A 576716-nucleotide genomic window follows, 5' to 3' on the forward strand; every position below is an offset into this window, starting at 1 on the left:
CTCAGTGGTGTCCAACTCTTTGTGACCTTATGGACTGTGGCCTGCCAGACTCCTCCATCCATGTAATTCTTCAGGCAAGAATACCAGAGTGGTTTGCCATGCCCTTCTCTAGGGGAATCTTCCCAACCCAGGGAATTGACCTAGGTCTCCTGCATTGCCAGCAGATAGTTTACTAACGGAGCCACTACAAAATTAGCTGCTGGTCTGATTTTCTCAGGAGTTTTAAAAAGATTCCATTATTTGGGCAATTTTAGGGCAGCATTTCAAATTCAATATTTATTTTTATTAAGAATTTAGGAGCAAGAGATGGTTGAAGTAGTATCACAAATCAGCAATTTTAAAATCAGAATAGCTGTGTGACATTAGATAAGCACTCATTTCAGTATCCTCGTTTCTTAGAAACAGAAAAAAATAGTACCAGTATTCCTTACGTATTACTTTACTGTTCAATCTGGCCATGACTTACCCTTCCATTCAACATTAGAACCCTTCAGTTATCCTTGGTTAATACATATCTAAATACTGTCCCTGTGGCTTGAGCAGCTTCCATATTATTCTCTGCTTTTCCTGTTACACATCTCCTGTCCACCAGTACTAAAGACAAAGCTCTCTAAGGCCCAAACCATTTATTTTTTCTAATAGCAATACTATTCCTACAATGTTCATCCTGTTGTCACAGATGAGCACTGAATAGGCTTGTGTGTTTGGGTTAATGCTTTCTTATAACAAGTGCCACTCGATTTTCCAAAGTCAGGCTATGTGTATTGCATAGTGCCACCTCTGTTTTCATGGGCCCACTTTGAACTTCAGTGCATTGGTTAAGGTATGAATGTTTTATACTGTCACCTAGTGGTGATTGCTTGTTCACCAACAGCTGACTTTTGGCAGAACCGCTGTTGTCATACAACTGATTGTATAATTGTTTGAAAATTCTGGTCAACCAATTTTTGTTGAGTTGCTAGTAGACATCAGATTCTTTTCCAGGCATTAGAACTATAGTAGAAAAAGAAAATAAAAAACCAAAAAAGAAAATTGCTGTCCTTGTGAGGCTTCTATGCTATTATAATTTGTTCTTTTTTTCTAAATAAAAATGAAGGATAAAATAGAAAAAACTTTAAAAAATTTAATAATATGAGAAGTGTAGCATATGTATTTATAGTTGAAACAGGTGCTAAAAGTGGAAATTTTTTTTTGAAATATAATTGATTTAAAACTATTAATTTTGCTGTTCAGCAAAGTAATGCAGTTTTACATATATATATATATATATATATATATATTAATTTTATATTCTTTTCTATTATGGTTTATTCCAGGATATTGAATATAGCTCCCTGTGCTATAGAGTAGGAACTTGCTGTTTATAAAAAAAGGAAAATTTTACACCTAGATTAATTCTTATTGAGCTGAAGATATTTAACTATCTTAAATAGAGATACAAAGTTTTGAAAATATGTAACTGCCTAGGTATAAAACATTAAGACCTTTACAGTATGTTCTTCTAAAATGTACTGAACACAAATACTCTAGACTGTAATTTATTTTCCACAGAGGTATATGTTAGTAATTCTGAAATTATTTTATGTGTATTCTGGGACTGAGAAATAAGTATATGGTGAATAATGAAAGCCAAATTCCTTTTTTTTTTTTCCCACACAGAAAGTAGTTGCAAATTAGAAAGAAGGTATAGTTAAAATGAACCATGTAGTGTTAGATTGGAAGTGGGGGAATCATTATTAAGTATGATTTGATATTTATTAAATAGATTGATAGAGAAATAGACTAGATGCATTTAAGTGTGTATACTCTCTCCTTTGAGAATACCTAGAAGCAAAGATAACTTAGTAGCAATGAACACAATTCATATCCAGACTTTAGTTTCTAAATATCATTCTTTAATGAACTCATGGTTTTTGGACAAATACTGATTCCAGGTTGGGATAGGGAAAGTACAAAATGAGCCTGGAATAATATGTATGTAGTGTATGCAACGGAGAAGGCAATGGCACCCCACTCCAGTACTCTTGCCTGGAAAATCCCATGGATGGAGGAGCCTGGTAGGCTGCAGTCCATGGGGTCGCTAAGAGTCGGACACGACTGAGCGACTTCACTTTCACTTTTCACCTTCATGCATTGGAGAAGGAAATGGCAACCCACTCCAGTGTTCTTGCCTGGAGAATCCCAGGGACGGGGGAGCCTAGTGGGCTGCCATCTCTGGAGTCGCACAGAGTCGGACACGACTGAAGTGACTTAGCAGCGTATGCAAGTGCCCAAAAGATAATCACATGTTGAAAGGATACTGGAGCCAACTTGCAGTTCCTAGTGCTGCATCTGGTCAATTTGAGCAATGAATGGAATGGTGATAGTGATGGAGTATACTCCATAGAGCAAACTTTTATGAGTTTATACTGGCATGAATGTATTATTGAATACAAAAAGGAAAGGAGGTAAAGGATAACCCTTCATTATAGTAGAACTTCAGTTAACAAAGAAAAATGATGGAATTTTTTTAAAAACACGATTTGGTGAATATCACAGTAATAATTGTTCCAGGCAAGAATCATCAGTGGGTCTTAAAATTAATGGGAAAAGTATGAGAAACAAAGTATTTTTCATAAGTATTATATTTCATAAGATTTTCAAAGTATTTTCCTCATACAATACTTATTAATTATATTAATATATTAATATAATAGTTATAAAGGTACAAATAGTAACTTTACATGAATAAACCTGGTAAGTATCAGCTTAACCAACTGATCAAAGATAACAGCACCAGTAACAACATATTGACACAAAGCACTGAGAAGGGCATAGTATTATTTTTAATAGTATTTTTATCAGAAATGAATAGCTTGAGTTTATACACAAGAAAATATGAGACAAACATAAATTGAAGGATATATACAAAATAACTGACTGACCTACATGCTTCAAAAGACTTCCCAGATGGCATTAGTGGTGAAGAACCCATCTGCCAAATGCAGGAGATGTAAGAGATTCGAATTTGATCCTTGATTTGGAAAGATCCCCTGGAGGAGGGCATGGCAACCCCCTCCAGTTTTCTTGTCTGGAGAATCTAATGGACAGAAGAGCCAGCAGGCTACGGTCCATAGGGTCTCAGAGTCAGACACTACTGAAATGACTTAGCATAGCACATGCTTCAGAAGTTTCAAGGTCTTGAAAAACAAAGAAACAAACAACAGTCCAAAATTAGAGGAGATTGAGACATGGCAACTAAATGCAATGTATAATCTTAGATCTTGGATTTATAAAAGGATCTAATGGGACAACCGGTGAAATCTGAGTAGGTTTCCTGATTATTTCAAAATGTTTTCAATTTCCCAGATATGATCATCACACTGTGGTTATGTTAAGTGTTTACTGTTGGAGTAGCTGGATGAAGGTTATATTGAAATTATTTTTACTGTTTTGCAAGTATGAAATTATTTCACAATGAAAAGCTTAAGTATTAAAATTAAAATATTTTAATAAAAAAAGTGGAACCTTTTTATCCAATCTCAATAAGAAATAAAATTTGTAAGTTTGCCATCTATTTTCACATATTCAAACCTTGTATGATTTTAGGAACTCATTTTGCAGCTGTTTGAGATAACCTCTAGAGTAATAGAATCACATTAACAGTGACTAATTGAGTAACTTTTTTTTTTTAACAACAGGTATAAAACTAAACAGACAATTTAATTAGAAAATTATAACTATACTCCATTTCCAATTGCAATCACAATGTAGTGTTGATCAGTGATTTTTCACATCTGAGATAGCACCAGAAATATCTTGAGGGCTTGTTAAAATGAGTCTTAGGCTCTACCCTCTTGAGTTTCTGAGCCAGTAGGTCTGAGTGGGGTTTAAGGATTTGTATTTCTAATAATTTTCCGAGGCTGACACTACTATTCCCAGGATCACACTTCAGTAAACTGGTCTAGATAATTTAAAATTGTATGATTACTGTATCATTACATATCCATTCTTTCTAGTGTATATAATAAAATATTGTTGTTTTTCAGTTGCTCAGTTGTGTCTGACTGTTTGCAGTCCTATGGACTGCAGCACGCCAGGCTTCCCTGTTCTTCACTATTTCCCCGAGTTTGCTCAAACTCATGTCCATTGAGTCGGTGATGCTATCTAACCATCTTCTCCTCTGTAGTCCCCTTCTCCCTTTGCCCTCGATCTTTCCCATCACCAGGGTCTTTTCCAGTGAGTCCGTTCCTCGAATCAGGTGGCCAAAGTACTGGAGCTTCAGCTTCAGCATCAGTACTTCCAGTGAGTATTCAGAGTTGATTTCATTTAGGATTGACTAGTTTGATCTCCTTGCAGTCCAGAGACTCTCAAGAGTCTTCTCCAGCACTACAGTTTGAAAGCATCGGTTCTTCAGCTCTCATCCTTCTTTATTGTCTCTCACATCCATACATGACTGCTGGAAAAACCATAGCCTTGACTATAGGGACCTTTGTTGGCAAAGTGATCGCTTCTGCTTTCTAATATGCTGTCTAGGTTTGTCATAGCTTTCCTTTCAAGGAGAAAGCATTTTTAAATTTCATGGCTGCAGTCACCATCCACAGTGATTTTGGAGGCCAAGAAAATAAAATCTGTCACTGCTTCCAGTTGTTCAGCTTCTATTTGCCATGAAATGATGGTACTGAATGCCATAATCTTAGTTTTTTGAATGCTGAGTTTCAAGCCAGCTTCTTCACTCTCCTCTTTCACCCTCATCAAGAAGCTCTTTAGTTCCTCTTCACTTTCTGCCTTTAGAGTGGTATCATCTATATATCTGAGGTTATTGATATTTCTCCCGGCAATCTTGATTCCATCTTGTGATTCATCCAGCCTGGCATTTCACATGTGGTATTCTGCCTAGAAGTTAACTTAGCAGGGTGACAATATACAGCCTTGTCGTACTCCTTTCCAAATTTTGAACCAGTCAGTTGTTCTATGTCTGATTCTAACTGTTGCTTCTTGACTTCCATGTAGGTTTCTCAGGAGACAGGTAAGGTGGTCTGGTACTCCCATCTCTTTAAGAATTTTCCACAGTTTGTTGTGATCCATACAGTCACAGGCTTTATTTTGCACAGTCAATAAGCAGAAATAGACATTTGTTTGGAATTCCCTTGCTTTCTCTATAATCCAATGAATGTTGGCAATTTGATCTCTGGTGGTTCTGCTTTTTCTAAACCCGGCTTGGTTATTCAAACCATCCCCACTCCAAATACCAGGAAGTCACTGATTGTATTACTGTCTCCATAGTTTTGCCTGTTCTAGAATATCATATAATCAGGAAGAGACAGTGTACAATCTTTCCAGACTGACTTTGTCTAAGCAATGTGGGAATACATTTAGTATTTGTCTGTCTTTTTATTTATTTCTCTTTATTTCTGAGCAATATTCCATTCTATGAATGTTCATTTATAAAATGAAATGATAGTTCATCTATTTTATTTCTCAACAGGTTTTCATTGTACAGATGTACTATGGTCTGTTAATCCAACATCTATTGAAGTCTTCTTGGTTGCTTCCTGTTTAGGGGTGATAAAGCTGGTTTAAACATTCACAAATAGTGTTTTGTGTGGGCATAGATTATAAAATTCGTTGGGTAGAAACTTAAAATTGCAACTGTTGGATTTTATGGCAAATCTATGTTTTGCTCTGTAAGAAAGTGCCAAACTGTCTTTAAAAGTATTGAATCATTTTGAAAACCCACCAGCAATGAATGAGAGTTCCTTGCTAGCATTTGGTGGAGTTAGATTTTTTTTCAATGTAGTCATTCTAATAGGTATGTAGTGAAATCTTACTGTTTCCATTTAAAATGCACTAATGAAAAATTATGCTGAGCATCTTTTCATATATGTATTTGCCACAGGTTTGCCTTCTTGGGTGAGATACATGTTTAGATTTTTGGTCCATTTTGAAAATCAGATTGTTTTCTTATTGTTGAGTTTTACGAATTCTTTGTATACTTTGAATACAAGTCCTTCATCAGATATGTTTTGCAAATATTTTCTTCAAATTGTAGCTTATCTTCCCATTCTCTTAACAGTGTTTTTCACAGAAGTTTTAATTTCTAGTACAGCCCAAATTATTTTTTTTTTCTTGATCTGTGCTTTTGGTCTTGTTTCTAAAAACTAACTACTCCACTGAAAAAATATAGATTTTCTGTATTTTTCCTAAAAGTTTTATAGTTTCAGATATTACATAAAGTTCTATGATATTTTTGTGTTAATTTTTATGTGACATATTAATTCTGTGTCTAGGTTATTTTTTTCTCACATATGAATGTCCAATTATTCCAGCACCATTTGTTGAAAAGAAATCTTTTCTCCATTAAATGGTCTTTGCTCTATTGTCAGTCTATTTGCTTGGGTGCATTTCTGGTGGGTCTATTATGTTTTATTGATCTGTGATTCTATTCTCTTGCCAATACCAGTGTCTTGATTACTGTGGCTTTATATTAAGTATTGAAATTAAGTCTTATGTTTCCTACATCATTGTTTTCTTTCATATACTACTGGATACTTTAAGTCTTTCGCCTTTCTATATATATTTTAAAATCAATTCATTCACTTCTACAAAATAACTCAGAATTTTATTGTTTTCTGCATATTTATCCTATGTATGTATACATACATATATATGTATACATATTAGATGTTTACCTCAGTATTTCACAGGTTTTTGGTACTATTATAAATGGCATTTAAAAATTTCAAATTAGAACTGTTCATTGCTGCTTTATAAGCACAATTGGCTTTTGCCTACTGACCTTATATCATGCAATTTTGCTGTAATTGGTCATTTGCTCCAGGAGTTTTGATTTATAGATTATTTGTGGTTTTCTACAAAGACAACCAGGCCATCTGTGAAAAAAAAGCTTTATTTTTTTCTCCCCAACTTGTATACCTCAGATCTTCTTTTCCTTTTTGAAAATTCTTATTGCATTAGGGAAGACTCATAATACTTTATTGAATAGGAGTGCTAAGATAAGACATTCTTGCCTAATTCTACAACTTGGAATTCTCACCGTTAAGTGTGATGTTAGCTTTAGGAAGGTTATAGATGATCTTTATCAAGCTGAAAAAGTTCCCTTTAGGCCAAGGTAGCTGAGAGCTTTTATAATGAATGGGTGTTGGATTTTTGTCAAATGTTTTTCTGTGCCAATTGATATGGTATCATAAGAATATGGTCAGTCAGTTCAAGAGATATTAAGTTGATAGAATCAACAGTACTCTGTTTCTTTGACCTCTTGATGTGGATAACTATGATTGACTTTCAAATGTTGAACCAACATTCTATGTCTGGAATAAATCCCACTTGGTCCGGGTGTATAATTACTTTTTAATAGATCATTGTATCTGACTAGTAACATACAGCATTGTACTCATAATATTTACAACCATGTTCATGAGCTATATTGGTCCACAGTTTTTCTTCCCTGAGATGTCTTTGTTTAGTTTTGGTATTAAGGTAGTGATGGCCTCATAGAACAAGTTTGGAACTACTTGCTCTGCTTCTAGTTTTTAGAAGAGATTGTAGAGTTGGGATTACTTCTCTTTAAATGATAGAATTCAGTATAATTTACCAGTAAAACCATCGAGGCCTCATGCTTTGTCTTTTGGAAGGTTATTAAATATTGATTCAATTTCTCTAATAGATATATGTCTGTTAGAGTCTCCATTTTTCCTGTGTGCGTTATCAAATGCATGGACATAGGGTTGTTCATAGTATTTCCTTATAATAGTTTTAATGCCCATATGATTAGTAGTAATGCTTCTCTTTCATTTTTGAATTACATAGTGTGTGTCTTCTTTCTATTTTTCTTGGTAAGTCTGCTACAAGTATATTGTTCTTATTACATTTTCTAAAAAAGCAGATTTTGATTTCGTTGATTTTTCTGTTCTTTTTTTAAATGTCATTAGTTTCTACTCTATTATGGCCTTTCCTCCTATTGTTTGGCTTAATTGAGTCTTCCTTTTTAGTTTTCTAAGGTGAAGATAAACTACTCCTTTTATATTTTTATTTTCTGAAATATGTATTTAATGTTGTAGTTTCATTCTGTGCATTATTTTGCTGCATCCCATAAATTCTGATAAGATGTATTTTTATTTAGCTAAAAATGTATGATTTTTTTCCTCCCAAGTGTTTTTTCTTTAATTCACGTGTTATTAATAAGTATTTCATTTAATCTCCAAAACTTGGGGATTTTTCTGGCTATATTTCTGTTGTTGATTTCTAATTTAACTGCGTATGGTCTGAAGATATGCTTTGTATAATTTCTCTTCTTATAAATTTGTAAATTTTATTGTTTGACCCAGAATGTGGTGTACTTTGATTACTGATCCATGTGAATTTGAGAAGAATGTGCTGTTTGACATTTATATGTCACTTAGATCAAGGTGATTTATAATACTATTTAGGTCATCTACATCTTCACTGATTTTATGCCCACTTTATGAATACTGGCAGTGAGATATTGAAGTCTTAGCTGTAATAGTAGATTTATTTATCCTTTAAATCCTATCAGTTTTTTGTATGACATACTTTGATACTAGGTGCACGCACATTAAGCATTGTTTTATGTAATCAGAGAATTTATCACTTTATCATAATATGTGCATCTCTTTATTCCTGATGATTTTTATCATTCCAAAGTCTGCTTGTTTGAATTTAGTATATATCAGTTTTTTCCCTCAATTATAAAATGGTATATATTTCTCCATTCCTTTACTTTTCATTTACATGAATTATATTTAAGCTCAATTTCTTTCTTTTTTTTGTAACCATTTTAAAAATTGAGGTATATCAAAATGAATCTGCCACAGGTATACATGTGTTCACAAAACCAATACAATATTGTAAAGTTAAATAAAATAAAAAATAAAAAATAAAAAACAAAAAAAAATAAAAATTGAGGTATAGTTCGTTTATAGTTATATGTTTATATGTGTTAGTATCAGGTGTACAGAATACTAATATAAAGTGATTCACTTTATATATGTATATATAGATATATCTATATATACACATGTGTGTATATATTTTTGCAGGTTCTTTTCCATTATACATTATTATAAGATATCAGATATACTTCCCTGTTTTATACAGGAGGTCCTTGTGGTTTATCTATTTTATATATAGTAATGTGTATATGTTCTTCCCAAATTCCTAATTTATCTCCCCCTGTCCCCCACTACCCTCCCTGGTAAACATAAATTTGTTTTCTATGTCTGTATAAACTCAGTTTCTTGTAGACAACGTACAGTTGGGTCTTATTTTATTATCCACTCTGACTTCTTTGTGTTTTAACTGGCATATTTCAACCATTCACATTTAAAGTGATTACACTGATATGATTGAATAAATATCTATCATGTGTCTTTATTTGTTGCATCTGTTGTTTTCTTTTCTCCCCTATTTCTCTGTCTTCTGTGGTTTTAATTGTTTTCTGTGATTTCATTTTACTTCCTCTCTCAGCATATCAATTATACTTTAAGGATGTTGTTAGTGATTGGTCTTCACAGTTTGCATGTTTATTGCTTTTTAAAAGTAAACTTCTTAATTGAAGATCAACATTCATGGGGGAAAGTGTACTAATAATAGGTGTATAACACAATGTTTTCTCCCAAAGTGAACCACCTGTATAATCAGCACAGTTTAGGAAAAAATATCTTATTACCATTTAAGAAACCCTCTTAGTGTCCTCTACCAGTCACTACAATCAAACCACTAACCTGACTTCTACCATAGAGTAGTTTTGTCTGTTTTTGAATACAATCTTTGGGAATTTACTTTTGTTCTTGTTACTTATGCTGGCTTTTATAGATGATAGTTATTTTCTTGTTTTTAAACATTTCAAGTTGTATGCTCATATTTGGTTGTTTTTAAGCTAAGACAAACCTTAGTAAATGGTGGATGTTTTCCTCTACAGAAAATTTATACTCACTTTCACTGTGAGCTGGGAGGCCAGGCCAACTTCCAAACTATTTTATCACCCTTCTAGTGTCTCTGGCTTCACCTAGGGCTTTTAGAAACAGCTCTGGCACTATGATACTGATCTAATGTTCAGTCTTTCTACCATGATGTTGATATCAATATTGCTCATAAGATCATCAAGCCCCTTGGGTGTGTGGTCTGCTCACTGATCAGTTTTCAATGGACATTTTTGTGGGAGGAGAGAGCAAGTACACCCTGTGAACCTAGTCATGCAATCAGAACTGCTCATTAGGTGTCCTTGAGTTGTTTTCTTGAAAAAGGGCTCTTACTTTCTAGACAGCCACAGCACTAGAAGCAGAAATCCACATTAATTTTATTCATAAAATATATACATCAATACTATATCTTTACCTTGATGAGGACTAGTAACAATGTGAGCCAATATCATATCTCTATTTTTCTTAATTAACTGATTGATACTTTAAAATGACAGTTTTTCTTCTGTTTTAGAAAATAATAGTCTATAAATATTCTGAAACAAGTTTTTAAAGTATAAGGCATGAAATCACTTCATTTTACTTGAGATTAGTCAATTTAATACTCCCACAAAATGATATGCTCAGATGATTTTATTTGAATCAAGGAAATCTTGAGATTTCAAGGACTATTGCTGTTTCAAAATTTAGGTGTATTTGTTTTTCTACAAGAAGACATCTATGCATAAGTATCCTCAGAAACATAGCTGTCTTTGTAAACCATGCTATACCCCTGACCCTCAAGAGGCTGCTCCACGTCCCTCTGTGTGTGGGGTTTTTTCAATCCCACATCCAACTATACATCCAATCACATCCAACTACAAATTAATGGCTTAAATGACTTCAAGTTTTGATTGGGTCATAGCATCATTATTCATAGTGATGATTAATAAATTATGCTCTTAATAAATTATGCTCTATAATATCTTAGGCAGTTGTAGCTCATGCACACATATATAAAACTCTACCTTGAAGATTACCTCAATCTAAAATTTACAATTCATTAAGATAAATGAAAGTGTGTCACTCCTGTACTGGTGTTCTGCTTTTTTAAGCTATCAGTACAGAGTTTAAAATTGTCTAAGAGGCATTTTTGCATATAAGATGAATACTTCATGACTTAAATGTTAACACTCATTTTCAAAACTCAGTATAAAGTAAAAAATAATTTAAATTTTTGGAGCTTCTAAATGGCTATTCTACTTTTGATCAAGAAGTTTAATTAAAGAATTTTCTAAAGACTTTGGAGATGTTCATTTTAGAAGCATGAAGAGAAGTCTAAAACTTATTTTCTGCCTTACTTTTCAATACATGTTAAAATAGTCCCAGGAAAACTAGGGGTAGTTTTCTTTTCAACTTCTCTCCACCCCACCCCACCCCCACAAAGGACAATATTTCAGCATTGTTACAGATAACTTGTAGACTCTGATATTTGAACTCAGATGTCTTTTCCTGCGATTTCTAGAGTCTGTGATTTCAGCCAAGAATTATATATCCATTCTTGTCACTTTTAACTTGCAAGTCAAACAAATATCTTATAATGATTAATAATGTATTGTAAATAAGATTTAAGCATTACATAATGGTGGTGAGATTTTAACTGATTCATTCAACAGAAATTAGGATGAAAACTGGAAATAGGGAAAAGTGTAATGGGAGTTAGGAAGATGTGCATTGCCCCCTCTTCTCTGAAGAATTGTTATTTTCCATGACAAAATAACTGTTCTAAAAATAATATAGAAATTCTATAATTGTGCTGTCCACTGAGTTGAAGATATGTAGATGACTGTTTTAAGACATATATTTTGGAAGAAAAGATAAGCCATATGGCTACTGGAAATAAAGCAATATTTGGGGCCAGAAAAAATGTATTTTCTTCTCTGTTACAAGGGACATGAACACCAGACTGTTAGCGTTGGACTTTATCATAGTTCTGACAGCTAGATGAAAATGTCAGGTGGATGAATGTTGAATGAATCCATATGTGGCTGTTAAAATGCAGGAACTGGCTGTGCCATGGACTTGTTCATACAGAGATGATAAAGGTAGGAACCAAACAGAAATCCAGCAAAGCCACTAGATTTGTCAAATCTAATTTGTTCTTAGTTTGCACAAATTAAGTATATATGGAAATTAACTTCTGACCAATGTATCATTGTTAATGGTGATCACACCAAGCAAATAAAAATATCAATCAATTTGGAGCCAAGCAACAAACATTAAATTTCTAATCCTTTTTCTTTTGCTTAGAAAATGGAATAAGGATACTGATACCAGGCAATGGCCACCCGCTCCAGTACTCTTGCCTGGAAAATCCCATGGACGGAGGAGCCTGGTGGGCTGCAATCCATGCGGTTGCGAAGAGTCGGACACGACTGAGCGACTTCACTTTCACTTTTCCCTTTCATGCATTGGAGAAGGAAATGACAGCCCACTCCAGTGTTCTTGCCTGGAGAATCCCAGGGATGGCAGAGCCTGGTAGGCTGCCATCTATGGGGTCGCACAGAGTCGGACAGGACTGAAGCGACTTAGCAGCAACTTGGCAGCAGCAACCATGGCTTACAAAATTTGTTTAAAAAAAAAAAACTTTTTTTTTTTTTGATGTGTGTTAGTAATGACAGCCCTAAAGATCAAGACAATATTTAAACTCTTTCAAAAACATTTCTTTTCTGAGCCAAAGTATAGCTACAGAATCCTGAAGATAGTGCTTCTCAAATTATTTGGAAGAAGAGTCAATATGGAAGTCAACTCATAAAATCAGATTTGTGACACTTTTTATGTAGTCTCAAACTTCCCTATTGGCACAGGGAAATACATCCCTGCTTTCACTTAGTTTATTCTGTTTCATTTTGAAAAGTTACCATGATGCATAATGATCAAATTGCTGATCAATTTGAGTTGGCTACTTGCTTCCTTTACAAGTTCCTTTTCCTTAGAAGAGTTATTAATAGATGATTAAATATCTGAATGCATAATTATGTTTAGAACTTCTGGGTTTCAAAGTACCAAGGACCCTCTATCATACTCTCTGGTCCAGCTAAAGGGGTCGGCTTCTCTTACTAACGCAACTCAGTAGACAAAGGCTCTATTCCAATGGCCGATTTTCTCATAGGTCATGTTCAAGGTGTAGATTCATGTTTCAGCATCCCTCTAGATTCTGATCTAATCTGCTACTGCTGCTAAGTCACTTCAGTCATGTCCGACTCTGTGGGACCCCATAGATGGCAGCCCACCAGGCTCCCCCATCCCTGGGATTCTCCAGGCAAGAACACTGGAGTGGGTTACCATTTCCTTCTCCAATGCATGAAAGTGAAAAGTGAAAGGGAAGTCGCTCAGTCGCAGCCTACCAGGCTCCTCCGTCCATGGGATTTTCCAGGCAAGAGTACTGGAGTGGGGTGCCATTGCCTTCTCCCTGATCTAATCTAGAATAGGTCAAACCAAAATTTTCAGTCTTTCTTTTAAATTTTTATTTATTTATTTTGAAGTCAAATTTTATTTATTTTTTACTTTTTAAACAATTTAATTCAATTTTTATTGAATGAAATATTCTTCAAATTCTTTAGTGCTTTATAGCTTTCAGAAGTTTCTCACACATGATTTCATATAATCCCACAATAATGTTTTTTGCCCCCTTTCCTATATTGCTCCTCCTCTCTCTGTTCCCACTGGCAAACATACTAGTTTATACTCAGTATCTGTGAGTCTACTTCTTTTTTGTTTTATTCATGAGTTTGTTGTATTTTTTAGATTGTACATATAAGTGATGTCATACAGTATGTGTCTTTCCTTTTTAAAATACAAATTATTTTAAGGCCAGGTAAATTTTGGAACTTACTAGGCATTTAGGTCCAGCCAAGGATTGATTCAAATGGCTTGGCTATGTTTCTCAGACTTTCCCATCGTCACTGTTGTATCAAAAGGAGCTAACTTGTGCTGTTCAGCACACCCCATTCCACTTCAGTCCTAGGGTATCAGTGTATACAAAATTAGTATCAAAACATACAGCCTTTCCCTTTGGAGGCTGGGGGCATGGGGACAGAGGAATGTGGATAGAGGTGATGTTATTCATTCCCATGGCTTTAAAGTTTCTGTATGTATATCTTCAGCCCAGACTTTTCTCTGTCGTTCAAGCTTCTATATTCAAATTCCTACATGAACCACTCTTTCCATATTTCAAATTTAACTTTTCTGAAATTAAATTTTTCTTCCTGCCTCTCCACCCCAACCTACTTCTGCTCCTACCTCAGCCTCCAACTCCCAATCTGTTCCTCCCTCAAACTCCCCTCTCTAAGTCAGTGGCCTCACTAGCCATACTACTAAAGCCAGAAGCCATCTGGTCATCCTCGACTCAATCTTTTCTCTCACTTGCCACATGCAATCCATTAGCAGGCCTTCTGCTATCTTTAAAACATACCTTCAATCATCACGTCTGTCTACTGTGACCATTACCTTTCTAATCCAACCCCATAATACTTCACCTAAACTACTACAACTACTGTAAGCTTCTTAACTAGTCTTGCTTCCATGGGTGCCTCCTCCTAATCCTTTCAAAGTGGCTAGTGAAACTTCTAAAAATGCATGACATTTAATTCTCCTGCTTTAAATATACTTGATTGATTTCCCACTGGGCCAAACTCCTTATCATGGTGAGCAGAGCCCTACAGGATACGGCAGCAGAAGACAACTGAGATGTCATAGCCTGCTTCTCTATTTCCAGCTCAGCAAGTTCCCTTACACTGGTCTTTGTTTTTTGGCTGCAGTAGGTCTTTATTGTGGCATGCCCACATGGACTTCTCTAGTTGTGGTGCACCAGTTTAGTTGCCCTACGGCATGTGGGATCTTAGTTCCTTGACCAGGGACCCAACTCTTGTCCCCTGTATTAGAAGTTAAATTCTTATCCACTGGACTTTCAGGGAAGTCTCACATTGGTCTTCTTTCTAATCCTTAAACATGCCAAGAACTCTTGCCTTGGTGCTATGTCTATTGTTCCCCTTCTTAGCTGTTGATGTGATTGACTTCTTTACATCCTTCAGGTGTCATGATAAATGTTACTTGCTCAGAGAGATCTTCCCTGAGTCTCCAATTCCCTCCACTATTCCATTGTTTTCTGTCATGGTACCATCGCGCCCTGCCCCCCGCCCCCCCTTCTCCTCCGCCCCAACCACCACCTCTTCTAGCACTCACTTATTAGCACTCAAGTGCTAATTATTTATTTCTTTGCTTATTATGTTTTCCTTAGACAATTTTAAGTTCCATCTCATGAGGGCCATCAGTCTTGTGGACTACCTTAACCTTAGAGCCTACCAGAGAGATTGTGAAAGTCATTCAGTCTTGTCCGACTCTTTGCGAGCCCATCTATAGCCTGCCAGCCTCCTCTGTCAACGGAACTCTCAAGGCCAGAATACTGGAGTGGGTAGCCATTCCCTTCTCCAGGGGATCTTCCCAGCTCAGGGATTAAACCAGGTCTCCCACCTTGTAGGTGGATTCTTTACTGAGCCACCAGAGAAGCCAGAGAGATTAGCACCAGTAAATGTTTGTTGAATGAAAGTATAATTATATAGATGGATTAAGGAAGAATTGTTTAGTCTTTGAATACTTATTTTATGATTATAGATTACTTGTTTGCACTATGACATTTTGCTGATGAATAAGTAGTCCTGCATGGCTATTTGTGATGGATAATACGCAAGATTTTCCAGAAATTTTTAAACATCATACACAATCTGACCCTGATGTTGAAAGAAATTTTACTGTCATTATGTTGATTTATGTTTCAAAATTTGCATTATGTTTCATTACAATATAATTTTCTGATATAACATTTTGACTTCCTCTCCCTATAAATAGCATGGAAAACCCTAGGTCAAAGGCTGAGGGATTGGTGTTCAGATATGGGGGCGAAGAGTCACTTTTTGGACAGAGATGTTCTGCACAGAAGCAATTCTGAAGAAAGTGTCTTGGGGGGAATGCCAATTAAACTCCAACAGCCTGTTCAATGAATAATTTAGCTGAAGGAACTGGAAAGAACTTCTGGAGACGTTAAAAGTAGAGGAGAGAAATGTATCCAGAGTGAGTTACTGAAGCAGATTTTAGATTTTTCAAGTGTTTATGCTCTTGGGTAGAAAAGATATGGTAAAAGATGTTGACTGAGCCTGCCAGTTAATAATGAGTACAGACACAGAACAGAGCACACTGGAGACCAGAGAATCCACAGAGTTTGGAGAAGGGTGGCCCTTGAAGTCCTAGGACTCTCAATTCCTTTAGTCTAATGTGAATACTCTCTTGTTTACCTCTTCCTTCTAAAAAGAATGTCTTATATGATATCTTTCAATTTTGTAAGTCTTTTTTCTTTTTGCTTATATACTAAATCTAGTTAATGTAACTAGGGGTTATACATATTTGTTTATATTCTATGAATATGTCTCAAATTTGTAATTTCCATCCATTGGAGTGTCAAGTATAATGATAAATAGAATGAACATGTGTATGTGGTCAGGCCCTGTGATTTCCTTAACTGGGGCCCAACTTTATCCAAACAACCTCCAGCAAAAGGTAACGGGAATGGCCAAGGATTATGCCTCCTCCTCTTCCTCTCATTTTCCTTACTTTATTAACTAGCTTGGCATATATTTATTAAGCACTTACTGTGTGCTCTGGGGCTTCTCAGGTGACTGAAGCTAAGTCGCTTCAGTCCTATTTTACTCTTTGCAACCCTATGGACTGTTACCCTCCAGGCTCCTCTGTCCATGATATTCTCCCGGCAAGAATACTGGAGTGGGTTGCCATGCCCTCCTCCAGGGGATCTTCCCAACCCAGGGATCTAACTCATATCTCTTATGTCTTCTGCTTTGGAGTTTTTACCAGTAGTGCCACCAATTCAGTAGTGAAGAATCTGCCTGCCAATGCAGGAGACGCAGGAGACACAGATTCGATCCCTGGATTAGGAAGATCTCCTGGAGGAGGAAATGGCAACCCACTCCAACATTCTTGCCTGGGATATCCCATGGACAGAGGAGCCTGGACAGCTACAGTCCATGTGGTCACAAAGAGTCAGACGCAACTGAGCAACTGAGCACACACATAATTCATTGTTCTGGAGTTACTTGGAAAACAAGAACATCTGAACTCTCCAGAGTCTTCAATCAAGATTCAATTTGTACAGTGGGATATTTGTTGTTATTTGCTAAGCTGCATCCCACTCTTGCAATCCCAGGGACTGTAGCCCACCAAACTCCTCTATTCATATAGTACAAGAGCAGTGCAAGTTCTTATGATCTAAAACACTTCCAAACTATAGGTGCCAGTCATCCTTTGCTGGATCATAAAATAAATTTATTGAGTTAGGAATTTTTTTAAATTGAGTTTAAATTTTTTACCAAATTTAAAAATAGGAGAAAAATGGCAAATAGTGTCTTACATGTAATAAAAAATACTTCATAAAATTTTTGGAGGAGAGATGTATACATGCACTTTATGCCAAAGTAAAATGTATGTCTTACTATGAGACAAGGTTTAAAAAAAAAATTGAAAGACACTATCCAGAGGAGTTTAGAGGCAGATGACTTGAGCAAGTCAAAGAAGGAAGTCTTTCTGATTCTGAAAGTACTTGAATGAGGCTTAGAGGAGTTGGGATGTCTTTTCAAATGAAAGAGCTACCAAAAAGAATTATGAAATTGTGAATTAAGCTATATCCATAAGTGAAAGTAAACTCTATAGAACCAGCTTAATCTTGAATGAATGACCACTCTGTGACCAACTATACTTCCAGAATCTCCTAGGAAAGCTATGACCAATATACCAGAAAACCTACATCTCTCCACTTGGAATCAATTTCTTGTCTCTGATCTCACCAGGGAAACTTTGGAGAGAATTGTTTTTGTGAGTTATACCCCATTTAGATGGGTGACTGAAAATATTCTCTGTCCAATTGTTCATCCCAAATTATTACATACTTCAGATATTGGAAATATTTTTTTAAATATGAAAAGCCTAAAGATAAGTTCCCAATTCAGTAAACTGAAAGTGATCCTCTCCTGATATTAAATCTACGTGTGACTTCTACTGGCCTGTGGCTCCCCTGAGCTCTACTGGGCTAATATTTATTGGGCAAACAAATTCAAGGACTCAGGACCACTGATATATGTTAGCATTATTTTTCGATTCAAAAGAAGGGAATAAAAGGAATAAAAGCAGTCAGGGTAGCCTCTAGAGAAGGGGAGCTGTTGTTGCAGGCATCTTGCAAGTTAATGGGAATTCACCCGGGACTCTAGAGCCACCCAGAGAGGGGAGAGAGGAGGAGACAGGGAGGGGTGGTGGTGGATGAAAAGTCTTCCTTTGCAGCTGGCCCTCTCCCTCATTTGTTGCTCCAATAAGCAGTAATTAGGTCCTGAGCTAATGGTGTCAGCTGATTTGCTGTTTTTAGGCTAGACCCAGAGGAATCTCCATGGAAACCCTGCTGGAGTCGTCCCCCCACCTGGATGCTGAGTGCTCCTTTCCGCCACCTGGCTGCCGCCGGGCCCGCTGCTACCTCCTCCCGCCTCTAACCTGCAGCCTGCAACATGCGCACTGCCCCCGGGATCCCTAAATGGGACAATTCTGCCCGTGACGTCAGCGCCCAGCCGTCTCCACAGAAACTTTTGTCCCACTGGCCAATCAGAGAGCTTGGAAGGGGCCGGGGAAGAGGGGGGGCGGGAGGAGAGGGGAGTGGGAGGGGTGGGGGGTGAGGGGAGAGGCGAGAGGTTTAGTGTGTGGAGCTGCTCGCGCTCCGCCCGGGCTGTCAGTCCCGGCTCCAGCCGCCGCCGCGAGACCTTCCCGGAGACGCGCGCACACACAGCGCACCCCCTGCACACCCTCGCTCCCCGGCTCACACACACGCGCACACTCAGCCTGGTGGAGCAGGAGCCACTGACCGTTCTGCAAGTGCCGGGACCAGCCGCGGCGCAGTGGGGACAAACACCCCGCGTTCCTCCCAGTCGGGGCTTTCGTCTTGGAGACGGCGACGAGGGGGCGAAGGTGGGCTAGGACACGGACTCGGCGCCGGGCACTGATCGGGCCGCCTTGCTGGCAGAGCCGCCTCCTGGGACGGGCGCGGGCCTCCGCAGAGAGTAGAATAAAGAGGAGCGGCCGCGATCGCAGCGCGAGGAGGATGGGAACTCCCCTATTTCCAGCTCTGTAACAAACGGATGGAAATCCTGAATGGAGGAACCGCTGATCTCATTTGCTTGAGAAATCGTCCGGAGGAACTCATATTTGGCTACTCTGAGCAGAGGAGGGGGTGTCCATGACGTGGCAGGGGGAAAATAGACATCCGAAACCTCCCGTGTGAACTGCAAACTGTAACCAAGCAAGGGGAAAATGACAGCTCGCTATATTCTAATTTCATGCAGAGGGTTTGAAGCATCTGTATCATAAACTTACTTCTATGCCTTGTACCCAGTTCATTAGAGACCGGAGGAGTCCTATCTGGGGGCCCCAACGTTATCTGGGAGACCCGCCGCCAGCGGCCTGCCTTCGTTTACCCACTTCCCCCTGGAGCGGGTATCTGTTCAGGGTACCACGGGCTATCCTAGAGAACTCCGGCCAAATCTCCGTGGATGCTTTGCTAATTCTGGGACTTAACTCCCGGAACCTACCTACGGGACTGGAATTCAGCCTAAATGCATCTGAAGAAATGACATTTTAAGCCGCTTTAAAAATACCTTAAGAAATTTCCTGTGTAGCAGGATTTGATGGGCTTAACAACATGACAGGTAAGAACTTTCTCTCTCTCTAGTCCCTGAACGCCCCACACAGGGAAGGCCGAAGCGGAACGGGACCCTGGAGGAAGGAGAGCCCGGGGACCCGGGTGCCCTTCGGGCTCTCAGGCGCCAGGCCGGGCAGCTGCTTTCGAGAGAGGCGCAGCTCTCGCTCCTGGACGGTGGTGGGGCCGGAGGCCGGGAAGCTTCGGGGGCGCGCGCGCGCGGGGAGGCGGCGCTGCGCTCCACCTGCCTGCCCCGGACGCAGCCCCGGGCGAGGCGTCGAGGGACCACCCCAAGTCAATATTGGGATTTTTAATAAACCAAGGAATGGGATTTTAATTATTCAAAACCCAGCTCCTCCGGGCCAGAGGATGGTCCTACTCCCACAATATTAGGGACCCATCACTAAGAGGAAGAGAACAGCGTCCGGAGACATCCGTCGCAATTACGAATGAAACCAGAGACTTGGTAGCACAGGGCATTGATCGCTGGTGCCCAGCCGGACCCTCCTCCCCCTCGCCCCTTCCCTCCCCACTTTCCCCCGACCCGAGGCAGGCTCTGGCGGCGCCCGGGACCTCGCGTCCCCTACAGCGTGGCGGGGGGCTGCATTTTTCATGAGCCCGGGGTGAACAGGTGCGAAGTGCGCTGGGAGCCTCCGGCCGGCGGCCGGGCGCGCGGAACATGGAGAGCGAGCGCGATGTGTACCGCCAGTTCCAGGACTGGTGTCTCAGGACTTACGGGGACTCAGGCAAGACCAAGACGGTGACCCGTAAAAAATACGAGCGGATCGTCCAGCTCCTCAACGGCTGCGAGTCGAGCTCCACGGACAACGCCAAATTTAAATTCTGGGTCAAATCGAAGGGTTTCCAGCTGGGCCAGCCGGACGAGGTCCGCGGGGGCGGCGGCGGCGCCAAGCAAGTGCTCTACGTGCCGGTCAAGACCACGGTGAGTGACTCGCCTTCTTCTGTTATTTGTCTGCCGGAGCAGCCTGGGGGGGAGATGGAGGTGGGGGGAGAAAGGGGGAGCCGTGAGCCACCGTTGGCTCGTTTGCCCCCACCCTTCTCAACCCCCTTCCCCAAGTCGTCCCCACTCGCGTGAGCCAGGCGCGTTTCCCCCAACGTGGAGTCTTTGTGGTCCTGTATTTTAAAGCAGCAGCGCATCTCTGGAGCGCGCAGCCCTCCTCGTCTCCGGAGCTTCTATCCCCGGGTCGGGCGGCATCTCGCGTCCTCGGACTGGGCCATTGTCCCACGTCCTTCGCTGGGCGCCCGGCGCGTGTCCCGCCTTCCCCACCGCGCATAAAGGCCACGCTGAAACCCCAGCCACACGCTCTGATAATAGATGATTCTGATCGATAGTCTTCGGAGTCTTTTTATTGGCACAAAGCCCGAACGTGGCGCTGGTCGTGGATGTGGGGTTCCCCCGACCCCCCCCCCCCCCGCCCCGGACACTATCGGGTTTTATTGTTAGTTAGACCGCCGCCTGGGAGACACCTGGCTGTCCGATCGCCTTAATCTCCCTGAGATCTTGCCCTGAAGATTTAGATGGTATATAGGGTACTGGAGATGCCTCCTCCTGCCCACCCCCCCACCCCTTCCTTCCTCACTTGCAGCTTTCACAAATAAAGCCGCAGCTACATGATGAACAACAAAGAGTGATGGGTTTGGGCGCAATCAAGTGGTGTACGTTATTTGTTCCTTATTCTGGGATGGCTCTAGTCTCACGGCCGCAAAGCTTTAAGCCCAGGCGCTGGCGCTGAGAGCTCAGTGTATCTCAGCCTCCCCAGGCAGAAGCCTGTGAGGTTGGGGAGCGGCGGCAGCGTCAATTTCCGTTTTCAGGAGATGGGAACTGTGGGCTACAAGTAGGATCGCAGATCAGATCCATAAGACCTGTTTCTTCATCATGCTAGGTGGGTAGTCGTCCGGAGTAGGGGTGGGGGAGGGTTATCTGGCATTCGGTACATTTTTGCCTCGCTTTGGGGTTTCTTGAGCATTTGCTCCTTTTCTTCCATCTCTCACTGGCAACTGTTTCCCGTGCAGTATTCCTGGAGGATGCTAGAAAGGAGATGCCTTGAAAGCTACTCTTCTATCTCAAACGGAGGTATATTAAATTGGAAATACGTGCATGAAAGGTTTTTCAAAGGCTTATATGGAAGACTCTTTTTGGAAAGCAGTTTATGGTTTCTTGAGATTAATTAGGGGTAGTTGTTTGAAGGAAGTATATTTCTTTTGAAATTTATATGGAAAAATGACATGGGAATAAAGGTGAAACGGAAACACACATAAAAGTTCTGCTTTTTTAAAAAATATGCATCATTGTTGAAAGGTTTCTAGGAGGGCGATCTATAAACACAGACTTCGCCTTTCACATCTGGCATTGCTAAAGACAATGGTGAGATTGCTTTATTAATAATGAGCACTAGATGGGCATGGATGAACTTAGGTTTATCTACATTTGGATGAGCCAGAAGTCTGTCATAGAGAATGAGGGGCTTTGATTCATTTATATTGGGAGTAACATTAAGAACCTGATTTTTAAAAATAACTTAGGTAGACAAAGTAAATTAGAATTCAAAACATATGAATGTATTTTTCTTTGGGTGGTACTGAACTAATTGATGAATAAAATAATGATTTAAGATATATTTATCTGAATATTTCTTAATAAGATTGTGTGTGTTTTGTTTTGTAAATTGCTAGCTGGGAGTTTGTTTTTCATTTCTTAAAATGTTTTACTTAGGCACCTCTGTTTATGTGTCAGATTGCTTCACTTGTGTATTTCTCCAATGAGTTTATACCTGCATGGATTTGGTTACATCTACTGTATGTATATACAGGTGTTCTTTTTTAAAACGTTACATAAAAATTCTAACATAAATTGTGTAGTGGTCATAGAGGCACTAAGATAAACATGGATGCCAGTCATTCAAACCAGCATTCACATTCTTGGGTACCACATTTTCATTGAAAAATTAATGCAGAGTTGTTAAGAAATTGCTGCTAAGATATCTAATATAGATTAATAACTCCAGGATTAATAATAAAGTAACATGTGTTTCTCTTTTCAGTAAAGATTCCATATAGTTAAGGGAGAAAATGTAATCCTTCAGGTGATGTTCTTGCATAATGGTTTCCTGTGTAGTATTTAAGAGCGCTGATTTTCATTCACATCTGTTTTGAAATTTTGAAGAGGTTTTTAATTCATGAACTTTCCTATTGCTCTTTATGAAATTTTTATGCTGCTCCTGACATAGAATTATAGGCTCCTCCTTCTCTGAGAGACAGCCAATCATCATTTCATTGACTTAAAATATAAATAAAAGATCCCTTTTATCATGTGTTTCCCCACATCTCAGAGTATTTCTTCCTTAAACCTGTGATGGTTTTTCTTTATGATAGCAGGGGTGCAGTCATCAGAAAGACCAAAAAAAAAAAAATTTTTTTTTTTTGCATCCAAAAGCATTTATTGGTTGAAAAAGAGTACTGTATTTGAATAGTATTTTCAAGTAGACTGAGAATCATTCCAGGATTCTGAGGTTTGAAGGTTCATGGCTGACTTTGCTTCACTGAGAGCGATTCATTCCTGGTGTTGCAGTTACCCATTGCTGCAGGTAATTAGGCATCATTACTACTGTGAAAAGGGAAAGAGAGAAGGGGAGAGGACAGGCTGGGGCTAATTAACTCCTTGTGTTTAATGAGAGAAAGGGAGACTGATAGCAACTGGGAGGTCGGACTAGAACAGAGCAGACACATCATGCAGGCTTAATTGAAACAGGACTATCTTTCATTCTAAAAGAAGCTTGGTCCTACCTCTTGTTTTTCCAAAAGAGCAGATGTATTTATAGCTTCGCAAATACTTTCCCCGTGAAGCCTCAAGGTAACTGATGATAAAATCAAGCAACTGACAACTGACTTAAAAATGTAGAATATTGGAGAAGATAAACATGCCCTTTACTGTTTGTACTGGCCATGCCTAAAACTGAGGGGACATATCTGTCACTGTTTAGATTACTGTGTGGCTGAGCAGATACTGTTTGGTCACCAAGCAACAACATCCTGCGACTCAGCCATTTTAGATCTGGAGTGAGACGGTTGTGTGCGCACATGTGCGCGTATACACACACACATGTGCTTTGCTGAGCATGGGATCTCAGTTCTTTTCCATACTACCACTGTTACTTTTCTATGTTCTTTCCTTAAAGGTGTCAGAAATTTAGAAGTATGAAATTATGGTAACTTCAAACAGTTCTAAAAAAGATACAGGAAATGCTTGACATTGATTCAGAAACAATGTTTAATCAGTGACAGTTGAAAATTATCCTCACTATGGTTACTCTGTTTTACATCTCTGATAGTTCTAGCTTAGTTTGTTTTCAGAAGCTTTACATTCTGATTGACGCTTTGTTTTCTGGCAACAATTAGTTAAAACATCACACTTTAAAGTGTAACCACATTTTACTGCTTCATATTAGGAAAGGTAAACTTAGAAAAGAATCAGAAATTTCATTACATTTCATTAGTAATATTATTCATGCATTATTGTTTATTTTATAAAAGTCCACTGCATTCTATAAGTCATTAGGAAATTCCATAAACTCACATTTCTATTTGTCTTTCAGTCTTAACCAAACAAGGTAATGAATATCCAAACTATAAAATCAAATAATATGAACAATGCTTTTCTTTCCCTGTATTTGTAGGAACAGACATTTCAGCCTTTTTTTAAAAAGCATTTACATGTATTTTTTCCCTTTAGTATTTTGCCCTTTATTTATTCCACGAGGAAACATAAAATGAATTTTTTATCCAGAAAAGAAAATATATTATCTCTAGTTATGTGATTTAAAAATGATAATTTATTCAGTTATCAATCGGTAGCCTCAGATTTCATATTTTCTCACTGTGTATACTACTAATTGATTATTGTACAGTGATTAGAATGAATATTCATGGACTGGTTCATAAGCAGTTACTGTTTTTTAGTTCTCTGATTGTAGTTTTGGTTATTTTTTAAATACCACATCAGAGTGAATAAAATAATACATAAGGAGTCTGTGTACATTTCCACTTGGTCTAAGACCGTGACTAAGGCTCACATCATATATGTTGGGCCTTGATCTGTAATTTGCTATAGAAATTCTAGAAAACAAAGCTGAGGGATATGCCAGCTATGCGTAATGATACTTTGTATCTCTTACAGAGACAAGTCAAAACAGTAGTCACCAAGACAACCGAATTTTGCTTATGTCTTAATACTTCCACAGTGGGAATTGCTATTGATTACTGATGCATTTTTTTCCCCTTCATTTAAGTATTTTGGGACACACTATACCATATATCTTTGTGGGGTTAAAGAGATCCCAAGTATGAGTCTCAGCATTGTGGTTTATAAGCTGACTTCAGTGGCATTTAGAGCTGTTGGGAGGAATCAGTCATCCATGGCAAGTCCAAGTCCCTAGCACAGCACCTCCTTTGGGTTCTCAGGGAATAGTGGGTGCCTTTACTAGAGGCCAGGCTTCCCTGGTGACTCAGACGGTAAAGCGTCTGCCTGCAATGCGGGAGACCTGGGTTTGATCCCTGGGTTGGGAAGATCCTCTGGAGAAGGAAATGGCAACCTACTCCAGTACTCTTGCTTGGAAAATTCTCTGGATGGAGGAGCCTAGTAGGTATAGTCCAGGGTTCGCAAAGAGTCGGACACAACTGAGTGACTTCACTTTCCTTTCCTTTTACTAGAGGCCAGTTGGCCATGAGGATTAAGAGACAAAGGGCTTGTCGAGTTAACACCCCTGAATTTTAGAAGGCAATCAGACCCTCTTAGTACAAGAGGACTAGTTGTTCAGTCACAAATTTGTGTCTGACTCTTTGTGACCCCATGGACTGTAGCCTGCCAGGCTCCTCTGTCCATGGGATTTTCCAGGCAAGAGTGCTGGAGTGGGTTGTCATTTCCTTCTCCAGGGAATCTTCCTGACCCAGGAATCAAATCCACATCCCCTATATTACAGGCAGATTCTTTACCACTGAGTAACCTGGGGAGCCCATATGAGGACTATCCCACGTTTATTTCCGAAGATACCAGTCCTTAACTTTTCTGTTATCTCTTCTTAGTTGTATTACTAGTGACTATGGTGAAGGTGAGGGATAAGACCCAACACATATGTATTCCCTCTAGAGACCTTCTGAACAATGATTCTGAGATTCTACTTGTCAAGATTTTAACTCTGGACTTTCTGTATAGGATAGAGGAAAGATGAGGGAGGAAATTCAGGGATGTGGCAGCAGAATTTCCAAAAGTTTCCATTTCCACGTCAAGATCATAAAGACCTCTCACTAATAGCTGTTGTATTTGCCAAGATTTTTTATATCTCATTAGGAAAGAGTAAAGTGAATCCAGTGTGTTTTAGCTTGTGTTCCTTTTCATAGTCCTAGGATGGCAATGTAAACTTCCTGGACAGCATGGATGGCATGAAACGTGGTATAGTGGGCAGGGTAAGGATTTTAGAGCAAGATTTAAATCCTGGATTTGACATTTACTGGAGTTGAGAGTTCAGTTCAGTCGCTCAGTCATGTCCAGCTCTTTGCGACCCCATGAACCTCAGCACGCCAGGCCTCCCTGTCCATCACCAACTCCCAGAGTTTACCCAAATCCATGTCCATCGAGTCAGTGATGCCATCCACCATCTCATCCTCTGTCGTCCCCTTCTCCTCCTGCCCCCAATCCCTCCCGGCATCAGAGTCTTTTCCAATGAGTCAACTCTTCACATGAGGTGGCCGAGTACTGGAGTTTCAGCTTTAGCATCATTCCTTCCAAAGAAATCCCAGGGCTGATCTCCTTCAGAATGGACTGGCTGGATCTCCTTGCAGTCCAAGGGACTCTCAAGAGTCTTCTCCAACACCACAGTTCAAAAGCATCAATTCTTCTGTGCTCAGCTTTCTTTATAGGCCAACTCTCACATCCATACATGACCACAGTAAAAACCATAGCCTTGACTAAACGGACCTTTGTTGACAAAGCAGTGTCTCTGCTTTTTAATAGAAAGTTTCTTATCTAAAGACACAGTTTCCTCTTTGCTTCTCTTTGAGAATTTCTCTTTTAGGATTTCCTAATTTGCATCCAAAACTTTGCCTAGTTTTAGTTTTGGATGAGAATTAATAATCATACTTCATAAGCATATAGTATATAAGGCATATGCTTGACACATAATAGATGCTAGAAAAATAGAAGCTAATCTAAGTATTAACAAGTCAAGAACACCATGATATAATTTTAATTATGTGTTATGAACTCAATCACAGTGTAATGAGTTAAATATAAGATACATATATACATTAATGATTATACATTATAATGTAATATATAAATTATATATTTATGTTAACATTATAACATTATATAACATTAATGTAGTATATTGTATCTTTTTTCTTACTTCACTTTTAGAAAATAAAAATGACTTTGTTTTCTTAAAAGTGATACATTCTCATTACTCAAAAGTCTAAATGAAAAGGAAAAAATTGCCAAAAATTCATTCTAGGTCTCTTGCCTAGATATAACCATTAACTAATTATGAGTATCATTACAGACATCCATCTAAACAAGTATCCCAAAAGAAGATTAGAGATAATGGTTGATAGTCATACTGTATATGGAGAAGCAGAAGTGATTTTCTAAAACTGGGATGACAATTATATGCTAATTTAAGAAGAATAAAATATATTACCAAAATGTCACAAAAATACACAAAATTCAAAAATTTTCTAATAGGTTAAGGCTTATTCATAGAAGTGTTTATTCCTAAAATTGACAGAAAATATTAAGAAAAATATCAATGATGAATTATATTTTTTCAACTACAATTTCAGTTTTATACCATATTATTGACTTTCTCTAGTGGTAGATAAAGAACAAATCTTTTTTCATTTCTCACCTTCTTGTTACTGATATCCCTGTTTATAATACATTACATTTATTCTAATTGTTATATATTTTGTTGTATTATCTAAATTATTGCTTTTATTGTCAAGGTTCTTTATGTTATAGTATGGAATTTGCTTCTTACAATTATTATCCCTTTATTATGTTTAAATGGATATCATCCATTCTTTTACCTGGTTTTCTTTACGTCTAAATTATCTGACTTGATCTATCAGTTGATTGGTGGTAATTCCTGATCATCATTTTTCCCCTAAAGAAGGGCTCCTATTTTCTATTCTTTGGGGTTTATATGCAATTGAAAAATATTTGTCCTTTTCCTTTGCGCCTAAAGGGCAACTTAGCTAGGTATAGTTTCTTTGTTTTCACTCTTTCCACTAGAACATTGTAGATAACTGTATTAGTGCTATTAAAATTCAACGGCAAACTTGTTTTTTTCCAAATTTCATGGATTTATTTACTTAGGTATCCTTACAATTAAATAATTTGACTAAGATACATTTTGAATTCCTTTTATTACTCTCTCTTTCTCTTGAGTAGTGGTACCCCCGTCCATAGCCTCAGTTGTGTGTCTGTTTTGAGGACTTAATATGCTTCTGCTGGAGTTCAGATCTTTGCTTTGGGTTTTCCACTAGTTGTTTTCCATCAAGATATTCCAAAGCACTTAAAATTAAACAAATAAAAAATTTTTCTTTTCTCCATTCCCCATACTAGGTCCTCCAAGCTGACCTCTTCAAAAAAAAATTTTTTTTTTCTTTAAAATTTTTCCTTCTCCATAAGTGGCAATACAATTTGCTCACCTTTCCAAGCCAAAAGTCTGTGTGATATGAGTGTTTCTTTCCCCCTTTCTTCTCTCCTTATGGTCAGTACTTCATAGAATACTGTTGATTCTATCAACTTAATATTTCTTGAACCAACTGACCATATTCTTATTACATCATACCATGAGGTATATCTATTGCTTGATAATTTGTTTTTGTTTTTTTGGAAAATTTGTTTTGACAGAAGGGAGGGCATCATGTGTAATACATCTTTGGCAGTAATTAATGGGATAAATGAAAATCACTTCCCAACCCCATAACACAATGGAATCTTCTTATTTAAACACCACACACCAACTAGTTCTAACCAGATTTGGGGACTGTTTTTTAAATTTTATTTATTTAAATTACGGTTAAAAAAACATAACATATACTTTTCCATCTTAAACATATGTAAGTATGTAGTACGATAGTATTAAGCATATATACTTTGCTGTACAAGATATCTCTAGAATGTTTTCATCTTGCAAAACTGAAACTCTGTAACTAATAAAGAACTCCCTCTTTACCCTTCCCTCCAGCCCCTGGAAACCACCATTCTACTTTCTGATTCTGTAAATATGACTACATTTGATACCTCATATAATTGCATGCATGCTTGCCCTGTCATGTCTGACTCTTTGCTACTCCATGGACTGTAGCCTGCCAGACTCCTGTCCATGCGTTCTCCCAGGAGTGAGTTGCCACTTCCTTCTCCAGGGGATCTTCCCAACCTAGGGATTAAACTGGAACCTTCTGCATTACTGACTCAATGGGCACAAGGTTGAGTAAACTCCAGGAGTTGGTGATGGATAGGGAGGCCTGGCGTGCTACAGTCCATGGGGTCACAAAGAGTCGGACATGACTGAGCAACTGAACTGAACTTCTGCATTGCAGACAGAGTCTTGACCTTTTGAGCCACTGGGGAAGCCCCTCTCCCCCCACAGTATAAGTGGAATTACACAGTGTTTGTCTTTTGTGATTGATTATCTCACTTAGCATAATACCCTTAAAATTCACTCATGTTAAATTGTGTCACAGAATTTCCTTACTTTTAATGGCTGAATAATATGCTATTTTATGTATTTACCATATTTTGTTTATTCATTTGTCAATGAGCATTTGAATTGCTTCCACCTTTGGGCTTCCCTGATATCTCAGTTGGTAAAGAATCCACCGGAGAAGGCAATGGCACCCCACTCCAGTACTCTTGCCTGGAAAATCCCATGGACGGAGGAGCCTGGTAGGCTGCAGTCCATGAGGTCGCTAAGAGTTGGACACGACTAAACGACTTCCCTTTCACTTTTCACTTTCATGCATTGGAGAAGGAAATGGCAACCCACTCCATATTCTTGCCTGGAGAATCCCAGGGACGGGAGAGCCTGGTGGGCTGCTGTCTGTGGGGTCGCACAGAGTCGGACACGACTGAAGTGACTTAGCAGCAAATTCCTGGGTCAGGAAGATCCACTGGAAAAGGGATAATCTGCCCACTCCAGTATTCTTGGGCTTCCCTTGTGGCTCAGCTGGGAAAGAATCTGTCTGCAATGCGGGAGACCTGGGTTCAATCACTGGGTTGGGGTGATCCCCTGGAAAAGGGAAAGGCTACCCAGTCTAGTATTTTGGCCTGGAGAATTTCATGGACTGTATAGTCCACGGGGTGGCAAAGAGTCAACATGACTGAGCGACTTTCACTTTCACTTTTGGCTGTTAGAAATAATGCTGCTGTGAAGGGTGTCCCTTCAAAACTCTGTTTCGATTCTTTTGGATGTATACCCACTAGTGGGATTGCTGGATCACATGGCAGTTCTATTTTTCATTTTTTGAGGAACTGCCATACTGTTTTCCTTACCATTTGTAGTCCCATCAGAAGCAGGAAAAGATGGGCTTTTTTCCTTAAGGCTGTGAAACTGGTGACTTTGCTTGTCATTTAGAGTTCTTTCATGAGTACATTGCTTCTTTAGGCAATAGAAAGTTTTGAATGTAACACAATCAATAAAAATGCCTTGCATTTATCAACTTATTAATATATATTGGTTAAAGATTGAGATAATAACTTTAAACAAAATGTCCCCTTTAACAGTCACAATAATCCTATCGGGTGAACATTTTTCATTACATACTTGATAAAATTGTGGTTTAAATTAAGATAACTTTCTAAAGTCACACAGCTTCTAAGTGTTAGAGTTGGGACAAGAAACTGTTTCGGTTGGATTCCAAAGTCCTTGCTTTGGTTTCCAAACTCTTAAAATAATGCACTCTAGTGATTAAAACAAACTGAATATTCCCCCAACATGTGTGTTTTTATAAATTACATATGTTCTGTATCAATACTTAATACATAGCACATATTCAAAAATGTAAATATATAGGACTGTTAGTTCAGTTTAACTGCTCACTTGTGTCCGACTCTTTGCGACCCCATGGACTGCAGCACGCCAGGCTTCCCTGTCCATGATCAACTATTATTAAATGTATACAAACATAAATTTTAATGTTTTTATTCATCTCAGTAGGTCATCTCATGCGTTTTCTGGGGTGTGCACATACCAATTTGGAGACAGTTACTTTAATCCATAGGATAATATTGTGTGTGTGTGTTTGGTCGCTTAGTTGTGTCCGACTCTTTGTGACCCCCGGGACCGCAGCCTGCCAGGCCTCTTTGCCCATGGGATTCTCCGGCAAAAATACTGGAGTGGGTTGCCATTTCCTTCTCCAGGGGATCTTCCCGACCCAGGAATCGAAGCCGGGTCTCCTGCATTGCAGGCAGATGATTTACTGACTGAGCTATTGTTGAAGGCAGAAACTCGTTGAAGCCTAATATTATCTCACAGTAAATCATTTTAGTTAAGACCTTACACTTCAGCTAAAATATCGCCTTCTCTCTTACAGGGGAGTGCCTCTGTATTAACACAATATTAAAAATAATTTCTTAGCCATAAAAATCCATGACATCCATAAAACCATTGTTCTCTTTTGGTATTATTTTGGTGGAGGTGAGATTTTATTTTATCAAAGGCAAGTTGAGATGGTACACAGTCAAGAATAGCTGAAGTGCAGGGTACAGGGGAAGATGAAGTTGGAAAAGTGGGTGGGGGCAAAATTATGGGAAACCTCTACTGCCATGTTGCAAAATTTGACCTTCCTTCTATAGGGAATGCCAGCTACCAGAAGTGTTTGAGCAAAGATGTTATGATTTAGGTCTTATGGGTAGGGACTTGAGATCTCTCCTTGGTTTATGCTGGTTATAAATCAAATGAATAAAGAATAAAAGTTGAATAGTTCCTTTTGCCTCAATATTTGTTTGAAATAATATAGTTATAAATATTACACAGATACTGAAATCAAATTGTTAAGCAGTAAATCAATATAATTCAATAGCTTGATATTGTGTAATTGAATCATGCTGTACAAACGTCAGACTTTATTAATTCCAATACAGTGTTAAAAATAGGATTGTTTGAAATGTAAGAAAATGAATTTAAAGACACTTAAAAGGACACGACTTAATGACCCAACAACAAGGCATCCCTAAACAACGCAGTTTAGTTGTTCCTGGTTTTAAAATTTCTACAAAAGAATGATACTCTAAATACTCTTGTGTGTCTTGTACTTTTATTGGATATTGTTGTGAGATTCACCCATGTTGTTGTATGTAGTATGTAGCATTCTTTAGAATGAATGTATCAAAATTTCATTCATCCTCCTGATGATACATTTGACTGTTTGACTTCTAACTTGTTTGATGTATTATGAACATTTGACAAAATGTGGCAAGAATTTAAATCTATAAAAATTAAAACAAAAATTTTGGAAAGAAAAAGGAGTATGGATGAAATCATCTTGTAATAAAATGTTTTTTTTTTCCTTCTGTTTTTAGAGTTGAGAAATAATTTTTGACCTATTATTGCTACATCCACAGCTACAAAGATTTACCAGAGAAATTGTTCTAAAATCCATGGGAAATTTCTGTATATTAATAGAATACTTATTCAAGCCACAAACCTTTTCAAAGTAATGTTTCAAATATTGCTTAGAACATGGAGTTTATACTTTAAAGCAGTATTCTAAATCTTATTCCAAGTTGTTTATTCCTCAAACTTGTTTGATTTTAAATCCACGTGCCTGTCTCTGTCACTATGATTCTTCAATCTTTGTGTACTGTGATAGGCAGGATTCTAAGATGACTCTGAAACGACCCTCACATGTGTTTAATTCCCTTACCTTTGAGTGTGAGTGGAAAGTGTGCATATGATCTCTGATTCCTATGGTTATATTGTATGGAACAGGAAAGGGGGCTCTTTTAGGTGGGTCTGACTTAATCACATTAACCTTTTAAAAGCAGAGGGTTTTTATAGCGGAAATAGCAGGCAGAGAAATTCAAAACCTGAGTTGGATTCATTGTAAGGGAGATTCTCTGTTGCTGAGATGGAGGGGGCCATGTGGTTAGGAGCTGAGAGCATGCTTTGCCAACAGCTAGCAAAACAATGGGGACCTAAGTCCTACAACCACAAGGAATAAATTCTGACCAAAGGAAGCTTTTCTCAGTTGGGCTTCCAACAAAGAATGTAGCTGTCTTCCACCTTGATTTTAGCTTTATAAGAACCTGAGCAGAAGACCCATTAAAATATGCTGGACTTTGGAACCATAGAAACTGTGAGATAGTATAAGTTTGTGAAGCTTTAAGCCACCCAATTTGTGATTATACAGTGAGAGAAAATAATACATAGTTTTTTGGTCTAAATTTTTCAAAAGGCATTTGCTCAGTTAAAACAACTTTCTAAAAAGCATATTTGACTAATTGTGGTTTAAGATGTAGCTGGGAATAATTTAAATGGCATTCTACTAATGCCTAATGTGTTGCCATTTTAATTGTTTTTGATGAGATGGTCCATAATTTAGTAAAATATATAATTTCTAACAGCTCATTTGAGATAGTAATTGATCACATTAGATATATTTGTGTGTATATATATATATTTATTACTATGTACTATTTTGATTTTTCAGTTTTTAATTAAAATATTTTATTTCATTATATTCCATCTATCTTTTTTGTAGAATAGGAAGTGGCTTACTGTTTTATGGTTTTCAGGGAGGATGGAGATTGAGGAGTTGCATGTATTAAAATAAAGCATTATACACATCATTATATTAATGTATGTTTAAGTATTTTTGACTGCATAGTGACAAATAATAATATGAAGCAATATCATTTAGTAGCACTAACCATACTATAATTTTATTTTTTAATAATTATTTTATTATTATACATTTTAAATGAGACCTTAATATTTGTGGAATTAGCATATAGAAAATAACAATAACAGGTGTATCTTCTTCTGTTAAGATATTAACAAAAATTGGAATAATTTTCCTCTCTCTGTTGAGAAGAGAAAATCTTTATTTTGATTATTTTCCCTTTCTATCTGAGGTTTATTCAAGAGACTCTTATGTCCCACTCTTCCTAATTTTAATCAAGTGTTCATTTGTGCTAGTTATTCTCAGAGTTACCGATTTTTCAAGTGTTTGGCACTGTTAGAAAACTGGAAGGTTGTGAAGGAAACTCAGAATATAAGTTCAGGAAGTTGGAAGCTTCATTTTGGTGATACAAAGGAGTATCTTGTCTGACAGTCAGAGAAAGGGTGTTTTTGTGGCTAGTTCTTCCTTTTTAAAAGTTATGTGTTTTCAGAAAATATTATTTGAATATTTGGGTCTCATCATTATGTATAAAGATAGTAGTCATTGAGATAAGGTTGGCCAATATTTTTTAAGTTATCTTTTTTTTTTTATTTTGGTGAGGTGCCAGAGTGAGGGGGTGCAGAGACAACAATTATAGGTGGACCCGACTGCAGTTGCCAGATGGCTAGAGGGCTTTAGGGGTTTAATCTCGGAACATGGGGCAAAGATAAGTGGCACATATGAGGATCTAATGTCTAGTTTGGTCATAATAACACTATGCTCTAACCAATTGACCTAATTAGATGGGATTTTCAAGACTAGATACTATTTTGATTGAAAGCATAATAAAAAATCTCTTAATAGAGCTTCACTGACTAGTGAATTAATCAAAAGTCTCTTGCCAGAGTGTGGGTTGTTCATTCAAAATAGTCTATGCTGTAGTAACCTGTACCTTGTACACATAAAATTGAGTTGTGTATATATTACTGGTTGCATTTTCCCACATCTTTTATGTGAGTTTCAATTATTATCATGATTATGACATTTAAATATTTCATAACTGATGAACTGAATGCATGAACGTAAATTCAATGCTTTAGAAAGGATCAAAATACATGTGGATTGCTAAAACGTACAATTAGGAAAAAAATAGGGAAAAAAGAAGAAAACAGGTTTCTGCACAGCCTAGATTACAAGTAATAACTTACTTTAAAGTAACTGAAACTAGAAGTCACAGACAATGCATTGTCCAGGGCATTATTCACACATGGAATGTCAATCGGTAGACCCACACTTAAAGAAGACATCTTTGTCTTATCACAAGTTTAGCAAATAATTATATGTTAGTATATATTAAATAAATGAAAATGTGATATTGACATTTACATGTAATGTATTCACTGTCTTCCAACTTTAAATTTTTTGTTAACTGAATAGCTTTAAGGATAACAAGAGCTTTATGCACTAATATAGATAATGATAATAAGTGGTATTTGGCCAGCCATGGAAAAAATGAGTTAAAGATACACATACTGGCAGTGCTGATAAAATATGCTGTTATTATGGTGAAGAACTTAGTGTTTCCTGATGGTTGTTTCCATTCAGGTGAGCCAGATGTCATAACTCGATCATGTGGGTTTATCAGGCCCTCTTTAAACCCACATTTAACAAGCCACCTTTTGATTATTTGGTTTCTTACATAAATTGACCAAAGAGAGAATGCACTGGTCAAACTGTTGCCAATATTGGGAATATTTGAGTTATATTTTTCAGTATAAGTTAAGTGACTTTAGGTTTTATACTATAATATCTCCTGAGTTTTTGGTGGAGTTCAGAAAGTCTACGTGTAACCAGTTATGTTTGTTTATACACTGATGAGATCTCCAAAAGAGTACTAGCAAGCTGATGAGATGGGAAGGGGAGCATGGCTATCAGGGAGGCAAAGGTGGGGTCCATCACCTGACTTGTTTAGAGTTCCCACTTCTAGGCAGTCATTCGTAGTTTCCAGTTCCCTTGACATCCTTGTTGTTCTCTTCTAATTATTTTCTAAAATATGGTACCTGGCATACTTTATATAGAAGGTTATAATCATAGTTTGCCTATAACTTTGAATTGTGCTTTTTTCTTTTAAAATCGTTATTAAGATGTACTCAATAGTCTTCATAATTATTTTATGGCTTTATAAATACCTAATCAAGTGTTCGGAGAAGGCAATGGCGCCCCACTCCAGTACTCTTGCCTGGAAAATCTCATGAACCAAGGAGCCTGGTGGGCTGCAGTCCATGGGGTCGCTAAGAGTCGGACATGACTAAGCGACTTCACTTTCACTTTTCACTTTCATGCATTGGAGAAGGAAATGGCAACCCACTCCAGTGTTCTTGCCTGGAGAATCCCAGGGATGGGGGAGCCTGTTGGGCTGCCATCTGTGGGGTTGCACAGAGTTGGACACGACTGAAGTGACTTAGCAGCAGCAGCAGCAATCAAATATTTCTACCACAACTCTTCTTTTTAAAATTTTTATTTGATTTTACTCTTTTGCCCATTTTGTTTTATTTTTTATTGAAGTACAGTTGATTTACAATGCTGCATTTCTAGTGTAGAACAAAGTAGCAAATATACATATATAACTACATAGATATTTTCCTTTTCAGAGTCTTTTCCATTATATTTTATTATAAGATATTAAATGTAGTTCCCATCCTTGTTGTTACCATCACTGTCCCATAATTTTCTTTACTATTTCCATGTGATTTATCATTTAATTGTGTTTTTTTTTTTTGCTCTAAGTTTATTTTCCCACTTAATTATGATACTTAGCTATCCTTTTCAAAAATATGTGTGTGTGTGTTTGTATCTTGGAATTGATTTTTTTGGCCCTCAATGAGGAACTTTACTTGAATCTTCTTAGGATCCAAGAACTTCGTAAATCTTATTCCTGTCTTCTAGCTCAGGATATGTCCTGTTTTAGTGTGCTTAGCCATTACTCGAGTATCTTGTTAGAATGGAGATTCTGGGTCAGGCCAGGGCTCATGATTCTTTGTTTCTAAAAAAAGCTACATGTGAGTTGCCAGTGCTGGTCAAAAAGGCGAATCTCTTTCATTATGAATCATTACGGATGATCTCTTTCATGAAAAACTCTAGTGAGAATATAAAACACAACCACCCGAGCGCTCTGAAAAACAATAAAAAGCAGAATGCAGATGGAAATGGACTAGACGCAAAACAATACGAGGGGTGAGTTTCTCTCCGCTTTTCCCATTCTTTTATCTCGTAGATTTAACTGAAGGCTAGTCTCAGTCATGGAGCTGCACTGCTGCTATATATGGTGGCCGTGCTGGCAGAGAGGAACCTAAAACTCTTAGTGGGTAACCTTTCTTGTTGGCCAGAGGAACAGTGTGGAAAGGGCCCCGGTGGTCCGAGTGTGTGTGAAATTCCACTACGACTTTCTCTCTCTCATTTTCCTGATACATGTGTCCTGAAGATGGCTCCAGTCTCATGAATTTATGCAAAGTGCAGAAGGATGAAATGTTGAGAGGCACTGATATTTTCAGGCTAGAGGAATCAGAAATAAAGGGATGTTGGAAATAAGAGTGAGGGGAATATCAGAGAGGACATCTCCTAAATCTTCGTGTGAACTGAATTCTTTGTCAAGCTGTGAATGTGAAGCACATATGCAAAGTACCATGACCAAGTCTTTGAGAAGTGAAGTGTGGTATAAGCTGCAGTACAAGTCCAGGTTAATCCCCACGCTACCCGTATGCAGGTTAGAACCAAAGGAACAGGAAAATTTGAAGACTTAACTGATAATGGAATCACTGGTGAGAAGGCAAGCAAAGCTCATGGTCTGAGTCTAATAGGATTTAGTGCATGATATAAATATACAACACTTTCCAGAAGATTTTAGTAGGATCCAGAACCTCTCAGCATAATCAAAATTTTCAGGATACAGCCTGAAATAAGATAATTTTATATGCAAAGTTGCATATAAAAATGATGAAAATTGGACATGTTTTAAGAGGAAAAAAATCAACAGATGCCAACTCTGAGTTGAGTCAGATGTTGAAGTTAAGAACTTTCAGCCATTATAACCAATGCTCTATGCAGAAAATGCAAATACTTTGGAAATTAATGGAAAAATAGATACTCTAAGCAGAGGAAGAGTAACTTTAGTTCTTTTAAAAAGAATAAAATGTGAAGATTTGAACTAAAAAATTTAATAAGTAATAAAAATTTACTGGGTGGGCTCAAGAATAGAATGCAGATAGCAGATGAAGGAGTCAATGAGTTTAAAGATAGATTAATAGAAATCCTATCTGAAAAACAGGGTAGAAGAAGATAACAATATAAACAAAAAACTAAATTTTTCTTCTTGCCACTGAAATCATAGAAAAGAAAGAAATTGTTATAGAAGAAAAATATTTGGAAAAATAATGACTAAAAGTTTCCCAGATTTGGTGACAAACCAAGATGCATGGTAAAACCCAAACAAGCTAAAATTTAAAAATGTTATAAAACACGTAATGAACCTGCTGGAACAAAACAGTCTTGAAAGCAGCCAGAGGTAAACAGCACATGATAATTCAGATGACCGCAGAGTTCTCCTCAGAAACAATGGAGGACTCTAACAATAGTACTTTTTTCTTTTTTTTTTAAATGTTGAAAGAATTGTATATTCATTGAAAAATACCCTTTCAAGAAAGAAGATGATATAAAGACATTATCTGGTGAAGAAAAACTATGAGTTATTTTCCACTAGACCTGCTCCAAAATTAATGCCAAAGGAAGTTCTTCGGGAATGTTCTTCAGAGGAATGGTTGTGTGTGTGTGTGTGTGTGTGTGTGTGTGTGTGTGTGACTCAGTTGTGTTCAACTCTTTGTGACCCCATGGACTGTAGCCCACCAGCCTCCCCTGTTGGTGGAATTCTCCAGGCAAGAATACTGGAGTGGGTTGCCATTCTTTTCTCCAGCGTATCTTCCCGACCCTGGGATCGAACCCTGGTCTCTTGCATTGCAGGCTGATTCTTTACTGCCTGAGCTACCAGGAAAGCCCAAAGAGAAATGATACTAGAAGGAAATTTGGAACTTTACTAAAGGAGGAGAAATAGAAACTATAAATAAACTGTTTTTCATCTTCTATATTCTTTAATATATATATAACTCTTGGAAGGAAAAATTATAGCAGTGTCTGGTGGGGTTTTAAAGTTTATGTAGCTGTGATAAGAATATATAGTTTACAAAGGATATTTTCTAACTGAAAGGATTAAGATATCAAATAAGAGAAAGTTATCTGGTGATTCCCCTAGTATTCAAAGATTCAACAACATACTTATAAGTAACCTATAGGTGAAAGAAGAAATCCCAAAGAAAATTAGACAATATTTCAAACAGAATGAAAATGATTGTGTAGCATATCAGAATTTTCAGGACGCACCTAGAGGGAGATTTTGAGGAAAATTTATGATGGTGAGTGTTTATGTTACAAAAAATGAAAGGTCACAAATCAGTAATCTCAGCTTCCACCTAAGGAACTAGATAAATAAAAGCAAATGAAACCTGGTGAAAGCAGAATCTAAATTTTAGTTAATTCCTGGTGAACTCCGTAAGTCAAAAGTATCCCTTGGCCTGGGATTCTAAGAGCTGAGGCGGTTCACATAGTGTCCCAGACAGAGTGGAGGGTACTGGGCTTTGGTTACTGCTGACGGTACTGGTATCTGCTCAGATGTATTGGGTTGGCCATAATCTCTTATAGGAAAGCCTGAATGAATTTTCTGGCCAATCCATTTCCCCTTTCAGTTTGCTTCTCTCATGTAGATTGCTAATGCGGTACACCTGGTTTGTGAATACAGGGCTTATACAAATACAGGACTCTCAGGTATCTTGTCTTTCTTGATATCATGGGTTGAGTTCACCTACTCTCCTGTGGGTGCTTGTGTGACTGTCTCACACTGATGCTCATTGCCATTCAGCTGTCTCCATTCTCTTGCTTACAAACTATGTCAGATGCAGAAAAAAATTAGAAAATAAGCCACCCACCTGTTATATTTGTTGTTGTTTTTCAGCCACTAAGTTCTGTCCAACTCTTTGCAACCCTGTGGACTGCAGCATGCCAGGTTCCTGTGTCCTCACTGTCTCCTAGAGTTTGCTCAAATTCACGTCCACTCAGTCACTGATGCCATCTAACCATTTCGTCCTCTGCCACCCTTTTCTCCTTTTGCCATCAGTCTTTCCCAGTATCAGGGTCTTTTCCAATGAGTTGACTCTTTGCATCAGGTAGCCAAAATATTAGAGCTTCAGCTTCAATCCTTTCAGTGAATATTCAGGGTTAGGATTGACTGGTTTTATCTCCTTCTGCCCAAGGGACTCTCACGATTCTTTTCCAGCATCAGTTTGAAAGCATCAATTCTTCACCAGTCAGCCTTCTTTATGGTTCAACTCTCACATCCTTTCATGACTGCTGGAAAAACCATAACTTTGACTGTATGGATCTTTGCTGGCAAAGTAATGTCTTTGCTTTTTGGTATTCTGTCTAAGTATGTCATAACTTTCCTTCCAAGGAGCAAGCAACGTTTAATTTCACAGCTGCAGTCACCGTCCACAGTGATTTTAGAGCCCAAGAAAAGAAAATCTGCCACTGTTTCCATTTTTCCCCCTGGATGCTGTGATCTTGGTTTTTTGAATGTTAAGTTTCAAGCCAGCTTTTTCACTCTCTTCTTTCACCCTCATCAAGAGGCTCTTTAGTTCCTCTTCACTTTCTGCCATTAGAGTTGTATCATCTGCATATCTGAGGTTGTTGATATTTCTCCAGTTTGGGATTGTTGATTCCAGTCTGGGATTCATCCTGCCTGGCATTTCTCATGATATATTCTGCATATTTGGGGTTGCAGGAATTCCCAAAGCTATCTGGGTTTAGCTCCTCAGAATTCTCTTTTAAATTAAAACTTTAGGGAGGCATAGACTGCAGGACTTCTCAGGAACTCATGGATATGCAGGTACATTTTCTTCTGTTTGTCTGCACCCACTGAGAATTGTTATCTCACAGGAAGTGTGAAAACTGTTTATTACTTCCTCAACATTTATTCAGGTCTGTTTCTTATGGCATAATCATTATGTGATGGGTCCTCAGGCTTTAGGTTTCTGAAGATCCAAAGCTCAGAATCGTGCAACTCCAAGTAAACTTTTGAAACTTAAAATCCGAGACTTGAACATTTGAACATTTTTAAACAATGTGTGTTCATCACAACTTTCCCTAGGGCAGTGTATGTATATAACCCGCACAACTTGGTTTGGGGAAAGGACCAGGATACACATAGAAAGACAAATGAAGAAATCAGTTCATACTTCAGAAGTTCTCCTGACATCTATGAAGTAAGGAGAGTAAATGACAGTTATTTCACATGGTTATTGTGACGATTCAATGAGGCAATACATATGATTCATGTGGCAGTTTCTGACAACAAAGAATTTAAGTATTCCTCTCCTTTTTGTCATTGTCATCTCCTCCTTTTCCCAATAAATGCAGAAGTATCATCTATGTTGAGGGAGCATGTAAAGACATCTTAAGAGTTTATTAATTATGTGAAACAATTCAGGATATGCTTGAAGAGGAACTGATGGCTCCAGAATAGAATACATATGGCCAAGGGAAGGATAGTGACTCAGCTTCTCCTTAATCCATTCTTTGTCTTACCTATTATCCAGGATAGATTTTTGACCTCAGTGCATTTAAAAAGTCTCCTAATGTTAACCATGGCTTCCCTGGTGGTTCAATGGTAAATAATCCACCTGCCAATGTAGGAAACAAGGATTCAATTCTGGGCTCCGGAAGATCCCTTGGAGAAGGAAATGGATACCCACTCTGGTATTCTTGCCCAGGAAATCTCACTGATAGAGGAGCCTGGTGGGCTACAGTCCACAGAGTTGCAAAGAGTCAGACACACAACTTAATGACTAAGTATGAGTGTGAGCTTGTTAACCAAATGATTACTTTGCAATATAGTACATATATTTAAAATTATAAAAATCAAAACAGGGGAAGGAGTGGGATGAATTGAGAGAGTGACGTTGAAAGATATACATTATTGTATGTAAAACAGGTAGCCAGCAGCAATTTGCTGTATGACACAAAGCTCAGCCTGGTGCTCTGTGACAACATAGAGGGGTAGGATGGGGTGGAGTGCTGGGAGGGAGGTTCAAGAGGGAGGGAACATATGTATACCTATGGCTGATTCATGTTGTATGGCAGAATCCATAACATTGTAAAGCAATTATCCTCCAATTAAAAATAAAAATTAGAAGAAGGCCAAGTATCAGGGAACCAGAGAGTACTGAAATAAAAAGGAATGACACAACAAATATTATAAAGAATTTTATTATAAAGATTGCTGCAGGGACCATTGAATTAAAAATGCTTAGTACAAACTATAAGAACTAATCATTGGCCGAGATTGTTTGATAAAGGGTACAGATTCTCCTCTTGTTGCAGAGATCCTGGGAGAAATATCATGTATCCTACTGTGGAGTACTAAGGTGTTCAGTTCAGTTCAGTCGCTCAGTCGTGTCCAACTCTTTGTGACCCCATGAATTGCAGCACACCAGGCCTCCCTGTCCATCACCAACTCCTGGAGTTCACTCAGACTCACGTCCATTGAGTCAGTGATGCCATCCAGCCATCTCATCCTCTGTCATCCCCTTCTCCTCCTGCCCCCAATCCCTCCCAGAATCAGAGTCTTTTCCAATGAGTCAACTCTGTGCATGAGGTGGCCAAAGTACTGGAGTTTCAGCTTTAGCATCATTCCTTCCAAAGAACACCCAGGGCTGATCTTTCAGTCCAAGTGACTCTCAAGAGTCTTCTCCAACACCACAGTTCAAAAGCATCAATTCTTCGGTGCTTAGCTTTCTTCACAGTCCATCTCTCACATCCATACATGACCACAGGAAAAACCATAGCCTTGACTAGACAGACCTTTGTTGGCAAAGTAATGTCTCTGCTTTTCAATATGCTGTCTAGGTCGGTCATAACTTTTCTTCCAAGGAGTAAGCGTCTTTTAATTTCATGGCTGCAGTCACCATCTGTAGTGATTTTAGAGACCAAAAAAATAAAGTCTGATACTGTTTCCACTGTTTCCCCATCTATTTGCCATGAAGTGATGGGACCAGATGCCATGATCTTAGTTTTCTGAATGTTGAGCTTTAAGCCAACTTTTTCACTCTCCTCTTTCACTTTTATCAAGAGGCTTTTTAGATCCTCTTCACTTTCTGCCATAAGGGTGGTGTCATCTGCATATCTGAGGTTATTGATATTTCTCCCAGCAATCTTGATTCCAGCTTGTGCTTCTTCCATCCCAGCGTTTCTCATGATGTACTCTGCATAGAAGTTAAATAAGCAGGCCTTGACAATATCCAGCCTTGACGTACTCCTTTTCCTATTTGGAACCAGTCCGTTGTTCCATGTCCAGTTTTAACTGTTGCTTCCTGACCTGCATATAGGTTTCTCAAGAGGCAGGTCAGGTGGTCTGGTATTCCCATCTCTTTCAGAAATTTCCACAGTTTATTGTGATCCACACAGTCAAAGGCTTTGGCATAATAAACGAAACAGAAACAGATGTTTTTCTGGAACTCTCTTGCTTTTTCCATGATCCAGCGGATGTTGGCAATTTGATCTCTGGTTCCTCTGCCTTTTCTAAAACCAGCTTGAACATCAGGAAGTTCACTCTTCACGTATTGCTGAAGCCTGGCTTGGAGAATTTTGAGCATTACTGTACTCGCGTGTGACATGAGTACAATTGTGCGGTAGTTTGAGCCTTCTTTGGCATTGCCTGTCTTTGGGATTGGAATGAAAACTGTTCTTTTCCAGTCCTGTGGCCACTGCTGAGTTTTCCAAATGTGCTGGCATATTGAGTGTAGCACTTTCACAGCATCATCTTTCAGGATTTGGAATAGCTCAACTGGAATTCCATCACCTCCACTAGCTTTGTTCATAGTGATGCTTTCTAAGGCCCACTTGACTTCACATTCCAGGATGTCTGGCTCTAGGTGAGTGATCATACCATCATGATAAGGTGTTAAATATGTGTATATGAAGTACTAGAGTGTTCAGTTCAGTTTAGTCGCTCAGTCATGTCCGACTCTTTGGATCGCATGGACTGCTACATGCCAGGCTTCCCTGTCCATCACCAAATCCTGGGGCTTGCTCAAAGTCATGTCTTTTGAGTCAGTGTTAGATATGTGTATATGGAGTAACAGGGTGTTATTATGTTATATATTGTGTGTACAGATTTAGGTTTTGTTGAAAGCTATTTTACTTTTCAAACAAATAGGATTTTCATGAGTCAGAACTGTAGAGCAAGGCAGAAGGTAACCAGGGGAGACATATCCTGTCTATGCTGCCTTATTAGCACTTGTCACATTGTGTTTTTTTTTTTTTTCCAAATAAACAGAAGTTTAATTTTTATCTCATTCAAAAAAAAGGGGGCCAAAGGTAGATAGTCAAAGGATGATATGGTGAAGTCCTGATGTCATAAGGTATCAAGGCTCCTATTTTCCTATTTGCCATTTTTAATATTGCTTTCATCTCACTTACTGAAGCAGTTCTAGTTCTGGTAGACATAATGCTTTCCAGGCAGAAAATTGTTTATGTGTGAGAGAAAGAGAAACAGAGAAAGCAAAAGATAGAGACTCTTCCAGCTCTCTAATCTCCCTTTTTTTTTGAAATGAAATTTTTACTGCAATAATGGTGGATTCACTGTACTCATTTCTTAGTAATGATAACACTTTTATCACAACCAGAATTCTGTTGATACACTCCACTAATCTTCGGTTTCCCCAGTTTTATTTGCTGTGCGTGTGTGTCTGCGTGTGTTAAATTCCTCACAGTTTCATTGTGTCTGGGTTTGTGTATCCACTACACAAACATACTGAACAGTTCCAATAACATAAGGATCCCTCGATCTACGCTTTTATAACCATATTCATCTCTCTGCTGACCCATTCACTCCTCCATGACCTCCTAACCCTAACCTTTGGAATCACTGATTTATACTAAATTTCTAAAAACTTGCAATTTCAAAATGAAACCATACGTACAACATACTTTTGAAGATAGGCTTCCCCCCGCCCCCCACTCAGTATCACTCCCTGGAGAGACATCCAAATTCTTGTGTGTATCAATACTTTGTTTTTTGTTTTCGAGTAGTACTCTTGGATATGGATGTACCACTATTTGTTTAATCTGTTGAAGGATATCTGATGTAATTTCAGTTTGAAGCTGTTGCACAGAAAGCCGCTATAAATATTCGGGTATAGGTTTTGTGTGAACATAAGCTTTCATTTGCCTGGGATAAATGCCCGAGTGCAACTGATGTGTTGCACAAGTGCATGTTGGTTTCCTGAACTGAAACTGTTTCCCAGAATGTCTGTACCATTTCACTTTCCTACGAGATATGTATGCGTGATACTTTCCCATCCTATCCATTTTTTCATGTAATAGAAAAAATAACTTATACTCAGTAACAACATAAAGTCATACTTCCTCTTCAAGCAGTTATCCAGTTCATAGTTTATGTTTGAAGGTAACAAATGCAAATAAGACCATAGGTATCATTGTAATATTTTCTCAGTTTTTGTTTCTTGAAAATCATGGAGATTTAGTGGGTTTATTCATCTCCAGCATTAATGTCTATTGTCTATAAGATTGGAGGCTTCACTTCCTTTGAAAAGTTTTCTAGTAGTGCTTGCCTATATGGTCAACCAATACAATATTGTAAAGTTAAATAAAATAAAATTAAAAAAAATATTTAAAAATGCAAAAAAAAAAAAAAAGAAAAATTGACATGTGTAATCAGCCAGGCAGCGACTGTCTTCATGAACTGGAAGCAATAGAAACAAATATGTTGATGTTTTTAGGCAATGAAAGGAAGGATTAAATTTTAGCTATAGGACAAAGATACTGAAGTGAATAATCTAGACTACAGTAAATTTTGTAGACCTGTGGGTTAACTAATGATTTCAACCTGTTGGACTAAATGAACACGCCAGAGTTTCTCTCTGGGCAGCAGTAATACATTAATCTCAGCATTCCCAGGATTCTTTGTGGTATCTAACTCATAGCAAGTACCTGATAAATATTTAATTAAAGAATGTAATTTAAAAAAGAGACTGTAACTATAGCAAAAGTGGGATTTTGACCTTTTATTTTTTGGTCAAAGCAAGTTGAAATCAACTTTGTCAGTCCTAAATCTGATTGGTTCCTGGACTCAGGACAAATAATAATGTTTTCTTTAACTTTTTAAATGCTCTAAAAAAGCAAAATAAGCAAATGCATATATTGATACGAAAAATATGCTTAAACAAATGTAGGTAATGAGCAAATTTTCTGTATGGATTAAACATGGATCTAGATAAGAAGAGAGGAGGTTTGTTTCTTGATTAGAACATCAGTGTTCTGTGCTAGGTCAGTCAGTTCTGTCCTACTCTTTGAGACCCCCTTGGACTGTAGCCTGCCAGGAACCTCTGTCCATTGGGATTCTCGAGGCAAGAATACTGGAGTGGGTAGCCTATCCCTTCTTCAGGGGATCTTCGTGAACCAGGAGTTGAACCGAGGTCTCCTGTGTTGCGTGTAGATTCTTTACCAACTGTGCTACCAGGGAAGCTCTACATCAATGTAGAATGTTGGCGTTTTCATGGCACTGAATTTTAAATTTGCATTTATTTTATATATATATATATATATATATATATTATATATTTAAACAGAAAAATTGCAAGTATTTTTAAAAATGTAATTCGGGCCTTGAAAGAATTTTGAAAATTTCCAAGACACTATAACTAAACCAAGAACTCCAGATGAAAGATTTTGAACTCAGAAATTTATGGGGCCATATTCACTTGCTTCCCTAGTAGCTCAGCTGGTAAACAATTCACCTGCAATGCAGGAGACCCTGGTTCAGTTCCTGGGTTGGGAAGATCTACTGGAGAAGGGATAGGCTACCCACTCCAGTATTCTTGGGCTTCCTTGTGGCTCAGCTGGTAAGCAATCCACCTGCAATGCAGGAGACCACGGTTCAACTCCTGGGTCAGGAAGATCCCCTAGAGGAGAGCATGGCAACCCACTCCAGCGTTCTTGCCTGGAGAAGCTCTATGGACAGAGGTACTTGGGGAGCTACAGTCCATGGAGTCGCAAAGAGCTGGACATGACTGAGCGACTAAGCACACACAACCTTCACTTGGGTAGGCTAACATATGAAGCCATGAAAGAAACTATGAGAGACACAATATTTTATGTGTGATGGAGAAAGGATGCTGAGGAAAAAGTATCAAAAAATTAGGATTTATTCGTTATACTTTTTATTACTACTTCTGTACAATCCTTATATGTAACTGTTTTGGTTTTCTGATTCTTGGGATATACAGTGTCTACTATTAATTCTTGGTGGCTGTAGTGGCGGTAGTTAAGAACATGAACTCTAAAAGCAGACAAGTGCCTGGGTTTGATTTTCACCTCTGTCACATATTGGCTGTGTGACTTTTGGCAAATTGCTTAATATCTCTGCTTCACTGTTCATCTATAAAGTGAAAATAATACTTACCTCATGCCTTTTTTATGAATATTAAATGTGTTAATATTTATAAAACAGAAATGCTTGTGCATAGTATATGTCATAGAAGTAAAATTGCTAAGTAAAAACTGTGTGTTTGGAGGTGATAATGCAAAAAAAAGTCAATAAAGTTATCATTTTCTTCTCTCTCTCTCTTTCTCTGTGTATGTGTGTGTCTGTCTATGTTTTTCTTCTGTGCCTCTATTTCTCTTAATTTTTCTCTGCCTTATAATACAAAGAAGCAACCCTATAAATAGGTTGAAACTTAAAAATGCCTTATGAAATTATTTTTTTCAAGACAAGAATGAGCCTCTGTTTTTGATCAGAAGCCGATCTTCAGTTTTGAAATGTTCTGTATTCATAAGGAACTGTTATGTTGGTTAGGACCATACAGGGAAAAACAAACAAAAAAATCCTTTCCTTAAGGGATTCCTCTTGTCATACAGAACTTTTACATTGGATTTTTTCACTAAATTAGTCAACTTACTTATTCCAACAATGTTTTTTATTCCTTTCAACTGGTCATCTCTCTCTTATTAGCAGCTGACTTTTGATACCACCATGGGTGGCTTCAGTGTCTGACCTGTGTACAATACATCAATGTATTGCTTATGTAGAGAGGTGCTTGGTGGCTTTTTCATTTTTTGGATCAGTAAATTACGAAAAATTTTAAACATGATTAAAAAACAAATTTTCAGGTTTTTTTGTTTTAACATATTAGGATATTAGAACATTCAGACAAAACAAAAACCATCACCTATATCCCAACATTTTGTGAAATAACATTTTAACATAAGAGCAACAAACAGCAACAACAAAAACTAGAAAGGACAACTTGAGAATGAGAACCACTCTGTAAATGGAATAAGTTTAAGTTAAGGGAAAACTCACTTTATTTTTACGTTATTATTTCTCCTCAAAAAGTAAGAACCGCATTATGGACTGACATGAGAACTGGGACAACCACATCTCTTTATGGGAACATATTTTTTTAAGTTTTTCTCTAAAGATCTATTGGTGATAAAAGGAAAACCATTGACATGCTGTCAAATCAACATGACTGGTGGTCCAGTTTATAAAATGGTGAAAGTCATGACTCAAAATGAAATTTCTAAAGAGCTCTTCCTCACAGTAGTATTTTTTCCTCTAATGAAAAGTAACACATTAATTTCCCTGTCAACTCTTATTTACTTACTGCTGTGATGATACCCAGTAAATGGTGCCAAGGACTGAAAGACACCTTAACAGTTACTGGAATGAAAGTGGAGAAAAAAGTAGAAATTATAAAGGAATGGTAAATATAAACCTTTTTTTCTTTCAGTTTAAAAGGCTGCTGCTGTTATTGTTGGTATCCAGTTATGTGAATAAGTTGGAAAGGATTAGTGACACCAGGCACCATTTTTACTGTGTATTTTTACAGGAATCTTCTCCCCCATCTCCAAATTGTACCAGCTTGATGTGAAACGCAATATTTTAAAATGCACAGTTACATAAAAGTTTGGTGCTTTGTAGGAGAACTTCTCACCTCCAAGAATTAACTGATTTTTTTCTTTTTCTTTTTTTTTTTTTTAACCATATACTATAATAAAGAGGTCTTCCCTGGTATTCAACTGGTAATGCAGGAGACCATGGTTTGACTTCTGGGTCAGGAAGTTCCCCTGGAGAAAGGATAGGCTACCCACTCCAATATTCTTGGGTTTCCCTAGTGGCTCAGATGGTAAAGAATCTACCTGCAATGCAGGAGACCTGGGTTTGATACCTGGATTGGGAAGATCCACTGGAAGAGGGCATAGCAACCCACCCCAGTATTCTTGCTTGGAGAATCCCTACGGTCAGAGGAGCCTGCCAGGCACAGTCCATAGGGATGCAAAGAGTCAGACACGACTGAGTGACTAAACACATCGAAGAATAAAGAAGCTTCCAGAATATTCAAACCTGTAATTAACTTATGCCATTTTCAACACTTGTATAATGATAACTAGAACTATAAATTTACAGAATTTTGATTCAACTTCTAGTGTTATGTAAAAGTTTTATATGGCATTTATGGTTTGGTCTAATTGACAAAGTAGTAAAAATTACAATTAATGATATGGATACAAAGATAAGTGAGGAAGGCATGGCAACCCACTCCAGTATTATTGCCTGGAGAATCCCTATGGATTCTCCATAGGGAGAATAGTCTCCAGAGGAGACTGGTGGGCTACAGTCCTTGGGGTCACAAAGAGTCAGACATGACTGAGCGACTGAGCACAGAGGTAAATAAGTCTAGATTTTTTCTCCTTTAAGGAGCTCATTTGTGTGTGTGTGCATGCACAGTGAAACCTGAATAGGTTTCAAATCCCTTTTTAGGTCACTTTTGATATTTTAACCAGATATGCTAGAATTTGGCACTTTTAAAAACATTTTTTTAATTGGAGCATATTTACCATGTTGTGTTGGTTTCTGCCTTAGAGCAATGTGAATGAGTCATAACTACATATGTGTGTGTGTGTGTATATATATATCTCCCCTCCCTTTTAAGCCACCTTCCCAGCCCCTCATCCCACCCGTCTAGGTTGTCACAGAGCACCAGGCTGGGCACCCAGTGTTATATAGCAGTTTCCCACTAGTTAGCTATTTTACACATGATAGTGTATATATGTCAAATATATACACTGGTCAAATACATACTCCTGGTACTATCTCAGTTCATCCCACCCTCTACTTCCCCTGCTAATCCACAAGTCCATCCCCTACTTCTGGTTCTCCATTCCTTCCCTGCAAACAGGTTAATCAGTATCATTTTTCTAGATTCCATATATATGTGTTAGTATACAAAGAAATAGAGGAAAACAACAGAATGGGAAAGACTAGAAATCTGTATGCAGGTCAGGAAGCAACAGTTAGAACTGGACATGGAACACAATAAGAAAATTAGAGATACCAAAGGAACATTTCATGCAAAGATGGGCTCGATAAAGAACAGAAATGGTATGGACCTAACAGAAGCAGAAGATATTAAGAAGAGATGGCAAGAATACACAGAAGAACTGTATAAAAAAGATCTTCATGACCCAGATAATCACGATGGTGTGATCACTGACCTAGAGCCAGACATCCTGGAATGTGAAGTCAAGTGGGCCTTAGAAAGCATCACTACGAACAAAGCTAGTGGAGGTGATGAAATTCCAGTTGAGCTATTCCAAATCCTGAAAGATGATGCTGTGAAAGTGCTACACTCAATATGCCAGCACATTTGGAAAACTCAGCAGTGGCCACAGGACTGGAAAAGGTCAGTTTTCATTCCAATCCCAAAGAAAGGCAATGCCAAAGAAGGCTCAAACTACCGCACAATTGCACTCATCTCACACGCTAGTAAAGTAATGTTCAAAATTCTCCAAGCCAGGCTTCAGCAATACGTGAACCATGAACTTCCTGATGTTCAAGCTGGTTTTAGAAAAGGCAGAGGAACCAGAGATCAAATTGCCAACATCCGCTGGATCATGGAAAAAGCAAGAGAGTTCCAGAAAAGCATCTATTTCTGCTTTATTGACTATGCCAAAGCCTTTGACTGTGTGGATCATAATAAACTGTGGAAAATTCTGAAAGAGATGGGAATACCAGACCACCTGATCTGCCTCTTGAGAAATTTGTATGCAGGTCAGGAAGTAACAGTTAGAACTGGACATGGAACAACAGACTGGTTCCAAATAGGAAAAGGAGTACGTCAAGGCTGGATATTGTCACCCTGCTTGTTTAACTTATATGCAGAGTACATCATGAGAAATGCTGGACTGGAAGAAACACAAGCTGGAATCAAGATTGCCGAGAGAAATATCAATAACCTCAGATGTGCAGATGACACCACCCTTATGGCAGAAAGTGAAGAGGATCTAAAAAGCCTCTTGATGAAAGTGAAAGTGGAGAGTGAAAAAGTTGGCTTAAAGCTCAACATTCAGAAAACTAAGATCATGGCATCTGGTCCCACCACTTCATGGGAAATAGATGGGGAAACAGTGGAAACAGTGTCAGACTTTATTTTTCTGGGCTCCAAAATCACTACAGATGGTGATTGCAGCCATGAAATTAAAAGACGCTTACTCCTTGGAAGGAAAGTTATGACCAACCTAGATAGCATATTCAAAAGCGGAGACATTACTTTGCCAACAAAGGTCCGTCTAGTCAAGGCTATGGTTTTTCCAGTGGTCATGTATGGATGTGAGAGTTGGACTGTGAAGAAGGCTGAGCATTGAAGAATTGATATTTTTGAACTGTGGTGTTGGAGAAGACTCTTGAGAGTCCCTTGGACTGCAAGGAGATCCAACCAGTCCATTCTGAAGGAGGTCAGCCCTGGGATTTCTTTGGAAGGAATGATGCTAAAGCTGAAACTCCAGTACTTTGGCCACCTCATGCGAAGAGTTGACTCATTGGAAAAGACTCTGATGCTGGGAGGGATTGGGGGCAGGAGGAGAAGAGGACGACAGAGGATGAGATGGCTGGATGGTATCACTGACTCGATGGACGTGAGTCTGAGTGAACTCCGGGAGTTGGTGATGGACAGGGAGGCCTGGCATGCTATGATTCATAGGGTCGCAAAGAGTTGGACACGACTGAGCAACTGATCTGATCTGATACGATATTTACTTTTCTTTTTCTGACATACTTTACTCTGTATAACAGACTGCAGATTCATCCACCTCACTATAACTGACTCCAGTTCATTTCTTTTTTAAGGCTGAATAATATTCCATGGTATGTATGTACCACAGCTTCTTTGTCCATTCATCTGTTGATGGACATCTAGATTGTTTCTATGTCCTCACTTCAGTCGCTCAGTCGTGTCCGACTCTTTGTGACCCCATGAATCGCAGCACGCCAAGCCTCCCTGTCCATCACCAACTCCTGGAGTTCACTCAGACTCACGTCCATCGAGTCAGTGATGCCATCCAGCCATCTCATCCTCTGTCGTCCCCTTCTCTTCCTGTTCCCAATCCCTCCCAGCATCAGAGTCTTTTCCAATGAGTCAACTCTTCGCATGAGGTGGCCAAAGTACTGGAGTTTCAGCTTTAGCATCATTGCTTCCAAAGAACACCCAGGGCTGATCTCCTTCAGAATGGACTGGTTGGATGTCCTTGCAGTCCAAGGGACTCTCAAGAGTCTTCTCCAACACCACAGTTCAAAAGCATCAATTCTTTGGCCCTCAGCTTTCTTTATAGTCCAACTCTCACATCAATACATGACCACTGGAAAAACCATAACCTTGACTAGCTATTGTAAATAGTACTGCAGTGAACATTGGGCTACATGTGTCTTTTTCAGTTATGGTTTACTCAGGGTATATGCCCAGTAGTAGAGAAGGAAATGGCAACCCACTCCAGTATTCTTGCCTGGAGAACGCCATGGACAGAGGAGCCTGGTGGTTTGTCGTCCATGGGGTCGCAAAGAGTCGGACACAACTGAGTGACTGACACCACCACAACAGTGTCCATTAGTGGGATTGCTGGGTCATATGGTAGTTTTATTTCTACTACTTTAAGGAATCTCTGTGCTGTTCTCCACAGTGTCTGTCTTGTTGACATCCCCACCAACAGTGCAGGAGGATTCCATTTGCTCTGCATCCTCTCCAGCATTTATTGTTTGTATACGTTTTGATGAGGGTCATCCTGATTGGTGTGAGTTTGATATCTCATTGTAGTTTTGATTTGTATTTCTGATAAGTAGTGATGTTGAGCATTTTTTCATGTGTATTTTCCCTTTGTATGTCTTCTTTGGAGAAATGCCTGTTTTAAGTCTTCTGCCTATTTGTTGACTGGATTGTTTGTTTTTCTGATATTGGGCTTATGAGCTGCTTATATATTTTGGAGATTAATCCTTTGTTAGTTGCTTCAGTTGTAGGTTTCTGTCATTCTCATTTTTCATCTTGTTTATAGTTTCCTTTGTTATGCAAAAGCTTCTAAGTTTAATTAGGTCCTGTTTGTTTATTTTTGTTTTTATTTTCATTACTTTAGAAGATGGGTCAAAGAGAATGTTGCTGTGATTTATGTCAGTGTTCTGCCTATGTTTTTCTCTAAGAATTTGATAGTTTCTGGCCTTACATTTAGGTCTTTATCCATTTTTGAATTTAGTTCTGTGTATGATGGTAGTAGGAAGTGTTCTAATTTTATTCTTCCACATGTCACTGTCCAGTTTTTCTAGCACCATTTATTAAAGAGGCTCCCTTTTCTCCTTTGTATATTCTTGCCTCTTTTGTCAAAGATAAGGTGCCTGTAAGTGCATGGGTTTATCTCTAGGATTTCAGTCTTGTTTCTTTGATGTATATTTCTCTTTTTGTGCCAATACTATACTGTCTTGATAACTGTAGCTTTGTAATAGAATCTGAAGTCAAGAAGGTTGATTACTCCAGCTCTGTTTTTCTTTCTCAAGATTGCTTTGGCTATTTAGGGTCTTTTGTGTTTCCATACAGATTGTGAAATTTTTTGTTCTGATTCTGTGAAAAATGCCATTGGTAATTTGATAGGGAGTGCATTGAATCTGTAGGTTGCTTTGGATAGTATATTTATTTTGGATAGTATATTTATTGTGATAAGAATCACAGTATTGATTCTTCTAATCTGAGAACATGGTGTATCTCTCTATATATTTGTGTGTTACTGATTTCTTTTATCAGTGTCTAATAATTTTCTGTATATGTATCTTTTTCCTTTTTAGGTAGGTTTATTCCTAGGTACTCTTTTTGCTGCAAGAGTTTGCACTTTCACATCTGCCTCTGGGCCAGGAGATATGGCCCTGGTACCACCTATGGTAGAAAATTGAAATTAAGAGACTCCTCATAAAGCTGAAACCATCAAAGAATTTCATTCTCAATGAATGGTGGACTAGGATATAACAAGGAAACATCTCTGCTTAGACTTGGCTCTGGAAGGAAAGAAAACTTCTTAGAAGAATTTATAGACCTCTGCATGTATGTTGATCTCAGGTTCAAATATACAACAGTAATGTGGTCTTAGAGATCTTAAGCTAATAAATTAGCAACAGTGAATCAGGGTTGGCAACACCTGAGGGTCACTGACAGAAGCTGATGTGCAGCTTTAGTAGAGTGTGGATTGGAGTGATCTACTTTAATCACACGCTTCCCAGGATGCCAATAGATAAAACTCAACTGTACTTGAATTTGCCAAAATTACAAATTATAAAACAAACACCCATAGCTAAGAGTCAGCAGAAATTGCAAGAGCAGAATCAGACCTCCAAGCATTTATGATATTAGAATTATTATGTATATAATATATACATATATATACATATAAGGTGAATATGTTTTATATGCCTTTCAAAATATAGGCTCAAAATATAAGAAAAATGAGATATTCATCCAGAAAAAGGAAAATTTTCCAAAGAACCAGATACTTCTAAAAATGAAAAAATTACTGTCAAAATCTGTACTCGTTTTTTTAAGGCTACCATAAAAAAGTAGCAAAAACTGTGTAGCTTAAAACAACAGAAATGTATTGTCTCACAGCTCTAGAGGCTAGAAGTCCAAAATAAAGGTGTTAGGAGGGTGGATTCCTTTTGAGGGCTGGTAGCAAGAATCTCTCTCCTAGCTTCTTGCTGGTTTACTGACAGCCTGGAGTGTGTTGGCTATGACAGTCCTCACGTGGCATTCTCTCAGTGTCAGGAGAGAAGTTAAATAGCAAATCAGACACAGTTTTATACTGAATTTATGAACTGAAAGATAAACTTGGGTAATTTCTTTTGATATAATAGACAGACATAGTGATAGCAAATGAGGGATTAGGACACATGGAGAATAAAATGAGAAGGTCAAAAATGTTATTAGAGTTCCATAGGTAGAAGATAGAAAATAAAAAAAGATGAGATTTTTGAATGTATGTTTTCTTAAAATTAAGATCTTTAAAAAGATAAATCCACAACTTCAGAAAATGTAGCAAGTGTCAAACAAGACAAATAAAAAGTAACTAGACACGTAGTAGGGAAATATTAGAAAAACATAGAAAAACACCAATACAGTATGCTAACGCATATATATGGAATTTAGAAAGATGGTAACAATAACTCTGTATATGAGACAGCAAAAGAGACACTGATGTATAGAACAGTCTTTTGGACTCTGTGGGAGAGGGAGAGGGTGGAATGATTTGGGAAAATGGCATTGAAACATGTATAACATCATATATGAAACAAGTCACCAGTCCATGTTCGATGCACAATACTGGATGCTTGGGGCTGGTGCACTGGGACGACCCAGAGGGATAGTATGGGGAGGGAGGAGGGAGGAGGGTTCAGGATGGGGAACACATGTATACCTGTGGTGGATTCATTTTGATATATGGCAAAACCAATACAATATTGTAAAGTTAAAAAATAAAATAAAACAAAAAGAAAAACATAAAAAGAAAAACTTTAGAAGCAGAAAGAAAGAACAAATGCTCTTTAAAAACAAGTAAACTGAGAGCTTACATCTGAAAAGCAGTAATGGAAAGCAAATGACTTCAAAATGCTGAGAAGAAATAAGAAGGTATAATGAGACATTTTCCTATGAGAGACTTTACCATGAACAGACCTTCACAAAAGAAATTTTAGGTATATTTTAAGAGTATAGAGATCTCAAAAGAAATGATCAGGATGTCAGAAGGAATGGTGAACATAAAAGTTAGAACATATGACCATGTACTAAATATTATTATAAAATACTTATGTTAATATGCAATACTGGGAAATAAAAAATGGTAGCAAAGTTCTGGACAAAAATAACAAATTTAGTGGAAGATGACCTCTGGAATTTAAAGCAGTTTAAGCATGTATTGAATAAAAGGAGGACTGAAATATTGTTTTGATTTGGGCTTTATTAATTAACACTATAAATGCAAATCATTCAAGAATAGAAAATAATGTTCAGTTTGTAAGAGGACAAAAGTAGAATATGAAAAATAATTTCAGTATATTCCAAAAATAGCATAAATGGAGGAAAGAAAGGTATGTAAAGGAGAAAGGAGAGCACTAAATTAACTCAGAATTCAATCTAATAATATAAACTTTTACATAAAACAGGAAAAATTATCATATTAGATAAAGATATAAATCTAATCTACTCATTACAATGATACACCAAATTAATAGAGTTACAGGTTAAAATTATAAGATATCATTGAATATTGGATGATCATAGAATAGCAGATGAATGTATATTTATGGAAGACTAGAATTTCATTATTAGTAACAATATTATTATGGATAAGAGGAGTTTTGATAATGAACATAATGCTTAACTTGTATGGTACTAACGGTGTAATCTTTATTATATATAAAGAAAATTTGCGAGAATTACATAGAACAATAGACAAAGACACTATTATAATTGGTAATATATCACATATCTCACTTCTAATTTTTGTCTTATTTGACTATCCTTTACTAAAGAAATAGCAGATTTATTCCAACAGTAAATAACCTTGGTCCAGTGTGACCACAGTGGACACAACTTAGCGAGTGAACAACAACAACAAAATGAATGTACATGTTTAGTTTGTCCCTAGTGCTTACAGCATTCACATTGTTATCAAGAATGTACAAATCATTTGTAAAAATTGGATATGCATTATACTGTAAGAACAGGCATTGATGAATTTCTAAGCCTCCAATTCATACATTCCAGTTTGACTCTAAGAATTAAAAGTGAATTATTAAAAAATAGAATTGGCAATTTTAAAAGTACACTTTTAAATAACTCATGCATTGCAGCAAAAATAAAAATGGAAATTAGAAAATATTTTAAACTGGATGATAAAAATTGTATCAGAAATTTGGTGATGCAGTCACACTGGTGTTTGTCGCTTTTAGTGCTTCTTAAAGAGGAGGACTGAAATTCAGTGTGATATCCCGTTAAATTTAAGAAGTTAAAAAAATAAGTAATTCAAAGAAAGTGAATAATTCAAGAGCAGAAACTATAATAATACATTTTTTTCAGAACTTTGAGATATTTCTCTACCAACTTCTGACTTATAGGCTTTCTGATGAGAAGTCCACAGTTATGTTAGTAGTTATTCTGTATGGAGTAATATTTCTTATGTATTGGTTTTGAATATTTTTTTATCTTTGGTTTATAGCAATTTGACTATGATATGGTTACCTGGGGTTTTCTTTGCATTCTCTTTGAAGTCTAATGAGCGTATTGAGTATTGTAAACTTTTGTATAAGTTTATGTATTCACCAAATTTGAGAAAGTTTAGCCCACTATTTCTTCAAATATTTTCTTTGCCCCCTATTCTCTCCCCCTGTCTTCTGGGACTGCAATTACTCATAGGATAGAACATTTAATATTTTCCCATAAAGTTTTGAAGCTGTGTTCATTTTCTCATATCCATTTCCTCTCTGTCTTAAGATTAGGTGATTTCTATAGATCTGCATGTATTCACGTCCTTAAATTGATGATGCTTTCATCCCCACAGAGGCCTTTGCGTACGTCCTTCCTGTGCTAGGTTAACAAACCACCCTCCCATAACCTCTTTCTGCTAGTTAACTCCTATACATTCTTCAGATCTCACCTTAGGCAATGCCTTTATCAAACCGGATAGGTTTCTGTTTCATTAACATGCCTTCCTAGCACTTATCTTACTTTATGATAATACATGTGCTAGTATGATTAATTAATTACAGCTTGTCATTTCCATGAGATAAATTTCATAGAACAGGCAGATTCTTTCTCCCCACTATTGTGTAGCCCCTGGCACAAAGGAAGCATATAGTAATTGCTTAATAAAAACATATGGCTTTGTTCTTTTAGAGAATTATCAGCCCTCACACATGTGTTTAATGTAGACAAGTCAAATGTTAATTTGTCTTCTTTTTAACCTTACCTTGCTGAACTATGAAGTGAAGGGATGGGATTAGAATTTACCTATGGATCTGGCTAAAATGCCATTTGTTATCTATTTTTGGTTTAAAAGGATGAACTTAATGAGAAAAAGGGTAAAGATTAGTTTTCAGGTTTCTTTTCATTTTCTTAATTGTAAAGGCATAATTAAGTGAAATAATACATTGACTATCATTGAAACTTGCTTAATTCTTGTATATGAGTTAGTGCTATTTTGCATTGTTTTTTTCCATATAAGTAGTGGATCCATTCAAATTCATCATTATATCCTCCTCCTCCCACCCCCTCCCCAGCCAAACTGCTCCCCTCCCCAGAACTTATGTATCTACTTAGCTCTATCTAGCAATAGGCTTACTAGGTGGCTCAATAGTCAACAATCCATTTGTCAAGCAGGAGACCTGGGTTTGATCCCTAGGTCAGGAAGATTCCATAGCATAGGAAATTGCAACCCACATTAGTGTTCTTGCCATGGGAAATCCCATGGACAGAAGACCCTGGTGGGTTACAGTCCACAGGGTTACGAAGAGCTGACTTCATAAAGCAGACACACATGCATATATAGCTTTATTCACTCTTTAAGTACATTTGAGAGACTATTAGGGTAGTAGAAATCCATCTCCAAATGCTTAAAAATACCTGCTATCAACTTAACAAAATCTTCCCCAAAATGTTATCAGAAATATCTAAAAGGTTATAAAATTGTGATTTTTTTTTACTATATATAATTAAATGACAGTTATTCAATTTAGAGGAAATACTCTTGTTGAATATCCCTTTCTTGAGCTTTTATTTGTGGCTTCCCAATACGGAGAAAGGCAGATGTTCCTGGAAAATAAGTTAAACTGTTGCAAAGTATTAAGTCCCTTCCTTCTAGATTCCTTAAATGCCAGTAATCTTTCCAGTGTATGGAAGTTCACTGCAGATTTGTCTGTTTTGCAGTTAACAGAGTGGGAATAAATCTCCTCAAAAGGTTTGCTTGAGGGCCTTCAAATCCCTTTCGTCAACAGCTAATCAAAATTTTTGTTCTATCAACAACAGTTCAGTAACGTCAAGTTCACTTCTGGAACAGACCATTTACTTTATTATTTACTCAATTATAGTGTCAGCTGCAATCACTTTGTGATCCTAATTCTATACAATTTAAAATGCTGTGAGTGTGTGTTTTCCAGACTCAGATGGCTCTGATCAGCAATTTCCATAAGATGTGAGACTTGGCGTTCTTTGATTTAAAGCAAGATGATAGTCTTGGTAGTCTAGTTGACTAATGATTCCTATGCCTCCATGTAGCTTTACGATTTCATGAACAGGATACAGCAAGACAAATAAGTTGCTCTATGTCCTTGAGGAATATTAAGGGAAACAATGTCTTCAGCATAGACATTCCAGAAGGGAATCTCATTCAAAATTTAAGGCATTTTTTGAACTTAAGAAAAAAGAGAAGGTGCAGTCACATAATGATCCTTTCAATTTTGTCAGAAAATGAGATTTTATTACCTTTTTAGCATCTTTATGAATATATCTCTTTCCTGTAGTTATCTAACTTTTCAAAGTGAGATAGTTGGGTGGAGAGTAGCTTGGGGAGTAGAAAAAATAAATTATTTCTATACTGGAAGGGATTTTTTTTTTAAAGAGGTGATTGATACACTTTTGTACCTTATCCCGATATTATGCTACTTCACCTTACTGAAGCAATGCTGGCAAAGAATTCCAGACAAGGTGATTCTTCTTAAGGTCTCAGATATCTTGACCATTGCTAATGGAAAATAAAATGCATACAGTCACTTGTAACAGGCATAATTGACTTCATTGCAATGGCAGCATAAAAGCTTATTTCAGCACACACAGGAACAAAGATTTTTTAAGGTTAAATAGCATTATTTGGTGGACAGTGGCACCCCACTCCAGTACTCTTGCCTGGAAAATCCCATGGACGGAGGATCCTGGTGGGCTGCAGTCCATGTGGTTGCAAAGAGTCGGACACGACTGAGTGACTTCAGTTTGACTTTTCACTTTCACGCATTGGAGAAGGAAATAGCAACCCTCTCCGTTGTTCTTGCCTAGAGAATCCCAGGGATAGGGGAGTCTGGTGGGCTGCCGTCTATGGGGTCGCACAGAGTTGGACATGACTGAAGTGACTTAGCAGCAGCAGCATTATTTGGAGGGAGGGAACCCCTAAGATTTCTTTTACTAACATTGAGACCTCAAAGTAAAACACGGTGGTATGATTTTAAAGGATTTCATGTGTGTGTGTTTGTTACTCAGTCATGTCCAACTCTTTGTGACTCCATGTACTGTCATCCACCAGGTTCCTCTGTCTGTGGGATTTCCCAGGCAAGAATAGTGGAGTGGGTTGCCATTCCCTTCTCCAAGGGATCTTCCCATCCCAAGGTCAAACCCAGGTCTGCTACATTACAGGTGGATTCTTTACCATTTGAGCCACCAGGGAAGCTGGAGAGGTTGCCATGCCCTCCTCCAGGAGATCTTCCCGACCCAGGGATCGAACCGGTGTCTCTTATGTCTCCTACATTGGCAGGCAGGTTCTTTACCACTAGCGCCACTTCAGTGTACCCATAAAATTTATGTAAATTGTTTGGCCTTTTCATTATTTTGCACTAATAAATCATCAAGATTTGCGACTTAGGATTTTACTTAGCTGCTTGGGTTTGTAAGTTGAGGGATAATAATTTTTCTATTTGTTTCCTATCTTTGGGTTTTTCTTTATATTAATTTCAACTTAGAGTGTAATTAGTGTATACAGGTGATACCAGTTGTCAGTAATAAAATCCATAAAATGTAGATTCGAGAAAAATAATACAGTCATGCTTTAGTGTTTCATGAAAACTATCTCAATAATTTCTGAGTGTTGTTTCAATTTTATTTGAAAATGATTTAACCAAGGTTACAAGTTCTTACAAGTTCTTGGTAAGTCATTTCAAAATCCCTTTTTAGTGTACACTTTGGATTAATTTGAATCAATTGCATTGGAGTCAATTAAATATCTGTATGTTAAAAATTAGCTCTTTAAAAGGTGTTTTTGTTTAGTGAGTAGTTTCTGTATTAATTATATGCAAAAATGTTCTATAACCCTATCATCCAAAAACTACTGAAGATGAGATGAGTTCTTAGAAAATAAATAAGGTGAAGCAAAATATGTAACATATTTTAATTGAGTTTTGAACCAAGGCATCTAACAATACTGGGAATAGGTTTATTTTTCCCCACCCAACTTACAAGAGCAGTAGATGAATCCCATGCACATTTGTACTGCTTCTGTTTGCTCTCTTTCTGTTTTTTTAAGAGCTACAACCTGTGATAGCTCTTTGTATTGATGCCAAGAAAGGCTTCTGAATCCTTGTAGGTAAAAATACAGCCAAGATGTAAGAATTTTAATTAGAATCTGGATACAGTGGAGAAATATCTTAGAACATCATAATAAACAGCATCTCCCCTACACAGCTGATCGCTGCAGGAGAGAAGTGCAGATGTGGGTGCATGTATGTGTGTGTGTATGTCTGAGAGAGAAAGACAAAGGTGCGGATAGGTAGACAAATTTTGAACAATGTTGGGTAAATTAGACAAATCTAGAGATGTGGTAGACTTATGACTCTCCCAACCCTATCCCCCTCCTGGTCCTCTGCTGGCAGAGCCTGTTTCCCTTGGAAAGGTGATATATGCCTAAGTACTTGCTTCCTAGCTTCCCCTGCAGCTAGGGCATTGAAATATAAACTTGACTTAGCCAATGGAAAAGCAAAGTCTTTTGTAAGGTTGCAGCAGAGTTAATTGCCCATGAATAAAAAGATATGAAAAGCATAAAACACTCTTCTTCACTGGATGTGACAGTGAGTACACATGAAGCCTGGGGTTTCTGAAGTCTTCTTGCAAAGAGCAGGGGGATAGAGCACATATGGGGAGGATAACAGAGGAAACCAAGGGAAAGAATTTATTTAGGTCATTCCAAAGCCTTTGACTGTGTGGATCACAATAAACTGTGGAAAATTCTGAAAGAGATGGGAATACCAGAACACCTGACCTGCCTCTTGAGAAGCCTACATGCAGGTCAGAAAGCAACAGTTAGAACTGGACATGGAACAACAGACTGGTTCCAAATAGGAAAAGGAGTACGTCAAGGCTGTATATTGTCACCCTGTTTATTTAACTTATATGCAGAGTACATCATGAGAAACGCTGGGCTGAAGGAAGCACAAACTGGAATCAAGATTGCCGGGAGAAATATCAATAACCTCAGATATGCAGATGACACCACCCTTATGGCAGAAAATGAAGAGGAACTAAAAAGCCTCTTGAGGAAAGTTAAAGAGGAGAGTGAAAAAGTTGGCTTAAAGCTCAACATTCAGAAAACGAAGATCATGGCATCTGGTCCCATCACGTCATGGCAAATAGATGGGGAAACAGTGGAAACAGTGTCAGACTTTATTTTTTGGGGCTCCAAAATCACTGCAGATGGTGATTGCAGCCATGAAATTAAAAGATGCTTACTCCTTGGAAGGAAAGTTATGACCAACCTAGATAGCATATGCAAAAGCAGAGACATTACTTTGCCAACAAAGGTCTGTCTAGTCAAGGCTATGGTTTTTCCAGTGGTCATATATGGATGTGAGAGTTGGACTGTGAAGAAAGCTGAGCGCCAAAGAATTGATGCTTTTGAACTGTGGTGTTGGAGAAGACTCTTGAGCATCCCTTGGACTGCAAGGAGATCCAACCAATCCATTCTGAAGAAGATCAGCCCTGGGGGTTCTTTGGAAGAAATGATGCTAAAGCTGAAACTCCAGTACTTTGGCCACCTCACGCAAAGAGTCGACTCATTGAAAAAGACTCTGATGCTGGGAGGGATTGGGGACAGGAGGGAAATGGGACGACAGAGGATGAGATGGCTGGATGGCATCACTGACTCGATGGACGTGAGTCTGAGTGAACTCCAGGAGTTGGTGATGGACAGGGAGGCCTGGTGTGCTGCGATTCATGGGGTCACAAAGAGTCGGACATGACTGAGCAAGTGAACTGAACTGAATAACTTCTTGACTTAGAACCAAATCTGAAACAACACTGCCTCTGGAAATTTTTGTCTAAAAAATATTAGATGTATAAGTAATTTTAAGGTAGCTATTCTGTTAGAGAAAAAATCATCTTAAAGGCTGAAGTAATCAATTATCATGTTGTTGTTTTGGTCACTCAGTCATGTCCAACTCTTTTGTAACTCCATGGACTATAGCCTACCAGGCTCCTCCGTCCATGGGATTTCCAGACAAGAATACTGGAGTGGGTTGCCATTTCCTACTCCACAGAATCTTCCTGACCCTGGGTGTGTATATATATACACACACATACACATATATATTTGCATATGCCTAAAATATATATATACACCTACAAACATTTATGTAGGTATGTATGTGTATATATGCCTCAGTTCAGTTCAGTTGCTCAGTCGTGTCTGACTCTTTGCAACCCCATGAATCGCAGCACACCAGGCCTCCCTGTCCATCACCAACTCCCAGAGTTCACTCAGACTCACGTCCATCGAGTCAGTGATGCCATCCAGGCATCTCATCCTCTGTTGTCCCCTTCTCCTCCTGCCCCAATCCCTCCCAGCATCAGAGTCTTTTCCAATGAGTCAACTCTTCGCATGAAGTGGCCAAAGTACTGGAGTTTCAGCTTTAGCATCATTGCTTCCAAAGAAATCCCAGGGCTGATCTCCTTCAGAATGGACTGGTTGGATCTCCTTGCAGTCCAAGGGACTCTCAAGAGTCTTCTCCAACACCACAGTTCAAAAGCATCAATTCTTCGGCGCTCAGCCTTTTTCACAGTCCAACTCTCACATCCATACATGACCACAGGAAAAAGCATAGCCTTGACTAGACGGACCTTTGTTGGCAAAGTAATGTCTCTGCTTTTGCGTATGCTATCTAGGTTGGTCATAACTTTTCTTCCAAGGAGTAAGCGTCTTTTAGTTTCATGGCTGCAGTCACTATCTGTAGTGATTTTGGAGCCCCCCAAAATAAAGTCTGACACTGTTTCCACTGTTTTCCCATCTATTTCCCATGAAGTGATGGGACTGGATGCCATGATCTTTGTTTTTTTCCTGAATGTTGAGCTTTAAGCCAACTTTTTCACTCTCCACTTTCACTTTCATCAAGAGGCTTTTAGATCCTCTTCACTTTCTGCCATAAGGGTGGTGTCATCTGCATATCTGAGGTTATTGATATTTCTCCCGGCAATCTTGATTCCAGCTTGTGTTTCTTCCAGTCCAGCGTTTCGGTATCTGTATATATATGTGTGTATGTGTGTGTACTTTTTCCTTTAGTATTATGTAACTCATTTACCAAAACATGTAGACAAGTCAGAATGAAGAGAGTGCAACTTGACTTCTATTTTCCATTTGACAGTAAATTTTAAAATGATACAGTTTTTAGAATTGAGTGGAGATACACTCAAGTATTTATGGAATTTTTCTACTTTATCACATATGTTCAGGACCTTTTGAAGCTGTGTGCAATAGTTATGGAGCCATTTCTTTAGCAGAGCACAGCTAAAGTTGTCTTCTTTTTTCTGTACTATGTTTCTGTGCTATGATTTCAAGCTAAAGTACATTAGCTTATTCAAGGATTCTTAGCAACATGGGATGTTTATGACTCATGGGACCCAGTGGAATCTTTTGGCTCTGTTAGCTTATTTATATGATTGTGTGTGAAATAGTTCCACGTTGTACACCAGACCTATATATAAAATACCATTTATAATTGTTTTAAAATACAAAGAAATTCCTATAATATGCTGATCTGAGTGACAGCATAGTATTGGGTTGGCCAAAAAGTTCGTTTGAGTTCCCCCCATAAGCTGTTATAGAAAAACCCAAACCAATTTTTTGGCCACCTAATAATTCTTTATAGTTGAAACTAAACATACAGCTCTAACAAAATGTAAAGTGACTTGAAAATCATTGTGCCAACATAGTTATATGTGTATTCAACTAAAAGTGGTATTTAAATTTCAAACTACCGAGACCTAAAATTCCATTCACTATTTTGTATATTAACACTGTCTATGAACACTTTCCTTGAAACATTTTACCCAGTTTAGGAGTATACACCACAAAGAGGATTAGAAGTATGTAATTTGCTGTAAACTAATAAATACAACCAACAATTCAAAGCACACATTTTACTCATAGTGACTGGATGATTTTACCTTCATATATAAAGGACAGCACATTCATTCACACAAATATTAAATATCTATACATAATAGAACTTAACTGAATTTATAATTTTTCACAATTTTTTATAGAAGAGCACTGGAAGTATGTCATTTTTTAGTTGCATTGTATTTTAAGAGATTATTTTAATTGATATTCCAAGCTTTTTTTTTCATCTGATCTGCTACAGATGGTCTCCAGCCATCCTTATCAAGAGATAAGCATTCTCAACTCTTACAAATTATGGTAAATGAATATTAATCAATCAGTTTTGCCTCTTTATAGAGACTGTAATTCCAGATGAAAGCCTGCTGTTTATAACTCTGAATTTCTGCCAAAACAGAGATGTTGAAATGCATTTGGATACTATCTATATGCAGTGGATTAAAAGAATATGAATACACATATGTAACATATATTTTGTAAAATATTACATAGATTATGTATTATATATTTATATATTATATATTTAAATTAAAAGAAATACATATTAGATATTATATAATATGCATTCTCAAATACTGTATACATTATATGTTCTTAAATATCATACATATTATTCAGATATTATATATAATTTATTTTAACTTAAGAAATCATCTAGTGTATAGTTTGGATGGGAAACTTGCTGAGGTCATAGGAAAAAGCAAAAATGTGGTTAAAAGTGCATCTTCAAGTTTAAATGTCAAAGTGAATCTTTTGCATTCAAATATTTCACAATCACATGGAATTTAAAAACATCTATTTTGCAAATAAAAAATGAAAATAAAGTAAATATTTTGGACTTGATTTAAAGGGTTTTAGCCTTATTCTTTTCAGATTGATTTATTTCTAACATATGCTATTAATAGTTTAAAATACATTAAATGGCATGTGATCTTGAAATATTTTGTGTTAGGCACTCAGTCATGACTTACTGACTGTGACCTCATGGACTGTAGCCAGCCATGCTCCTCTGTCCATGGGATTTTCCAGGCAAGAATACTGGAGTGGATTGTCAATCCCTTCTCTGGGGACCTTCCCAATTCAGGGATCAAACCCGAGTCTCCTGCAAGATACAGGGGAAAAAACAGAAATGTATTTCTTGGTAATCATTGACCTTATCATTGAATAGAAACTGTTTGGTTTTGCTCACAGTATATTACATGTTCTAGAATAGTGCCCAGTATATAATAAGATAATAGATCTTTGCTCTATGAATTAACTTTGAGAGTCAGATTACCATTACTCAAGGTTCTGGGAGGTCCTGGATAGGAGTTCACATATTGGGAAGTACAGCTCATTCTCCCTTTAATTTCTCTCAGTCTGTACAAACAAAGCACCAAGAGGGATACATTAAGGCCATGTACATTGGACCTACAAATCTATTTCATCACAGGAAAGAATATCATCTTCGAACAAATAGGATACAGATAAATATTTGTAAACATAGAAAATTACTAAAGTTGCAGGAATGACTAACTCTGGCCTTAATATCATAAGATAGCTGGGCAAATGAATTCACCCCTCTTGTCAACGGAGACAATCCTTTTTATATAGTTTTTTTTTTTTTCACTACAATCCTAGCTTTTAGTTATTAATTATTTCAAGGCATCAAGTTACATTCAGTGGATAACAAAAAAGATAACTTTGGCTACCCTTAAGTCCATATTAAAAGTTATAATGTGTACAGAAATAGTTACAATACTCTATCATCTATTATTAAGGTATTGCAAATGATAACAATGATGAAATTCTACCACATACTCCTAGAATGGAATAAATGCAATACACTAACAGAACCAATACCAAAAAGTATTGTATACAAGAGCCACAGAACTCTTATTCATTACAGTAGGAATTCAAATGGAACAGTCACTTGGAAGACTGGCAGTTTCTTACAGAATTAAACATTCTGTTACAGTTCAGTTCAGTCACTCAGCCGTGTCCGACTCTTTGTGACCCCATGAATCACAGCACGCCAGGCCTCCCTGTCCATCACCAACTCCCAGAGTTCATTCAGACTCACGTCCATCGAGTCGGTGATGCCATCCAACCATCTCATCCTCTGTCGTTCCCTTCTCCTCCTGCCCCCAATCCCTCCCAGCATCAGTCTTTTCCAATGAGTCAATTCTTTGCATGAAGTGGCCAAAGTACTGGAGTTTCACCTTTAGCATCATTCCTTCCAAAGAACACCCAGGACTGATCTCCTTCAGAATGGACTGGTTGGATCTCCTTGCAGTCCAAGGGACTCTCAAGAGTCTTCTCCAACACCACAGTTCAAAAGCATCAATTCTTCGGCGCTCAGCTTTCTTCACAGTCCAACTCTCACATCCATACATGACCACTGGAAAAACCATAGCCTTGACTAGATGGACCTTTGTTGGCAAAGTAATGTCTCTGCTTTTGCAAATGCTATCTAGGTTGGTCATAACTTTCCTTCCAAGGAGTAAGCGTCTTTTAATTTCATGGCTGCAATCACCATCTGCAGTGATTTTGGAGCCCCAAAAAATAAAGTCTGACACTGTTTCCACTGTTTCCCCATCTATTTCCCATGAAGTGGTGGGACCAGATGCCATGATCTTCGTTTTCTGAATGTTGAGCTTTAAGCCAACTTTTTCACTCTCCTCTTTCACTTTCATCAAGAGGCTTTTTAGTTCCTCTTCACTTTCTGCCATAAGGGTGGTGTCATCTGCACATCTGAGGTTATTGATATTTCTCCTGGCAATCTTGATTCCAGTTTGTGTTTCTTTCAGCCCAGCGTTTCTCATGATGTACTCTGCATAGAAGTTAAATAAGCAGGGTGACAATATACAGCCTTGACGTACTCCTTTTCGTATTTGGAAGCAGTCTATTGTTCCATGTCCTGTTCTAACTGTTGCTTCCTGACCTGCATATAGGTTTCTCAAGAGGCAGGTCAGGTGTTCTGGTATTCCCATCTCTTTCAGAATCTTCCACAGTTTATTGTGATCCACACAGTCAAAATCTGTTACCCTAAGATTCAGCAATTGTAAAGTTGAATATTTACCCAAATTAGATGAAAATTTATGTCCACAAAGTAACCTTCCCATGGATTTTATAGCAGTTTATACTTAATTCCCAACTTGGAACCAGTTAATTATACTTCAGTAGGTGAATGGTAAATAAATTGTTGTATGCTCTGACAGTGAGGTATTACTCATCACTGTGAGGAAATGAGCTGTCTAGCTATGAAATGACTGGAGGGACCTTAAATGCACAATCCTAAGTAAAAGAAGCCAACTGAAAAAGCTATGTAATGTATGATTCCAACAATATAATATTCCACAAAATGCAAAGCTATGGAAACAGTAAATGTGGTGACTGGTTTCTAGGTTTTATAGAGGAGGGAGGGATGAGTAGATGGAGCACAGAAGATTTTTGTTGCTGTTGTTCAGTGGTAAGTTCTGTCAGTCTCTTTGCGACCCCATGGACTGCAGAGCTCCAGGCTACCCTATCCTACACTGTCTAGTGGAGTTTGACTAGTCATGACCATTGAGTCAGTGATGCCATCCAACCAACTCATCCTCTGTTGCCCCCTTCTCCTCCTGGCCTCAGTCTTTCCCAGCATCAGGGTTGATTCCAATGAGTCAGCTCTTTGCATCAGGTAGCCAAAGTATTGGCACTTCCCCTTCAACATCAGTCCTTCCAATGAAAATTCAGGACTGATTTCCTTTAGGATGGACTGGTTGGATCTCCTTGCAGTCCAAGGGACTCTCAAGAGTCTTATCCAATACCACAATTTAAAAGCATCAATTTTTTGGTGCTCAGCCTTCTTTTTATGGTCTAACCTTCACATCTGTTCATGACTACTAAAAAGACCATAGCTTGGACTGTATGGACCTTCTATCTGGATTTGTCATAACTTTCCTTCCAAGGAGAAAGCATCTTTTAATTTTGTGGCTGTAGGCATTGTCCACAGTGATTTTGGAGCCCAGGAAAAAAAAAAAAAAAAACTCTGTCAGTGTTAACACTTTTCCCCCATCTATTTGCCATGAAGTGATAGGGTCTAGATGCCATGATCTTAGTTTTCTGAATTTGAGTTTTAAGCCAACTTTTCCACTCTTCTCTTTCACTTCCATCAAAAGGCTCTTTAGTTCCTCTTTACTTTCTGCCATTAGAGTGGTATCATCTGCATATCTGAGGTTGATTAATATTTCTGCCAGCTATCTTGATTCCAGCTTGTGATTCATCTCCGCCCAGCATTTCCCATGATGTACCCTGCATGGAAGTTTAAACAGAAGAATGACAATAAACAGCCTTGGTGTACTCCTTTCCCAATTTTGAACCAGTCCATTTTTTCCATATCTAGTTCTAACTGTTGTTTCTTGGCTTGCATATAGGTTTCTCTGGAGGCAAGTAAGGTGGTCTGATACTCCCATATCTAAGAATTTCCCACAGTTTGTTGTGATCTACACAAATACTTTCATGTAGTCAATGAAGCAGAGGTAGATATTTTCTGGAATGCTCTTGCTTTTTATACGATCCAACAAATTTTGGCAATTTGATCTCTGGTTCCATTGCCTTTTTTAAACTCAGCTTCTACATCAGGAAGTTCTTGTTTCACATACTATTGAAGCCTAGCTTGAATGATTTTGAGCATTACCTTGTTAGCATGTGAAGTGAATGCCACTGTACCGTAATTTGAACATTTTTTGACACTGCCCTTCTTGAGGATTGGAATGAAAACTGACCTTTTCCAGTCCGGTGGCCACTGCTGGGTTTTCTAGATTTGCTGGCATGTTGAGTGCAGCACTTTAACAGCATCATTTTTTAGGATTTGAAATATCTCAACTGGAATTGCTTCACCTCCACCAGCTTTGTTCGTAGTAATGCTTCCTAAGGCCCACTTGACTTCACACTCCAGGATATCTGGCTCCAGGTGAGTGACCACTTCATTGTGGTTATCTGACTTTTTTGGTATAGTTCTTCTGTGTATTCTTGCCACCTCTTCTTAATCTCTTCTTCTTTTAAATCCTTATTGTCTCTGTTCTTTATTGTGCCCATCCCTGCATGAAATGTTCCTTTGAAATCTCCAGTTTTTAAAGAAATCTTTAGTTTTTCCCATTCTATTGTTTTCCTCTATTTCTTTGCGTTGTTCACTTAAGAAAGCTTTCATCTCTCTCCTTGCTATTCTCTGAAGCTCTGTATTCAGTCTGATATATCTTTCTCCTTTGCCCTTCCCATTTGCTTGTCTACCTTGTTCTGCTATTTGGGAAGCCTCCTCAGATAACTGCTTTGCCTTCTTGCATTTCTTCTTTGTGGGGGATGGTTTTGATCGCGGCTTCCTGTGCAGTGTTATGACCTTTGGTCCATAGTTCTGCAGGCACTCTGTCTACCAGATCTAATCCCTTGTATCTATTCATCAGCTTCACGTATAATCATAAGGGATTTGATTTAGGTTGTACCTGAATGCTCTAATGGTTTTTCCTACTTTCTTCAATTTAAGCCTGAATCTTGCAATAAGAAGCTCATTATGTGAGCCAAAGTCAGCTCCAGGTGTTTTTTGCTAACTCTGTAGAGCTTCTACATCTTTGGCTGCCAAGAATATAATCAATCTGATTTCATTATTGACCATCTGGTGATTTCCATGTATAGAGTCATCTCTTATGTTGTTGGAAGAAGGTGTTTGCTGTGACCAGTGTGTTCTCTCGACAAAACTCTGTTAGCTTTTGCCCTGCTTAATTTTGTACTCCAGGGCCAAACTTGCCCGTTACTCCAAGTATCTCTTGACTCTTACTTTTGCATTCCAATCCTCTATGATGAACAGGACATCTTTTATTGGGGTTAGTCCTAGAAGATCTTGTAGGTCTTCATAGAACCCATCAACTTCAGTTTTTTGACATTAGTGCTTGTGGCATAGACTTGGATTGCTGTTATATTGAATGGTTTGCCTTGGAAACAAACCAAGATCAGATTCTTATTTTTAAGACTGTGCCCAAGTATTCCATTTCAGACTCTTCTGTTGACTATGAGGGCTACTCCATTTCTTCTAAGGGATTCTTGACCACAGTAGTAGATACAATGGTCATCTGAATTAAATTTACCCTTTCCCATCCATTTTAGCTCACTGATTCCTAAGATGTCGATGTTCACTTTTGCCATCTCCTGTGTGACCACATCCAATTTACCTTGATTTATAGACTCCAGTACTTTTGCCTAGAAAATCCCATGGATGGAGGAGCCTGGTAGGCTGCAGTCCATGGGGTCGCTAGAGTCGGACACGACTGAGCGACTTCACTTTCACTTTTCACTTTCATGCATTGGAGAAGGAAATGGCAAGCCACTCCAGTGTTCTTGCCTGGAGAATCCCAGGGGCAAGAAGCCTGGTGGGCTGCCGTCTATGAGGTCGCACAGAGTTGGACATGATTGAAGCAACACAGCAGCAGCATGGACCTAACGTTCCAGGTTCCTATGCAGTATTGTTCTTTACACCGTCCGAGTTTACTTTCACCATTAGACACATCCACAACTGAGTATCGTTTCTGCTTTGGCCTAGCCTCTTCATTCTTTTTGGAGTTATTTCTCTGCTCCTCCCCAGTAGCATATTGGACAACTGGAGGACTCCTGTTCTGGTATCATATCTTTTTGCTTTTTCATACTGTTCATGGGGTTCTTGAGCCAAGAATACTGGAGTGGTTTGCATTCCCTCCTCCAGTGGACCACATCTTGTCTGAACTCTCCACTCTGACCCATCTGTCTTGGGGGCCCTACATAGCTTGGCTCATAGCTTCATGGAGTTATGCAAGTCCCTTTGCCTGGACAAGGCCGTGATCCATGAAATTATTTTGTATAATACTATAGTGATAAATACATGTCACTATACATTTGTCTATAGCCATAGAGTGCACATCAAGAGTGAACCCTGATGTAAACTATGAACTCTGTGACAAAGTACTTTCATTGATTGTAACAAATGTCCATCTCTGGTGGGGGATTGTAACAAATGTCCGTCTTCAACCACTGTCTCTTGATAGTGGGTGAAGCTGTGCACATGTGGTGGCAGGGAGTATATGGGAAATCCTGTGTGTCTTTCCCTCAGTGTTTTTTTCCTCACAGTGATTATTTATTTTTTTAAAAACGTTTTATTTTGTACTGGGCATGGCCAATTGGAGAAGGCAATGGCACCCCACTCCAGTACTCTTGCCTGGCAAACCCCATGGATGGAGGAGCCTGGTAGGCTGCAGTCCATGGGGTCGCTCAGAGTTGGACACGACTGAGCGACTTCACTTTCACTTTTCACTTTCATGCATTGGAGAAGGAAATGGCAACCCACTCCAGTGTTCTTGCCTGGAGAATCCCAGGGACGGGGGAGCCTGGTGGGCTGCCATCTATGGGGTCGCACAGAGTCAGACACGAGTGAAGTGACTTAGCAGCAGCAGCAGCAGCATGGCCAATTAACAGTGCTGTGATAGTTTCAGGTGAACGGCAAAGGGACTCAGCCATATATACACATGCATCCATTGTTCCCCCAAATGCCCCTTCCATACAGGCTGCCACTTAATTGGCAGTATTATATGGCACAAAATTGGCCACATATGTGGCACATAAAGCTTACACATAATTTAGTTGAGTTCCCTGTGCTTATACAGTAGGTCCTTCCACTCAATTTTGCTGTAAACCTAAAACTGCTCCAATATATAAGGTACTAAAAATATATTTTAAAAGTTTGCAGTGTTAGAAGCAAAATCCGTGTGCTTTGGGGATTTATAGAAGATAGTTATTCTGGTTAAGGAAAAAATTTCTGAAAAATGTTACCTTAATATATAGATAATATTTTATTAAGGGTAGGAGTCCACTATTGTGTGTGGAGAGGAATAACAAGGACAGAAACTTGGCAGTTGTAGTAGTAGCAAATGGCACGTGGAGTTGACCCTTAAACAATATGAGAATTTGGGTCCTTTGACCCCGTGCTGTTGAGAATCTTTGACTCACCCAAAACTGAACTAATAGCCTACTGTTGACTGGAGATCTTACAAATAAACAGTTGATTAAGTTACATTTTGTGCGTTATGTGTATTATGTACTATAGACTTAACAATGAAGTCATCTAGAGAAATGAAAATGTTAAGAAAATCATAAGGAAGAAAAAATACATTTACAGTACTGTATTTATTGTTTTAATCAATAACCTAGTAACCTCTGTTTACAAGATGAATCATCTATCAGTACCTACATTAGTATTATCCATATGATAACAAAATGCTGCATGTCATACATATTACTAACATTAGACATCAAAAAGTGAAATAAGATGAAAAAGAAATTGAGATTTATTTACTGGTATAACGCTTCATGCACTGGTAATGGAGGAGCAGCAATATAATTGTTTTAAGTTAGCCCAGCGACTTCACTTTCACTTTTCACTTTCATGCATTGGAGAAGGAAATGGCAACCCACTCCAGTGTTCTTGCCTGGAGAATCCCAGGGACGGGGGAGCCTGGTGGGCTGCCGTCTATGGGGTCGCACAGAGTCGGACACGACTGAAGTGACTTAGCGGCAGCAGCAGTGTAGTCTATATGATTGCTTCACAGTAGCCTAGCCTATACACTAATAAATGAACCATTATCAATTTTTATGGCATACAGTATTTCAGTCATATTCATCATACAGTATTAGAAATATTGTTATATTTAAAAAATCCCTTACCTGTGATGATAGGCTAAATATGAAGTTTCTTCAGTTATGAGAGAGAGCTACACACTGGATGCTAATAAAATTCTTTAAAGGCAAAGTTACGGAACAGAAAACTAACACATTATTAACTTTGTATAGAATACCACTCACCTTATGTTTATATAAGGATTGCAATACTTGTATGTACATGTACATTTTTGTGTATTTATTGAAAAAAATGCACTCATAATTGGACCCACACTGTTCAACACTGTGTTAAGGGTCAGTTTTAGTTTCATTGGACCGAAAAGCAGTGAACACTTAGCAGGGTAATGGAAGCTAAGGTTTGAAAGATAGACTTGTATAGTTTTACAGTTAGCTAGGATATTTGTTTGATTTACTTATTCCTCATTCTGTAGAGAAAGAAGAAGGTTTAAAAGTAGGGTAATGCAATTAGCAATGGACAAGTTTGTTCATCTCATTCCTTATGCAAATTTTTGTTATTTTGTGCTTCAGCAACTACAAGATCTTTGAATGGTAAAGTAAGAAGTTTAGAATGTGTTCAACTGGCTGTGTTTCTTTTTGTTTTGTTGTTGTTGTGATGTTAGAAAGTGGCAAAATAGAACATGATCTTAAGATCAGTATGACAGAAGTGAGCCTAATGGATTATGGGCAAAGTGAAGGTACTCAAACATGGGAAAAAACTGTCATTTTGATCGGGAGGACCTGAGGTTGGGTAGTTGCAGTAGAATTAGACTCGGTATGAATTTGGGGTATCAGTTGGGTATCAATAGTCATTGTGCCATACCAGTCTCAAAACTCAATTGTGTAGAAGGAGCATACATACATACAAGTTGGAGTTAAACTATCAACTATTTTATTACATATCTTTGGATCATATTAGCTCTTAAAATATGTCCATATTACAGTGGTAATTTAAACATAACTAAAAATATGTTTAAAAAGTGTACCATAGCTTTAATATCAACAGTAGATATGGGAGAAAGAGGAAATAAAAGGTTGAGAAGGTGAGCCTGGATTACTAGTGCATCACCGTGACAAATGGCATGGGAAATTGGAGGCATTTTTGATGTTAGGCAGTACCTAGCTATGAGCTTGTTTTGGAAATATTAAAATTGATGATTTTTTACCACATACGTGAAAACCTTCCAGCAGGGAAGTAGCAATAAGGGTTAGAAATTCATAAAGGCTGGATTGAAAAGTCATGCTTAAACAAAAATTGTCTCCTTGGAGTCAAGATATTAAGGCAAGGGAAAGAAAGAACAAAATTTGAAATATACACATTTAAAGACTGTGAGCTACCTGGGCATATATTAGTTCTCAGCTGGTCTAGTTGTGTGGTAATTAAGGAATAGGTAAAAATCTTTGCCTTCAGGTAGCTGACAAGAGAGTGTTTCTCAAGGCAAAATCTTTGACCTACTTTATAGCCTGGCTGAGAATCAGATGGTCCACTGGAAGTTTAGCTGTGCTAAACTTTCTCCTATCTGTGTTAAAGAGAAAAAGGGTGAAACACTGGTTCAAATACATTTAATAAATATGAAATGTAGGATTAATTATGATCACTCATCAGATTACATTCTCAGTTACATTCTCAGTGATGGTTCGTGACTATTATATCCTTGGTTGCTCAGGTCCTATGAGGAAGATATGCTCACTTGGTCTTGGCTAACATTCAGTTCACAGGGAAGGAGGTCAAGTGCTTTCATGTTATTGTTTATATTTGTGAAATGTGCATATTATTTTATTGAATTATATTTATATTTTATAAAAGTGGACCAGGGAAATAAAATGATTTGTCAAAGCATGAGGTTGATGTAGTTCACAATAAAGTAAACAGAATAGGGAGTACAGTTGTATATCTGTCAGGATAAATGGATTTGCAAGTGTGTTATTTCCATCTTGCATGCCCAAAGAAGAGTTGACATAGAATATATAATGATGAACATCTGAAAATTGGGTCTTGGCTGAGTATCTAGCAACTTGCCCTGACACACTGGCAGTAGTTAAACTATCAAACGTTGCTTGACATCATGAAAGTTTTCACTTAAGTTTTCAAAAAAGAAAGCATAGTGTTCTCATTGTAAAGCAATCAGAACTGTCTTTCAGGGAATGGGTAAAATAACATCTCTCATTATAAAATGGATCATTTTTTTGTCATGAAAGGCCAAAAAGATTCTAAAAGTAAAGTGGCATTTTTCAGAGCTGAAGATATCTTTGCCAAAACAAGCATCTTTATTTCTGCTAAGGTTGTAAAGCTGGTTGTAAAGCTAGTTATAAGCCTAATACCTGACACAAAGTAAAGGAAAAGTATTTTCCTTGATCAAAGGACTGCTGGTTGTCCTGTCATATTAGGCATACAGTGTAAGGATTGTAATCATGTATACGTCTAGTTAAACAGATGATGTTATAGGTCTTTTGAAGTAGAATAAGAGGTGTGTGCTATCTATGTGTGTGCTAAGTCACTTCAGTCCTGTCCAACTCTTTGCAGCTCTATGGACTGTAGCCCAACAAACTCCTCTGGCCATAGGAGAGCATGACAATTGACTTTATCTCTTTAGCGAAGGAGGAGATTGGGCCATGATTTGAAGTGGCTTGATGCTGTTCTTAGGAAGGTCAATTGTATTTAAGGGTCATTCAAGAATTGATAGGTACAGACTATAAACTTACACTGAAAAGTTTTAAAAAATGTAAAACTACTTGGGGATACTATAGGGAGTTTCACGGGAAACAAGGAATTTTCATGGAGTGCAACCGAAGAGAAGAGAGGTGGGCCTCGTTGGAGCGCAAAAGCTCCAAGAAGTGCTTTTCTCTCCCTTTGTGGGATTGCATGGTGGCTTGGAAATTCATCCCTCTGCATGGCAGTTCCATTCTGCTCTCTAAAGATTATTTAAAAGAAAAAAAAAAAAAAGACTTTCATAGTTATCTCCTGTGTCTTCACTTTGCGCATGGCACTGTTTTGCCAAGGCACCGATTCTTGGCTGCCTCAGTCCTTTGTCTGAAGTTGAATTCTTGGGAAGGGGGACTTTGGTCAATTAGGGGTAATTACATGCTAAGGGTTTAGAGGACATTGGAGGTGAGCAATCAGGTATCTCTGATACAGACAGAAGACGAAAATAATAAAGATGAGTGTCTGTGAGGACCACTTGAAATTAATTTTCATTAACTATGCTATAAGATGTGATTTAATAACCTTCTAGAGTAAATATGTGCCCTTAGAAGCAAGAAAGAAGGTTTGGGAGTGTTGGAAGGTTACTAGCATTTCTTCATGTCTTATGAGCAGAGACACTGACTGCTTTTGTGGGGGACTGTCTTCAAAGGTTATTTGTAGAGTGAACAGGCTTGGACAATAGAGATAATGTCTCCCTTTGGGGGAAAAAGGTAGGTTTTCTCACTGTTCAGTATTATAAAGATGCTATTTTCCTCCATGGCAAGACAGCTGGACTTATTACCCTTTATTAAAAAAACAAACAAACAAACAAAATAACGACCCAGGTTCCCTGAGCTTGGGATTTCTTTCCTGTAATATGTCCCACCACACGTGCAGGGAACAACTGACCTCCTCCCTGTGGCTCTGTGAGTATGATAACTTGGGGAGGTGATGCAAATGCTGATACTCTGTCTACGACTATGCCTATAAGGGCCAATGGCCCTTTGTCACTAATGCAGGTGTCTGTGTCTTCTGCCAGCATCCATGAAAACTGTGGCAGGATGAACTAGTTTGCAAGCAAGGGGAAATCTCAGGTCCTTCACAGTTCTTAACAGAATGATCGATTTTCTAAGATAGACGTTGTGTTTAATGGTTGCTTATGGGAGCCTAGGGTAAAGAGGCAAGTGAAACTGCAAAGTAGATGGTAATTGGAAAGACAGGAGTGTGTGTGTCTAGGGACAACATAGAGAGTGAATGTCGTGAAAGTATTGGAGCTTCAGTTTTAGCATCAGTCCTTCCAATGAATATTGAGAGTTGATTTCCTTTAGTATATATTGTATATACTTAATGCATAAGTTGATATACTTAATATATAATTTGTATATTATAGCATTGTTATAGCAATAATAGTAATGCTATACATCATTTTCTTTTTTTTTTTAGATCATTTTCTTATTCATAGCAATTTAGAACTTAAAATTAGTTCTGAATTTCTCTTTGCAGTTACAAGAACTCAGTTGAAGCTTTAAAATTAAATGGAACAGCCAATGTTTAGACAAAAACCACTCTTCTCTCCAGGCCTAGTACATTTGAATTGGGATAGAGTTCTTTTCAGTGATTACAATTATTTAATTCTTTTTATCCCTTATTGATTCTTTTTTGTTTTTTTCTAAGATATTATGTATTCATTTTTATTTATATGTTTTAGTATCTCATTGTAGTTGTGCTTTACTTTTTCCTAATGAGTAGTGATTTTGAGCATCTTTTCTTGTTTCCTTGTATCCACATATATTCTTTGAACAATTTAGATTATTGCTCACTTATTAATTTGGGATATTTGTTTGCTTATTATTGAGTTTTGAGAGTTGTTTATATATCCAAGATAAATATCTTTTGTCAAAAATGTGATTTGAAGGTATTTTCTTCTAGTCTGTGTCTTGTCTTTACACCTTTTAAAACAATATCTTTCACAGATAAAGTGTTTTCTATTTTGTTATATCTGTCAGTTTTCCTTCCATGGATCATATTTTGATGTCATACTAAAGGACTCTTTGCTTAAACCAAGAACAGATATTCTTTTTCTTTAAGACTTACTGTCTAACTCCGTACTTGCATGACCTCCCGTATTGTCAATATCACTCACCAGAATGGTACCTAAAAAGTATTTACCAAGAATGAACCTACTTTGACATCTCATAATCACCCAGGATCCATTGTTGTTGTTTTTGGTTGTTCAGTCGCTGAGTAATGTTGGATTCTTAGTGACACCATGGACTGCAGCATGCCAGGCTTCCCTGTCCTTCATTATCTCCCTTAGTTTGCTCAAACTCATGTTCATTGAGTCAGTGATGCCATCCAACTGTCTCATCCTCTGTTGCCCCTTTCTCCTCCTGCCCTCAATCTTTCCCAGCATCAGGGTCTTTTCCAGTGAGTCAGCTTTTCACAATAGGTGACCAAAATATTGGACTTTCAGCATCAGTCCTTCCAATGAATATTCAGGTCCATTAGGTGCTGTATATTCTGTGGATTTGGACAGAAGTATGATGAAAAATATCCAGCATTATAATATTGTGCAGAATATTTCTGCTTCCCTAAAAGTCCTCTGTGCTCTGTTGATCTCTGTCCTCCAACCCCTGACATCCACTGATCTTTTTATTGTCTACATAGTTTTTCCTTTTCCAGAAAGTCGTATAGTTGGAATCATGCAGTGTGTAGCCTTTTTAGATTGGCTGCTTTCATGTAGTCATATGCATTTAAACTCCCTAACCCCTGCTGATGTATTTTCATGGCTTGAAAGCTCATTTCTTTTTAGTGCTGAATATATTCCTCTGTTTTGGTGTACCATAGCTCATTTATTCATTCACCTATGGAAGGACAGCTTGCTTGTTGCCAGGTTTTGGCAGTTATGAACACAGCTACTGTTAATATCCATGTTCGATGTTACCCTGTGGGCACAAGTTTTCACTCCATTGGTAAACATCAAGGAGTGCTATTGCTGGATTATGTGGTAAGAGTATGTTTAATTTTGTAAGAATAAGCCAAATTGTCTTCCAAGATGGCTGTACCATTCTGCTTTCTTATATGCTGTTCCATATCCTTACCAGCATTTGGTGTTGTCAGTGTTCCATATCTTGGCCATTCTAATAGGTGTATAGTTGTATCTCATTGTTTCAGTTTTCATTTCCCTGAAAATGTATAATGCAGAGGATCTCTTCATATTCTTATTTTGCAATCAGTGTATCTCCTTAGGTGAGATGTCTGTTAAAATATTGGCTCATGATTTAATTAAGTCATTGATTTTAAGAGTTCTTTGTATATTTTGGACAGTAGTCCAGTATCAGATGTTTCTTATGCAAATATTTTCTCAGTCTATGGTTTGTCTTATAATTCTCATAATATGTTCTTTTGCAGAACTGAAGGTTAAAATTTTAATCTAGCCCAGTTTTATAAGTTATTTCCTGCACGGATTGTGCCAGTCAGTATTATATCTAAAAAGGCATCATCATACCAAAGGCCTTCCGGGTTTTCTCCTGTGTTTTTCTTCTAGGAGTTTTGATAGTTTTGTATTTTACATTTAGGTCTGTGATCCATTTTGAGTTCATTTTTGTGAAGAGTGTGTCATCTGTGTCTAGATTCATTATGTGAGTGTCCCGTTGTTCCAGCACTATTTGTTAAAAAAAAACTGTCTGTTTTCCATTGTACTGCTTTTGCCCTTTCCCAAAGATCAGTTAGGTATATTTATGGGGATGGATTTCTGGGCTCTATATTATATTCCTTTGTTGTATTTGTCTATTCTTTTTCCAATAGAACAGTGTTTGATAACTCCCGCTTTACAGTAAGCCTTGAAGTCAAGTAGTGTCATTCCTCCAACTTTGTTTTTCTCCTTCAATATTGTGTTGGCTTTTCTCAGTCATTGACCTCTTCCCACAAACTTTAAGACAGTTTGCCATTATCCGTAAAAATATTTGCTAGGATTTTGACTGGATGTACCTTGAATCCATAGATCAAATTAGGAGGAACTGACATCTTGACAATATTGAGTCTTTCTTTCCAGGAGCAGAATCTCTCTCCATTTTTATAGTCATTTTTTGATTTTATTCACCAGAATTTTATAGTTTTCCTCAGATACATATTTTGTTATTTTATATCTAAGTATTTTATTTTTGGTGCTAAGGTAAATTATATTATTTTTATTTCAAATCCACTTGTGCATTTACTAGTCTATGGAAAATCAGTTGACTTTTGCATATTTAGCCTTTTATCCTGCACCATTGTTACAATTGCTTATAAGTCCCAGGAAGTTTTTTCTGCTGATTCTTTTAGATTTTCTACACAGATGATCATGTCATATGTGAACGAAGATGGTTTTATATCTTCATTCCCAGTCTATGTATCTTTCATTTACCTTATCTAGAGCATTAGCAAAGACTTCCAGTGCAGTGTTGTAAAGGAGTGGTACAAATCCTTGCCTTGTACTTCTTAGTGGGAAAGCTTTGAGTTTCTCACCATTAAATATGACATTAGCTGTAGCTTTTTTTTTGTACATAGTCTATGTCAGGTTGAGAAAGTTCCTCTCTATTCCTAGTTTACTAAGAGGTTTTCCCATTAATGTGTACTGGTTGTCATCAAAAGATTTTTCCACTTCTATTGATATAATCATGTTGATGATATTTATTTTTTTAGTTTGTTGATGTGATGGATTACCTTAGTTGATTGAACAACCTTGCATGCCTGGATCAAATCCTAGTTAGTCATGGTGGAATTTCCCTAAATTTTCTAATAAATATTTTAGAGTTTACATTTTACATTTATTATATGATTCATTTTGAGTTAATGAAGTATAAGGGGTGGGTCAAATTTTATGTGCCTTTTGGCAAATGGATGTCTATTCTTTTGTATCACATTCTGTTTACTAGGATTATGAAGTTATAGTTAACTTCAATTATTTAAAAAATTGAGAAAGTTAATGTTAAAAAATAGCCCTTAATCCCACTACCTCAAAATTGTCACTGTTAGACATTTTAGTGTGTTTCCTCCCACGTTTTATTCTTTCTGCACTCAGTTTACCATAAATTGGTGAAGTATGAAACCATTTACAAATGTATTTTTGTATTCCTGTTTTACTGATATCATTTATGTACCCCCAAATCACCCTTTTTAACATGAACAATTTAGTGGTTTTAAGTATGTTCACTAGGCCGGGCAGCTGTTGCCACTACATAATTTCAGAATATATTCATCATCCTGAAAATAATTACTCACATCCATTAGCACTCACTCTTCATTTCTCCATCCCCCTAGTCCCTAAAACTAATCAACTTTATTATTTCAATGGATTTGCCTATACTGGATATTTTATATAAATGGAATAATACAATATGTGGACTTTATGTCAGTCTTCCTTCACTTAGCATAATGTTGTCAAAGTTCAACCTTGCTGCAGCATGTATTAGCACCTCATTTCTTTTTATGTATAAATAATGTTCCATTGTATGGATATGCCAAATTCTGTTTATACATTTGTTAGTTTATCAACTCTGAGTAGTTTTTACCTTTGGCTATCATGAATAATGCTGCTGTGAACATTTGCATACAAAGTCTTCTGTGTATGCTTAATTCTCTTGGTTTTATACCAGAAGGGGAAATGCTGGGTCATTTGGTAATTCTGTTTTAGGAACTGCCAAGCTGTTTTCAACTGTCATTTAAATTCACACAACAATGTATGAGGTTTCCAAATTCTCCACATGTTTACCAACACTTGCTCTTTTCCATTTGTAAAAATCATTGTCATCCTTGTGATTATGAAGTGGTATCACCTTGTGGTTTACATTTCCCTAACTAACTAATCATGTTGAGCATCATTTGGAGAAAGAAATGGCAACCCACTCCAGTATTCTTGCCTGGAAAATCCCATGGATGGAAGAGCCTGGTAGGCTACAGTCCATGGGGTCTCAAAGAGTTGGACACGACTGAGCGACTTTCTTCTTTCTTATCATTTCATGTGTTTATCGACCATCTGTATGTTTCTTTGGGGTAAATGACTATTCAAGTTCTTTGCTCATTTAAAAAATTGGCTTGCTTGTTTATTATAGAGCTATAAGACTTCTTTTTATATTCTGGAACTATATCCTTATCCAATTTATTATAAGCAAATATTTTCTTCAGTTCTGTGGTTTGGATTTTCACTTCTTTGATAGCATCTTTTGACATGTAAAAGATGATGCTGTCAAAGTGTTCCACTCAATATGTCAGCAAATTGGGACAGGAAAAGGTCAATCCTCATCCCAGTTCCCTGCAGTGTGGGAATCTGCCTGCAATGTGGGAGACCTGGGTTCAATTCCTGGGTTAGGAAGATCCTCTGGAGAAGGGAAATGTTGCCCACTCCAGTATTCTGGCCTGGAGAATTCCATGGTCTATATAGTCCATGGGGTCGCCAAGAGTTGGACATGACTGAGTGACTTTCACTTTCACTTTCATCCAAGTTCCCAAGAAGGGTAGTAGTAAAGACTGTTCAAATCATGGGACAGTTGTGCTTGTCTCACATGATAGTAAAGTCATGCTTAAATTTTTGCACACTAGGCTTCAGCATTATGCCACCCAAGAACTTCCAGACATCCAGGTTGGGTTTAGAAAAGACAGAGGAACCAGAGATCAAATTGCCAACATTCGCTGGATCATAGAGAAAGCAAGGAATTCCAGGAAAACATCTACCTCTGTTTCATTGATTATGCTAAGCCTTTACTGTGTGGATCATAAACTGTGAGAAGTTCTTAAAGAGATGGGAATACCAGCCCATCTTACCTGTTTCTTGAGAAACCTGTATGTGGGTCTAGAAGCAACAGTTGTCCCCTGTATGGAACAAGTGATTGGTTCAGGATTGAGAAGGAGTATGACAGGGCTGTCTACTGTCACCCTGTTTATTTACAGCACATTATGGGAAATGCTGGGCTGGATGAGTTACAAGCTGGAATCAAGATAGGCAGGAGAAACAACCTCAGGGATGCAGATGATGCCACTCTAATAGCAGAAAGCAAAGAGGAAATAAAGAACCTCTTGATGAGGGTGAAGGAGAAGAATTAAAAGTCCAGCTTAAAATTAAATATTTAAAAAACTAGGATCATGATATCCAACCCCATTTGAAAGTGAAGTGAAGTCGCTCAATCATGTCCAACTCTTTGCGGCCCCATGGACTGTAGCTTACCAGGCTCCTCCGTCCATGGGATTTTCCAGGCAAGGATACTGGAGTGGGTTGCCATTTCCTTCTCCAGGAGGTCTCCCCAACCCAGGGATTGAACCCAGGTCTCCCGAATTGTAGGCAGACGTTTTACTGTCTGAGCCACCAGGGAAGCCTCATCCAACCCCATTACTTCTTGCCTATTAGAAGGGGAAAAGGTAGAGGTAGTGACAGATTTTCTCTTTTGGGCTCTAAAATCACTGTGGTTGTCGACTGCAGCCATAAAATCAGAAGATTGCTTCTTGGCAGGAAAGCTATGACAAACCTAGACAGTGTGTTGAAAAGCAGAAACATTACTCTGCTGACAGAGGTCCATATAGTCAAGGCTATGGTTTTTCCAGTGGTCATGTATGGATGTGAGAGTTGGACTGTAAAGAAAGCTGAGCACCAAAGAATTGATGCTTTTGAACTGTGGTGTTGGAGAAGACTCTTGAGAGTCCCTTGGACTGCAAGGAGATCCAACCAGTCCACCCTAAAGGAGATCAGTCCTGGGTGTTCATTGGAAGGACTGATGTTGAAGCTGAAACTCCAATACTTTGGCCACCTGCAAAGAGTTGACTCATTGGAAAATACCCTAATGCTGGGAAGGATTGGGGGCAGGAGGAGAAGGGGACAACAGAAGATGAGATGGCTGAATGGCATCACCGACTCAATGGACATGGGTTTTGGTAGACTCTGGGAATTGGTGATGGACAGGGAGGCCTGACGTGCTGCGATTCATGGGGTTGCAAAGAGTTGGACACGACTGAGTAACTGAACTGAACTGATAGTCTTCCCAGTGGTCACGTACAGTTGTGAGATCTGGACTGTAATGAAGGCAGAGGGCCTAATAATTGATGCCTTTGAACTGTGGTGCTGGAGAACCCTCTTGAGAGTCTTGGACAGCAAGGAGATCAAACCAGTCAATCCTAAAGGCAATCAACCCTGAATACTCATTGGATGCTGAAGCTGAAGCTCCAGTATTTTGCTCATCTGATGTGAACAGCTGACTCATTGGAAAAGTCCCTAATGCTGGGAAAGATTGAGGGCAGGAGAAGAGGTCATCAGAGGATGAGATGACTGGATGACATCACTGATGCAATGGACATGAACTTGGGAAAATTTCAGGAGATGGTGAGGGACAGGGAGGCCTGGCGTGCTGCAGTCTGTGGGGTCAGAAAGAGTCAGACATGACTGGATGACTGAACAACAATGGCATGTAAAAAATTTTTAGTTTTGATACCATTCAAATGACCTTTTTCCTTTGTTTGATTGTGTTATACATGTCATAATAATAAACTGTTACCTAAGTAGGGTCATAAAATTTTGTACCTCTGTTTTCTTCTAAGAATATTATTATAACGTTAGCTCTAATATTTAGGTAATTGATCTATTTTGAGTTACTTTTTGGATATGGTATGACAGAAGCATCTAGTTCATTCTTTTGTATGTGATATCTAATTGTCCAGGGACCATTTGTCAAAGACTATTCTTGTCTTTTGAAGGCAATGACACCCTACTCCAGTACTCTTGCCTGGAAAATCCCATGGATGGAGGAGCCTGGTGGGCTTCAGTCCATGGGGCTGCTGAGTCAGACATGACTGAGCGACTTTACTTTCACTTTTCACTTTTATGCATTGGAGAAGGAAATGGCAACCCACTCCAGTGTTCTTGCCTGGAGAATCCCAGGGACGGCAGAACCTGGTGGGCTGCCGTCTATGGGGTCGCACAGAGTCGAACACGACTGACGTGACTTAGTAGCAGCATTCTTGTCTTTATTAAACTACCTTGGTGCCCTTGTCAGAAATCATGTGACTGTACATGTATCATTTACTGATATGTGTGGCTTCCAGGTGGCTCAGTGGGTAAAGAAGCTGCCTGTAGTGCAGGAGACATAGGTTCATTCCCTGGGTTGGGAAGAAAATGTAACCCACTCCAGTATTCTTGCCTGGAGAATCCCATGGACAGAGAAGCCTGGCAGGCTGCAGTCCATGGGGTCACAGAGAGTCAGACACACCTGAAGTGACTTAGCACATGCACACACATGGCAATTTTACTCCATTGATCTATATGTTTGTCTCTATGTTAGAACCATGCTTCCTTGATTATTGCACTTTTGTAGTATGTTTTAACATCAAGAAGAATGACTTCTCTAACTTTTTTTTAGATTGGTTTACTTTTTCTGAGTCTTGTATTTCCAGTGAATTTTAGGATTAACTTGCTAACTTCTCTCTTTTTTTTCAACTTAAATTTTTTGTTGGAGTATAGTAGATCCACAATATTATTGAACATATAAGTTACAGGTATATGATATATTGTTTCACAATTTTAAAGGTTATAATCCATATATAGTTGTTATAAATCATTAGCTATAATTTCCCATGTTGTACAATGTATCCTTGTAGCTGCTTTTATACATCATAGTTTGTACCTCTTATAAAAGCAATTGGAATTTTGATATAGATTGTTTTGAATGTGTAGCTTAATTTGAGGAGTATTGTCATCATAATAATAGTCTTCTAATCTAGGAACTTGGGATATCTTTGTGTATTTTTTTAAAAAATCAACTTTATGAGGTGAATTGACATATAAAATTATAAGCTATTTAGAGTGTACATTGTGGTGATTTGAAACATGGTGAGAGGGGATTCTTCCCATCTAGATAATTAGTGCATACATCGTCTTCTGTTGTTCTATAAAAATTTAAATTCTATTCTCTTAGTAAAGTTTGATTATATCAATGTTATCAACTGGAGTCACATGTTTTACATTAGATCTTTGGATCTTAGTCACATTATAGCTGAGAGTTTGTACCCTTTAAGCAACCTCACTGGCAACCACTTTCTACTCTCCGTTTCTATGATTTTTGACTTTTTAAAAATAGATCCTATGTATAAAGGATAACATGCAGTTTTTGCCTTTTTCTGTATGTTGTTTTTTTACTTTGTGTTCTTGCGAATTGTAGTATTTCCTCCTTTCTCATGTCTGAATAGTATTCCATTATTTATATACCACATCTTCTTTATTTGTTCATCCAGTGATGGGCATAGGTTGTTTGTATATCTTGGCTATTGTGAATTATACTGTTAACAAAGGAGTACAGATATCACCTCGATATTGAGTTTTCATTTCCTTTGGATATATAGGTAGGAAAAGTACTGCTGGGTTGCATAGTAGCTCTATTTTTAATTTTTTGAATAATATATTGTTTTCAAGAGTGGCTGCACCCATTTATGTTTTCTTTTGTTCAAGTCCTTGTCAGCGCTTGTTTTCTCCTGTATTTTTGATGGTAGCCATTCTAACAGATGTAAGGTGATACCTCATTGTCATTTTGACTTGCATTTCCCTGATGACTAGTAATGTTGAGCACCTTTACGAGTAGTTGTTGGCCATTTGAATGTTTTCTTTGAAATAATATTTATTCTGATCCTCTGCTCATTTTTAATTGAATTTTCCTATTAGTTTATGAGTTTTCAGTCTATTTTGGATATTCACTCCTTATCAGATTATATGGTTTGCAAATATTTACTACTGTTTTAGTATGTTACCCTTTCATTTTGTTGATGGTTTTCTTTGCCATGCAGAAGGTTTTTAATTTGATGTGGTTCTACTTGTTTACTTTTGCTTTTGTGCCAAATCCAAAAAATCATTACTAAGACCATTGTCAAGGAGCTTACCTCCTAGGTTTTCTTTTAGGAGATTTATGGTTTCAAGTCTTAAATTCAAGTGTTTAAGCCATTTAGAATTGATTTTGGCATATTGTATAAGATGGAGGTGTAAGTCTTCTTTATTTCAACAATATTTTGAAGTTTACAGTGTATAAGTCATTTCTTCTGATAAATTTCTTTCTAAATATTTTTATTATTGTAAAGGGGATTGTTTTATTAATTTCATTTTCACATTTTTCATTGATAAGTGAAAACACAACTTTTATATATTGATCTTGTATCTTGCAACTTTTCCAAACTCATTTCCTTAGTCAACCAGTTTTTCAGTGGATTTGTTAGGATATTCTCTATGCATTAATTTTTGTAGGTTGAATCAGTTTTATATTTCTGTGATTAACCCACATGGTTATTGTGTATAAATTTCTTATAGGCTGCTGAAATTAGCTTACAATTATTTTGTTGTAGATTTTTGTATCTACTAATAACAGATAGTTATTGTCATTCAGTCACTAAGTTGTGTCCAATCTTTGTGTCCTCATGAACTGCAGCACGCTGGGCTCCTCTGGTCTTCCACTCTCTCCTGGAGTTTGCTCAAATTCATGTCCCTTGAGTCACTGATGCAATCTAACCATCTCTTCCTCTGCTGTCCCCTTCTCCTTTAGCTTTCAGTCTTTCCCAGTATCAGTTTTTCCCCATGAGTCGGCTCTTTGCATCTGTTGGCCAAAGTATTGGAACTTCAGCATTAGTCCTTCCAATGAATATTCAGGGTTGATTTCCTTTAGAATTGACTGGTTTGATCTCCTTGCAATCCAAGGGACTCTCAAGAGTCCTCTCCAGCACAAAAAGGGATGCTCATTTGTTTCAGTCATGTCCCACTCTTTGCAACTCTGTGGACTGTAACCTGCCAGGCTCTACTGTCCATGGGATTCTCCAGGCAAGAATCCTGGATTGGGTCACCATGTCCTTTTCCAAGGGATCATCCTGACCTGGGGATTGAACCTGTGTCTCCTGCATTTCAGGCAGATTCTTTACCCACTGAGTCACCTGGAAAGCCAATAAAAAGGGATACTGATCTGTAATTTTGTTTTCTTGTGATTGCACTGCATGATTTTGGTATCAGGGTTATACTGACCTTAGAAAATCAGTTGAGAAATCTTTTTTTTTGGAGGAGTATATGTGAAATGAATTCTTCTTTAAAACTTTGGCCAAATTCACCAGTGAGTCCATATATTCCTGGGCTCATACTTGTAATTTTTAAGAGTAAATATTCAATCTCTTATTTATTTGTTTATTCAGATTTTCTACTTTTTCTTGTAGTTTGTGCTTTCTAGTAATTTGTCCACTAAAATCTATATTATACATTTTTTTGTGAGCAGTTGTTCAGTATCTTATAATTCTTTTTATGTAGGTTAGCAGTAATGGTCCCCTTTTAATTTCTTATTTTAGTAATTTGAATCTTCTTTTTCTAATTGATTAGCTAAAGATTTATCAGTGTTTTTGGTATTTTCCATGAATCAATTTTTGGTTTCATTGATATTCTCTTGTTTTTCTATATTCATTTTATTTATTTATACTTTTCTTGCATTTAGGTTGGTTTTGTTTTTCTAATAGAAGATTGGATTATTTGAGATCTTTCTTTCTTAAAATCTAAGACTTACCACTATAAATTTCCCTGATAGCACAATTGTTTTTAAGCTGTGTCCCATAAATTTTGATAGTTTTGTTTTCCTTCATCTCAAAATATTTCTCACTGAACAGTGTGTTCTATTTTTGACAGATTTGTCAGTTTTCCCAAGTGTCTTTTTGATTTCTAAATTTTTTATATTGTGGTTGTAGAAAAATATCTTATATGGTTTCAACCCTTTAAATTTATTGAGACTTGTGTTTTGGCCTAGTATATGGCCTATAATGAAGAACGTTGTATGTGCACTTGAGAAACATACGTATTTCTGCTGCTGTTGTCTAGTGCTCTTACAGGTGTCTATTAGGTTTAGTTGATTCATAATGTTGCTCAAGTTGTCTGTTTCTTTGGTGATTTGCTGCCATGTCTAGTTGTTTGAGTCGTTTGAAAATTGAGTACTGGTCTCCAACTATTATTTTGTAATTATTACACCCTTTAATTCTATCAGTTTTTTCTTTTTGTATTTTGTGGCTGTGTTGTTTAGCATGTGTATGTCAATGATTGCTATGTATTCTTGAAAGAATGTCAATCTTATCATTATAAAATGTCATAATTTGCCTCCAGGAATAATTTTTATCTTAATGTCTACTTGGTCTAACTTTGATATAGTCTATCCTCCTCTCTTTTGGTTTCTGTTTGCATGGTATATCTTTTTCCATCCTTTCACCTTCAACATGTTTGTGTCTGAACATAAAATAAGTGTATTGTATATGTATTTTTGAATGATTGTTTTTATCCGTTCTGCCTATTTCTGTCTTTTGGTGTAATCCATTTACATTTAATGTAATTATTGCTAAGGAAGGAGTTATTTCTTCTGTTATTTGTTTTCCATGTCATGTCTTTTTTGTTCTTAATTCCTTATCTTCATTTGTATTAAATACTTATTTTCTTGTGTACCATTACCATTTTAATTTCCTTTTTGTTGCTTTTACTATATATTTTGAGTTATTTTCTTAGTGGTTGCTGTGAGGATTATCATCAATTTCTTTTTAAAAAATTTATTAATATATAGCAGTCTAGTTAGGATTTTTATCAACATAATGTCAATAACATATAAAGCTTTGCTCCTAAATTCCTGGAACCTGCAAATCTCCCCATATTTGCTAAGGAGCTCTCTGTGTATGTTGGGACAAACCTTTGACACTCAGTTGGGTAGCTGACAACTCTTTTCTAACCTTTACTTCCTGTGTGTGCAGAGCCTCAAGGTCAGCTGGAGGTAAGACCCTAAGTCCTTCTTAGACCTTCTATGAGCATGCAAACGTGTGTCCTGGATTCTTAGGGATATGTTAGAGCTTTTTAAAACCTTATGGCCATCTCATTCCGTAGTTTTTAATTGTGAATTTTTGTTTAGTCTGTTGTTTGACTCAAATGTGAAATTCACTGTCTTGGGAGCTATGAAAATAAAACATTTTCCTGTAATTGTTTTCCATAAATGCTCCTGCATTGAGGGCTAATCATATTAGGTGAGTTCTGAGCCATTCACTTTCAGACACCCTGATACATGGGGTCTCCCAGAGAACTACTTGACAGATAAAATAATGTGAATGTTCTTTGGGACTTAGGCTTCAAAAAAGTTCCAGTTCCACTCTCTTTCTTCTGGTGGCTACAAAGTGCAGTAATAATGTGGGCTGTTACTTATCAAAGCTACTGCAGAACAATATGTTAGGAGACAGAACTAGAGGAAGTTAAAACACTGTAAATTTCCATGTTCTTTGCAAGGCTCAGCTTTTTCGTTAACCATGCTTGCTTGGTTGTTGTAAGCCTTCTATGAGTTTCTAGTGTTTTAGGAAAGTTGACTCTGACAATTTATGGAAGATCCTTCATTGCTTTTAGGAACAGCAGATTTTTGGAGGTACTTACTCTGCCATTTTTGCTGTCATCACTTCCACTGAATTGGAATAGTATGATTTAAGCTTTGTGCCAAAATTTTTGGGTGTTAGGCTGGAAATTTCATTCCCTGTGAAGGGGAAAGCAAACTGGTAGGACACTCACAGAATAATGCAAGACGATTTGCTGACCATTATCCACTTTCCTTGTTGTTCTGTGGTGGTATATACTATTTGGCAGCTCTGATTTAACTCTATGAGATCAGGAGTTTCCTAAGGAAATTTTAAAAACTTTAATTGAAATAATTAATAAAAAGAGTAAGTTGACATTAAAGGGATGTTCCCAAATGAGGATGTTCCCAAATGTGCACTTTTTATGATTGAGGTTAAATGAACATTAACCTTCATGTTGAAAGAGATGAACTTATCACCAATATTGAGAGGATGCTTTTCCTCAGCAAAAGCACATTCAGACAATACATGGCACTGACAAGATTTGATTTTGATACATCTATAACATCTGTGTGGAGAAGGCGATGGCACCCCACTCCAGTACTCTTGCTTGGAAAATCCCATGGACGGAGGAGTCTGGTAGGCTGCAGTCCATGGGGTCGCTGAGTCGGACATGACTGAGTGACTTCACTTTCACTTTTCACTTTCATGCATTGGAGAAGGAAATGGCAACCCACTCCAGTGTTCTTGCCTGGAAAATCCCAGGGACGGCAGAGCCTGGTAGGCTGTTGTCTGTGGGGTTGCACAGAGTTGGACACGACTGACGTGACTTAGTAGTAGCAGTTAGCATAACATCTGTGAGTGTAGCAAAGATTTGCCATTCAAGAATTTTTATAATATTCTGAAGACAGATCAAGATTTATGGAGTTGCAGAGCAGGTTAGTAATTAGGTGTCCCTTAAGAAGATATTCTTTAAATGTTTAATCACCATTTATTTGGTGGATATAGGGAGAAGAAGCTTTTTTTTTTTTTTTAACAAACATTTATCTTTTTACTTTTATAAAAATATTTAACATTCATCTAAGTATGAAAATTTATTTTAACCAGCACATAAAACTGATTCAAAATTATATTAGTCAGTAGGTTAATATTAACAATTGATGTATTAATATTGATTTGCTTATCCAAAAATATTTAGTCACTTTATTGTTATAGTGCTGGGTGGTGACATACAAGTGATGTGGTTTGATAATTTCAGATTTGTGACAGAACTTCACTTAAATTTTCAAAATTATATTTTGTAATAATTTACTAATTATATATGGATATATATGGGTAAATTTACACACATATATATAAAATTATGGGTTTAAAATTATTGGGAATTTAAATATTTGTTTTCTCTCTTAAAGAATATGGTGTCCAGATTGAAAGAGAAAATATGTGTATTTGAAGTGACATGGAAACAATAATAAAGTAACATATTAATCAAACAAATGATAGGTGATATTAAGATTGTATATTCTTACACTCATTAGTAGACTGAGGCCTTTGATTTTGGAAGAAGGTTTGAAGGATAGCATGCTAAAATGCAATTTGGATGACTGATAACTCGAGTATTTTCTATATTGTAAAATGCTATAAACCTCCATTCTTTTAATAAATCCTAAGTCATATTGATTGCACAGTGTTTGACAGAGAAGACATATATGGTTTTTATATATGATATGTTTATGATATTTAACTTTCTATCTGACTTTGACATTTCCCCTTAATGGCTTGCTCAGTGCCTGAATTAGTAACTTGTTCAGAGGTTTCAAACTAGATAAATAGGATAAGACACTAGCTGGGAATGTAGAAAGAATAACATCCATTTTAGTTGCCATAGAGATGGCAGGCTTTATCATCAGTGCTATTGATGGGGGACTGCCATATTAGGCTATATATCAACAATCTTGGAAATTTTCTTTCAGTTATTTTTAGCATGTATACTACACATTACCAACACATTTGTATTTGACAAAAGTTCATTTTACTTTGATATTTTTCTGTATACTCCTGAATAGCTTGATATGTTAGAAAATATAAAAACTCCTATATTCAAAAAAACATTTTGAGTACAGTAGTAGATAGAATAAAGGCCTGCACAAGTTGTTTTTAGCCTAATTTCTAGAACCTGTGAATATGTTGCATGACCTGGCAAAATGGACTTTGAAGATTTGATTAAGTTTAGAATCTTAAGGAAGGAAGGTTATACTAGAATTTCCAGGTGGGCCCAATATAATCCAAGAATCCTTATAAGAGGAAAGTGGGAGGGCTAGATTAAAAGGAGATGTGAAGATAGAAGCAAAGGTTGGAACGATGCACTTTGAAGATGCAAGAAGAGGCCATGTGCCAAGGAATGTGAGTGTCTCTAAAAAAGTGGAAAAGGCAAGGAAAAGATTCTCCCTTAGAATCTTCAGAATCTCCAGGATCTTTAGGAATTTGGGGTTGCAGGAGGTGAAGTGGAAGACAAAACATATGCAAAGGCCTTAAAAAGGAAAACAGATTAAGAATTGAAAAAAAGAATTACATGGCTGGAGAGTAGAATAAGACAGGGAGACTTATGAGAGACAAGTTTAAACAATTCACAGGGCCAAGCAGTGAATAGTTTGGCAGTTCATACTGAGGAGTCTGTATTTTACTTGGGTGCATTTTTACTTATTTATTTATTTTTTTAAATTTAAATTTATTTATTTTAATTAGAGGCTAATTACTTTACAATATTGTATTGGTTTTTCCATACATCAACATTTTTAAACATAACGTAGTAAAATGTCTTTCCTGTTGAACAGTTCAGTTCAGTTCAGTTCAGTCGCTCAGTCGTGTCCAACTCTTTGCGACCCCATGAATCGCAGCACGCCAGGCCTCTCTGTCCATCACCAACTCCCGGAGTTCACTGAGACTCACGTCCATCAAGTCAGTGATGCCATCCAGCCATCTCATCCTCTGTCGTCCCCTTTTCCTCCTGCCCCCAATCCCTCCCAGCGTCAGAGTCTTTTCCAATGAGTCAACTCTTGGCATGAGGTGGCCAAAGTACTGGAGTTTCAGCTATAGCATCATTGCTTCCAAAGAAATCCCAGGGCTGATCTCCTTCAGAATGGACTGGTTGGATCTCCTTGCAGTCCAAGGGACTCTCAAGAGTCTTTTCCTGTTGAGCAAGTTCCCTTCAATTCCAGCATTCCTAGGAGATTTTATGAGGGATAGATGTTGGTTTTTGTTGTGTTATCGACCTTTTCTGTGTTATTGAACTGAGCATTTTTAAAATTTTGTTAATATAGTGGATGACATTGATTTTCAAATGTTAAAGCAACTTTGTATTCCAGTAATAGACTTGAAATATACAGTTGACCCTTGAATAACACAGATTTGAACTGTGCAGTTGCACTTGTATTGATTTTTTTTTCCCAATAAATACACGCAATGGTATGTTAGTTGAATCTGCAGTTGCAGCCATGGATGCAGAGGGCTGACTATTAAATTACCTGCAGATTTTCTACTGCATGTTAAGGTTTGTGCCCTTAACCCCTGCGTTGTTCACAGGTAAACTATAAAGTGCATTTCTTGTAAGCAGCTTCTAGCTGGATCTTGCTTTTTGAATATAATGTCTGCCTTTTAATTGAGTCTTTATTAGAACATGTAGAAAAATTTTTTTGAGGTATAGTTGATTCACAATGCTGTTAGTTTCTGCTATACAGAAGAGTGTATCACTTATACATATATACATATTCAAGTTTTTAGATTCTTTTCCCATATAGGTCATTACAGAGAATTGAGTAGAGTTCCCTGTGCTATACAGTAGGTCCTTATTAGTTATCTATCCCAATCTTCCAACTTATCCGCCCACTTTTTCCCCTTGGTAGCCATAAGTTTGCTTTCTACATGTGTGACTGTCTGTTCTGTGAATAAGGTCATGTGTACCATTTATATTTACTGTGGTTAGTGTTAAGTCTATCATCTTGCTGTTTTTTTTTTTTTTTCTGTTTAATCTGTTCTTTTTTCTTTTCCCCTTCTTTTCTGCATTTTTGAAATTAATTAAATATTACCAGATGCCATAGACTTTATAGTATACACAGTTAACTTATGAAAGTCTACCTTTAAGAATTATGCACCTTGTGTAGTTGAGGAAGCTTAGCACGGTGCACTTTCATTTCCCCCTTGTGACATTTATGCTGTTGTTTATTTATATATTTTCAAATAGGTATGTGATAAACCTAATAATACATTATTATATTCAGATTTCAATGATCTTCAAAGATATTTACATAACAAGGATGATACAGTAATATATTTACCCATGTGGTTACCATTCTGGTACTTTTCCTTCCCATTTATACCTCCATATTTCCATCTGGTATCATCTCCTTCTGCCTGAAGGATATTAACGTTTCTTATAGCATAGGTCTGCTAGTAGTAATGAATTCTTTTGGCTTTATATGTCTGCCAATATATCTTTTCATTGTTTTTAAAAGATTTTGTGGTTATTTGTACATGTCTATATATTTTAACATCTCATTCTTTGTTTTCTGTTTACCTTGTTTTTTATGTTCCTTTTTCCATTATCTTGACATTTTAACTTATTTTTAATTCACATTTCCCCCTTTACTAATTTGGATTTTATACACTAGGTTTACTGTAGTGATTGACATTTACATCTGACCATGCATGATTATTACAATCTACGTCTTGACCTTCCTGCTAAATATTGACTCCTACCATATTTCCATGGGGCTTCCCCAATGGCTCAGACTGTACAGAATCAGCCTGCAATGCAGAAGACCTGGGTTTGATCCCCGGGTCAGGAAGATCCCCTAGAGAAAAAAATGACTTCCCACTCTGGTATTCTTGCTTGGAAAATCCCATGGACAGAGGAACCTGACATGCTACAGTCCAAGGGATCCCAAAGAGTCAGATATGTCTATACTATACTATATATATTTTCAGGAATTACCTTTTTTTAGTTTAGTCTCTTTTTTTCTTCTAAACTCCAGAATGTAGATACTATTATTGTTCTTTTAACTCTAAATATACATATATAGTTGTTCAGTCACTCAGTTGTGTTGAACTCTTTGTGACTTCATGGGCTGCAGTACCCCAGACCTCCCTGTCCCTCACCATCTGAAATTTGCACAAGTTCACATCCATTGCAAACAGTGATACCATCCAGTCATCACATCCTCTGATACCCTCTTCTCCTTCTGCCCTCAATATTTCCCAGCACTGGGGACTTTTCCAGTGAGTTGGCTATTCACGTCAGGTAACCAGAATACTGGAACTGGAGCTTCAGCATCAATCCTTCCAATGAGTATTTAGGGTTGATTTCCCTTAAGATTGACCAGTTTGATCTCCTTGCTGCCCAAGGGATTTCTTCAGTACCGTGGTTTGAAGGCATCCATCATAAGTATATAAATATTATATATTAAATATAATTTATCTTTATTTCATAAAGATAGTTGTTTTTAATGCTCATGTCCAAATTAACTAGTTGCTTTTCATATTTCTTATTCTCATCTGTTGAGTGTTTTCTCTGAAGGTATTTTTTCCCACCTATAATTAGTGCTTTAGAAGTTCCTTTAGTTAAAGTTAGTGGGCAGTTGTTTCTTAATTTTCTAGATGAAAATATTTTTACTTAGACCTATTATTTTGACTTTTAAACCTTTCTTAAAAAGGTCATTTTATTTTCTATATTCCATCATACCTCCAGCTGAGAAATGTGTCGCCAATTCTATTGTCCCCTCTCTGTACATGATCTGTCTCTTTTTCTTGAAGGTGTTCACATTTCTTTTTATCATTCTATTGTATTCAACAAATTCACTATAATGTGTCGAGGTGGGGATTTCAACACAGTTATGCTTTTGAATATATATGTCTTAAAATTCTGAATTCATGACTCTTATCAGTTGTGGAGAATTAGTATCATTTTAGAGGGGAAGAGATGATGTATATGTGAGTAGGAAATTTTAGAAAATAATAAAAGAGGAAAAAACAAATCTAGAAAGTAGAAACTCAAAGGTTTCAATAGAAATTTAGATAACATTGAAAAGAGAATTGGCAACGTGAAATCTGGATGTGTAGATATCGCCCCAAATGAACTCAGTTTTCATTCATTCCTTTCCCTCTAATTCCTTGCTCTTAGAAATCTGCTCCATTGTCCTTAACTTGCCAGAATCTCAGGTTTAGTCTTTTCTTCTGCCCATTCCCTCCAGTCCCCAGAAGCTGTAGTTTCCTGGTGTAGGCAGTTCCTCCCAGAGAAACCCAAGCGCTAGCTTGCTGTTATTGCTTTCTCCTTTGTTTTCTTGTTGACATTTATTTTAAACTTTAGTTTTTGTGTCCCTGATCATTTCCTGTTCTTAAATGTGAGCTCAGTAATACATCTAAAATGCTTGTGTTCTCCCTCTGTCTCCCCATCTATTCATATACAATATTAAATAAATAGCCTCAGATCTTCATTTTATTTATTTATTTATTTTACCATTTCATGCCAGTCAGAATGGCTGCGATCCAAAAGTCTACAAGCAATAAATGCTGGAGAGGGTGTGGAGAAAAGGGAACCCTCTTACACTGTTGGTGGGAATGCAAACTAGTACAGCCACTATGGAGAACAGTGTGGAGATTCCTTAAAAAACTGGAAATAGAACTGCCTTATGACCCAGAAATCCCACTGCTGGGCATACACACCGAGGAAACCAGAATTGAAAGAGACAGGTGTACCCCAATGTTCATCGCAGCACTGTTTATAATAGCCAGGACATGGAAGCAACCTAGATGCCCATCAGCAGATGAATGGATAAGAAAGCTGTGGTACATATACACAATGGAGTATTACTCAGCCATTAAAAAGAATTCATTTGAATCAGTTCTAATGAGGTGGATGAAACTAGAGCCTATTATACAGAGTGAAGTAAGCCAGAAAAAAAAAAAAAAAAACCAATACAGTATACTAACACATATATATGGAATTTAGAAAGATGGTAACAATAACCCTGTATACGAGACAGCAAAAGAGACAGAGATGTATAGAACAGTCTTTTGGACTCTGTGGGAGAGGGAGACAGTGGGATGATTTGGGAGAATGGCATTGAAACATGTATAATATCATATATGAAACGAGTCACCAGTCCAGGTTTGATGCACGATACTGGATGTTTGGGGCTGGTGCACTGGGACAACCCAGAGGGATGATACGGGGAGGGAGGTAGGAGAGGGGTTCAAGATGGGGAACACGTGTACACCTGTGGTGGATGCATGTTGATATATGGCAAAACCAATACAATATTGTAAAAATATATATAAATAAAAAAATAAAAAGAGGGACTTAAGTCATACATAAAAAAAAAATAAAGATCTTCATTTTAGAAAGATATTTTTGCTTGCTCTGAATAGACTGAATTGTAAGAGTCAAAAAAAGAGAGATCATTTACTCAAGTAGTAAATTGAGTAAGTATTACAAAGTAAGAGATACAGGTAAGTATAAGAAGACTTGAGAACAGTTTAATATGGATATGTGGGAGGCATAAAAAGTCAAAGATTACTATTTTAAAAGCTTAACAGAACTTTGTATATCAATTATTACATATCTGTTGGAGTAACAGCTTGATTGTTAAAAACATAAACTTCAGTTAATATTGTTCAATTTCTGTCTGTGTGTGTGTTAGTTGCTCAGTTGTGTCTGACTCTTTGTGCACCCATGAACTATAGCCCGCCAGGCTCCTCTCTATCCATGGAATTCTCCAGGCAAGAATACTGGAATGGGTTGCCATTCCCTTCCCCAGGGGATCTTCCCAACCTAGGGATCAAACCTAGGGTCTCCAGCATTGCAGGCCAATTTTTTTACTGTCTGAGCCACCAGAGAAGCCCTATTTCTTTAGTGGATATTTTTGCATTGATAGATATTTATTATCAGCTCAAATTCAAATGATGGATTTTTGATAATGGACTTTGGGGAAACGGATATACACAAATCTTTGTGTAATCTGTCTTCTGTAAAAGACAAACATTTTTCTCTTCCTCCCTGGTCACTATGACAGAATCTGTTTATTCACTTCAAATTCAAGTGGCATTTCCTGTTGAAGTGGGAATTACACGGTAGCTATTTTTAAGTTGTGTCCTTTTATTGTTTTATTAATGCCTTTCAGTAAAACATTTTAATTCCAGTTTATAAATTAGTTGGTATCTACTTACTCAGATAAACTATAATGTGATTATATTCTGATATGCTAAGTCACTTCAGTCGTGTCCGACTCTGCGCGACCCCATAGACGGCAGCCAACCAGGCTCCCCGTCCCTGGGATTCTCCAGGCAAGAACACTGGAGTGGGTTGCCATTTCCTTCTCCAATGCATGCAAGTGAAAAGTGAAAGTGAAGTTGTTCAGTCATGTCCGACTCTTAGCGACCCCGTGGACTGCAGCCCATCAGCCTCCTCCATCCATGGGATTTTCCAGGCAAGAGTACTGGAGTGAGGTGCCATTGCCTTCTCCGATATTCTGATATAGCTGTGGATAAAAGTGGTCAGCTTTCCATGATATGATGTTTTGAGGGTTTGACAGTCTTGTATAAGGTTAATGAACATTTTAAATGTAACACTTTCTTGTAACATAACGTTACTTAGTGAGAAAACCTGGACACTTAGAAATAAGTATTTTTGGTTCCGTAGTTGATTTTACAAGCCTGTCAAATTTCCCTAACTCTTGAAAAGACATATTTTATCAATTTTCATTCATTTGGCTTTTTTTCTAGTATATAGGACAACCTAAAGATTTTAAACATTGGAAAAAATAACAGTCACAATGAATAAATTGAACATATGATATGCTTTCAAAGTGTAGGCATTTATCAATATTAAATATATATTATGTTCATTATTGTTAAATTGCCATCTGCTTAGATTTCTTGAAAAGGAAAGAAATGCAAAAGAAAGAAAAAAAAACCTTTGGTTCTACTATCTAGAGACATCTATTAGTTAAAATTACATATTGAGTATATGATACATGTTCTTTCAAATCATTTCGTAATATACTTTGCTTTTCCCAGCTTCCTCAGTTCTAGTGCACACTAAGATTAAATGATCAGATATTCATTCATTTTGAAAGCTTCAGTTAGCAGCTCGGTGTCAAGTTTTATATTTTAATGTCTCAGTATATATTGTACCTTGAGGAAATGGAACAGTACTTTAATATGCAAACATTGACACCTAACTGAAGGTGTGCCAGACACACTGAGTGCTTCTAATACCATGGGAAATAATAAAGGTGAGAAACTAGGCTAACCTTTTCAAATGGCAGAAGAAGCTGTCCAGAAAGCTAAAAGTTTTCCTTCTCACTTCCCAGTCACTTAAACTTCGCATTGTAATGTGGGGTCCTTCGATTATCAACCCTTTGGGATCCTGATAGCATATACTGAGGTATTAAACATAAATCAGTATACCTTCTATGACTTATAGACAGATGTCTCCCACTTGAAATATACATTTGCTTTTAATCAATGTAGGCAAAAATTATTTTTTTAAAAGAAATTTGGCATTAAGAGCATCTTAGGGGGATGATAGAAACATTTCTTCCTATAATATTTGAAATAGTTTGGCAGTTTGGAAGGTGATTACAGGAATATTGTCTTTACTAAATATTCAATTATTGATGATTAAATCATCTTTCAAACTACTACCTAGAAAGTTGAATATTTCAATGCAAAGGCAACAGGACATAGCTGGGTTAACAATCAGATAACACTTCAATTTGAATTTTAAGGTTTATATCTAATCTCAAGATTTTCATTCAAAGATCCTTTATGTTTTGGTAGCCAAATTTATTTAGTGTCCAAATATATATATTTATAATAAATTACACACACATATATATACATATTTATGTATATCCCAGGTGGCACTAACGGTAAAGAACCAACTTGTCAATGCAGGAGACATAAGAGACTTGAGTTTGATCCCTGGGTTGGGAAGATCCCCTGGAGGAGGACATGGCAACCCACTCCAGTATTCTTGGCTGGAAAATCCCATGGACAGAGGAACCTAGGGGGCTACAGTCCATGGGGTTGCAAAGAGTCGGACACGACTGAAGCAACTTAGCATATATATATATATATAAATATATTTAATTTATTAATTTATATATAAATATATATATTTAAATTATATAATATATATAACAAATAACTTTCAAATTTCTTAAACAGACTATTAAAACTTAATTCTGTTTAAAAAATGCTGTTCATTTTCCTACATATTTTCTCCAGTTAAAGATATAATCTTTGCTATAAGTGCTAGGTAACAGTTAACAATAAGCTGATTCATCAAGTATTTCCATAAATATTCAAAAAATCAATGATACAGCATATATTCAGCAACACAGGTATTGCTTAGAATTTTCCAATGTTGTGCATCTTATTAAAAAGATAACAGCTTTATGAACACTCCTGGCTACAGCCATAAAATATTAATTGCTGCTCAAGAAAAGGACAGATGTAGACTGTAAACTATAGAAAAGCTGTCCTCAGAATTTCAAATGGAAAATGAAACATAGTGGGGGGTTTTTTTGTTTGTTTTTTGCATTTTCTTTGTCAGTACGTAAACAATAATGTTTATTTCTTTCAAAATCATGGTGCTTTCTGATGCATTTGAATGCAAGGCAACAGAGTCCATTGACTAAGCTGCCAAAAGAGAAGCCCTTCTCTGCCTGTGCTTGTTTTACTCCAGTAAATAAACACCTGATTCAGTTCTTTTAGGCTCTGGGCAAAATTAGTTTCTATATGCAATCCTGAGTCATCTGTCGAGGGTGCCTCTCCTGGCCGCAGTTTACCTGGCTGGTACCAGACCCCCTCCCACATCCCTCTCCCCCCGGGATGTCTGGGCAGAGGGAGGAGACCCTGACCCTGCAGGAAGTCTGGGGTCCTGCAGCCTTCTCCTAGGCTCCGAGGAGCTCTACCCTTTGCTCCCAAATGCCAGGGAAAAGCAGAGAAAAGAGAGAGGACTTGGTGTCCTTGTCCTGGAGATAACCCGAAGTGGATGGATGGGGCTGGCAGAGTATCACTAAGCTGGCTGGGACTGGAGGGGATTTTGCTGGAAGTTAGCCTCCACCGTGCTTCCATGCCGGCGTTGGTATGGGCTCGGGTGGGGCAAGCTTTTTTCAGACCCTTGGACCTATGGAAGGTCCAACCCCAGGCACAACCCCAGCAGGACTGTACCTCCTTCCTGGAGGAATGGGAGAGAGACGCCTTCCTAGGGTCAGGCTGTTGAGCCTCTACCCCGGCAGCTGCTGCATGGTGGCTGGAGTCTCCAGCCTGCTTTGCCTTGTGCTCTAATGCTGAGTGCCCCGCGCGGCCCAGCCCCGCTGAAGGAGGACTCAGACCTCCCCTGAGCCCTCACACTCCGGGCACAGGGGCTGCGAACGCCAGAGGGAAAAGGGCCTTGGCCTTCCTCCCTCCCCACCCGTTGCCAAGGTAACCGTGCTGTTGGAGATGGACGCAGAAGAGGCGAGAGCGGACTGGGCTTGTGGTTGGAGCACCAGTCGAGAGCCTGGGCGAGGTCTGCGGAGAGGTGGCGGAGGTTTGCTGGATGGAGAAAGCCTTTCTCACCTCCACCCTTCTAGTGTTGCCATGGAGACCGTCAGGGCGCCCTCACCTGTACCAGCTGCTGCAGCCGCTGCTGACTAAATAAAAGAAACAGAAACCAGAGCCCTCCTTTGCCCTAGTGGTCTCTACCAGGACTCTAATCCAGTAGCTGCCACTGCTCGCCTCCCACAAACAGGGCAGACGTCCAAAATTCGTCCAGAGTTCCTCACTATGTCTTTCTTTATTAAGCTTTCCACCCAGATTTTTTTTTTTTTTTTTAATCTCAGTACCTTCCACAGTAACTGGTCTGCGGGAAGAAAAAGAAAATGACTCCCTGATACTTCCTGTGTCTGCCCTACACCTCTACTTAACAGCTTATTTAGTTCCACAGAACACTGCCCTAGGCCAAATCTAATTATCAAGGGAAAGAGATTTCAAGTTGTTTTTATTTTAAATTATAGTAGATATGTGAAATTTCCAGTTTTCACTTATAGGCTATGGATAATATTTACAGGAATGTGCTTTTACTGAAATTAACTACTTTTGGACAAATGAGTGGAGTAATTATGTGTCAGAATATCTGGGGATATATGAGAGAAAGAGTGAACCGTTCAGAAGACCCTCCTTGTTTTTGCCAGTTCTTCATGCCAATCCAGTGCTCACATCTCTCTTTTCTAGGCTTTATTCCATCCACATTTGAGATCAGTTTTTGGTTTTGCAAGGGGGGTTATTTTAGCATGTGTCTGCCTTTGAACTAGAGGGAAGAGGTACATTAAATACCCTAGAATACTTATCCTCTGCTCAGGTTCAAAATTTAGTGCATGGTTGCATCTCTACTGACTACCAGCATGAATGCTCTTAGCAAGAAGGACTCAGATTAGAGCAAGTTGAGGCATCTGTGATCTTGAATTGCCAACCATACCCTGGCAGCCTTTGTGAACTGCTGTTGGTCACAACCTCTTGCCTCTCAAATTTCTTTCCTGTTTAATGTGTATATCGTGCAGCTTTCATTCTCTGAAAGCACCCTGGTAGCTTTTGCCACTGATAATCATGAGTTTCCTTACATAGTCCTGCAGTTTTGAATGGACCAGGCTTTTCAGCTGACTCTAATAGTACCTCTTTAGAAAATCCCAACAATGAAGGGTAACTATTTCTTTCCTAAAGCTGATAGGTAAGATACTTAATAATTTCATTCTGTCACACTTCCTGTGTCACAGGCCTTTCAAAATCACTGGGCAAGATTTTTATATAGTCTAAGCCCTAGCTAAAGCTATGAATTGGAAAAAAAAAAAAAAAAAACTTGTGTCTTTAGTGTACAAATCTGCTTGGTTGCAGCCTCTCCCAAAGGTCACCAGGGTTTTTCCTCAACAATAGATCTCATTCCCTCTTTCGTCTTCCTACTTACTCCTTAGTATTTGACTTTTCTGATAGACCTATTATCTTCCTTGAAAATCTCTCCCCATTTTCTCCTGGGGTTTCTCTGACCACTTTGAAGGCTATTTCTCATTTTTTTCCTTTTCTATTATTAGTAATGTTCCTTCCTTTATACTACTTGTTGGTCTTTTACTTTCTCCCTCAGACATATTTTCCCGAGTCTTCCTACTCACTTCCATAGCTTCATCTGTCCTGTTACTCTCTTGTCTTCTAAGTCTGTGTTATCTTGTGCAGATGTTTCTCTGAACCCTAGACACCCATTTCTAACGACTTCATGAGCATTTCTACTTGTCTTACCTGTAGGCATCTCAAATCAACCTCTCTCTCACTGAACTATGTTCTTCTCCTAAAGAGAAGAACTAATTCTCTTTATGGAATTTGCATAAAATCCAATGTGCATAGTAGAAGGTGGGGTGCAATGAGAGTGGAAAGGGAGACAGGGCACAGATTTTGCAGGACTTTGTGGGTCCTGATGAAGACTTTGGATTTTATCTTAAGTGCAGTGGGAAGCTGCTGAATGGTTTTGAGAAGAGTGGCATGAACTGTTTTATAATTTGAAAAGACCATTCTGGCTGTGGGGTGGGGAATGAATTGGAGGGGGTGACAGTTTGGAGATGGAGAGGAAACGAAAGTTGATGGAAATGGAAATGATCCAGATTAGTGATAGTGGGGGTGTGGATATTGAGGGGGAGGTAAGCAAACAAATATGAGATATTTTCAATGGTCTTTTTTATCATTCAGATTAGGTCTCAATCCCGTAGAGTGTGCTGTGCCGTAAGCAGCTTCCCAGACCCAGGTCCTGACTCCTACAACCCAAAAGAATAAGGTCTTATTCTTCTAAGGCCTAAACTGTCAATGATTCTGATAAGAAAGAAAGATAATAGGTAAGAAAGCAGGTTCTAGAGTTAAACTGCCTAGACTCATATTCAAGCTCCATGACTTACCAGCTGAGTCACTTTGGACAAATTGCTTAACCTCTCTGTTTTATCTTTTCCAGCTATATGATGGGAATCATAGTAATATAACTTATTTGCATGGATTTAGAGGGCTTAAATAAAACATGTATGTAATACCCAGTAAATGATAAGCGGTCAGTGTGCTTAGATGATGATATTGATGCCGCTGATGATAGAAGACTTGAGATCTCACTCTGATGAGCATTTGAATGTAGCCACTGAGGGAAGTTCTGCAGCCTTCATTTTCCCTGTGGCTCAGACAGTAAAGAATCTGCCTTCAATGCAGGAGACTGAGGTTTGGTCCCTGGGTTGGGAAGATCCCCTGGAGGAGGCATGGCAACCTACTCCAGTATTCTTGGCTGGAGAACCCCATGGACAGAGGAGCCTGGCGGGTTATGGTCCATGGGGTCACAAAGCGTCGTAAAGGACTAAGCGACTTTCACTTTACATTGAGGGAATTTCTGAAGCCTTTACTTTTAACTTTTACTAATAAGTCTAAGAATCGGAAGAGGAAGGGCATTATGGCTGAGCTTTATTGTGGGAAGAAATGGGAAATGTTTTAATAGACAGGCATGTTTGGATTGCTGCCCCTCAAATATTGTTTCTTGGAAAAATTGACCTGGAGAAAACAGTTTTCTCTTCCATTATGATTTTTTAAGGCTGTGTTTTGCTATTTATTTTTTTTATTGTTTGAGTGACCTGCAAAACAAGGAACATGGAGTTTAAATGGTGGCAAGGATGATAGAATGTCTTTAAATTGGTCTTGTGCTACCTCGTGATTTTTTCTTTTTATCTTGTTGATTCCATATTAAAGATGCCTCAGTAATTATAAACTTTCATTTTCCTGAGTTCTCATCTGCCGATATTGATTGCCTTGTTTTATGCAGTAATCCCTGTCCTTCATTGGAGAAGGCAATGGCAACCCACTCCAGTACTCTTGCCTGGCAAATCCCATGGACAGAGGAGCCGGGTAGGCTGTAGTCCATGGGGTCGCTAGGAGTCGGACACAACTGAGTGACTTTACTTTCACTTTTCACTTTCATGCATTGGAGAAGGAAATAGCAACCCACTCCAGTGTTCTTGCCTGGAGAATCCCAGGGACGGGGACCTGGTGGGCTGCCGTCTCTGGGGTCGCACAGAGTCAGACATGACTGAAGCGACTTAGCAGCAGTAGCAGCTGTCCTTCATGAATGGCCTATATTCCATAATTTTCCAAATCAGTTATCAAGGCTTCTCAGTATTGAATAAATAAATGGATGAATTAATCCTTTATACAGTATTTTTTTCACCGTTTTCCTTTCTTTTCTATTATTATTGCTCTCTGTCTAAATTAAGCCCTCATTCCGTTTCTCCAGAAATTTATAAAATGTCTTTCAAAATCTCTCTGCTTGATTTTTTCATTTTCATGGTGTATTAATTTTCTCAGCTATTTATGTCACTCTTTCATTCAAAAAATTTAAAAGCTGTTCTCTGAGAAGTCAGTTACAAACTGGCAAATGATTCATATTTAGATTATATAGAGAACTATAAAAAGACCACCCAATAAAAAATTAAACAAGAAAATGGAAAAGATACTCAACAAAAATGCTCTCCAGGTAGTCAATAAATGAAAGCAAGGATGTTTAGTCTTGTTAGTCATGAGAGAATGAAAAAACCACTAGAGAGTCATTAGAGAAATGAAAGTTATACCCACCAGAGTGGCTACAATGAAAAAGAATGACATTCCCAAGTGTCAGTGAGATTACAGAACAAGAATAATGCTCAGATACTCTAGAGAGATAATAAATTATGAAAGAATGAAGGGATGGAGCCAAAGCAAAAACAATACCCAGCTGTGGATGTGACTGGTGATAGAAAGAAGGTCCGATGCTGTAAAGAGCAATATTGCCTAGGAACCTGGAATGTCAGGTCCATGAATCAAGGCAAATTGGAAGTGGTCAAACAAGAGATGGCAAGAGTGAATGTCGACATTCTAGGAATCCACCAACTAAAATGGAATGGAATGGGTGAATTTAACTCAGACGACCATTATATCTACTACTGCGGGCAGGAATCCCTCAGAAGAAATGGAGTAGCCATCATGGTCAACAAGAGAGTCCGAAATGCAGTACTTGGATGCAATCTCAAAAACGACAGAATGGTCTCTGTCCATTTCCAAGACAAACCATTCAGTATCACAGTAATCCAAGTCTATGCCCCTACCAGTAACGCTGAAGAAGCTGAAGTTGAACGGTTCTGTGAAGACCTACAAGACGTTTTAGAACTAACACCCAAAAATGATGTCCTTTTCATTATACGGGATTGAAATGCAAAAGTAGGAAGTCAAGGAACACCTGGAGCAACAGGCAGATTTGGCCTTGGAATACGGAATGAAGCAGGGTAATAGAGTTTTGCCAAGAAAATGCACTGGTCATAACAAACACCCTCTTCCAACAACACAAGAGAAGACTCTATACATGGACATCACCAGATGGTCAACACCAAAATCAGATTGATTATATTCTTTGCAGCCAAAGATGGAGAAGCTCTATACAGTCAGCAAAAACAAGACTGGGGTCTGACTGTGGCTCAGATCATGAACACCTTATTGCCAAATTTAGACTTAAACTGAAGAAAGTTTTCCCTACTAGACCATTCAGGTATGACCTAAATTAAATCCCTTATGATTATACAGTGGAAGTGAGAAATAGATTTAAGGGCCTAGATCTGATAGATAGAGTGCCTGATGAACTATGGAATGAGGTTTGTGACATTGTACAGGAGACAGGGATCAAGACCATCCCCAAGAAAAAGAAATGCAAAAATGCAAAATGGCTGTCTGAGGAGGCCTTACAAATAGCTGTGAAAAGAAGAGAAGCGAAAAGCAAAGGAGAAAAGGAAAGATATAAGCATCCAAATGCAGAGTTCCAAAGAATAGCAAGAACAGATAAGAAAGCCTTCCTCAGCGATCAATGCAAAGAAATAGAGGAAAACAACAGAATGGGAAAGACTAGAGATCTCTCCAAGAAAATCAGAGATACCAAGGGAACATTTCATGCAAATATGGGCTCAATAAAGAACAGAAGTGGTATGGACCTAACAGAAGCAGAAGATATTAAAAAGAGGTGACAAGAATATACCGAAGAACTGTACAAAAAAGATCTTCATGACCCAGATAATCACGATGGTGTGATCACTGACCTAGAGCCAGACATCCTGGAATGTGAAGTCAAGTGGGCCTTAGAAAGCATCACTACGAGCAAAGCTAGTGGAGGTGATGGAATTCCAATTGAGCTATTTCAAATCCTGAAAGATGATGCTGTGAAAGTGCTGCACTCAATATACTAGCAAATTTAGAAAACTCAGCAGTGGCCACAGGACTGCAAAAGGTCAGTTTTCATTCCAATCCCAAAGAAAGGCAATGCCAAAGAATGCTCAAACTACCGCACAATTGCACTCATCTCACACGCTAGTAAAGTAATGCTCAAAATTCTCCAAGCCAGGTCAGCAATACATGAACTGTGAACTTCCTGATGTTCAAGCTGGTTTTAGAAAAGGCAGAGGAACCGGAGATCAAATTGCCAACACCCGCTGGATCATGGAAAAAGCAAGAGAGCTCCAGAAAAACATCTATTTCTGCTTTATTGACTATGCAAAGCCTTTGACTGTGTGGATCACAATCAACTGTGGAAAATTCTGAAAGAGATGGGAATACCAGACCACCTGATCTGCCTCTTGAGAAATTTGTATGCAGGTCAGGAAGCAACAGTTAGAACTGGACATGGAACAACAGACTGGTTCCAAATAGGAAAAGGAGTACGTCAAGGCTGTATATTGTCACCCTGCTTATTTAACTTCTATGCAGAGTACATCATGAGAAACTCTGGGCTGGAAGAAGCACAAGCTGGAATCAAGATTGCTGGGAGAAATATCAATAACCTCAGATATGTGGATGACACCACCCTTATGGCAGAAAGTGAAGAGGAACTAAAAAGCTTCTTGATGAAAGTGAAAGTGGAGAGTGAAAAAGTTGGCTTAAAGCTCAACATTCAGAAAATGAAGGTCATGGCATCCAGTCACATCACTTCATGGGAAATAGATGGGGAAACAGTGGAAACAGTGTCAGACTTTATTTTTGGGGCTCCAAAATCACTGCAGATGGTGACTGCAGCCATGAAATTAAAAGACGCTTACTCTTTGGAAGGAAAGTTATGACCAACCTAGATAGCATATTGAAAAGCAGAGACATTACTTTGCCAACAAAGGTTCGTCTAGTCAAGGCTATGGTTTTTCCAGTAGTCATGTATGGATGTGAGAGTTGGACAGTGAAGAAGGCTGAGCGCTGAAGAATTGATGCTTTTGAGCTGTGGTGTTGGAGAAGACTCTTGAGATTCCCTTGGATGCAAGGAGATCCAACCAGTCCATTCTAAAGGAGATCAGCCCTGGGATTTCTTTGGAAGGAATGATGCTAAAGCTGAAACTCCAGTACTTTGGCCACCTCATGGGAAGAGTTGACTCATTGGAAAAGACTGTGATGCTGGGAGGGATTGGGGGCCAGAGGAGAAGGGGACGCCAGAGGATGAGATGGCTGGATGGCATCACTGACTCGATGGACATGAGTCTGGGTGAACTCTGGGAGTTGGTGATGGACAGGGAGGCCTGGCGTACTGAGATTCATGGGGTCGCAAAGAGTCGGACACGACTGAGTGACTGAACTGAACTGAACAGCTGCTTGATATCTGTAGAAGTTGAACATATGAACATATCCATGAAAAAACTCTATTCCTTGGGTATATATCAAAAACAAAAACATAAAGGAAACTTATAGCAGTATAATTTTTAATAGGTGGAAACTGGAAACAACACATATGTTTATCTTGAAGACAATGATTATGGAAATAATGGCATATTCTATAATGACATGCTGTGTAGCAATAGTAGATAAAAGTACTGCAACACACTGCAGCATGTATGAATCCCACAAGCATCATGGCACAGGAAGATGGGCAGCCTTAATCTGTGTTGACAAGTTAGTGGTTATCTTTGGAGAGGAGAGCAAAGTTAGTGATTGGGAAGAGGCATGTGGAAGCTTGTTCTTATGTTGCCCCTCCTATATTAATCTGAGTGATCTTTACATGGGTCTGTTCAATTTGTTTAATCAGGGTGTACATTTATGTTTTGTGCATTTTTTTTACTCTGTTATAGTTCAATAAAATTATTTACTGGAAAAAAAAAAAAAAAGGCCTCTCTAATAGGTTATTCCAGATTGGCATTCAAGCCTCTCCCAGTTGGATTGTGACTTACTTTTCCAGGCCATCCCTCTTACATCCCACAAGCATAATGGAATGGGATTTTGCACAGGTCTCTTGTTCCCATCAAAATAGATTAGTAAGTCAGGCAGAAACTTCCACTTGTCCTTCGTATTTATAATTTTCTTGCTTTTAGAAACAGAATCCTCTGAAATTTCACCTGGACACCTGAGTGCTTTTGACCAATCTATTGACTACATTTTGTTGCTTTCTTTTACTCTAAATGTGGTCCTGTGATTGATTTTAGACTGATGAGACATAAGCAGTTGTGCTGAATGCGACTTATTTACTATACTTTCTCCTTTTCATGTTTATTTCTGGGTGGGAAATAGGGATGTCTGGAGACTCCTCAGAAGTCACATGCTTCTGATGGCAAAGCTACCAGGCTGATTCTGACCCACTAGACTTTAGAGGAGAGAGGAATATACTAGACTTCAGAGGAGAGACAAATATGTTTCTGTCTCACTTAAGTTAAAACAATTTGAGGTCTCTTTATTACAATATAGACTCTATATTTAAAACAGTTAATATTTCATAAACATTGTGATTCATTATGTGCTATTAAATGAGGCTAATTATTCCTTCCAGAGGCTATCTTGGTTCCTACTGATATAACTTTCAGACTGTGCCATATTCTTTATTTTATCTCCTGCAGTGCTTTCCATTTCCTGTATATGTGATCATGAGCCTCAGCTTCCTTATCTGTGAAATGGGAATGACATGATTAACAGCAAGATTAAAAGATATAATACATGTAAAGTTTTAAGCACAGCCTGGGGTACATATTAAGCTAACAATAGATATAAGCTTATTTTCACATAATAGTTTGAATTTACATTCATGACATTATAGAATTAAGCAAAGGCACAGCACAGAATATCAGTGTATGTGGAGGGCGATATCCACATTAAAGGAATTGTAAAGACTAGCTCATCTTATTTTATGACTCTAGGCTTTTATAAATTTCTGATTATTTCATAAATATTTAAAATAGCGAAATGTCTACGTAAATATACTCATGAATAAGCAGCTCTACCCTTGATTATAGATATATCCCAAAGAAGTTAAGTGCATATGCATTCCAAAACTATAGACTAAATATCATGGTAGCAAAACAGTTCAGTTGTTTCCTAGCCATAGGAGCTAAACTAGCTCTTAATGTGGGCATATTTCTTTTAACTATTCTATGCTTCTCTTTCCCTTTAAATATGGGGAGCAATTATTCTTGACTGTTGACTCCTTAAGAATGTGACTTATTTATTAAAAAGAGCTTTGGAAAAAATGGCTAAAAGCACGTTATGAATAATTATACTTCTAATTTGAATATTTCTTTTCCAGCATCATCTAGCAATTTTCTTGCATCTAAAGTAATTTAAATTCTCTGAATAAAGAGTAGTAAATGCTTTTGGTTTTTGTCTAAAAATTCTCCTTCTTCAATGATGATTTAATTGATTATATGATTCTGAATTAATATGTATTAATAGAATCATAGAATCATGAAGCTGTTACTCTACTGTCTTCTGACTTTGTGACTGTTGAGAAGTCTGCGGTCAGATACAGAGTTGGTCCTTAAGAATGACCCGTCCTCTCTTTCTGGCTGCTTGTTGATACATCAGTTATAAATAACCAAAAAACTGTGGTTATTTGCAGTTTTACTACAACATATTCAAGACTGGATCTTTGGGGATTCCTTGTATTTCTTAAATCTGAGGACTAATAGCTCTAGTTAGTCAATTATTAGTTAGGACTAATAGCTCTAACTAATTTTCCCTCGATGTTTTCTCCAGATTCCCCAACCAAGGACAAAGGAAAATAAACCAAGTTACCTTGTCACCCTCTTTACAACTGGGCAGGTTTTTTTTTCTTTTCTACCCCATCCTTTCATTGTATGTGTTAACCTTTTTTTGAGAGGCCTGTTTTTAGGTGTTCGTTTCTGTTTTAAGTTGTTGTTCACATGATTCTGGAAATTTGCCTTGGTGGAAAGTTTCTTTTCATAACATAATAATGGAAGTGAGTGTTTTATATCCTTGGCAATTTTATTGTTCAATATGCATTGTTCTAAAAATATGAAGAAATATTTTTAGAAACACTCCTGTGCGACCATTTCCAATTTGCCTTCATTCATGGACCTAACATTCCAGGTTGCTATGCAGTATTGCTCTTTATAGCATCGGACCTTGCTTCTATCACCAGCACATCAACAACTGGGTTTGTTTTTGCTTTGGCTCCATCTCTTCATTCTTCCTAGAGTTACTTCTCAACTGATCTCCAGTAGCATATTTGGCACCTGCCGACCTGAGAAGTTCATCTTTCAGTGTCCTATCTTTTTGCCTTTTCATACTGTTCGTGGGGTTAGGCAAGAATACTGAAGTGGTTTGCCATTCCCTTCTCCAGTGGACCACGTTTTGTCAGAACTCTCCACCATGACCCGTCCTTCTTCGTGGCCCTACATGGCATGGCTCATAGTTTCATTGAGTTGGACAAGGCTGTGGTCTCCAAAATCACTATAGATGGTGACTGCAGCCATGAAATCAAAAGACGCTTGCTCCTTGGAAGAAAAGTTATGACCAACCTAGACAGCATATTAAAAAGCAGAGACATTACTTTGCCAGCAATGTTCCATCTAGTCAAAGCTATGGTTTTTCCAGTAGTCATGTATGGATGTGAGAGTTAGACTATAAAGAAAGCTGAGTGCTGAAGAATTGATGCTTTTGAACTGTGGTGTTGGAGAAGACTCTTGAGAATTCCATGGACAGCACAGAGATCCAACCAATTCATCCTAAAGGAAATTAGTCCTGAATATTCATTGGAAGGACTGATGCTGAAGCTGAAACTTCAATACTTCGGCCATCTGACGCAAAGAACAGACTCATTTGAAAAGACCCTGATGCTGGGAAGGATTGAAGGCAGGAGGAGAAGGGCATGACAGAGGATGCCCTCCGTCATGAGGTATCATCTCATGAGGATGGTATCATCAATACAATGGACATGAGTTTGAGTAAGCTTTGGGAGCTGGTGATGGACAGGGAAGTCTGGCGTGCTGTAGTCCATGAGGTGGTAAAGAGCCAGACATGACTGAGCAACTGAAATGAACATAATGGAAAATGGCACTAGTGGTTAAGAACCCACCTGCCAATTCAGGAGATATAAGAGACACAGGTTTGATCCCTGGGTTGGGAAAATCTCCTGGAGGAGGGAATGGCAACTCACTCCAGTATCTTGCCTGGAGAATCCCATGAGTGGAAAAGCCTGGCATGTTACTGTCTATAGAGTTGTAAAGAGTTGGGCATGACTGAAGTGATTTAGCATGCATGTGGTTAAATAAATACAATAGATTTTTGTTATATTTTAATTTTCTGTGAATTTTCAATTGATTTTTTTTGTAATTGGCCAAAGTTGCATTGCAAAAAATGTCTTGAACTGGTTTTGGTCTCCTTGAATAACCTCCCACTCTTTCACACAGAAAAACGAGGCTTTCACTCTCAAAAGGATTTAAATTTTATATGTTTAATAAAATTAAAAATTAATGTGTATTTTAAATTATTTTAGATCAGTTTTAAGTTCATGGCAATATTGAGCAAAATACAGAGCAATTTCCCATATGCCCCTTGCCCTCACACATGTCCAGCCTCTGATAGTATCACCATTCCACACCAAAGTAGTGCATATGGTACAGTTGTTGAACCTGCATTAACACATCAGTAGTATTCAGCGTTCATAGTTTATATTAGGATTCACTCTTGGTATACATGTTATGTGTTTTGACGAACATTTCCATCGTGTGTGTGCTAAGTTGCTTCAGTCGTGTCTGACTCTTTGAACCCTTTGGACTGTTATCTGCCAGGCTCCTCTGTTCATGGGATTCTCCAGGCAAGAATACTGAAGTGAGTTGCCATGCCCTCCTCTATGGGATCTTCCCAAACCAGGGGTCAAAGTTGCATCTCTTACATCTCCTTCATTGGCAGGTGGATTCTTTACTACTAGCACCACCTGAAAAGCCCATACCCATCATTACAATATAATAAAGAATAGCTTCTCCACCCTAAAAATTCTCTTTGCTTTGCCTATTTGTCCCTTCATCCCTTTGAAACCATGGCAACCACTGATCCTTTTACTGTCTCCATAGTTTTGTCTTTTCCAGAATGTCATAGTTTATATAGTAAAGTGCATGGCCTTTTTAGATTGGCTTATTTCATTAGTAGTATGCATTTTAAGATTCCTTTTTGTCTTTTCATGGTTTGACAGCTCATTCATTTTAGTGCTGGATATACCACAATTTATTGTCCATTCACCTGCTAAAGGATATCTTGGTTGTTTCCAAGTTTTGGCAATTATGAATATAACTGTTGTAAACATGTGCAGGTTTTTATATGGACATAAGTATTCAACTCCTTTGAATAAATATCAAGGAGCATAATTACTGAATCATATGGTAAGAATATGTTTAGTTTTGTAAGAAATGACCAAAAGGTTTTCCAAAGTGGCTGCACCATTTTGCATCCCCACCTGCAATAAATGAGAGCTTCTGTTGCTCCACAACCTGACCAGCACTTGGCATTGCCATTGTTCTGGATTTTGCCATTCTGATAAGTATCTAGGGATATCTTATCATTTTAGTTTGCATTTTCCTAATGGCATATAGTACTTGCTTTCTATCTATATATCTTGAAATAGTGAACTATCTATTCAGGTCTTTGGCCCGTTTTCAGGTTGTTGGTTTTCTCATTGTTGGATTTTAAGAGTTCTTTGAATGTTTGGCTCTTTTATCAGATATGTTTTGCAAATATTTTCTTCCCATCTATGACTTGCCTTCTCAATCTCTTGATAGTGTCTTTCACAAAGCAGCATTTTTTAATTTAGTGAAGCCCACCTTATCAATTATTTGTTACCCTTAGTGTTGTACCAAAAAGTCATTGCCATGCCTAGGCTCATCTAGTTTTTTTCCCTTTATTATCTTCCAAGAATATAGTTTTGAGTTTTACACTTAGGTGTACGGTTCATTTTGAGTTAATTTTTGTAAAGAATATAAGTTCTGTGTCTAGATTCTTTTTTAAAATCATACAAATGTCCAGTTATTCCAAAACCATTAGTTGAAAAGACTTTTTTTTTTCTTCATAGTATTACTTTTGCCACGTTGTCAAAGACCAGTTGACTATATTTATGTGGGTTTATTTCTACACGTTATATTCTATTCCACTGTACTGTTTGTCTACTCATTCACTAATATAACAGTGTTTTGATCACTATTGCTTTACAATAATCTTTAAGTCAGGTAGTGTCAGTTCTCTGATTTTGTTCTCCTTTAATATTGTGTTGGCGCTTCTAGATACCTTTTACTTTTTCCTGTGTATTTTATTGAACTATCCCCCAAACTATTTTTGTAAAAGCCTAGTCAGATATGTGTAGCACATATATTATCTACAGTGAAGTAACAACTAATACTGGTTGAGTGCTTTTTAAATTTCATGTGACGTTCAAATAATTCTAAAGTTAAGCTAAACAGGTGTATGCTATAATTACCTTCATGTTTCAGATAAGGAAGCCAAAGCTCAGGGAAATGTAAAGGAATTCCCCAAGGAAACTTAGGAAGTATATGGTGGAATATGGTAGTTTGCTTCAAAGAGGCAAATGTGGTATCACTTCCCAATACCTATAATATGAGCCAGCTATTTAACAAAGAGATTCTACAAATTTTCCAGGTTACAGAAATACAGTTTATACTCTAATTGCAACTTTACTGATCAAGTACTAGATGCCATGGACTATAATAGTTTGAGAAATATAAAAATTTCAAAATAATTGTCACCAAGCCTCTTCTCTGGATGTAGTGTGCAGATTAAAGTCTTTCTAGTGCTGGAGAGGGTGTGGAGAAAAGGGAACCCTCTTACACTGTTGGTAGGAATGCAAACTAGTACAGCCACTATGGAGAACAGTGTGGAGATTCCTCAAAAAAACTGGAAATAGAACTACCATATGACCCAGCGATCCCACTGCTGGGCATACACACTGAGGAAACCAGAATTGAAAGAGACACGTGTACCCCAATGTCCATCGCAGCACTGTTTATAATAGCCAGGACATGGAAGCAACCTAGATGTCCATCAGCAGATGAATGGATAAGAAAGCTGTGGTGCATATATACAATGGAATATTACTCAGCCATTAAAAAGAATACTTTTGAATCAGTTCTAATGAGGTGGATGAAACTGGAGTCTATTATACAGAGTGAAGTAAGCCAGAAAGAAAAACACCAATACAGTATACTAACACATATATTTGGAATTTAGAAGAGAACGATAACCCTGTATGCGAGACAGCAAAAGAGACACAGATGTATAGAGCAGTCTTTTGGACTCTGTGGGAGAGGGAGATGGTGGGATGATTTGGGAGAATGGCATTGAAACATGTAAAATATCATATGTGAAATTAATTGCCAGTCCAGGTTTGATGCATTATACAGGGTGCTCGGGGCTGGTGCACTGGGATGACCCAAAGGGATGGTACGGGGAGGGAGGTGGGAGGGGGGTTCAGTATGGTGAACACATGTACACTCATGGAGGATTCAAGTCAGTGTATGGCAAAATCAAGACAATATTGTAAAGTAAATTAATTAATTAAAAAATCATTTAAAATATAACATAGCATCTTTTTTCAAAATAGTGCCAAGCTGGAATCAATCTGGATGCCCATCAACTAGAAAATGGACAAAATGTAAGTTAGCCATCCAGTGGGTTATTATTCACAAATAAAAAGTAGTAACTACTCATGCATATAGCACCATGAACAGATCCCTAAATCATTATTCTAAATGAAAGAAATGAGACACAATCAAATACAGAAGAACATAGTGTATGATCCCACTTATATAAACATTTGGAATGGGCAAAATATTAGCATCTAATGATTGAAATCATTAGTCATTGCTTTGAAAGGATTGACTAAGAAGGATAATGAAAAAATTCTCTAGCATGATTAAAATATTTATTGTTTGATGCCTTTTTCTAAACTAACTGAATGTCATACTTAAGATCTGAGCATCTTAACTATACATAAATTATTCATAAAATTAAAAAGCTCAAATAGCGTATTAAATGCTAAAAGGAAGAATGAACAAAGGGAGATAGAGGCACAGGGAAATTGGTGAGTACCATAGCAGGAAGGAGTCAGGGAAAGCTTCATGGGCACTGGACATTTGAGATGGATTTTAATGGGTGAACAGGAGTTTGCCAGTTGAAGAAAATCATTCTAAGGAGAAAACAGGTAATATTCACTTATTAAATCCTGAATTTATTAATCAATCTACTCAGAAATTATAGTCCATTTATTCTCTACTTGGAAATTATAGTCCATTTATTCTCTGCTTGGAACAATTCTAGGTCCTTGTGATATAGCAGTAAAAAGACAAGCTCAGTCTTTGCCTGAGGAAAGCTTAGGTTCTCATGGGGAATTAATGAGTCATGAGTTTTACGGAATTTTCAGGGAAAGTTGAAAAGATCTTTGTGATCAACCTGTGTTGGATGGTGAGAGACAAAGTGGGTTGTGGTAAGTAAATTGGAATTAGATTAAGAAAATGTATGTATAATAAATTAAGGAGTTTAAAATTTTATCGTATAGACTTGAGAGTCTTGTAGACATTTATAAATCATAAGTTCATATGGTGATCACTTTTAAGGAAAGTTATTTTAGTCATTTGAGGGCAGGTTGGAACAGAGAGAAATTAATTATAAAATGATAAATAAAATGCTGTTTCCATAGTCTAAGCCAGAGTCTAAGTCAGTACATGTGTCACCTCATATATTTTTGAGTCCAGAGGAGACAGTGCCAACTTAGAAAAGTACTCTTTCTTATCAATCCAAATCAAGGTTTTACATTCTAGATTAGCCATCATCAAAAATGGATTTGGCAATGTAATTTTAAAGTGTTAGTGGCTCAGTCATGTCCGACTGTTTGCGACCCCATGAACTGTAGCCCACCAGGCTCCTCTGTTCGTGGAATTCTTCAGGCAAGAACAGTGGAGTGGGTTGTCATTCTCTATCTGCAATTCCTGGTCTAGACACCAAAAGTCATTTTCTGAGCTAGTAAATCAGGAGCCCAGTAGGAAAGGGGGCAGAAGTGGATTGGAAAGCCAGTCTAATTTGATTACTGGATAAGAGAATGATTTGGGATTTTAGATTGCTGATCTAGGTGTCCATGCTGCTGCTGCTGCTAAGTCGCTTCAGTCGTGTCTGACTCTGTGCAACCCCATAGACAGCAGCCCACCAGGCTCCACCGTCCCTGGGATGTCCATACCATTAGTCAAAATATGATAATGATAGTAAAAATCATAGCACAGCGTATAGAAAGTTTTGGGTAAGTGTGATAGAAAAGTTTTGACAATGATCTTCTTTACACACCTCACTAGCTAAATCATCATGTTTACTTTTCAATGAAACCATGTTGCATCTCTTCTGATCAATTTAGAAGAGAAGAAATTTCCTTTCTAGATTTTAATTCCTTGGATTGTAATAAGGACAAAAATCCCTGCTTAGTGGCCATATGTACCTAACTCACTACTCTCAGTTTTCCTAAACTGAAGTCTTATGGAATTTTCAGGGAAAGCTGAGAAATTTGGATGATACCCCTACCCCTGGGGAAATTATGACTCAAAAGATAGCCTTCCTTTTTTTTTAAATTTATAATTTATTTGGCTGCTCTGTCTTTTTTATAGCACATGGGCTTAGCTGTGAGGGCTTACTTGTGGTATATGGGATCTTAGTTCCCTGACCAGGGATTGAATTCCAGATCCCCTGCATTGGGAGCACAGAGTCTTAACTGCTGGACCAACAGGGAAGTCCCCAGGATAGCCTTCTTGTCTCCAAAGACTTTAAGTGATTTGTTTCTTGTTACCACTTTCTTCCAAAAATACTCATACATCATAGGTTATTGGCCATGGACACTATATATCTTTTGGTCTATTAAATTTTTTATCATTAAGTTTGCTGTGAGTATCAGTGTCTCTAAAAGTCCATTTTTATTTGCATTGCTCTAATTCTTAGCTCAAAAGTATAGAAGGGATTTTACCACTCTTTTAGGTAATGATTGTGACTGTTAGTTAAGGGAAAGTGCAAGAAGATGCATTTGAACTTCTCACATCAGAGCCAAATACTGCATGATCCACAGTGATGACTAAAAGAAACAGCTCAAATGATCAGATATCTCCAGATGAATGCTTAATTTATGTTAAATCAGTTAAGGGAATTTTAGCTTTTACCTTTTTGTTGGTTGCTGCATAGACTATTTAATAAATACAAATGCAATGGAATAAAAAAAAAACAATAAGGTGCATGCAGTATAAATGATAATTGGTTAACTAAAACCTCAAAATTGAAAATTAATTATTTGTACTCAGGGGCAGCGACAACGTCTGTCAGGGAAGTGGTGAAAAGTCCTTCCTATTACACAGTACTGACAAGGAAAGCTCCTTTTGCCAGTATCCGAACATATGGCAAAGCAATGTTTTTCCAGACTTCTTTGTGCTGGCAGGGACTGGCCTCCTAGTCACTTGGACTTTTGTTTGTGTAGCCGAGATAATGAATATTCCACATAAATAATTATAATTATCTTCTCATTGAAGAAACATAACCTTGGAATTCAAAGCTGTGTTCTTGGGTAAATCATCAATTTTGAAAAGAAGTAGAATTAAATTTTGTCTATTTTTTGAAAATAAATGGCTGGTACAAAATTAATAAACTTTGTAGAGGTTTGCTTTTCACAAAATATATTTGTTTAGGTTGAAGTACTTTATGTTGAAATACTGTATTTTTCTTTTTAAAATACATTTCCTTTATACTGCTTTTTCTCTGAAATATTGTTTGCTTAAAATTCCGCATGTTATTTTCCTTTTTAAAACACAGTGACTCAAACCCTTTAAAAGGTGTTAGCTAAAAAATGCCACCAATTCAGGTTTTTAATTTCATTTGTAAACTCACTATATTTCACATGTAAGTAGGGTGAATTTATTCAATAATTTCTTCAATAATCAGCACATAAAAAATCAAAGTTATTTTTTAGTTGAAGGCCTCTTATAAATCATTTTATCAGATTCTTTGTTGTTTTTTTTTTGTTTTTAAATATACAGAGTGAACCAAAGCCCTGAGAGCCAAATGGCAGGATCTTCCCCTAGGTTTAAAAAAAAAAAAGGAGAGAGTTTAGGACTGCAGATGGCCTCTTTGATAATTAGCACATTCTGCTTGAATAAGAGTGGAGATGGGTGATCTTATAATAATTATGCAGTTTTGAATGATTAGTCAGGCGTTACTAGCTATGACATCAAATGTTTCTTTGCTTTATTTGTTTGTAATTGCTGTCAGGTTCAGATATAATTGAAATAAGGATGGAAACAAAAAGAGTGGGAATGGGTATTTTCATGTCACTTTTCCTCTTCATGGGGATAACTGCTTGCTCTCTGGAGCTGTGGCTTTGTATCCTAGCACAATCCAGTGATCTGAGAAAGTTCCTTGTAGTCCCTGTGCCTCGTGTCCTGTATGTAAACTGGAAATAGCAACCTTGTCAGACCCAGGAGTAACTACAAGGTGAAGGACCACGTGGGGACCACACTAGTGGGATCCACTTGAGCAGGGCAGGCTTAGGACACAGTGGCTCTTGTGCAGATCATTTCCTCCATCCTCAGCCCTGTGGCTTCTGCTTCATCTACCAGCTTCTCCCTTTCATTCTATTCTTTATCCACTCCCACCTTTTTTTTTTTTTTGTCTCGTTCACTTCTCTGCCCTCTTTTAAATCCATTCATTCATTTCTTCAACTCACCCTTATTTTTAAGCGATCACCAACAATGGCTGAACTTTACCTTCTGAAATCTTCTCTCAACTTTGCTTTCCTTTCTCCTCTTGCTACTGCCTCCTTTGTTTACTTGGATTTTAGTACTTTACATTTTACTATTACAAGAATTGTTTTAGGGCACTAATCTGTTTTGGAATTCTCATGTTAAAAAATCCTTGAATGGTTTCCCATTGCGTGTAAAGTAGTAAATGACTATGGAGTCTGATGTTCATGAGCTCAGCATTTTCTTCCATTCTCACCTATAACTCACCCCTCTCCTGATTCCTCAACCATGGCTGTATGTCACAGTTACACTGGGAGATATTTTAAAAACCCATGCCTATCTAGTTACATTTACTGTGGCAGAAACCTAAGTATTAGGCTATTTCTTAAAGTTCACTGCTGCTGCTGCTGTTGCTGCTCAGTCGCTTCAGTCGTGTCCAACTCTGTGCGACCCCGTAGATGGCAGCCTACCAGTCTCCTCTGTCCCTGGGATTCTCCAGGCAAGAACGCTGGAGTGGGTTGCCATTTCCTTCTCCAATGCATGAAAGTGAAAGCTCAGTTATGTCCGACTCTTCGCGAAACCATAGACTGCAGCCTGTCAGGCTCCTCCGTCCATGGGAGTTTCCAGGCAGGAGTACTGGAGTGGGGTGCCATTGCCTTCTCCGTAAAGTTCACTAGGAGATCCCAGTGTATAGCCAAGGTTGGAAGCCAGCCTTGGGAACATATTGGCTTTATTGTACTTTACTAATTATAGTCTCTTTTGGCATACTTCCTTAAAACTTCTAGTTGTAGATCACACACTCTTTCAGGAAAGGAAATACATCTTATAAGTTGTTAAAAGAAATTAGCTAAAGATCTATCACAGTATCTTGCATATCAGATCAGATCAGTCGCTCAGTCATGTCCGACTCTTTGCGACCCCATGAATTGCAGCATGCCAGGCCTCCCTGTCCATCACCAACTCCCGGAGTTCACTCAGACTCATGTCCATCGAGTCAGTGATGCCATCCAGCCTTCTCATCCTCTGTTGTCCCCTTCTCCTCTTGCCCACAATCCCTCCCAGCATCAGAGTCTTTTCCAATGAGTCAACTCTTTGCATGAGGTGGCCAAAGTACTGGAGTTTCAGCTTTAGCATCATTCCTTCCAAAGAAATCCCAAGGCTGATCTCCTTCAGAATAGACTGGTTGGATCTCCTTGCAGTCCAAGGGATTCTAAAGAGTCTTCTCCAACACCACAGTTCAAAAGCATCAATTCTTTGGCGCTCAGCCTTCTTCACAGTCCAACTCTCACATCCATACATGACCACAGGAAAAACCATAGCCTTGACTAGACAGACCTTTGTTGGCAAAGTAATGTCTCTGCTTTTCAATATGCTATCTAGGTTGGTCATAACTTTCCTTCCAGGGAGTAAGCGTCTTTTACTTTCATGGCTGCAGTCACCATCTGCAGTGATTTTGGAGCCCAGAAAAATAGTCTGACACTGTTTCCACTATTTCCCCATCTATTTGCCATGAAGTGATGGGACCGGATGCCATGATCTTCGTTTTCTGAATGTTGAGCTTTAAGCCAACTTTTTCACTCTCCACTTTCACTTTCATCAAGAGGCTTTTGAGTTCCTCTTCACTTTCTGCCATAAGGGTGGTGTCATCTGCATATCTGAGGTTATTGATATTTCTCCTGGCAATCTTGATTCCAGCTTGTGTTTCTTCCAGTCCAGCATTTCTCATGATGTACTCTGCATAGAAGTTAAATAAACAGGGTGACAATATACAGCCTTGATGAACTCCTTTTCCTATTTGGAACCAGTCTGTTGTTCCATTTCCAGTTCTAACTGTTGCTTCCTGACCTGTGTGGATCACAATAAACTGTGGAAAATTCTGAAAGAGATGGGAATACCAGACCACCTGATCTTGCATATGGTAGAGGTAAATTCCTAAGCCTTGCAAATAGGCTTACCTATATCTCTTTGCACTGCCCCACTCCTGGGCTTTCTGATTGCATCTCTTCTGCAGAGCTATATTCCACCGTCCTTATGTGGTTGCAATAAGCCATGTTTGGGATACCTTTCAGCCTTTACAGGACTTCCCTGGTGGTGCAGTGGTTAAGACTCTGTGCTCCCAATGCAGAGGGCCGTGGTTTGATTCCTGGTCAGGGAACTAGATCCCACATGACAACTAAGACCCAGCACAGGCAAACAAATAAAACTTTTGGCTTTCCTAATAGCTCAGTTGATAAAGAATCTGCCTGCAGCTATATGTCTTAGGAAACTCAAACAGGGGCTCTGTATCAACCTAGAGGAGTGAGATGGGGATGGAGATGGGAGAGAGGTTCAAGAGGGAGGGGATATATGCATACCTATGGTTGATTCATGTTTAGGTTTGACAGAAAACAACAAAATTTTGTAAAGCAATTATCCTTCAATTGAAAAATAAATTAATTAGAAAAAAAAAAAAAGAATCTACCTGCCATGCAGGAGACCCTGGTTCAATTCCTGGGTCGGTAAGATCCACTGGAGAAGGGATAGGCTATCCACTCCAGCATACTGGTCTGGAGAATTCCGTGGAATGTACAGTCCATAGGGTCACAAAGAGTCAAGCATGACTGAGTGACTTTCACTCAGTCTTTACATACCAAACGTTCCTCTTACTTCATCCCTCATCACTCTATAAACCCTGGGACCAGTAACCTGCCAGTAGAAAGTGAGCTTATGGAATCAACAAAACAAGATAGGAACGAGGGTAACTCTCAGTTTAGGTAAAGCCTCAAAGGTATGGTAAAAATCTATGGTAAAAATTAGATTAGATGATTTATAGATGTTCTCTGTGAATTCTTGAGTTTAAAGTGAAGTTGCTCAGTCGTGTCCGACTCTTTGCAACCCCATGGACTGTAGCCTGCCAGGCTCCTCTGTCTATGGGATTTTACAGGCAAGAGCACTGGAGTGGGTTGCCATTTCCTTCTCCTCATAAAAATTGAGAGTTGCAGATTTTGTATTTATTTCACTGTCTTTATTATGTTTTATTTTTTGTTTATGGATTGGCAGCCCTTTATACTGCTTTTATTTCTAGATATTTCACTAAAGTTGCTACCTATCACATTAATTAGTTTATAAAAATGATTTTACCAGTTAGAATACCTGTTTTATAGCAGTTGAACTGAAGGATGAAAGGTGATTATTTTAATTTATTGATTCCTAGATGGTAAATGTACTTTATTGATCTTAGTTTGAATTCTCGGTTATGATTTAAAAGAAAGCTATTTCAGTTGTTATATTTGTATCAAAAATTGGACTTTAAATTATTTTTAATTGAGTGGAAAACTCTGATAAATGCTCCTGTTTTATATGAATAGTATGTTTCAGTGATACACTAGTATCAATTGTATGTATTTCTTGCCATATTACCTCCCAAGCCGATACAGTCTCCTGTGGAGAATGGAAGTCAGGAAGGATTGAAGGAGGGAAATCTAGCCCACAGTGGTTCTTTTATATCAGTTTTTCTTCTCTGGCCCTGTAATGTAGTTGGAAATGAGGAATTTCAGGAGTTGAATTTGTAATCCAGGAATAGTATCTTTATTATAGACCCTGTAATGCCAAGAGGAGATATGTAGAACTGTGTGATAGTCTTTTAATAGGAATCACATTTTGATTTCATCATAATAATGTTGGCATCTCTAAGCTTCATGCCTTTCATTTATTAATTTCATGTGATTGCTTTAAATTTTTATGTATATGTGTATCATCTCACCATTTGGCAATCAGTAAGCTAGCGACAGTTAAGTGAGGGTGGCTCATTTTTGAGCTTAACCATTGTTTCCCCTCAGTGTAGTTTTAATATTAATATAATACAATAAGGACATTAAAAACTAATCTTTTTTAAAAACACATATTTTCCATCACAGACTCAGTTTAGAAAACTGGTTAGTTTTGCTATTCAGTTCAGTTCAGTCGCTCAGTCATGTCTGACTCTTTGCGACCCCATGAATCGCAGCACGCCAGGCCTCCCTGTCCATCACCAACTCCCGGAGTTCACTCAGACTCATGTCCATTGAGTCAGTGATGCCATCCAGCCATCTAATCCTCTGTTGTCCCCTTCTCCTCCTGCCCCCAATGCCTCCCAGCATCAGAGTCTTTTCCAATGAGTCAGCTCTTCGCATGAGGTGGCCAAAGTACTGGAGTTTCAGGTTTTTCAAAACTAGTCTATTTTTATAGCACCCTCAAGTGACATGTTAGGTCAGCTAATTTTTTAAGGTTGTGTTTTCAGAGGCTTCTTGGTCAGTGGTTGACCATAGGAACAATACTATAAAATATTCACTTAAATCATTAACTATGTCATTCACTTATCCTGAATGACATAAAATAATGAAATCCTGGAGCTCGGTTGTACTAGCTGATGAAAACTTATTGTCTCATGGAATTTACAGTGGAAAATATTGTATATTTTATTACTGTTTATAAATCACATGCTGTACATCTTTTATATCATTAAAACTTAAAATAACTATATGTATTATATATTTTTATGAGACAGCTGTTAAACACTTAGCAATACACTGCTATAAGCCTTGGTGACTGAGCTGTTTGCATTGGACATTCAGGCATTTGTGGACTGTTTCAATTTGTATTATACAAGATCCTCTTCCTATATTTTTTTACATCTTTTTTTTTATATCATTTTATTTTATTATTTTTTTTAATTTAATATATTCCTTACAAATTTAAGAACCCATCCTGAACCCTCCTCCCTCCTCCCTCCCCATACCATCCCTTTTTTACATCTTTAAACTCAAAATCTAAAACTGTTGGAGACCACATCTTTTAATAGTTTTATTGAGATATAATTCACATACTGTACAATCCATTCATTTAAAGTGTACAATTCAATTTCTTAGCCTTTTCATAGGGTTATAAATGATTCATAGGCACCTTACCTGCCTCCTGTGAAACCTGTATGCTGATCAAGAAGCAACAGTTAGAACTGACTTGGAACAATGGACTGGTTCAAAATTGGGAAAGGAGCATGTCAAGGCTGTATACTGTCACCCTCTTTATTTAACTTACATGCAGAGAAATGCCCTGGGCTGATGAATCACAAGCTGGAATCAAGATTGCTGGGAGAAATACCAATAACTTCAGATATGCAGATGACACCACCATTATAGCAGAAAACGAAGAGGAACTAAAGAACCTTTTGAAGGTGAAAAAAGAGAGTGAAAAATCTGGCTCAAAACTCAGCATTCAGAAAACCAAGATTATGGCATCCAGTCCCACCACTTCATGGCAAATAGATGGGGAAACAGTAGAAACAGTGGCAGATTTTATTTTCTTGGGCTTAAAAATCATTGTGGATGGTAACTGCAGCCATGAAATTAAAAGATGCTTGCTCCTTGGAAGAAAAACAATGACAAACCTAGACATCATATTCAAAAAACAGAGACATCACTGCCTACAAAGGTCTGTATAGTCAAACTATGGTTTTTCCAGTAGTCATGTACGGATGTGAGAGCTGGACAATCAAAAAGGCTGAGTGTCAAAGAATTGATGCCTTCAACTATGATGCTAGAGAAGACTCTTGAGAGTCCCTTGGACAGCAAGGAGATCAAACCAGTCAATCCTAAAGGATATCAACTCTAAATATTCATTGAAGGACAGATGCTGAAGCTGAAACTCAAATACTTTGACCACCTGATGCAGAGAGCTGACTGACTGGAAAAGACCTTGATGCTGGGAAAGACTGAGGGTAAGCAGAGAAGGGGACAACAGAGGATGAAATCGTTGGATGGCATCACCGACTCAGTGGGCGTGAGTTTGAGCAAACTCTGGGAGATGGTGAAGGACAGGGAAGTCTGGCCTGCTGTAGTCCTTGATGGTGCTACAAAGAGTCAGACACAACTGTGCAACTGAACAATAATAACAAGGATATAAAAATATCACTGTCAACTAATTTTAGAACATTTTTGTCTTCTAAAAGATACTTGGACTTATGAGCAGTCAATCCTCATTCTCTTCTCCCGAGTTCTAAGCAACCAAGAATTTACTCTGTATCTATGCAAATTTGCCTTTTTTGGAGCCATTCCTTTCTCCAAGAGATTCTCCTGATTCAGGGATCAAACCCAGGTCTCCTGTATTACAGGCAGATTCTTTATCATTTGAGCCACCCAGGGAAGCCCATTTGTATGAAAGAAATCATGTAATATGTGATTTTTTGGTGACTGGCTTCTGTTACTTATCTCTGTATCTTCCAGGTTCATCCATGTCATACCATGAATCAACATTTCATCTCTTCCTATTTCTCTGTATGCCTTTCTTGTATAAATGCACTTTATTTATATTTATCAGTTCAGGGACATTTGAATTGTTTCATATTTTTTGGCTATTATAAATATATTTCTATAGTATGTACAATGTATTTTATGTGAATGAAGGCTGTATATTGTCACCCTGTTTATTTAACTTATGTGCAGAGTACATCATGAGAAACGCTGGACTGGAAGAAACACAACCTGGAATCACGATTGCCGGGAGAAATATCAATAACCTCAGATATGCAGATGTCACTACCCTTATGGCAGAAAGTGAAGAGGAACTCAGAAGCCTCTTGATGAAAGTGAAAGTGGAGAGTGAAAAAGTTGGCTTAAAGCTCAACATTCAGAAAACGAAGATCATGGCATCCAGTCACATCACTTCATGGGAAATAGATGGGGAAACAGTGGAAACAGTCTCAGATTTTATTTTTCTGGGCTCCAAAATCACTGCAGATGGTGACTGCAGCCATGAAAGTAAAAGACGCTTACTCCTTGGAAGGAAAGTTATGACCAACCTAGATAGCATATTCAAAAGCAGAGACATTACTTTGCCAACAAAGGTCCGTCTAGTCAAGGCTATGGTTTTTCCTGTGGTCATGTATGGATGTGAGAGTTGGACTGTGAAGAAGGCTGAGCGCTGAAGAATTGATGCTTTTGAACTGTGGTATTGGAGAAGACTCTTGAGAGTCCCTTGGACTGCAAGGAGATCCAACCAGTCCATTCTGAAGGAGATCAGCCCTGGGATTTCTTTGGAAGGACTGATGCTAAAGCTGAAACTCCAGTACTTTGGCCACCTCATGCAAAGAGTTGACTCATTGGAAAAGACTCTGATGCTGGGAGGGATTGAGGGCAGGAGGAGAAGGGGATGACAGAGGATGAGATGGCTGGATGGCATCACTGACTCGATGGACGTGAGTCTGGGTGAACTCTGGGAATTGATGATGGACAGGGAGGCCTGGCGTGCTGCGATTCATGGGGTTGCAAAAAGTCAGACATGACTGAGCGACTGATCTGATCTGATCTGATGGTTTCATTTGTCTTGAATTTATAAAAGGATGTAGACTTGCTGAGTCATCTGATAAGTCTATGTTTAATTTTCCAAGTTGCTTCCAAATTTTCTAAAGCAGTGGCATCATTTTGCAATCCTATCAGCAATACAGGGGGGTTCTAATTTCTCCTTATTCTCACCAATGCTTATTATTGATTATAACAGCCCTAGTAAATGTGAGGTAATATCCTATTGAGGTTTTGATTTAAATTTCCCTAATTACTAATGATGTCGAGCATATTTTCTTGTGCCTTTAAGCAGTTTGAACATCTCTAGAGAATTGTTCAATTTTTAAACCAAGCTTTTAATTGGATTATTTGTCTTTCTATTATTGAGTTGTGTTTTCATGTATTCCAGATGACAGTCTCTTATTAGATATAAGATTTTCAAATGTCTTCTCCCATTTTTATTGGTTGTCATTTCACTTTTTTGATTGTACTATTTGTGGCATGACTTTTAAAAAAAATTTTGGTGGAGTTCTTTTTAATCAGTGTTTCTCTTGTTGCTTTTGCAATAAGATTCATAACTAAGAAAATCTTGTCTTACAAAAGGTTAAAAATACTCCTGTTTTCTTGTAAGCATTTAAAGTTTTAGCTCTTATGTTTAGATCTATGATCTATTGTAATTTAGTTTTCATTGTGTGACATAGTGATGCTGCTTCAGTCTTTTGCATTGGGTATCCAGTTGTCTCATTCCCCGGTGGCTCAGTGGTAAAGAATCTGCCTGCAATGCTGGAAATTTGGGTTCAACCCCTGTTTCAGAAGATCCTTTGGAGAAGGAAATGGCAACCCACTCCAGTATTCTTGCCTGGAAAAGTCCCATGGACAGAGGAGCCTTGTGGGCTACAGTTCATGGGTTGCAGGAGTTGGACACAACTCAGTGACTAGACCACCACCACCATCTAGTTGTCTCAGCACCATTTGTTGAAAAGACTATTCTTTCTCCATTGCAGTATCTTGTCACTCCTGTCGGACACTTAGTTGAAAATAAGTGTAAAGTTTTATCTTTGAAATCTCAATTCTATCCCACTGATATATATATCTGTTCTCATGCTGGTACAATGCTATGTTTATCACTTTAGATTTATAGTACGTTTTGAAATCAAGATATGTGAGATCTCCAAATTTCTTCTTTTAAAATATTATTTCAAATTTTCTTAGTACTTTGCAGTACCTATACATTTTAATGTCAATTTCTGTAAAAAACAAAACAAAACAAAACTAGGTAGCTTTTAATAGCAATTACATTTATTCTGTAAATCATTTTTGGAGTATTTCCATCTTAACAATATTAAGCCTTCTGATCCATGAACGTGGGATACATATATTTCAGTCAGTTCAGTTCATTTCAGTCACTCAGTCGTGTTCAACTCTGCGACCCCATGGACTGCAGCATGCCAGGCCTCCCTGTCCATTGCCAACTCCCAGAGTTCACCCAAACTTGTGTGCATCGAGTTGGGGATGCCATCCAGCCATCTCATCCTCTGTCATCCCCTTCTCCTCCTGCCCCCAATTTAGATACTTTAAAATTTCTTATAAATACTGTTTTGCACCTGTCAGTATACAAGTTTTGCACTTCTTTTGTGAACTATAACATTATTAAATCTAAACTTTTACCTAGCATTCTATTTTTTAGGTGCCATTATAAATACAATTATATTTCCTAGTTTGTTTTTGGGTTGTTCATTGCTAATGAACAGAAATGCATTTGATATTTATGTACTGATTTTGAATCTTACCTTTGAAAAATTCATTTATTAATTCCAACAGTTATTTAGTGAATTCCTTAGGATTTTTTTAATATACAAGAGTATGTCATCTGCAAATTGAGATATTTTTATTTCCTCTTTTCCAGTCTATAGGTGTCTTTTCTTTCTTTTACTTGTCTAATTGATCTGACTAGAAGCTTCAATACAATGTTAATTAGAAATGGCTTTAGCAGACATTCTTGTCTTGCCCTGTTCTTAGAGGGAAAGCATTCAGTCTTTCACCATTAAATAAGACACTAGTGGGAGGTTTTTAAAGATACCCACAATCAGATTGAGGATTCCTTTCTTTTCCTAGTTTACTGAGTTTTTGTCAGAAAAGTGTGTGGCTTTTGTCAAATATTTTTCTGCATCTGTTGAGATGATCATATGCTTTTTCCCTTTATTCTATTAATATAGTATATCACATTAATTTATTTTCTTGTGTTAAACCATCCAATATTATCCTACTTGATTATGGTACATAATAATTTATATATATATATGTTTGGATTTTATTTATTAGTATTTTGTTGAAGTGTTTTTCTTTGTGATATATTAAGTGCATTAGCCAAAACTTTCCTTCAGTTTCTTTTTAATTTTTATTTTTTACGGAAGATTTTGATTCTCAGCAAAATTGAACAGAAAGTACAGACATATACTGTACTGTATATATTCCCATATACCCACTGTATCCACACATGTACACACTCTCCCGCTGTTAATATCCCAACCCAAAGTGATATATTTGTAATAATAAATAAACTTGCATCGACACATTCTTATCACCTAAAGTCTACTTTTTACATTAGGGTTCATGCTTGGTGTTATATGAAGACATATATCCAACGTTAGTTCCATACAGTGTACTTAGCTATAGGTTTTTTGTAAGCGTTCTTTATCAAGTTGAAGATGTTCCCTCACTTCCTAGTTTGCTGAACTTTTATCATGAATGAGTGCTGTTATTTTTCAGTCGCTAAGTTGTGTCTGACTCTTTGCAACCCCATGGACTGTAGCACATTTGGCTCCTCTGTCTACGGGGATTTCCAGGCAAGAATACTGGACTGGGTTGTCATTTCCTCCCTCATGTTCCTTCAGTTTTTAAGGAAAAATAAAAGACATTTTTTCATTTTCACCTAGAACTTTATTGAATAATTTATTCCCAGTGCATTCAATGTGAAACTTTTCAACTCTTAATTTGGATATTTTGAGGATATGCGCTATCTCTCGTGTGGTATAACACTAATTATTTTCAATGTCTCGATTTAATTGCTGTCAACTTAAACTAGTCTACTTGACTGTGGATAAACATCCAGTGAGAAATCTCCAGCGTGAAACTTTGCAAACCACTTTTGACACGCATTTCAGGTGCATTTGTACCTTTCTTGAAATAATTAAGCATAATTTGCCCAAAAAAATTTTTGTGTGTCTTCAGTATTAAAATGCCCACACAAGAATTCACTAAAAATGAACATTTTGGCCAACCCAATAGTTTTGATATAAAGGTAATTCTGACCTCATAGAGTGATTTTAGAAGTATTTTCTCATCGATTTTTCTAGGAGAATTTGTTATGAATCAGCTTAATTTTTTGATTATTTGGTCTAGTAAAACCCTCTGAACTTGTACTTTCCTTGTGAAAAGATTTTTTATTACTAATTTTATCTGTTTACTTGTGACAGACCTATTCAAATTTTCTATTTTTTAAGTTAGTTTTAATGATTTGTATCTTTGCAGAAGTTGTTCATCTTCTGTGGTTATTTAGTTTGTTAGCATACAGTTATTTTTGTGATGTCAGTAGTCTTCCTCTTAATATCCTGAGTTAGTAATTTGTGTCTTCTCTGTCTTTATCTTGGTCAGTAAAGCTAAAGTTTTGTCATTTAAGAAACTTTTTTATGACTACTCTTTGATTTTGCTGATCTTGTCTATATTTTTCTATTCTATTTAATTTGTTTCTTTAAAAAAATATTTTCCCCTTCTGCTTGGTTTTACTTTACTCATTTTCTAGTTAATTAGTGTGGAAAGATAGGTCTCTGATTTGTAATTTTTTTGGGGGGGAGTCATCCAGTTTTTTTGAGATACGATTGATAAACAGCACTGTAAGTTTACGGTGTAAGGCAAAATAATCTGACTGATATACATTGTGAAATGATGCCTGCAATGAGTGAACATCCATTATCTCATAGATAAAGTAAAAGAAAAAGAAAAATAGTTTTCCTTGTGATCAAAGCTCTTTTATAACATACATGAGTGTTAATTATATTAATCATCAGATCGGATCAGATCGGTTGCTCAGTTGTGTCCGACTCTTTGCGACCCCATGAATCGCAGCACACCAGGCCTCCCTGTCCATCACCAACTCCCGGAGTTCACTCAGACTCACGTCCATCGAGTCAGTGATGCCATCCAGCCATCTCATCCTCTGTTGTCCCCTTCTCCTCCTGCCCCCAATCCCTCCCAGCATCAGAGTCTTTTCCAATGAGTCAACTCTTCGCATAAGGTGGCCAAAGTACTGGAGTTTCAGCTTTAGCATCATTGCTTCCAAAGAAATCCCAGGGCTGATCTCCTTTAGAATGGACTGGTTGGATCTCCTTGCAGTCCAAGGGACTCTCAAGAGTCTTCTCCAACACCACAGTTCAAAAGCATCAATTCTTTGGCACTCAGCTTTCTTCACAGTCCAACTCTCACATCCATACTTGACCACAGGAAAAACCATAACCTTGACTACACGAACCTTTGTTGGCAAAGTAACGTCTCTGCTTTTCAATTGCTATCTAGGTTGGTCATAACTTTCCTTCCAAGGAGTAAGCGTCTTTTAATTTCATGGCTGCAATCACCATCTGCAGTGATTTTGGAGCCCAGAAAAATAAAGTCTGACACTGTTTCCACTGTTTCCCCATCTATTTCCCATGAAGTGATGGGACCCGATGCCATGATCTTCGCTTTCTGAATGTTGAGCTTTAGGCCAACTTTTTCACTCTCCACTGTCACTTTCATCAAGAGGCTTTTGAGTTCCTCTTCACTTTCTGCCATAAGGGTGGTGTCATCTGCATATCTGAGGTTATTGATATTTCTCCTGGCAATCTTGATTCCAGCCTGTGTTTCTTCCAGTCCAGCGTTTCTCATGATATACTCTGCATAGAAGTTAAATAAACAGGGTGACAATATACAGCCTTGACGTACTCCTTTTCCTATTTGGAAGCAGTCTGTTGTTCCATGTCCAGTTCTAACTGTTGCTTCCTAACCTGCATACAGATTTCTCAAGAGGCAGATCAGGTGGTCTGGTATTCCCATCTCTTTCAGAATTTTCCACAGTTTATTGTGATCCACGCAGTCAAAGGCTTTGGCATAGTCAATAAAGCAGAAATAGATGTTTTTCTCGAACTCTCTTGCTTTTTCCGTGATCCAGCAGATGTTGGCAATTTGATCTCTGGTTCCTCTGCCTTTTCTAAAACCAGCTTGAACATCTGGAAGTTCACGGTTCACATATTGCTGAAGCCTGGCTTGGAGAATTTTAAGCATTACTTTACTAGCATGTGTGTATATTATATCCCTAGGGCTTATAACTGGGAATTTGTACCTTTTAACCACTAATCAGTTCCCCTTATCCCACCCTTCTCAAGTAACCACAAATCTAATTTATTTTTCTGTGACTTTGTTTATTTGCTTTTGGAGGTATAATTGACCTATAACATTATGTTAGCTCCTGGTGCATATCTCATGATTCAGTATTTCTATACATTACAAAATGATCACCACAATAAGACTAGTTCATATACAAAGGTATTACATTGTTATGCCTGTATTTCCCATGTTGTAACTCATTTATTTTGTAACTGGAAGTTTATACCTCTTAATTTGTCTGACCTGTTTCACTCATCCCATACTCCATGTCCTTCTGGCAATCACCTCCTTGTTCTATGTGTCTGTGACTCTGTTTCTATTTCATTATGTTTGTTCACTTATTTTTTAGATTCTACATATAAGTAAAATCAGGGTATTTGTCATTCTCTGAATTATTTCACTTAATACTATCTAGGTCCATCCATGTTTTTGCAAAGGGAAACATCTCATTCATCTTTATGGCTGAGTAGCACACTATTATGTATATGTATATCATATAAATATATATCTTGCTTACCTGGTGGTTGTAATACTGTTTTTCTACCGGTTTCATGCTGCTTTGACTGTTGTATCTTTGTGGTATGATGTGAAGTCAGGGAGCCTGATACCTTTCAGCTCTATTATGCTTTCTCAAGATCAGTGCAGTCAGTTCAGTTGCACAGTCATGTCCACCTCTTTGCGACCCCTTGGACTACAGCATGCCAGGCTTCCCTGTCCATCTCCCGGAGCTTGCTCAAACTCATGTCCACCGAGTTGGTGATGCCATCCAACCATCTCATCCACTGTTGTCCCCTCCTCCTCCTGCCTTCAATCGTTCCCAGCATCAGGGGCTTTTCAAGTGAGTCAGTTCTTTGCATCAGGTGGCCAAATTATTGGAATTTCAGCTTCAAAATGAGTCTTACCAATGAATATTCCGAACTGATTTCCTTTAGAATGGACTGGTTGGATCTCCTTGCAGTCCAAGGGGCTTTCAAGAGTCTTCTCCAAAACCACAGTTCAAAAGCATCTGTTCTTTGGCACTCAGTTTTCTTTATGGTCCAAATCTCACATCCATACATGACCACTGGAAATACCATAGCCTTGACTAGACAGACCTTTGTTGGCAAAGTAATGTCTCTGCTTTTGAATATGCTGTCTAGGTTGGTCATAACTTTCCTTCCAAGGAGTAAGCATCTTTTAATTTCATTGCTGCAATTGCCATCTGCAGTGATTTTGGAGCCCAGAAAAATAAAGTTAGCCTCTGTTTCCACTGTTTCCCCATCTATCTACCATGAAGTGAGGGGACCTGATGCCATGATCTTAGTTTTCTGAATGTTGAGTTTTAAGCCAACTTTTTCACTCTTCTCTTTCCCTTTCATCAAGAGGCTCTTTCATTCTTCTTCACTTTCTGCCATAAGGGTGGTGTCATCTGCATATCTGAGGTTACTAATATTTCTCCCGGCAATCTTGATTCTAGCTTGTGCTTCCTCCAGCCCAGTTTTTCTCATGATGTACTCTGCATATAAGTTAAATAAGCAGGGTGACAATATACAGCCTTGACGTACTCCTTTTCCTATTTGGAACCAGTCTGTTGTTCCATGTCCAGTTCTAACTGTTGCTTCCTGACCTGCATACAGATTTCTCAAGAGACAGGTCAGGTGGTCTGGTATTCCCATCTCTTGAAGAATTTTCCACAGTTTATTGTGATCCACACAGTCAAAGGCTTTGGCATAGTCAATAAAGCAGAAATAGATGTTTTTCTGGAACTCTCTTGCTTTTTCGATGATCCATCAGATGTCGGCAATTTGATCTCTGGTTCCTCTGCCTTTTCTAAAACCAGCTCAAACATCTGAAGTTCACTTTTCATGTACTGTTCACTGTTCAAGCTGAAGCCTGGCTTGGAGAATTTTAAGCATTACTTTACTAGTGTGTGAGATGAGTGCAATTGTGTGGTAGTTTGAGCATTCTTTGGCATTGCCTTTCTTTGCCATCATAGTCAACAAAGAGTCCAAAATGCAGTACTTGGATGCAATCTCAAAAACGACAGAATGATCTCTGTTCGTTTCCAAGGCAAACCATTCAATATCACAGTAATTCAAGTCTATGCTCCGACCAGTAATGCCGAAGAAGCTGAAGTTGAACAGTTCTATGAAGACCTACAAGACCTTCTAGAACTAACACCCAAAAAAGATGTCCTTTTCATTATAGGGGATTGGAATGCAAAAGTAGGAAGCCATGAAACACTTGGAGTAATAGGTAAATTTGCCCTTGGAGTACAGAATGAAGCAGGGCAAAGGCTAATATAATTCTGCCAAGAGAACGCACTGGTCAGAGCAAACACCCTCTTCCAACAACACAAGAGAAGACTCTACACATGGACATCACCAGATGGTCAACACTGAAATCAGATTGATTATATTCTTTGCAGCCAAAGCTGGAGAAGCTCTATACAGTCAGCAAAAACAAGACTGGGATCTGACTATGGCTCAGATCATGAATGCCTTATTGCCAAATTTAGACTTAAATTGAAGAAAATAGGGAAAACCATTAGACCACTCAGATATGACCTAAATTAAACCCCTTATGATTATACAGTGGAAGTGAGAAATAGATTTAAGGGACTAGATCTGATAGATAGAGTGCCTGATGAACTACGGATGGAGGTTTGTGACATTGTACAGGAGACAGGGATCAAGACCATCCCCAAGAAAAAGAAATGCAAAAACGCAAAAAGGCTGTCTGAGGAGGCCTTACAAATAGCTGTGAAAAGAAGAGAAGCGAAAAGCAAAGGAGAAAAGGAAAGATATAAGCATCTGAATGCAGAGTTCCAAAGAATAACAAGGAGAGATAAGAAAGCCTTCCTCAGCAATCAGTGCAAAGAAATAGAGGAAAACAACAGAATGGGAAAGACTAGAGATCCCTTCAAGAAAATTAGAGATACCAAGGGAACATTTCATGCAAATATGGGCTCAATAAAGGACAGAAATTGTAGGGACCTAACAGAAGCAGAAGATATTAAGAAGAGGTGGCAAGAATACTCCGAAGAACTGTACAAAAAAGATCTTCATGACCCAGATAATCAGGGTGGTTGATGATCACTGACCTGGAGCCAGACATCCTGGAATGTGAAGTCAAGTGGGCCTTAGGAGGCATCACTATGTAAAAAGCTAGTGGAGGTGATGAAATTCCAGTTGAGCTATTTCAAATCCTGAAAGATGATGCTGTGAAAGTGCTGCACTCAACATGCCAGGAAATATGGAAAACTCAGCAGTTGGCCTTATATAAAACTTTATATATATATAGTTATTTAATATCCTGCTTTAGGCACTACTGCTTCTGAGCTCTATTATAAACCAGAAACAAATCAATAAAATAAAATGAAACTAACAAAAAACATCACGCAATTTGCTTCCAGTTTTGCAGTGAACTTAGTCTGCCAGCACTGTTGTTGAAAGAGGCTTTGCCATTTGACTCATTGACTGCGAAATGATTTTGCTCAGGTTAATCACCTTCGTCTGTTGTGTGCCAGCACTGATGGAAATACAGTGTTACTTCAGGTTGAATAAGGTTTGAATAAGAACACTGTCTGAATGTGTGTGTGTGTATTTGTAAGTAGGAAAACCTTTCACTTCAGAAATAAAAATGTATCTATGATGTTGTCAATATTAGACTAAGGGTTAAAGGATAAAAATGGGTGCTCTAGAGATAGGTGGTACTTGGGAGCCTCCACTCAGAAGTAGTGAATTCTTTCAGGTGGAGCCATGTAAGATTAAATTTATTTCTTATCTCACTCAAAGCTTACTATTTACTCTTCTCAATCACGTACGGGAACTTTTAGCTCATTGTGGTCTTTCTCTCTGCCATGATGAATCCCCTTCTTCAGCATACTGTCAAATTCTGTTTCTTCTATGAAGGTGCTTTAGTCAGAGATGACATCTTTATTCTCTGAATTGCTCTAGTACTTATATTTTTATCATGATCATCAGAATGGCAAAAGCCACGATTTACTGACTGTTCACTAAATGTCAAACACTGGGTTATATCCCGTACATACATTATTTCATTTAATGATTACAGTTCTGTTAAGTAAGCAACATCCCTATTTTATGGGTAAGAAAACAAATTTAGAGAGGTTTAGGTGATTTGCACAAAATACACAACTTCTGAGTGGATGATCCAAATTTTACACCTTGATAATCTCTAGAGCTCACAGTTTTAACCTTTAACACATACCATCTCTTAGTCTAATCTGGATAGAAGAATAGATGAATTTTCTTTCCTAGACTCTATGATATTACGGTAGAGGTTTCATATTATTTCTTTTCTCTAATAACAATGTCCAGTACCCAGGGACACAATAGATATTTATTAGATAAATCAATCTTTGTTGGCATGATTAAATCTGCCAAATATCTCTTTCATGTTTCTTAAAGTTTTATATGTAAATAAAGTATAAAACAAGATATTCAATCACATGTTTTCAATTTTCCTATCTAGATGATTTGGTTCGGTTTATCAAAATGCTTTTGTATAATGAAATTTATGTGTTAATCTTATGTATTTAATACATCTTTATTAATCTTATGCCTTTTTTTTTTGGTTTTGTTTACAGGATGGCGTAGGGGTAGATGAGAAGCTATCTTTGCGGCGGGTAGCTGTGGTTGAAGATTTCTTTGACATTATCTATTCAATGCATGTGGAAACAGGGCCAAATGGAGAACAAATTCGGAAACACGCTGGACAAAAGAGAACTTACAAAGCAGTAAGTTGAGAAATGAAAATAAAAGAGAAAAAAAGGCATGCATTTTGAAATTTGATATTATATACTTGCTAAAGTTGGGTTAATTATGAATATTCTATCTTCAACATAAATTTTACTGTATCATGGTCATACCCAGCATTTAAACTATTATTATTACTGATTTTATTTTTGTTGTATGTTCACTAAGTTTATTTCATATAGTTCAAATGTGTTTTTAGTGTTATTTTTTTAAAATAAGCATACAATGTGGTTAGTCCCAGTTAAATGCCCACATGGGAAGAATATTTGTATTATATGTTCAATACATAATATATTTTCAAATCATACAATATAAATTATGTACTGGAACAGATGAATGTTTTACTACTACTATTGTCTTAACTGTCCTTCCCCTTCAAATCATATTAATATGTTCAGGTATTTCTTATTTAATAATTATAATCACATGAATAAGAAAATTTTATGTCCTCTTCTTATATTACCTTGTATTAAATACATTTACCCTGAAGGGTATGCATTTCTTAATTTTCCAGTATAGATTATTTTTAAAATGTATTATTTTTATAGTCTAATGCCCTTGATCAATTAAAAATGAAAATATATGTTTTTATTGTAAATTATCTAGAATACAGATTTAATTAACTGTTAGACTTTGAAATATTTACTGTCAAAATGAAGTTTTATATTATTTCTAAAGTCTCTAATTATACTTACTGTTCGATCTAAACATTTTATTCTAGTTTTTAATTTAATTAAACATTTTATGAAATCATCTTATTATAGATAATTCATCCTTTCTAGGAAAATTGAACAGTAAATCATTCTTTTCCAATATGAGCAAGTGTACATCAGAAATACTTTATCAGCAATCAGAACAATATCCTTTTTTTATGATTCTTATTGAACTTTGCTTTTGGCTACCTTTATATTAACTGTTTTCAGCTATATTTATACACAATATCAGTCTGGATCCATTTTTTTTTCAGATACAGAAAAATGTGTGAAATGCTCAAAGTTTCAAATACAGGTACATATGTTTGAAAATTAGCTACTGAGCATAAGAAATAGCTTCTTTTCCATAACTATTTTTTGCTATATTTCCAGGATCATATTGAATCTTAGTTGCATAATAACCCCTAATACATGTTGTATTTATCTCTCCTTCTCTATGGTTTTGTTTCTTGGCTGTTTCCAGATTGCATGGTTTGTGGGCAGGCACTTTTGTAAGTTTCCTTACATAATTCTGCCACATAAACTTTCTTTTGACTTACATATCCTAGGAGACATTTTTATCATGACTAATGACAATAATCTAGCTTCTTAAATTTTTTTTGTGCAAATTAGTATTACTGAACATACTCATTTTGCCTGTCTCCTAAGCCAGGGCTGTATCTCTAGATACTAATAGGAGAAAAAATTATATATTGATCTACTAATATCACTAACTGTATATTCTTATGGTAATGATAATTCATTTTTACAAAATAGCTACCTGAACTTGATAGGACTTTGTAAGGTAGGAATACATAAGTTCAATTGTATTAAATGAAAGCAAACCAACAAAAAACCCAAGTAGCTTCATTGTCAGTAATCATATGGCAGCCAAATCTGTGTAGGTGCCAAAAGCAATTGAAAGTGATTTAATCTTTGAAGTGCATTTACTAGAGACTTTAAATTAAAATAAAAATAGATCATAGACCCAAATCTCTCATCCTATGTTTTACTAAATGTAGAGACACTGATCTACTGCCATAAAACATGCTAAATCCTTCCAATTAATTGGTAAATACATTTCCAATATATATCATTTTGCATTAACATTTTGGAGACATTTTCTGCATTTTGGAGTAGAGATAGATACCAACTTTGAACATACTAATAGTGTCTGAAGCATCACCCATTCCCTCTTGAGAATGTCCTTTTTGAAGATCCTTCTCTTTGCCAAATTTAATTTTTGTTTTTGCAATTAAAGTATTCTCACCTTTTCCTAATACCACAAAGGTTTCTTCTGGCCTAATCTTTTGCCTCTGGTATCTCTCGATTGAATCCTAATTAGAAAACATTTCTATTTTATGGAGTAATAATATATCATAGGGGAAGAAAAAAAACAAACACTGCTGCATTGCCAGCAAAACTGTACACACGACTCTATAATGAATTTAAGTCTAATGTTAAAAGCTAATATAAGTGTTCAACTAATGGGACATCACACTAAATGTAATTTGAAATGAAATGGTTTAGTGCTGTTAGGGCCCTAGACTGTTGGGTCAGAATTTAGTTCTCAATGCTAATGCTGGAATTGGCTAGTCATTGGTAAAATTAGCTAGATACCTACTGCAATTATAATGGTTCCCATTAAGATTATTTTCTATTTCTAACACATTGGCTCATAGAACATGCATGATTATGTTTATTGACTTTCTTTTTCTCCCTTATGCTACATAGCCAAGAAACTATACTTATACAACTAATCATTAAAACGTGTCATATTGTCTTAATAATATTACCAATAGATTTAGTGGTCATTTTATTTACTTTGCCTTTTTTGCAAATCTTTTCTGTGTTTTCACTCTGCAGGAAATGGTGGTCCTTTAATATTGGATTAACTTCTGAATGCCATTTGTTTTTACCTATCTGCAGTATATCATTCCTTGAAATATCTAGTCATTATACAACTTAAATTTTATCGCAATCTGATCTGACTAGAGATAAAATTGGAGGGTGTGTTCTGCTACTTACGAGCTCTTTTTAAAAATCCACATAAAATGACACATTTTAGGAATATGTAAAGGCTATCAAAAATAATTTTTTCAGCCATTGTTGAATTCTAGTGTCTTTTAGGTATTTTTTCCCTTTCATTTGTCTCTCTGTATAAACCTTCATTGGTGCATTGAATGTGTTTCCTTCAATATTTTTGAGTTGATTATATACATTAACAGAGTAGAGAAGAAGTGTGAATCATTCAGATATCACTTACATTTGAACTTAAATATATCTTTGTACTGAAGATTGAATGCAAGTATACTTAGCAGGTTGGAAAGTGACTTCAAAATTAATTGTGTAACGTTGTTTAAAAAAATCATGAATGCAGGAAGCTATCTTCCAGTCCTTAACTTTTCTGAAGTCTTTAACTATTGTCTGAATTCCACCTTCAGGAAACAGCCCTTCTCCAGTTGTGTTTTATCTCTTGCATTTTGTCACAGGCTAAAGCACAGTTGGCTTCCCAGAAAGGTGTCTTTAGTTAGGGTCCAATTAAAGGATAAAGTTTCAAAGCTCTTTCTTGCTAAAATAAAATCAAGTGGTGGAAATACAGGAACTAGTGAGAAAAGTCAGTGTTTTCAATAGACAGAACAGTCTGCATATATACGTGTAAATGTACACATACACATGTAACTTGTGGTGTGAAACAGTAAGTTTACACGTATTACTCACATACAGAGCTGCCAATAATTGCATTCATTTAATTCCGAATGGAAAGTATATGCTACAGCTACCAGAAAGTAGAGCAGAAGCCAGGAAGTCTCAGTTTTAAATTTCAGATTTAGTACTTCCTCTCTGTGCCTCTTTGGGCCACTTATTTATTTTTTTATTTTTTTCCCCTCCTGTTTAGATAATGATATATATGGCATGGTAAAATAAATAAATCAGTTAATATTCATGAAGTGCTTGACTTGTGGTCAACTTTTGAATAATGCTATTTCTCCTTTATCCAATCACTAGTCTTGTACCAGGTAGAAGGACAATCAGCATAGCTCCATCATTGTCCTAATTATAATTATGGATGTAATTTCCTCTGCTTGCCCCAATGCTTCCATGTTGGGAAAGAGAGGAAAAGTCATGACTGAGGCATTATTTTGTGTACATCTTATAAATGTCACAGTCTCTGACAGTCCACAGCATAACCAACAGCATATGGTTTGACCAGGCTGAAGGGAAGAACGGAAGTAAGCCAGGATCCCTTTGTTTACAACCTTTTCTGCTAGATGATGTTTCTGAGAATTTCAGTTATTTCTTTGCTTCTTCCCAAGTTCCAGTCTTATGTTAATTTTCAATTACTCTTCTGAAAAATTTTAAAACTGGCTCTCTTTAAATAATTTACTTTCAATATGAATAGAATATTCCTATTCAGGGATATTCATGGGCAGAGAAATCTGGTGGGCTACAGTCCATGGGTTGCAAAGAGTTGGACACGATTGAGTGACTGAACAGCAACATTCAGGGACATACTATAGAAAAATAATATATGAGCCAGAATGTCTGTATCCCTATTCTGACTTTAGAAAGGAAAAGTATTTATTTTTTTCAGGTCCTGTAACACTTAACCTTAAAACCTAGTCAGCATCATTTTTATCCTGTTCTTTTTTTATTAATATCTATAGGTTTGGTGCCTTTACTGCTAAGTGGGATATTTTAACTTGCACTGTTTGGGCTAGTTTGTTATGTCAACATTTTCAGAATTCTTGTCAATTGAGAATAAGAGGAATGACAAAAAGTTGCAACCATTTTTACTGTCCAAAAAAAAAAAAAAAAAACAACAACACTAAATTAAAGTTCTGAGAGTTCCTAGCAATTCATCTACCCTCTATTTGGCTTAGGCCACAGTTTTTGAACATGTGAAATGAGCGGGCTATATTTCTATTTTCTTCCAACTCTGAAGGAATTACAGCAATTTTCACAGTACGTGTGGAGCCATTACTGTACTGGGAGACACAAGGAAAACAGTACGAAAGTGAACAAGTTGGCTGGCACAAGAAGTGTTCAAACAGGGAAATGCCTCCTGCTCTTGATAAAGCAGATTGCCTGATGAACATAGCAGAGAGATAGAAGATTTTGGTTTTATTATTATCTAGAGAGCTCTCTTATAAATAATAATAATGATAGTAATAATCATGAAAAGTATCTGTAGTCATTAGACTTCTTTTTTCCAAGTTTTTAAAATAGCAATCAAATAAGAAAGGGGATAAATCTCAAGTGTCGTCAGATTTTCACTGCTCTCCATTTTGTTAAAATTTTTGCAGTAATCTAAATCATGTGGTGAGCAGGCCATTACTAAATTTATAATGTGATTTGAAGCTGCAATGCAACAGACGTGACCATGCCTCAAATTTCATTGTAAACATAAATGATCCTGTAACCATCAGTCTTGCTTGACTTATAGTCCTGTAGTCTGAGACACTACTGAAATAGCGGGTTATAGTTATTTCTGTGCTTAGTGTCAGGAAGGCCTTGATCTCTGAATATCATTTCCCTTCCCTATCATAATACCTTAAGTTTATAATTAGAATTTAATTTCTTTGGATTAAACCATTGACCTCTATATCTTTATATGGACTTCACATATCCTTGGGCAAGAGAAGCTAGAGAATAAATTAGGCTGCTAGCAGTCATTGACATTTTGAGTGATCATTTTGTAAATGTGTTTGTCTCTCATATGTAGCTGGGTTTAGCTGAAAAACAGGTAGGCAAGAAATGTGTGACATGCCATAGATAAACCTACTAATGTCCCAAGTAGCACAATCACCCTGGTTTTTGTATGAGTCCTAGTGTGGCATCATGGGTAGTAGTCTTTGGCATGTATGGTATAGAAGTTGAGAACTCGTGTTAACGAGTGTGTGTGTGCTCAGTCACTTCAGTCATGTATGACTTCATGTGACCCCCACGGACTGTAGCCTGCCAGACCCCTCCGTCCCTGGGATTCTCCATGCAAGAATACTGGAGTGGGTTGCCATGCCTTCCTCTAGGGATCGAACCTGTGTCTCTTGAGTCTCCTGCATTGGCAGGTGGGTTCTTTACCACTAGCGCCACCTGGGAAGCCCATGGTATCAACATGAGGATGAAAAGCCTCTGCAAACCCCACCTGTTTCTTTTTATGAAATATTTGTAAAAGATGAGAGTATTGTTTCAAAATAGAAAGTATTAGATTAAAAACTATGAACATTAAGTAGATTTCTCAGTGGAGGAACTGCCTAGTCATGATTTACGGATAGAATATCAACATGCTGTGTTCCTGTGCCCTCCTCAGATTCCCTTTTACTATTGTGATTTCTTCCTTTTGCTAACACAGATCCAAGTGCATATATAGGGTGTTTCTGAAGCCAAGGATTAAAGAAAATATTCTCTGGGGCTTGGAATTAATTTTATGTCTGTAAACAATCTTCATGGACCTCATGTGAAAAAAAAAGAGCAAAATAATACAACAGTTAAACAGATATAAGTCCCTGTCTTTTTATGCAGATGACATTGTTTATTTCTCTTTGTTATTAGACCCTGAAATGGCTTAAATAAGCAACTGTTTGGGGTATCAAATAGAAGTAGGAAAAAATTTAAAATTATTCCAAACTCAAATATATTTTATAGACATTTGTTAATATAGAACTCAGTGATTCTGTTATATATTAAGTCAGTGATCTAAAAATATATTTTATTATTTTAAAACTTACTCGGTTATAACTATTTTATGGTACTTTTGTGTGATTCCTCTTGTTTATTTTATCCAATTTACTTAATGCAATTTTTAAAGGTTACTTTCCATTTGTAGTTACTACAAAACATTGCTTATATTTTCCATATTGTACAATATATCCTGGAGTCCATCTTATACCCAGTAGTTGGTGCCTCCCTTGCCCCTCATTCTCCCGTTTAGTAGGCACTAGTTTTTTTTCTCTATGAGTCTGCTTCCTTTTTGTTATATTCAATAGTTTGTTGTATATTTTAGATTCCACACATACGTGATATCACACAGTATTTGCCTTTCTCTGTCTGACTTATTTCACTTAATGCCTTCCGAGTCCATCCATGTTGCTGAAAATAGCAAAATTTTCCTTCTTTTTTCCCCCTTTTATTTATACCTAGTGTCAAAGTTAAAAAAAAATGGTGAAGTCCCTAATGGTGGGGGGCCATATCCATCTCTCATATTACTGTATAGTTTCAGCTTAGTAAAAGGACCATCTCATGGTTTTCCATAAATGCTTGTTGAAGGAAAAATTTCACCTTGTCTCTGTGAAGTCCTTGAATTTTTGATACCAACTAAGTAGTATAAAGATGTTGCTATAAATGGAGATAATGAAATAAGATCAGAACTGTGGCCCGTGGCTGTAAAGACCCTGCGCTACTCAGTTCGTGTTGACTTGAACAGCACCCAGGATTTCTGCAGTTTTGCAGGCTCTGAATAAGGTAGCAAAGTTATTTAACCCATGTGCCCCCCTCCCTTTGTTTTTCAGGGAAAGTTTTGATGCTCCATTTAATTATGCTATCGTCTTTGAGGCAAGGTATAAACACATCACTTACATTTTCATACATTGGTTTATTTCTTATCAGATACACAACCATATCCACATATCCCCTCCCCAAGTATAGAGGTTTTATGAAGGTGATTGCTGAGTATTGAAAACAGCTATCAAATTTAAACATGGTACACTTAATATTGGGTTTCCCTGGTGGCTCAGATGGTAAAGAATCCACCTGCGATGTGGGAGACCTGGGTTTGGTCCCTAGGTTGGGAAGATCCCCTGGAGGAGGGCATGTCAACCCACTCCAGTATTCTTGCCTGGAGAATCCCCATGGACAGAGGAGCATGGCAGGCTACAGTCCATGGGGTCACAAAGAGTCAGACACAACTGAGTGACTAAGCACAGAAGCACAGACACATAACTTTAGAGCTTCCTTGGCAGTTTAGACAGTAAAGAATCTGCCTGCAATGCAGGAGACCTAGGTTCCATCCCTGGGTTGGGAAGATTCTCCTGGAGAAGGGAATGGCAACCCACTCCAGTAGTCTTGCCTGGAGAATCCCCATGGACAGAGGAGCCTGGTGGGCTATAGTCCATGGGGTCACAAAGAGTCAGACACAACTGAGTGACTAAACACACACACACACACACAAAATGTTAAACCTAACTTTCATGTAGGAATACTCATTATTTTTGATAACTCAAAATTACTCAGACTAAGCGTAAGCAGTCACATGCATAAAACCAACTCAGAAGTAAAAAGTAAATCAGTGGCCTGCAAATTAGAGTTATTAAATAACAATCCTAAAACAGAATAATAATGTTCATTCGTTTGTCAGAATTGATTTATTTCTTATACAGCTCTACTGAGAATTAGCCCAGGTGGGCAGAGTAAGAGTGCAAATCCTTTATACTCAGAAACTTTCTTTTATGTAGTTGAGACCGTCAAAATATTTAAGAACTCATCCAAACCAGTTTATCATCAACTAATGTCACAAATTCTGTCATTGATAACTTTTTGTGTTATTGTGAATAGATATATTCCTTGAAAAGGAATTAACCCTTTGGGAAAACATCATTAGTTCTTTATGTCCAGCTTGATAAATTGCTACTTCAGTGCACCCTTGTGGTGAAAATGTGTCAATGCAGCTTTTCAAACTGCCCAGGACAAATAATACTTTCTAGCGGATGATTTGGAGAAGGCAATGGCACCCCACTCCAGTACTCTTGCCTGGAAAATCCCATGGATGGAGGAGCCTGGTGGGCTGCAGTCCATGGGGTCGCGAAGAGTCGGACACGACTGAGTGACTTCACTTTCACTTTTCACTTTCATGCATTGGAGAAGGAAATGGCAACCCACTCCAGTGTTCTTGCCTGGAGAATCCCAGGGACGGGGGAGCCTGGTGGGCTGCCGTCTATGGGGTTGCACAGAGTCGGACACGACTGAAGTGACTTAGCAGCAGCAGCAGCAGGCAAGTTTTATGCATGCAGTTTTTGCATGTGTTAATTGTAGGGTTGTTTTGAGGCTCATAAGTATTTATGTATGTAAAGGTGTAAATGTAATCATTGGTCCCAACATGATATTTTATGTACACATTTTTATATTTAGAGACATGATATTCTCTAAAAATTCAAAATTGTTTGTGAGGTGACAGATGCCTAAATGCCTTTTTGTCTACTAACTAGATGTTGAGCAGCCTCTTTGTTTGTATCATCTATGTCCTCAGTGGCCCGTGGAAAACATCCCCCCGTGTTTTCATTCATGACTTTTCCAGAATTGAAAGTACTATTCACTAACTTCATCTGCAGCAGTTTTAGTCATTTTGTAAGTAACAAGTGTCATCCTTTTCCTGTTTTTTTTTTTTTTCTTCTGTTCATCTGCTCTTCTCCTCCCCCTCCCCTCCCCCTCATTTTCTGGGAATGTCCTCTGCCATAACACAGCCGTGGTTGAGCATGGCTCTGCTCCTTGGCCCTAGCAATTGGAAAGGAGGTGAATAGTGAAAAAATGGATTCTAAGAATTGGAATTCAGAACAAATTTTTTTTGTATCTGTTCAAATATTTTTAGGCATTCCTGGGCACTGTGATTTGGTATATGAAATGTATCCATTGATTTGCACAGTTATTTGTACAGTCTAAAGCAGCATTTCTCAGTAGGGCACTACAGACTTCGGGACCAGATAGATGGCATTGCCCCAGGTACTCCAAGATTTATCCTTAACCCCTGAGTGCTAAGTTCCAGCAACACAGTTCTAGTTATTCCTTGTTTTCAAAAGTCACCCTGGTGTGCCTGACACACAGTGAGGCCAAAGAAACCAAAATACTGGAGCAGAGAAAGTTTTATTGCAGGACCACACAAGGAGACGAGTGGTTGGTGCCCTAAATCCTCTAAACTCCTCACAGACTCTGCACATTGCATATGAAGCAGAGATATCACTTTGCTGACAAAGGTCCCTAAAGTCAAAGCTATGGTTTTCCCAGTTGTCATGTGTGGATGTGAGAGTTGGACCATCAAGAAGGCTGAGCACCGAAGAATTGATGCTTTTGAACTGTGGTGTTGGAGACTCTTGACAGTGCATTGGACTGCAAGGAAATCAAACCCGTCAGTCCTAAAGGAAATCAGTCCTGAATATTCATTGGAAGGACTGATGCTGAAGCTGAAGCTCCAATCCTTTGGCCACCTGATGCAAAGAACTGACTCATTGGAAAAGACCCTGATGCTGGGAAAGACTGAGGGCGGGAAGAGAAGGATGTGACAGAGGATGAGATGGAGGGGTGGCATCACTGACTCAATGGACTTGAGTCTGAGCAAAGTCAGGGAGATGGTGAAGGACAGGGAGGCCGGCATGCTGCAGTCCATGGGGTCTCAAAGAGTTGGACACGACTGAGCGACTGAGCAACAACATGAGGGTTGTGTGACTCACGGCTCTCCTTAGTAAAGTGAAGCCTAAGCGTCTCCATTTTTCTTGTTTCTCCTAAGATGGCTAAATCTTGACTGTTTTGGGTGACTGTGGCAGCAATATTCTTGACTACGTGTTTTAAAAGAAGTACTACCGTCCCTCTGCTTTGCGGGGCTTAGTAAGGGTAAACTTAAACCAAGGAAGCTGAAACAGGAACCCATGAGAACTTGACCATGCCACTGAATTTTGGACCAAAAAAAAGTGGAATTCAACTTGTTCTTCCCTAAGCCCCAGCAAAAACACTAATATATCACAGAAGATAGAGGAAGTCCATTTCCCCACACTTCCATGTGTGTAATTCTATATTTAATGAAGCTATTCATGCTGCAAGTCACTGAATAAACATTTGCTGTGTGGAGTCATTTTATTTACATGCAACAGTTAGGGATTCTCTTTATTTTACTTTTAGGAGCCATGTATGGAGAAAAACTTTTTTAGTGTCCATCTGCTCATTTTTTTTTTCATCTAATATAAAGATTCTCTGTTATGACAATCTGTTCCTTAATAGCCAGATATTCTAACAGAAGAAGAAACACAAAAACATTACCCACAACTTTGGAAATATAATTCCAGTTTATTGGACTCTCTTTTTGTTGTAGTCACATTTGCGCAGTTCATGGCTATTTTAATTATTGCAAACTACAACTCCAAGTTAAAGCTGTTCATCATTATCATAAAGATGAAAATAGAAAATAAAGTTCTTTTCTGCAAAGCAGTATAGCTAAATTTTAAGTGTCATCAGTGAAGCAAAAACTATTTCTTATAAAAATGAATTAGCTATAATTAACTTAGATCATTTCTATTTCTTGTTTGCCTGCATCCTGATTTGCTAATGTACGGTGATGTCATGCTCAGCTCATGCGATGTGGCCCTGGAAGGGTGTTACCTCTCTCTTTTCCTCCTCTGGTTTCTTTTCATCATATAGCATATTTCTGTGCCTCTGCCCAAGTTCACTGCCTTTGCCTCTTTCTTTGCCCTCGTAGCGTTTCCCTAGCCCTGGAGGCTAGACTGCACTTGATTCCATTTTTATTCCCCTCGCCCTTCATCTGAAACATTTGCCTCAGAGTTCCAACTTGCTTTTAGCTGTCTAAAGTTTGACCTGAACTGTCTAAGAATAGTCTTGCCCGCTTTAGACCTCCTTTGAATTTGCAGCCTTCCTTTTAAACTCGACCACATAACCACCATCTTCTCTCAACACCACAGCAAATGTCTTTGCACCGACAGACTGTATTCCTGTGCTTTAGACCAGTATTTTTCACATTATGTGTCATGACCCATTCGTGGATTTTCAGGTGAATGTAGTGAGTTGTGATAACTTTTAAAAAAAAGAAATAGAGAACATAAATGATATGTTTTACTGTAGAAATGTGTATATGTGCTAGCTTAGGATGTAAAATACATTTCTGCCTGTGCTGTTGGTCTAAAAAGTTGGAAAACATTGCTTTCAGTGAGCACTGTGATTTCAGATTGCCTGCAGATGCCCAGTAATCACTTCCACCTACCCTGCTTCTCACTTCTGCTCTTGATATATTCTTAGATCTTCCTGGCACAACAGTTTGTTCCACATTTAAAATTATCTTCGGGCTCTAACCCATATTTTCATTCATCTCAGTTAAATGTACCCTACAAGGTTTCCAGATTTAACAAATAAAGATACAGAATGCTCAGTTGTATTTGAATTTCAGATTAGCAATAATTTTAATATGTTATTCCCAATATCACATGTTTATCTGGAATTCACATTTAATTGTGAGTGTTGTATTTTATCTAGGAACCTTTGTGTGCTAAGTTGCTTCAGTCATGTCTGACTTTGTGCAGCCCTATGGGCTGTAGCCCCCCAGGCTCCTCTGTCCATGGGATTCTCCAGGCAAAGATACTGGAGTGGGTTGCTGTGTCCTCCTCCAGGGGCTCTTCCCAACCCAGGGATTGAACCTGCATCTCTTGTGTCTCCTGTTTTGGCAGGAGGGTTCTTTACCAATAGCACCACCTGGGAAGCCCCTTGGAATCTTAATCATATTTAAAAATCAACTCAATATATTCCTGACTGGGGCACCCCTTAACTAAATGAAAAAGACAAGAGGACCTGATAAATGGGTGTGATGACTGAATATAGAAAATGATCAGAGAAGAACAAAGGGAATAGTAGGCACTGATATAAACTGAAAAAGGCATATTGGAGTAATTGATGAATACTGGAGTGGGTAGCCTATCCCTTCTCCAGCAGCTCTTCCCAATTCAGGAATCAAACTGGGGTCTCCTGCATTGCAGGCAGATTCTTTACCAACTGAGCTATCAGGGAAGCCCCAGCAACAGTACCAGAGTGTAGCAAAATCAGTACTATGGGATTGATAAGAACCCAACCAAAAAGTTGAGCACCCACCACCAGGGGGCAGTAGAAAGTTCGAGGGGGCTAAAGTGCAAACCTGGCAGCATCCTAGTTTTGATATTGAAGATGTTAAGGCCCAGGTGTTCAGTTGGTTAACAGATGTATAGAGGTCAAATAGATACAGTGTAACGGGAAGTCTTGCTGAAATGGCAGTTAGGATTTGGAAGCAAAAATTGCCGAGGGTCAGAGTAAATGCAAATTTGATCAGACAACCTAAATGTCTGCCTTTTTGTTTAACTGATTATGTTGCTATGAATACACTTTTTACCTGAGAGCATTTATGATGAATCCTGATCAAAGCATTTTTTGGAATCACATTAAAATTAGCCAAAAAATTAACAACAAGTGATTATAATGATTTCCTATTTGTTGTTCAGTAGCTCAGTCCTTTCTGACTCTTTGAGACCCTATGGACTGCAGTACACCAGGCTTCCCTTTCCTTCACTATCTCCCAGAGTTTGCTCAAGCTCATGTCCACTGAGTCAATGATGTCGTCAACCATCTCATCCTCTGTTGCCCCCTTCTCCTCCTGCCCTCAATCTTCCCAACATCAGGGTCTTTTCCAGTGAGTTGACTCTTCATATCAAGTGGCCAAAGTATTGGAGCTTCAGCTTCAGCATCAGTCCTTCCAATGAATATTCAGGACTGATTTCCTTTAGGATTGACTGGTTTGATCTCCTTGCTGTCCAAGGGACTCTCAAGAGTCTTCTCCACATTGCAGTTTGAAAACATCAATTCTTTGATGCTCAGCCTTCTTGATGGTCAAACTCTCACATCCATACATGACTACTAGAAAAACCATAGCTTTAACTATAGGGACCTTTGTTAACAAAGTGATGTCTCTGCCTTTTACTACACTACCTAGGTTTGGCATAGCTTTTCTTCAAAGGACCAAACATTGTTTGAGTTCATGGAGGCACTCACTGTCCACAGCGATTTTGGAGCCCAGGAAAATAAAGTCTACTACTGTTTGTATTTTTGCTCCATCTATTTGCCATGAAGTGATGGGACCAGATGCCATGATCTTCAGTTTTTGCATGTTGAGTTTAAAGCCAACTTTTTCATTTTCTTCTTTCACCTTCATCAAGAGGCTCTTTAGTTCCTCTTCACTTTCTTCCATTAGGAATGTGTTATCTGCATATCTTATGTTATTGATATTTCTCCCAGCAATCTTGATTCCAGCTTGAACTTCATGCAGTCTGGCATTTTCCATGTTGCACTCTGCAAAAAGTTAAATAAGCAGGGTGACAGTATACAACCTTGATGTACTACTTTCCCAACTTTGAGCCAGTCCATTGTTCCATGTCCAGTTCTTGACCTGCATACAGGTTTCTCAGGAGACAGGTAAGGTGGTCTGGTATTCCCAATGCTTGAAGAATTTTCCAGTTGGTTGTGATCCATAGAGTCAAAAGTTTTAGCATAGTCAATGAAGCAGAAGTCGATGTTTTTCTGGAATTCCCTTGCTTTTTCTATGATCCAAGAGAATGTTGGCAATTTGATCTCTGGTTCCTCTGCCTTTTATAAATCTAGCTTGTACATCTGGAAGTTCCATCATGTCTGGATTGTGAAACAGTTACCAACAGTTGGTTTCAATTATTTAATATGAGTATTAGTGGTATAGAACCATACCTAGCAGTATTCAGGGATAATTTTAGTGCCTATGCCTTTAATAGATATTTGTTCAAGGTTTAGGTGAAAAATGTCTTCACCTATGTAAGACTGTTTCCATGTGCCACTCCCCTGATTCAGAAGTTCCTCTGTAGAAGTATAATGATGTTCACTGCTTATCTTTTCTCTTGCATGAACTGAGTAAAAGAAAACTCAAATAAATGTAAGAAAACCACTGGTTAGACTTTATACTTTCATACCACATCTGTAAAAGTATCTGGGCCAAAAGCTATAGTGTTGGTAAGCTTTATATGTATATGCCATATGTGTGTATATATACATGTATGTTTTTTTCCTAATTCCCTCTCTTTAGATGTATTCAAAAATATACAGTGTGTAAACCAGATAGAGTGGCCCTTGTTGAACTGGAGATAATGCCCATAAATAAGACTTTCCTTCCTCAGATAGGGATCTCTCTGGACTGTGGTGTCTTTTTGAACCAGGACACATGAGGTCCTGATCCATATGAGTATTTGGATTTATAGACTCTATTCAATTACATTTTAATTTTATTAGTTTTAAAAAATAAATTTTCTGCATCTTCATTATGCAGTTATGTACATTGCAAGTGGTATGTGATAAAACATCATAATGAATGAAGTGAATGAAAGTCACTCAGTCATGTCCGACTCTGTGACTATGCAGTCAATGGAATTCTCCAGGCCAGAATACTGGAGTGGGTACCCTTTCCCTTCTCCATGGGATCTTCCCAACCCAGGGATCGAACCCAGGTCTCCTGCATTACAGGAGGACTCTTTACCAGCTGAGCCACAAGGGAAGTCTAAGAACACTGGAGTGGGCAGCCTATCCCTTCTCCAGGAGATCTTCCCAACATTGCAGGTGGATTCTTTACCAACCAAGCTATCAGGGAAGCCCCAAATACCACAATATTAAACATTAAATACCACAATAGGGTTATGATAAATGTCATTATGAGACTGTTTCTTTATACGTGATCTCAAGAGTTTCACAGAAGGGAATGTTAAATATTGGGCCCCAAAGGCGAGTTCTTCCATGGGTTTACTGTATGATACTTTGAAAAAAAAAAAAATTCTAATGTTACTATTCCAGTGAAATAAAGGTGTTATTTCTTTTTTAAAAATTCACTTTATAAAGCTAATGTGGAGAAGGTAATTTCAAAAGTAGTGCGGTTAAACCAACTTTATTTTGCTCTAAAATTCAGTGTCTGAAATGGAGCACACTGTTTACAAAGGCATCAAGCTGTGGAGTAATGTTACTTAACAATGAAATTCAGCACTTGCCTACTATTTTTCCAAATTATTAACATTTAGTAGCAGCAGCAGCACTAATTCTGATTATTTTTGCTAAGACCTTAGTGAACTTAGGACAAAATGGTGTGATTCTGGTTGATAACTCTTATGATTTTAGCATTTTTTGTTTGCTAATGCTCATGATTTACCCATGTCAAGCAATGTCTCTATTTTAGTGCATGTGTTAGGTTCAAATCTTAAACCAACAATAGCTTCTCTGCTGGTGAATGTCTTTGAACAATTACAGTCTTATTCCTTTAGAAATAGGTTATTTACACTCCTTCTTGTGTGTGTGTGTGTGTGTTGCTCAGTCGTGTCAGACTCTTTGTGACCCCATGAGCTGTAGCCCGCCAGGCTTCTCTGTCCATGGAATTCTCCAGGAAAGAATACTGGAGTGGATTACCATTCCCTTCTCAAGAGGGTCTTCCCGACCCAGGGATCAAACCCTGTCTCTTGCATCGCAGGCAGATTCTTTACCATTTCAGCCACAGGGAAGAAGAACTCCTTCTTGTGCATTCTATTAAAAATGGACCTCCTCTGCATTTAGTTGCTGGCTGTTACAATATTACAGCATTATGACAAAGCCATTACTTTAGCCTCAGTTCTGTTGGAACAGAACAGATGGCCAGTTAATTTCCTCCAGGTGGAGCTCTGTATTGTTACTGCAGTCTGATGTGTTTCTTGTGGAACTCTGTAACCTGAGACAAGGTACAGAGCCCTTGACTGGCCCTTATATTCAAAAGGGTCACCGCAAACCAGTCGGAGCATTTTATACTTTAAAGAACCTCACTCCAGGGAACATTATAAACATTTTAGTATAATTAACCTATGCTGTGAGGTTAATATTCCAACTCTTACGGATGAGACAGTCTCTCTCTTTCATTTTTAATACTGATGACCAGGAGAGGCTGTAAAATGTGGTGATCAAAACTGAATAAAAGGTAGGCTCTGAAACCAGAGCTTGTCTCTTCTTGTTTGATAAATTGTACAACCTCTCTGAAGCTTAGTTTCCTTGTCTGTTAAACAGAGATGATAATGGTGATGATAGGCATCTATCCCTGGGACTGTTGCGAGCATTAAACGATAAAATCCATATAGAATTCTTGCTTAGTATAATTATTATTAAGTACCCAATTAATGGGAAACACACACATAATATAATTTTAGGAAAGCATTTCCTTTTCTGCAAAATAGCCAAAAAAAGTTAAAAGTTGTCACAGAGTTAACAAGAACCCTAATTTAGAGAACTGTCAATTCTCTACCATTTCAGGAGCCAAAGAATTGCAGGTTTAGGGACAAGCTGAGTCAGTTTTGGGGACCTTTCTATTGAAAATGCTTGGAAATTCAACACAGTTAAAATTAGAATTCTTAGGACTGGGCAGGAAGGACAGGACAAACAGTCCCGTTAAAATAATTTTTGTCTGTTATCAATTTTGCTGTTAATTTGCAAAACCTTATGGCTCGAGTTAATGAGATAACCTTGGATCGTGTAACTGTGACTCACACAATCTGGAAAAGTATAGCAAAACAACAGTTTTTATTCACTTATTGGTTTTCTTTTAAAATGTTTTGACTTTTACTAAGCTCCTATTTTACTTTTTTTAACTTTTTATTTCGTGTTGAAGTATAGCAATGCTGTGACCGTTTCAAGTGCACAGCAGAGTGACTCAGCCATACATATACAAGTGTCCGTTCTCCCACAAGCTCACCTCCCGTCCAGGCTGCCACGTAACATTGAGCAAAGTTCTCTGCACTGTACAGAGGTCCTTATCGGTTACCATTTTAAATATAACAGTTTCTTATTAAATTATTTTGAGTAATTAATTTCAAAATTTTTCTAATTTCGTATTACCCACATAGTCAGATCCCAGAAAGAAAGGAGACTTATTTCTGAATATAAAACTGTGCTATTCCAAAGTAAATGTAAGAAGACTTTAGGAATTACGTATATGATCAAATTTCTGAGATTTGGACACTCATTTAACTGTGATTGACTTAAAATTTCAGTTCTTTTGAATAAGTTACAGTTTTACCTTAATAAGTTTTTGAGGGGAAGGTGAGTGGCACTTGGGAACTGCCATTGGTTTGATACTTTTTGGATTAAAAAACTGTTTCTTCTTCCTTCACAAAGGCAGGGGCATTGGCAAGGTAAAAATGCTCATCCTCCTTTCAACTACAGTATTTGTCAGTAAACATTTCAGAAATAAGTTCCTGATAGTTTTTTTACATTTTATATTTTAACCCACAAGTATGTAAGATCAATAGCAGTGCCCCTTACAAGGCTTAATAATTAGATACTCTTCAGGTGGATAGGTTTATCATTAGATTACTAATATCATCTTGGTTCTAAATGCTGTCCATTCATAGATGCTACAGTTTAGTTATTTTTATGTAGAAGTATTACCATATTTTTAAATTGGAGAGGTGATTTATACTTCTTAGAATGCTAATACAATTTATTATTTTCGGCATTCCTGATGAGTTCTGGTCCTAACGGACTTAGAATATAATGTGTTCATTGAAGACACTATCAATGTTGTCTAATACACAGATGAATTAAACTCTTTAGAAGTGATAAGCAATGAAAAAGGTGCCATAACATTCCCAGCATTCAACCATAGCTAATTTGATGTTAAAAAAAAATAGGAAAAACAGCGTGTGAGGGCTCTCTGTCTATGACACTGGTCACCCCATTGGTCGCCAGGGATGATTCGACTGATCTGGCTGACGAGGCGGGTGTATTTTTCCTTCCTCACCACTCCAGGTGCCTCCTCCCAAAACTGCATGCTCAACTGAAGAGCGTGACCTGCCCCACATGCATGCTCTGCGGTGAAAAGCGTGATCGACCCAAGGGACGATCATCCCTTGGCCAAGGACATATGAGTAGCTGTGCTCCCCTGCCAGAACCTCCCCACACGCTCCCAAGGTCCATACGTAGGAGAATGTAGGATAGTCAAGCTTCCAAGACTCCAGACACACCAAGTGAGGCGCCACATGTGGCAGCCTGCCTTTCTTAAAAAGCATCAATGAATCTTACAAATCTTTAGCCACAACTCAAGTTGAAGGAATATTTAAAACAGATATATTTTAAATATATTTAAAATAGATAACTGACAAGGACTTACTGTATGCACAGGGAGTTCTGCTCGATATTCTGTAATAACCTAAATGGGAAAATAATTTGAAAAAAAATAATAGAATTAATTTTAAAAACTTAGTATGTATATCTATAGAGCTTTGTAGCTATAATAATACTTATAATAAAGAAATATAGCAGTGATAGCAGGAAGAAAACAAAAGTTCCCAAGTCCCAACTCTGGTAACACTTTGGGGTTTGGGGTAGGTTGGGCTTTTTCTTTTTTGTACAATATCAAATTTTTGAAAATCTATTTTGAGGTTCCTGCTTTCCTTGGACCCTATGCATTTGTCTAACCTGTCTGTTGGATGAGCCCACCATGGTCCCTTGAGTGTATGGAAATAGACCAGGACCAAGACATCCAGTTTCAAGTTCCAGCTCTTTGCTTTGCCCTCTCTTGTGTAACAGTGGCAGTTTATTTAACCTCTTGTACCAATGGATCCTCTTATCAAGGAATTCCTGTATTTTAGGTATCCACTACCTAAATAATGGATACAAAACTCAGTGAAAAGCAATATACACATCTAAGAAACCAAGTCTGGATTTATAGAAAATAACATCTCTAAGAAAGAGATGCCTCATAATTATTCACATAATGAGGAGTGTGAGTTCATTAGTTTGTAAGATTGAATATGACTATGTTCTAGTCCTTCCTTTGGATGTTTATTGTTGTTACTGGCAATATATATGACTTGTCACATGGCAGTTGTTTTGTTGCTGTTTTTATTGTTTTAGGGTTTCATTCAGAAGGAACGAGGCTAATATCCATTCTAGTGATGTTTTGCTTCTTATTACTAACAAGATGCAGCATTTCTGTGTTGATAAACCAATTCTAAGGAAATATACTCTGTCTTTCCCAGTTATAAAGATATTTCTAAGAATGAATTTTCAAATTAATATCATCCTCACTAGTGTTCTAGAAATGCTCTGTGCCACATATTCAAAGTCTGATTTCTGTCCTAGAAAAAGAGAATTGATTAGATTGGGAAAATGGGTCAAGGAAATAGACATTTATGAATGACATAGTGTTTCATATCATTAATTATAGTTAGTAGAATGGTATTTCACGTATACAAATCAAAATATTTTTCAATTTCTGTCCATTCTAGATTTGATTTGCACCTGTTTTTACATATTTAGGACTTTGATGAATAGACAGCTTGGAAGAACACATCCCTGAGTTTTATCTCTGTTTATGAACATCTGTTTAAAGTTGATTTTACATTTAAACATTCACAGAAGCAGATCCTTTCACCGGGGCAAGGGCCATAGGACCATTTAGCTCAGGCCTCAAGTTCAAGAGTCTTCATGTAGACGGTCCGTGTAATCTCTGAACGGGGTTATGAAAGGATATTGACAGGACCAAGTGCAGTATTTCATTATGGGCTGTATTTGTAATTATTAAAATGAAAATGTAATTATTCAAATGTACCATAATTTTAGAACTTTTAAAGGACATCTCCTCACTGTTTAAAAATGTTCTGAGAACCGTGGCAGTGGAGGCTGCCTAGGACCCTTAATTTCAGAGACTGGAGAGGAAAGATTCTGGAAAAAGGAGAAGGAAGAATTTTCCCTCTTCACCATCATGGCAGGAAAATATCCCTTCAGAAATGAGTGTGAGACTTGAAGAGCCTATTCTGAGGGTCTCTTCTCCTCCCTGTGCCTCAGAAGACTCCAGGGTCCTTGGGCTCTGGTGAGCATGAGGTGGGGTAGAAAAGGCCTGAGAAGAGTAGGGTGTCTCAGCAGGTCCCCCTATAAAATGGGTTCTGAACACGAAAAAAAGCACCCGCAAAGGGGTGATTTTGTCCACTTACATGACATACAGTGATATGCCCAGAATAATACCAGAGATCAATGTGATACAATACTTACTAAAATATCTTTTCTAAGATATCAGAAGGAATTTTTATTTCATTCACAAATGTACAGATATTTATCCACTTACATAACTTATTTGTGGTCATTACAGACACTTGTTTTTAAGAGTAAAAGTACAAAAGAAATATTAAATATGATTAATGATTAAAACAATTGGAACTAGGTAGTGCTAGGACAAATAATACAATTGAATCAGGTCAATGATAAAACTCTCTCGATGGGATTTCTACACAAGGGCTTTATTAACACTGAGAAAAGGGAAAATTGCAGAGCATCAGGACCATGGAAGCAAACACAGGATCTCTTTTACTCCACCAGTGGGCTATTTTTTCCAATTGAAGATTTCTCTTTTATGTAAGAAAAGAAAAGCATTATTCTTCTCAAATCCTGCTTGTTAATGAATTTACTGATTAGATGTATTAGTTCCAGTGGATTATAACTCCATATTGTTAAAATATGAAGTGTCTGGACAGAGCATGCAGCAGAGACTTAACTTCCAAATTATTATAAAATAGATTTTTAAAGTCAGAAAAAAATTATCTCTAATTAGTTAACTAAATCAGGCTAAAATGCTAGTTCCCTTTGTAAAAATAGATGAATAAAAGTCAAATTTGTGTGTGTGTGTGTGTGGAGAGAGAGAATGTGTGAAAATGAATGAACATTTAAATTGTGTATTTGTATTTCTTCACTTTATAACTAACAATATATTTTGATGAAATAGTTTGAAATTTCTCTAATTATTTTTCCTCACAATTCCTATATTACAAGGAAGTTTTTTTTAATCTGAACATCTTAATTTACAAATGATAGTTATATTAAAAATCAGAGTTTCATTGTCTAATCCTAGTAGAGCTGAATGTGTATGGATCATCCATGACTTATTTTCAGTTGTAGACTAATTTCTTCTCTTTCATATTCTTATGGCTTCTTTTCCCTGAGTGTCAAAGTGATAGGCTAAGTGATGCAAACTGATTTTCATGTGAAATCCAGGGTAAAATGCACTTTATAATTTTGGATTTTAGTATGTGAGGTTTCCTTGATGCCGTGCTCCTTCTGTAGCCTGGATAAGCAAAAGTTTCCCCCATGAACATGGAAGGGCCTGTGCAGATTTGTACTCAGTTGAACACAAGCTGCATATTTTCCTTCCTTTCCACAAACTTAAAATACATCAGTGTTCATAACAGCTCTACATGCACCTGAGATAGTGTTATGGCACTTATATCTAATTTACAACTCATTTATTCCTCCTGCTTATCTCATATTTCAGGGACCAGTGTCAGTGTTAGTATGGTGGAAAACTAATGCCCTAATCAGACTCCCTAGCATCCCCGTCAGAGTTAGTGCCAGGTTTTATTCAGTGATGTTTAGCAATCTATCAGTTTCACTCCCAGAATTTTTGCTTTGATGAGAGGAAATACCTTGGTTTTTTAAAAGTCAGTGTTTAAAGAATCACTGATAAGAATTTTGATTTTTAATTTGATTCTAGATCATGGTTCTGAAAAGAGAAGCTCTGGGTAGGGTGCTGGAAAAGTGGCTGTGACTCTCAGTGTTACATAGATTATGAAAAACTGATGTAAAATAACAAATGAAAAATTGGTGGCCAGAATGCATTCCAGGTGTGTCATTTTCTGTGGAAAGGATGATTCACTGCAGTAAATAGATAACATGAGTTCTGTTCAGATTATTTTTTCTTTTTCTGAAAATACTTTGAAAAGCAATCATGAAGACCTGCTTATTACTGCAAAATCTAAAGTTGTTTGTTTCTCCTTGGGGCTAAATTTTTAAAAGCATATGTAAAATTGGATACCATGTTAATGGTGCTAGCAATGAGTTTAATTGCCAAAAACCATGGGGGCCAATTTTAATAAAGAAAATTCACCTGAGTATCTGTACCCTGTGATTATTTTTCCTAAAAGAAATGCAGAAATAGAAACAGATCTCCATCCAGATGTGGCTCCTTTTTGTCCACATCGCGTTCTTAGTGATTATTAAGAGACACGCAATCAAGTTGGATAGATATTTCTTGAAATGATGCATGGTATGCAATGCATGCTTTCATTGTGCTTCCTGCCATTATGGAATAATGCGTCTTATTTGGAAATACAGTGATCACTTCTGTTGAATCATGCCCAGTCCGTTTGTATAATAACACCCCTGTTTTGTGAATCATTTCAGATTTCAGAGAGCTATGCCTTCCTACCAAGAGAAGCGGTGACACGATTTCTAATGAGCTGCTCAGAGTGCCAGAAAAGAATGCATTTAAACCCAGATGGAACAGATCATAAAGGTAGCCGCAGCGTCAAATAGTGAGATTTCAAGTAATTTTATTCATAATGGCAATTTATAGCCCACATTTTTCGAAGAATGTGGTAGAATGAAACAGTTCAACAAGTCAAATCATCTCATTTATTCAAATAGGAGCCAGTAAATCCACTTACAAAGCAATGCAATGATGCCCTTCTTCAAATGAAAGACAGTCTTGACTGTGGCAAATACTTTTTGTCCTATAATAGTGTTTTAATTCTCATTCATTGTGTGTATTTTGTAGTGTTTTAACTATCTTCAGCAAGGAAATTGATGTTCCATCTGTGTTCTTTTAAATTTATCATCTTCTTATTTCTAAAAGTAATGAATAATAATTTTCTCTCTGAAAATTTTTATAGAGAAGTTACTATTTGGCTTTGGCTTTCATTAAAAATTATTTGGATTATTTTCCTAATATATGAGTTTCTCAGAGGTTAATCTCAAAGCTATATTGAAGCTAGTCAATTCCCATGTGTGGGAGGATGAGTAGAATGGCAAAATATAAAAATAAAAGGCTTCCTTTTTGCCCTCATGTGGTCCACTTAGAAAGTAAGTGTGGGGACTTCCTTTTGCACTCATGTGGTCCACTTAGAAAGTAAGTGTGGGGACTTCCTTTTGCCCTCATATGGTCCACTTAGAAAGTAAGTGTGGGGACTTCCTTTTGCCCTCATATGGTCCACTTAGAAAGTAAGTGTGGGGACTTCCTTTTGCCCTCATATGGTCCACTTAGAAAGTAAGTGTGGGGACTTCCCTGATGGTCCAGTGGTTAAGACTTTGAGCTCCAACTGCAGGTGTGAGAAGCGAAAGTGTTAGTATAGCCCACCAGGCTCCTCTGTCCATGGAATTCTCTAGGCAAGAATACTGAAGTAGGTAGCCATTCCCTTCTCCAGGAGATCCTCTTGACCCAGGGATCAAACCTGAGTCTCCTGCATTGCAGGCAGATTCTTTACTGTCTGAGCCACCAGAGAAGCCCAGCCTTGGGTTCAATCCCTGGTTAGAGCATTAAGATCCCACATGCTGTGTGGCATGGCCAAAAAAAATTGTGTACAGCAAAGGAGAAAAATACAAAAATACTGATGATTTTGTTTAACCACTATATTAGCTTCACTCATTGTTATCCAGGATACCAAAAAACTCACCTTGTAGTTAGACATAACCAGTTTATCCATAGTGCTATTTTGTCCCCATACACCATTATTGAACTTTGCCAATCATATATATATATATATTTTTTTATGCTCCATCTCTAATGCTACCAATCTCCTAAACACTTGGTATCTTGCCTCTTATTTCAATTTGAACAAACTAGATCATTCTAAAATTACAAGGAGAGTACTGTATCACTTTCATTACCCATTAAAAATGTTTTATTACAGATAATGGAAAACCTCCCACTTTGGTGACCAGCATGATTGACTACAACATGCCAATTACCATGGCCTATATGAAGCACATGAAACTGCAGCTGCTAAACTCACAGCAAGAGGAGGTAAAATGAAAATATCTACCCTTATATCACAAGTCAGAATGAAGCTTGATAAGCATGACTCTCATATTAAGCATGACGCCATTTTGAAGACTAATTTATTTTTTAATAAAAGGAGTGTCAGTAGAACTGCACAGATGGAGAAAGAGGCAGAAATTTTTAGTTGCCAATAGATTCCCTATCTGACCACATCCACCTTAGTGTTATGTGAACATTTGTTCATTCTCCCCAAAGATTCATTTTCCTTCATAGCCTACCATCGAACTAACCTTGATGAAGTGCTAAGAAGTTCAGGAGAAAGTATTCCAAATAAGTGTATATCCAGGGAAATTACAGTATTAAGGCTATTTTACCTGGAAATCAGAAAGTTCAATTTCATAGGTATTTCAAGTATGACCATTTCAAATCATCCAAACCTTTTGTATATTTTAAAGTTGTTTTTCAATTAACCATTATTCTATGTATTTGTCTATGTCTCTGAATCATCTTAACTAGAAACATTTTGATGTTTCAGATTATTTTATTTAATTTGTATAGTAAGATTCTACCAATGAGCTTGTTGGCATATATTAAACACAGAATGAATATTTGTTAAATATTCTTCTTCAAGATACTGATTCACTTATCAGTTTGGTTGAAGTATCTCAAAAGCAGGAACTAAGTTGTATACAAACCCTGTGTATATTCCCCAAATACTTCTAACAGTGTGGCTTAGTAAATCCTTCTTAATTAGTTAGTAGCCATTAGTTAATATACACACTCAAAGTATCTATCCCATGGACTGTAGCCTATCAGGCTCCTCCATCCATGGGATTTTCCAGGCAAGAGTGCTGGGGTGGATTGCCATTTCCTTCTCCAGGGGATCTTCCCGACCCAGGAATCGAACCTGGGTCTCCCACATTGCAGGCAGATGCTTTACCATCTGAGCCACCAGGGAAGCCTCAGTTAATATACACACTCAAAGTATCTGTACTAGAAATATTTCTCAGAGAGAATATATTCTCTCCTGTTTGAAATTTCTCTGGAAGAGGAAATGTGGTTAAATACTTATTTTTAAGTATAACATTACTTGGTGAGGTATTAAATTCTTTTACAATTATTTGGTTAACTTTGTTCATAGAGCTCAAATCAAATTTTTTATTTTCCTCCTTATATCAGCAGGTTTAATCTCAAAACTGTATTTATAAAATTATTTTGTCTCAAAAGACTTTATGAAAAGTACATTCTATAACAACATCTGTATTAGTGCTGTGGCAACATCAGATTCCATATTATCAGATAGATATATGTAAGTGATTAACTCATAATAAAGCCATTCAAATACAGGAAAAGCAGTTAAGAAAATATTACTATTTATCCATCCCCAAGAATGAAAATATTATTCCCATGATTCAGCACACAATTGAAAATCATTTTTTAAAAACCTGTAAACTGGTTAGAGCTGTCAAATTATTTGTAGAAAACTCATTTAGATATTGATATGTTTATTAATAGGCCAAAAAATAAGGTCAACTTTGAGCCAGCAGAGCCCACATATGCTAAGTCCTTCTGGCTTCTACAAAATCCTGAGTATTTCATATAAAAAATGGATTATTTTAAATGATAATTGGATTAGGAAAATAACTCTTATCCTTACATTTAAAAAATTTTACCTTGGGTATACATTGTCTTAAAAATATTTAGATAAATGATGAATTATATTACTTAAAAAATTTTGGAAATTGTGATCATTGAAAGATAGAAAAGTGGTTAGATAAGTCATGGTAAAAATGGAAATCAAGTGAGATATCCCTTTTGTAGTAAGTTATATTTAAATTTAATAAATGTGTAATCAATTACCTTAACCAATATTTATTGAGTACCTTCTTATGTAATTGTCAGTCTTATAGGCAGTGGAAATAAACACTGAATAAATTGACAAAATCCTTGCCTTTATTAAGCTTATCTTCTAGTGGTGGTGGGAGACAGACCATGAAGGAAATAAATGATGAAAATCTGTATGTGAGATGATACTAAATGCTAGTAATAGAAATATAGACAGCCAGGAATGGGAGTTCCTTTAAAATTACAAAATACTGTATCCAAAGTAAGATCAGCCTTCTTATAAACTATTGATGAGAATTTAAACCACAACAGACTTTTTGGGAGAGAGTTTGGCAATAATTAATTTAAAACTTTGTCAAGTTATTTATATGCTGTGACTAGAAATTTATACTAAGGAATTTGATATATACAACAATTTACATATTAGGATGTTTATTGCATTGCTAATGGTAATGATTGGAAATATCTAACAATGAGAAATAGTTGAATCTGCAACATGGTAGCCTCTACCCATACAGGGATATTGAAATTTAACCAACATTAAATTAGCTAAAATTAAATTTTAGTTCTTTAGTCACACTAGCTACATTGATCAGCCATAATGCGCAGTTTGTATAAACCATTCTATAGAACAGACACTACAGAGTCACTCTTTGTATCTAGTTTCTCTTTAAACATACACATAACCTCACACACATACTTTTTACATGTAGATACATTTATATATCTTCCCTAATACATTTATATAGCTTCCCTGAGAGCTCAGTTGAGTCCACCTGCAATGCAGGAGAAGGCAATGGCACCCCACTCCAGTACTCTTGCCTGGAAAATCCCATGGACGGAGGAGCCTGGTACGCTGCAATCCATGGGGTCGCTAAGAGTCGGACACGACTGAGCGACTTCACTTTCACTTTTCACTTTCCTGCATTGGAGAAGGAAATGGCAGCCCACTCCAGTGTTCTTACCTGGAGAATCCCAGGGATGGGGGAGCCTGGTGGGCTGCTGTCCATGGGGTCGCACAGAGTCGGACACGACTGAAGTGACTTAGCATAGCATGGCATAGCAATGCAGGAGACCCCAGTTCCATTCCTGGGTGGGGAAGATCCCCTGGAGAAGGAATAGGTTACCCACTCCAGTATTCTGGCCTGGAGAATTCCATGGACTATATGGTCCATGGGGTCGCAAAGAGTCAGACACAACTGAGCACTTTTACTTTCACATTTATATAGGGGCTTCCCAAGTGGCGCTAGTGGTAAAGAATCCTCCTGCCAATGCAGGACACACAGGAGACATGGTTTTCATCCCTGGGTCAGGAAGATGCCCTGGAGGAAGAACTGGAAACTCACTCCAGTGTTCTTGCCTCGATAATACCATGCGCCGAAGCCTGGCGGCCTACAGTCCATGGAGTCTCAAAGAATTAGACATGCCTGAGCGATTGAGCACATGTGCACCCCCCCCTCCCCCGCACGCACTCGCACACACACACACACACACACACGCATATTAAATACAAATCTGTGTCTCACACACATATACACTTATCATGCAAATAATATTTTACTAGACTACATCTAGCTAGCTCTTTGTAGTGGACATAATAAACTCTTTTATAAAGATTATAAAGTATCCACAGCTACTATATAAACACAGATTGATCATCTTTATTATTATATTTAAATTCATTTTTGTGTGTGTTCATGTATAATAAATATAAATCTTCTACACTGTAGAATTTGTTACATATTCTATATAACAGTATCAAACAGCTTTGTGCTTATTATGTATCTCATGTTGTTTTAACTACTTTAAATATAATGTAGCCTCTCAATCATTACACAGCCCTATGAGGTTGATACTATTTTTATTATTCCCATTTTATAGGTGAGGAAACTGAGGCACAGAAATGTTAGGTAACTTGCCTAAGGTAACACATCTAATAGGTTCAGTTCAGTTCAGTTCAGTTGCTCAGTCGTGTCCTACTCTTTGCGACCCCATTAATCGCACCACGCCAGGCCTCCCTGTCCATCACCAACTCCAGGAGTTCACTCAGACTCACGTCCATCGAGTCAGTGATGCCATCCAGCCATCTCATCCTCTGTTGTCCCCTTCTCCTCCTGCCCCCAATCCCTCCCAGCATCAGAGTCTTTTCCAGTGAGTCAGCTCTTCACATAAGGTGGCCAAAGTACTGGAGTTTCAGCTTCAGCATCAGTCCTTCCAATGAATATTCAGGACTGATTTCCTTTAGGATGGACTGGTTGGATCTCCTTGTAGTCCAGGGGACTCGCAAGAGTCTTCTCCAACACCACAGTTCAAAAGCATCAATTCTTCGGTGCTCAGCCTTCTTCACAGTCCAACTCTCACATCATACAGAGCATAAATCTGAATCCAGGCAGTGTGGCTCCAGAGAATGTGCTCTAAAATAATATATTACAGACAATATATATAGTATATATAATGGATATACATATTATCAAGCTATGTGTGTGTACATATGTGCATATATGGTGCACATTGATAATGTGAATGTTTGCACTGAATTCTATTATTTTTTCTTCTTTGAACATAAATATTTATTTCAGACGCTTTGGATTTTTCATAGAATTTAGAATTGGAGAAAACATAGTGTCCTGAGAGAGGGCATGTGGCTGGGAGAAGTCTATGTGGCTGATGGCCCAGAGGCCTCCCAGTGTGGAATTTCCTTGCTGAATTAATGGCTCAGACGGTAAAGCGTCTGCCTATAGTGCAGGAGACCTGGGTTCGATCCCTGGGTCGGGAAGATCCTCTGGAGATGGAAATGACAACCCACTCCAGTATTCTTGCCTGGAAAATCCCATGGATGGAGGAGTGTGTTAGGCTACAGGCCATGGGGTCGCAGAGAGTCAGACGCAACTGAGCGACTTCACTTTCACTTTCAGTGCTCCTTGGTAGACCCAGACACTATCAGAACCTTTGATAGAGGAAGAACACCCGGATACCTTGGTCTGACCTAAGGATCAGAATGCCCGTTGTTAGTGTGCTAGAATGGTCCTGTTTCCTGACCATAGCAATTTCTTCACTGATGCCAAGATGTCATTTATGAAGCCAAGAGAATGCTTTCTATTCAAAGAAGCTCTTTCTCAAGCCAGGGTGACATCATAATGAAGCCCAGGTCTGGTAGGTGATAGTGTGATCAGTTATCTAACTGCTCTGTGCCTCAATTTCACAGTGTGTTAACTGGGTAAATGCTAGGTAAATTTCACAACGCATTAACTAGGTAAATGCTGACTCACAGGTTGGATGAAGCTGACATAAGTGAACAACTAAATAACAGAGTCTGTGATATAATTAGCAGTGCTACTGCTGCTGCTACTGGTAATCATCGCATCAATGTTAAACTTTGAGATCAAATATTTATGAGTTGAAGCAAAACCTGGTGGTTTCAGTGAAACATTTTTGGTATTTTAGACGAGTTTCTCGGTTCTTCCTGCCTACATAAGCACACAGCTGCTGCTGCTGCTAAGTCACTTCAGTCGTGTCCGACTCTGTGCAACCCCATAGACGGCAGTCCACCAGGCTCCGCCGTCCCTGGGATTCTCCAGGCAAGAACACTGGAGTGGGTTGCCATTTCCTTCTCCAATGCATGAAAGTGAAAAGTGAAAGTGAAATCGCTCAGTCGTTTCCGACTCTTAGCGACCCCATGGTCTGCAGTCTACCAGGCTCCTCCGTCCATGGGATTTTCCAGGCAAGAGTACTGGAGTGGGGTGCCATTGCCTTCTCCCATAAGCACACAGCATTTGTCCGAAAATCAGTTCTCCCAAAGGAATTTTCTTCAAGAAAATGATTATAGCAACATAGCATGTATTTGTTTTAACTTAATATTTGATAGATTTTTTGATGAATTGACAATTTGGCAGCTAGCTTTGCCTTTTGGGAATTTAGCCATTTGCTGATTTGGCTTTTGGTTGCTGTTTGGCTTCTGAATCTTTTGTACTTAGAACTTTTTGTGGTAATGGCATTTGTATTCCCTTGCAAGGAAGAAAGGCTGTACTAAGATTAACTTGTTTTCTGACTAATGAGGACTTTGGATCTAAACATGTAAATTTTTCTTTAAGTAGATTCTATTCTGTATACCAATAAAATTTTTTCAGTTCAGATTTTTTATTACAATGTCAGATTTTTGCTTATAATATTTTATTGTCATTAAAAATAAAAGTGTGTTTCTTTTTATGCTATATTTTGTGATTGACTCTTAGAAAGCTTTTTAATAATTAAAAAATACATTCCTTCATTATTCAGATAATTCCTCAACTACATCCTTCCTAAATACATTACTTTAAACCTTTTACATCTTCCTGTATACAAAGACACATTGATCTTCACAAGTCTTCATGTCTTGTTTGTTATTTCAAGCATTTATTCATGTTAACATTTAACTGAGCCCTATAAAAGCTTACTTACTGGCTAAACTTTAATTGATCCTATAGACAAAATAGTCATCTGAGTATATTATATTTTATGATACTTGATGATATGTTAAAACCATTTTCAGGATGAAAGTTCAATAGAAAGTGATGAATTTGATATGAGTGATTCAACGCGGATGTCAGCTGTGAACTCTGACCTCAGCTCCAATCTTGAGGAAAGGATGCAAAGTCCCCAGGCTCTTCATGGCCAACAAGATGGTAAGCCTTTCAAACTGAGCAAACAAAACAATAACATAATCCTGGATCAGAATTGATTAAAGCAACCACTTCTTATCCTGGTGGTAATTTTTTATCTGTTTCTATGGAGACTTTTTTCTGTACACTAAGGTTATGTTACCCACTTCATTATTCTTAGATTCAACTACTTGGATTAAAACTGTAAATGCTAGTAATAAAATTTAAGCTTGCCCATGTTTTGCACTCTGAGCTTGAAAATGAGTTGCGTTAGTGGACTTTGGGTTTCTGTGATGTTTTCTAGGTTTGGTTTCTTGGACCATTATTCTCCTGACTGAATAAAGAGTTTAATAATGGTCAGAGATTAATGAGGATGTTTTGATGTTACTAAAAGACAAAGGAATAGCCAAAAAAACAATTGCTATAAAAGAACAATTTTTACCATAGTGATTTTGCTGGGTAAGAAGAATTTTGCTGTGATTTTGAGCTGTTTTATTCAGCTCTAAAGGAAAGAATGATCATGATCTTTCATTCCTGGGTCTGTTGATGATTCCTGAGTCATTGCACTGTCCCTGATAGAGCAGTTAAGGTTGAGAAAACTGGACGTGTAGAGAAGGCTTAGCAATTCACACTTCAGGTCTAGTATAGTCAGAGGTTTTTTAAAACTATTTGTGTAGATTTTTGTCTTTGTAAATAAAATATCCTGTATGCAAGGAAATGTTCCTTACTTGGTAATTGCGGATAAAAATTCAGGCTTACAAATAGAAGGAAATTGTCCAATTTTATTCAAAAATAGTTTATTATTCCGGTAATTAACAAATTTACATGAGCTTTTTGACTGTGTATTTTTGTGCCTGCATCTGTTGATAGCAAATAAAGCTCTTTACTTGTTTTCTCTGATACTTGATTTAAAAACTGGTTGCACAAGATTGCTGCATTTCTAGCTGCTGTTGGTGTTCTTATGTTGTCAAACGAGAAATCCTTAATCAGAAAGTCTTTAAATATGTGAGGGGGCACTTGTGTTCCCACTTCAGATGAATCTAAAAGATGTTGGTGTCCTTGTTGGCATGAGTACAAAGAAGGAGCAGGACACTGGTCATCAGTGGCTTTAAAATCACATTTTACTCGTTACATAGTATAACAGCTCTTGCAACAGAAATGATGCTTATTTGGGAAATTTCTAAGAATGTAGTTCTTCTGGTATGGATATAAATTGCTTTTTTTCTTCTAAAATATTAGTAGATTTTCAGATTTTGTTTTTTAATGAAAAATGTGTAGCACCAGAATAATGGAATAACCATATATATGTGTGTGTAGTTGGGTGGGTGTGTATCTTAATATTATTAATAATATGCACATGTTTTGCCTGACCATCATCTTTTTTACTTCTTAATTTTGGGGATCATAAATAATAGGATGTCTCTCATGATGCAAATCCTTTGTTTGCTTGATTGAAGTCTATTATGGATCTTTGGCTAGGAGACAGTTGATGTGACATAAATATATGTTGATTTTAATAAAATGTGGAGGGATAATGTCAAATATTACTTCGTCTTAGGAGAAGGCATTGATGCCTTTCTCATTGTACGTTGATGTATGCATCAAGGATAGGGCCATACCTAGCTGTTTCTTCTCCAGCCTAAGCCTTCCCTAACATGTTCAACGCCTTCTCCTCACACTTCTCTTGCAGTTTCCTCTTCTTGCAATTACCTCCTCTTTCTCCTGCATCACAGGTTTTCCCCAGAATCAACATACACACATGATGTAATAAAGGCCCTCCTTAGGAAAGCGCCATTAATCCCACGGTGTCCGTGCACTCATTGCCCTTTTCTCTGCCCCACGCCCATGATACTCTTTACTGCAAAACTGAGAACCTGTCTCATCTCCACTTCCTCACTCTACTCCTCCCGGCTCATCTCAGGTAGGCTTTCATCCTCACCATCCCATTCTAGTCAAGGCTATGGTTTTTCCTGTAGTCATGTATGGATGTGAGAGTTGGACTGTGAAGAAGGCTGAGCGCCGAAGAATTGATGCTTTTGAACTGTGGTGTTGGAGAAGACTCTTGAGAGTCCCTTGGACTGCAAGGAGATCCAACCAGTCCATTCTGAAGGAGATCAGCCCTGGGATTTCTTTGGAAGGAATGATGCGAAAGCTGAAACTCCAGTACTTTGGCCACCTCATGCGAAGAGTTGACTCATTGGAAAAGACTCTGATGTTGGGAGGGATTGGGGGCAAGAGGAGAAGGGGACGACAGAGGATGAGACGGCTGGATGGCATCACTGACTCAATGGACGTGAGTCTGAGTGAACTCCTGGAGTTGGTGATGGACAGGGAAGCCTGGTGTGCTGCAATTCATGGGGTCGCAAAGAGTCGGACATGACTGAGCAACTGATCTGATCTGATCTGATCCCATTCTACTTGCTCTTGTGAGTGCTACCAGCAATCTTCATGTGGCCTGATTCTTTGATGCGACCTTCATCTTTCTCATTACTAATATCAAAGGATCGCACACCATTTGCTTCGTGGTGGGCCTGTCTCTGGGTTCCTTTTTCATTGTCTAGTCAATAGATGGTGGAGTGTGCTGGGGTGCAGCCCTTCTCTGTCTCCTCTTCCATGCTCACTGCCTAGATGATCGCATCAAATCATTTGGCTTTCAGTATGATCTGTACCCTGATGAGTCTCACATTTGCCTCTCCAAGCCCTAATATCTTTCTTCAGCTCGGGACTCTCTCCTCCTCTCTATTACCTAAATTTTAACATTCTTCAGAGGATTTTTCAGGGTATGAAATGATGTTATTTTTCTTATCAGCTGTTTTTCTTCTATACTATAAATATTGTATTAATTAGGGAATCTTTTGTGTTTTTGATTTTCTTTCAGTTTCTCCATTCAACATACTTCTTAAATAGTCTATTATAAATAATTATGCCCCATTATGTAAATCTAACTTTTCACCATAATCATGATTTGTCATATACATTTTGCATATTTTTTGTGATTTTCTTTTCTCTTTCTCCCTGACAATGGCACTCTCATAGGTAACCCATACTGACGAACTATCATTCCTGAATTTCTCTTTACACACACACACACACTTGCACACAGATGTACATACTCAGAAGATTTTGTCATCATTTTATAAAAAATAGATTATATCATTTACAGTAGTCTTTTTCTTGCTTTTTTCATCCATATTACCTTTTTTAAGAGCTTCTTGAATACTAAGATGTATATACAGTATGTGTGAGTGCATGCTCAGTCATGTCAGATCTGTGACCCCCATAGACTGTAGCCCACAAGGCTCTTCTCTCCATGAGATTTCTGTAGCAAGAATACAGGAGTGGGTTGCCATTTCCTTCTCCAGGGCATCTTCCCAACCCAGGGATCAAACCCAAATCTCCTGTGTCCCCTGCATTGGCAGGTGGCTTCTTTACCACTGTGCTACCTGGGAAGCCTGTATATACAGTCTGCTGCTGCTGCTGCTGCTAAGTTGCTTCAGTGGTGTCTGACTCTGTGCGACCCCATAGATGGCAGCCCACCAGGCTCCCCCGTCCCTAGGATTCTCCAGGCAAGAACACTGGAGTGGATTGCCATTTCCTTCTCCAATGCATGAAAGTGAAAAGTGAAAGTGAAGTCTTTCAGTCGTGTCTGACTCTTCACAACCCCATGGACTGCAGCCTATGAGGCTCCTCTGCCCATGGGATTTTCCAGGCAAGAGTACTGGAGTGGGTTGCCACTGCCTTCTCCAGTATATGCAGTCTAATGTTCAGTTAAAAAAAAAAAAAAAAAGATATGGTCCCTATGCCTTTAATTAACACACAATCTAAAGGAATAAAAGTATACATATACCATTTGATTTTGGTTACAGTTCATTGAGCCAATGTGGGAAAAGTCCTGCTTCTGTAAAAATAAGAATCCATGCTACTAAAACTTTTAGTTTGTGTCTCCTTGAAATCAGTCGGGATGTAGAATACTAGGACTACCTTGGGTCTGGGGGTATGTTGCTTTCTGTGGATAATATGCTTTGATCTTTAGTAATCAGTGGGTAAGGACTTATGATGTAACATATCCAATTATGGTAGCAACCTGAACACAGCTTCAATCTAATCTAGTCCAGGGATTTCAAAGCATCACTGACCTCCACCCACTCCGTGCCAGTGTTGCCTACCTCCAACCATTATAGCCAAAAATGTTATAGACACTGAAAATGTCCTGTGCATCCCAAAGTGAAGGACGCTGCGTCTCTGGTGTAGGCAGAGAAGGACCATCTCAGTAGTAATCCAATAAGATGAATATTAAGAAGGCAATGGAGAGGAGTTTAGAAATGGAAATTGAAGAGACGTCTACAAAATATGAACATATGAAACTCCAGTTTAATATTCATAAAATATGAACAATATAAACATTTTAAAGCTAAAGCATTCTATTTTCTTTAGTACTAAGTAATTACTTTAAGGTATTATTGGAAAGAAATTGAAATAGCATATTGTCAGTTTTCAGGACTCTTTCCCATACTTATAACACAGGTAAGTGTAACAGTGTGTTATTGGACATAGTGAAAATAAACTTCTTCGGTTCTCATCTCACATGGTAATGGACGATTTTTAAATCTCTTCAATATCAAGGGAAAGAAAGAATGTAAACTATAAATCAGTTTGTAGATATAACAATATAATGCACATAGGAAAAAGAGAGGAAAAGAAAGGAAATGTCTTGCCATCAGACTAGATAATTAGGTAAAGGTGAAGAAAATACAAACCCGAATGATGAATTTGATAAGAAAAAAGTGTGTCAAAATTGATGTGTAATATTCGATTTCTTTTACTTAAGTTTATAATGCCCTAACTCAATTAAAATACAGAAATGCACAGAAACTTTGAATCTTTGTATAGGAAATATTTTACCCTCATTTAAAAAATTTAGGTATAATTTACATAACACATCATATTAGTTTTGTTTTTTTTAATATTTTAAATTTTATTTTATTATTTTTTTAATTTTATTTTTTAACTTTACAATATTGTATTGGTTTTGCCGTATATCAACATGAATCAGACACAGGTATACATGTGTTCCCCATCCTGAACCCTCCTCCCTCCCCATATTAATTTTGATGTACAATGTAACAATTTTGTGTGTGTAATACGTTACAGAATTACCCCCACAATGAGTCTAGTTAACATCCATCACCTCATATAGTTATAATTTTTCTTTCTTGTGACAAGAACTTTTAAGATCTACTCTTTAAACAACTTCCAAATTACAGTGCAGTATTATTAACTATAGGCCCCATGCTGTACATTAAGTCCCTAGAATTTACATATTTTAAATTGGAACTTTGTTCCTTTTGACCACCTTCACCCATTTTTTCATTAAAATATATTAAACTATGTAAAACTTTTTTGCTATCTTCAGTAATGCCTTTAGGATAAAGTTGTTTAACATATTACATAATCATTTGAGTTACTCAGGACACTATGAGGTCCTTTAAGCTCTGGTGAAGTATAAGGAGCTTACTGTGCAACAGGTTCTTCTCTGGAGTGGTTGTGGCCCATGAAATTCCAAAGTACTTTCCTGGATCAAAAAGCTTAGAGGTGCTCTGTACTCAAATGTTCATCAATTTGTAAGGATTCTTGTTTTTCCATCTATTTCAATGGATTATAAATAGAAATGTCACTTAAGGCTTATGTTGTCCAATCCCAGATCCTAGAAATTTGTGGGAGTGTGAACTAGCTCAAAATAGTATTTTTTTGTAAATTATTTATTTGGAATTGGTGCCTAAAAACAGCTGATTTATTTTTTGTTCTTATCTCAGGTAATTTATTATTAATAAAGGATATCTGGCAAAAGTGTTGGATTTAGAAACAGACAAAGATTCAGTTCACAGTGTTCAACTTCTGATAGAGAAATACTTTTCTAAGAGACATCTGAATTACTTTTCTGAGTTAATAACATATTGTATAATATTAATAGCTTTATAAGGGAAAATTTGTGCTTTATGAAACTCAAAAATATTATTAGATTATTACTAGCAAAGGATTTCTGTATTTTTAAGTCACAACAAATTGTATGTTCCCTTTTGCCATTTAAAAAAGACTATAGGAATATAAAGAGAAGTTGAGGCACACCTTTCAAATCTTTGCACATTAGCTTATTTGCCTTTAAAAGTAAGGGATTACAATAGGAAAATTGTATACATTTCTCTCTGGCCCTCATTTTGTTTTATTTTGGTTGTGACATCACAGAATATATTGCTCTAAAAGGTATTGAATGTGCCTTATCTCTCAACTCAATGGAATTATGTAGAGATAATGTTTGCAATATTTTGGTACTTCATTAATGTATCAAACAATGACTTGTTTATTCATTAAAAATTAACAATGGCCATGTGCCAAGCAAAGTAGTGTAATGTCTAGAAACAATGAAAGAGGGAGAGAGACTTGTGAGGGAAGAATTCCCCTAAAGCGCATTGACATTTATTTCAGCTTTTACCTATGATTCCTGGAGAGGCAAATGGCTCCCCACTCCAGCATCCTTGCCTGGAGAATTCCATGGACAGAGGAGCCGGGTGGGCTACAGTCCATGGAATTGCAAAGAGTCGGACACGACTGTGCAACTTTCACATCACTTACTATGATAGACTTCAAAATAATATATTCAAGGCAACTTTTTCCTTTCTAGTATATGTTTTCTAAGTCTCATAGCATTTAGAAATGCATCATTCATTTGCCGGAATTTGAAAATATTTCCCTTTCCACATATTTGTTTTCTAAAAAGGTTTTAATATGCTTCTAGTGGTCAGGCCATTTTTGATACACAGAAAATAATTAATTGGAATTTAGTGGCTCATATGCATACAATTATTAGAATATGGTATATATGTATACAAACATAGTGTGCATTTATATATATATATATATTTATATATCTCTCTCTTATGCATGTATGCTCAGTTATGTCTGACTCTTTGAGACCCCATGGCCCACCAGGCTCCTCTGTCCATGGGATTCTCCAGGCAAGAATACTGGAGTAGGTTGTTGTTTCCTCCTCCAGGGGATCTTCCCCACCCGGGGATTGAAACACCATTGCCTGCATCTCCTAAATTAGCAGGAGGATTCTTTACCACTGAGCCACCTGGGAAGCCCATATACATCTTATAATAATGATTAATTATAATAAACTTCAAAGAACTTTAGGTCTTACTGCTGAGAGCAGGTAATTTTTTGCATAAATATCAGTTTAATGAAAGTTAAGTAATACTTTACATAGGCTATCACTATATTATAGGTAATTCAGTACATTTTATTAATATTGCTCTTCAGTTTATTGCACTTAGCAGATACTGTGTTTTTTACAACATGCAGGTTTATGGCAGCCCTATGTCGAGCAAGTATATCAGTGCCAATTTTCCAGCAGCATTTGGTCACCTTTTGTCTCTGTCATATTTTTGTAATTCTTATAATATTGATATTTCTAACTTTTTTATTATTATTATTATATTTGTTATGGTGACCTGCAATCAGTGATTTCTGATGCAAAAGCTTAGTAATCAATATTACTATTGCAAAAAAATTGACTCATGAAAGGTTCAGATGATGACATTTTTAGTATAAACTATTTTAAGTTATATGCATTATTTTTTGAGATATAATGCTATTGTACACTTAACTGACTGCCATATTGTGTTAAGATAACTTTCATATGCACTGGGAAACCAAAAAGCTCAGATGACTTGTTTTATTATGATACTCATTTTTAACGTGTTCATCTTTAACTGAACCCATGTTATCTGCAAATAATAGGTAAACATTTTGTATTCTAATATCTGAACACGAACATGACATATTACATTGAACCATATTAACTTGCCATATTGATTCAACCTAATAGTTCAAACTCTTGAATAACTTAAAATATTGATAGAACATGAAAATCATTAAAGCAAAAAGTTTTTGAAGTTGGGATATATTTCTGTTTCCGAACAATGATGCATACACATGTACAGCAAGCATGTGTCTTGACTAGTAAATGTATACAATGACCATAGTCTTGTTTTAAGTGTAAACATAGAAGAGAGTAAATGTAAAAATAGCAATTTAGTTGTGAGGTAGATAACTGTGTAAAGCAATATTGCAGTGGCAGTCACATTTTTTCTTCTGTCCTTGTTTAGATTATATGCTGGATGGACAGCATAGACTCCTACCTGGGGACCTTATTTTAAAACTACACATTTAGGGGGACCCATCTCAGATAGGATGACTAAGGAAAAAGGATGGTGCCACTACTCCAGATTATAATTTTGAAGATACCACTCACATTTCTATCTGACGGTTTTGGAATCTGAAGGTGACAACAGAATTGAGTCATGTAGGTATAGTTCATACTCAAATGCTGTTTTTGGTCAGCGGTACCTTCTATGTCAGGCTTCTCCAGTGACTCAGTTGGTAAAGAATCTGCCTGCAATTTGGAGACTACCAAATGCAGGAGACCCGAGTTTGATCCCAGGGTCGGGAAGATCCCCTGGAGAAGGGAATGGCTACCCACTCCAGTATTCTTGCCTGGAGAATCCCATGGATGGAGGGGCCTGGCAGGCTATAGTCTATGGGGTCACAAGAATCAGACCTGACTAAGCGACTAAACCAACCACCACCACTTTCTGAGTCACTTCTCTGGTGAGGATCGTGTGAGTTTCTATGCGTTTCAGTTAAAATTGTCTTCTTTGTTATGAAATTTGTTGCATACTGCATTCTTTATTAGTTTAAAAAAATCTCTCTGCAAGTCTATTATATTTTACAGCCTGCTGTATCTGAATATTGCACACCTTGGATTTAAGAACACACACACACATGCAATTCTTTTTTACAACCCTGTGTACATGTGAATACAATTTTAGTAAAAATATGTTTGTGACTAAAATTGCATCTAATTTAGCTGAACAGAATAGTTTTTGGTAATTATTAAAGTATACAAAGCAGCAATAAAAACAACTACTATTGGCCATTTAATTTAGTTGGAAAATCTAATAAAGCATGTTTTTAATAAAAATGATATATAACAGGGAATGTGATAGGAAATTAAATTTAGTAGTTAATTTTAATGATGGTGACTTTTAAGTACAAAAGCTATTAAAATTTGTTGAGACTTAACACTAAATTCTCTATAGATGTTGTGTTGTCTTGAGTAAGGCATTTCCATTTTTCTACAAACTGTTTTCTTTTAACTGCTTCTAATTGTTTAGGAAATTTTGTACAAAGAAAAAATAGTTAAAAGAATGTCAATATGTTTTCTTTTTACATAAATGGAATAAAGCTTTTGACTTCCAAAATTGAACCTATTCTTAGCTCTGTTATTGTTTTCAGTTGTTAAGCTGAATATGTTTCTGTATTTAAAACACATGAAAATGATACAATGCTGCTTTTTTTTCTTAAAACAAATTCTAATGCCTGATTAAAACATAATTTTTATAGTAAATTTATTGAATTAACTCTGGAATGAGGTAGTTAAGCTAATGACGTTTTTTGAGAGCTTTCTTTTCATTGCAGTTGCTCCATAAGTAATTATATTATAATTTGCAGAAATATAATGTATTATTATAAGCTATATTGAGAAAATCATTAATTAATTGTAAGGAATGTTACTTTGATTTAGAGGACATTTTTGATTGCTAGATTTTTTTGTAACATTATTATGCTTGTGTATGCATCTTGGTGTGAGTGTATTTAATCATTTGAAATAGCTTTGAAGTAGTAATTCTCTATTTCTGAAAGCAGAAGAAGAAATAGCAACTTGACTTATGTATAAAGATTAAGTATGAAAAAAAGGTGCTGAGCTGTATACTTATTTAATATGCTTTTGTGGGGAATATTATTTTCTTCTTATATTTAGGATCATATTATTTGAAATTTTACTTTTCTATGAAGTTAAAATTCTGCTTTTTGATTCTTATTTTATATAAGTGATTTTTCATATAAGAGAGTGCTTGATTAAATTTTAGCTTATTGATTTCAATCTCAAGTTTGTACACCCCAGTGACCAGTCCAATTTTAGCTCGATACTGGGCCTCTGGAAAATTGAGGGAGATTGGCTTGATTCTAGGCTTGCCTTCGAGAGTCTAATCTGGTCAGTAGAGGATTAACTTGAAATTTTACCTCTCAGTTAGTTCTTTGTTTTCAATTATTGCTCTTGTATTTTGTCATTTTCTTCATGGTAGTGATTGTTGGTTCACAAATGATTACATGTGTTGACTGAAATCAAATAGACTGCCAGATATTTCTCCATCAAAGATAGGTTTATGCAGGATTATCAGAGAGTTACAGTTTGTGGTCTGCAGTAATGGTGAGACACTTGTAAGTTCTCAAGTGGTAAGAGGGGGAAATAATTCTATAGAGGGGAAAAGAAAGTTGAGAGTGTTACAGTAAACAAAGAGTCCATGGCTTGTCGTTGGCTGAATCCTTCCAAGGAAACAAGTGAAGTCTGTCTTCTTCCGGTTGGCTTCTGTTGTCATTACAGGGCATGACTTTCCCCTTCTTGTCTCCCAGCTTTATTTAATTCAAGTTTATGTTGATTTTTTTTTTCATTTTCCCCTTTAGAGCAAGTTCTTTCTCTGAAAGCATCACTGGCCAAGAGTAAGGTTTTATATAGTTTCAATGGCTTTTTGTCCCTCAGTGTCAGAAAGGACCTTTCCTAAGAGTAATGTTTCATGTCAGAGAGAAAATGCACAGATTAGAATAACTATTGAGGTCAGATTTGAATAATGATGAACGGTACTAGGGAGAACTCTCAGGCACTTTTTTTTTTTTTTTCAGTCTCAGGTCTATATGTTATCAAGATCATAGACACCTGAAGTGTTATGTCATCATCAAAAGTTTGGTCTATATCTATTCCAACAGGCCTGGTCCTGATATCTTGGGAAAGTTATTTTATCAAACTTCACCTGCTTAAATTCTAGGAAATGTTTCCTTTCATATCACCAGACGATACGCATTCAGGGTCTATTCAGGGTTCAGTGCTTTCTGTAGATGCGTCATTTGAATCTAAGAATCTGTTTCTTGGAGTTTGGTGGGGCTAGGGCTAGAAGTACCTAATAGGGACATCTCCGTTGAGTTTGAGGTGTTCTTCTAGAGGTGCTCTTTCCAATTGGTGAAGTTTCCAGGTTACAAGGTGTGGTTCATAAGGTCCTTGTCTCTGATGGCAATCTGTGACAGGGTCACTCCAGAGAAGTTTACTGTAGATCATCGCGAGGTGCCAGGAGGTGCTACATTAGTGCTAAGCAGTTGTGAGGGACTTCCTCAGTGACAGAGTGGAGGAAAGCAGTAGGGTTGAAGATTGCTAAGTGTAAAAGAGTTACATGAGGAGCAATTACTAGGACTTCATGGGAGGTGAGGTGATGAATGAGGAATGAGTACGATGAGAATTCAGGAGTGGTACAAAAACGGTTAAAAGAAATCCCACAACACTTTTCTTGAAGGTCTTAACCAAGTACACAGTGGTGGTGATGGCTCTAAGACCAGGGGAGTAGCCCTAAGTGGCAGGGTCTGGGTGCTGATTGTAACACTCTATGGGTGATGGTGGTCCTTATGTCTTTGGGCAAGTACTCCATTCCTTCCTTTACATTATAGAAAAAGAAAAAAGGTACTCTAATAATTGGGATGCCCAAGGGCAGATGAGTTCATCAGACTCTCCTTTAAGGCCTTACTGGGTAGGCAAGTCACTTATTCCCATATAATTTGATTGGGGTTATTGTTCCCTAGAAAAACATGGAGATTTGGCCATGAGAGAGAAATTTAGAATTCAATTTTGGCCATGACTAACAAGCCCAAGAAAGCCTTGCGGCTGGCACTTCGTTTTGGGTTTGGGAAAATTTAGGACAGTTTGAAGCCTGTCTGTATCTAGGTGAAGCCCTGGTTCAGATATCATATGCTATGAATACTGAGCCTGGGTTTGGACAAACTGCAAAGTTTGGGGCAACCTTCTGCCCCTTTAAGGCCAAAAGCGCTACCACTTGGACGCAATCTTCCTGTGAGGAGGCTTGAAAAGGAGCAAAGAAGCAAATCATACACATATTGCAACAAAGTTGAACCTCTAGGGAACTTTATATCAGATCAGCTTTTAGGATTTGCAAGAAATAAGGGCTCTCAGTAAAACCCTGAGGCATTACTGTCCAGGTGAATTGTTTTCCTTCTCAAGTGAAGGCAGAAAGGTATTGACCAGTTTCATCAACTGAAATACTAAAGAATGCACTGCGTGGGTCAATTACAGTAAAGAATTTACTTTTGGTAGGAATGAAGACTAGTAACCTATCAGGGTTAGAAACAGAGTGTAATGATGTTGTTTATTGCTTAGAAGTCCTAGATACACCTCCATTCTCAGACGTTAGATTTTCTCACCAGTAAAATAGGAGTGTTACAGGGGCTTTGACAAGGAATAATGAACCTTTCAGCCTTGAAATCTTCTATTATGGGTTTTATGCCTTGAAGAGCTGCTTTACTTATAGGGTATTGATTGATTCTGGGAAAAGGTTTTGAGGCATCTCTTTGAATTTTGATGGAAGGTGTGCTATGAATTTGGAGGTGTCCAAAAGGATTTTGGTAACTGATTCAGTAGGAGTAAAGAGTGTTTCTAGAGTCTGTTCTAGTACTATCAGAGATGGAACAAATTAAAGATGCCAAAGGGTTGTTTAATTCACCTGGTTGGTTACTTTGATGACTACCATGAAATTTTAGAATTATTTACTCCTTTTGAGAGAAATTCCAGCGTGATACTTCTCTAAAAACTCCCAGCCTAATAAATGTATAGGCACTGGAAACTAAATAGGGAAAACCGGGGTGTATATTTCTCAAAGGGCTTAAACAAAAGGGAAAAGTAAGTAGGTTCCAAGACAGGTTCCTTAGCGATTCCCACTAGAACTGTTTTAGTACTCTGTGTTTGAGCACCAAGAATGTGGCTCCAGTGTCAATTAGGATTCAAAGAGGTTCATCCACAGTCTGGAAAAATGCTTCTCCAAGCCAAATAAGAGGGAGACTTGGGAAGAACCCCATAGTTCTTTGGAAACTTGTCATTGAGAGCTGGGAAGGTGTTGGCAAGACTGGTTAGAAAGCACCCCTAAATTTGTAACAGTTTCTTTTCTGATGCCCTGGCTGTTTGAAATAATAGCAGAAACTGAGAGGATTTTGATTTCATTTAGGAGTCTTCATTTGCTGGATGTGAAGATTAAGAATTTCGGTAATCTCCCTTTTAGGTGACTCACCTCCAGTGTGAGAGGACTGGTTTGCCAAATTAACTAAAGCTGAAGTGGACATAGTTCCCATTCCATCCTGGCCCAGTTTACTAGAAGAGAAAGGTCCTAGTTCAGCCCATGAATAAACAGGGAGTTACAAACTGCCTGGGAGGAACTAACATCTGAAGGAAGATCAGAATTTTCTTTACAATAATCTGAAGTTGATTGTAAAGTCATGAACAGGTTCATCAGATTATTGTTTGCAGGCCAGAATCTTGCTCCAGTTAGCAAGTTTTGGGAAAGCCCTTGGGAAAGCTCAATGAAGTCGCCTAGCAAATGCTCAAGCCTGCTCGTGCGTAAGTTAGCAGGCTGGTCTCCTGATTTTAATTCCAGAGACCTTTCAGCATTTTCCCAATTAGTGGTTTTCATCCAGTGCTGGGCCTGACCTTTACCAACAGCCTTATAAATGAACTGATATAAATCTAGGAAACCAGGTTGATAAGTTTAAATGACCATATTAAATTCCTCAGCAAGTCTGTCAAGATCTTCAGTTACTTTAGGAAGATCTATAACTATGGCTCACAGTTCAGCTTTAGTCCAGGGAATATAAGTAATTAAGAGTTTAGCCTCTGGATCCTCAAAGGGTTTAATTTTAAAACGGCCGATCCAGGTAACTTCAGGTAAAAAGGGAGAGGGAAGAGTTTCAGAAAAAGGGGGAGTTTGGAGAGAGAATTGGTGTGAAGGAACTGGGGGCATTAGAGGAGGCATAGTTGTAGGAAGGAAGGAGGAAGATGGTGCTGAAGGCCAAGTCTGAAGGGAGAAGTCAAGGGAGAGAGACAGGATGGCACCAGTGGCCAAATCTGAGACAAAGAATTGAAGGAGGAAGAGTCTGGGGCTTTGGGAGCCATTTTTCTTTCTTTAATCATTTGTTTGCCACAATCTTAAAATCTTTCAGAGAGGCAATTTTAGACTCCTCATAAAGTTAGAAAACTTGCAAATACTAGTAAATCAAAATAAACATTGCACTCAGTTCTGGAAATTTCTGAGTTATGTAGTCCAATTCCATTTCCAGGAAATTAAGTTTGGTAATTTCCAAAGTTCTCCATAATGGCCTTTGATATTGTAAATTGCCTTTGGTCAAGTCAGTCCATTTAGTTAGAAATGTACATGAGGAAACGCCATGGTTTTTAAACATAAATTTTAAACAGACGTCTTGAAGGGGAACCTTCATAATATTTAGATAGTAGGATCTATTTCTCAGGGGTTTTTGTCTAGAGTAAAAGAACAATTTTCAAACAGCTTAAATAACCTACAGCTTTAAACAGCTCAATTTCAAACAGCTTCCAGCTTAAACAGCTTCCAGTGCGAATAGCCTTTAGCCCTAATACCAGACAGTCTAAGTATACAGTGTGGTACTGGAGGAGCCAGGCCAAAGGCTTTCCAGCCAGTTGCCATAAAACAGCCCCTCTTCCAAAAGACTGGACCCATGGGATGGCTGAACTTGCACAGATTTAGTGAAGCAGCCTGTGTTCCCAAAGGAATGGGCAGATGGCTTCTCAGCCAGCTTTGGTTGAAACAGTCTGATAGTCCACAGTACTGAGTGAGTGCTCACATACAGACAAGGCCTTAACTAGATAGACAAAACCTTAAAGTAGATCACAAGTCTGGAGAGCTTCAAACACAAACAGGGTGTGAACTCAGATTGAGGGGAAAGATATACCTGCAAACTGCAGGGTTGGCAAGAAAGCAGTGGGGAACAGTGGGCCAATTGTTGGTCTCACACTTGTTTGCCCACCAGCCCAGGAATCTTCAGGTGTTTTCTCTGGTCTCTATATGGTTTCCAAAATGTTGACATAAAACAAATAGACTGACAAATATTTCTCCAGGAAAGATGGGTTTATTCAGGCTCAGCAGAGTTTTATTTTAGGGTCTTTAATCATGAGGACCTCATAGAAGTCCTCACATACATGAGAAGGAGCCCTCTTTTATAGACGGCAAAAGGGAGTTGGATGATTGTAGTCAATGAAGAGTCCATGGGTTTTTTGTTGGCTGAGTCTGTGCTAGGAAACAAGAGGTATCTTTCTTCCTGTTGGGCTCTGTTATCATTGCAGGGTATGAAACTCTCTTTCTGATCCTCTGACTCTATTTAATTGAGGTTTCTACTTATTATTTTACATATGAATCCAGTGTTCAATGTTTCTGTTTCCCTAGGTGATGCCAAAATTCTATTGGAAACAAATAGAAAATACTAGACCCTTTAGTCTTTGAATATTGAGTTTTGTCTGTCCAGTAATACAAAAATAAGGTCAAGAATTCATGTCACACAGAAGAGCTGTTAGAAAGTACATATCCTTTGTGAATGTATTCAGATAAAACTTGAACCTACAAATCCATGAGTCTGGCCACATTATAGAATCAGAACCCCTTGGATTTTCCTAATTTGAAAGTCTTGAGCAAAAATACCTTTTTTTCTAATTGTTTTTGTTTCTTCATACTATCACCTAGCTAGCCTTTATGAACTCCCACTGTAAAGCCAATGCCATGCTATGGTTATTACAAATTTCTTGTTGCTACTGTGGGGCAGCTAGCTCTTATATTTTATAAAATGGCTTTATCCTCTAGGCAAAAATAATCTCAATGTTGAGTAGGCTTTGAAGCTGCTGCTGCATGAGAATTGTACAGAGACATAAAGCAGTTACAAAATGAGGCCAAATTGACCATTAGAAATCTTTATTTATTGGGTTTACAAAGATCATAATTAGATTGTGGGTTGATAAAAGGAAAGGATAGTTGGAAGGTATTAAAGAAAAAAGGATATTTAATTATATTCATTATAAATTTATAGTATAATTGTTTTCTTAGCAGTCTCACTTTTTGTGATGGGGAGCACCGTAAGGCAGGAAATGAGTGTATCTTGTGCGTCCTTGCATGCTGGTAAAGAATCTGCTCCCTTGTGGCTCAGCTGGTAAAGAATCCACCTGCAATGCGGGCAGATCTGGGTTTGATCCTTGGGTTGGGAAGATCCCCAGAGAAGGGAAAGGCTACCCACTCCAGTATTCTGGCCTGGAGAATTCCATGGACTGTTATAGTCCATGGGGTTGCAAAGAGTTGGACATGACCGAGTGACTTTCACTCACTGACTGTGCATCCTTGCGTCTGGTAAAGAATCTGCCTGTTAATGCAGGAAATGAGAGTTTGATCCCTGGTCACACGGATCCCCAGGAGAAGGGAATGGCAACCCCAACTCAGTATTCTTGCCTTGAGAATCCATGGACATGAGGAGCCTGACAGGCTACAGTCCATGGAGTCACAAAAGAAACAGATGTGACTTCGAAACTAAACAACAGCAAGCAGTGTTTGACATACAGTCGAATGTAGAGTTTTAATTGAAATGATGTTTTAAAGTTTCTTCTTCATTTGCTTCTGTAGTGAAGATGTATTCAACTCTTAGATCCACTTTTTCTTACCAAATATTAGATAAGTAGTTGATTTTGCTAGCCTGTGAGTTGAGTAGTCAGCTGTCTTCTTTACATCTTAATTTGGAGTTCCTGCTACCTGTCTGTACTGTCTCCATTGTCTGCCTCCCAAATCTTGTCAGGAGCAATGGAATAATAAACTAGCTTTGAGATCTGAAAGTGAATTCACGCACAAGGCAACATATAGCAACTCTCAAATGTTGAGACCTGAATTCTTGTCCCAGCTCTGCCAGTAACTAATTTTGCAGCCTTAAGAATAAACATATTTGGACAACCATTTCTACATTTGAAACTTGAGAAGCCTAGATAACTCCTCTAGGAGTTAAGATTAAGTAAGATTAAGTCCAGCCCCAGAATGCTCTGAGTGTTTCCCCTTTTGGATTCTCTTTTTCCTCTATAACATTTTCTGTTACCTTCATCCCGATGAATCATTTTTCTTTAAAAAAATAAATAGGACTCCATTATTTTTTGTGTATCACTGTTGTTCAGTCGCTGAGTCATGTCCAACTCTTTGCCATCCCATGGACTGCAGAACCCCAGGCTTCCCTGTCTTGGACAATCTGCAGACTTTTCTCAAACTCATGTCCATTGAGTTGGTGATGTATGTATCTCTAAACTGGTTTAAATGTTTTCTCATACTAGAGAAAAGGATTAAACAATGATGGAGACATCCCTGTCTTTTTCCCACCAGCCTTTCACATCTTTAAAGTTATTTTAATTCCAAAATATTGCTATGATGAATGCTTAGAAAACCAGGGTGATTGCTGAAGGAACAGACTTCCCACTTTCCCCTTTCTCCCCTCCAGCCTTGACTGCAAGAATCATGCAGAATCATCTCTCTCTTCTTTTTGCTGCCAATCTTCCATGCCTTTAGTAAGAAACTATATCGACACAAGGACTCCTGGGTATTGCCAAAATGTGAAAATTAACTTTCTCTTTTTCTTTAAGAACATCATTTATAAAAGCCCTTGTTTCTATTCCTTCCCAAATGCATGTATCTACATAAGTATTTGCATATATATGTATGTGTATATAGAGGGGTGGAAGGGAGGAGGGAGAGAGAATTTTAGTGCTTTCAACAATAATGGTTGTTTTTCTTCAAGTGTTTTTCATAAAATTCATCCTGAGGTCTTCAGGTACTGGAGGGTCTTGGGATTTTCTTCAACAGCAACATTATTAAGGCTTTGACAACCTCAAATATGTATATACATTTCAGAATTTTGGAGTGTTTTGACAGTCAGATATCATCTGCCTATCTTTCAGTGTGCAGATTTATTTCACTAACATATCCACTAACATCTCATTATTGCTATGGTATAACAACGTCTTGGAGAATAGATTCTAGCATTATAGTAATAACAGATACAAATCATGACTGCTTGTGTGTTAGTCACTCGGTCATGTCTGACTCTTTGTGATCCCATGGACTGTAGCCCACCAGGCTCCTCTGTCCATGGAATTCTCCAGGCAAGAATACTGGAGTGGGCTGCCATTTCCTTCTCCAGGGGATCTTCCCAATCCAGGAACTGAACCTGGGTCTCCTGCATTGCAGGCAGACTCTTTACCGACTGAGCCACAAGGAAGACCTATAACTGCTCAGCTGTGACTTTATTCAGATCTATGATAAAGTGATAAAGAAAAATCATATTAGCACTGTGGGTATGGGGGAGTTTAGTACACTGAACAAAGGCAAGTGTTCTAAATTGGTGTCAAGGAGGACGCGCTAACTCTCAATGAATGTCAACAGCATGAGTGGTTTATCTAACTAAAATGTCATGCTGTTGTTCAGTTGCTAAGTCACGTCTGACTCTTTGCAACCCCATGGACTGCAGTATGCCAGGCTCCTCTGGCCTTCACTATCTCTCAGACATTGCTCAGATACATGTCTCTTGAGTCAGTGATGCTATCTATCTCATCCTCTGTCACCCCCTTCTCCTCTTGCCCTCAATCTTTCCCAGCATCAAGGTCTTTTCCAGTGAGTCTGCTCTTCGCATCAGGTGGCTAAAGTGTTGCAGCTTCAGCTTCATTGTCAGTCCTTCCAATGAATATTCAGGGTTTATTTTCTTTAGGATTGACTGGTTTGATCTCCTTGAAGTCCAAGGGACTCTCAAGTGTCTTCTCTAGCACCATAATTTGAAAGCATCAGTTCTTCAACACTCGGCTTTCTCTATAGTCCAGCTCTCACATCTGTACATGTTGTGTGCATAATTCTACTTTAGAGTTGATGAAAAACATCTAAACTATTATTTGGATTCAACCATATAAAAATCAGATTATTGTTTTACATATTTCCATATGAAAGTGAAGATAGATGATGAGAAATAAAGCATCTTAACTGCTTACAGTATGCCAGGTACTATCCCAAGAACTTCCCATCAATCCTATGAAGTAGTGGAAGCTTTTATTTTCATGGCATAGATGAAGAAGCCGAGGCTAAGTTATTATCTTTATCCAGTTGCTGCTGCTGCTGCTAAGTCACCTCAGTCGTGTCAGACTCTATGTGACCCCATAGACGGCAGCCCACCAGGCTCCCCCGTCCCTGGGATTCTCCAGGCAAGAACACTGGAGTGGGTTGCCATTTCCTTCTCCAGTGCAGGAAAGTGAAAAGTGAAAGTGAAGTCGCTCAGTTGTGTCCGACCCTTAGCGATCCCATGGACTGTAGCCCACCAGGCTCCTCCATCCATGGGATTTTCCAGGCAAGAGTACTGGAGTGGGGTGCCGTTGCCTTCTCCTATCCAGTTGCTAGGTGCTAGAATTAAGATTGGAACAGGAATTCTGGATCTGGAGCCTGCATCTTTAAAGATGAGTTTTCACATTGCCCCACACCCAAGTCTGCAATGTTTGCATTATTATATTCTGTAACTGTGCTTACTTACACACATTACTTTATGCCATGCATGCTCAGCCACCCCATCAAGTTCTTATTTTCTGAACAAAGCATTAATATTCTAATACTTTACGATTGCCTGTGCTTTTTAATGTGTCTATAATAGCTACTTGTAGATGTGTCCACATATTTCACTATTTTCATGCATGTATCTTTGTTTCTGCATTGTTATGAAGAAATTAAAATATTATTTCTAGCCATTGAAATCTATTGATTTTGCCTAGCTTTCTAAAGTGGGAGTAGCAAACTTAAATTCTGTGTATTTCAATAGTATTCTTGACAGTAATTGCCCTGTGTTTAAAATTCATATTTCCTTTTATCTGTTAAATATGTAATTGACTTTTGACAATTTCTTTCATTTCCCCCATTCTTCCCTTGTATGGAAAGGACAATGAGAAATTGTAATTTACCTCCTCTCCTGCACTCCTTGTTTTGAATCTTCTCATTTTACTTTACTATGCTTTATTCTAAATAATAAGACCAAAGTTTGGCAGAAGAGGAGAAAAAAAGCACTTGTCATTCATGACCATCTGCTTATGCCAATAATGATTTGTTATGCCAATAAGCTTTTGGGGGATAACATTTCAGCTTTGCTTTGTATGAAATAACAAAAAAAAATGTACAACTTTTTGGATAGAGTACCATTTTCCTGCATAAAGCATCTAGATGAATAGGTTATTTTGAAATATCAATCAGACAAGTCACATGTCTTAAAATAGCATACTTTATATAACAATAATAGTCATATTCATGTAATAAAACTTTTTTAAAAATGGTATTAAAGGGTACAGAAAGTGGAAATTATCCAGATTAAGTGAAGTAGACTTATATTTAGTGCTACACAAATGTGAGCAAACATTCGAAATAAAACATCAAACTTCAAAAGAAAACTTTTAATACTATAAATTAAAATTACTTGCATTTACAAAGTAAAGAACAAAAGTAGACCGGTAAAATTTGTTAGACGATTGTGAGAGCCTGTGGTTTTGAGAATTTATATTTGGTAAATTGAGTGGTTAATGATAGAACCATTTACCGCTTGGGCATATTTTTTGTCTAACAATTGTCAGTATCCCTACATGTAATAGAGGACTTGTCAGCCAGCCAATCTGTAAGTGGGCCAACTTCTACATTTACATTTATAGATAAGGGTCTATCCCTGCTTTCTTAAAAAAAGACTACAAAATGTTATTCTGGGTATGAACAGTTTATAAATAAGTTCAATAGACTGGGTATTTTCACTTACTTTTGAAAAATGTTTCTTATCCTATTGTGATGTTATAATAATACTATCATGATGTTTAATAAGCAAGATAGTTTTTTGGATCACATATTATTATTATTGCCAAATTAAACCATGTCTCCTATTTTCTTCCCATTAAACTATGGCTCTGTTGGTTATAAAATAATATTTTACCTTGTTAAGCAAGCATTTACTAAGAATTCTTTATAAACCAGATTTCAACTATTATTAAAAGTGGCAATGCCAATGAACAAGGACATGGCATGATGGACAGCAGTGGACCAGGATGCATAGGACCGAAGTTTCGATCCAGTTTCTATGATGTGGCCTATGTATTCCTGATGCATGCCATTTTACATACTATTAGTCCAAGAGCCCTCCATTTTCAATTAGGAGTAATACTTGCTTTGGAGAAGGCAATGGCAACCCACTCCAGTACTCTTGCCTGGAAAATTCCAGGGACAGAGGAGCCTAGTGGGCTGCCGTCTATGGGGTCACACAGAGTCGGACACAACTGAAGCGACTTAGCAGCAGCAGCAGTCCAAGAACCCTCCATTTTCAATTAGGAGTAATACTTGCTTTACAAAATCATAATCTATGATAGGAACCAATAAGATAATATAGTCATTTACAATAAGAATTTATTGACCATCTACTGTGGTCATCTACTATGTATGAGAACTACTATATAAAGTGTTAGAAGTGTAGTAGTGTGCAAAGCAGAAAAGGGGTCTATACTGCTAACACTGATATAGAGCCTAGTGGATTGGGGTTACACGACTAGATTTATCCTTACAAATTGTAACAAGCTCTGTGAGAAGAATACTTCCTCATGAGAGAGTAGAGCAGTGGCCTGAATTTAACCTGGCCATGGACAGGCTTCCCTGCTGGCTCAGCTGGTAAAGATTCTGCCTGCAATGCAGGAGACCTGGGTTCAATCCTTGGGTTGGGAAGGTCCCCTGAAGAAGGGAAAGGCCACCCACTCCAGCATTCTGACCTGGAGAATTCCATGGACTGTATAGTCCACGGGGTCACAAAGAGTGGGACACGACTAAGCAACTTTCAGTTTCACTTGGAGGAGCTGAAAATACCACTCAGAAGTGACATAGGTCCAGAAGATGAACATCAGTTCTCAGCTGAAAAAGGACACACACACAAGCACTTCCGGCAGAAACAACAGACTGCAAAAGTTGTGTACTATGGAAACTGTTAAGGTGAAATATTTGATGGTGCAATATTTTGATGTTAAATTGTGTGTGCTTGGTTTTTGAAATCCTTCTACTAGCCACATTGCCTCTCACGCAGAAACTAGGGCTTTCCAGATGAATTGCCCTCAGGCAAAGCACGGTATAGAAAGAATAAAAAATTGATTGCTTTGTTTTTGAGTACTGGATATTTAAAAATTAATAGCATAGATATATACCTTTAAAACCATGGCTTTCAATGGCAAGATCCAAACATAAAATAGAATTCTAAGAAATTGGCTTAAAATAAGAACAAAAGCCTAGAGGTCTGAATGAATAAATTATAGAATGGACAAGAATGCATAATTACATAAGAATTTTTTTCCTCCTTGAAGAAGCTAATGGTCCAACTATATGTCGAACGGGGCAATTTAGAGGGATGAGCTGCAGAGTTTTCTGGGAAAAGTCCTGTGGCCATGGACAGGGTGGCAGGTAATTGAAATATGCTTGAAGGATAAAAGAACAGAGCGAGTGTGGGTCTCATTACCCATGAGGTATTCAGAAAAACTGCAAACTTCATAGATGCCATGTGTCCAACGTAGCATCTGAAGAGTGCAATAGCAGTAGCATGAGGTACTAGGATAACACAGTAGATTAAAGGAAAGCCTTACAAACACGTACCAACCTGGGAAGAACTGGCAGGAAGAAGCAGCTGAGAGGTCTGCTTAGCTGGATGTATCTCCATGGTTGGGATGAAAAAGCCCTGAAATTATCACTGGAATCCCTGGCAGGTCATGGTCATCAGCAGATTCAGTAAGGGTAGACATCTGATGAGAAAGCCTTTCACGGGGAACAGTAAAGACAGAAAAAAAGCGCCCTCTCTTTCCTTCTCACTTAAACCTTTCCAAGCTTCATACAACACTGCGTCCTTGAGGCTCCTAGAGAGAGAAGACAGAGAGGGGTGTATGTGGTGGTGGTGGTGGAGGTTTGAACCATGATTAGTTTACCAGAGAGACTGAGCTGTTACACAAAAAAGACTGAGTTTTTGCTGGAAATGACTGAACTACATTCATTTGTTGTAAATTTCCCTCCATGACCAGAAGTGGGGCCAATCAACTGAAATCAGTTATAAAGGAAACTGTTCTTTTTTGTACACTTGAGTTGGTGACCATGTCAGTGGTAACCATCGTTGAATCTGCAACAAAGCCCTAAGTTAGGTTCCCTTTCTGAGGGAACCTTCACAGTTACCTTAAATTTATCACTTTGATCAACTTCCCTCCTTTTTAAAATACTTTGTAGGAAATTGGATACCAGGTTCATTTTATAACTATATTCTTTTACAAATGATCGCTCGGCATTTTAGAAATTCTCCTCCATATCAAAACAGATGTTTTCAAAATATATACTTTGATCCCGTGTGAGTAATTACTGAATTACCGCTTTTCATATTGGCTTGTCTTTATGTGCACATTAATTATCTTGAACATGACACGCTAAATGTTTTTTCTTCTCCTCCACTTACCTTTCTGAAATGAATTATTTGATAATATGTAGGAAAGGAACGTGTTCTTACTTGTGGAAGGTGGTTGGCTTGTTACAGTGTGGCATTGTCTCCTGGGGTCTGTTCTCTGTCTGTAATATATTAATATAATGTCACCCGAAGAGTGCTATTGCAAGTCAAGGCATCTTTTGCATCTTGTCAATCGTCTTTATTAATAAGGGACAAAAGTCATCATTAATAACAATAACTTGAATTTAGAAGAAGGAAATTAATTTCACCTGAGGCATTTTACCTGCAATTAGAATCCTTTTTGTGTCCACCTATTGTGAATTTCTGTGACCTGACCAACGCTGAGCGTTTTATAAACTATCATCCTCAAAAATTGAGACTCATTTCATTCTAAAATAAAGAGAAAACACACATTTATTGTCTGCTTTGCAAATAAAAGCATGTATTCATTGGTCATTATTGCTTTGCAAATAAAAGCATGCATTCATTAAACTAAATGTTTAAATTTATATTAAAATATCTTGGCTTCAGGAAAATGGTAGCGTATTTCAACTATCTGAGATGAAAAGAAATAACACAAAAATATGCATTGGATTCCTCTCTTCATGGAAATTATTTTGTGATGGGAAAGATAAATATCTGGATTTTAAAACCTGTAAAGGTATTTTTCAAGCATAGCCAGACTAGAATGTTCTTATTTGGTGGCTTGTAGCCAACTTACTTTAGAAGTTAGTTTTGTTTTTTATATTGTTTTTCCGAAGACATAAATAGATATTTGCTAATATTTGCACTGTTGCCATGGAAAGTAATATCCTGGTACACTTGAATACTTTTTGTTTTATTCTGTAAGAGGCAGTAATGGAAAATAGTAAAATTATCATTTACTCTAATAACCACTAGAGGTCTACTGATATCAAATTTCTACCAGCATTCATTTCTATAAATATTTAAAATTAAGTATGTCATATGAATTAAAGTGATGTTCCTCTTCTTTGTTACATATCTTTCATTCTATAGGCTTTAATTCCACTTAATTAAAGGTACTTGGCAGGTTTTTTTTTTAGTTTTGGTTTGTTTGAATTGTGTTTTGTTTTCTTTTTCTCTTATGCTTAAATACTGTATTGCAACTGTTAACTTTTAGGAAAGCTTAACTTCTAAGCAATTGGTGGGTACTGGGTACTTTAATTATGCACACAGGAGACCTGGTGTGCTACAGTGTATGAGGTCACAGAGTCGGGCACAGCTGGGGGACTGAACAACAGCAGCATGCAGGGTGGCGGCTCAGATGGTAAAGGATCTACCTGCCGTGCAGGAGACCTGGGTTGGATCCCTGGGTAGGGGAGATCCTCTGGAGAAGGGAATGCTAATGCTACCCACTCCAATATTCTGTCCTGGAGAATTCCATGGACAGAGGCACCTGGCAGGCTATAATCTACAGGGTATCAAAGAGTCAGAGACGGCTGAGTGACTTTCACTTTTCACATGCATATGTGTATATATATGTTATAGCATTAGTTAAAAAGAAATGTGTCTTTTTATTCAGTAGACCATATGCATTCCATTTGATTCTAAAGCAAGAATTTAACTTTCTGGTATAATGCATTTTCATATTGACTTGTGAATGCACCTCCAGGGAGTTTGCAATATACATTCAAATCAAGCACAAGTGGAGTTCAGTATTCAAGGACTCAGGTCATAGTCACATTGCTAAAAATAGATGCTTTCTGTTTTGTTAGAAATAGTAAATTGACTCGCCGCCATTTTGTACAAAAATTGTGTCTGGGAACCATCGAAGTATTAAATGTTACTATACTATTCAGTGAGATTTTTCCATTTACATTATTTTAAATAAAAGAAGGTAGCAATTCAAATCTGCATGAAAAAAATTAAGAAGCCACTCTTTGAACTCTTATACTTGAGAGAAGTTAACAGTTAATTCTGTTCAAGTGACTTTTCTGTCTTCCTGTAGTTGAGCACAGGTGACATTTGAAGAACTAAGGAACTCTCATCTGAGAGTCCCCAACACCTACAGTAACTTTAAAGAGTCCCATGGGGTCGCAAAGAGTCGGACACGACTGAAGCGACTTAGCAGCAGCAGCAGCTTGTAGGGCTTAGTAGAAATATCTTTGCAACCATTGCACTTCAACCCCCAAAGTGAAATTAGAAATATAGTATTATCTTGTTGAAAAAATGAAGGGAGAACCTATGAGTTCTGTACATCCTTTTCCTACTAGCCAAAATAATGACTATAATCTGCAATAAAGAGAAAATAACCTGAATTTAAGGGCACATTACGTCTACATTTTTAGGGGCCATTAAGCGAACTGAATTTATTCTCAGACATCTCTCTACCTGAGAGACAGAGGCAGTATTATGAAGGCAGCAAAAAGGATGGCTTTCATTCAGTACAGTTAGCAAGCACTGATAATTTTTTTACCACATATTGCTGGATGTTTTATAGTATGCAGGATAATTTTTTGAGTAAGCAGAATGTGCTACTGTTGATGTTAGTGATTTGGAAGATGCCAGAAATGGCTCCCCTCATCTGATGTGTGGGTGTTTAGTGATGACCTAAGGCTGCTGGCCATGGGTGAGTGAATGCTGATCCCAGGGTGTGTTAATTTCTGTCAGCATAAATGGACTGATGCAAGGCTGCATCTTCCCAGAGGAATGAACATCTTGTTATCAGTCAAGAGGAAGCACCTTTTGCAAGTTGCCAGCCTTTTGTAGTTAGTTCCAGGCACCCCATGTGCATGCTACTGTCTGCCTTCTACTAAAAACTGTCCTTATTCACCTTTCATGGAGTACACGATTTTATTGTACTTTTGGTTTCTGAAGGTGCTTATATTTTCTTCTTTATCAAAATTAAAATATATACCCTTCAAAATGAAACTTTTGCAAACATGAAAGAAAAGTGAAAGAAAGTGAAAGTGAAGTCTTTCAGTCGTGTCCGACTGTTTGCTACCCCGTGCACTGTAGCCTACCAGGCTCCTCCGTCCATGGGATTCTCCAGGCAAGAGTACTGGAGTGGGTTGCCATTTCCTTCTCCAGGGATCTTCCCAACCCAGGGATTGAACCCAGGTCTCCTGCATTGGAGCCAGATGCTTTAACCTCTGAGCCATCAGGAAAACATGAATGGATATTCAAATTTAAATTACCCGCTCATAACTGGGAAGGCTCTATAGGAACTTAAAGACATTTTTTACATATATGTAAAAGTATATATATACGTATATATATATGTGTGTGTGTTTGTGTGTGTGTGTATTGTATATGTGGTGTGTTTCTCAAGTGGTGCTAATGGTAATGAACTTGCCTGCCAGTGCAGAAGATGTAGGAGATACAGGTTTGATCCCTAGGTTAGAAAGATCCACTGGAGTAGGAAATGGCAACCCACTCTAGTATTCTTGCCTGGAGACGCCCATGGACAGAGGAGCCCAGCAAGGCTACAGTCCATGGGGTTGTAAAGAGTCAGACAAGACTGACGTGATTTAGCATGCACGCATTGTATATGTATATATTGTACAGATATATGTGGGCTTCCCAGGTGGCACAATGGTAAAGAATCCTCCTGCAGATGCAAAAGAGTCGAGTTCAGTCCCTGGGTTGGGAAGATCCCCTGGAGTAGGAAATGGCAATCTATTCCAGTATTCTTGCCTGGAGAATTCCATGGACAGAGGAGCCTGGCAGGCTACAGTCTGTCTATGAGTTCACAAAGAGTCAGACATGACTGAGCATGCCTGCCTGCATAAAATATAAAATAAATATACATAATACATAAAATGCATTATATATATAATATATATAATGCATAATATAGAATATAAAATTGCATAAAATATATAAAATGCATAAATATAAGATGAACCAAATATATATAATATATAAAATGCTTAAAATATATATAAAAATTTCAAATGTGTGAAAGTGAAACTGTTAAGGTGCTTAGTCATGTCCGACTCTTTGCAACCCATGGACTGTAGTCCGCTAGGCTCCTCTGTCCATGGAATTCTCCAGGCAAGAATATTGGAGTGGGTTGCCATTCCTTTCACCAGGGGATCTTCCCAACCCAGGGATTGAACTGGAGTCTCCAGCACTGCAGGTGGATGCTTTACTGTCTGAGCCACCATATGCAAATAAAGAAAATAGTAGAGTATGTATATATTCATGGCAAAATGTACTCATCTCCTAACTTCAAAAATTGTTCACTTTTAAACTGTTTAAATTGGGGGGAAGAAGAGAACTAAAAGAAAACATGCTTTTGACTTTTCAGAATTTTGCTTCACTTTGGCCATACCTCTCGTGCCAAGATCATGGTGAAAACTATTTAGAAATTAGTTCATTCTCTTCTTTGGTTCAACTCTAATCAACATGACCTAATGAATAAAAAGGAAAAATTTCCAGAAGTAAACTTCTGGAAGCATTTAATAATTATGATAGAAAAAAACTTATAGTTTTTAATGTACTGGCTTACAAATAATTTACCTATTTCTTAATTATTAAGCCCTTACTGTGAATCAGGTAGTTTTTATGTCTAGGACCGTAGCAATGAATGAGGCAGACAGCATACCTGTTATCCTGGAATTTATACTTGACAGAAGAAAACCTAATTATATTATATAAAATAAAACAGTAAATCCTATATAAGAGAGGAAGTATGTACCATTAAAACTGCTTTTGTTAAAATCAGAAATACAAATTTCTCTTTTAAGAAAGGAAAATATTTTGTTAAGATTTTTTAAAACCTAAGAGGAAATGTCTTAAAAAGTATCTGTATGTTTATTATACTGTATTCCTCTATTCTTGGGCTTCCCAGATGATGCTACTGGTAAAGAACCCATCTGCCAGTGCAGGAGATGTAAGAGATGTAGGTTCGATCCCTGGATCGGAAAGATCCCCTGGAGAAGGGAATGGCACTATTCTTAAAATTCTTGGTACCTGAGATGAATCAGTCTTTCTTGAGCTATGAAACATGTATTACTTCATCCTTTATTATAAAATACACGTTAATGGCTCTTCATGCTTGAGTTGCTTTTATAATTTATAAAATATTGCTTATAAAGTTAGATAAGCCATAAAAGAATGTCTAATGTAAAAAGTAGTAATTAAAAGTTTTATCAGTCAAGGGAAGTAAACTGTATAAGAATTTGAGTTTCTTAGGTTTCATGGGGTACATTCTTTTCCAAACTATAAAAAAAAAAAAAAAAAAAGACACCATACACTTCCCACAGGCAAGAGGACCATGACTCCTTCCTGTTTTCCTGCTTCAAAAATTTAAAGATAACATGATTTTGCCAGTTTTTTTTTTCCACTGAAAGCTAAATATAAAGCTTTATCGTTCGTTTCTTATTTTTAAAATATTTTTAGAGTAGCTTTAGGTTTACAGCAAACTCAGGAGGGGAGGCACAGTGATTTACTACACAAGTCTGCCCCTACACATACATAGCCTCAGCATTATCAAAATCATTCACCAGATGGTACATTTTTTTAACCAAAGATGAGCATACATTGACTCATCATAATTACCCAAAGTTCATAATTTACTTCAGGGTTCACTCTTGATGTTATACAATTTATGGGCTTAGATAAATGTGTATTGACATATATATCCATCGTTATATCATACAGTGTATTATCACTCCTGTAAGAATCCTCTGTGCTCTGCTGCTTCTTCTATCTTGCTCTTCACCCCTGGAATTCCTGTTGCTTTTTATTGTCTACCTAGTTTTGTCTTTTCCAGATTGCTGCTTATGGGGGCATCACAGTATGCAGCATTTTCAGACTGGCTTCTTTCACTTAGTAAACATATACTTAAGTTTTCTCCATATCTTTTCATGGCTTGATAGCTCCTTTATTTTTTAGCACTGAATAATGTTCCATTGTCTGAATGCACCACAGTCTATTTATCCATCCACCTATCGCAGGACCTCTGATTACTTCCAAGTGTTGGCAAGTATGAGCAAAGCTGCTGTAAACATCTGTGTCTAGGTTTTGGTGTGGACAGAAATTTTCCACTCATTTGGGTGAATACTAAGTAGCGTGATTTCTGGATTGTGTGGTAAGTGTGCGTTCACTTTTTAAAAAACAACCAAATTCTCTTCTCAAATGGCTGTACCATTTTGCAATCCCACTAGCAGTGAAGGAGGGTTCTTGTTGTTCCGTATCACTAGCATTTGATGAAGTTGGTGTTCTGGATTTTGACCATTGTAATAGGTATATATAATGGGATCTTATTGTTGTTTTAATTTGCATTTCACTAATAACATAGTTTTTAGTCCATCTTTTCATATGCTTATTTGCCCTTTGTGTATCTTCTTTGCTGAGGCATCATTTAATGTCCTTGGCCCATTTTTTATTTGAGCTACTTTCTTTGTGGTGAGTTTTGAAAGTTCTTTGTATATTTTGGATAACAATGTTTTATCAGATGTGTCTTTTGCAAATATTTTCTCTCAGTCTGTAGCCTGTCTTCTAATTCTCTTGATACCATATTTTGCAGAGAAGAAAAATTTCATTTCAATAAGTTCAGCTGATAATTACTTCTTTTATGGATCATGCTTTTGATATTATATCTAAAAAGTAATTACTACACTTAAGGGCATGTGGGTTGTTCCTAGGTTGTCATCTAGGAATTTTCTAGTTTTTCATTTTAGGTCTCTGATCCACTTTGAGTTAATTTTTATGAAAAGTGTAAGCACTGTATTTAGATTCATTTTTTCTAGGTGTACCATGTTCTTGGATTGAAAGAATCAATATTGCCAAAGTGTCTGCACTACTCAAGGCAGTCTATAGATTCAGTGCAATCCCTATCAAATTACCAAGGGCATTTTTTCCACAGAACTAGAACAAAAATCTTAAAATTTATATGGAGACACAGACAACCCTGAAAAACCAAAGCAATCTTGAGAATGAAAAACAGAGCTAGAGGAATCAGGCTCCCTGACTTCAGACTGTACTACAAAGCTATAGTCATCAAAACAGTATGATACTGGCCTATGTTCAATTAATCTATGACAAAGGAGGCAAGACTATACAAGGGAGGAAAGAGAGTCTCTTCAATAAATGATGCTGGGAAAACTGGACAGCTACAGGTAAAAAATTAGAACACTGTCTAAACCATACACAAAAATAAATTCAGAATGGATTAAAGACCTAAATGTAAGGCCAGACACTATAAAATTCTTAGAGGAAAACATGGGAAGAACACTCTCTGACATAAATTGCAACAATATTTTTTTCAGCCCATCTCCTAGAGTATGGAAGTAAAAACAAAAATAAATAAGTGGGAGCTAATTAAACACAAAAACTTCTTACACAGCAAAGGAAACCATAAACAAAAAGAAAGACCAGCACACAGGATGGGAAAAAATATTTGCAAATTGTGAGACTAACAAGGAATTAGTGTCTAAAATATACAAATAGCTCATGTGGCTGATTATATTAATAAATAATTGATTAATGTAATTAAATTAAATATATAATTAAATATAATTATATTAAATATGTTCATGACATTATACAGGAGACAGGGATCAAGACCATCCCCATGGAAAAGAAATGCAAAAAAGCAAAATGGCTGTCTGGGGAGGCCTTACAAATAGCTGTAAAAAGAAGAGAAGTGAAAAGCAAAGGAGAAAAAGAAAGATATAAACATCTGAATGCAGAGTTCCAAAGAATAGCAAGAAGAGATAAGAAAGCCTTCTTCAGTGATCAATGCAAAGAAATAGAGGAAAACAACAGAATGGGAAAGACTAGAGATCTCTTCAAGAAAATCAGAGATACCAAAGGAACATTTCATGCAAAGATGGGCTCGATAAAGGACAGAAATGGTGTTTACCTAACAGAAGCAGAAGATATTAAGAAGAGATGGCAAGAATATACAGAAGAACTGTACAAAAAATATCTTCACGACCCAGATAATCACGATGGTGTGATCACTGACCTAGAGCCAGACATCCTTTAATGTGAAGTCAAGTGGGCCTTAGAAAGCATCACTACAAACAAAGCTAGTGGAGGTGATGGAATTCCAGTTGAGCTATTCCAAATCCTGAAAGATGATGCTGTGAAAGTGCTACACTCAATATGCCAGCAAATTTGGAAAACTCATCAGTGGCCACAGGACTGGAAAAGGTCAGTTTTCATTCCAATCCCAAAGAAAGGCAATGCCAAAGAATGCTCAAACTACCATGCAATTGCACTCATCTCACATGCTAGTAAAGTAATGCTCAAAATTCTCCAAGCCAGGCTTCAGCAATATGTGAACCGCGAACTTCCTGATGTTCAAGCTGGTTTTAGAAAAGGCAGAGGAACCAGAGATCAAATTGCCAACATCCGCTGGATCATGGAAAAAGCAAGAGAGTTCCAGAAAAACATCTATTTCTGCTTTATTGACTATGCCAAAGCTTTTGACTATGTGGATCACAATCAACTGTGTAAAATTCTGAAAGAGATGGGAATACCAGATCACCTGATCTGCCTCTTGAGAAATTTGTATGCAGGTCAGGAAGCAACAGTTAGAACTGGACATGGAACAGCAGACTGGTTCCAAATAGGAAAAGGAGTACGTCAAGGCTGTATATTGTGACCCTGCTTATTTAACTTATAGGCAGAGTACATCATGAGAAACGCTGATCTGAAACAAGCTGGAATCAAGATTGCCGGGAGAAATATCAATAACCTCAGATATGCAGATGACACCACCCTTATGGCAGAAAGTGAAGAGGAACTCAAAAGCCTCTTGATGAAAATGAAAGTGGAGAGTGAAAAAGTTGGCTTAAAGCTCAACATTCAGAAAACGAAGATCATGGCATCTGGTCCCATCACTTCATGGGAAATAGATGGGGAAACAGTGGAAACAGTGTCAGACTTTATTTTTCTGGGCTCCAAAATCACTGCAGATGGTGACTGCAGCCATGAAATTAAAAGACGCTTACTCCTTGGAAGGAAAGTTTATGACCAACCTAGATAGCATATTGAAAAGCAGAGACATTACTTTGCCAACAAAGGTTCGTCTAGTCAAGGCTATGGTTTTTCCAGTGGTCATGTATGGATGTGAGAGTTGGACTGTGAAGAAGGCTGAGCGCCGAAGAATTGATGCTTTTGAGCTGTGGTGTTGGAGAAGACTCTTGAGAGTCCCTTGGACTGCAAGGAGATCCAACCAGTCCATTCTGAAGGAGATCAGCCCTGGGATTTCTTTGGAAGGAATGATGCAAAAGCTGAAACTCCAGTACTTTGGCCACCTCATGCGAAGAGTTGACTCATTGGAAAAGACCCTGATGCTGGGAGGGATTGGGGGCAGGAGGAGAAGGGGATGACAGAGGATGAGATGGCTGGATGGCATCACTGACTCAATGGACATGAGTCTGAGTGAACTCTGGGAGTTGGTGAGGACAGGGAGGCCTGGCGTGCTGCGATTCATGGGGTCGCAAAGAGTTGGACATGACTGAGCGACTGATCTGATCTGATATTAAATATAATCAAAACAACCCTGTCAACAAATGGGTAGAGATAGACATTAATAAATGACTAAATGGACATTTCTCCAATGAAAACATATAGATGGGCAATGGCACATGAGAAGATGCTCAATGTTGCTAATTATTAGTGAATTGGAAATCAAAACTGCTATGAGATAGCACCTCACACCAGTCAGAATGGCCATCTTCAAAAAATTCACAAATAAATTCTGGAAATATATTTAACTCCTGTGTGTACTGTGCTAAGTTGCTTTAATCATGTCTGACTCTTTGCGACCTTATGAACTGTAGCCCGACAGGCTTCTCTGTCCATGGGATTCTCCAGGCAAGAGTACTGGAGTGGGATGCCATTCCCATCTTCAAGGGATCTTCCCAATCCAGGGATTGAATCCATGTCTCCTTGTGTCTCCTGCGTTGCAAAGAGATTCTTTACCCAGCGAACCACCTGGGAAGCCCTAACTTTAGGTGTACTCCATAGTGATTTGCCTAAGTAACAAAATGATTGTAGGATAAGTCTAATAATTATCTGTTCCAAACAAAGTTATTGCAATATCATAAACCATATTCCTTCTGCTTTATATTATATCCCATAGCTTATTTTATAACTGGAGTTTTACATCTCTTATTCCTTTCATCTATTTCACCTAACACCCTATCACCTTCCCTTCTAGTAAACACATACATGTTCTCTGTATCTATGAGTTTATTAACATTTTGTTTGTTTTTAGATTCCACATACAACTAAGATTTTACAGTATTTGCCTTTCTCTGTCTGATTTATTTCACTTAGCAAGGTTAACCCTCTAGATATATCCATGTTGTACTTCTCATTTCTGATATTGTTAATTCATGTACTTTTATTATTTTCATTAAGTTATTCCAAAGGGTTATGAATTTTACTAATAGTGTCAAAGACCCACCTTTAGCTGTGGTGCTTCTTCTGTATATTTTGTATTATTTCCCCATTTATATTATTACTCTTCTCAATTTTTAATGATTATTCTGGTTAGTTTGGGTTTTTCCTTTTCTAGCTTCTTAACTTTAGGCTCTTCATTGCCAGTGTAAGCATTGAAAACTATATATTTCTAAGTGAAAATTTAGCTTCTTCACATTTGTTTTGGTAAATTTTGTTACATTAATGAAAATTAAAATATCTTAAAATTTTCCCTGTGATTTCTTATTTGACTCATGTTTTAATCAGAAGTGAGTATTCAATTTCTGAATCTTTGAGGGAATTTTAGATTTGAATTTATTGAGACTAATTCCATGGTTCAGTGTATTATTTATTTGATGAATGCCATGGTTCAGTATACTGTTTGATTTGATGAAAGGTTCATATGCACCTAAAAATAAAAATATTCTGTAGTTGTTTTCCTGTGGTGTTCTATATATATCAATTAAGTCAACTTGTCAGACATGACTGAGCGACTTCACTTTCACTTTTCACTTTCATGTATTGGAGAAGGAAACGACTACCCACTCCAGTGTTCTTGCCTGGAGAATCCCAGGGACGGGGGAGCCTGGTGGGCTGCCATCTATGGGGTTGCACAGAGTCAGACACGACTGAAGCGACTTAGCAGCAGCAGCAGCAACTGTCATTAAGTGACAATTAGTGAACAGTGTCATTCAAACCTAAATCCTTATTTTTATCTACTTGTTTTCTGTCATTTTACTTTTCACTTCTCTTTTTCTTTATATTTAAAATACAGTTCTGTACGACACCATGCTGTTGAATGTTCCCTACCATCTATTTCTCTATAGAGTAATGGATGGATGAATAGATAGATAGATAAATAGATAGAAAGATTCATTTAGGTGTTTGACATATATCTCCAGCCAGACAATATCTTTTTTTATTAGAGGATAATTTCTTTACAATGTTATGTTAGTTTCTGCCACTTACCAACATGAATCAACCGTAGGTATACATATATCCCCTCCCTCTAGAACCTCCCTCCCACCTCCCACCCCACCTCACCCCTCTAGTTTGTCACAGAGCACCAGGTTTAAGCTTCCTGGATCATACAACAAATTCCCACTGGCTCTCTGTTTTACAGATGGTAATGTATATGTTTCAGTGTTACTCTTTAAATTTGTCCCTTCTTCTCCTTCTCACACTGTGTTCACAAGTCTGTTCTCTGTGGATCTCCATCAGTGTTCTGCAAATAAGTTCATCCGTGCCATCCTTCTAAATTCCAAATACATGTTAATGTATGGCATTGGTTTTTCTCTTTCTGACTTACTTCACTCTGTATAATAGGCTCTAGGACTCAAATGCATCCCTTTTATGGCTTAGTAATATTCCATTGAATGCACATACCACAACTTCTTTATCCATTCATCTGTTGATGGACATCTAGGTTGCTTTCATGACTTAGCTATTGTAAACAGTGCTATCATGAACATTGGGGTGCATGTGTCTTTTTCAATATGTTTTCCTCAGGGTCTACGCCCAGTAGTGGGATTGTTGGGTCATATAGTGGTTTTACTCTTGGTGTTTTAAGGAATCTCCATACTGTTCTCCATAGTGGCTGTATCAATTTACATTCCCACCAACAATGCAAGAGGGTTCTCTACACCCTCTCCAGAATTTATTGTTTGTCCATTTTCTGACAATATCTTTTAATCAGAGGATTTTTAGTTATACTTTTTTCTCTTTTTAGTGGTTATCTAGAAATTTCAGTATGTATCTACCTTAATATACTTTAAATGAACACATTACCATTTTATTTTTAATGTAAGAATTTTAAAATAATAGATTTCTAATTATTCCCTTCCTTTGTGCTATTTCTTTCATCTTTCACTTCATAATTTATAAACTCCATGTTTATAATACTATTTTTGCTTTTAATAGCATTTATAGGAAATAAGAAATATTTTAATATCATTGTTTGTATTTCTTACATATTTATAACTTCTTTCACTTTTTTTTAGGCTGAGGTTCCATCTGGAATTATTTACCTTTGTACTGAAGGATTTACTATATTATTTTTGTTGTGTAGATGCTAATGACAAATTCTGTCAACTGTTGTTTGTTGTATATATCTGTATTTTGCATTCGTTTTCAAGGACAGTTTTACTGATGATGGAATTTTAGGTTATGAGTATTCTTCCCTCAAATTAAAACTGTGTTTTTTGTATTCTGGATTGAATTTTTTTTGTGTTTAGTCAGCAATCACTTGTGTTCTGTACATTGCTGCTGCTGCTGCTGCTGCTAAGTCGTTTCAGTCATATCTGACTCTCTGCGACCCCATAGATGGCAGCCCACAAGGCTCCCCCGTCCCTGGGATTCTCCAGGCAAGAACACTGGAGTGGGTTGCCATTTCCTTCTCCAATGCATGAAAGTGAAAAGTGAAAGTGAAGTCGCTCAGTCGTGCCCGGCTCTTAGCGACCCCATGGACTGCAGCCCACCAGGCTCCTCTGTCCGTGGGATTTTCCAGGCAAGAGTACTGGAGTGGGGTGCCACTGTACATTAGGTGGAAATAAATGAAGACCAGCCAAATGATGACAGGCAATGGCTATTTATTCAGAGCTTGTTATTACAAGAGGCAGCCACCATCTCTTATATTTCACAGAGACGAAGCGACAGAGAGAGGAGAGGAAAAGCTTTATAATGAAAGAAGGAAAGGCTTCAGATGTTCCCTACTGGAAAGCTATTGGCCTGTGGAAGCTGGAGTGGGCTAACTAAAAGTGAGAAGTCCTGTGAAGGTAGTTAAGGGTGCACAGGACTTTGTCTGGGTTAGTCCTAATTTGAGCATAGGGACAAGAATTTAAGCTATCAGTGATTAATCAAATCCTGGTCATTTTAAAGCAATTGTTGCAGGGGTTATTGTCTGACATCTTAGGTTGGTTGCTAGAGATAGTTGTCTATAACTTCCTACAAGTCTGACTTAAAGTTGTCTGACTTCTTGGTCTAGTTACCATAGAAAAGCTGTTGGTTTCCTGGGATGGTTGCAGAAGATGTGAGTCAGAGCTCCATTTCTGTGTTTGGCCTAGCCATTGCCCATTTGAATATTCATCCTCTCAGTTATTTGTATTTTATCTCTGCCTGCTTTTAAGATTTTCTTGTATACTTGGTTTTTAGCAGTTTGCCTATGATATGACTAGGTGTGTGTGTGTGGGGGGGGCTTTCACTGGGATCTTGTTGAGCTTCTTAGATTTGTGGGTTGAGATTTTTCACCAGTTTCTTCAATTTTTCATACTTTGGTTTTAAAAAAAATTTTACTCTCATTTTATCTCGTTCCCCCTTTTGATATTCCAGTTATGATATTGCATATTAAACTCATTCAAAGGCATTGTATTCTTCAATACTATAATTTTCATTTGATGCTTTCTTAGTGTGTCCAGTTTTCTGCTGAAATATACTATCACTTTACCTACTGTATCAATCTTTTGCTGTAAATTGCTTAACATATTAATTACTAATGATTATTTTATTAAAGTCCAAGATGCTAATTCCAATAACTGAATTTTTGTGGCTCTTATATTTACTTTGCCTTTTTAAAATTATGGATAGGAGAAGGAAATGGCAACCCACTCCAGTATTCTTGCCTGGAAAAGTCCATGGACAGAGGAACCTGGTGGGCGGCAGTCCATGGGGTTATATGACTGTGCATGCGTGCATGAGGGTAGACGGAGATGGGTTGGTAGCTATAAACTGGTAGAACTAAAATAAAAAAATAAATTATGGATAAACTTTTCTTTCATATATCATATAAAGTTTTATTGTATTCTGGACCTCATTGGAAATGAATGTTTGAAGTATACCATTTTATTCTTTTATTTCCCAGGTAATATAAGTCCCTTCCATGCCTGGTGGTTAGGGTAAGGGACTAACCATTCCAAATTCCTCTTATTGCTGGGTCATAGTTTTAATTATATTGAGTTCATCTTTAATTTGCCAAACCCCTAACCTCCCAGGAGTTTTTCATCTTGAATATATTTCAACAGAAAGGAGACTGTACTGTAGTCAGAAATATGTTTGTTTACTGTTGCATTCTAATTACAGAGGGTTTTGGAGTGCAAATACTGCAAGAATGTTAAGGAACAAGCAATTTTCTTTTTGCATTTTTCCCCTCTACTGCTGCTTTCTTTAGATTTGGGGAGAAGAAGAATTGACATACTAAGGTATTTTTTAAATATTTGGGGCTATTTTCAGTTTTTAAAGTATTCACTCAACCAAATTGTTGTCTTGTCTTGGCTGACTTCGCCTCATCCCTACAGAGCCTCTCCATCTGTATCAGGACTGCTTCTCTGTCCATACACATTCATGTCCACTGTCAGGTATGGAAGCTGCAGAAGCTCTTTGCTCATCTCCTCATTCTCCTATCTCACTGGCATCTTATTCTCAGTTTGTTTCTTAATTTTTTGTCAGTTGCTCTATTAAATTTGCTGGGCCTTGTGACTCAGTTTTCTACATGTTTTCTTTTCTATGTGCAATCACTCCAGTGGTGATAACATTTAGACTCTTCATTTCAATGCCATGACTAGTTAAATCTCCAAATCAGACTTCTACCTTTAACTCCAAACTTGTATTCCCAATACCCTATTTGACATTTCCAATTGGGTAAAGAATAAACATCTTAATACATCCAAAATTGAACTTCTGTCCACAAAATAAAATGCAAACAAACAAAACCCTCCACACCTGCAGTCTTTTTTCTCTCAATGATAATTCAACAATCTCAATGATATTTCCATCCTCCAGGTTACTCAGACCAAAATACTTAGTCACTTGTGACTTCTGTCTTTCTATCATACTCAGCGTGCTATCAATCAGAACATTTGCTGGTTCTTCCTTTTATCTTTAGAGCATATCCAGAATCTGAACACTTATCTCCACTTCCATATCCACTATCTTGGTCCAAACCACCCGCATCATTTGCCTGGCTTATTAAAGTAGCCTCAGACCTAGTCTCCCTGCCTCCATTCTTGTCTCCTTTCCTATCCTTCATTATACTCTCAACCTGGGTGATCCTTTTGAAACTGCAGTCAGATCATGTCACTCTTGCTCAAAACCTTTCAGAGGATTTCAGCATCTCTCAGTGTAAATTTTAGTCTTTTGTATGGTCTGGCTATAGGGCCCTTGTGCTGTAACATGCCAGGTATACAAGGGCCTCGGGGTTCTCTCTGATTGTTGTTAATTTTGCCTGTTCAGTTCAGTTCAGTCGCTCAGTCATGTCTGACTGTTTGTGACCTCATGAACCACAGCATGCCAGGCCTCCCTGTCCATCACCAACTTCCGGAGTCCACCCAAATCCATGTCCATTGAGTCGGTGATGCCATCCAACCATCTCATCCTCTGTCATCCCCTTCTCCTCCTGCCCTCAATCTATCCTGTCATCAGGGTCTTTTCAAATGAGTCAGCGCTTTGCATCAGGTGGTCAAAATATTGGAGTTTCAGCTTCAACATCAGTCCCTCCAGTGAACACCCAGGATTAATCTCCTTTAGGATGGACTGGTTGGATCTCCTTGCAGTCCAAGGGACTCTCAAGAGTCTTCTCCAACACCACAGTTCAAAAGCATCAATTTTTCAGAGCTCAGTTTTCTTTATATTTCAACTCTCACATCCATATATGACCACTAGAAAAACCATAGCCTTGACTAGACGGACCTTTGTTGACAAAGTAATGTCTCTGCTTTTTAATATGCTGTGTAGGTTGGTTATAACTTTCCTTCCAAGGAGTAAGCATCTTTTAATTTCATGAAATTAAATTTCAAATTTAATTTAATCACCGTCTGCAGTGATTTTGGAGCCCAGAAAAATAAAGTCAGCCACTGTTTCCACTGTTTCCCCATCTATTTCCCATGAAGTGATGGGACCAGATGCCATGATCTTAGTTTTCTGAATGTTGAGCTTTAAGCCAGCTTTTTCACTTTCCTCTTTCACTTTCACCAAGAGGCCCTTTAGTTCTTCTTCACTTTCTGCCATAAGGGTGGTGTCATCTGCATATTTGAGGTTATTGATATTTCTCCTGGCAATCTTGATTCCAGCTTGTGTTTCTTCCAGTCCAGCGTTTCTCATGATGTACTCTACATATAAGTTAAATAAGCAGGGTGACAATGTACAGCCTTAACGTACTCCTTTTCCTATTTGGAACCAGTCTGTTGTTCCATGTCCAGTTCTAACTGTTGCTTCCTGACCTGCATACAGGTTTCAAGAGGCAGGTCAGGTGGTCTGGTATTCCCATCTTTCAGAATTTTCCACAGGTTATTGTGATCCACACAGTCAAAGGCTTTGGCATAGTTCATAAAGCAGAAATAGATGTTTTTCTGGAACTTTCTTGTTTTTTTGATGCTTAAAATTCTCCAAGCCAGGCTTCAGCAATACGTGAACTGTGAACTTCCATATGTTCAAGCTGGTTTTAGAAAAGGCAGAGGAACCAGAGACCAAATTGCCAACATCCGCTGGGTCATCAAAAAAGCAAGAGAGTTCCAGAAAATTTTGCCTGTTAATTGTTGTTAATTCTTATATCTGCATTGCTTGCTCCAGTGTTTCCTTTGAGATTGCTCAAATCTTTCCAGTGAGGTCTTAAACAAAGTTTATTTAAATTGCCAACTATATATACCTCCTCCACTTTATTTTGCCCGATAACACTATTGTCTTCAACTATCTATATATTTTACTTCTGTTTTTTATTTTTTCTCTTCCCTCATTGAAATGTAAATAAGGGGATAAAAGAGGGTTTTTTTTTTTTTTCCTGTTTTGTTCATGCTATATATATAGAATAATGCCTGACACATAGGAGCTATTTTAAAATGTGTTTGTATATTACTAGCTGTGTTTTTCTAACTTGGCTATGAATTCATATTGCTAGCCTGAGTCTTTACACTGTGACAGTCTAAAGATGAAAAGGTTTCTTTGCTTTACAGTGACACCTTGTCCCCTTTATATTATTCTGTTATATTAATTGTGCTAGAGTTTGGGAATTATTGTTATAGTTAGAATAAAACAAGCAAACATGATTTTCTTGAACAAAAGTTAAGTGTTATCCTAGGAAAAGGAACATATATTTGTACTCCATCTGCCAAAAAACTGCTTTGTAAATGTTAAAATACTTTTCAAATATAAATAATTGAAATATTTTGCATAGTAGACAGCTTTGGAATATTTTAGTACTGATTTGACATATCAGCTCTCTACTGAAAACTACATGCTGCTTTTATGTATTTTAGAGCCTCCAATGTAAGCAAGTTTGGACATTCAAATTCCGTGTAAATAATTTAATGCTTAATAACAGTGTTCCAAAATAATTTTTCACTTTAAACAAAATTAAGTATATTTAAATTCATAACGATGCCTATAACTATATTCTACTCAGGTGTAAAGACTGAAATAATTGGGGGAAAAGCAGAAATTGAAAAATGAATAATGGTTCATGTTTAAGAATAGTAATGAACAACTTTGCATTTTAGTGTAATGAAATAATAAAAATCTCTTGGGAGTTATTTTGATCATTCTCAAGACTGAATGAATATCTAGACTAAAGAAATTTTAGTTTGAAGTAAATAAAAATTCATGTCCCAAATTTGCCATCTTTTTTAGATTAATTATTGATAGCTATTATTTAAAAAATTTATGTAAGCATATACTTTGAATCTCTGCGTAAATACCCCAAAGCCAATTTCAAAATTCTTATTTTTGTTAGAATAGATGGTTGAGATAAGTTCATCCTGAAAGTTTGCTTATATGTTTTAGAGATTAATAATTCCTAAGTCAAACTCTTGAGACTTGTGTTTTGAAGATCTATATATATATTTTAAATCTCTGAAAGTGTTATATGTAATTTAGTGGCAAAAATGGAAATTTCCTCATACAAGCAAAGTCCTCCATTAAATCCAAGAATCAAGTGCTTGACAATTACTAAATATTAATTTCTTAGTTCATTTTATAATCTCCTATCAAAAGTCCTTAGCCTCTATCACCTATCATCAGATTATGTAGCGAATAGATTATTCAAAACTTTAAAATAGTTATTGTAATATATATGAGAGAATATATAGATGTGCATGAGCCTTCAAATTAAAGAGTAAAAGAATCATTATAATTTCAGTACATTTCATAGTATAATGGTGTAGCAATACATCATAGAATACTTTTTGAAGGGGAACTCATTTGCATGCTGAAAGCTTTGCTAGTATTACAGATGATAAAAGTCATGCATTTTAGCCTTTTTTTTAAAGAGAGGAAACTAATTTCTTTTGATGAAACTTTTAGCATGTCTAATATTCAGCTTTTTGGATCTCTGGATTTTAGAATATATTGTTGTATCATTTTAATTTCAATGGGCATGTAGGGAGAATACATCTAACTGAAAATGTGCTAGAAGGCAGTTTTTTGTTTTTGTTTTTTAATTTTATTATTGGAGTATAATTGCTTTACAGTGTTGTATTAGTTTCTGCTGTACAATAAAGTGAAACAGCCGTATGTGTACGTAATATGCCCTCCCTGTTGAGCCTCCTCCCCATTCCACCCATCCCACCCCTCTGGGTCATCACAGATCACCCAGCTAAGCTCCTTGTGCTTTACAGCAGGCTCCCAATAGCTACCTGTTTTATACATGGTAGGTATATATGTCAACACTTCTCTCCCAGTTCATCACACACTCCCTTCTTACCCTGTGTCTACATGACCATTACATCTGAGTCTCTATTCCTGCCCTGCATATAGATTTATCTGTATCTTTTTTCTAAATTCCATATATATGCATTAATATGCAATATTTGTTTTTCTGACTTCACTCTGTATAACAGAAATCTCTTGCATCCCTATACACTAACAACAATGAAAGATTAGAAAGAGAAATTAAGGAAACTATCCCATTCACCACTGCAACAAAAAGAATAAAATACCTAGGATTAAACCTACCTAGAGAGACAAAAGACCTGAAGAGACAGAAAACTGTAAGACCCTGATGAAAGAAATCAAACATGACACAAACAGATGGAGAGATATAACATGTTGTTGGTTTGGAGAAGAGTCAATATTGCAAAAATGACTGTACCACCCAAAGCAATCTACAGATTCATTGCAATACCTATCAAATTACCAACGGCATTTTTCACAGAACTAGAACCAAACGCTTTACAATTTATATGGAAACACAAAAGACCCTGAAAAGCCAAAGCAATCTTGAGAAAGAAAAACAGAGCTGGAGAAATGAGGCTCCTTGACTTCAGACTGTAAGACAAAACTACAGTAATCAAGACGGTATAGATTAATGGAACATGATAAAGTCACACACCTCAAAAGGTATGAGCACCTTTTCTTTGAAAAAGGAGGCAAGAATATACATTGGAGAAAAGACAGACTCATCAGTAAGTACTGCTGGACAAACTGGGCAGCTACATGTAAAAGAATGAAATTAGAACACTTCCTAATATCACACACAACAACTCAAAATGGATTAAACACCTAGATGTAAGGCCAGACCAAAAAAAAAAAAAAAACCCTTAGAGGAAAACTTAGGCAGAACAGTCTTTGACATACATCACAACAAGATCCTTTTTGACCTACCTCAGAGAGTAATGAAAATAAAAACTTTCTAACTCCTATTAAAACTTCATTAAGCTAGATTTCAGTGCTAACTTCTAATGAGATTGTACCCCTTTCTCTTCTAAGAAATTCAGTAATATACCTATTTGAATACCTTGTTCAAGTTTTGTTACTAGTTGTCTGTTTTATTGAGTTGACTTAATAAAACCAAAGAACTGTCTACATAGACTGTATTGTCTAATGCATAAGTAACTACTGTGTATTCAAAACATTTTTGTCATATAAACAAGACACTTATAAGTTACGTATATGCTAAAAACCATGTGGAATAAAATTCATGACAGCAAATTTTTATGTGTAACAATGATCATGTGTAACATAAGATGCTTTAGGCAGACACTCTGAAATATACTTAGAACATTTGTAAGACTTGAATCAGTTTTTTCAATTTTGGTGAAATCAGTGATGCATGATGACAAACTATATAAATTTATGTAACAATTGATTCATATCACAATTAATAATACGAATGAATTGTATGTCCCAATTTCACAAAGTGAAATATAATTCATATTATATTTACTACTATTAGTAATACTACAGATATGTTTCACATTTTAAAATTTCAGAGTGTAATTTTCATAACAATAATGATTAAGAGCATGAATTAGATATTTCATAATTTGAAGTGTATTATTAGGATAAAAAATTCATTAGCATGGGATCCTCAACAACAGTGTCTTTTTATAAATGATTAGATGTCAGACTCTCTATTTCCACTGACCCCATTTCAGATGAACTTCTGAATGGCAATTATAAAGTACAAGGCTTTTAAGATAACATAGTATATTGGAGGGAGGAAAAGGTCGTGTGCCTTGAGGCTGTATATAGTCGATATAATACCCTCTGTTGTGTACAAGCACAATATTATATGGATGAGGTGTTGATGATAATTCTGTGTTGTAGCCTTAATTTTTCTTTATTCTTTGACCTTCATTGTTAAAATTTCAACAAATAAGAGAAGTTGAGTAAGGATAGACTGTTTAGCCCAGTGGTCTCTCTTTCACTTTCCTTGGACTTATTTGATCCTTCAGTAATGCTCGTCCTGCACCAATAAAAGAGGAAATACGTTTTGTGCTTCATAGATCAGTATGCTGATTGTATTGTGTAGGTTGTACTTAACTTTATAATTGCTGATTCTTTCTAAACATAAGAACAATTCAATTATGGCAGTCAATGTGAAAGTAAGAAAAAAACCTCACTTTCCAACTACATAAATAGAATTAATTTTTCCTGTACATTAGTTTAACCATAATAAAAGCTCTTTTATAGAATTTTAGAATGTATGTTTTTAAGTAGGAAGATCTCAACTTGAGAGAAAATACTTGAGCTTTAGTATAAGATTCAGTGATGTATTAATGAAATGACTAATTTACAAATTTATTAACAATCATCATATAATAATAAAGCACTACATAATATCTGGAAGCAATGGTGTTTGTTTATATTTTTGTTGCATGCAATGATTTATACAGCATGTTTATGGACATTATTTCCTTTGGGTGAAATGTAGACAGAAAGATTAGCTCTCTTTTGTGCCCTCTTAAAAGCTATGAACGCTCAGACTTGAGATGATTTCTGTCCAATCATACACTATAAGTGCACGAGAAAAGGTTTCAATCTATTTCTGGATATAGTTAATTTCTTTTGTGAATATGCACTATTGCTTTCTACTTGCTAGTGTCAAAGTCCAAATGACTTCTTTCTATGATATAATATTGACATTTTCCATCTGTTTGCCTATTTTAATTTTGGCATGTAAATATGTGTGTGTGTGTGTGTGTGTGTGTGTGTTTGAAATGGCTGTTTGAGTGAAATTGAATACATTAATACTATTTTTTTAAAAATCAGATGATCGGGTGACCTCTTCTTTGGTATATTCTACCACAAAGTAGACCAAAATTGTCTCTAGAAATTTCGAACACTTCGGAAAATGGAATGGAAATAGCAGTTACATATTTATAAGGAGAGGATTGTGCCTTATATTTTTAGCTAGTTTATAGTATTCTAGCAGAAGCTTCTTTAGGAATGATTCAGGCTTGTTGAGGTTCTGATATGTCTGCCATGCCCTTCAGGTGAGACTCGTAACTGAGACTTAGGGTCCATCACCCAGTGCTGTGTTTCTGTACTTCTCTTGAGTATTTGGTATTTTTTCACTCTCTATCCTCTCTGAGATGTACACAGATCTTTTTCTTCTTTTGTTCCTTCAAATGAATCTTTGGGTTACTCATTAATATTCCAGGTTTTGATATTCATTTGCCATTTCTTATCTTCATTTCCTTCTTTTGCCCGTTTTATTACATCATCCAGTCTTGTCCTTATTTCACTTTTTTTCTACGTCCCTGCTGTACTTTTTACCCATCATGATACACTTTATGTCTTTTCTAGCATGTATTATTCTAAATAATACACAGTTACTTACTTCAGTAATTAATGGCAAGAGTTAGTTCATATGTAATGAAGATATGTTAAACAATGATATACAATGTAACTATTAACTAATTCTTCACTCTTTATTCATTTGTAGCTATACTGGGCCTTTGTTGCTTTGTGCAGATTTTTCTCTAAAAAAAAGAGTGAAGGCTACTGTTCATCGTGGTGTGCAGTCTTCTCATTGAGTGGTGGTTTCTCTTGTTGCGGAGTACAGGCTCTAGGCATGCAGATTTATGTATTTGCAGCTTATGGGCTCAGCAGTTGTTGCTCATGAGCTCTAGATCCTGGGCTCAGTAGTTATGGCACAGAGGCTTAGTTGCCTCATGGCATGGTGGTCTTCCCAGACCAGGGATCAAAACCGTGTCTCCTGCAGTGGTTGGTGGATTCCTATCCACTGTACCACCAGGGAAGTCCTGTTCACTCTTTTTAAATGTTGTAGGATACAACAGGAGCTTCCTTGGTGGCTCAGTTGGTTATCTGAGAATCTCCCTACAATGCAGGAGACCAGGGTTTGAGCCCTAGGTTGGGAAGATCTCCTGGAGGAGGGCATGGCAACCCACTCTAGTATTCTTGCCTGGAGAATCCCCCTGGACAGAGGAGCCTGGTATGCTGCAGTCCATGAGGTTGCAAAGAGTTGAACATAACTGAGTGACTAAGCACACAGGATACAACAGGTATTGAAGATGTGGTCTCTTTACCTTAATGAATGTATAATATTGATGGCTAAAAATATTACATGATATATAAATAATATAAACAGTAGATGTTACAATCAACTGGCTATGCTTTCTTTTCCTTCATTTATGCATGGTTCTTGTGAGTTATTACTCCACTAAGGTAGAGCTGCTGAAAACAAACAAGAAAAAAATGTATCTTCCCTAAGCCAACTTTATACTCAACCCAGACATGTAACTCTAGCAGTGCTAGATATGTGTCTTGAACGAATGTGTTTAGTTCAGACTACTGGTCAGTTGTCCTGTTGGAACATTTAAATTATCTGACCACCATCCCATAAGGTTATCTTGTGCACATGGAATTCTCCACTTGGAACTACTATAATGAACAGTATGAGAGACAAATAGTTCTCTTCCCATAAATCTAGGGCTATAGGATTGGAATATTGGTAATAATACCTCACTGAATTTATTTAATTCACTATGTCTTAAAGAACAACATTAAGATAATGCTTATTATCTTAATAACAAATGCTATTATTAAAATTATTATATGTAAGTTTAGTGTTTATTCATACAACATTAATTCAGCAGACATTTTCCAGATATCTGTTATGAACTAATGATTCTGCTAAATACAAGCATGTATTCTTAGTCCTTAATTGCATTCTCTGACATTTTATAACTTATTATATATCTCAGCGGTTGCTATATAACAACATAAAGCTGTTTTCATTTTATAGGACATCTTAGAATTTCTTTCTGTGTGAAACTCGGGTCACTTGGAGCATGTTAGCCTTGTATATTACTCAGAGTTAATTTGAAGTTCTGTTTTCAGAAGAAAGAAAAATACTGAATGTCTAGAAATAACTTTACAACTCAAAATAAATCACACAACAAGATAGAATGTGATGTCTTCTGCAGATACATAGCACCTTTATTCTGAGGAGGTCAGAGTGTTCCATATACATTTATCTCTTTCCACCAAGATTTTCCTTCTGCAGTAATTGCCAAAACACAGAGAAGTAACATTTCTTACCTCAGGTCATGAAGTCCTCCTCCATAGATAACCAAATATACATATTTTCTAAGTCCTGGCTTTCTCTACAACATGGCTCAAAAATATGTTCATTTTCTCTTAAAATGATGAATTACTTCAACCAATAAATACTGTGTGTCTACTGATAGTAGGCACTGCTCTGGGTACTTGGGATAAATCAGTAAGCCACGCAGAGGGAAAACCCTCCCTCTGTTGTCCTTACACGTCTATTTTAATGAGAGAAAGTGGGTGGCATGGGGGAGACTGATAACAAACACTGTAAATTAGTAACTTACAATCTTTTGATGAGAGATAAATGCAAAGGAAAAATAAAGTAGTTAGGGGTAAGTTAACTGGTGGGATGGGAACATAAAAAGTTTAATACATATGATGCAGAACTAATTTAAGTTCCCAACTATAATATATAAAGCAATACTAAAAAGTGGTTCAAAATGGAAATTTAAAAACAGTTGTGTGGAGTGTTTTGCATATTCATATTGAGGAGAACTGAATTTATTAATTCGACTTAGCAAGCATGTATTGAAAAGAATTCTGTCTAAAAGTAGTGTTTCAGTGATTGTAAGTACAAGGGTAGTCATAGTATAGATTCTACTGTCAAGCTGCTCAGAGACTGGGAGACATGATACTCTGGTTATCTATAAAGATACCCACCTCAAAGCATGACTGTTTAAAGCCATACCATGTTATGATCTCATGATTCTGTGGGTTGATAGATTTCTGGTAGTATTTGTGCTTTTTTGTGATATCTCCTGGGACTGTCATGTCTGAGAGTAGTGGCTCAGTCATATGCTTGATGCCTTGGTGGGGAAAGACTGGAGGTTCATTTGTTCTGGGACATCGGGTGGCTAGGACAAATGGCCTTGTTTTATTTCTTATCAGGACCTCTTCCTCTCTTTGTGGCCTCCATGTAGTTCTGCCCCTGGTTTCTCTACATGGTGTTTCTGACAGGTAGTAAGACTTCTTAGGGCTTCCCTGGGGCTCAGATGGTAAAGGATCTGCCTGCAATGCAGGAGACCAGGATTTGATCCCGGGTCAGGAAGATCCCCTGGAGAAGGGAATGGCAACCCACTCCAGTATTCTTGCCTGGGAAATCCCATGGAAAAGGAGCCTGTCAGTCTACAGCCCATGGGGTCACAAAGAGTCAGACACAACTGAGTAACTAACACTTTCACTTTTTCACTTTCAAGACTTCTTACTTGATGGTCCAGAGGTTCACAAAGAACAAAAATAGAAACTGTTGGACCTCCTTAAGAGGTAGGTCCTGAACTTCCACAGGGTCACTTCCTCTACATTCTACTGGTTAAAGTGAGTCCCAGGCATTTCCAGATTAGGGGAGGGCATTTCACAAGGGGAAAATTTTGTGCCAATAGGATTCCCAAGTCACCTGGGACTATTTTTGAGGAATAACAATCTCAGTAGTCATGTATAGATGTGAGTGTTGTACCAGAAAGAGGCTGAGTACCAAAAAATTGATGCTTTCAAACTGTGGTGCTGGAGAAGACTCTTGAAAGTCCCTTGGACTGCAAGGAGATCAAATCAGTCAATCTTAAGGGAAATCAACCCTGAATATTCATTGAGAGGACTGATGCTGAAGCTGAACCTTCAATACTTTGGCCACTTGATGCGAAGAGCTGACTCACTGGAAAAGACCCTGATGCTGGAAAAGATTGAAGGTAGGAGGAGAAGGGGATGACAGAGGATAAGGTAGTTGGATGGCATCACCGATTCAAATGGACATGAATTTGAGCAATTTCCAGGAGATAGTGAAAGACGGGGGAAACCTGCCATGCTGCAGTCCATGGGATCGCACAGTCAGACACAATTGAGCAACTGAACAACAACAACAATAGCAGGAGACAGTGCTGTCAATATGAACAGGGTATGGTGGAAACACTGAAGCTGGACATCTGGAAATCTGGTAGTACTTGGGAAAGGCTTCCAAAAACAAGATCATGATGAAGTAAACCTTAAAGGAAAAGTCAGAATTTTCCAGCAAAACATACACCAGGCAGAGAGAGAGAGCATGAGACATATACAAGGCATGGTGTCAGAGAAGAGTGTCATGCGTTTCAAGAACTTCCAGTTCCTTAAAAAAAGATTAAAGTCCAGCCTCTTGTTAAATGATGAGAAAGAAGGCAGAAGAGGAAGGCAGACCTTTGATCCAGGGGTATTTTATAAAATTAGAATTGCTCTCAGAAAGTTGCTGTGAGGGTTAAATTATATCAAGCCTCTGGCATATATATATGTGTGTATATATTTATATTTATATACATACACACAAACATACATATACACACTAGGTGTCTATACATGTATGTTGTTAAAATACTAATTGATTTCTTTTTTAAGTTTTTTATTTATGTATTTATTTTTAATTAATTTATTTTAATGGGAGGCTAATTACTTTACAATATTGTATTGGTTCTGCCATACATCAACATGAATCTGCCACGGGTGTACACGTGTTCCCAATCCGGAACCCCCCTCCCATCTCCCTCCCCATACCATCCCTCTGGGTCATCCCAGGGCACCAGCCCCAAGCATCCTGTATCCTGCATCGAACCTGGACTGGCGATTCATTTCTTATATGATATTATACATGTTTCAATGCCATTCTCCCAAATCATCCCCCCCCTCCCTCTCCCACAGAGTCCAAGAGACTGTTCTATACATCTGTGTCTCTTTTGGTGTCTCACATACAGGGTTATCATTACCATCTTTCTAAATTCCATATATATGCGTTGGTATACTGTATTGCTGTTTTTCTTTCTGGCTTACTTCACTCTGTATAATAGGCTCCAGTTTCATCCACCTCATTAGAACTGATTCAAATGTATTCTTTTTAATGGCTGAGTAATACTCCATTGTGTATATGTACCACAGCTTTCTTTATCCATTCATCTGCTGATGGGCATCTAGGTTGCTTCCATGTCCTGGCTATTATAAACAGTGCTGCGATGAACACTGGGGTACACATGTCTCTTTCCCTTCTGGTTTCCTCGGTGTGTATGCCCAGCAGTGGGATTGCTGGGTCATAAGGCAGTTCTATTTCCAGTTTTTTAAGGAATCTCCACACTGTTCTCCATAGTGGCTGTAGTAGTTTGCATTCCCACCAACAGTGTTAGAGCTAGAGGAGAACATAGGCAAAACACTCTCTGACATAAATCACAGCAGGATCCTCTATGACCCACCTCCCAGAATATTAGAAATAAAAGCAAAAATAAACAAATGATTTCTTTTTTAATCATTTTATATTGGAGTAGAGTTGCTTTGCAGTGTTGTATTAGTTTCTACTGTATAGCAATATGAATCAGTGATATATACCCCTCCCTTTTGGAACTCCCTCCCATTCAGGTCACCACAGTGCATTAAGTGGGCTTCTCTGTCCTGTACAGCGCATTCTCACCAGTTATCTATTTAACATGTAGTATCAATAGTGTACTGGTCAGTGTACTCAGTAGTGTCCCACTCTTTTATGACCCCGTGGACTGTAGCCCACCAGGTTTATTTGTCCACGGAATTTCCTAGGCAGGGGATCTTCCTGACCCAAGGATCGAACCTGCATCTCCTGCACTGCAGGTGAATTCTTACCTCTGAGCCTCCAGGGAAGCCTAGTATCAATAGTGTATATATGTCAATTCCAGTCTCCCAATTCCTCCCCCCACTGCTGCCCCATATCCATGCATTTGTTCTCTGCATCTGTGTCTCTTATTTTTCTGCTCTGCAAATTGGCCTCTCTGGTGGCTCAGCAGTAAAGAATTCACCTGCAGTGCAGGAGACACAGGTTCAATCCTTGGGTCGGGAAGACCCACTGGAGGAGGAAATGGCAACCCACTCCAGTATTCTTGCCTAGGAAATCCCACGGACAAAGAAGCCTGACGGGCTACAGTCCATGGGGTTGCAAAAGAGTCAGACATGATTGAGTACACTGACTGGTACTATCTTTAATATTCCACACATATGTGTTAATATATGATAAGTCGTTTTTCTTATTCACTTCATTCTGTATGACACTCTCTAGGTCCATCTATGTTTCTACAAAACAAAACAAAACAATTCATTCCTTTGTATAGCTTTATAGCTTTTATATATTTATAGAATATATAGTAATATTCTATTTCATATATGTACCACATCTTTTTCATCCATTCCTGTATTGATGGACAACTAGGTGATTTCTGACACTTGCTTTGCCATGATGAGAGATTTGAATTTCATTCTGATATACATGGAAAGCCAAGTATTCTCAGAGAATCACTTTGCTATATGGAATTTATGGTAGAAAATAATGTATATTTCATCATATGAATAAAATGTATATTTTATTATAATTTATAAATGTATGTTACACATTTTTATATCAGTGAAATTTAAAATATAAAATATGCTGTGCTTTTTTGGAGAACTCGTTAAACACTACCAGCACATTAAAGATATCATTTTCCTATGTCATCCTGTTTCCTGTATGTCCCTAATTCTCTTTGCTCTACTTGTTATGCACTCAGCTCAACGTTTCAACCTAGATATTCTCGGTGGTTGTTGTTTAGTCACTAAATCATGTCCGACTCTTTGCAATCCCATGGGCTATAATCCAGCAGGCTCCTCTGTCCATAGGATTTCCCAGGCAGCAACACTGGGTTGCCATTTCCTTCCCCACCCAGGGATCAAACTTGCATCTCCTGCATCTGTATTCCAATTCACTAATCCTCTATACTTTTCTCTCCAACTACTATCAACTCTAAAGCCTATCATAAATACTAAATGTTAAACATCTCATGTTTAAAATTATTGAATCTCTCTTTGATTTCATTACAGAAATTCTCACTGTGGTGAAATTCCCACCTCTTTTCACTAATTTCCTTAAATATAATAATCACAGTTATTTCAAGATAACAACTAGGTTATTGGTATATCTTTCTACTGCCTGTTTTTCTGAGATCTGCTTTTTGCTTCTTGATCCTATTTATTGGTATTCCTTTTCATGTTTAAAAATTTAAATTTCATAAGACTGTTCTATACATCAGTGTCTCTTTTGCTGTCTCGTACACAGGGTTATTGTTACCATCTTTCTAAATTCCATATATATGCGTTAGAATACTGTATTTATGGACTCTGTGGGAGAGGGAGAGGGTGGGAAGATTTGGGAGAATGACATTGTAACATGTAAAATATCATGTAAGAAACGAGTTGCCAGTCCAGGTTCGATGCACGATACTGGATGCTTGGGGCTAGTGCACTGGGACGACCCAGAGGGATGGTATGGGGAGGGAGGAGGGAGGAGGGTTCAGGATGGGGAACACATGTATACCTGTGGTGGATTCATTTTGATGTTTGGCAAAACTAATACAATTATGTAAAGTTTAAAAATAAAATAAAATTTAAAAAAAATTCATAAAAAAAAAAAAAAATTTAAATTTCAGATATTGAGTATGAAAAATAGTAGAGGGTCTGGGCAATGTTATCTGACTTAGAATGAGTTTCCCTTATCAATTTGTATGCAGATAAGGAGGCCCAAATTATCTGATCAAATCAAGTTTTGAACTGATGGGATGCTGGCTTTCAGTTCTTATAATAAGCTTCCTTCTGCATCTTTTCTTCTTCTACTCATAGGGTCTAACCTTTAAGAGATGCCAATAGGTTCAGTTCAGATCAGTCACTCAGTGATGTCCAACTCTTTGCAACCCCATGAATCACAGCACACCAGGCCTCCCTGTCCATTACCAACTACCGGAGTTTAGTCAAACTCATGTCCATTGAATCGGTGATGCCATTCAGCCATCTCATCCTCTGTCGTCCCCTTCTCCTCCTGCCCCCAATCCCTCCCAGCATCAGGGTCTTTTCCAATGAGTCAGCTCTTCACATGAGGTGGCCAAAGTATTGGAGTTTCAGCTTTAGCATCAGTCCTTCCAATGAACATTCATGACTGATCTCCTTTAGAATGGACTGGTTGGATCTCCTTGCAGTCCAAGGGACTCTGGAGGGTCTTCTCCAACACCACAGTTAAAAAGCATCCATTCTTCAGCACTCAGCTTTCTTCACTGTCCAACTCTCACATCCATACATGACCACTGGAAAAACCATAGCCTTGATCAGACGGACCTTTGTTGGCAAAGTAATGTTTCTGCTTTTCAATATGCTGCCTAGATTGGTCATAACTTTCCTTCCAAGGAGTAAGCGTCTTTTAATTTCATGGCTGCAGTCACCATCTGCAGTGATTTTAGAGCCCAAAAAAATAAAGTCTGACACTGTTTCCACTGTTTCCCCATCTATTTCCCATGAAATGATGGGACCAGATTCCATGATCTTAGTTTTCTGAATGTTGAGCTTTAGGCCAACTTTTTGACTCTCCTCTTTCACTTTCATCAAGAGGCTTTTTAGTTTCTCTTCACTTTCTGCCATAAGGGTGGTGTTATCTGGATATCTGAGGTTATTGATATTTCTCCCGGCAATCTTGATTCCCGCTTATGCTTCTTCCAGCCTAGCGTTTCTCATGATGTACTCTGCATATAAGTTAAGTAAGCAGGGTGACAATATACAACCTTGATGTACTCCTTTTCTTATTTGGAACCAGTCTGTTGTTCCACGTCCAGTTCTAACTGTTGCTTCCTGACCTGCATATAGGTTTCTCAAGAGGCAGATCAGGTGGTCTGGTATTCCCATCTCTTGTAGAATTTCCCACAGTTTATTGTGATCCACACAATCAAAGGCTTTGGCATAGTCAGTAAAGCAGAAATAGATGTTTTTCTGAAACTCTCTCGCTTTTTCTATGATCCAGCAGATGTTGACAATTTGATCTCTGGTTCCTCTGCCTTTTCTAAAACCAGCTTGAATATCTGGAAGTTCCCGGTTCACATATTGCTGAAGCCAGGCTCGGAGAATTTTGAACATTAATTTACTAGCGTGTGAGATGAGTGCAACTGTGTGGTAGTTTGAGCATTCTTTGGCATTGCCTTTCTTTGGGATTGGAATGAAAACTGACCTTTTCCAGTCCTGTGGCCCTGCTGAATTTTCCAAATTTGCTGGCATATTGAGTGCAGGACTTTCACAGCATCATCTTTCAGGATTTGAAATAAGTCAACTGGAATTCCATCACCTCCAATAGCTTTGCTTTCCTTGGGCTTCACTGATAGCTCAGTTGGTAAAGAATCCGCCTGCAATGCAGGAGACCCTGGTTCAATTCCTGGGTTAGGAAGATCTGCTGGAGAAGGGATAGGCTACCCACTCCAGGATTCTTGGGCTTCCCATGTGGCTCAGCTGGTAAAGAATCTGCCTGCAATGCGGGTGACCTGGGTTTGACTCCTGGGTTGGGAAGACCCCCTGGAGAAAGGAAAGGCTACGCACTCCAGTATTCTGGCCTAGAGAATTCCGTGGACAGTCCATGGGGTCGCAAAGAGTCGGATGCGACTTTCACTTTCACTTTTGCTCTCCTTGCTGTGAGGTCCAGTGTCTTATCCTCATTTCTCAGAACTGTTTTGAGGATCATCATCAAAACAAGTTTTCAGGAAAATGTTCTCTTCCCTACCCTTCCTATCTCCACTTCCCCTCAGATGAACACCTAACAGATACACTAATTGTTATATTGAAAAGCAGGGGCTCAAAATATAATACAGTGGAGAAAAAATAAACAAATTTCTAGCAGTTGTGATTGTTGACATTCCTATAACCTGTGTTGGTTATAACTCACACGCAAAATTCAAGTCTCAGTTGTGGCACTTTCGTGTGACCTACTTTAAAAACTTAAAAAAAAAAGTAATAATACTGTTTTTCAGGGGCAGGGGAGCTGGAAAATATATAACATGATTGATTTCTAGGTAGTTAGTCTTAAAGGAATAGCAGATGGTAAACATTAGCTATTAGAGCAGGAAATTATTTCCTTAACATATTTTTTGAGCTCAGAGATTCTTTAAAAATAAGTAATTCTGGTTGGTTGATTTTGAAAGTAAACCATATGTTGTTTATATGTCTTGGCATTTATCCAATTTCCCTGAAGAAGAGAGAAAAATGAAAAAAAAAAAAAAAGCCTTTTACTAATTAGATAATAATGAGCATCATGAAAACAGGTGTCATAAGTTTTTGAATTATGAGAATGGATCTTCAGAACAAGCTCTGGGAATAGGATCCTGGGGTGGGGAGGGTCAGTAAATATTCTGCATATATGTATAAGGTGAGTACATGGGCATCCTGAAGATATAGCCCAAGGCACACATTCAACAAACTTAAATGTTATTTATTACTATGATAGAAATCAAAAACACAAATCAAAGTGAATTTTCAAATGCCCTGTCGATTTGGAGTGGGTTGCCATTGCCTTCTCCCAGATGTGAATTACTAAGTGTAAATATGTGCATTATTTTCGATACTGATGTACTCATTAATAACACAAAATATTTCATACATATTTGAATGACAAGCAAAAAATAAGCCTGATGAGGGAGAGGATACACACACACACACACACATATATATGTATATATGCTTATGGCTGATTCACATTGTTGTAGGGCAGAAACCAAAACCAATACAACATTGTAAAGCAATTATCTTCCAATTAAAAATGAAAAAATAACAAAGAAAAACAACTTCCACACATTTTTAAATCTTCACTCTACGTATGGAAATAGAACCTTTATGTTTTACTAAATGAACTGACTTTTGCAGGGAGGATTCTATCCCTGTAGTACCTGGCCATTGTGGGTGCTCAATAAATGTTTGTGCAATGAATGAATGAATGAATGAGTAGCCAACTGACCAAAAAAGGTAGCCTGATGATTTTCCTAGAAGGCTAATAGGAGACTGGATTAGTCTAATATATAGATGCCCTCCCCTCTAAGTGACAGCCATATCCATTGGACCTGTTTTCTCTCTTTACTGGAAACAGTGGGTGTAGATGATGCCGATTCTATGGCTTCAGTCACAAAGCAGAGTAGTCCCCGCTTCATGTGGGGGAAGGATGGTGCTCAGTCAAAGCTGTTCCTGACATAAAGGATTGAGGAGTGGAGAGGATGATGGGGAAATCCAGGAGTACAAAGGACAGTTTGATGACTCGGGTGATATGCACATTCCTGGCGTTAGTACTCTCAACCTTGGAGAGGGAGAAACTTTTCCAGTCCTGTGTCTTTTCTTGCCAACAAAAGAAATGGACAGGCTTGGATGCACTGGGATGTTTCTGGAGGAAAATGAATATGCAAAATAGGATACAATTAGGGCAACTCAAAGGCATTAACAACTATTTAAAATATATAATAATATATATGTTAATTATGTTCCAAAAATATAACTGCTGTGTTTGAAAATAATATAGAAATTCTGCCCTCGTACAGTATGACCTGAGACTAGCTTTCTTCTGCTGTTGCAAAGAACTTAAAATTCCACTGATGATTATTTTTCGAAATGATTAACACTTATTGTGATTATTCTCCGGCTAATATATGTATGCAAAATGTGGCTGCAAGGATTTGCTTATGTTAGCATATCCCCTCCCCCACCCTGAAACCTCAAGGCTCCAGACATGGATGCTAGAGAGAAAATGGTTGTGTGTGTGTGTGCGCGCGCGTGCGTGTGTGTGTGTAACCTTCAAGTTGATACAATGCGGATGATATACAAACAAACAAAAAGAAAGATAAAGCTTTCCACTTGATAATGCCATTCTCAACATATTATCATTTTAGAAAAACTTAGAGGAAGGAGAATGATTTAAATTTAAGAGAGTAGTGTTTTAAATGAGCTATACAGAACATTTAAAATTGGAAATTTAATATAACCGAGAATGGCACTTTTGTTAAAGAATGCTGTAATCTTCCAGGCATGTTCTTAATCAGTGATCTCCCCGTAGCAAAATGCATAGATAATCAACAACCCAGTCTGTCAGCAAACTTGTTGGGGGATTAAATCCTAAAGGAAGGAGCCCATAGCCCTGGAGGAAAACTGAGTGCCGGTTTCCCTGAATCTTTGAAGGCTCATCTCCGTAGTCCCACTGCTAGAATGTGCTCTGTTGTCATAGCAACCCCATCTCCTGCTTCATACAGGAAAGATTAGCTCTTACTGTGCAGAGGAGAGAATTTAGGGGAAGTCAGACTAATCCCTGGGTGCACTTGGAGAGAAAGGTTGGACCTCGCCTGAGGGATGCTCTCTCTGCCATGATAGAATTGGCCTGCCACAGACACTGGTATTTAAGTTGAAGAGCAGAATTCACAGTAAGTTTCAGCTCCTCCAGAGTAGAATATTGATGAATGAGGTTTGTCTCAGTCTTGTTGAAGACCGTCCCATGCAGCAGTAGAATGACAACAGGAGACTCTGATGAGACTGCCAATGTTTTCCTAGTTTTGGTGGTATTTAAAGGGTTGACCACATCAGAAACTTGAGGAAAAAATTTAAGAGACTTTGAAACATCCATCTGAAAGCCTGGGAGCATGTCAAAATTAGATAGGCAAAAATAAATGTATTATATGTTTGGGGCACTTTATTTACCCTGGGTTTTTGTACATTTAAATTTAAAATCTCATAGAAAGAGAAACTCATGAAAAAAAATCTATGTTGAAGCAGGTGTGTTTCTTTAACTCTCAAAGTGATGATAATTCATTTTAGGATTGTAAATGTTCTTTTTCTATTGTGCATACATGTTTTTGAATATCTTTTTAGAAGCATACAACTGGTAAAGTTCTTTTAAGGTAGTTATAAAATTATAAAGAGGTATTCTTGGGTAAGATTAATTTATTTAGCTCTTCTATTTGAGCTGCTGCTTCAACTTCTCAGCATAAAGCATGTGCAGTGTGTAAATCTTTCAGGATTTTCCACTGCTTACCTCAAATGAATTTTGTTCTGGGAGGATGTCTATATGGATTTATTTAGATTTTTTCCCCTTGATTTATATTTGTATATTTTTATGCAGTTATTAAGGATTGCATATATTTTAGCTAAAGTGCTGGGAAAGCTTGTGGATTTGCAGTGTTTGATTTTGATAGCTATTGTGAAGATGTCTAGTCTTTCAAAAAATTACTTCAAAGTATACTTTAATCCACATCCAAAAATTATTTTTTCAAGCATATATAGATTATACATGTATTACTAATATATAAACTGTATGCCTGTCATCAGTGTGTATTGCCCTGAGAGTATATGTGTTTGTATTTAAAGTATTCATGGTGGAAATTGTATCATGCTGCATTCATCCTGTTTTCAGTTGTTTTGATTGTGACCATACATGTATAGTGTGTATTTAGAAACTGAGTTTTGCTTTCTTTGGACCAAATTTTAGGCTACTAATGTAATAGCAGACTACAACTACCATCACAGTCTGTGCTAAATATAGCCATTATCATAAAACACCTAATTGGCATTTGATGTGTGTTGCTTTATCAGAATAAAGGAGATTTGGTTGTTTGAAAAAGCAGAGCAGAGATGAGACATATACTCCTTTTCTCTTAAACTTAATACTAGAATAGGAGACATGTCTTAGATTTAAAGGAACAATTATGTTAAAAGGCGGCATAAAATTATTCTCTTCATATGTCAGGGAAAACACACAAAGCCATAAGGGTCGTACTTGGCTTAATAGCATTCAACTTGTAACCATGCAGAAGCCTGGTGCTCTTAAGAAAATGGAGACAAAGCAGAAAGTCAGGAGTCCCGTTCAGTAAATGATTGCAAATTATTCTAACAGTCTTTTCTGTGCTTTCAATCATTAGTTGAAGGTAGGACTCACCAAGAGAAAAAGGAACTCTTCTCTTTCTATGCTTCCCCATCCTTCACCCCCATCCGTGCAGAAAACAAAATGGAGTAATTTATCCCTCTTCATAGACTTTGGGCAAAAGTGAGGAAATCAATGAATGACCTTATGCTAAAAAGTGAGAAGATTCAGGTCTACTATTGATGTGAAGCTCAAAACGAGCAGAATAAAACTGTGAAAGAAGGGTGACTAAGAAAAAATGGGCACCATTTACTTAGATAACATAAGTATATATTTGACTAATAATTGAAAGGTCATAAGTCAAGGATTTGGTCCAGTCACTCCCTTAACCAAACTTTTTTGAGAGGTATTCTTAACCAGTGTAAAGGAAAAATGAAAAAAAGAAGCAAAAAATTGTTATATCACTTAGAAGTTTACATTTCAAGTCTTCTTTGGTGGTGTTGGTGGTTATTATCATGATCATTATTTTTAGGAATACCGCCTGATTGAACTGGAGTCAGATGATGTAAGTTGTCACATCCCTGAGGCGGGTTTGGTTTGGGTGCCTAATATGTCAAGGTCTTGCTTGGAGAGGGAATGGGTCACCCTTCAAAGCCTAATTACTCCCTGAAATGCTTTGGTTCAAGAGTTTTGGGAAGAGCGAGTAGCTCCATTCTTGAACAGGTCTCAGAGGTTTGAAATGTCATTTGGAGAGTCCAGAAGTCCATTTGAAGAATAAAACTCTTCAGGACATAAAGGACTTCTGAAAGCTCCGGGGTTTCTAGGTGATCTGGAAGTGATTTGAGCTTTTGCATGGGAAACCAGAGGAAACAATCACACAGGAAAAAGATCACAGTATAAACTTCTGCTGGAGAACTGGGCAGACCCACATTGGAGGCATTAATACATGATTTCCTAGTGGTCAGTTACTATGTAAATTGAGAGCTTCTAAAACTTTCCAGTATGGTTGATGATTATTATAGTAAATATTAAAAATAAAAAATCTTCTTCATAATAGGTGATACTATGACATGAACCCATTTTGTATTTGCTTTTAAAAATCAAATTAAGGTTCAGTTTGACTTTTCATATAAGATTTGATTCCATGACACAGGTTTGGGTAAAAGGCCACTCAAGAAGTATAATAAAGCAATGATTCCTCTTTTCTTTTTAAAATTTCACAATTTATGCTGATGTAAAAATCTTCTCTTCATATTCTTCAAGTTTTACTGTGCCTCAGGGCAAATATATAAGATGCCAAATTTATGTTTTCTTAGGGTTACATGTAAGCAGATGGGTAGCATGGTGCATAGGGAAGTTGGCTGGAGCAGTTGTTGAAATCAGGTTGTAGAAAGACCAGAACATTAGTCTGGGCTTTGTGCTCTTGATAAAATATACTTTTGAGGGCTTTCCTGGTAGCTCAGATGGTAAAGAATCTGCCTTCAGTGCAGGAGACACAGGTTCTATCCCTGGAGAAGGAAGATCCCCTGGAGAAGGAAAAGGAAACCCACTCCAGTATTCTTGACTGGAGAATTCCATGGACAGAGGAGCCTTGCAGGGCTACAGTTCATGGGGTTTTAAAAAATCAGGCACAAGTGAGTGACTAACACTTAAAACTTTTAAGGGATGATGGGGCCAATGAGTATCTGTGAACCAGAGTGAAAAATAGAAGCAGTTTTCTGTAAAGGATGTATCTTACACATGTAGGGAAGGATGAATAGATGGTCTGGGCAATCGTTCAGGGATGTGAATAGGATAGAGAGCCTAGGCTAGCACAGAAGCACTGGGAATTAAGAACAGGGAACAGATGAGAAAGAATTATAGACATGTAGTCTATGGAATTTCATGTGTTAATTTATACAACCAAGGTTTATTTGACCTCTGCCAAGTGACAGGCAACAAGACAGATGGTAGGAATTATAGAGCAAAATGCAAAAGTTCAGGCATTCATCAAAACAGTCTGGTGGGAATGACTGAGATAGAAAATCAAAATATCTTGTGGTAAGTGGTGTGATAAAACAAGCAGAGGATAGACTTGCCCCATGACTGGGTAGCGCTGAAGAACCTTCAAACCCCAAACCCATTGGTGCCATTACTAGATATAGAGAAAGATAATAGGAAGAGGGGTTTATGAAGAGAGTGGTGGTGGTAATGAAGGCAGCTATGAGTTTGACTTTGGGTATCTTGTTTGATAAATAAGCCTTAAAAACAATACTACATTTAATTATAGTACTTACTCATAATGTAGTTTCTTTTAGAAGGTCACATTACTATGTGAAATTTCATAGCATCTTAGCATTTATTTTACTACTCTCTGTATTTTGTTTTCTCTTTAATAGTTGTATATAGCAATTAGAGTATGTGAGAGCTTGACATGTATTTTCCTTTTGAAGAACAGCTTTTTAGTGTGATCAAAAAAGTTTTGTGTTACAAGTAAGGGGACTGTTGGACAGAGTCTAATCCAATTATTGTGCATAATAGCTATTTCATTGGATTGTTCTGAGAATCAAAGGAGATAACTAATGTAAAAACACTTGCATCACCTTTCGTGTTTCATAAACCATAGTAGTCACTTAAGGTTGCAACAGTTGTTATTGTTCAGTCACTAAGTCACGTCTGACTCTTGGCAACCCCCTGGACTGCAGCACGCCAGGTTTCCCTGTCCTTCACTGTTTCCCAGTTTGCTCAAACTCATGTCCATTGAGTAAGTGATACTATCTAACCGTATCAAACACTGCCACTTCCATCTCCTCTTGCCCTCAATCTTTCCAGCATCAAGATCTTTTCTAATGAGTCAACTCTTCATATCAGGTGGCCAAAGAATTGGAGCTTCAGCTTCAGCATCATCCTTCCAATGAAAACTCAGGGTTGATTTCCTTTATGATTGATTGGTTTGAGCTCCTTGCTGTCCCAGGGACTTTCAAGAGTCTTCTCCAGCACCCCAGTTCAAAAGCATAAATTCTTTGATGCTCAGCCTTGTTTATGGTCCAACCCTCAAATCTGTACATGACTACTGGAAAAACTATAGTTTTGACTATCTGGACCTTTGTCATCAAAATGATGTCTCTGCTTTTTAACATACTGTCTAGGTTTTATTCCAAGTAGTAAGCTTCTTTTAATGTCATGGTGGCATGTCACCATGTACAGTGATTTTGGAGCCCAAGAAAATAAAATCTGTCACTGTTTCTACTTTTCCCCCATCTATTTGCCATGAAGAGATGGGACTAGATGCTGTGATCTTAGTTTTTTGAATGTTGAACTTCAAGCCAGCCTTTTCACACTCCAGTTTCACCCTCATCAGTGGCTTTTACATCTTTGGTTTCTGCCATTATAGTGTTCAGTTCAGTTCATTCAGTCACTCAGTCGTGTCCAACTCGTTGCGACCCCATGCACTGCAGCATGCCAGGCCTCCTTGTCCATCATCAACCCCGGGAGTTTCCTCGAACTCATATCCATTGAGTCTGTGATGCCATCCAACCATCTCATCTTCTGTCGTCCCCTTCTCCTCCTGCCCTCAATCTTTCCCAGAATCAGGGTCTTTTCCAGTGAGTCAGCTCTTCATATCAGGTGGCCAAAGTATTGGAGCTTCAGATTCAGCATCAGTCCTTCCAATGAACACTCAAGGGTTTATTTCCTTTGGGGTGGACTGGTTGGACTTCCTTGCAGTCCAAGGGTCTCTCAAGAGTCTTCTCCAATGCCACAATTCAAAAGCATCAATTCTTCGACACTCAGCTTTCTTTATAGTCCAACTCTCACATCTTTACATGACTACTGGAAAAACCATACCTTTTTTTTGGCATGGCAAAAAGTAATGTCTCTGCTTTTTAAGGTTGCAACCTGTCCATGTTGGTCATAACTTTTCTTCCAAGGAGCAAGCATCTTTTAATTTCATGGCTGCAGTCACCATCTGCAGTAATTTTGGAACCGAAAAAGATAAAGTCTGTCACTCTTTCCATTGTTTCCCCATCTATTTGAAATAAAGTGATGCGACTGGATGCCATGATCTTAGTTTTCTGAATGTTGTTTTAAACCAACTTTTTCACTCTCCTCTTTCACTTTCATCAAAAGACTCTTTAGTTTTTCTTCGCTTTCTGCCTTAAGAGTGGTATTTACATATCTGAGGTTATTGATATTTCTCCCGGCAATCTTGATCCAGCTTGTGCTTCTTCCAGCCCAGCATTTCTCATGATGTACTCTGCATACAAGTTAAATAAGCAGGGTGACAATATACAGGCTTGACGTACTCCTTTTCCTCTTTGGAACCAGTCTGTTGTTCCATGTCCAGTTTTAACTGTTGCTTCCTGACCTGCATACAGATTTCTCAAGAGGCAGGTCAGGTGGTCCAGTATTCCCATATCTTTAAGAATTCTCCACAGTTTGTTGTGATTCACACAGTCAAAGGCTTTGGCATAGTGAACAAAGCAGAAGTAGATGATTTCTGAAACTCTCTTCTTTTTCGATGATTCAACAGATGTTGACAATTTGATCTCCGGTTCCTCTGCCTTTTCTAAAACCAGCTTGAATATCTGGAAATTCAAGATTTACATACTACTGAAGCCTGATTTGGAGAATTTTGAGGATTACTTTGCTATCATGTGAGATAAGTGCAATTGTGCAATAGTTTGAGCATTCTTTGACATTGCCTTTCTTTGAGAGTGGAATGAAAACTGACCTTTTCCAGTCCTGTGGCCACTGCTGAGTTTTCCAAATTTGCTGGCATATTGAGTGCAGCACTTTTACAGCATCATCTTTTAGGATTTGGTATAGCTCAACTGAATTCTATCACCTCCACTAGCTTTGTCCGTAGTGATGCTTCCTAAGGTCCACTTTACTTCACATTCCAGGATATCTGGCTACCATTGTGATCATCTGGGTCGTGAAGATCTTTTTTGTGTAGCTCTTCTGTGTATTCTTGCCACCTCTTCTTAATATCTTCTGCTTCTGTTAGGTCCGTACCATTTCTGTCCTTTATTGAGCCCATCTTTGCATGAAATATTCCCTTGGTATCTCTAATTTTCTTCAAGAGATCTCTAGTCTTTCCTATTCTGTTGTTTTCCTCTATTTCTTTGCATTGATCACTGAGGAAGGCTTCTTATCTGTCTGTGCCATTCTTTGGAACTATGCTTTCAAATGGGTATATCTTTCCTTTTCTCCTTCACTTTTCACTTCTCTTCTTTTCACAGCTATTTTTTAAGGCCTCCTAGACAGCCATTTTGCTTTTTTGCATTTCTTTTTCTTGGGGATGGTCTTGATCCCTTCTCCTGTATAGTGTCATGAACCTCCATCCATAGGTTTTAGGCACTCTATCAGATCTAATCCCTTGAATTTATTTCTCACTTCCACTGTATAATCATAAGGGATTTGATTTAGGTCATACCTGAATGGTCTAGTGGTTTTCCCTACTTTCTTCAATTTCAGTCTCAATTTGGCAATAAGGAGTTCATGATCTGAGCCCTAGTTAGTGTCTGGTCTTGTTTCTGCTGACTCCATAGAGCTTCTCCATCTTTGACTGTAAAGAATATAATCAGTCTGATTTTGGTACTGACCATCTGGTGACATCCATGTGTAGAGTCTTCTCTTGTGTTGTTGGGAGAGTGTTTGCTATGACTGGTGCATTCTCTTGGAAAAACTGTATTAGTCTTTGCCCTGCTTCATTCTGTACTCCAAGGCCAAATTTGCCTGTTACTCTAGGTGTTTCTTGACTTCCTACTTTTGCATTCCAGTCCCCTATAATGAAAAGGACATCTTCTTTGGGTGTTAGGTCCTCACAGAACTGTTCAACTTCAGCTTCTTCAGCATTACTGGTCAGGGCATAGACTTGGATTACTGTGATTTTTTATGGTTTGCCTTGGAAACGAACAGAGATCATTCTGTTGTTTTTGCAATTGCATCGAAGTATTGCAGTTTGTACTCTTGTTGACTATGAGGGCTACTCCATTTCTTCTAAGGGATTCTTGCCCACAGCAGTAGATGTAATGGTTACCTGATTTAAATTCACCCTTTCCAGTGTAATTTGGTTTACCGATTCCTAAGATGTCGATGATCACTGTTGCCATCTCCTGTTTGACTACTTCCAATTTGCCTTGATTCATGGACCTAACATTCCAGGTTCCTATGCAATATTGCTCTTTACAGCATCGGACTTAGCTTCCATCTCCAGTCACATCCACAAGTGGGTATTGTTTTTACTTTGGCTCCGTCCCTTCATTCTTTCTGGAGTTATTTCTCCACTGATCTCCAGTAGTATGTTGGGCACCTACCGACCTGGGGAGTTCATCTTTCAGTGCCCTATTTTGCCTTTTCATACTGTTCATGGGGTTCTCAAGGCAAGAATACTGAAATGGCTTGCCATTCCCTCCTCCAGTGGACCACATTTTGTCAGAACTCTCCACCATGACCTGTTCATCTTGGGTGACCCTACACAGCATGGCTCATAGTTTCATTGAGTTAGACAAGGCTGTGGTCCATGTGATCAGATTAGTTAATTTTCTGTGACTGTGAATTTCAGTCTGTTTGCCCTCGGAGAAGGGTAATAGCCTTATGGAAGCTTCCTTATAGGAGAGACTGACTGAGGGGAAACTGGGTCTTGTTCTGATGGGCGGGGCCACACTCAGTAAATCTGTAATCCAATTTTCTATTTATGGGTGAAGCTCTGTTCCCTCCCTGTTATTTACCTGGGGCCAAACTATGGTGGAGATAATGCAGATAATGGCAACCTCCTGCAAAAGGTCTCATGCATGTACTGCTACACTCAGTGCCCCCAGTTGTGTGGCAGGCCACCACCAACCCACCACCGACCCATGCCTCTACTGGAGACTCCTGGAAACTCTGGGGAAAGTCTGGGTCAGTGCTTTGTGGGGTCACTGCTCTTTTCTCCTGGGTCCTGGTGCACACAAGTTTTTGTTTGTGCCCTCCAAGAGTCTATTTCCCAGTCCTGTGTAAGTTCTGGCAGCTCTATGGTGGGGTTACTAGTGACCTCCTCCAAGAGGGCTTATGCCATACCCAAGTCTGCTGCACCCAGAGCCCCTGCCCCTGCGGCAGACCACTGCCAACCCGTACCTCCACAGGAGACACTCAAACACAGTCTGTCTCAGTCTCTGTGGGGTCTCTGAGTCCTGCTGCGCACAAGGCTTGTTTGAGCCCTCTGAGCATCTCTGACAGGACTGGGGTTTGATTCTAAATGCAAACTTGCCCCTCCTACCACCTTGCTGGCTTCTCTGACCTTGGACCTGGGGTATCTCCTCACGTCCTTTTAGTGTTATCATCTGCATATCTGAGGTTATGGATATTGCTCCTGGCGAATTTGATTCCAGCTTGTGCTTCATCCAGCCTACCATTCACAAAATGGGCTCTGCATAGAAGTTAAATAAGCAAGGTGACAGCAGAGTCTTGACATCTTTCCCAATTTGGAACCAGTCCATTGTTCCATGTCCAGTTCTAGCTGTTGCTTCTTTCCCTGCATGCAGATTTCTCAGCAGACAAGTAAGGTCGTCTGGTATTCCCATCTCTTGAAAAATTGTCCACAGTTTGTTTTGATCCACACGTGCTCTAAGTTGCTTTAGTCATGTCCGACTCTATGAGATCTTGTGAACTGTAGCCCTCCAGGCTCCTTTGTGCATGGGATTTTCCAGGCAAGAATACTGCAGTATGTTGCCATTCCCTTCTCCAGGGGATCTTCCTGACCCAGGGATTGAACCCATGTCTCTTACATTCCTGCCTTGGGAATCAGGTTCTTTACCACTGATGCCACCACACAGTCAAAGGTTTAACATAGTCAATGAAGCAGAAGAAAATGTTTTTCTGGATTTTCCTTGCCTTTTCTATGGTCCAGCAGATATTGCCAATTTGCTCTCTGGTTTCTCTGCCTTTTCTAAACCCAGCTTGTACATATGGAAGTTCTCAGTTCATGTACTGTTGGAGCCTAGCTTGAAGGATTTTGAGCATTACCTTGCTATCATGTGAATTGAGTTCAAGTACAGAAACTTCCAGGAAAAGGCAAATGGTGAAGACAATCGGAGGGTGTTTTTGGTGAAACTAATTTATTAAATCATTACATGAAATAAGTTGTTAATTGACTTAAATTGTCTAATATTTTGATAAGTGAAGTTTTAATAGATTACTATCATGAGAGTCAGAAGATTATTCATCCATCCATTCATTGATTCCTTCATTCAGCAAACATTTAAAACCCTTACACTCTGTGTCTCTCTGCCTGGGCATACTGCAGGAAATGAAGATAACCCAGGCTGCCTCTCCCCTCAGAGATGATACTTTCCTTGATAGAGATCAGACTGTGGCTAGATGCTCTGCAACATGAACTGATTTAATCGTATGAATTGTCCTGTAATGTAAATACTATACCTGCCCCGTGAGAAAACTAAGGCTCGGAGAAATTATATCCAAACCACCCAACTTATAAATGACAGACCTATTTTGAATTTATGCTTTTCTTACTGCAAAACCCATTTATTTTTAGTATTTACTTGTTTTAGTTTGTTTAAAAATTAACATAAAATAAGGCTAAGGTTCTTTTGCATTATTCTCTCATAGCATTTGTCATGCAGGGTTTTGTTTTATTTTTTTCTCATTTTATTTATTTTTAATTGGAGGACGTTAGCTTTACTGTGTTGCATAGGGTTCTGCCATACAACTCTAATCAGACATAAATGTGGGTATATGTATCTCCTCCCTCTTGAACCTCCCTCCCACCACCCCACCCCCATCTCAACCTTCTAGGTCATCACTGAGCAACATGCTTGGCTCCCTTCATTACATAGCATTTTCCCACTACTTATTTCACATATGTTAGTGAATACAGTCAATGATACTCTCTCAATGATTGTATATTAGGGCATATATTCAGTTCAGTCACTCAGTCATGTCTGACTCTTTGCAACCCCATGGACTGCAGCATGCCAGGCTTCCCTGTCCATCACCAACTTCCAGAGTTTACCCAAACTCTGGGTAAATGATATACAACCTTGACGTACTCCTTTCCCTATTTGGAACCAGTCTGTTGTTCCATGTCCATTTCTAACTGTTGCTTCTTGACCTGCATACAGATTTCTCAGGAGGCAGGTCAGGTGGTCCAGTATTCCCATCTCTAAGAATTTTCCACAGTTTGTTGTGACCCATACAGTCAAAGCTTTTGGCATAGTCAATAAAGCAGTTCAGTTCAGTTCAGTCACTCAGTCGTGTCCGACTCTTTGCGACTCCATGAACCACAGCACGCCAGGCCTCCCTGTCCATCACCAGCTCCCAGAATTTACCCAAACTTATGTCCATTGAGTCAGTGATGCCATCCAACCATCTCATCCTCTGTCATCCCCTTCTCCTCCTGCCTTCAATCTTTCCATTGATCATCAGGGTCTTTTCAAATGAATCAGCTCTTCGCATCAGGTGGCCAAAGTATTGGAGTTTCAGCTTCAACATCACTCCTTCCAGTGAACATCCAGGACTGATCTCCTTTAGGATGGACTGGTTGGATCTTCCTGCTATCCCAGGGACTCTCAAGAGTCTTCTCCAACACCACAGTTCAAAAGAATCAATTCTTCTGTGCTCAAGTAGATGTGTTTCTGGAACTCTCTTTTTTTGCTGATCCAGAAGATGCTGGCAATTTGATCTCTGGTTCCTCTGCCTTTTTTAAATCCAACTTGAAGATCTGGAAGCTCACAGTTCACATACTATTGAAGCCTGGCTTGGAGAATTTTGATCATTACTTTGCTAGTGTGTGAGATGAGTGCAATTGTGTTGTAGTTTGAACATTCTTTGGCATTGCCTTTCTTTAGGATGAATGAAAACTGACTTTTTCCAGTCCTGTGGCCACTACTGAGTTTTCCAAATTTGCTGGCATATTGAGTGCAGCACTTTTACAGCATCATCTTTTAGGATTTGAAACACGAAAGGCAAAGGAGAAAAGGAGATATACCAATTTGAATGTAGAGTTCCAAAGAATAGCAAGGAGAGATAAGAAAGGCTTCCTCGGTGATCAATGCAAAGAAATAGAGGAAAACAACAGAATGGGAAAGACTAGAGATCTCTTCAAGAAAATTAGAGATATCAAGGGAACATTTCATGCAAAGATGGGCACAATAAAGGACAGAAATATTATGGACCTAACAGAAGCAGAAGATATTAATATGTGGCAAGAATACACAGAAGGACTATACAAAAAAGATCTTCCTGACCCAGATAATCATGATGGTATGATCACGCACCTAGAGCCAGACATCCTGGAATGTGAAGTCAATTGAGCCTTAGGAAGCATCACTTTAAACAAAGCTAGTGGAGGTGATAGAATTCCAGTTGAGCTATTTCAAATCCTAAAAGATGCTGTGAAAGTGCTGCACTCAAAATGCTCATAATAATTAATATATGGAATCTAGAAAATGGTACAAATAGACCCTTTTGCAGGGAGAGAATAAAGGCACAGATGTAGAAAACGAACCTGTGGATCTAGATGGGGAAGGAGAGAGTCAGGCGAATTGAGGAAACCCATATTCTTAACTACAATATTATTCTACATATTGTCCAAGTATAAAAAATGCTGTGATGCAGGTTAGTACAGGGGCTAACAGAAGGAGTAAGTGGCAACAAGTTGGAGGTGGTCATCTCGGAAGGCCTTAGTAGATACACTTTTTCTTTAGCAGATAGAAGTTTTCTCTATAATAACTATTTCATGAAATTGTTGGAGGTATTGAAGGAGATTGACTAATAGAAACTTGTACTGAACTAAGTGCTGAATATATGATAGCAATCACTCATAATCCTAATCTATCAATCTAGGCCTCAACTACTGCTCTGGATTTTCTTTTCTTTTCTTTCTCTTTCTTATTTCTTTGTTTCATAAACAGTCTGAATATTTGTGCTATCTCTTCTTTCACTTTGCCTAAAACTTTGGAGACTTTTAATGAAAGATCCATAGACAGCTTTTCCAACATCTGACCTTCAGTGTGAATGCACTTAGTTTTATAACAGTTGGGATAGAAAATGGTGGATATGTTCCTTTAAACTTTAGAAAACAGGGTCCGATTTTCTGGACCAGTTTTCTTTCTCATACCTGCTGAGAGAAAGGGGCTTGTTAGGAGAGAGATCTTGAGAGCTTTTCATTTTTTTAAAGTGAGGCTCAAGGGAAGGGATCTCTCTCCCTCTCTCTCTCTCTCTCTCTTTCACACACACACACACACACACACACACACACACACACACGACTTTTTGTTGTTCTGACTCTAAATCATGTCCGACTCTTTGTGACCCGTGGACCGCAGCACGCCAGGCTTCCTTGTACTTCACTGTCTCCCGGAATTGTTCAACCTCATGTCCATTAAGTCAGTGATGCCATCCAACCATCTAATCCCTCTGTCTTCCCCTTCTCCTCCTGCCTTCAATCTTTCCCAGCATCAGGATTCTTTTCCATTGAGTCAGCTCTTCATATCAGGTTGCCAAAATATTGGAGCTTCAGCATCAGTCCTTCCTAAATCCTAAATGAGTATTTAGGATTTATTTCCTTTAGGATTGACTGATTTGATCCTTTCTGTCCAAGAGACTTTCAAGAGTCTTCTCCAGCACCACAGTTCAAAAGCATCAATTCTAGGGTTCAGCCTTCCTTATGGTCCAAATATCATATCTGTACATGACTACTGGATAAACCATGCTTCTGACTAGATGGACCTTTGTTGGGAAAGTGCTATCTCTTCTTTTTAATATGCTAAGAAAGAAGGTCTGTGTATAATACCATCCTTAAGCCTGATTCTATACCTTTAAATCACATACAAAACTTCATGCAACACAGCCTCTTTGCTTCAAAACCTCTTTGAAAATGATCTGTGACAGAATCACTGATATCTCATACCTTTTAGTAAAAACTAACTATAGGGATATAAAGTTTAGCCCTGTATAGTAAATTTAAGAACATCAATAGACATTATACTACAGCTAATACAATGCTTTGTGGAAAAAACCTGAGGTAGATTTTAAAAGGAAAATAAATGAACTTTGATTGACGTCTCAGCAGGTAAAGAATCCACCTGCAATGCTGACACAGGAGATGCAAATTTGATCCTGGAATCGGGAAGATCCTCTGGAGAAGGAAATGGCAACCCACTCCAGTATTCTTGCCTGGGAAATCCCATGGACAGGGGAGCCTAGTGGGCGACGGTCTATGGGGTTGCAAAGAGTCGGACATGCTGAGTGACTGGGAGCATGAGATCCGGAGATACTATCAATGTCTTCCAACCTTGTCTAATAATGGTCACCACTATTAGTCAAAAAAATAAGGGAAAACGTGAAAAATACATATAATTCTTTTCTAATAGGTGGAAAGAGGTTTCAAAATTTAGAAAATCCCAGAAGCCATGACTTTATTAGAGAATGCTGCATATCTCTTTAGGTGATAACTAATTTTTTTCCCACTGTAGCTAATAAGATCTCAAGGGATGACCATTACCCAGACCATGAAGGGAGGCATGTGCTTCTCTTCAGTTCAGTTCAGTTCAGTCGCTCAGTCCCCCACATCCAAGGAGTGCTTCTCTTACCACCTGCCAAATAAAGAACATCAGTAATCTTTGATTTCAGTCCTTTCTTCTGTTGGCAGTTCTTCATAGTGGAGAATATGGGGGAAAAGTTTCAAAAATGTGAATTTCTGTTTATTGTTTCTTATATGTCCTCATAAAATAGGCTCAAAATGTGATTTTTACTATTTAATTTTTATTGTAAATCCACCCTACATCATTCCCAAGTTCCTAAGATTTCCTTAGAGCTTAGAATTTTAACCTGTTAATTTAATATTAATTAATTACTACAGAAGTTTGTAACATTGTACAGGAGGCTGTGATTAAAACCATCCTCAAGAAAAAGAAATACAAAAAAGCAAAATTGTTGTCTCAGCAAGCCTTACAAATAGCTGAGAGAACAGAGAAGCAAAAGGCAAAGCAGAAAAGGAAAGATATATCCATCTGAATGCAGAGTTCCGAAGAGTATCAAGGAAGGATAAGAAAGACTTCCTAAGTGATCAATGCAAAGAAATAAAGGAAAATAATACATTGGGAAAGACTAGAGGTCTCTTCAAGATTATTAGAGATACCAAGGTAGCATTTCATATAAAGATGGGCACAATAAAAGACAGAAAAGGTATGGACCTAACAGAAGCAGAAGATATTAAGAAGAGGTGTATTAAGAATACACAGAAGAACTATACAAAAAAAAGATTTTAGTGACCCAGATAACCATCATAGTGGGATCACTCACCTAGAGCCAGACATCCTAGAATGTGAAGTCAAGTGGGCTTTAGGAAGGATCACTATGCACAAAGCTAGTGGAGGTAATGGAATTCCAGCTGAGCTATTTCAAATCCTAAAAGATGATGCTGTAAAAGTGCTGCACTCAATATGCCAGTAAATTTGGAAAACTCGGCAGTGGCCACAGGACTGGAAAAGGTCAGTTTTCATTCCAATCCCAAAGAAAGGCAGTGCCAAAGAATGCTCAAACTACTGCACAGTTGCACTCATCTCATGATAGCAAAGTAATGCTCAAAATTTTCCAAACTAGGTTTCAACATTGCATGAACCAAGAAATTCTAGATGTTCAAGCTGGTTTTAGAAAAGGCAGAGGAACCAGAGATCAAATTGTCAACATCTGTTGGATCATCGAAAAAGCAAGAGAATTTCAAAAATATATCTACTGTTCTCCATTGAATACACTAAAGCCTTTGACTGTATGAATCACAACAATCTGTGGAAAATTCTTAAAGAGATGGAATACCAGAACACCTTACCTGGCTCCTGAGAAATATGTATGCTGGTCAAGAAGCAACAGTTAGTAAACCAGACATGAAACAACGGAGTGGTTCCAAGGAGTATGTCAAGGGAAAGGAGTATGTCAAGGCTGTATATTGTCACCCTGCTTATTTAGCTTCTATGCAGAGTACATCTTGCAAAATGCCAGGCTGGATGAAGCACAAGCTGGAATCCAGATTGCTGGGAGAAATATCAATAGCCTCAGATATGCAGATGTCACTCCCCTTACAGCAGAGGAGGAACTAAAGAGCTTCTTGATAAAATTGAAAGAGGAAAGTGAAAAAGTTGGCTTAAAACTCAACATTCAGAAAACTAAGATTATGGCATCCAGTCTCATCACTTCATGGCAAATAGATGGAGAAACAATGGAAACAGTGAGAGCCTTTATTTTCTTGGGTTCCAAAGCCACTGCAGATGGCGACTGCAGCCATGAAATTAAAAGATGCTTGCTCCTTGGAAGAAAATTTATGACCAACCTAGACAACATGTTAAAAAAACTGAAACATTACTTTGCCAACAAGGTCCATCTAATCAAAGCTACATTTTTTCCAGTAGTAATGTATAAATGTGAGAGTTAGAACAGAAAGAAAGCTGAGCGACAAAAGAATTGATGCTTTTGAACTGCGATATTAGAGAAGATTCTTGAGAATCCCTTGGACTGCAAGGAGATCCAACCAGTCCATCCTAAAGGAAATCAGTCCTGAATATTCATTGGAAGGACTGATGCTTAAGCTCTAATACTTTGACCACCTGATGCGAAGAAGTGATTTGGAAAAGGCGGTGATGCTAGGGAAGATTGAGAGCAGGAGGAGAAGGGGATGACAGAGGATGAGATGGTTGGATGGCATCACTGACTCAATCCATGTGAATTTGAGCAAGCTCTGGGAGTTGGTGATAGACAATTAGATTTATATTCTGGCGACTATTTTCTTTATGCTTTCTCTATCCTAGGATAGTTTTGGGTGTCTGATGAAGTTAACCACATGTAACCAAGTTGGTACGTGATCCTTTCCAAGCCAACATGGTCCCTGCACCCACATGCATCCTTTTTAGAAATTTTTCAGTAACAGAGGGAAAACTCAGTAGCGTTTTTAATTTATAAAATATACTTCTGACCGAACTCCTATGACCAGTTTTGGTACAGAATTCTGGGTCGCGTCATTGTCACTGGTGCATGTCAGATACTTTTTTTTTGTTGCTCATCCAGTCCATGTTTTCGAAGTTAGAAACAAAAGCAAACTCCATTAAACGATTCAAAATATTCCTTTTTTTGTTGCCTGGCAGCATAGGGAAGTGGGAAACATACAGACTTTGGCTTTGCACATATTTCCCTTCTCTGCTCTGCACCTCCAGTGTAGTTTACGCATCTGTCTGCTGAAGGGCTAAGAACCAACTCTGCATGTTATAGAGTAGCAAGAGATACTATTACACATTTGTCTTAAAATGCATATTTATGAATAAAACATTTAGACTTCTAGAATCACGTATCACAAACATATTATTAATTACATATTCAAAACATGTATCCATGAGAAAGATTTCCAAAAATACAAAATTTATAAAGCAAATGCTAGAGTCCCAGAGTCTTCTACTCCCAACCCACTGTACTCCTAATGGGTATAATTTTGGGGGAATAATTTGCTATGTACTTTTCCAGCAAGATAAATTGATAAATGATAAATCAATAGATATATCCATTTTTTTAAAAAAGTGGTAGCTAAGATTTTGAATGTAGCTGTTTTTCATTTTTATCATTATTTTGAATCAGTGGTTGGAAAGAACATTTTGCCCAGTGACTTGCTGAGATTCTCATTGTCTACATATTGTTATATAAGCTGTTTTATACCACTTGTTGCTATCAAAGACATAACAATTTACAGACCAGAGCAAAGTGGATGGATAGACCACAGACACCTTTGGGGAACCATTGATTAATCGGGACAGGGTCTCTGCTGAAATGGCAAAGAACTATACACCTTAATATTACAGATACCAAAAGACAGGCTTACCCAGATTCAAGACTAGCACTTAAAATATTGGTCTGCAAATGTCTCTAGAGCTGACATGTGTAAATTAGAGATGCACTGAGTACACTAGCCAAGAGTGAAAATGAAAATGTTTACAGCTCTCTAATTATAGCCAAATGTACACTTTGATGGCAGAATAATGGACACACCCAGGCCTATGGGAAAAAGTAGTGGCCTGAGAGTCAAGAGAACTGAGCCCCCTTCTGTTCTGCTACTCAGTGTGGGGCCATCAGTAAAGCAGCCTGTCCTTTGTCGTCAATGTAACTACTTAAATAGAGATCATAGTCACTGTCTTCTCCCCAGAATTGTGGTCACAATAAAAATAAGGGAAATAAATAGATCAAATTTCACAGAAACCATGATATAACTGCTGAACCACTGATGTTCTGATGTCTCTAATGTTTATATATTGTACTAAATTTTAATGAGCTTCTATCAAGTCAAGACCTTCAAAGAGCTGTTAGGAGCCAGTGTTGGTCTTCAAACTGTTACTGGCCCATGGCAAGTAATCAAGTTCAGTTCAGTTGCTCAATCATGTCCAACTATTTGTGACCCCATGAAATGCAGCACGCCAGGCCTCCCTGTCCATCACCAATTCCCAGAGTCCACCCAAACCCATGTCCATTGAGTCGGTGATGCCATCCAACCATCTCATCCTCTGTCGTCCCCTTCTCCTCCTGTTCTCAATCTTTCCCAACATCAGGGTCTTTTCTAATGAGTCAGCTCTTCACATCAGGTGGCCAAAATATTGGAGTTTCAGCTTCAACATCAGTCCTTCCAATGAACACCCAGGACTGATCTTTAGGATGGACTGGTTGGATCTCCTTGCAGTCCAAGGGACTCTCAAGAGTCTTTTCCAACACCACAGTTCAAAAGCATCAATTTTTCTGTGCTCAGCTTTCCTTATAGTCCAACTCTCACATCCATACATGACCACTGGAAAAACCATAGCCTTGACTAGATGGACCTTTGTTGACAAAGTAATGTCTCTGCTTTTTAATATGCTGTCTAGGTTGGTCATAACTTTTCTTCTAAGGAGTAAGCATCTTTTAATTTCATGGCTGCAATCACCATCTGCAGTGATTTTGGAGCCCCCCAAAATAAAGTCTGTCACTATTTCCATTATTTCCCCATTATTTGCCCTGAAGTGATGGGACAGGATGCCATGATCTTAGTTTTCTGAATGTTGAGCTTAAAGCCAACTTTTTCACTCTCCACTTTCACTTTCATCAAGAGGCTCTTTAGTTCTTCACTTTCTGCCATAAGGGTGGTGTCATCTGCATATCTGAGGTTATTGATATTTCTCCCGGCAATCTTGATTCCAGCTTGTGCTTCTTCCAGCACAGCGTTTCTCATGATGTACTCTGCATAGAAGTTAAATATGCAGGGTGACAATAAACAGCATTGACGTATTCCTTTTCCTATTTGGAACCAGTCTGTTGTTCCATGTCCAGTTCTAACTGTTGCTTCCTGACCTGCATATAGGTTTCTTAAGAGGCAGGTCAGGCAGTCTGGTATTCTCATCTCTTTCAGAATTTTCCACAGTTTATTGTGATCCACACAGTCAAAGGCTTTGGCATAGTCAATAAAGCAGAAATAGATATTTTTCTAGAACTCTCTTGCTTTTTCCATGATCCAGAAGATGTTGGCAATTTGATCTCTGGTTCCTCTGCCTTTTCTAAAACCAGCTTGAACATCTGGAAGTTCATGGCTCACATATTGCTGAAGCCTGGCTTGGAGAATTTTGAGCATTACTTTACAGGCTCTTTTCCAGTCTCCAAAGCTGCGTCCCTATGAAATGGACATGTTTCCAGCACCAATGATCATGTCCTGGGACTCAGCAGAGCCTAGGAGAAATGGGGGATGCTGGCTCTTGGTTAGGGCCAGCAGGGTCCCTGGAAGCAGCAGTCAGTAAATATTTGGGGGACTTTCTTAGAGTGTGAAATGGCCACTAAGAAGGAGCAGTTTGGATGACCCCACTTTTTTTTTTTTTTTGAGGCCTTATTTCCTCCACCTTATGGATGGCCCCACTCTTAAGCAGCTGGGATCAATGTCTTTGTTTTCTTCCTTGCATGCACATGGAAACAAAAGCAGCAGCTGGAGCCATCTAAGCATTTGGTCTAGAATCAAATCCAATCAGACTTTTTGACTTTTTTTGTTTCTTCTCTGATGGACCAGGCTGGACTACCTTTGATTATTCCCACTTCTCCCACCTTCAGCCTGATGCTTGTTTTTGTCTTCCCAAAGCTCAGCTTTTAGCAGTCAGTCAGACTTGACTGCGGAGGTGATGGCACCTCACTCCAGTACTCTTGCCTGAAAAATCCCATGGACGGGGGAGCCTGGTGGGCTGCAGTCCATGGGGTCGCGGAGAGTGGAACATGACTGAGTGACTTCACTTTCACTTTTCACTTTCATGCATTGAAGAAGGAAATGGCAACCCACTCCATTGTTCTTGCCTGGAGAATCCCAGGGACGGGGAGCCTGGTGGGCTGCCGTCTATGGGGTCGCACAGAGTCAGACACGACTGAAGCGACTTAGCAGTAGCAGTTACTAGCATGTGAGATGAGTGCAATTGTGCAGTAGTTTGAACATTCTTTGGCATTGCCTTTCTTTGGGATTGGAATGAAAAATGACCTTTTCCAGACCTGTGGCCACTGCTGAGTTTTCCAAATGTGCTGACGTATTGAGTGCAGCACTTTTATAGCATCATCTTTTAGAATTTGAAGTAGCTCATCTGGAATTCCATCACCTCCACTAGCTTTGTTCATAGTGATGCTTCCTAAGGCCCACTTGACTTCACATTCCAGGATGTCTGGCTCTAGGTGAGTGTTGGTGATCACACCATAGTGATTATCTGGGTCTTGAAGATCTTTTTTGTACAGTTCCTCTGTGTATTCTTGCCACCTCTTCTTAATATCTTCTGCTTCTGTTAGGTCCATACTATTTCTGTCATTTATTGAGCCCATCTTTGCATGAAATGTTCCCTTGGTATCTCTAATTTTCTTGAAGAGATCTCTAATCTTTCCCGTTCTATTGTTTTCCTCTATTTGCACTGATCACTGAGGAAGGCTTTCTTATCTCTCCTTGCTATTCTTTGGGCCTCTGCATTCAAATGGGTATAGCCTTTCTTTTTTTCTTTGCTTTTCGCTTCTCTTCTTTTTGCAGCTATTTGTAAGGCCTCCTCAGACAGCTGTTTTGCTTTTTTGCATTTCTTTTTCTTGAGGATGGTCTTGATTCCCGTCTCCTGTACAAACAATGTCACGAACCTCCGTCCATAGTTGATCAGGCACTCTACCAGGTCTAGTCCCTTAAATCTATTTCTCACTTCCACTGTATAGTCATAAAGGATTTGATTTAAGTCATACGTGAATGGTCTAGTGGTTTTCCCCACTTTATTCAATTTAAGTCTGAATTTGGATTTACAACAGAGCAATTTTATGTCTGTGGAATTTAGTCACAAATAAATGGGTTTGTGGGCTTTCCTGATAGCTCGGTTGTAAAGAATCTGCCTGCAATGCAGGAGACCCCGATTTGATTCCTGGGTTGGGAAGATCCGCTGAGAAGGGATAGGCTACCCACCCCAGTATTCTTGGGCTTCCCTGTGGCTCAGCTTGTAAAGAATCCACCTGCAAAATGGGAGACCTGGGTTCAATCCCTGGGTTGGGAAGATCACTTGAAGAAGGGAAAGGCTACCCACTCCAGTATTCAGGCCTGGAGAATCCAATGGACTCTGTAGTCCATGGGGTCACAAAGAGTCGGACACAACTGAGCGACTGTCACTTTCAAATGGGCTTGTATTTTGTATGTTTCAGGTTTTATAAGTTTGCAAATGATCTGTCAATGAGAGATTGGAAATAAAGGACCCATTTCTTTATCACAGATAAAATAATTCTTACCACAGAGAAGCAGAGCACTTGGGCTGAGGAGCAGTGATAGATAGAGCAGAGAGTGAAAATAACCTAGTCCCTGCTCCCACAGAGCTTGGGGTCCTGGGGGAGACACTTAATAACCAGACTACCTTAACTAAGTGATTATGTCATTCATTCCAGAGTGAGCACTCCTTCTCAATCATTCCCCTTCTCTCTCCTCCCCTCCCTGTTATCTCCTGCCTTCCCCACCTGTCCACCCCTCCCTGTCTCTTCTATACCAATTCATCTCTCCTCTCTTCTCTCCCCTCCCCTGCCGTGACTTACTCTCTGGACTCTCCCTCTTCATCTTTCATTTGTTTTTCGCCTACTCTGATTCATATATCTGAGAAGCTTTATCAGTTATTTCAGCAGAATGAATCATTATCTAATTATCAGTCATAGTCAGCAAAACCAGAACTATTTCAATATCCTGATTTTTGAAACGATAATATCCTCTGTTTGATTATCAAGGAGTATGTGCCTACCTTCCTTTTTTTTCTTCTTCCTTCCTCCTCTTTCCTTCTTTCTTTTCATCCATCCCCTGAGTGATTTATTTAGACTTAGCCACTGCTATGTGGCAAGGATTGTGCCTTGCACCCAGCTGTATTCCTGCCTCGCTTTTCTTCTTCCCACCTCTAAAAGGAAAAATAACCAAAGTAGTAAGAGAATTGTAGCCTAGGCATGCACTATCTTAGAATGCATTGTTCTTGCATGCATTCTTTCTAAAAAGAGGTAATATTAAGATGAAGCATATATTGTCTCTTTTTTGTTTTCTTTTGAAAATGAAGCATGCAGGGACTTCCCTGGGGTCCGGTGGCTTAGACTCCATGCTTCCACTGTAGAGGGTGCAGGTTCGATCCTTGATCAGGGAACCCCACAGGCCACACAGTGCAGCCAAAAATAAAAAAAGGTGAAGCATTTAAAATTTGAAATTCCAAGTTTTTATTATTAGGAGTGTAAATACAAATGCCATGATACCTTTCTCTTAATGGTAGAAAATGTGAGCAAACTGGAATTTTACATAAACCATTACTTTCCTTTGCCTTTAAGATATTATTCATACTAGGAAAAAAAGAAAATAAAAGAATCTATTTCTTGAGGCATGAAATCATTCACTAATAATACATTTTGCACCACTTAATAACAGTTGTAAATAATACCTGAAGTGATTTGGATGTTGAATAAATGTGAAATGTTGTCCTGGCTTAATTCATTAATTTTAGGTTGTTATGTCACTATACTTACTATTACAAATTAGTTATTATTCCTTGATGCCTGTGAGAAAAAGGTGTATACAAAAATATTTTGTATTATTTTATACACCTTTATATTTTGTACACCTTTTGTCTTATTTACAAAAATACAAAAATATTTAAATAGAGTAAAATTAAAAAAAAAATCTGTGTCCTGGTTTTGTTTGGTCTAAAAAATAACGCTGAATTCATATGTATAAAACACTCAAGCATTTTGTCAGAAAAATAGGGATAGTATCCTTTAAACGGAAAATGTTTCTGTGCCTTCAGAGACAGCCATGCCTGGCGTGCTTTCTTTCCACGGCTGGGGTTTTCAGCTTTACCAGAAGAATTAGGTGGCATGAGATTGTCACCTGGAGAGGTGTGGGGTCGAAGGGAAAAGATAAGGACCATGAAGCCAGCGTCCCTGCATGCGAATTAGGCCTGGGCACCTGTGGGGCCTTGAGGAAGTCATTTAATCAAGATCCCAGAATATGCCCTGGTAACATTAGATTACCTGAGCCTGCTTTGAGGAGTAGATAGAAATTAAATTCCCAGTACATATTTTTAAATTATCTCTCATGGTACATAGAAGGCACCAGTTATACAGTGACTTATTTGCAGCAGTTGCTTCAGATAATGAGGGTAGTCATTGTTTGTAAAAATGATGTGTCACAATACGGAGACCGTAATTTAAGGAATCCAAGAGCAGGAAGTGAAGGGCAACCAGGCTGTGAGTTAGCTTCGACCTTACTGAGTTAGATACGGGGTTATCACGCTCAAACTGGAGCACATTTGAGAGTCAGTGTATATGCGTGCATGTGTGCGCAGTCGTGTCCGACTTTTTGTGACCCTATGGACTGTAGCCCACCAGGCTCTTCTTTCCATGGGATTTTCCAGGCAAGAGTCTTCCCAACCCCGGGATCAAACTCACTTCTCCTGCATTGCAGGCAGATTCTTTACCACTGAGCTACCTGGAAGATCGTTTGAGAGTCAGAGAGGTGAACAATTAATAATTGTGCTGATAGCTCATGAGACCAACCTGCCACATAGTCCCTCTGTTAGGTGCCTTTTCTCTGTGTTGCTCTGTACCCCACACACACACACTCTGGCTTCCTCTGCTGAATTTTGCTTGAACATGGACTCTTGTAAACTCTTCAGCCAAGTGTTTCCTTGTGACTTTGCCTCAGTTATGCCTGCTAAACCAGTCAGGAGTTTGGGCTTCTGAGATTTTATTATGCATGTGGGTAGGCTGGGAGTCTTGTTAAAATGCAGATTCTGATCCAGTAGGTTTGGGGTTGCACCTGAGATTGTGGTTCTAACAAGTACACAGGTGATTTTGATGCTGCTCTTTGCTAGGTCACACACTGAGGAGAGAGGAGGTAGCTTAATCTAAGAGATGGAACCTCTTTGGCCCAATTCACCTTTCTCTTTGACCACATTGGTGGTTGTTTTGACCTTCTGTAGTTTGGTGGCCCTTTGGTCAGGTCCTGCCTGGGCTGTATTGACCTGGGAGGTCATGTGGCTACCAAGGCTGTAGGCTGTTGGCAGGTTTATTTGTTCCAGAAGGCATATAGAGAGGACATCCATACACGAAAATGATATATTCATTGTCCAGTTTTGTTTCTTTGAATAGAGAGTCACTGAGAAAGAATCATGAAAAGGAGCCATCAGCAATGAACACCCAACCAAAACACGCCATTCAAAGCTCAGTAAATGCCTTCTCTCTGGCTTAAGTCAAGAAACTCTTATGGACTCTGTGGGGGAGAGAGAGGGTGGGAAGATTTGGGAGAATGGCATTGAAACATGTAAAATATCATGTATGAAACGAGATGCCAGTCCAGGTTCGATGCACGATACTGGATGCTTGGGGCTAGTGCACTGGGACGACCCAGAGGGATGGTATGGGGAGGGAGGAGGGAGGAGGGTTCAGGATGGGGAACACATGTATACCTGTGGTGGATTCATTTTGATATTTGGCAAAACTAATACAATCATGTAAAGTTTAAAAATAAAATAAAATTATATAGAATCTAGAAAAAAAAAAACAAAAGAAACTCAAGGCTTTCAAACCAGAATCCACTTTGGATCAAATCATCCTTTGCAGTTTTTCAAAGGATGATTTTATAGATGGTCATGGTTATGTAATGTTGGTATAGTAGCATGGGGGTGGGATGGGGAAGAGTATATTTTGAACAACTCTTGGTTAATTAGAAATAATCACTTTGTAAAAACTCTTATTTTATATTTCAGAGTTTAAGTGAATACAGTGAGTAACTGAAATTTTTTTTATATGGTCAACCAAGACAGATTAAAAAATTTTTTTTTGATTTCTAGAGAGTTCAGTGATTTATCATGATAGAAATAGTATTAATCAAAATGAACATATATACCACTGCTATAAGAAGAATATTTATTGCCTGAGTATACTTTTCATTCTTAGTCATTTTTATTTTTCTCAAACTCACTAACATTACTTTTTGCCCTTCCTTTTACTATAATACATAAAGCATCAGCAAAACCTGAATGTTTTCTTCCACTTACTTTTAAAAACTACTGCAAGTGATGACTTGCTATACATACTACTTTAGGCAAAGGAATATTAAAACAAGGTTCTCAAACATTTGGGCGGAAAATGACCTACTTCTGTGAAAGTTAGTATATATATAAAATTTTTAAACTTTTATAAATCAAGAAAATCAAGAACTGAGAATATAGAATCAATATGGTTTGGAATCAATGTAATTCTTTAGGCATTTGTTGAATATCTGCTCCATACATGTCATAATGCTAGCTTCAGGGCACACAGTGAAGAAAAAAGCTTAGCCTTTAATTGTTTGTAATTTAGTAGATTTGAGTGTCCGAGTAAGAGGAAGATGTGTTCTTGGAGGGCATTTCTGCAACTTCAGTACCCCCGACACTAACCCTCTGACCATCATTTGATCACTTTATTTCCCCTAATTCCTGACACATCCTATGATATATCTTCATAATTCCATGATTTCTGGCCTCAGTTCTTCACCAAATACCTCTTCTCCTGCCTACTGGATGGCTCCCTGTTTTAGGTCTTGTTCCAAACCGTCTTCATGTTGTCTTCCTCTCCTCCCCCTCCTTCTCTTCCTCTTTCAGTTCGGTCACGTCCGACTCTTTGTGACCCCATGAACTGCAGCACACCAGGCCTCCCTGTCCATCACCAACTCCCAGAGTCCACCCAAACCCATGTCCATCGTGTCAGTGATGCCATCCAACTATCTCATCCTCTGTCGTCACCTTCTCCTCCTGCCCTCAACCTTTCCCAGCACCAGGGTCTTTTCAAATGAGTCAGCTCTTCACATCAGGTGGCCAAAGTATTGGAGTTTCAGCTTCAACATCAGTCCCTCTGATGAACACCCAGGACTAATCTCCCTTAGGACGGACTGGTTGGATCTCCTTGCAGTCCAAGGGACTCTCAAGCATCTTCTCCAAAACCACAGTTAAAAAGCATCAATTCTTCTGCACTCAGCTTTCTTTATAGTCCAACTCTCACATCCATACATGACTACTGGAAAAACCATAGCCTTGACTAGATGGACCTTTGTTGGCAAAGTAATGTCTCTGTTTTTAATATGCTGCCTAAGTTGGTCATAATTTTTCTTCCAAGGAGTAAGCGTCTTTTAATTTTATGGCTGCAATCACCATCTGTAGTGATTTTGGAGCCCAGAAAAATAAAGTCAGCCACTGTTTCCACTGTTTCCCCATCTATTTGCCATGAAGTGATGGGACCGGATGCCATGATCTTCATTTTCTGAATGTTGAGCTTTAAGCCAACTTTTGATCTCTCTCCTTTCACTTTCAAGAGGCTCTTTAGTTCTTCACTTTCTGCCATAAGGGTGATGTCATCTGCATATCTGAGGTTATTGATATTTCTCCCCGCAACCTTGATTCCAGCTTGTGCTTCCTCCAGCCCAGTGCTTCTCATGATGTACTCTGCATAGAAGTTAAATAAGCAGGGTGACAATATACAGCCTGGATGTACTCCTTTTCCTATTTGGAACCAGTCTGCTGTTCCATGTCCAGTTCTAACTGTTGCTTCCTGACCTGCATACAGGTTTCTCAAGAGGCAGGTCAGGTGTTCTGGTATTCCCATCTCTTTCAGAATTTTCCACAGTTTATTGTGATCCACACAGTCAAAAGCTTTGGCATAGTCAATAAACCAGAAATAGATGTTTTTCTGGAGCACTCTTGCTTTTTTGATGATCCAGGAGATGTTGGCAATTTGATCTCTGGTTCCTCTGGTTTTTCTAAAACCAGCTTGAACATCTGGAAGTTCACGGTTCACATACTGCTGAAGCCTGGCTTGGAGAATTTTGAGCATTACTTTACTAGCGTGTGAGATGAGTGCAATTGTGCCGTAGTTTGAGCATTCTTTGGCATTGCCTTTCTTTGGGATTGGAATGAAAACTGACCTTTTCCAGTCCTGTGGCCACTGCTGAGTTTTCCAAATTTGCTGACATATTGAGTGCAGCACTTTCACAGCATCATCTTTTAGAATTTGAAATAGCTCAAGTAGAATTCCATCACCTCCACTAGCTTTGTTTGTAGTGATGCTTCCTAAGGCCCACCTGACTTCACATTCCAGGATCTCCAGCTCTAGGTGAGTGTGAGTGATCACACCTTCGTGATTAACTGGGTGGTGAAAATCTTTTTTGTATAGTTCTTTTGTGTATTCTTGCCACCTCTCCTTAATATCTTCTGCTTCTGTTAGGTCCATACCATTTCTGTCCTTTTTTGAGCCCATCTTTGCATGAAATGTTCCCTTGGTATCTCTAATTTTCTTGAAGAGATCTCTAGTCTTTCCCATTCTATTGTTTTCCTCTATTTCTTTGCATTGATTGCTGAGGAAGGAAACTAAAGTCTTCCTCTTTAGTTTGCTTTATGTTCTACCATCCTCATACTCAAACCCTCTGTAAAGCCTTCCCTGCATGAGAACTAGAAGAGCACACTGGTTTACAAGGGCTGGATGTGACATCTGCCATTAAGTGTCAGCTTTGTCATTCATTAGCTCTGCTAACTGAGAAGCATGGCATATTTTGAAGACTCTACTCAAACTCAACATTTTCATGTTGGTAAAACAGGGCAGATAATGCCTATCAGCTTTGATTCACTGGCTCCCTATAACGAATAAATTAGGTCAGTTATGAAAATTATCCTTTTTTCCTGATATGGACAACGTCTTCCAAAATAAAGCAATTAGCCTTAGCAGAGAAAGTGGACACGACCCTGGCTGGTGATTGGTTCCTGGAGAGATTGGCTTAGAATGCTGGTTCCAGCTTTTGCTTGAGAAATGAATCCGTTAGGCTCCACCACAGACGGAAAGCATGACTTTTGTGATCTTCCAACCATTTTTTAAAACAAGTTGACCTTGTTTTAAACATTGTTCTGTGGGCGTTGGTAGGGATGGGTCTGGGAGAGCCTGTACTTTAGAGGAGAATTTAGGATACGATGGCTGCCCTCACGTTGCCCAGCCTGCTCCATTAGAGTCAGTCCTTCAACCATCTATGACTTGAAAGAGTTTGCTTGGTTTCAAACTCAATATTTTGAGTGCTTTCATGGTTCCCTTGACCACGAGCCTCCTTTTCCCCAAAGCCAGTGCTCAAACTAACCGTTCGTTATTTAATTCAGGATTAACAAAATTAAAGCTTTAAACTGATTCAAATATAGTGCGTTTGAGTGTGAAATAGAAATGTACAATGTGGAAATGACTCTTCTATCTTTACTATTTGTTAAGTTACTGAGTTAATGCAACCAAAGCAAGTCCTATGTCTGTTGCTGAAAATGTCTTACCATTTTATCCCTATGCATGTATGCTAAGTCGCTTCAGTTGCATCCGATTCTGTGAGACCCTTTGGACTGTAGCCTGCCAGGATCCTCTGTCCATGGGATTCTCCAGGCAAGAATAACGGAGTGGGTTGCTGTGCCCTCCTCCAGGGAATCTTCCCAACCCAGGGATTGAACCCATGTCTCTTATGTCTCCTGCATTGGCAGATGGGCTCTTTACCACTAGTGCCACCTGGGTGGTGATAAGTCTGAATACACTGTGAACTCTTGTTGAGCACGCTAGGATTCTGCTGTTATTATGAATGTCTCTGCTGCTGCTAAGTCACTTCAGTCGTGTCCGACTCTGTGTGACTCCTGGCAGCCCACCAGGCTCCTCCATCCCTGGGATTCTCCAGGCAAGAACACTGGAGTGGGTTGCCATTTCCTTCTCCAATGCATGAAAGTGAAAAGTGAAAGTGAAGTTGCTCAGTCGTGTCCAACCCTCAGTGACCCCATGGACTGCAGCCTTCCAGGCTCCTGTGTCCATGGGATTTTCCAGGCAAGAGTACTGGAGTGGGGTGCCATTGCCTTCTCCGATGAATGTCTCTGACTTACAGTTTATTCTCTACATTGCAAGCACAGTGTCTTCTATTTTTACAGAGAAGTTAATTTTAGAGTTGGGTTGGTAAGTCTTTCTCCCCTTCTCCTCATTTTCTTAGTTTTTATTCACAGTAAAAACAGAGTATGCACACCTTATGCACTTACTGAAATCTCATTTATAACAGTGAAGCCATTCATGACATCCAGGTTTCATACTCTTTCCCATGAGTGTGACCATTGGCCCTTGTCTGTCCTTCATCCAGACTCCAGTGATCCAGGGTGATGGTGGAAATATAAATGGTATCAGAGCTTTACCCTGCTGAGGTGGCTGCAAGGCCCGTGGTTTCATGGTGATTTTAACTGTGGTCTGAGGGTAACTCCTTTATTTTTTTTAATTGAGTTATTATTGACATACAATCTTATATTAGTGTCAGGTGTAAAACATAATAATTTAATAGATGTAAATAGGTTGTGAAATGCTAACCAGTAAATCTAGTTAATATCCATCACCACACATAGTTACAAATTTCAGTTTCCTTGTGGTGAAATGAAATCATTTTTTAAATAAAAAGGTGACAAATCTATTACTGTTCTCCTTCAACAAGAGGACTTTAATTTTCTATATCCTTTAAATATCTTAATGTTGGTTTTCTTTGATCTCTTGTAATTATAAATTCTTTGATTTTTCCTGCTTATTCAGAATTTCAGTAAGTTTTCTAAAATAGTATCATTTGATATCATTCAGCCCCGAGTGTCAAACAGAATTGTCTTTGGTTATAAATATGTCATTGGTCAGCCTGTACTCTTATAATCATGGTGAGACTGAAAGTTCATCTGCGTTTATAAAAACATCATGGCTGTTCAGTTTATGCTAATTACAAGAAGGTAGGCAGAAGGCTTTTGTTAAATGAGGAGAAGGTGGTAACAGGCTATTCACTGTGATTCCTGATATTATTGCAAAATGGGCAACTCAGAATACACCGTTCAATTTAGTAGTGTCTCTAAGAGCATGCTAAATGGAAAGTTAGCTCCTTTCTTTCCCCCACAGCAAACCACCTGTCTTTTTCAGGCTTTTCTCCTCACAATACCTGAACATGTGTTTCCTGCTGAAGTGTAGCAGTACAGTTTAATAGAAATTTTGTCTAGAATTAAGTCAGTATCTAATCCTATGTTCGTCACTGTCAAGGTGACTTGAGCAATTAAATTCTTTATTGAGCTCTATAAAACAGGAAAACTGATAGTCTTATTTTATGCCCGTCTGTTTTAAATATTGTAAAGGAAATAACTACCAAAATGATTTGTGTAATTAAGATGTTTAATGAGTCAAAGCAACTGGCATTACTCAGATGAATCCTTTAGTCTAAATCAATCAAAATAACTTAGTCTTTATTAGAAAGATGCCAATATCTTGACAAGTGTCTAAATAATAATGCTTTATAATTGCCAATAAATGCTTAATAACCTTGAATCCTTCTAGATAGCCAATAAATTCATAAATATCACTATTATGATGATGGATTTCAACCCCAGAGGTAGAAATAAAGAAAGCTTAGTGAAAATCTCTTGGTTATCAAATAGTGAATTGACATTATGAAGGAAAAAAGTCACAAGATATTGACTATAAAAACATCACAGGTGCTACAAAACAGAAGTCCTGAGGCCAAAGTAAAGTGAATTTTATTCGTTGTGATTCAGTCTGGAAAATGTTGTTCATTCCCTGGCATTCATTAGAAAAAAATGAAAATATGGCATTCTTCACAATGTGTAAAGCAGTGTAGGAATTAGTTATAGAAGAAAGCCTCTGCTAGAGCTAGAAGTGGAAAACTGGGAAGGAGATGGCATTACTAGAGAACAAGAGCCAGAGCTACCTGCTGGTAAACAGACATGCTTAGGATGCTTTCTGGCAGGAAGATGCTTCCTGGTGGGAGCTGGGATGTGGAGAAGACCCCCCACCCCACCCTTTAACAGAGTTGGAAACTGAGAGTTGTCCTGAATCCGAGGGGAACTGTGTGTGGGTGGGCGAAATAGGGATACTTAGGCATTTTCTTCTCCCCTCCTGTCACTGCCAATACTTCCCATTGTTTAAACCAGTCATAAAACAAGGTCAAGGAAATCTGGGAAATGGTTTGCAAAGAAAAGGGGAAGATGGACTTGTGAGCAAACCAGTAAGTGACCCATGTAGAAGAGAAAGGAGTGTGTGGGGAGCCTTTCAGAATTCTTAGTGTAGGATTTGCTTGTCAAGTCCCAAAAGCTCTGGGTGGCTCAGGTTTCTTGGAATTTCAGGAGGTTGGGCATGAAAGCTTCTGCTTCAGCAGTGAGTGGTCCTGGTTCACCCACTACAGGAGGGAGAGGGACATTTTTGAGAGCGGCAGGATTAAAAGAAAACATCACAGATCAGACACTAATCATTCGCCTCCAAGTTACTCTGAGAACCTGGGAATGAATTAGGTCTAGATAATTGTAGGATTTCTTCCTCTACACACACTTTCAAGACAACAATACACTTCTTCACCTGCTTGCTAATGGCTAAAAATACCAAGAGAAGCCTTTCATTCCACAATTAGAGATAAAAGGTTTCAATTACAAGTGTCTAGCTGAAGTAACATTTTCCTGTGGAGGAATTTCAGTCAAGGGATAATCAATCTGTCAATCTGTTTCTCAGTAAAATGACTTGGAGAGCCTGTTTGCACACAGATAGCTCGAGGAGTTGCCATGAGGACAGGGAAAAGAACACAAGGGACCCCAGGAACAAGATTAGAAGAATTTGACAATCTTTCCTGGACAACACTCTCTGCCTACCATGTAAGCAAAATCAGACAATGATTTGAGCACATATGAACATGTAGGTGGTACACAGCTCTGGTTTATGGGCAGAATAAAAGTTCTTGATTTTGCAAATGTACTCTTGACCTTGCTTGGTAAAGCCCTTCTTGCCTAAGAGTTTGTTAAAGTAATCAAAGTGATCTTTTTCCCAAAAATAACGTCTTTGGTTATTCAGCACATATTGATATAAGCTCTTCGGGAAAAAAACATATCCTTTTAGAAGTCTTTTAAAAAGTGAAGCCGACTGGCTCTGGGTTTTTTGTGACGTTTTGATTAGTTTTGATAAGGGAAAGAATATTTGGCTGGTCTCTTTCTCTGAAAATTTCCTAGAGATTTGTTAAATGATATTAAAATGTGCTTAGATTCTGTCTTACTGAGCTCAGATTTGGGGGCTGTCAATCATATTCAGTTCCCTTGTTATCAGCAGTTACCACCCACAATTCCATATTCAACCAGTTAGTTGTGGGAGATGATCTACGTTAATTAATGGTCCCAGAACTCATGTAAGAGAACTGCTTCTTGATCTCCTGCCCCTGACCAAGATGAAAGAAACCAGCATTTCTGATTTTTATTGAGTTAGAATTTTTTAGTGCCCAAGTGAATCTGTGTTGTTAACTATCTACCCAGGAGATTCTGGAGCAATTAAAGTTGGAGAAACACTGATCCACACCAATCATTGAGTATATTTGAATAATTTTAAGTGGTATTACCTATCCTGATACACCATAGACATTCCTTTATGTTTGTCATTGTATCCATTTTCTGTTGCTGTCAAAAGTTGAGGCAAGTTCAACTAGGTTATAAGCTCAGGGTATCACAAAAGCTAAAATCAAGGGGTCATCCTGTCTAACCTCTGATCTGGAAATTCTGGTAAAGAATGTACTTGAGAGTTTATTCAAGTAGTAGGCAGAGGTTAGTTCCTTACGGTTGTGGGGCTGAGATTGATGTGGGGTTTTCTCATCAGTTGTCCACCGTACCCCTTAACACTGCTTGCATTCTTTTGTATGTGACCTCGCCTTATAGATGACATCAAATTTGTATAAGCACTATACACACACACACACACACACGTGTGTATATGTATACGTATATATCCATACATGTATAATTCTCACTTATCTCTAGCTGAAATTTAGCCTTTTATTGTGCTGTGAATATAATCAGTAAAACACAGTATTCACAGTAACTGTTGACTTCATCAGCAAAATAAATCAGATATTTTCAAATTACATTGTGATTATAAAAAATATTAATACATATAATTTTCTGTAAAATGTCTGTTTTTTTGAAACCCTAAACAAGCTAATGTGTAAGCATGAAAGTCATAGTTTATAATAACTTATTTAGATAATTAAGAATCCATTGATAAGTCATGAATGACCACTTTTTTTAAATGGGTCCTTTTAGAATTGGGAGAAAGTTTTATTGATCAGTTGACAGTGACTCTAAGGTAGGGGTAGAGATAGGCTTTTAACAGACTAAACTCGCATAATCAGTTGGCTTCTCCAAGTACCTCCCCTGGGAGAACCATCAGTAATTTTATGTGATCCAAAAAAGGAATATACAATAAAATATCCACAACTTGCTGAAACATACATTTCCCTGTCTTAGTCTGTAGAAATGTAGAATGTACTCAGTCCTCTTCTAGCTCTTTCCTGCCTATATTTCTTTTTCTCATATGCTCTCTGAACTAGAATAACCTACGCCATCACCAATATGTATCTCTGTGTATTTTACCTCCTTCAGATTGCACCTCTTGTAACTGTTACCATCCTCACCCTCCATGATGTATAAACAACTTTTCTCTCTGAAAACCTTGTTTACTCATTGTGCCTTGTATGAAACTTACGTGGGACAAATGCTGTTTTCTGACTTGTGCTGTAATTCTTTTGTTATAGTCAAGTTAAGAACAAATTCTACATGGAGTCTCTCTGGACTCACAATCCCAGAAAGAGTGTCTAACACGCAATAGGTTTTTGGTTAAGTTAAACTTTGTAAACAAAGGGATATAAAGAAATGCATATCATCTCCTCATTCGTGGCTCTAAATTAGTTTTCTTTAATTATTGTGCTGAGGTTAGTGATATCCTTTGGAACATATAGCTTATTTCGGTGCCTTCACTATCTTGCTCCTGTAATTAGAGACTGTCCTTGCAATGACATGGTCTGAATTCGGAGCTCCCAGACTGGGATAACACCCTTCTATAGAATTAATTTACTTGAAAACTGAATCTCCTTGTTATTTTCTTACTCCCAATATCAGTTTGATCATTTTAGAATCAATGTCCTTTAACCTTTCAGTAGTAGTTATGCATGCATATGTAACACACATATGAATTTATCTGCATCAGTAAACTTCCCTTAGTCGGAATGTTTTGATTTCAAAATGTAGTCAGAGGACTAGAGATAGGAGACTATATTGCATTTGGAGGCAAACAGTAAAAACTTTTTTGGGCCCTAGGAGCATCTGACCTGCATTTTAGGACTAAATTTCCAAGTATTAAAATTAAAATGAGGATGGTATATATTTTTCCTATTCATTTTGCCCAAGGCACTTTGCCTAAAGGCCATAATGAAGAGCTACTAAAAGTGAGTGAGAAAGTAGGTCAGGTGCTTTGGGATATTTCAAACATATATATATCATATTATTAATATTTTATATATAAAAGATAGATATACATATATGTGTGTATATGTAGATATATTTAAATATACCCACAGCCATACACCACACATACTGTTATAGGTTAATTCATTTTATATAGGGAAAACAAACTATTGACTGGCGTTGATGAACCTACTTCGCACAAAATTCTGGTGGAGATGTTAGAAATAATTTAAACAATATTTCTAGAATCTGTACTAACTTGTGGATAAAATGAGGAGTGGGGAAGGAGAAAGAAGGAAATAGCCTGCTACCCATGTTAGTGTTAGACGAGAGCCACAGCCAAGCTCAGGTGGACAGCCCCTTTCACAATACTAAATCCATCCCACCAAAACCTCAGTGCAAATGCAACTCAAATATCCAACTGCCCTCTGATATCACTAGATTCCACACTACCTGTCATCATATTCCACATTCTCCTTTGTTGCTAGGCACCCTGGGCACTCTTAATTTCCAAAGCTCCAGGTGCTGTTTTTCCTTGGGACTCAAATACAGTTTTTGGTTCCAGTGCTATGGTACCCAGACTGAAACTTGAGAGGAGCACCATCATTCTGGGCCTGTGAATGTAATGATCATAGCTACAGATCTAAAGATTACACTCTGTGTCTAGCAGCCTGGTACCCACACGCCTGCAGCCACTCAGGATGGAGCAAACTCTGCTGGGTAAGAAAGCAGGTTTCCCCTGTAAAGCAGTAATCTGATGTGAATTGTTACAATTAACAGGAGTCTCAGATTTGTGGTCTATAATTCTGAAAAAATTTTCTTTAAGAGAGAATGAAAACGATGAATGTGGTTTTATGAAAGTAGGTAACAAAAAATGGTTAATGAATCCTCAGTTTAATGTCTGTTCACTTTTTTATATTAAATTTTTCTAATATAGACATCAAAAACTTTGTTTTAAATTTTGATTTCTGAAACAGTTGCATGTGAAATCGATTCTTTTACCATTTACAAGATAAAATATGTGAATATGTATTTGATACAAATGAGTAAATAATTTGTCCTTCATGAAACATATGATTTACTGAGGAACTGAAATATGTAAAGCTGTTGAATTTAGTTACCTTGGTAACATCTGGAGTGAACCACTCTCTCTAAAAATATTTTCTTTCTTTATTGTTTATGCTTTGTACTGAAATTATATATACATGACATTTATTAAAGAGTCTCTTGATACATGCTAACCCTTCTTTTATCTGAAAAATGAATAAATGATATATTTTTATTAATATGTATGATGATATCAGATTGAAATTACAGATATAGCATGTTTGACTATAATTGACATTGGATTTGTTCTATGTGAATATAGATTTAGTTTTTAAAAATATCTTTGAGGTTATATTTTTTAATGTAATGATAAAATTTCTTACATTAAATATTATTTTTGAAGGGATTCAAGTACACAAATGTAAAATCACACTTTTCTTCATGAATTAAATAATTGGACTTAAATCAGTCCATTATACTTTTCTTTGGATTTCTTAGAAATAAATAAATAGAAATAACTTTTCATACTTTAGCATAACCATATGACTTAGCATAGAAGGACATTCTTAAAATTCAAAATTACTTACATAAGTTATATCCTAATTTTGTTTCTCAAACATTGGATAGTTCATTGTTAAACAAATGTTATTGATTTCTCAAATTAATACTTGTGGAAAACACTACACATATTACTTATGGCCAGTTTCCTAAATTCTCTTGTTTTTTCACCAAATGAGGTCCTTTTTTGAATGGGTACATAAGCAGAGTAATTCCTTATCCTGCAAACTCATTTTCATTTTCTCGCAGAATATGTTCAGAGAATTGCTTAAAAATACTATTTTGTTGAAAATTAAACTGAATGCCCTTTGTTTCTGTTTTTTACTAGAATGAGAAACCTAGACTTTTTCCTAGCCCTGTATCCAACCATTACCAATCTTACCTCTTCTTTTATTTTTTTTTTAAATTTTTATTGAAATATAGTTGATTTTCAAGTATGCATTAGTTTCAGGTATACAGCAGAGTGATTCAGTTATACATACACATATGTTCATTTTTTCAGATATTTTTCCCATGTAGGTTATTACAGAACATTGAGTAGAGTTCCCCTTTGCTGTATAGTAGGACCTTGTTGGTTATCTATTCATTATATATAGTAGTGCATGTATGTTAATCCCAAGCTCCTGATTTATCCCTCCCTCCAATGTTTCGCCTTTGATAACTGTATGTTTGTTTTACATATCTTTTCTATTCTAAAATATTTTTAGTCACCCCCTCTTACTCTGCACTGCTGCTGTTTTACTTAGAGTTTGTTGAGCTTTCAACCAGCTGACTGAGATGACTTCTGCATCTGCTAAGGGTCCCCCCAACTTCCAGATTATTGCCTTCATACCATTCTCCTCATCAAAGACAGAGTTATCTCTTTAAAACTTTTTTTTTTCACATCACTTCCCACAGTTAATTAAAATTACTTTTGTTTGCTCTCAAGATAAAATCCAAGTCCTTTGATGCACAAAACACTTCTTTTCCTCCCTTTTTAGGTTTCCCTTTCATCAGTGTCTCTTTGGTACTCAGCTCTATAGTCTCATTTCTCATGGGCCTGCATATTCTTTCCTCTGTGACTACACCTGACAATTTTTAGTGGGGAAGGCTCTTCCTCAGTTTCTTCACCTGATTAAAGCTTTGGAATTCAACTCCAATGCCACCTTCTCTAGAAAACCTTCTGGATCTCTTGATCCCTTGTTCTGGATCCCTTGTTCCTTTTTTTGCTCTGTATTTTAGCTTCATCTTTATTTTTCTGTTACTAAATTATCTGTGAACTCTTTGAAGGCACCAGATTCTCTATTGGCCAAATATTTTACCCGCTTTGGGCCAAAAACAGGCACTCAGTAAATGTTTGTTGAATAAATAAACTAACAGGTGAGTTATACCACTCCTTCAGAATGTAAACATTATTTCCATGATTTCAGTTGATTCAGTTCAGTTCAGTTCAGTCACTCAGTTGTGTCCAACCCTTTGTGACCCCATGAATCACAGCACGCCAGGCCTCCCTGTCCCTCACCATCTCCCAGAGTTTGCCCAAGTTCAGGTCCATTGAATCGGTGATGCCATCCTTGAAAGTATTCAATTCAGTTCAGTGGCTCAGTCGTGTCCGACTCTTTGTGACCCCATGAATCGCAGCACGCCAGGCCTCCCTGTCCATCACCAACTCCCGGAGTTCACTCAGACTCACGTCCATCGAGTCAGTGATGCCATCCAGCCATCTCATCCTCTGTCGTCCCCTTCTCCTCCTGCCCCCAATGCCTCCCAGCATCAGAGTCTTTTCCAATGAGTCAACTCTTGGCATGAGGTGGCCAAAGTACCGGAGTTTCAGCTTTAGCATCATTCCTTCCAAAGAAATCCCAGGGCTGATCTCCTTCAGGATGGACTGGTTGGATCTCCTTGCAGTCCAAGGGACTCTCAAGAGTCTTCTCCAACACCACAGTTCAAAAGCATCAATTCTTCAATTGATTAGAAGACGTCAAATATTTCATTGTACTCTACAAAAGGAAAGCAAACTTGAGAATATCGGAAATCAAACAAAAAATTCACAAAAAGTCACAGATATTTACATGGTTTCATCAGCAACTCTTCCCTAAAGGAAGCAGTTTAGTACCTTTCTCAGTCATAATTCTTTAAAATGAATAGCAAATTCTTACTATGAATATAAAGAAGAAATTAAGAGAAACAGAATTTTATTGTTTAGGTAAACTTTATTTTTCTTTGCTCTCAATACATTGATAATTTTCTTCTAACCGATTTTCTTCTGTATTTTAAAGCCAGAAAAGTTTTCTTAGTTCTGCTTCTTCTCCTTCCCTGTTTCTTCTATAATTATTCCATTTTTTAATTAGAAAATTATATATTATATGTTATAAATGATATACTTTATAGTACATTGTGAATTCTATATAGAGTAGATAATAGAGAATATGTTAGAAAATCCAGTGCCGTACTGTTATGACAATATCAATATTAACATTTTAGAGTACAACTTTTCAGTCTTTTTGTTCTTGTATTTATATTTTCTTTTCACAAAATTTGGGTCATATTGACCACACTTTTCTATAACTAGCTTTTACCATTTAGTGCCTCTTGAATCACATTTTCCTGCATATTTAAAATGGGATATTGACTAATTCCATAATAATCTAAATATTCCAACATACATTAAGCTAAATTTCTATTTTTGATAATCTGTATAATTCCTAAAATTTTGTATTATTGATATAAGCAACACTGATTTCAGTGTCTTTTTATCTGCAGAGAGATGTGAGCAGTGATTAAACCCCTTAGGCTTTAAAGCCTTTATAATGGCTGAGCAAAGTTTCTGAGTACTTTTGATGTTTCCGATGCATATTAAACCCCCATAAAGCTTGTACTAGTATATAACCCTCTAGCAGGGTGGACAATGCTCTCATCAGAGAGTTTTCACTGAATCTGGATAGTCTCACTGAAAAAAAACAAAAACTACTTGTGAAATAATTGGCAATTATTTTTTTAAATTTACTTTTCTTTGAGATTGCATTTGCAACTGAATGGTTTATTTTGTCTTCAGATTATTTTATCTTCTATTTATTTTATACTTCTTGTGCTTACCTATGCCTACTAGGTTAAAAATGATACAGACTACTTCACAAGTTTGTTGCTAAGGATAAACTGCACATTATATGTAAAATTAGTTAGTACCATGCCAAGCCCAGAATAGGAGCTCAATAAATGTTTGTTGAAGTAGAAACTTATCAGCATATCAGTTAAAATCAAAATATAAATTTTTCCTTTCCAACAGATGATTCTGCCACAGAGAGCTTCAATGGCAACGAGACTCTGGGGCACAGTTCAATTGCTTCAGGGGGAACACACAGCAGGGAGATGGGCGACTCCAACTGTGATGGCAAAACTGGGCTGGAACAGGACGAGCAGCCACTGAACCTGAGCGACAGTCCCCTCTCAGCACAGCTGACTTCAGAATACAGGATAGATGACCATAGCACTAATGGAAAAAACAAATATAAGAACCTTCTAATTTCCGACCTCAAGATGGAACGAGAAGCGAGAGAAAATGGAAGCAAGGTACGGTCATGTTACGATTGTCAATGAATTTTTAAGTTGGTCATGAAAGTCACAAAGAAATACTTATACAAGAAATGAAGATCATTGTCACTAGAAGCCCAAGAGTGGGTTACCAAGAAATCGCTAACTATAGACACTGTGTGTCCATGTTCCGTGAATAGAATTCAGGTATAACAGTGAGTGAAATGGATCCTTTCTCATGCAGAGTGGTAGGTTTTTATACATGGAATCACTTGATTTAACGTGCCTCACTTATATAATCTTACTTCTTTGTCTTTGGGAGTTTGTTGAGCTCAGATGTGAAAGTTTAGCTCTGAGGACACTATTTGGACTATAAAAAGATCACTTCTAGTTTCACCTGGATAGGATAGGATAGGTATATGTAGCAATAAAATTTCAATTAAATTCTTGTTTGCTTTAGAGACCTGGTACCTTTGATCCATAACTTACTTCATGCACATAGACAAAATGTGTCAGTTTCATGGATGAAACATACAGATTAAATAACTCCTTGGACAGTTTTCTCTAAATTATATTATGCAAAAGACATGTGCAGATGTATTATCGACATTTATAGATTCTTTATATTAGTATAAATTACAATCTTCCCCATTCCCAATGGATTTATTCATTAAAAGTGAAGCTATATTTCTATCATTTTGAGATAATTCATGTTGATGATTTTGCTCTATACGTTTTGACGGTATACTTTTATACATATACGGATATTTATAGCACGTATGTTTTCAGGCTCCCCCTTCCCCCGCTCTCACTTCTAAGTTAGAGTTGTAGAATTGGTCTTTTGAAATAGATCCTGAAAGCAAAATGTATTAATCTGGATTAATTTCTGAATTTGCTAAAGCATTATGCTTCCTAAATTGGCTCTATTTAAATCCTCTTGCCTGCCTCAGGGTGTGTTGTTTTATCCTCTTTTAAGCAAGTCACTAGACATTATCAGACACTTAAGCACTTTTGCCTGAGGGAGGCTGTTACAACTTTTGCATTGGTAAATGCACAGTACTGTCTTTAGTGGATTAAAGCCATATCATACAAACACAGATGATTTTATATTCACTAACATTATGAGAATCACTGTGTTATATTTTACAGGACAAAATAACCCTTAAGTTTTCCTGCCCTCCACATAACCCTGTCTTTATAAAACTTATTCAGGAAATGTCTTTTAATGCTATATATCTACTTAAGAGTTTTTTTTTTTTTTTCCAAAAATCATCCAGTGGTTTGCTCTTCTCTTGTTTCCCTCCTTGTTCAATATTACTATGGGAACTATGCTTGTTAAAATATGTTCTTCCGTTCGTTAAGCAAATGAATTTACTTTTCTACCTCTATTAAAATGAGATTATAAAAAGCCCAGATTGATTAACCTGTAAAGAGTAAGATAGGAAAAGGGTTTCAGAGAGGAGAAGACACCTCAGAGGAGGAACGTTTAATGGTTTGATAAAAGAACAACCTCTGCAGCTGACTACGAAGTAACCAGAGAGACAGAGGAAAAATCAGAAGGGCATCACATAAGGAAGCTAAGTCCACCTTTCAAGAAAGAGAATGGTCAGCTCTGATGGACACTGCTGAGGAATAAAAGCAGATCAAGTAGAAGAATAACTGAATTTGTAAGATAGTTGTGGCAGCATGTTGCGACCAGAATCCAGAAGGACTTTCTTCAAAAAGAATGTATTAAATACCTGTTACATTAGCAGCAACGAGTAGATAGTAGAGACAAGTCAGAAAGAGAAGAGTCTTTATTCATAAGGCTGTTGATACAGCCACTAAGAGTATGTGTATAACCGAGCCCAAGCTCTTATTGCTCACCACATAAGAGGCCAGTAAGTCAAGGTACTGGGATTAGGAGTAGAATTTTCATTTTGAAAGCCAGTAGACCTAGAAGATGGTGGACTAGTGTCCCAAAGAACAGTCTTAGAATTCAGGCTTCTTTTATGCTCAAAGGGAAAGAGGTGTGGTTGGTCACTGCAGACTTCTTTGTGTGGGAATCCTTTATTTTTGCATCTGTCCGAGTAGGTCTGGTCACAGTATTCCTATAAACCCTGTTCTGCAACTTTTTATCTCTATATGAATGAAAAAAGTATTATACATTTAAATGGCAGAGGCTTGAGAATGGGTGATCCTGTATATTTCAGGCCATAGGCAACATTTTTAACTTGTTGTTCAGTCACTCAGTTGTTTTTTATTCTTTTCAACCCAATAAACTGCAACACACCAGGCTTCCCTGTCCTTCGCCATCTCCCAGAGCTTGATCAAACTCATGTCCATTGAGTCAGTGATGCCATTCAACCATCTCATCCTCTGTCATCCCCTTTTCCTCCTGCCTTCAATCTTTCCCAGCATCAGGTCTTCTCTAATGAGTCAGCTCTTTGCATCGGTGGTCAAAGTATTGGAGCTTCAGCTTCAGTCCTTCCAGTGAATATTAAGGATTGATTTTCTTTAGCATTGACTTATTTGATCTCCTTGTAGTTCAAGGAACTGTCAAAGATCTTCTCCAACACTGCAGCTCAAAAGCATCAATTATTCAGTGTTCAGCCTTCTTTATGGTCCAACTCTCACATCCATACATGACTATAGGAAAAACCTATGCTTTGACTAGATGGACCTTTGTTGGCAAAATGTCTCTGCTTTTTAGTACACTGTGTATGTTTTTCATATATTTTCTTCCAAGGTGCAAGTGTCTTAATTTCATGGCTGCAGTCACCACCTGCAGTGATGTTGGGCCCAAGAAAGTAAAGTCTGTCACTGTTTCCACTGTTTCCCCATCTATTTCCCATGAAGTGATGGGACCAGATGCCATGATCTTCATTTTTTGAATGTTGCATTTTAAGCCAGCTTTTTCACTCTCCTCTTTCACCTTCATCAAGAGGCTTTTTAGTTCCTCTTCACTTTCTGCCATAAGGGTGGTGTCGTCTGCATATCTGAGCTTATTGATACTTTTCCTGGCAATCTTGATTCCAGCCTGTGCTTCATCCAGCCTGGCATTTCAAATCATGTACTCTGCATATAAGTTAAATAATCAAGGCGACCATATATAGCCGTGGCATACTCCTTTCCCAGTTTGGAACCAGTCTGTTGTTCCATGTCCGGTTCTAACTGTTGCTTCTTGACCTGCATACAAGTTTCACAGGAGGTAGGTAAGGTGGTCTGATATTCCCATCTCTTTAAGAATTTTCCACAGTTTCTTGTGATCCACACAGTCAAAGGATTTCGCATAGTCAATAAAGAAGAAGTAGATGTATTCCTGGAATTCTTTTGCTTTTTCTATGATCCAACAGATGTTGGCAATTGATCTTTGGTTTCTCTGCCTTTTCTAAATCAAGCTTGAACATCTGGAAGTTCTCAGTTCATGTACTGTTAAAGCTTAGCTTGGAAAATTTTGAGCATTCCTTTGATAGCATGTGAAATGAGTTCAATTATGTGATAGTTTGAACATTCTTTGAATCTTCCTTGGGATTAGAATGAACACTGACCTTTTCCTGTCCTGTGATCACTGCTGAGTTTTCCAAATTTGCTGGCATGTTGACTGCAGCACTTAAACAGCATCTTTTTTTAGGATTTAAAGTAGCACAGCTGGAATTCCATCACTTCTGCTAGCTTTGTTCACAGTGATGCTTCCTAAGGCCAACCTGACTTTGTACTCCAAGATGTCTGGCTGTAGGTGAATGATTACACACCATCACGGTTATCTGGATCATGAAGATCTTTTTTGTATACTTCTTCTGTGTATTTTTTGTCACTTCTTCTTAATATCTTCTGCTTCTGTTAGGTTCATAGTGTTTCTGTCCTTTATTGTGCCCATCTTTGCATGACATGTTTTCTTGATATCTCTAATTTTCTTGAAGAGTTGTCTAATCTTTCCCATTCTATTCTTGTCCTCTATTTCTTTGCATTGTTCACTTAGGGAGGCTTTTTTATCTCTCCTTGCTATTCTTTGGTACTCTGCATTCAGATGGGAATATCTTTCCTTTTCTCCTTTGCCTTTCACTTTCTTCTTTTCTCAGCTATTTTTAAGGCCTCCTCAGACAACCATTTTGTTTTTTGCACTTCTTTTTCTTGGGGATGGTTTTGATCACCTCATGTACAATGTTACGAACCTCTGTCTGTAGTTCTTCAGGCACTCTGTGTATTAGATCTAATCCCTTGAATCTGTTTGTTACTTCCACTGTATATTCGTAAGGGATTTGATTTAGGTCATATCTGAATGGCCTAGTTAGAGCAACCAAAATATGAAAATAAGCAAAGCAGGGTCCCTGCTTTCAAAAGCTTAGAGTCAAGCAGATAAAAATTTCAAAGTTGTTATTATGTCCTTATTCCATAAGTAATATGATGGCCATATGGCAGGGTGACATGAGAGGGCAGATGTGGGGCACCTATAGAACCATGATGAATCTTTTTTAATATTTATTTGTTTGTCTTTGCCAGATCTTAGTTGTGGCATGAGAGATATAGTTCTCTGACCCAGGTTCAAGCCTGGGCCTCCTGAATTTGAAGCATGGGGTCTTAGCTGCTGGAACATTGGAGAAGTCCAGTTCAGTTCAGTCGCTTAGTTGTGTCCCTCTGTGACCCCATGGACTGCAGCACACCAGGCGTCCCTGTCCATCACCAACTTCCAAAGTTTGCTCAAACTCATGTCCATGGGGTTGGTGATGCCATCCAACCATCTCATCCTCTGTCATCCCCTTCTCTTCCCGCCTTCAGTCTTTCCCAGCATCAGGGTCTTTTCCAATGAGTCAGCTCGTCACATCAGGTGGCCAAAGTATTGGAGTTTCAGCTTCAGCATCAGTCCTTCCAATGAATATTCAGGACTGATTTCCTTTAGGATGGACTGGTTGGATCTCCTTGCAGTCCAAGGGACTCTCAAGAGTCTTCTCCAACAACACAGTTCAAAAGCATCAGTTTTTCGGTGTGCAGCTTTCTTTATAGTCCAACTCTCACATCCATACATGACTACAGGAAAAACCATAGCCTTGACTAGATGGACCTTTTTTGGAAAAGTAGTATCTCTGCTTTTTAATATGCTGTCTAGTTTTGTCATGGCTTTTCTTCCAAGGAGCAAGCATCTTTTAATTTCATGGCTGCAGTCACTATCTGCAGTGATTTTGGAGCCCCCAAAAATAAAGTCTGTCACTGTTTCCCCATCTATTTGCCCTGAAGTGATGGGACAGGCTGCCATGATCTTAGTTTTCTGAATGTTGATTTAAGTCAAGTTTTTTCACTCTCCTCTTTCACTTTTATCAAGAAGCTCTTTAGTTCTTCGTTTTCTGCCATAAGGGTGGTGTCATCTGCATATCTGAGGTTCTTAATATTTCTCCTGGCCATCTTGATTCCAGTCTGTGCTTCTTCCAGCCCAGCGTTTCTCATGATGTACTCTGCGAATAGGTTAGGTAAGCAGGGTGACAATATACAGCCATGACATACTCCTTTCTGTATTTGGAACCAGTCTGCTGTTCCATGTCCAGTTCTAACTGTTACTTCCTGACCTGCATACAGATTTCTCAAGCAGCAGGTCGGGTGGTCTGGTATTCTCATCTCTTGCAGAATTTTCCACAGTTTGTTGTGGTACACACAATCAAAGGCTTTGTCATAGTCAATAAAGCAGAAGTCGATATTTTTCTGAAACTCTCTTGCTTTTTCAATGATCAAACGGATGTTGATAATTTGGTCTCTGGTTCCTCTGCCTTTTTCTAAAACCAGTGTGAACATCTGGAAGTTCATGGTTCACGTATTGTTGAGGCCTGATTTGGAGAATTTTGAGCATTACTTTACTAGCATGTGAGATGAGTACAATTTTGTGGTAGATTGAACATTCTTTGGCATTGCCTTTCTTTGGGATTGGAGTGAAAACTGACCTTTTCCAGTCCTGTGGCCACTGCTGAGTTTTCCAAATTTGCTGTCATAGTGAGTGCAGCAGTTTTGCAGCATCATCTTCTAGGATTTGAAACAGCTCAACTGGAATTCCATCACGTTACTAGCTTTATTTATAGTGATACTTCCTAAGGCCCACTTGACTTTGCATTCCAGAATATCTGGCCCTCTATTGGTGATCACACCGTCATAATTATCTGAGTCATGAGGATCTTTTTTGTATAGTGTTTTTGTGTGTTCTTTCCACCTCTTCTTCCCAGACCATGATAAATCTTAAGAAAGACTTTATAGAAAGTTATTCCAGGGATAAGTGTGAAGGGCAAGAAGAAGTGATTCAGAAGGAAAGGATTATTTATGATAAAGCATGTTTTGAGGCCTAGAATAGTGAGAAAGTATTCTAAGCTTGGAGATTGGCAAGGAGCTCAGCATGGCCACAGCAAAGAGTGTGTGAAGGAATGGAGGATAAAGGGGTCCATCATGAAGACTTTGTAGGCCAGTTTAAGGACGTGAATTGCATCCTGTTGGTAGTGCTTTGTATAAGGTTGTGGTCAGCTTAGAATTTTAGAAAGATTATTCTGGCAACATTGTAGTGGAGCCATAGCATAGGAACTATGGAAAAAAGAAATAGAGAGCTATTGTGGCTGTCCAAGAAAAGAATAATGTAGAGACACAGTAAATAAAAATAATGAACATTATACTATTGTATTTTTGACATTGTGTTTGCAGGAGTACCATATGCAGCTTCATAGGTTGTGTATTAAGAGTCCCAGACACTCCTAGGAGTGTCTTTCACATAGATTATGGTATGAGTGATCTCTTTACGTCTATACATTTCATTAAGATATACTTTTGTAAGAATGATGTCTACTTTGCTTACTACACTATGACCTGTTGTTTAGTTGCTAAATCATGTCCAACTCTTTTGCGTCCCCATGGACTAGCCCACCAGCCTGCTCTGTCCTCTGTCAATGAGATTTCCCAGCCAAGAATACTGGAGTGGGTTGACATTTCCTTCTCCCAGGGATCTTCTTGACCCAGGGATCGAACCTGTGTTTCCCATATTAGCAGGCAGATTCTTTACTGCTGAATCACTGTGGCTAGCACGTGGCTTAATATCTGGTTACCTAGTAGTTTCTCAAATGTTTTGGATAAGTAGTTTTCCTAACTGTGGGAAGTAAAACAGAACATTTTAGTATGACTCCAGGATTTGAGGCCTGGTTGCCTAAGTGAATGGTGATTACATTTACTAAGATTTGGAATGAAAAACATTTGAAGGAAGCTGTGTTGACATATAAAGTTTATGATGCTTATGCGGTATCCATTAGAGATGTTTAATAGGTATGGGGGACATAATGTTTCAGCTTAGAAGAAACATCCAGGGTGGAGAGACATTTGAAAGATATCAGAGACGTGCTGCCTAAAGATTTTGTGGTTGATAAGATCACTTCAGAATTATATAGACTGAAGAAGAGATGAGCTCAAAATATGTCATCCTGGAGAATATCAATCCGTTAGTAACAAGCGGCATGGAAGGAGTTTGTTGGGGGGAACAGAACCCTAAGAGAAAATGAAGGCAGCCAGTTAAGAAAACCAGGTAGTTTAGAAGCCAAAATACAGGGCATTTCAAAATTAATGTAAGTGGTTAAACGGGGTAATCCTTAGGTGAAGTGACATAGGTCTAAACTTGGAGGACATTTAGGAGAGTTAGGGCTTATAGTAGGGTTCAAAACCCATGGAAGAAGAATTAGCAAAATTGGTGGGAAATTGGATTTATGTTAGTTGTAGAGGCTGGACAGGGAAGCTGAATCATTTATTACATTTACTTTATTTTTATAATTTTATTTTTTCATCTAACTATAGTTGATTTACAGTATTGTACCAATCTCTGCTGTACAGCAGAATAACTCAGTTATACACATATAGAGATTCTTTTTTCATATTCTTTTCCATTATGGAAATTTATCACAGGTTATTGAGTATAGTTCCCTGTGCTATACAGTAGGACCTTGTTGTTTATCTATCTTAGATATAATACTTTATATATACTAATCCCAAACTCCCAGTTGTTCCCTTCCCCCTAGAAGAAGACTGGAATTTTGCTTCAGGAATTCTTGCAATCAAAATCCAAATGCAGAGAGCCTCAGGGCTGTCAGGGGACCTTTATACTGAAGATTTAGCAAAACTCATCTGTTCAGTGTTACCTTTTTAGTCCTTAGGAATGTTCCATCAATTCTATCCAGATTTATAAAGTGATAACTATCGCCAGTTTCTTCATTCAACATTTTTGAGGTTAGATTCTGTTTTACTTTGGAGGATTATAAAAGCTTAATTATATAATGTCTTTGAGAAACATAGATCAAACTCACCAGTGAGTTTGATATTGACCTATTTCACAATTTTATTATGAAGAATATCAAACAAAAATAATTTTAAAGCATTTTAAAACCTTAGTGAATAGAATTGCTTAGAAAGAATGGCTGAACTGGACTAGGGCATTTACAAATTGTTTATTATTATGCAAATTCACTTAACTAGACTAGCAGAGAATCATATTAGTCAATCTAAAGAATAAAACTATTGCATGAAAAGAGTTTAGAAGATATTTATTTTATACTTGCAGACGGTCACATTTTTAAAGGACAACTAGTAACATTAAAGCTTGGGAAAAAGTAGAAATGTTGATTAAGAGTTTGGAATATACAACTCACGAGGAAGCACTAAGGGACTAGTTACATGAAAAAAGAAAGGCCAAGAAAACCCAAATCTAGATATGGTGTTTTAGTCACTCAGTTGTGTCCAGCTCTCGCAAACCCATGGACTGTAGCCTGCCAGGCTCCTCTGTCCATGGGATTCTTCAGGCAAGAATACTGGAATGGGTTGCCATTTCCTTCTCTAAAATCTGGATATAGGTATGTTTAAAATTATTAATAGATGAGAACAGAAACAAAATTAGAAATCTGAAGGAAAGAAATATATAAATTAAAAACACATATCATTGATATTTTTTAAATTTTTCTCTTTGTATTTGTGACCCAGCTGCCTTTTACTTAATATGGTAACATATTCTGAATCAATCCCCAAGAGAATAATGTTTCGAGTAATAACAGCAGTAGGAAAGTAATTATTGTTTGAGAGTTAACATGTTGCTATAGTTGCTACATATTTAGTTTTTGGCTTAGTTCCCAGGACCCTTCAATCTTTACTTTACTCAAAAATATATTTTCCCTCAATGTGGCCCATGTGGCATTATTTTCAATCTTTCCTTTACATTTTTACCAAAATGGATATTATCATTCAAATTAAAGTTTATAAAGTACTTCTCAGAATCATCATTAATAATTGTTAGGTGATTTTATTTAGATACAATGAATGGAAGCAGTAGGTTTTTTCAAAATATCTCTTTGAGGGGCTTCCCTGGTGGCTTAGTGGTAAAGAATCTGCCTCTGCCAAGGCAGACCTGTGTGATCCCTGTTTCAGGAAGAGCCCACATTCGGCAGAGCAGCTAAGCCTGTGCACCACAACTACTGAGCCTGTGCTCTGGAGCCCCCCAGGAGATGCAGCTAGGGAGCCCATGTGCTACTGTTACTGAAGCCCACGGGCCCTAGAGCCCATGTTCCACAAGAGAAGCCATCGCTATGAGAAACCCTTGCACCGCAATTAGAGAGCAGCCCTTGTCGCAACAAAGACCTCGCACAGCTGAAAATAAATGAATGAATAATATCTCTTTGAAATATTTAGGCATAATGAGATTGCCTTTTGAAACAAAGGAGTGATGGCTTGACTTTTGGAATAGTATTATTTTGTTCTTTGTCATGTGGCTGTATTCCAGGTCATTATTGTTTTAATTTGATGATTTTCAATTTCTGGCTTCTTGGTGCTGTGTAGAGATTTTTGGCCCAGATGTGGCTTACAGTAGAAGCAACAATATATATTCAGCAAATGTTCCTAGTAGGTGGCATGCCTTATCCTGAGTGCCTGAAGGACAAAGAGAGAGAGAGAAAAAAAAAAAAGGTCTCTATTTTTAAGAACTCACATTTTAGCCTGAAAAATAGATGCATAAATAAACAGGTATGTTACAGTATGGAAATTAGTTACACATAAGAATGCCTTCTAGGCCTGTTAATCTTGCCTGGGGAAGTTCCCAAGTTAATTCTTTTTTTTTGTTTGTTTTTTAAATTTTATTCATTTAATTTATTTATTTTGGGGGGCACTGGATCTTCATTGCTGCTTGTGAGTTTTCTCCAGATGCAGTGCACGGGCTTCTTATTGTGCTGGCTTTTCTGGTTTCGGAGCAGACTTAGGCACGTGGGATCAATAGTTGTAGCACACCAGCTTAGCTGCTCCAAGGCACGTGGGTTCTTCCTGGACCCATAGGTGGAATGAACCCATGTCTCTTAGGTCTCCTGCATTGGCAGGCGGGTTCTTTACCTCTAGCGCCCCCTGAGAAACCCTTGTGTAATGCTTTCAAATTCATGAGTTAACCAACTCATCCTATCAGATAAGGAAAGCACATATAATCACCAGTCTCATTGAAACAGGAGGACATAAAATCTAGTCGATGTTAAACTATTTCACTGAAATTAGCGCTATAGTTACTCAAGCTGTCTAGCCTGGTATTGAACCCAGATCATCTGAAACCCATGTGCCTTTCACCGTGCCCACGCTGAATGACGCTGTGTGAGATCAGTTTCCTTTATGCACCACATAGTGACTATGATGGGCAAACAATTCAAAGAGGCAGAAATCTAGTCCCATTAGCAGATAGTTACTTGATAAAATGCAAATACTGGCAGTGATGTTTCTTATACAGATATATATTTTTCTCTTCTATATGAATTATTTTACAAAATGAAAATAATACACCAGATGCCTCTGTTGAAAACATAAGCAAGTCTGCAAAATATACATTTATTGTTTTAGTGAATTGAGTGGAAAAACAAATGGGTAGCTGAGTTGGAATGGGTCTTTAAAAAGCCCCAGGGTAAATTTTAAGCTCAAGTTTTTATTGTTAGCTACCAATTTAAAATAGCATTCATGTAATAATATAGATAAAGTGTATGTATAAAATACAAATTATTATATTTTTATTCTTACAAGTTGCATAGATCTCAGATGTGTTCCATACTGGGCATATTTTTTCCTTCTTAGTACATTTTTTAAAATCAAAAGATATAGAAGAATGATTATGATATAATTAGTTTTGTTATATCTACACTATTTGTAATCTAAATTTAACGTGTATAATGCTTTTGTGAAAAAAAAAAAAAGCTTTCCTTGCTCCGAGACTGTAAAATTAATTACAGGATAGAAAAACAAAATAATCTTTAAAATCGGGACTCACTTCAAAAAAAAAAAAAATCAGGAACCAAGAAAAGCCCTATTGACTCCTACCACCCAAATTAGTGTCCTTGTGAATTCTTATGCTATCATGCTTCCCATTACACATGCTTATATTCTTGGTAACTATTACAGAGAGAGATGGTAGAGCCACCAGTTCTGAGTGCCTACTGTGTGTGTTCTACTCCGTGTTAGTTCATTTCACCTTTTTTATCTCAGGAGAATGGAGAGGATGAGGGACCTATATGATTTATATCCAGAAATGTGCTAAGTGAAGTTGATTTTTAATTCCCCATATGCAGCAAAATATCGATTTTGAGTTCCTTTATAAACATTTAAGAGTTCAGTTGGGTCAATACAAAGTTTCAACTGATCCATCAGTTCCACACATTCATAATAATCTGGTTAAGATGTCAGATTGTAATTTTGACCAAAAAAAACAAAAAACAAATGGACCAATAGTTACCATTGTGTTTATTTGATGATGGCAATGAACTATTGGTCAATAGCTCAAAAAGAAATAGGAGTTTTATTTTGCATGTTTTTGTATTCAGTGTTTTTTGAGTTTGGGGGAGGATTTTTTTTTTTTTAATTTTTACTGGAGTATAGTTGTCCTACAGTGTTGTGTTTGTTTCTGCTGTACAGCAAAGTGAATCAGCTATTCTTATACATATTACCCCTCTTATTTAGACTTCCTTCCCGTTTAGGTCACCTAACGAGTCGGTCATTTGCATCAGGTGGCCCAGGTAATGGAGCTTCAGCTTCAGCATCAGTCCTTCCAATGAATTTTCAGGGTTGATTTCCTTTAGGATTGACTGGTTGGATCTCCTTGCAGTCCAAGGGACTCTCAAGAGTCTTCTCCAACATCACAGTTCAAAAGCATCAATTCTTTGGTGCTCAGCTTTCTTCACAGTCCAACTCTCACATCCATACATGACCACTGGAAAAACCATAGCCTTGACTAGACAGACCTTTGTTGGCAAAGTAATGTGTCTGCTTTTGAATACGCTATCTAGGTTGGTCATAACTTTCCTTCCAAGGAGTAAGTGTCTTTTAATTTCATGGCTACAATCAACATCTGCAGTGATTTTGGAGCCCAGAAAAATAGTCTGACACTGTTTCCACTGCTTCCCCATCTATTTCCCATGAAGTGATGGGACCAGATGCTATGATCTTCGTTTTCTGAATGTTGAGCTTTAAGCCAACTTTTCCACTCTCCACTTTCACTTTCATCAAGAGGCTTTTTAGTTCCTCTTCACTTTCTGCCATAAGGATGGTGTCATCTGCCCATCTGAGGTTATTGATATTTCTCCCTACAATCTTGATTCCAGCTTGTGCTTCCTCCAGCCCAGTGTTTCTCATGATGTACTCTGCATAGAAGTTAAATAAGCAGGGTCACAGTATACAGCCTTGATGTACTCCTTTTCCTATTTGAAACAAGTCTGTTGTTCCATGTCCAGTTCCATCTGTTGCTTCCTGACCTGCATATAGGTTTCTCAAGAGGCAGGTCAGGTGGTCTGATATTCCCATCTCTTTCAGAATTTTCCACAGTTTATTGTGATCCACACAGTCAAAGGCTTTGGCATAGTCAATAAAGCAGAAACAGATGTTTTTTCTGGAACTCTCTTCCTTTTTCCGTGATCCAGCAGATGTTGGCAATTTGATCTCTGGTTCCTCTGCCTGTTCTACAACCAGGTTGAACATCTGGAAGTTCACGGTTCATGTATTGCTGAAGCCTGGCTTGGAGAATTTTGAGCATTACACTACTAGCGTGTGAGATGAGAATGGTAGAGGAACCTTAAGAGAAAGAAATATAGTTGAAATATCCTAAAGTGATTTACACATCTCAAAGTAATGGGTATTAATAGCATTCCTTCATTCACTTGCTGTTGACTCAAATGTGAGGAAAGAATAAAACAAGAAAAATTAATATCAGAGACAGAGAACAATATGTTCTAATTTGTCTCAATATAATAGTTTATTATTTTTATTAATATTAAATATTTGATGAGTCTTAAAGTATACTCCTAGACTTCCGTGGTGGCTCACTGGTAAAGAATCCCACCTGCCAGTGCAGGCGATATGGGTTTGATCCCTGGGTTGGGAACATCCCCTGGATAATGGCAACCCACTCAAGTATTCTTGCCTGAAAAATACCATGGACAGAGAGCCTGATGGGCTACAGTCCATGGGCTGCCAAAGAGTCAGACACAACTGAGCAACAAAACAACTAAAAGTATACCCCTAGATGCAACTATCTGTAGCATCATTATTAGTATTTTTGCTTAATATTTTTGAAATGGAGATCCTAAAGTTAGCTGGGGTCAAGAGGGTAATTCAGACACAGAGTTTAAAATAAGAGAATTATGTCATCATCTTTGTCCCAAAGAGTAATAATGATAGGTAACAATCGTTGGATTCTTACTATTTTCCAGACACTCATCTAGGAACTAATTCATATAATTCTTTTAACAACACAGTAGTTTCAGGCACTGTTGTTATTCCCATTTTTTTTTTCACATCTGGAAAAACTAATATCCAAAGAATTTATAAGTATGGTTATACTAAGAATTTGTATAATTTGCATTTAAACTCCGAATCATTTGACTCACATTTCAACTACCACAGTATATGTTGAGATCATGGGGTAGGGTCTGAAAATGAGCAAAAGCAAATTAATGCTGAGACCCCTAGCTGCTATTTCATGGTTCACAGTTGTTCTCTGAGCAGGAAGCAATACTGATCAGCTCTGTGACTTTGAGCAGGTCTCTACTTTTTAAGCCTGTATACTTCATCAGTAAAATGGGGATAATGATACACTTTAATTTAGATCAACAATTTGAAGAAGCATATTTATTTCAACTAGTGTATATTACTTTCCTTTTCCTCCTCTTTTTGTCTCCTTTTCTTACCTTATTTTGACTTAGCTACCCTTATTTTTCAGGAATCTAGAATACTTAATACGTTCCCAGAGGCATTTTGTAGGCATTCATTCTAGGACTCATTTCTGTGAATTCATAACATGGACTCTCAGAAATAGATCCTAGGATATCTTGCAATTGTTGCTTGTTAAAAATCTTTCCTGACCCTGTTGGAATCTGTCCAATTCAAATAATACATTTCTGTATAACACCTATCTTGATGACCTCAACTAAGGGAAAAAATCTTGTATTTTTTTCAACTTTTAGAAGGAATGATCCATGAAGAATGAGGATGAGGTGATGGGTGATGGGTTGTGTGGTCACATACTAAAGTGATTTACACTCATGAGGCTTGCGCAATACAAAATGTTTGTTGAAGGAAAAAAATGCAGTGATGTGGGAATATATTTTATTGATATTATCCTATCTATTTTCTAACTAGCAATTTTCTCATATTGTGTCTTGGCTTCCTTGAACACCCCACTGTGCAGCTGACTCTGGCTTTAGTATGAGTCGGTGGAATAGGAATATGTCCTTTTTTTTTTTTTTTTTTTGCAGAATAGTTATTTCTCATATTGCTATAAGGTGGGAGTGTTGGATTTAAAGTAATATAGAAAGAAAAAGAGAATCCCTTCTAGGCAGTAGGGCCGAAAGAAAATCATAAATAAAGGCAAAGGGGGAGGGGCAGTGAAAATTGTGTCTGGGGAATGACAAGACTGGTTTAACTGGAACATTAAGTATAATAAGTGGGATGTTTGTGTGTGGTTTGTGTGTGTGTGTGGTGTGTGTCTGTCCTTTTTAAGGTAATATGTATACAGTATTACCTCTCTGGGCCAGAGATTCTCATTTGAATATTTCACAATGAATTTTGACTAAAATGGATATAACACCAAGAACACAAATGATAAAAGCAAAAATCAATAAATAGGACTACGTCAAACTTAAAAACTTCAGCCCAAAAAAGAAACAATCAACAAAATGTTAAAGGTATCCTTTAGAGTGAGAGAGCAATTTTGCAAAGTATGTTTCAGAAAGTTTAATATCCAAATAAATGAAGAGCTCCTACAGTTCAATAGGAAAGGAAGGGAGGGAGATAGTAAGAGAGAGAGTGAAAGATAGAAAGAAAGAAAGAAAGAAAACAAGCCAGTCTGATCTGAAAATGAGCAGAAGCACTAGACAGAAATTCTTCCAGACAGATTATCTAAACGGCCAACTGGTACATGAAAAAAATGTTCAACATTGCTAATTATCAGGGAACTGCAAACCAAAACAACAGTGAGGTATCTTCTCACACGTAGCAGAATGCCATCATCGAGAAGACAGACAATAACAAGTATTGGCAAGGATGTGGAGAAAAGGGAATCCTTATAAATTGTTGGTAGAATATAAATTCAGCCAGTATTGGAAACAGTGTCAGACTTTATTTTGGGGGGCTCCAAAATCACTGCACATGGTGATTGCAGCTATGAAAGTAAAAGATGCTTACTCCTTGGAAGAAAAGTTATGACCAACCTAGATAGCATATTGAAAAGCAGAGACATTACTTTGTCACAAAGGTCCATCTAGTCAAGGCTATGGTTTTTCCTGTGGTCATGTATGGATGTGAGAGTTGGACTGTGAAGAAGGCTGAGCGCCAAAAAATTGATGCTTTTGAACTGTGGTGTTGGAGAAGACTCTTGAGAGTCCCTTGGACTGCAAGGAGATCCAACCAGTCCATTCTGAAGGAGATCAGCCCTGGGATTTCTTTGGAAGGAATGATGCTAAAGCTGAAACTCCAGTACTCTGGCCACCTCATCTCATTGGAAAAGACTCTGATGCTGGGAGGGATTGGGGGCAGGAGAAGAAGGGGACGACAGAGGACGAGATGGCTGGCTGGCATCACCGACTCGATGGACGTGAGTCTGAGTGAACTCCGGGAGTTGGTGATGGACAGGGAGGCCTGGTGTGCTGCAATTCATGGGGTCGCAAAGAGCTGGACACGACTGAGCAACTGAACTGGCTGACTGACTGATGGAAAACAATATGGAAAAATATTTTAATCAAAAAACTTAAAGAATAGGTGTACCATATAACCCAGCAGTTCTACCTCTGTACCTGAAGGAAATAAAAACATAGCATCAGAGAGACATGGACTCCTGTGTTCATTACAGGGTTATTCTCAATAGCCAACATATGGAATCAACCCTAAGTGCCCATCAATAGATGAATGGATAAATAGGATGTAGGGATACACACACATGCCCCTCCTCCCCACATAGACAATATTATTCAGCAGTGATAAAGAAGGATACTTTGCTATTTGCAGCAACATGGATAAATCAAGAGGACTTTATGCTGAGTGAACTAAGGCAGAGAAAGACGAACACTGCATGACATCACTTGTGGAATCTAAAAAAGACAAACTTGTAAAAACAGAGTAAAATGATGCTCAACAGGGCATGGGGATGAGGATGTAGGACAGGTATTTAAGGGTACAAACTTGCAATAAATAGTGAAGTAATTTTTAAAGATTTCATGCACAGTATGCCGAATATAAACAACAGTGTTGCATTGTAATCATCAAACGTTTTAAGAGACTAGATCTCTGTTGTTCCATTACTAAAAAGAAAAGATAATTATGTAACCAGATAGAGGTTCTAAGTGTCATTACAATGTCCATCAGATTATTAATATAGAAATGTGTCAAATTAATGCTGTGTACCTTAAATTTACACAGTGTTACATGTCAAATATATTTCAGTTGAAAACAAACAAACAAATGAAAAAAAAAAACACAGTGAGTCAAAATAAATACATTTCCAATGTGGTGATTAAGGAGGATAGCAGCATAACAGGATGGTAAAGGAAATATTTGGGCAATTATGAGGTCTTGTGTTGTGATTCTCAAATGTTCAAACAAAAAGACAATGAAGTATTTTGGTGCTTAAGCCAAATATTTTTAAATTTATTTTTAGTTAGAGGATAATTGCTTTACAATGCTATGTTGGTTTCTGCTGTACATCAACATAGATCAGCCATAGGTATACATATGTCCCCTCCCTCTTGAACCTTCCTCCCACCTCCAAACCCAACTCACCTTTCTAGATAGGACAGATATTTTTGAGACAATTTTTAGAGCAGTTAAGGAAAGTTATGACCAACCTAGATAGCATGTTCAAAAGCAGAGACATTACTTTGCCAACAAAGGTTCGTCTAGTCAAGGCTGTGGTTTTTCCTGTGGTCATGTATGGATGTGAGAGTTGGACTGTGAAGAAGGCTGAGCACCGAAGAATTGATGCTTTTGCACTGTGGTGTTGGAGAAGACTCTTGAGAGTCCCTTGGACTGCAAGGAGATCCAACCAGTCCATTCTGAAGGAGATCAGCCCTGGGATTTCTTTGGAAGGAATGATGCTAAAGCTGAAACTCCAGTACTTTGGCCACCTCATGTGAAGAGTTGACTCATTAGAAAAGACTCTGATGCTGGGAGGGATTGGAGGCAGGAGGAGAAGAGGACGACAGAGGATGAGATGGCTGGATGGCATCACTGACTCAATGGACATGAGTCTGAGTGAACTCCAGGAGTTGGTGATGGACAGGGAGGCCTGGCATGCTGCGATTCATGGGGTCGCAAAGAGTTGGACACAACTGAGCGACTGATCTGATCTGATCAGTTCACAGCAAAACTAAAAGAAAATGACAGAGATTTCCCATATAACGCTTGTTCCACAAATGCATAAACTCCTGCATTATTTGCATCCCCCACCAGAGTAGTTCATTTATTACAACTGATAAGCCTGTATTGATACACCATAATCATCCATGTCCACAGTATGCCTCAGGGTTCAGTCCCAGTGTTGTGTATTCTCTGGATTTGGGCAAATGTATAATGATAAGCATTTATCATTATGCTAACATACAGAGTGTTTTCACTGTCCTTAAAACTTCTCCATGTTCCTGCTATTTATCTCTCTGCCACTTTAGACAGACTTTTAAAAATGAAAATTAACCGGTGATTGTACATCTGCATTTTACCTTTTTGCATTTCAATTAAAATATTATTCCTGGCACTGGCATTCTCATCAGAGATGCCACTAAAATGCTGAAATAATTCAATAGAATTATTATTTGGGGCACTTGTCTCTGGATCAGAATTGTCTGAGTCATCTGCTGCTGCTGCTCCTGCTAAGTTGCGTCAGTCGTGTCTGACTCTGTGCGACCCCATAGACGGCAGCCCACCAGGCTTCCCCGTCCCTGGGATTCTCCAGGCAAGAACACTGGAGTGGGTTGCCATTTCCTTCTCCAATGCATGAAAGTGAAAAGTGAAAGTGAAGTCGCTCAGTCCCGTCCAACTCTAGCGACCCCATGGACTACAGCCTACCAGGTTCCTCTGTCCATGGGATTTTCCAGGCAAAAGTACTGGACTGGGGTGCCATTCTGAGTCATCTAATACTCCTCAATTCCTATATGGGCAGAGTACCCTTCCAGGGACCGTAGGGGCACAGAGTTGCTTCTGAAGGAACAATAACAAAAATAAAAGGTGAAGAGAGATGAATGTCAGCCCTTGTGTGCAAAACTGTTCTGTGAAAACACAAAGTAGGGAATTGAAGAAGGTTTTATAACAGAAAGCATTTGTATGAACCCAGAGACTAAAGGTAGTTATGATAAAAGAAGGTTCAGGAGGTGAACGGAAAGATGAGAATAAAGTCACAAAAGCAAGAATACACCAAAGTGATCTGGGAGCAAATAATCTTGACTTTGGATGGACTCAGGAGTGTGTCGAGGTGGATCAGGGCAGTTGTTTCCCAGGGCCAGTTCTGATGTGCTTCTTGGTAGGTGTGCCTGTGCTTGGGGAACCACAGAAGGATATGAGCAGGGAGTGATGCAATGATCATGAGCCTTGGGCAGGCAGATGAATGTGGCAGTGATACAGGCAATGGTTCAGGGATGCTGCAGACAGGTGACAAAGGGAACCTTTCCAGGGGAGAGTGGTAAGGGCCTTTGCTGGGGCATGGACCATGGCAGTCTGTTACAAGCTGAAGGAGTTTCAGGTTCTAGATGGTCACTTAGACATGAGAGACAAGCAGGTAGAAATGTGAGGCCAACTTTGAGGAGGAAGACTGGAGAGGAAAGAAGGTAGTGATCATCCACACAGTGTCAGCAGGAGATCAGCCAGGAAGTTGGCAGCCAACAGACCTGAACCTTTCTCTTTTGGATGAAGGAAGAGAGAACAGGGAGGAGGGGTAGAGATGAAGCTGACAGAGAAGCAGAAAGCACAGAAGCCTGGCATGGCCAGACCCAAGTGCAGAAGAAGGGAGTGAGGGATCATTTTCAAGATAGATCGTTTAGGGAGTTAGAGAAGGGACAGGGAGCTATTGACCTGGGGGTCCCTGGAGGCCTTCCAGAGGGCAGTTTGACTGAGTGGTGAGAAAAAAGGCAGATCTCAAAGAATTGAGGTGTGAGTCAACATAAGGTGGTGGTTTAGTCTCTAAGTCACGCCCGACTCCTGTGATCCCATGGACTATATCCGCCAGTCTCCTCTGTCCATGGCATTCTCCAGATGAAAATACTGAGGTGGGTTGCCATTTCTTTCTCCAGAGGATCTTCCCGACCCAGGAATTGAACCTGGGTCTCCTGCATTGCAGGCAGATTTTTACTGACCAAGTGATGAGGGAACTCAATATATGGTTTCCTTTTAAAAAGAGTTCATCATATTTGTATTATTTTTTTAAGTTATATTTGTTTAAAGTAATAGTTTGATTATAAAAATGAAGTATAACTTTAATATTTTAACATACTGCCTAAGCATTGACCTTTCAGTTGAATTTAGCAAATTCAGTTTTGAGCACCAATTATGTACTTAGCATTAAGGTTGCTAAAATGAAAATGACATAGGTCCTCACTCCAGGGCCATCAAGAAAAGAAGGGAGACAAACTCATGGCTCAGTGGCAAAGACTCCTCCTGTAATACAGGAGAGGCGGGTTCGATCCCAAGGTAGGGAAGATGCCCTGGAGAAGAAAATGGCAATGCACTCCAGTATTCTTGCCTGGGAAATCCCATGGACAGAAGAGCTTGACAGGCTACAATCCAGGGAGTCACAAGAGAGTCAGATATGACTTGGCGACTAAACAACACAGTCTGCTAAGTGCAGTCTTTTAAGATTGAAAAGTAAGTCACATTTATAAGTGGATTATTCATTTTGAGTGGAGTGGTAGGAGTGGGAGCTAGGGGTGCTCAAGAAAGATTTTCTTGGGAATGTCCTATTTTGCCTGAGTTTGAAAAAAAAAATAGTTTCCATCCAGAAAAGGGAAGAAAAGTGATTTGGATTTTTTTTTTCTTTTGCTATTGACTAAACTGTGAGGGCTTGGGCACATAACTTAATTGCACTTTAATTCAACATACTTATGCATAAAATGAGAGAATAATCCTTATTGCTTATAAGTCTTCATTTAGTTATATATTTTTTACTGTTTTCTGTGGGTTGAATCCCAGGGATATGGGAAATATGATGACCATCAAGTGAAAAAAACCTGGAAAATGTTTAGTATAGGCTGAAGACAAAGTAAAAAAAACATCATTATTTGTGTTATGATGGTAAATGAATGAAAACAGGCAGTAGATTCAGCAAATAACATGAAAGGATTTTTCAGCGAGAAAAATGTGATTCTATTTGCATTTTAGAAAGTCAGATAAATGGTATGTTCTTCCAATTCACTGTGTGTGTGCACTGTTGCTCGGTCATGTCTGACTGTTTGTGTCCCCATAGATTATAGCCTGCCAGGCTCCACGGTCCATGGAATTTTCCAGTCAAGAATACTGGTGTGGGTTGCCATTTCCTTCTCCAGGGCTAATTCACTAAGATATTTTAGTTGGTCAAAGTGCTAGATTTGCAAAATGGATAAAGTAAATAAAGTTTATTTTATCCATCAAGCAAACATATCTTGAGAATCTATTATGAGTCAGAAATCGGGCTGGATGCAGAAATCATGAGAATGCAGAGATGAATAAAATGTAGTCTCTCTTCTGAAGAGCCTAGACTTGAATGAGACAGTTACATCAATAGATAACTAGCTAGAATAAAATACATGCAATAATAAAGATGTGCACTGGGCATCATACCCACATGAAAGACTTCCAGAGCGCTGGAAAACATCAATACAAGTTAAAAGAGAATAATATACTTTAACACTTGTCCTTTAGAAGTTCCTCACTAGGGTGAATTCAGGACTAAATTGTTAAGTGCTCAACATTCAGAAAATTAAGATAATGGCACCTGGTCCCATTACTTCATGGGAAATAAATGGGGAAACAGTGGAAACAGTGTCAGACTTTATTTTGGGGGGCTCCAAAATCACTGCAGATGGTGATTGCAGCCATGAAATTAAAAGATGCTTTTAAGGAAGGAAAGTGATGACCAACCTAGATAGCATATTGAAAAGCAGAGACATTACTTTGCCAACAAAGTTTCATCCAGTCAAGGCTATGGTTTTTCCTGTGGTCATGTATGGATGTGAGAGTTGGACTGTGAAGAACACTGAGCACCAAAGTATTGATGCTTTTGAACTGTGGTGTTGGAGAAGACTCTTGAGAGTCCCTTGGACTGCAAGGAGATGCAACCAGTCCATTCTAAAGGAGATCAGTCATGGGCGTTCTTTGGAAGGACTGATGCTAAAGCTGAAACTCCAATACTTTGGCCACCTCATGGAAAGAGTTGGCTCATTGGAAAAGACCCTGATGCTGGGAGGGATTAAGGGCAAGAGGAGAAGGGGACGACAGAGGATGAGATGACTGGATGGCATCACCGACTTGATGGACATGAGTTTGGGTGAACTCCGGGAGTTGGTGATGGACAGGGAGGCCTGGCGTGCTGCAATTCATGGGGTTGCAAAGAGTCAGACACGACTGAGTGACTGAACTGAACTGAATAGAAGAATGTAAAATAAATTTGTGTCTGTATCTCTTGCAAAAATATTATTATGCAAGGATAGAGAGCATGAGCATGAATGAGTGTTCCTGGGGGTAATATTACTTCCAAAATATTTCATACAAGTATGATAAACACAACAAAAGTATGTCTGTGTTAGGAAGGAATGACCAGGTTTTTGCCTTAAGTGTGAAGTATGATTATTTTAGATGTTAACTTTAATGAATTAACAGCGACTTCATGAAACTTTCATTAATCTACAGTGATCCCAAGTCATGTTGAGACTTTGTGAGAAAGTAAATGAGGACCTAACTTTTATAAGTGTTGGAAGTTTTTAATCTAGCTCTTATATTGGAGGCTTATCTGTGATAATACATTTTTGGTGCTATTTTAAAATTTTATCCACTGTTTAACAAATATTTATCAAATCCCTCCTGTAAGTCATGTGTTGTGTTGTCAGTTAGAAACATAAGGGTGAAGAGGAGAGGGGTGGTGCCTCTTTCTCAGAGCCTGGGTGTTCATTAGCAAGAAGTAGGGGGTAGAATGGAGGACATGGCATGGAGGAGAGGAGAGGTACTGATTTGAATTGGAGGAATAATTTGGATTTAAGTCAGGACCTCCTTTGCAGAAGAAATGCATCTAAGTAGGAAATTAAAGAATAAGTAGGAGCTAAACCCAAGTGGTGCTAGTGGTAAAGAACCTGCCTGCTGATGCAGGAGACATAAGAGACTTGGATTCAATCCCTGGGTCAGGAAGGTCCCCTGGAGGAGGACATAGCAACCCACTTCAGTATTCTTGCCTGGAGAATCCCACAGGCAGGGAAGTCTGGTGGGCTGCAGTCCACAGAGTCAAGTTACTTAGCATGCATGCAAGACCTAAACAAGAGAGAAGTCTTATATCCTTTGCTAAAGAACTGTTTCCAAGTTGAGGTAAGATTTGGAGACAAAGCATGACATCTTTGAAGAACTAAAAGTACTTCAGTCTGGCAGGAGCTTGGGGCCCTGGGGACATACTGGCAGAGTATGGAAAAGTAAAAAGAGCCACATTCCCAAAGTCCTTGTTTATGAATTTGGATGTTGTCACTATAAGGGTCATCAGGCAGAGTGGTGACATAATAAGATTTTCATTTTTAGAAAGTGTTCTAGTTTCATTCTTTTACAAGTGGTTGACCAGATTTCCCAGCACCACTTGTTAAAGAGATTGTCTTTAATCCATTGTATATTCTTGCCTCCTTTGTCAAAGATAAGGTGTCCATATGTGCATGGATTTATCTCTGGGCTTTCTATTTTGTTCCATTGATCTATATTTCTGTCTTTGTGCCAGTACCATACTGTCTTGATAACTGTGGCTTTGTAGTAGAGCCTGAAGTCAGGTAGGTTGATTCCTCCAGTTCCATTCTTTCTCAAGATCACTTTGGCTATTCGAGGTTTTTTGTATTTCCATACAAATTGTGAAATTATTTGTTCTAGCTCTGTGAAGAATACTGTTGGTAGCTTGATAGGGATTGCATTGAATCTATAAATTGCTTTGGGTAGTATACTCATTTTCACTATATTGATTCTTCCAATCCATGAACATGGTATATTTCTCCATCTATTAGTGTCCTCTTTGATTTCTTTCACCAGTGTTTTATAGTTTTCTATATATAGGTCTTTAGTTTCTTTAGGTAGATATATTCCTAAGTATTTTATTCTTTCCGTTGCAATGGTGAATGGAATTGTTTCCTTAATTTCTCTACTTTCTAACACCATACACAAAAATAAACTCAAAATGGATTAAAGATCTAAACATAAGACCAGAAACTATAAAACTCCTAGAGGAGAACATAGGCAAAACACTCTCTGACATACATCACAGCAGGATCCTCTATGACCCACCTCCCAGAATATTGGAAATAAAAGCAAAAATAAACAAATGGGACCTAATTAACCTTAAAAGCTTCTGCACATCAAAGGAAACTATTAGCAAGGTGAAAAGACAGCCTTCAGAATGGGAGAAAATAATAGCAAATGAAGCAACTGACAAACAACTAATCTCAAAAATATACAAGCAACTCCTACAGCTCAACTCCAGAAAAATAAATGACCCAATCAAAAAATGGGCCAAAGAACTAAATAGACATTTCTCCAAAGAAGAAATACAGATGGCTAACAAACACATGAAAAGATGCTCAACATCACTCATTATCAGAGAAATGCAAATCAAAACCACTATGAGGTACCATTTCACACCAGTCAGAATGGCTGCGATCCAAAAGTCTACAAATAATAAATGCTGGAGAGGGTGTGGAGAAAAGGGAACCCTCTTACACTGTTGGTGGGAATGCAAACTAGTACAGCCACTATGGAGAACAGTGTGGAGATTCCTTAAAAAACTGGAAATAGAACTGCCTTATGATCCAGCAATCCCACTGCTAGGCATACACACTGAGGAAACCAGAAGGGAAAGAGACACGTGTACCCCAATGTTCATCGCAGCACTGTTTATAATAGCCAGGACATGGAAGCAACCTAGATGTCCATCAGCAGATGAATGGATAAGAAAGCTGTGGTACATATACACAATGGAGTATTACTCAGCCATTAAAAAGAATACATTTGAATCAGTTCTAATGAGGTGGATGAAACTGGAGCCTATTATACAGAGTGAAGTAAGCCAGAAGGAAAAACATCAATACAGTATACTAACGCATATATATGGAATTTAGAAAGATGGTAACAATAACCCGGTGTACGAGACGGCAAAAGAGACACTGATGTATAGAACAGTCTTATGGACTCTGTGGGAGAGGGAGAGGGTAGGAAGATTTGGGAGAATGACATTGAAACATGTAAAATATCATGTAAGAAACAAGTTGCCAGTCCAGGTTCGATGCATGATACTGGATGCTTGGGGCTAGTGCACTGGGACGACCCAGAGGGATGGTATGGGGAGGGAGGAGGGAGGAGGGTTCAGGATGGGGAACACATGTATACCTGTGGCGGATTCATTTTGATATTTGGCAAAACTAATACAATTATGTAAAGTTTAAAAATAAAATCAATCAATGCAAAAAAAAAAAAAAGATTTTCATTTTTAGACAATTTTAAATGATAGGGTCTGGAAATGGATGAACCAAGGTGGAATCAAGATCTTGAAAACCTTTGAAATAACCTAAGAAAAGTATTTTGGTTACTTGGTGTCCCGCGTGTGTATCTGGGTAGACGGTAGTGCAATCACCGAAACAGGCCTCTCTGTAGGTGTCACTCTTTCTGCAAAGCTGTTTTGTGACACCCAGTTTGGGGATATTTGCCTCTCCTAATTCATGCCCCCGTAGCCCTCTGCTCCTCTTCTTTTGTTACTTAAATGTTGTGTTTAATTTCAGTTTGGGTGCTTAGCTGTCTCTATGATGAAACCTGAGTTCCGGCCATTTAGAAATACTATCTTTGAGTACCCTCTTCCTCTGCCTGGAATATTTGCTGTGTTTGCTCACTTCATCCTAACCCAGTTCTCCACCTCCCATACACCCACGTGTGCTCACAGACACACACACATGCCCACCCACCCTTTGACCTGGTGTGCTTCTATCTATTTCTTTTTTTTTTCTATCTATTTCTTACAACTTGGTTCAGGGTTGTGAGGTCTACCCTGTTGCAATGAGGGTTACTACTTTCTCTTGTCTCAAAGAACGGATACATAGTTCTTTTATATCATTTGCAATGTTGCTGCTGCTGCTGCTGTCGCTTCAGTCGCGTCGGACTCTGTGCGACCCCACAGACAGCAGCCCACCAGGCTTCCCCGTCCCTGGGATTCTCCAGGCAAGAACACTGGAGTGGGTTGCCATTTCCTTCTCCAATGCATGAAAGTGAAAAGTGAAAGTGAAGTCGCTCAGTCATGTCCAACTCTTAGCGACCCCATAAACTGCAATGTTAAGTTCTGAATATTCGTTCATATATTTTTCTCCTGTATAGGAACAGAGAAGAAACATACTTTACCCATTCCTGAGGCATTGGCAATTAGCACAGTTCCTAACATGTGTTTATTGAATCAGCTAGACCAGTTGGAAGATGGTGAAGGGCAGGCAGGTTGTTCCCATGCTGTGAAAAAGAAGAAAAGTACAAGAAGAACAAAGGGAGAGGGCAGTTAGGTAGTTTTGGATTATCAGTCGAAAGAATGTACAGTCAGGTATTAGAGAATTTAGTTAGCATCATTTGTAGAAAGAATCTACAGTTAGGTTATTAGAGAATTTAGTTAGCATCATTTATAGTATTAAAGAAGCAATAGTCAGTTGTTAATTTCTCAGATATATTGAGGAAAAATTCAATTAATGAAAACGTGTTGAATTATTCCTTGCTATATAAAAATGATTAAGCTTTCTGAATTATTTGGCTTATGATCACTAGGAATAACTGACTTAAAATAATTCTTATTTGTGCTGAGATTCTTGATATATTGTCTGACTTATAAAATCTAGGAATATGTTTTTCCTTATGATTTTGATTCTCATTTTTCTGTGAAGAACTCACAGTTAAGAATTTAAACTTTTAAAGTAGTGTTTTAGCTATACTTTCTATATTCAGGTCTACAGTTCCTTACTTTCAGGAAATAAATTCAATATCAAATCAACATCTCTGTCAGAGTCATTGTTGAATTTTAAGAACGTCTTTGTTATGACAGCATTGTCACTATTCCTAAGTAGAGAAAATAGAAATTAGCATTTGATGATGTCTGCAGAGGAGTTTCCAGGCACTGAATACAGAAACAGACATTATCCTTCTCTGAAAAGGAACACACGTTGTCAAGTACTCACATTGTTTTGAGTTTTACCACCTTGGGATTCTTTGATTTAATTTGGATGCCATCATCAGATCTCACAAGTGTGCTAGGGACTTTGAGATCTTGATCTAATTATGATAATACATCTCTGCTTTTTTTATCTTATCACTACTAAGACAGACTGACATTTTCAACAAAATTTTTGCCAAAATTGAATGGAAAATAAAGAAATTATTATAGAAAAAAAGGACTAGTAAAAAACCTGCAGGGACTTCCATCTCTTTACTCCATGATGATTATAATGTAAATATCTGGAGAGCTAGAACAATATTTTATTCATATTTAAATTCTAAGTATTCTTGCTTAAAGAATCCCAAGGACAGAGGAGCCTGGCAGGCCACACTCAATGAAGTCTCAAGAGTTGGACATGACAGCAACTAAACCACCACCACCAAATTCTAAGTTCCCGAAATAGTGTTGAGATTGTGATGAAATATTTTACATGATTTTTATAAGTTCTGAGTTAAACCAATCTACAGTAGTTACCATAGAGCAAGTCATGTTCTATGGCCACTTTTGCCTAGCTATTTGCCCTTTCAACAGGTCACCAAATCTTGAACAGGTTGACTGTAGGGGACACATTATATTTTTAAAATTGCATTATTCATGGAGAGTCAGAATAAATGTGCTTCCCTGATAGCCCAGTGATAAAAAAAAAAAAAAAAAAAAAACCCACCTGTAATGCAAGAGACCCTGGTCCATTTCCTGGGTTTGGAAGATCTACTGGGGAAAGGATAGGCTACCCATTCCAGTGTTCTTGGGCTTCCCTTGCGGCTCAGCTGATACAGAATCCATCTGCAATGTGGGAGACCTGGGTTTGATCCCTGGGTTGGGAAGATACCCTAGACAAGGAAATGGTAACCCACTCCAGTATTCTGGTCTGGAGAATTCCATGGACTGAATAATCTATAGGGTCACAAAGAGTCAGACATGACTGAGTTACTCTCACTTCAGAATAAATACAAAATTCCTGGTCATGTTCCCAAACTACTTCTTATCTAATACTCACTATTTGGCTGAGAGATGTTCCAAGTTGATAGAGCAATTGAATAATCTCTATCATAGACCTGGCAGATAGCTTTTATTTTTCAAATACTTGGTAGTAGTTGTCTGGGCTGGAGATACCTCTTGCCCAGCCTTGGTAAGAAAAATGATCAGTTAAAATGTGTATCCTGAGTATGGGTTATCAGAATAATGGTACCTTTGCCACATCTGAGATAACCCTCTCCAGCTCAAAATTTTCAGCATCACCAGCCTCTGAAACATTTTATCTCATTTCACATAAGTACATCACTCTTCCCCATCCTACTCATGATAAGTATCAATAGTCATTTACCTGTAATAGTAGCTTCATAATAGTCAATGCTGCTGCTGCTAAGTCGCTTCAGTCGTGTCCGACTCTGTTCGACCCCACAGATGGTAGCCCACCAGGCTCCCCTGTCCCTGGGATTCTCCTGGCAAGAACACTGGAGTGGGTTGCCATTTCCTTTTCCAATGCATGAAAGTGGAAAGTGACAGTGAAGTCGCTCAGTCGTGCCCGACCCTCAGCAACCCCATGGACTGCAGCCTACCAGGCTCCTCCGTCTATGGGATTTTCCAGGCAAGAGTACTGGAGAGGGGTGCCATTGCCTTCTCTGATAAGTCAGTGCAGCTAAGTCACTTCAGTCGTGTCCGACTCTATTCGACCCTATAGACGGCAGCCCACCAGGCTCCCCCGTCCCTGGGATTCTCCAGGCAAGAACACTGGAGTGGCTTGCCATTTCCTTCTCCAAGATAATAGTCAATAAGCATGTATAAATCCAGACTTTTTTTTTTTTAGACTATGTTGTTTTATAATATATTTCTTAGTGTATCATATTCAAATTAAGTTGTAGACACTTGTGATCTTATGGATTTAGTAAAATTAGAAAAAAAAATGACATTTTTTGAATATGCTTCTAAAAATGATGAGAAAGTGTGTACCTATTTAAATTCTCTGTATTTAAATAGAAGAAAAATAATAGCTTTGCAGTAGGTGATCTCTTTAATTCAAGAATACATTGCACAGAATCTACTGTATGGTTTCTGAAGGAATGTTAGCAAATATTTCAAGAAAGTTGTAACCTTCTTATCTGTATTACTTTACATTCCACTCAGGAACTTTAAGTCTACTCTGATGCAAAATGTAAGTGGAACAAGTGGAAGGGGAAGAAAGGATGAGGAGGAAAAAATAAATACTTGCCAAGGGCCAGTGATGAGCTAGACATAGAACCGTGCATTCTAGTAAATTTGGAGTTTCCTCTCTTAGATATCTGTGGCACATCTCCAATTCATTCATTCATTTCACCAGACAAAGAAACAGTCCTTCAACACTTATCAAATGGAGATAGTGAACTTCTGTGCAATTTTAGGTGATTCTCATCAATAAAACATGGCTTATTTAAGTTTGATGTATTTGAAAAATGATATACAAAATTATAACACCCATATGCTTGTCTGTTTCTTTGCATACTATTTTTCTATTTTCCAATTCAATTTATTCAGGATTTTTCAGTATAAAATTAGCTTTCCCCCCCTACAAATTATAAAATGGATGGAAGAAATATAAAAAAGCATGGAATTTTTCTTTCCCTACCTAACTCTGTTATTCTTCTGTTAGCCATATTTTTTCCTTCTTTTGTTACTCCTGACCTCAAAAGATATATAATGCTGAGAAGGGGAGATACTTCCATATAGGTTAGAAAAGGGTCAACTAATCTATCCTATAATTTATATCGTGAACAGGATCAACTAACCTGTCTCAACAACTCTTTTTTTTTAGCAGTTTTGTCAGTATATAAAGCATACAATTGACCAATTTAATATGCAATTCACATTTTTTAAAATTTTTGAGGTACAATTGATATATTAGTTTCAAATGTGTACCATAATGGTTCAGTATTCATGTGTATTACAAAATGATCATCACAATAGTTCTAGTTAACATCTCTTACAACACAATTACAAGTTTTTGTGTGCGCTGAGAACTGCTAAGATCTATGCCTTATTAACTGTATCACTGTGATGTGCATTGCCTCCCAGGAATGTATTTATTTTATAACTGGAAGTATGGATCTTTTGGGCACCTTCACCTATTCCACCTCAGCAAGTCACCAGTATATTCTCTGTATCTATGCATTTTATGTCTGTTACTATTATTATTTAATGTAATTTAAATCAAATTTTTTTTTCTTGCCTATTTGTCCATCTGACTTATTTAATTTAACATAATGCCTTCCAAGGTCATCCATGTTGTTCCACATGGCAATATTTCCTTCATTTTATGGCTGAATAATAATCCATTTAAAATATACACCACATTTTAAAATGTATTCATCCATCAATGGATACCTCTGTTATGTCATGTCTTGGCTTTGTAAATAGTGTTGCACTGAACAAGAAGGCACATATATCTTTCTGAGTTAGTGTTTTAGTTGTCCTCAGATGAATAACCAAAAGTCAAATTGGTGGATCATAAGGTAGATCTATGTTTACTTTATTGAGGAAACTATGTATTGTTTTCCACAGTGACTGCTCCAGTAGAGCACAAGGATTCTCTTTTCTCCACATCACCATAGCATTTATCACTTGTCATTTTCATAATGGCCTGTATGGTGTATGGTTTTGATTTTCATTTCTCTGATAATTGGTGATGATGCAAACTTACAGTGTACCTGGAGACTGTCTATATTTCTTCTTTGGAAAAATGTCTGTTCAGATTCTCTGCCCAATTGTTAATCAGCTTTTTTTGTATTTTTTGCTGTTGTGAGTTCTTTAAATGTTTGACATGCTCCTTATCAGAGACATGAATTACAAAGTTTGCAGATAGGATATGATATTAGACATAGAAAGTCCTATGAATTCCACCAAAAAACAAGCAACAAAACCCTATTTAAGTAATCAATGAATCCAGTATAGATGCAGGTACAAAATCAACATACCAAAACCTGCTGTGTTTCTATACACGAATAATGTAATATCTGAAAAAGAAATAAAGGAAACAATATCATTAACAGTGGCATCCAAAACAATAAAATACTTAGAAATAAACTTAATCATGGTGATGAAAGATCTTTATGTTGAAAACTTTAAGACTTTGATGAAAGAAACTAAAGAAGACACAAATAAATGGAAAGATTCCGTGTTTATAGAGCAAAAGAATTTGTATTGTTAGAATGAGCATACTAACTAAAGCTATCCACAGATTCAATGCAATCCCTATCAAAATGACAATGGCTTTTTTAAATAGGGAAAACAGCTCTAAAACTTTGTGGAACCACAAAAGACCCTGAATAGCTAAGCAATCATGAGGAAGAAGAACAAAACTAGAGGAATCACACTACCTGGTTTCATACTAGACTGCAAAGCCATAGTAATCAAACAGTATGGTACTGGCATAAAAATACTGATCAAAAAAAAAAAAACACACATCAATTAATGGAACAGTATCAAGAGTCCAGAAGTAAATCCCCATATATGTTGTCAAATAATATTTGATAAGGTAGCCAAGAATATTTGAAGGGGGAAGGACAGTTTTGTTAATAAATTGTGCTGGGAAAACTGGATAATCACATGCAGAATGAAGCTGGACCCCTCTATCTTATATCACTTACAAAAACTAGCTTCAAACCATTAAAGGCTTAAACACAAGACCTCAGAACATAAAACTCATAGAATAAAACACAGAAAAAAATTTTCTTTACATTGGTCTTGGCAAAATCTTTTTGGATATGATGCAAAAAAGTAAAAGTAATAAAAGCAAAAATAAATAATTGGACTATCATGAACTGAAATATTTCTTCACAGTAAAAGAAACAGCAAAATGAAAAGGCAGCCTATGTAATGGAAGAAAATATTTGCAAATCATATATATGATAGGGAGTTAATATCCAAAATATACAAGGAAAACATGCAATTAATCCAGTAACCAAAAAATCCAAATCAATATGATTATTACATGCACAAAGGAACTAAACAGATATTTTTCCAAAGAAGACATTGAAATGGTCAATGGATACACGAAAAGGTGTTCAACTAACTGAGGAAATACAAATCAAAATCACAGTGAAATTCCACCTCACAACTTTTAGAATGCTTATTCTTACTTAATAATAATAAAATGAAAAATGCTGAGGAGGATGTGTAGAAAAGGGAACCCCTGTGCACTACCGTAGGAATGTAAATTGAAGCAGCCACTCTACAAAAGTGTGTAGCTTCCTCAAAAATTAAAAATAAAACTCCCATATGATAAAACAATCCCACTTCTGGTTATATATGCAATAGAAATTTAACCAGCCCTTAAAGAAATACCTACACCCTCTGTTCACTGCAGGAGTACTCATAATAGCAAAGGTGTGGAAACAACTAACAACCTCAGTGTACATCTATAGGTGAATGGATAAAGATGTATATTTATATATTTAAATAAATTGTTATATAGAATATATTATAATGAAGTACTGTGTAGTGTGTCATATACAAATAATAATACACATGAATATTATTCAACCATGAGAAAGAAGGACATTCTACAACTTGCAGCTATATGGATGGACTTTAAAGGCAGACAAAGACCATCACTTATATTTGAAATCTAAAAAGCTGACTCACAGAAACAGAAAATATAGTTTAGAATAGAGGCTGGAGGTTGAGGGAAATGGGGAGATGCTGGCCAAAGGGTACAAACTTGCAGTTTTGAGTAAGTTCTTGGTATCTATAATATAGAATGGTGATTATAGTTAACAATCCTGTATTATATACTTGAAAGCTGTTAAGAGAGTAAGTAAGTCTTAAATATTCTCATTATAAAGAGAAATGATAATTAAGGTGGTGGAAGTGTTAACTAACCCTACTGCATCATGTTGCAATATATGTAACAGATCATCACACTGTACACAATAAACTTACACAATGTTATATTTCAGTTATATCTTAAAGCTGGAAAAAAAGAAACCCCATTTCCTCACCCCTCAGCAACCACTGACCTACTTTCTAGCTCCTTAGAGTTTACTGTGCTTGTCATTTCCTAGAAATAGAATCATATAAAAATAGATGGTCTTTTATATTGATAATTGGCTTCTTTCTTTTGTATTGTGTTTTTTAAGTCATCCATGTTCTGGCATGGATTAGCACTTCATTCTCTCTTATGACCAAGTAATCTTCCTTTGTATGGACAGATCGTACCACATTCTGCTTATCCACTAATCAACTAGTGGACTTTGGGGTGATCTCCCAAAAGTTTGCGTGCTAGGTCTTCTTTGTGGACATATGTTTTCATTTCTCTTGTGTATTTACTTGGTAGTGGAATTGCCAATTCATATGGTAACTCTCATTAAACATTTGAAGTGCTGCCAAATTTTTTTTTTCTAAAGTACACATCATTTTACATTTCCAACATCAGTGTATGAGGGCTCTATTTTCTCCACATACTCACAGATACTTATATCTGACTTTTTTTTATTAGGTATAAATTGGTGTATCATTATGGTTCTGGTTTGCATTTCCCTGATGGCTAATGTCAAGCATCCTTTCATTTGGATTTGTATCCTCTTTGGGAAAAGTCCATTCAGATTCTTTGGTCTATTTTAAATTGGATTTTCTTTTTATTATTAAGTTTTATGAATTCTTTGAATATTCTAGATATATGTCCCTTACCCTATATATGACTTGAAAATATTTTCTCCCATTCTGTAGGTAATCTTTATATTTTCTTGACTGGGCTTCCCTGATAGCTCGGTTGGTAAAGAATCTGCCTGCAATGCGAGAGACCTGGGTTCAATTCCTGGGTTGGAAAGATCCCCTGGAGAAGAGAAAGGCTACCCACTCCAGTATTCTGTTCTAGAGAATTCCACGGACTGTATAGTCCATGGGGTTGCAAAGAGTCGGACATGACTGAGAGACTTACACTTCACTTCACCCCCAGAAGCTGTCATTAATAGTCTTTTAATTTGTCAATTAATTTAATTTGTCATTGATAGTGTCTTTTGAATCACAAAATATTTAATTTTGATGAAATCTGATTTATCTACTTTTGTTGCTCATTTTTCTTATATCTATGAATCCACTGCTAAATCCAAGATCAGAAAAAATTTAGTCTTAGGTTTTCTTCTGAGTTTTTATGCTTTTAGCACTTCACTCCAGTTGTTTTAGCACCGTTTGCTGAAAAACTGTTCTTTTCTTACTGAATGGTTTGTCACCCTTGTTGAACATCCATTGGCAATAGAACACAATACAGAATGAATTTATTTTTGGGCTTTCAATTCTATTCCATCTATTTTTGTCTATCCTATACTTGGGCTTCTCTGATGGCTCAGATGGTAAGGAATCAGCGTGCATTGCGGGAGACTTGGGTTTGATCCCTGGGTCAGGAAGATCCACTGAAGACAAGCATTGCAACCCACTCCAGTATTCTTTCTTGGAGAATTCCATGGGCAGAGGAGGCTAGAGGTCACTCTTTGTGACCCTGTCACCATAGAGTCCAACTGAGGGACTAATGCTAACACTATTGATTACCATGGCTTGTAGTTAAGTTTTGAAACTTCGAAGTTTGTGTCCTCCTATTTTGTTCTTTATATTTAAAGTTGATTTGACTATTCTGGGTTTCTTGTAATTCTGTATAAATTTTAGAACCAGCTCGTTAATTCCTAAACAGAGAGAGAGAGAGAAGGAAGGAAATAGGAAAAACCAGTAGGGATTCCTGATAATAATTTTCCTGAATCTGAAGATCAATATGGGTATTTTAGGGGAATATCTCAATCTATCCTATACCACCCCCAATTTTGTACTATGAAACAAATAGATTTGGGAGTTAAGACATTACAAATGAGGTTTTATTTCATTATAAATCATGCAAATATTAAGCACAATTTCAAGTAGCTTAGAATGGAAAGAAACTAGATTTCCATAGGACAGAAGCTATTCTCATGTTGATCTTGGAGCATCTGTTATTAACATTATCCTGTTAACATTTATGGAAGATTTATGCATACACCGATGGGAGAATTAACCTCTGAATCTGTAATGTCAAGTGGTTTTCATTAAAAGCTTACAGATACCTGCTTGGCGAATTTGACTGTTTACAGTTGGAGATAACATGACTAATTTTATAAAAATGACTTTATTAATTTTACTTGTAGATGTATCAAATGTGCAAGAACTGATGATTTAACTTTGCTTTAGTTTATATCTATAGGTACCCATACATGTGTGCAGTATAGAATTCAGTAGCTCAAGCAAGACTATTTAGTAAAAATTTCTACAACAATAGAAGTGTCCTGCACAGTCCACAATGGAGCCACTGTCCATATGTGGCTACTGAGCATAGGAAATGCAGCTAGTGTGACTAAAGAACTAATCTGGGTTACTAAGAAGAACTAAAATTTTAATTTGTCTTAAGTTGTGGACACTACTCAGGAGCTATTGTATTGGACACCACAGAGTTAAAATAATTAATGCTGCTCCGTTCTTACATTTACCCTGTGCATACTCCCTCCCCTTCCTGCTTCCAGAAACACACAGACCAACACTCAAAACCATCCATCAGTGTAAAAAAAAATTCTGCGCTATTATTTCAGCTTAAAAATAAGATAGGATTAATAGCTGTATCCCAGAGAAATCAAGTGTCCTAGATAATTTAGTAGCTGGCACAAGAGTGGTTGTTGAAGAGTAGAGGACAAAACCACTTAGTGAATACTTGTTATTTTCACCATCATCTTTTGAAGCAAACTGCAATTTTAAATAGAACTATGCATTAAAAAATAAGTAAGGTTTTACTCAAGTGGGTTTTTACGTGAATGGTTCAAGAAATGTGGACTAATATCAGATAGTAGGTCATCTCACAGTGTATGTAAATAAGCAGATGAAGGTTTTGCTTATTTGAAAATTATCATCATTAGTTAAATAAAAATTGTGTTTCAAACTGCAATAAGACCTGTGGATGAAAAGATGGATAGTTGGGGAGTTTGGGATGGACATGTACACACTGCTGTAATTAAAATGGATTACTAACAAGGACCTACTATATAGCACAGAGAACTCTGCTCAATGTTATGTGGTGGCCTGGATAGGAGGGGAGTTTGGGGGAGAATGGATACATGTACATGTGCATCTGAGTTCCTTTGCTGTTGATCTGAAACTCTCAGTGGCATGGTTTATTGGCTATACTCCAATACAAAGTGGATGCCTGCTCAGTCATGTCTGATTCTTGCCAAGCATTTGGACTGAAGACTGCCAGGCTCTTCTGTCTGTGGGATTTTTCAGGGGAGAACACTGGAGTGGGTTGCCATTTCCTCCTCCAGGGGATCTTCCCCACACAGGGATCAAACCCAAGTCTCCTGTGTTTTCTACATTGCTGGCAGATTCTTACCCACTGAGATATTGGGGAAGCCCGTCAGTGCAGTTCAGTTCAGTAGCTCAGTCGTGTCTGACTCTTTGCAACCCCATGGACTGCAGCACGCCAGGCCTCCATGTCCATCACCAACTCCCAGATTTTACTCAAATGCATGTCCATTGAGTCGGTGATGCCATCCAACCATCTCATCCTCTATTGTCCCCTTCTTCTCCCGTCTTCAATCTTTCCCAGCATCAGGGTCTTTTTGAATGAATCAGTTCTTCACATCAGGTGGCCAAAGTATTGGGAAGCTCATACTTCAATACAAAATAAAAAGTCAAAAAAGAAGAGATGAAATTGGCTTTGCTCTTAAGATACTCCAGTGTAGAAGGGAGACAGACAATTGACATCATTAAGACAAAATGTGTTAAAGTTTGTGATATGAGAATGTACAGAGGAAACACCTAACATACTTGGATGGGACAGATAGGGACGAGTAAAGACTTCCTTGTGGAAAATGTTGAAAGGTGAGTAGGAGTCCAGGCCTTGACAAAGCTGAAGGAGTTGTTGGGGTGGATACAGAAGAAAGGAGCAAGAAGAGAATAATACAATCATAGGACTATAGGCTTCTTGGATTGAGGCGGGGAGGGGAGCATGAAGACTTGACTGGAAGACAGTTTCATTCTTGTGGGAGTATTGTACCTGATCCTGAAGTCAGTAACGAAAAGATTCAAAATAGCAAGGGAATCAGGTTTGGTTGTTGTTGCTATTTGTTTAATGTGGTTGTTGTCATGCAACTGTATGGAAATTGGGTTCAAATTGGGAAATCTCAGGCCATAAACATCTGTAAAGAGAATTAAAAGTCTATAGGAAATCTCAAACTGCAGTAAGAGGAGGATGGAAACAGAGGAAATAAGTTTTCTATGTAGATAGGGACACAGTGGTCAGGGATTTTAACTGTTGAGAAGAATGGGGGAATGGCAGTAGGTAAGAGGACTGGGTGTGGGGTTGTTCTTCCCAGCTGGTGCTGGTGATAAAGAACCCACCTGCCAACTTAGGAGATATAAGAGACTCAGGTTCAATTCCTGGATTGGGAAGACCCCCTAGAGGAGGGCATGGCAGCCCACTACTGTATTCTTTACTGGAGAATCCCTTGGACAGAGAAGCCTGGTGAGCCTAAGGTCCATAGGGTCGCAGAGTCAGACATGACTGAAGCGACTTAGCATGCCTGCAAACAAGAAGACTGGGGATTTGAGGAGGCTGGGAAGGTTTTGACCCTGATAACAAGGAATTGGAACCAGTAGGTGAATAGGGTCATAGACAGGCAGGGCCAGGCACCATGACACCTCGCTGAGGCTGACAACCACAACTTTGAGGAGTGAGTTAGTGAAAGTCACTCAGTTGTGTCCGACCCTTTGTGACCCCATGGACTGTACAGTGCATGGAATTCTCCAGGCCAGAATACTGGAGTGGGTAGCCTTTCCCTTATCCAGGGATCTTCCCAACCCAGGGATCAAACCCAGGTCTCCCACATTGCAGGTGGATTCTTTACCAGCTGGGCCACAAGGGAAGCCCAACTTTGAGGAGACATCATATCTTATAACCATGTAACTTTCTCAGATTGTGTGGTAGGCTCAGTGAAAGATGTGGGGTTTTTATATTAAATTTCCTAAAGATCAAGGGATATGTTGTTTGTGGATGTCAGTGAGGGAATGCTTAAAGTTGTAATTAACTTTGTAGGTTGACAAGGTAATGAAAATGGGCTGCTGCTGCTGCTAAGTCACTTCAGTCATGTCCAACTCTGTGTGACCCTATAGACGGCAGCCCACCAGGCTCCCCCGCCCCTGGGATTCTCCAGGCAAGAACACTGGAGTGGGTTGCCATTTCCTTCTCCAATGCATGAAAGTGAAAAGTGAAAGTGAAGTCGCTCAGTCGTGTCCGACCCTTAGCGACCCCATGGACTACAGCCTATCAGGCTCCTCCATCTATGGGATTTTCCAGGCAAGAGTACTGGAGTGGGGTGCCATTGCCTTCTCTGAATGAAAATGGACAGGGAGTGGTAAATTGGGAGACATTTTGGTTAAAGGATTGCAGTACTTCATGAAGACAAGTAAGAGACATAGTTTATGTACAAAAATGGAAAAGATGTAGTCAGGGAATTGAAAATTGAGGTTTTGTATTCCAAAGAAGACTAATTTCTTTTGAAAGCAAAATCTAGGATATGGTGTTACATATATGTGGCTGAAATGGCATGAAAACAAATGTCATTTGAATTCAGGACTACATGGGATTATGAGTCTGGATCATGAATACATCATCTTTAAGGACATTGAAACCATTCAGAAAATTGGTGCCATTTGAGGTGGAAAGGAAGACTAGGGACCGGGTGATAAACACATCTTTAAATATAGGGAAGTGAACAACAGGTAGGAGAAGGCAATGGCACCCCACTCCAGAACAACAGGTAAAAGATAACAAATGAGAGATCAGAGGCTACATAATTGGATACGATAGTCTTCAAAGTAAGAGCTGTTTTCACAAAACAGTGGCAAAATAAATAGTTGGAAGGGGCAGTGTGGATATAGGAGTTTAGCAGCCTATTCTGTGTTTTTTTAGGTGGTGATCAATTATATGCAGCCACAGGGAGACATAGAAGAGGCTCAGGAAAGCAAAGTTTATTATACTCACAGAGCCTAGAACCTGAGATACAGCAAGCCACACAGGACTGCATGAGGAAGTACTAGCATCACTCAGAACAAAGAAAGGACAGGAGCGAAGGAAGAGCCTTAAGCAGCCACATCTTTTATTGGAGTTTCTGTGTAAAAGGCAAGGCAGGGAAGAGAAACCAGTTTAGCACTGGCTAATTGAAATAATTTTAGCAGACCGTAAATATAGTAGTAGTCCTTAGTTGCCTGATACCTGGCTCTGGGATGATTGAGGCAGAGGAAAATTGCCTTCTGGGGTGTATGAGCCATAGAGGATGTGTGACTCTGGGTTGGTTTGTCTGAATATCAAAGGCATGAGCCAAATCTAAGAACTGGCTTGAACTGAGAGGGATAATATGTCCTCAGGCAGAAAGTTTTTATTTTTATTTTTTGCTTATTTATTTGGCTGCTCCAGGTCTTAGTTATAGCATGTGCAATATAAGTTGTAGCATACAAACTTAGGTGAGACATGTGAGATCTTGTTCCTTAACCAGGGATTGAACTTGGGCCCCCTGCATTTTGAGCTCAGACTCTTAGCCACTGGACCATCAGCGAAGTCCCCAGAAATATTTTTAAGATGTCAAAAACCAATATATAGAAAATAAAATATATAAACAATGCATAGACCAGTTTCTAGGACCAAGTCAAGTGTAGGGGTAGAACGAATGTGTGGTATAAACTGACAAGCTCCACAAAGAAGGTGGAGTTCTCAGATAGGGCTGTATTTAACACAGGGCTAGGAGAGAGGGAGGCGTGTTCTCTTCTGCAAAGCTCCAAGTGACACAGGTGTGCTTGCCCTAGAGAGATGCAAGAGTGTAAACTTAATAATGTGAAGGGGCTTCCCAAGTGGCTCAGTGGTAAAGAATCTGCCCTCCAATGCAGGAGACACAAAAGATGTGGGTTCCATTGCTAGGTCAGGAAGATCCTCTGAAGTAGGGAATGGCAACCCACTCCAGTATTCTTGCCTGGAAAATTCCATAGACAGAGGAATGTGGCGGGCTTCAGGTCCATGGGCTCACAAAGAGTTGGACACGACTGAGTGACTGAGCACACACACACAAACTATGTGAAAATGCGTAGCAAAGTAGATATTTGAGAGAATGGATGTTTACATCCTCGGTAGGGACCAAGAGTGATTAGAAGTGAGATATGAAAAAAAAAAATGCTGACTTCTATTTTGCAAAAGGGATTATTTTATAAAGTTGTTTTGATATGATTGAACAGATAATTTCAACCTTCCATCACTATGACGATAATTTATTGGATTTTTTTTTCACAAGACATAAAACTGTCTGCAGTTATCCTGGTTAATTGTCTCCTGGTTACTTTCCTTCCCTAGTAGAAAATGGACTCCCATGGGAGTACGGCCTCATGTTTTACTCGGTTACTATTATGTCCCCAATCTTCAGAACAGTGCTTGGTACTAAGTACTTAATAGATATTTGGTAAACAAAATAGTTAACTCATTACGTTCTTCTATGTTGTCGTAAGTGGTAGTTAAAAAGGAAGATAATCAATTTATTGGACATTGCACATGACATATTGTACAACACAATCATGCCCCAGCTATAGTGAGTTTAGTCAATAAAGAAGTACCCCCGGGACTTCTCTGGTGGTCCAGCAGTTAAGGGTCCACCTGCCAATGCAGAGGATGTGGGTTCAATCCCTGGTCTAGGAGGATCCCACCTGCATGGGGCAACTAAACTCATGTGTCACAACTATTGAGCCCGAGCTCCGTAGCAAGAGAAGCCACCGCGATGTGAAATCCGTGCACCACAACTAGAGTAGCCCTGCTCTCTGCAGCAAAAGCCCACAGGTACCAACGAAGACCCAGCATGGCCAAAAATAAATAAACGAAATAAATTAAAAAAAAAAGAAAAATATGAACAGCAGAGTTTTTTGGGTTTTTTTGTTTTAAAGAAATACCGCTAACATCGCTATGGCACTTTTTTGTATTTTACTAAACATACTACTTCTGTATGCCAGGAATTGTCCTAATAACTTCACTAATATTAACTCATTAATTATTAATGATGGATTGTTATACTGCTTGGGTAGTTATCTAAGGAATTTTGCTTTGGGTTTTATAAAATTCTGGCTTCCACCATTGAAACATTCTGAGGATAGGAATGTCATTTGCCATCTGTGTCTCTACAGAAAATAAATTATATAAGGTTAAGTGAATATTCATGGTATTCTTTACTGGGCCAGGCAGTCTTTCTGAAAACACATCCTTTTTGTCTGATGCCATATAATGATTATTTAAAACCCTATTAATAGATGTGATATTAAAAGTTATTTATCTATTAGTTTGGCTCCTGGTAAGCTATCTTAATTATCTTGTTTAAAGATGTTATATATTTTAAATCCCTAGTATTTTTCTGAGCCAGCTGGTTCTTAATTATTAACAGATGCTATCATTCATCTCACAAAGATGCTATGGTTAATCGCTGCAAATCTCCTTAATATCACCAATCAGGCTGTATTTTTTAGGCTTTGATTCAGGATGGCTTTGCCATTGATTTTAAACATCTATCTTAAATAACTCTGATGGACTTCCCCAAACTGTTCATTAGTGTCATCGTCCACAGAAAGGAAGGATTTTATATATAGCATGAGGGTTTTCAAAGTGTTTTGGTTTTCCTTTCTTTAACCTTTGACAGAACTGTAATATATAAACTTTATGTGCCATGTGGTATAGGTGTCCTGTTTTTCTTTCCCCTTGGACGCGTGTGTAGCTACCTTGGTTTGAGATAGTGTGTGAATCTGAGTTACCAGTTGTTCCCACTCTTCAGCTAAGTCATAATTTGCATTGTCCACTCTGGTGGTTCCTCTTGATCCCAAAGCCTGTAGTTATGCATGGGTGAATGCCTCTTCTATTTAATTAATTCAGCATGAGTCTGATGTCAGTGATCACAGTATCTGTGAAAGAGGGATGCCCCTTACCAGCTCCCAGTACTACCTATCTTGCCGTTTCTTAAGTAAACAGGGCTTCACTGTCTGGTCCATTTCATGGGATGAGATCTTTCTCTAAAGAAATTATCAAGACTCAAGTACATTATCTTTAAGCATTTCACACTCCATCATTCTCCACCTCTATCTGATTTATGGGTCATGTATTCCCATGAAGGAGAGTCCTCAACGGAGAGTAGAGAGGTCTAGCGGTATCCAGTGTGGGGCAGGGAAGCTTGGAAGAATTATACTGAAGGTGTCCATATTACTTACCTGGATAAGGTTTTATTTTCCTCAAAAATCAATCAGACCTTGCTCCACAAGTTTTTGCTTTGTTTTTTTTTTTTTTTTTTATCCCCACAAACCATGTTATGCATGAGAATTGAATATTGCAACCCTATGGACTATAGTTCACCAGGCTCCTCTGTCCATGGGATTCTCCAGGCAAGAATACTAGAATGGGTTGTCATGCCCCTCCAAGGAATCTTTCCAACCCAGGGATCGAACCCACATCTCTTACATCTTCTGCACTGGCAAGTGGGTTCTTCACCACTAGCACCACCTGAGAAGCCCCATACTTAATTAACAACATTTGAATCTTATTTTCTGACATAGAAACCTGTCTTTATCTGCTAGGTGAGCATTTGCATCACACTCTATTGCCTGACCTCTTCAAGGAAAGGAGAAATTAAGAGTTTTCTTCTTGTTCCTTGGTGAGAGCACTTTAAATGCTCTCAGCTTCACTGATAAAAGCAGACATTTTCTGGTTTTAATATGTCTTGGGACACTGGGGACACTCCAGTGGTACCCACTATTGCCCACTCATTATAATGCCTTCCCCTGTAGCTGACCCCTGGGTGCACAGGTGGCTGGACGGAGGTCACTGATACACTGGGTAAAGCACAATACTTAGATTCAGGAGACCTAGGAATGATTCTTGTGTCTGCTAGATGTGTCACTTTGGCTTAATTATTAAAAGCCTCTTAGCCTAATATAACTCAGTTTACAAACGGGAGTATTGATTTTTTCCTTCAGTGTTTTTTTTTTTTTTTAAGTTTGAGATTTTTTGTTTTGTTTTTGTAGGAAGATCATGTAAGAAGATATTAAGTCCAAACATACTTTATGCTTAGAATCATAGATTTCAAGGATCATAATATGTAATTAATATGTTCTTTTGCAGCATAAAAAAATCAGGTTATGCTTCTTTATTGCTCGAACCATAATAACTCTGAGCCCCTCCTTGGCAGATTTACACAGAGTACAATTTTTTCTTCTGCTGTTCTCCTTTCTAGGAAGTTTCTAGAAACTCTGAGAAATATTTTCCAACCATCCTGATAATCATTTGCATTTCCACATCATATGCTTCTCTGAAGGTTTCATGGTCACTTTCAACGACGGAATGGCTTACCTCTGCAAACTGCCCATGACCACGGTCATTTCTCCTCCCCCATAGCTAAGCTGGGACCCAGTAGTATTTTCAGTCCTGTATAATGGTACATTTTACATAAAGTAAAATTCAGTCTTCTTAGTGGCACTCTGTCATCACTAGTCCTTGGTATTGCCGATTTTGTTTTTGTCATTGTAATAGATGTGGTTGTGTATTGTAGTTTGTCCATAGAATAGCTTTCTGGAATTTTAATTGGTATTGCATTAAATCTATAACTCAAATTGGGAGGACCGATACCTTACAGTATTGAGTTTCCTATCTATGAACATGGAATATCTCTCCATTTATTTAGCTCCTCTTTGATTTCATTCATCAGAGGTTTCCAGTTTCACTCGCTGATGTCTTGTACATATTTTGTTGGATTTTACCTATTTCATGTATTTAGGTGCTAATATAAACAGTACTGTGTTATTAATTTGAAATTTTACCTGTTTTTTGTTGATATGTAGGAAAGCTATTGCCTTACATATATTAACGTAACCTACAACCTTGCTCTTCAGTCCAGTTCAGTCCCTCAGTCTTGTCCAATTTTTTGCAACCACATGGACTGCATCACGCCAGGCTTCCCTGTCCATCACCAACTCCCAGAGCTTGCTCAAACTCATGTCCATCAAGTTGGTGATGTCATCCCCTTCTCCTCCGGCCTTGAATCTTTCCCAGCATCAGATCTTTTCCAAGAAATCAGTTCTTCATGTCAGGTGGCCAAAGTATTGGAGTTTCAGCTTCAACATCAGTCCTTCCAATGAATATTCAGGACTGATTTCCTTTCGGATTGACTGATTGGATCTCCATGCAGTTCAAGGGACTCTCAAGAGTCTTCTCCAACACCACAGTTCAAGAGCATAAATTCTTTGGCGATCAGCTTTCTTTCTGGTCTAACTCTCACATTCATACATGACTACTGGAAAAAACGAAGCTTTGACTAGACGGACGTTTGTTGGCAAAGTAATGTATCTGCATTTTAATATGCTGTCTAGGTTGGTCATAGCTTTTCTTCCAAGGAGCAAGAGTCTTTTAATTTCATGGCTGCAGTCACCATCTACAGTGATTTTTGGGCCCAAGAAAATAAAGTCTGCCACTGTTTCTACTGTTTCCCCATCTATTTGCCATGAAGTGATGGGACCAGATGCCATGATCTTCATTTTTTGAATGTTGAGTTTTAAACCAACTTTTTCACTCTCTCTTTCACTTTCATCAAGAGCCTCTTTACTTCCGTTTCACTTTATGCCATAAGGGTGGTGTCATCTGTATATCTGAGGTTATGGATATTTCTCCTGGAGATCTTGACTCCACCTTCTGTTTCATCCAGCCTGACATTTTGTATCATGTACTCTGCATATAAGTTAAATGAGCAGGGTGACAATGTACAGCCTTGAAGTACTCCTTTCCCTATTTGGAACCAGTCAGTTGTTCCATGTCCAATTCTAGTTGTTGCTTCTTGACCTCTATACAGATTTCTCAGGATGTAGGTCAGGTGGTCTGGTATTCCCATCTCTTGAAGAATTTTCCACAGTTTGTTGTGATCCACACAGTCAAAGGCTTTGGCATAGTCAATAAAGCAGAAGTAGATATTTTTCTGGAACTCTCTTGCTTTTTCCATGATCCAGCGGATATTGGCAATTTGATCTCTGGTTCTTCTGCCTTTTCTAAATCCAACTTGAACATCTGGAAGTTCACATACTGTTCAAGCCTGGCTTGGAGAATTTTTAGCATTACTTTGCTAGCATGTGAGATGACTGCAATTGCGTGGTAGTTTAAGCATTCTTTGGCATTGCCTTTCTTTGGGATTGGAATGAAAACTTACCTTTTCCAGTCCTGTGGCCACCGCTGAGTTTTCCAAATTTGCTGGCACATTGAGTGCAGCACTTTAACAGCATCATCTTTTAGGATTTGAAATAGCTCAACTGGAATTCCATCACCTCCACTAGCTTTGATTGTTTGTTTTCAGAGTAAAAAGTACAAAAGACAAAATCAGAAATGAAAGATTTAAGGACAAAGACCCATCCTGAGGAGGGAGTCATGAATGAGGAAAAGTTTCCACACAGTGGGAAACCCTCTCACAGGCTTGTCTGTCAAGAGTTTTAGAATCTCAGAGAGCAACATAACTGGGAGGAAAAAACAAAACCCACAGAATACGAACCTAACCGTGTGCACCACCAGCAATTGGGGGCGGGGCAGGGAAGCCGGGCTGCATCATCATTAGGGTAAGGCAGCTGATGTGAGAAAGCAACACAAACCATGAGATCGCCAAAGAGACAAAACAAAACGAAACAAAACAAAAACCTTTCCTGCAAAAAACTCTAATACCACATGGTGACTGTTGGCAGGCTCACAGAACAACCTTGCTCTAATTGCTTATTAATTTCAGGAGGATTTTGGAGGTCAGTTCTTTCAGATTTTCTGTATAGATGATCATGTCATTTACAAACAATGACAGTTTTCTATCTTCCTTCCCAATATGTGTACCTGGTGCTTGCTGTGAAAGTGCTGCACTCAATATGCCAGCAAATTTGGAAAACGCAGCAGTGGCCACAGGACTGGGAAAGGTCAGTTTTCATTCCAATCCCAAAGAAAGGCAATGCCCAAGAATGCTCAAACTACCGCACAATTGCACTCATCTCACATGCTAGTAAAGTAACGTTCAAAATTCTCCAAGCCAGGATTCAACAGTACATGAACCGAGAACTTCCAGATGTTCAAGCTGGTTTTAGAAAAACCAGAGGAAACAGATCAAATTGCCAACATCTGCTGGATCATCGCAAAAGCAAGAGAGTTCCAGAAAAACATCTATTTCTGCTTTACTGACTACACCAAAGCCTTTGACTGTGGATCACAATAAACTGTGGAAAATTCTGAAAGAGATGGGAATACCAGACCACCTGACCTGCCTTTTGAGAAATCTGTATGCAGGTCAGTAAGCAACAGTTAGAACTGGACATGGGATAGCAGACTGGTTCCAAATAGGAAAAAGAGTACGTCAAGGCTGTATATTGTCACCCTGCTTATTTAACTTTTATGCAGAGTACATCATGAGAAATGCTCGGCTGGAAGAAGCACAAGCTGGAATCAAGATTTCTGGGAGAAATATCAATAATCTCAGATATGCAGATTACACCACCCTTATGGCAAAAAGTGAAGAAGAACGAAAGAGCCTCTTGATGAAAGTAAAAGAGGAGAGTGGAAAATTTGGCTTAAAACTCAACATTCAGAAAACTAAGATCATGGGATCTGTTCCCATTACTTCATAGCAAATAGATGGGGAAACAATGGCTGACTTTATTTTTGGGGGCTCCACATCACTGCAAATGGTGACTGCAGCCATGAAATTAAAAGATGCTTGCTCCTTGGAAGAAAAGTTATGACCAACCTAGACAGCATATTAAAAAGCAGAAACATTACTTTGCCAAAATGGTCCATCTAGTCAAGGCTATGGTTTTTCTAGTGGTCATGTATGGATGTGAGAGTTGGATTATAAGGAAAGCTGAGCACCAAAGAATTGATGCTTTTGAACTGTGATGTTGGAGAAGACTCGTGAGAGTCCTTTGGACTGCAGGAAGACCCAACCAGTCCATCTTAAAGGAGATCAGTCCTGAGTGTTCATTGGCAGGACTGATGTTGAAGCTGAAACTCCAATACTTTGGCCACCTGATGAGAAGAGCTGACTCTTTTGAAAAGGCCCTGATGCTGGGAAAGATTGAAAATGAGAGGAGAAGGGGATGACAGAGGATGAGATGGTTGGATGGCATCACTGACTCAATGGACATGAGCTTGAGTAAACTCTGGGTGTTGGTGATGGACAGGGAAGCCTGGTATGCTGCAGTCCATGGGGCCTCAAAGAGTTGGACATATCTGAGCAACTGAAGTGGACTGATATATATATATATATATATATATATAATTTACATGATATGTATATATATATTAACATGCATAATTGAATGCATTGTTGCTATTATGATTTTGAACAAACTGGTGTAGGTTAGGTCAATTAAGCGTAAGAATAAAGGAAAAATTTTATTTTGCCTTCACTGATTCCTTTCTCTGTATTCTTCTTTTGTTTATTTAGAGCCAAGTTTCTGACCTATATTATTTTCCTTCTTTCTAAAGAACTTCTTTTAACATTTCTTATGAAGCAGTTCTACTGGCAAGAAATTCCCTCAGTTTTGTTTGTATGAGAAAATCTTTATTTCTTCTTCACTCTGAATGGATACATTTGAAGGGTACAGACTTTAAGTTGGTGAGTTTTTTCTCTCAATGCTTTAAATATTTCACTCTGTTCTCTTTTTTGCTTTTATGGTTTCTGTGAATTGGATGTAATTACTTTTTTTTTTTTTCTGTATATGTATGGTGTGTTTTTTTCTCTGACTTCTTTCAGAATTTTGTCTTTATCTTTAATTTTCTGTAATTTAAAAATAATATGCCTGTAGAATTTTTGGTGAGGGAAGGGCTTTTATACTTTTGATGTTCTTTGATTTTCCTGAGTCTGTGATTTGGTGTCTAATATTTATTTGGAGGAAATTCTCAGTAATTACTGTCTTAAATATTTCTTCAGTCCCCCTCTCTGTTATTCTTATTATCTGTATGTTACACTTTTTGATAGTTTTCTCATGATCTTTGGGTATTCTGTTCTGTTTAAGTTGTCATTCTTTTTACTTTTCTGGTTTTGAGGATGCTATTGTTATATACTCTAGCTTAGAGACTTTTTTCCCTCAACTATTTTCAGTCTACTAATAAGCCTGTCTGTCAAGGACTTTCTTTATTTCTATTATTATTATTTTTTTATCTCTAACGTGTTTTTTCTTTAGGATTTTTATCTCTTTGCTTCATTGCCATTCTCTTCTTGCATGCTGTTGTTAGAAGGTCAAAAATAGAAGAGGCAAAAGTGATGAATCACCAAAGTAGGTAATTAGTGAAAGTTTACTTTGCAGATGCCAAAAACAGTTCACGAACTGGAATCATTCAAACTGAACATGAAATGAGGCTCAGGGGCATATCATTATAAAGCCGTATATACATTGAGAAGGCAGAAACTGTTTATCCTTCATTGTGATTAGTTATAATAGAATTTTCTTAAGTGATCACAATAGGAAATAGGTTAGTGGTTCCTTCAACTGTGGGAAAGAGTTGAAGTTTTTCTTATGATTTCCAGAGGTATAAGAGAGAAACGACCCAAGTCAAGTTAGCCTTGCGAAATAAGCTAAATTAAGCTTTGTTTGTATGACTAAACTGGTTTTGTATACTCAGGGAATTTTCAAAGCTGATATCTCTTTGTTTTTTATTCTATCACTGTCTATCTCTGAGAGCCCTTAGCATATGAATCATGTATGTTTTAAAATTTTTGGTCTGTAAGTCCAACATCCTGCCATATCTGATTCTGATGCTGTTCTGTCTCTTCAAATTATATTTTCAGCTTTTTGGTATACCTTATAATTTTTTTTAACAGCAAGATTCAATGTACTGTGTATAAGGAACTGTTATAAATAGGCCTTTGGTGACATGGTTTAGAAGTGTGGGGAAAGGGGAAGAATTCCATGGTCTAAGTATTAGCTCTCAGTCTTTCAGTTAGTCTATGCTTCTGGCCTGTGAACTTCAAAAGTGTTTCTCCATTTTCCCCTTATCCTTAGGTGTGGGACAAGGGGATAGGTTAGCTTGAGTGAAACTAGAGTTGGGTATTTCCTTTCCCAGATCAGTTAGGCTGTGATAAAACCCCAGCTGTTTAGGTTGTGGTTAGTTTGTTTCTCCTGATGCCGTGCTATTTAGGAAGAACATAGGGCACTGACTTATTTCAAGGTGGCTCTTGTACCCCTCCCTTTGCCAGAACCAAAAGGGGATTTTTCTCCAGTATTTAGAATAGCAGTCTTGGTTGAGCTCCTGAAGTTAATTTTTACAATATGGGGGATGGGGTAAGGCAGGTATAAGTTAGTCCCCCACGAATTTTTAACTTCAGAGTTATCATCACTGAGATTCCAATAACTCATCTGTTACAATTGAGGTTTTCCTGGCACCCGTTCCCTCAGAGTTTTCACATATCAAGTATATGAACTTATAGCCAGTGGGGCCATCATATTGATTTACAAAAACATAAAACATATTTCGGAGAAGGCGACAGCACCCCACTCCAGTACTCTTGCCTAGAAAAGCCTGGTAGGCTCCAGTCCATGGGGTCGCGAAGAGTCGGACACGACTGAGCGACTTCACTGTCACTTTTCACTTTCATGCATTGGAGAAGGAAATGGCAACCCACTCCAGTGTTCTTGCCAAGAGAATTCCAGGGAGGGGGGAGCCTGGTGGGCTGCCATCTATGGGGTCCCATAGAGTCGGATACGACTGAAGTGACTTAGCAGCAGCAGCAAAACATATTTATTTCCTCCAAAAAAAATCTCATAATCCCACTTTACATTTTTTATTTTTATTTTTTTTTTGGTTTTTATTTTTTTTATTTTTATTTTTTCTAATTTTATTTTATTTTTAAACTTTACATAATTGTATTAGTTTTGCCAAATATCAAAATGAATCCGCCACAGGTATACATGTGTTCCCCATCCCGAACCCTCCTCCCTCCTCCTTCCCCATACCATCCCTCTGGGACGTCCCAGTGCACCAGCCCCAAGCATCCAGCATCGTGCATCGAACCTGGACTGGCAACTCGTTTCCTACATGATATTTTACATGTTTCATTGCCATTCTCCCAAATCTTCCCACCCTCTCCCTCTCCCACAGAGTCCATAAGACTGTTCTATACATCAGTGTCTCTTTTGCTGTCTCATATACAGAGTTATTGTTACCATCTTTCTAAATTCCATATATATGCGTTAGTATACTCTATTTATGTTTTTCCTTCTGGCTTACTTCACTCTGTATAATAGGCTCCAGTTTCATCCACCTCATTAGCACTGATTCAAATGTATTCTTTTTAATGGCTGAGTAATACTCCATTGTGTATATGTACCACAGCTTTCTTATCCATTCATCTGCTGATGGGCATCTAGGTTGCTTCCATGTCTTGGCTGCGCCACTTTACATTTTTTAGTTGTTTTCCCTAGTCAAAAAACAAAAGTAGAACTGTACAAATATCCCTTACCTATTTAAGACATTTCAGTTCAGTTCAGTCGGTCAGTCGTGTCCGACTCTTTGCGACCCCGTGAATCGCAGCACGCCAGGCCTTCCTGTTCATCACCAACTCCCAGAGTTCACTAAGGCTCCATTGAGTCAGTGATGCCATCCAGCCACCTCGTCCTCTGTCGTCCCCTTCTCCTCCTGCCCCCAATCCCTCCCAGCATCAGAGTCGTTTCCAATGAGTCAGCTCTTCGCATGAGGTGGCCAAAGTACTGGAGTTTCAGCTTTAGCATCATTCCTTCCAAAGAAATCCCAGGGCTGATCTCCTTCAGAATGGACTGGTTGGATCTCCTTGAAGGCCAAGGGACTCTCAAGAGTCTTCTCCAGCACCACAGTGCAAAAGCATCAATTCTTCGGCGCTCAGCCTTCTTCACAGTCCAACTCTCACATCCATCCATGACCACAGGAAAAACCATAGCCTTGACTAGACGGTTTGTCGGCAAAGTAACGTCTCTGCTTTTGAATATGCTATCTAGGTTGGACATAACTTTCCTTCCAAGGAGTAAGCGTCTTTTAATTTCATGGCTGCAGTCACCATCTGCAGTGATTTTGGAGCCCCAAAAATAGAGTCTGACACTGTTTCCACTGTTTCCCATCTATTTCCCATGAAGTGATGGGACCGGATAGGTTCAATCTGAATACTATGCCTGACTCATTTAAGTGGATCAGAATATTTTTCATCAATTTATCTTTAATACGGCCAAGGCTGGGGAATAATTTGAAGTGTTATATTAGATATTTCGGAGAAGGCAATGGCACCCCACTCCAGTACACTTGCCTGGAAAATCCCATGGACGGAAGAGCCTGGTAGGCTGCAGTCCATGAGTTCGCTGAGAGTCGGACATGACTGAGCGACTTCACTTTCACTTTTCACTTTCATGTATTGGAGAAGGAAATGGCAACCCACTCCAGTGTTCTTGCCTGAAGAATCCCAGGGACGGGGGAGCCTGGTGGGCTGCTGTCTGTGGGGTCACACAGAGTCGGACACGACTGAAGTGACTTAGCATAGCATAGAATAGCATTAGATATTTATGACTTCAAAATTGACTATTCTGTAGAATGTTAAGTAACAGGCAACAAGTTGTATTTTAATTATTATTAACTGCATTGTAAAGATCAATACCCTTTGGTTGTACAGCAGAATATTCCACACCAGCCTAAAAAGCATCTTAGCTTTTACTTTCTAAATAAAAATGGTCAGTGTTTTCAAATGAACCCATCTGTGAAACATAAACAAAATCTGAGATGCAGAGAATAGATTGGTGGTTGCCAAGGGGGAGGTGGGTGGGAGAGTGTAGGAGTGGGAGTTTGGGATTAGAAGATGCAAACTGGTATATATAGAATGGATAAACAAAGTCCTACTGTATAACACAGGGAATATTCAATATCCTATGATAAACCACAATAGAAAAGAATGCATATATGTATGTATGTGTGTGTGTATAATGATTCACTGATGTACAGCAGTATATAACACAATACGGTAATTCAACTATAATGAAAAATCAATTTAGAAGAGTAGTCAATGTCTTTATACAGTTCATGAATCATAATATAAATTACTCCTAATATGGAGACTGGGAACTTTGGGTGAAAAACAGTAACTATATCAGAACCATAGAGTACATTTTAGACACTAACTGCCGCACTACAATCATTAGTTGGAACATTCCTTGGCATTGCCCTTCTTTGGGGTTGGAAAGCAAACTGACCTTTTACAGTCCTGTGGCCGCTGCTGAGTTTTTCAAATTTGCTGGCATATTGAGTGCAGCATTTTCACAACAGCATCTTTTAGGATTTGAAATAGCTCAGATGGAATTCCATCACCTCCACTAGCTTTGTTCATAGTGATGCTTTCTAAGGCCCACTTGACTTCACACTCTAGGATGTCTGGCTCTAGGTGAGTGATCCACACCATCATGATTATATGGGTTGTTAGGACCTTTTTTGTATAGTTCTTCTGAGTATTTTTCCCCCTTTTTAATCTTTTCTGCTTCTTTTAGGTCCTTCCTGTTTCTGTACTTCCTGCAGGAAGATTATGTCTTTATTTAAAGCTATAAAGAATGTATGCAGTGGAAATAACACATAAACTTGTTAGCCATTTCTGAGTTTCAAACTCAGTTTTCCTTTAAGTTTCTTAGTTGCTTTCATAAAAAATTAAGTGGGTGATTTAGCTCTTTATTTAGCAGAATGCCATTTGGACTAACCTGTTTCATGTAGATCGTTGCCACTATAAAATTGATTTATAACTCCTGCCAGTTGTAAAATGAAATGTTATTTGGTCTTTTCTCAAATTAATTAAAAGAGCATTGATGGGGTTTAAATCAATATATCAAGTAGGTAAAATCACTTTTTGAAACATGTATACCCTTCAAACTAATAAATATAATGGAATATAGCATAGTTTGTGCTATAAAGTATCTGTTGCCCTGTACTGGGCTAAGTCACTTTAGTCGTGTCCAACACTTTGCAACCCCGTGGACTGTAGCCTGCCAGGCCCCTCTGTTCATGGGATTCTCCAGGCAAGAAGACTAGAGTAGGTTGCCATTCCCTGTCTAGGGGATCTTCTTGACTCAGGAATCCAACCCAATCCCACTATTAGGCATATACCCTGAGGAAACCAAAACTGTAAAAGACACATGTACCCCAATATTCATTGCAGCACTATTTAGGATAGCTAGAACATGGAAGCAGTCTAGATGTCCATTGACAGATGAATGGATAAAGAAGCTGTGGACATACATACAATGGAATATTACTCAGCCATAAAAAGGAACACATTTAAGTCAGATCTAATGAGGTGGATGAACCTAGAGCCTATTATATGGCATGAAGTAAGTAGAAAGAAAAATATAGATACTGTATACTAATGCATATATATGGAATCTAGAAAGATGGTACTGATGAATTTATTTTCAGGGCAGCAATGGAGAAACAAACATAGAAAACAGACCTAAGGACATGGAGGGAGGGGAGGTGGGAGAGGGTGAGATGTATGGAGAAATTAACATGGAAGTTTACAATACCTAGGTAGCCAGTGGGAAGTTGCAGTATGACTCAGGGAACTCCAACAGGGGCTCTGTGACAATCTAGAAGGGTGGATGGAAAGGGAAATGGAAGGGAGTTTGGGAGGGAGGGAACATGGGTAATACCTATGACTGATTCTTGCTGATGTATGACAGAAAACCACAAAATTCTGTGAAGCAAATATCCTCCAATTAAAAAATAAAGTGGCAAAAAAAAATCTGATCCTTTAAACAAAAATTAATTTGATTCTTTTAAAAATAATTTTGTAAACTAGTCTTTGAATATTTAGTCATATTGAAGTCTATACTTTTGGTTCACTATTATGTTTCTTCCCTGGTGGCTCAGATAGTAAAGAATCTGCCTTCAATGCAGGAGACCTGGGTTTGATCCTTAGGTTGGGACAATCTCCTGGAGAAGTAGGATTCTTCTGGAGAACTCTCAGGTATTCTTGCCTGGAGAAATCCCCTGGACAGAGGAGCCTGTGGGCTACAGTCCATAGGGTCGGAGAGAGTCAGACTAAGCACATAACAGCATGATGCATTATAGCATTTCTCTCTTTGGTGAATAATTTTCAGTCCATTTGTGTTTTTAAACATCATCTCGTTTATTCCACATTGCAACTCTGTGAGATAGGTACTATTGCTATCCTCAGTTTTTGATGAGGAACCTGAGACTTGGAATAAGGTAACACAGATAGCAAAAGCAGGAGGGAGAATTGTTTGATTTCAAGATAGCCCTTAAATAAATGCTAATGATTCATAAAAACTTGAGGCCACATGACGTTTCTGCAAAGTTGATAAATTGAAATCAATAATTTTTGTTTTTATTTATTCTGTTTTTTTAAATGACAAAATTTAGCAGTATTGGAGACCTTGTAAATTCACGTAGATTAAATCAGAAGAATATTTCTGTATAAGTCTATTTGGAGGTTTATTTTCCTGTATCTTTGACCGTAGGGGAGAGTAAGAGTGAAAATTGGATTAAAATTGAGCTTGCATTACATTTCTTTATAATTTCTTATTTATTTAATTTGTTGGTTAAAAGATTATATATCCTTTATTTCCTGTTGTTGAGCAGATATGACTTGTGGCAAGAAAAACAATTAATCCATCTTATATGTAAGGTATGAAGACCCAGTTTCCTATGACCCTAGAAAATATTTTTTCATATCTTGACTAATGCCCAGATGATTTCTTTATTCTGGCTCAAATCACGCGCAAGCATTAAAGAAATAATGTTTAATAAACTTGCGTCTGCTATGCTCAGTCGTGTCCAGCTCTTTGAGACCCCATGGACCATAGCCTACCAAGTTCCTCTGTCCATGGGATTTCCAAGGCAAGAATACTCGAGTAGGTTGTCATTTCCTTCTTCAGAGGCTTTTCCCAGCCCAGGGATCGAAACTTCGTCTCTTGCATCTCCTTCATTGGCAGGTGGGTTCTTTACCATCTGAACCACAATAAACTTGCTTTTTACAAGTTAGGCACTAGCTTTTTACTGTAGTTTATTTCCTTCTTTTTAACTTAATTTGAGTTAGTTGAAATTGCCAATATTTGACAACTTTGGATCATAAGAAATAGCAAGTTCATATGATTCACTCTAATACAAATAGAATAGTCAATTGTTTACTGCTACTGCTAAGTCACTTCAGTCGTGTCTGACTCTGTGCGACCCCATAGACGGCAGCCCACCAGGCTCCCCCATCCCTGGGATTCTCCAGGCAAGAACACTGGAGTGGGTTGCCATTTCCTTCTCCAATGCATGAAAGTAAAAAGTGAAAGTGAAGTCGCTCAGTCGTGCCCAACTCTTAGCGACCCCATGGACTGGAGCCTACCAGGCTCCTCAATCCATGGGATTTTCCAGGCAAGAGTACTGGAGTGGGAGTGTTAAAGAACACTGCACGAAAGGAACTGAAAAACAAAGCCAAGTATCTGGTGATTAGTTTGAAAGCAACAATGATTTTATATTTAAAAAAAAAAAGATTTGGGTTTTTTTTAATATACTTGTTTTTAGAGCAATTTTAGGTTCAACATCAGAATTGAATGGAAAATACAGAAAATTCCTTTATACCCCCACCACTTCCTGTCTCCACACAGCTCACCACTTCCCCCACTATCAGTATTCCCTCACCAGAATGGTACATATGTCAAGGTACATATGATGAACCTACATTAATACATCTTTATTACCCCAAAATCCATTCTTCATATTTAGAATTAAACCTTAGTGTTGCACATCCTATGCATCTGGGAAAATCTGTGGCCCGTCTCCACCATCATAGGATCATACAGAATAGTCACATCGTCCTCTGTGCTCTGCTTGTTTGTCCCTCACTCCCCCTGACCTCTGACAACCATTGTTCTTTTTTCTGTCTTCATGGTTGTGCCTTTTCCAGAGTGTTATATAGTTGGAATTATACTGTATAACTTTTTTTATAGTGTCTTCTTTCCCTTGGTAATATGTATTTAAGGCTCTTCCATTTCTTTCTGTGGACTTCCCAGGTGTCTCAGTGGTAAAGAATCCTCCTGACAGCACAGGAGATTTGGGCTTGATCTCTCAGTCAGAAAGATCCCCTGGAGAAGGAGATGGCAATGCACTCTAGTATTCATGCCTGGGAAATCTCATGGACATAGGAGCCTGGAAGCCTGTAGTCCATAGGGTTGCAAAAGAGTTGGACGTGATGTTGAGACTAAACAGTAAAATTGTCCTTTTGTGGCTGGATAAGTCATTTATTTCAGCAATAAATAATATTCCATTGTCTGTATGCATAACAATTTATCAGTTCAAATACTGAAGGACACGATGGCTGCTTCCTAGTTTTGACAGTTATAAATAATTCTGCTATAATAATTAGTATTCAGGTTTTTTGTGGACATAAGTTGTTAACTCACATGGGTAAATACCAAGGAATGTGGTTGCTGGATCATAAAACAAGAGTCTGTTTAGTTTTGTAAGTGGTTGCAAACTGTTTTCTGAAGTGGCTATACCATTTTTTAATTTATTTTCTTCAAGTATAGTTGATTTACAGGCTTGTGTTAATTTCTGCTGTACACTAAAGTGATTCGGCTACACATATGTATACAATCTTTTTATATTTCCCATTATGATTTATCACAGGGCATTGAATATAGTTTCCTGTGCTGTACAGCAGGACCTTGAAAAATAGCTATAAACATACCAGTCACTATAAGTAAAATAGAATCTGAAAAAAAAAAAAATAGAACTCTCTACAAACAAAAGTCCAAGATCAGATGGCTTCACAGGCAAATTCTACCAAACACAGAAAGAAGAACGGTACTGGCTATACCATTTTTCATCCCCACCAACAATGAATAAGAGTTCCTCTTGCTACATATCCTTGCTAGCATTTGGTGTTGTTAATGTCTTGGATTTTCAAAATCCTAATATGTTTATGTGCTTAAGTCCCTCAGTCATGTCCAACTCTTTGGGACCTCATGGACTGTAGCCTGCCTGACTCCTCTGTCCATGGAATTCTCCAGGCAAGAATACTGGAATGGGTAGCCATTCCCTTTATTAGGGAGTCTTTCCAACCCAGGAATTGAAGCCAGGTCTCCTGAATTCCAGGCAGATCCTTTATCATCTGAGCCACTAGGGAAGACCAACAGGTATATAGTGGTGTCTAATTTTTGTTTAATTTGAAATTCTCTATTGAAAATGATGCCAGATATCTTTTATTATGCTTATTTGCTCTCTGTTTATCTTTGTAAGTGAAGGTGCTTTGCAGATATTTTGTCCATTTTTTAGTTTGATTTTTAGGTTGGGTTTTAAGAGCTTTTTATATGCTGTGAATAAGTCTTTATTAGGTGTGCATGCTAAGTCACTTTAGTCATGTCTGACTCTTCACAACCCAGTTGACCATAGCCTGCTAGGCTCCTCCGTCCATGGGAATCTCCAGGCAACAATGCTGAAGTGGTTTGCCATTCCCTTCACCAGGGATCTACCTGACCCAGGGATCTACCTGACCCAGGGATCGATCACCCATGTCTCTTATGTCTCCAACATTGGCAGACAGGTTATTGACCACAAGTGCCACCTTGGAAAGCTTTATCAGTTGTGTCTTTGCAAATATTTCCTCCTGGTCTATGGTTTGTCTTCCCACTTTCTTGCCAATGTCTTTCACAAAGTATACATTTTAAATTTTAGTAAAGTCCTGTTTCTTACATTTTTTGTTAGACTGTATCATTGCTGTTGTATCTAAAAAGTCATGGCCATACACAAAGGCCATTCAGATTTTTTCCTATGTTATTTTCTAGGAGTTTCATCAGTTCCCTCATTTAGTCGTGTCTGACTCTTTGCAGCCCCATGGACTGGAGCACACCAGACTTCACTGTCCATCACCAACTCCCAGAGCTTGCTCAAACTCATGTCCATCAAGTCAGTGATAACATCCAACCATCTCATACTCTGTTGTCCCCTTCTCCTCCTGACTTCAATCTTTCCCAGCATCAAGGTCTTTTCAAATGAGTCAGTTCTTTGCATTAGGTGGCCAAAGTATTGGAGTTTCAGCTTCATCATCAGTCCTTCCAGTCAGTATTCAAGACTGATTTTCTTTAGGATGACTGGTTTGATCTCCTTGCCGGCCAAGGGACTCTCAAGTCTTTTCCAACACCACAGTTCAAAAACATCGATCCTTCGGCGCTCAGCTTTCCAAATAGTCCAACTCTCACATCCATACACGACTACTGGAAAAACCATAGTTTTGACTAGATGGACCTTTGTTGGCAAAGTAATGTCTCTGCTTTTTAATATGCTGTCGAGATTGGTCATAGCTTTTCTTCCAAGGAGCAAACGTCTTTTAATTTCATTCCTGCAGTCACATCTGCAGTGATTTTCGAGCCCAAGAAAATAAAGTCTCTCACTGTTTCCATTGTTTCCCCATCTATTTGCCCTGAAGTGATGGGACCAGATGCTGTGATCTTAATTTTTTGAATGTTGAGTTTTAAGCCAACTTTTTCACTCTCCTCTTTCACTTTCGTCAAGAGGCTCTTCAGTTCCTCTTCGCTTTCTGCCATAAGGGTGGTGTCATCTGCATATCTGAGGTTATAGATATTTCTCCTGCAAATCTTTATTTCAGCTTGTGCTTCATCTAGCCTGGCATTTCGCATGATGTACTCTACATATAAGTTAAATAAGCAGGATGACAATATACAGCCTTGACATACTCCTTTCCCTGTTTGGAACCAGTCTGTTGTTCCGTGTCCAATTCTAACTGTTGCTTCCTGACCTGCATACAGATTTCTCAGGAGGCAGGTCAGGTGGTCTGGTATTCCCATCTCTTGAAGAATTTTCCACAGGTTGTTGTGATCCACATAGTCAAAGGCTTTGGTGTAGTCAATAAAGCAGAAGTAGATATTTTTCTGGAACTTTCTTGCTTTTTCGATGATCCAGCAGATGTTGGCAATTTGATCTCTGGTTGCTTTGCATTTTCTAAATCCAACTTGAACATTTGGAAGTTCATGGTTCATGTACTGTTGAAGCCTGGCTTGGAGAATTTTGAGCATTACTTTGCTAGTGTGTGAGATGAATTCAATTGTGCAGTAGTTTGAACATTATTTGGCACTGCCTTTCTTTGTGATTGGAATGAAAACTGACCTTTTCCAGTTCCCTGGCCACTGCTGAATATTTCAAATTTGCTGGCATATTGAGTGCAGCACTTTCACAGCATCATCTTTCAGGATTTGAAATAGCTCAACTGGAATTCCATCACCTCCACTAGCTTTGTTCGTAGTGATGCTCTCTAACGCCCACTTGACTTCCCACTTAGGGTGTCTGGCTCTAGTCCAGTGATCACACCATCGTGGTTATCTGGGTCATGAACATCTTTTTTATATAATTCTTTGTATTCTTGCCACCTCTTCTTAATATTGTTTGCTTCTCTAAGGTCCATACCATTTCTGTCCTTTTTTGTTCCCATCTTTTCATGAAATATTCACTTGGTATCTCTAATTTTCTTGAAGAGATTTCTAGTCTTTAGAAAACATTCTTTTGTTTTCCTCTATTTCTTCTCATTGATCACTGAGGAAGGCTTTCTTATCTCTCCTTGCTATTCTTTGGAACTCTGCATTCAAATGATTATATCTTTCCTTTTCTCCTTTACCTTTTGCTTCTCTTTTTTTCTCAAGTATTTGTAAGGACTCCTCAGAAAAACATTTTGCCTTTTTGCATTTCTTTTTCCTGGGGATGGTCTTGATCACTTCCTCCTTTATAATGTCATGAACCTATGTCCATAGTTCTTCAGGCACTCTATCAAATCTAATCCCTTGAATCTACTTGTTATTTCCATGGTATAATCATAAGGGATTTGGTTTAGGTCATACCTGAATGGTCTAGTGGTTTTCCCTTCTTTCTTCACTTTAGGTTTGAATTTTGCAATAACGAGTTCATGACATGAGCCCCAGTCAGCTCCTGGTCTTGTTTTTGCTGACTGTATAGAGCTTCTCCATCTTTGGCTGCAAAGAATATAATAAATCTGATTTTGGTATTGACCATCTGGTGATGTCCATGTGTAGAGTCTTCTCTTGTAGGAAGAGAGTGTTTGCTATGACCACTACATTCTCTTAGCAAAACTCTGTTAGCCTTTGACCTGCTTCATCTTGTACTCCAAGGCCAAATTTGCCTGTTACTCCAGGTATCTCTTGATTTCCTACTTTTGTGTTCCAGTCCCCTATTATGAAAAGGACATCTTTTTTGGGTGTTAGTTCTAGAAGGTCTTATAGGTGTTCATAAAACTGTCAACTTCAGCTTCTTCAGCATTACTGGTTGGGTCATAGACTTGGATTACTGTGATATTGAATGTTTTGCCTGGGAAACGAACAGAGATCATTCTGTCGCTTTTGAGATTGTATCCAAGTACTGCATTTCAGACTCCTTTGTTGACTATGAGGCCTACTCCATTTCTTCAAAGGGATTCTTGCCCACAAGAGTAGATACAATGTTCATCTGAATTAAATTTTCCCATTCCAGTCCATTTTAGTTCACTGACCCCTAAAATGTTTATACTCACTCTTGCCATCTTGTGTTCCACCACTTCCAATATACCTTGATTCATGGACCTAACACTGCAGGTTCCTATGTGATATTGTTCTTGAAAGCATTGGACTTTGCTTCGATTGTTGTGCATCCCAGTTGTGGATGTGGGTGTTGTTTTTGCTTTGGCTCCATCTCTTCATTCTTTCTGGAGTTATTTCTCCACTGATCTCCAGTAGCATATTGGGCACTTATCAACCTGGGGAGTTCATCTTTCAGTGTCCATCTTTTTGCCTTTTCATACTGTTCATGGGGTTCTCAAGGCAAGAATACTGAAGTGGTTTGCCATTCCCTTATCCAGTGGACCACATTCTGTCTGACCTCTCCACCATGACCCATCCATTTTGTGTGGCCCTACAGGACATGGCTCATAGTTTCCTTGAGTTAGAGAAGTCTGTGGTCCATTAATCACAGTTTGATTAGTGTTCTGTGATTGCGGTTTTCTATCTGCTGTCTTAAGGATAAGGATAAGAGGCTTATGGAAGCTTCCTGATAGGAGAGACTGATTATAGGGGAAACTGGGTCTTGTTCTGATGAGTGGGGCCATGCTCAGTAAGTCTTTAATCCAATTTTCTATTAATGGGCGGGGCTGTTTTCCCTCCCTGTTGTTGACCTGAGACCAAAGTATGGTGGAGGTAATGAAGATATATCCATCTGAATGCAGAGTTCCAAAGAATAGCAAGCAGAGATAACAAAGCCTTCCTCAGTGATCAATGCAAAGAAATAGAGGAAAACAATAGAATAGGAAAGACTAGAGGTCTCTTCATGGAGAAGGCAGTGGCACCCCACTCCAATACTCTTGCCTGGAAAATCCTATGGACAGAGGAGCCTGGTAGCCTGCAGTCCATGGGGTTGCTAAGAGTCAGACACGACTGAGCGACTTCACTTTCATGCATTGGAGAAGGAAATGGCAACCCACTCCAGTGTTCTTGCCTGGAGAATCCCAGGGACGGGGGAGCCTGGTGGGCCGCCATCTATGGGGTCGCACAGAGTTGGACACGACTGAAGTGACTTAGCAGCAGCAGCAGAGGTCTCTTCAAGAAAATTAGAAATACCAAGGGAAAATTTCATTCAAAGATGGGCTCAGTAAAGGACAGAAATGGTAGGGATCTAATAGAAGCTTAAGATATTAAGAGGTGGCAAGAAACACAGAAGGACTATACAAAAGAGATCTTCATGACCCAGATAATCACAATGGTATGATCACTCACCTAGAGCCAGACATCATGGAATGTGAAGTCAAACTGGTGTTAGGAAGCATCACTATGAACAAAGCTATTGGAGGTGATGGAATTCCAGTTGAGCTATTTCAAATCCTAAAAGATGACGCCATGAAAATGGGCACTCAATATGTCAGCAAATTTGGAAAACTCAGCAGTGGCCACAGGACTGGAAAAGGTCAGTTTTCATTCCAATCCCAAAGAAAGGCAATGCCAAAGAATGCTCAAACTACCACACAATTGCACTCATCTCACACGCTAGTAAAGTAATGCTCAAAATTCTCCAAGCCAGGCTTCAACAATACATGAGCTGTGAACTTCCAGATGTTCAAGCTGGTTTTAGAAAACGCAGAGGAACCAGAGATCAAATTGCCAACATCTGCTAGATCATGGAAAAAGAAAGAGAGTTCCAGGAAAACTCACATTTCTGCTTTATTGACTATGCCAAAGCCTCTGACTGTGTGGATCACAACAAACTGTGGAAATTCTACAAGAGATTGGAATACCAGACCACCTGATCTGCGTTTGAGAAATCTGTTCGCAGGTCAGTAAGCAACAGTTAAAACAGGATATGGAAGAACATGGTTCCAAATAGGAAAAGGAGTACGTCAAGGGTTTATATGGTCAACCTGCTTTTTTAACTTATATACAGAGTATTCATGAATATGCTGGGCTGGATGGAACAACAGCTGGAATCAGGATTGCCAGGAGAAATATCAATTTCTTCAGATATGCCGATGACACCACCCTTATGGCAGAAAGTGAAGAGGAATTGAAAAAACTCTTGATGAAAGTGAAAGAGGAAAGTGAAAAAGTTGGCTTAAAACTCAACATTTAGAAAACTAAGATTATGGCATCCGGTCCCATCACTTCATGGCAAATAGATGGGGAAACAGTGGAGACAGTGATAGACTATTTTGGGGGGCTCCAAAATCACTGCAGATGGTGATTACAGCCATGAAATTAAAAGATGCTTACTCCATGGAAGAAAAGCTATGACCAACCTAGACAGCTTATTAAAAAGTAGAGACATTGCTTTGCCAACAAAGGTCCCTCTAGTCAAGGCTATGGTTTTTGCAGGAGTCATGTATGGATGTGAGAGTTGGACTATAAAGAAAGCTGAGTGCCGAAGAATTGATGCTTTTTATCTGTAGTGTTGGAGAAGACTCTTGAGAGTGCCTTGGACCTCAAGGAGATCCAGCCAGTCCATCCTGAAGGATATCAGCCCTGAATATTCTTTGGAAGGACTGATGTTGAAGCTGAAACTCCAATACTTTAGCCCCCTGATGCAAAGAACTGACTCATTTGAAAAGACCCTGATACTGGAAAAGATTGAAGGTGGAAGGGGACAACAGAGGATGAGATGGCTGGATGGCATCACCACCTCCATGGACATGAGTTTGAGTAAAATCTTGGAGTTGGTGATGGACAGGGAGGCCTGTTGTGCTGCAGTCCATGGGGTCACAAAGAGTTGGACATGACTGAGCGACTGAACTGAACTGAATGAAGATAATGGCAACCTCCTTCAAAAGGTCCCGTGCACGCACTGACACACTCAGTTCCCCCAACCCTGCAGCAGGCCACTGCCCACCCACGACTCTCTTGGAGACTCCTGGACATTCACAGGCAAGTCTGGGTCAGTCTCTTGTGTGATTGCTGCTCCTTTCTCCTGGGTCCTGGTTTGCACAAGGTTTTGTTTGTGCCCTCCAAGAGTCCATTTCTCCAGTCCTGTGTAAGTTCTGGCAGCTCTGTGGTAGGGTCAATGGCAGCCTTCTCCAAGAGGGCTTATGCCACACCCAGGTCTGTACACCCAGAGCACCTGTCCCTGTGGCATGCCACTCCTGACCCTTACCTCCGCAAGGGACACTCAATCAAAGGCAGGTCTGGCTTAGTCTCTGTGGTGTCTCCTGATGCACACAAGGTTTTAGTTTTGAGCCCTCTGAGAGTCTCTGGCAGGTATGGGGTTTGATTCTAAATGTGATGTTGCCCCTCCTGCCATCGTTCTGGGGCTTCTCTTTTGCCCTTGGATGTGGGGTATCTTTTATTGGTGGGATCCAACATTCTCCTGTTGTTGGTTGTTCAGCAGCCAGTTGTAATTTTGGAGTTCTCGCAGGATTAGATGAACCCACGTCCTTCTACTCTGCCATCTTGTGACTTGTCATAGGAGGTTCATAGCTCCAGATCAGATCAGTCGCTCAGTCGTGTCCGACTCTTTGCGACCTCATGAATCGCAGCACCCCAGGCCTCCCTGTCGATCACCAACTCCTGGAGTTCACTGAGACTAACGTCCATCGAGTCAGTGATGCCATCCAGCCATCTCATCCTCTGTCGTCCCCTTCTCCTCCTGCCCCTAATCCCTCACAGCATCAGAGTCTTTTCCAATGAGTCAACTCTTCGCATGAGGTGGCCAAAGTACTGGAGTTTCAGCTTTAGCATCATTCCTTCCAAAGAAATCCCAGGGCTGATCTCCTTCAGAATGGACTGGTTGGATCTCCTTGCAGTCCGAGGGACTTTCAAGAGTCTTCTCCAACACCACAGTTCAAAAGCCATCAATCCTTCAGCGCTCAGCCTTCTTCACAGTCCAACTCTCACATCCATACATGACCACAGGAAAAACCATAGCCTTGACTAGATGAAACTTGGTTGGCAAAGTAATGTCTCTGCTTTTCAATATGCTATCTAGGTTGGTCATAACTTTCCTTCCAAGGAGTAAGCGTCTTTTAATTTCATGGCTGCAGTCACCATCTGTAGTGATTTTGGAACCGAGAAAAATAAAGTCTGACACTGTTTCCACTGTTTCCCCATTTATTTCCCATGAAGTGATGGGACCGGATGCCATGATCTTCGTTTTCTGAATATTGAGCTTTAAGCCAACTTTTTCACTCTCCACTTTCACTTTCATCAAGAGGCTTTTGAGTTCCTCTTCACTTTCTGCCATAAGGGTGGTGTCATCTGCATATCTGAGGTTATTGATATTTCTCCCGGCAATCTTGATTCCAGCTTATGTTTCTTCCAGGCCAACGTTTCTCATGATATACTCTGCATTGAAGTTAAATAAGCAGGGTGACAATATACAGCCTTGACGAACTCCCTTTCCTATTTGGAACCAGTCTGTTTTTCCATGTTCAGTTCTAACTGTTGCTTCCTGACCTGCATACAAATTTCTCAAGAGGCAGATCAGGTGGTCTGGTATTCCCATCTCTTTCAGAATTTTCCACAGTTTATTGTGATCCACACAGTCAAAGGCTTTGGCATAGTCAATAAAGCAGAAATAGATGTTTTTCTGGAACTCTCTTGCTTTTTCCATGATCCAGCGGATGTTGGCAATTTGATCTCTGGTTCCTCTGCCTTTTCAAAAACCAGCCTGAACATCAGGAAGTTCGCGGTTCACATATTGCTGAAGCCTGGCTTGGAGAATTTTGAGCATTACTTTACTAGCGTGTGAGATGAGTGCAATTGTGTGGTAGTTTGAGCATTCTTTGGCATTGCCTTTCTTTGGGATTGGAATGAAAACTGACCTTTTCCAGTCCTGTGGCCACTGCTGAGTTTTCCAAATTTGCTGGCATATTGAGTGCAGCACTTTCACAGCATCATCTTTCAGGATTTGGAATAGCTCAACTGGAATTCCATCACCTCCACTAGCTTTGTTTGTAGCGATGCTTTCTAAGGCCCACTTGACTTCACATTAAAGGATGTCTGGCTCTAGGTCAGTGATCACACCATCGTGATTATCTGGGTCATGAAGCTCTTTTTTGTACAGTTCTTCTGTGTATTCTTGCCATCTCTTCTTAATATCTTCTGCTTCTGTTAGGTCCATACCATTCCTGTCCTTTATCGAGCCCATCTTTGCATGAAATGTTCCTTCGACATCTCTGATTTTCTTGAAGAGATACCTAGTCTTCCCCATTCTGTTGTTTTCCTCTATTTCTTTGCACTGATCACTGAAGAAGGCTTTCTTATCTCTTCTTGCTATTCTTTGGAACTCTGCATTCAAATGTTTATATCTTTCCTTTTCTCCTTTGCTTTTCGCTTCTCTTCTTTTCACAGCTATTTGTAAGGCCTCCTCAGACAGCCATTTAGCTTTTTTGCATTTTTTTCCCATGGGAATGGTCTTGATCCCTGTCTCCTATACAGTGTCACGAACCTTATTCCGTAGTTCATCAGGCAGTCTATCTATCAGATCTAGGCCCTTAAATCTATTTCTCACTTCCACTGTATAATCATAAGGGATTTGATTTAGGTCATACCTGAATGTTCTAGTGATTTTCCCTACTTTCTTCAATTTAAGTCTGAATTTGGCAATAAGGTGTTCATGGTCTGAGCCACAGTCAACTCCTGGTCTTGTTTTTGCTGACTGTATAAGGCTTCTCCATCTTTGGCTGCAAAGAATATAATCAATCTGATTTCAGTGTTGACCATCTGGTGATGTCCATGTATAGAGTCTTCTCTTGTGTTGTTGGAAGAGGGTGTTTGTTATGACCAGTGCATTTTCTTGGCAAAACTCTATTAGTCTTTGCCCTGCTTCATTCCGTATTCCAAGGCCAAATCTGCCTGTTACTCCAGGTGTTTCTTGACTTCCTACTTTTGCATTCCAGTCCCCTCTAACGAAAAGGACATCTTTTTTGGGTGTTAGTTCTAAAAGGTCTTGTAGGTCTTCATAGAACCATTCAACTTCAGCTTCTTCAGCGTTACTGGTTGGGGCATAGACTTGGATTACTGTGATATTGAATGGTTTGCCTTGGAAACGAACAGAGATCATTCTGTCATTTTTGAGATTGCATCCAAGTACTGCATTTCGGACTCTTTAGTTGACCATGATGGCTACTCCGTTTCTTCTGAGGGATTCCTGCCCGCAGTAGTAGATATAATGGTCATCTGAGTTAAATTCACCCATTCCAGTCCATTTCAGTTCGCTGATTCCTAGAATGTCGACATTCACTCTTGCCATCTCTTGTTTGACCACTTCCAGTTTGCCTTGATTCATGGACCTGACATTCCAGGTTCCTATACAATATTGCTCTTTACAGCATCAGACCTTGCTTCTATCACCAGTCACATCCACAGCTGGGTATTGTTTTTGCTTTGGCTCTATCCCTTCATTCTTTCTGGAGTTATTTCTCCACTGATCTCCAGTAGCATATTGGGCACCTACTGACCTGGGGAGTTTCTCTTTCAGTGTCCATCTTTTTGCCTTTTCATACTGTTCATGGGGTTCTCAAGGCAAGAATACTGAAGTGGTTTGCCATTCCCTTCTCCAGTGGACCACATTCTGTCAGATCTCTCCACCATGACCTGCCTTTCTTGGGTGGCCCCACAGGCATGGCTTAGTTTCATTGAGTTTGACAAGGCTGTGGTCCTAGTGTGATTAGATTGACTAGTTTCTGTGAGTATGGTTTCAGTGTGTTTGCCCTCTGATGCCTTCTTGCAACACCTATCGTCTTACTTGGGTTTCTCTTACCTTGGGCGTGGGGTATCTCTTCATGGCTGCTCCAGCAAAGCGCAGCCATTGCTCCTTACCTTGGACAAGGGGTATCTCCTCACCGCCGCCCTTCCTTTGTAGTTCCACATTTTGCATTTAGGTCTGTGATCCATTTTGAGTTAAGGTTTGTGAAGTGTATTAGACCTGGGTCTAAATTTTTGTTACATGTTAATGTCAGTTGTTTCAGCACCATTTGAAGAAAAGTCTATCTTTTCTTCATTGTATTGTCTTTACTTCTTTGTTAAAAATCCATTGACTATGTTTATGTGAATCTCTTTCTGAACTTTCCATCTGTTGATTGATCTGTGTATTCTTTTACCAGTGTTGACTACTGTAGCTTTAGAGTAAATATTGAAGTCAAAATATGTCAGTGCTCTGACTTAGTTCTTCAATACTGAATAGTCTCCGCTGCATCAGTATAAACTTTCAGTATAAACTTTAGAATCAGTTAGTTGATAATCAAAAAAAAAAAAAATAATAATAACTTGTTAGGATTTTGATTGGGATTGCATTGAATCTCTAGATGAAGCAAGGAAGAACTGACTCCTTGATCATAGTGAATCTTATGGATGAAGGTATAATATCTCTCAATTTAGATTTTTTTCATTTCTTTCATTGTGGTTTTCCTCATATAGGTCTTACACATATTGTTACATTTGTAACTAAGTATATCATTTATTTTGGTCCTCTGTATTTTTCGTTTTGAATTCCATTTGTTCATTGCTTTTAATAGGAAATAATTGACTTTTTTATGTTAATTTGGTAAACTTACTATAATTGCTTATTAGTGCCAGAAGCCTTTTGTCAAATTTTTAGATTTAGATTTTCTATAGACAACTATGTCAACTGTGAACAAAGGCAGTTTTATAAATATAATATTGGAAAGGAACTGTAAGAGGAAATGCTATGCTAACTCGCTTCAGTCGTGTCCGAACCTGTGAGACCCCATAGACGGCAGCCCACCAGGCTCCCCCGTCCCTGGGATTTTCCAGGCAAGAACACTGGAGTGGGTTGCCATTTCCTTCTCCAGTGCATTAAAGTGAAAAGTGAAAGTGAAGTCACTCAGTCTTGTCTGACTCCTAGCGACCCCATGGACTGCAGCCCTCCAGGCTCCTCCATCCATGGGATTTTCCAGGCAAGAGTACAGGAGTGGGGTGCCATTGCCTTCTCCGGTGAGAGGGAATATCCTTGCCTTATTCCTGATCTCATCTGGAAAGCCAGTTTCTCACCATTAAGTGTGGTGCTGTCAGCTGTAGGGTTTTTGTAGTTTTGTTTTGTTTTGTTTTTTAATCAAGTTGAGGAAGTTTTCCTCTACTTTTCATTTGCTAAGAGTTTGTAACATGAATGGCTGTTAGACGTTGTCCAATGCCTTTTCTACATCTATTGATATGATTGTTTATTTTTTCTTTTCGTGTAGTTGGTCTGTTCATGGGATGGATTACCTTAACTGATTTGCAAATGTTGAATCTGCTTTTCATATCTGAGATAAATATAACTTGATCATGGTGTATAATTCTTTTTTATACATTGTTGGATTCAGTTTGGTAATAATTTGCTGAATATTTTTACATTAAATTTATAAGAGATATTGCTTTGTTGTTATCTTGTCTTTTGTTTTCCTATTGTACTTTTGTGTGTTATGGAAATGTTGGTCTGCTTTCATCTTCTTGAAGTGATTGTAGAAAATTAGTATGATTTTTTTCCCCTTAAATGTTAGTAGAATTCACCTGTAAAATGTAACTGGGCATCACACTCTCTGTTTTAGAAAATCATTTGTTGATTCAACTTCTAATAGTTATAAGCCAATTCAGATTGTCTTTTTTTATATGAGTTTTTACAGATTGTGCCTTTCAAAGTAGTTCATTTTATCTAGGTTACCAAACTGTGGACCTTGGGTTGTTCATAGTACTTTTATTATCCTTTTGATGTATATGGAATCTATATGGATGTCCCTTGTCTCATTTATGGAATTAGTAATTTTGCCTTTGTGTCTCCTATTAGCTTGACTAAAGGCTTATTCTTTTTACTAACATTTTCAAGGGACAAACTTCTGATTTCATTGATTCTTCTGTATTATTTACCTGTTTTCAATTTTATTGATTCCTGCTCTACTTTTGATTATTTCTTTTCTCTGGTTACTTTGGATATTATTTCCCTCATATTTCAAGTTTCTTCAGATGAAAATTTAGATGACAGATTTTAGAACTTTGTTCTTTTTTCATACATACATTCTATGTGCATGCACACTACACACAGATTCCTTCTAACCACTGCTTTAGCCGCCTGCCCCAAACCTTGATAAGTGTGTTTTCATTTTCATTAAGTTCAAAGTATTTTAAATTTCTTTTGAGATTTCTTCTTTGACCCATGTATTATTTAGAGGTTTGTTGTTTCATCTTCAAGCATTTGAGTATTTTCCATGTAAATTTGTCATCAATTTCTAGTTTAATTCCTTTGGGGCTGAGAGCTAAGGTTCTTTTTATGGCCTAGAATGTGGCTCTCTCACCTGTTTTTAAAATTCTTTCTTGGAAATCACCTGTCTGTTTACGTTATTGATCTCTTCCTGCATGTTATCTACTTTTTAATTATATTTTTAGCATATTAATTGCAGACTTTTTAAATGGTCTGATAATGCCAACATCCTTGCCATATTTGGGTCTAGTTTTTGAGACATTTAAATAATTGTAACATTAAAACTGCTTCATGAACCAACAGCTTATAAATAATATCTAATTTAAACACTGATGATTTCATTGTTTTATGAACTCAGAGTTCCTTTTCCACAATTCTAAAACCAAATGGCTATCAGAAATAAATATTTTTAACATAAATTTGTGGCAGACTTATTTTTGGAAAAACCTGACCTAAATTGACATGCATCTATATCATGCATGCTCAGTCATGTCCAACTCTTTGAGACCCTGTGGACTATAGCCCACCAGGCTCCTCTATCCATGGAATTTTCAAGGCAAGAATACTGCAGTGGGTTGCCATTTCCTACTCCAAAGGATCTTCCCAACCCAGAGATTGAACCTGCACCTCTTGCGTCTTCTTCACTGGCAGTGGAGTCTTTTCCACTGTGCCACCTGGGAAGCAAGTTGACATGAAGTCATTTATAGTATTTATCTTTTTTTTTTTTTTTTAGTGTTCATATGATTTTCTGGGATAATATTAAGATATTGGGGCTTCCCTTGTGGCTCAGCTGGTAAAGAATCTGCCTGCAGTGTGGGAGACCTGGGTTCAATCCCTGGGTTGGGAATATCCCCTGGAGAAGGGAAAGGCTACCCACTCCAGTATTCTAGCCTAGAGAATTCCATGGACTGTATAGTCCATGGCATTGCAGAGTCAGACACGATTGAGCAACTTTCACTTTCTTTTTCATTAAGATATTTTATGGTGTGCTCCTGAGATATTTCAAACTACATAGTTTATGCTCTACTTGTTGTATCTAAATCCAAAATTCTAAGTTCTAAATATATCTAGGAGCAATGGCTTTAAATAAAAGATTATAAACATATAATAATATTTTTAAATCTCATCATTCACGGCTTTTTAAATAGGCAGTATGTTCTGTGCTTAGTTGCTCAGTCATGTCTGACTCTTTGCGACCCCATCAACTATAGCCCACCAGGCTCCTCTGTCCATGGGGATTTTTACTGGAGTAAGTAGCCATTCCCTTCTCCAGGGGCTCTTCCCAACCCAGAGATCGAACCCAGGTCCTCTGCATTGCAGGCAGATTCTTTACCATTCTTTACCATCTGAGCCACCCAGGAAGCCCAAAGAGGTAATATGTTATTATGTAATTAATCAGATATGGAGTCAGATAATATGTTTAGGGCATTTAATGGGTGGTAAAACAGGTGTGCAGATAATTTCATTTACAATTTTAAAGGATAAGATTGTCTGATATGTTAAGTATGAATAAACCTGAAATGTTGATAACTGATAAATATTATGCTCATTTACTAGTTATTGTGGTCTTCTTGCCCTGTTACTCTACTGATTTTTCATCCAAAATAGAATGTGGTGTTGATTTTGTTTTTAATTTTGTCCCCAAAATCTAAGAACAAGCATGCTATAATGTCTATTCAGGTCTCATTTTTCAAATTTTACATTTATTAAATCTAAAACTTTATGTTACATATTGTTGTCCTACAGTCAGCTGTTTCCTAGACATCTCCTTCAGAAGTAAATATCAGAGGTTAAAAAAAAGTCTCATGTTTCTGAAAATCTGAAAATTATACATACAGTTGAAATATATGTTTGAATTTGGATGACATTCAGTGAAGTCTACTTCTGTGAATAGATCTAAAGCTGACGTATTATTCCAAGGATTCAAGTGAAATTCATCCTCTGTGTTAAGATTTCTGGGATGCTCTGACAGAATTTTATCTTGTTTAGAGCTTCTGCACTAGGCAAAGACTCACATTTATCTCCAAGTTAAGGTTACTAACAAAGGTCTGTGCTGTCTATTATATCACCCACTTACTGCATTTGGTTATTATCATTACTATTGTTGATGATTATATTGCTTTCATTTACTATTAATACTTTAAAAAAAAAGGCAAGTGAAACAAGATTAAATATTTAATATGCAAGTTAAAAGTATTCTAAAATGAATACCAGGCTTGGCAGTTTTGTCAAATATCAATTGTTTTTTTATTTTTTGAAGCCTAGGATGATGAAATCATTACCAGATACTGTGAAAATATTTGTAAAACCCCACTCCCATTAAAATTAGTGATAGTGTCTTCAAACCACTACAATATTATAATCATCTGAATTGTTGGTGATTTAATTAATGATTGGGACTTCAGTTTACTTCCAAGCCTCACTTTCAAATAAATTTTAACTCTAAGAAAAACAAAAGTTCTCCTAAAAACATGAGATAATATTACAGTAAATTTAGGGGAAATATATCAATAGTATATATAATATTTTTCTTCTTCTTAAAATCCCTGAACAAAATGTTATTTACAGTAAATATTCTGAGATATGATGCTTACATTTATCTTTTATTACTTTAATTGTGGGAATTAACTGAGATATTGGAAGGTGAATTTTGCCCTTTGAGGGTTTTTCCTGCAGGGTGATAGGTTAATAACTTAAATAGTTGTGTTTGAAATTTGGAAAGAAGAGTTAAACCAGGGAGTCACACCTTTGCTTATGAGGGCAAAAGACTGCTCTGATATAATTATATTCTCACCTTGTACTGAAAGATAGCATCAGTATTGCTGGCATATATCTCTAGAAGTTTCAAGAACACACACTTTTTGGGATTCTTTCTCTTAGAAGTGGTGTATCACTTAAGAAATGATTGAAAAAAACCTGAAATATCATTCCTAGCACATATTTCTGTCATCATTTGTAAATAAAAATAAAAACCTTGAGAAATTGGTTAAAATATGTAACAAATTTTTTCAGGATCAATTCCTTCACGTTAAATAAAATGTTTTGCTTTTGACTTATGGCTTCTATTTCTGAGTGGAATAAGCTCAATGATGGAGCAATTATTTTCTCAGAAAAAATTCAGTAACCACTGGCATCCTAGGCATTATTCCAGGAGACAATTATGAGAATCAGTTGTTCCAAACCCATTTTACAATGATAGCTTATATTCTCCTCACTACCCCCACTCCATCAGATTTTGTGTAGTCTGATCAATATTTCTCTCTTGTTTTGCTGGGAAATGTGTGTTAATATCTAAAATAATTAGAAAGCATCACTACAAACAAAGCTAGTGGAAGTGATGGAATTCCAGTTGAGCTATTTCAAATCCTGAAAGATGATGCTGTGAAAGTGCGTCACTCAATATGCCAGCAAATCTGGAAATCTCAGCAGTGGCCACAGGACTGGAAAAGGTCAGTTTTCATTCCAATCCCAAAGAAAGGCAATGCCAAAGAATGTTCAAACTACTGCACAATTGCACTCATCTCACACTCTAGCAAAGTAATGCTCAAAGCTCTCCAAGCCAGGCTTTAACAGTATGTGAACTGTGACCTTCCAGATGTTCAAGCTGGTTTTAGAAAAGGCAGAGGAACCAGAGATCAAATTGCCAACATCTGCGGGATCATCAGAAAAGCAACAAAGTTCTAGAAAAACATCTACTTCTGCTTTTTTGACTATACCATAGCCTTTCACTGTGTGGATCACTGTGAAAAATTCTTCAAGAGATAGGAATACCAGAACACCTGACCTGCCTCCTGAGAAATCTGTATGCAGGTCATGAAACAACAGTTAGAACTATGCATGAAACAACAGACTGGTTCCAAATTGGGAAAGGAGTACTTCATGGCTGTACATTGTCACCCTGCTTATTGTCACTCTACTTAGATGTAGAGTGCATGATTTGAAATGCTGGGCTGGATGAAACACAAGCTGGAATCAAGATTTCCTGGAAAATATCAATAACCTCAAATACGCAGATGACACCACCCTTCTGGCAGAAAACAAAGAAGAACTATAGAGCCTCTTGATGAAAGTGAAAGAGGAGAGTGGAAAAGTTGGCTAAAACTCAACATTCAGAAAACTAAGATCATGGCATCCGGTCCCATAATTTCATGGCAAAAAGATGGGGAAACAATGGAAACAGTGAGAGACTTTATTTTCTTGGGCTCCGAAATCAGTGCAGATGGTGACTGCAGCCATGAAATTAAAAGACGCTTACTCCTTGGAAGGAAAGTTATGACCAACCTAGATAGCATATTCAAAAGAAGAGACATTACTTTGCCAACAAAGGTTCGTCTAGTCAAGGCTATGGTTTTTCCAGTGGTCATGTATGGATGTGAGAGTTGGACTGTGAAGAAGGCTGAGCGCCGAAGAATTGATGCTTTTGAGCTGTGGTGTTGGAGAAGACTCTTGAGAGTCCCTTGGACTGCAAGGAGATCCAACCAGTCAATCCTAAAGGAAATCAGTCCTGAATATTGACTGGAAGGACTGATGCTGAAGCTGAAACTCCAATACTGTGGCCACCCGATGCGAAGAACCAACTCATTGGAAAAGACCCTGATGCTGGGAAAGACTGAAGGCAGAAGAAGAAAGGGATGACAGACAATGAGATGGTTGGATGGTATCACTGATGTGATAGACATGAGTTTGTGTAGGCTCTGAGAGTTGGTGATGGACATGGAAGCCTGGTGTGCTGCAGTTCATGGGGTCGCAAAGAATCAAACTTGACTGAGCGACTGACCTGACTAATCTGAGATAATTTGTTATCTGTGTAATGTTGAGTCTTTCAGTATGATTTTATCACATATTTCTAATATCCTCCATCCTCAGAAAAGCTGCTTTTATAGATGACTTCCTATCACTAATAAATTAAATTTGTATTAATCAGAATAAAAAGTTTTGTGTTTGAAATAGCAAGAGGGATAGCTCTATTTTCTACTTCTGACTCACCATCTAGCAGTGGTACTGGTAAATAAAATTTATAATCAATACATAAAATGAAACTAGTAGTTTAAAGAAAACAGCTGTGTATGTAAAGAATTTAAGAAAATAGAATGTTTTTTGGATAAGGAAAGGTATAAAGGACTTTTTCTGTGTTTTGATATGTAGTGTTTTTGGGGGGTGGAGCAGTAAAGGAGAAAAGTAATTTTTTCCTAAATAAAATGATTATTCTGGAATAAATAAAAGAAATAGGACAGAAGCTGAATGGATATAGAAAGTTACAGAAGATTTGTGGAAAAGAAATTTTATGTGTGTTGTCAAAGCTGGCTAAAATTGAATAGATTTATGGGTTTTTAAAATGAATTTAGTAATATACTAATACAAAACTTGCATTTTATTTTCTTTGTTAAAAAGCCCCAAAATTCTTAGATTATTGGTCTGCTTTAAATAAAAGATTATAAAAGGTTTTTTATTACCTTTAATGTAATCTGCCTAGGAAACAAAGAATCTCTATCTTATGAACATAGTTCCTCTGTAGTTAGTAATATCTGGAGATCGTTTTACAGTATATACAAATATAGAACATGTTGGATATTGAACATCTGAAATATGACTAGTCTGAGATGGGCTGTAAGTGGAAAACACATGCTGGATTTCAAAGATTAATTATAAAAAAGAATGCACACTCTCTCACTAACATTAAAAAGTCAAATGGAAACCAACCTTGAAAATTTCCTGAGCAGACAAGACAAGTCTAGTCAAATTAAGCAAAGCTTAATTTAGCTTATTTGGGGAGACTAACTTGACTTAGGTCGGTTCTTGCTGATATCTCTGAAAAATCATAATCAAGACAAACTGTTCCCTAAAATTGAAATGAAGAAAGCATTAACCAGCTTCCTATCATTATCATTTAAGAAAATTCTAATATTATAACCAATCACTGTAAAAAATACACAGTCACTGCCTCCTCACTATATAAATGCTTTATAGCCATATACCCTGGAGTTTTACTCCATATTTTGGTTTGAGTGTTCCCAGTTCAGGAACTGTATTTTTGGTGGTTTAAAATTGAATTTTTACTACTAGTAATCTTTACTTTCCACTGAAAAGTAGGTAGCAGGCAATTGTGAACTATTGTATATTAGGATTACATTGTAAGTTAACAAATCTATTAATACATAATTATAAAAACTTACAGTTTTTAGATATGTTTTCATAGTACAATTTTAATGTGACAAAGACATTTTGTTAATAAACCCAAGTATTTTTGTCTCTATGTAAGAATTTAAAAACTAAAATAGATAAATGTATGTTTATCATTTAATGTTTTGATGTATTATCTTAATTGGAAATTATTTAGATATTTGTGAATATACATTATTGAGTTTAGTAGTCTAATCTTTTTTCTTATTTATATGTATTTAAAAAATTTAACAAGTATGCTTGGATAAGGTATTACACTTCTCTGGTGGGTCAGACTGTAAGGAATCTGCCTGCAATGCAAGAGACCCAGGTTCAATACCTGGGTCAGAAAGATCCCCTGGAGAAAGGGAATGGCTACCCACTCCAATATTCTTCCCTGGAGAATCCCATGGAAAGAGGAGCCTGGTCGGCTACAGTCCATGGACTGAGCAACTAACACTAATAGGCATTAAACAGTTAATCATCATCTTAAGTTATTTTTCATGTTAACAAATTTCTTAACCTGTGAACCCAAGAAGCAGGTTCTCATCAGACATAAAATCTGATGGCAGCTTCATCTTGGACTTCTCAGCCTCTGAAGTGAAAGTCACTCAGTTGTGTCTGACTCTGCGACCCCATGGACTATACAGTCCGTGGAATTCTCTAGGGCAGAACACTGAAGTGGGTAGCCTTTCCCTTCTCCAGGAGATCTTCCCAACCCAGGGATCAAACCCAGGTCTCCCACATTGCAGGCGGATTCTTTACCAGCTAAGCCACAAGGGAAGCCCTAAATATTTCTGTTAAACCATGCAGTCAATAGGACTTTTGTTATAGCAGCTCAGGTTAGTGAAGACCAGCAGCATCTGCTTCATCTGGGTACTTGTTAAAATCAAAATTCTTGGGCCCCACTCTAGACCTACTGAATAAGATGCAGTGCTGTATATCTTAACAGATCCTTTGGGAGATTCCGATGCATGTCAAAATGAGAGAACCACCATGCTCAACCAACTAGTATCTTGAAAAACAAGCCTGAAAAAAATATTTACTATCATTTTGAAGTACCATAAAAATAGCCAGAGTTTTTAAAATTATTAAATGAGAGATATTTCCTTTCAGAGGTTATGAAATGGAGTGATTTTCAGATATCTAAAATTTCATGAGACTCTTCAAGTACTTTTTGGACAAATATTTGGCAGTAAAATGAAGTGTCAAATATGTCTCCTTTTTATCCTCAATACTAGAAAAGCATATACACTATGGTAAACCAATAAACAAAATAACAAAAATCAAGCCCTGGTTATAGAAATGTGTAATTGCAAATTCACATGCAGTTGTAAGTTTAATACAGAGGTAGTTTGAGTACCATTCACACAGTGGAAAATGATATTTCACTTGCCATGTGGAAAGGTCTTTTGGACCTTTTTTATAAAATAAGTGAGAAATAATAGATTCTTGATTTGAAATATATAAAGGCTGTATCATTTTGTTGTCTTTGTATTATTTACTAAATAACAGAGAAAACATTAATAAAATATGAAAAAATCAACAAAAATGACAAGTGAAATTGATAGACATTTTGACACTGAGAAGTAAGTGACTTGTAATAAAATTTTTCAGATCTTACTAAAGATAGTATTTCCTTGGGAGTAAGACAAATACAGTTAATGAAGAGAAATGAATTTATTCACATGTTAGAAGATTTAAATTTCACATTGGATTTGACAGAAAATGCTGATATCAATGAAGAAAACATAAAACTCATAAATGTCATTTTAATGAAGTCAGTCATTTCCCAAGAAAACTTGAGATGCCCTAAATATGAAAGGAACTTAAGAGCTTCCTCTGCTGAAAACAATGGAACAATTTGCATCATATTAGCAATATTTAATTTGAAGAGCAAAGGAAAATTTCTAGACTGTCAACAATAAAAGACATATTTCCATCAGGTATGCTAAATACTGATTTTTCTTTTCTATTCTCTTTGTAGAATATGGTAATACAAAATCATTGTCATATGAAGAAGCAATCAAAGAACATGCAGCCAAGAAATGTAGAAATAAAACAAATATGGGCCAGGGAGTTATTTAGTTTTTAAACTATTATATTTCTGCCATTTGTGATGTTTGTAGCATTTACAAACTTTTTAGAATCTTGTCATTTATTGTGGCTTTTCTCATTTTAATTGAATATTCACTTTCTTAACTAATTTTTCAAATGCACTCCCTCTCCAAATTTTATAACTTTCAGTTATACTGAAAATATAACTGAAACTCAAAAAACTTGTATCTACTCAATCCTATGGGCCAAAACAACTCTATGTATTAAGCAGTGCTTCTTTAAATGTTGAACAAATGACTGTCACCTAAAAATATTCAAAATAGAGGAGATATAAAATAACTTAAAATTTGTTACATTTTAATATTCATTTTGAAAGTATAAAATTTTTTAAAAATAGAGAATATAATATTTAGTTGGCCAAAAGTTCATTCTTTTCCATACAATGCCATGGGAAAACTCGAATGAACTTTTTGGTCACCCTATCTGGTTCTGTCACTTCATGGCAAATAGATGGGGAAACAGTAGCTGACTTTATCTTGGGAGGCTCCAAAATCACTGCAGATGGTGATTGTATCCATGAAATTAAAAGACACTTACTCCTTGAAAGGAAAGTTATGACCAACCTAGATAGCATATTCAAAAGCAGAGACATTACTTTGTCAACAAAGGTCCATCTAGTCAAGGCTATATGGTTTTTCCAGTGGTCATGTGTGGATGTAAGAGTTGGACTGTGAAGAAAGCTGAGCGCTGAAGAATTGAAGCTTTTGAACTGTGGTGTTGGAGAAGACTCTTGAGAATCCCTTGGACTGCAAGGAGATCCATCCAGTCCATTCTAAAGGAGATCAGTTCTGGGTGTTCATTGGAAGGACTGATGTTGAAGCTGAAACTCCAATACTTTGGCCACCTGATCAGAAGAGCTGACTCATTTGAAAAGACCGTGATGCTGGAAAAGATTGAGGGCAGGAGGAGAAGGGGACAACAAGTATGAGATGGTTGGATGGCATCACCAACTCAATGGACATGGGTTTGGGAGAACTCCGGGAGATGGTGATGGTCAAGGAGGCCTGGCGTGCTGGGGTTCATGGGGTCGCAGAGAGTTGGACATGATGAGTGAGTGAGTGACTGAACTGATACATAGAACTTCTAATATCTATCACCTAAATTCAGTGCCTAAGATTTTTTTTTTTTTTTTACTTTTTAAACTTTTTTTTCTGCTGTATTTAAAAGCAGATCCCAGATATCGATGTCATTTCATCCCTCTCTGCCTCTAACAAATGTGGACATTTTCTCAGGTGCGTGTATGCTCATTTATGTCCTACTCTTTGTCACTACCTGGACTGTCTTTTGGGCTCCTCTGCCTATGGGATTTTCCAGGCACGAAAACTGGAGTAAGTTGCCGTGTCCTCCTCCAGGAGATCTTCTGGATCCAAGGATCGAAACTCTATGTGGATTCTTTACCATTGAGCCATCTGGGAAGCCCCTTTTCTTAGATAAATATTCACTTAACCAAATGTTAGGACATCACATCTAACAAAAAGTATGCAATGTAATCATCTAATCTCATCCATAGACAAATATTCCCAATTTTTCAAAATTGTCTTTTTGCATTAGGTTTATTTGAATCATGATATAAGCAAATTCAACACCTTTCACTTTATTAAACCTTTTAAGTCCCTTCTAGTATGTCACTCTTTTCCCTGTGTCACTAAGATATTGCTAAACCAAAGTCCATTGTTCTATACAGTGCTTCATATTTTGGATTTATCTGTCTGCTTTTTCTTGTGTCTTATGTCTTACTATTATTGTCTTATTAGAAGTTAGTTTCAAACTGTGGTGGTTTAGTCACTAAGTCATGTCTGACCCCTTGCGACTCTATGGACTTAGCCTGCCAGGTTCCTCTGTCCATGAGATTTCCCAGGCAATAATACTGGCGTGGATTGCTATTTCCTTCTTCAGGGGATCTTCCCAACCCAGGAATCGAACGTGGGCCTCTTGCACTGCAGGCAGGTTCTTTACCGACTGCACTGTGAGGGAAGCCCAACTTCTGACAAGTGGTTCTCAAACTTGAGCTACAACAGAATCCCCCTTGGAGGCATTTTATTAATAAAACACAGATTATGGGTCTAGCCCATAATGTCTGATTCAGGCGATCTAGGATGGGACAAATAATGTGCATTTCTGATCAGTTCCCAGGATATACAATTAGTGCTGAGCTAACAGGCACACTTTGAGAACTGCTATTCTCGACTGAGGTTAGATTGGATTCAATTTCTTGTTTTTATTTTCAAAAGCTTGTTTCTTTAATTATACTGTGTGTTTCCTTTGGGATTTCCCAGGGGGTTCAGTGGTAGAGCATCCACCTGCGAAGGCAGGAGATGTGAGTTCAATCCCTGGGTTGGGGGGATCCCCTGGAGGAGAAAATGGCAACCCACTCCAGTATTCTTGCCTTAAAAATACCATGGACAGAGGAACTTGGCGGGTTACAGTCCATGGGGTCACAAAAAGTCAGACATGATTGAGTGACTAATACATAAGAGCAGATGCTTCATTTTGCATCACATCACAAGGCACACAGTGTCTGGTAATCACACTTTTAATGATGCTAAGAATGCCTAGTAGATTCAGTAATGAGTAACTGATATTTTTAAATGTAACTTGCTGAATACAGTGAAGTGGCAGGAACAAAATCAATATACAGAAATCTGTTGCATTTCTATACACAATAGTAAACTCTCAGAATGAGAAATTAAAAACACAATCCTGTCTACAATTGCATCAAAAAGAGTAAAATATCATTAAATAAAATAAATGTTAAATAAAGATAAAAAATGCTCTGAACACAGAGTAAGAAAACTTTCCTTAAAAATAAGGTTAATCTTCCTCTCTGTGGGGATTTTTCTAGGTCTAGAATTGGCAGTTCTATTTGGGTGCAAAAATGTGAGAAAAGGAAAGTGCAAATATATTTTCAAGAAGGATGGTCACATGTGATCTCAAGATAATGAATGAAATATGCAACTAAGACAAAAATCTAATCTTGTCCCCATAAACCATTTTTTGGATAAGCAGGTGTGTCTCTTCCATCAGGCCTAAGTTATGCTCCTTTATATCTTTGTATTTTTAAAGGTCTAATTTGGATTTTTTGGTTTTACACATGGAAAATGAAAATGATTGTTCCTAAAATGGAGATTTGTTTAGGGAATGATCATCCAGAGTTTTTATTGAAATGAGACAGGTTTATGGGGCAATGACTGCTATATTTTATGTGGGTTATTAGAAGGCTTATAGTAATTTTTGTTGCTTGATTTTATATTATCACCCCAATACCCATATTCTCCCATTTGTTAAAAGGACTATTTTTAGAGAAGTTTTAGATTCACAGTAAAACTGAGAGGAAGGTATAGAGATTTCCCGTATTCCCACTTCCCTCTACACGTGCTTATTTTCCCTGTTACCAGCATTATTTACCAGAGCAGCACACATGTTATTAATACAATTGATGAACCTACACTGGTGAATTATAGTTATCCAAAGTCAATAGTTTATATTAAGGTTCACTCGTGGTAGTGTACATTCCTTGGATTTGTACAAATGTAGAATGGCTTGTATCCACTACTGTAGTATCTGACAGAGTATTTTCATGGCCCTAAAAATCTTTGTTCTATCTATTCATCCCTCCCCATCCCCTAAGCCATGGCAACTACTGATTTTTTTTTTTAATTGTCTCTAGTTTTGCCTTTTCTAGGATGTCATATAGTTGAAATCATACAATATAGAGTCTTTTCCATTGGTTTCTTTCACTGTGCTTCAGTTATGTCTGATTCCGTATGACCCTATGGAGCCCGTCAGGCTCCTCTGTCCATGGAATTCTCCAGGCAGGAATACTAGAATGGGTTGCCACACCCTTCTCCAGGGGATCTTCTTGACCCAGAGATCAGACTCATGTCTTTTATGTCTCCTGATTGGCCAGCAGTTTCTTTACCACTAGCACCATCCGAGAGACACACTTAGTAATATGTATTTAAGATTCCCCTGTGTCTTTTCATGGCTGGATAGCTCATTTCTTTTAGTATTAAATATTATTTCATTATCTGGATCAACCACAGTTTATCCATTCACTCATTGAAGCACATCTTGGTTGTTTCCAGGTTTTGGCAATTATGAATAAAGTTGTTTGAAACATTGTGCAGGTTTTGTGTAGACACAAATTTTAATTCCTTGGATAAATACCAAGGAGCACAATTGATGAATCACACGGTGAATATGTTTAGTTTCAGAATAAAAGGCAAAACTATCTTCCAAAGTGGTGGTATCATTTTGCATCCTACAGCAATCCATGAAACTTGTGGTTCCACATCGTCTCCAGCATTTAGTGCTGCCAGTGTTCCGGATTTTGACCCTTGTGATACGTGTGTAGCGATATCCCATTGTTGCCTCAGTTTGCATTTCCCCAATGCATATGATGTGAAGCATCTTTTCATATGCCTATTTGCCATCTGTATATATTCTTGGGTGAGGTGTCACTGGCCCATATTTTAATCAAGTTGTTTCCTTATTGTTTAGTTTTTAGTGTTCTTTGTATATTTTGGATAACTGTCCTTTAGCAGATGTGTCATTGGCAAATATTTTCTTTCCGTCTATGGCTTGTCTTCACTCCCCCATATTTTAAGACCAACGACTTTGCAGAAAAAGAAAAACTACCTTCAGTGCCAACTCTGTAGAGAACCTTTCTTAGATGCTGTGAGGAAAAAGTAGGATATGTTTAGATTCCTGTCTCGGTCTAGCTTGAAGGAAAAAATGCATATTAACATGAAAAGAAACATACAGCACAATGGTGGTATTTAAATCAGTGTCAAAAGCTACTGAATACTAAGAGTTTACAGTGAAGGAAAAGACTCAAATAGACTGAGGTTGAAGTGAGAATCTGTGGAAATTGAACTTAATCCAGTTAGTCTTGAAAGCTTTTAGATCTTCAACAATGAGACAGGCAAGAAATATACCATCTGAGAAAGATAATTCAGAGTTACAAAAATTTTCATTTATTTTCTCGAAGGAAAAACAACAACAACAACATTGATTATGTTCTTGGTTTAGATCCTGAATATTTTCAGGTCTAAGATGGGTTTTCTTTACCTTGACTGCCTAGAGCTATCCATAAACATCCTTCGTGGTTCTAAGTGGTACTATTTGTAGTAGACTGCTGGCTTATGTGTCTCACGTCATAGCTAGAAAGAATAAATTAGCCTAGCATATTTGTATTCAGATAAGTGTATTATAACACTTTTAAAATATTACCATTTAAAAAGCATATATAGTATATTTTTTAAACCTATGGAATATTTGCCTTATATTTGATTAGGTGATTCTACCTTGTAAATGATCTAAACTATAAAAATAGGCTTTATTTTAAATTGTAACTCCACTTTTAATGTCAGTGATCTATTTTAGTTTTGTTCTCTGATTTTATGGTAATAATATAGTAGTGCAGTCCTTAAAGCAGTCAACACATATGTTGTCATTGCATGGAGGCAGTTTTGAAGGCTAATAGTTTAAAATTTCCCATTGTAAAGGTCTTTCAAAAGTAGTTGATTTTGTTGTTAGATTTCAGAATAGTTTCTGTTCTTTACAGAAATTATACATACTAGCTGGGGTGACCCGGGTATCTAAGTTATCATATATGAAACTTGGGGTTGTTAATCTGACCCAGTAATGACTGATTGCTGTACTACTCCAAGCTCCACTGCAAATGACTGAAACTCAGATTTAAGCAAAAATATAAAGGGGGGGTTGAAAGGATATAATATCACACAGCTGGAAAGATCCATGAGTTCATTTCATTTCAGGCACAGTTGAATCTAGATGCTCAAATGATTTCCCGAGACTGTTTCTACTCTTCTTAGCTCTGCTAGATTCAACTTGATTTTAGTTACAGGCACACTTTCTTCATCTGGAGCTGAAGGTTTGAAGCAGTGATACCTAGGGTAGAAGAGGTTGGTGCTCACAGGATTGGAACAGATGCTCGGCTAACAAGGAAGTAAAGGATATTGCAGCAAGACCCATAGTTGGTCTTGGACACAATTATCTACGTTTGTGAAAATTGTCTTGGTTGGCCTTCATTAGTACATTATGAAGCACTAAGCTTGACAAATGATTAGAAGGAAACCTAGTTACTTTTTTCTAAAGCAAAATCAGATGCCATCTTTAGACTCATAGACAAATTATAAAGTGACCTTAAAACATGTCCTAGCAGTCCTAGCATCAATATTTTGTATAGTCCTTGTTGGGCAAATCAGTGAAATATACCTACCCCTCAGTTCCCTGATCTGTGTCAAGAATACTAACACAGTTAGGTGGACTAAGCTCTGGTGTCATCTCTATTCCAAGAATATGTGATTCAATGATTCCTTTACAAAACTGATTGCAGGTTTTTGGTTCTGCAATGTGTATATTGAATGGAAACAATAATTGCTCTCAAAAAGCTAAATTCAATAAATCTTTCTGCAGTGACAGAAATGTTCTATGTGGCTATTGAGCACTCACCATGTGAATGGTGTGACACAGGAAATGAAGTTTTAATGTGATTTCATTTAAGTTAATTTTGATTTAAGTGAAAATAGCCACAGCTCTAGAATTATCAGCTTATTTAAACTGAAGTTTTGAGAAACGGTTGACATTAAAAGGAAAACAAAATTTATTAGCTCGTGCAAGGAATTTCAAAGCAGCAATTTCTTTTCTTTTCAGTCCCCTGCGCATAGCTATTCAAGCTACGACTCGGGCAAAAATGAGAGTGTGGATCGGGGTGCTGAGGATCTGTCTCTAAACAGGGGAGATGAGGATGAAGATGACCACGATGACCACGAAGATTCTGAGAAGGCTAACGAGACAGATGGCGTAGAGGCTGAGCGGCTAAAAGCTTTTAATGTGAGTCTTGCCACCCTCCCTGTGTGGCTGGATTTTTACCCCTTCACTTTCATGTTGTTGCTTGTTGGTAAATGTGGATATTTTAGAGACATGTTTGTTTAATTTACAGAAGGATTTAAAAAGTACATGAAACACTCTTTGCCAACCAGACACCAGAATTGCTGTGTTTTGTTTAGAATTTTAAAGCCAAATGTGAGCTGAAAACTGCAGTTGTGTTGTGTGAGTATGCATGTTTACCTAGCGGATGAAGGGGGCCTCAGCTTATGCCCCAGAAGAGCCTGCCCGTCATCCGTTATTTTTTGTTTTTGTTTTTGCTTTCCCAGCTTACCTAATTATGCATGACAAAAGAATCTGTTGTTTGTTTTCTGAGATTAGTATACTGTGCAGTGTAGCAATGTAACAGTCATTTTTATTATTAATAGAGAATTTACGGGGTGCTTAATTGTCACAGTCTACTGTTATTTCTTGATTTTTTTTCTACGCGATAGTCTATATTTTTCTGTCTCTGTCTGTCTGTCTGTCTGCCTCTCTCTCTCTTTCTCTCTCTATTTTTTAATCCAACCATTTAGAAAGTCTTTAAAGGGTGTTTGCTTAAAATTTCTGGCTTTCCATTGCAAAGTTCTCCAGTGCATAAACCAGAAAAGAGTATTTTCCTATCAGTAATCAAGACAGGAAGCTAGGAACAGCAGAGAGCAGCCCTCCAAACCCTTCTCCTCTGTCTCCCTCTTGCCAACAGATGTTTGTCAGGCTGTTTGTAGATGAAAACTTGGACCGAATGGTCCCAATCTCTAAGCAGCCCAAAGAAAAGATCCAGGCTATCATTGACTCATGCAGGCGACAATTCCCTGAATATCAAGAGCGTGCCCGAAAACGCATACGTACTTACCTCAAGTCCTGCAGGCGGATGAAAAGAAGTGGTTTTGAGATGGTGAGTTTTGAATTAAAACACAGCCCTAGATTCCATCCAAATCCCACATGTAAACCATGACACGATTTTTTTTTTCATCTTAGTGTCTTTTTAATTTTTTCCATAACGTCAGGTCCAGGGGGTTTTTGTTTGCTTGTTTGTTTTTGCTCCTTTTCATCTTCCTGAAGTATTTATCCCCTCTGTTGATTCAGTAAGGAATACCTTGTGAGACTGGTGCTCACAGGCCCGCGTGGTACCACGTCCTAGAAAAGGAGGGTCACATGAGTGAACACCAGCAAGAATCAGCATCCCATTCTTGTGTGTTATCTTTCTGTTACTGCTGAAGCAGATCTAAGGTTAATCAAGTCTTGAACTGAAGCACCAATGGTTGCTTTAGATGGCATATGAGAATGCCTTTCTCTGGAACAAAAGGAAATGAATGGATCCATCTAAGGAGTATCAATTTCATACCAACAGTTTACAAATAGCAGGCCTTGAAAACAAAGATCAGGGAATGAAACTCCTTATGTGAAAAGTAAGGCTTTTGTGTACTCGGTATATTTGTGTGTCTGTCTTGTGGATGGTTAACATAAGCTTTTAGATTCAGCTTGGCTTTATAGACGGATGACATTATGCCAATGTTAGGTATTTATGGCTGGAATTTAAATATCAGTGGTTTTTGAACTTTATTCTACCTCAGCTTGATGGAGTAGTTGTACCTAGAAGTAGTTTTTACAAAATATTTTAAAATTTTCTTAATATTTTTATGTACTTGAGTGGACAAGTACTAGAAATTTTCTGAAACTATTTTATTTGTACCTTTGAGAAGCCTCTGTGAAAGCCAAACTCTTTGTGATCAAGGCCTCTGATTCATTAGGTATCATAGAGCAGGAGTTGATACAGATTTAGGAGAGGTTTCAGAGTATCATATATAAGAAAGAGCTTTTCAGATAAAAATGAATGACAAGCAATAACATCCCTTATTATCCATTTCCTACATTGACTTTTGAGAATATCTTTGAAATTTTAAAAGGAAAATGACCATTTCTTATAGAGAGGTAGTCTGTCAAGATGGTCTCTAACACAAGGCTTGGTCCCCAGAGAGCGTGGTCTGGAGTTCTAGTCCACCAGAACTATGCTGCTGTGTAACCTAGGCACATCACTTCAGTTTGTCATGCAGAATTCTTAATTTCTATAAAGTATACTTGAGATAGTCACAGGTTTTTTATTAGCTGTATTTATTTACCAAATATGAACACCTGTGTGTTTTAAGCTTTGTGCTATGCATAGAGGACAAAAAAGTTGATATCAAATCATGTAGGTTTGCAAACTAATCATGAAGCAAAACATTATAAAGAAATGCTTTGTATTTCATTTTTAATAATTTTCAATTGTTCATCTCTTTGTTCATTTATCCGTATATGTATAATGTGCATAACATTGTACAAAGTAATGAGAAATACAAGATGCCTGACCTGTTAAATGAATTTAGCATGTTTCCTAATCATGATTCTTTGAGGTTACAGTTGTAGGAAGTGAAGTGCTAAAGGAAAAATGCAAACTGAGTGAAGTCGCTCGGTCGTGTCCGACTCTTTGCGACCCCATGGACTGTAGCCTACCAGGTTCCTCCGTCCATGGGATTTTCCAGGCAAGAGTACTACAGTGGGTTGCCATTTCCTTCACCCGGGGATCTTCCACCCAGGGATTGAAACTGGGTCTCCTGCATTGTAGGCAGACGCTTTACTGTCTGAGCCACTGTGGAAGTCCAAGGCCTACATTAAACAAGTGAAAAACACAGATGAAAATTGATGTTGTAGTTTAGCCTATTTTTTAAAAATATATTATTCAATAATGTACTACTAGAATTAAATATTAAATTTGCCATCTATTTAACACCAGAATTTTGATGTGCTTTACATATGACTTCATTTTCATGGAGTGTGTCGTCATTTTGAACACTCATACTTGCCTGGAACAAATAAGGAAGGCATGACTAGGGCAGGTAGTAATTACAACTAAATACTGTACATTAATATTCTTGCCATCATAATTTTAAAATTAATATGATATCAATAATTTAAAAAATTGTAACATTTGAAAAGGCTTTCTTTTATTATTTTTGCTGTATGAAGACATGCAGAAAATGTGTATCATTTTTAATATATGATTATTTTTACATGCAAATTATTTTGTAGTACTTTGATAAGTCAATGAAACAACCTAAAGACAACTTCAATATATTTGAAGAGAATAATTGGAAAGCTGTAGGACTATTTGATAGGGGATTCTGTATTTTAAAATGAATGTATGAAAGTGACATTCAGAAAGCTTAGCTCATCCAGTTACTTATGGTCTCTAAGGCAATAGACTCTGTAAGTAAAGCAAAATACAAAATATTAAATTACATAGTTCCTTCCTGACTTTGATTCAGAAATTCAAAGAGATATTCCCATAGAAGTGGTTTATCACAACTTATATTAGTATTAGGGGTTTCCCAGGTAGCACTAATGGTAAAGAACCCACCTGCCATTGCAGGAGACTTAAGAGACTCAGGTTCAATCCCTGGATCAGGAAGATCCCCTGGAGGAGGAAATGGCAGTTCACTCCAGTATTCTTGCCTGGAGAATCCCATGGACACAGAGGAGCCTGGCGGGCTACAGTCCATGGGTTCACAAAGAGTTGGACACAACTGAAGCGACTTGGCCCTTATATTAGTATTATATTTAAGAATCTGACTTTCACTCTAATTTTCTGCTGTTGTTAGTACAAAAAATATTCATTTTTAATTAATGTACACTACACTATCCCTTAAGATGAGGCTTCCCTGGTGGCTCAGATGGTAAAGAATCCACCTGCAATGCAGGAGACCTGAGTTTGATCTCTGGGTTGGGAAGATCCCTTGGAGAAGGGAACGGCTACCCACTGCAGTGTTCTTGCTTGGAGAACTCCATGGACAGAGGAACCTGATGGGCTTTAGTCCATGGAGTCACAAAGAGTCAGACATGACTGAGCAACTTTTACTTTCACTTCTTTTATCCCTTAAGAATTCAGAGCACAAGTACTTTTCATTGACTTCTCTGAATGCATACAAATATTAGAATATTTATTTATGCATTCTTATTTCACTGAAATCATTAAGACCCCAAAGGTCTTAATAGCTTAAGTAGTGAAAATCTCTGTCATTGCACCAAACAGTCTCTATAATGCATGAAGTTAAAAAACCTTATTATTATACTTTTCTATACATTTTCACTAATTCATTGTTTCCAATGATCTCAAATCATAAGTTCTTCAGTGTTGAATATAAAAGAATATGTTTTATGAAAAGTAAATCCAAGAAGCTTGATACAGAGTACTATGTTAGTTTTCAATAGATTTTAAGAACCATTGAGTTAGATAGCCATTATATTAATCCTTAGACAAATATATCATTATTGATTCTGTTATGCAGCTTTGACACTCAAGTTACTTCAGTTAGTTTTCTAAAGACTATTTGTTGATTGTTCCAGAAAAGAAATGTATTGCTCCAGTGTGTCCTGATCTTAAATTCAAGAGCACCTATGATAGATTAAACAACAAAAGCAAACCTTTGTGAACAAGGTGGGGTTGGCCCATACCTGAGTATCATTTGTGTTATGGATATGATTTCTCTTTTTATTTTCTGAGTTTGCATTATTTAGAGAATCTTTCACCAGGCTGCATATGTTTAGATGCATTTTTGTAAAACTTAAATGGAAATATTTGGAGGATATAGTCAAAGACTTTCAACCCATTCTGCCTCATGTACCTCAAATTTTGTGTCTCGTTTTCAGACCATATTCTAAGTTCTTTATTCAGATCAAGTGGCCTAGGTATTGGAATTCCATAAACTCAATCTCTTGAAAAATTACCTATTAATTTGCCTTTTAATATTATTTATTTGATCATATTTGTTTCAAGAATTAATCTCATGCTATTTTTTGAAGAAAAATTTGGCCAGGAACATTGTCCCTTAGGCTTGTGAACGCCCACTATAAATGATCTCATTTGGAACCCTCTTTTAGCATGTAATGAAAAATAAAATGTGTTTCCCCTACAGAAATAGAGTGCTTTTATGTTTTCTCATCGTTAACTTACTAGGTTCACTTTTTTGCCTGTCAGGAAGTTTAGAGCCAAAATCTTTCTGAGTTATCTCTTTCCCAGTTATCTGTTTAGTTTGTTTTAGTGTATATATTTCCTTGGTAGCTCTGGTATCTGTTTTTGGTGAGGAGAGATATAATTTTAAAACAAATGTGTAAATAATCTAATTATGGAAACACCATCATTTCAGACCATCTTCTAAGTTTTTTATTCACAATATTTTTAATCTTCATCTTATAATACCCTCCTCGGTAATTTTGCTATCTGACCTTCTGGTTTCACAGTTTTTTTTTTCATTAAAAAATAAGTATTAAATGTTTAGGAAATGGTACATTTGTTTAGCGAATTTGACTACTATATATCCTTTGCCTCTATTTGTCTGATGTAAACTAACGTAGAGAGATCATAATTTTTGTTCAATTCACAGCTTTTATAGCCATGAAATAGACTATGTATAGGTGTTACAGAAGCTACAGTGACACTTGCTGTTCATTCTTTAGCAAATAGAGCCACTATAAAAATGAATTAAAGTGCTTCTTTAAACTAAACATTTGACCAGAAATATCGCGAGCCCTCCACACAAGACCTTGATTAAAAACTTTATATCTGTGCAGCCATTATTATTCACAATATTCTTCATGCATTGTGATCACAACTGTGCCAGTTTCTCTCCCTGTGACCAATTAACTTAATTGAAGCTAATTAGCAAACACATTTTGTTTGAATTCCCCACCTGCTAGCTGTGCCATATTTTGCCCTCTCTTTTATAGATGTCATCTACTATCCCCCAGGATACTTCTATAACATCTTCTAAGTTCTTTCTTCATAATATTTCTTTCTAAATTTCATCCGTTAATATTTTTCTAAATAATTGACAGCTGATGTTGTACACTCTTAGTTCTTTAACTTTCTCAGTTTCAGTGAGTTTACTTCAGTGAGTATTAATTAGTTCAGTCATTATTCGTATGGGTATACCTTAGTCTTTGCTTTCTCTCAAGGAGCATGCCCAAGCTATGTTAAACGTTTTCACAATCATGTGACATGTTTTAAGTATCCTCTGCTGTCTTTACAGAGACAGTGTTCTGGTCTTCCTTGCTCTGGATCACCGGCTGCTTCTGCTGCCTGTAACTTGACCTCCTTCGGAGCATTGCTTCTGTGACCATCCCAGTGGTCATAGTTTCAGCTTTCCCCTTTTGCTCTTTCCCCTTTTCTTATCTTCTGCCTTAAAAAACTCCCCAGATTCCAAATAGATATAGATATTGAGTTTAATGGCTTCTATAATCTTTCTTTGAAGACTCAATGAGTCTTTATTTGCCATGTTTCCTGAATGATTATTTTATACTCACAAATGATACCTGTTACCACCGCCTCCACTAATAGTCCCTTATTTCAATGAGTTGTCGTTCTCACCACCATATTGAATTACTTCTCATGAAGAGCTCATGACCACCTTTGCACCAAATCCAAAAATTGCATCCTCGACTATAAATCACCCTATTTTTTTTAACTTTTTTTTCCTGTTTCTACTCATGTACATTTTTCTTGGTTTGGGGCACTGCTGAAGTTTCTGTGTTTGGCCATGTACTTACTGCACCTTACTGTCTCCATAGCTGCAGAGGCCTGCCCCCTTATAGACTTCTCTCCTGTCTAAGTGAGGGCTTCCCAGGTGGCGCTGCTGCTGCTGTTAAGTCACTTCAGTCGTGTCTAACTCTGTGCGACCCCATAGACGGGCAGCCCACCAGGCTCCCCGTCCCTGGGATTCTCCAGGCAAGAATACTGGAGTGGGTTGCCATTTCCTTCTCCAATGCATGAAAGTGAAAAGTGAAAGTGAATTCACTCAGTCGTGTCCAACTCTTCAGGACACCATGGACTGCAGCCTACCAGGCTCCTCCGCCTATGGGATTTTCCAGGCAAGAGTACTGGAGTGGGGTGCCATTGCCTTCTCCCAGGTGGCGCTAGTGGTAAAGAATCCACCTGCCAAGCAGGAGATGAGAGTTCGATCCCTGGGTCAGGAAGCCCCCTGAAGAAGGAAATGGCAACCCACTCCAGTATTCTTGCCTGGAGAATCCCATGGCAGGCTATAGGCCTTGGGGTCACGAAAGAAGTGGACACAACTTGATGACTAAACAAAAGCAACTCTCAAAGTAGATCCCAGTCAAATACAAAGCCTTGGTATTTCATTCCACATCTCAGTCAGATGCTAGACAAATGTACTGTTATATCCTCGCTGATTGCTCTATATTCTCTATCACCCGTCCTCTCCGCTGATCTGCCTCTTCTACCAAGTCACCAGCAAATTCCTCTTGACTTACCTAGTTCCAGCAGTTGCCCCACTGTTGTCATTCACACCAAAGTTCATAAACTTGGAATGATGTCTGACTCTCTTTATATTTATGACTTGCATCCTCCCACTGACTAACTTCTGTTTATTCTTCCTTTTCTGTCTTTCCCAAATCAGTCCCATAATTTTGAATTTTATCAGCTATCATTTTATTTCTAGCTTCTCACACATCTTGCATAATTCTTCTAGCTCAACTTCCTACTTCCATCTTACACGCCTTCCCTACCCTCTATTTGCAAGCAGAGACAAAACTAGGACTTGCACCTGAAAATTATGAAATTTGGGACCTTTTTCAAAAGTAAAGTAACACAAAATTATGAACAAAAAAATGTATATAGAAGGATGAATATATATCTACAATTAGAAAAAAATATACAATAAATGTTTTAAAACAGAGAAATCTAGAAGACTCAAATCTTTTACTTCAGACATATCTTTAGACAATTTTCAGATATACTTATATATAAATACTCATACTTTTATTTTAATTTGTTTTCCCATTCCTACCTGTAATCTTACATCATCCAGAAACTTCAATATTATTAGTTCCATCCAGTTGAAGAACCCTGGGGCCTGTACTTCATTGGCTTTATGATAAATCTGCCTTTGCACCTGGAGTAGTCTTCCTCAATTTTGACTTTGATACTGTCGAATTTTTATCACTTCAGGAAAAATTCTGAATTTCTTATTATAGTGTTAGTATATGGCCTTTTAAAACTGGGAGACCTAGGTTGAATTCCTGTGCAATTTAATGTGATGTTTCTGAGTCTCCATTTTTTTTAAAGGAGAGGGCTGTTGGGGTATTACCTTGTATAATGTAAATAAAATGATCAGCATTTTATTAATAATAATTAATGATAATCTGGCCCCTTTCTACCCTTTCTTCTGATATGCTCTGTTATTTCCTTTAATGTCTAGATCAGGGATCCCCAACCTCCAGGATCTAATCCCTGAAGATCTGAGCTAGAGCTGATGTAATAATAATAGAAATAGCATGCACAATAAATGTAACACACTTAAATCATCTGGAAACCATCCACCCTCTACCTCCCCTGTCCATAGAAAAATTGTCTTCCATGAAACTGGTCCCTGGTGCTAGAAAGTTTGGGGACCACTGGTGCAGGCCATCACAGGGAACCTCAACTCTTTCAGTGTGTGCTCTCTCGGTCCACTGATTTGTCCTGATTCAGGGTTCATGGGTACTATTCTCTTTATTTACTGAATGTATTTTATTTACTAAAGTTGAAGAGTAACTAAACTGTAAAGAATACAGCCTTCATAGCTTTCAGATTTGCTCATCAATAGATCCTTAAGTATTATGTTGACCTGAGACTCATGGAATACCTCTCATACACCCCACTCACCTTCTATCTACAAATACATATAAATCCTGAGTAAAAAAAAAAAAATTACAATTTTTAAATACCTCTATAAGCTCAGAAGAAAGAAAAGGAATTCTCAGGACTTGAAATTAATAGAAAACTCTCAGCCAAAGTTGTGAGCCCTTAATTTGATATGGAGATAGACAAAGTGACTTTAAGCCCAGACAGATTAGGGCTGGGGTTGAATGCCAACTCAAGTTTAGGAGATGTGGATTTTGGTTTGTTACTAGGCAGGAACATGAACTGAAAACTGTATATAAAGCTGGGACCATTGCCTGCCCTCTCATTAAGGGAGAATTACAAATGTCAAACGATAGCTTCAAAAACTGAAAAGAAAGTGAAGTCGCTCAGTCGTGTCCAACTCTTTGCGACCCCATGGACTGTAGCCCACCAGGCTCCTCCATCCATGGAATTTTCTAGGCAAGAGATCAAACCTGGGTCTGCTGCATTGTGGGCAGACGCTTAACCGTCAAGGCCACCAGGGAATCCCATTTCAAAAACTGAAATGATGGACATTATAAATATTGAAATTAGAGCCTTATTATATGGGTTAAACAGCAGATAAGATGATTCATCCAAAGAGAAAATCAATAAACTGGAACACAGAACTATGGAAATTTCTCACAGAAAGGAAAAAAGAGAGGGAGAATTTGAAAAAGAAGTTTACTTGGGGACTAGAAATGATATAGATCTAGTAGACATTCCAAAGGAGAAATCAGAATGAGTACAACATTAGAACAAATAAGGAGGAAGAATTTTTCAAAATTTACTAGGCCATGAATACTAAGAAGAGAGAAACAGACCAGTTCTGGGTGGCACATGGGTGGCACAGATAAAAACAAAGTCACACCTGTGTGTGTCAAGGCAAAACTGCCGGAGACCCAAGAAATTCTTAAGTGTCACCAGCAAGAAACAAGGAACTATCTAAAACAGTATAACACACTGAACATAATACTCATCCTCAAAACAGATGTCGGATGACAATCTTCAAAATACTAAGAAGAAAAACTCTTTTAGAGAAGCTACATTTAATCTACAAATCAACACCCAACTAAACTCTACTTCCAAAATAAGGAAGAAGGACACTTCAGACAACTACTGAAATTACAATACCACTCACAAGCTATCTCTGGATGACCTAAAATGTACTCTAAGAAAAGGGAGACGACTCAAAATGAAACATTGGAAAATTAGCAGTAAGCAAATCTGAAGAAAAGCTCCTGATTTTAGTCACTGGATCTTGGTTCTTAGCCATGTTTTATCAGCTGTTACTTGTGGAGTTTGTATCTCTTATGCTTCAGAAACAAATAGCATTTATCTGTGAAAACCAACAACATCTGAAATAACAAATATGAAAACTCCTGCACAGTTTGTTACCTGGTCTCTGAGGAACATGATAAATGCAGTCTAATCTGAAATTGCATTTCACTGCTCCCTTTTCTAGGAAACCCTTGCTGTCTCAATCTGTGAACTCCCAAGGGAACTAAATCCAATGTTTGTATCTGTTGAATCCTCACTTTTGGCTAAAAACAGCTTTAAATCTCTCTTTCTTTCATGTGCAAATTGTACTTTGTGGTACTTTTGTAGTTTTATTTTATCCTGTCTCATATTACTGTTATTTATATATGGGCCTTAGCTCCCTAATAAGAAGTTACGTTCCTTGACTACTCTGCTTCTTAACTTGTTCATCTCTGTATCATCCACTGTGTCTTCTATAGTATAATTAGTTGCTTGTGAAAGCTGCTTAGTCTGTTGAATTCAGTTGAGTTAAAATTGTTGAATGAAGGATGAGTGGATGAATGGACATTCACAATGTGCTACTTTGTGGTAGAAATCAGTTGGGAGATAAGCTAATGTTTATCGTATACCCTTTCACAGTATTCTGCAACTGGCATTTCAATTTTAAAAACTACTGATAACTGATAACAAAATATTTAGCAGGATTAGTTTCCTAAAGAAGGCAGTCATATAACATTTTATTTTAACCCTCTTTTTAGCTCATGAAACACTATTTAAAAAAATATTTTTATCTATTTGGCAACTAGTGTGAATAGGTAGTAATATTAATTGTATGAATAGAATTTGTATATAGTTTTAGGTTTCACAAATGAGGAGAAAATATGTCATGATCCACAGTAACCATAAGTACATATAATCACTTATCTTCAGGATTAAAAGATGTTTCCTAGTAGAGATTTTAATAAATAGTTAGAAATGAAAACATGTCATTTTAGTTGAAAGTTTAGTTTATCTCATCTTGATCAGATGTATTGTCAGATGACATTTAGCTAAATTGGGCTTTAGTTTCAACTATAAAATTTAACAATTCCCCAGGTATTTGTGAAACATCATTGTTAAAGGCCAATAGTGTTCTAAAATTAAGACCAAAGCAAAGACTATCAATTCATAATCAAATACTTATAATGAAATCAAAGCCTAGATGAAGGTTAATGAGCATTTTTGTTTAAAATACATTTTAAAACTCATTTTAAATTGGTCAAGAGATTTTTCTCAAACTGGGAAGTCCAAGGATTCTCACATAGCTGGATCCATGGGCTCAAACATCAGGGATCTGCTGCTCTCCTAATATTTTACCTCTCAGAGTCTTGCCACCTGTTGGAAAATGTTGCCATCAGCAGCCCTAAGCTTCTTAAAACTCCCAATGCAGGAGTAGTCTTCCATCTTTCAGCTTCAGGTACCCATTTCCATGAAAGGACTTGGATTAGCTGTATTTGGATCACATGTCCATTTCTTGGAACAGTCACTGGGAACAAAGGAATGGTCTCCCATGATTGTCCAGGACGAAGTCATGTGGCCAGAGTCAGGTCAGTAAGGGACTTTGCTTATCACGTCCACTGAAACCCCACAGAGTGAGTTCAAGGCAGTGTACCTGCTGCTTTAGCCCACATGCACCATCCTTATCTAAAAACTTGGATCATCAGTGGTCCAGAATTCAGAACTTTTTTGATTGGGGAGACATGATAAAGTGTATCTTCTATTTATTGCTGAACACTCACACTGGGGTCTGGAGAAACATCCCATACACAAGTATATTAGTCTTTCTGCTGCAAAACTTAGGAATATTCATAGAAATAAGAAAGAAGAACATTATAAATATCCTCATAATCAGTTTCTTCTGCCAACTGAGTTTGCCCTGAGTGTATGAAATATTTCAGCTTATACAACTTTAGGATTTTAGAATTGCTTATAAAAGACTGTGAGTCTGTAATGAACATACTTTATTGCATGTATATTATACCCTATATGCTAAGCATTGTACTAACTTAAGTGAACTCTATGATAATAGAGATAGTATTGATTTTGTTTATCTCCATATATGTGGACTTGGCACAGTACCTGAAATATAGAAAGTGCTCATGAAGTATATTTGTTCAGTAAGCTAGTAAAGATATCAGTGACTTTATGTGCCTTCCTTCATGGAATTCTAACTACTTCTCCCTGACACAGAGATTATTTTTCCTGTTCATAACTAGCTGACGAAGCTCAATTTTGCCACTCATAAAGATAAAAATAAAATAACGATACTTGGCAGAATGAATGAGGCTCACAGAGATTAAATAGCAAAGGTGATCAGGCAGATTGCAAGGAGGCAATTACACAGTAATAATCCAGGTCTGTCTTACATAGTTGCTAAACTTTCCTTTAGCCCACTGATGTCCATAGGTGAAGCCGCCTGTTCAGAAGAAGGGATACCTTGGCAGCTGCAACTTTTTACACTCTAACAGTTATGTGTTGAGGCATGAGTATACCATTTTGGGATGATAGGATGTGCATGTCATTCAAGCTGCAGAATTGTCAAATTATGTATTTTATAAAGTAACAAGCTTGGGAGATATCATCTTAATTTAGGATGTAACCTACCTACACTCTGACTACTGAATCACTTGCTTTAATTACTTTGAAAAAACTCATTCACTTAAAATCTTGGGTGGATGTCACAGTTGCTCTAATCCGGCTTGTCTAATACTTGATTAAGCTCTATTTAAACACTCGAATGGAGAGCATTGCCACAGTCTCCCATGAACATAAGCTTACATTCTTGATTTCTTTTCCTTTTTTTATAACTTCCAAAAAAAAAAAAAAATCCTACCACATCCTAAGGGTACAGCAGAAGTTCAGAGAATTCTAACATTGTTTTAGTTTTAAGACCAAAAAATGGTATGGTAGGTTTTACATGCATAAATGAGGAAAGACACACTTACTTTGTGCTAACAGCAATCACATCCTAAGTCCCCAATTAAAATGTGACTTTTTACACTCCCAAAGCCCCACAGGACTGTTTAGCCATCTGTTTAATGAAACAGCCACTATGGATTTGGGCATAAATAATTATTACAGTAAGGACAGTGCTGAGGATAGATCAAGTCATCCCAGTTGAGCATGACAGTTAATTATGAAGAGATAATTAGTGTGGGCTAGTTAGGATCAGCTCATATCCAGGAAAAAATAGGTAGCAAATCTCAATCTTGGTATAGATCACATAAAGTGGATGATTATACACATTCTTGAATCATTTTTAAATTTTATAAGATATACACCAAATAGTAGATTTACTGAGCTATATTCAATCACAATAAGTATTATTTTCCATAAATTATCTACTGATAATATCTGTTCTTTGCATTTGATTTTTTGTTGAAATATTATTATTTCAAGTTATTACAATGGAAGCTTGTGTGTCTTACTGGTGTTAGGAGGAGTCTTCTGCATTTATCCTTGGTAGAACCCATGACTACAGCCCTTAATGTACTGCCAGGAAAACCCTGAAGAGATGATTTTAGAATAAGCTCTCTGTGATTAAATGTAGCAAAGCAAAGGAGCATTCCCACGAAGATGGTTCTAAGAACTCATACTAAATAATAGTTTCAAATTTCTCTCTTAACACTGCTTTTATAAGGAACACAATTGATTAATTTCCTTCTCATTGTCTTGTTCTAAGTACTTTTGAGTTGTGAAATAGATATTAGCTACATTATGGAGGAAAAATCAGCAGAATTCTTTCATATTTAGTAAAGTATAGCTGGGCACAGCATACAGTTATGCTGTGTGTATTGATCAGCATTAGCATTCACTACTGGCTCATCAGTATTAAGAACCAAGGGGATGTTTGCCAGGATTGCCTTACAGGAAAAAAAGAACAAAAAAGAACTTCTCTGCCTGGCTCCTCATTCTCATTTTGAGCATGAAACTAAGCTTTATTATGTTTCCTGTATTATAGTAATTTCTTGGAACTTCTGTTTGCTCCACAATGAAAATCTTGTGAATTTAGATTGCTTCAGTTTACAATTTGTGACTGAATTAAGTTCCATTTTATCATGTTATTAATGAAGAAGGGTTTTAAAAAATTAATAGGAAAACATTTTACGAGGATTTTGACCACTCAAAGATAAGGACTTTAAGAAGGTCCTAATATATTCTTTGTTTCAGTGCAAAATTGAATTAGCTGTACAGGGATTCCTCTGTAAGAATGTGTAGTATTTAAGAGCTCTAGTTTTCTTTAAACTCATTGAGACCTTAGTTTTAAAATGAGAATAAGTTTTACTAAGGAATATTATTCCAAACGTATCATCAGAATTACATATTAGTGTTTCCACATCATAGCTGTGTGATCTTGGGAAAATTGTATAGGGATTTAATTTGGTTTTCTTTAAAAAGAGTGATATAAGTAATATATTTTTTTTCTCAAGTGTTGTTTGGAAGAAATCAGATAATGAACCTAAGATTCTTGTGTTAATGCCTCCACACCTAAGCACTCAATATGAGTTAGGTATTATTAATATTTATCTTAAAATTAATGAGAATGAACTGGATTGGTGTTCTCCTCGGAGACACATATTTTGTCTTTAGTTAGTATAGTTTAAACTCCTTGAAAAACACATATATATCTCTTAAACCGTAATAGAGATTTTATTCATTCATTCTGCCCTTCTCCCATGAGCTTATTAGTTATAATTGTAAACAAATGTCTAAATAGCTATCTTTGGTATGCTTATTTTTAGTTGAGCCAAGAGTTTATGTGTAAACATTTCTCCTAAAATATTTTTATTAATAATGAATTATGTAAAAGTACTAAGTATACAACAGAATTTAGGAGAGTGGAAGAGATGAGAACTGTGGTACATGAAACCTGGCTTCTATTTCCAGTTCAGAATTAGGCAGAAAAGTTTCTTCAGCGTTTAAAGAAACTTGCATTGAATGATCACTATGGCCATTTACAGTTATCAGATTATGATTCTACAATAAACTCAGAACAACTCTAATTTCAAAATTATATTGTTTAACCTCTGGCCGTGTCTTATCACATATCTTTGCTTCTACCCATTGCTTCCTCTTAATAGGAAAGAGTACATGATTGCTTTATCTTGCAGTCAACTTTTTCCCCAAAATCTTGAAATGAATAGGTTACCCAGTGACCTTAAGAAATATCTCGTCCTACTCAGCCAGGACATTATTCTAGTTTCTGAGAAAACCAAATAAATGTATCTGGGAAAAACCCAACTCTATCATTTTCTCAACAAGGAAACTATATAAGTTATTATACACAAGAACATATACTCTTCTAGTAAAAGTCATTTCCCATTTTATTTTTTTCCCCATTTTAAATATTAAAAAAAAAAAGAATTTGAGAGGAAATTCTACCAACTAATTTTACTTCAAAAGATGTTTTACCTTGTGTTCTCTCTTTTCTACAAACTTTTATATATTTAAGGGATATATGTATTTATTACTACAATTTAATCTGCTTGATGAAGCTTCATAGTATTATATGGGCTTCCCTGGTGGCTCAGACAGGAAAGAATCCACCTGCAATGCAGGAGACCTGGGTTTGATCCCTGGGTTGGGAACATCCCCTGGAGGAAGGCACGACAACCCTCTCCAGTATTCTTGCTTAGAGAATCTCCGTGGATGAGGAGCCTGGCAGGCTATAGTCCATGGAGTCGCAAAGAGTCAGACACGACTGAGCAACTAAGCATAGCACGTAGTATTATATATTTCTAATTTTGAATAGAAATACCAGGTTAAAAGAATAAATGAAATGGATGAAGAACTTTCATAGAGACTGCTGATACTGTGCTTTGCTTTTGTTAATTCAGTGTCTAGAACCAAATGAAGTATCGAAAGGTATAGTTTATAAAGGTATGCACTTTCACGTCTAGTATTTGAATAATGCCAGCTACAGTCAAATAAATGATTTTTTTTAAATAAGGGAATGTTCTTTTTCCCATTTTTCCTATGACCCCTTTGCCTCAAAACATAATTCAGTTGTATATCAACTGAATCAGTTCAGTTGTATATCAGGACAACATTGAATATCCAATTTCCATGAAGTTTAGAGTATAATTTCGAGCCACGCTATGGCCGTCTTTTAATGAAACACTGATTTTTGTAGCTGAATATATTTTCAGTTCTGAGCTAGACTGTCTTATCCATATTTAGCCAAGTGCAGAAAGAAATGAAGCAATATTCATTTCGAAATTACGTATATATCCTTTATGGCAGTTTAAAAATTTTAAATGTTTACCGCACTTGACCCTCTCTATTCCCAATATAGAGTCCTGGCTTTGTAATTTCCTTGTCAAAATATTTTTGCTTCTTTCTTCCTGCTACCTATGGGGCCTCTTTCTTTTCTTTCTGTTGGAAAAATCACATCCCGAGAATCCTAATGCTTTGCTATCAGAGTTGTCCAGCCAGTGTTTCCAATATCTTACAGGGTTAGCAAGTGGAGACTGTACTGCATACCTTTCCTACCTTTTGCCTGCAGAGGCCACTTTGGAGTTGGAAACCTGGGGGAGTTGGCTGAGGTAGCAGCAGAAATTTCTTCCTAGTTCAAGCAAGGTCAAAGCCTGGTCTCTTTCTACACTGAACAAATGCTACTGAGAAGTATCCATTAAAGCACCGTGGGTCTGTATTTATCTGTTTTAGAATATTGTTTGAGATAGAAGTGCTATGGTTCAGTTTGCTAAAGCACATGAGACATGCCAGAGTTAGCAAAATGAATCAAGTCCAATAAAGGCATGTTCACATTCATTTACAAAAATACTTAAAAGATCGTTATGAGTTTGGTGGCTTCTAGTAAATATGTGTGGTATCCACATGTAATTTGGATGGAGGCTTTGAAAACCTGAGATAGCATGCCATTACATATGCTAGTTTCCTAAAAGACATTTTTTTTTTGTAATTTCATATTTTGCTGTCTCACCTGATTTAATTTTTATGCATTAATATCTTCTTATCTACCATTTGCTTGTCTTACTTTTTAAAAAAATGTTCAGTATCTTTAAGTACTTCATCTTTCAGTTAGATAATTTTGCATGTAATTATGGGGAAAATGGAAAACTTTTCAGATTATCATGAATGATACGGAAAATCACGAACACTTTGTACCTAATTAGGAACTTAGGGGTTTAGTGAATTTTAATGTGAGCTACATAGAAGATGGATTTCCAATATGTACCCATTACATTATTGATATTAACACATATTTTATAGATAAAACATGTAGGCACATACTCATCTCACGTCTAGAACACTGAATTTTTGTTATAGAAAAATTGTTGTAGGTCTGAATTTTCATTTTGTTTTTAAGCTAAAGTAAGTTTTTTTAAAAGGATTTTATTTGTATCAATTGTGTCACAACTTAGCCTGTAAATAGCCGTAATATTTCATGTTAAGATGATTTGGCATGGTCAGAGTGTCTGTCAGTTTTTCCAACTGTTTCAGCCCCGTCTCTTGTTTTGTTTTTTGTGCATTGTCGTAGGTTATAAGAGAAATAAAGGACTTGTTTTCCTTACAAACCCAGTCAGGAATTTTGCCACTGCCTGTTCAAACTTAATGGCCCAGATTAAACACTTGTGACAAAGGAGCTATGGGAGTGAATGATGGATCTGTAGTATCTCTAATGTTAACCTCTAACTAGCTCTCATTATTCATCTTTGAAACTTCCATTTCCTTTTTCTATCAAAATCAGTTCAGTTGGAATAAATTGATACTCTTGCACGTCCTATGATATCTTCTGAGTGTAGTGTTGGTCTCTTAATGATACTGTTAATAATTTTTTCATGTTCTTTTCTCTCTTTTCTTTTAGTCTCGACCTATTCCTTCCCACCTTACTTCAGCAGTTGCTGAGAGTATCTTGGCCTCAGCCTGTGAGAGCGAGAGTAGAAATGCTGCCAAGAGGATGCGCCTGGACAGACAGCAGGTACTGAGGAGTCTTGTGGGCTGGCGACTCTCAGCTGTTGCAAATATGGTCAAGTTAATCTGATTCATGAGGAAGAGCAAAATCTCTGGAATGGATTTGAAGTCCACAGAGAGATTGCTTTTCTTTGTGTGATGTGAGGTGAAACTTGAAAATACGTCTCTGTGAGACCAGTGGAGATGCAATGACAAAATTTTTCTCTGATGAAAAATGGACAGTTGTAAAATGAATGAGCTATAATTCTTTTTAGTATCCAATTTGAAATCTAGTGACTTATTTAAATAAGAGGCTCTAACTGATCACTTACAATAATTTCATAAATTTATCTGATCTTTTATGATAGTGACCTGATTATGATCTTTTTAAATGGAAGTGAACATCTCTTTAATTTCCTCTGGTCCACTGCCAAATTTCAATAGGTTATGCTGGGAATACAGAAAACACAATATAATCTTGAAGACTAGAAAGTCATAAAATGGGGTATAAAATAATTAAAAACTACATCCTGGGCTTACATTCTCATTAACAAATCATTTACTGTATAACCATTAAGTATCATCTATCTATATCTTTTTTCTAAGGCTATATATTCATGTAGGAGAGAGATGTATTTTTTGTGCATTGTTCATTGATGTTTTGCTCAGTTTTTCTCTTGGTTTATCTGCATCTGTCTGTCTCCCCTTCTCATGTCTGGGATGTCTTTCTTTCTCTGTTTCCCTTTTCTCCCTAGCCCTCTTTCTTAATCATCAATAATAAAGACTAAATTATAATATATAAGTTTAAGTGCTATGTATAAAATATTCTGTATTCTGACTTTTAAATTATTTTTACAACAAATGATCTGGGAGTTTCATATTTCTCATTGAGGCTAGGATAAGGAGACTGAATTGTCAGCCCAATTTTGTTTTGCCTGTGAGCCAATGAGTTTCAAAGAAAATAGAAAAAAAAAATTTCCATTCCAGACTTAATATTTTAAAATGTTTTAGAATGATATTATTTTAATTGTATGTGTTTATACTTAATATGGCTTGTACCAGTACTTCTAAGCAATGCAAAAGATGAAGGCTTTAGTTAAATTTAAAATGGGGTATTAGCCTCATATGATAAAATATATATATATATATAAATGCTGATTTGGAATTTACTATTCATTCTTTGCCAAACACATTTATTCACATATACATATCCGCAGTAGAGATTTTGTCATGATTATATCTCTAAAATTTATCTTGCTTAAAATAAATTATAGCCCAATATACAATATCCAGTTTAGCATAGTGATTAAGATCGTACATTCTGGAGTTAAATACAACTGATTTTGATTCTCAGCTGTACTCTTATTCCCTGAGTGATCTTCATCAAATTATTCCTATTTTCTGTGTTTCAGTTTGCTCATATGTAAAATAACAGTAAAGTACTATTCTTAATAGGGGTGTGTGAGAACCCTGAATGTTAGATTTATGTTAGGTACTTAGCAATTTGCCTGGCATATGGCAAGCATCAAAAATTTCAGCCTAGGAAAGGTTATTTTAATTGATGTTCTAGCTTTTCTGTCATTGCATTGGTATCAATAAAACTATAAAGAAGCATTAATAGTATAATAGGAGTTTTCTGAAGTCAGCCTAAGTCTATTTGAGTAAAGATTATTCTAGAAATCAGAGTGGTAGCATGCTGGGATTGAAAGGATTCTCCTCGTTGTCAGTGTGCACGTGCCTCACCAGTCTGCACTCTAGACTCTGCCTGAAAGGTGTGTGTGCGCGCACGTGTTCGGTCATGTCCGACTCTTCCTGACCTCATGGACAGTCTCCTATGCCCATGAACTCTTCCCAGGCAGAATACTGGAGTGGGTTTCCTCCTCCAGGGGATCTTCCTGATCCAGGGATGGAACCTATGTTTCTTGTGTCTCTTACATTGGCAGGCAGATTCTTTACCACTGGGTCACCTGGGAAGCCCTCCCTGAATCATGTATGGAGTATCAATCATATATGCAGGCATTATAAAAATTAGATGACTGATTCACATTATGTACTGCCTGTAATATCCTTTTACAATATCCCAAAAGCCTGATCATCCACCAATATTTGGCCAAATCACTTAAGCCCTGTTGGCCTAATCTGTAAAATAAAGAGTACACATATAAAACTATTTCTCTTTACTATGAATTCTGTAGATTTCACTTGGCATGTAGCACTAAGGCTTCAATCAAATGGATTCTGTATTTTTATCAAAGCATAGAGATGTGGTGGAGGAGACTCTCTTAATTGGATCTAAACACTCTTTGCCTAAGTAGAGACAACCAAAGTTCTTTTGGGTGTTGGCAATGACATCATACTTTTTTAGGCATGTTCTTAACCTAACTCACAATTCTTAGAATTTGCCAGTGACTCAGAAATTCTTCATTGTGCCCCTGGCTTTCTGTGGGTATTTGAAAGTTCAAACATGAGACAATTAAAATCTAAATCCTGTTCATCCACACATATGACTACTTGTTGCCTCTGGTTAGCCATGCATAGAGCTGTAATTATATGTGTCCTTCAGAGTTTATGAAACTTGATAAATTAATTGGCCTTTATAAAGCTCTTTGAGCTATGAACATGAAAGGTACTATGGATGTGTTAAATACTTTTTTCATATGTCCACCTTGCCCCAGGATCCAGTGTGTGTATGCAGGGGGAGCCTCAAGCCTGAAGCAAGCCAGTGGCAAGGGCAGGAGCCTGCTGCCTTGTCAGCAGTCAGATAGCACAGGGCTAAGGTCAGTCCCCAGTGTATTACAGAATATGGTCAGCATTTATTTTCTTTTAACATGAAAATCTGGTATTTCTATGTTACCTAGGAAATCCTTCCTCACCTTGGCAATTCAAAAAAATAGGCAGAGTCAGACTTCACCTGTCTAATTCAATGCCACAGCTCAAATTAAAAGATTGTCTTTTTTCTGTGTTATTTATATATTATTTGACTGTGTGTGTGTGCACTAAGTTGCTTCTGTCATGTCTGACTCATTGCAACCCTATGGACCATATCCCACCAGGCTCCTCTGTCCAGGAAATAACACTGGAGTGGGTTGCCATGCCCTCCTCCAGGGGATCTTCCTGACCCAGGGATCAAACCTGCATCTTTTACATCTCCTGCATTGGCAGGTGGGTTCTTTACCACTAGCGCCACCTGGGAAGCCCATTATTTCACTACCATTTCCTTAAAAACAAATCCATCTCAGTATTTTCAGTTACACTTCATCTCACCAGAGAGACAGAGGCATAAAGTGAGAGAGATTAGAACCAGCCACTTGTTGGTCATTTATCTCCCATCTGTGTGTACTTTACTCTTTTTGAAGGATGCTGCTGCTGCTAAGTCACTTCAGTCGTGTCTGACTCTGTGCGACCCCATAAATGGCAGCCCACCAGGTTCCTCTGTCCCTGGGATTCTCCAGGCAAGAACACTGGAGTGGGTTGCCATTTCCTTCTCCAATGTATGAAAGTGAAAAGTGAAAGTGAAGTCGCTCAGTCGTGTCCGACTGTTAGCGACCCGATGGACTGCAGCCTACCAGGCTCCTCCGTCCATGGGATTTTCCAGGCAAGAGTACTGGAGTGGGGTGCCTTTGCCTTCTCTGTTTGAAGGATGACATATATTTTATTCCTAGGCTTATTGAAATCTCAAGTTATTGTGTGAGGGTCCCCTTGTTTCTTATCCCTGTTTAGTTCTTTCAGTTAAACTGTAGTTTTATAGAAAGAATACAGAAAACCAATGGTCAAGGGCCTCCTTGGAAGATCCAGCCCTCATGAAGGGCAACGCAGCATGAGTATTGGGTGACAGTTTTCGTGGTGACTGGGACAGATAGGAAATCAATGGTAGACTGTGATGTGACACCTTTGACTCTATTGGAAAGAACACTCTAGGGGTAAAGGGAAAATGACACGTTAGCTGCTTGTGATATAAAAGGTGAGAGAGCAGGGGAAAAAATACTGAAAACTGATGTACTTCTGAGTCATGTATTATAAAACAGAAAGTCCTTGTTAGTAAACCAGCAGGAAACCATTGGCCGAAGACCTAAAAATATTTAGTAAGCCTGTAGTTCCTGCTGCTCTGTTCTCTATAGTGCTGGTGAATGTGACTTGTTACATCTTCATGATCTTTCCTTTGTTAGGGTACCAATGAGTGGGCATGTTATTAAAAGAAACGTAGGTAGTTGTAGCCCTCAAGGTGGAAGATTCGGCCACATAAGTGTGGTGGCAATGTTTCATTTTGTTGTGAATGTATTTGGGGAATATCTGAAACAACAGATTGAAGACAGTTTCTGAGACAGGCAGGTCTCCTTTCATGTTTCCTTCTGCATGTCCTTTTGACAACATTTACAAAATTCTACAAATGCATAATTGAAAGTCATATTTTTCAACAGACTTTTATGCTTTAATGTAGACATTGTGATAGTAACTGAGATAGAGCTTGAAACCTGTTTCTGTGGTTTCAAGCTTCCAGCCCACATTCTCCTATCCCTACTCTGTCATCCTCAGCTTTTAATCAACTTCTAGCATTTATCTTTATTATATACAGCATTTTGGAGAAAGAAAACTGTATCTTTGAGTGTTCCAACATGTTTCAGCATGCCCCTTTCATCCAAAGGAGAATATATACTATGTAAGACAAACAAAGTACCACCTACAGTATAATAGTTACTTGAATATATTATATTTCCTCTATAACACAATGCAATTTTAAATAATTGAGATAAAATATACTTCCTAAGACATCTAACTGTAGTAGGTCTTATTTTCCTCATTAGTAATAATATTAAGAACAACAGAAATAGGAGGAATATACATGGGTGCAGCACTGTTTAAGGAGAGTTTTAAGCCTGTTTTATGTAACTGTCATGACTTTTCATGAAGGGGAGACACTGGGGCTTAGTATTCTTAGGTCGGAGCTGCTCAGGATAGATCCCCACTTGAATCCAACCTTTGTGCTTTCTAAAATTGTGCTAAAGGACCTCCTTGGAGGTCCAGTGGTTAGGATGTCACCTTCCAATGCAAGGGATGTGGGTTTGATCCCTGGTCAGTGAGCTAAGATCCCACATGCCTGGAGACCAAAAAACCAAAACATAAAACAGAAGCAGTTTTGTAACAGATTCAAGAAAGATTTTAAAAATGGTGCATATCCAAAAACCTTTTAAAAAATCATGTGTACAGTAGTAACATTAAAAAAAAAACTTTTCAGACTTGCAGGCTAATTTTTTGATAATTTAGGAAATAGAGAAATGTGTAGAGAAGAAATACAATTACTAGTAGTTCCACTCTTCAGTTTTAGAGTATGATTCTTTCTACTACTCTTTTTATGCAAAGCTCCCTGCTTTAAAAAGCAAAATAGTGTCACACTGTATCCTTCCACTTAGTTTAATGTTATGAATATTTACTGTATCGCTATGATTGCAACCATGAAATTAAAAGATGCTTGCTCCTCGAAAGAAAAGCTTTGACAAACCTAGACAGCATATTAAAAAGCAGAAACGTTACTTTGCCAACAGAGGTCCATCTAGTCAAACTTATGGTTTTTCCAGTAGTCATGTATGGATGTGAGAGTTGGACCATAAAGAAGGCTGAGTACCAAAGAATCGATGCTTTTGAACTGTGGTGTTGGAGAAATCTCTTGAGAGTCCCTTGGACTGCAAGGAGATCAAACCAATCAATCCTAAAGGAAATCAATCCTAAATATTCATTGGAATTACTGATGCTGAAGCTGAAGCTAGAATCCTTTGGCCATCTGATGTGAAGAGCCGACTCGTTAGAAAAGACCCTGATGCTGGGAAAGTTTTAAGGCAGGAGGAGAAGGGGATAACAGAGTATGAGATGCCTGGATGGCATCACTGACTCAATGGACATGAGTTTGAGCAAGTTCTGTGGGAGATGGTGAAGGACAGGGAAGCCTGGTGTGCTGCAGTCCATGGGGTTGCAAAGAGTCAGACATGACTGAGTGACTGAACAACAAATGTAAATTTATGGATTACTTTTTAAAGCCACTTAATACTCCATCATGTAGTGTTTCCTGAATTATTAAGTATTGATTTTATTATTTCTACCGTAATTTTCCTGTGAAAAGGATGTCTTGCCAATTATTTCTTCAGGATAAATTATGAGAATCGGATCAAAAGCTAGCAAGGTTTTTAAAACTCTTCATAAACATACAGTCCATGCATGCCCTTAATTTCTACCTTATTCTTATAAAAAATAAGTATTTTTGCTTGTTTTATAACCATACGCCTATTAAAAGCTTGTTTTAACTTCTAACAATCTAGGAATCTTTGATTCTTTTCTGACTCATTTGTCTGTGCCCAGTCTTGGCTGTGGCATGAGGGACCTTTGATCTTCAGTGCTACATGCAGGATCTTTACAAGCATCGATCTTTTCCACATGTGGCATGTGGAATCTAGTTTGCTGATCAGGGATTGAACCCAGGCCCCCTGCATTGAGAGCATGGGGTCTTATCCACTGGACCCCCAGGAAAGTCCCTGGGAATCTTTGATTCTTAATCAATGATTCCTAAACCTTTCAAACATAGCATGTCATTTTTACAATTAATGCCTTGACATGCCCCCCACTTTTAGATCCTGAAATGTAATTTATAGTTAATATAAACTACCTGATGCGAAGAACTGACTCATTTGAAAAAACCCTGATGCTGGGCAAGATTGAGGGCAGGAGGAGAAGGGGACAACAAAAGATGAGATGGTTGGATGGCATCACCAACTCAATGGACATCAGTTTGGGTTAACTCTAAGAGCTGGTGATGGACAGGGAGGCCTGGCATGCTGCAGTCCATGGGGTCACAAAGAGTCGGACACGACTGAGCAACTGAACTGAACTGAAACTGTCTATGCTCACAATTTAAATATATGGTCATAACATCTTGATCTTAATGTGTAAATGTGTTATTTATTTAACTAGTAATACAAAATCTAACAGGCTTCACAGGTAGCACTAGTGGTAAAGAACCTGCCTGACAATGAAGGAGATGTAAAAAATGTGGGTTCGATCCCTGGGTCAGGAAGATCCTGGAGGAGGGCACGGCAATCCATTCCAGTATTCTTGCCTGGAGAATCCCATGGTCTAAGGAGCGTGGCAGGCCATAGTCCATAGGGTCGCAAAGAGTCAAACAGGACTAAAGCAACTTAACACACAAACACACTTATATATATATATATAATCTAACAACGTGTGCTTTGGTGTGGAAACGTGAGGATTCCACATCACTAGAAGACACAATGAGCTTTCCAGGTGGCTCATACACTAAAGAATCTACCTGCAATGCATGAGACCCTGGGTCAGAGAAGATATCCTAGCGAAGGGAATGGCTACCCACTCCAGTATTCTTCCCTGGAGAATCCCATGGAGCCTGGAGGGCTATCATCCGTGGGGTTGCAAACAGTCACACACAAGAAGATACAATAAAGTCATCAGCTGCTTCTACCTGTCCCTCAAACCAGTGAGGAAAAAGCAGCTACACCTGTCCTTTGATACATGTGTGTCGTGGATACTCAGAACACTTTATGACATGAACTTTCCAAACATTGTAAAACTATTGATAAAGTTCCAAACAAACTATAGCACAATACTCCTTTGATTTACATGGTAGTGTATTCCTGAAACAATTCAAGGTGTATTTTAAAGCATGCACAAAAGCATTTGTATGCCTAAAATGAAATTAAACTTTAGGCTCAGGAAATCCCATTCAGGTCTCACCTGCAAACAGCAGGACTTTTTGAAACTCATGTGGGAACAGAGTCAGTTCTCAGTCATTTGAGACTGCCGAGAGCATGTCAGAACTTCCTGTAAGCTTGTCCACCCACTTCCTGTATCACCTAATATGTGTTTTCCATATGTCCCCTAGGGGTGGTAATACTCTTTGAGAAGTACTGCTATGCATAGACTAGTCTAGGATTTGAATACAGGAATGAGAATAATAAATTCTCAGATCTATTCCTTGATAACAAACTTGTAACTCAGTTACTCCCATTTTGAAGAGACTGGCTTTGAGGTTCAAAACCCACAATTTTCCATAGATTTGCACTCATTATATCAAATGAATTCTCCCTCCATCTTTTTCTACCTTCTGTCTACTTTTTGGTTTTAAAATTCACCCAAGTCTGAAAGTAAAAATTGCATGCTTTAAGATAAAAATAACTTAACCAGACCCTTTAGTTTAATTTTATTTCTTTGCAAGAAGGAAGTAATTGTCAATGGCCATAGCAATTATGCCCCTAGTCAAAAATGCAGGAGCTCTGAGTTTGATCCCTGGGTCGGTAAGATCCCCTGGAGAAAGAAATGGTAACCCACCCCAATATTCTTGCCTGAAGAATCCCATGGACAGAGGAGCCTGGCAGGCTTCAGTCTGTAGGGTCACAAAGAGTCAGACACAACTGAAGCAGCTTAGCATGCACAGATATATAAAATATCACTTATAATTACAATTAATATTTACTATTCTCATTTAAAATTTGAGTTCTTTGTATACATTATTTGAGAAACAAGGTTAAAATAGTTTTACTAAAATTTTTATTTGCTCTGTAGGGAAGAATATTTGACCTGTCTTCTGTTGGTATAGAATATACCAAGATAACTGCTTTACAAATCCGTACTCTTCCAGCATTAGATTAATAATGTAGATGGACTTCAAATGTGTTTTATTTCCAAATTGAGTTTTATAGGATAACTACATGGTAGAAGTTTTAAATTCTTCTTTTCCCAAGGTTTTTTAATTGTTCTAGGTTGTTCCTTAAATATTTCATGTACCTTTATCTGCCAAGAATATGATTAATACAAGAAAATTAGTGCTATGTAGCCCTGAAGTAGTTTATTTAGCAATTATTCCTTATATGGAAGACATTTTGCTTGGTACAGAGCCTACACAACAAGGATGGGGAACCTTTATTGAGGCTTTACCAGGTAGTAGGTTTATTTATACCATTTGCTACTGAACTGGTATTTTTACTCTCTCTTCGCAGCTTGATGAAGTATAACATTTTTCCTCTAAAAACTCACATTCTATTAAAGACAAGTGAAATCAGTATGGTAAATGAAATTATAAGGGTGTGATTAGATTGTTGTGAAAGCAAGAGGAGAGTGCTCCTAACTTTGCCAGGAGGGCTTCCCAGAGGAGGCAATATTTGAGCCAGAGCTTGAGAAATGAAAGAGATTTTGAGAGACAAAAAAGCTAAACAATGATGCTCCAGACACATGGAATATGAATGTTTCCTGAGTATTAAAAACAGTAACCTCCTGTGAGGGAAACTTGAGATTCTTGGGAAGACATAAGAGGAGAAAGTGTTAGGTTGAAGGTTAGATTGTGGACATTTTAAATGCTCTGTTAAGCTGTTGTTTGCTGACTCACGTCCATCTCTTTGTGACCCAATGCACTATAACCCTCCTGGCTCCTCTGTCCATAGGATTTCCCAGGCAGTACTGGAGTGAGTTGCCTTTTTTTTTTCTCCAGGGGGATCTTCTTGACACAGGAATCAAACCTGCATCTCCTACATTGGCAGGTGGATTCTCTACTGCTGAGCTACTGGGAAGCCCTCTATTAAGTTATTTGGATTTTTGACATTTAAATATATGTCAAGATGAGTGGAAGGAGAGTGGAATGTCTGATTTTGGGGAAGCTTTGGAACCCTAGGGACAATGAAATGTATCTGTACCGGGGCAAAGGTGAGGCCCCAATTCAGCAATAATTCCTTTCTCTACCACCTACATTTCAGATTTACTATTTAAATGTGAAAATATTTAAATGTGAACTAATGCCAAAAAGTAATTTGAAGACTAATCTGCTATAGGGTGTTTCAAAGTTACAAATGAGTGATTTGGGAATACCTACTCTTCCAGGCTGCAATGTTAGTTCAGCTAATGAGAAATCAGAGGTAAATGTTTTCCTATAGCTTCAACATGTGTAACTATACACATAGATTATTATTATTTCTATTGTAAAAATTTTCATCTTTTTTATGATGTCTCAAAAAACATTATGATTTTCGTCAATGCCTTTTCATCTATTTTTTCTTAAATTGAGAGTAAGGTTACTTCTGTAAAAAATTTTTTCTTAGTGTATGTATTTTCCTTCTATAATCGTATATCAGTGTATATCTAAGTTATGATACACAGTGCAGGATGCTTTTGGTCTCTCAGAAGAACTAAGAAGACTATTGATCAAATGGTTTCCCTTTTATACAGATGGGGAATCTGAATCTGAGAAGCTTTTAGGTGATATAAATGGAGTTTGGGGGGTTGGTGGATGCTGGAAACTGTCTTAATTTCTGATTTTTTTTTTTTGTCTTCCTATTACTCAATCTGTTTTACTGTTTGGTTTTCTGGCTTCATTGAGCATTCTCCCACATTTGCATAGAAATGTGTTGGTTTTTTTTTTTCTTTTTTAGGTACATCTTTGGCTTAGGATGTTATTAATTTCAAGTAGATAAATATCAGGATATGAGTAGGTGGTTTGAATTCAGAGAGAGAAATTCATCAAAATATGTTGATACACTTTTCAGTGCCAAAGTCAGGGGAACATATGGTTTACTGGGTTCTCTGCAAAGACTGCATTTTTGTTAATATCATTTCTTTTAAAACCAGTTATTTTAGGCTTAGCAGATAAATGAAGAGTCTGACATACTTAGTTTATGCCAAATATATTCACTTTTATAATTTATTTCTCATAATTTGTTCATTCCTTGTCTTGTCTTTTCTCTTTAATCTAACCACTTTAAAACCCATTAGTTACTCTGAAACAATAATGTTATGTGTATTAGGGAGATTTAGCGATAGTCACAAATTTATTATGAAATTAGACAATGTAATAGCTTGACACATTGGGCTGTGCTTCCTAAAGAGATGTATGACGTCTGGCATGACTCAGTTGGTAAATACCATGAGCCCAGTGGCCTCAAGAAATATATATTGGCCTCTCAGTTACTATATTGGCCTCTCAGTTACTATGGAGAAGGCAATGGCACCCCACTCCAGTACTCTTGCCTGGAAAATCCCATGGACGGAGGAGCCTGATGGGCTGCAATTCATGGGGTCACAAAGAGTCAGACACAACTGAGCGACTTCCCTTTCACGCTTTAGAGAAGGAAATGGCAACCCACTCCAGTGTTCTTGTCTGGAGAATCCCAGGGACGGCGGAGCCTGGTGGGCTGCCATCTGTGGGTCGCACAGAGTCGGACACGACTGAAGCGACTTAGCAGCAGCAGTAGCAGCTCAGTCGCTAGCACTCTGCAGGGGTTCTGCAGAGCTGGGAATTCTAGATAGCTGTGCATTAGCCTTTATTAAAAATGACTTTACTTTCATTGGTAGTGGAAATATTCCTAGCCTCTCAGTGCATCTTTATTTCATGCCTTAAAATTTTTGGATCAAAACTTTTAAAGACAGACTTAGTTATGAATATTTACTAGGGATTGGGTGGTGCTGACATCAGAGCTTCAGATACTGACATGGGTACCACGGAGCAGGTGATGAAATCGGTGATCTTGTGCAGTCTGCCCTAGAGAAAACTCCCTGCAGCAGCTCAACTCGCTTTATTGGTAATTTGCCTCTTTATCATAATGGTGGAGGTAGTTCTGACTTTCTGAGAACCTTGGTAGCAAAACTGATCTTTAACTATTAACCTTGCTGAAATGGATTCATCTCTTATAAAAATCTCTCATCCTCAGGAAGAAGGCCCCATCTTTCCTGTGCTGTCTGTTCTTTGCCTTGTCCAGAAATACTGTTTTTTTCTTCAACAATCCAATGGCTTCTCAGTGTCTACAGAGCAGTCTGTATTTGCCCTTATTTATACCTGGTTAAAAGAATGTGTATAATTTATACCCTGTTAAAGATCCTGATGCTGGGAAAGATTGAAGGCAAAAGGAGAAGGGGACAGCAGAGGAGGAGATGGTTAGATACATCACTGACTCAATGGATATGATTTTGAGCAAACTCCAGGAGATAGTGAAGGACAGAGGAGCCTGGCATGCTACAGTCACAAAGAATCGGACATGATTTAGCGACTGAACAACAAAAGAATATAAGGAAAACTACCTGTGACTCTTTAGGGGTTTATGCAAAGCTATTTTCTACGAGTTCTTACCTGCACTTATTCATCAAGAAGAAAATGATACTTGTATATATCAAAAATCCAGTCACATTTGTTTTTAAGCTTCCTTTAACATTTTGCCTTGAACACAAGCAAGATCAAAGTAGCATTTCTAATGAAAGAATTAAGTTGAAAGTCCAGTGAGATTCCTGCATCAAGATCAAACTTCTCACTAAATCACTTCTCTGGTAATATTCCATGTTATTTCTTCTTGGTTTTGGTGCTAGTTCTGTTATTTAAGAAAACATAATAGTGCATTCTGGACTTGATATATAGGAGCCCTCAGGGGGCTCCGGCATCTGGCAGAAACCTTTGCTATTTTCATCCTTGAGGTTTGAGACTAGCCTCCTATTCCCAAATCCACTATGTAAATGTGAGGTTTAATGGAAGTCAAGGTTCTGAGTTCTGAAAAAGAGATCAGAGAGCAAAAGTATCAATACAAAAGAGGTCAAATGTGTAATGGTGAACTAAAGTTACAAAGTAGGTAGATGTAGAAGTCTATCTGAATCCCAAAGGCATCAGGATCCCCATCAATAAACAGCAGTTAAAGTAAAGCTGTCTACTATGTGCCAATATCCTTCTGGTTGGTTATTTTTGCTACATGCTTGCTTTCGGGTAGGGGGGACCTGAGAAATTTAGAGGAAGCATGTAACCTTTGATTCAGGCCTTTGGAAAATACATTCTGTAGACACTGATGCAGTGACCTGTTTAACCACGTATGTGGATGGACACACAAAGTTGCTATACTTGGGGATTACTAATATATACGTAACATTTCAAAAGAATAGCTTATTTAAAAAAATTTAAATTATCATTTTTACTATAGGAAATATGGGACTCAAAAATCATTAGAGCTTCTGAGAAACTCACAGGCCACTTCGTTCAGTTACTTACTTTATAAAAGAAAAGGGCCTGGAAACATTCATTTTTAGTTTAGATTTTCCTTCCTTCCTTACACCCTCCCACCTCCCTTTCTTCAGTGACTTTTTTTTTTCATATTTCACTAGAAACAGAGTTTTCTTTAAAAAGAAGGAAAAGACTAGTACAGTATGAAGAATTTAGCTTTCTTTGTTTTTTTCCATTTTATTTTATTTATTTATTTTTTTAATTTTATTTTTAAACTTTACATAATTGTATTAGTTTTGCCAAATATCAAAATGAATCCGCCACAGGTATACATGTGTTCCCCATCCTGAACCCTCCTCCCTCCTCCCTCCCCATACCATCCCTCTGGGTCGTCCCAGTGCACTAGCCCCAAGCATCCAGTATCGTGCATCGAACCTGGACTGGCATCTCGTTTCATACATGATATTTTACATGTTTCAATGCCATTCTCCCAAATCTTCCCACCCTCTCCCTCTCCCAGAGAGTCCATAAGACTGTTCTATACATCAGTGTCTCTTTTGCTGTCTCGTACACAGGGTTATTGTTACCATCTTTCTAAATTCCATATATATGCGTTAGTATACTGTATTGGTGTTTTTCCTTCTGGCTTACTTCACTCTGTATAATAGGCTCCAGTTTCATCCACCTCATTAGAACTGATTCAAATGTATTCTTTTTAATGGCTGAGTAATACTCCATTGTGTATATGTACCATAGCTTTCTTATCCATTCATCTGCTGATGGACATCTAGGTTGCTTCCATGTCCTGGCTATTATAAACAGTGCTGCGATGAACATTGGGGTACATGTGTCTCTTTCCCCAGCAGTGGGGTTGCTGGATCATAAGGCAGTTCTATTTCCAGTTTTTTAAGGAATCTCCACACTGTTCTCCATAGTGGCTGTACTAGTATGAAGAATTTAGCTTTCTTTTGATTTCAGAGTAATGTTCTGAGCAATGAAAATCAGAATGCTTCATAAATTTCAAATCTTAAGGCCATCCTTACTATTTACTTACTATGTAAAGTCTGCATCCTTACTGTCCTATTCAGGACTAAAAATCACACGAAGAGGACATGCAGTGCCTCCTGTTCCTGTTTTGTTTCTATAGAGAGGACATTTAGGGGCTTTAGAAATGTGTGAATGTGGAGCCGCACCTTTAGTGCTCCGAGCACACCCTCTTCCCACCAGTACGTCTTTGCCCAGGCAGTCTGTCAACTCCAGTTCCACTCCTGTGTTTATTTGCACACCCCCATCTCAAGGTGCACCTGCTTTAGAAGCAGCTCCTGCATCAGCTCTCAGCCCACAAAGCTAAATCCCCTTCCTGGTTCTCTAGGTAGCAAGGACTATCAGCACAGCATATTTTAGGACTTGATTATATTCCCAGGTAACATTGTAATGGCCTCCAGGTGTCTTTAGGAATATCAGCTTTATAATATTTCGTCACTCTGTGGGATTAAAGCAGTTTTGGCTTTCATCATTCTGAGCCCCAAAGATACCTAGTCATATCCTGGGGAAAGGATAAGCAGTAAATAAAACATCCACTCGTGGCTTGATGTAGCATAGCAGAACGTTCAGTTTTAGGGAAGGAAAGAGCCTTTTAATGAGATGCCTGCCAACACAACAGGAAATGTTCAAGCCTGAGAACGGTAATATGTGGCCAAATAGAGCAGGCATCATTGGAATTAATACTGTAATTTAAAATGTCGCCTGACAGCTTGGTAAATACAGTTTTAACACCAAATGGGGAGGCTGGGGAGAGGACGTCTCAGTTCTTTGAGCACTATTGCTTTCCACTGTTCAGTGAGGAAAAGAAAGCAGCTATTAGGTCCCTGACAAAGCAATTATACAGACAGAGACACTGGGAGTTGACCTGACATTTGCCCTTGGGTAGTTGTCATAGCAGCAGGCTGAATAGAGCAGCATGATACAATTGCTACTGCAGGCTTGGAGGAAGTTCCGCCCTAAATGCAGCACATTTGAACATTAATATACACACGTGTGTATTAATCGTTCCCTAATGGTGGCCATCACTGTCCTTTGCTCAGCACTTACCTGATTTTAAGTACTCATTTAGGAAGAAGTCCATGTTTAAAGGTAAACTACATGCCTTCACAAGATCTGCAGTGATGTATCCAGGGTATTGTTCCTCAGGGAGAAGTTATTTTAAACAGTGTTGCTAACAAAAGAAAGGTTTAGATGCTGTAAACTGGATGTAGCTTTTTTTTTTAAGCTATGTATGCTGTGTCTATTCTCTTCAAATAAGTTTTGTCCTTATTTACTCTTTGCTTATTCCCAAATGTATGCAGGCACCTCTAGATCTGTGTCTGATATGCAAAAGATAGCTATTTAAAGTTATCTATAGAAAGATGTGTGTACAGGTAAATACATTATGTCCACACGAAGGAGAAGGTATTTGTCAATATATTAAGAAAGACTTTGAGGATAGTACTGGAGTACTCATTTGAGTTTTTAAAATATTGCTTTCAGTTTCATAGGCTAAATTTGGTTTTAATGTAGACAGGTTCTCCCAAAACTGAAGTCTTAATAGCAACATTAAATTACATATCATTATATAGTCATATTTTATAAGCAGTTATAATTATTAATGCATGCATAGTCGCTAAACACTCAAACTAACTGCATAATTTTTTAACAAAAAATGCGACTCTGTTCCAGAGTTAAATAAAATACATGATCTTCTGCCTAAAACAAAAAGAATAAAAATCTTAATATTCTGTATGATCAGCAGAGAACCTATATATTCTAAATCACGACCTTATGGAATTATGGAATAAGCATCAGGAAAGGCTCATAAAAGATTAGTATACCCCTGTGCAGTAGGGTGTGTTAGTTCTTGCCCTCAATCAATATGTATTTCTAACTTTAGGAGAAGTTTTAAAACTGAATTTTTAATTCATTTCTTTTGAGCTGATGAAAATAGAAAGAATGCTACTGACAAAAGTAGAAATATAATCTGACTAATAATAATATATTTTTGCTGAAAGTTTAAGGAAAATTAATGTGATATATTGAGTTACAGTAATTTCAAACCAGCATTTCAGAAATTACAAAAGTATGCATATACAATAATCTGAATACATGATAGCCTAAATATAATATATCAAGTTAAATTGAATTTTGTCTTTGTTATGACTCAGGTTGGAAATTAGGGGAGTTTTCCAGAAAGACTGGAAGCACAATTTGCTTGGACATGAGAATATGTAAATATCAAAGTTTAGTGTATTATAACGAACTTATTTTTAAGAATATATTTTAAAACATAAAGGATGTTCACATAAATGACACGAAAATTGAGGGTATGTCCAATCTAATCTAAATCCATATATTATATGTTAAGGAAGATGCTCTTCTATATTATTCCCTAAGAATACATAAAGGAGCATTTGTCTGCTGTCTCAAGCCATTGAGATAGAGTTGTCTGACTATCTCTGTATTGTGATCTGCAGCCACAAGAATGAGGGTTAAACAGGAAAGTGTCCAATGAGTACATGTTTAGAAATAAGGAAATCTGACTGGCTTTTCTTCTCAGAAATAACTTGAATTAGGAATTTCCAAATCATTTCATTCATTAAGTAAGCAGTGAAGTTAGTGTTAGTTGCTTAGTTGTGTCTAACTATTTGCAATCCCACAAACTGTAGACCACCAGGCTCCTCTGTCCATGGGATTCTCCAGGCAAGAATACTGGAGTAGATTACCATTCCCTTCTCCAGAGGATCTTTACAACCCAGAGATAGAACCTGAGTCTCCTGTATTGCAGGCAGATTCTTTATCGTTTGAGCTATAGTGAAGACCTTAAGCAGTGAAACACTGGGCCAAAATCTTTTTTTAACTTTAGAAGTGATCCAGGAGAGTGTGATCTGTCATTTGATGACCACTGAAAGTAATTGAAGGAAAGCAGTGCCAAGATTTGGAACACATAGGACTCTCTTACTGGAAAGTGTTACAGAAGTTAGTCAAAAATGGTTCAAGCAAAAGGGGATTTAGAAGCTTGGTTAGGTAACTAAAAATTCTAGCATTAGGCCAGTTCTATATGTGGTTGATTGTCTTATAGATAAACAGGATCTCTCTCAGAGATCTCTTAACTCTACTTCATCTTTATTGCTTCTGTTCTCAGACAGTTTCTCCCTCATGGTAGCAATGTGGCTGCAGCAGCTCCAGATTTCCATTGTCCTCACTGAATATGATTGAGCTACACATTCAACCTGGAAGCAACTGCTGAGGTCAAGAGAACAGACTAGGTTGCAAGCTCAATTTAGGATTCATGGATGTGGTCATCTATGTACAGTACATGAAATAAGAGTGGAAGAGGAAAATCAGATATACTTTACTAAAAGGGAGGGGAGAAGGTGAATGCTGAAAGGTCAGAGGAAAACAGTGTTTGCTCTAGTGGGCTGTATTAGTTTCCTAGGGATTCCATGACAAAGTACCACAAGCTTAGTGACTTGTTTTGTTGTTTAGTCACTCAGTCGTTATCTGACTCTTTGTGCCCCCCATGGACTGCAGCACACCAGGCTTCCCTGTCCTTCACTATCTCCTGGAGTCAATGATGCCATCCAAACATCTCATCCTTTGCCGCCCACTTCTCCTCCTTCCCTCAATCTTCCCCAGCATCAAGGTCTTTTCCAATGAGTTGTCTGTTCACATCAGGTAGCCAAAGTATTGAAGCTTCAGCTTTAGCATCAGTCCTTCCAATGAATATTCAGGGTTGATTTCCTTTAGGATTGACTAGTTTGATCTCTTTGCTGTCCAAAGGACTCACAGAGAGCTCAGTGGCTTAAAACAAGTGTTTTATCTCACAACTCTAGAGGCTAGAAGGCCAAATTAAGGCATTGGAAGGGCCGTGCTCTGTCCTAAGCCTCTTGGGGAGGATCCTGCCTTGCCTCTTCCAGCTTCTGGTAGCCTTAGGCATCCTTTCGCTTCTAGCAGCCATCACTGCCTCCACTGTCACATGACCATATTCCGTCTTTGTCTACATCACTTCCATTCTTATAAGGATACCAGTTGTATTGGAATAGGGCCCACCCTAATTCCCTATGGTCTCATCTTAACTAGATTACATCTGCAAAGACCCTATTTGTAAATAAGGTCACATTTGTGAGTGTTAGGGGTTAGAACTTCAGTATGTTTTTTGATACCACAACTCAACTTGTAAAGTCTGCCCTCTGCCTTCCTTGCCAAATTCATGTCTTTCTCACTTGCAAAATACATTCATATTCTCCACTTCATCAGAAGTCTTAATACATGCCAGCATCAACTCTAAAATCTCATCTAAATATAATTAACTTAAAAAATCTCAAATCTTATAAATCATCTAAATCAAGTATGGACCATTCTGCAGCAAAATTCCTATCCGTGTGTGGACCTGTGAAACCTAGAAAACAAGTCATATGCTCCCAAAATACAGTGACAGGAGAGGCACAGGATAAATATTCCCATTCCATAAGGGAGAAGTGGGAAGGAGACAAGGGATCATAGGTCCCAAGCAAACCTAAAATTCAGCAGAGTAAAGTCTATTAGATTTCAAGGCATAAGAACAGACCCAATGAAGACATAGAATATAATGTGTACCTATAAATGCAAAATATATAACTATTTCAAATGCTATTTAAATGGAAAACTTTTATAAACTATCTGAGTTTTATTTTTAAAAAGATTTGAGGTAGAGAGAATATCTGTATTAATTTATTTGCTTTAAAAAAATTATATGAGTTTTATCAGGAGACAGTTATGTATAATCTTTCTCTTTCTCTCTTGTATATAGTATAGAAAACCTCTTATACAAAATGAAATTTCATAGCAATGATAACATAGAAATGATAACATTTCTTCACATTGATAGATAACATTGATAGATACAGAGAATACAAATAATGGAAATATAATTTTTAAAAAAGAAGGTATATATTAGCCCTATTGACTATTGATATATGCTTTGCTTTCATGAATGTGCCAAATATATATACTCCATTATATTGTCAAATAGAGTAAGTACTTTACACATCTCCACACTCACATAGTCACAAAATCTGTTCTTTATTAAAACATCTTAATATTTTATTTTTTGCTAAAAATATTACATATAAAATAGGAATATTATATAGATTTTAAATGTTTTTTTCTGCTTTAGAGAAAAAATTCTTATAGAACTCAGTGATTCATGCATATAAACTCTGTGTATATATTCCCTGATTGAGGCCATCTGTAATTAGACACCAAGAAGTACTTCTTAATAATGAGGAAACCATTTATTAATGAGCTGCTTCTTGTAAAGTACTATTCATTAGCTCTACAGTGCTGACCAAGCTTTAAATGTATGTATTCCTTTCTAAAATCAAATTAAAATTGACCTCTCTAAAATCAAACTGAAATTGCCCTCTTTTGTTTCCTTGTTTGAAAGTGAAAGTCGCTCAGTTGTGTCTGACTTTTTGCGACCTATGGACTGCAGCTCATCAGGCTCCTCTGTCCATGGGATTCTCCAGGAAAGAATACTGGAGTGGGTTGCTATTCCCTTCTCCAGGGGATCTTCCTGACCCAGGGATCAAACCCCGGTCTCCTGCATTGCAGGCAGATTCTTTACCCTCTGAGCCACCAGGGAAGACTTTATTTAATGTATTGCTTTTCTGTGAATATGAAAGCACTGTATAAAATCAGACAGAGACTTATTAATTATGGAGGTACCCACTGAAGGCAGATTCTGAAAAATATCTTTACACTGAAAGCAAGCACATTAACAGCTCAGCCCAGATGCACCCCTGTGCAAGGCTGAGGGGATAAACATCAGTGTTTGTTGTTGTTTAGTGACTAAGTCATGTCCAACTCTTTTGCAACTTGTTTTTGCAACTTTTTTGTTGTTGTTGTAACCCATGACACTCCTCTCTTCAATTGGACTTCTCAGGCAAGAATACTGGAGTGGGTTGACCATTTTATTCCCCAGGGAATCTTCCCAACTCAGGCATCAAATCCACATCTCCTGCATTGGCAGAAATTCCTTCCCTTAATCCCTTCCTGAGCAACCCAATCAGAGGAAGAAAGGGCCTGTGTCTCGGTCTTTGTAACCTAACAGGATCCCACATTCTTTGAATCTCAGATATGAAGTCAATATAGTAGATGCTTTTGTATCGAGTAACTCAGGAGCCTTTTTCATGAGACACAGATTAGGAACCCGGAGCTGGGCTATAGCTGTGGCCAGGGTCCAAGGCAAAGATGAATCACACTCAGTAGGTCTTATGAATATTTCCAGGAATAATTCGATTCCCCTGCACTGTAACATGTGACTTGCTTCAACAAGTCTGAAAAGCACTGCCCTGGTATTTTGAAGATAAATAAAAATGAATCATTCTTTCTCAGTACATAAAACCAGTATATTTCAAAAGTACATTGGAAAGCTGGGAGAATGCAAATGTGTTTTATTTGGCCTGAACATTGTTGTAAAATGTTTGCATCTGAATGCTTTTCAAGGGAACGTGTACTCTGGAATTTTCCCCTGCCCACATATCTTCCCATTGCCCCATAGACAAACCTCTTCAATCACATGTGTACTTTGCCTGGTCTCTAGAGACAGTTGAGTTTGATGCCTTGTAGTATATCAAAACTTTTGATTTACCCAGTATAAGCCAAGTCTTTTATTATCCAAACATATGTGCCAATATTTTTGCCTTAAACATTAAAGCTTTACTAACCCTTTGAGAAAAATATTTAGGATGAGGAATAAGATAAAGTAAGTCACCTACATATGAACAAGTTCCATGCAGAGAATGCGTTCACTAGTCTAATTTGTTCATTAGTCCAACAAATTTAGCCTAGGTACTCAAATAACACAGTTGGCCATCTATATAGAACTGTACTGTAATAAGTTTATAATACTTTTCACACAAATAATATACAAAAACAAACAAAAAAATAAAGGAAACACTTTTAATCTTACAGTACAGTACCTTAAAAAGTACAGTCCAGTCCAACACCTAGCATAGAGGAACACGTTTGCATCTTTGAAAGTTTGCAGTGTAAGGTTTGTATGTAGGCGACATACTGTAGTCTTTGTATGTTTTATCTATTCCAACTTACCTGAATGCAAACGTACTATCTCCTCCACATTTTTCTGTGGCAGTATAGAAACGTACATTTAAAGGACAGGAAACAGGAATAAGAAAGGTATTTAAATTTTACTCTTTATATTTTAGCTTGAACTAATATGTGGTTTCACCCTTGAGAGGACACTTGCTATTTTGGAAGCAATATGTGTTATCAGTCAGAATTTGAGTATATAGATATACATCAGTCAGAATATACAAATATAAATCAAACTCAAGCTGCACAACAACAAGCTGAATTAAAAATTCTGCCCTTAACCAGATACTGAATTAAGGTTTATTTCCTTCTCAAAACCTAACTTTCTGTGTGACTTCCATGAATTACTTGAAATCAACAGCCTTGCTTGGCACAAAACATTTTGTTCAATTGCTCACTCGTGTCCGACTCTTTGCAACCCCATGGAATGCAGCACGCCAGGCCTCCCTGTCCTTCACTATCTCCCAGAGTTTGCTCAAACTCATGTTCATTGAGTCAGTGATGTCATCCAACCATCTCATCCTCTGTCATCCCCTTCTTCTCCTGCCCTCAATCTTTCCCAGCATCAGGGTCTTTTCCAATGAGTTGGCTCTTCACATCAGGTGAAAGGGAAATAATTGGATTTTTTTTTTTTTTTAACCCCTGGGCATTAGTGTCTCAGTTTTGGCTTTAAACTGAGTTGTTTGTTACTCCTGGCAAGTTCAGAGGGAAGATAAGCCTCTTGGTCTCCAAGTAGGTAGACACATTATTTATGTTTAGTCAGAGCAAAGATATGCTTAGTTTAAAAATGGGGCCAGGACCAGAGTCTCTAAACTAGAATTAGAAGACATTTATAAAGCAAACAAAAATAAATTTTTAAAAGTCACTTAAAATGAAGGATGCCTGACATTACAGATCCTGAAAGCCCACAGCTCATAAAACACTTTGAAGTATTAAAAAGAGTAAGTGAGCCCGTTAAGGAAAAGGCATTCTTCAATAAGTGACCCTAAATAGGCACACATCTTAGAACGAGGTCTTCATTTTTAAATCAGCTTTCTATAGAATTGAAGATGATCCCATTGTTTTTTGCTTTTTTTTCCTTTAGTGGTGGTGTTGCTAAACACCCTAACTACACAGCATTCTACTCGACAGTGCTCAAGAAGCTTTAGAAAGATTAATGCAACCTTACTTAGATGGACTCAGCAGGCAGACAGAACTGTATCTCTTTGTCCACCCAAACCACCAGGACAAAAAGGATGGAGGGCAGGACCCAGCATTTTACTGTGGCTCTGGATGAGCCTCTGGACAGGTGCTAGAATGTTCTTATATGCTGTTCACTGATTTACACACAGCACTGTGTCCCATTGTTCCCTTTGCAAAAGCCCAGGAAAGGCAAGGGAAGAGTAAAGAAAATCATAGTTCATTTGTATAGTTTAGGGTCCTGGAAATTAAATGCCATTCATCACCTTGCTGATTTTGTACTGAAATTTTAAAAACTGCTTATCCAGCCTTCTGCATAGTGCTGGGTTAAAACAAACGGAGCAAATCCCATCAAAGAGAAGTTCTGAAGTGAAGATAAGGCTGGATTCATGGAGAAATATTCTGTGCAATTTTATTATTTTTCACTTTGCATAAACACCCCTTCCTTAATAATTGAATGATGTTTGTACCTGAAGCTATAGTTTAGGGCAGTTGGCAAAATTTAAAAGATTAAAATTAAGTTTGAATTTTTGCCTATTAAACATCTGAAGATATACCTAAAAATGGATACATTTAGTACTGGGCATGCCAAAAAAAAAGTTAATATTTAGCAGCCATTATAGTAAGTAAGTATTCATCAGGTAAACAGATTAAAAATGGAATATTTTTATTTGAAAATTTCTCAATTCTATTGTCACAGTCTTTCCCATTAAGATAAATAAGCATCAGGGCTTCCCTGTTGGCTCAGATAGTATAAAGAATTTGCCTGGGTTCGATCACTGGGTCAGGAAGATCCCCTGGAGATGGGAATGGCCATCCACTCCAATATTCTTGCCTGGAGCATCCCATGGACAGAGGAACCTGGTGGGCTGCGGTCCATGGAGTCTCAAAGAGTCTGACACGACTGAGTGACTGACATACATTATTAAAATGATATAGCCATCTTTTTTGTCTACCTTTTGTGTCTTAAATACCTAACAAAATTAACATATTGTGGAACACTGAGTGGGTAAGAGCTATTTGGGCTACCAGTTTCCCTCTACCTTTTCTAGACACCCATAAAAGAGTTCCTAGCAGTGTCTGACAGAGTTAAGTCTGAAAATGATAAATCTTACGAGCAAACACATGTGTGTGTATGTTACTTAAATCATATATTACTTTTTGTCTTCTCTAGTTTAATACCTTCAGTTCCTCTAACTAAAGTGTTGAGATCTCCCGTTAACCTGTTTTTTCCTACCTGGATGTTGTTTGGCTTATGATGGTTCATAGCAGATCTCCTAGCAAGCCTTGACTGGCTCAGGCCTGAATGCCAGTTTAGCCTCCAAACTACAGTATTCCCACGTTCCCATGTTTAGATCTCAGTTCTGTACTTACCACTGTGTGAACTTGGACAAATCCCTAGGCAACCTCTATGCCTCTGTCTTTTCAATCTATAAAATGAGGTTTAATCTTATCAAATTCATTGGGATGAGTGAATCAAGATAATATCACAGTCCATGAGCACAGTTCCTGGTATATAGTAAATGCCCAATCAGTATTACCTGATAATATAATATTTCTCTCATTTTTTAAAATTATCATCATTCCTTGTTGAAGGAATAATTAAATACCAGCAGCTCAGCATTCTAGGCATTATATACTTTTATCACTGAGGCCTGTGATGGCACTAGATATCCCTATCTACTTCATCTGTATATTAGGTCTCCTATTATGTATTCCTAATATTAATCATTTTCTCTTGTTAGACTTAAATCAGTTATGATTAATTTTGAAGTGTTACCTGTTTCCCATACTAACCTGTAAATTCAATAGAAGCAGATACCCAATCTGTATCAACTGCAGTGTCTTTCACATTGTATGCACTTCATAAATATTTTAACAAATGTTTTAGCTAATTATAACTGTACAGTTCTTGCAGAGGTGCTAATGTTACATTACTTCCTCACTTTGTTTGTATAGATCATGTTTTAGATTTAAGTGTAAGGCTATACATTTAGCCCTGTTACATTAGCCTGCAGTGCAGTTGTTCATATCCTCCTGCTATTGACTTTACCCCTTGTTCAGGATTTTCCTTCCATCCTCACATCCTGCTCCTTGTTACCACCCAAATTGTTCAGTGTTTTATCAGCATACTTATGTGTCTCAGTTCAAACAGTGAATAGCATAAAGCTTAGGGCAAAACGTGTGACAATGCCTTCTAAAGACCTTTCGTCTTGTTGCACCAGTCCATTCATCAGTCTGGGATGTGGTCGTTCTGTAAGATGTGAACCGTTCACATGGTGCAGCTGTCTTTTAGCAACTCCATTTTCTTTTGTCACCTGCTTTGTTCTATGTTTAGAAAATCACCACAATCTACCTTTTGGTTAGTAGTTCTTTCATAAAGTAAGTGAGATAAGTTTAGCATGAGTTGTCTCTTCCCACTATTAACAAAGATTTTAAATGAACTTATAAATTAAAGATGTTTAAAATTTAATGACACTGACATTATAATATAAACTGTTTTGTCTGCTTCCATATTTAAATTTCCTTTTTCTATCAAAGAGAACTTCAGATAGAGTTTGCCTTCTCACTTATGAAAACTGCTTTACAAGACAAGAATTTTAAATACAAAGATACACTTAATATAGGTCTCTAAATCCTAAACATGTCGCATTACTTCCAAAAGTTTTCTTACCAGCAACCTAATACATATATTACAGCGTTAAAATGTGTCTTCTGACATAGAAAATTGAATCCTTTCCTTTATCTCTGCTGCTGCTGCTAAGTCGCCTCAATTGTGTCTGACTCTGTGCGACCCCATAGATGGAAGCCCACCAGGCTCCCCGTCCCTGGGATTCTCCAGGCAAGAACACTGGAGTGGGTTGCCATTTCCTTTTCCAATGCATGAAAGTGAAAGGTGAAAGCGAAGTCATTCAGTCATGTCCGACTCTTCGCGACCCCATGGACTGCAGCCTACCAGGCTCCTCTGTCCATGGGATTTTCCAGGCAAGAGTACTAGAGTGGGGTGCCATTGCCTTCTCCATCCTTTATCTCTACTTTCTTCCAAAACCCCACTAAAACAATTCCAAGTGAATATTAAAAATTTAAATCTGCATAGACTCAGGAAAGGGATGAGAAATTCATCAATGTTTTTTCCTTTTTATTGGAGTATAGTTTCAAAAACAGACAGCCTAGTTATTCACTCCACTAAGGAATCTAGAATTCTCCCAAAAATGGAGGAGTCAGAGAGGGAAAGAGATTCTGGCACTGAAATACCAGAAGCAAAGAATAGAAGAAAATGTTGAAGCAAAACAGTTCATAATCTCAGATTTAAAAAAATAAAAGCTATTTCCTTGAAATTAGAAGTGAATGCATAAAAAAGAACAATAAAATGCAACTCTTGGAATATAAAAAAATATACATGATTGTCAAAAAATATTTTAAGAATTGGAAAGCCTTTTAGGAAATTGCTCAGAAACATAAAAATTTAGGCAAATAATGGAAAATTAAATAGCTTTTTTTTTTTGAAAGATCAATTTAGGAGAGCCAACATCTGGATAATTAAAGAGAAAGTAGAAAGGAAGAAATTATCAAAAATAATTTTTCCACAAAAGTGAAGAACCTGCATTACTATGATGAAAAAGCCCATAAAGTTATCAGGACAGTAAATGCACTTATGTCAATCACATCATCATGAAAGTTTAAGAACATATGAGATAAAGAGATAAATTTGAACAGTCCAGAGAGGGAGGAAAAATAAATCATGCATAAATAATCAGAAAGCCAATAGATATTAACCAGAAAAACCATTCTCAACACTAAAACATATGGGAGCCAAACTTGTAAACTTCTGTAGAAAATTTTATATCCAGCCAAATTATCAATGAAGCATGAGGATAAACATAATTTTAAATACTTGAAGTCTATTTTATAAAGTGTAGCCTTTCTCAGAAGGTTATTGGAGAATATTCTCCAGTGGAACAAGACCATAACCCAAGGAAGAAGTTACTCCAAGAAGAGAAAATACAAAATAGGAGAGAAGAATATAATGGATGACGCTATATCCTGTAGCATCTCACAGGCCTAGGGAATCCTCTTTCCAGATTGGAATAGATAGAGAGTACAGGGGGGAATATGGGACTGATGAAACTCTTGATGGATAATATGGAAAATAGTCCAAGAAGTTTTATATTTGTGTTAGAGACTTCTGGAAAAAGTAGAAATAGTGTCTTGGAACTCAAACACCACACAAAAAAGAATTTTAACACTGAAGGAATAAAACTTCAGATACAAAACTGTACTGATTGTCCACTAGTTGGCTCAGCAGTGAACAGAATTATGTCATTCTGGTTTCTTGCAGGTGAGAGATAACCTGTTCAAAAGAGTAACTGAAGACTATCTAGTAAAGGGACTATTTATATAGGTATGAGAAGGGCTGAGGAAATCAAGAAGAGATGGTGGAGCACCCTGGGACCAACAAGTGAGAGAAGCCTGGAGGAGCAGTGGAAGGGAACTGTTAGCACAACAAGATGGGAACCAAAGCCCTGGACAAGAGGGTGTCTGATAGGATTCAGGAACAGAGCTGCTCCCAGACTGTGGTATGGCAGGAGACAGTGCTAGGGGATAGATACCCCCATGCTCTCCTCTAAACTCCTGTCCGGGCTTCCTGTTGATGAATCCCTAGCAGCCAGAGAGCAGGTGAACCCAACTGTTAAGTTCATGGTGGTTATACAGCCAGGAAGCAAGGTTTAAGAGTGCATCTAGAGAGGGAAGTTGAGAATATTCAGTATACCAGCAAAAACATGTGTTGTTACGATTTCTTATTGTAAGGCAAATTCTAGTCTAAGCTAAATGATGCTTTCCTGACCTTATTTAACCAAACCCTGGGAATCCTAGTCAGATGTCTTTGGATACGAGGACTGTTTCATATAAAGTGTAGAATGGATTCAGTGAGATGTCCACATAGACAGGCACACTTCCCCTATATCTTCCCATGACTGCCTCTTTATCATTCTGTTTCTTGGCTGATGGGCTTATGTATTTTTCTCAGAAAGTTTTACCCTCCTGAATACCCGTCTCCAATCATTCTTTTATGTAACTCTATTTAATTTTATTTTTAATGGATACCGCTCTCTGAACTTAGTATTATAACATATATATTTTTTATTTCTTTCTCTTATCTAGTCTCTTTCCCACCTCACACCTCTATATGTCTCTGGAGGGCAGGAATCGGATGATCTATCTTCACCTGCATGCTGAATGTGTAACCCAGGGAATAGAAGGGATTCAATAGAACATTGTTTAAATAATTCACTAGGAAATAAAATGGCTGTATAAGATTTTGTCCTGGATTGTACCTATGAGATAATAAAAAGGGGCCTGTTGAATATGACCCAAGTCTCTTGCTCAGGAGACTGCAGAGACAGATGAAGGTGTCATTTATCAAAATCAAGAATTGAGGAGGTGGAGCATACTATGGCTGGAGAATTAGGAGTTGGAGGAAGATAACATGACATACATACTCAGTGGGATGCACTTGTGGGGCATGCAGTTATTTATGTCCAGTAGGTAGTTGAAAACGTGGACCTGGGAAAAGATCTTAATTATAGATTTAGAGTTAGAGGCCTTTGGTGTAAAGGGGTAGATGAACTCATAAATGGAATGAAATCTTGCAAGGAAATTATGCAGAGAAATGAGCAGGAGAATAAAAATGGAAGGGAAAAAGAAGCTGAGCTATACTGTTGCTGCCAAAATTTATTGTGAAGTAGGGTAAAGTAATCCAATATTGTAAGGAAAATGTTACCACTACTTTTCAATATGTTCAGGAACACTAATGGGTTTAATTGTGTGTATTTTTGAGAAGTTAGAGAATTCCTAAAAATTACCGACTCCTTGAATAATTAGTTTTTCATACTAGATGGAAAAAAAATTAGAAACTTTATATTTGAAGAAATATGTCAACAATTGTATTTCTCTTCTTCCTATATACCCTCCACCCACAGTCAACATAGTATATCAGATCTCTGTATTTGTATAACACTGTACTTGGTAAATCAAAAGCAGTATTATCAAGGAAAGGAAAGTTAACAAAAAAATATTTTACTTACTTGTACACATAACACCAGTATGTAGTCAGACATCAGTGATGTGTTTTTAATTCATCCCTAGATTATTTTTAGATCATTTCATATTGTCTCATACATGTTTCCTTTAAAATTTAATTTCACATTAAAAGCATTATCACTCAGTATTGTAGGCATCACCACTTTGATGGCTTTCTCATTACCTTAGTTTGACTATTTCATGATGAATATACTTGAAATATCAAAATGGATAGGTAATTCTTACACCCAGTTTAAATTAAATTATAATAACCTGTAAGCTTTTATTCCAGTATGTTTGGAAATTAAGATCTCAATTATATGGCTCATTCAAGATATACAATTCAGATGGAATTATGTTTACTATCTGATTGAACATAATGTTCTTCAGTAGTAGCTGTAAAGGTATCTATTATGTAGATGACATTCAGAAGGGATTTTTCTTTGTTCTGCTCATTCGACCATGCTAGCACACCTGTTTCTAATTTTGAAACCACCTATGACTACCTCCCAACATCAGTGTTGAAATAACATCATTAGTCAAGTTTTTCTATTTACTCAAAAAGAAATATGAAAAAAATGAAAAGTTCTGCCAAGGCCAAGAGTTTTTTTTTTTTTAAAAAAGCTTTCATTGTATTTTTCAAATCTCTTTTTCCCGTTGAGCCTAATTTTCTTAATCCAGTAGTAATACCTCCCACAACTATACTTAAAAGATTTAGGGTTAAAAAAAAAAAAAAGATTTAGGGTAACTGACATCTGGGATAAATAAATTGTATCTGAGAGATCATTTTTTTAAGTACTTTGGTCTGAGATTTGTTGGTTTATGTTTTTATAGCTGTTTGTGGCAGTTAAAACCATAGTTTTAACATAAGTTGGAGCCTAACCTTGTACTTTGGGAAAACTTATAGTCACAGAAATGAAAAGAAAGCCAGTTTGTTTCTCTTGTTATCTTTTAAAATGACATGTTACTTTTCATTTGATCTAAAATGTTACAATCAAAAACAGCATTAAAACTCATGAGTTTATTTTAGCATTAAGCAATAATATATATTTCTAGGCTCCTCTGTCCATGGGATTTCCCAGGCAAGAATCTACTATTAGATGTGGACAAAATAAAAACATAATCATCTTATCAGACTAAAATTAAGTACCAGAATCTAGTTAAATCCTTTTAAAAACATGCTTTATGTTTCAAATTTGATCACACCATCGATAAAACAAGCACCTCTCCAAGCTGCTTGACAACATACTCTAGTTAGCCATTATGCAGATATTAGCCTTAATCTTCTGATATCACCATGCTAATATGATTCTTGCTGCTAAGTCGCTTCAGTCGTGTCCGACTCTGTGCAACCCCATAGATAGCAGCCCACCAGGCTCCCCTGTCCCTGGGATTCTCCCGGCAAGAATACTGGAGTGGGTTGCCATTTCCTTCTCCAATGCGTAAAAGTGAAAAGTCAAAATGAAGTCGCTCAGTCGTGTCCGACTCTTAGCGACCCCATGAACTGCAGCCACCAGGCTTCTCCGTCCATGGGATTTTCCAGGCAAGAGTACTGGAGTGGGGTGCCATTGCCTTCTCCAGTATGATTCTTATGTAGTAGCTAATGGTTAACTGCTCTAAAAAAAAGTCTTATTGACCTCCATTGTGCTTCTCAAAGTCTAATTGCTAAAAATATTTATTCTGAATGGAATAGGAAATGGCAACCCACTCCAGTATTCTTTTCCTGGAGGATTCCATGGACAGATAAGTCTGGCAGGCTATATATAGTCCATGGGGTCGCAAAGAGTTGGACACACGACTGAGCATGCACACTCGCACACACACACACTTGTTCTGAATTTTTATCAAAACTGTAGTGTTTTTTGTTATGAATTTTTATTTCATCTGAAATATTTTTATAGCTAAGGATTCTAGCATAGCTATAGGGTTTAGAATCTTGTTTTGGAGAAATTTCTAATTTTTTGAATTGTTTTGGTATTTTTTTAGACCTCATCTTCAGTGGGATGTTTGGTTCAAGGTCTTTGATCTCTAGCAATCTGAGAACTAAAGAACTAATTTATATACTCAAAGTCTTTATTCTCTTCTAGGATATCTTTTACTTTCTAGTTGCTTTGCATGCATTTTTCATAAAGATAATTGTATACAGTAGCAGAGATATAAGAATTTCAGATAAATAGGCCCAACTTATTTTGTTTGAAGGTGTCTAGGAGATATGCTTGTGTGCTAAGTTGCTTCAGTCCTGTCTGACTCTTTGTGACCCTATGGGCTGTAGCCCACCAGGCTCCTCTGTCCATGGGATTCTCCAGGCAAGAATACTGGAGTGGGTCACCATGCCCTTGTCCAGGGGATCTACCCGACCCAAGGATCAAACCCTCATCTTTTATGTTTCCCACATTGGCAGGTAGATTCTTTCCTTTACCACTAGCACCACCCGGGAAGCCCCGTCTAGGGGATAGACTAGAAATTTAGAGAGAAAATACTTTGTCAATCTAGAATTTAGATGAGTAAGGAAAATACCATCCTTTTTCTTTCGATGAAAGGCATACCTAAGTCTGCTTTACCTACATAAAACTTTTTGATTTCACACAAAGTTTTTTATAAAGTACTAAAAAGCAAATTTTATGTTGTCATCCATCATTAGATATATATGTAAAATTTTTGGAAAAAAGATTAAAAATTCATGACAGACCATCATCAGAGACTATAACACAGACAGTAGTTACAGGTAAGAAACTTTCTATATATCGGTGCACATATGGGGCAAGTTAGGTAACTCAGACTATTATACTGGTAAGATTTATTTTTTCAGCTATGACCAGAGTACAGAATGCATGAGGAGAAGTGACAAAGGATGTGGCTGGAAAGATTGTACTCAAACTCTGAAAGGCTTTAGATGCCAGGAGCTTTGAGGTTTGTTCTGTAGGAAATAAGAAATCTCAGGAGATTTTAAAGAGAAATCAACATGATAAGTGATTTTTAAAAGATACATTTGAGGAGATGTAGACAAGAAGTGAAGGGGCAAACACTGGTCAGAAGGTTATCACAGTAGCCCAAAGGAGGGATTGCATGAGCAATGAGTGCTTCTCAGATGTGTGCCAATGAGGCTCATTTCCAAGATGAAGTTGAGAGGGCTTGGGTATTATTTGACTGACAGAAACCTGTGTAAGAGAAGAAAAAAATCTTGGCATGGTGTAGTAAATAGAACATGAAATATTGGTAATAGAATAGGTGTTATTTTGTTTTTTAATTAAAAATTTTTGCAAGGGGTCTCTGGAGGGAAGAGAAAATAAATTAATTTCAAAGTATTAAAAGGATGTAATTGAGTACTAAGAAATTCAGGCACAAACCTAAGAGGGAAGGCAGAAATTGGAAGTGAGAATTTAAGAGTAACAGTTACATTACATAGGGTAATACCAGAAACCACGTCTGCCATAGAATCACCAGAGTATTGTAACTCTCTTACCAAAAGGGAATATTGTATTAAAGAAGGTTTAGAAAAAAATGATTTAAGGAAGCTGTTATTTAAATAGAAAAAGCCCAATTGCAAATAAAAGGATTTTGTAAAAAATGTTTTGAATTGTTCTACGTGTAGATTGTTAAAAATAACTAAAGATGAACATTGAGGTGAAACCAAGATACCATGACTAAAATAAAATCTTTCTTATTCATAAACTTTATCACAATTTAATGTGAAATATACCAGTTTGGTACTGCTTGGTTAAAAATGAAAGAATTTTCTGAGGTGAAAAATATTATGCTATACATATGAAAACGAATGACCAAAACAGTTATATCTGCAATCAGATTATATGACCTCAAAGGAATATTACTTTAAAATTTTTATTTTGATCATATTAACAACAGAAGTCAAAATTAAGTATTAGAAACCTATAGAAAAAAGACATCCATTTTTTTAATTTGATTTTTTTCATTTGTAACTAAATAGCATAGTGTCACATTTAAGATTGCAATTTAAAAGTGTTAATTCTCAACCCTTGTTTGTAATTATAAAATGTTATGATCATCAGGAAGAATTTGAGAGTAGATAGGTTTGTGGTGGTAGTAGGTTACTTCTTGCCAGCCATGTATCTTTGTATATCAGGTTAAGGATTGTATTTTTTCTGTATTTTTCTTTAAGTCAATAGTTCTCAAGCATTTATTGTTCATAAAATTATGTCTGTGTGTTTTTTTTTTTTTGTGTGTGTGTGTGTGTGTGAATATTACCATAGTTTATTAACATAACCTGTCTAGGAACACTTTGTTAAAACTCTTCATGAAAGCTCTCCTGCTATGACTTTGGTTTCTCAAGTTGGAAACAAAATCTATCTTCTCTGTTATTTCAGATCTTATCATTATAATATTTAGATTTTGTCAAAATATATCTTCCATTGTTACCTTTCCTAGTGGGTTTGGCAGCATCTTTGCAAAGAGCCGTCTTCTCAGCCTTCTGTGTTGGCATCTTGATCATTTGTATGGCCAAGGGGAGACGGTGTGGATGCTGTTAACTATATGAAAGGAGTTCCTGCCTGAGTGTCGTTATATACGTGAGTGAGTGTGTGTGTATGTGTGTTTTGGTAGCATCAGAAATCGCTTCTTATCATCGTTAAGTAGTAAGCACATTTACATTAAGTGCAGACTGTTTTTCCTTAGCAAGAAAGCAGTTTAAATTAGAGTTCTGGTTCTCTCAGATCTTTTATGAATTTCACTGCAAATTCTTATCCACATGTGCTTAGTTCTGAAACACTTGCTATGAAGTGGAAGAAGAGACACTTTTAGAAGGTAGAGAGGTTTTCCAGCAGTTTATACATGAAATAAATTGCACTCCCTCACGTCATCCATAATTGAAGAGCAAAGAAAATTTAGAGCAGTAACTTAAGTAAAAATGCTATCATACAGACTACAAAGACCTTGTAAAGACAGGAGAAATCAAGTAACGATCTTAAAGGAAGTTCAAGTAAATTGATGCCTAAATGATATACATATTCTGCAGTGATAAACTTGTTTGCGGTCTATGCAATTTTTTTTTACCTTAAAAAAGCTCATTGCTTGTACCTAGATCATCTCAATGATGAACTAAAAGTATAATTTCATGTTGATGCAAAATGCCTTTCATCTCCAATTGCTATAATAATGTAAGATAAAGGAAAACAGAAGAAAAATATTACTGAATCAAGCAAAAAACTTTTTGCCATTTGCTGATAATATTTATAGGCAGAGAAAAGTTAATGAAAATATGCAGCATATTTAACAGATAGTAGAGAGTATAAAATGTAAGAAAAATTTAAGTTCTTGGGAGATATAAATACAATGTTTTTGAAACCTATTGTCAAAAGTTGAGTAGAATCAGGCAAATTTAATTAAAAAAAAAACATGTCTGTATAAGATACATGTGTAAAGGATTCCTTTGGCATTTGGAGTGAGTTAGGAATTCAATCTATATTGTCCACATACCAGATCAGTTTCAGCTAACTCAAGTTTGTCCTGTCCAGTTTCTATAGATAGAGTACAAAGGATACAGGCCAATCTTCCCAAACAGTGTGTGAATGAGAAGGTCGTGAGCAAGCAATGCCTACACTTCTAAATAATTTCCAGTCTTGCCATCTATCTATAAGTAACCATCTGTCCTAGTCTAAGCCCAGTTTTTCAAATTTGAATTGCATACTTATATACATAAAGCAGATATTTATTGATAAGACCAGACCCTAATTATAGAAGTCACCATAGCTGTTTCATCTGTTGTATATTTTTAATCAAAAGAAATCTGAATCAAAACAATTCTGCATTGTCTCGTACAATGCTGGCAATGCTGGTGGTCATGTCATCATGTTGATGCATCATTTTTATGGAATTTTTAAGAAAATTTGAACTATGTGCTATAAAATCTGGCACAGGATTTTTCAGGTTTCTGATGAATACAATGTGTTTTATTGCCTAGATATTCAGTCTTGTAGGATATTAATATATTCCTCTTTTGAAAATAATCTTCAGAGCAACCTAGGGGGCAAGCTGTCAGCTTTGAAAACTTCAGGAGCTAATGATTATTAAAAGTTGCTTATAAAGATAAAATGTGACTCCAGGGGATATTTATTTTTTATGTCATTAAAATCTATGCTTCTTTGAAACCAATAATAGTAATCACTCATGTGAAAAACATGAATTAACTTTATATTAAACTTTTGCCCATGTGTTCCCCATCCTGAACCCATGGGGGGAACACATGTATACCTGTGGCAGATTCATTTTGATATTTGGCAAAACTAATACAATTTTGTAAAGTTTAAAAAGAAAAAAAAATAAACTTTTGCCCAAAATACACTGCTGAACAGATTCAATTGGGATTTTGATACTTTATATTTCTCAACATATAGTGGACTACCAAAACATTAATAGCGAAAATCTGTGTTTGCATACAAATGACTCCCTACAAGGCCTATTTTGATTATTCATGGAATTAATTATCTGCCTGCTCAGTGCAGTTTCTGTGGTTTGGAATAACAGTTAATATTGAAAAGGCTGAGGCACATTTAAAAAGTAGCATGTTTAATAATTCAAACTAATTCCATCACACAAAGAATCAGAGAGAAAATATTGTGGGAGGCAATGCCTTCTTCCTTCTCCCTTTCTAGTCATCTTTAAGAAACTCTTCTGCAATAGGTGTATTTTATTGTCATTTTCCAAACCCAGAAAAATAAATTGGGAATGTATCATAGGAGCCACTAATTTTTTTAAACTAGAAACTCCAGTTTTATCACGTTGACCAACCTGTTTTCAAACAGGAAACTAGGAAGTTACTCTAATGGTGGAATTGTTTGAGGCTAGCCTCTTCTCAGTTAAAGTGAAAGTCGCTCAGTCATGTCTGACTCTTTACGACCCCATGGACTGTACAGTCTGTGGAATTCTCCAGGCTGGAATACTGGATTCGGCAGCCATTCCCTTCTCCAGGGGAATCTTCCCAACCTGAGGATCAAACCCAGGTCTCCTACACTGCAGACCTATTCTTTGCCAGCTGAGCCACCAGGGAAGCCCAGCCTCTTCTCTAGAACCTCAAAGTTGCTTTGAAGTATAGAATATTTTGCCTTCTTTCAAAGTTGCAATGGCTACATATCTCTACAGAAAAAATACTGCACAGCCCAATGGTTTTCACTCTCCCAACAATTTCCAGTATTGTCAGCCATATGCACATTTTCATGCAAGGGATTCCCCAGGACCATTCCCCGAATTCTACATGACTGAATCACCTAATGAACAACTCCTGACCTCCCCTTCTCCCAGGCCCTTGCAACCACCATTCTACTCTGTTTCTGTGTGCTTGGCTAATTCACCTAAAATAAGGGGAATTATGCAATGTTTATCTTTTGGTGATTGGCTTATTTCACTTAGCATTATATCCTCAAGATTCATTCATGTGGTAGGCTATGACAGGGTTTTCTTCTTTTCTTGAGACTGAATAATATTGCATTGTATTTATATACCACAATTTTTAGCTCTTCATCTGTCAGTGGACGTTGAGGCTACTTCCTTCTCTTGGCTATTGTGAACAACTCTCTTCATGTAATTTTAAATTCAGTTGGAAATTGTAAATTGCTCCATCTCCAATCTGTCTCACATTGTTACATTGCTTTCCTTTTTTTAGTTTTCAGCAAAGTTGTTGAAAATGTGCATATGTACTGATTTAATGTTGACTGTATTTTTCTTGTTCAGTGCAGACACATAGATAACAATAAGATAGTCCTGTTCAAGATGAAATAGTGTGGTGATTTGATAAATAATGAACTGCTATTGTCATTGCAGGATGAATCTGCTCCAACAGACAAACAATGTAAACCGGAGGCAGCCCAGGGCACTTACTCAACCTCAGCTGTTTCAGGCTCCCAGGAGGTGTTGTACATCAACGGAAATGGGACCTACAGTTACCATAGTTACAGAGGGCTCGGAGGGGGACTGCTAAATCTGAATGATGCATCTAGTAGTGGTGAGTCTTTATTACATATTATGTTTTTCTGTCAATTTGTGGGTATTAAATTCCCTAAACTTGAGAGAAAAAAATGGAATGAAATGTTATAAGCAATAGTCAGTGCCCGTCTGCTGAAAACAAGACCATTTAACACATAATGTCCACCTGCCTACAAGGACATCTCCCTATTCTGTTGCTGTTTCTATATATATGTAGCAGCACTATTAAGCAACTGAACAATTGCTGTTTTAAACTCAAAAATCTCAACTAGAGAAATAGCAATTTTTTTAACCAAATAGTCACACATTCTTTCTGTGAAGCTGTAATGTACTACTTGTCAAAAGTAATGACACATTTTCTCAATGTTCAAAGAGGTTTTTAATTTGGAAAATTTGAGGTACCAGGAACTTTATTGATTTGTTGAAGCATGCACAGTTGTTTTAAGTAAGAAGATACAAACTGAAACAACACAGAGAAACAAACCATGGATCTCTAGCCAAAAGCTTGTCAATGACAATGGTGTGTTCCATCAGCAGTGGTAAAATTTTAGGAATTTCTTGAGCTTATATACCAGAATAAATTCCACATGTGTAATATAAAGTCATGCATCTATTAGGAATAATATACATGGGTGAATTTCCTATCACTGGGTTGTAGGAAAAGTTTTCCTAAACTATACTTAAAATCCAGGGAAAAGTATGTTCTATCATATACACACACACAACAAAATGCATAAAATAAAAATTAACTGGTAAACTGCAAAATTACTAGCTACCAATACTACAAAGAGTTAATAGGCCAATACATGAAGGTCTTCTAAAAAGAAAGGAATACTCAAAACTACATATTTAATAAGTAAGGCTATAAATATGAACATGCAATTCTCATAGAAAGCAATGCAAATGACCTTAAATCCAGGTATAGCTACTCAAACTCACTCACTTCTAGTAAGAGAAATGCAGCTCCTATCTGTCAGATTAATGAAAGTCCAAATACTTACTGAATATTTCTTTGACTAGGCTGTGGGAAATGAGTATAGTTGCCTGTATAAATGCAAAAACTTGGAGTAAACTTGACAATATCTAACAAAATTGAATACTCATTTGCCATTTGACGCAGCAATTTCTTTAGGAATCTCTCGTTAGAAGTTTACTCAAAGACACACCGGCAAAAATACAAGACATATGCACTTAGCTATTTTCTTGTTGCAGTGTTATTTATAAATGCACAAAAAAAGCTTACCAATAAAAACATCCATCAAAAGATGGCTAGTCAATTCAATTATACTGCATCCACATAGGAAAGTAACCTGAAGTTATAAAAAGTAAAGAAAAATATCTTTATGTACTCTCAATAGTGAAAAATATTTATAGTATGCTGATGCTGCTAAGTCACTTCAGTCCTATCCAACTCTGTGCGACCCCATAGATGGCAGCCCACCAGGCTCCCCCATCCCTGAGATTCTCCAGGCAAGAACACTGGAGTGGGTTGCCATTTCCTTCTCCAATGGGTGAAAGTAACGTTGCTCAATCGTGTCCAAGTCTTAGCGACCCCATGGACTGCAGCCCACCAGGCTCCTCTGTCCATGGGATTTTCCAGGCGAGAGTACTGGAGTGGAGCGCCATTGCCTTCTCCGTATAGTATGCTAACATTCATTAAAGAATATATAGAGAGAGACCTGAATGGAAAACGAACAGAATAAAGAAAGGACTATAAGCCAGAATTATTCTCTGGTTACAGTTGGTTGTGGTTTTTTCTTTTACTTTTTTTTTGGTAACTTTGAACATTTTATTTTGTATTGGGTTATAGCCGAAGTTGTGGTAGTTTCAGGTGAACAGTGAGGGGACTCAGCCATACATATACATGGAAGAGAATGGATACATGTATTTGTATGAATGAGTACACTTGGTTTTTATACTTTGTTTTTTAAATTTAACTGAAACAATTTACATAATTATGGAACAATCTGATCTAAAGAATCCCTAGTATTGAAAGACAAATTATGCAAATGAACTTTATCTGTTTAATAAATGGTTGACATAACCCCATAGAGAGGAACTTTTCTGAGTGATCTCAACAGTCATAATTTGATGCCACAGTGTGAAAGCTTATGATAAAACCTTAAATTATTTTCAGTAATCATATAATTATTTTGGAACTGTTGTCTGTGTATTATAGTTTAGAACAAATTTGTAATTATGTTGGTGTCAGTGAAAGATGGAATTTTCAGCAGCGGGAAAAGTAGATACAGATGTGAAATCAATAAATTGAAGCAAAAACTCCATAATTTTGTAGTTGAATCGGTAGTATCACTGAGAGCTCAGTGTAGTTTGGTTTTAAAAGAAAAACATACTTCCTATCTTTTCTGCTGAAAATGTGTGGAAACAAACACCAGTTGGAAATTTTGAACTTAGGCTTGGTGAGTTTTTAATATATTGGGTAATTGTATTATTATACTACTATCAAATGGGTATATACTCTAGAAAATTACCTATCTTTACAATACTAGAAATATGTTCCCAGTGTATCCTGGAATGATTCTGCTGGAAGACTGGGGCTCTTTGGTCTGCCTTAGAATTAAAAGTCCTCTAATGGCAACCTACTCCAGTGTTCTTGCCTGGAGAATCCCAGGGACGGGGGAGTCTATGGGGTTGCAGAGTAGTAGTAGTAGTAAGGACAGAGTCACTGAACATTATTAGTCTGTATCAACTGACCCCCAGCTCAAAAGAGCAGTACCTGAAGTGGAAGAGGAAAAAAAGCAGCTTATTTTGTGGGGGCAGGTTTCAAGTGTATATTCATCTTTTCAAAACCCAGCTAGTGAGCCTTCTTAGCTGTTTTCAATGTTTATTTTTATTTGAACAACAAATTAGCAGGAAAGGGGAAGTCTAAGACCAGAAATGGAAAACATAAACAAAAGGTAAGCCTTCTTTTAGCCTATAAAGCTAGAAACAGTAACACTTCTTTTTAAATATTTTACATAGTAAGTAAAAATTGATACGTAGCTCAGAACTTAACCACCAAATCAAAAAATTGGCGGGGGGAGTAGAGTCACTAAAGATAGTAACAGCATGATTTTTTGTCTTATAGATTTAAAAAGATTGTTCATTTATGAAATTAATTTATTGAACATTAATTAATAACACTACCACTTCTGACTCATTATAGTGTTTTCATGTAGTCTCTGTTTAATCCTTATACAATCCTATGAGATATATTCTGCAATTTGGGGGAAATTTTTTATAAAACTGAACTTTCCCCCACTTGAAAAAATCATGCCTAGGTACCACTTCCTTTTTTTCTAATGTGATTGAAACCTATTTTGTGAGGCTCAAAGAAGATGAGTGGCTTGCCCCAAATCCCTCCTTAATAAGGGAAGGGAAGGGGCCAGAATTTGACAATCATTCTGACATCAGAGGCCACATTGTAAACCACTGAGCTGGCAATCTGTAATGGAATATAATGGAAGCAAGGAAGGAAGGAAGTGACAGCCCCTGGTAAATACTAATCTACTTTCTCTGGAAACTCTCCCAGCCTGGAAATTTCATACAAATGAATGAATCAGTCATACAATGCATGGTCTTCTGTGTCTGGCTTCTTTCACTTAGATGCTGTTTTCAAGGTATATCTATGTTAGAGCATGTATCAGTGCTTCATTTTTTTACTGCCAAATGATGTTCCATTCTGTGGATATGTCATATTTTGTTTAGCGAGATATCAACTGTTTAGTTCAGTTGGTGGGCACTTCATGTTTTCCACTTTGGAGTTACTATGAATAATGCTGTTATACACATTTACATAAAATGCTGTATATATATGTTATCAGTTATTTGGGGGAATACCTGAGAGTGGAATTGCTGGTGCATGCATGTGGTCCATGTTTAACATTTTAAAGAAATTATAGACTGAACACGGGCTCTTTCAATTTTTAGAATGTTTCTCAACAAGTCTTACAGTATTTAAAATACAAACTTTGCACTTGTTTCATTAATTCTATTGCTAAGTATTCCCCTTTGTGATGCTATTATAGAAGGAATGTTTTCCTTAAAACATTATTTTATATTTTTTCTATTATTTTGGAATAGTCTGTGAAGTAGTGATATTAAGTCTTTAAGTATTTGATAGAATCTGATGATATCTGTGCCTGGGCTTTTCTGGAAGGGTTTTGTTTCCTAAATCAATCTCTATTTACTTGTTAGAGGGCTACTTATATTGTCTCTTTCTTCTTTAAACTGCAGTTAGGTAGTTTGTGTATTTGCAGGAGTTGATCCATTCACCAGAATTATCTAATTTATTGATACAAGTGTTCATAGTCTCCTTTCACAAACCTTTTTATTTTTGTAAGGTCAGTAGTGATGCTTCTAATGTCATTTCTGATTCAAGTTATCTAAGTGTTCTCTTTCTTCTTGGTGATTCTTAGGAAAGGTTTTGTCAGTTTTACTTGATCGTTTCAAAGAGCAAGCAGTTTGTTTCATTGATTTTCTTTATGGCTTTTCTATTCTCTATTTCACTGATTTCTACTCCCCAATTTATTATTTCCTTCACTTTGCTTACATTAAATTTAGTTTGCTCTTTGTTTCCAAGGTCTTAACCTGAGAAGTTAAGACATTTATTTGAAGTCTTTTTTTTTTTAATCTTTTTGTATATAGGTATTTGAAAGTGAAAGTCGCTCAGTCGTGTCTGACTCTCTGCGATCCCATGAACTGTAGCCTGCCCAGTTCCTCTGTCCGTGGAGTTCTCCAGGCAAGAGTACTGGAATGGGTTACAGCTACAAATTTCCTTCTAGGCACTGCCTTATCTGTATTACAAAAGTTTTGGTATGTTGTGTTTTTGCTTTCATTCACCTCAAAATATCTATCTTGTAATTTCCTCTATCATTTTTTCTTTGATCCATTGATTATTTAATAATGTTGTTTAATTGCCACATAATTGTGAATTTCCCAAATTTCTTTCTGTCAATGACTTTGAAAATTTTCAGTCCTTTCAAGATTTTTGAAGCTGGCTTAATGATCCAGATTATGGTCTATCCTGGAGAATGTTCCACATGTTCCTGAGAAATATGTATATTCTACCATCATTGGTAGTAGGATACTTTGTAAATATGTAGTAGGCCTAGTTGGGTTACAGTGTTGAAGTCTTCTATATTCTTGTTGATCATCTGCCTAGTTTTTATATCCATTATTGAAAAAATGGTATTGAGATCTCCAACTACTGTTGTTGAATTATTTATTTTGGCCTTCAATTCTGCCAGTTCTGTCTCATTCATTTGTCAGTCAGTCATTATGTACATATATTGCTTATACTGCTTCCCAGGTGGCTCAGTGGTAAATTCTACCTGCCAATGCAGGAGACACGGGTTGGATCCCTGGGTGGAGAAGAAAGAGAAGGAAATGGCAACCCACTCCACTATTCTTGCCTGGGAAATCCCATAGACAGAGAAGCCTGGCAGGCTACAGTCCATAGAGTCTCAGAGAGTCAGACACGACTCACACACACACACACACACACACACACACTGTATATATTATTATATCTTCCTGACAGGCTGATGCTTTGTCATTGTAAAATATTCCTCTTTTTATCTAAAAACCTTATAAAAGTCTATTTTGCCTAATATTAATTACTGATGTAATATCAGGAAAAGAGAATGGTAACTTAGATTATTGTGGTGATACTAAAAATGAAGAGAAGTGGCCAAAACTTTGGATATGGAAATGACATATAGAAGAATATTGAAAAAACATTTACCTCTACTCAAACACAACCAAAATAATTTATCTTTACTCCCTAAATGGCAAACTAATTGTGGGAGCCCAATGCCAAATGAAAATGTGGGGCCTCATATTTAAGAATGAAGAATTTTAAGATGGTAACAGCAGAGCATTAAACAAAGCATGAGGCACTTTGGAGCACAATCCTGTGGGTCTATATATTTCCTGTCCCATTTTGTTCCTTTGATTTATTCAGCAAGTTGGAGGAAGCATCATGCTTTCATAAAAAAGGCAGGGAGCTACTGGTAAAGAGAAAGATACTATATACAGTGAGGGAAAAGATTCAAGACACAAGTGAGAATATTTTTGGAGACTTTTTTTGAGAAGAAAGAACTTTGCAGGAACTGCCAATCAAGAGTAAAACTTGAGAGGGAAATAAAAGGGAAAAATGCTGCTATGGATTAATAATTAGCAGGACTCCAAAAGTTTTCTTGCCTTCCTACCCATTCTCCACAGAGAAATCAGGGTAATCTTTAAGGAAAGGAAAACCTGATCACATCACTTCAATATCTAAAACCCTTCTATAGGCTCTCATTGTTCTTAGAAAAATGATATTAGCTAGTTCTTCATGCCTCAGGATCCTCCCTCCTGAAGTTTTCTTTGATCACTTTTTACTCCCACATCTCTCATTTATTGCCCATTTTTTAAATCCTGAACTCTGCAGGTCTAGATCAGGTACAGTCATAACTCTAATAGCATCGGGAATTTGTCCCTTGAAGCATGTACATCTTTACAAAGCATGTAAATATATACATATATGTGTGATCATAATATGCTGTTATTAAATCCCCAGTTGTATTGTTCAGTGATGGTCAAAAGCCACATAGGAAATCTGGTATAGGTTCCAGGTATGCAGCCATACAAATGAGCAGTTCTTATCATTTCAGTTCAGTCGCTCATTCATGTTCGACTCTTTGAAGCCCCAGGGACTGTTTTTATAGAAAGCAGTTTTATTAGAAAACGATTTCCATAAATTTGCCACTTGAATATAGATACTATGGTGCTATGATGAGGTTATCAGTTCAGTTCAGTTGCTCAGTCATGTCTGACTCCGTGGACTGCAACCCCATGGACTGCAGCACACCAGGCCTCAACTCCCGTGCCATCAACTCCTGGAACTTGCTCAAACCGATGTCCATAGAGTCAGTGATGCCATCCAACCATTTCATCCTCTGTCGTCCCCTTCTCATCCTGCCTTCAATCTTTCCCAGCATCAGGGTCTTTTCAAATGAGTCACTTCTTTGCATCAGGTGGCCAAAGAATTGGAGCTTCAGCATCAGTCCTTCCAATGAATATTCAGGACTGATTTCTTTTAGAATTGACTGGTTGGATCTCATTGCAGTCCAGGGGACTCTCAAGAATCTTCTCTAACACCACAGTTCAAAAGCATCAATCCTTTGGCACTCAGCTTTCTTTATGGTCCAACCCTCACATCCATACATGCCTACTGGAAAAACCATAGCTTTGACTAGATAGACCTTAGTTGGCAAAGTAATGCCTCTGCTTTTTAATATACTGTCTAGGTTGGTCATAACTTTTCTTCCAAGGAGCAAGCATCTTTTAATTTCAGGGATGCAGTCACCATCTGCAGTGATTTTGGAGCCCAAGAAAATAAAGTCTGGCACTGTTTCCATTGTTTCCCTATCTATTTGCCATGAGGTGATGGGACCAGATGCCGTGATCTTCATTTTTTTTTTTTTTTTCTTTTTGGCATGCTGAGTTTTAAACCAGTTTTGTCACTCTCCTCTTTCACTTTCATGAAGAGGCTCCTTAGTTCCTCTTTTCTTTCTGCCATAAGGGTGATGTCATCTACATATCTGTGGTTTCTGATATTTCTCCTGGCAATCTTGATTCCACTTTGTGCTTCACACAGCCTGGCATTTTGCAAGATGTACCCTGCATATAAGGTAAATAGGGTGACAGTGTACAGCCTTTCCCAATTTGCCGCCAGCCTATTGTTCCATGTCCAGTTCTAACTGTTGCTTCTTGACCAGATTTCTTGCAGAAATCTGCATACAGATTTCTCAGGAGGCAGGTAAGGTGGTGTAGTATTCCCATCTCTTCAGGAATTTTCCAATTTGTTGTGATCCACACAGGCAAAAGCTTTGGCTTAGTCAATAAAGCAGAAGTAGATATTTTTTTGGAAGTCCCTTGCTTTTTCTATGTTTGCAATTTTATCTCTGGTTCCTTTGCCTTTTCTAAATCCAGCTTAAACGACTAACTTGTCTTTAAGTCTCGCCACAAAAAAGCTTCACCACCATGTGTGTTGTGTGTGTTAGCTGCTTAGTCGTTTCTGACTCTTTGCAGCCCCATAGACTGTAGTCCACCAGGCCCCTCCGTCCATGGGATTCTCCAGGCAAGAGCACTGGAATGGGTTGCCATTTCCTTTTCCAAAAGGAACTATAGAAAGAAAGAAAGTGAAGTCGCTCAGTCGCATCTGACTCTTTGTGACCCCATGGACTGTAGCCTCCCAGGCTGCTCCATCCATGGAATTTCCCAGGCAAGAGTACTGGAATGGGTTGCCACGTCCTTCTCCAATAATGAGATAAAATTCTCTTTGAAAAGTGAAAGTGTTAGTCATTCAGTTATGTCGGTTCTTTGCAACCTCAAGGACTGTAGTCTGCCAGTCTCCTCTGTCCATGGAATTCTCCAGTCAAGAATACTAGACTGGGTTGCCATGCCCTCCTCCAGTGGATCTTCCAAACCCAGACATCGAACCCAGGTCTCCTGCATTGCAGGCAGATTCCTTGCTGTATGAGCCACCAGGGAAGCCCCTAAAGTCTCTTTAGAATATAGCAGAGAACAACTTTGAACAATTCAGATTGTGTGTTACTGAGAAGAAACAAGAGTAGCAGAATAATCAGAATGGCCTGCAAATGAGATGGCTTCATTTGAGCCTTGGCCTTGGGCTGAGCATAATTGAGTGAGGGGAGCAAAGGCTAGTCTAGACTTTAGACTTAAACAGCTTTAGACTTAAACCAAAAAGAGTTTCTCTAGCTCACATTTGACAAAGGTCTCTAGCTATAGTTACGATAGCAAAGCAAATGGATGATTTCATGTTGTGAAGGAGCTTTAAATAACATTTCTTCTCAAGAAACACATTGTGCCTGTAATCCTGGTATTGGCTACTGCTGTTTTTATTTTGTTTAGTTTTTGCTTGTTTTAACCACAGGAGGGCACCAAGATTGATCAGACCTGCAAATGCCTTTATTTGGGGACTTTCTTCATAAATTCTGGGAACCCCATGCATTCTGACTTTTAAAACGGTATTATCTTTAGCTTGTTTTTTTCATATGTAAGACATCAGAATAGTCATTCCCTGTAACAGATTTGGAACTGTGGAGAAAGAAACTACATACATATACATAAATTTGGAGATCTAAAAAGGCGTAGCAGCAAATTAGCATTATATGAGATGCCAACATCATATCTGATGGTTGACAACTCCAGTTAATCTAAGTTTGAGAATACTTAATTTTAGAATTTGTAGAGATCCTCCAAAATGTATGAAAGGAAGCAACAACTTTCAAGAGACCAAGTTGAAGTAGCTATACAGCTGACTTAATTTATAAAGGAGAAGAAGAGCATCAGAATTCAAACCATTAACGGAGAAACTGGGAAGTCATTTGAGTTGGTAGCGTAAACAGGATGGCATAAATAGGATCTCTTTTAAAGAGATACAGTATTTGCAAAACCTGTATTTATTTGGATTATAGTCTTTTCTGTACAATGAAGTGAATCAGCTGTATGTGTACATATATCCCCTCCATCTTGGACCTCCCACCCATCTAGGTCATCACAGAGCTACGAGCTGAGCTCCCTGTGCTATACAGCAAGTTCCCAATAGGTACCTGTTTTAGCCATGATAGAGATGTATATCAATCCAGTCTTCCAATTAAAATGTAATAAAAACATAAACCCTACAGATTATATATTATGTTCAAGAAGAATGTAAAGGCAAAGGAATGAAAAGAATACTTTTAACAACATTTAGATTTAATTTAACAAGTATTTTTGGATTCTCATGTTCAGTTCACTGTATTAAGTGCTTTCTTTGCTTGGACTGCTATAACAAAAATTCCATAGACTGGGTAGCTTAAACAACAAACATTTGTTTCACGGTTCTGCAGGCTGTGAAGTCCAGACTTAAGGTGCTGGCACGTTTGTTGTCTGGGGAGAGCCTGCTTTCTGGTCCACAGAGGACCATCTTTTCACTGTTCCTCTTTCACATCGTGAAGGGATGAGGAGGCTCTCTCAGGTCTTTTCCTTATAACGGCACCAATTCCATTCATGAGGCCTCTACCCTCATGACCTAATCAGCTCCCAAATGCCCCACCATCTACTACCATCTCTTGTGATTTCGGCAAATGAATTTGGCAGGGAGGGGAATGCAAACATGCCATCTATAGTAGGTACATTAAGAGAAAAAAGAGTTGAATAGGCAGAATCTCTGACATTAAGATCAAAAAATAAAACATTCCTCTTCCTCATGTCTGAACGTCAAAATTCTTTAAGACTAATTCATTTTTTATAGAAACCCATTTTTATTATGGTGAAATTCACATAAGATTAACTATTTTTTAAATTAACTTTTATTGGAGTATAATTGCTTGACAATATTGTGTTGGTTTCTACTGTACAGCAAAGTGAACCAGCCACACATACACATATATTCCCTCCCTTTTGGATTTCCTTCCGATTCAGGTCACTTCGGTGCTTTAAGTAGAGTTCCCTGGGCTATACAGTATGTTCTCATTAGTTATCTATTCTATACTTGGTATCAATTGTGTATACTTGTCAATCCCAATCTCTCAATTCATCCTGCCCCCCCATCTCCTTTACCCCTTGCTATCCATATATTTATTTTCTACCCCGTGTCTCTCTTTCTGCTTTGCAGATACGATCATCTATACCATATTTCTAGATTCCACATACATGCATTAGTATACAATATTTGTTTTTCTCTTTCTGACTAACATCTCCCTGTATGACACTCTCTAGGTTCATCCATGTTTCTGCAAACAACCCAAATTTAAATCATACTTCTTCTGTGAAACTTGACTTTCCCTCACCACTTTTCCACCCTTTGGAAGGCTGGTCACTCTCCTGCATGTGCCTTATCTCACTGAATTGTGACATACTCACTCCTGGAAATCAAGAACTGTCCACTATTACAGCCCTTGAATAAGGCCAGAAATATAGTAAGTGCTCAATTATATTGGGTTAATTAATGAATAAATTTAAAAAATAGAAGTATTTAGCTCCAAAGTAAAAACAAAAATGTACAGATAATTATTGATGTGTATTGGATGTAGGCTGAAGGATTTATCTTAGATAAAGCAAAGTGGCTGAAATTGAGAATTCTGGGGTGAAAGAGGAAGATTTCAAAGATTCTATAAACCCCTGCTTAAGTTTGAATAGCAATAGGAAAATCTTGCCCATGTTGGAGACTTCATAGCATGGAAAGGGTGCACTTCAAATCCTTTGTTAGCCAACCTCCATTTGTTTAGAGCTGGCAAGGGTCTGCACCCGACAATCCGGATTTTCAACTTGGACTGTTATCAAAATGACAGCAGTTACAATTTTTATAAAGAACTTATTCAAATCATCCCACTGAAATGAGAAACAAGCAAGCAGCCAATCCTCCCGTTATTATCACATCCAATTACATAGGACCTTGGAATGCTTTCTTTCTATCAGGAAGTTCACATGGTGCTGTCTAAAGAGGGCAATTGTTCACAGCAGTCATCCACTGGATCTATTGAGTCTAAATTATATGCATAATGCATAAGTTAACTACTGATGTTTCCTCTCCACAAACTCCATTGGGCAGACTTTTCAATTTGTTTTTCAACTCTCATATAAACTGGTCTAATACACAGACCACAATCTAACAAGACTAAATTGTAGTAATAATGACCATAATAGCTAACATTTGTATGGCAGTTTCTAGTTTGCTCAAATGACATTCTTTGCTCCTTGCTAATATTGAGGATTGTCAGCTGTAAAGATGTGCTGAACCAGAGCCTATACTTATGAGTCTAAGGGAGCTTGGATGGAAGATTCATCACCACACTAGATGTGGTTCACAATGGTGTGACCTGTTTGGTATGTGGACATTGCTGTCCCTCAGCATTGACATTCTGAAACATCACTGCTCATCTGAAATAGCCAAAGGAGTGCTTCTGTTCATTCACTGTCTTCATTCCTCATCAACCATTTACTCTTTAATCCACTATAATTGATTTATGCCCCACATTTTGCTAAAACTGGTCAGGTTAAGTCTATCAGTGATTCCACTTATTGCCACACTAAAAATGCTTTTTGCCCTTGATGTTACCAGATGTCTTGGGTAATATTTTAATCTGTTGATTACTAGAGCCTTGAAATATCCACTCTCTTGGCTTCCACATAACTTTGTGTGCTTAGTTCTTCAGTCGTGTCCGACTCAGGCTCCTCTGTCAATGGGGATTCTCCAAGCAAGAATACTGGAGTGGGTTTCCATGCCCTTCTCCAGGGACTTTTCCTGACCCTGGGATCAAAACCAGGTCTCCCACATTGCAGGCAGATTCTTTACCTTCTGAACCCATGTCACCTAATCACCAGATAATTCTTCTCCTATTGCCTTAAGCCTTTTGCTTCAATCCATACCCTTCCCTGCTGGAATTCTCCTAGCATCCTGCCCTAGTCCCTTTAATCCTGCACATTGCTCAAAGGAGAGCCCACTAGATCTCATGGTTTCAACTTCAGAATGTGCCCAAACTTGCATAATCTCCCCCATGCTTTGCCTTGAGCTTTATATTTTATATGCAATTGTCTACCATGTTGCATGATCCAGGCATCCCAAGAAACCTCGTTTTTAATTAAGAGTGAAATATTCACCCATACAGATATTATTGCCTGTTTCTGTGGTTATCTTACACAGAAATGCCCTTCCTGACACCTGATCTGTATCAGCTATTACTTTATCTTGATTATTTTCTGGTTGTCTCACCCATTAACTTTTCTTCCTAATGAATAGTAAATGGATATATGAATGACTCAGTCAGAAAAATAATTTCAATAAAATATTGTGTCTTTTTAGAGTACTTAATTAAATCTAATTGAGCATGGGGAAAATCAGTTGAAATTGGGGATATCTTCTAATAGTTTGTTCTCTTTTTCTCCTAATACTTGAAAGAGCACAATATCAAAGGAAAGTATTTCATATCAAACATTGGAGACACACATTTTGAAAAATTCATGTAGATTCTGTTTTAAAATATATTCAGCTTAAGTTATCTGATTCAGAAAAGAAATGTTTACCATAGTTATCTAGGGAACTGTGAAGGTCTGGTTTTTACTTTGACCTTACCTTCTTAATAATTTGTTCTGGCTCACTAAAACGTGGAAATAAGTAGTGCAAACACATGATAGAAAACCACCCTGCTCCAGGACACCAGCTGGGTGTTTCTGGCATGAAAAACACATGATTTTTGTAGATAAACTGTGTGGATAATGATTTTATAGAGTAGTGCCTAAAGTAATTCACAGAAGTTAAGCAATTCCCCCTGGGTAGTTCATAGATCCTTTATACAATGGGAAGATCCACATAATAAAATAGTATGTGAAGACAGACAACTGTGTGATCTAATTGAAGTCAACATAATTGGGATTATGCAGTTATTATCTCAGTAGAGTTCCAATAAACCTCAGTGAGTTGTCAAATCATATTCTACAGAACATAGTGGAAACTTCATTTGTATCTAGAGAATTTTCCATCACTGTGTGCATTTTAGTAAGTCCATTTCTCCCATTCATGTTCCTTTAATGAGCTGATTTATCAGATTGTCTTTAGACTTTAAATCCTGATTTGTATCATCATTTTGATTATTTTCTATTTCTTTCAAATATGTTTATCAATATCTGTGCTATGCAATATGATAGGCATGAGCCACATGTGGCTATTAACATTCAAATTAATTTAAATTAACTAAAATGTAAAGTTCAGTTCCTCAGTCACATTAGGAAATATTCTAAGTGTCCAATTGCCAAAGTGGTGAGTGGTTACTGTACTGCACAGTGGAGAACATTTCAATCACCACAGAAATTTCTATTGAATAGCATTGATTCTAGGGTTAATTGTCTCACCTACACCATTATATTGACCCTTGGTTTGTTTTATTATTGCAGAAAACCTTTTCTACATTTATCCCATTGACTTTTTGCATTTAATCATGTATCATTAATTCTTTAATAAATAGGGTCAATGAGTAACCTTATAAAAACTTAAATGGCAATTCTTAACTAGTAATACAATTCAAACTGCTCAGCTTTTAAATACTGTTCAGTTTTTTTTTTTTTAGCTGTCTGAGAAGAGCTCATAACTTGTAACTGTATTCAGTTTAAGTCATCTGATTCAGAAAAGAAATGTTTACCATAGTTGTCTAGAGAAACGGGAAGGTATGGTTTTTACTTTGACCTCACCTTCTTAAGAATTTGTTCTGGCTCTCTAGCAACATGGAAGCAAGTAGTGTAAATGCATGGATAGAAAACCACCCTGCTCCAGGGGGACCAGCTGGGTGTTTCAGGTGTGAAAAATACATAATTTTTATAGATAAACTGTGTAGATAATGATTTTATAAAGTAGTGCCTAAAGTAATTCACAGAAGTTTAGCAATTCCCCCTGAGTAATTCACAGGTCCTTTATACAATGGGAAGATCCACATGATAACATAGTGTGTGAAGACAGACAACTGTGTGATTTAGTTGAAGTCAACGTAACATAGGTGTTGAAAATCTTTTGGCATAGGCTGGGATTATTTAAAACCAAAGACAAATTTTAAGAGAATTTCATTGTAACAGAATTTGTAATTATGCATTTGGAGACAGCAAGCCTAAACTTCATATATTTGAAATGTGATCACAATTTTGAAACAGTTCATTCTGTTTTTCCAGCTCTTCTCCATACTATAATAATAACCTAAAATTCAACTGAGACTGAAATTTTTTGTCCACATATATAATGAGATAGTTTCAGGGAGATTTTTCCTTTTTTGTAACTTTTAATGATTGGAAATTATATAAACCGTTCTCTGGAAAATGATCTGAATTATCTGCAAAATAAAATGAAGCATCTTTCAGTTTATCTGACTGAACCCTCATATCTTCCAGTAGATTTCTGTAGGTCAGGGAGCCTCAGAGAAAGGGCTCTGAATAGAGAGGTGAGTGACCCTGTGTTTTCCCTGCACAGCTCAGCACATATAATTGGTTTTACAGCTCTATATTGATCAGGCTTTTCTGGCAGAAGTGTCCTAAAAGTCTGTTCTCTACAGTAAAATGGATCTTATGTACTCTTAAAATCCTCCTGAGAATTTTGTGCTTGTGTCTACTCACTGAAGATATGGAAAGAAAAGAAGTCTTCATTAGTATTCTCCGACCTTTCTTCTTGAGTCTGCTGGTATAACTAACATTCAGGGGCTTTCCAGGTGGCATGAGTTCATTATGGTTGGCTCTGGTTTCTTTTCGTAACAACTTCCTTTGAACTTTGACATGTTCTCTGGGGATCCATCTAAACAAACCAGTTAAAATTTCCTGGCCTCGCCAGCCCTCAGCTCCAGGAAGAAGCTCTCTTGGGGAGTTCAGAATGTTCTGCTTTCCTAGGGAGTCAGAAATACCATTTTCTATATGGAAATTGAATTAGCCACTTTCCATATTCCTCTTTCCTGGGTTAAGGGTATTGATGCACCTTTCTGAAACAGGCACTGGACTGCTCCCTTAGCCTCCTTAGAGATCTTGAGTCTGCCTAACTGGACAGGAGGCCAGAGTTGCCTAATTCTTTTTTTCTCTTTCATGTTAAAAAAAAATTCAGGTTCCAAGTATGAATACAATTAGAGTGCTAATGGCACCCCACTCCAGTACTTTTGCCTAGAAAATCCCATGGACAGAGGAGCCTGGTGGGCTGCAGTCCATGGGGTCGCTAGAGTCGGACACGACTGAGCGACTTCACTTTGACTTTTCACTTTCATGCATTGGAGAAGGAAATGGCAACCCACTCCAGTGTTCTTGCCTGGAGAATCCCAGGGACGGGAAGCCTGGTGGGCTGCCGTCTATGGGGTTGCACAGAGTCGGACACAACTGAAGCGACTTAGCAGCAGTAGCAGCAGCAGCAGAGTGCTAACATTTCCTTTTGTGACTTCAAGGCACACAGTCATTTAAAATGACATGTGACTCGACTAATATACAAAGGCTTTTTCTGAAACCCTTTCTGCCATCCATGTATTGTTGCTAGAACTTATGGAAGTGGGTGTGTTTAAATGTGCATTCACTCAGTGCAACTTTGCCTCCTGAGTTGCTGTTTGGTCCACCCACTCAAGGTTATAAAATTAAATGTGTGATGACTAACATTCTGACCAATATCTCTGTGGTCACAGGGAGAAAAATTATTTCTGGTCATTTAAACCCTTAGGGAATACAATCCTCTTGAGAATTCTGAACATATCTAAAAGTAGCTTGTATACTACTCTAGATTTAATGGTTTTTGTATTTTTTTTTTTTTTTTTTGGTTCTATATCTGGCAATATAAAATTCTCTTCATTGTTTTTTTGAGGCAGTATTTTAGGGATCATAATGTTCTCTTAGCACAGTTCCTAAAAACATATTTATAAATACAACGTGTCTTTCAGTTCAGTTCAGTTGCTCAGGCATGTCCAAATTTTTGTGACCCCATGGACTGCAGCATCCCAGGCCTCCTTGTCCATCACCAATTCCTGAAGCTTGCTCAAACTCATGTCAGTCGAGTCGGTGGTGCCATCAATCATCTCATCCTCTGTCATCCCCTTCTCCTCCTGCCTTCTATCTTTCCCAGCATTATGGTCTTTTCCAATGAGTCAGTTCTTCATATCAGGTGGCCAAAGTATTGGAGTTTCAGCTTCAGCATCAGTCCTTCCAATGAATATTTAGGACTGATTTCCTTTAGGATTGACTGATTTGATCTCCTTACAGTCCAAGGAACTCTCAAGAGTCTTGAGAGCTCAACATCATAGTTCAAAAGCCTCAATTCTTCGGCACTCAGCTTTCTTTATGCTCCAGCTGTCACATCCATACATGACTACTGGAAAAACCATAGCTTTGATTAGATGGACCTTTATTGGCAAAGTAATGTCTCTGCTTTTTAATACACTGTCGAGGTTTGTCATAGCTTTTCTTCCAAGAAGCAAGGTCTTTCAATTTCATGGCTGCAGTCACAATTTGCAATGATTTTGGAGCCCAAGAAAATAGTCTGCGACTGTTTCTACTGTTACCCCATCTATTTCCCATGAAGTGATGGGACCAAATGCCATGATCTTCATTTTTTGAATGTTGAGTTTTAAGCCAGCTTTTTTACTCTCCTCTTTCACTTTCATCAAGAGACTCTTCAGTTGCTCTTCACTTTCTGCCATAAGAGAGGTATCATCTGCCTATCTAAGGTTATTGATATTTCTCCTGGCAGTCTTGATTCCAGTCTATGCTTCTTCCAGCCTGGCATTTCACATGATGTACCCTGCATATAAGTTAAATAAGCAGGATGACCATATACAGCCTTGACATACTCCTTTCCCGATTTGGAACCAGTTTGTTGTTCCATGTCTGGTTCTAATTGTTTCTTGTTGACCTGCATACAGATTTCTCAGGAGGCAGGTAAGGTGGTCTGGTATTCCAATCTCTTTAAGGATTTTCTACAGTTTGCTGTGATCCACAAGGTCAAAGCCTTTGGCATAGTCAATAAAGCAGAAATAGAAGTTTTTCTGGAACTCACTTGCTTTTTCTATAATCCAAGAGATGTTGACAATTTGATCTCTGGTTCCTCTGCCTTTTCTAAATCCAGCTTGTACATCTGGAAGTTTTCAGTTCACCTGTTGTTGGAACCTCATTTGGAGAATTTTAAACATTAATTTGCTAGCGTGTTAGATGAGTGCAATTGTGCGGTAGTTTGAGCATTCTTTGGCATTGCCTTTCTTTGGGATTGGAATGAAAACTGACCTTTCCAGTCCTGTGACCACTGCTTAGTTTTCCAAATTTGCTGGCGTATTGTGTGGAGCACTTTCACAGCATCATCTTTTAGGATTTGATACAGCTTAACTGTAATTCCATCACCTCCACTAGCTTTGTTCATAGTGGTGCTTCCTAAGGCCCAGTGTGTGTATAATTATGAGAAAAGTCATATTATGTTTATTTTTGAGTGTGATCTTTCCAAGCAGATACATTCTTGTGTCTTTATCTTAATCTCCTATTTCATATTATCATATTCCATAGTCTATTCTCCCACTACTCTAATTATGGACTGTTCCCATGATTTCTTCTGTTTCCTATAAAATATTAATTGCTACCTAAACAAACAAAGGTGAGAAGTGGGGAGGATGATATTAACCTCCATGGATGGATTTCATCAATCCTATCTCCCTTTATATACAAAAAAGAATATTTTGTCCAAATTCATAGGAATGGTCCTTTTTAACATTTAAATCTCTTGATTGTTGGCAAAGCACATATTTGTCAGGAAATTACTGAAGGAAGGCAGGCACATGCACATGTCTCCAAATACTGCCTCTTAAAATTCTATATTCCTTGAATCCATAGTTTTCCCTCCAAGGTTTATTGGCTAAATGGATAATAAAGATAATCTGTCAGTTTAAATACTTTGTATTTCACATGATTCTAGGTTTTATTCATAGTTTCAGATAATTGTGTATGTGTATATATATACACGAACATTTTTATTGAGATATAATTGACATATAACATTGGGTAAGTGTAAGGTGTACAATTTGTTGATTTGATATATTTAAATATTGCAATATGATTACCAGCATAGTGTTAGCTAACACCTCTGTAATTAAAATAGTCATCATTTCTGTTTTGGGGTAGAAACAATTAAGTTGTGGTCTCTTAGCATCTCTGAAGTTTCAAATACAGTGTTGTGGCCTATAATCCTGTGCTGTGCTTTAGATCTCTAGAACTGATTTACTACTCATTTCAAGTTTGTCCCCTTAAACAGCATATCCCCAGTTCTACCACCCTCCACCCCCTGATAACCACCATTCTGCAACATGGCCTTATGAATTAGGCTTTTTCTTAGGTTTTACAACTAAGTGATATCAAACAGTATTTGCTTTCTCTGTCTGACATCTCACTTAGTATAATGCATTCAAGGTCCATCAGTGTTGTTGCAAGTGGCAAGATTTCTTTCTCATGGCTGAATAATATTCTACTGTGTGTGTATGTATATTTAGTAGATATATATATATATATATATAGGGATAAACAAGTGATGGCATATAAACAAGTAGTGGCACATGTATGTCACATGTAAGACACCACTTAGGTTGTTTCCATATCTGGCTTTTGTAAACAGTGCTGCAATAATTATGGGAGTGGTTATATCTCCTCAATATTCTGTTTTCATTTCCCTTGGATATATCCCAGAAGTAGAATTGCTGGATGGTATATTAGTTCTAATTTTTTAAGGAAGCTCCACACTGTTTTCCATAGTAACTGAACCAATTTACATCACTGCCAACAGTGTACAAGGATTCCTGCATCTCTACATCCTTACCAATGCTGGTTTTCTTGATCCCCATTCTGACCCATGAGAAGTAGTTTTGATTTGCCTTTCCCTGATAAGTGACATTCAGCATTGGAATGTACCTGTTAGCCATTTTGATGTCTTTTTTGTAAAAATGTCTATTTAGTTCCTCTGCCCTTTAAAAAATTTTGTTTTATACTGAAGTGTAGGTGATCAATGGGTTTCCCTGGTGGCTCAGATGGTAAAGGGAGACCTGGTTTTGATCCCTGGGTTGTGAAGATCCCCTGGAGAAGAGAACGGCTACCCACTCCAGTTTTATTGCCTGGAGAATTCCATGGACAGAGGAACCTGGCAGGCTACAGTCAATGGGGCCACAAAGAGTCAAACATGACTGAGCAACTTTCACTTTCATAGGCGGTTAAAAATGTTGTGTTAGTTACAGGTGTATGGAAAAGTGATTCAGTTGTGCATACATATGTATCTATTCTTTTTCAAGTTCTTTTCCCATTTAGGTTATTACATAATATTGAACATATTTCCCTGTGCTATATAGTACGCCTTGTTGATTATCCATTTAGCAGTGTGTACATGTCAATCTCAAACTCCCAAACTATCCCTCCACCCTCTACAATCCTTCTGCCCTGGCAACTTTGTTCTCTAGGTCTGTGAGTCTGTTTCTGTTTTATAAATAAGTTCTTTTGTATCATTATTTAAGATTCTGCATATAGGTGATATCATATGATATTTTCTCTGACTTACTTCACTCAATATGATAATCTCTAGGTCCATGCATGGTGCTGTGAATGATATTATTTCATTGTTTTTAATGGCTGAGTACTAGTCTGTTTTGAAGACATAAGAGATGTGGGTTGGATTTCAGGGTCGGGAAGATCCCCTGGAAGAGGGTATGGCAACCCATTCCAGTATTCTTGCCTGGAGAATCCCATGGGCAGTGGAGCCTGGCAGGCTACAGTTCATAGGATTGCACAGAGTTGAACATAACTGAAGTAACTTAGCATGCATGCAATATTCCATTGTATATATGTAACTATAATACATATTCTTTATCCATTCATCTGTCAATGGACACTAAAGTTTCTTCCACATCTTAGATATTTTAAACAGTGCTGCAATGAAGATTGGAGTGCATGTATTCTTTTGAGGACCATGTTTATCTCTGAATATATGCCCAGGAGTAGGATCACTGTATCATATGGTAGCTCTGTTTTTAGTTTTTTAAGGAATCTCCATACTGTTCTCCACAGTGTCTGCACCAATTTACATTCCCACCAGTAATGTAGGAGGCTTCCCTTCTCTTCATACCTTCTCCAGCATTTATTGTTTGTGGATTTTTTGATGATGTCATTCTGACTGGTGCCATTTACCTATGTTTTGCTCTAAGAGTTGTATAGTACCTAGTCTCACCTTTAGGTCTTTAGTCCATTTTGAGTTTATTTTTGGGCATAGTGTCCAGTACTCTTGCCTGGAAAATCCCATGGACAGAGGAGCCTGGTAGGCTGCAGTCCATCAGGTTGCTAAGAGTCGGACACGTCTGAGTGACTTCACTTTCACTTTTCACTTTCACGCATTGGAGAAGGAAATGGCAACCCACTCCAGTGTTCTTGCCTGGAGAATCCCAGGGACAGGGAAGCCTGGTGGGCTGCCGTCTATGGGGTCGCACAGAGTCAGACATGACTGAAGCAACTTAGCAGCAGCAGCATAGTGTTAAAGAGTGTTCTAAATTCACATTTTTATGTGCAACTGTCCAGTTTTCCCAGCACTGTTTTTTGAAGACTGTCTTTCCTCCACTGTATAGTCTTGCCTCCTTTGTTATAGATTAATTGACCATTGATGTATGGGTTCGTGTCTGGGCTTTTTATCCTTTTCCATTGATCTGTATTTCTATTTTTGTGCCAGTACCATGCTGTTTTGATGACTGTATCTTTGTAGTATTGTCTGAAGTCAGGGAGCCATTTTTTAAATTGGATTGTATTTTGTTGTTGTAATTGAGTTAAAAGTTTTTATATTCTGAATATTATTCCCTTATCAGATATGTGGTTGGCACATATGTTCTCTCATTCTGTAGTTTGCCTTTTCATTCTGTTGATGGTTTCTTTTGCTGTGCAGAAGCTTTTAACATTGATGTTGTCCCACTTTCTGGGTTTTGCTTTTGTTGTTTGTACTTTTGGTGTCATTTCCAAAAAATAATTGCATAAGCAAATTTCAAGGAGATTCTTCTATTTTCTTTTAGGAACTTTATGGTATCAGATATTCTTGCTTGTCTTTACTCCCCTTTCAAGCTAAGTTTTGTGAGCAGTGTAAAATATAGTTCCAATTTCAATTTTCCCAACATCATGTTTTTCAATTGTCCAAAGTTATCCCCATTGAGTGGTCTTGGATCCCTTGTCAAAATTAGTTGACTATATAAGCTGAGGTTTATTTCTAGACTTTTGATTCTGTTCCATTTCTCTCAATTCAGTTCAGTCACTCAGTCATGTCCGACTCTTTGCTACCCCATGAATCTCGGCACGCCAGACCTCCCTGTCCATCACCAACCCCCAGAGTTCACTCAGACTCATATCCATCGAGTCAATGATGCCATCCAGCCATCTCATCCTCTGTTGTCCCCTTCTCCTCCTGCACCCAATCCCTCCCAGCATCAGGGTCTTTTCCAATGAGTCAACTCTTCACATGAGGTGGCCAAAGTATTGGAGTTTCAGCTTTAACATCAGTCCTTCCAGTGAACACCCAGGACTGATCTCCTTTAGGATGGACTGGTTGGATCTCCTTGCAGTCCAAGGGACCCTCAAGAGTCTTCTCCAACACCACAGTTCAAAAGCATCAATTCTTCGGTGCTCAGCTGTCTTCACAGTCCAACTCTCACATCCATACATGACCACTGGAAAAACCATAGCCTTGACTAGACGGACGTTTGTTGGCAAAGTAATGTCTCTGCTTTTCAATATGCTATCTAGGTTGGTCATAACTTTCCTTCCAAGGAGTAAGCATCTTTTAATTTCATGGCTGCAATCACCATCTGCAATGATTTTGGAGCCCAAAAAAATAAAGTCTGACACTGTTTCCACTGTTTCCCTATCTATTTCCCATGAAGTGATGGGACCAGATGCCATGATCTTCGTTTTCTGAATGTTGAGCTTTAAGCCAACTTTTTCACTCTCCTCTTTCACTTTCATCAAGAGGATATTTAGTTCCTCTTCACTTTCTGCCATAAGGGTGGTGTCATCTGCATATCTGAGGTTGTTGATATTTCTCCCGGCATTCTTGATTCTAGCTTATGCTTCCTCCAGCCCAGCGTTTCTCATGATGTACTCTGCATATACATTAAATAAGCAGGGTGACAATATACAGCCTTGACGAACTCCTTTTCCTATTTGGAACCAGTCCGTTGTTCCATGTCCAGTTCTAACTGTTGCTTCCTGACCTGCATATAGGTTTCTCAAGAGGCAGGTCAGGTGGTCTGGTATTCCCATCTCTTGAAGAATTTTCCACAGTTTATTGTGATCCACACAGTCAAAGGCTTTGGCATAGTCAACAAAGCAGAAATAGATGTTTTTCTGGAACTCTCTTGCTTTTTCCATGATCCAGCAGATGTTGGCAATTTGATCTATGTGTCTATATTTTTATGCCAGTACTATACTGTTTTATATACTCTAGATTTGTAGTGTAGTTTGAAATCAATAAGTGTGATAACTCCAGCTTTATTCTTCATTTTCATGATTGCTTTGGCTATTAGGATTATTTTTCTATTTCTGTAAAAAAGTATTGAAGTTTTAATCAGCATTGTATTGGGTCTATAGATGGCTTTGTGCAGTATGGACATTTCAACAATATTAGTTCTTCTGATCTGTGAACATGGAATATATTTCCATTCGTGTCTTCAACTTTTTTCATAATGTCTTATAGTTTTCCTTATATAGATTTTTCACTTGGTTAAATATATTTATAAGTATTACTTTTAAAAAATTATGTTACAAATGGGATTACTTTATTTTTTTCACATATTTCAGTATTTAACACTTTTAGTGTAAATAAATTTTTAAAAAAATTCAGTGGTTTCACATTTCATTTTTTAAGATGCAAATGGTGATGTTAATTAATGCTGTTATTATTTTATTGGAGGATAATTACAATGTTGTGTGTGTATATATATACACACACACACATATACATATGTAATACATACACACACCCTCCCTCTTGCACCTCCCTCCCTGCTCGCATCCCACCTCTCTAGGTTGTCACAGAGCACCAGGCTGGGCTCCCTGTGTTCTCTTACAGAAAAAAATTCAAATTTATTACCATAGAAAACACTCATAACTGATTTATGTGTGTTAATTCTGTATTCTATAACTTTACTGAGTTTGTTGATTAGTCCCAATAATTTTTTGGATAAGTCTTTAGAAACTTTTATGTATAAGATACTAGTATCTCCAAATAATGACAGCTTTTCCTCTTTCTTTCTGATTTATATGCTTTTTATTTATTTGTATTGCCTAACAGCTCTAGTTAGGATTTCCAGTACCATGTTTAAGAAGAATGGTTAGAGTTTTCTACCACTAAATAAACTGTTAGCTTTGGTTTTGTCCTATATGGGCTTTATCATGTTGAGGTATGCTCTTTCTATACCCAATTTGTTGATGGTTATTTTGTTTTGCTTTACTGTGAAAAAAAAAACAAACATTTTGTTAAATTGTTTTTCTGCATCTGTTGAAATGATAAAGGAAAAAGTGAGTGTTAGTCACTCAATTGTGTCCAACTCTTTGTGACCCCATGGAGTGTAGCCCACCAGGCTCCACTGTCCATGGAATTTTCCAGGCAAGAATAATGGAGTGGGTTACCATTCCCTTCTCTGGGGGATCTTCCCCACCTGGGATCAAACCCATGTTTCCCATATTGCAGGCAGATTCTTTACCATTTGAGCTACCCAGGAAGTTGAAATAATATGTTTTTCTGACATTCTAGTAATATGAGATATCACATTAATTGATTCTCATATATTGAATCATCCCTATATCTCAGGGATAAATCCCACTTGGTCATGGTATATAATGCTGTTAATGTGTTGCTGAATTAATTTTACTAATATTTTCTTGTGAATTTTTGTATCTATATTCATTAGAAATATAGATCTATAATTTTCTTGTATCCTTATCTAGCTTTTGTATCAGGACAGTTCTTACAATTTGAAATGAGTTTGAAGTGACCCTACCTCTTCAAGTTTTTGGCAAGGTTTAAGATGGATTGGCATACTTTTTTTTTAATGTGTGGTAAAATTCACCTATCAAGTCTATAATGTTTTGACTGCTGTAGCCTGGTGGAATAGTCTGAAACCAGTAGGTATGATGCCTCCAGCTTTGTTCTTTTTTCATCAAGATTCCTTTCACTATTCAGCATCTTTTGTAGGTCCGTGTAAATTTTAATATTATTTGTTGTAGTTCTGTGATAAATGTCATGAGGATTTCCATAGGGATCGCATTAAATCTGTAGATTGCCTTGGGTGGTATGAACATTTAGCAATATTAATTCTTCCAATCAATGAATATCTATTTATTTGCATAATCTTTAATTTCCTTCATCACTGTCTTATAGTTTTCAGAGTATAGGTCATTCATTTCCTTGGTTAAGGTTTTGATTCTGTTTTAAATGGGATTGTTTCCTTGCTTTTTCTTTCTGATTGCTCATTAGTGTATAGAAAAGCAGCAGATGTCTGTATAGTAACTTTGTATCCTTTTATTTTACTGAATTCGTCTTATTAGTTCTAATAGTTTTTTGGTGGAAATATTAGTTTTCTATAAATATTATGTCATCTTCAAACAGTAACAATTTAGCTTTTCCCTTCCAGTTTGGATATCTTTTATTTCTTGTTTTATTCCTATGGGTTGGATTTCCAATACTATGTTAAATATGAGTGACAAAAGTGGGGATCCTTGCCTTATTCCAGATTTTAGAAGGAAAGACTTTTCCTGTTGAGTATGATATTAGCTGTGAGACTGTCATAAATAGCATTTATTACATTAAGAACTTTTCTCTCTGTACCAATTTTGACAAGAGTGTCTATTATGAAAAATGTTGAATTTTGTCAAATGCTGTTTCTATATCTAGAGAGATGATCATGTGATTTTTATATTTTTTTACGTAATGTTTTGTATCTCATTGATTTGGGAATACTGAACCATTCATGCATCACTGGAATAAATCCCACTTGGTTATGGTGTATGGTCCTTTTTATATGTTGTTTTATTTGATTTGCTAATATTTTGTTGAGGATTTTTGCATTCATATTCATCAGTGATACTGGCCTGTAATTCTCTTTTTGTGGTGTCCTTGTCTGGCTTTGGAATAGGATGATGGTGGCCTTATAGAATGAGGTTTGGAGATTTCCCTCCTCATCATTTTTTTTTTTTTTTAATAATAGTTTGACTTAGATGGATATTAACTCTTCTTTAAATATTTGGTAGAATTTACCTGTGCAGCAGACTGGTCCTGGACTTTTACTATTGGGGATGTTTTTATTGCTTATTTAATTTCATTACTAGAAATTTTTCTATATAAATTTTCTATTCATTGTTCAGTCTTGGGAGATTGTACATTTCTAGGAATATACTCATCTTCTAGGTAGTCCATTTGTTGGCATATATTATATGCCATTATATGTTATTTATAGTAATCTCTTATGATACTTTGTTTTTCTGTGGTGTTGATTGCAACTGTTAGTATTTCATTTCTGATGCTATTTATTAGGGCCCTCTCTTTTTTTCTTTATGAACCTGGCTAAAAGTTTATCAATTTTATCTTTTCAAAGAACTAGCTCTTGGTTTCATTGATCTTATCTAATTTTTTTAAGTCTCAATCTTATTTTTGTTCTGATCATTATTATTTTCTTTTAACTTGGAGTTTTGCTTTTTTCTCTTTTTCTTTAGATGTAAGATTGGATCAGTTATATGAATTTTTATTGTTTCCTGAGGTAGGCCTGTATTACTAAAAACTTCCATCTTAGAACTGCTTTTACTGCATCCCATAGATTTAGGAATGCTGTGTTTCCACTTTCATTTGTTTCTAGTTTGTTGTTGTTGTTGTTCAGTCACTCAGTCATGTCTGACTCTTGCAACCCCGTGGCTAGCAGCAGGCCAGCCCTCTGTCCCTCACCATCTCACAAAGTTTGCCCAAGTTCATGTCCATTGCATTGGTGATGACATCTAGTCATCTCATCCTCTGACGCCCTCTTCCCCTTCTGCCCTCAATCTTTCCCAGCATCAGGGACTTTTCCAATGAGTCAGCTGTTTGCATCAGATGACAAAAGTACTGGAGTTTCAGCTTAAGTGTTAGTCCTTCCAACAAGTATTCAGGGTTGATTTCCTGCTGTCCAAGGGACTCAGGACTCTTCTCCAGCACCACAGTTTAAAGGGGTCAATTCTTTGGTGCTCTGCGTTCTTTACTGTCCAGCTCTCACAACTGCACGTACCCACTGGGAAGACCACATAGCCTTGATTATACGGACCTTTGTCAGCAGAATAATGCCTCTGCTTTTCAACACACTGTCTAGGTTTGTCATATCTTTCCTGCCAAGAAGCAAACGTCGTCTGATTTCATAGCTGCAGTCAACATCCACAGTGATTTTAGAGCCCAAGAAGTGAAAATCTGTCAATACTTCCACCTTTCCCCCCTCTATTTGCCATGCGGCAATTCTAGTACTTTGGCCACCTCATGCGAAGAGTTGGCGCATTGGAAAAGACTCTGATGCTGGGAGGGATTGGGGGCAGGAGAAGGGGACGACAGAGGATGAGATGGATGGATGGCATCACTGACTCGATGGACGTGAGTCTGAGTGAACTCCGGGAGTTGGTGATGGACAGGAAGGCCTGGCGTGCTGCGATTCATGGGGTCACAAAGAGTCGGACACAACTGAGTGACTGAACTGAACTGAATGGGGCCTGATGCCAAGATCTTATTTTTAATATTTAGTTTTAAGCCAGCTCTTTCACTCTCCTCCTTCACCTTCATCAAGAGGCTCTTTAGTTCTTCTTCATTTTCTGCCTTTAGAGTGGTATCATCTGCACATCTGATGTTAATGATATTTCTCCCACCTATCTTGATTCCAGCTTGTAACTCATCCATCCTGGCATAGTTCATGATGTGCTCAGCATATAGATTAAACAAACAGGGTGACAGCAGACAGCCCTGTCGTACTCCTTTCTCAATCTTGAACCAATCAGTTGTCCCATACAGGGTTCTAACTGTTGCTTCTTGACCTGCATACAGGTTTCTCAGGAGTCAGGTAAGATGGTCTGGTATTTCTATCTCTTTAAGAGCTTTCCACAGTTTATTATGATCCATACAGTCAAAGGCTTTGGCATAGTCAATGAAACAGAGGTAATTTTTTTTTTTTTTAATTCCCTACCTTTCTGTATGATCCAGCAAATGTTGGCATTTTGATCTCTGGTTCCTCTTCCTTTTCTCAACTCAGCATGGCCATCTGGAAGTTCTTTGTCCACATAATGCTGAAGCCTAGTATGCAAGATTTTAAGCATGACCTTTACTAGCTTGGGAGATGAGTGCAATTGTCCCATGGTTAGCACATTCTTTAGTACTACCCTTCTTGGGAATTGGGATGAGGATTTAGGAATGTTGTGTTTCCACTTGCATTTGTCTCTATGTATCTTTTTTATTTTGTATTGATTTCCATGACTCATTGATAGTTTAGTAGCATATTGTCTGGCTTCCTGTGTTTGTTTTCTCCAGTTGTTTCTTCTTGTTGTTAATTTCTACTGCTATTTTGTTGTAGTTGGAAAAGATGTTAGATATCATTTTTATGTTTCTAAATTTTCTGAGGCTTCTATCTGGCTGAGTATGTGATCTGCCTAGAGAAGGTTCATGTGCCCTGCTGCTTTTGGATAAATGTTCTATATAAATCTCTAAAGCACAATGGGCTAAATAATGTATTGAAGGCCAATGATTCTATATTGATTTTCTGTCTGGATGATATGTCCATTGATGTAAAGAGCCCTACAATTACTGCGTTATTGTGAATTTCTCCTTTTATGTCTTTCAGGATTTGCTTTATATATTCATGTGTGCCTTTGTTCAGTAAATATATATTTACAAGTGTTCAATCTTCTTGTTGGACCGACTTCTTCATAATTATGTAATGCCTTTCTCTGTGTCTTGTTACAGTCTTTATTTTAAAATTTATTTTCTCTGATATAAGTGTTGCTACCCCAGTTTTCTTTTTATTTCCATTTGCATGGCTTATCTTTATCCATCCCCTTTCAGTCTGTATTTGTCTTTAGATATAAAATAACCCTCTTGTAGGCCACATATATGTGGATCTTGCTTTTTTATTCATTCTACCATTTGATGTCTTTTGCCTGTAGCATTTAATTCATTTACATATCATTATTGATAGTTATGTACTTATTGAAATTTTGTTGTTTTCTGATTGTTTTTGCAGTCTTTGTTCCTTTCTTCTCTTGTTCTTTGTGATTTGATGACTGTTCTGGATGTTATGTTTGGATTCCTTTCCCTTTATTTTTTGTGCATCCATCATAGATTTTTGGTCTATAGTTTCCACTAGCTTTATTTGTAATAAAGAGATAGAGGTATCTATTTTAAGTTTATGATCCCTTTAATTCAATACATTCTAACAGCCCTAAATTTTTACTCCCCTCCCTCCATGTTTTATGTTTTTGACATATTTTACATCTTTTTGTTTCATGTATCCCTTATCTACCTATTGTAGATATGCATGATTTTACTACTTTTGTCTTTTAACGTTTCTACCTGCTTTATACGTGTGTGATCTGCTGCTTTTTTTGCATTTGCCTTTTCCAGTGAGTTTTTTCTTTAATAGTTTTCTTATTCTAATTGTTGTCTTTTCTTTTCTACTTAGGGAAATCCCCATATCTTTTCTTGTAAAGTTGGTTTAGTGGTGATGAACTCTTCTATCTTGTCTATAAAACTCTTTATCTCATCTTTAATTCTGAATAATAACCTTACCAGGTAACATATTCTTGTTTATAGTTCTTCTTAAATTTCAGAATTCTGAATTATCATGCTTCTCCCTTCTGGGCTATAAAGCTTCTGCTGAAAAGTTAGTAATGGTCTTATGAGAGTTCTCCAAACATAAATATTTGCTTTTCTCTTACTGCTTTAAATATTCTTTATCTTTAATTTTGGCTATTTTTTATTAGTATCTTTGTGTGAACTTCTTTAAGTTCATCTTGTTTGGGACTTTCTGTGATAATTGGATGTATTTTTATTTCCAGGGCTAGGGAATTTTTACCTAATATTTTTTTCAGCATATTTCCTGCTCATTTCTTGCTCTCTTTTCCTTCTGGGAACCCTATAATGTGAATGCTAGTATGGTTAAAGTGTCTTTAAAAATTATTTTCATTTTTGTTGTTGTTCAGCTTGGGTGATTTGAACTATTGTGTCTTTCAGATAACTGATCTATTTTTATGTATCATCTAGATTTCTGTTGATTCTCTCTAGTGTTTTGTTTGGGTTTTTTTGTTTGTTTGTTTCAGTTAATTGTATTTTTCAGCTGTGATTGGTTGTTTTCTATTTATTGATATTTTTACTGTGCTTATCCATTCTTCTTGCAAGATCAGTGAATACGTTTATGATTATTGTTTTGAACTCTTCATCAGGGAGATTTTTGCTTATCTCCATTTCATTTACCTCTTTTTTGGAGAGTTTTGTCTTATCTTTCATTTGGAACATATTCGTCTGCTTCCTCATTTTGCCTAAGTGTCTATTTATTTCTGTTTATTTTTTCTGTATTTATGTATGTCCATATGTCTCCCAGTCTTAGAGAAGCTGCCTTGTTGTAGGATATACAGTCCTATGGGGCACTGCGGCATGTGCTGGCTGGTCACCAGAGCTACATGCTCCAGGTGTCTCCCCCAATATGAGCTACAGGCTCCCTTTGGTTGCGGTCAGGTTATCTATATTGGTAAGATGCCTGGCCCACAGCCTGACCAGATGTGAGGCCCTTCCACATTAGGCTCTGTGGGCTTCTGGAGGGCAGAGCTGGCTCCCTGCCACCCAATGCTGCCAGATGTGCAGGCCTGTGGGGGGATGGGGCAGACACCCCATGCTAGTAGGCTTTAGAGAGGAATCCAAAGTGTCGATTGCCAGCACAGTGTCAAGGTGGTACAAGAGGATCCAAAAATGGCCTCCATCAGCATCTCAGTCCCTAGGAGGAATCCTTGAGGCCTCCTGTCCTTCTGAGAGGCTTTCAAAGATCAGAAAATGTGTCTTTCAAATTACCGCCTCTGTACTGGAACTCATAGCAGTGAGTTTTCATCTGTGCCCTTTAATAGAAGAGTTGCTATTTCCTGTAGCCCATCAGCTCTCCTGAATGTAAGCCTCACTTGTTTTCAAAGCCCAGCTTCCTGGAAGTTCATCTTCCCATTGCAGGGCTCCTGAATTTGGGAGCCCCATATAGGGCTTGGACCCCTTGCTCCTTGGGGAGGGACTGTGTGTTTGTTATAACCTTCCATTTCGAGTTACCCACTTGAGGACCTGGGCCCTTCTTTGTGCAGATTCTTGTCTGCTAGTCTTTAGGTCATTCTCAGACATAGCTGCTCTGTAAATAGTTGTAATTTTGGTGTTCGTATGAGAGGAGGCGAGCTTAGTGTCTTCTTACTCCATTATCTTGATCTCTTCTCTCACATTTGGACTTGTTATTGACTTGTAAGGACTTACTAATACCATTTTATTGTTTTCTGGTTGTTAAGTATTTTAATTCTTTTTTTTCTCTGTTTCTGCCTATCTTTGTATGTTACACAGTTTTAATGGTGGGTGACATGCTTTATTTCCCCTTTCTTTTGCTTTCTGGTTACCATGATAGTAGTAGTGCTGGTTTAGTCACTAAGTTGTGTCTGACTCTGCAACCCCATGGGCTATAGCCCACCAGGTTCCTCTGTCCATGGGACTTTTGCAGGCAAGAATACTGGAGTTGCCATTTCCTTCTCCAGGGGATCTTCTTGACCCAGGGATCGAATCCAGGTCTCCTGCATCTCCTGCATTGCAGGCAAAATCTTTACTTATTGGGCCATCAGGGAGGCCCACATGGTTACCATGAGGCTTACATAAAACATCTAACAGATGATATAGCCCATTTTTAGCTGATAGCAACGTAGTTTCAATTGCCTACAAAAGCTTCACCTGTTTACTCACCCTTTTATATTTTTGATGTCATTATTTACTACTTTTGTATTCATTGAGTTATAGTAGCTATATTTTTACTACAGCTTTATTTACCTTTGTGTTACCAATACATTGTATGTGAAAGTGAAGTCGCTCAGTCGTGTCTGACTCTTTGCGACCCCATGGACTGTAGCCTACCAGGCTCCTCAGTCCAGGGAATTTTCCAGGCAAGAGGCTTTAGAGAGGAATCCAAAGTGTTGATTGCCAGCACCAGTGTCAAGGTGGTACAAGAGGATCCAAAAATGGCTGCCGTCAGCGTCTCAATCCCCAGGAGGAGTCCTTGTGGCCTCCTGTCCTTCTGAGAGGCTTTCAAAGATCAGAAAGTGGGTTGCCATTTCCTTCTCCAGGGGATCTTCCCAACCCAGGGATCAAACCCGGGTCTCCCACACTGCAGGCAGACGCTTTACCACCTGAGCTACTGGGAAGCCCAATATGTTGTATACATTCAGGTATTTTCTAATCACTGAAGCCTCATTTCTTTTCAGTTTGAAGACTCAAGTTTTTGTTGTTGTTTTTCCTGAGAAAGTGTTTACTATTCCTTCATGTCTGAAGAATAACTTTGCCAGATGGCGTATCCCTTGCTGGAAGTTTTCTTTCTTTGAGCACTTTGAATATGTCATTTCACTCTCTCCTGGCCTGAGAAACCTGCTGATAGCCTAGGTGAGTTTCCTTTGAAGGCTAAAATCTTTTTTCCCCCTGACTTTTTTTTAGGATTCTCCTTTTCTTTGATTTTTACCATTTTATTATAATGTGTCTTAAAGGTCTTTTTGTATTTAAGTACTTTGATATCTTTTCAAACTTGGATGCCCAAGTCTCTCCAGATTTGAGAAATCCTCAGCTATTATTTATTTAAATAAGCTTTCTGCTCCTCTTCTTCCTCCCTTCTGCTCCTGGAATCTTAATTATTCTAGTACTTGTTCTTTTGATGGAATCTCATAGATCACAGACTCTTCACTCTCTATTCTTTTTCCTTTGTTCTGCTCTAATTGAGTTATTTCAAAATTCCTTGTCCTCTAATTCACTTTTTCTATAGTGAATTAGAGCTATATATGTTCTCTATTGCAATTTTCATTTCATTCATTAAATTCTTCAGATCCAGAATTTGTTTGGTTCTTTATGAATCTTATCTCCTTGGTAAATATGTCATTTTGTTCATTTTTCTCTGATTTCATTGTCTTTCTGTTTTTTCTTTATGATTCACTGAGTTTCTTCAAAATAGCTATTTGAATCACCAACTGGGTCACAAAATTCCCTGCTTAAGAGCTTGGTTGTTGGCGAATAGTTGTTTTTTGGTGATGCTATGTTTCCCTGATTTTTCATATCCCTTGTACATTTTTGCATTGCTTTTCTCATTTGAAGTGGCAAAAAGGTCCTTAAAATGATACTAATTGCCTTCAGGTGGAATATACTCCTCATTGGTACTGTTATCCTGGGGTTGTCTCCACCTTTGAAGGTTCAAGTCTGTGGTTTTTCCCTTGTCCACGGATCCTGATCCAATTTTTCTGATAGCACTCTATTTAGCAGACTTGCAGGCACCACTATACTCAAGAGCATGCATAAGGAGCAGGCTGCACAGTGAAGGGAGGTATGTATGATTTTAGCACTTGGGGTTTTGGTGGTACTCAGACTCCAGGAAGATCCTTGGGGGAGGTAGTCCCACAAGTTCAGGGGTAGACTTCTTGTTGAAATTTTGAGTGTTGATAGCAAGGATCACCTTTGATATTGATACTGATTTTTATATTCTTAACTGCCTCTTTCTTGATGTTCTGCCTCCCCACAATTATAAAGACTTAAGTACTGTGGGTGCTACTAGAAAGAAATGTTTATTTCACCAGCAGCATCGCGTACAACTGGGGTAGCCAGGTATTTGCTCCCCACTCTGCTTTAAGCTCAGACAGTAAAGCATCTGCCGGCAATGCAGGAGACCTGGGTTAGGAAGATCCCCTGGAGAAGGGAATGGCTACCCACTCCAGTATTCTAGCCTGGAAAATTCCATGGACAGAGGAACCTGGTGGGCTACAGTCCATGGGATCACAAAGAGTCAGATACGACTGAGCAACTTCACTTCGCTTCACTTCTGCTTTAAGAGAGGTTGCTGCTGCCCAATAATTTAGTTTCAGGCAATTTTGCTTTGGGGCCAGAGGTTGGGGGAAGGACAGTGGTGCAGGAAAAATTCCTCTTACCCCATCCCTACAATCACACTCATATTTTTGTTGTTGTTCCCATTGTGTGCTGAAATCAACCCTTGGGAAGACTGAAATTCTGCAAATTCTCCCTCATCTGGATATTTGCCCAGGTCACCCCTTCTAGGTTTTATTCCAGACTAAATGGAGAGGAGTTGGGGATAGCTATTACTCAGAGCTCAGGGGGATGAAACATCCCCAAAGTCCCATGGCATATACTGCTGAATCCTGCAATTCCCACAAAGATTGTCAGTTGAATGTCTAATTAATTATTCAAAAATGGGGAGGAAGAGGAAGAACATCTTAAACCACCAAGATGCTGGTGTCATTCCTGCATCCTTTGAAACATGAAGAACAGCAATGTTTGCTGACCTTAGCTTCAACTTAATGATTCAATAGACTTGATTCAACTATAATTACTATAATAGACTTCATTTATTCTGATTTTTCTTTTCTTTGTAAACTTTCACTATTAGTCTCTAAGAGCAAAATGGATACCTCAGAGGTAGCAGTATCAACCCATCCCATTTTCACCCTCATTTCCCAAAGTATAGAAATTACCTTGGATATATACCATTTAAACAACTTCTTAAAATAAATGTTGATAAAGTTTTTGAGATGCTTTGCACAAAAAAAGTTAAACATAGAAAATATCTGAGAATTTTGAAAAACAAATTTCTCAGACCAAACATTGTTTTTACTTTTCTATACATATATAACTTATAAACTCAGATATATAGGACCCTCCAGATGTTTTATCCTAGGAGTTCTGTAATTATTATTTACAGTGAACTTTGAGGGATTTAAAATTAATGAAATGGAAACATATTGATTGTAATGAGAATACTAGTAAGTTTATTTTTTAAATGTATTTTTTGAAAAATCATTTTGTTCTTTGAAACAGAGACAAATTAACTATTACATGTTAAGGAATTTTGCTGAAAATTATTCTCTAACATAATTACCAGGGGGAAAGTCAGTGTTCGATTCTTATGATATTGTAGTAATATTACAGTATTACAGTTATTAACTATCAATCTGATGGGTAATTATTAGTAATCCCAATTCCAGAGAGCATATTACTTCACTAATTCATGTAAGTCTTACCTCATGAGTCATCAATATTTCTGCTATGGTTGTTATCCTAAGTTTGTTTTTAATTTTTATTTTGTATTAGAGTATAGTTTATTAACAATGTTGTATTAGTTTCTGGTGCACAGTAAAGTGATTCAGTTATACAAGTATCCATTCTTTTTCAAATCCTTTTCCCATTTATGTTATTATAGAATATTGAGCAACATTTCCTGTGCTGTACATTGGGTCTCGTTGGTTATCTGCTTTACATATAGCAGTGTGTACATGTCAATCCCAAACTCCCTTCTCCCTGGTAACCATAAGTTCTGTCTCTAAGTATGTAAGTCTGTTTCTGTTTTATAAACAAATTCATTTTTAAGATTCTGCATATAAGCAGTATCATATGATATTTTGCCTTTCTCATACTTAGTATGATAATCTCCAGGTTCATCTGTATCACTTGCTGCAAATATGAGTATTTCATTCTTTTTGATGGCTTAGTAATATTCTGTTGTATATAGGTACCACATGGTCTTCATCAATTCACCTGTTGAGGGGCATTTCGGTTCCTTCCATGTCTTGGCTATTATAAACAGCACTGCAATGAACATTGGAGTGTGGGGAAATACACTTTCAGTCATTCTCAGGATATGTGCCCAGGAGTGAGATTGCTGGATAATATGGAAATATTTTTAGTTTCTTGAAGAACCTCCATGTTTTCCTCCACAGTGTCTGTACCAATTTACATTCCCACCAACAGTGCAAGAGGGTTCCCTTTTCCCTATATCCTCTCCATCATTTATTACTTGTAGATTTTTTTGATGATGGCCATGCTGACTGGTGTGAGGTGATACCTCATTGCAGTTTTTAATTTCTCTAATAATTAGTGGTATTGAACATCTTTTCATGTGCTTCTTGGCCATCTGTACATCTTCTTTGTAGAAATGTATATTTAGCTCTTCTGCCCATTTTTTAATTGGGTTCTTTGCTTGTTTGATGTTGAGCTGCCTGAGCTGTTTGTAGATTTGGAGACTAATCCTTTGTTGGTCATATCATTTGCAAATATTTTTTCCCCCATTTTGTGTGTTATCTTTTAGCTTTTGTTTATGATTTCCTTTGCTGTGCAAAATGTTTTGAGTTTAATTAGGTCCCATTTATTTATTTTTGGTTTTGTTTCCATTACTCTAGGAGACAGATTGAAAAAAATATTGCTGTATTTTATGTCAAACAATGTTCTGCCTATGTTTTTTTTTTTTTTTCTGAGCGTTTTATAGTATCTGAATTTACATTTAGGTCTTTAATCTATTTTGATTATTTTTGAGTATATTATTATAGAATGTTCTAATTTCATTTTTTTACATATAGCTGTCCAGTTTTCCCAGCACCATTGCTTGAAGAGACTGTCTTTTCTCCATTGCTTAGCATTGCTTTCTTTGTCATAGAAAAAATTGACCATAGGTGCATGAGTCTATCTCTAAACTTTCTATCCTATTGCAATGATCTATATTTTGTTTTTGGTGCTGTTTTGTTGACTGTAGTTTTGTAGTACATCTGGAGTCTGGGGGACTGATTCCTCCAGCTCCACTTTTCTCAAGAGCTTTGGCTGTTTGCATTTTTAAGGAGACACAAAAGACCCCAAAGATTTTTTTTGTTTGTTTTTGATAACTTGCTGGTTTGTTCAGTCATGTCTGACTCTTTGCAACCCCATGGACTGTAGCACACCAGTCTACAGTTCATGGGATTCTCTGTTCATGGGATTCTCCAGGCAAGAATACTGAGTGGGTTGCCATTTCCTTCTCCAGGGGATCTTCCCTACCTAAGGATTGAACCCGAGTCTCCTGCATTGCCGGCAGATTCCTTACCATCTGAGTTCTGTTAAAAATACCATTGATAATTTAATAGGGATTGCATTGAATCTATAGATTGCTTTGGGTAGTATAGTCATTTTGACAGTATTGATTCTTCCAATTCAGGAAAATGGTGTATCTTTCCATCTGTGTCATCTTTCGATTTCTTTCATTATCATCTTACAGTTTTTGGAGTTTGGGTCTTTTGCCTCCTTAGGTAGGTTTTTCCTGGACAATTTATTCTTTTTGATATGGGATTGTTGCTTGAATGTCTCTGATCTTTCTTTGTTACTGTATAAAAATGCAACAGATTTCAGTGTATTCATTTTGTATCCTGCAACCTTACCACATTCATTGATGAATTCTAGCAGTTTTCTGGTAGCATCATTTTTTTGGAAAGATTTCTGTTATTTCATTGATGTATAGTTGATTTACAATGTTAATTTCCACTGTACAGCAAAGTGATTCAGTTATACATATACATACATTCTTTTTTCATACTTTCTCATTATAGTTTATCAAAGGACATTGAATATATGTCTGTGCTATACAGTAGGACCTTGTTGATATGTTCTATATATAACAGTTTACATCTGCTAATCCCAGATTCCCAATTCATCCCTCTCCCTCACCCCTCCACCTTGACAACCACAAGTCTGTTCTATATTTGTGAGCCTGTTTTGTAAATAAGTTCATTTGTGTCCTATCACTTATCACATATAAGTGATATCATATTTCACCTTTCTCTTTCTGAATTACTTCACTTGGTATGATGATCTCTAGGTCCATCCATGTTCCTGCAAATGGCATTATTTCATTCCTTCTTATGGCTGAGTAGTGTTCCATTGGGTATATGTACCATATTATCTTTAGCCATTCATTTAACAATGGATATTTGGAGAAGACAATGGCACCCCACTCTCGTACTCTTGCCTGGAAAATCCCATGAACGGAGGAGCCTGGTGGGCTGCAGTCCATGGGGTCGCTAAAAGTCGGACACAACTAAGCGACTTCACTTTCACTTTCATGCATTGGGGGAGGAAATGGCAACCCACTCCAGTATTCTTGCCTGGAGAATGCCCCAGGGATGGGGGAGCCTGGTGGGCTGCCGTCTACGGGGTCACACAGAGTCGGACATGACTGAAGCGACTTAGCAGCAGCAATGATGGACATTTAGGTTGTTTCCATGTCTTAGCTATTGTAAATAGTGCTACTGTGAACATAAGCATGCATAGAACTATATGAAAGATAGATTTTAAAAACCATCTTAATATGTAAAGTTCAGTAGTCTGGTAGCATCTTTAGGATTTTCTATGTATAGTATTGGAGAAGGCAATGGCACCCCACTCCAGTACTCCTGCCTGGAAAATCCCATGGATGGAGGAGCCTGGTAGGCTGCAGTCCATGGGGTCGCTGAGGGTCGGGCACGACTTGAGCGACTTCACTTTCACTTTTCACTTTCATGCATTGGAGAAGGAAATGGCAACCCACTCCAGTGTTCTTGCCTGGAGAATCCCAGGGACGGGGGAGCCTGGTGGGCTGCCGTCTATGGGGTCACACAAAGACACGACTGCAGTGACTTAGCAGCAGCATGTATAGTATCACATCATCTGCAAATAGTGACAGTTTTACTTATTTTCCAACTTGGATTCCTTTTTTTTCTCTGATTTCCAGAACTAGAATTTCCAAAACTATTTTGAATAACAGTGGTGAGAGTGGACATCCTTGTCTTGTTTCTGATTTTAGAGGAAATGCTTTCAACTTTTCACAATTGAATATGATGTTACTTATAGGTTTGTCATATATGGTCTTTATTATGTTGAGGTATATTCTGTGTCTGCTTTCAAGAGAATTTTTATCATAAATGGGTATTGATTTTTGTCAAAAGCTTTTTCTGCATCTAATGATTGTATTGTTTTTGTTCAGTTTGATGAAGTGATATATATCACACTGATTTTCAGATATTGAAAAATCCTGGCATCTCTGGGATAAACCCTACTTGATCATAGTGTGTGACCCTTCATGTATTGTTAGGTTTGGTTTATCAGTGATATTCGCCTCTAATTGTCTTTATTTTTTTGTTTAGTGATATCTTCATCTGGTCTTGGTACAAGAGTGATGGTGGCCTCATAGAATGAGTTTGGGAGGTTTCCTTCTCTCGTTTTTTGGAATAGATTCAGAAGGCTAGGTTTTAACTGTTCTCTAAATGTTTGATAGAATTCACCTGTGAAGCTGTCTGGTCTTTGACTTTTTGTTTGTTGGGAGATTTTAAATCCCAGTTTCAATTTCAGTACTTATGAGTCTATTTACATTTATTATTTCTTCCTGGTTCAGTCATGGGAGATTGTACATTTCTAGACATTTGTCCAGTTGATATCTGATACACCATATATGTCTTGTTTTTTTAATCCATTCAGCCAGTCTGTGTCTTTTAGATGGAACATTTGTTTATATTTAAAAGTAGTTATCAATATGCATGTTCATATTGCCATTTTGTTTATTGTAGGTATAGGTGTTTGTAGGTGTTTTTTCTTCCCTATTTCCTTTTTCCTCTTGTGATTTTATGACTAACATTTTATATTTTGTTCAGAGTCCTTGTTCTTTTATGTGTATCTGTTATAGATTTTCAATCTCCAGTTACCATGAGGTTTCACTATAGCAGTCTCTCTATATAAATGACATTGTTTTAAGTTGCTGTCCTTTTCATTTTAAATGCATTTTTAGTGTGTTGCATTTGTACTGTCCTTGCGGTTGCCAGTTTTTATATCATATTGGTATATGGATAAAAAAGATCTTCATGACCCAGATAACCATGATGATGTGATCACTCACCTAGAGCTAGATATCCCGGAATGTGAAGTCAAGTGGACCTTAGGAAGCATCACTATGAACAAACTAGTGGAGGTGATGGAATTTCAGTTGAGCTATGTCAAATCCTAAAAGATGATTATGTGATAGTGCTGCACTCAATATGCCAGCAAATTTGGAAAAGTCAGCAGTAGCCACAGGACTGGAGAAGGTCAGTATTCATTGCAATCCAAAAGAAAGGCAATTCCAAAGAATGTTAAAACTACCACACAATTGCACTCATCTCACATGCTAGTAAAGTAATGCTCAAAATTCTCCAAGCCAGGCTTCAACAGTACGCGAACTTCCAGATGTTTAATCTGGATTTAGAAAAGGCAGAGGAACCAAAGATCAAATTGCCAATATCCACTGAATGATCAAAAAGGCAAGAGAGTTCTAGAAAAATATCTACTTCTGCTTTATTGACTATGCCAAAGCCTTTGACTGTGTGGATCACAACAAACTGGAAAATTCTTAAAGAGGTGTGAATACCAGACCATCTTACCTGCCTCCTGAGAAATCTGTGTGCAGGTCAAGAAGCAACAGTTAGAACTGGACATGGAACAACAGACTGGTTCCAAATCAGGAAAGAAGTACATCAAGGCTGTATATTGTCACCCAGCTTATTTAACTTCTATGCAGAGTACATCATGAGAAATGCTGGGCTGGATGAAGCACAAGCTGGAATCAAGATTGCCAGAAGAAATACCAATAACCTTGGATATGCAGATGATACCATGCTTATGGGAGAGCGCAAAGAGGAACTAAAGAGCCTTTTGATGAAAGTGAAAGAGGAGAGTGAAAAAGTTGGCTTCAAACTCAACATTCAGAAAACTAAGATCATGGCATCTGGTCCCATCACATCATATAGGTGGGGAAACAATGTAAACACTGACAGACTTTATTTTCTTGGGTTCCAAAATCACTGCAGAGTGTAACTGCAACCATGAAATTAAAAGACACTTGCTCCTAATATTGTCCCAGAGGTCTCTTAGACTGTCCTCATTTTTTTTTATTCTTTTTTCCTTATTCTGTTCTGCAGCAGTGGTTTCCACCACTCTGTATTTCAGCTCATTCATCCATTCTTCTGCCTCAGTTTTTCTGCTAGTGATTTTGTCTTCTGCATTTATTAATTTCAGTTATTGTTTAATTTGTTTGTTTGTTCTTTAATTCTTATAGGTCTTTGTTAACCATTACTTGTGTCATCTTGATCTGTGCCTCCATTCTTTTTCTGAGATCTTGCATCATCTTTACTATCATCACTCTGAATACTTTTTCAGGTAGATTGCCTGTCTCTACCAGTTGTTGTTCTGGGATTTTATCTTGTACCTTCATCTGGGATATATTCCTCTGTCATCTCATTCAAATTTTCTGTATTGTGGTTTCCATACCTTAGACTATAGCGTTGTAATTCTTGCTTCTGATATCTAGTGGATGAATTCCCACATGGCATAGTGGTAAATAATCTGCCTGCCAATGCAGGAGTCTCTAGTTCAGTCCCTGGGTCAGGAAGATCCCCTGGAGAAGGAAATGGCAACCCACTGCATTACTCTTGTCTGGGAAATCCCATGGACAGAGGAGACTGGCGGGCTACAGTCCATGGGGTCAGAGAGAGTAGGACGCAACTAAGCAAACGTCTAGTGTAGGAGGCTGTCTAAGAGGCTTCTGTGGGTAGGAGGGAACGGTTCTTGCCTACTGCTGAATGGAGCTGAGTCTTGTCCCTCTGTGCAGGCTCTATCAAAAGGTATGTTTATCTGGCCTCTGTGTGCTCAGGAAGACTTTAAGCAGCCTGTCTGCTGATGGTTGGGGCTTTTTTCCCCACCCTGTTGGTTGTTTGGCTTGAGATATCCCAGCACTGGCGCCTGCAGGCTACTGGGTGGGACAAAGTCCAGGTGGGAACATGCAGCTTCCAGGAGGGACACCAATTGGTACTCCCTGGAATCCTGCTGCCAGTGTCTTTTTTGCCACAGTGAGCCACAGCCACCCACCACCTTCACAGAAGTCCCTCCAGTGCTACCAGGAAGGTTGACCCAGTTCTTTTACAGGGTCACTTCCCCCCCCCCCCCTTAGTCCTGGTCTGCACGAGAATTTAGAAGCACCTTCCAATAGTGGAGTTTCTGATTCCCCAGGCTTGTGGAATTCCTATGATAAAACCCTGATGATCTTCAAAGCCAGGTTCTCCGGAGTCTCCTCATCCTATTACCAGATCCCCTATCGTTCAGAACTCTTGATTCCACGGGAGAACTTCTGTGGCTAGGATAGTTTTTTTCAGTTTGTAGGTTGCCCACCCAAAGGTATGGGACTTGATTTTATGCTATTACACCCCTTCTCTCATCATGTTGTGCTTATTCTTTGTCTTTGGATACAGGCTATCTTCCTTTTGGTAGCTTCCAGTGTTTTTGTCAGTAGTTGTTTAGCAATTAGTTGAGATCTTGGTATTTTCTTCAAGACATGAGCTCTCATCCTTCTACCCCATTACCTTGTCTCTTTCCACCTAAGTGTTTTAACCATTGTAGTATATATATATTGGTGTGGGCTTTTCATATTCAGGAATTTAAAATAATTCATAATCCTACTGAGCATATAGAACAAAAGGAAATTATTTGTTAAACTTAGATAACTATCTCAATATACTAAAAATAATTTAGAATACCTAGAATTTGAATCAGATGGAAAATTGATTACAGTATGAATGTGATATTATTTTTAAATGTCAACTTTACTGGCCATGTACAGTGTCCAGATTTTTAGCCAAGCATTATTCTGGTTGTTTGGGGGAGGGTGTTTCTGAATGAAATTAACATTTTGTAGACTAGGTAAGAGAGAGAGAGAGTCCAGAAAGAGAGTTAAGCAAGAGAGTTCCAGAAAAACATCTATGTCTGCTTTGTTGACTATGCCAAAGCCTTTGACTGTGTGGAAAATTCTGAAAGAGATGGGAATACCAGACCACCTGACCTGCCTCTTGAGAAACCTATATACAGGTCAGGAAGCAACAGTTAGAACTGGACTTGAAACAACAGACTGGTTTCAAATAGGTAAAGGAGTATGTCAAGGCTATATATTGTCACTGTGCTTATTTAACTTCTATGCAGAGTACATCATGAGAAATGCTGGGCTGGAAGAAGCACAAGCTGGAATCAAGATTGCCAGGAGAAATATCAATAATCTCAGATATGCAGATGACACCACCCTTATGGCCGAAAGTGAAAGAGGAGAGTGAAAAACTTAGCTTAAAGCTCAACATTCAGAAAACTACGTTCATGGCATCTGGTCCCATCACTTCATGGGAAATAGATGGGAAAAATCACTGCAAATGGCTACAGCCATGAAATAAAAAGACGCTTACTCCTTGGAAGAAAAGTTATGACCAACCTAGACAGCATATTCAAAAGCAGAGACATTACTTTGCCAACAAAGGTCCGTCTAGTCAAGGCTATGGTTTTTCCAGTGGTCATGTATGGATGTGAGAGTTGGACTGTGAAGAAAGCTGAGCACTGAAGAATTGATGCTTTTGAACTGTGGTGTTGGAGAAGACTCTTGAGAGTCCCTTGGACTGCAAGGAGATCCAACCAGTCCATCCTAAAGGAGATCAGTCCTGAATGTTCATTGGAAGGACTGTTGCAGCTGAAACTCCAATACTTTGGCCACCTGATGTGAAGAACTGACTCACTGGAAAAGACCCTATTGCTGGGAAAGATTGACAGAGGATGAGATGGTTGGATAACATCACCAACTCGATGGACATGAATTTGAGTAAACTGCAGGAGTTAGTGATGGACAGGGAGGCCTAGCTTGCTGTAGTCCACGGGGTCTCAAAGAGTCGGATATGACTGAGTGACTGAACTGAGATTAGGTAAAGGAGATTGCCCTACATTGGGCCCTATCCAATCAAATTAAGACATGAATAGGGCAAAAGGGCTAAGAAAGAGCAAACTCCTTTTGCCTTAAGGCTTGAGCTAGAACTTGGTCTTTTCTTGCTTCTAGACTCAAACTGAAGTATCTTGGGTCAAAAATCTACTCTCCAGTCATGAGCGTGCCAGCTTTTGGACTGGAACTTAGGACAAGTGTTCCTGGGTCTTTAACTTGCTCACTGCAAGGAGGTTGGACTTTACAGCCTCCACAATCAAGTGGACCAGTTCTGTACTTCATATATATTTCTCTCTGTTACACACACACACTCTGTTGGTTCTTTTCCTCTAGAGAAAGTTGATTAATACAATAAGTCACAACAACTGGAAAAAATTCTTAGACTTTAACATAAATAATCCTTGAATCTTTCATTATCACAAAGGAGTTAAGACAAGGGTAGGGTCCCAGTTAAGAAAATCATGTTATTGGACCACTTAACACTAAAAATTTCATTTTCCTTGCTCCAACAAACAAAAGTAGTCTTATTTTTCTGTAGTATTGGGAACCATAGAGAAGGTAAATGATCTGCCTAAATTCACACAGCTAGAAGTTTTCTCCATTAGTATTTGAACCCAGGTTTTTCACTTGCTAATTTGATGATCTTATCACTGTATGCTGTGTCTTTTTTTTTTTTTTCCCCTTATGTCTATAGGTGAGATTTTAACATTTGGAGAAGAAACTCATGTCCAAATCCAAATTTATTGGTAGTTTGTTACTATTTACCTGAGTTATCAGTACTTTTATTACAGGTAGAATTTCCATCTAACTTACTCCTTTCAAGTCTTCAAATATTTCTTGAAATAGATTTAATGAATACACATAAAAAGATCATTTTACAACACATTTAAGGTTTTTTGTTCCCTTGAAAATGAAACGAAATAAAAATCTTGGAGAAGTGTTTAAAGGAAATTTTTATGACTGTGTGTATATTCACTAATAAGTCAAAAATCTGACTTTACAACAAAAGCTTTGGAACATAAACAATTTACAACCTCATAACAAAGGAACATTTTATCAGAAATTCACAATTATCTAGAACCTATGAACCCCAACATCATAACCTCAAAAGTAATACATAAGAAAACTTTCAAGAGGAAATTGACATATCTATAATTATAGACTTAGACCTTTAGCACTCTTCTCTCAAACTAATGTATAGAAAAGAAAAATACTTTGGATTTGATAAAGTAAAATTTAACCTGGCTATATCTAAATCCTGCCATAGGTATATAATACACATTCTCTCAGACATACTGACACTTTAAACAAGTGGTGACAACTAAAGAATTATTAATATACTGATAGCATTTTGTTCAGAAATATAATTAATGAGGATGAAAACACTAAACAATTTATGTGATGGAATTAGGTGGTATTTTTACACATACATTAGAAAAAAATAGAAAATTTACTAGATTTATTTAACCCAAGAAATTATACACAGATCAGAGAAAATGTGGCATACAGATGAAAATGGGAGAATTTAATGGAAAAGAAAGATGCAGTAGAAAAGGTCAACAAAATCAAAAGCCGAATCTTTGAAAGGATTCTTTCAAATGGATTCTTTCGAAATATCTGCCAGATGAACTAAGAGAAAGGAAGCATAAAAAAATAAAGATTTTTAAATTATAATATTTATAATTTTATGTAAATAAACTTGAAAATTTGGAGTACAAGACTTTCTTTTACAAAAATGTAATTGGCCAATATTGACTCAAAAAGGAATAGATATTCCAAATGATTAAATTGAGTCAGTATTATAAAAAATCCATTAAATTGAGATCGCAGAAGGTTTTGCAAATGAGTTTTATCGAAACTTCAAGTACAAGAAAATCTTCATTTTAGACAAGCAGATCTAAAGGAGGGGAAAAGAAAAGAAATGGAAAACACCCCAACACAGGATGCTACTGTAATCCTCTCATGAAGAATAGTAGTAGAAAAGCAAATTATACTCCAGTCATTTATGAATCTAAATGTAATTCGTTACCATGTTGAACCTAATTGTGTACATATGCTATAACCAAGGCCCTATGCTGGATGCATCATGCTGCTGCCGCTGCTAAGTCACTTCAGTTGTGTCCAACTCTTGCGACCCCATAGATGGCAGCCTACCAGGCTCCTCCATCTCGGGGATTCTCCAGGCAAGAACACTGGAGTGGGTTGCCATTTCCTTCTCCAATGCCTGAAAGTGAAAAGTGAAAGTGAAGTCGTTCAGTTGTGTCTGACTCTTTGCGACCCCATGGACGGCACCCTACCAGGCTCCTCCATCCATGGTATTTTCCAGGCAAGAGTACTGGAGTGGGTTGCCGTTGCCTTCATAGACATTAGTTAATCTAGCCAAAATAATAAAAAATATTAACTTTGTTCAATATTTAACAACAAATTATGAAAATATACCAAAAAGATCTTAATGACCCAGATAACCAGAGTTGTGTCATCACTCATCTAGTGTCAAGACATCCTAGAATGTAAAGTAAAGTAGGTCATCACTATGAACAAAGCTAATGGAGGTGATGGAATTCCAGCTGAGCTATTTCAAATCCTAAAAGAGTATACTGTGAAAGTGTTGCATTCAATATGCCAGCAAGTCTGGAAAACTCAGCAGTGGCCACAGGACTGGAAAAGTTCAGTTTTCATTGCAATCCCAAAGAAAGGCAATGCCAAAATATGTTGAAACTACCACACAATTGCACTCATCTCATAGACCAGTAATGCTCAAAATTCTCCAAGCGAGGCTTCAATGGTACATGAATCGAGAACTTCCAGATGTACAAGCTGGATTTAGAAAAGACAGAGGAACCAGAGATCAAATTGCCAACATTCACTGGATCATAGAAAAAGCAAGAGAGTTCCAGAAAAACATCTCTTTCTGCTTCATTGACTATCCTAACTCCTTTGTGTGGATCACAACAAACTGTGGAAAATTCTTCAAGAGATGGGAATACCAGACCATCTTACCTGTCTCCTGAGAAATCTGTATGCAGGTCAAGGAGCAACAGTTAGAATCAGACATTTCCAACCATTTGGAACCAATGGACGGTTCCAAATTGGGAAAGGAGTACATCAAGGCTTTATATTGTCACCTTGCTTATTTAATATATATGCAGAGTACATCATGTGAAATGCCAGGCTGGATGAAGCACAAGCTGGAATCAAAATTGCCAGGAGGAACATCAGTAACATCAGATATGCCTCACTTGTAGCAGAAAGTGAAGAGGACCTGAAGAGCCTCTTGATGAAAGTGAAAGAGGAGAGTGAAAAAACTGCCTTAAAACTCAGTATTCAAAAAATGAAGATCATGTCATCTGGTCCCATCACTTCATGGCAAATAGATAGGGAAACAATGGAAACAGTGAGAGACTTTATTTTCTTGGGATCCAAAATTACTGCAGGTGGTGACTGCAGCCATGAAATGATAAGATGCGTGCTCCTTGGAAGAAAAGCTATGACCAACCTACACAGCATATTAAAAAGCAAAGACATTACTTTGCCAACAAAGGTCTGTCTAGTCAAAGCTATGGTTTTTCCAGTAGTCATATATGGATGTGAGAGTTGGACTATAAAGAAAGCTGAGCACTGAAGAATTGATGCTTTTGAACTGTGGTTTTGGAGAAGACTCTTGAGAGCCCCTTGGACTGCTAGGAGATCCAACCAGTCCATCCTAAAGGAAATCAGTCCTGAATATTCATTGGAAGGACTGATGCTGAAGCTGGAACTCTAATACTTTGGCCATCTGATGGGAAGAACAGACTCATTGAAAAACACCCTACTGCCGGGAAATATTGAAGACAGGAAGAGAAGAGGATGACAGAGCATAAGATGGTTGGATGGCATCACCAACTCAATGGACATAAGTCTGTGCAGGTTCTAGGAGTGATGGTCAGGGAGGTCTGGCATGCTGCAGTCCATGGGGTCACAAAGAATCAGACACAACTGAGTGAACTGAACTGATGAAAATATTTTAAATAAAATACCTCTATTAAACACTTGATCAAAATATAAAATGAACCTCCAGCAAATGTAAGTTTCCAAGTGGCTCCATTAGGCAAGCCAGGAAAATCACTTCACTTACTGGTGATGACTTTATTAAGTTGTGTTGGACTGTACTGGCTGAAAAAAATGTGTCTACAGAAAATAAACTTCTTTGACCATTAGGAATATACAAGAACATTGCTTATGGAGTTTTAGAAATTGAGATATTGTTCACCTCAAAACAATGAATTTCACCTTTTTCTCAAGTGCACTCAGAACATTCTCTAGGATAGATCACATCCTGGACCATAAATCTAGCCTTGGTAAATTAAAAAAAAATTGAAATCCTTTAAAGCATCTTTTCTGATCACAATGTGGTAAGATTAGATGTCAACTACAGGAAGAAACTAAAAAAACTAATAAAAATACAAACATATGGAAGCTAAAAAACACACTTCTGAATAGCCAACAAATCACAGAAGAAATCAAAACAGAAATCAAAATATGCATAGAAACAAGTGAAAATGAAAACACGACAACCCAAAACCTATAGGATTCAGTAAAAGCAGTGCAAAGGTTAAGTTTCATAGCAATACAAGCTTACCTCAGAAAAAGAGAAAAATCAAATAGCCTAATTTTACAGCTAAAGCAACTAGAAAAAGAAGAAATGAAGAACCCCAGGTTTAGTAGAAAGAAATAAATCATAAAATTTAGGGAAAAGAAACAAAGGAGACTATAGCAAAGATCAAAACTAAAAGCTGGTTCTTTGAGAAGATAAATAAAACAGACAAACCATTAGCCAGACTCATCAAGAAAAAATGGAGAAGAATCAAATGAACCAAATTTAAAATGAAAATGGAGAAATCACAACAGACAGCACAGAAATACAAAGGATCATAAAAGACTACTATCAGCAACTATATGACAATAAAATGGACAACTTGGAAAAAATGGACAGATTCTTAGAAAAGTATAATCTTCCAAAACTGAACCAGGAAGAAATAGAAAATCAAAATAGCAAATCAAAACTATAATGAAAAATCTTCCAATAAAGAAAAGACCAGGACCAGATGGCTTAACAGGTGAATTCTACCAAAAATGTAGAGAACAGATAAAACCTATCCTATTCAAACTTTTCCAGAAATTTGCAGAGGAAAGTAAACTGCCAAACTCATTCTATGAGGCCACCATCACCCTAATACCAAAACCAGATAAAGATGCCACAAAAAAAGAAAACTACAGGCCAATACCACTGATGAACATAGATGTAAAAATCCTTAACAAAATTCTAGTAAACAGAATCCAACAACATATTAAAAAGATCATACATCATGACCAAGTGGGTTTTATTCTAGGGATACAAGGATTCCTCGATATTTGCAAATCAATCAATGTGATACACCACATTAACAAATTGAAAGATAAAAACAATATGATTAGCTCAATAGATGCAGAGAAAGCCTCTGACAAAATTCAACATCTATTTATGATAAAAAAAAAAAAAAAAACAGAAAGCAGGCTTAGAAGGAACATACCTCAACATTTTTAAAGCCGTATGTGATAAACCCACAGCAAACATTATCCCCAATGATGAAATATTGAAAGCATTTCCCCTAAAGTCAAGAACAAGACAAAAGTGCCCAGTCTCACCACTACTATTCAACACAGTTTTGGAAGTTTTAGCCACAGCAATCAGAGAAGAACAAGAAATAAAAGGAATCCAGGTTGGAAAAGAAGAAGTACAACTCTCACTATTTGCAGGTGATATGATCCTCTACATAGAAAACTCTAAAGACACCACCAGAAAATTACTAGAGCTAATCAGTGAATATAGTAAAGTGGCAGGATATAAAATTAATACCCAGAAATCCCTTGCATTCCTATACACTAACAATGAGAAAACAGAAAGAGAAATTAAGGGAACAATTCCATTCACCATTGCAATGAAAAGAATAAAATACTTAGGAATAAATCTACCTAAAGAAATAAAAGACTCATATATAGAAAACTATAAAACAGTTATGAAGGAAATCAAAGATGACACAAATAGATGGAGAAACATACCATGTTCATGGGTTGGAAGAATCAGTATAGTGAAAATGAGTATACTATCCAAAGCAATCTATAGATTTAGTGCAATCCCTATCAAGCTACCAGTGGTATTTTTTTCACAGAAGTACAACAAATAACTTCACAATTTGTATAGAAATACAAAAAAATCTCGAATAGCCAAAGCAATATTGAGAAAAAAGAATGGAACTGTAGGAATCAACCTGCCTGACTTCATACCATACTACAAAGCTACACTCAAGACAGTATGGTACTGGCACAAAGACAGAAATATAGATCAATAGAACAAAATAGAAAACCCAGAGATAAATCCATGCACCTATGGACACCTTATCTTTGACAAAGGAGGCAAGAATATACAATGGAAAAAAGACAATCTCTTTAACAAGTGGTGCTGGGAAAACTGGTCAACCACCTGTAAAAGAATGAAACTAAAACACTAACACCACACACAAAAATGAACTCAAAATGCATTATAGATCTAAGTGTAAGACCAGAAACTATAACACTCCTAGAGGAAAACATAGGCAAAACCCTCTGTGATGTAAATCACAGCAGGATCCTCTATGACCCACCTCCCAGAGAAATGGAAATAAAAGCAAAAATAAACAAATGGGACCTAATTAAACTTAAAAGCTTTTGCAAAATGAAAGAAACTATAAGGAAGGTGAAAATGCCTTCAGAATGGGAGAGAATAATAGCAAACAAAGCAACTGACAATGAATTAAGCTCAAAAATATACAAGCAGCTCATGCAGCTCAATACCAGAAAAATAAACTATTCAATAAAAAATGGGCCAAAGAACTAAACAGACATTTCTCCAAAGAAGACATACAGATGGCTAACAAACATATGAAAAGATGCTCAGCATCACTCATTATCAGAGAAATGCAAATCAAAACTACAATGAGGTACCATCTCACACTGGTCCGAATGGCTACTATCAAAAAGTCTACAAACAATAAATGCTGGAGAGGGTGTGGAGAAAAGGTACCCTCTTACACTGTTGGTGGGAATGCAAACTAGTACAGCCACTATGGAGAACAGTGTGGAGATTCCTTTAAAAAAACTGGAAATAGAACTGCCATATGACCCAGCAATCCCACTGCTGGGCATACACACCGAGGAAACCAGAATTGAAAGGGACTTGTGTACCCCAATGTTCATCACAGCACTGTTTACAATAGCTAGGACATAGAAGCAACCTAGATGGGAAGTTTTGGCCACAGCAATCAGAGCAGAAAAAGAAATAAAAGGAATCCAAATTGGAAAAGAAGAAGTGAAACTCTCACTATTTGCAGATGACATGATCCTCTACATAGAAAACCCTAAAGACTCCACCAGAAAATTACTAGAACTAATCAATGATTATAGTAAAGTTGCAGGATATAAAATCAACACACAGAAATCCCTTGCATTCCTATACACTAAAAATGAGAAAACAGAAAGAGAAATTAAGGAAACAATTCCATTCACCATTGCAACGGAAAGAATAAAATACTTAGGAATATATCTACCTAAAGAAACTAAAGACCTATATATAGAAAACTATAAAACACTGGTGAAAGAAATCAAAGAGGACACTAATAGATGGAGAAATATACCATGTTCATGGATTGGAAGAATCAATATAGTGAAAATGAGTATACTACCCAAAGCAATTTATAGATTCAATGCAATCCCTATCAAGCTACCAACAGTATTCTTCACAGAGCTAGAACAAATAATTTCACAATTTGTATGGAAATACAAAAAACCTCGAATAGCCAAAGCAATCTTGAGAAAGAAAAATGGAACTGGAGGAATCAACCTACCTGACTTCAGGCTCTACTACAAAGCCACAGTTATCAAGACAGTATGGTACTGGCACAAAGACAGAAATATAGATCAATGGAACAAAATAGAAAGCCCAGAGATAAATCCATGCACATATGGACACCTTATCTTTGACAAAGGAGGCAAGAATATACAATGGATTAAAGACAATCTCTTTAACAAGTGGTGCTGGGAAATCTGGTCAACCACTTGTAAAAGAATGAAACTAGAACACTTTCTAACACCATACACAAAAATAAACTCAAAATGGATTAAAGATCTCAACGTAAGACCAGAAACTATAAGACTCCTAGAGGAGAACATAGGCAAAACACTCTCTGACATACATCACAGCAGGATCCTCTATGACCCACCTCCCAGAATATTGGAAATAAAAGCAAAAATAAACAAATGGGACCTAATTAAACTTAAAAGCTTCTGCACATCAAAGGAAACTATTAGCAAAAAAAAAAAAAAAGAAGCAACCTAGATGTCCATTGGCAGATGAATGGATAAGAAAGCTGTGGTACAGATGCACAATGGAATATTATTCAGCTATTAAAAAGAATGCATTTGAATCAGTTCTAATGAGGTGGATGAAACTGGAGCCTATTATACAGACTGAAGTAGCCAGAAAGAAGAACACCAATACAGTATATTAATGCATATATTTGGAATTTAGAAAGATGGTAACAATGACCCTATATGCAAAACAGGAGAAGTGTTTTCCTAGTGTTTTTCTGGGTCCAATTCTGCATGAACTGAGATCAAATAGTATGTCTTTCTATGAGTTATTTCATTTAGCAAAATGCCCTCAAGGTACTTTCATGTTATCACAAATGGCAAGATGACTTTCTCTTTTTATGGCTAAGTGATGTCAGTATACATATAAATATATAAAAACATTACTTTTACTGTTCAATTGTTAAGTCATGTCCAACTCTGTGACACCATAAACTGTAGCATGTCAGGCTTCCCTGTCATTCACCATCTCCCAGACTTTGCTCAAACTCATATCCACTGAGACAGTGATGCCATCCAACTATCTCATCCTCTGTCACCCCTTTCTACTCCTGTCCTCAATCTTTTTTAGAATCAAGGTCTTTTCCAACGAGTCAGCTCTTTGCATCAGGTGGCCAAAATATTGACTCTTCAGCATCAGGACTGATTTCCCTTAGGATTGACTAGTTTGATCTCTTTGATGTTCAAGGGACTCTCAAGAGTCTTCTCCAACACCACAGTTCAAAAGCATCAATTCTCTGTCACTCAGACTTGTTTGTGGTCCAACTCTCATATCCAAACATGACTAATGGGAAGCCAAAGTTTTGACTACACGGATCTTTGTCAGCAAAGTGATGTCTCTGCTTTTTAATATATTGTCTAGATTTGTCACAACTTGTCTTCCAAGGAGCAAGTGTCTTAATTTCATGGCTGCAGCCGCAATCTACAGTGATTTTGGAGCCCAAGAAAGTCAAGTCTGTCACTGTTTCCACTTTTTCCCCATCTATTTGCCATGAAGTAATGAGACCAGATGCCATTCTCTTATTTTCTTAAATGTTGAGTTTTAAGCCAGCTTTTCACAATCCTCTTTCACCCTCATCAAGAGGATGTTTAGTTCCTCTTCACTTTCTGCCATTAGGGTGATGTCATCTACACATCTGAGTTTGTCGATTTATCTCCCAGCAATCTTGATTCCAGCTTGTGATTAATCCAGTCTGGCATTTTGCATGATGTACTCTTCATATAAGTTAAATAAGCAGGGTGACAATATATAGCCTTGACATACTCCTTTCCCAATTTTGAACCAGTCCATTTTTCCATGTCTGGTTCTAACTGTTGCTTCTTGATCTGCATACAGGTTTCTCAGGAGGCAGTTAAGGTGGACTGGAATTCCCATCTAAGAATTTTTCACAGATTGTTGTAATCCACATAGTCAAAGGCTTTAGTGTAGTCAATGAAGCAGAAGTACATGTTTTTTTCCTGTAATTCCCTTGCTTTTTCTATGAGCTAACGGATGTTTGCAATTTAATCTCTGGTTCCTCTGTCTTATCTCAATCCAGCTTGTACTGCGTTCTGCATTCACCTACTGCTAAAGCCTAGCTTACAGTATTTTGGGCATTATTTTGCTAGCATGTAAAATGAGTGCAATTGTACAGTAGTTTGAACAGTATTTGGCATTACCCTTGTTTGGGATTGGAATGAAATCTCATTTTTCCAGTCTTGTGGCCACTGCTGAGTTTTCCAAATTTGCTGACATACTGACTACAGTACTCTAATAGCATCATATTTTAGGATTTGAAATAGCTCAGCTGGAACTCCATCACCTCTACTTGCTTTTATCGTAGTAATGCTTTCTAAGGCCCAGTTTACTTCATATGTCAGAATGTCTGGCTCTAGGTGAGTAACCACACCATTATAGTTATCTAGGTCATTAAGACCTTTTTTGTACAGTTCTTCTATGTATTCTTGCCACCTCTTCTTAATCTTTTCTGCTTTATGTTAAGTTCTTACCATTTCTGACCTTTATTGTGCCCATCTTTGCATGAAATTGCATGTCCATTGAGTTGGTGATGCCATCCAGCCATCTCATCCTCTGTCATCCCCTTCTCCTCCTGCCCTAAATCCTTCCCAGCATGAGTCTTTTCAAATGAGTCAGCTCTTTGCATCAGGTGGCCAAAGTATTGGAGTTTCAGCTTCAACATCAGTCCTTCCAATGAACACCCGGGACTGATCTCCTTTAGAATGGACTGGTTGGATCTCCTTGCAGTCCAAGGGACTCTCAAGAGTCTTCTCCAGCACCGCAGTTCAAAAGCATCAATTCTTCTGTGCTCAGCTTTCTTTATAGTCCAACTCTCACATGCATACACGACCACTGGAAAAACCATAGCCTTGACTAGACGGACCTTTGTTGACAAATTAATGTCTCTGCTTTTTAACATGCTAATTAGGTTGGTCATAACTTTCCAAGGAGTAAGCGTCTTTTTATTTCATGGCTACAAATCACCATCTGCAGTGATTTTGGAGCCCAGAAAAATAAAGTCAGCCACTGTTTCCCCATTTATTTGCCATGAAGTGATGGGACTGGATGCCATCTTAGTTTTCTGAATGTTGAGCTTTAAGCCAACTTCTTCACTCTCCTCTTTCACTTTCATCAAGAGGCTCTTTAGTTCCTCTTCATTTTCTGCCATAAAGGTGGTGTCATCTGCCTATCTGAGGTTATTGATATTTCTCCCAGCAAACTTGATTCCAGCTTGTGCTTCATCCAGCCCAGCGTTTCTCATGATGTAGTCTGCATAGAAGTTAAATAAGCAGGGTGACAATATACAGCCCTGATGTACTCCTTTTCCTATTTGGAACCAGTCTGTTGTTCCATGTCCAGTTCTTTGTATGTGTGTGTATGTGTGTGTGTGTGTGTCAATATTCTTTTATTTTATTTTTTTTCCTTTTTTTAAAATTTTATTTTATTTTTAAACTTTACATAATTGTATCAGTTTTGCCAAATATCAAAATGAATCTGCCACAGGTATACATGTGTTCCCCATCCTGTACCCTCCTCCCTCCCCATACCATCCCTCTGGGTCGTCCCAGTGCACTAGCCCCAAGCATCCAGTATCGTGCATTGAACCTGGACTGGCAACTCGTTTCTTACATGATATTTTACATGTTTCAATGTCATTCTCCCAAATCTTCCCACCCTCTCCCTCTCCCACAGAGTCCATAAGACTGATCTATACATCAGTGTCTCTTTTGCTGTCTCGTATACAGGGTTATTGTTACCATCTTTCTAAATTCCATATATATGCGTTAGTATACTGTATTGGTGTTTTTCCTTCTGGCTTACTTCACTCTCTATAATAGGCTCCAGTTTCATCCACCTCATTAGAACTGATTCACATGTATTCTTTTTAATGGCTGAGTAATACTCCATTGTGTATATGTACCACAGCTTTCTTTATCCATTCATCTGCTGATGGACATCTAGGTTGCTTCCATGTCCTGGCTATTATAAACAGTGCTGCGATGAATATTGGGGTACACGTGTCTCTTTCCCTTCTGGTTTCCTCAATGTGTATGCCCAGCAGTGGGATTGCTGGATCATAAGGCAGTTCTATTTCCAGTTTTTTGAGGAATCTCCACACTGTTCTCCATAGTGGCTGTACTAGTTTGCATTCCCACCAACAGTGTAAGAGGGTTCCCTTTTCTCCACACCCTCTCCAGCATTTATTATTTGTAGACTTTTGGATCGCAGCCATTCTGACTGGTGTGAAATGGTACCTCATAGTGGTTTTGATTTGCATTTCTCTGATAATGAGTGATGTTGAGCATCTTTTCATGTGTTTGTTAGCCCTCTGTATGTCTTCTTTGGAGAAATGTCTATTTAGTTCTTTGGCCCATTTTTTGATTGGGTCATTTATTTTTCTGTAGTTGAGCTGTAGGATTTGCTTGTACATTTTTGAGATTAGTTGTTTGTCAGTTGCTTCATTTGCTATTATTTTCTCCCATTCTGAAGGCTGTCTTTTCACCTTGCTAATAGTTTCCTTTGATGTGCAGAAGCTTTTAAGGTTAATTAGGTCCCATTTGTTTATTTTTGCTTTTATTTCCAATATTCTGGGAGGCGGGTCATAGAGGATCCTGCTGTGATGTATGTCAGAGAGTGTTTTGCCTATGTTCTCCTCTAGGAGTTTTATAGTTTCTGGTCTTATGTTTAGATCTTTAATCCATTAAAAATTAGAGCAGAAATAAATGCAAAAGAAACAAAAGAGACCATAGCAAAAATCAACAAAGCCAAAAGCTGGTTCTTTGAAAGGATATATAAAATTGACAAACCATTAGCCAGACTCATCAAGAAACAAAGGGAGAAAAATCAAATCAATAAAATTAGAAACGAAAATGGAGAGATCACAACAGACAACACAGAAATACAAAGGATCATAAGAGACTACTATCAACAATTATATGCCAATAAAATGGACAACGTGGAAGAAATGAACAAATTCTTAGAAAAGTACAACTTTCCAAAACTCGACCAGGAAGAAATAGAAAATCTTAACAGACCCATCACAAGCACGTAAATTGAAACTGTAATCAAGAATCTTCCAGCAGACAAAAGCCCAGGTCCAGACGGCTTCACAGCTGAATTCTACCAAAAATTTAGAGAAGAGCTAACACCTATCCTGCTCAAACTCTTCCAAAAAATTGCAGAGGAAGGTAAACTTCCAAACTCATTCTATGAGGCCACCATCACCCTAATACCAAAACCTGACAAAGATCCCACAAAAAAAGAAAACTACGGGCCAATATCACTGATGAACATAGATGCAAAAATCCTTAACAAAATTCTAGCAATCAGAATCCAACAACACATTAAAAAGATCACACACCATGACCAAGTGGGCTTTATCCCAGGGATGCAAGGATTCTTCAATATCTGCAAATCAATCAATGTAATACACCACATTAACAAATTGAAAAATAAAAACCATATGATTATCTTGATAGATGCAGAGAAAGCCTTTGACAAAATTCAACATCCATTTATGATAAAAACTCTCCAGAAAGCAGGAATAGAAGGAACATACCTCAACATAATAAAAGCTATATATGACAAACCCACAGCAAACATTATCCTCAATGGTGAAAAATTCAAAGCATTTACTCTAAAGTCAGGAACAAGACAAGGGTGCCCAGTCTCACCACTACTATTCAACATAGTTTTGGAAGTTTTGGCCACAGCAATCAGAGCAGAAAAAGAAATAAAAGGAATCCAAATTGGAAAAGAAGAAGTGAAACTCTCACTGTTTGCAGATGACATGATCCTCTACATAGAAAACCCTAAAGACTCCACCAGAAAATTACTAGAAATAATCAATGACTATAGTAAAGTGGCAGGATATAAAATCAACACACAGAAATCCCTTGCATTCCTATACACTAATAATGAGAAAACAGAAAGAGAAATTAAGGAAACAATTCCATTCACCATTGCAACGGAAAGAATAAAATACTTAGGAATATATCTACCTAAAGAAACTAAAGACCTATATATAGAAAACTATAAAACACTGGTGAAAGAAATCAAAGAGGACACTAATAGATGGAGAAATATACCATGTTCATGGGTTGGAAGAATCAATATAGTGAAAATGAGTATACTACCCAAAGCAATTTATAGATTCAATGCAATCCCTATGAAGCTACCAACAGTATTCTTCACAGAGCTAGAACAAATAATTTCACAATTTGTATGGAAATACAAAAAACCTCGAATAGCCAAAGCGATCTTGAGAAAGAAGAATGGAACTGGAGGAATCAACCTACCTGACTTCAGGCTCTACTACAAGGCCACAGTTATCAAGACAGTATGGTACTGGCACAAAGACAGAAATATAGATCAATGGAACAAAATAGAAAGCCCAGAGATAAATCCACACACATATGGACACCTTATCTTTGACAAAGGAGGCAAGAATATACAATGGATTAAAGACAATCTCTTTAACAAGTGGTGCTGGGAAATCTGGTCAACCACTTGTAAAAGAATGAAACTAGAACACTTTCTAACACCATACACAAAAATAAACTCAAAATGGATTAAAGATCTAAACGTAAGACCATGTCCAGTTCTAACTGTTGCTTCCTGACCTGCATACAGGTAAGTATGCATACATACATAAGTGTGTATATATGTATATAAAATCTTTACAGTAAGTTTATTTACAATTATGGGTTAATTTCTTCTATATAGCAAACTAACTCATTTAAATATATGTACATACATTTTCTTATTCTTTTCCATTATGAGTTGTCATAGAATATTGAATATAGTTCCAGTGCTATACAATAAGACTTTGTTGCTTATCCATCTTATATATAATAGTTTGCCTGTGCTAATCCCAAACTTCCATTCCTTCCCCTCCCCTAGCCTCTTCACTAGGCAACCACAAATCTCCTCTATACCTACAAGTCTGTTTTTGTTTTGTAGATATGTTGATTTGTACTGTATTTTACATTCCACATATAAGTGATATATGGTGTTTGTATTTGTCTTTCTGACATGCATTTGCTTAATATGATAATCTCTAGGTCCATCCATATTGTTGCAAATGGCATTATTTAATTTTGATGGCTGAATAATACATTATACACACACATGCTTGCTTACACATCACATCACACACACGTATATATATAAATGTTGATGGACATTTAGGTTGTTTGGCTATTGTAAATAGTGCTGTTATGAACATAGGGGTGCATGTATCTTTTCAGATTATAGGTTTTTCTGGATATATGCCCAGAAGTGGGATTGCTGGATAATATGGCAACTCTAGTTTTAGTTTTTTGAGGAACCTCCATCTGTTTTCCACAGTAGCTGAACCAGTTTACATCTGCACCAGCAGTGTAGGAGGGTTGCATTTTCTCCACACCCTTTCCAGCATTTCTCATTTGTAAACTTTTTCCCTTATGTTTGTAACTGGAGAATAATTGCTTTGCAATTCTGTATTGGTTTCTGCTGTACAACATGAATCAGCCATAGGTATACATATGTCCCTTCCCTCCCAAAGCCCCTATCCCACCCCTCTAGGATGTCAAAGAGCACCAGGTTGAGCTCCCTTCATCATACAGCAAATTACCATTGACTATCTATTTTACATTTGGTAATGTATATGTTTCAGTGCAACTCTCTCGATTTGTCCCAGGTTCTCCTTCCCACACAATGCCCACAAGTCTGTTTTTTAAGTCTGTGTCTCTATTGTTGTCCTGCAAATAGGTTCATCAATACCATTTTCCTAGATTCCATGTGCTCAATTGTGTACAACTCTTTGTAGCCCCTTGGACTATAGCCCATCAAGCTCCTCTGCCCATGGCAGTTTCCAGGCAAGAATACTGGAATAAGGTGCCATTTCCTACTCCAGGGAATCTTCCTAACCCAGGGATTGAACCCACGTATCTTGCAGTCTCATGCATTGGTAGGCAGATTCTTTACCTACCACCTGGGAAGCCCCATTTCTAAATTCCATTTATATGCTTCAATATATATTTGTTTTTCTTTTTCTGACTTACTTCACTCTGTATAACAAGCTCTAAGTTCCTCCACCTCACTAGAATTGACACATTTCTTCCTTTTCATGGCTAAATAATATACCATTTTATACATGTACCACAACTTCTTTATCCACTCATCTGTAAAAGGATATGTAGAGGTTGCTTCCATGTTCTAGCTACTGTGAGCAGTGCTGCAATGAACATTGGGGTACATTTTTTTTTTAAATTATGGCTTTCTCAGTGTATAAGCCCACAGTGGGATTACTGGGTCATGTGGTAGTTTTATTTCTAGTTTTTTAAAGAAATATTCTTATTGTTCTCCATAGTGGCTATATCAATTTACATTTCCACCAATAGTGCAAGAGAGTTCCATTTTCTCCACACCATCTCCAGCATTTAGTTTCTGTAGATTTTCTGGTGATGGCCATCTGACCAGTGTGAGGTGATACCTCATTGTAGTATTGATGTACCTTTCTCTAATGATGAGTCATATTTAGCATTTTTTGTGTGTTTATTTTCCAACTGTATGTCTTCTTTGGAGGAATGTCTATTTAAATCTTCTGCTTGTTTTTTGATTGGGTTATTTGTTTTTCCAATATTGAGCTATATGAGCTGCTTATATAGAGATTAATCCTTTGTCAGTTGCTTCATTTGCATTTGTTTTCTCCCATTCTGAGGGTTCTCTGTTCATCTTGTTTATTGTTTCCTTTTTGTGTAAAAGCTTTTAAGTTTAATTAGGTCCCATTTGTTTTGGTTTTTATTTCCATTACTCTAGGAGGTGGGTCAAAGAGGATTTGCTGCAATTTATATCAAAAAGTATGCTGCTTATGTTTTCCTCTAAGAGTTTTATAATTTCTGGTCTTAAATTTAAGTCTTGAATTCATTTCCATTTTGAGTTTATTTTTGGGTATGTTGGTTAGGCAGTGTTCTAATTTCATTCTTTTACACATAGCTGTCCAGCTTTCCCAGCACCACTTACTGAAGAGAATGTCTCTTCTCCATTGTATATCCTTGTCTCCTTTGTCAAAGATAAGGTACCCACAGGTGGGGTTTATCTCTGGGTTTTCTGTCCTGTTCCACTGGTTTATTTTTATATTTTTTGTGCAAATACTATACTATCTTTATGACTGTTGCTTTGTAGTACAGTCTGAAGTCAGGTTTATTCCTCCAGCTCCATTTTTCCTTTTCAGGGTTGCTTTTGCTATTCAGGGTCTTTAGTGTTTCCATGAAAATTGTGAAAGTTTTTGTTCCAGTTGCATGAAAAATCCCATTGGGAATTTGACAAAGATTGCATTGAATCTGGAAGATTGCCTTGGATAGTATAGTCATTTTCACAATATTGATTCTTCTAACCTAAGAACGGGGCTTCCCTGATATCTCAGTTGGTAAAGAATCCACCTTCAATTCAGGAGACCCTGGTTTGATTAGTGGGTTGGGAAGATATGCTGGAGAAGGGATAGGCTACCCACTCCAATATTCCTGGGCTTCCCTTGTGGCTCAGCTGGTAAAGAATCCACCTGCAATGCGGGAGACCTGGGATCGATCCCTGGGTTGGAAAGATCTCTTGGAGAAGGGAAAAGCTACCCACTCCAGTATTGTGGCCTGGATAATTCCATGATTGTACAGTCCATGGGATTTCAAAGAGTCCATCTAGGCCCATCTAGTCAAAGCTATGGTTTTTCCAGTAGTCCTATACGGCTATGAGAGTTGGAGTATAAGAAAGCTGACCACCAAAGAATTGACACTTTTGAACTGTGGTGTTGGAGAAGACTCTGGAGAGTACCTTGGACTGCAAGGAGATGCAACCAGTCCATCCTAAAGAAAAGCAGTCCTGAATATTCATTGGAAGGACTGATGCTGAAGCTGAAACTCTAATACTTTGGTCACCTGATGAGAAGAGCTGACTCATTTGAAAAGACCCCAATGCTTAGGAATATTGAAGGCAGGAAGAGAAGGGGATGACAGAGGGTAAGATGGTTGGATGGCATCACTGACTCCATGGACATGAGTTTGAGTAAGCTCCAGGAGTTGGTGATGGACAGGGAAGCCTGGCGTGCTGCAGTCCATAGGGTTACAAAGAGTCAGACATGACTGAGTGAACTGAACTGAATCTAAGAACATGATATATCTCATCTGTTTGTATCATCTTTGATTTCTTGCATGAGTGTCTTATAGCTTTCTGTATACAGGTCTTTTGTCTCCTTGAGTGTGTTTATTCCTAGGTAATTTTTTTGGTTCCTATGGTAAATGGGATTGATTCCTTAATTTCTCTGATTTTTCATTGTTCATATAGCTCAGTTGGTAAATCATCTGCTTGCAATGCAGAAGACCTGGGTTTGATTCCTGGGTCAGGAAGATCCCCTGGAGAAGGAAATGGCAACCCACTCCAGTATTCTTGCCTGGAGAACCCCATGGACAGAGGAGCCTGACAGGGATGGCACAGTCCATGGGATCACAAGAGTCGGACACGACTTAGCAACTAAACCACCACCAGTGTATAGGAATGCAAGGGATTTCTGTGTACTGATTTTGTATCCTGCAACTGTACTAAATTTACTGATTAGCTCTAGTTTTCAGATAGTACCTTTAGGGACTTTTATGTATAATTTCATGCTGTCTGCAGACAATGAGAGTTTTACTTTTTTTTTTTTTTTTCCCAATCTAGATTCCTTTCATTTCTTCTCTGATTGCCATGGCTAGGACTTCAAATCTATGTTCAATAACATTGGCAAGAGTGGGTACCCTTGTCTTGCTCCTGATCTTAAAAGAAATGTAAACTTTTTCAAGATGGTAATTCTGACTGGTATGAGGTGGTATCTCATTGTAGTCTGGATTTGCATTTCTCTCAGTTCAGTTGTGTCTGACTCTGTGATCCCATGAACTGCAGCACGCCAGGCTTCCCTGTCCATCACCAACTCCCAAACCATGTCCCATGTCCATGTCCCAAACTCATGTCCATTGAGTCAGTGATGCCATCCAGCCATCTCATCCTCTGTCATCCCCTTCTCCTCCTGCCCTCAATCTTTCCCAGCATCAGGGTCTTTTCAAATGAATCAGCTCTTCACATCAGGTGGCCAAAGTATTGGAGTTTTAGCTTCAACATTATTCCTTCCAAAGAACACCCAGGACTGATCTCCTTTAGGATGGACTGGTTGGATTTCCTTGCAGTACAAGGGACTCTGCAGAGTCTTCTCCAACACCACAGTTCAAAAGCTTCAATCCTTCAGCTCTCAGCTTTCTTTACAGTCCAACTCTCACATCCATACATGGCCACTGGTAAAACCATAGCCTTGACTAGATGGACCTTTGTTGACAAAGTAATGTCTCTTCTTTTTAATATGCTGTCTAGATTGGTCATAACGTTTCTTCCCAGGAGCAAGCATCTTTTAATTTCATGGCTGCAATCACCATCTGCAGTGATTTTGCCTTTCTCTAGTAATTAGCGAAGTTGAGTACCTTTTCATGTGCCTGTTGCCCATCTCTATGTCTTCTCTGGAGAAATGTCTATTTAGGTCTTTTGCCCATTTTTCAATTGGGTTTCTTGTTGTTGTTATTTAATGGTATGAGCTGTTTATATATTTTGGAAATTAAGCCCTTGTCACTTGCATTGTTTGCAAATATTTTCTCCCATTCCATAGAGTATCTTTTCATTTTGTTTATAATTTCCTTTGCTGTGTAAAAACTTAAGTTTGATTAGGTCCCATTTGTTCATTTTTGTTCTTATTTCTATTGCCTTGAGAGACCAACCTATGAAAACATTGGTATAATTTATGCCAGAGAATGTTTTGCCTATGATCTCTTCTAGGAGTTTTGTAATAGTGTCATACCTTATGTTTAAGTTTTTAAGCCATTTTGAGTTTATTTTTGTGTGTAGGAATTTTGTGTATGATGTGAAGACATTTTCTGAATTTGCTTATTTACACACTGCTGTCCAAGTTTCCAAGCACTACCTGCTGAAGAGACTCTTTCCTATTTTGTATTCTTGCCTCCTTTTTTGAAGATTAATTGGCTACAGATGTATGGGGTTTTTTCCTGGGCACTCTGTTCTGTACCATTGGTCTGTATGTCTGTTTTTGTGACAACACCACTCTGTTTTGACTACTGTAGCTTTGTAGTACTGTCTTAAGCCTGGGAGGGTTATGCCTCATGCTTTTTTTCTTTCTTCTCAGGATTGCTTTGGCAGTTCTGGGTCTTTTATGGTTCTGTACAAATTTTAAGATCATTTATTCTAGTTCTGTGAAAAGTGTCATGGGTAATTTGATTGAGATCACATTAAATCTTTAGACTGCTTTGGGTACATATGTGCTGAGTTGCTTCAGTCATATTGAACTCTGCCCAGTCCCATGGACTGTAGCCCACCAGGGTCCTCTATCCATGGGATTCTCCAGGCAATGCTGGAGTAGGTTACTGTGCCCTCCCTCCAGTGGAGCTTACTGACCCAGGGATTGAACCTGCATCTCTTACATCTCCTACGTTAGCAGGCGGGTTCTTTACCACTAGTGCCACCTGGAAAGCCCCTGCTTTGGGTAGTCATGCCATTTTAACAGTATTAATTCTTCCAATTCAAGAGCGTGCTATATCTTTCCATTTCTTTGAATCATCTTTAGTTTCCTTTATTAATGATTTGTAATTCTCAGTATATGTCTTTCACCTCTTTGGTGAAGCTTATTCCTAAGTATATTATTATTATTTTTGATGTGATATTAAAAGTGATTGTTTGCATTCCTTTTCTGATAGTTCCTTGTTATAATTTTTAATATATATTTAATGGGGACTTTTTAATAAATAACAAAGTTGGAAGTACAAATGAGGGTTGTGGGGGCTCAGAGGAAGGGGGCAGTGAGGATTGCAATGGTGACAGAGTGAGCAGAACACTGTCTCCCAGCACCTGTCTCCATGCTAGAATCTCACTCTCTCTCTCGGAGCCTCTCTGCAGTCTGGTGGGACAGCACAGTAAGATAACTTGCCCCATTTTTTAGCTATAGAAACCGAGTTCCAGACGGGTTAACTGGCCTGCCCCAAGTCAGACCATTCCTGGCTTTTCTTGCTGCACCACTGTGTCCCAACTTAGAAGAAATAGTGGTTGGGCAGGGGAGGGCAAATGCCCCCATAGGAATAGTCAACAAAGATATGGAAACAAGCAAGAGCTTTCTGCACAGGGTGTTAGCTGGAACAAAGTGGGGGTACAGCTGAAGGGTAGTTTTTTTAAAAGCTAGAATTTATTTTTATATAAAAATATTCAAGAGACTTTTAAAAGGCCCAGTGAGGATGAGTCTTACCTGGTATTGGGGTAATGCTGGCCTAGTAAAAATTACTTGGAAATTGTTCTCATCGCTTCCGTTTTGGGGATGAGTTTGAGAGGGATTGGTATTAGTTCTTTGAATGTATAGTAGAATTCAGAAGTGAAATTTTCTGCTCCTAGACTTTAGTTCAAAGATTTTTGATGTGATCTCCTTACCAGTAATTGGTCTACTGAGATTTTCTAGGTTTCCATGATTCAGTCTTGGTAGGTTGAGTTTATACAAGTTTATCCATTTGCTCTTGGTTGTCTAATTTGTTGGCATGTGATTTTTTGAAGTATCTTATCATCCTTTGTATTTCTATGATATCTTTCATTTCTGACTTCATTTATTTGAGTCTCTTTTCTTTTAATGAGTCTAATTAAAAGTTTGTCACTTTTTGAAATCTTTTCAAAAGAATAGTTGTTATTTTCATCTTTCTATTGTCTATTTTGTCTCTACTTCATTTATTTCCACTCTGATCTTTATTTCCTTCCATCTGCTAACTTGGGGCTTAGTTTGCTCCTTTTATAGTTCCTTGAGGTCTAGACTTGAGATCTTTCTTGTTTCATGATGTAGGCATATATCACTATGGACATCCCTCTTAGAATTGCTGTTGCTGTATCCCATAAGTTTTTGTTTGTTGCATTTCTATTTTTATTAGTCTTGAGGTGTTTTCTGATTTCCTTTTATTCTCTGACCCACTAGTTGTTATGTAGCTGTGACTTAATCTCCACATATTTGTCAATTTTCTAGTGCTTTTTCTTGTAATTGATTTCCAGTTTTATAACACTGTGATCAGAAATGCTTGATAGGATTTTAATCTTCTGAAATTTATTAAGGCTAGTTTTATGGCCTAGTATATGATCTAAAGAATGTTCCATGTGCACTTGAGATGGAATATTCCATATATGTCCATTAAGTCAATTATCTATTATGTTATTTAAGGCTGATGTTTCCTAACAGATTTTGTCTAGATGATCTATCCATTGATTTAAGTGGGATATTAAAATCTCCTACCATATTGCACTGCTATTTCTCCCTTTAAGTATGTTAATACTTGCTTTATATATAAGTACATACATATATACACATATACAAATGTTATACATATATACAAATGTTATATTGTCTTGCTGTATTGATTCCTTTACCATTATGTGAAGACCACCTTTGTTTCTTATTACAATCTTTGTCTTAAGGTCTATTTTATCTGTGCTTAGTTGCTCAGCTATGTCTAACTCTCTGTGACTCTCCAGGCTCCTCTGTCCATGGGGGTTCTCCAGGCAAGAATACTGAAGTGGATTGCCATACCCTCCTCCAGGGCTATTTTATCTGATGTAAATATAACTATTTTTACACCTGAAATCCTCAGATTTCTTTTGGTTTCCATTTGCATGGATCTCTTTTTCAATTTCTTTACTTTCGGTCTATGTGTATCCTTACATTGGAACTGAATTTCTTGTAGATAGCATTTAGTTAGTTCAGTCACTCACTCAGTCATGTCTGACTCTTTGCAACCCCATGGACTGCAGCACAGCAGGCGTCCCTGTCCATCACCAACTCCCGGAGTTTATTCAAACTCATGTCCATCAAGTGATGGACATCAGTAATGCCATCCAACCATCTCATCCTCTGCTGTCCCCTTGTCCTCCTGCCTTCAATCTTTCCCAGCATCAGGGTCTTTTCCAATGAGTCAGTTCTTCACATCAGGTGTGCAAAGTATTGGAGTTTCAGCATCAGTCCTTCAAATGAACACCTAGGACTGATTTTCTTTAGGATGGACTGGTTGCCTTTAGATGGGTCTTATTTTTTTAATCCATTCAGCCACTATATATCTCTTGATAATAGAATTTAGTTCATTTATATTTAAAGGAATTACTGATAAGTATGTACTTATGGCCATTTTGTTAATTATTTTCTGGCTATTTTATAATTTCTCTGTCCTTTGTTCTTTTTCTCTCTTCATTTGTGATTTGATGATTTTCTATAGTAGTATGCTTATACCAAAACCAGACAAAGATACCAAAATAATTAATGACCAATATTTCTGATGAACATAGAGGAAAACTCAACAAGATATTAGTAAACTGAACTCAATGATACATTAAGAGGATAACAAAATTGTGGTTTTCATTCTGTCTGCCTTCTGATGGATAAGGATAAGAGGCTTATGGAAGCTTCCTGCTGCGAGAGACTGACTGAGGGGCAAACTGGGTCTGTTCTGATGGGCCAGGGCCATGCTCAGTAAATCTTTAATCCAATTTTCTGTTGATGGGCAGGGCTGTGTTTCTTTCCTGTTGTTTGACCTGAGGCCAAACTATTGTGGAGGTAATGAAGATAATAGAGACCTCTTTCAAAAGGTCTCATGCATGCACTGCTGAACTCACTGCCTCTGACCCTGCAGCAGGCTACTGCCAACTCCTGCCTCCACCAGAGATTCCTGGACATCCATGGGCAAGCCTAGGTCATCCTCTTGTGGCGGTCACTGTTCCTTTTTCCTGGTTCCTGGTGCACACAAGGTTTTGTCTGTACCCTCCAAGAGTCTGTTTCCCCAGTCCTGTGTAAGTTCTGGTGGCTCTGTGGTGGGTTAATAGCAACCTCCTCCAAGAGGGCTTATGCCATACCCATGTCTGCTGCACCCCAAGCCCCTGTCCATGCAGCAGGCCACTCCTGATCCATACCTCCGCAGGAGACTCAAACAGTTCTGGCTCACCTTTCCTTCACTGACTATGCTAAAGCCTTTGACTGTGTGGACCACAACAAACTGGGAAATGGCAAAAAAGATGGGAATACCAGACCACCTACTTGCCTCCTGAGAAACCTGTATGCAAGTCAAGAAGCACGAGTTAGAATTGGACATAGAACAACAGATGGTTCAAAATCGGGAAAGGAGTACAAGACTGTATGTTGTCACCCTGCTTATTCAATTTCTACGCAGAATACATCATGCAAAATGCTGGCCTGGATGAATGACAAGCTAGAATCAAGATTGCTGGGAGAAATATCAACAACCTCAGATATGCAGATGATACCATTCTAATGAAAGAAAGCAGAGAAGAATTAAAGAGCCTCTTGATGAGGATGAAAGAGGAGTGAAAAAGCTTGCATAAAACTCAACATTCAAAAAGTTAAGATCATGGCAAATAGATGGGGAAAAAGTGGTAACAGCAGATTTTATCTTCTTGAGCTCCAAAATCACTGTGGACTGTGCCTGCAGTCAGGAACTTAAAAGACACTTGCTCCTTGGAAGAAAAGCTATGACAAACGTAGATAGCGTATTAAGAAGCAGAGACATCCCTTTGCCAACAAAGGTCCATATAGTCAAAGCTTTGGTTTTTCCAGTAGTCATGTACGGATGTGAGAGTGGGACCATACAGAAACCTGAGCGCCAAAGAATCGATGCTTTAAAACTGTGGTGCTAGAGAAGACTCGTGAGAGTCCCTTGGACAGCAAAGATATCAAACCAGTCAATTCTAAAGGAATTCAACCCTGAATATTCATTGGAAGGAGGCAAAGGAGAAAGTGAAGTAGCGTGCATGTATGCACAATATTTGCTGAAGCTCCAGTATTTTGGTCACCTGATGTGAAGAGCCGACTCATTGGAAAAGACCCTGATGCTGGGAAAGATTGAAGGCAGTAGGAGAAGGGGACAACAGGAGATGAGATGGTTGGATGGCATCACTGACTCAATGGGTATGAGTTTGAGCAAACTCCAGGAGATGGTGAAGGATGGGGAAGCCTGGCATGCTACAGTCCATGGGGTCATAAAGAGTTGGACATGACTGAGCAATTGAACAACAAACTTTTCAGAATGAACACTAAGATCTGCATCATTTGGGTTAAAATACTACATACAGTTGACCTTGAATAATATGGGATTTGAACCATGTGCATCCTCTTCCAGTTTCCCCCCTCCCCCCAATATCAAATACTACAGTCGCACATGGCTTCCCAGGTGGCACTAGTAATAAGGAAACCGCCTGCCAATCCATAAGACATAAGAGACATGGATTCAATCCCTGGGTCAATAAGATCCCCTGGAGGAGGGCATGGTAACCCACTCCAGTATTCTTGCTGAAGAATCCCATGGACAGAGGAGCCTGGTGGGCTACAATCCAAAGGGTCACAAAGAGTCAGACACTACTGAAGTGACTTATCATGCATGTATGCACACTATTTGCAGTTAATTGACTCTACACAGGCAGAGCAGCCAGAAGGCACATTCGAAGTTTCATGGAGATTTTCAACCATGGCACAGGGTGGGCACCCTTAACCCCTATGTGTTCAAGGGTCAGCTGCACTACACTGCTATATTTAAAGTGGATAACCAACAAGGACCTACTGTATAGCACATGGAACTCTACTCAGTGTTATGTAGCAGCCTAGATGGGAGGGGAGTTTGGGAGAGAATACACATATATATGTATGACTGAGTCCCTAAGCTCTTCACATGAAACTGTCACAATAAAAGTTTAAAAAAAAATAAAAATAGGAAAAAAAGTGTTATGAACCACAAAAAGAAAATTGGCCTTGTCACATTTCCTAAATGTATGCCTTAACATTTGATATTCAAGTCATTTTCTCTTGAAGCATCTAGTGAGACATTTTCCTTTCTCATTTTCTTATTAACTGCTTCTGCTCTTCTAGAACCACACTTTTCAGTGGCCTTGTCTGTAATTTGATCAGGTCACCAAGAATGTTTTCGACTTCTTTAAATTCAGTATCTTCATAAATTTTTAAATTTTGCTTTACACTCGACATGCATTCTAATTACCTGATATTGTTTGGGTTAATCCAAACCACTCAAGTATGATACTGACTCAATGAGGCAGAAATGAATATTAGTGAAAAACAGGGAAGGGCTGTTTGAGTAGTCACTAGTTAAATAATTTATTCATTTGTGAATATTTTCTTTTTTTGCTTCACTAACCAACCTCATAAGGTTGAAGATTTTAATAATCAGCAGTCACATAAAGAAATCCTTGTTCTTCTGATTTATATTCTCAGTCCTAATCCTATAGATCCAAAAAAAAAAAAAAAAAACAAAGGTAATGAAGTCAACTTTCTTCCAAAATGAAAAAAGTAGAGCTGTGAATGGCTTCTCAATTGCTGAGCCATCTAGAGTTTGCCAAAGTTACTAATGATCTGAAAGAAAATGAAAGCCATGTTGCAGTTTGTGAGAGTAGACCTTTGAGCCAGAGGTGGGGAGTTATCCATAAACTGCAATATTAGAATGAAATCACAACCTCCCTCACCCCAAAAGGAACTGAAGCCCTTGCCCCACCCTTTCTCAATTCCAGTTCGAGATGTCAGTCGGCATCTTGGCAGCAAAATCACAAAATGGTACACCTTATAAAATAACTGACAGTCAGTTGGATACTGGATATCTACGTAACTGGGAGGAAAATCTGTTTCATTTTCCTTCATAAAGATTTGTACTAGGCAGAGAACAGACCTGTGGTTGCCAATGGGGAGGGATGAATTGGGAGCTTGGGATTAGCAGGTGCAAACAATTATGTATAGAATGAATAGACAACAAGGTCCCACTATATAGCACAGGGAACTATATTAAATATCCAGGGATAAACCATAATGGAAAAGAATGTGAAAAATATGTGTATGTATGTACATACTTATGAAAGTCTTAGCTGCTTAGTCCTGTCCAACTCTTTGTGACCTCATGGACTGTAGCCTGCCAGGCTCCTCTATCCATGGAATTTTCTGGGCAATAACAGTGGAGTGGGTAGCCATTCCCTTCTCCAGGGGATCTTCCAGATCCAGGAATCACACCCAGGTCTTCAGGCAGATTCCTTACCATCTGAGCCACCAGGGAAAACCTAATATATATAACTGAATCACTTTACTGTACAACAGAAATGAAAACATGGTAGATCAACTATACTTTAAATAAATATTTTACTAGGATTCTCGAATGTAAAGGAAAGAAGTAAAATTTAAAGTTGGTTCATTCAGAGACCCAAACTCCTCTTATGTCATGATGCTTTCTTAATCCACTCAGAATCTCCCAAACAGTAGCTATTAATGATTTGCTTGTTCAGTATTCCCGTTTGCAAGCATGGCACGCCTGCCTCTCCCTTTCAGCTGTTCTATCTGTGTCATGATTCTGTGAACAGGAGAACAAATAGCAGCCAACTCCCGCTAAAAAATCAAAGCTTTGAAAGGCCATGGCACAAGTGGAGAGAAGTTTCTCCCAGATGTCAGAGTTCTTGAGTACCTCTCTTGTCTCTGTCCTAATTAAATTCCAAGTGAAGCTACTTGCGTCTTATGGGACATTTGCCTCCTGGCTGACAGAAGTCCTTTTCTCCCTTTGGGAGAGAGGGTGGAGGGGGATGGATCTTGACCTGTCTTCATTATGCCTCAGAGAACTAGAAGGATGAAATAACATCGCTCATTTTAGTTTAGGAAATTGAATCTTACTATCTGAAAAATTATAATATGGTTAGGAAAAAATTCTGTTAAAATACTTTCAAGTTCTATAATCACTACAGTTTTGGAGCATGCCTCTACTTATGTGCTTAAGAATATTTTTCAAGGATTTTAAGTTTATTACTGGAGAAGGAAATGGCAGCCCACTCCAGTACTCTTGCCTGGAGAATCCCATGGACAGAGGAACCCAGCAGGCTACAGCCCATGGGGTCGCAAAGAGTCAGACATGACTGAGTGACTAAGCTCTCACTATAAATTTAATAATTATAATAATTGCTTAATGAAAAGTAAGAATATAAAAATGAACGCCTAGATATATGTGTGTGCTCTCAGTTGCTCACTCATGTCTGACTCTTTGCAGCCCCATGAAGTTGTCCCCCACCAGGCTCCACGGTCCATGGAATTTTCCAGGCAAGAGTAATAATCATATAAAACACAAATAATTTAAGAGTTTTAAATCACTTTTTCAGTAAAAATTTCTAAAATGTCATAAAAAAATAGATATATCATTCAGTTCAGTTGCTCAGTCATATCCAACTTTTTGCAACCCCATGGACTACAGCACTCTAGGCTTCCCTGTCCATCACCAACTCCCGGAGCTTGCTCAAACTCATGTCCATCCAGTTGGTGATGTGAACATATGATTATTTTATGCAAATAAATATTGGACTTTTGGAGTTTTTATTGGACATGTATACATGTATCTCTCCCTCCCCTCTCCCACTCCCACCTTTCTAGGTCATCACAGAGCACTTGGCTGAGCTCCTTGTGTTATATGACAGCTTCCCACTAGCTATTTTACACGTGGTAGTGTATATATGTCTGTGCTACTCTCAATTCATCCCACTCTCTCCTTCAGGTATTTAACAATACCTAAAGCAGCATTCCAAGTCTTATTTATACTAATCATATATATAAGATACACTTCTAAAGTGATACACTTCTAAATTCCAGTGTAGTCAACCTGGTATACAAAGCATTGGCCTGAAACAAAAATACCCAACTCATATCCCTGTTGTGACACTTATAAGTTATTGACCTCTAAATGTATCCTTGAACTCCTGTGGTCCTCGGTTTCTTCTGTTCTAGATTGTGAAGTTTGTAATCTGGAGTCATTAGCCTCACCATATAGGCTCTTCTCACTTCTGAATTAGTCAGGTCCAAATGATTTGTTAACAAATGTAGCAAATAAAAAGTGTTCATGATTCCCATCATTTTCCACTAGTCTAGAGAAATTCCTATGCATTGAAGATGGATTTAATATGTACTTTTTGGAAAACTTAAATATTAAGGTATTCAGTGTCTTTATGCAGTAAGAAGCAACCACCAGAGTGGTTGGACCAGAGTCTAAAAAAACTTAACCATTCTTTTCCCATCGTGTCCTTGTCTATCCTTCTGCTGCTGCTGCTACATCACTTCAATCGTGTCCAACTCTATGCGACCCCCATAGACAGCAGCCCACCAGGCTCCTCTGTCCCTGGGATTTTCCAGGCAAGCTATCTTTCTGAGAGCAGGTGTATTTATTTGATTAAGGGTATCAGTAGCTTCTCATGAAAGAATAGCTGAATTAAATCAACTAATGTATTTTGTGCTCATGTTCAAGATTCTAGGAAAAAACTTGTTCAAGTCTCATCTGTGCTGATTGTTTTCTAGGACCCACTGATCTCAGCATGAAGAGGCAGTTGGCGACCAGCTCAGGATCGTCTAGCAGTTCAAGCTCCAGACCTCAGCTGAGTCCAACTGAAATCAACGCAGTGAGACAGCTGGTTGCAGGATATCGAGAATCCGCTGCATTTTTACTGCGTTCCGCAGATGAACTGGAAAATCTTATTTTACAACAGAACTGAGTCCAACAACGATCCTCTTCACTGAGGTTTAAATTTGCAGTTTCCACTAATGACACTTTGATTTCCCAGCAGAGATGCGTCTGGTCTTAACTGCACAGTCTTAAGAGAAATACTTCCATTATGCCACATTGTCCTTGATCCATAAAGTGATGTGTTTCGGTGCTTCAAAGGAACCCTGGCCTCTGAAGTACTTGAGATACGTTAACGTGTCCAGCCTACTGCTTTTTGTTTCAGTGTGCCAGCATAAATATCTGGGGCAAAAAAAAAAAAAAAAGGCTGTGTATTCCTAATTCAAGGATAAAACAGAAGAAGCTTGTGGTATAAAAAAATAGTTCAAGGTCCAGCTGAAATATTAGTGGAATTTGCTACTGACTTACTGGACTGAAAGCTGCAGTATCTGGAGGAAAAAAAAAAAAAAAGCCAAAATTTCTTGTTGCTACAGGATATAGCAATGAAAAGGATCTTGTATTTTAAAAAAAAAATGTAATTTTTATAAAAAGAAAACTTGTTTTTCATTCAGAATTGTCATTTTTACTTTGGTAACTTTTTCATAGGTCCTAAAAGAAAACTGTTTTGAGAAACTACTGTAAGTACCTTTTCCACATCCCTTTGCCTTCTCCTCTTTCCAAATTCTTTCTACAAAAAGAACACTTGATGCTGGGGAAAAGATACCCTTACCTATGTTCTTTAAATCGTCACATCAGGAACTACTTCCAAGAGGAGCTTGCATTTCTGCACTCATGCTGTTCTCAAGCATCCCACTCAGCACTGCAGCTTTACCATAGCGGTTTCTCCACAGAATTTTTTTTAATATTCAAAAGAGACATATCATTGAAAAAAAAAATCACACCTTGATTTCTTACAGCTGCTCTCCCCGGATTGCCGCTGCTGTTTTACGGGCATCCTTCTAGCAGCCATTGGATGTTGATGACTGAATGTTAAAGACGTTGCAAGTGACAATCTGAAAATTTGCACTCGTGTGTGTTGTTTTCTTTTCTCTTTCAGAAATAGTTTCCAAAAAGAGACATTACCTCTCCTGAGACGATTTGTATAATTTACACTTGTAGGTAAAAATGATGTAAAGAACTCTCAGTGGATATAGCCACAACTTACAATGAACTGTCCCCTCCTCTCTCCCACACTTGACCCTTATTTTATAGTGTTGGATACACATGAATGGTGTTCTTTGTGCACTGAGGCAAGCCTATTTTTAAAATATTTAGGGAGGAGTACATCCGTTTACGCTTCTTGTACACTTTTTCTGTTGTTTAGCTTCGGTTGGATTACAGATTCTTTGTGCATTCCTGAATTTGCCTTATTTCATGTAAAATTTATGTCATTTGGGTTTTGATAAGTTTAAGGCATCAGTGACATTTCTTAACTACTTGTTACATATAGTTTTTCAAGTAATGACTGTGGTTGTGACCAAGTAATGTGCACTTTTTCTTGTAACTGTGGACATTGCTATGCTTTTTTCTTCTAGTGTTTCTAGAATTACGGTTCCTTACAGTTACGTAAACAAAAAAAAAAAACAAAAAAAAAAACTTTTGTGATACTGTTGGTGAATATAATGTGAAAATCTTATTGAAATATGAGTATTTTGGAAATACATAGATGCACAAACATCTTTTAAGGTGTGGATTTAGAATTTGCTTATTTAATTGAAAATTCAAAATATTGAGGGCTGGTATAATTTTGTTTTGTTGGGTTTAATAAACAGATTTCTGTGTTAAAATACTGATTGTGGAAACTTATAAATTTTTGGAATCATATGAAATATTATTTTGTATCTACATTTAACACAAAATTGACAGTTCAAATATATTTCAAGAGCATCCCAAGGTCCCCCAGAGTCTCCACATGCAGGCTAGTAAATAACTTATTCCAAGGAGTAAAGCAAATTAGCAAACCATAGCTATTTCATTTGATTAAATATGATTTAAGAATTTATCTTTTATTCCCCATTTTAACATGACTAATCTGGCTCTTTAAGTCATATTTAGCATTTTGGGGAAAACTTACCACTTTTAAGTCCCTGTTTTATGCTTTGGTATTTGTTATTGAATAGTATTTGAGGCTTTGGCATGGTTACTATTTCAAAACGTAACACCCAGGTTTGGGTTCAACCTATATATAAAAATCCATAATAGTGATCCTTATTAAGCACTTTGATTGGAGAAGGCAAGTGCCAGCAAGGCACTTTTGTTTTCATTTGATTTTCAAGTTATAACTCCCACACCCATCCACCAAGGACTAAATCCCCCCCTGCCTTCTGCTTTTTGCACATTTATCTAGAAGAATGAGTTCCAGGACTCCCACTGTTTCCCTAGGAGAGCTCTGAGGACAAAACCATGTACCACTTTGTTTTTCTTTGTAACTTGTCCCTGAAAAGCACCCTGGTCTTTTTGTAATTCTCTGTCACATCCCCTTTATAAAGCAGTTTGGAGGAACTGGGTGCAGGTTCGTATTTTCATTCAAATGAGGTGATAGAAAACTATCATCCACATGGAGATCACATAGATATTTCTGTCACTTCTGACAGACAGCTTTTCATACAGCCACAGTTTCTTGTCACATATGTATTACTTGATCACACTTAGTAAGAAAACATTCCTTGAAGTAACAGCAGAAAATGCAAACACAAGTAGATACTGAATTTTCCTAAGTTGTATAAAGTAACAACTTGATAAAAAGGGCATTCAGATCATGATAGCCACCATTTACTGATTATTTACACATGGAAAAGGCATTTATTTCCTTTACCTCCGACAACACTAGGAGATCAGGATAGCCACTTTTTATTTTACAACGAGGCTCAAGAAGATGAAGTAACTTGCTAGGAGCCCCAGGAGAATGAAAACTAAAGCCCTCATTTGACCCAGGCAGGCCCGATGCTGGAGCCCCCTCTATTGGTGGCCGGTCTGTTCCCTCCCAGGGTTTCCCTGACAGTTCAAAAGAATCCACCTGCAACTCAAGAGACATGGGAGATGCAGGTTCAATCCCTGGCTGGGGAAGATCCCCTGGAGGAGGAAAATGGTAACCCATTCCAGTATTCTGGCCTGAAAAATCCAATGAACAGAAGAGCCTGGCAAGTCCTAAGGGTTACAAAGAGTCGGACATGACTGAGCAACTATACACACACTAAATCTTTACATTCTGTACCAACTTGGAACCTGACCAGTTTATACTAAAGTTTAGCCATTTTATTTATATATAAAAGATAAATAATAGTTATTAAAATGCACTTGACATCAAATAAAGCATTTGACTAAACACTGAGCATTTTATCCAACTTATGGAAGTTTAATTTCCTTTATGTTCTCTACAGATATAAAGAGCAGTCATAAAATCCACCACTAATGAAAATCAAACACACACTGCATGAAGGAAAGGCAGTGACTTGTTTTTAAACATGATGGGTACAGTAGTGAATCTGGTAAGGAAAGAGAAAAGGGATTATCCAACTAATGTTCATACATAAAGCTCATGAAGTTCATTCATCTGAGATTTTAGTTACTATGCAGGTGCTATCTGGTTATTTTAATTAATCCTGGTACCATTTACAAAATATTCAAATATTAGTCTTGGTATGCCAAAAATAATTTCACAAGGCCCAGGTTTCAAACTTTAGTTTGTTAAAAAAAAAAAATCCAAAAATAAATCAGGTGGACATTACATTAACTCTGTTTATGTTTTAAACTGTGTTTGACATGTAGAAATTCAGTAAAGCAAAAGCTAACCTACAGGAGTTTACCATTTAAAGAGAATTAAAATCTCCTTTCTTAAAACTATTTTGAAAGGAGATAAAATTCTGCTAATAGTCTGTCTCAGGTTTTAAGGTCAATCATTTTCAACATTTTATTTTCTGATTATGAAAGGAACCTAGCAAATACAGGAAATAAGGAGGGAAATTCCAGCATCCATGAAGAACAATGATAACATTTTACAGTGTATCGTTCAAAGTTTATCTAAACAAGTAAATTTTTTTTTTTTATTTTGCTCTGCATGGTATTTCCCCATCTGCTTTCTGTCCTAAAAGTATACCATAAATCCTTTCCACATCATTAGGTATTATCTTTACTATTTCTGAAGACTGTATGGTACTATATTGTATGAATGTACCTGTATTAATTTTCTATTGCAACTGTAACAAATTACCCCAAACACTGCAAATGTATTACAGTCTGGTAAGTTGATGTATTGCTGATCCTGCTCACAGAGCCAACTGTTTCGCTGTATCTCACTGAACACACTATTCATTGAGTGCATGGTAGGCAAGGCATAAGCTAAGAAGACTGAACTGCAGACATGTTTATTCTCTCCTGCCTGACGAAGCAGCCATTATTACATCACATAACATGGCCCCAAGGGCTTTTGAGGTGGAGCTTATATAATAAAAGTAGTCCATGGCCAAGCGATTACCTCATGATGTGCATGCTTAGTGCTATGAGTGATCTCGGCTGTTATGTTAATTATTTACAAAACATGGGGCAAGAGCGAGAGGCCATGGGATTAGAGAGCCTGACCACTGCCATCTTGGCTAGTTTGCTCTCTCCCTACTGTTGGAATTCTCACTGGGCTAAAATCTAGGTATCGAAAGGACTATGTTTCTCTCTGGTTGTTCTGGGGGAGAATCCATTTCCTGACCTACTCTAGCTTGGAGGCTGCCTGTATTCCTTGACTTGGGGTTCCTTCATCTTCCAAGCCAGGAGCTTAGCATCTTTGGATCTCTCTGTAACTCTGACTTCCACTTCTATCCCTTCTTCCATCTTTAAGGACCCTTCTGAGTTCATTGGGCCCACATGAATAAAATATGACAACCTCTTTCAAGTCAGATGATTAGCAGCCTTAATTCCATCTACAAACCTAACTCCTTAATTTTAACATGTAATAAAACAGATTTTGATGATTAGGATGTGGAAATCTCTCTCAGGGAGGGGAGATTATTCTGTCTACTGTAGTATTTTAATTTCCTTTTATTCCCTTTTAAATCTCTCTCATACCCAGCTGTATTTCATCCATTCACTATAGTAAAGTTTCCAAGTCAGCAGCACAAACATTTTATAAATAATTGTCAGCTGCTGTATCTGTATTTTTTCTTCTGTATAAAGGGTCTTTAGGAAATTGTTTTAATGGCATTCTCAAATATCACACATTCAAATCAAATGTAATAAATGCATATGTTAAGTGTGCAGCTAACTCTTTCAAATGAAATGAAACAAAAATACCTCTGAACTCTTTCCTTATTTTGATTTCTTAGAAAGTGATTCTGCCCAGGAAATTTCCTGAAATGTGTTTTAGGCAGCCATATTAGACCAGAATAGGTACGGAAGGATCCAAAGCTTAATTTCTATAAGCAATCCAACCACATTCATAAAACTTCTGGTGGTAATTACCAGTGGTGGTTTATTTACTCTGAACAAATAAAAGGTATTAACATTAGATGTTGTTAGATGACATGTCTTTTCAAAGGGAAGGTTTGGCAATAACACACCTATTGCATTTAGGATAAGCAAACAGGTTTAAAAATTAAACCTCTTTACCTCCATTTCTTTGTGAGAAAACTATACTTTATTTACATATTAAAATTTTTATTTCCCGTCATTTACTGGGCTTTTTTTCCCCCGTTTCAATGGCCATCCATTGAAAAAGATCAAAGATAATTCAAGACCATTTATAATGATGTAAGAGGGAAAAAGAAAAACAGACCACAGAGAGCAGATATTATTACTCAAAGTGTGGAAGTACACCAGTTTTTTTTTTTCCCTTGAAAATATTGACTTCTCATATTCTTTGTTCATTGGGGAATGGAGGAGATTAGGCTGCCTGTGAAAAATGGCTTTACTTAAAGCACTCCATTACAGTGACAGGACAAGCGGCCAGAAATTCCACAGTAGATTATTTACTCTCAGTTCCTCCGCTGGTAGAAAGATTCCAAAGTCTGTTTTGATTCTTAGCTCATTTTAATTTCCATTCATTTAATTAGTGTATTCTTTAACCTACTATGTGGAGGCATCAGGCTCTGATACAGGGAAACTATTCCTACTTCAAGGGGTCACATCTAGTGGAAGACAGAGACAGAAGTAAAGATGGTTAGAATATGAAGGATAAGGAGTGTGTGACATGTAATGATGCAGTAGAAACAGTGTAATATGATATGATAGAAACAGTGTAACATGTCATGATATAATAGAAACAGTGTAACATGCCATGATATGATAGAAACAGTGTGACATGTAATATGATAGAAACAGTGTGACATGTCATGATATGATAGAAACAGTGTGACATGTCATGATATGATAGAAACATGTCAGGTCAAATGAGGTCATAGATCTATAGCAGTCTTGGCTGTATCAGGGGTGGGTGGGCGGGGTGAATTGAGGGCGATGATGGTGCCAGAGGCTAGCTGGTCACAAAGATGGAGCTGTGGGGAAGGAATACCTGGCAAAGTTGTTGAGCGTGTCCAGGGAGGAAAGAAGAATAAAAGATGAGTCGGGTAAAGACATTTTTCAACTTCAGAGGACACCACCAGTTGAGGATGGAGGCGCACTGTATAGCGTGATGCACAGTGACTCAAGCAGTATAGTCTTGCCAGAAGGCAGAGATTGAGATGAAAAAAGACTGTGGGAGCGGAATAAAAGAGCCAGATCAGTGGTGTCTCTGTTAACTACTTGTGGGAACTTCGGCTCAAGAAGATGACCTAGTACTAGATCACAGGACCACCCTCCAACCTCCAAAGTAAATCAAACCCCTAATAATGAAATACAACTAGTACTACCTAAGTAGCCTAGGGACAAGGAAGGAATGGGCTTTGTCCTAAAACCACAGAAAGGGGGAACCAGGAATATTCAGTACATGTCACAAATTAATGTGACTTCATCCTTAGGAAACAGATCTGAGGGAAGACTGAGCGGACAGGAATGTTGAAACTCCCCCTCCCACTATTAAAGCCCAAGTTGGGAGAAAAGAGAATGAGGGGTGAGTGGACCAGCTTGGAAAAATATGTACACAACCCTACAAAAACACAAGACCCTTGCTGCCCTAAGGACGAATCTCCAGAAGTAGAAACACTGTCAGGACTTGCCATTTCATGAGCTCTCTGGTGGAAAACATCGGCTGAGAGGTAAAGATGGGAAGACAGTGACACCAGGGTATGTTTTCTACCAAAAGAAATGGAGATTCAGTGAGCATTCCCCTGGCCCACTTCCTGTCCTGTCCTTTTTCTCCTCTTCTTTACCTCCTCCCCACCAGTGATTACTAAGTCAGCAGACAAAACTTAAGAGGTGTCCTTGCCTTCTTTAATTTTCTCTTCAGAGCAGGAAACAGGCAAAGATGCTGGAGGAAAGGGAAGGCATTAGGAGAAATGAGTTTTGGGGTCTCATTGGCCTCTGTCAAAAGTGAAATTTCAGAAGGTCCACCCTGAAACTGGGGAATTTAGGAATCTTCAATTTCCCATCTCCAGACATGGATAGCACACTCCCATGTGCAGTGAGTTCTAAAACTGGACTACCAACAACATTGCAGAAAACAATGATCACAGATGGACACCCCAATCTCACCTCCCAGAATTCTGCTCTCCCTGCCCTCAGCAAAACAAAAGCAGGACTTAAGTAACATGGAAGCTTATATTACCATATGTAAAATAGATAGCCAACAGGAATTTGTTGTATGGCTCAGGAAACTCAAACAGAGGCTCTGTATCAACCTAGAAGGGTGGGGTGGGGAGGGAGATGGGAGGGAGTTTCAAAAGGGAGGGGATATATGTACACCTATGGCTGATTCGTGTTGACGTTTGATGGAAAACAGCAAAATTCTGTAAAGCAATTATCCTTCAATAAAAAATTTAAAAAAAAGCAGAACTCAAATATGCCACTCTCAGGCTACAGGTCAACAAGAAGTGTGAGTATATATAGAAAAATAAAAGGGGGAAAGAGATATCAGGGAGAATCTAGTTATACTGTATTAAGAGAAACAGTAGGTAGAACAATGAACATATCCCACAAATATGAATAAAACATAAAAGAAGAGCATGGCACTCATATATCCAACCAATAGCCAAGAATGAAAGTCAGGCAGACAGGGAAGAACAGTTTATACATTAAAAAAAAAAAATACATTTGAAATAAAATCTCTCAATAAAACATTTTTATCTATAATAAATGCTTTGCTTGCAACAAGAAACTATAAGACCAAAGAAACAATTTCTCACATCATTTGACAACCCTAAATTATAACAATGTCACATATGACAAAGCTTTCATTATAAGCAATCATTCTTCAAGAGTACTTTAGAGGAAAACAGAAAAATCTATTGTTGCATATATTTTCTATCCATTACAGAAACAGGTAAGAGGGATGGCTTATACACCATGCCAGACCAAGGAGAGTGTGAGGCACCTCTGAAGATTGGAAAAAAGAACCATCAGAATTTCCCTAGTGGGCCTGGCACTGGACTGGGACATGTTTGACACAAAACTGCAACCTCCTAATGGGGTATCTGTGCTGGCTTTTTGTTTTGTTTGTACTGGTGAAATGAAAATTCCTCATGAGTTGTGTCTGTCTTGTGGGACACGTGACCACAAGACATGTCACTTGAGCTTCACAAATGCCATGAGGAGGGGAGCAGTGCTGATCCTAGACCAGCAGGAAGGCTATGACGTGCCTCTTCCATCTCTAAGTCAATTATTCCTCTTCTCTTCATTATTATGCAGCTTGGCTACAGAGACTGCCAACGCCAAAGGTCAAATGCAGATTTCTGCGTAGGATTCCAGAACTAAATAGGAAGCCATAGTCCTCTCCAGTGGCTTCAATGTCATGTTTGGGGAGGATTTCTGTCTCACTGACTGCTACCCCCACCACGGGACATAATTGATGCATCCTTTTTCCCAGAGCCACTTACAGTCTGGGCATCTTCACCCTCATTCTACACTTATGGGCAGGCTGCACTGGGTGGACTTTTGCTGAGCCCAGGGTGAGGGCTTTCAGCAGCCCACCCCCCCACCCCCAACCTACTCTTGGGCCCCAGGGGAGTGGCAGCAGAGGTTTCAGGCCCAGAGACTCCATGTCCAGACTGGATGAGTCTGGAGCCTGGGGACTAAGCAGAAACGGCTAGAAAATGAAACAGACCTTTTTGAATCAGAAGTCTGCCCATATATGAAGCAAAACCTGTGTAAGGGGCATCCGTCCTTTGGGATAACCTCTCCTCATTAGTTGAGACATTGCTGCTGGTGTCATGACAGGAAAGGCCACCTCTTCTGAACTGGAAATGAATCCTAAATACACAGACAGTTATGAATGCTCACAAAGGAAAGCCCAGCTGAATATGGCAAACCCACATCACACAATCTTTTATTTCCTTTTTCACCACCTCATCATATCCCTTTCAGTACCTCACTGAATATTAAGCAGAAGAAACTGTGCATACATTCTTAATATATTATAAAAGTATTAGCATATGATATTTATCTCTATCTTTAAAAGTATAATTATTACTGGACCATTTTGAGAGCTTTATTGTCCAGAAAGCACTGATGCATTGGTGTATCTGATTCATACAAAAAGGAAGACAGAAGGCTTTATCACCATTTTCTGAAACTGAAGCTCAGAGTTTGGAGGCCTCTCCTAATTGTAGACAAGAAGCCAGGCCTTCTAATTTTGAATCGTATGTTTTTCTTGTCCCTGCCCCCTTCTCCATTATATCATGTCACATTTCGAAGTGTTGTTTCTTTGATGTATTACAAACATACCTTGTATCTATGTTTTTCTACTCAATTACCTATCCCTTTAACACATGTCTCCCTCAGAGACATTCAAACTAGAATTATCTTTTGATTTTTCTCTCCTCCTCTGCCTGTAGGTTTGGTTTTTTCCCTAATAAAAATTCATTAGGAAAGTCATTCAACCAGAATACATGAAATGCCTCTAACCTGCAGAACCCCATGCTGCTCTGGTATCAGAGGCAAGAGATTTAGACTGAAAAGAAATATAGGTTTGTAGAGGGTCTGCAGGTCACCAGCGAGGATTTTGGCACCAGGCCGTGTGCTGACACCTCTGGGCTAGATCCATTCGTCCATGCATAAGATGAGAGTAAGCCGTTTCACAAACAAGCATGGTAGTACCTATGAAGATAGAACAGATTTTAAGGTACACACCAAATAAAACTCAGAATTAAAGAGCACTACTCCTTTTCACATCTCTATTCAAAGCCTTGGTAGTGTTGTTTAAGAAAATCAGAACAACTCTGGCCAGACCAACATAACCAAGTGAAAACGCAAAACATAAGATCTGGTCTCAGTATTTGACAGGAAACATGATCCTCAGCCCTACTTGGCACACCTAGGGAGCAAAGTCATGTCCAAAGATATGTGGCTTCCACCAGGCCTGTGCTGAATGGCCGTGCGCATGAAAACCACACCAACTCAGAAAGTAGGGCACACTTGAGCCATAACAAGTGTTCTGTCTGCTCACTCTTGTTTCAGACACAGTTACTTGGCAATTGGAGGCTTCCCCGGTGTCTCAGCAGTGAAGAATCTGCCTGCAATGCAGGAGCCACAGGAAGTGCCAATTTGATCCTTGGGTCAGGAAGATCCCTTGGAGGAGGGCATGGCAATCCACTCCAGTATTCTTGCCTGGAGAATCCCATGGACAGAGGAGCCGGACCAGCTACAGTCCATGGGGTTGCAATGAGTCAAACTCATCTGAAGTGACTTAGCACACATTTGGAAACTGGAGACTTGAAAAAACAGTATCAAACATCATTTCAATTCACATTTAAACCTCATGTGGATTATTCTCTCTAATTCTTTAAAACTACTATCCAGAGGGAAACCCACATCATTTATCCATTGCATGTGTGCATGCTTAGTCGCTCAGTTGTATCCAACTTTTGTGACCCCACTGGATTGTAGCCCACCAGTCTCCTCTGTCCATGGGATTTTCCAGGCAAGAATACTGGAATGGATTGCCATTTCCTCCTCCAGGGGATTTTTCCAACTCAGAAATCAAACTCTACATCTCCTGTGTCTCCTGCATTGCAGGCAGATTCTTTGCCCACTGAGCCATCAGGGAAGCCCCATTTACCCATAAAAGGCACCAAAATGGTCTGGAGGATACCCCTCCCTCTGATGGGATGATTCCCTCCATGTCCCACCTCCCCTTTTATGTTGGAGTAATGCCAATGACTAATATGTTCCGAGCTCTTAGTAGGAGCCAAGAACTTTCCATATGTCATTTCCCAGTCTGTATAATGCCCACACTTTTGTCCATGCTGTTGAAATATCTGAGCCATGAATTCCATATTTCCCTAAGAAGCTCTCGCTGAAGATAATAAAAACTTTGTTCCTGCTTAACCAAAAAAGTAGAATCAGTGCAGGATGGACTCCATTTTCTGCAGGACTAGTCAAGACACTTGCGCCTTCTCAAAATCAGTATTCATTCAACAGCCACTGCTTCTCCAGCCACAAAGGATGGATGGGTAGCACCCAATGCTGGCCTGTCTCCGTGGGCTGGGTCATATCTCAAGGCCAAATTAAGGTAAAGCAACTCACCAGGCCTCACATGTCTTATGCATGCTCCCTCTTTTCTTTCCTCCCAAATGCCCTGTCATCACCCTCTGCTTCCCAGCCTGCTCCCCTGAATACCAAATTTGCCATGCAAGACAAACAGTAATATGTCTGTGGTGACAGAATTGTCTGAAGAGGAGAGAGAAAGAGGACAAAGGGAAGAGTCCTTTTTTGTCCTTTAGGAACAGGAATCCATCTTTCTGCCAGTCCATCTCTCTTAGATGCCAAGTCCTTCCCCTAGAGCAGGATTTCTCAAAGTGTCAGTGGGCCTGGGGTGTCACATGAATGCACACAGAGATGCAGATGGAGGGTGCTCTACAGCCATGGCCGCCTACTACGTAAGCAAACCCACACCTCAGCCTGTGAACACCTCACCACTGTGAAATCCAAACTCCAAAGACAATCACCAGCAGCCAACGGGGCTTTAAGCTATAGCCGACCCAGAGTTCCCTTTCTTTGCTTCTGCAGTTTCTCAGTAAACGTCTTTCCCCTGGCTCCTGTTGGCAGAGCTATTTTAATCATTGCTTGTTTGGTGCTGCCCCATGGAATCGATTTTTACTCAAATAGAATCTTAACTTTTTTAATACGTCTCGTTTGATCTTCTAACAGTTTACATGTGTTAAAAATCTAGACCTCAGAGCATCACCCTAGCTGTTTCTGAATCAGAATGGGGATGTGAAAGGTGAGGTTACAGAGTAGCTGGGGCACAGTAGTCTGCCACTGCTGGAAGCTCTCCTAGGTCATTTGAATGCAACTTGAAAGTTTCAGAACTTCTGGCCTAGACTAGAGAAAGGGAAGAGATGGGCCGGTAAGTAGCCACGATTGAAAGACAATAAAGTGTCACCCTGAACCCAAGGTCAAGAAATGTTCCTAGAAAATTATGCTATTGAAAAGCTCTGAACCCCATGGCTTCTCCTTTCCCACCAAATAAGAAACCAAAATGCTTTCTCACCCAAGAGACTCCAGTCTATTAGCAGTTCTGCTCTGATAAAAGGATGGCCACAGGCCATGGACTTCTGATTTATAATAATTACGGACATTGCTAACCATCCAGTCTTTTCCATCTCTTCATCAGGAAGACAAGTTTCTGGTACACCGAGACAGTTCACTGAATGCTTTATATCACAGAATTAGTGCCACATTTGGCAACTGAGTTCAGTGATGAAAAAGTGAAAGTGAAAGTCATTCAGTTGTATCCAACTCCTTGCAAGCCCATGGACTATACAGTCCATGGAATTCTCCAGGCCAGAAGACTAGAGTGGATAGCCATTCCCTTCTCCAGGGGATCTTCCCAGCACAGGGATTGAACCCAGGTCTCCTGAATTGCAGGCGGATTCTTTACCAGTGAGCTACAAAGGAAGACCAAGTTCAGTTATAATGTATTTCAATCACTAGTACTTTTTAAGTATAGTTGAAGTCATACATGTTTTCCAGAACAGAGGTCGTAAAATCACAGCCAGTGGGTCAAATACAGACTACTCATTGCTTTTACAACTAAAGTTTTATTGGATCACAGTTACATTCATTCACTTTCATGTTGTATATGGCTGTTTTCACACTGTAACAACAAAGTAGTTGCATTGGAGACTATGGCCCACAAAGCCAAAAATCTTTACTATCTGAACCTCTATACAACTCATGTTCTGGAATACTGTTTTATCAGTTCAGTTCAGTCACTCAGTCATATCCAACTCTTTGTGACCTCATGGACTGCAGCATGCCAGGCTTCCCTATCCATCACCAACTCCCAGAGCTTGCTCAAACTCACGTTCATCGAGTCAACTATATTATAGATTATCAATATCTACTTCTCCAACTATGTGAACTCAAAACTCTACTAGGCTTCTTTTACAAATGATCCTTAATGCTCTCAATAATTTACTAGTCATACTATGATCATGACACTGCAAGTGAGCAGAGAGTCCTAATAAGAACAGGTATGTCTAATGCAGACTGCTGGTATCACATCCAGAATTCAAACACTGCTTTGTCATGTGTTTTTTCCTGACACCAATTCTTTGAGCTGTTTTAAGGATATAATTAGGCTTCTCTGACGGCTCAGATGGTAAAGAATCTGCCTATAATGACGATACCTGGATTTAATACCTGGGTCAGGAAGATATCCTGGAAAAGGGAATGGCAACTCACTCCAGTATTCTTGCCTGGAGAATTCCATGGACAGAGGAGTCTGTTGGGCTACAGAGGTAGCTCCATGGGGTCACAAGAGTCAGATACATCTGAGTGACTAATACTTTACTTTTTTAAGGATCTAATTACTATGTTAGATATTTAGTGGGAAAAGTAGTTCTTAGTGGCAAAACACGGGCCTAAAAATGAACTATTAGAAATCAACCCAAGGACTTTCTGATGGTGCAGTGGTTAAGACTTCACCTTCCAATGTAGAGGGTATGGGTTCAAATCCCTGGTCCAGGAGCTAAGATCCTACATGCCTTGGGGCAAAAAAAAAAAAAAAACACACAAACATAAAGCAGAAACAATATTGTAACAAACTCAATAAAGACTTAAAAAAAAAAGAAAGCAACCCATATAAAATTAGGGACTGCCTCCTCTTTTTCCCAGAGATGTCTTCTTGACCACTAGTCTAGCTCTCTTACTTTCTAACCTATTTTTCTTTCTAACAGTTATGAGTGGCTGCCGTCCATAGGGTCGCAGAGAGTCGGCCACCACTGAGTGACTGAACAACAAGTAATTTTATTTAGTTGGTAACTTCTAGTGGATCTTCTGTCTTCTAGAATTCAGGCTTTTTGCAGGCAGAGTTTTGTTCCATTTATTTCTGTAACGCCTGGAAGCCCAGGAGGCATAACTATTGCTGCACAGTATTGATATGTGACTCCTTAGTTAACAACAAATATCTATATTGTCGTCTTGTCCTAAAACACATCTGGATAGAGACTGGAGTATATATTCGTAGTAAATTTCCATTTGTTTTAAAAAAACAAAAATGAAAAATACTTTCTTGAAATCTGTGAAAGCATATAGGTTACTCTGGAGGAGAACTGAGAGCTACTGATTAGTTACAATATTTTTCAAATGATCATAATCTCTCTTTGAGGAGTTAATAGAGTTTATATATTAAGAAAAATAACAGCTGTTTAATTAGATAAACTAATTTCAAAAGAACGAGCTACTGTTCTTCCTTTAACCTCTTCAAAGTTTGCGAGTTCACAGACTGCAACTTCCTGCCCCCTACTGGAAGAAAGAGTAACAAACAGCGTGCAGCCAAATAGCATTTCAAAGACTTTTCTGTTGTTCAGTCTCAGTCATGTCGGACTCTTTGAGACTCCATGGGCTGCAGAGCACCAGGCTTGCCTGTCCTTCGCTATCGCCTGGAGTGTGCTCAAACTAATGTCCATTGAGTCGGTGATGCTATCCAAAAATTTTCCCTTTGCTAGAGTAAATTACATGCTCAATAGCTTTCCCAACCCCCTATATTACTTTCTACTTCCAAAATAAACAGTGAAACAAGAGGAACATAAGGTGGCTATCAGTGAAATAGAAAGCCTATACATAGAACATGTTTTGAAAACAAAATTAATTTTTTCCCAGTAGAGCTATTTTTAAAATGTGAGTTATTTAATAATCATCTCTATATAAACTCTCACCATCTGGCATTCTCTCGAAGATTATAATTGAAAGGGCTATCTAAGTTCAACTTCCAAAAAGACTTCTTCTGGATATTAGAGGCAACAATACCCATATTTACTTATATTAACACATATTTTAATTTCTCTTTAACTCTTACTAGTAATACTGTTGCTCAATCATGTCAGACTCTTTGTGAGCCAATGGACTATAGCCCGCAAGGCTTCTCTGTCCACGAAATTCTCCAGGCAAGAATCCTGGAGTGGGTTGCCATTTCCTCCTCCAGGGCATCTTCCTGACCCAGGGATCGAACCCGGGACTGGAGGCGGATTCTTTACCCTCTGAGCCACCAGGTATGTGTTCAGTTCACACTTTTAACTCTTAATGGAGTAAAGTTCATGTATATTGTAAATATAATGCCATGATAGGAGATATAGTCCTTGGTTTTTAAAAACATATCTTATAAAATATTGTTTATTCTACAGGCAAGATGATTAATTACAGCGGACTCTTTTTCCTCAAATTTGTGGTCTTCCAGTTCCACAGGTCACTCTACCAAATCCCTCATCCACGAGGAGAAAAAGCAACTATCCATAACTCATAATCCTGAGCTCACCTGGATGGTGATGCCATCCCACAAACCAGCATTCTGAGTCAGAGACAGAGGCCTTTTTTTCAGTAATCTGCACTATATGTTTTTAAGCATTGGGTAAACAAGCTAACTCTGCATTGAATTCAAGCAGACACTTTCCAAATCTACTTAAAAGATATGCTATATGAGTAAGACAGTCTAAGAGACTACTTCAGTGGAATATCTCTTAGTACTTTTAAAACCTAATCTCTGCTTGTGAAAATATTATAAAGCAAAGTGCATGCTGCTGTAAGTTCTAGATGAGTGCTATTCCCCTAACTTTAGAACACTGAAGCAAGAAGTTGCCTCATAGAGAATATATTCTTTTGCAAAAACTTAATCAAGTTTTTGATTTTCATTTTTCTATTATATTACCTAGACTAAGGCCACTAAGTACACTTTTTTTCCCCCTTCCTTAAAAATCAAGGCAAGGGGAAAATTTTACCTCTTACTGGTAAAATTCTGACTCCTACCAGAGAAGAAGAACCACTGTGGTTAAGACTTGATTTTCTTGGGCTCGAAATTCACTGCAGATGGTGACTGCAGCCATGAAATTAAAAGATGCTTGCTCCTTGGAAGAAAAGCTATGACCAACCTAGACAGCATATTAAAAAGCAGAGACATTATCTTATCGACAAAATTCTGTCTAGTCAAAGCTTTGGTTTTTCCAGTAGTCATGTATGGATGTGAGAGGTGGACCATAAAGAAAGCTGAGTGACAAAGAATTGATGCTTTTGAACTGTGGTGTTGGAGAAGACTCTTGAGAGTCCCTTGGACAGCAAGGAGATCCAACCAGTCCATCCTAAAGGAAAGCAGTTCTGAATATTCATTGGAAGGACTGATGCTGAAGCTGAAACTCCAATACTTTGGCCATCTGATGTGAAGAACTGACTCATTGGAAAAGACTCTGATGCTGGGCAAGATTGAAGACAGGAGGAGAAGGGGATGACAGAGGATGAGATGGTTGGATGGCTTCACTGACTCGATGGACTTGAGTTTGAGTAAACTCTGGGAGTTTGTGATGGACAGGTAAGCCTGGCGTGCTGCAGTCCATGGGTTCACAGAGTTGGACATGACTGAGGGATTGAACTGAAGCGATACTAGCTTTGCTAACTTGGGCAAATTATTTTACCTTCTTTTGCCTCAGTTTATTCATCCGTAAAATGTGGATGTCAGGAATTCCTTGGCGGTCCAGTGGTTAAAAATCCATCTTCCAATGCAGAGGACACAGCTTCAGTCCCTGGTCCAGGAACTAAGACCCCACTTGCCATGAGGCAACTAAGCCTATGGCAACTACTGAAGCCCACATACTCCAGAGTCTGTGCTCCGCAACACGAGAAGCCACGGCAATGAGAAGCCTGTGCGCTACAACTAAAGAGTAGCCCCTGCTCGCCACAACTAGAGAAAGCCCACGTGCAGCAACAAACACCCAGCACAGCCAAAGCAAGTAAGTTTAAAAAAATTTAGTAAAATAATAAGGTGTGGGTGTTGATAATACCTGCCTCACAGGATAGCTGTGGAAGTAAAAGAAATTCACACGTAAAGAGACCCTTAGAACTGGGCCTGACACATTATAAGTATTCAGGAGATGACAGTGACAACCAATTTGTTTCTGCACCTGACCCTGGACAGGAGGCTCAGAGATAAGTGTATCCACTTTCTTGCTATAACTGACTGATCCCTGACACCTGCTTCTTCTGTCTCCCTCTTCTCTGATTTACTTATCATAATTGCTCAGTTTTATATCTTTTATTAACATAAACTGACTTTAAATATTTTAAGGAACAAAGTTCAACTTATAAATAAGGTAGGCTAAATTGCACTTGGTTTCTTTGCCCAGTGATTTCAGACCAGGTTACTTAATCTTCTGCTTTGTAAAATACTTTTAAATTAGGTCACATCAATTTCAGAGAGCACATTTTAGAATGATTATCTTCCACGTGTAGGAAAATTCAGAATTTAAAAATCTTTTTATTTTGAGGATACTTTGATGGCACACTTTCCTGTTCATGGTTTAATAAATCCATATAAAAAGATACCTTTTAAAATGTTAAATGTGCTAATGGCGTCCATGCCCGTTGACACTTGCATGGAAAAGGAGTGAAGTGCAGAGCAGCTGTAGTCCACCAGCCCTGTGCTTAGAATAAAGTGAAATCAACTTTCAGCAGAGTCTACTTCCAGTAAAGAGTGTGAAAGGGGATGCAGTGTGGAGTGCAAGTTTATCTGAACAGATTGATCAGGTCTGCGTGAAACTCAGAGTCCTCCTGGAAGAAATATAGATAAAACTTGTCAAAATGGATAGATGTCCTCAGAACTTAAGCTCTCAAACACAAAGGAGGAAAAAAGGCTGTCTGAAATCCTGAGGAGTGTCCCTCAAAATAAATGGATGTCATTCCTCAAGGGTTTGTAGTCTGGGTACGTAATTGCGGAGGATGGCATCTGGGGCTGTGTAACAAGAAGCATCAGTCTTACTGTTCTCTGACCAGCCCCAAAAAAGTATTCTAAGTTTCAAAAGTTAAGTGCCTGGAAAAAGCTGACACAGAAGAGGTATTTTCAGAAACTGATGGAACAAAGCTGTCCTACTGGAACACACAGGGAGTTATAATGGTAAAGTGTTACTGTTAACAAAAGAAATCAGCAAGGAACACGTGTTACCATTGTTGACTGTGAATCAACTGAGTGTGGCTAAGGGAAGTGAGGCAGGAGATAGATTCTCCTCCCCCTCCCAGAGTAAAGCAATAGGAGATTCCTTCCCTATAGACCCAAACTCCAAAATATCAATAGCAGGACAATTGAGAAAGAAGGCCGGGCTTTGCCAAGATAGAAGAGATCACATGTTCCTCGTTGTCAGGTCAGGAGGCCTCCCTGACTACATATGCACAGAAGGCTCCTTGGAGGACAAAAGTGGAGTGATGCCAACTGATGCTCACTACCCACAGGCCTTTTCAGTGGAATCCATCTTGGCTGACAGATGCCTGTTCATACATGGGATGATCCTGAGAGAGACCAAATATGGATTCTGAACCAGATAAATCAAAATGGTTGGCCAAAGGAAACCTGGAAGAAATGCCCCATAAAAGTACTTCAAGCTACCAAAAGGGAGCAACTCAGCAACACTGAATCTGCCTATGTATCTATCCACACATACTGTACTCTTTTTTATTTCCCCTCCTAATAAATATTTTACTTGTTTTATTACTTACTATCATTGCAGGAATTTTTTCTCTGCAAAGCCAAAGGGCTAGGGCCTTGTCACTGACCACTGGCCTAGTGGCTAGGATTTAGTGTACTGCCATGATGCAACCTCCATCTTTGGATGGTAACCCAAGCCTGGCTTCAAGCTTCTGCAGGCCAAGGCCACCCAAGATTAGAACCATTTCAGAGTACCCACAGGTAATGATTAAGAAATTTTTTTAGCAGTGGAAAGAAATAAAAAATTGTAGGGATTCTAGTAGTTTTACTTTGAGACGTTCAGAAACAAATATTAGTATCCCTGCTGCCCTTGTTTTCTCTCTTAGGCAGTGAAAGTGGGCAAGTAAATATTTACAGTATAAACAAGATATGGGTACTGACCTCCAGATTAATTGTTAGAAGACACAGACTTGGAATTTGAAGTCAGCTTTCCCCATAGGAAATGATATTTGTGCCCCATGTCACACTGAAATAGATCTACGTCTCTTCTCACAACCCAGAAGGAATTTTGTAGCAACAAAAGTGTTATTTGTAAAGTTCATTTCATTCTCTCATATGAAAGATGGGGAGAGAGGAAGGTTACACACAGAAAAAAAGAATTAATTTTAACCAGATGGCTTTGTCTTCTAAAATTCATTCTTCCTACAGTACCAACAATGTGTTCCTTCTCTGCCCAGCCTCATTAACCTGTGTCTTTTCCCTACTGAATTCTCCCCACTCCTGCACTCAAGCTCATACATCTCCACCACTTATCAGACAAAGCAATTCAGTGCCTCCAATTCATACTAGTATTTGTTTCATGGCCAACACGATCCTCGTGACCAGGAACAGAGCAAACACTATGTGTATTTGTGTTCAACACTGTAAGGACTGACTCATTGAATCCTCACAAGGACATAATGGGTTAGGTTTTATTATCATTTATATTTTTATAGTCGAGGAAACCAAGGCATAGAGGTGAGAGAACCTGACAAAAATTACATACAGGGTATCAACTGAGATTGAACAGGGCTTTTAGATGAAGGCAGCTGAAACTCTAGTTTGTGCTCTTAGCCACGGGTTCTGCTTCTCACACCTCATCTTGCACAATACTTAGCAAGCAAATTCTGCTAACATGATACAGCTGCACACAAAAAGCAATAAAATATGTAAATTCCTTTTTCTACTACAAAATGTTAATGGTACAAAGAGTCCATTCTGAAGGAGATCAGCCCTGGGATTTCTTTGGAAGAAATGATGCTAAAGCTGAAACTCCAGTACTTTGGCCACCTCATGCGAAGAGTTGACTCATTGGAAAAGACTCTGATGCTGGGAGGAATTGGGGGCAAGAGGAGAAGGGGATGACAGAGGATGAGATGACTGGATGGCATCACTGACTCGATGGACGTGAGTCTGAGTGAACTCCAGGGGTTGGTGATGGATAGGGAGGCCTGGCGTGCTGCGATTCATGGGGTCGCAAAGAGTCGGACATGACTGAGCAATTGAACTGGACTGAACTGACAAAGAGCAACTAAACCTGCCAGAAGGAGGGACTCTTCAGTCATATCTTGACACAGGAAGTGAGCTGAGTTTAAGAGATGCATAGAAGTTCAACAAGCAAAATACGGTTATGTACCTACAGGAAATGTGGATGGCTCATGTTGAAATTGACAAGATTTTTGACTGGAGGACATATTTGAGGAATGACTAAAGATGCAGAAAGGAAAAAAAAAAGATTTAAGGCAAGATAATAAATTGCCTTTGAATGCCAAAATTAAGTTATTAATTTTAGGTGGTAGGAATTCAGAGATTTTTAACAGGGAAACTATATAAGCAAATTTATATTCTGAAAAATTCTGAGTGTACAAATAGAGGACAAACTTTAAGGGGGTCTAAGAGTTGGGAGTAGGGACAGGGCTGGGAGCAAAGAAACCAAATTAGTCTACCATGTTTTTTAAAGCTCCTTAGTTTCATTCTCAATTCCAAATGTCCCCAAAATATCTGTATTTTCTTTTTTTGTAAAGGCAAGTGATTGCTACAATTCTGCATCTAATCATTCTCACCATCATTTCCTTAGACTTTTTTCTTTTAATCAACTTTTATCTCTTGTTTTCTGGAAGGGCAAGATCAGCAGAAAGCATTCAAAACCAATTTATTATCTTACCTCAAATATGTTTTCCTCTGCTTCAAATTCATAGACTAAGTTTCATTCATTCAATTAAAAAATAAAGCTTGCTGAGTATCTACTATTCAGTAGGGATATAAATCTAGTCCTTCCTAATTTTCCTTGACTTCATGATAGCTTGTTACCTTTTGGAGAGGGCTAACCTGTTGAGTTGGTGAAGACTCTTGAGAGTCCCTTGGACTGCAAGGAGATCCAACCAGTCCACTCTGAAGATCAGCCCTGGGATTTCTTTGGAGGGAACGATGCTGAAGCTGAAACTCCAGTACTTTGGCCACCTCATGTGAAGAGTTGACTCATTGGAAAAGGACTCTGATGCTGGGAGGGATTGGGGGTAGGAGGAGAAGGGGACGACAGAGGATGAGATGGCTGGATGGCATCACTGACTCGATGGACATGAGTCTAAGTGAACTCCAGGAGTTGGTGATGGACAGGGAGGCCTGGCGTGCTGCAATTCATGGGGTCACAAAGAGTCAGACACGACTGAGCGACTGAACTGAACTGAACCTATTGAGACTTTGAGACAAGTTTACAACACAAAGTAGGAAGGTAAATTGTCCATTGAAGGGAGCCCTCATATGAAAAGTTCAGATCTTTAACTAGAATATGTTTAGTAGGCTTTTTCATCTCTCTCACAATATCTTTGGTGAATATAGAAGTATTTGAGAAGGCACCAGTTTATATATAAAATTACATTTGTCATAGAGAAGCAGAGTAGAAGCTTGGTGTGGGTGTGTACTGTCACTTCAGTCGTGTCTGACTCTTTATGACCCTATGAACTGTAGCCCGCCAGTCTCCTCTGTCCATGAGATTTCTCCTGGAAAGAACAATGGAGCGGGCTGCCATGCCCTCCTCCAGGGGATTTTCCCAACCCAGGGATCGAATGCATGTCTCTTATGTCTCCTTGGTAGGAGGGTTATTTTACCACTAGCGCTACCTTGGAAGCACCTCTGGATAACCCTAAATTAAATAAAGCAACCTGTAGCCTATAAACCAGATAATGTTTCAGAGATGAAGATTTCTGTATGTGAGCCTCAAGTCTTTTGAAAAATCTTGTTTCAAAGTTCCAACAGTCTGTATTAAGGAAGGATACAAATGACAGTCTACTTCCACACCTAGGCCCACCCATTGAAGAGGATGCGTGCCCCCTTCAGGCCAGTGGGATGAAGACAGAATTGTTTTAGAAATGTATCTTACAGAACAACAACTTTTAAAAAAATCCAGAACAGGGGTCTTCCAGTTTTAGCTCTGACATGTAAAAATCTTAGAAACAGTCTCTCCTATAGTAATAACAAGAAAAAATTGAACATCAATGACCCATCAGAGAATTGAGGATTTGGGGTAAATAACCAGCCAATAGTATAGAAAGACAGGCAAAATAGAGCCATGACTGAGATCTGCTTTCTGGAACAGCAGCCACTGACAAAAGTAGTAGAAATATTCAATCATTCTGACAATTTTCTGAAGGCTGAGTGTGGACTAGCAGAACAATGAGAAACTTGGGGGATTGCCTTCTTGGTAGAGGGCCTACCTTCAGGGGCTTTATCTCCAGGAACCCCACCTGGATGTCACAGTAGAGTGCCAAGAAAGATTTTTTTTTTTAATTTATTTATTTTAATTGGAGGCTAATTACTTTACAATATTGTGGTGGTTTTTGCCATGTGGTACATATATACAATGGAATATTACTCAGCTATAAAAAAGAACACATTTGATTCAGTTCTAATGAGGTGGATGAAACTGGACCCTATTATATCGAGTGAAGTAAGTCAGGAAGAAGAACACCAAGAAAGACTCTTTAGTGGCTTGGGCAGAGAAGAATCCTTACTGTGAAACAAGGAGCACTCTCCATAGCAACTGTCTCCTCTCTGTGGGAAAAGACTCACTGGAGCCGTATCCCAATTATGGATGGGCATTCCTCCTACTCTGGGCCCCCATTTCTTCATGTCTCAACTAAGGTGTGGTCAGAAGCTACACTACTGGAGAAATAAACCATTGTGAAGGTTGAAGCCCAGAGACAAAGGCCCCTGAAAGAGAAGTAATCAAAACGTGATACTGGATTGGTTAAAAAAAAAAAAAAACTCGTTCAGATTTTTCCATGTCTTGCCCAAATGAACTTTTTGGCTAACCCAATAGAACGCTCCCGCCTCTTACATACCTTACCATACCACCAACAGGATTTCCGTATAACAATAATGGACTACAGCTAAGCAAACTACAGGATGTATACTCTACCTGAGAAGAACAATTTAAAGCCAAAATCAAGAGGAAAAGAAAACAAACGAGAAACCAAAAGCCTCTGACACCCACACCTACAGCAAATGTTAAACACAGCCAAATGCCTAGACACATAAGCATAAGTCCTCACACTACTGGGTCAGGTTCCCATGACCCAATAAAACAAGTCTGGATTTCAACAAAAATTACAAGCCATGCAAAACATCAAGAAAAAAAAAAAAAAACAATTAAGAGACAAAGCAAACCTAAGAACCAGGCTTCTACAGTACAGATGTTAAAATAATCAGATAGGGGATTTTAAATATCGGTGATCAATATGTTTAGGTCTTTAATGGATGAAAAAGAAAACAAAAACATAGAGGTAATGTTGACAGAGATGGAAACACTAAGAATAAAAATGAATGCTAGAAACCATAAACACTAACAGAAATGGAACAGGTTTTGCTGGACTCATCAGTAGACTGGATACAGATGAAGAGAAAAAAAACTGAGTTCAAAGATGGGACAGTAGTACCTTCTCCAACTGAAATGCAAAGAGAAAAACAGACTTAAAAATGCAAATATCTAAGAAATGTGGGACAATTTTAAAAAGGTATAGCATATGCATAATTAGAATGTCAGAGTAGAAGAAAACAGAATGAAGCAGAAGAACCATTTATATTAATAATGACTAAGAACTTTCCAAAGCTAATGATAGGAAAAAACCCACAAATATGGGCAGCTCACATATAGGAATATAGAAACTGCAGGTTATGAAGCAGAAACACATGGGGAAGGTCTACAGGGGACTTCCAGTTCATCATATAAGACGCTTAGAAGTTGCCATTCATACCAACAATAATTAAAAATCTTAACAAGTGAAAAAAAAAAAAATAACAAGTCTTAGATCCTAAGAGAAGTGAGGTCATAGGGCAAACTACTGCCCCCAAATGTGCAGAGACCAGCAGTGAATACAGAGAGTCACAACTTACTGGAGCAGAACCTCACAAGCAGAACACTTGGCAGGAACCAGTACTGGGATAGGAAGTCCTGAAGTGCGATTAACAGGTTGCTAGATGCTCACTGTGGACAAGTCTGAGAGAGCTCCAAGGGGATCCAGTCATAAGGAGATCTCTCACACTTTGATGAATTATATCTCCAGGGGGTCTACCAGGTCCCCACAATGAATTTCAGAGAAAATTCTCCTTAAGCTTCTAGCAGCGGGGAGGTAGGGAAATGATCTATTTTGAAATATCCCAGAGCAGTCTGTTCTTATTAAGAAGAGCTGCCCTTGGGAGAAACTTACACCAGACCCTAGCCTACTGGAGTTTCATCAGCGCCTAAGCAACTCTTGTCCACCCCAACAACCCTGTTCCACCTAAGAGGGGAGAAGCAAATGTGAAGTTGCCAATCCAGACATATAGACTCACTAAAGATTAAGACCTAATCATGGGACTATGGGAGGCTTCCCCTCCTTGCACACCACACAAGACACCTCACACCACATCACCAAAGGCCTATTTACAGCAGTTCCTTTTACCTAGTAAATCAAGCCTAGCTATCAAGAAAAAAATAACAGTATATACTAAAAAGCAAAAAACACAGTTTGAAAAAGCAGAGCAAGCATCACACCAGAAATGGTAGGGACACTGGACTTACCAGATTAAGAATTTAAAACTATGATTAACATGCTTAGCATCGTAACTGATAAACAGAATATAACAGACGAGCAGTGTAAACAGAGAGAAACAATCCTAAAAAAAAAAAAAAAAAAAAACACACACACACACACACCAAAAAGAAATGCTAGAAATAAAAAGAAAAATACTGTAAATACTGTAATAGAAATGAAGAATGCCCTTGATAGGTTTATTAGTACCCTGGACCTGACCGAGGAAACAGAATTTCTTTTAAACACTTCAGAATTACAGGTTGCTGACTCTTTTAAATATTTAGAGAGAAAAAAAGCCACCAGCCTATAATTCTGTACCCAACAAAATTATTCTTCAAAAGGGAGAAATATAGACTTTCTTAACAAAAATCAAGGGAGTAGATATACACTATGGCTCAGCAGTAAAGAATCCATCTGTAATGCAGGAGACACAAGAGAGGTGAGTTCGATCCCTGGGTTGGGAAGTTGTCCTGGAGAAAAAATGGAAACCCACTCCAATATTCTTGTCTGAAGAATCCCATGAACAGAGGAGCCTGGGGGGCTATAGTCCAAAGGGTCTCGGAAGAGTTAGATATGACTGAGCACAGCACAGCAACAACAAGACATGCTTTGTAAGAATTGTTAAAAGAAATTCTTTAGAGAGAAGGAGAATGATATAACTGAAAATTCAGATCTACATAAAGAAAGAGCATCAGAGAAACAATACATGAAAGAAAAATTAAAATCATTTTCTTTTTCCTAATTGATCTGACAACAGTTTGCAACAATATAATTTGATTGTGTATGCTATGTATATGCAAAATGAATGACAGTACATTCATTTTGTACTGATGAGAGGAGAAATCAGGGTTATCTCATAAGGTACTCAGGTTACTTTTAAATGATGTAGTATTATGTGAAAATGGACTTGGATCATTTATACACATATTGCAAACACTAAAAATATTTTTAAATAAAGAAGTATAACTGTTATGCTAAGAAAGGAAAGAAAATGGAATAATAAAACTCAGTTAAAATCACAAAAGGCAGAAGCAGAGAGGAAGACAAAACTAGAAGCAACAACAAAGGAAAGAAATAGAAAACAGCAACAAATATGATCGCTATTAATTCAACTCTGTCAATAATCAGCCTCCAATGATCTAAATGTACCAATTCACAAACAGATTTCCAGAATGGATCAAAAAGCACAACCCAACTATCTTCTGTCTATGAGAACCTCCTCTAGATATAAAGGCATATATTAATTAAAAGTAAAGAGATGGGGGGAAAATGCTAACATTAATCAAAAGAAAGCAAGAGTAGCTATATTAATTTCAGGCAGAGCAGATTCAGAGCAAGGAGAGTTGTCAGGTCTACAGATGGATGTTACAGAATGATAAAGTGATCAACCTTCCAAGAAGACAGAACAATCCTTAATGTGTATGTTGCCTAACAGAATGTCAATCTGAGGCAAAAACTGATAGAAATGCAAGGAGAGAGAGACGAATCCACTATTATGGTTGGAGATGTCAATACCTCTCTCTAAGAAATGAGATTCAGCAGGTGGAAAATCAGTAGGAACAGTTGACCTGCATAGCACCATCAACCACCTACACGGATATAATTGACATCCATAGACTACCTCATCCAGTAACAGTAGAATACACATTTTTCAACCTCACATGAAACATTCACCATCAGATCAGATCAGATCAGTCGCTCAGTCGTGTCCGACTCTTTGCGACCCCATGATTCACAGCACACCAGGCCTCCCTGTCCATCACCAACTCCCGGAGTTCACTCAGACTCACATCCATCGAGTAAGTGATGCCATACAGCCATCTCATCCTCTGTCGTCCCCTTCTCCTCCTGCCCCCAATCCCTCCCAGCATCAGAGTCTTTTCCAATGAGTCAACTCTTTGCATTAGGTGGCCAAAGTACTGGAGTTTCAGCTTCAGCATCATTCCCTCCAAAGAAATCCCAGGGCTGATCTCCTTCAGAATGAACTGGTTGGATCTCCTTGCAGTCCAAGGGACTCTCAAGAGTCTTCTCCAACACCACAGTTCAAAAGCATCAATTCTTCAGCACTCAGCCTTCTTCACAGTCCAACTCTCACATCCATACATGACCACAGGAAAAACCATAGCCTTGACTAGACGAATCTTTGTTGGCACAGTAATGTCTCTGCTTTTGAATATGCTATCTAGGTTGGTCATAACTTTCCTTCCAAGGAGTAAGTATCTTTTAATTTCATGGCTGCAGTCACCATCTGTAGTGATTTTGGAGCCCAGAAAAATAAAGTCTGACACTTGGATGTTTCCCCATCTATTTCCCATGAAGTGGTGGGACCGGATGCCATGATCTTCGTTTTCTGAATGTTGAGCTTTAAGCCAACTTTTTCACTCTCCACTTTCACTTTCATCAAGAGGCTTTTTAGTTCCTCTTCACTATCTGCCATAAGGGTGGTGTCATCTGCATATCTGAGGTTATTGATATTTCTCCCAGCAATCTTGATTCCAGCTTGTGTTTCTTCCAGTCCAACGTTTCTCATGATGTACTCTGCATATAAGTTAAATAAACAGGTTGACAATATACAGCCTTGACATACTCCTTTTCCTATTTGGAACCAGTCTGTTGTTCCATGTCCAGTTCTAATTGTTGCTTCCTGACTCGCATACAAATTTATCAAGAAGCAGATCAGGTGGTCTGGTATGTCCATCTCTTTCAGAATTTTACACAGTTGATTGTGATCCACACAGTCAAAGGCTTTGGCATAGTCAATAAAGCAGAAATAGATGTTTTTCTGGAACTCTCTTGCTTTTTCTATGATCCAGCGGATGTTGGCAATTTGATCTCTGGTTCCTCTGCCTTTTCTAAAACCAGCTTGAACATCAGGAAGTTCACGGTTCACATATTGCTGAAGCCTGACTTGGAGAACTTTGAGCATTACTTTACTAGCGTGTGAGATGAGTGCAATTGTGTGGTAGTTTGAGCATTCTTTGGCATTGCCTTTCTTTGGGATTGGAATGAAAACTGACCTTTTCCAGTCCTGTGGCCACTGCTGAGTTTTCCACATTTGCTGGCATATTGAGTGCAGCACTTTCACAGCATCATCTTTCAGGATTTTGAATAGCTCAACTGGAATTCCATCACCTCCACTAGCTTTGTTCGTAGTGATGCTTTCTAAGGCCCACTTGACTTCGCATTCCAGGATGTCTGACTCTAGGTCAGTGATCACACCATTGTGATTATCTGGGTCGTGAAGATCTTTTTTGTACAGTTCTTCTGTGTATTCTTGCCACATCTTCTTAATATCTTCTGCTTCTGTTAGGTCCATACCATTTCTGTCCTTTACCGAGCTCATCTTTGCATGAAATGTTCCTTTGGTATCTCTGATTTTCTTGAAGAGATCCCTAGTCTTTCCCATTCTGTTGTTTTCCTCTATTTCTTTGCACTGATCGCTGAAGAAGGCTTTCTTATCTCTTCTTGCTATTCTTTGGAACTCTGCATTAGTAGACCATATTTTGGGCCATAAAACATACCATAACACATTTAAAGACTAAATCAGAATACATATGCTCTGAGATCACAGTGGAATTAAATTAAAATCAATAACAGAAAGATAGCTAAAAAAAAAAAAAATCCCAAATTCCTGGACACTTTAATAACACAGCTCTAAATATGCATAGTCAAATAAGAAAACAAGATGTTAAAAATGCTTTGAACTCAATGAAAATTGCAAAAAATTATCAAATTTATCAAAATTTTTGGGATGCAATGAGAACCATGTGTATAATGAGATTTATAACATTAAATGTAAATATTACAAAATGAGATTGATCCCAAATCAATAATCTAGGACTGCATCTGAGGAAACTAGAAAAAGATCAAATTAAATTCAAAGCAAGCAGCAGAATATAAAAAAAATAGAACAGAAATCAATTAAATTAAAAGCAAAAAGTCAATAGAGAAAAATCAACAAAACCAAGAGTTGGTGCTTGGAAAGGTCAGTAAAACTGATAAGCCTAGAGGCCGGAGTAACTTTTTAAAAAAGTGCAAATTAATTATATCAGAAATTAAACAAGCGGCACCACTGAAGAACTCATAAACATCAAAAGGATAAAATGAAATACTATTAAAGACTCTACCCACAAATTTTAATAACCAATGAAATAGACCAGTTCTTTGAAAGACACCCAGAATTCACACAAGAAGATACAAATTATCTGAATAGGCCTTATCTATTAAGGGAATGGAAAACCATCCATAACAGAAACTGTAAGGCACAAATGGGTACCTTGGTGAATTTAGCCACATTTAAGGAAGGAATATTAACAATTCTCTATAATCCTCTGCAGAATATAGAAGCAAAGGAAATATTCACAATTCATTCTCTGAGGCCAGCATTATCCTAATACTAAAACCAGAAAAAGATATTGTAGGAAAAGTAAACTACAAAACAGTAATTAGCAAACAACAATATTAGCAAACTGAATCCACAATGTATATAAAGCATTATTTACCACCATTAAGAATTCAAGGTATACAAAGCAGTTTCAGCATTCAAAAGTCAACTAATATAATTCATCACATTAACAGGCTAAAGAATAAAAATTACATGGTCACATAAATAGATGCAGGAAGAACATTCAACAGAATTCAAACCCATTTATGCTATTCTAAGTGAATTGAGAATAAAGGGAAACTTTCTTAACTTGATAAGAGTATCCACAAAAAACCCTACAGCTAATATTATACTGTTCAGAAACTTGAAGCCTTTCCGTAACATTAGATTCATGTCACTCCTATGTCCCCTTTCATCACTCCTTTTCAAAATTATATTGAAATTATTGGCCAATGCAGTAAGGCAAGAAAAGAAAAGATTTACAAATTGGGAAGGAAAACTGTAGATGACAGGATCATCTATAGAAAATCTGAAAGAATCAACAATACCACTGGAACTATTAAATGATTACAGCAAGGTTTCAGAATATAAGGTTGGTCTAGTCAAGGCTACGGTTCTTCCAGTGGTCATGTATGGATGTGAGAGTTGGACTGTGAAGAAGGCTGAGTGCTGAAGAATTGATGCTTTTGAACTGTGGTATTGGAGAAGACTCTTGAGAGTCCTTTGGACTGCAAGGAGATCCAACCAGTCCATTCTGAAGGAGATCAGCCCTGGGATTTCTTTGGAAGAAATGATGCTGAAGCTGAAACTCCAGTACTTTGGCCACCTAATGCAAAGAGTTGACTCATTGGAAAAGACTCTGATGCTGGGAGGGATTGGGGGCAGGAGGAGAAGGGGACGACAGAGGATGAGACGGCTGGATGGCATCACTGACTTGATTGACGTGAGTCTGAGTGAACTCCAGGAGTTAGTGATGGACAGGGAGGCCTGGCATGCTGTGAATCATGGGATCGCAAAGAGTCGGACACGACTGAGTGACTGAACTGAACTGAATATACAAAAGTCAATGAATAATTAGAATTTGAAAATAAAAGCAATACCTTCAAAATGAAATTCAAGTTGAAAAAATCTTCAAAATCAAATTGAAAAAATCTTCAAAATTCCAAAATTTTTTTCAAAATGAAATATTTAGGCATAATCTAACAAAATACACTCAAGTTATATATGAGGAATCCTCTGATGGAAGAAATTAAAGAATAACTATATAATGGAGAGATGTTCATGGGAAAGATAATGCAGATGGCATATCAGCATATGAAATTATTCATATATCATTAGAAAAATGCAAATTAAAACAATGAGATCCCACTACACACTTTTAGAATCGCCAAAATCTAGAACACTGCCAACAAATGCTGATCAGGATGAGGAACACTCATTCATTGCTGGTGGGAAAATGCAAAATAGTACAGCCACTTTTGCTTTTGAATTGTGGTGCTGGAGAAGACTCTTAAGAGTCCCTTGGACTGCAAGAGATCAAACCAGTCATTCCTAAAGTAAATCAGCTGTGAATATTCATTGGAAGGACTAATGCTGAAGCTCCAATACTTTGGTCACCTGATGCAAAGAGCTGACTCACTGGAAAAGACTGATGCTGGGAAAGATTGAAGGCAAAAGAAGAATCGGGCAGCAGAGAACGAGATGGTTAGTTAGATAGCATCACCAACTCAATGGACATGATTTTGAGCAAACTCCAGGAGACAGTGGAGAATAGAGGAACCTGGTAGACCGCAGTACATGGGGTGGCAAAAGCTGGACACGATTTAGTGACTGAAAAACAACAGCCACTTTGGAAGACAGTTTGCAAGTCTGTTACCAAAGTAAATGCATCTAACCATACAATTCAGTAATTAGGCTCCTCGGTATTCATCCAAAGAGTTGAAAATTTAAACCTGCACACAGATGTTTGTAGCAGCTGTTTTTGTAACTGCCAAAACTTGGAAGCAACTAAGGTGTTTTTCAGTAGGTGAATGGATAGATTGTAGTACATCCAGACAAAGGCATATTATTCAGCCCTAAAAGGAAATGAGCCTTCAAGCCATGAAAAGACATGAAGGCATATAAATCCATATTACTAAGTGAAAGAAACCAACCTGAAAAGGTTCCATACTGTATGATTCCAGCTATATGACATTCTGGAAAAGGCAAAACTATCAAGACAGTAAAAAAAAAAAAAAAAATCACTGGTTTCCAGATATTACGGAAAAGAGAGGGATTAATAGGTGAAGCACAGAGGATTTTCAGGGATTTTTAGTGGGGAAACTACTCTGTGTGATACTGTAGTGATGGATACGTATCATTATAAATTTGTCCAAACCCATAAAATGTACAATTCTTGGGCTTCCCTGGAAGCTCAAATGGTAAAGAATCCACCTGCAGTGAGGGAGACCTGGGTTCGATCCATGGGTTGAGAAGGTTCCCTGGAGGAGGGCATGGGAACCCACTCCAGTATTATTGCTTGGAGAATCCCCATGGAAAGAGGTGCATGGCAGGTTGCAGTCCATAGGGTTTCCAAGAGTTGGACACAACTGAGTGACTAAGCACGTAGAATGTACACCAAGTGTGTACTCTTATGTAGATTACGGACCCTGGGTGGTAAGATGTGTCAAGGTAGTCTCATCAGCTATAACAAATGCATCACTATGTGGGGGATGTCGATGTGGGTGAGGTTATGCACGTTTGTGGATGGTGGATAAATGGAAATTCTCCTTCTGCTCAAAATCGCTATGACCCCAAAACTACTGTAAAAAGTAAACTCTAATAAAATAAAACAAACAATAGGTAGGCATACATTTTAAAAATGAATAAAGGCAAAGAGAAATTCTTGAAATAAGAAGTACCTTATCTATATAGGGACAAGAAAAATAATTAAAACAGACCTCTCATCAGAAGCTAAACAAATAAGACAATATTTTGACAGTCTTTGTTAAAAGGCAATTGACGAATGTAAATATATTCTGCCTCACAGTTTTTGACTATGGGTGCAGCTTTGTGTGTGTCATCTTGGATCAGATTTACAGGCAGTTACTTGATTTTATTTTAGCCAGTCTTTATTTTCTATTTCTTCTTCTCCTTCCTAAAGTTGTGATTTACAATGTTCACTTTCTTAACTGACCCTATTATCAGTTGTTATGCCGCTGAAAGTTACTAATACAGGGACTATGTATGTTTATTTTATGAACAACTGCTTTTTAATTAACTTTCTAGTTTTCTGTTTGATTTGGTTCAGAGTTTGGTTTGGGAGTCATGGAATCTTCAAAGTTTTGAAAGAAAACAAACCTAACCTATAATTTTATACCCAGAAATGTTTTTCTTCAACAATGAAGAAACAAAGGCTTTGTTAGACTTCCTTGGTGGTCCAGTGGTTAAGAGTTCACCTGTCAATGGAGGGGACATGGGTTCAATCCCTGCCCCAAGAAGATACCACGTGCTGTGGGGCAACCAAGCCGATGTGCCCCAACTACTGAGCCTGTGCTCTGCAACAAGAGAAGCCACCCCAGTGAGAAGCCCACACGCTGCAAGGAAGCCCTTCTCATCCTAACTAGAGAAAACCTGCTCATAGCCATGAAGACCCAGGTCAGCCAAAAATAAAAATTAAATTTAAAAAAATGACTTGCTTAGGAAAACCAAAACCAAAAAACAGACGCAATGCTTCACCAGCTGATTAGTCTTAGAAATGTTAGAGGAAGTTATTCAAGAAAAGGAAAATTACATAGATAAGAAATTTGGATCTAGATCAAGAAAGGAAGAGTACTAGAAAAGGAATACATGAAAGTTTTTTTTCTTCTTAATCTTAAAAGATAACACCTTAAAATAATAACTGTAATAATGTATCAGGGAATCACAACACAGGATAAGTGAAATGAATAACAACAATGTTATAAGGTCTGGAGGGTGGAATTAAATGCTCTATTATATAGTTCCTGTTGTTTAGTTGCTGAGTTGTGTCCAATTCTTTTATAACCCCATGGACTGTAGCCCGCCAGGCTCCTCTAAACTGAACAAAAAATGATAGTGTGACTGAATGTGATTTTTGATTAGTTTAAAATGTCAGTTTTGCACAGTCCCATGAAATTATTTACTGTATTTACTCAGATGATATCATCTAGTACTTTGTTCTTTACAATAAAAAGTGCCCTCTCTGAGCACCAATGGGTATCAGCTCTCAGTATCAGATAGAATTTTGCTTCCCATAGGAACTGATTGATACAAGTTTTGAATCCTCTAAATTATACATTTTTTGGTGTTTGTTTGCATCGTCCTCTGAAAGGCATCATCATCCTTCACGACATGTGTTTTGGCCACTAAAATCACATTATGCTGCAATCATCTTACACGAACTCTCTTCATCACATACTTTTCTTTCCATTTATTTTTACCATGTCATAATCCATAGATTTCTGTACACTCCCTTAAAACTTTTTAAAATAAGTAAAACAAATAAATGAATCGGTATTGTTCAAAGTATTATCCTGAGGAACACAAGAATAAATTATAGCTGCCACAGAGTAATGGCATTTATCCTTTTAATCACTGATGAAGTTACTTATTTTCATAGTTGCCTCACTGTCTTTGAGCCACACTAATGGAGCGGTAATGTCACAATGGCTCTGTCATCTTTTGATATAATTTTCTTATGTCACATAGTCATTACAGTCCTTGTCACATTGAAGAGCATTAATTGCCAGCAAAATAACAAGGATTATTATTGGGATGTGGTTTACACTCCTCATTTCACAGAAACATATAATCTGAGAGCTAGAATCTATTTCAAAGAATCATGTGTTCTAGTCTTTGCTATGAGTTAATGATTATTTGCAAAGCTCTCAATTACAGAAACCCCACAGTTTCTCCTAGAGCTTTTGAAAGATCTTTACACTTTCTTCTGCCAATAAACTCAGACTGAATACCAAATATTTTAATTAAAAACCTGCCCTTATCTATAGTACATATTTTCATCTTCTTTGAAAACATTTAATAGCATGATTAGTAAACATTTTCTGTTTCTTGGAAATGGCTATTAGAACTCTTAGTCAAAGGCAAAGAGAAAAAGTCCCCAAATTTTAAAGAAAGATAAAAATTGAGGTCAGACTACACTCAGCCCCATGGGCTTTTAAGAGACAAACTCAGAAGATTTGTCTGAGTACCACTGTAGCATAGTCCCAGGCCCCCCTCACCTTCTAGGCTCTATTAGAGGAAGAATAGGGCTTGCACAGAAAAGACAAATCTTTGGTCCTGAATCACTGACCTGTGGCAAAGTGTCGTGCGGTCTGCATGCCTGGCATGTGTCCCTCCCATAAACCATGGGAGAGGTGCTGTCTGTAACAATCCATGAAGATGGAAGATGCCTGCAAGAAGTGGAGGATGAAATCTCGTTCCCTAATTGGAAGTGTGCTTAAGGAACCATGAACTGCATCAACTCCAAGTGACAGGGACTCCTGATTTGCCCTGCTGAGCTCATCCTAGCTTGCTTTGAGAACACCACCAGCTCATTTTCATGCCCAGGTCCCACCACCAAAAGGGTTAAAAACTGCATATACAGGGTTCTGCTGGTACAAGAGGCCTTCTTTCTGTTCTGAAAAAAGTTTTAGTGCCATATTGGCATTCCATTCCTTGTTGCCATCCTCACTCTATTTGCCGACAGTCAGCAAAAAACAAGACCGGGAGCTGACTGGGGCTCAGATCATGAACTCCTTATTGCAAAATTCAGACTTAAATTGAAGAAAGTAGGGAAAACCACTAGACCATTCAGGTATGACCTAAATCAAATCCCTTATGAACATTCAGTGGAAGTGACAAATAAATTCAAGGGATTATATCAGATAAACAGAGTGCCTGAAGAACTATGGATGGAGGTTTGTGACATTGCACAGGAGGCACAGATCAAGATCACCCCCAAGAAAAAGAAATGCAAAAAGGCAATTAAAAGGCAAAATGACTGTCTGAAGAAGCCTTACAAATAGCTGAGAAAAAGAGAAGCTAAAGACAAAGGAGAAAAAGATACCCATTTGAATGCAGAGTCCCAAAGAATAGCAAGGAGAGATAAGAAAGCCTTCCTCAGTAGTCAGTGCAAAGAAACAGAGAAAAACAATAGAATGGGAAAGACTAGAGATCTCTTCAAGAAAATCAGAGATACCAAGGGAACATTTCATGCGAAGATGGGCTCGATAAAGGACAGAAATGGTATAGATCTAAAAGAAGCAGAAGATATTAAGATGAGGTGTCAAGAATACACAGAAGAACTATACAAAAAAGATCTTTGTGACCCAGATATCACAATGGTGTGATCACCCACCCAGAGCCAGACATCCTGGAATGGGAAGTCAAGTGGGCCTTAGGAAGCATCACTATGAACAAAGCTTTATGAAGCTTTATGAACAAATATTTAACAGAAAGATACAAAAAAAGAAAAGAATATCTCAAAGAAAAATGTAAAGAGCTCTTGTAAAGAAGGCTATGCAATCTTGCTAAGATTTTTTAAGTGTTTGAAACAAAAGGAAAAATAGTCTACATTACAACAAAAATATTCTACAATAGAAAGACATTATGATAAATGTTAAACCTTTCCAAATAATTTATAGGTTTAACACAATTAAGATAAAAATCTGGGAATTGTGAGTTAACTTGATGAAATTCAAGTTTCTGTAGCTGATCAAACAAATGAGAAATTAAATTTCTGAAAAAATATGATACCTGCCACTATCAAATATGAATACAGATCACAATCCTTCACTGATTATAGTGCAGTATTGACCAAAAAAAAAGGTCCACAGGTAGATTAATGTGATAAAATGCTCAAGGCTCTGAAATACATACAACTGCATAAATAAGGGAATCATCGAAAAATAAATGGAATACTTAGTATTTAATAGATGATGTTGAAAGAATTGCCTAAATGTATGGGACAATCAAGTAGAGATTTTTCTTTCTCATGTGTTGCAATGAATTCCAGAGTCTAATAAAAGTAGTTTTAGAAGTAAAAAAAGAACTATACAGATTTTAGAAGAATATATCAAATGCTGGGGTGGGTACTTTTCTACTTGAGACTTCTATGCAAATGAAGAATTTGATTAGCCTGTATAAAAAATCTAGGAGATCAAACCAGTCAATCCTGAAGGAAATCAGTACTGAACATTCATTGGAAGGACTGATGCTGAAGTTCCAGTACTTTGGCCACATGAAGAACTGACTCACTGGAAAAGACCCTGATGCTGGGCAAGATTGAAGGCAGGAGGAGAAAGGGATGACAGAGGATGAGATGGTTAGATAGCATCACCGACTCAATGGACATGAGTTTGAGCAAGCTCTGGGAGTTGGTGATGGACAAGGAGGCCTGACATCAGTCCATGATGTTGCAAAGAGTCAGACATGACTGGGTGACTGAACTGAATATAAAAAAGCTTTATGGTCTAATATACTATAGAAATTTACATATAAATCTATGAATAGGAAACACAATGCAACGCAAACAGGAAAGCTATTGGACACAGAGTATCAGGCCCTATGTCTTGCCTTCTCTGTTTAAGGGTAACACAAAATTTTTCCCTGGTGCTCTGCATATATCTCTTGTTTTACTCTCTTTCTAGGTTTTTTTTTATGGATTTAACCCCAATTAACTTTAGCTGTTCTTTGGAAGGAATGATGCTAAAGCTGAAACTCCAGTACTTTGGCCACCTCATGCGAAGAGTTGACTCATTGGAAAAGACTCTGATGCTGGGAGGGGTTGGGGGCAGGAGGAGAAGGGGATGACAGAGGATGAGATGGCTGGATAGCATCACCGACTCAATGGACATTAGTTTGAGTGAACTCCGGGAGATGGTGATGGATAGGGAGGCCTGGCGTGCTGCGATTCATGGGGTCGCAAAGAGTCAGACACGACTGAGCGACTGAACTGAACTGAACTTTAATGGGCTTCCTCCGTATTCTACGTAAGTATTAACTCAAGTTCCTGCAAATGACCTGCAAAACTTCTGAGTTTCTATTTCATATTTCTAGAAAGAAGTAATATGATTTAGTTCATAAAACAGGGGCTCCTATCTCCAGATCTTCCTCTCCTCACCCAGCCTATTGTTTTCTCCATCCAAAAGTCTTATCTTGTCTGCCACAGAAGTTTTAATTAGCAGAACTACAGTGTTTGTATTTACAAACCAGATTAGACTAAAAAGGGCTGTTTGAAAAAATAGAAATTTGAAAAACCTTCAGCTTAATTCATTTTCAACTCCTGACCCTGAGCTGAATTATAATCAGTGCTTTGAATCACAGCCATAATTGTAATTTAAAGGTAATCATTTTTAAGGAATACATTTGTTCCTTCTTGTCCTCTATGATCTATTTCACATAAGCTTATTTAGAAGCAAAAGAGGATTTGGTAGACATCAATTTTGTAACTGTTCATTTTAGAACAGTTAGAATTTTAGAGTTAGAATCAAAGAAACAAGAAAACAAAAACACAGTTGCCACTCTGATCTTTTATCCCTCTCTCACCCCTGTTGTGATCACTGACCAGCGTTCTGGTCAGTCTCCATTGGTTTTACACCTTCCTCTGCATCCTCACATCCTGTATTCCCTGGTGACATTAACAGTAAAATGGACTACCCACTCAGTGTCCTGGATGTCACTCTGATTCTTGACCTCCTTGTGCCCAGCGCTTCTTTCCCTTCCACCTAAGCCTCCAATATCGTGGTCACAGGCTGGCTCTTAGTCATCTGTCAGTGCCCTATCTCTAAAATTACAAATCCTAGTGGGGGACTTTAACACTCCACTTTCATCAAAGGATGTATCATCCAGACAGAAAATTAATAAGGAAACACAGGCCCTAAATGACACTTTGACCAGATGAACTTAATATTTATAGAGCATTCCATCCAAAAACAGCTGACGACACATTCTTCTCAAGTACACACAGAGCATTCTACAAGATTGACTGCATGCCAGGCCACAAGGTGAGCCTTGGTAAATTTAAGAAAGTTGAAATCACATTAAGCATCTTTTTTTTTTTATCACAATGCTATGAGATTAGAAATAAACTACAAGAAAAAAAAAACTATAAATACATAGACAGGTGGCAGCTAAACAATATGCTAGTAAACCACCAATGGATCATGAAGAAGTCAAAGAGGAAATTAAAAAGTAATACCTAGAGACAAATGAAAATGAAATCTCAACGGTCCAAAACCTATGGGATACAGCAAAAAGCACTTCTAAGAGGGACGTTTATAGCAATACAATCATACCTCAACAAGAAAAATCTCAAACAACCTCACCTTACAGCTAAAACAACTAGAAAAAGAACAAAACAAAATCTAAAGTTAGTAGAAGGAAAGAAATCATGAAGATCAGAGCAGAAATAACTAGAGACAAAGAAAACAGTTCCAAAGATCAATGAAATTAAAAGCTTTGAAAAAATGAAGAAAAATTGATTAGCCAGACTCATCAAGAAAAAAAGGGAGAGGACTCAAATCAATAAAATTAGAAATGAAAAGGGTGAAATTACAACTGACTCCACAGAAATATAAAGGATCATAAGAAACTTATCAGCATCTGTATGCCAATAAAATTGATAATCTGGAAGAAATGGACAAATTCTTAGAAAGGTATAGTCTCCCAAAACTGAACCAGGAAGAAATAGAAAATATGAGCAGACCAATCACGAGTACTGAAATTGAAACTAATTTAAAAACTGCCAACAAATAAAAGTCCAGGACCTTATAGCTTTGCAAGTGATTTCTATCAAATACTTAGAGAAGACTTAACACCCATCCTTCTGAAACTCTTCCAAAACATTATAGAGGAAGGAAAACTTCTAAATTCAATTCTGTGAGGCCACCATCACCCTGATACCAAAACCAAAGACAATACAAAAAAATTTACAGATCAGTATCACTGATGAACATAGACACAAAAATCCTCAATTAAATACTAGCAATCTGAATTCAACAATACATTAAAAAATAATCATACAACACGATCAAGTGGGATTCATCCCAGAGATGTAGATTTTTCAATATCTGCAAATCAATGTGATACACATCAAACTGAAGAATTAAAAACCATATGATTATCTCAATAAATGTAGTAAAAGCTTTTGGCAAGATTCAGCAACCATTTATGATAAAAAAAAAACTCTATAAAGTGGGCATAGAGGGGACATAACTCAATATAATAAAGACCATCAATGACAAACCTACAGCTAACTTTATACTCAGTGGTGAAAAACTGATAGCACTTCCGCTAAGATCAGGAACAAGACAAGGATGACCACTCTCACCACTTTTATTCAACATGGTTTTAGAACTCCTAGTTACAGCAATCAAAGAAAAGGAAGCAAAGGGAATCCAAATGGGAAAAGAAGTTAAACTGTCACTGCAGATGACATGATACTACATACAGGATCCTGAAAATGCTACCAGAAAATTACTAAACCTCATCAATAAATTTAGTAAAGTTGCAGGTTACAAAATTAATACACAGAAATCTGTTGCCTTTCTATGCACTAACAATGAGAGATCAGAAAGAGAAATTTGAGAAACAATTTCATTTACCATCACATCAAAAAGAATAAAATGCCTACCAATAAGCCTATCTAAGTAAACTAAAGAACTGTAATCTGAAAATTATATGACAATAATGAAAGAAATCAAAGAAGACACAAACAAATGAAAGATATACCATGTCTGTGGATCACAAGAATCAATACTGTCAAAATGACTATACTCAGATCAGATGCTCAGTTGTGTCCGACTCTTTGTGACCCCATGAATCACAGCATGCCAGGCCTCCCTGTCCATCACCAACTCCCGGAGTTCACTCAGACTCACGTCCATCGAGTCAGTGATGCCATCCAGCCATCTCATCCTCTGTCGTCCCCTTCTCCTCTTGCCCCCAATCCCTCCCAGCATCAGAGTATTTTCCAATGAGTCAACTCTTCACATGAGGTGGCCAAAGTACTGGACTTTCAGCTTTAGCATCATTCCTTCCAAAGAAATCCCAGGGCTGATCTCCTTCAGAATGGACTGGGTTGGATCTCCTTGCAGTCCTAGGGACTCTCAACAGTCTTCTCCAACACCACAGTTGAAAAGCATCAATTCTTCAGTGCTCAGCCTTCTTCACAGTCCAACTCTTATATCCATACATGACCACAGGAAAAACCATAGCCTTGACTCGATGAACCTTTGTTGGCAAAGTAATGTCTCTGCTTTTGAATATGCTATCTAGGTTGGTCATAACTTTCCTTCCAAGGAGTAAGCGTCTTTTAATTTCATGGCTGCAGTCACCATCTGCAGTGATTTTGGAGCCCAGAAAAATAAAGTCTGACACTGTTTCCACTGTTTCCCCATCTATTTCCCATGAAGTGATAGGACTGGATGCCATGATCTTCGTTTTCTGAATGTTGAGCTTTAAGCCAACTTTTTCACTCTCCACTTTCATCAAGAGGCTTTTGAGTTCCTCTTCACTTTCTGCCAAAAGGGTGGTGTCATCTGTATATCTGAGGTTATTGATATTTCTCCCGGCAATCTTGATTCCAGCTTGTGTTTCTTCCAGTCCAGCATTTCTCATGATGTACTCTGCATAGAAGTTAAATAAACAGGGTGACAATATGCAGCCTTGACATATTCCTTTTCCTATTTGGAACCAGTCTGTTGTTCCATGTCCAGTTCTAACTGTTGCTTCATGACCTGCATACAAATTTCTCAAGAGGCAGGTCAGGTGGTCTGGTATTCCCATCTCTTTCAGAATTTTCCACAGTTTATTGTGATCCACACAGTCAAAGGCTTTGGCATAGTCAATATAGCAGAAATGTTTTTCTGGAACTCTCTTGCTTTTTCCATGATCAAATGTAATTTACAAATTTAATGCAGTCCCTATCAAATTACCAATAGCATTTTCCACAGAACTAGAACAAAAAATCTTAAAATTTGTATGGAGATGCAAAAGACTCCAAATAGTCAAAGCAATCCTGAGAAGGAAAAATGGAGCTAGAGGAATCAGGCTCCCTGACTTTAGATTATACTACAAAGCTACAGTCATCAAATAGTACAGTACTGGCACAAAGATAGGAATACAGATCAATAGAATAGGATAGAAAACCCAGAAACAAACCCATGCACCTATGGTTGATCTGTAACAAAGGAGGCAAGACTATACAATGTTGGAAAGACAGTCTCTTCAACAAATGATTGCGGGAAAACTGTACAGGTACACGTGAACACCAAACACAAAAATAAGCTCAAAATGGATTACAGACCTAATATAAGACCAGACATTATAAAACTCCTAGAGGAAAATATAGCAGAACACTCTGACATGAAGCACAACAATCTTCTTTCTGTCCATCTTCCAGAATAATGAAAATAAAACAAATGGGACCTACTTAAACTCCAAAGCTTTTGCACAGAAAAGAAACAAAATGAAAAGCAACCCATAAATTGGCAGAAAACATTTGCAGATGATTTGACTAACAAAGGACTGGTCTAAAATTTACAAACAGCTCACGATGCTTAACACCATCCAAACAAATAACTGAATCAATAAATGGGCAGAAGAGCTAAATCAACATTTCTCAAACAAGAAATACAAATGACTGAGAGGCACATAAAAAGAGGTTCAACATCGCTAATTACTAGAGAAATGCAAATCAAAACTACAATATCACCTTACACCAGCCAGAATGGCTATCAGCAAAAAAAAATCCACAAGCAATAAATGCTGGAGAGGGTGTGGACAGAAAGGAACCCTCTTACACTGTTGGTGGGAATATAAATTGGTACAGCCATTATTGAGAACAGTATAGAGGTTCCTTAAAAACTAAAATGGAGTTGCTATATGACCCTGCAATACCTCTTCTGGGCATATTTCTGGAGGAAAATATGATCTGAAAGGATACATGGACCCCCAATGTTATTGCAGCACTGTTTACAACAGCCAAGACATGGAAACGATCGAAATGTCCATCAACAGAGGAATGGATGAAGATGTGGTGTATATACACAATGGAATACTAGTCATTCAAAAGAATGAAATAAGGCCATTTGCAGCAACATGGAGAGACCTAGAGATTATTATACTGAGTCAAGTTAAGTCAGACAGTAAAGGAGAAATATATGACATCCTGTATAGGTGAAATCTAAACTGAAATGATACAAATGAACTTATAAAAGCAGCAGACTCACAGACTTAGAGGATGAACTTATTGTTGCCAGGGGGATGGACAGGGGGAAGGGATAGGTAGGGAGTTTGATATGGACATGTACATACTGCTATCTTTAAAATGGATAACCAACAAGGACCTACCATATAGCACAGGGAGCTTTGCTCAGTGTTATGTGGCACTTTGGATGGGAGGGGAGTTTGGGGAGAATGGATATATGTATATGTATAGCTGAGTCCCTTTGCTGTCTACCTGAAACCATCACAACATGGTTAATCAGTTATATCCCAAGATGAAATACATTTTTTAGAAAATAAAATAACAAATGCAAGTATCCCCACCCCCTCACCAATTTCCTGTCTTTTCAACAAGTCACCACCCACTATTTACCCCACCCAATATTCTTCTCCCAAACTACAGCCTTGACTTGAACTTGGAACTTCCAGGTCCTTGACCTCTTTCCTTGTTTCCAAACCTCCATACTTTCCCTTTTATATTACGTGGCTAAGAATCCCTCAGGGATCATTTGAATAAATTTTTGCCAATAGTTCAATAACTCAGTTCACTGGCCCATCATCTTTTTTTGTCATAGCCGTTGAGCAAAACCCCAACCCTAGATGAACATAGATGTAATTTCTTTTGTGATCGCATCAGTGAAGCCAGGAGCTTGCAGAGCAAGTCACATTCAAGGGAATACCAGCTTCTCAACAAATTCATGAATGCTGGTTTCAAAGGGCACTCAAAACTGCAAAAATAAACATTTATATTATGAGCTCACTCTCCTCTTCTCCACAATGACTATTTTCAAAACTTTTCATAGTTAAAAAAGTCCAGCTTCCATATTTATATATTGATTCTCATTCTCTCTATACCAATCCCCATTTCTCTCTCCAGTTTTCCAATTCTGTCTCCAATTCCCTAATGGAATGCATGTACTTTTTTCATCATACTTGTCATAGCTATAAACCACTGGAACACATTGATGCTCATTACAAATTATATGAATTATGAGAAGAGATCAAGGTACAGGAGTTGGAGCCTATGGGGTACACCTCCCTCCATGAACACACCAAAAATGCATCTATATGTTGACCAATTCTCACTGAAAACTGGACCAACAGAAGGATTCCTGCACAACAAAGGTTGTAGGAAAGATTCATACAAAATTGATCAGAAATAAAAAAGTGATCAGATCAGGACCTGGATCCTGGAAGAGGACTCAGGGGGAAAAGGAGGTTAGATGATTGGAGAGCCTCTCTGGTGAGTGAGCAGTTTCAGTCACATATTATGTGCCCCAGATCTGGGGTTTGACACAAGAAGATGAGCACTCCTAGCTGGTTAGAGCACCTGTGAGACTAGAAGCAGGGCTGTGAGAAGTCTAGACTCTGCTTTTGAGGAGCGCATGGCCACCCTTGCTTGCTTCCTAAGCAAGAAAACTGCATTCTCAGCGGAGAACTGGGTGGTGGCTGGCTGGCTTCTCACGGTTGTCCTGGTGCATGTCCCAGCCTGAGCCTAGTGAATGCTCCAACCCTGCTGGTTTCACCATGTAGCTCCACACTGGGGTTTGCACTGCCAAGGCCAAGGTGAGACATCACAGACATCTGTGGCACAGAGGTGGCTCACACCCAAACTGGCATCTGAGCAGAACAGGAGCAACCATTGTTGGTGCTCACACAGGCAGAGCATCCAAAGCAGTCCAGGTCTCAGAGCAGGGCCAGATGGCCACAGCCCACACCCCAACCCATACTAAGAGCCCCGTGAGGAGCAGCTCCACACCAGGGCAAGGGTGCCAGGGCTGCGAGAGGGAAGAGACGCGCCTAAGGAGAGCAGAGCCAGCTCACACCAGTCTCAGGACCTCAGCTCTAGCAATGCGGGACTGGACCCTGCCCAGAGAGGGCAGTCCAGCCACTGAGCAGAGGGCAATCCTTGGCTCATACTTGTTTCTGACTCTGGCCGCTCCAGCTCCAGCTCCAGGTCCCACCAAGGTGAGAGCTGACAGTGCATCATAAGGAAAGACATGACTTGTGTTCACATCAAATTCAGCGCTCTCACCAAAGCCACTGGGCACATGCAGGCTGTACAGGGGTGCTCCCACATAAGGATACCCCTTTAACAGTAACAGGTAAGCGTTTCCCTATTTTCATAGAGACAGTGAATGTTAAGCACAATGAGAAGAGCAAGGAATTCATCTTATTTGAAAGGACAAGAAAAAACAACCCTGAAACAACTAAAACAACAAATAATTTATCAGGAAATAATTCAAAACATTGTTTCCTACCATAGTGGCAGGAAACTAGAAATCAATTACAGGAAGAAAAAATAGGAAAAGCACAAACGCACCGAGAATAAATACCATGCTACTAAAAAAAAATAGGTCAAAAATGAAATCAAAGATGAAATCACAAAATACCTCAAGGTAAGTGAAAATGGAAACACAACTTATCAAAGTATATTGGACACAGCAAAAGCAGTTCTAAGAGGGACACTTGCAGCAATATTGGTCTACCCCAAGAAATAAAAATCTCTAACAACCTAACCTACCATCTAAAGAAATTAAAAAAAAAGAAGAAAGCCCAAAGTCAGCAGAAGCAAAAATAAATAGTGAACATAAGAAAGGAAATAAAATTGAGATTAAACAATAGGATGAGTCCGTGAAACAAAGAGATGGGTTGTTTTTTTAAAAAGACTTTTAAAAATGATAAACCTTTAGCTAGGCTTTTCAAGGAGAAAAGAGAATTCAAAATAAGAAATGAAAGAGGATAAATAACCACAGATACCACAGAGATACAAATAATTATAGGAGAATATCAAGAACAGTTATATATCCAAAAAACTGAACAGACTAGAAGAAATAGTCAAATATCTAGAAAAGCAAACAATATGCCAAACCTGTATCAGGAAGAAATAGACAAGCTGAGCAGACCAATCACCGGTACTGAAATCAAATTTGTAATTTAAATGCTCCCAGCCAAAAAATGTCCAGGACTGGACTGCTTCACAGGGGAATTCTACCAAATGTATAAAGAAGAGCTAAAACCTTTTCTTCTCAAATTGTTCCAAGAGACTGTAGAGGATGGAACACTCCCAAATTCAGACCATTCCCCTGATAGCAAAACCAGACAAAGACACTACAAAAAAAGAAAATTACACGCCAATATATGTGATATATAAAGATGCACAAATACTCCACAAAACACTAGCAAACCAAGTTCAACAGTTTACAAAAAGGATCACACACCATGACCAAGAGGTATTTCTTCCAGGGATGCAAACTTGACTCAGTATTCACAAAATCAATTTGATACACCACACTGGAAGGATAAAATCATGAGAATTAAAAATAAAAAGCATATGAACTTGTCAATAAACACAGATAAAGGCCAAAATTCAACATCCACTCATGATTTAAAACTCTCAGACTTGGTATAGAGGATCATATCCCAACATAATAAAGTCCATTTGGGAAAAACCCACAGCTAACATCACAGTCAACAGTGAAAAGCTGAACCCTTTCTTCTAAAATCAGAAAGAAGACAAGGATTCCCACTTTCTCTATTTGTATTTAATGTAGTCCTAGCCACAGAAATCAGATAAATAAAAAATGTCCAAGTTAGAAGGGAAAACTAAAACTGCCACTATTTGAAGATGACATGATCCTATATATGAAAAAATTCCTAGTCACCACCAGAAAACTATTAGAGTTAATAAATGAACTCAGTAAAGTTGCAGGATACAAGATTAACATATAGAAATTACTTTATATAATAATTATGAACTATCAGAAAGAGGAAGCAAGAAAATGATCACTCTTATAATGTATCAAAAAGAATAAATACCTAAGAATAAACTTAACCAAGGAGACAATAGATCTATATTCTGAAAACTATAAAATCTTGAAGGAATTTGAAAATGACACAAGGAAATGTAAAGATACCCATGTTCTTGAATTGAATTTAAATTGCTAAAATACCCATACTATTGAAAGAAATCTACAGGTTCAATGCATCTCTATCAAAACACCCACGGCATTTTTCACAGAGAAAAAAATCCTAAAATTTATATGGAAGCACAAAGACCCCAAATTCCCAAACCAAACTTGTGAAAAGAACAAAGCTGGAGGTTTGCTCCCTAAATTCAGACTGTACCAAAAATTATATTAATCAAAATAGTATGGCACTGACAAAACAATAAAAAACAGACCCATTGATCAATGGAACAAAATAGAGAATCCAGAATCCATGCACTTAAAGTCAATAAATCTACAACAAAGGAGGTAAGAATATGCAATGGAGAAATACAATCTCTTTAGTAAGTGGTGCTCAGAAACCTGGCCAGCGGCAGGTAAAAAAAAAAAAAAAAAAAATTCCTCATACCACATACAAAAATAAATTCAAAAAACAACTAAAGTCCTAAATGTAAAACCTGAGACCATAAAATTCCTGGAAGAGAACATAGGCAGAACACTCTGTAATAATATTTTCTGAATGTCTCCTAAGGCAAAATAAATAAAAGTGAAAGAAAAGCTAAAACAAATAGGACCTAAATAAACTCACAAACTTTTGTGAAGCAAACGAAGCCATTAATAAAAGGGCCTAAGAAACGGGAGAAATGGGAACCTAAGAAATGGGAGAAAAATATTTGGAAATTATATGACCAATAAAGTGTTTGTACCCAAAATATATAAACAGCTCATACAACTCAATATCAAAAACAAACAAAAAAACTAATTAAAAAAAACAGGCAGAGGCTCTAAATAGACATTTTTCCAATGAAAACATACAGATGGGCAACAGGCACATGAAAAGATGCTCAACATTGTTAATCAGAGAAATACAGATCAAAACGAGAAAACACCTCACACCTGTTAGAACAGCTATCATCAAAAAGGCCACAAGTAACAGTTGCTGGTGAGGATGTGGAGAAAAAGGAACCCTCCTACACTGTTGGTGGGAATGTAAATTGGTGCAGCCACTATGGAAAAGAGTACGGAGGTTCCTCCAAAAACTCATAATAGAGCCACCATATGATCCAGCAGTTCCACTCCTGGGTATATACCCAGAGAAAATGAAGAAACTAATTCTAAAGGAAACATGCTTCCCATGCTCATTCATTATAATAGCCAAGATATAGAAGCAATATAAGTGTGCATCAACAGATGTATAAAGAAGTCATGATACATACATAATGGAATAATATTCAGACAAAAAAGAATGAAATTCTACTATTTGCAACAACATAGATGGACCTATAAAATATACTTAGTGAAATAAGTTAGACACAGAAAGATATATATATATACTATTATCAGTTATGTGTGAAATCTAAAATAAAACAAATGAGTTTTATTAATAACAAAACTGAAACAGACTCACTGGTATAGAGAACAAACTACAGGTTAGCAGTGACAAGAGGGAAGGAGGGGAGGAGCAAGCTAGATTCAAACAATCATGTATCTAGTAAATAAGCAACAGGATACATTGTACAGCACAGGGAAATATAGCCATTATTTTGTAATAATTTTGAATACAGTATGGAATTCCCTGGTGACTCAAATGGTAAAGAATCTGCCTGCAATGCAGAGCGTGTTCGATCCTTGGGTTGGGAAGATCCCCTGGAGAAGGGAACGGCAACCCACTCCAGTATTCTTGTCTAGAGAATTTCATGGACAGAGGAGCCTGGCGGGCTGCTGTCCATAGGGTCCCAAAGAGTTGGACACGAATAAGAACTAACATTTTTCACTTTAAATCTAGTATAATCTATAAAAATATTGAATTAGTGTGTTGTACATCTGAGTGACTAAACAACATCTGAAATTAAAATATTGTAAATCAACTTTAATAACAATTATATGAATTATTATAAACTACATTCTATTAATTATATGAATAATTTATAATCATTCTGTGAGAATTTTTACAATAAAAATCTACTCATTAGATTGTAAGGGCAAGGCCACATACAATTGTTTACCATTCCATCTCTACCAACTGTTGTAGCACCTGAAAATAGGAAATATTCCAAAAATTTATATTGGTAGAATAAACAAACACATACACTTCATTATACACATTAAATCACTTAAAAATAGCTTTAAATTACCTGCATGCCAAGAGTTGTGCTCATACTTAACTGTCTTCTGTATATGTCTAGTATTTGTATGGACTGCAATTCCCTTTTAGCACATTCTTTGGGTGAATTGTTTTGAATTGTCACTGCATTCATGTACTTTTTAATTGTCAGTTATTTTTTCCCATCTCTTGCCTTGTATTGAGAAAATATCAAAAAGTACATTTTTACCTTGACTAAATTCTACATGTATGATTTTAAACATTTTTTGGCCATTGATATATGTTATGCACTGTGCTCATTGCTGGGAAGTGACTTGAGATGGATGCAAAATAAGACATAAGATCTACGACCTAGGATTTCCCTGGTGGTCTAGTGGTTAGAAATCCACCTGCCAATGAAGGAGACATGGGTTCAATCACTGGTCTGGGAAGGTTTTCTATGCCAGAGGGCAGCAAAGCCTGTGCACTACAACTACGATAAACGACTGAAGTGTGTGCACCCTCGAACCTGTGCTTTACAAGAGAAGTCACGGCAATGAGAAGCCTGAGTGCAGAAACAAGGCCCAGTGCAGCCACAAACAAAGCAAACAGAACCCTACCGCCTGGTATCACAATCTTGTGATATGGTTCAAATTTTACAAAGTTTTCATTGTTAGGATTAGCTTTCCACTCCAATAACATAAAACACAAAATAACAGAGGTTCAAATAGGATAGAAATTCATTATCTTCTCATTAAATGCAAGCAGTACATAACTATGGGAGTTCTCTGATAATTAAGATTACAGTCTCTTTTCCTCACAGCCCCACTATGGCAGCTACTGTTCTAGCCACTGCATCTACATTCCTAATAGTAACAAGAAAGGGAAAAGGGCACACTTCTCTCCTTTTATGACATTACATGGATCTTTAAAACATCAATTCTATTCGTTGTTCTTTGATAAAACTTAGCCACAAAGCTGCTTTTGGTTGCAGTGGTGGTTGGGAAATGGACCATTTAAAAATTTACAAGTTCTAAGCCTGAGGGAGAAGGTGGGAATGGATATGGGAAGAATTCTTGACCACAGCAAGAAATTCTGGGAAAAAAAAAAAAGCACGATCAATAATAAACTAGATGTATAAACAAATGTAATGAGTGAACATAGCCGAGAGAAAGCGATTCTTACTGACATGAGACCTAGTTCTCAATATGTGAAAAATATATAAATAGAAAAAAAGGTCAAGGAGGGAGAAATCAAGGTATGAAGTCCAAAAAATATTGAGTAGTGAGGGGAGGCATGAGGAGTCCAGAGTGGTTAGATCATGGGGATAGAAAGTAATGGAAATATAAAGATGAAAAGGTGGATTAAGATACTGAAAGAGCTATGAACGACAGACTGAACACATTTGGTATTGATCAACATTCAATAAACTTTAACAATTTGTTATTTTTATTCCTGTTTAGCTATTAAAAAATTTTTTTAAGTCATTCCTCCATTAAATCTGGAGCTCTGTAACCAGTACTTTAGATGCCAGATCTTGCAGCTAGTGGAGATTGGGGCTTTGCTAGTGTCCCAGGTAGGAGAAGGCAATGGCACCCCACTCCAGTACTCTTGCCTGGAGAATCCCATGGATGTAGGAGCCTGGTGGGCTGCAGTCCACGGGGTCGAGAAGAGTCGGACATGACTGAGCGACTTCACTTCACTTATCACTTTCATGTATTGGAGAAGGAAATGGCAACCCACTCCAGTGTTCTTGCCTGGAGAATCCCATGGACAGAGGAGCCTGTTAGGCTACAGAGTTGGACATGACTAACTACTAAACTACTAACTACTACAGGTATAATACCCCATATCATCATTGTTACTTTATAACAGAAAGGAAGTCTTAGAATAGAAATGTTATTACTACTCTGGCTCATGCTCTCTGGTTGAGATTACATCCCTCAGAGGCACAGACACCAGTGAGAACCTGTGTAATAAATCTGAATGTGCTCTTAAGATGAACTAACTTCTTAAACAGGGCCATTGATTTCCCCACATCAATTCAGATCCAAGAGCCCCCAGCCTCTCCAGCCAGAGGAGGACCATGCCCCCTATTCTCTAGGTATTGGTAGCAGAAGAGGGTGCAATTGCGGGGAGAGGGTAAGATCAACAGCTGCTCCTTGTCAGCTGAGAAGATCCACTTGGGAAGCAGACACCTGAGCAAGGGCTCAGGTTCAAGCATCATCATGATGACTGACATGTGTTTTTAGGAGAGCAGTGGGGATGAGGTGTTTCTTCCTGATGCATGAATATCTGGAACTGGGGTTTTTGTTGTGGCTCTGTCATTGGGGTGAGCTCAGACTGGAAAGGAGAAGGCAATGGCACCCCACTCCAGTACTCTTGCCTGGAAAATCCCATGGATGGAGGAGCCTGGTATGCTGCAGTCCATGGGGTCACAAAGAGTCAGACATGACTGAGCGAATTTGCTTTCACTTTTCACTTTCATGCATTGGAGAAGGAAATGGCAACCCACTCCAGTGTTCTTGCCTGGAGAATCCCAGGGACGGGGGAGCCTGGTGGGCTGCCGTCTATGGGGTCACACAGAGTCGGACACGACTGAAGTGACTTAGCAGCAGCAGACTGGAAAAGTGTAAACAGAACACTCACGCCTCTGATATCCATGCTGCCAGTCATTTTTTCAATCCTTGTAATTACAACACATGACTAATGCCGGCTTCACTTTCTGACTCATTCTGTAATGAAGACATTTGACCATATTTTGCCCTGATTTGTGGAAATGGTGTGAAGTCACCTGACCTCCAGAACAGCTTTACTGCGTTACCCAAGAGAGAAAGATGATGCTGTTATAGGAACGGTAAAAAGCTTTGTTTATAAGGAACAGCAGGACAGAGACATTTCCAGCATAGAGAATGGAAGGCCACTGAGATGTGCATCATGTAAATGAGGTCCGTCCATGAGGAAGTTGGATTTTTTCATTTTATTTTTTATATGCAGTGGAAATTTTCAGTGTTCAATAAAATCCTGAGCCTGGCTTTTAAAAATTCATTTAACACATACATTTCTTATCAAGATTTCTGATGAGAAGGTAATTCTCTACCAGGAGAGGGATCCAGGTGTAACCCAGCTTTCACCAGGCTGCATCAGCCTGTGGGTATGAGAGGTCATATTAAGATCATGCTAAGCCAAAAGCTGCCTCACCCTAGGACCTCACTGACCACCCCCAGGTGCCTCACTTGTTTCTGGGGACCCCAGGATGTCTCCCATGTGCTCATGGAATGGACAGTTTTCCATCATACATCCCAATTTCACATGCTGGCTGGCACTCATTCTCTGAGACAGCAGCATTTCCACGCTCTGTGGTAAGCTCTGCAGCTGGAATATGCAGAATATTCCAGTGCAAAGGGTGGGCACTCCTTTGCCTTCATTCTCCATTGTCCCAGATCCATGCTACATTCCACATAGAATTAGGAGTCTGGGGTTCTCCACAACTTCTGCTGCACTATTTTTGTGCAACGGAAGCAACACAATGTATACCAAAATGTCCTTGTTAAAAATAGGAAGCAACCTAAGTGCCCATCAAAGAAGAAGATGTTGTCTATATATATTTACATACCTATACATACCTATATATAATGAAATATTGCTCAGCCATAAAAAATGAAATCTTGGCACTTGTGATAATATTGATGGGCCTAGTACTGTATGATTTCATTTATATGTGGAATCTTAAAAAAATGATTAAACGTAATAAAGCAGGAGCAGAGTTAATAGATACAGAAAACAAAGAAGTGGGTTTCAGAGGGGAGGGAATATAGGGAAGAAAGAGGTAAGGGAGATTAAGTACAAAACAAGTGTCAGTTGCAGAATAAATGTCACATATGAAATATAGTGTGGGGAATACAGTCCATAACTGTAATATCCTTTGCATGGTGGCTTGTCCTACATTGTGTAACAGGAACTAACATGGTGTTGTAGGTCAATTATACTTTTAAAACAAACAAACTCTTTGAAAGACAGATCAGGTTAGTGGGTACCAGAGCCAGTGGTGGGGTGGAGGAGGGGGGAGGGGAATCAAATGAAAGCAGTCATAAAATACTATCTTTCAGTTATAAGATAAACAAATACTAGGGATATAATGTCCAATACGATATTAACCCAGCTGTATGTCACATGCAGATGCTCTTAAGAGAGTAAATCCTAAAAGTCCTCATTACAAGGAAAAATACTTTTTCTACTTTTTAAATTTTGTGTATCTATATGAGACCATGAATGTTCAATAAGCTTATAGTGATAATCATTCCATGATGGAACTCAACTCATCATACTGTACAACATAAACTTAAGAGAGCTGTATGTCAATTATATCTCAATGAAACTAGAAAAAATAAATTTAACTTTTCTGATTTCACTATCAGAAAAAAATAGAGTGACAGTCACCCAGGGTTCTTCTCCTAGAGCTCCAGCAACCACTGGAGGACTTATACTATAGCCTCTTATAATGAGCCCCTCACAGAGTTATTTCGTATGTCTTGGGTGCAACTTTCCAATGATCTCAGTATTTTCACCTATTGCATCAGAATTATGTCAGATTCTGCCTGAGGGTTCAGGGGAAAAAAATCTACACAGTAATCTGGGCTGCAAACCATCATAGCTTACATCTAATATTTCATGCCCTTTTACCGCACACAAGCAAAAAAAAAAGAACCCTCATCTCTCCCCACCACACCCCAGCTCTTGCCAAGAACTCTCACACTTTCCTTCCACCTACTAACCAGCTAAAAATGATTTAAGAAAAATTCACACAACTCAGTAACATTAGGGTAATGCAAATTAAAACCACATGGGATACCATGACACGCCAATTCTAATTTCAAAATAACTAAAATTGTAGGGGGGTGGGGGAAGCTAAAATACCACGTTCTGGTGAGGATGTGAAACAACTAGAATTCTCATACACTGCTGGTGGGAAAGCAGAATGGCACAGCTACTCCGGAGACAGTTTGGTGGTTTTGGATAACATTGAGCATACATTACCATAGGAGGCGGCAACCCCATTCCCAGGTATTTGACCAAAGAGAATAAAAATTTACATTCACTCCCAAACCCATGTGTGAATATCCATTGAAGCTTTATTCATAATTGCCAAAATCTGGAAACCCATATGCATAAATTCAAGAATGGATAAACTCTCAGCAGTATATGAACAGAATACACTCAGCATTAAAAAGCTCCATATTATTGGTTCCCAAGACAACATGGGTGGCTCTTAAATGCATTTTGCTAAGTAAAATAAGCCAGATCCAAAAGGCTGCATATTGTACGATTCCCTTCATGTGACACGGAGAACTTTAAGGATGAAAACAAAAGTTTTACAACTAGGTTGTCAGGGATCAGGGGTTCGAGTTGACTGTGCAAAGAGACAGCTCATAGAATTTTAATAGGGTAATGGAACTCTTCTATATCATATATTCGTCAAACCCATAGAAAATGACTTTAACCACATATACTTTTTAATAGAAATTTTAGTTCTTCATGAGAGCAACTTGGAAATTGCCACTCTGACCTAATGATGAGTAAAAATCTGACCAGACTGAAAAACCAACAATTCTTGGGTTCCTAAGCATGGTTTGCAAAAGAGACTGATGAGGCTACAGAGAAAAACAACTTACCTGGGCAGAGACCAAGGAGTAGAATCCACGATAGGAACCAGCACTGGAGAAGGAGAACCAGGACTGAGACTGGTGAACTGCAGGAGGCTCAGAGTGGACGAGTCTGAGAGTCACAAAATCCAGAGGGACCGAGTCAGAGGGCCCCTTGCAACATGTGACATTCACTACAGGAGCTCAACCACATTCCCACAGCACGTAGCTGAGAAAAAGCTCCTTGGACATCGGAGAAGGGAGCAGTACAGGAGCCATTTTGAAATAAACCAGAGCAGGCTGTTCTTCTTAAATAGCCTCTCATCAGGAGAAACTAATTAACCACAGCCTAACGAAGGAAAATACCCAATCCCAGCCCACTCAAGACCACCTGCTTCCCTGTCCCAAAGAAGGGGGAGGGATAAACTGAGAAACACTTGTGAAGCTCCCAATCCATAGGCACAAGCTCACTAAAGCAATGCTTCCCAGCCTTTTTGGCAGCGGGGACCAGTTTCACGGAAGTTAGCTTTTCCACGGACGGGGCAGAGGGGTAGGTTTGGGGATGATTCAAATACATTACATTTATTGTGCACTTTATTTCTACTATTGTATCAGCTCCATCTCAGATCAGTAGGCATTAGATCCTGGAAGTTGGGCTGCTGCTGCTGCTGCTGCTAAGTCGCTTCAGTCGTGTCCGACTCTGTGCAACCCCATGGACAGCAGCCTACCAGGCTCTCCCATCCCTGGGATTCTCCAGGCAAGAACACTGGAGTGGGTTGCCATTTCCTTCTCCAATACATGAAAGTGAAAAGTGAAAGTGAACTCAGTCGTGTCTGACTCTTCTCGACCCCATGGACTGCAGCATACCAGGCTCCTCCATCCATGGGATTTTCCAGGCAAGAGTACTGGAGTGGGTTACCATTGCCTTCTCTGGGAAGTTGGGCACCCCTTTCCTAAAAGACTGAGACAGAATCATGGGACTTGGAATATTTCCCTTCCCCCCCTCACCTCAAAACCACATCATTAAAAGCTTATTTATAACAGTTTCATATACATTATACATCGAGTCCAGCTACTAAGAAAATATTATGTTGTACCAAAAGGCTAAAATCACAATTTGGAGAGACAAGAGTAGCATCAGGATTAGACATGGCCAGGATGTTGGGATTATCAGATTGGGAATTTTTTTATAATTGTGATTAGTATTCTAAGGGCTCTAAAGGATAAAATATAGACAACATGCAAAAACAGATGCACAATATAAGCAGAGCAATAGCAATCCTAAGAAAAAAATAAAAGCAAAAATAATTGCTTATGAGCTATATGGGCTTACCTGGTGGCTCAGACAGTAAAGAATCCTCCTGCAATGCAGGAGACCTGGGTCCGATCTTTGGATTGGGAAGATCCCCTGGAGAAGAGAATGGCAACCCACTCCAGTATTCTTGTCTAAAGAATCCCATGGACAGAGGTGCCCTGTGGGCTACAGTCCCACCAGGATAATTATTGATTGTTAAAATTAAATAAAAATCAATAATAGGTAATTAGGTAATCTTAAAATATGGGCTGCTTAAACAATGAACTTCTAAATAACACATAGATCAAAGATGATATTTCAAGAAAAACATTTCTGAAAATGAAGCCACAATTCATCAAAATTTATAAGATGCAATAAAAGCAATGCTTAGAGGGAAATTTATAGCATTGTATGTATACATTCAAAAAGAAGAAAGATCCAAAATTAATCATCTAAGTTTCTACCTTAAGAAAGTAGATTAAGAACAGCAAATTAAATCCAAAGGAAGCAAAAGAAAAGAAATAATAAGAATTAATGCAGAGAATTCCCTGCCAGTCCAGTGGATAGGACTTGGCACTTTCACTACCAAGGCCAGGTTTCGATCCCTGGTCAGGGAATTAACATCCTGCAAGCCAGGTGGCATGGTTGGAAAAAAAAGAATTAATACAAAAGTGATGAAATTGATATGAATAGAGAAATCCAGCAGTATCAAAAGCTGGTTCTTTGTAAAGTGAATAAGCCTTTAGGAAGGCTAAGAACAAAGAGAGGATACAAATTACTAACACCAATAATACTAATACCAAAGAGAGAACATATCACTTCTGATCGTAGGGAAATTCAAAGGATAATAAACGAATACTATGATCAGCTCTGCAACTGCAAATCTGATAATCCAGATAAAATGGATCAATTCCTTGAAAGACACAAGCTGCCAAAGCTCACACAAGAAGAAATAATCTGAATAGCTCTATATCTATTAAAGAAATCTGTATAATACTTAATAATAACATGATTGCACTAAGGGAATGGTAAAGAAAAGAATTAGCCTACTAATGTAGGAAAACAATAATTTTATCAGATGCAGATAGGCTAAAGACAGAAAGATTTGTATAAAGCTATTGTACTTTAGTTATTTAGCATCTTGTTTCTCATAGGGATATGAGTTAAAAATTCTGAGGATATTTTATGTGTTTACTAGGGTTGTTCAAACAGGCAAATATATTGCTAGATAATGAGAGCCAGGCTTCTCCCTGTTGTAGAAAGAAGTTAAAAATAAGAAAAAGGAGGGAAAAATAAAAAGGGAAAGACTAGAGGGATTCATGTTCTACTAAGACTGGAAATCAAAGGTATCATTTTTTTACAACCATATAGATACATAAAGGAATACAGATGTGTTTGCACACATAAACTAGATACATACATATATTCCAACCTCTGTTCGATGAGATTTAGAAGTAATGACAATCTACTATCAATGAACATGTCTAGGAGCCAAGACCTTGGTTTATAAATATTGTTTTCAAAAAAAAAAAAAAAAAACAACTAGGGCTCTTTAGAAAAGTGGTTGATTCCAGAGATGAAGCAAGAAAAATCTGATGAGACTGGGGCATTGTGTAGTACCTGAAAGTAAATAACTTATCAGACAGGATGTGGACATGATAAACAGCACAGGAGCCAACCCAAAAGAGCTCCCAGTGGCCAAAGTTGGAGCGATTTAAGCAAACACTAAATAACTATAGTATCAGATTATAACACACAAAATAAGTACCCAAAAGTCTCTACTGACAAATATAAATCAGTGGATAAATTATGAATGTATGGAAAAGACTTCTTTCCAGAATTTTCATTAATTAGTGTTGAAAGAATAAGAGATAATCACCATTAGAATGCCCCAGTGATAATTTTGTTCCAGACAAGATCCATCAATGAGGCAAAATTTGAAAAGAAAGAATATTTGTATTGTGGCTTCCCTGATGGCTCAACTGGTAAAGAACCTGCTGGAAATGTAGACCTGGATTCCATCCTGGGTCGGGAAGATCCTCTGGTCAAGGAATGGCAACCCACTCCAATAATCTTACCTGCGAAATCCCATGGACAGAGGAGCCTGGCAGGCTACAGTTCATGGGGTTGCAAGAGTCAGACATGACTTAGAAAGTAAATCACAACCAAATGGGGAAGCGTGAGGTGTGATACAACCTTGATCTAGGGATCAAGGTTAACATCACTACTGATAAGCCATTTCAAACTCATATGCCCTGTGGTGTGATGAAGCACTGAGAAAGTTACATCACCTGTGTGGTATTCCTGCCAAAAATGGATGACTTGAATATAATCATCAGAAAACATCAAACTCATATTGAGATACATTCTATTAAAGACTGACCAATATTCTTCAATATGCAGGAAAAATTGAGAGATAGTTACTGATTTGAGACAACTAAGTAGATATAACAACTAAGTGGAATATGAGATTGGATACTGGAGGAAAAAAAGTATGTTACTGAATAAACTGGTGAATCCAAATTAAGACTTTAGTTAACAGCATTATACCAATGTTCACTTCTTGGTTTTAATAGCTGTACTATAGTTATGTAAGATAACATCAGGGAAAACTGGTTGAAGAATAAACTGGAACTCTGCATTATTTTGTAACTTTAAGTCTAGAATTATTTCAAAATATAAAGTTTAAAAAAATCTTTTTAAAAATATGAGTATTCATGGAAAATATGGGCCCAATGAATAAACCCCCAAAATATGCTATACCCCAGCTCAATCTCAAAGACATACAATGTATTACTAAAATAAACATATTACAACTGTATTACAGTTGTATAGGAAATGACATCCTGCCTCACAGCATGAAGACATATGTTTTATATTTGTGTAACTGAAGGCTAATTCCTGGAGTTTCCTTAACACAAAAGAAAAATCTGCCCCAAATGTATGTTAAAAGTGCTATTTCTAGAAAAGAGATGAACCACTAGCAACTTATAAAATGACAGTTTGTTTTCCAAGTCTTCTCATCAAGTTTCCAAATCTTCATTTGTGGATTTCTCCAGGGCAACCTGTTAATAATATGAGACTTCACTATATGCTGTGTATATTGTGTTCAAAAAAGACTGTTTTCTGTGTGGGTGAGTATAGAGCCTTATGATATCTCTGCAATAAAAATGAGATTTTACAAGTGCTGAAGCCTCCATTTCAAAACTTGAATAGGATGATACTTAACAAAATTCACCTACCTAAATTGAGGGCAATAAAATTTCAATCAAGAATATTCTCTGACTTTGGACTCACCTCATTTCATTTGATTGTGAATAGAATAGATTTCCTTTCTCAATAATCCCTTGCCTTCTAATACTTGATTATTCTTAGAGAGGCAACAAGGGCCAATGACCATATTTGGTCCATGATAGCTGTTTTTTTACATTAAGGATCATTTTTTTTTTTTCACTGCCAGTTCAAGTTAGAAACATGCTTATCAACAGTTTACTGGAACAATCAATCAAGACGTTTCCTTCCTTGGTGTTCAGTTTATCCCCGGCAGCCTCGTCCCTTTTTCTGTTTGAAATAATGTGTCTTCTGGTTTCAACACAGTACTAGAGACTGAATCAGAGATTTGGAGCGCATTATACGTTTGGAGCAAGTAGAAGAATATAAGAATGTGAACGTGTTTGTTATTCTGTTTTCCACCATTCTGGAACCATTTCCCCCTTTTCTGCCTTATTCTGTGCAGACTTGGGGGGATCCAGTAATTTCTGGCTTTCATGTGGGTTTGGCTAATATGGGTCACAGGAAGAGATCAAAAGGTAGGAAGAGAGGTCATGGTATTTTCTGTTGTCTTTCTACCTGCCCTATAACACTTCTGACAGTGACTGCTTTCTCTGTGTTCTAGATGTGAATTTGCCTTCACTTTCCCATGTACTACTGCCAAACTATCATACTTGGAAAGGCTGAATGCATTATTTATTGCCATAGTAACCCACACAATATCATCTTTGACCTTGGGATATTTTATAGCAAAAGAAGTTTAACAGTATAATTGCCTTGAATTTTACTTGTCTTACCATGGACCCCATGATCCAGAAGCAGCTACTGTTTGGGGGGAGAGTTCTGGAGATATTCTTTTTCAGGTGGAGAAAACTCCTTCCTAGTCCTAATTTGCTCAGAATTTTCAATATAATAGGTGCTGAATTTTTTAACTTTTCCCCTCTAACTCTTGATATAATCATTTGACTTTTCTTTTTAGACTGTTGATATAGTGCTTCAATCATGTCCGACTCTGCGCGACCCCATGGATGGCAGCCCGCCAGGCTCTCCCATCCCTGGGATTCTCCAGGCAAGAACACTGGAGTGGGTTGCCATTGCCTTCTCCAATGCAGGAAAGTGAAAAGTGAAAATGAGGTCGCTCAGTTGTGTCTGACTCTTCACGACCCCATAGACTGCACCCTACCAGGCTCCTCCATCCATGGGATTTTCCAGGCAAGAGTACTCGAGTGGGGTGCCATTGCCTTCTCTGAGCATATAAACAGGCAGTGTATAAAAAAGGTTTATACACCACTATCAGGTGTGATTCCAATGGCATCTAATTTCATGAGAGATACTGGTCTGTGATTTTCCTTTCTGGCAATGTCTTTGTCTGTTTAGGGTATTGTGGTTATTCTGGCCTCACAGAATGAGTTAGGAAATATCCCACTTGCTTCTGACTTAATTTCTTCCTTAAATGTGGTAGAATCCATGAGGGTATCCATATGGGTCTGGTGCTTTCTATTATAATGGGTTATGCATTACAGATTAAAAATTTTTGGCTGGTACAGACCTCACATAGGTTATCAAATTTGTGGATAGAGTTATTCATAGTGCCTTAATGTTCATGGAATCATAATGATGGTCCTTCTTTAATTTTTGATATTAGGAATTTATGTCATCTCTCTCAGTAAACTTGGATAGAAGATAATAAATTTTATGAATCTTTTCAAATAACCAACTCTTGAATTCATTGATTTTTCTCTATTCTCTATTTTTAAATCATTGATTTCTGCTTTTATGTTTATTACTTATTTTCTTATGCTTGCTTTAGATTTAATTTGGTCTTTGTCTGGTTTCCTATGATGGAAGCTTAGATATTTGATTTTAGGTATTTGTTCTTTTCTAAAATATGTATTTAAAGTCATAAATTTCCCTCCATGTATTATGCTTTTGCTACATCTCACACATTTTGATATGTATTTTCTTTTTATTTAGTTCAAAATATTTTAAAATTTCTCTTGAGACTTCTTGACTCATGGTATTCAGAAGTATACTCTCCAAATATCTGCGGTTTTCTTATCTATCTTTTACTCCCTGGTGGCTCAGTCAGTAGAGAGTCTGCCCTCAATGTGGGAAACCTAGGTTTGATCCCTGGGTCAGGAAGATCCCCTGGAGAAGGAAATGGAAACCCACTCCAGTATTCTTGCCTGGAGAATTCCATGGACAGAGGAACCTGTGGGCTACAGTCCATGGGGTCACCAAGAGTCAGACACAACTGAGTAAAACCAATCTAGTTTGAATGTCATGTGGTCCCAAAATGTTCAGACATTATTGTCTCAAATATTTATCTTCTGTTTTCTCTTTCTTCTCCTGACAGTCCCATTGTATGTAGTACATCTTTGTAATTGTCCCATATTCTTGAATATTCTCGTTAGTTTTTTTTTTTTTTAACTTTTTTTTCTGTGCATTTCTCTTTTGCAGATTTCCATTGACATTTCTTCACGATCAGAGAACTTTTTTTTAGTAAGTCTATGAATGAGTCCATCAAAGGCATTCTTTATTTCCTTGCAGTGCTGTTTTTATTGCTAGCATTTCCCTTTGATTCTTTCCCAGTGTTTCCATTGCTTTGCTTCCATCCCCCATATGTTCTTGCAGCTTGCCCACTCCTCCAGTAGAGCCCTTATAGTGTTTATGATAGTTGTTTTAAATTTCTGGTCTAATAATTCCAATATCTATGCCATATCTGAGTCTGATTCTGGTGCTTGCTCTCTCTTCAAACAGTGTGTTTTTGCCTTTTAGTATGTCTTGTTTTGAAAGACAGATCTGATGTGCTATGTTAAAGGATCTGAGTGAAACAATTTTTAGTGCAGGCTGTTATATTTATAGGATTAGGAGTTAGTCTGTGTTTACTCTTTGTTATAACTGTGAGTGTCAGAGGCCAGCGTTTCCTCTCGTGTCCTTGTCTCTGCGGCTGTCTTTGGTTTTTCCTAGAGACTTCCTCTTAAATAAAGTCCGAGTCATGCAGTTCTTTCCACTGTATTTTCCTGTTACTACACAGGAGTCCTGTTGATGTAATGCAAGATGTGGGGAGAGGATAGCATCGTCTTAGAGTTAGGTCTCCGGCTCTTAAGGAGCTGTAACCCTGGTCTGTAACCTTAGAGGGGTCTCAAATTAGATGTTTCCCTTGTCTCAGGTTCATTAGTCTGGTAAAACACCAGTTGGTTAGGCTCAGGTAAAATAGTTTCCCTTAATGATAGGCTTTGTTAAGAACAGAATGGTCTGGACATATTTCAGTATGGCTACTTTCCCCCTTTCCTTACCATAAACAGAGGAATTTTTTTCCTCATCTTTACTGTGAGAACCTGGAGGGTTTCTGGAGGCAAGACTCATGAATATATCAGGCCCTCTGAGGCTAGGCCCCCTGGAGTTTTTCTCTCACCTTTGCCTATCCCGACCTCTAGCAATTTGTTAACTGCAGTTTAGGTTCTTCTCCTCTGATACTTAAATCTGAGGATGTTTCTTCTCCTGGGCTTCTGCTCTAATATCTGTGATACTCTGTATCCACCTGTCTGTATCTTCAGTTTCAGAGTCAACAGTTTGTCTTGCGACTTCAAATCTCTCACAAATCTAAGAAGCATTACTGATTTTCAATGTGTTCAACTTCTGTTGAGAAGGCAGTGATGATTCCAAGCTTCTTACATGCTACACCACAAACCAGAAGTTCTCAGCATGTTATTTCTAGTTCTGAAAAAATAAAAACACATACATTTCCATTACCTGGAGAGTGAAAAAATACATTGTATTATATTTATATAATGATATTAAAGCAATAAAAATTAAAAACTAATGAACTAGAAATTTCCATCCCAACATCGATGAACATAAACATTTTGCTGAGGGAAAACATCAAATTGATTTTGACTCTATTTATATGAAGTTTAGAGACATACAGAAAAAGACAATGTGGTGTTTAAGCACACATAAATAATAAAAAGTAGAAATAAAGTACAAAGAAATGCAAAGGAATGGTAAACTCCAAATTCAAGTTTGGAATTATTGGAGGAGGAGAGGGGTCAGGGAGGGACTGGGGTATGCTCATGGAGAGTTTGTATAGAGAATTTCCACAATATTAGCAATATGTCATTTATTAAACTGGACAGTGATTTTTAAGCAGTAATCCTTTTATCTTTTATCTTAAATAATCCAAATAAATGAATACCTGGACTTGGTAATACTATATAATTTAAGGTGAATGAAGTAGAATTATGTACACCGATTTGGAAAGATCCCCAAAACATCTTTTAAAAAGTAAGTCCAGGGTTCCCTGGTGGTCCACTGGTTAAGAATCCACCTGGCAATGCAGGAGACACGAGTTTGATCCCTGGTCCTTGAAGATTCCACACGCCACAGAGCAACTTAACCTGAGCGCCACAATTACGGAACCTGTGCTCTAGAGCGCCCACAAGTGGCAACTATTGAAACCAGCACACCCAGAGCTCTGCAACAAAAGAAGCCCCCAGTGAGAAGCCTGCCACTGCAACAGAGACCCAGCCACCAAAAACATATAAATGAGTCCTTAAAAAATGAATCATAAAACACTGTGAATGAAATGTGTATGTTCGAAAATAAGTATATGTGAATATAACATCAGATCAGATCAGTCGCTCAGTCGTGTCTAACTCTTTGCGACCCCATGAATCGCAGCACGCCAGGCCTCCCTGTCCATCACCAACTCCCGGAGTTCACTCAGACTCACGTCCATCGAGTCAGTGATGCCATCCAGCCATCTCATCCTCTGTCGTCCCCTTCTCCTCTTGCCCCCAATCCCTCCCAGCATCAGAGTCTTTTCCAATGAATCAACTCTTCACATGAGGTGGCCAAAGTACTGGACTTTCAGCTTTAGCATCATTCCTTCCAAAGAAATCCCAGGGCTAATCTCCTTCAGAATGGACTGGTTGGATCTCCTTGCAGTCCAAGGGACTCTCAACAGTCTTCTCCAACACCACAGTTCAAAAGCATCAATTCTTTGGCGCTTAGCCTTCTTCACAATCCAACTCTCACATCCATACATGACCACAGGAAAAACCATAGCCTTGACTAGACGAACCTTTGTTGGCAAAGTAATGTCTCTGCTTTTGAATATGCTATCTAGTTTGGTCATAACTTTCCTTCCAAGGAGTAAGCGTCTTTTAATTTCATGGCTGCAGTCACCATCTGCAGTGATTTTGGAGCCCAGAAAAATAAAGTCTGACACTGTTTCCACTGTTTCCCCATCTATTTCCCATGAAGTGATGGGACTGGATGCCATGATCTTCGTTTTCTGAATGTTGAGCTTTAAGCCAACTTTTTCACTCTCCACTTTCACTTTCATCAAGAGGCTTTTGAGTTCCTCTTCACTTTCTGCCAAAAGGGTGGTATCATCTGCATATCTGAGGTTATTGATATTTCTCCCGGCAATCTTGATTCCAGCTTGTGTTTCTTCCAGTCCAGCATTTCTCATGATGTACTCCGCATATAAGTTAAATAAACAGGGTGACAATATACAGCCTTGACGTACTCCTTTTCCTATTTGGAACCAGTCTGTTGTTCCATGTCCAGTTCTAACTGTTGCTTCCTGACCTGCATACAGATTTCTCAAGAGGCAGATCAGGTGGTCTGGTATTCCCATTTTTGAAGAATTTTCCACAGTTCATTGTGATCCACACAGTCAAAGGCTTTGGCATTGTCAATAAAGCAGAAATAGACGTTTTTCTGGAACTCTCTTGCTTTTTCCATGATCCAGCAGATGTTGGCAATTTAATCTCTGGTTCCTCTGCCTTTTCTGAAACCAGCTTGAACATCAGGAATATAACATATATGAAGGTTTACACAACAAACTTTAAGTGATGGCTACTGCAGAGGTGTTAAGTGTTAGTTGTTCAGTCTTGTATTGACTCTTTGCGACCTCCTCTGTCCATGGAATTCTCCCAACAAGAATATTGGACTGGGTTGCCATTTCCTGCTCCAGGGGATGTTCCCAATCCAGAAGTTGAACCCGGGTCTCCTGCATTGCAAGCAGATTCTTTACCATCTAAGCTACCTCAGAGGGGACAACTTCAAGTTGGAGGAAAAGGAACAAAGGAAAAAAATTCATGTTAGACTTTGCCTACTTATGTATTGTTTGAGCACTTTACCAAAAAATGTATTTAATACTTATGTAATAGAACAAAATAGCACTGTTTCTCTCTCCTAAAATGCTTAAATTATATGTATGTTAATAAGTAAGAGGAAGAAGCTAATGAGGAGGAATGATAAAGCAAACAGGATAACAAAAAGACTCAAAGTTCTAAGCTGAAGAGCTGAAATTTTGAAATTTGGAATTCCCTCTTCCTTTAAAGTTCATTATAGTAGACTAGAAGGAAATGGCAACCCACTCCAGAATTCTTGCCTGGAGAATCCCAGGGATGGCGGAGCCTGGTGGGCTGCCGTCTATGGGGTTGCACAGAGTTGGACACGACTGAAGCGACTTAGCAGCAGCAGCAGCAGTCAAGGTAGAGAGGATTCAAGAATCTGTGGGCAGTAAATAGAGTAATGGATGAGATGATGGTTCAGCAAACCAGGGACATGAATTCTCCAAAAAAAAAAAGAAATTCCTAGAATAACATAATACCTTTATGAAAAGCCTCTTGGTTTTTTGTTTTCTATGTATGTTTATAAGTTAGAATCATGGATATGACCCAATGAACACTTCATTCAAAGTGAATCCCAAAAGAGGGTATCTGCCATCTGAAAAATGCTTGCTTCCTTTGTCATTGGTTAATAAATCTCAGCGAATCAAAAAGCAGAGACATCACCTGCTGACAAAGGTCCATATAGTCAAAGCTATGGTTTTTCCAGTAATCATGTACAAATGTGAGAGTTGGACCATAAAGAAGGCTGAATGCCAAAGAATTGATGCATCTTAATTGTGGTGCTGGAGAAAACTCCTGATAGTCCCTTGAACAGCAAGGAGATCAAACCAGTCAATCCTAAAGGAAATTGACCCTGAATATTCATTGGAAGTACTGAGGCTGAAGTTCCAATACTTTGGCCACCTGATGTGAAGAACTGATTCATTGGAAAAGACCCTGATGCTGGGAAAGACGGAGGGCAGGAGGAGAAGGGGATGACGGGATAAGATAATTGGGTGGCATCACCAAGTCGATGGACATGAGTCTGAGCAAACTCTTGGAGACAGTGAAGGACAGGAAAGCCTGGTGTGCTGCAGTCCCTGGGGCTGCAAACAGTTGGACGTGACTTAGTGACTGAAAACAACAATAAATCTCAAAGAATTTATTCCATATCTTGGATTCATCTAGGAAAAGGACAGAGATTGCCTAGGATAGCTGATTATGCTCTTGAATGGTTGCTTAATATTTAAAGTTTTACAAGAGTTTAATATTCACATTTTAGAGATAGAAATTTTAGCTGTAAAATTTTGACCCGGTGTTGTTAAAATTGAAAGGTCGCAAAAATATAAACTCGATGGAAGAATATTATTTATCATACCTTCAACATTTCAAAATTAAAATGGTTAGGTTAGAATATTTGTATTTGGTGACCATTGTTGTTCAAGTCATGTCCAACTCTTTGCCATCCCATGGACTGCAGTACAACCAGGCCTCCCTATCCCTCACTATCTCCCAGAGTTTGCTGAAATTCATGTCCACTGAATTGGTGATACCATCCAACCATCTCATCTGGTGATCACAGACTCAAAGTAAATTAAGTGCAGGGCAAGAAATAAGTCAGAAGCAAGGAAAAGTTTCTATTTCCATTTGTAAAAGCTTTGTCTCCTGCCATGTCCTAGTTATAATACTGAAAAAAATAACATCATCTTCAAGAGATATTCAATGGGAACTGCAAATTAGTTTGGTGTGTGTTTCTGCTAGGGAACTAAATCATTTTTGTTTCATCTCCCCAAAAACAAAACATTCAACCTTCATGAGGGATACAAAACATTGTATTGATATTTTTAGTCTGTAGAATATATTTGTTACAGAGAGTAGAGTATTTTCATCAAAATTGAAAATGAATTGACCAGTCTTTTGTCTCAAGAAATAAATTATTTGGGATATTCTGTTAGAAAAATACTCAGAATGCTGGGTCTAGTTTTCGCCTATAGATTACAAATAATATACAAGAGTGCCTCTAGCAGATCAGAATTACATTTCAATAAAGAGTTCTCTGATAATCACAAACAAAATCACCAGCTGTGTATATTGGCATAATTTTAATTATTTCTTTCTTTTGTAAATCAAAACTATTTTGGTAACCTGGGTGGTAATTTCTTTATGATGAGGAAATGTCTCCTAATTGGCTAGTCTTTTCCACCCATGCCCACAGGTCTTCAATCCTTAACATCATTCTTTTGTATGATAATCACTTTCCTTAGCATTGACTTCCTTTAGTTACTGACTATCTGACATGGAAAATCCATAAACATTAAGAGATTAACAACTTAATATAAATTCAGATTTCATCTTCTTTGATTATTGCATTAGGAAAACCCAATTATGAAATTTTACATTTGCAATATGGAGTTTTCACATTTTAACCTAAGAAGGAGATAAAATTTACTTTATGGAGGTCAGAAGGTAAACAAAAAAGAAAAGGACTGTGTATTGTGGGTTTTGTAGAGCTAATTTCTTCAAAAACATTATCTGTTAAAATGGGATAAAATCTAATTTTAATTGTTAATCATGAGAGAGAGCAATATTTACTAAGAGCCAGGCTCTATTTTAAAAATTTTAGTTACGCTATCTATCTATTGAGTCCTTTCAGTGGACATATGACATATAATATATCATTTCATTTTACTAAAAGGAAAACCTAAAAACAAGGAACATAGGTCACCCACGACACACAGCTGGAACTGTCTGGCTCAAGGTAGCCCTTGTTATCTTACCATCATTGCCTGCAACGTCCTACTCACAACCTACTCGCATCAAAGGCGAGTGCAGCATCCAGCTCACATCCAGGATTGTTATTTACACTGAAGTCCTTCTAAAACCTAAAGTGAATGAAGAACAATTTCCTCTTTATTTCTAGTATGTGTAAATAGAACCTTAAGCATTTTATAAGAATAGATTTTTGCATATTTTCTATATTTTCTTTACAATCTTTTTGTTTCCCATATCATTCATCATCATTCTTCTTCCTGTGTCCCTACCAAAAAAATGACTTTCACTCTTTTATGTTGCTTCCTATAAAAACATGATCCTGCTTTCCCATAAGACACACTGCCCCATATCTCTGTCTGATTATGTTAAATTCTCATAGAATCCATGATGGGACATATCTTTTGATTGTCACAAGAGGGAATTTTCTTTCCTGTATGAAAATCTGCTTCTCCTTCACATATTTTTACTCTTTTCTTCCTATGTTTAATGATGCCAAAAGGTCAGGTCTGTATTACAGAAAATGTCTATTTGCCACCTGGGACTTCTACTGATTTAAAAAATCAGCTTCTCTGCATGATTTAAAAGAATTTTTGATGCAGGTAACATAGATTCTTGAAACTTGGAAGTAGAGCCATATTTTTTCTCAAGTATAATAACCTCTAGATTATTCTGTGACAGTTGTAAAATGTTACCTTAATCACAATGGTGAGCATTAATGAAGGTTCATGCCATATGAAAAGGGAAGTTGAAGGTCATATGAAATTCGATATATTTAATAAAAATAACTTTGCGTTTCACAATTAAATCATATGGTTATGAGATATTTCCTTGAAAGATGGGGAGGAGAGTATCAAAGATTCACATTTCATCCAAAAACCTTTTTCACCAAAAGTAATATATCATTATTGACTGGTTCTCTACAACAATAAGTGCCAAGACATGGTCAGTTTCCACCTTGGTGAATATGAACCAGCAAGGGTGCTCTCAGAATGAACTTTATCTACTGAAAAGAAATTTCAACTAGATTTCAATTAAAAAAAAGAAAGAAAAATCACAATTTCTCTAATGCTTTATACTTGATTATCCTACGTGTTTTCATATATTGCTATTTAATTGAAATTCCCTCAATAGTTTCTAGCAGAAAGTGTTGACATTAACTCCATTTTCACAGATGAGGGAACAGAGTCTTAAAATGCTGGACTTAGTTGGCAAATAGCCAAATTGGGGTTCAACTCACGGCTCTAGCCAACTTTCAGCTGCTCTTAAGGAAACACACGTGAGCTTCATTAAGAACTGACATGAAAGAGCCAGTCATGAATCCTGTGCATGCAAACCAGAAATGCCTTTGCTTCCCAAATAATCACTCTCTCTTTACTGATCCTTCACATTTCAGTGCTAGGGCTTTGTTTGTTTGTTTCCCTTGAGCTAATATTTATTATTTGCTCCTAAAAGACAAACGTTTTAGGGACAGGCAACAGAATATTCTATATCAATCACTGATGCTTTAATATGAATAAATTCTTAAGTTTCTTTCTGGAAAGGTAACATTTGGGGCTTAATTTATTTTATTAAAAAAGTTTTTAAAGCAAACAACTTTTTATTGAAATATAGTTGATTTACAATGCTGTATTAGTTTCAGGTATACAGCAAAGCGGAGAAGGAGATGGCACCCCACTCCAGTACTCATGCCTGGAAAATCCCATGGATGGAGGAGCCTGATAGGCTGCAGGCCATGGGGTCGCGAAGAGTCGGAGACGACTGAGCAACTTCACTTTCACTTTTCACTTTCATGCATTGGAGAAGGAAATGGCAACCCACTCCAGTGTTCTTGCCTGGAGAATCCCAGGGACAGGGGAGCCTGGTGGACTGCCGTCTATGGGGTCGCACAGAGTCGGACACGACTGAAGCGACTTAGCAGCAGCAGCAGCATACAGCAAAGGGATTCAATTACATCTAGAGTTTATCACCCTAAATCAGAAAGAGAAAGACAAGTATCATACAGATATCTCTTACATGTGGAAACTTAAAAAAAAAAAATGATGCAAGTGAATTTATCTACAAAACAGAAATAGACTCACAGACATGGGAAACAGCTTATGGTTAACAGAGAGGGAAGGCAGAGGGATAACTTAGAAGTTTAGGTTTAACAGATACATGCTGTGTATATTAATAAAATAGATAAATACCTACTGTATAGTACAGGGAACTATATTCAATGTTTTGTAATAACATATAAAGGAAAGGCAACTTTTAATGGAATAACATATAAAGGAAGGCAACTTTTAATGGAAACTTTTAATGTGTATAAAGGGCAGATTGAAGACACAATTCAAATACCACAAACTGTTAGCTCTGTATAGCTAGTCAGTGGGCAGAATATTAGGCACTCTTTCAAAGGAAAATTAGAATCACATAAAACATATCTCTAAGATAACATCATTAGACTTCTAAGATAACATCATTAGACTTCCTTATGAGTTTATTGAGTTTCCACAGCTCTAAAATTGATGGAAGAATTTTTTCCTGGTAGGTGGCTAAGACTTATCAAGCATATTTTGGACGGAAATCTATAAGTGTCTCTTGAGTTCATCTGAGGAGGTTTTATTTACCAAAGAGAAAGCAGTTATAATCTAATCTTTGGAAAATCTCTAGATTTCTATTTCTTCCACAAGAAGTTTTCCATTATATAAAAGAAAACTGGAGACCCTAAGTCACATATATGTTCCAAAAAAAAAATTACAAAAACTGTAGTAATTCTTTTCATTTATTTATTTCTATGATGAATATTAGGTACTTTTCCTATGTGAACTATGCCAAGAAGGAAAAAACTAACTAAAATGAAAGTGAAAAGTTTTTCAGCATGGAGAGAGAATAGTTTGATAGTATTTATTGTTTCATAAATCACTTTGGTAATGATAATTAATTGTTAACATATGATGTCTCTAGATAACACCTTTTTTCCATTTGGGCTATTTTCTATGCTCTCCAAACACAACTGATAAAGGTAAAGTCATAAAATCTTCATAATATCCAAAATATGCTTGTTTCTAAAGTGGCGAGCAAGAAAGTGCTTACGTATCATATCTCTTCAGCCCGTGGTGGAGGGCACTGTAGCTGTTTCCTGCTTTGTCAGCTAAACCCACAAAAGATTAAATACATAACAGCCAGTTAGTACCAATCTGTCTTGGAGGCTGGCAGGTGTTTCCATGAAATTTTGCCCCACCTGTCACAGCACACAGGGAAAGCAGCACCTGGCAACCTTATAAACAGCTCCCTCTTTAATTGCTTTGAAACAACACAAGCAGCAGCTGCCGCTGCCAACATTGTTAAGCAAACAACAGGTTTTGCACCTGCTGGAGCAAAAGTCTGACCTTACTATTGGCCAATCAGGGGACACCCAGGTAACTCGGGCAGCCTGTCCTAATGCTGTGGCCCAGGAGATTAGTTACTGTCAGTCAGGATGGCTTCTTTCCCTCAGAGGTGTAATATTTGCTCCCTGGTTGCCTCTGGAGGGTATTTAATTCACCACCCCCTCCCCCATCCCTCCCTTTTATACAGAAATCGAGATAATTAAATTTATCTTATAAGCAGTTCCTTTTTGCTCTTCCCCCTCCCCTTCTCTTCCTCATTTTGAGGATGATAACAGCAACAACAAAGATGACTTAGCTCTGATTTTCCATTTTCTGCATGATCAACAATACCTATTGGAGATCCAGAATGGAAGATACATGTGTGTGCTTAACCGCTCAGTTGTGTCTGACTCTTTGTAACCCAAGGACTGTATGCTGCTCCTGCTGCTAAGTCTCTTCAGTCATGTCCGATTCTGTGCGACCCCATAGATGGAAGCCCACCAGGCTTCCCCATCCCTGGGATTCTCCAGGCAAGAGTACTGGAGTGGGTTGCCATTTCCTTCTCCAATGCGTGAAAGTGAAAAGTGAAAGGGAAGTCGCTCAGTCGTGTCCAACTCTTAGCGATCCCATGGACTGTAGCCAACCAGGCTCCGCCGTCCACGGGATTTTCCAGGCAAGAGTACTGGAGTGGGGTGCCATTGCCTTCTCCGAAGTACTGTATTCAGTTCAGTTCAGTCCCTCAGTCGTGTCTGACTCTTTGCAACCCCATGAATCGCAGCACGCCAGGCCTCCCTGTCCATCACCAACTCCCAGAGTTCACTCAAACTCACGTCCATTGAGTCAGTGATGCCATCCAGCCATCTCATCCTTTGTCGTCCCCTTCTCCTCCTGCCCCCAATCCCTCCCAGCATCAGAGTCTTTTCCAATGAGTCAACTCTTTGCATAAGGTGGCCAAAGTACTGGACTTTCAGCTTTAGCATCGTTCCTTCCAATGAAATCCCAGGGCTGATCTCCTTTAGAATGGACTGGTTGGATCTCCTTGCAGTCCAAGGGACTCTCAAGAGTCTTCTCCAACACCACAGTTCAAAGGCATCAATTCTTCAGCGCTCAGCTTTCTTCACAGTCCAACTCTCACATCCATACATGACCACTGGAAAAACCATAGCCTTGACTAGACAGACCTTTGTAGGCAAAGTAATGTCTCTATATAGGAGTGGGCAAATAAACATGCTACGGACTGGTGACTCAGTGATCCATGCTTTCAGCCTCCATGACCAGAAAACTAAGGCTAAAACAACATATATTTGTATATAAGTAATCCTACCAGCATTTTCAAAAAAGATACTTTTCAGTATTTGATGTCTTTGTATAGATGTCCTTTTATTAATGAAGTGAGAGCAGGCAGTTCAGCTTTTATCTGAGCAAGAGCGAAGTCACATTTAACTTTGCCTCCCACTTGACAGCCCTCCCCACTCTGCTTCCCTGATGTCTCAGATGGTAAAGAACTTTCCTGCAATGTGGGAGACCTGGGTTTGATCCCTGGGTCAGGAAGAACCCCTGGAGAAGGACATGGAAACCCACTCCAGTATTCTTGACTGGAGAATTCCATGGACAGAGGAACCTGTGGGCTACAGTCCATGGGATCACAGTCAGACATGACTGAGCAACTAACACTTTCACTTTCCCCCATGCATATCTACACATACATGATTCTGATATTTGTAGCAAGATCATTCAAAGGCTCAATAAGAAACACAGTTCAGGCTTCAGGTACACAGCCCAGAGAAATGGCACACAACGGGACAATGGATAAATACAACCCCAAGGTGGACAAGAGAATGTTCTCCTCCTTGTTCACATCTTCTACAAGCTATAGACATCTCTCAGTGTTGGACTTGACTGATCACACATGCCCATCACTACTCCTAGGTGGGAAAAGACAAACTATGCAAGGCTAATTCAAAGAGAAAATTATTTGATACTCTCAAAGCTAGCACATGACCATGAACTGGTATGTATTTATTTGTACATAGTTTAATCCCCAGAACAAGTCTCCTTGAGATCTGACTATTCCTAAAACTGGTAAAAGAAAGGACTTAGGTTTATCTGAGTTAATACATTTTCAGCAAGAAAAACACACAGTAATATCAGCTGAGCCTTGATAAGGAGAGAGAGGAAAAAAAGAGTATTGTAAATCATAGGTAGAAATATACTAGACCATGCAATGTTTTAGGTTCTTTCATTTTCATCACAAAGATAGAAAATTCAACCACGTAGGACAAAGACTGGATGAGCCTGAAGGCAAATGATCAAAAGTCTGTTTCAGATCCGAAAGGCAAAAGAATATTTTGCCTATGACTTGTTTATACCATTTTGATCAAAAAGAATAATGTAATTGTGAACTACTCCAAGGTTAAAGGATATTTCCAACGAGGTAAGTTAATTATTTATTACTATTGACTTGGGAGAACATTTCTGCAAAATCCAAGTATACTTCTTTTTCTCCTTTTACATCTCTAAGAATTCTATAACAACTCCCCAACGTTGTTATTAAAGAAAATAATTTTTATAACATGAAGCAGCTGGTCAGTGTGCTATATGAAACACATATATTTTAAATAAATTAACATATAAGTTACACTCCACATTCATAGTAAATGAAACACGCGTGTGTGCTTAACCCTACGGACCATAGCCCACCAGGCTCCCCTGTTCATGGGACTCTCCAGGCAAGAATACTGGAGGGGGTTGCCATGCCCTCCTCCAGGGGATCTTCCCCACCCACAGATAAAACCTGCATCTCTTATGTCTCCTGCATTGGCAGGTGGGTTCTTTCCCACTAGTGCCACCTGGGAAGCCCAAATGAAGAATATAAGAATGTAAATTTTCACGTTTAAACTTTCTCTGGGGTTACACTAACCACTAAAAGACTGTGGTGTGTGTGCTAAGTCGCTTAAGTCCTGTCTGACTCTGTGGGACCCTATGGACTATAGCCTCCAGGCTCCTCTGTCCAAGGGATTCTCCAAGGAAGAATACTGGAGTGGGTTGCCATGCCCTCCTACAGGGGATCTCCCCCACCCAGGGATCAAACCCACATCTCTTATATCTCCTACATTGACAGGCAGGTGCTTTACCACTAGCGCCACCTGGGAAGCCCCCACTAGCAGTGTACAAATGGAGAGAAATACAATCAGAAATCTATAAAGAAATCTCTAGAGTACTCTTAATCCAATCTGTTGAAGTTCAAAAGAACAATTAAAGAATTACAGCCAAGATCTGTATGTTATATAAATGAAGTATAAAGAAAACAGTGGGCTTTCCTGGTGGTTCAGTGCTAAAGAACTTGCCAATGCAGGAAACGTGAGTTCGATCCCTGGGCTGAGATCCTCTGGAGAAGGAAATGGCAATCTACTCCAGTATTCTTACCTGGGAAATTCCATGGACAGAGGAGCCTGGAGGGCTACAGTCCACGGAGTCACAAAGAGTCAGACACAATTTAGTGACTAAACAAGAACGACGACACAGTGGGAAAAAAATACTCTTTTTCTCTTATCCTATCCTTTCTTTTACATCTGTAGGAACATCAAAAGGAAAACATATATAAGATGCAAAGGGGAAAATTCCATGAACTGGATTATAGTAGGACAGGAGTAGCAGTATTTATTCCCCCAAATTATGGAGGAGTATTTTGCCAACAAAGGTCCGTCTAGTCAAGGCTATGGTTTTTCCAGTGGTCATGTATGGATGTGAGAGTTGGACTGTGAAGACAGCTGAGCGCTGAAGAATTGATGCTTTTGAACTGTGATGTTGGAGAAGACTCTTGAGAGTCCCTTGGACTGCAAGGAGATCCAACCAGTCCATTCTGAAGGAGATCAGCCCTGGGATTTCATTGGAAGGAATGATGCTAAAGCTGAAACTCCAGTACTTTGGCCACCTCATGCAAAGAGTTGACTCATTGGAAAAGACTCTGATGCTGGGAGGGATTGGGGGCAGGAGGAGAAGTGGACAACAGAGGATGAGATGGCTGTATGGCAATCACCGACTCAATGGACATGAGTTTGAGTGAACTCTGGGAGTTGGTGATGGACAGGGAGGCCTGGTGTGCTGTGATTCATGGGGTTGCAAAGAGTCGGACACAACTGAGTGACTGAACTGAACTGAACTGAACTGATTTGAGATATATACATGCAGTGGAACAATGAAAACAAATTTTTCATGAATATGAAAGGGGCTATGAGGACACCTGAAACCCAGAGTGTTGGGGTCTTGATATGTTAATCTGACAACACTATTTGGCCTGAGCTTCAGAGTCTTCATCTATATAAAGGAAATAATAACAAACTGATATTAAAGGATTTATGGTATGAAATAACTGATAGAGATGACAAGGAGTGCTGTATGCTTATCTGTTCATCTCTATAGTGTGCCGATTTTTTAAAACATAGGTGTGGCTGCTGCTGCTGCTGCTAAGTCGCTTCAGTAGTGTCCAACTCTGTGTGACCCCATAGATGGCAGCCCACCAGGCTCCCCTGTCCCTGGGATTCTCCAGGCAAGAACACTGGAGTGGGTTGCCATTGCCTTCTCCAATGCATGAAAGTGAAAAGTGAAAGTGAAGTCGCTCAGTCGTGTCCGACTCTTAGCGACCCCATGGCCTGCAGCCTACCAGGCTCCTCCGTCCATGGGATTTTCCAGGCAAGAGTACTGGAGTGGGGTGCCATTGCCTTCTCCGATAGGTGTGGCTACATTTTCTCAAAACTAATAAAAGCAACAAATAAAACTTCTTCAGATCATGGTTCTTACTTAAATCAAACCAGTCTCAAGAATTAAAAAAAAAAAACAATGATACTGCATGTGTGTGAGAAAGGTAGAGGGCAGGAAGGAGGGATCAGAAAAACATTGTTTTAGAGGTGACTGACATCTATATAGAAGAGAAAGATCATCTCCTGTAAGTAACTAGAAATGATACATTAAGACTTCACACCCAGAAGTGTGCCTTACACACAGTAGAATCTAATTATTTATTAACTATTTCATTGGTTTTGATGAGTTATAATTTACCTCCAAATGCACAAGATGTAAATATACACTTACATGCTGCTGCTGCTGCTAAGTCGCTTCAGTCGTATCCGACTCTGTGCAACCCCATAGACAGCAGCCCACCAGGCTCCCCGTCCCTGGGATTCTCCAGGCAAGAACACTGGAGTGGGTTGCCATTTCCTTCTCCAATGCATGAAAGTGAAAAGTGAAAGTGAAGTCGCTCACTCGTGTCTGACTCTTAGCGACCCCATGGACTGCAGCCTGCCAGGCTCCTCCGTCCATGGGATTTTCCAGGCAAGAGTACTGGAGTGGGGTGCCATTGCCTTCTCCAACAGTTACATGAGTTTTAACAAACACATACACTTCTCTGCCTCCTCAATCAAGATACAGAATACTTCCATCAGCCAAAAAGAGTATCTTGTTTCAACCATTCCTGTCTCCCTTCCCACTGCCAACAGACACCACCACCTAAATTCTGCAACTACACTTGAAAATTAAAGTGAAAGTCACTCAGTCATGTCCGACCCTTTGTGACCCCATGGACTATACAGCCCATGGAACTCTCCAGGCCAGAATACTGCAGTGGGTAGCCTTTCCCTTCTCTAGGGTATCTTCCCAACCCAGGAATCAGCCCAGGTTTCACACATTGCAGGCAAATTCTTTACTGGCTGAACCACAAGGGAAGACCAGCTACACTTAGTTTCACCTGTTAAGAAGTTCATATAAATGGAAGCATACAGTATATATTCTTTTATCAGGCTGCTCCATCCAATACAGTTGAGATATTTATCCATGTGATTGGGTAGATCACTAGGTCATTCACCATTATTGCCACCTATATCCCATTCCATTGTATTAATATGTGATCAATTGTTTATTTACTCATTGTTTATTTATTTGTTTATTTATTTATTAACAGATATTTGGATTGCTCTCAATTTTTTTGGCTACAATGAATAAATTTATTACAATAAATATTTAAATACAGATATCTGTGGACTGCGTTTTCATTTGGTGTTAACTTTATTAGTATAAAGTTATTTATAGCTTTTATAATATTCCCTATTTTCTGTTTTCCTTCTTTAATTAAGTGCTATTATGATATCTCTCTCTCTATCAGCTCATTAGCTATACACTTAGGTTGATTTGAGTGCTTGCTTTTTTGTGGATGAGCTAGGGTTTAGCCTTCCAAGGTGTCTACTCCAGTGGAATAAGTCAAAAGAGTTCTTTTTAACTTCTCTCTGGGCCATCCCTCAATCCCCAACCCCCTATTAAAGGTAACAATTCTCTACATTTTCCCTGTTCAAATTTTTCTGTGGTTTCTCTCTTCTGATTGAATCTCGATTAATAGAGAATTGTCTTCACAAAGACGCTTTAGGTAAGGTAGCCAGAAATCAGACTTGGTTTACTGTTCTGTTGAGTTCAGTTTCTAGATCTGAGTTCAGCTTGATTCAGTTGAGCTGGTCTGGAGTGAGGTTGTGGCTTTAATTCCTCTAACAGGATGTTCAAATTAGAAGTTTACTAACTCTCTTTGCTCTTCAACCCCAATTCTCATATGGCTGCAACACTGATATACAGGATCTCATCAGAAGGTGAATTGAGTGAGAGTTTAGTTATGACTTTGATTAGACTCAGTTCATCTCTGGTTTCAACTGCTTTGACTTAGAGTTCACTGTTTCCCTACAACAGAACCCTGGGACTGAATCACAAAACAAGAGTTTCTCACAGTTCTGCATATCTGTGAAACCATAAGATTGTGAGACTACAAGACTTCAAAATTTAGGACTGCAGAGCAGACACCAGCAGAGATCTCTTTATGCTTTCCAGACTCACCCCCAGCTTCTCCTTACTTATTAAAATTCCCATATAAGAGAAAAAATTGATAGAAAAAGTTGTTTTCTGCTTTTGAGGCCCCTACAGTTTCAAATTCAGCATCCAGCATGCTAATGCATGCTGGTGGTAGTGGTTTAGTTGCTAAGTGACTCTTGCGACCCCAAGAACATGGAGCCTGCGGGCTCCTCTGTCCATGGGATTCTAGAGGCAAGAATACTGGAGTGGGTTGCCATTTCCTTCTCCAGGGGATCTTCCCTACCCAGGAATTGAACCCAGGTCTCCTGGACTGCAGGTAGATTCTTTACCAACTGAGCTATGAGGGAAGCCAGTGCATGGCCTTGTTCAAAGGTAACTGTTTTCTGCTTGTCTAAACAAAATACTGCAGGCTTGAATCTCTATTAGTCCTGCCACCACCTTCAACAACTGGTCTCAGAGGGCTCATCTCTCTGGAGTTTAGGGTCTTTGTTTTTTAGATGTTTTCGTATCCATAGGTCTTCATTAACTTTAAAGACATGTATTTTTTTTTTGTTGCTGTTGTTGCTGTCTGGTATCTTTTAGTTGCAGTGGGAGTAAAGATTCCATATGAAGATTACTTATAGTGTATAGATATATACAATGTTCATGCCCAAGCACATAAAAATACCTTTATAAGGTAAGAGTCAGATACTAACATTCATAAACATTAATTTTTAAAAACCAAAAGCTACAAATGTCTCCCTTAAAATCACTCACTTCTTTTTAAGCATTTATACTATGAAGTAATATTTTCACTGATTTCAGACCTCAAAGGCAATCATTATTAACATTTTGGTGAGTGATATTTTCCCACTGGAATTTTTTTTTTTTTTTTTTTGCTACCTTCATACAGACATTGTCATATGTACATATAATCACATCTATATTTTTATAAAAATAGATCAATACAACATGCATTACCCTATAACTCATTTGTCACCCTTGCAGATCAAAATATATAGGTTTTTGGGTTTTTAACTGCTACAGAGAACACCATTGCACAAGCCATAATTTATATTAACAGCTCTCTATTGATAGTCATTCATGTCCCTTCCATTTTCACTGCACTTATTATTTTTATAATTACATCATTTAAGCACTCCTTAAAAATGACTTCTAGAACATAAAATATAGATTTTAATAAATTAAAAAGGAAGTTTCATAAGTTAAGAAAAAAGATGAAGCTATTGCATTTGACTTAATGGTTTACTTTCATGCTTTCTACCCAGCAGCTATGCATATGAATGCAGTAACCTCTGTTTATATGCTTGAAATGAAGCTTTCTTTTTGGCCAAGATTTTTGGTTTCTGAAATATTTAATCCATAACCTTACATGCCTAAATGTTTCAGTGAAGTGCAGTAGAAAGAACAGGAGCTTGATTAACCATATGTGGCCGTGAACCCCAGAGGCTGTATGTAATCCTCTGAGGGCATAAGGAGGCCAAATGACAATTTGGCACTTTACATTTGCTGGGGGATTAAATGGGAATCTTTGCTGGGGATTTAGACACTTTATAGGTAATACACTAAGTAATTTGCAGCAACTATTGTTGTCATTTTGGAAATGTTGATCATAATGGAAAGAGGATGAGGACTAGAAAAAAAATTAAATTTAAAAAATCAATGATTAACAGCTAATATAGGACTGGAGATAAAAATCAGTGTAATAATACATAAAAAGGAATACATCTTCAGGTAATGAAGAGCCAGTTCTACTTTTACATTTCTGAGGAGGTTAAAATCAATACCAAGGAAATTGAATTGAAATAATATGTAATCAGTTCTCTTCTTGATGGGGAAAACCATTAAGAAAAACTCTTAGATAAGGAGAAAAAGTTTGTAGGGGTGTGGGAGGGAAAATGTTCAAAAGAGGAGGGTAAACCTTTTTGTTTCATAGGTAGAAAAAGCTGATAACCAGCAAAATAGTAGACCATTTTAAAATAAGTGATGATATCCTTATGTACAGGGGTAATTTTGTTCCCTAAATGCCAAAAAAAGGGAATATCTCAGTTTTACTGGTCAATTAAGACAAAGAAGACAAAACCAAGCAAACAAATGGCATTTTACTCTTTGTATGACATAGCATAAATCCATCTTTAAATTAATTCAAAGAAATTTTCTGCCAAAATCACTCCTGCTTGGTGATGGCACTGCAACTCTTTTCCTAAAAAGAGCAGAATTATAATGACTACAGACACACTGCTGCTGTTTTGTTGCTAAGTCATGTCCGACTCTGTGACCCCTTGGACTACAACCCACCAGGCTCCTCTGTCCACGGGATTTCCCAGGTAAGAATTCTGGAGTGGGTTGCTACTTCCTTCTCCAGGGGATCTTCCTGACCCAAGGATCAAACCCATGGCTCCTGTTGTGTCTCCTGCATCACAAGAGATGCAGGAGATGCATCACAGGAGATTCTTTACTGCTGAGCCACCAGGGAAGCCAGAGTCATACAATTTTCTAAAATAAGGCCACGTGGTACCACCCCTCTGCATACCATACAACAAGGAGAGACAGGAGAAAGCCTGAATAATCCATCGCAGGTGAAACATCTAAGACTTTCAGCTCTCCACTTCTGCCCCTTGTAGCTTCTGCTCCTCAAATGTCCCCATCAAGCCTGGAGGGACAGAAATCCATTGAGTCCTGAGCAAAGACTGACAGTTCCTTTCTACTATTCTCTGCATTGCAGAGAGTGTCAGCTCTGATTCCCATTTCAAGAACAGGCTAATCAGTTGCACAGTGAGCCAACAAACTGAGCTGTGGGGGGGAAAAAAGACGTGGGTGACAGCTTCTCTCAGCTGCTTTAGTGGGAGCAGAAGTGTATCAAATCCAGAGTTCTAGTCTCAGATTTCCCCTTGCATGTCCAGATGGAAACAGAGAACAGGGGATGAAAAGATTCACCAGCCTAATGAGCTGGCAGTGTGGTCACGGCCACTGTGAGCAAATGTCATGATTTCTCCCACTCAGCCCTGTTCTGTGACTGGAAGACTCAGTAACCACTGCTCAGTGACCTATCACATGGTTATCAAACTTCTCTGTATGTAAGGAATAAGTAAATCATCTATAACCATAGAAATATGGGCTAACACATTAAAAAAAATCTGCTTCCTGCAAGCATTACTCCACATATTTCCTCTTCTTTTCTTTAACTGGAGGATAATTACTTTACCATATTGCGATGGGTTTTGCCATACATCAACATGAATCGACCACAGGTATATATATTCTCTCTTTATTTTGTACCCTACTCCCCAGTAGGTTTTTGATAACCCATGAACAGGAGCTTTTAATCAAGCTAGACTTTAATGAGATTTCCTTGGGAGCCCTGTCTTACAGCACCTGGGAAACTTTTAAAACAAAGCAGAGAACTGCACATTACCTTTACATATGTTAAGTTTTATGTCTACTAAGTAGGTTAGGGAGGAAAGCCTATAATGAGGATAATTACATAGAAAAAAAGAGACACGTGCACAATCAGTAAAGGTAACTTGTTAACTCAGTAACTTGTCTATATCAAAGTTATAAAAAGAATGAAAGGGAAAGAGTTATTTTTCATTATGTGTCAAAGGCAATCCTAACAAAAATTACCATATTTACAAAAAGAAAAAAAATGTTAGGAATCATTGTGCTAAGCATGAGGGAAGGTCAGGAGCCCCAGAACCCTCTGCTTAAAGACTTTCAAATGAATAAGTGTATATTGTTTTCATTTTTTCTTTTTAATTATAAAATATTAACAGCTATAGAACTTTTTAAACCCTCTCCAGTACTCTTGCCTGGAAAATCCCATGGATGGAGGGGCCTGGTGGGCTGCAGTCCATGGGGTCGCTTGGAGTTGGACACAACTGAGTGACTTCACTTTCTTTTTTCACTTTCATGCATTGGAGAAGGAAATGGCAACCCACTCCAGTGTTCTTGCCTGGAGAATCCCAGGGACGGGGGAGCCTGGTGGGCTGCCGTCTATGGGGTCACACAGAGTCGGACACGACTGAAGTGACTCAGCAGAAGCAGCAGAATAGAACTTTTTTAGTTGGTTTATTTGTTCATTCAACAAATTAACCTACATTTCCTAAGAGTGAGTGTGTGTGTGTGTGTGTGTGTGTGTGTGTATCCAGTATTATGCTAAGAACTGGGAATCCAGGGCTAGGACATGCCCTGCCCTTTAGGAGTTCACAGCCTAGGAAAGAAACTGAGACTAGCAGCCCTAGTGAGTTCCAAGCATCAGTTGATGAACATTATAATTTCTGAAACAGAAATGGAATAAATGACATACTGGGAAGAAAGAGGCTATGTCCTACAATGGAGTCAGGCAAAAGAAAAAGAACAAGGGGAGAATGAGGCTCTTCTTTTTGGCCCTGAGTGGTTCCTGGGATGAGAAGGCGCTAACGTGCAGAGGTTGCTGGAGAGACAAGGTTGTCATGACCTTCCCTCCTTTGAGCTAAAGTTCTAGGAGATGCACAGTTGGATACGTTGAAAGCAAAGCCAGAAGAAGAAAGGCTTTTAACATTGATTTTTTGGGACTCTGAGAGAGACTTGTCTCTCAGATTGGCCATGAAGGATGCTCAGATGGAGATTAAATAGACTGCATTGCCATAACTGTGGAGATCTTCAGTTTCAGCAAGATTACAGTGGGGCTATGTCAGCAGAGATGACTATTAGAGCCAGAAGAGAAAAGGCCATTGACCTGCTAGCCACAGACCTCAACTGCTGACTCCTCCTGAGCATGCAGTAACCAGGTATGAAAGCAACACTTCTGGGTAGATCCAAGAAATCACCGAGCAGAACAAGAACCTAGGAACACATGGAAGGGCTCCCTCCCACCCTCCACTACAAGATCATATCTATCCCTTCTCTCAGATGCCCAGAAACTGTCTTAGAGAAGAACACGGGAAGGAGAAGGGAAATCTGCGACAGAGACAATTCCTTCAAAGAGGATATTACTAGACTTGTGTGTTCACTTCTGATGTGTAAAGAACGAGGAAGATCTAACTCCCACCCATACAACACCAAGAGCATGTTGCTCAATGAGATGCTGAGCAAACTAAAAATCATTGATTTTTTTCTTAGATCTACAAGAGAACTGACATCATAGAGCGAACCACTACCCTGATATCTTGACAGGAAAGTGAATACAGAGAAACAGTCAAGATCTGCTTCTTTGAAAAGGAAGCTGCTAGAGCTATAATTGTAGAAATACTTAAATGTAATTTAAACAACTTGATGGATGCTGATTGTAGGCTAGTTTGAAAGTGATAAACTTATGGCACCATGGTCGTGGGTGGAACCCACACTTTTGTGGGTTTTATATCAACAAACCATATGCTAATAGTGGATAGCCAAGAAAAATCACCTCCTATATCTTAAAAGAGGGAAATAAAAGTATTCATTTTGAAATAATCCCAATGAGTTCTTCATAAAAAAGATCTACTAGGACAATTCAGTTCAGTTCAGTTCAGTTGAGTCGCTCAGTCGTGTCCGACTCTTTGCGACCCCATGAATCGCAGCACACCAGGCCTCCCTGTCCATCACCAACTCCTGGAGTTCACCCAGACTCACATCCATCAAGTCAGTGATGCCATCCAGCCATCTCATCCTCTGTCGTCCCCTTCTCCTCTTGCCCCCAATCCCTCTCAGCATCAGAGTCTTTTCCAATGAGTCAACTCTTCTCATGAGGTGGCCAAAGTACTGGAGTTTCAGCTTTAGCATCATTCCTTCCAAAGAAATCCCAGGGCTGATCTCCTTCAGAATGGACTGGTTGGGTCTCCTTGCAGTCCAAGGGACTCTCAAGAGTCTTCTCCAACACCACAGTTCAAAAGCATCAATTCTTCGGCGCTTAGCCTTCTTCACAGTCCAACTCTCACATCCATACATGACCACAGGAAAAACCATAGCCTTGACTAGACAAACCTTTGTTGGCAAAGTAATGTCTCTGCTTTTGCATATGCTATCTAGGTTGGTCATAACTTTCCTTCCAAGGAGTAAGCGTCTTTTAATTTCATGGCTGCAGTCACCATCTGCAGTGATTTTGGAGCCCAGAAAAATAAAGTCTGACTCTGTTTCCACTGTTTCCCCATCTATTTCCCACGAAGTGATGGGACCGAATGCCATGATCTTCGTTTTCTGAATGTTGAGCTTTAAGTCAACTTGTTCACTTTCCACTTTCACTTTCATCAAGAGGCTTTTGAGTTCCTCTTCACTTTCTGCCAAAAGGGTGGTGTCATCTGCATATCTGAGGTCATTGATATTTCTCCCGGCAATCTTGATTCCAGCTTGTGCTTCTTCTAGTCCAGCGTTTCTCATGATGTACTCTGCATATAAGTTAAATAAGCAGGGTGACAATATACAGCCTTGATGTACTCCTTTTCCTATTTGGAACCAGTCTGTTGTTCCATGTCCAGTTCTAACTGTTGCTTCCTGACCCACATACAAATTTCTCAAGAGGCAGATCAGGTGGTCTGGTATTCCCATCTCTTTCAGAATTTTCCATAGTTTATTGTGATCCACACAGTCAAAGTCTTTGGCATAGTCAATAAAGCAGAAATAGATGTTTTTCTGGAATTCTACACAATTAAAATTACACAATTCTAGCCACCTCTAGGCTTTCTGTCTCACCTAAGGGGAGGGGAAGCTAAGAAACAGTGAAAGTTATGTTCCAGGGACTCAGGTCCACTAAAAAATGGGGATTTAATTATAAGATTTTAGAAGGTTTCTTCACCCTTACTCCTTACCACTAGGTCAGTGGGGCTCTAGTTTAATAACAGTGTATTAGTGTTGAAGTACTGTAAGGAATAAAATTTATTTAAGGAGTTCAAGAGAAACCCAAAGACAACAGGCAAGAAGAAAACAAGGATACTAGAAGAATCTTATGCATGCAGTACCTACAGATACAGAAAACATTAAACACAGTCTAACTCCTAACCAGATTAACACCAAATCTCACACCAAATACCTTCCTCTTTTTAAATCATAGTTCCTATTGCCTGAAATTGAATCAGTTGATTTGGAACCTTCTAAAAATGAAAATACCAAGCCCACAAATTTCACTGGTAATTTTACCAGTAATTTAAGAGAGAAATGATTCCAATTCTCTATAATATCTTTCAGGAAATAGAAGCAGAGGGGACACTTCCCAACTCATTTCAAGAGTCCAGCATTATCCTAACACCAAAATCAATTAAATACAATGTAATAATGGAAAACTACAGACCAATATGTCTCATCAGCACAGATGAAAAATTCCTTAACAAAATGTTAGCAAGTTTCACATAACAATGTAAAAAACCATAAATAACAGTCAAATGAGACTTATCCCAGGCATACATATCTGGTTTAACATTCAAAAATCCATTAATATAATCCACCAAAGTATACACTCGTATCAATGGATGCAGAAAAAGCATTTAATAAAAAGCATTTGTCAAAATTCAGCACCCATTCATGAAAAAAATCTCTCAGCAAACTAGAAATGAGGGAACTTACCCAAATTGATGAAGAACTTCTACATAAAACCTACAACTAACATCATACTTAGGATATGAGGTTACTACATAAAGATATTTGCTTTTCTATATGCTGTGCTGTGCTTAGTCGCTCAGTCATGTCTGAGTCTTTGGGAGCCAACGAACTGCAGCCACTAGGCTCCACTGTCCATGGGGATTCTCCAGGCAAGAATACTGGAGTGGGTTGCTATGCTTTCCTCCAGGGGATCTTCCCAACCCAGGGATCAAACCCAGGTCTCCCACATTATAGGTGGATTCTTTACAGACTGAGCCACCAGGAAGCTTTTCTATATACATTCAACAAATAATTTGAATTTAGAATTTAAAACACAGTACCATTCATGATAGAATTAAAATCAACAAAACACTTAAGTCCAAATCTAACAAAACATGACTAGGATCTATATGCAGAACATGAAACTCTGATTTTAAAAATCAAACAATATGTAATAAATGGAGAGACATTCCATGTGCATGGACTGAAATGTTTAATATTATTGCCAATCCTACTCACTTTGATTTATAGATTTAATACAAGTTCAATCATGATCCCAGAATGCTATTTTGTAGATATTTATAAACTAATTCTAAAGTTTATATGGATCCAGAAGAGCCAACACATCACTAAGGAAGAAGAACAAAGCCATAGGACCCATACAAAAACTACAGTAACCAAGTCAGCATGGGGTTCATGAAAGAATAGATACACTGATCAGTGGACTAGAATAGAGTCTAGAAACAGACCCACACAAATATAGTCAACTGATCTTTGGCAAAGAAACAAGGGAAAGTAAGTAGAGAAAGGACAGTCTTCTCAAAAACTTATTCTGGAATTGTATGTTCACATGCAAAACATAAAACTAGTCATAGACCTTATACCTCTCACAAGATCAATCACATACCTAAGTGCAAAAAAGCAAAATGATGAAAGATCTAGAAGAAACACAGAAGAATATCTATATGACCTTTGGTGTGCAGGTGAATTTTCATACACAACACTAAAGCATGATTAATAAAAGAAAAAAAGTTTGATTTATTAAAATAAAAACATTTCTACTCTACAGCATTGTAAGAGAATTAAGCCACCCATAGTTTGGGAGAAAATATTTTCATAACAAAGTTGATACTGTCCATGTATTAAAAACATACAAACAACTCAAACTTCAACAATAAATAAACAACTCAACTAAAAAGTGGACAAATGATCTGAACAGATATATAAGAGAAATTCCTACAGAAGGGGATTCTATAAAAATCCTTACCAATATTCCTCAAACTAGAAAAGTCTAGGAAACTGTAACAGCCAACAGGAGCCTAAGAAGATACAGTGACTAACTGTAATGTCATATCTTAAATGGGATTCTGGAGCAGAAAAAGACATTAGGTAAAACTAAAGAAATGTCAATAAACTAGGGACTTCAGTTAATAATCATGTATCAGTATTGTTACTAATTGTAATAAATACACCATAGTAATGTAAGGTGTTATTAATAATAGACAAAACAACACAGGGTATATGCAAACTCTTTCTACTGTCTCAATTTTTATGTAAGTGTAAAACTATTCTAAAAAATAGTCAATCATTTTTTTTGAAATGAAGGCATTACTTCAGTTCAGTTCAGTTCAGTCACTCAGTCGTGTCCGACTCTTTGCGACCCCACAAATCACAGCACTCCAGGCCTCCCTGTCCATCACCAACTCCTGGAGTTAACTCAAACTCACGTCCATCGAGTCAGTGATGCCATCCAGTGATATCATCCTCTGTTGTCCTCTTCTCCTCCTGCCCCCAATCCCTCCCAGCATCAGGGTCTTTTCCAATGAGTCAACTCTTCGCATGAAGTGGCCAAAGTATTGGAGTTTCAGCTTCAGCATCAGTCCTTCCAATGAACACCCAGGACTGATCTCCTTTAGGACAGGCTGGTTGGATCTCCTTGCAGTCCAAGGGACTCTCAAGAGTCTTCTCCAACACCACAGTTCAAAAGCATCCATTCTTCGGTGCTCAGCTTTCTTCACAGTCCAACTCTCACATCCATACATGACCACTGGAAAAACCATAGCCTTGACTAGAGGGACCTTTGTTGGCAAAGTAATGTCTCTGCTTTCGAATATGCTATCTAGGTTGGTCATAACTTTTCCTCCAAGGAGTAAGTGTCTTTTAATTTCATGGCTGCAGTCACCATCTGCAGTGATTTTGGAGCCCCCCAAAATAGTGTCTGACACTGTTTCCACTGTTTCCCCATCTATTTCCCATGAAATGATGGGACCAGATGCCATGATCTTAGTTTCCTGAATATTGAGCTTTAAGCCAACTTTTTAACTCTCCCTTTATTAACTTTAATAATTGGATCAGAACGAGGTTACCATATTTTACTAAATTTAATTTCCAAATCTCCCTAATGCAATCCTCAGCTAGAATGTAAGATGACACATTTCCTTTGCACTCCTGAATATAATGTGTGTAAATTAGATAAAGAAATTAAGAATTAGAGAAGTAAAGATCACACAGCTACTACTGACAGAGCTGTGACTCAAACCTCAGATTTCAGACTCAGAATCCAAGTTCTTTCCACTTTACATATAAAAAAGCACTCTGGGAAGTTACCCCAAAAATAAAACACAGTTTTCTTTCAAACAAGCTACACCTTGCTTATGAAAAGCACACTTGAATCTGAGAAATAGTAACATTCCAAGAGTCTGAGAAAGCCAGGCAATATACTTCAGGAAGATGGTACAAAGATAGTCAGTGTCGACACAGACATGTAAGATGGATATTGAAGACAATAAGTCAAATTCATGTCTGTATGGTTCAAAGAACCAAACTCAAGAATAAAATGAGAACAAAGTGAATTCAATCATTCACATCAAAGAATCTTTCTCGCTGTGTTTTTTATGAGCTTTGTCTGGAGTCGTCTGGTTTCTGTGGATCAAAAGCTTAAAGGCCTCACCTGTAATCTAATTTGTTAAGGTTTGTTACTATTTTATAATCTAGAGGATGAGAAAATGTAATCAGTTCACTTTACAACATTCAAAATTTTTTTTAACATTGCCGCAGTTAATTATCCAAAATCTAAAATACTCTTTTCAAATACTGACCATTGGTACTACTTATTTCCACAGCAAGATTCAGAAAAGTAGAGAAGACAAAACTTTCAATTGTGTATTAGTATTTATGAAGGCAAGTGTTATACAATTAGCCAAAATCTTGTTTAGTGATTTTTTGAGCAAATTCAAAAGTTAGCTGGAGGATATTATGAATATAATAATATCAATTCTGTGAATGAAATACAGTAAACTTCATATGAATATGTAATATATGAGCCTACGTATATTTAAACAAAGATGATACAAGGTATTTAGAATAGCACATACTTGTTCAATGATGGACATTACATTGCAAGAAATATATAATTCTGATTTCTACAAGAAGAGATAAATGACATAATTCTAGTTGAATCAATATAAGGGCTGATTACAAGTTGGAAAATAAAGCTAAGAGACTTCACTTTTAACCAGCAGGAAACATTTGATTTTCAAGTAAACTATTCTTGAATGAAAAGGCTAATAGAAAATAATATTAATTTTTCTGGAGTTGAGCTGTAGGAGTTGCTTGTATATTTTTGAGATTAGTTGTTTGTCGGTTGCTTCATTTGCTATTATTTTCTCCCATTCTGAAGGCTGTCTTTTCACCTTGCTAATAGCTTCCTTTGATGTGCAGAAGCTTTTAAGTTTAATTAGGTCCCATTTGTTTATTTTTGCTTTTATTTCCAATATTCTGGGAGGTGGGTCATAGAGGATCCTGCTGTGATGTATGTCAGAGAGTGTTTTGCCTATGTTCTCCTCTAGGAGTCTTATAGTTTCTGGTCTTACGTTGAGATCTTTAATCCATTTTGAGTTTATTTTTGTGTATGGTGTTAGAAAGTGTTCTAGTTTCATTCTTTTACAAGTGGTTGACCAGATTTCCCAGCACCACTTGTTAAAGAGATTGTCTTTAATCCATTGTATATTCTTGCCTCCTTTGTCAAAGATAAGGTGTCCATATGTGCATGGATTTATCTCTGGGCTTTCTATTTTGTTCCATTGATCTATATTTCTGTCTTTGTGCCAGTACCATACTGTCTTGATAACTATGGCTTTGTAGTAGAGCCTGAAGTCAGGTAGGTTGATTCCTCCAGTTCCATTTTTCTTTCTCAAGATCGCTTTGGCTATTCGAGGTTTTTTGTATTTCCATACAAATTGTGAAATTATTTGTTCTAGTTCTGTGAAGAATACTGTTGGTAGCTTGATAGGGATTGCATTGAATCTATAAATTGCTTTGGGTAGTATACTCATTTTCACTATATTGATTCTTCCAATCCATGAACATGGTATATTTCTCCATCTATTAGTGTCCTCTTTGATTTCTTTCACCAGTGTTTTATAGTTTTCTATATATAGGTCTTTAGTTTCTTTAGGTAGATATATTCCTAAGTATTTTATTCTTTTCGTTGCAATGGTGAATGGAATTGTTTCCTTAATTTCTCTTTCTGTTTTCTCATTATTAGTGTATAGGAATGCAAGGGATTTCTGTGTGTTGATTTTATATCCTGCAACTTTACTATAATCGTTGATTAGTTCTAGTAATTTTCTGGTGGAGTCTTTAGGGTTTTCTATGTAGAGGATCATGTCATCTGCAAATAGTGAGAGTTTTACTTCTTCTTTTCCAATTTGGATTCCTTTTATTTCTTTTTATGCTCTGATTGCTGTGGCCAAAACTTCCAAAACTATGTTGAATAGTAATGGTGAAAGTGGGCACCCTTATCTTGTTCCTGACTTTAGAGGAAATGCTTTCAATTTTTCACCATTGAGGATAATGTTTGCTGTGGGTTTGTCATATATAGCTTTTATTATGTTGAGGTATATTCCTTCTATTCCTGCTTTCTGGAGAGTTTTTATCATAAATGGGTGTTGAATTTTGTCAAAGGCTTTCTCTGCATCTATTGAGATAATCATATGGTTTTTGTTTTTCAATTTGTTAATGTGGTGTATTACATTGATTGATTTGTGGATATTGAAGAATCCTTGCATCCCTGGGATAAAGCCCACTTGGTCATGGTGTATGATCTTTTTAATGTGTTGTTGGATTCTGATTGCTAAAATTTTGTTTAGGATTTTTGCATCTATATTCATCAGTGATATTGGCCTGTAGTTTTCTTTTTTTGTGGGATCTTTGTCAGGTTTTGGTATTAGGGTGATGGTGGCCTCATAGAATGAGTTTGGAAGTTTGGAAACGACAGGATGGCTGTGAAAGCACTGGTGTTAGGCTTCGCAGCAGACCCACCATGGCCAATAAGGAGGAACTGCAGTCCAGGAGAGCCTCTCACAGACCACTGGAATGTAACTGTGAGAGAGCTAAAACCAAGGTCCCTTACAAAGTACCAGAGATTTGAGGCAGATGCCATAGAATTTAGGAAGTACCCAGCAGCTCTAGAGGAAACAAATTGCTGAGTTCCAGCTACAAGAAAAAGTGAAATATTGCATTATCATGATGGATTAGAACATGAGATCTCTTTCTTGAACTACTAAAGTTATACCAGCAAACAAGAAAATATGACATTGTAAAGTTGTGAATTAAAAGTTGTAAAATAGCAAAAAAAAAAAAAAAAAGGGCCAAAGATCTAAATGGACATTTCTCCAAAGAAGACATACAGATGGCTAACAAACACATGAAAAGATGCTCAACATCACTCATTATCAGAGAAATGCAAATCAAGGCCACTATGAGATACCATTTCACACCTGTCAGAATGGCTGCGATCCAAAAGTCTACAAATAATAAATGCTGGAGAGGGTGTGGAGAAAAGGGAACCCTCTTACACTGTTGGTGGGAATGCAAACTAGTACAGCCACTATGGAGAACAGTGTGGAGATTCCTTAAAAGACTGGAAATAGAACTGCCTTATGATCCAGCAATCGCACTGCTGGGCATACACACTGAGGAAACCAGAAGGGAAAGAGACACGTGTACCCCAATGTTCATCGCAGCACTGTTTATAATAGCCAGGACATGGAAGCAACCTAGATGTCCATCAGCAGATGAATGGATAAGAAAGCTGTTGTACATATACACAATGGAGTATTACTCAGCCATTAAAAAGAATACATTTGAATCAGTTCTAATGAGGTGGATGAAACTGGAGCCTATTATACAGAGTGAAGTAAGCCAGAAGGAAAAACACCAATACAGTATACTAACGCATATATATGGAATTTAGAAAGATGGTAACGATAACCCTGTATACGAGACAGCAAAAGAGACACTGATGTATAGAACAGGCTTATGGACTCTGTGGGAGAGGGAGAGGGTGGGAAGATTTGGGAGAATGGCATTGAAACATGTGAAATGTCATGTATGAAACGAGATGCCAGTCCAGGTTCAATGCACGATGCTGGATGCTTGGGGCTGGTGCACTGGGACGACCCAGAGGGATGGTATGGGGAGGGAGGAGGGAGGAGGGTTCAGGATGGGGAACACATGAGAAATAAAGGAATAAAAATTTAGAAATTAAAAAAAAATAAAATAAAATGAAGATTCTGACTCAGTAAGTCAGGAGTGAGATAAATACTCTAACAAGCTCCTGTGTGTACAAAGTCACTTCAGTCATGTCTGACTCTTTGTGACACCATGGATTGTAGCCCACCAGGCTCCTCTGTGTATGTGGATTCTCCAGGCAAGAATACTGAAGTGGGTTGCCATGCCCTCCTCCAGGGAATCTTGGAGGATCTGACCCAGGGATTGAACCCATTTCTCCTATGGTTCCTGCATTGCAGGTGGATTCTTTACCACTGAGCCACCAGGGAAGGTGACAAGCTCCCAGGTGATGCCAATGCTGCTGGTCCACAGCCCCTGCTCGCCACAAGAGAAAAGCCCACGCAGCAATGAAGACCCAGCACAACCAAAAATAAATAAATAAGAAAACGGCAAAAAAAAAAAGAGAGAGAGAGAGAGAGAGAGAAAAGTAACATGAAAGAAATCAGGAAGACCCATTCTGTAGGTCCCAAAAAAGCGTTCTTTTTCAGATCCCTTTCCTGTGTGCTTTCTCAGCCAAGTGGTAGAAGGCTGACCTTGTTTACTACCAACATACTTCTGCTTTCTTTTTGCAGAGAGAGCAGTAAAGGAAGATAGACCTCAGAGAATGCCAGCTTCCTCACGGTTTCTGAAAACAGACTCTGAGACTAAGCAAGTATTCATCCTGGCAGAGATGTCACCTTACAGAGACAAAAATTGAGCTTGTTATCAAACAGCCAACCCCACTCTTGGGTGTAGGTGTCTAGGTGTCAAGCTGAAAGGGAAGACAGATGCAGGTCTGCCCCCACACACACGGCCGAGAACTGCTCTGGAAAATTCCATAGTGACAGGTCGTTGCCCCTCCCCCCCCAAAAAAAGAAAATAATATTAAGTACATGAAAACTCATAGAGTGGATTTTAATTTGTCAAAAATTTTTTATGCCCGTACTCGAGTAGCCTATGGGGCAAACAGTCAGTCAAATAAATTAAAAAGGTAAAATGGAAGAGACAGAACCCTGAAGCTGAAAGTAAATTGAAAAAGCAAAGGAAAGGTGAAAAATCATTTACCAATGTGGGAAACCATGAATTGAGCTCACTTTATATATTTGGAAAGTCTCAGCCCATACATGTTTCCCCCAAATCCAACAAACCATCCTCCTCAATGTAAGCTTACCTGTCAGAGGTATTTTATATGATGGTTTTCATTGTCCAGTTTTCTCCAAGAATTACTAACTTCTAAAGGGATAAATAGAGTTATACTACATATCAGGATATAATAAAAGCATATGACAATCACATACTCTAAATCTCTATACCATGCGTATCAGAATCACTTGATTTGCCTAATGTATATACAAATTCTTGCATTTTATTGCTGATACACTAATTTTGATGGCTGAGACCCAAAATCTATCTTTTCAGTGAGCATCCAAGTTGATTGTTGCCACAATAATACTTAAGAACTTTGCTTCAAGCGAATAGAATTATGGCATAAGATACATAACTACCAAATTAGGAACTAAAAGTGGAAATAAGACATGGAAGTTTAATGCCCTAACACCTGGATTTGTTTGTTTACAAAGTTAAATGAGGATGTATCTAGGAATGTCACAATATAAATTAAGTAATAGTAATATAGATCAAACCCCAGACAGATTTCAGTACTCAGTACTGATTGAAGATAGTCTGGTGTTAAAAATAGTCCTTTTTTCTCTTTCTAAAGAAAAAATGAACCAACCTCACATTTGAGCTAACTTTAAGAAAATACAAAAGCACAATATCTATGTTATATAACTGATTGTTACCCTTTTATTCTTATCCTAAGCCATTCTTCGAGCTTTGTCTTTGGTAATGATAATTATGCAGAGGAAACCAGAGCAGGGAAGGGGAAGAGAGAGAGGTGACTGGGCAAGGTAACTGTCCACAGGTTGTCAGCAGGTATTCAGTCTTATAAAGTCAGAGAAGAAAACACTTTAATGGGTCTCGATGTATATCCTATACTATTTACTATATTGTTTACATTGGTAGTTTCATCAGTAATATAAATGCATAGCAACTGTTACTCTCCTGAAACTAAGAAGATAAATTTTATGTAAGTGATTTTCAAACAGTTCAGAAATACAATTTAAACAAAAATGCTAAGGTATTTCACACATTCCTTCCTTCCTCTGTGCCAGGTCTTTGTTGCAGCACTTGATATCTCCGATCTTCACTGTGGCGTGTGGATCTTGCTTGTCGCTGTGACATGTGGGATCTTTAGATGTGCATGTGGGATCTAGTTCCCTGACTAGGGATCAAACCAAACCTCCTACACAGAGTCTTAGCCACTGGACTACCAGGGAAGTACCTTACATATTCTTAACAATATAAGTCACTTATGAGTATAAACTGGTCAAAAAAATGGCAATCAAAACTTACCTCTTTTAGGTTTGTAAGGAGTCAACTTTCCAAAAAAACAGAAATTTAAAAAAAGATCTCCATATATGTCTTTGAGGTCACAGTGGTCCAAAGTGATAAGTCTGTCAGAACAATTCAAACCAAAAGGGTGCCTTAAAGACCAGAACCCTGGGACACCCATACACAACAGAAAATCAAGGGAAAATCATGCCCATCCCTCTAAACTTATAACGGCTGCTTGGGCCAAAAAAAGACCTATGCACGAATGAAAGCTTCAAGATGTAAATCTTTACAACTGACCAATCCATGCTCTAGCCTTGAAAACCTCCAAAGCCACTCCCCTGATTTAGAATTAAGGACCCATAGGTAATAGTCATGAGTATGATTTTCACAATCACTATCAGATAAGATCAGATCACTCACTCAGTCGTGTCTGACTCTTTGCAACCCCATGAATCGCAGCACGCCAGGCCTCCATGTCCATCACCATCTCCTGGAGTTCACTGAGACTCACGTCCATCGAGTCAGCGATGCCATCCAGCCATCTCATCCTCTGTTGTCCCCTTCTCCTCCTGCCCACAATCCCTCCCAGAATCAGAGTCTTTTCCAGTGAGTCAACCCTTTGCATGAGGTGGCCAAAGTACTGGACTTTCAGCTTTAGCATCATTTCTTCCAAAGAAATCCCAGGGCTGATCTTCAGAATGGACTGGTTGGATCTCCTTGCAGTCCAAGGGACTCTCAAGAGTCTTCTCCAACACCACAGTTCAAAAGCATCAATTCTTCGGCACTCAGCCTTCTTCACAGTCCAACTCTCACATCCATACATGACCACAGGAAAAACCATAGCCTTGACTAGACGAACCTTTGTTGGCAAAGTAATGTCTCTGCTTTTGAATATGCTATCTAGGTTGGTCATAACTTTCCTTCCAAGGAGTACATGTCTTTTAATTTCATGGCTGCAATCACCATCTGTAGTGATTTTGGAGCCCAGAAAAATAAAGTCTGACACTGTTTCCGCTGTTTCCCCATCTATTTCCCATGAAGTGATGGGACTGGATGCCATGATCTTCGTTTTCTGAATGTTGAGCTTTAAGCCAACTTTTTCACTTTCCACTTTCACTTTCATCAAGAGGCTTTTGAGTTCCTCTTCACTTTCTGCCATAAGGGTGGTGTCATCTGCATATCTGAGGTTATTGATATTTCTCCCGGCAATCTTGATTCCAGCTTGTGCTTCTTCCAGTCCAGCATTTCTCATGATGTACTCCGCATAAAAGTTAAATAAACAGGGTGACAATATACAGCCTTGCCGTATTCCTTTTCCTATTTGGAACCAGTCTGTTGTTCCATGTCCAGTTCTAACTGTTGCTTCCTGACCTGCATACAAATTTCTAAAGAGGCAGATCAGGTGGTCTGGTATTCCCATCTCTTTTGGAATTTTCCACAGTTTATTGTGATCCACACAGTCAAAGGCTTTGGCATAGTCGATAAAGGAGAAATAGATGTTTTTCTGGAACTCTCTTGCTTTTTCCATGATCCAGCAGATGTTGGCAATTTGATCTCTGGTTCCTCTGCCTTTTCTAAAACCAGCTTGAACATCAGGAAGTTCACGGTTCACATATTGCTGAAGCCTGGCTTGGAGAATTTTGAGCATTACTTTACTAGCGTGTGAGATGAGTGCAATTGTGTGGTAGTTTGAACATTCTTTGGCATTGCCTTTCTTTGGGATTGGAATGAAAACTGACCTTTTCCAGTCCTGTGGCCACTGCTGAGTTTTCCAAATTTGCTGGCATATAGAGTGCAGCACTTTCACAGCATCATCTTTCAGGATTTGGAATAGCTCAACTGGAATTCTATCACCTCCACTAGCTTTTTTGTAGTGATGCTTTCTAAGGCCCATTTGACTTCACATTCCAGGAGGGTTTTCCAATCTGCCTTGTTCAGAGCAAACACTATGGTTCAATTACAATTTGAAATACGCTATTATTCCACACAAGTGCTTTTCTATTCATTGTCCTTTAGCTTCTAAATTACTTTTTTAAATTAGTTTTTATGGGAATATAGTTGCTTTATAATGTGTTAGTTTCTATTATACAGCAAAATAAATCAGCTACACATATATACAGTGGAATATGGCCCAGTCTTAAAAAGGAACAAAATTGGGTCCCTTGGAGAGACATGGATGGACCCAGACAGTGTCATACAGGGCAAACTAAGTTACTTTTTCACATTGCCCTTTCATAAGCTGGGTTCAGTATTGGCCTCAACTTTGTGAATTAACTTTCAGGCAAAAGATGTCTCTGCTTTACATTTGTTGACTTAGTTCTAATTGGGCCCCTAATTGCCTGGCTTTGTGTGGAGGCCTCTCAACATTTCCCCTTTTCTTGCATTCATGTCTTTTGGGGGGGAAATAACCTTTTTACAACTCTGAAGGCAATTTCAGGTTGCTTTTCTCTCTTCTCAAAGAAATACAGTAAGGAATCACTAGACCAGTACTTACTATATTTTCCTCCATTTCACAATAAATATTCCATAGATTAAAAAAAAATACATTTACTGTTATGTACATTCACTGTAATGATTAAAAATGGAGAGAGGTAGAAAGGTAGTTTTCTCCTTTTATTCCACCTGCATCATGTAACCAATATTATTTTGGTGTTTCATTCTCCATTTTTCTCCCAAGGCTTTTACTAACCTATGTAACACTGATTTACATATCTGACATTTATATTATTTCTCATTTGATATTTTAGATGTGGCTTGTCTTCTGTAATTTCTTCGCACTGGAACTGGAACTTATTCAGTACTGTCTTCTTAGTTTCCCTTCATTCTTTTTCACACGTTTTCATTTATATCATATCCTGGGGACCTTGTTCCAGCTCTCAGCAGACCTGCCAGTCCTGTTTTATTTAGCTGAACCCTTACTGAATCGCAGATGGCCATCCTCTGGCGATGTCCAAGTGTAATTCAGTCTCACCCTCAACTTTTCTCTGAGAGTTAAAAGTGACTGGACCCAGTTCAGTGAGTAGGTGATAATTGTTACTGGGTGGCAATTGTCCCTTGCATGGGACTCATAGAATGTTAGCTTAAAAAGGACTCTGTTACAGCCAGAAAAAGATTCTAGAATTTGTGAAGCAAACAGTTATTAGCATGTTACTTAATGTGGATTCAAAACATCTTAGTGCTGATCTATTGAAAAAAAATTTTATTACTAGATATTATGGTTTAGTCGGTCATTTTCAGAGCTAGAAAATCACTGCTTCTTTGAGACGGGCTAATTTTTACCTACAAATGTAGAGTAACTTTACTGGTCAATTAGACAGGTGAACAAAATAAAACAGACTGGGCAGCCACTGGGTGGCAGCAGAAATTTGATAAATATACTTTCTTATTGTTTTATTGTATCTTTTACTAAATAAATTTTGATAAAATTCATATAATTTGACTCTCTAATGCAAATAAACATATTCAACTATGAGAAGAGAAAACTTTAAAACATTAAACCTTATGACCCATTATTGTTTGAATATAAAAATTTAACATTACTCAGGATATATGGATGGATATATGTTGTGTTCTTTTTGTAGATGGATATATATTGTTTTCCTAATAATTAAACATTGGCATTACTTTTAATAGCTTTAAAAATCTGCTAACAGAAGTTTTACATATTCAAAGAAAAAAATGTTGAAAAATTCAGAAAAGAGAAAGAATAAAATTACTCAGAATCTCCAAACCTAAATCAACCGTTGATAGTCACTTACTATTATTGATTTGATCCTTTTCAATATATGGTAGTTGGTTTTTTCAGTAACAATAATATCT

The 576716-nt window shown here is 37.9% G+C and overlaps 1 protein-coding gene across 9 annotated transcripts; it reads left to right on the plus strand.

Annotated features, from left to right (window-relative positions):
- The first annotated feature begins 19053 nt into the window (after window positions 1-19053).
- Window positions 19054-480179, plus strand: NOL4 (nucleolar protein 4). 9 transcript variants are annotated; one of them, XM_061399646.1, is made up of 11 exons: window positions 19054-20662; window positions 138319-138468; window positions 139433-139495; window positions 161167-161278; window positions 162672-162784; window positions 169134-169266; window positions 266273-266556; window positions 351120-351299; window positions 369155-369268; window positions 405398-405578; window positions 478248-480179. In XM_061399646.1, the coding sequence occupies exons 1-11, from the start codon at window positions 20399-20401 to the stop codon at window positions 478439-478441; spliced, it is 1788 nt and encodes a 595-aa protein (XP_061255630.1). In that variant the 5' UTR covers window positions 19054-20398; the 3' UTR covers window positions 478442-480179. The 9 variants fall into 9 exon arrangements, with proteins under 9 accessions (XP_061255630.1, XP_061255622.1, XP_061255623.1 ...); XM_061399638.1 differs by lacking the exon at window positions 139433-139495 and adding an exon at window positions 352036-352227; XM_061399640.1 differs by lacking the exons at window positions 19054-20662; window positions 139433-139495 and adding exons at window positions 123650-123781; window positions 352036-352227.
- The last annotated feature ends 96537 nt before the right edge of the window (window positions 480180-576716 follow it).

The sequence above is a fragment of the Bos javanicus genome, chromosome 24 (assembly GCF_032452875.1).
Source record: "Bos javanicus breed banteng chromosome 24, ARS-OSU_banteng_1.0, whole genome shotgun sequence".
NCBI lineage: Eukaryota > Metazoa > Chordata > Mammalia > Artiodactyla > Bovidae > Bos > Bos javanicus.

Coding starts and splice junctions, on each gene's coding strand:
- NOL4 (XM_061399638.1), top strand. CDS start 20,399: ATGGAGAGCGAGCGCGATGTGTACCGCCAGTTCCAGGACTGGTGTCTC. Junction 266,557..351,119: donor CGAGAGAAAATGGAAGCAAG/GTACGGTCATGT, acceptor TTTTCTTTTCAG/TCCCCTGCGCATAGCTATTC. Junction 405,579..478,247: donor GAATGATGCATCTAGTAGTG/GTGAGTCTTTAT, acceptor ATTGTTTTCTAG/GACCCACTGATCTCAGCATG.